The sequence below is a fragment of the Jaculus jaculus genome, chromosome 2 (assembly GCF_020740685.1).
Source record: "Jaculus jaculus isolate mJacJac1 chromosome 2, mJacJac1.mat.Y.cur, whole genome shotgun sequence".
NCBI classification, from domain to species: domain Eukaryota; kingdom Metazoa; phylum Chordata; class Mammalia; order Rodentia; family Dipodidae; genus Jaculus; species Jaculus jaculus.
Genome location: NC_059103.1, coordinates 101,832,569 through 102,409,284, shown reverse-complemented (window position 1 = coordinate 102,409,284; position 576,716 = coordinate 101,832,569). Strand labels below are relative to the sequence as shown.

The window sequence follows — 576,716 nt, the reverse complement described above, 5'->3', positions numbered from 1 at the left end:
TTTTCTCATTCCCCTTTAAAAGTCATAAGCTAAGCCTTCACCATCCACAATTCTCTCTCAGAATTTAGCATTTTTTTTTTCAAACTCTCCCCACCAGTCCATCAAGCTCTGCTTACAACACTGCAAGGCTTCTAGAGTCCAAAGTACCAAATCCTTTCACATTTTTTCTGCTCACAAGTTTCAAAAGACTAGCACCCACATGGTCAACTTCATTGCAGCAATGTCCCCACTTTTGGGTACCAATTTTACTGTTGCAGTTACTTTCATGTTGCTGTAGGAAACACTCAAACAGAAGCAGCTTATAGAAAGAGAGGGTTTATTTAGGCTTGCAGAATCCAGAAGAACCATCAACATGGTGGGAAAGCCTGGCTTACTTCCAAAGATACATAATAGAAAGATACCAGCAACAGCCAGTAAACACAAACAGGGAGGTCAAACTGGCTATGTACACACCTATTTAGGCTGGACTGAACATCCAGTGACATAACACCCCCCACCACCAGGAAGGAGCCTGCTAGAGACTGGAGTAGAAAACTTAACTCTTAATCAAAAACACCAGTCTGTGGGGCCATAAATTCAAATCATCACACTATCCTATCATTTTGTTGTTCTCTTGCCTAATTGCTCTATGGGCATCCAATACTATGTAGAACTCAACTAAAGTTATGAGAATGGAAACCCTTATTTGTCCAGACTTTAAAGAAAAAGGTTTCAGCTTTTTAGCAATGCGCAGGATCTTAGATATCGACTTTTTTTTTGGGGGGGGGGTTTCAAGGTAGGATTTCACTCTTGCTCAGGCTGATCTAGAATTCACTGTGTAGTCTCAGGATGGCCTCGAACTCATGGTGATGCTCCTACCTATGCCTCCCAAGTGCTGGTATTAAGAGCATGTACCACCATACTTGGCTTAGACTTCTCATATATGGACTTCCCTATATTGAAATATAATCCATCTATAAAAAGTGAAATGAGAAGTTTTTGTAATAGAAGTATGTTGAATTTTGTGAGACACTTTCCTGCATTTCCTGAGATGATTGTATGGCTTTTCTCTTTCATGTTGTTAATGTGCCATACCTCACTTACTAGTATATGTATGCAGTTCATGTTGATATTCTGGCAAGAAATATGGCCACATTCTGTATATGTCCTGCGAATTTGAGTGAAGTTGAATTTAAAAGTAATTGACTAATGAATTTGGTGGGGGAAATTTCAAGGCAGAAGGACATTGAGTATATAACATCATTTTTCTTTGCTGCCATGATTGAAATCTACAATGAAAAAAAAGCAAAATGCAGAGCAAAACATAGAGAAAGTATAAAATTTGACATGGAAACATCTATAAACAAATTTAAAATACCAGGACCAGAAACTTCAACCTCTTCGTCTGTAATTGTTGAAAAGATTTACCACTATTAAAGATAAGCCAAGTGATCTGCACTTGGACAATAGGAAGGATGCTTTGAGGGCAAGACTGAACCCACTGAAGGATCAAGATAGGAAGAACTAGAGTTCTCTTGAAAATAAAAGACTTTAAAAAAGAATGCTTAAGGAGGCTTCTGCTTCTGTGGGTCAGCATACAGAGGCTGCTACAGCTGTGTTCCAAGAGCAGGCTTTATCCTGATCTGACAGCAGAAGTTGGCAGCATTACACATGTGGTACTGGTTTTAGAAGAATGAAAAATACAAGATATCTGTGGTCATGGAATATTGCATCATGATTCTGGAGAATTACTGAAGCTAAGCAATGTGAGGAAGGGTGGAAGTCCCTGCATGGGAACCCATGTGGCTCTTGTGTGAATCTGTGAAGCTGAACCCTAAGTTGTAATGGAGACCTCAGGATATTAGAGATTCTAGGGCCATGGGACATCTGCCAAGAAAACCTATAAGTTTGGGGAAGATCCATCTCATGAAGTCCATGGGAAAGGCTACATGAAGCACAACTACTCTTTTTTTTCTTTTTTTTTTTTTAGATCCCAAAGAATGCCATCAAAGTCCGAGATACTGATCACAGAACTATAGGATTTGATGTTTGCCTACTGAATTTTGGCCTGGCTTTGGTCCATTCTTTCCTTACTATGACACATTAGTCCCTTCTGGAATGATAATTCTTATACTGTACCATCATATATTGGAAGTAGATGTATGTAACTTGAACTGGAATAGAATTTATTTCGGGCCTACAGATCAAGAGGGAATTCCATAATGGAAAAAAAAAAAAAAAAAAAAAAGCAAGAGCAAAATCCAGCAGCCAAGAAGCAAGGAAACCAGGCAGCACTCACATAGGTTTCTGTACATCTTAGGCTGAAATTTCAGATCTGCCCCTAGTAACACCTTAGGGCTAGACCCCAGGATCTTCCCATAGTAACATCTCCTCAGATAGTCAGCTGGAGATCAAAGTTACAAGGTTTGGAGCCTATTGGGGGACATCAATTAAAACTGTTTCATTTGCTTTCTACTCCTGGCCCCTAATAGACTAATAATCATTTCACATTGTAAATTGTAGTCAGTCGAACTTCAAAGTTCCCATAGGTTTTACCAACTTAAGATACTTCCAAAGTCCCAAGTCTCATTTGAGACTTAAGATTTTAAGACCAGGAAAATAAAAGCAAGCTATATACTTTAAATATATAGAGTAAACATTCCTAGCCTAACTGTTATAAGGCAAAACAAGGAGAGACTGGACCAGTGAAAACTCAACAAACATTAGGCAAACATGTATAGTTCACATCTGATATCCATAACCAGTGACCAATGACAAGTCTCTAGGTTTTTCAGTTCTGCCCCTCCAGCTGGGCTGAGTTACCAGGGAAAACTTCTATCCAGAGCCAATAGCAATCCGTTGTAACCCTTGCACAGTTCTTGTATATCTACATCTCCATGAAAAGCATGGTCTATCTTCCAATGGCTTTACCAGCCTCTTTGTCAGGGTCATCATACCTTGCTTCATGTCATGTTTCAGCAGTGGCTCTTGGAACCATGTGTACTTCATGAAATACCTCACATATTTTTCATGCTTCTGAAATTAATACCGGTTCTGCAGGACACAGCCATGTTGTTAATTCAGGAACAAAATAAATTGTAACCCTGAAGAACAGGTTCCTTCCTTTCTGTCATTGCCTTCCAAAATTGTTTGCCTTTCCTCCATTCAATCTTTACTCAGGCATTATTTGCTTTGCTTCAATGTAAAGTAATTGGGCCATCTTCCTTCCAAATCTAATGTATTTGACAATAGCAGCTTTAGTAACCCAAAATCACTTTGGAGGGCTTCTTCAGTTGCCAGTACCAATCCCAAGCCCATGCTTCCAAAGCAAAAGTTACTGAAGACCAAAATCCCCATGGTAAGTAAGGTTCATCTCATGGCAACAACCTACTCTCTGGTACCAATTTCTGTCATAGTTGACTTCATGTTGCCTGAATGAACCTCCAAACCAGACAGAATTTATTTCAGGTTTGTATATCCAGGGGAAGTTCCATAATGACAAAAAAATCCCCAAAACCCCACCAAAACCAAGAGCAAAAATTAGCAGCCAATCAGCAGGAAACACATGCAGCACTCATACTGGTCTCTGCATATCATAGGCTAGAATTTCATATCTGTCCCCAGTAGCACATTAGGTCTGGACTCCAAGATCTACCCACAGTGATACCTCCTCCAGCCAGTTGGCTGCAGATCAAAGTTACATGCTTTAATAAACTCCTGGCTCTATTGGGAAACTTTCATTCAAACTAATACTGATTGTTTTATAGATAACAACTGATTTAACTTGAAAAAATTTTCTCTTAATTTGAGCTTGTTAATTTTTTTCATATATGAAAAATAAATAATTTATAAGACAAACAGGTAAACTGAGAAATCCTTATAATAATAATCTGGGTTTTAAAAAATTTCCCTTTCAATCAATTCCTATGTACCTAATTGCTTCTTTTCTGCAGCACACACATAAACACAAAAAGGCATACTCTATTTTTGTTGTTGTTCTGAGTTGCAGTATTAACTCTTGCAATTCTAAATGCTTATTTTTGAATGGTGTGGTTATTGTACAGAAGTATGTTTTTACATTATAAAGTCAGATAATTATTGAATATTGTAATAAGTAATGGTAAAATATGTTTAATTGTTGAACAAAAATATTTGGTATGTCACACACACTAAAATCAATGGATTTGGAATACTTAGATGACTTCATCATTTAAATAAGCTAAATGGATACCTTAAAATACACAGGTGTGGAAGTTTGTTTGTCTGCTTTGGTCTTCATTAATTTGGTGGAATAATCCTGTGGGTTTTTGTCATAAAATCAATAGTAAAATATAACAACATTTAGGAGAAAAGGTGATTAGGTAATTTATAAGCAATCAATCCATTTTCATTAAATGGTAATTAGAAAAGAACAGAATTTATTATTTCCTTAAGATTTATTATGTACTTTCTAAAAAATGTGATAAAAATTATCAAAACTCTTTTAAGTAAACTGTTTTTGGAAGTTAGTTTCAATGCAGGCAAGTTTAATAATGCCCCTCAGAGATTTGGACTTTGTCCATTCTCCAGAAAGTTTCTGAGTGATTCTTCCATACTTGGTAGTATTGTACATACCTGCCCATGTCAATTCATCTTCTTTCTCATGTCTTGGGAAAACTTAACTTTCTATTACAGTGCTTAATTTTCATTGTTACCTTGATTTAATTGAGAAAAAATCTAGGGCTTTAACAAGGCACACTTTTGTGTGTGTCTGTGAGGATGTTTTCAGAAAGATTTTGCTCAGGAACGAAGGACCACCCTAAATGTGGGTAGCACCATCCTATGGACTGTGTTTCTGAATAAATAAAAATTTAACAAAAAAAGAAATCCTTTTTTTTTTTTTCTGCTTTCTGTTAGACACACAGAATGAGCTGCTCCTGCTATTATACCTTCCCTTCCATGACAGACTACATTCTTCGGAATTGTAAACCAAAATAAATCTTTCCTCCCTTGTGTTCATGTCAGGCATTTGGCTGCAGTAAAGAGAAAATTGGCCAATACACCTATTCTCTTAAACTTACATATGACAGTGTGATTTGGTATTGTCCAATGAGGTGGGAACAAGAGTAAAATGTGTGACTTCCTTTTAAAAGCCTTTCACTACCTGTGCTCTGGGTTCCTCCTCTCTCTCTCTGTCTTTCTCTCTCTCTCTCTCTCTCTATCTCTCCCTCTCTCTTGCTCGCGTGTGGTGCTGATAGGCATAGAGAATCTTCCTGGCAACTCATGCCCCCCAAAATTCTCAATCAACATAGCACATCCCTGGTAGGCACCTAGATCTACATATTTGCTTACAAAAAATTAGAATTTATAAATAATAGTACAAATAATTGAATACATTTGTAATTGTAATACAACCTAGATATGATGCTTATATTGATTGTCCACTTGACAGGACCTGGAATCACTTGTGACAGATTATTTTGATTAGGTAAATTCAGAGAGGAAGACCCATTTTAACTGTGGATAGCACCCTTTCATGTCCTGGGGTCCTGGAATGTATAAAATGCTGAGAATTTAATAAGCACCAGAATTCATTGCTCTGCTTCCTTACTATGGGCTGAACATGACCAGTGACCTGAAGCTTCTGCCAGGGTGCCTTCACCTTCACGATGGGCTGTAACTTGGAACTGTAAGCTGTAATAATCTCGTACTCCCTTAGAAGTAACTATGCAACTAGACTCCTCTGGCTAAAACCAGGTAGATAATATGAAGTGCTTGAAAAACTACAAAATGAAAAATTAACAAATGCAAATAAAAAATCCAAATGAAGTATTTTGAATTGAGGTACTGTCTACTTTTTAGAGTATATCAAGATTTCAGGTGAATAATAATTTATTCTTTTAGCATGCCTCAAGCATGTTTTCTCAACTTGATTAATTTAAATTTTTTATATTATATTATTTTGTTCCAAAATGAGGTCAATTGAGTATGTATAATCATTTCATATGTTAATTATTTTTACAGAGCATCATACTTATTTAATTATTTTGACCTACATTCTGTCCTTACCAGTCTAGAGTTATAGCATTGGAATCAACCTCAATTGAAACTTTTGAGAAGGTATGTTGGCCAGAGGAATTATACTTGTATTATAGAAGAACATTCACTAGATTGGCTTACACAATAGGGACTGTGCGGACTTAATTGTTGTCTGCATGCTGGGGAGACTGTCAATTGGATTGATGCATGATATTGGATTCTTCAGCAATCCCAGTCTGGTATAAAAGGCTGCAAGATTCTGAGAACCACTGCCTTCAGTGCCCATGGGAAGGATGACAAAGCTTAGGTCTGAATAGAAAGAAAGAAGAGTAGATATACTCACCATCAAGAAGCAAAGGGGTCTGGAGAGATTACCCAATGGTTAAGCCACTTGCCTGAAAACCTCATTACCTGGATTCAATTCCCCAGAACCGACATAAAGCCAAATGCATAAAAGGACACACTCATCAAGAGTTTCTTTACAGTTGCTGGAGGCTATTCTCTCTTTCTCTCCTTGCAAATAAATATATATTTTTTTAAATAAGAAACAAAGGAAGGTTTTCTCTGAGCCATTGGTTCAGAGTCATAGTTAAGAGAGGGCAGCCCACTCTGAAGGAGAGAATTCTCCCCTCAACTAATCTTTAATGGAAATACTGTCAAAGATCCACCCATAAACATGTCTCTTAGTTGATTTCAAATCTTTCCAAGTACACAATCAAGATGAACCCTCACAATAGGTACATGGAAACAACACTATTTTGAAATTACAAGTGGGCTTTTATTTTTCCTTTGTTTGTTTCACAGACAGGCATTTGACCACTCAGCATTTGAATTTCTTTTTATTTATTTATTTATTTTTTGTTTTTCTAGGTAGGGTCTCACTCTGGTTCAGGCTGACCTGGAATTAACTCTGTAGTCTCAGGGTGGCCTTGAACTCATGGCGATCCTCCTACCTCTGCCTCCCGAGTGCTGGGATTAAAGGCGTGCGCCACCACCCCCAGCTTGAATTTCTTACTCATGTTGTGAACTTCTCCAACCTCAGTGTCTTGCTGCAAACAGAATTACTTGCAGGTATAGTAAAGTGTTGGCAGGTTTTTTCAATGCTCAACAGTATCTCAAGGCAGGTCAGGAGGGTGTCTTTCCAGTCTGGTCCAGACAGGAGGATGACAATGACTATTCTTCTAATTTACTTTTTTTTTTTCTTTTGCGACATGTTCTATAAGCTTAGTTCTCCAGCTATGGACATGGTTTTAGAAATCCATCTTGTCAGTGAATTCTTCTAATCCCTAAATTTTTTAGTCAGTTTGTGTCTCTTTTAATTATGAACACTCACTGATACATGCTAGCATGCAGAAAAGCTGTCAGTTTCTGTACTGGCAGTCTATTGAGGATGTGTCTTGTTAGTGTAGAGGAAACAAAGCTCTGGCTTTTATTGTTTTGTATCTGATAGCACATATGCTTTGTTCCTATTATTTAAACATTAGTCACATGGATGAAATTTATACTATAATTATATGATAACACACATTGTATACTTATGAAAATATAATTAGTATAAAAGTATTAATATAAAATTAATTAATATAAAATTAATATAAAAATAATGTAATAATTCTAATGTTTGGTTGAATAAAAATTCTGTACTATGTATTCATATGTACAAGTTTGTTAAATATATCACCTTCAGTTAATATGATAAGAGGTCTCCATAAAATGAATCTGTGGATGAGCTGCAAATGGTTTGGTCAATAAAGGGCTTACCTTGCAAGCATGAAGACCTGAATTTGATCCCCAGAACACATGTACAAAAGGAAAGCATGGTGTTGTGCTCTTGTATCTTAATTCTGAAGAGGAAGAGACATAAGGATCCCTGAGGCTTACTGGCCAGCAAGTTTAAACTACTTGTAGGTCTCCAGAACAGCGAGTGACCCTGTCTCAAAACAACAACAAAAAAGTTATGGAGTCTGAAAGGAATGACATCTTGAGTTGTCCTCTGTCCTCCAAATGCATGCATACATGCATGACACATGTACATGTTACCCCCATCTGCACCACTACACAATAGACACACATACACACGCACAATGAATCTGTGTATAAAAATATCTAGGAGGACAGCTGACATCAGGAGAAACCTAAGAACTCATTAGGAACAGAAACTTTGGGTCAGTTGACGGTCCGTTCATTAAAGTTTATACAAACTGATAGCAAAAAAATGTTCCTTAAACAGGCAACATCGAGAAAGGAGAGCTATCAGAGCTTTATATTAATTTGAATTTTGATTCTGTTATGAAGGGAAAGGTATAGAAAAATTTCAATATGTAGTAAAATATGGTAATGTATTATATAACTCAACAAGTACTTATAGTTATCCATTAAATAGAAGACACTAATCTAAGAGCAATAATAATGATAATAACATATAATAAAAGGTGTGATTCTTGCTTTCAAGCAGTACCATGTTCCAGGTATGCCAGGTAATGTGTAGTGGCAGTTAAAACAAGAAAAAGTATCAGCTGTCAAAGAGCTTATAGCTCCAAAGATGGGACAAGTGGAACCGATACAGAAACAAAGACTTGTGAGGTGATGGTGCTATCACAGACATTTCACAGCTGGTGGAGTGGGGCATCTTTAGTGGCTGCATATCATTGCTCTGCAATAACAATAAGACCATTACATAATTTGCAGGCTCATTCAGCAAAGAAACCACTGCTATAAATGCTGAGTTTTCCCCTCAGGCAATTCTTTCTGTTATTCATTCTTGCACACATACAAGTGTTTATATATGAGATGCCAAACATCTTTGGAGTAAAATAATGAACAAGATAAATATGCTGGAACACATGGGTTTTCAGGGTCTTAAGCAGGCAATATTCTCTTCTATCTAAGTCTGTTCATATGAAGCTCCTCTTGCACACATTGTGCTGCTTGGTTTCATCCTGCACTGGCAACATACCCTCAGGGTTGCCTCTGTACTTCTCCCTTATAAGTTCCTTTTCATCTATCACATCTCAGCAGTCAATAATTCATTCTTCTTTATCTTTTTATTTAATTTAAAGCAGAGAAAGAAAGAGAACGAATGAATGAATGAATAAATGGGCATGCCAGGGCCGCCAGGCACTGCAAACAAACTCCAGATGCGTGTGCTATTTTGAACATCTAGCTTTACATGAGTACTGCAGAAATGAACTTGGGTCCTTAGACTTAGCAAGCAAGGGTATTATCCCCTGAGCAATCTCTCCAGCCTGAGCAAATCATTCTTAATGGTTTATTGTACCCTACACATTTTGTCTATACCACATCATACCTTGTACAATTTTTTTAAAAATTGAGGCAAGCCCAACAGACTGGCTTTTTTCTTTCATGTGATCATGAGAGAGAGAGAGAGAGAGACGGAGAGAGAATTGATATTCCATGCCTCCAGCCACTGTAATTGTAACCCGCATAAATCACCTTGTATGTCTGGCTTATGTGGGATATGGAGAGTCAAAAATAGATCATTAAGATTCTCAGGAAGGTGCCTTAACTGCTAAGTCATCTCTCCAGCACCATTCTACAATTTTGCACCTGTGGGTTATCTTACTTTTCTCTCCATAGTCCCCTTTTGTTTATAATTATATCCTCCCTATCTATTAAAAAATGTCATTCATGTCATTGGTGTTCACATAGTTATGTTTTTCAGAGAATGAATACAATATATGATCAAAGGAAAGTGTAATGTATGCTATATTTAGGGTAAATTCAGAGCACTATGGACTCACAAAGATGAGTCATAATGGTGAGTTAGCTAAGTGAAACCCCTAGAGATGAAAAAAGGGACAATAATGTTATAGTAAAGGAAACATTTAATAGGCCAAAAAATACAGACTCTTGGAAGTGTCCCAGAACTACCACATTCAGTCATTCTTAGGACAGATTTTGATCACAAGCCCATTGGGAGGGAAGGGATGGGAAAGAGCTCACATCCCAGCATAGAGCCCACATTCAGTCTTAGAATGATAAAAATGATGTCCCATGTTAGTTCCAGTAAAGTTGCTGTTTCTTTCCTGAAATGTTAGGTTCTCCTTTTCTCCTATCTCCACACTCTATCAAGGAGGAAGAGACAGATGGTGGCAGCTGTGAAATTTGAAAGGTGTGCCTTGACTGGCCCTGTGCCTACTGAGGCCACAAGGGAAGAAGTGCTGTGGAATGCTGTCTTCTGGACACAACATATCTTCTATACTTATGAACTCATAGCAGTTATAATTTGCTACACAAAATTGAGCCCATCAACATTCCATCAAGCATGGAGGGATTCATGGGGCCTGGCCTCTCTCAGAAGAGCTATTAATGGCTGCTGGAGAAGATGGGAAAAGTTTTCTCCAGTGTTGTAGTCACCTTCTCTTACATTAGTAAATAACCTACCTGCCATATTTCTGCAAACAACCCAAATTAAAATGATTGGACTTCTATGTGAGTTGGAATAAAACTCAGTAGCAGAGTTGAGTAAGCTAGAAAGAGGATATAAAGGGTATACAACAGGAGGGAGGGGGACTTAATAGGACAGTGTTGTATATATGTAAGTAGAAGAACAAATTAATGGAGGTGGAAAGGCCCAAGTAAGGTCAGGGGAAGAGACTGAATAAAGGAAAAGTTGGTGTGAGGGAGAGCTAATCAAAATCTAAGATGCTATGAATAAGTCACATGGAAACTTACTTTATTGGACAAAGGAACACGTAAGAAGATATAGATTGTTACTAGAAAATTTTTAGTGCCAGGGATGGGATACCTTCCAGGGAGCTGTTGGCCAGGAAGGTCCCTATGTCCCCCAAACATTACAGGCTATTGCCATGGTTGTTGGTTTCTCATCAGGAATAGATGGTAACACCCTATTGCTGAAGACTCCACATACTTGGGATCACTGAGAAATACTACTGGAGCTTAGCTGAAAACCTCCTCTGTGCAAATCAGCTGACAGAAAGCTGGAAAAAGCCATGATGCATGCAGTTCAATGGGAGAGAGAGAAATTATCAGTGAAGATACCCAAGAGTGGACATTGTAAGCCTTAAATTTGGCCAGCCAGGCCAAATGAGCCAAGGTACAATAGTGGCATGTCTGTTATGGGGGAATCCAACCACTCTCCAATTGGAATGGAAGCCCACTCCATGGGAGGGAATACATCTCTGATACTGAAAACCTACAACAGGGGTAGTCATGAGCCCTAGGGGTGTAACATATGTTGGTGTCTGGATAAATGTATAGACTATACTCACCAAACTGCCCAGTGAGCACTTCTCTTAATGTTCATTCCAATATACTAATTCCACTCTCACTTTTGGTTAGAGAAACTTCTCTTTTCAGATGGCAGTCACCTTGGGATGACTCAGAAATCACAATGGTGCTGAGAAGAAGTGACAGAGGAGTGCTCAGCTCTGAAGCATCTCTATAACACCTTCCAAGGCTCAGGGTTCACTGAGAAAGAGGTGGCAGAAATAATGTAAGAGCTAAGGGAAGGGTATAATCCCTTACAGTGCACTCCTCCAGACACAAACTGGCCTGGATATCCATGACCTCACAGTGCCTGACACTACCTACACAAGATCATCATAATAGGAGGAAAAGATGATGTCATCAAAATAAAAGAGAGACTGATTGAGAGGGGGATGGGGTATGATAGAAAGTGGGCTTTCAAAGGGGAAAGTGGGGAGAGGGAGGGAATTACCATGGGTTATTATCTATAATTATGGAAGTTGTCAATAAAAAGTTAAAAAAACAGTATATCACTGAAAAGTCAAAAACAAAACAAAAACATGTGAAAGTATGATGGGGATTTCTTTGGAAGAAGAAAGGGTTTAGTGGGAGTGAAAAAGGAAAACAAAGAATAGTATATATTTGACACTCATCCTACAGCCCACCTGTATGTGCAAGCATATAAAATAGAAAAGGTTCAACATATATGCATATTCATAGAGAGAGAGTGAAAAAATATGGACCAACTTCCAAGTACTGGGTAAAGTGTACCGATAGATAAAGCATTCTGCTGCCCACACTGAAAGCCCAACTTACTGTTTCTTTGGGGAAAATCCTGCCTGCACATATGGAGTCAATCACAGGCTTTGCAACTCGCAGCAGGGACATTTGAAATTGTCAATAATAAAATAGATATAAATTTTCTGAAAAGAAAAAATCAAAAGGGAAGCTTACTCATGTTGTAATCCTGACAAAAGCATAGCAGCTGGAAGCTTCACGTGCCTTTCATGAAGTTGGAAGTATCAATCCTTACCCATGGGTACTAATACATCGTGGTGTGTAAATGGATTCTTGCATTCTTTGTCTTACTTACTATTAATATATTTACTAATACGGGCATTCATTTTTGTCCAAGGTTTTAATAAATTCACCATAAAATACACTTCCAGAGTTTTACACTGTGATTGGAGAATTCCTTAGTAAAAAATTTATTGTTTGAAAATAGACATAGACTTAGTTGTAACTTCTCTAAAGTTCTGCTCTTTTGAATATTATATATATTTCCTCTTATGCAAGGAAGTTTTTTATTATGTATTTGCATATTGTTAAAGACCAAATATTCAAAGATAGAATCTTTATTTTTGCACTTCTTTTAATCTCAGTGTCTCTAATCCTGATTCTGGTTGTCAAATATATAGGACAGTAAAAGGGTACTTTCTCCCTCATGAAGGATACATCATTTTAATTAGTTTTTCCATGGCAATTAACAGCAAATGGAATATGTTTGTTTTCAACTCTCTTTATTGTCTCTAAAGCTATGGACACAGATGCCCTTTTTGCACATTTTGCATATTTAGACCTAATGAAATTGTCTTAAACATGATTAATTGTATCAGAACTTTAAAATTTGAAAATGACAAGATGATGTGTTCCAGGTTTGACTGTTTTTCTTCAGATTTCATTGTCTTGTTTTTCCTTACTGCTATGCAGAATTCCATGGTTTAGACATACCACATCTTAGTTATCCATTCATCTAATGATGGACATCTGGGTTGATTCCACAAGATGAATCTAAGTTTCTATCATGAACATAAGAATTGTCATTTGTTGCTAGTATAAAATGGAAGGTAGAAAAAATTGATTTTTAAAAATCATGATATGATTCCAAGCAGAACTGAGGAAAAAGCCTAATGAGAAATTTATGATCAATTTTGCAATTTTCTCTATTTATTTTTATTCATTTGAAGTAGAAACCAAATATTCTATTTCCTAAGAATAAGGTCAATCTCAAGAACTTATGACTGATCCTTGGCCTAAATGTCTAATGCTTTGTGGTTTATCTGCCCAGAAATACTTTTAAAGAAGTACTTTTGATCCTTGATGGTTTCCTTTTGTTATCTGACTGAAATAAAATCTCTTTCTCCTTCTGCATCCAAGAGCTGATAAATCCTCACTTTCTAGTGGCACATAAGAGCCTCAGCCTATACAGTTCAGGGTTCCATGCTAAACATGCGTGGGAAGACAATAATAAGGAGTGACACCTACTGCTCCTACCTACTAACTGTCATGCCTTAGTGCTGCCCAGCACAAGTAGTAAGGAACACAAATGCTGCCAAAGGCAGTCATCAAAGTGTTTCTCTTTGCTCACTCATAGCTTCTTCTGGGTAGAGCTAAAGGTCTCAACCAGCTGATACTGAATGAGCTTTGTGAAGGTACCATGACAAATTGACTTAGGGAAACTGAATAGCATTGTATATAAAGGGGTGAGTCCTATGAGGACCCAGATTGACTAATATTGATATCGGCTCATGGGGAATATGGAATTCTCAAGATAGAATTAGATTTGGAGATAGTTTAGTATTTTTGTACGTTAATATTTTTTAAAATTATTTTACTTATTTTAAAAAAATATTTTTATTTATTTATTTGAGAGCAACAGACAGAGAAAGAGGCAGATAGAGAGAAGGAGAGACAATGGGCATACCAGGGTCTCCAGCCACTGCAAACGAATTCCAGATGCATGCACCGCCTTGTGCATCTGGCTAACATGGGTCCTGGGGAGTTGAGCCTCGAACTGTGGTCGTTAGACTTCACAGGCAAGTGCTTAACCACTAAGCCATCTCTCCAGCCCTACTTATTTTTTTATGAAATAGAAACTTTGTATGGATATATCATATGGTGAAGACTTAATGTTAAACTTCAAAGTTGTAAAGGTGGAAAGAATGTTTTGTCCATAGAACTATTGTGAGGAGGGCTGGAGACATGGTTCATCAATTAAAGGCTCTTGCTTGCAAAGCGTGATGGCCTGGGTCCCATTCCCCAGTACTCATGTAAAGCCAGATGCACAGAATGGCACATGCCTCTCGAGATTTTTGCAAATGTAGAAATCCCTGAAACACCCATACTAACCCTTTGTTGTCTCTCTCAAATACATAAATGAAATATTCAAAACAAGAAACACTGAAAGGATATGGTTGATAGCATAATTAGATATTGAGATAAAACTTTGCTAAACACTTCTCAGAACAGGATTTTTGTTTTTCTGATTATTCAAAGTAGTGTCTTGCTCTAGCCCAGGCTGATCTGTATTTCACTGTGTAGTCTCAGGATGGCCCAGAACTATGGTGATCCTTCTACCTCTGCCTCCTGAATAGTGGGATTAAACGCATGAGCCTCTGCTCCCAGTTACCACAAGGATTTTAGTGTGGATTGAACTCTTACTTAAGCCGAGGTATTTGTCATACTCAAAGATATGAAGAAAAATAAGAATGAAATTAATGATATCATTAATGGGAAACTTCTACACGATACCCTTCTTCCTTCCATCATATTTTTAAATCCAGTTACTGAATTCACAAAATACTTGAAGACTTTGGAGGTGTGGTATGATGTAGAGTCTGTACTTAGTCTCATGTAGTTGATCTGAAGCATCTTACCCTAAGAACAAGTATGAAATAGAACCATAATACTACAGTCAACTCCTCACTGCTGGACAAACATCCTCTTCCCCACAAGGATCTGCATCCTGCAAATTCAAGTTAACAAACTCAATCTTTTTTTTTTTTTTTTTTTGGTCATTATTTATTTATTTATTTGAGAGTGACAGACACAGAGAGAAAGACAGATAGAGGGAAAGAGAGAGAATGGGCACACCAGGGCTTCCAGCCACTGCAAATGAACTCCAGATGTGTGCGCCCCCTTGTGCATCTGGCTAACGTGGGACCTGGGGAACCGAGCCTTGAACCAGGGTCCTTAGGCTTCACAGGCAAGCGCTTAACCACTAAGCCATCTCTCCAGCCCCAAACTCAATCTTAATATAAAATGCCTGAGTCTATGGGGCCATGCATTCCACCTACAACACATGAAGAAGAATTTTACAGATTGAAAACTTGCAGAAATTACAGTGCACACTTAAGGCTTTCCCATGGAAAGAATACCAACAAATACATGTTGCAGGACACTCTATATTTTCTCTTGAATATTGGAAACTAGAGACCAAATATCTATGTGAGGTGATTAAAATCTCAAGGTTTCACTCTTGATAATGTAATGAAATGGAAAAACCAGAATCCACCCATTCATGATCTTTCCTGGCAGGTGAAAGGAGTCCTGCAGAGACACTGAGATAATCTTGCTTCACCAGATCCAGAACGTTCCCAGGAAAACAACTAAACCGGTACAGTTCATAACCTTCCTTTGAGCTAAAACTAAAATTCCTGATGAACAAACACACGGTGACCTCAAAGTACCACATCTCTTACATGCTGATTTGATGTGTCATCTTTTGTCTCCCTCCCTCCATCTCCTTACCCACTATACTTCCTCCTTCTTGAGTGGTTCCTAACCTGTTTCCCTCTTCCCCATAAGCCTTTCACTATCTCTTCATGAGCTGTCTTTAAGTAAGCTAGTGTTCCCTTGCCTTAAAACTCTTCACTGAATAACTCTTCCACTTCTTTCCTTAATCAACTGCTCTCCTAACTTACACTCACTTTCAATTCACTCTAACCTCGAGTCTATGCTTAATTAGTCTCCTGGATATGGGAGTGTCACAATTTTCAACTAAAACACACAGTAATTCTAAGATTAAAGCACCAATATTCTCCTTCAGTGTATGATGAAGACAATAACAGAATTAAGTTTAGCATGAGCTTCAAATAACATATAGTTTTCAACTTATAATTAGTGTTTTGTTATTATCATATTCTTAATATTGATATTTTTTCTTTCTGGATATATTCTCTTTCCTGTTTCCTTAAACTTGTTCTTCATAGATTGTTCTTGTTTCTTCATAGATCATTCTTGTTTCTTCATAGATTTTCACTATTCTTCCCTGTGTACTTTCTTTGTGACCCTTGCAGCTGCTCATCTTCTTTACCAGACTATGAAAAGTGAGTGTTTTTTGAAGGTCTTCCAGTGCCCTAACAAAAGGCACTTTCTTCACATGCTATTTAAACTATCGTCTCTTGATAGTTGTTCTCAAATATTTATTTCCTGATGATAATTATATAGATATTCAGAATCACTTGTGCAATCATTGTCTATTTCCCAATCTCAATGAATCATAAAACCTGTCAGTTGACAAAGCCCAAAACCAAGTATCACAAGTGACTCCACTATATCCAGTCTATCTCTGTACTGAGTAATAATACCTCCTCAATAGTTCTAGACCTTGACTACTTTACTGGTGCCATTGACATATCAAATTGCAATGCTTTCTGGATTGGTACCTCTTTCTCTAATAAGGAAATACTCTCTGTAATGAAATAGATGGTAAGACCCTATTGCTGAAGATTCTACATACTTGGGCTGCAAGATCACTGAGAAATCCTATGAGAGCTGAGCTGGAAACCTCCTCCATGTAGACCAGTTGACAGAAATCTGGAAAAGCCATGCTGCATGCAGTTTCATGGGAGAGAGAGAAATCACCAGTGGAGATAAACAATAGTGGACACTTCAAGCCTTAAATTTGGCCAGCCAGGCCAAATAAGCCAACAGGTACAATAGTGGCATGTCAGTTATGGGTGAATCCAACAGTCTCTAATTGGACTTGAGGGAGCGAATACATGCCTGATATGATGGGGAAGTCACAAGCTCTAGGAGTGTAATGTCTGCTGGTGTCTGGCTCAAAGTATATACTCTGCTCACCAGACTGCCTGGTAAGCACTTTTCTTAATGTTAATACTCATATATTAATGCTATTCTCAATTTTGGTTAGAGAAGCTTCTCTTTACAGATGGCAGTGACCTCGGGATGACTCCAAAGGCACCATAGTGCTGAGAAGTGGCAGAGGAGTGCTCAGCACTGAAACACTTCTCTTAGAGTCCATTGCAGAAGAGGTGTCAGAAAGAATGTAAGAGCCCAAGAAAGGGTAGGGCTTCTTACAATGTACTCTTCCAGATACAAAATGGATGGATATTCATGAACTTGAAGTGACTGCCACTACCTACACAAGACCATTATAATATGAGGAAGAGATCATCACATCAGAATAAAAGAGAGACTGATTGAAAGGGGGAAGGGGTATGATGGGTAGTGGAGTTGCTAAGGGGAAAGTGAGGGAAGGGAGGGCATTACCATGATTTATTGTCTATAATTATGGAAGTTGTCAATAAAAAAAGGAAAAAAAAAACCTGACTGTATGACCCCTCTCATCCATTTTCTGCTTTAACACCATCCTTTAAATTACACTGTTTCTTCAGAATGTTGCATTCCCAACTTAGCTTAGGGCTTTGCATATTCTTTTCTCTCTGCCTAGAAAGGTGTTTGCTGTCTTTATATTGTTCACTTCATTTTATTGGCTCCTTCCCATCCTTCAGTATTTTGCCCCATTTTTTTTTTTTTCTGATCTGGAAAGTTTGTTTTTCTGATTCACTTATATGTTAAATGAAGCAGCCTTGTTCTATGCATGTAGTATGCCTAGTGGTATAGCATTCTCCACGCTGCACTGGGGTCATTAAAAAACTTCTGTCATTCCCACGAGCTGGTTAGCTGCTGTTGTTGTTGCTGTTTATCAAATCTCTGGAAGCTAGTGTGTCCTCTAGTATGCAGAAAACACTTACATAATATTTGCTAAAGCATAGGAATGGCAATAAGGATCTATTGGAAGTTCAAATGTGTTTTCTACTTGCACATTCCTGAGAAGGGAGCATAGTCCTAGCTCAAATTGCATCCCATTGTAAGTTACTCTGCTTCTTCTCCACTTCTAACCTGTGAACTCAGAAGTTTGCATGAAGAAAATATATCCATAGACTTTCAGCTTTAACATCATACTATTTTCTGAATATTCCCCAATAAGAAACTCTAAACACTGTCATAAAAGAAACCCATTAAATAAGGATACAATGGTATGGTTGCCTTTTGCTTGAGTCAACCAATGCAATTTCCCACATCTAATTGTAGGACAATGGCCCAATTCCAGATATTCTGGAGCAATTGAAATTTACAGACCTATAAGAACCATTATAGCCAAAATGTCTAGTAGATCATTCTAGAATAATTTGGAAAATCTGGTTATCTTGAATTCTTGCTTTATACCGTGGGTACTTTAGTGCTCAGATATTGCATGCTTTGCTTCTTCAGTTAGTAACTAGAGCAAAGCTAAAATCAGCAGAGTCTTCGGAGTCAGAATCACAGAGCAAGAAGTGCTGCTGTCCAAATTATGTACTGTTACTTCATCCAAATTTCAATTTTCACATCCCAGATTAGAATAATGATAGTAACTAACCTTCAGTGCTTTGTGAATATAAATGCATTTATAAATGTAAATTTATTAAAAATAGTATCAAGGGCTAGAGAGAAGTTTTTACAGTTAATGCACTTGCCTGCCAAGCCTAAGGACCCAGGTTCAACTCCTCAGTACCCACATATTCCATATATACAAGGTGGTGTATTAGTCTGGAGTTTGTTTGCAGTGGTTAGAGGAGCTGGCATACCTATGCGCCCTCTCTCTCTTTCTCTCTCTCTCTCTCTTTCTCTCTCTCTCTCTCTTTCTCTCTCCCCCTCTCTCTCTTCCTCTTTCTCTCTGCCTCTCTCAACTAAATAAATAAAATAGTTGAAAAACAGTGTCTAGTATTAAGTAAGGTCAAAAATTGTTAGCATTTCCTTATTCTTGTTTTAACTACTTTCTTCTTGGCTTAATTCTCAATTAAGGGTTTTACCAAAATAAGTCTTTTCTATCTCTGGTCTCTGGCCACCCACCTTCACAAAACAACCCTTTCAAAGACCACCAGATGTCACTGTTTCTGGCAGGTTTCAACTACTTGACTATTTTAAGTTTTGCTTCTTAAAGGGGAAAAAAATATTTGAACAGGAAAAGATTTTCAGCCATATTTACTCATCTACAAGTTATTTTTCTATAGTATCAATGAGTTTGTATTATGCATACCCTCTAAGCAACAATGCTGATGATAAAAGCAGACATTAAAACCATCTTTAAAATTGATTACTTTGGGGTGTAATGTTTAATTAAGCCACTTAACAGAAATGTTTACACCACTGGTGTCTGATGGAAAATAGTCTGAGTGAGTCAGACTTGGATACTGGCATTAATGGAGGCTAATCTTAGAGATAAAAGAGTTGCTAAGAATGGCAGGTATTATTTTAACATGAAATGTGCTGACAGAACAGCAAAAGAGAGAATGTGTCTTTATAGGGGAATTGGCACAACCATAGGGAAGTTTTATCTGTGGGGTATAGTTCTTTGGTTATCAGAAATTATATTTCAGTGTTTAACAAAATCTAAAAGGTAACCTAACTAAAGGTACATATTTTCTATGTCCCATGAGAGAATGTAGAAGAAACTTTCCTTTGAACCTCCTGTATCTGCTGTTTAACCAGGAATCTGGATAGACCCTGTCATTGAAGCAAGTGTTAGAGTGACTCCTGAAACTTTCTCTGAGGTGTGGAAGGAAGAATTTGTTGGCATATATAACCAGTTATTAACACAGTCCTGATTTATCCACTAAGTAGTATGCCGGTCACTACCACAAGTTTTGAAAGAGAGAGCATATTCAGTCAAGAGGTGGCCAAATGGGGATGAAAGCCAGTGTCAAGTTCATTTCCCCTGGCTAGGTTTCCGTTGTGCTTATGAGATAAGTCGGTCGTTTAATATGTGGTGAGATATGACTGTAGATGAGAAAAAGTGTACTTTAGTCAGTATGTGAATGGTGAAACTTTGTGACTCTTTTGCGCCTCTTGACATCCAAAGGACACTTTTGAAGGTCTAAGTGAAGGGTTTGTGGTTTCAACCTGGAGCTAGACAACAGCATCCTGCAAGTACCAAAAAACAATTTGGGCAACTGTTATCACCATAATCCTTACATCAGAGTGTTTCCTACAGCAAAGCTAATGTGAACTTTAATATACTGCCTAGCTATAAGACCTTTAGAGCCAATGAAAAGCATGTGCAGCAAGTTACAAATGGCTTGAAAGGCTTGCTGCCCCTCCACTTCAAGCCCGCAGTTGTCAACCATGAGCTACTTCTAGCTCACCGTGTTTCACATGAGCTGCTAAGACATGCTAGGCACTACAGGGAACCATCCTTTTCGAAGTTAGGTTTAGGAGTTTTCACAAGCCTGCTAATTTTGTTTCAAGAATGCAAACAGCTGGGAGTGGTGGACCATGCCTTTACTCCCAGCGCTTGGGAAGCAGAGGTAGGAGGATCACCATGGGTTTGGGGCCACCCTGAGACTACATAATGAATTCCAGGTCAGACTGGACTAGAGTAAAATCCTATCTCAAAACAAAAAAAAAAAAAAAAAAAAAAAGAAAAGAAAAGAAAAAGAAAAAGAAAGCATAGCTTTTTGTTATTTATATTCCCTTTAATGATATCTTGTGGATTAGGTTGCAATTGCATTATTTAATCTTTTCTGTAAAAAGTCATCACAGATTATGTCAGCCAAATAATCAATGTTTAGAGGTTGAAAACAAATAAGCCTTCAAATCCACTTTAGAATAGTATGGCTTGTCTAAAACTGCCTGAAATGGTGTCACTTTCTTATTGTCCTAGAGCATGGGGTTTGCCTGACTTCTTTCAAACACTGCCTTAGAATAGACCAACCCAACTACTAACTCATTTTTATCTCTTTTTATGTTTATTTATTTATTTGAAAGTGACAGACAGAGAAAGAGGCAGAGAGAGAGAGAATGAAGGAGCTCGCCAGGGCCTCCAGCCACTGCAAGTGAACTCCAGACGCGTGCGCCCCCTTGTGCATCCGGCTAACGTGGTTCCTGGGGAATCAAGCCTTGAACCAGGATCCTTAGGCTTCATAGGCAAGTGCTTAACCACTAAGTTATCTCTCCAGCCCTCATTTTTATCTCTTTAGGAAACTCTACCTGATCACCTAAAATCTTCTTTTCTGAAATTCTTATCTAGATGCAGTCCCTTGAAAAAAGTTAAATAATTCATTTCAGTAATTATAAATATATAAAGTATAACCTGTTCTTTTACTCTGAGTTTGATCTAACCAACAAACTGCACATGACGGTCTTGAATCTTTCCTTCATTCTCTTATCATTTTATTTTTGATTTTGTTATTGAACAGAATATTTACTACATAAAATGCACAGAACCATTTTCTAGATTGATAAAGACTTTTGTGGTGGCAATTGTTGCCAAGGAAACTACTTCACTATATCTCAGTTTTAATCAGTATATAGAGTCCACTATGAGATAGGTTTTTAAAGAATCACTATTTGTCTCTTCCATCCTTCCTTCCTCCCATTTCCTTATATCCTTCCCTTCTCTTCTTTACATCTTTCTGTTTTTTTTTTTAATTTTTTGGTTTACTTTCTCTCCTCTTTCCATGTTTCTCTTTCTTCCTTCCTTCCTTCCTTCCTTCCTTCCTTTCTTTCTTTCTTTCTTTCTTTCTTTCTTTCTTTCTTTCTTTCTTTCTTTCTTCCTTTCTTTCCTTCTTTCTCTTTATTCCTCCTGTCATTCAGAAAATGGCTCAGTTCCAGGAAGAGCTGAAGAAAGCAGTATCTCCAGCATTGAATCTTCATACTTCATGGAATACCAGTGGTGGGTAGGCACTTGAGAGGAAGTATTTAGAAGGGGCTCATTAACTCATATTTGTGTTTGAATTACTGAAGGAGCATGTTAAGTAAGTAACCACTGTAACATTATTGAAATTTTATTTTATGATACAGACTACCTCACCAAACTATGTCTTATAAGAGAAACCCATTCTTCACCATAATGGAAGAGTATTCCCCATATACTCATGCCTGTCATTATCATATTTTAGAAAACTTTATACAATTATGGAAATGTCATGCAATTACTCATTTATATAATTATATTTATATGCTATTTTTTAATTTAAACTTTATTGTGTCTGGCATTATATCAATTTAATGATTAAAATTAAAAAAAAAAAAAACTTTGAGCTGAGCATGGTGGTGCATGCCTTTAATCCCAGAATTTGGGAGGCAGAGGTAGGAGGATTACCATGAGTTTGAGGCCAGCCTGAGACTACATAGTGAATTCCAGGTTAGCCTGAGCTAGAGTGTACCCTACCTCGAAAAAGAAAAAAAAAAATTTCTGTCAAATCCTTAGAATTTTTGAGAAATAAAAGATATACCAGACATCTGAAATGGATAGATCATTATTGGCTACAATGTCTTCTTGGGAAACAAACTGCTATTTTCAGCCATTAACAGCCCAGCTCTTCAATAGATCTATCTCAAATTGCCAGACACAGATGGAATTAAAAGCAAATGAGATCAGCTTTCTTTAGTCATCACTAAGCAGGAATAGCTGTTCATCATGGGCTGGTCTGGCAGCTACTTGCAAGGGGAAGCCCAATTCCTGCGTTCTCATTGTACTTCCCACTTCTTTATTCCTGTTCATGGGCATGCATACACAGCCTGGGAAGATATATTTTTACTTACAGTGTCTATTTGTTTTGCATATATGAAGATTTAGATAAATAAGCAGGTCCTTGTTAACACTGATGGAGTTGATATTTGTGCATTTTGTTCCTGTTTTGACTCATTTTGACACATTCATCCACAAACTCAGAACTCTCACTGCTACCTTTCTCCACCCCAACAAACCAGGGCATTGACACGTTGAGTCTTATACATTCACACCATGCAACAGCACTGTCCCCAAGGGATTAGACTTCTTTGAAACTGTTTTTTGCAATTTCAGAAGAAAATTCCATCTTCTTCAACTGGTTTGTTACTAATTCTACAGTAGATCCTCTCACATCATTAACTTGTCAGTGAGATGATGAGAAAATGACTTTGCTCCATCTTTAAGAGATATTACCTCTGAAAATGCTTCCCAGAAGCTGAAAAACTTCAGGCTCTGAAACAAATAATTTCCCTCCTTCCCTCCATGAAGATCTAAATGTTTGGGTACACTGTGAGAAAAACAACATCTATTTGCTTTTACCTTCATTTCTTTTAAGGTACACAGAGAAGAACAACGTTCTCTAAGTCAATCCCTACCCTGATACAGAAACTACCTAAACCGTGGTGGTTTAGTGCCTCTGCTTGAAGGCTGAAGTTTATGGAAGAAGACATGCCAGCTTCAGGCCTTTACAGGCTATTTTGTTGCTTTACAAATAACATTTTAAATGTCTTCTTTATGTAATTATAAATCTATAAATGATGGTTCACGTATTGATTATAAAGTCATGAGTTTCATTAGGACACCTATAATGTACTTTGATCATATTCACCTGGCTCTGTAAATGTTTTAACTGTCCTTGGCCCTTGCCTTTCTGTTATCTCTTAATCTTCCTGATATATTCACAACTTTCCTGGTTTCTCATATTTCTCTACCAGAAGTGGAGCATCTTTTTCTCATTGAGCTCTTGCTTGAGGCACTGTGCTGAGCATCATCAGGTGTAAGGGCAAGAAGACAGCTGTGTCTGAGCCCTTGTGACATTGACATTATAATGTGAAGCAGACATGTGATAGGTACTTACAGTGTACAATGCAGTCACAGAGCACAGGGTAGAGCTTCCCAAACAAGGAGTCCAGGGGTGTGGTGAGAAGGACCCTTTGTGGAGTGGGAATTGAAAAGGGACATGTATGGCGTTGGTGAGAAAGATGGCAGGAGCCAGAGGGAGGTCCCTATGACCAGGTGTGGGACTGTCAGTCTAGCAACTGGGGCTTTTACATGTGTCTGTAGTGATTAAAGTTGGAGCCGTTTCCATAGGAGGTATGTCAATGCCAGGATGAGAATAATGCATAGTGAGGAGTGATGTGCATAGTAGTCTGACATGCTAAAGAAGCAAACAGTGAAAGGAAAATATTGAATCTAAGATAGTTACATAAAACTCATATGCCTTATAGCTGCTTAAAATAACTGCTTATACTTTGTATCTGGTTATAACAAAAAATATACATTGAGAATCACATACAGTTAAAAGAAACCTCATCTTTCTTATTTAAAAAATGAGGTTCAATGCTATTAAGTGACATTTTCCATGTTGGTCTTCAATGAAATGCAAATCCATGAAGTACCATGCCAGACCAGGCACATAACTGTTAAAAATCATCAATCAATCAATACTAGGCAAAGTATGGAAGAAAAATAACATTTTTACATAGTTGATGAAAATGTAAACTAGCACAGCTATTATGAAGAATACTATGTAGATTCCTCAAAAAAAAAAAAAAACATGAAACTTAAAAAGATCTACCATAAGACACAATTATATATTTTTGGACATATATCCAAAGGAAATGTAATTATTAGCTAACAAAGAGATATGTGTATGCCCATGTTGATTGTTGCAGTGTTCATGAAAGTTAAGTTTGAAATCAACAAGGTACTCATCAACTGATGATAAGAAAATATGAATATATATATTCATACTTAGATAAAAAATATATATGTAGAATGAGGTGCTACTAAACCATGAAGAAAATATCCTGTTATTTGCTATTGGCAGCAAAATCATTGGAATTGTAGGAAAATTCATTAAGTGAAATAAACCAGACACCCAAACATGAGGACTACATATTATCTCTCATATGTGGAAGCAAAAATAATAAAAACAATAAGGTGAGCTGAAAATAGCGATGTGAATATTAGAGATTAGAAAAAAAGTATACGGCTTAAAAGAAAGGCTTGGTTTAATCAGTGCATGGTATAAGCATGTATGGAAATGCCATACTTAACACTACTAATGTACAAGTAAGGTATGTGAATAAAAAGTAAATATAGAAAATAAGATAAAAATAAAACTATACTAACAACTTAATTGATTACTGCAACTAGAACCTTTAAGTTTATGCTATTTTTAACAAGTGATATTATTCACTGGCATATTTACTTGTTCACTGTCAATTATTCCTTTTCTTCAGTTGAAGCGTTCAGCATTTTTATGAAAAAATAATGGTTCAGCTATAGAAGCCATTTTATGTGGTAGAGTTTTTCCTGTTTTAGTTTTGTACATATGAATTTATGTAGCTGAAATAATTCTGCTAAGATGTAAGTGAAACTTTGGATCATGAGTTGTCAAAATGAATCCGTACATGTGTAGAATCGAGAAGAAACATATAATGTAATTCTGAAAGCCATCAGTCCATGAAGGGCTTTGGAATGATAAAATCCAGTGTGTGTATGAAGCGTTGCTGGCCGATGTACTGCAGTGTGCTCCAAACAGAGCGCACTCCAACAGAGAATAAGATTAACCATTTACTGAAATATTAAGGATAGCACTGTCGAGAGAACAAATGAAAATAAATAAAAATCTCAAGAGAAACCATCCATGGGTATTATGCTGGCTGACATCACAGCTTAATCCTCCTACTTTTCAGTCCCCAAATGCAAATGGCAAGTTTTTTTAAGGCCAGGTCTAATCTCTGCTGCATCTGTTCTGTCAAGCCTGTGTCAGTCACCTCGCTGGAGAGCCGCCGTCTGAATGGGTTCAGGAAGACCCACACCTAGCACTATCAACTAGCAAATTCTGAAATGTGATGCTCTTTACTTTCATTTTTTTAAATTTGTGATTCCAACTTCATAAATTGAGGAAACAAGACTGTACACTTCTCCAAAGAGCCACATGCTGTAGTTACTGGTCAATACTATGTACTCATACTCCAGGAAGTGCTGAATTTTTGAGAGATAAATATACACATATCCTGAGATACTACAGAACACCCAGAAATCGGAGCTCTATTGCACTCTATTCTAGATGAGCTACAGTCCATGATGTGTAGTCCCAAAGTTAAACCGTGTGCACACAAGACCAAAGAAGAAGAAAGAAAAAGACAAGGGCTAATGCATAATGTTTATCACTAGTTGGGAACTGACCCCAAATAAATTTATATTTCAAGAGGCTAGGCTGGGCAGATGAGACCTTTTTTGCTTTTAACTTTAAACCACTTTTAAAAAATATTTCTTTGTATATTTTTTTCCAATTACAATCTTTACATTCCAACTGTGAGGAAAAGATGACTTAGAAAGAAAAAATGAGTTGAAGATAAAACCCCAAATAAGGGCTGGAGAGATGGCTTAGTGGTTAAGCTCTTGCCTATGAAGCCTAAGGACCCCGGTTCGAGGCTTGGTTCCCCAGGTCCCAAGTTAGCCAGATGCACAAGGGGGTGCACACATCTGGAGTTCGTTTGCAGAGGCTGGAAGCCCTGGCGCGCCCATTCTCTCTCTCTCCCTCTATCTGTCTTTCTCTCTGTGTCTGTCGCTCTCAAATAAATAAATAAATAAAATTAAAAAAAAAAACCCAAATAACTAGGGCACAGATAGTAGGATTGTGTCAAATGAGATTGTTAAGGAGCTGGAACTTTCTTGAAGGGAGAATATTCAAACAGACAAAATGATGCCTAACCATGACTGCCAGATGCAGAAGCAGGAGAAAGGTTCATGGCTCTCCTTTCCACACCGTGAGAATTGGAGCTGGGGTTAGTAACCAAGGAATTTGTAGTTACCAAAATCCAACTTCAACTCTTATCAAGAGATAGGCTTGCATAAAATCTCTAGCACTGGCTAGCATCTGGTGTGGGGGCCCATGGACCAATCTTTCCCACCTACTTACTTCTAGAATTAGAATCATAGGTTCATAGTATGTTAAGAGTTTGAATGATCCTTATAAGGTAGTCTGACTTATTAAATTCCTAAAGCCATTTCTCTCCAGTCTTTCAAGTTGGGAATCATTCCCTTGGGTGTCTTTTGAATACACAATGATGGGAAAGATGGAAGGAAAAGATAATTTTTTGACTGTTACTTTGTAGGACACTCTGTTCTGAGTATTATACCATTTAAATGTATATGAGTTCTGTGAACTACAATAGAATTTACTAAGAATCAATAGATAAAAAAATGTTCAATTAACAAAGGTAGATACATATGTGTAGTATTGGATTTCCCATTCATTCTTTCTAGACCCCAAAATCTCTTTTTTAAACTTTTATTTTATTTTTGATATTTTCATGCATGTGTGTAACACATTTTATCATATTCATACTCTAATTCTGCTTCATATATATGTATATACATATATGTTTGTGTGTATGTGTGCTTGTGTGTGTGTGTGTGTGTGTGTGTGTGTGTGTGTGTGTGTGTGTGTTTGAAGTATGGTCCCACTCTAGCTTAGGCTAACCTGGAACTCACTATGTAGTCTCAGGGTGGCCTTGAACTCATGGCAATCCTCCTATCTCTGCATCCCAAGTGCTGAAGGGCCATGATTAAAGGCATGAGCCACCATACCTGACAGCTTCATATATTGTTCTGTGTGTATGGTCCCCTGAATTAAATTATGATTGTTGGCATGAGCATCGATGAGAGATAATTTACTGGTGTATGGACAACTTACTAATGGCTACAACCACTAAAGATCATGAGTCTCTCAACACAAAAGCCACTAACTGCCAATACCTCTTTTGTGAAGGGTGGGTCTTCATGAACACCTCCTCCACCCATGATGGAATGTTGATGGGCTTAATTTTGTTCATCTCTTGTGAGTTCATGAGTGCAAAAGCCATGTTCGGGTCCAGAAGACAGCATTCCACAACATTCCACCCCGTTTTCCAGCTCTTATATTTGTTTGTCTCTACTTCTGTGATATCCCTGAGCCTTTGAGTCAGTGATATATAGATGTTCAGTTTTCTGAGCACTTTAGCCAGATGTGAGGTTTTTACCTCTGCATACTGTAAAAGGAACTTCTCTAATTAAGGTTGGTTAATCTATGACTACAAAGTATAAATATTTAGAAGGCAGATTCACTACATACAAATTTTACAATTTAGTTCAAGAAACACCAATGACCTGGCATGTTTCAAAGTATTACTGAAAAAGGATAATTAAAAAATTTGTTCAGTTAAAATTATTAAATTAGAATATATATATTCTTTGGTTATAAACATGAATATGCATGTATATACACACAGAGAGACACCAAAAAATTGGCTTTTATTGCAGGAATTAGTCTCAACTATGTTAATGTCCTCTGTGTTTCCCAAGTGTTATAAAATATATCCTCAGTGAGCTGATTATTAAGTTCAAAGCCCTATTCTAAATATTTCAAGAGTTATTTCAGTTAATACCCACAGCAGCTTTGCTATTAGCTCTGGCAGGCATAGGGGTGGATTAACTTGCTTCTGTTTACCCACTGGGTAAGTGGTAAAACTGTGATTTGTAACCTAGAGAATATGACATGGGTCTGGGTCCTCAATCACTTTGGTCCTGCAGATAGTTCTTTTCATTTCTTTACTATAAGTATTACAGAAACTTCTCCTTTTATTTTTATTTATTTAATTGAAAGAGAAAGGGACAGATGAATAAATAATGAGCACTCCAGGGCCTCTAGCCACTGCAAAGGAATTCTAGATATATGTATCACCTTGTGCATCTGGCTTTGTCTGGGTACTAGGGAATCACACCTGGGTCCTTTGGCTTTGTAGGAAAGTGCCTTAACCACTTAGCCATTTCTCTGGCCCCAGACAGCTGTTTTTTTTTGTTGTTGTTGTTGTTTTTGTTATTATTTTGTTTTGTGTTTTGTTTATTTTATGAGTGTTTTATGGCAAGTGCAATTCTAGAGAACATTATGAAGGATAGGAAATAGCAGTGTACACAATCATTTCCTCAAAAGATAGTAGAACTTATATGATTCTCATGGATTCTGTCAAATAGCTAACCATTTTAGATACAACTTATGTTAATGCTTGTCATTCATCAAAAATTGCACTGAATTTAATGTATATATAATGTAGAATATATAATGTAGTGATTATTAAAAACATATTTTATTGGTTGGCTATGTTTTGACTTGTGATTAAGAACTTTTAATAAGAAGAGGCATATAGTGATTTAATTGGAATTTCTAGAAAATAAATTAGTAGCCGAAGGAAACAGGGCTAGGGCATCACTCAGTAGTAGAGATTTTGCCTAGTATGTGTGAATCCCTAGACTCAATTTCCAGGAGAGAGAAAGGGAGAGAAGCCAGCCGGTGTCCACTGGAAAACATGTCCTGAAACTGGAACCTTGGAATTCTATCCACTTAACACAAAACAGAGCCTCTGACTCCCCACACACCTCTGGACAGGGAGACCCTGAGTTCAGGGCCCTCCTTGTATTCCAGCACTTCACACAAGCCACCATTAATTCTCTATAGGTATTCACCCAGGGTCACAAGTATAATACAAAGGGATTTGCTACAGCTAGACGTAACCAGATATTTTACTAAATAAACAAGGAGCACCACTGAAACTCATTCTACCTAGGTGCAAGGAATACAACCCCATAGTAAAGTAGCCTATAAGAGGAACCTCAGAAAATGAAACATACTACCAGAGAAAAGGAGGATGTTAGACCTGGAACAGATGGGGAAAACACAACAAAGGAACCCAGAGACTGAGGAAACAGCCTACAAGAAGCATTCCTAGCCTCCCAACTCCCTATAATGGAAGTCAAAAGTACTGAGACTGGAGAAATGTCTGAGAAAGTATTCAGAGTCCTACTTATGGAATGGACCAATGACCATAAAAGTGATTCAAGCAAATGAATTAGATAAGGAAATGAATGCAACACCTTGATATGACAGTCTACAAAGTCAACAACATGGTAAGCAAATGGGAGAATAAAGTCCAAGGCATGAGGTATAAATTCATCAAGGAATACCAAACACTAAAAAAGAACCAACTGGGTGATCTGGATATCAGAAAAACAATCACTAAAATGAAAATCATGACAGAGAACATCACTAGATAGACAAGACCATGCAGAAGATCAAACTTCAGAGATGAAGGACAAAGTTGAGATGGCAATACACAGAAACACAGAGACAGAAAACAAAACCAAGGAACATGAGTGATATTTCCACCCAGTCTGGGACACATCAATGACACTGAGCCTTAGATTTCACGGGTGGGTTGGGCATGGTGGCTCACACCTTTAATCTCAGCAATTGGGAGGCTGAAGTAGGAGGATCACGATAAGTTCGAGGCCAGCCTGAAGCTACCGAGTGAGCCACAGGTTAGCCTAGGCTAGTATGTGTGTTCCTACTTCAAAAAGAAACAAGCAAACTAAAAGAAGGTGGCACTGAGATAACAGCTAAAGGAAATGAAGGATTGCTCAAAGAAATTTCAACAGAAAATTTCCACTATCTGATTTGCAAACAAAAAGATATTCACAGGCCTAGCACTCCTCTGTTGCATCATTTTGCGAGTTATAAGACACATTTAGAACTTCAAATGCATGATAAGAGAAGAAATTCTCCATGATATATAATAATCAAGATGTCATAAATGAAATGTAAAGAAACAGAACTAAAAACTGTAAGGGAAAAATACCAATTTGCATACAAAAACATAAACATCATAATAATTTCAAATGTCTCATCAGCAGCCCTAAATCCAGAAAAACAAGGGACAATATATTTCAAGCCTTGACAGTAAACAGTTTCTGAACAAGAGTTCCATATCCAGCAAAATTATTTTTCAAAATTGATGGAAAATAAGGATATTCCATGACAAACATAAATTAAGGCAGTTAATGCTGATTTGGGGGGATATTTCCTGTGCTATTGCATTCCTTTTCAGATAGTTTTTACTTACACCTACAACTTCCAGTATAACTTCCTCTAGGATTTTCAGCATTTCTGGTTTTATATTAAGTTCCTTAGTCCATTTTGAATTAGTCTTTGTGCATGTTAACAGACGTGAATGTAATTTCATTCTTCTGCAAGCGACCATTCAGTTTTGTCAGCCACAATCTATTGAATAGGCTAATTTTTAATTCCAATGTATGTTTTTAATGCATTTGTTGAACATTAAGTGACTATAGATGTGCATATGTGTCCCATATTATACTCTGCTGGTGTATTCATCTGTTTTGTGTCAGTGCCTTGCTATCTTGGTCACTGAGGCTCTATAGTAGAACTTTAGAACATAAAATTATTATGCCTCCAGCAGTGTTTTTTGTACTTAAGTTTGCTTTGGCTTTGTGCGGTCACTTGTGTTTCCATTTAAAACATTAAATTATTTTTGTCTACTTCTGAAAAGAATGTCACTGGAACTTTGTTGGAAATTGCATTGATTCTATAGATTACATTTGAAAATGTAATCATTTCTATGATGTTGATTTTGCCAATCCAGAAGCATGGAAGGTCTCTCCGAAGCTAGGTTTCTTCCATTTCTTTTTTCAATGTCTTAAAATTCTCCTTTTAGAGGTCTTTCACATCCCTGGTGAGGCTTGTTCCAAGGTACTTTATTTATTTATTTTTGAGTGATTGTGAATGGGATATGTTTTCCTAATTTCTTTCTTGGAAAGTTCATTGTTGCAATATATGAAAACTCCTCCTTATTGTTTGTTGATTTTGTATACTGCAACTTTTCTGTAGGTGATTATTAAAGCTAAGAGTTTTCTGGTACAGTCTGAAGGGTCACTTAAATATCGAACCATGTGACCTGTAAATAGGAATTGTTTCATTTTTTCTTTTCTATTTTTATCCCTCTTGTCTTAGTGTTCTAGAGAAGACTTTGAGAATGATATGAAATGAGAGTGGAAGCAGAGAACCCTTGTCATGATCTAGATTAAGAGGAAATGGTTTCAGATTTTCCCCATGCAGAATAATGTTGGCTATAGGTTTATCACATGTAGCCTTTAATACAATGAGGTATGTTTTGTTGAGTCTTAATTTCTCCAGAACTCTCATCATGAAAGCATGCTGAACCTTGACAAATGCCTTTTCTGTTTTTTATTTATTTATTTATTTATTTATTTATTTATTTATTTATTTTTTGTTGTTGCTGTTTTTTCGAGGTAGGGTCTCACTCTAGTTCAGGCTGACCTGGAATTCACTATGTAGTCTCAGGGTAGCCTTGAACTCACAGTGATCCTCCCACCTCTGCCTCCCAAGTGCTGGAATTAAAGGCGTGAACCACCATGCCCAGCTGTTTTCTGGGTTTTGAGCTGATCATATAGTCATTAGTCTTAATTACCTTTATATGATGAATTGTGTTTACTGACTTGTTGTCTTAAATCCTTGGGATGAATTCTACTAGGTCATGTTGCATAATCTTGTTACTGTGTTCTGGGATTTGGTTTGTAAGTATTTTGTTGACAAATTTGGTATCTGTGTACATTAAGAAAATTGGTCTGTAGTTTTTCTATTTATGTTGTGTGTATCTGATTTTGAAGTCAGGATTTTGTATAACAGCTTCATAGAATGAATTTTATAGTTTTCTTCACCATTTGGTTTTGTGAAACAATTTCAGAAATGTTATTTATTAAATAGTTTAATAGAATTTGGCAGTGAATTCATCTGGGTTGTAGGATTTCCTTTGTGGAGGGACTTAAAATTACTGCCTCAATTTCTTTGCTCATTTAGATCTTTCAAATATGTATATTGTCTTACTTTCTTTTTAGTAAGTCATAAGCATTTAGAAATTTATCCATTTCATGTAGGTTTTCCAACTCTTTGGAAATTCATAAGAAAATGGATGGAATTGGAAAACTTATACTGAGTTAACTGAGGCCCAAAGACAACAGTTTAGATATTATCTCTCATTTAGAGGAACCTAACTTTTTAGTATTTATATTTATGTAAATAAAAGATCCAAGTACAGATATAGTACATGTGATGAGATAAAAGACCTTGAGAGAGGAACAACATATGAAGAGAAAAGGGGATTTTGAAGAACAAAAGGCAATATATAGTAGGAAAGCAGACAGTAATCTATGGTAGGGAAAGGGAATGTGAAGAGAGGAAATGGAGGAAAAGAGAAGAGAGGGGAATCCAGACAAAAAGTGTTTGAAATAGAGCAGTAAAACTAAATTTATATATGATGATCATAAGAAAGCATCCCATAGCAGCAACCATATACTCAGCTAAACCTCACAAGATATGAATTACTCACTCCTTACTCACTCATTCACTCATTCAATAAGTATGCTTCCTCATGAGTAAAACTATAGTGAGCATACTGGTGAATGAAATATAACAGTTTTTCTCAGAACTGTATGGAGGAACATATTTATATTATATTTATTTATATTTCACATTTCAAAGAAATGAGAAAGCAAATAAAATAAAAGGAAAATAAAACTAATTTGGGGGCTAGAGAGACAGCTTAGCAGTTAAAGCCCTTACCTGTGAAGCATAAGGACCCAGGTTCAAGTCTTCACTACCCACATAAGCCCGATGCACTTGGTGGCACATGTGTCTGGAGTTGATCTGCAGTTTCAAGAGCTCCTAGCACACCTACACTTTCTCTCTCCTTCTCTGTTTCTCTTCCCCTGTACCTTTCTGCTTATAAACAAATAAAATACAAAGCAGTTTATTTTATAAAGTTAATAGATTAGTTACATTTATATAATTCAAAGCAACTACTTCAAATCCATTTATGATGTAGTTAAAAATAATCATTTTAGCAACTATTTGTTCAGATTTATTGATACAAAGCACAAAGAAAGTGCTTTAAGAAAATTTATATATCAGATGCACAAGGTGGCACATGTGTCTGGAGTTCATTTGCAGTGGCTAGAGGCCTTGGCACACCCATTCTCTCATTCTCTCCTTGTCTCTGTCCCTCTCTCTTTTTGTCTCTGATAAATAAATAGAAAATAAAACATTTTTAAAAACAAAATCCATAAAGTTGACACATCCCTTTGTTTAGCCAATGAATAGTAATTTAAAAAAAATACTTATTTATTTTTAAATATAATAAAAAGTGGAATAAAGTTCCAATCTCACTGAATGAACTTAAAATTGTCACTAGTAAAGGGAAGTTGATGACTTAAACTAATAATAGTGAGGTTGGAAAGAAATGACAGGCAGTCACTGCAAGGACCTATTGTGTGACTTAGTGAGTAGATATGATGGAAAGAGAGGAGGTTTAATCAATGAAGGGTTAACAGGAAGTATGTTTGGAGTTCAAGGGCCTGCTGGGCTTTAAATGCAGCACACTTGTGGTTTCTATGAAATTTAATGGTAGGTGTATTAGGAACAACTTGAAAAATGGGCCAGAGTTTAGAACATTGTACGGGGGAAACTCAGCACGTGAATGATGGTGAAAACCATGAATTCAATTTCAGCCATAATGACAGGTGTAGAAAGTAAAATGAAAATCAGGGTTTACCAAGAATGAGCTTCAGGATCTGTACTTTCATATAGAACAATTAATACTACACATAGAAGGTGTGTAACTGCAGAGAAGTGTGTTATTCTACAACTCATGTACCAAAAACAGATTCATACTTTTCTTTCCCAGTAGATGATACTAAGGAAAGAAAACATGGATTTTACACACCCATCTGACACATACATGATAAAAGCATACCAAAGTAAAATAACTTCAATGTCATTAGTTCCATTGCAATTAAGTTTCTGTAACTGCATATGTGTATCATATATCACATAGTCCTATTTTCATCAACCATGAACAGGAAACTAAGTTCTAAAAATTTTCCACCAACACCGGAATGAGATGAACCAAGAGAAAGAGGAACTCATATTACCATATTTTTAGTTTTCAATGCAAATCATAAAATAACAAAATAGCAGAACTTGTGCTTTACGCTAATCTAATCTCAGTCCATTAGCCAGAGTAACTGAAAAGCTAGGTCAGCTCCTATCCTCCTCTTCTCAAATCTTGTGTGGCTCTTGTGGCTTTATCTATCACCCTCTCAGATCCCACCTGACTGACTTCCCATTCTTCTCGGCCTTTCTCCCTCCTTTTCTTGGGCTGACACTCTCTTCCCTAGGAATCTGCCAGGCTATCTCTCTTTGCTCAAAAGTAACACTTTATTTTCAAAGAGAAAGTTCTAAGAAGATAACCAGTATTTCATATTATATTCCACTTTTCCTGTCTATTCCTATCCCAGATCCCCCTTAGTCTATTTAGTTTTGTTCTTATCATTTCTCTCTTCTAATATTTACATATAATTGTTCAGAAATTTTGAGTTAATTCTTCTCTGAGTATAGGCCTTTTGTAGTCACCTCCCATCATATGATTAAATACTATCCTTGATTCTCTATTCCCTAAAAGTTATTGTAGTTGGGGAGAACATTATTTATTATTGGCTGTTTCTACATTTTTATAGTGTACTTGTGCATCAAATAATGTTGTTTCTGTGGTTTGTATTCTAATCTCAGAGGAGTGCTGGGGATCATGTACAGTGCCCTGAGCATACGGGCTAAGGATTCAATTACCCCTTGTCCAGTGGAGAGAAGCTACAATTTAACTCAACCATGACATATGACCTCACTGGACAGTGCAAATACTTCAAATGAAAGGAAACAAGTGAAAACCCAACCAATGAGAGAGAGGTACAAGTCCTATATAAAACATGAAAGTTTAAGGTAACAGGTTCTTCCCAAAATACCAACTCCAAAGTAATAGATTTAAGTGACAGTGAAGTAAATAAAAATTCCAGAAAAAAATCCAAAATAATGATTATAAGAATGTTCAACAAAAGAAATAAAACATCAATACATTCAAAGAGAATACAAATAAACATATGAATTAAAGAAGATAGTACAAATTCTAAAACCTTAACTCAATAAAGAAATGAACTGAAATGCATAAAATTGAAATTGTGAAAATGCAAGGCTTAGTACATTAAGAAAATTCAGTGGGAAGTTTCACCATTAGAATGTACTATTGGAAAGCAGAATATCAGCACTAAAAATCAAGGTAGAAGCATTACAACATTCAAACAATAAAGATGAATAATAATAAAGCATAAACAAAAAAATGGACTTATGGGATGCCATTAAAAGACCAAACTTCCAAGCATCCAGAGTTCAATTGCAGTGGCTTGGGCCCTGGAGCACCTATTCTCTCTCTCTCTCCCTCCCTCTCTCTCTCTCTCTCTCTCTCTAAGAAAAAAAAAAAAGACAAAACTCAGAAATCATAGGCATAGAATGAAGAAAAGTATAACTAAAAGGAAGAGAGAGAGAGAGAAATTTCCAAATCTAGGGATCTGGATGACAATTAGAAGGCCAATCAGACAAGACCAGAAGAAACCTCCCTATGTAATATTATGGTTAAATTAGTAAGACTACAGAACAAAATAAAAATATTAAAACATGCAAGGGTGAAACACCAGGTTACATAAAAAGATAAACTAATGATATAACAACAGGTTTTTCAACAAAAACTTTAAAAGCCAGGAGGTTATGGAACAATAAATTTCAAGCCCCAAATGACAATACCTGCCAACTAAGATTGCTACATCCAGAGAGATATCCTTCATAATTGAAGGGCAAACACCATCTTGGGCATACAACGTCAGGTGGTGGCATACTTGGAACTGCATGTATAAGAAGCCAAATGTGCTCACTTATAGATCTAGGAAGATGTGTGAGTTGATGTGTTTGGGTTGAGTCTTTTCTCTCAAATAGTAGTAAGCTTTTGACTGTTATGTCTTCTTGAGTGAGGGTGAGATCAAATTTGCTCCAGTTTACAGTTAGGCCTGTTTTTGTTTCCCAGAGAGGCAGGCAAGACTTCTGGGAAAAACCAAGAACAAAGGACTATTAATCAACAGTGACCCTGACATGTGGCTGGGGAAGATAGCTACCCAGGGGCCTGAGTCAGTTCCTGCAATACCTCTGGACTATGACCAAAAAGGACTTGCCCGAGATAGTGATCTCCATGCTGAGTCCCTTCCTGCAAAGTTTCTAAAACATGTCTAAACATGTCCAAGGATGGTAAAATCTGGGCCACAGCCAATCAAAGGTATACAAATGTAACTGCTGCTGACTTAGCCAATCACATTAGAAGAGGACCTAACCCTCCTAAAAGTCCCCTAGCTGTGCTTAAAAGGGGCTCGCGTGCACCTCTCAGGGTCACCATTTTGTATGAATGGTTGACCTCTGCATGCTGGCTAATTCTGCAAAATAAATGCTCTTTGCTTTTACATACCATTTGAGTCTGGGGTCTTTCTTCAGGGATTCTCCAACCCTTACAAGTGTGAGTTAATTGTGTGCTGGGGATTAATGTCAGGGCATCAAGCATGGTCACATATGCTTTACCACTTAGCATAATTTTTAAATTTGTGGTAAAAAATTTGGATCATTGTGGCTCTGAAAGGCTCTCTAATCTGTGAACGTGGTCTTCATTCTCTTCTCTCACATGGAATGAGAAGAACCCACAAAAATCGCTGGAGGGAGAAGAACAAATATACTTACAGGAATCCAGAAAATGTGCAAAAAAATAGTAAAGCTGGGTTTTTTTCATTCACATTTTCCAGCCACTTCTGTAATAAGATTCCATGAGACTGCTTTATTTACAAATTCCCCATTGTTTTAACTAAAGCAAGCTCAGCATGGTTTTGTTTCTTTAACATAAAGTTCTTCCTCATTCTGTTACCTGTATAACTACGACCATGAATATGACCCCCTGTAATGACATTTCATCAAACACAGGGAAAATTTGACGAGAAGAGAAGAAGACCATGAGTATTCATTACAAATTATGGCACAATTTAAGTTCACAGTAAAGTAGTTATTTTTTCACTCCTCCAACTTTTATAACCTTTTGAGACAGAGCTTGTGTAGTAGGAACAGGCTTGAAAGCCCCCATGTGGAATCAAGGAAGCAGGAATCTGAATGGTGAAATTGGCTCAAGACACATCTGAGGCACACTGGCATAATGCACTTGGTCTAGTCAGAATTTATTCAAGCAATATACTTATTTATTCAAAAACTCTAAGCACATGAGAAATACCAAGCTAAAGCATAGGATTCTTAGACTTGCTGAAGCTAAGTAAATTATATTATGGTGGACTGAAAACTGTATTTTCAAACTTGATTTTGTAAAGCTGTTCAGATTTTATGAAATGCAGAAAAAATTGCAACATTCTAGGAATCTGGACGTATTTAGATTGAAAGCAAATGAGTGACAGATAAAGGGTCTGCATCCTTGTTTCCCTTCTGGATTGTTTAGTTCACCTCCAAGCTTCCTTCCAAACTGTTAAATACCAAGTCACCTCTCAAAGCCATACTAAGCCAAAGGATGGAGTTTGGAGCCATCAGGGAAGTGTCAGTTGTGACCTTGGCATGCACAGTTCATATTGTATGCCATTTCCTTAATGCTTAGTCTTATCTACCTCCTCACACAGCACCTTCCAAGTGACTAGTTAGCACTTTTTTTGTTTTGTTTTTTTCCAGGTAGGGTCTCACTCTGGTCCAGGCTGACCTGGAATTCACTATGTAGTCTCAGGGTGCCCTTGAGCTCTCGGTGATCCTCCTACCTCTGCCTCCCTAGTGCTGGGATTAAAGGTGTGCCCTACCAACACCCAGCAAGTCAGCGCTTCTTATAGAATGAGAGATCCACAGCGTTGGTTTGCTTTTATACCATTGGTTCAAAGGAGATCTCAAAGAGATAAAGTATGTGCCCGGATAAAGAGGAATAAAGGAAGACTGGAGCTGGAGAGAGGGTTTAGCCATTAAGGAGCTTGCCCGTGAAACCTAAGGACGCATGTGTCTGGAGTTCACTTGCAGTCGCTAGAGGCCTTGGTGGCCCGTTACCCACCCCTCTCCACCACCTCTTTCTCTCATAAGAAAAACAGGACTCTTGGAACTCAGACTTATGATAGAGAGCAGTTTCTCTTCCCATTTAGGTTAAAAGCCCGTTTCGTGAGAGGAGCTTTCTGAGCCAAGGGCACGAGTTATATTTAAAAAAACATGCACTTTGCCCCACATTCCCCAGCATGGAGGGTCCCTGCGTGGGGGGGTGGGGGGGCAGGGAGGAGGCTAACAATGGTACCAACATGACTGTATACACACTGTGTACCGAACAAATAGAAAGAATAAAAACAAAACAAACAAAAAAACAACTCATGCACTTAACTGTGCACAAGAAACAAGTCACTTCAGGACAAAGGTTTCATAATAAAAAGAACCCTGGGCTTAATTCATTGATGATTGACATAATCACTTTGTGGGGGAAATTGGCCATCTGTGAGCGTCACCCGCTGGGATATGGGGGTGTGAGTGGGTTGCCCATGAGCCTCCTGGGTGAGTTTCTGCAGATCTGTCCTTAACTCAGACACTAATTAAAATGAGAAACTGCTACGAGACATTGAAATACAGCCATTGCAAGATCACAAAACACCATTACCTTCATCATAAATCAGAATTGCTTTGGGATATGGCATAATTACAGAAATATCTTAAAGCATATGAGAAAATTCTGCAAAGTCATGATTTCCTCTCAGCCTCCAAAGCTACCTCCTTAGTTCAGTGCCTGATGTTTTCATATGTACGTCACTACAGATGTCCCAGTAGCTGGCCCAACTTTGTATTTCTAGTGTTTCTATCCCATTTTGCTAGGTTCCATCAAAGTGTTCTACATTTATGGGAGATTTTTCCAAATGGGTAGCAGTGGCTGGACACAGGAGTTTCCTTTTGTATTGTGTTTTCTTTCCCTTCTCCCATCTCCACTTTCTTTTTCTTCATTGTTGCTCCCTCCTCTTTCCTCCTCCCCTTTCTTTTCTTTCCCTCTCTTTCCTTCCTTCCTTCCTTCCTTCCTTCCTTCCTTCCTTCCTTCCTTCCTTCCTTCCTTCCTCCCTCCCTACCTCCCTCCCTCCCTTCCCTTCTTCCTTCCTTTTTTTCCCTGCCTGCCTTTGTCTTCCTTCCTTCCTTCCTTCCTTCCTTCCTTCCTTCCTTCCTTCCTTCCTTCCTTTCTTTCTTTCTTTCTTTCTTTCTTTCTTTCTTTCTTCTTTCTTTCTTTTATTTCTAGACAAAGTTCCATTTTATAATCTAGGTTGATCCCATACTGGCCTTGAATTTCCAGCAATCCTTTTGCCTCAGCCTCCCAAATCCTGAGATTACAAGTAGTAGCCACCATGCTTCACTTCCTTTCTTCTCCTCTTTTCATTTATTAACTGTATTTTTCCTTAAGCGATATTCCATGGCCTTTTATTTAGAAAATCTGCTCTATTTTTTAAAAAATTAATAATTTTGAAACTCTGAAAACCAAAATAATTTTCAAGCAAATGATTCTGAAAACAAATTAAATTAATGCGAGCCTGAGTTTTACCTATTTTTATCGTCATTTAAGTGTGAATACTCATCCTTTTGGTCTTCCTCTCCTTTTTTATGCATGTAAAGGAAATTTGAATATTACCTCCAAACTTGACATAAAGTCTGAGGTAAACATCCTATTACCTTTATAAAATAAAGAAAGACAATATGAGTTTTAAAGGCAACTGGTCTAGAAAACTTGGGTGATGTGTTTTTTTTAATCTGTACATCTTTTCTTATCACTTCTATGTGGAAAGTGTTTCTGCCTCTTCTGTTCCAACAGCACATTACATTCCTTTCTGAATATCCCTCTCCACCACTCTGTGTTTTTTAGATTTTTTTTTTTTTTACATTTTCAAGTGATTAACATCTTTCTACAAACATAAAGAGGAAACCACTGATAATCAAACATTTAAAAGAATCCAAACACTGGAAAATCAAGCTGGAGCTGAGGTGGAAGACTCCTCCCTGTTGACTAGCTGTCAGGATTCTAGAAATAGCTATGCAGCCTGTTGGAGGAGAAAAGTCATCAAGAGTCTTAACTAACAATAGATCCTGCAAGCTATTTGGCTGCCCAACCAGGCAATATATGCTATCTGGTACATTGGCGTCATGTCTGTTATGGGGGAAACCAAGTGCTCTCTGGACTTGAGGCCTGCTCCAATGGATAGAATTCCTGCTTGGTACTGGAAACCTAAACAAAAATTCTTGGCTTGGGAATTCAAAAGCCCCAGTAGGAAGCTACTATTGCTGTTTGGCTAAAATGATATATTATGCCAACCAAACTTATGTTTATGGCCATGTGTTAATGTATCTCATTTTTGGTTAGAGAAGTTTCCCTTTTCAGGTGCCAATTGTAAGGTTCAGGAGTGACCAAGACCATGGAGACTACTCTGAGGCAAAGATGGAAGCTTTTATTTGGAAGAAACATGAGCTGCCAGGACTGACTCTCAAGAGCAGAGCAGTCAACTTTGAGATTACAAATAGTGCTCTATATAGAGCTCTACAGCTGGGGGAAAGTGAGGAAAGGGAAGGATCTCCTTTGTTCTTTACATTAGCCATAGGGTGTGAGAACAGAACAGTGACCTGGTGTCCTGAGAGATGGGGGGGCAGGAAACCCAGACCTGGGACATTGTTAGGCAAGGAAGGGATGATGGCTAGGCAGTTCCTTGAGGAATGTGGATGACTTAACTTCCTTGTGTCTCTGTTGCCATCCTGCTGTCCTTGGTGACTCTATTTTGTCCTGACCTAACAACAGTGACCAGTGGTATTACTCAAAACTCAGGACAAAACTGCTGAAAAGTAGTGACAGTGGAGTGTTCAACACTACACGAGACATCTCTATCATACCCTTTAAGGCTCATGGACCATTGAGGAAGAGGTAGCAAAAGAATGTAAGACCCAAAGGAAGGGAAGGAGTGCTTTGCAATACTGTCTTCCAGACATCATGGGGCGATCGCATTCATGACCTCACAGTGGTTGAAACACTATCTAACAAGACCTGCATAATATGAGGGCAAAACAAAATGATATCAGAATGGAAGATGGAGTAGTGTAAAGAAGAAGGGTTCCATTGAGAAAAGATGAAGGAGGGTGGTGAAAGGAGATTATGATCAGGGTACATAGTGCATATGAATGGATGTTGTCAACATAAGTAAAACAAACTTGCAAGAGGAAAAAAAAAAAGATTCCAAATAATAATCTTAAAGAGGAAACCAACTAACTTTTGAAAGTGATACACAGATTTGTGGCATAGGATGTTGTGTTTCACAGTTTTGTATCTCTGCAGTGGTCATGATACATATAGTTCATGTGTGCAACCTTTCATATGTCAATGATAGTTCAATAAAATCATTAAAAAGTACATAATAAAAGGCCAAACCTTTTATTTCCCAATTATCCAGTTATGCAACCAAAATAATCACTACAGGGGTTTCCAGAGACTAGATATCTCGGTTCCCTACAGTTACACCTTGCTACTTAGTTTTATTTTTATTTTTTTAATTTTTTTTTTAAATTTATTTGAGAGTGACAGACACAAAGAGAAAGACAGAGAGAGGGGGATAGAGAGAATGGGCACGCCAGGGCTTCCAGCCTCTGCAAACGAACTCCAGACGCGTGCGCCCCATTGTGCATCTGGCTAACGTGGGACCTGGGGAACTGAGCCTTGAACCGGGGTCCTTAGGCTTCACAGGCGAGCGGTTAACCGCTAAGCCATCTCTCCAGCCCCACCTTGCTACTTATAATCTAATATATGTATATTATATATACATATATGCATTTTATGAAAATAAAAACAATGACAGTGTAATTTGCCTTTTGATTTGATTTTTAAATTATGATCATCTTTAGCATAAAAAGGCCTTCACAATATCTTTAGTAACTACAATATTCAATATTTTAGCTATGCCAAACCTTATTTTCTTCTCACATAGTTGAACCAAATATTCTTTTAGTAGCATTAAACATATTTCTCTCTCATGAGGATAGACTTAGAAGGAAAATATCTAAGTTAAAAGACATGTGAATTTAAAAATATATATTTGTGAGGACAGAAAGAGAGAGAGAATGAGAATGGACCTACCAGGGCCTCTTACTTCTTTTTGCAAATGAACTCCAGATGCATGTGTCACTTTGTGTATCTGGCTTTATGTGGGTACTGTACATCAAACCGGGGCTTGAAGGCTTTGTAGGCAAGCACCTTTACCCACTCAACCATATCCCCTTTAAAGGTTAATTTCAAAAGATCCTATCAGTTAGCCTTCTCACAGAGTTTACCCCCAGCCTGTCATGCTGCAGTACTGCACAGTTATAAAATTTCCTATCCCCTGCCAATCTGATAAGTGAGAAACAGTGACTCATGCTTACTTGGATTTGCATCTCCTGAGTCCTGCCCTAACAGATCCCATTTTCATTTTTTCTGCTCTTGTTCTTCCTCTTTGAATTTCTGGTTTGTTCTTTAAGAAGGTTTTCTTTCAACCTTGTCTAAATGAATTTGAAGAAAATTTCATTAAGTGCAAACATCAACTCTTTCCAATCTGTTGCAAAAATTCTTAGTCTCTATTGCCTCTTTACATTCTTTATGTTTTTTGTCATCTTTATACTTTTCTACATATACCTTTTTATGACAGACATGACCAAATCTTTGCTTTTCTTCTTGGATAGCATGTGGGTTTGTATATTTGGATATGTCACTTCTACTTAGACATTATATACTGATTTACTTATATTTCTTTTAATCATAGTTTTAAATTTCATGCATAGCTTTTAATTTTATTTTTAAAATTCAGAACTTTAGGGCTAGAGAGATAGCTTAGTGGTTAAGGCATTTGCCTGCAAAGCCAAAGGATCCCAGTTCAATTCTCCAGGACCATGTAAACCAGATGCACAAGGGGGCACATGCATCTGGAGTTTGTTTGCAGTGGCTGAAGGCCCTAGCATGTCCATTCTCTATCTCTCTTTCTTCCTCTCTCTCAAATAAATAAATACAATATATTTTTAAGTTTTAGAACTTTAATTTATCTGCAATTTATATTATTAAGTATAAGGATTTTATATTATATTATTAAGTATAAGGATTTCCTTTTTAAGCATCATAAAATGAAGGTTTAACTTCTTCCAATTACCTACCTGTCCCAGAAATGTATATGGAATGATCCAAATTTCTTCACTAGTTGGTCATGACACTTTTTAAAAAGATTTTATTTTTATTTATTTTTTAGAGGGAGAGAGAGAGAGACAGAGAGAATGGGCACACCAGGGCCTCTAGCTACTGCAAACAAACTCCAAATGCATTGCCACCATGTGCATCTGGCTTATGTGGGACCTGAAGAATTGAATCTGGGTCCTTAGGCTTTGCAGGTATGTGCCTTAACCTACTAAGCCATCTGCTCAGCCCAGTCATGGCACTTTTACAAAAGAATAACAATTCCATGATGGTACACTAGTGGACCTGACTGGTCTTATTCTAGTAACCTATTTACTAGGATAGTGTCCTAGGGTATTTTAAATATGATCAATAGTCCAACATAACTACATCACAATTATTTTCAATTTTTGATATTTATATACATTTATGAACTTATTTAATTTTGAATCATCAAAATGTAATATTTAAAACACTAATGTGTGTATATCTGTGCTTATATTACTTTTCTAAATTTAGACTCTTTACATTAATTTTTCTCTCCAGAAAGTGTACATTTTATCTAAAATGTACTTATGTTCTCAATACACTGTATATTCTTTCTTGGTAAACAAAGTCGATATGTTAATGTACTTACCATTATGTTAATACTGTGGAAATGATCTTTTCCCTTTTTTGTTGGGCTGGTTGTTGAAAGAGTAAGGGACAGCTATAGGTCTTTATAAGTGTATCTTACCTATGGCTATATCATCAAATTCTTTAAAGTTCCAGTTCTTATCATCTTGAGTCATTTAAATTTCTAGCTATATAGTGCAGTTGATGAGAATGAGAATGACTTTTCTTCATCCTTTGCAATTCATATATTTATTTCTTGCTATTAGTAGCATAGCATAGTTTATGATTAAGTAAAAGGCAAAACCAAAACTTTGTGGCTTGTGTAAACAGAAATATATTTCTTACTCAAAGTACAACTGAGTGCTGCACCCTACATTCTTTTCTCTGAGAATTAGGCTGTGTCTGCAACAGTGCTGTTCTCTGGGGCAGAGGGAGATAGATGGAAGCTTGGTGATGTGGGTACTGACTCCCAAAACACCCATTTGGAAATAACATACATGATATCTATGATTATTGGCTAAGGCAAGCCATATGTCCAAATCTAATTGCAAGGGTATAAAAAATATAATTCCATGTAATATGAAAGAATCACAAGAAATCATAGCCAGAACAGAAAATATTTCCAACCTAGCATGAGGAATCTGGTGATCATAACTAAAAAAGTATTTATAAGCCAACCTTGGTGCCTCATACCTGCAATAGCAGCATTTGATAGGAAGCTGAGGCAATAAGATCATGAATTCAACAATAATCTGGACAACATTTAAGACTTTGTCTCAAAAAAAAAAAAAGAAAAGAAAAGAAAACGCTCCCACATCAGCCTTTTTTTTTTTTCATTATTAGTTTTGTACTCAGTGAATACAGTCAAGTTGGTACCATCGTTAGCCTCCTCCCTGTGCTCCCCCTCAGCAGGGACCCTCCTCATTGGGGATTGTGGGTCATGCATTGTGGGGTTAGCCATCAGTTTTGGGTATGAGGCAATATTTCTGTGTATCATGACCCAATGTGTAGCTCTGGCATTCTTTCCACCTCCTCTTCCGCAAAGTTCCCTGTGCCATGCTGGGTTCATTTTAGGTCTGCTTTAGTGATGAGGCCTTGGGAGCCTCTGTGTCTCTGGATATCTGGTTTGGTAGGAGTTGATTGTTCTCTGTGTCCATCAGTCTTTAACAGAAGTATTACTTAAGCAACCAAAATGACTAAAATGCACTAATTAAGCACTCAGTTAAAAATCTCTGAACCCAAAGAAAATTAAAGTGTACTCCAATAAAAGCTTGTATATGAATGCTATGTGCAATATGATTCATAATTATAAAATAGAAATAATCCAAATATCCATTGTAGTAGATAGCTTCAGGTTCGCTGAGATGAACTTCCAAATGAGGCACAGTTATGAAGAAATATTTATTGAAGCTTACTGATCCAGGGGAAATTCCATAATTGCAGAAGAAGCCAGCCTGCTTTCACTGGTCCAGGCAAAGGGAGAGAAGGCCCATGCCAAAAGCCAAAAGCCGCACAGCACACTTAAGGAACTCCATGTGGATCCAAGCACTTTGCATATCTTTAGACTGGAATTTCAAACCCACCACCACACCTTAAGGCTAGACCCTAATATCCATCCATTGACACCTCCTCCAGCCAGGTGGCTGCAGATGCAAACTACAAACTAACAAACACTGAATATATTGGGGGCCATCTATTCATGCTACCACATCCATTAATGGTAAATGATCATTAAAATGTTACATGTCCATATTCTTCTGAATACATGCATGCTTAGACATGTTAAGAAAAAAGTTTTAAAGACACAAATGGAAAACACTCAAAAGTAAGACAATTATAACTATATGTATACTAAACATATAGAAGATATTGTTTTATTAGTTATTGAAGAATGCAATATGATACTAGTATGTGTCTGCAGATTTGGCTAAAATACAAACAGAGGATTGTAACTGTTACTGAGAATGAAGAACAAATAAACTTCTGTATGCTGGAAAGGGAAAGCAAAGCTGTCATAGCTTCATTAACACTGTTAGAGATAGATGCATGAACACTGATCAAGAAAAATCTAGTACAACTGTCCCTTTAGCTTTTGGTTCAAGTGGGTTTTTTCTTTGCTATTTGTATTTTTCTGAGTTTTTGGGTTTAATTACTTCTTTTATTCCAGCATCCATTGTTCTTTTCTGGTTTTTTTATTATTAAATAGCAACTTTGTATGGACCCGCCACATGTTGGTAACATCATTGCCCGCATCCTTGTCCCATTCCCCTCAGGGTGATCCTTAGTATGATTGCTGGTATTGACCATGGGGCTGTGGGTTATGAGTTGTGAGAGCAGCAGTCAGTCTTAGTGAGTGGGGATAATGTCTCTGGATATTCCCTCCATCCCTGTGGCTCTTACAATCATTCCTTACCCTCTTCTGCAAATTCCCTGAGCTGTACTGGGGGTGTTTTAAGTCTACTTTAGTGTTGAGCTCTCAGCAGCTTCTAAATTTCTGCTTTGGTGCATTTAGAGTGTCCTCAGAGTCTGTGTCCTTCATCTTGGCACAGATTGTCAGGCTTGCTATGGAAGAAGCACTCTTGCTCATCATGCTAATTGTTCTGTGGTTTCACCTGGGCCCTAGCTGCTGTGTGATGGGTGGTTCATCTGCCAGGGAAAATTCTTATGTATTTATGTGCTTGTGTGTGTGTATGTGTGTGTATGCATGGTTATGTACAAATGCATGCACATGGATGAGCTCCTGTGTACATGTATGGTGCACAAGTATGGTGCAGCTTGATGTGTGTGGTTCCATAGTACAGGTCAGCAATCTTTGCAACAAAGCACCTTTAACCTCTGAGACATCTGCCATTTGTATTTTAACACCTACTTATGAATGTTAAAATTAGGCTTTACTTTTTTTTATAGTATCAAGATTACAGAATACATTCTATATTCATTATGTGACTTCAGATAAGCATTTCTCTCCTCCATTGTTACTAATTCATTTTCCTCTCATTACAATGATTGATTTTAGAAACAAAGAGTTAGATTAGTATAGCATAATGGTAATTCTGCCTGGTCTGATCCAACATCCATAGGTAGAAAATATTTTTTTTAACAAATCACATCTACGCTAATCACATGTCAACTTCTTTCTTATTCTCTACACATTAGAGATGATTTAAAGTATATAGCCAGAAATATATAGATTATATCTAAAGTACTATAATTCTACATAAGGGACTTGAGCATTAATGGATTTTAGTATCTTCTGAGGATGCTGGAATCAATCTCCAATGTACTTTTCTTAAATAATAAAATACTTTTCCATTATGTTTTGAAGAGCTTAAACTTGAGCCATCACTATAGGGCTGTCTTTGCCTTAGTGTGCTATGCAACACTTCTTGAAATTTTTATTGAGTCTGCATTTGGTTCCTAATCTTCCTTTCCAAAATTTACTACCAGTTTCCTCATAGTCCTGCAAGGAACTGAATAGAAATCGTGGTGACTCAGAATATGCTCCAGGAGAAGGCAAAAGACAATATTCAGATTGTTTCCATCCTGAGCAGTTTTGCATGATATTTGTAAGGATTTGTACATATTTGGAGACTTGGGAATCTTTAGATGATGTAATTTACTACTTTTCAGTTTAATTTATCATAAACTCTACTTTTAGATTTTATTTTCATAGTGCATGAACCATAATCAGTAAAAGCTCAATTAAAAATATGTCCATATTTGGAAATGACTGCTTAGTGATTAATTTAAGTTTTACATTTAGTAATATTTAAATCACTAAATATGATGATTTGATTACAATAATAGCAGATGGTGACCACCTGCTGTTTGTATTGTATATGAAACATGCTCAGCACTACTGTCACATATGAAGCTAGACACAAACCCTATCTTTCACCTCCAACCTGCAGGTAGGCATGAATGAGTAAAGACATGCAGGCTTGCTAATGAAGAGAACAGCAGGTTCACCACATGAGCAGGTTCATTTGGAGTTGTTATTTTGCAGCCTGGCAATACAGGGGCAGTAGATAATAGATTAAGTTTCACATAGTTGCCATCCTTTTGACATGAGTTCTAACTGATTGCATAATAATTGTTTTGATTAATTCTAACAAATGTGAAGAAAATGTGGACAATTGGTATAAAAACAGATTGAAAAATAAAACAAACTAAAGATCATTTCAGTCAGCTTTCTTGGTCCTTGAAGAGGTATTATGCACCAGAGATTGTCTGTGAGTGGGTGCCATTACTCACTAAGATTTCTAGAAAAATATGTAAAACAGTGACATGACAAGTCTAAATTCATTGTACATTTGTAAAATAAAATTGGATTGATTCCAAAGGCAGTTGTGTATTTAATAAGAAAAGGACTAGACTTGGTGAATCTACTGACTGAGAATATATAGTTACCCTCCATGGGAAAGTTATTTAACATTGCAAACACTCCATTTCTTCACTGTAGAGCCACCTGATACATAAATTATGGCATTATTTTTCTTGGCAAAACAGGATAGCATATATCACACATCCTAGACAAAAAAAGCATCTAGCCATTACATATTTGCTTAAACAATAACCTGATTAAAATAAGAGATGTGGACTCTACCAACTTTCTTTACAACAAGATTGTACTTCACAGTAACACACAGAAAAGACACACATTGGAACTGCTTAGAGTATTAGCAAAGCAAACAGCAGGATGCAAGAAAAGAATATTGAAAACATTAAGGACTTACACACATCCTAAATTAGCCATAAAATTATACTGTAACACTCTGAAATGTAAACACAAAAAGAGACCTTTTTACCTATAGACAATAGTGTTTGCTCAAAGGCAGTATTGAGAATCCGGTTTTGTCAATTAAGGAACTGCTGTATTGTGAATGTTAAATGCACCCTCCTCCTCTCAGAGGATCATATGTTTGAACAGCTTTTCCCCAGCTGGTGGCACTGTTTGGGAATGCTGTGGAACCTTTGGGAGGTAGAGCCTGGCTTTAGTAAGTGGGCGGTTGGGAGCAGGCTTTCAGGATGGTTTCTTAGCCTAGCCCCATGTATCAGTTACTTTCTCATTGCTAGGACCAAATATCGGATCACAAACAAGTTCCAGAAATTAAGGAGTTTAATTCAACTTCCAGTTCCATAGAGTAGAATTCATCATGCAAGGAAAGGCATGGCAGGTGGGAATAGGACCCCGTGGTCGCCTGGAAGGTAGCAGGCAAAGGAAGAACAGCACGTGGACATGGGCTCATAATGAGAAAACAATGCATGTAGTCTAACTTTAAACGTCCAAGTGTGCTCAAATGTCTGAAGTCCAATTCTTATCTGAGACTCAAGACACTCTCCAATCTGTGATATATATGACCCACAGTGCTGGGTGTGGTGGTGCACTCCTTTAATCCCAGAATTTGGGAAGAAGTAGAAGGACCACTGTGAAATCAAGGCCAACTTTAAACTACATAGTGAATTCCAGGTCAGGCTGAGCTCGAGTCAGAACCTACCTCTAAAACACACACACACACACACACACACACACACACACACACACACACACACAGAAAATCCTGCAGTTATCTGGGATTCTAAAGTGATCATTGAAGTACCAAATGACTAGAGTAGCTCTGCCTCTACAGCTCTGCTGCATGGGCCAGTTTTCCTTATGGCCATCCTGGCATCTCTTACTTTTTAAGGTCTCCATTGCAAATTAGAGTTCACCTTCACAACTTTAAGTGGTGACCTCCTTGTAGGGACTCAGCCTGCTGTAGACTCTTGGCATCAGCAGCAGTGTGGAACCACAGTGAAATACTCCATGGCCCCTGTCACCTTCAGTTCTTCATGTCTTCAAAACCAATAGCACATATGTGGTGCTGCCAAGTTCTGCTACTAGATAAGGATGGTGTGATGCCTTTCTTCAGGTCTTCTCTTTAGCAAGAATTTTCTTCCTTCAATATCTTGGTTCTTGCTTGGTCTTGGGGTATTTTTCCTGGTGTTCCAGTGCAGAGCAGTAGATTTCCCTTGAATCGTGGCTCTGGCCCTACGATTTTAAACATGGTCACATTTCTTTTCTTCCTAGTCTTCACATTTTACATCACTTTCTGCTCACCATTTTGCTCTCTTTATCAAAAATATATTTTATTTTTATTTATTTATTAGAGAGAGAAAATAAGGCAGAGGAGGAGAGAGAGAGAAAGAAAGAATGGGCATGCCAGGGCCTCCAACCACTGCAAATGAACTCCAGATGCATGTGCCACCTTGCATCTAGCTTACATGGGTATTGGGGAACCAAACCAAGGTCCTTTGGCTTTGCAGGCAAGCGCCTCAACCACTCAGCAATCTCTTCAGCCTGATTTTGCTTTCTTTCATTGTACATCTGAATCAGAACAGCTAAGAGCAGCCACACCACAAACTCAGTGCTATTTTACCTTGAAATTTTCTCTGCCAAGCAAATCAGTCTTTTCATTTTAAATTTTGAGCACCAAGAGTATTTAGAACAAAAGATTGCTTAAATTATAATCCTTGCAAAGTACTAGGTGAAAAGCTTTTTTATGTTGTTCATTCTCACTTAATAAATGTTTGAGCACTGACTATGATCTAAGTTACTGCTGTAGCTTTATAATACATTATTGTTGCTTCAAGACTATTATGAGCATGTACAGATGCTCCTCAATTTCACATGTGGTTATGGCTCAGAAAGCTCACAGTCAGTTGAAAATAGCATAGGTCAAAAATATTAAGCTACTAATCATTATGTGTCAACATCATAGTAAATTATAGAATATCAGCAATTTATCCTGGTTGTTGTTTTGGGATTCATATTGTGCACACCAGTGATTTATTTATATTGGTAAATCAGGTTCTACAATAGGAATTATTGTATTGAAACAACTTAACCATTTTCATGTCAGACATTTATATTACATTAGGTTCTGGTTACTGTAGATAAGATTGCAATAAGCATTCTCATACAAATCTTTTTGTTTATTTTTTGAAACAGGGTCTGATATAGCCCAGACTAGAAAATTGGGAAAATGTGAGTCATTATTCCTTCAATACTTTTCAACTCCATTTTAAATCTCTTCTTAAATACTGAGCTTCAAATTAAACATCTATAAGAGCACTGAGAATATAGTAATTTAGGTTTTAACTTTTCTCTCTTGTTTGTTTAGATTGAATAATTTATATTGATCGTTCTTATAATAATTTATTATGTCATTTCCATTCTTCCAATGAATTATTATTGTATTTTTAGTACAATATTGAACATTTTAATTTTTAGATTTCCATTAAGTTCCTTTTCAAAGTTACTTTTATTCCATTGATTATAACTGTTCCTTTTATGAAGAAAATACTTTCCTCAATGTAAAATGTATGCTATTCAAAGGATTAAATTATCACTGAGTTCTTTTCTATTTGCTTATATTTGTTTTGTTTTGAGTCAAGGTCTAACTCTACCCTTGGCTGACGCTCCTACAAAACAATACAATAGGTCTGGGTTGATTTCTAATTACTGTTTCCTTTTTTAAAAATTTTTGTTTATTTTTATTTATTTGAGAGTTACAGAGAAAGAGGCAGATAGAGAGAGAGAGAGAGAGAGAATAGGCACACTGGGGCCTCCAGCCACTGCAAAGGAACTCCAGACGCATGAGCCCCCTTGTGCATCTGGCTAATGTGGGTCCTGGGGAATTGAGCCTTGAACCGGGGTCCTTAAGCTTCACAGGCAAGTGCTTAACTGCTAAGCCATTTCTCCAGCCCTCTAATTACTATTTCTACCTGTCTTAGTTTCCTATTATATTCACACTTCCCAAAGCCTTTAAACATATATTTTAGAAATTGGAGATATGCTATTGAGACAATTAATTATGTCTTCCTCTGCTGTTTATTTTGCACTAGTGGGTAGAATCTGAACTGGCCTCAAATTCCAAAGTGCATTTTCCATTTAGAGGGAATCAGAAAATATTTTACAGAGTGCTGTCTACTTGTGGCTGATGCTTCTCTCTTTTTTAAATTTTTTAGATGTTTATTATTATTATTAACAAAATGTTTCATATGGATACGTCATGTGTTGGTAGCCTCTTTTCCCTCATCTCTGTCCCCATTCCATTTGAGATGCTTCTCAGTAGGGTTGTAATTTATGAATTGTGGGACCAGTTATTTTGGGGGGTAGGAAATGCCCCTGGGCATGATGTCTCAACCTGTGGCTCTTTATATTTCCATTTCCTCTTCCCCCAAATTCCCTAAGCAGTGGTGGGTAAGTTTTAAGTCTATTTCATTGATGAGCTCTTAGGAGTCTCTGGATCTCTGCTTGGTAGGTGGTATCCTCAGGATCTGTCTCCTACACACTGGTGCTGATTATCAGGAACGAACACATGGAATCAGCACTCTTTCTAGTCTCCCGAATTCCTTTGTGGATTCAGCTGTGGCTTGGCTGAAGTGCAAGGGGTAGTTTACCTACTCCAGTCTCGCTAACTGAAAAAGAACAGATTTTTCAGTGGAGAGTGAAGTCAGCATAGTTTAAATGGGATAAATATTATTAATTTAGGGGATAATTTGATGTAAATAACCCTCTTTTAGCCAAAGACTAGTGAGATCATGACCCTGGAGAACATTATCTTTGTCTCCATAGGATTTTGATCTGGCTCCCAATTTCAGATATGGGTTCATTTATACCGAGTGGATCTCTTAGGCAATCAGAAAGCTATTGGTTACCCACTGAGGCTGTGTGTCACTATTGCACTGGTGTGTACATCATGTCAGTGTGTTTGCTTGTGAGTAGCTTAGACCTCTGGTTGCTCAGACCATTGTTGGCCATTTCCCCCAGGAGCTCATTTAGCCTTTTCCAGCACTACACAGGCTAAACTGTCTGGGGATTGGCTTTCTTTTGAATTCCAGCTAGGCCTCACAGAGCTATGTATCAGCAGCATATGGTGTCTTTAACAGTAGTATCTTAGCTTTTGCCTTAGGTAATCAAATGTTTTGGCAGAAAGCTGTCTTGATTTGGAGACCTCGTAGGTCTCTCTGATCAACAGCTCAATATTGGTTGATGCTTCTCTCTTAATTCCTGAACTTTCTTCATCTTCCTAAAGTATATTTCAGATGTTTTTCCACCAAGGTATTTAAAAAAATATACATTTGGGTCTTTCTAGACTGTCACAGATTTGAAACTTTATCTCTTACTTTCCTTTAACCTGTGCAACTTTGAAATCAGTATTTTGTCTCCTTGAAACAATATGGCTATGGGATCTTGCCCATCTGTTTTAGGTACTCTATGCCACATATACTTGTGTGCTCACATAGAAATATGAATATATTACATATTGTTTGCTGCACATTTACATGTATATGTATATACACATATATACATATATGTATATATATATACACACATATATACATATATGTATGTGTGTGTGTGTGTGTATATATATATATATATATATATATATATATATATATATACACATATACATACACACAGATACATGTAAGTTTAAAATTATTACCTGTGAGACTGTTACCTAAAAACAATACCTCTATTATTACTAGGAGCAGAAATTCTCACTTTGATATGATCTCAATAAATCAATTTATTTTTTGTGTATTCTGTAATATATTTTTAAATGTTTGGTTTTATATTGAAAACCCTTGTGAAATGTTCAGAACACTTTGAAACAGTATGTTCTAAAATAATTTTACCTTGATCATATAGTAAAGTATTTTGCAATACATTTATCATAGAAAAACATAACATTTCTATAAAGCGTTCCCATAACTAGATTTGAGCAATACTATATCCTGAATTGTGTACCAATAAAAGCTACTTATGAAACAGACATCAAGATAATTAAATGAAAAAAATGTGGTTATGTAATTTTCCTGGGTTGGTTGCTTACTAACATTTTGACCTTGGGCAATTTAATTACCCTCCATACCCCAGTTCTTATTTGAAAAACAGAATAACAATGCCAATCTGAGAAACTTTCTGTGAAAGTAACATGAGTAAACATATGTAAATAATGTGATGCATGCATAGCATGTGTGTAAGCATATATTTATTTCTCTACATATCTTTACAATAAACTCTTACTACTGAGAAAATATTTACTATTAAATTCTTCATGATAAAACACAGCTAAGGATTATTTGTAACCAAATATGCCTTTGATCTAATCAGGTCTCTGATTCCCTAGGTTACCATGCTTTAGAACTGAGCACAATATTTAAAATGATCCTAAATCATCTCTATGCTTGGGAAAATTCTTTTCTTTGAATTGTATCCAATTTTTTATTCACTTAACTATTACACAGTGTGAGAAATTCTTAATAGACAGCTATTAGGAATTCACAAAGCTCGAGCCTGTTTGTTGTGACTTACTTTTCTGGTCTTATCAAACATAGACATTATTAATGGCTCCATTGTACTCATTCAGCATGTGGGCATCATATGTGATGACCTCAAATCTATTCTTAAGGCTAATCACCTAGATCAATCCACTTCTCCATAGAAAAGAACTGGAGCTAGGGTTTTGCTTTTTCATTTTGATCAATAACAGCTATAATATATTAATGAAGTTTAAAGTGTAGCCACTGACTTTTGCTTCAAAATGAATCAAAGTGAAAGTTTGTTGTTGTTGTTGTTGTTTACATTTTAGTTTAAATGATTCAGTGACCTTTTCAAATTAACCAGGCCATGGGACAGTGGGACTGATTGCTTTCCAGTGACATTTGGAGCTCAAATCAATTGTGTCTGTATGTGTGTGTGTGAACTTCTTGACTTTTGGAGGAAAACAGAGTTTGAAACACAAATATTGTTTCAATGACTTTTTTTTAAGATGAAAATTTTATAGTTGCTATGAAAACTCTCAGTTTCTTTATGAGCATATAAATGAAATTTCTTCACAGTCCAAACTTGACCACTGTAACTCTGAGAATGACCATATTCAATAGCCCGAGTCATGATCATTCTTGAGTACACTCTATAGCAGTAACATGCACATGGTGATCTTGTCATTTTCCACGTCCTGCATCATATAGGCTATCACCCTTCATACATTTTGACTCATTTTCCTTTCACACATAACCCCAGTTTTGCTTGTGCATTAGAACTGGGTACATCAGGGGAATCTGGGATGTGGACTAAAAATACCAGCAATTCCACTGTAATTCTATTAACTTCACATGCTATTGCCTTTTTTTTTTAAACAAAAGTGTAAATAAAATTTGATTCTGTTCAAGTGAAATGTAAAGAAAAATCTGTTCTGAGAAATTGGGGAGGGGAGAATTTCTTTACTCTTAAAAGGGGACTAAGAATGCTATATTGTCTATACTTATGGAAGTTTTAAATAAAAAGTTAAAACAAAATAAAAATTAAAAAAAAATGAGACTAAGGAAATTTTCTTTTAGTTCCAAGAAATCATAATGCAATAGACTAATACCTCAAACTGCAACAGCTGTCTTGTGACCAGGAAAGAATTAACCATTCACATCAGACAGGTTAGGTGGGTAAATGATGGAGTGATTCACTAATGAATCCTGCAATTGCCTTATCCTTTGAAGTTCTGGTGGTGTTTGTGCTATAGTTGTGGTGGTTTGAATAGATGGCCCCCAATATATTCAGTTCTTTATTGTTTGTAGTTTGCATCTGCAGCCACCTAGCTGGAGGCAATCACTGGGTGGATCTTTAGGTGTGGTGGTGGGTTTCAGATTTCAATCTAAAGATATGCAAAGTGTGCCTAGCTGGAGTTCCTGAAGTGTGCTGTGCTGTGTGGCCTTTTGACTTTTGGCTTGTACTTCTCTCTCTCTGCTTGGTTCTGTGAAGGCAGGCCAGTTTCTTCTACCATTATGGAACTTCCTCTGGATCTGTAAGCTTCAATAAATATCTCTTTCTCCATAACTATGTCTGGTCTGAAAGTTCATCTCAGTGACCTAAAGCTGTCTGCTACAGAACTTGGTACTGAGGAGTGGACTGAGATGAACCTGACCATGTGGATGTTGATCTTTTGGAACCTTTATTTTGGAGGAGTAGATATGGACTTGGTGCTTGCAACTGAAGATGTCTTATGGAGTGGTAAGCCAAGTTTGATGGACTATTCTGATGAGAGTCTGAGAGTGCTAAGTGCAGACAACATTGAACTCCGAGGGTTGGTTTATGAGCTTTCTAAGGGGAATGAAAGACTGTAGAAGACTTTGTTGGAACTGGGCTACTGGCAAAAGGGCTGGCTGTGTCCTGCTGCCCAGGCCCAGAGAGTTTGATCAAGGTTAAATTTGTAATGGACCAATGTGCTTGGCTAGAAATATTGGACTGAGTGATTTAAGATTTTAAGCTGGAAAACCTCAAGCAAGTTAAAATTACAGGCACTGAGACTGGTTTTAGGTTACTCAAGCTGCTACATTAGCAATCTTAAGAAGATGGTCCAATTGCTTTACCATGGAAAGGATGCCTGAGGAAAGACTATCATAGAAATGCAAACACTTTTGGAAGGACTTGACTGGAGAAGGAACCTGCTTTTCAAGGTTTATTTTGTCTATGAATTAAGAATATGGCTGTGTTCTGCACACCTGGTATTGGTTTCAAAAGCATGAAAAATGCGAGCAGTGGTCGTGAATTGCACACGGTTCCAGGAGCTGCTGCTGAGATGCGGCATGAGGTAGGCCTGGTGCCCTGAAAGGCTGAAAGAGCCTTTGGAAGATGGACTGTGATTTGCATGAAGACCTCAAGATGTTTTGGATATATCAAGACTATGCAAGTACTACCATGCAACGCACTGTTGGCCTGAGATGGAAGTGTTCCCTGGCTACTCTGTCCAGCTGGAGAGGTGGAACTGGAAAATCTGGAGACTGTCAGTCTCTAGTTGTATTGAACTTGAACTGCAGAATTTTGATGTTTGTTTGGTGATGGTTGAGTTTGCCTTGTCTTGTCTCTCCTTTCTATGCCTTATAACAGTTGAAAATGTTTACTCTGTGCCTTTATATGTTAGAAATGTTTAACTTATTTGATTTTACAGGTCTTAATATCTTAAATTGATCAAGACTGTGGGGACCTTAGAAATTGAACTGAGTACAATTTACAATGTGTGATGGCTATAAATCTATTGAGGGCCAGGGGCAGAATGTGGTGGTTTGAATAGATGGCCCCCAATATATTCAGTTCTTTATTTGTTTGTAGTTTGCATTCTGCAGCCACCTGGCTGGAGGCAATCACTGGGTGGATCTTTAGGTGTGGTGGTGGGTTTCAGATTTCAATCTAAAGATATGCAAAGTGTACCTAGCTGGAGTTCCTGAAGTGTGCTGTGCTATATGGCTTTTGGCTTGTGCTTTTCTCTCTCTCTGCTTGGTCCTGTGAAGGCAGGCCAGTTTCTTCTGCCATTATGGAACTCCCCCTGGATCTGTAAGCTTCAATAAATATCCCTCCCTCCATAACTGTGTCTGGTCTGAAAGTTTATCTCAGTGAACCTGAAGCTGTCTGCTACAATGGTACATGGCTATATTTAAGTATTTCGTTTGGTTCTTGTTTTATGATGACAGCTTTATTCTAAATAATACAAAGTATCAAAAATTCCAGATATACTATCTGGATAGACTTACTAGAACCAGAATTGTGGTGGATTTTGAAAGTTAACAAAAAATATACTCAGGAATTTATAAAATCTGGCAAAATGATACATTAATGGGCCTTGAAAAATCAAGTTTAATAATTAATAAGAAAAACAATTTTGAACACAAAAGATGTTTGATCTTACTACTTATCACATTTTTTAAAAGATGCTATTCTTTAAGTCTTCATGAGAGCAAAATATTGGGGGCTATTTTTTTAAAGACAAGCATGCTGTAATTGGGTTCATCTAAGACCTATTTAATATAAAAAATTAGCTGGGTGCGGTGGCGCACGCCTTTAATCCCAGCACTCGGGAGGCAGAGGTACGGGAATTGCAGTGAGTTCGAGGCCACCCTGAGACTCCATAATGAATTCCAGGTCAGCCTTGACCAGAGTGAGACCCTACCTTGAAAAACCAAAAAAAAAAAAAAAAAAAAAAAAATTAGATGTTTCTCTCTTTCCCAAAACATTACCATATCTATGTTCTGTTGAGGTTTCAATCATGATCAGTTTTAGAGACTACTTTTAGTTTTACTTGATACAATATCAAGTAAAGGGTTGCATTAGATAAGTTATATATTGTATCAGGCAAAATCAAATACATTTCTCTGAAATGCTTTGTTTTATTTCAGTAAGCTATATCACATCATCATTGGAAGACTGACAATTATGTAGACTCTCCAGTAACGGTCGACATGTTCACAGAGAACACAGAGCTTTGCACATAACACTGTGCTCACACAGGACTAGCAAAACTTTGTTCAACACAAAATCATGTTCCTGCACTGCAGCTTGCCTCAGCTTGTAACTACAATTCACTTCCAGGCCAGCCCTTTTCCCAACTGTGTTCCCAGGAAAAACAGTTAGTAACAAGGTTTGAAGCATCAACACAGAGAAACAGTGTTAGCAAAGGAGACAACAATTCTTAAATTTATAAATTGTTGATTGATAATCACTCATTATTGTTCTTGTTTCTCACCCTTTTCTTTTGTAGCATCACTTTCTGAAGTTACCTATGAGAATGAGGTCATCATTTTCATCCTGCAGTAAAATGAAGACAGACAGATTCAATAAAGAAGAAACTCCAGATTGTTCAATCAATTGTTAATATTAAATTTTACAATTATATGAGCAAACCCCATGCATTTCACAGGTTTATAAAACATTTTATTTTCCTTTGAAAACATGTTGGACTTCTACCACAGTTATACATATTTAAATCTATGAATAAAAAAGGAATTGAAGCTGTTTACCAATGTCTTGCTGGCTTCTGCACACTGTAGTACCTTTTGGAAGGAGCTACTAGCCTTTTCAGAAAGAAGAGGAACAAAAGAAAGGCAAATCATCATGTGCAGACTCACAGTCACAGTTAATAACCATGCTATGCCTCCATGCAAGTTTAAAATTCCTATTCCATTCAGAAATAAGTGACAAGTACAATTTAATTATTCTGAACATATGACTTTAACATTAAATTTCAGAAATGGAAACATTTTATCTTAATGTTTCTTATAGGGACAAATTTATGACATATGTAGAGTGAACAATTGAAAAGGTCAAAATCCTTTGTGAGCCACCTTAATCCTAGATCAAATACGGCCTGCAAGTCTAAGAACTGAAATCAATTTCACTACAAGTATCAGTGTAGGCTCATGTTTCCTGTGATACTTCCCTATAAATCTGAACAGTATGTGTAGGAGATAAATACTTTCAAGCTAACTTTGGAATGCCTAGATAAGTAAATGCTTCCAACAATTATTATAACTGTTACCAACACTTAAAATATATTTCACTCTCTATTTTACTTTACTGTAGGAAAATATCCATAGTCTTATAGAAAACCATTTCTTTTCACAGCAGAAATATTTATTTATCCTTGCCATTGAATTTTTGGTGCAGCCTAGATTATTCAGGGTGGTTTGTAGTTGTACCAAAAGGGCCATGGAGCAGGTAATACCAGATGTAGACACTGAGAACAGTGGGGTGAGAGTGTTCTGAGTGAAGGCATATCTGACAGGTGATGAGATCATACATATAGAATCCTCTCCCTTGCTCTGAAATGATGCTCAGCTGTCAGAGGGACACAATGTTCACAAGGTGGAGGCAGGCGCACTGACAGAGCCTTGACAATTAAACCAAGCTGTCAGTCCTGGTGGCTCTATCACTATTGACTCAGGAAGAAAAAAGAAAGTGAAAACGTATCTCTCACCTATATTTCAGCAAAAGTGATTGCTTCAAATTCTAAATGTAGCTAAGCCATGATGCCAGTAAGGAAGGAGTGAATGAATATGTCATTGCTGTGAAGAAATGCTGGCAGACAGATGAAGCCTGGCACAAGCTTGTGAATGCTACCTCTGTTTTCAGTTCCCTTACATTCCTGGTGCTGTGTGTGTCAGTGCTCTCCCTTCAAAGCTCAGTAGGGGCTTATTTCACACTCAATCTAAATGGGCTTCACCACCTCTAGTTCCCAGGATCAACCTTTCTTTTTCACAGGCTAGTTAACCCGTGGCTAAAATATTAGTGAATGGTAATTTTCATGATTACATTGGTTCTCTGTGGGAGACCACACACTGTCATTTTACAGATGTGGGGAATCAGTCTGTATATGACCACATGGCTATGTGGGAAGAGAAGGTAATTGTTATTATAATAATAGAACTGTAACATATACAATTAAACAATAAGTTGTTAAAATTGAAAGAACATAAAGACAAAACAAATTGTCAACAAGAAAAGCGGAAAGAACAACTACCTAGAGACTTCTCCAATACATGATAAGTATTGAATTTTTATAACTAATGGATGTCTTCTCAGCTTTGCAGAATCTCAGTGCTGCAGGTGTTAGATAGCTGACTATACTCAAGGCTTCTGGCCAGATATACTCAAATCAAATAGGACTCCTCTAGAAAGCAATCAAAGTATTTATTAGTAAATAGGAGCATCTGTCAACTAAAATGAATCAGTAGAATTTCAGATAATATAAGTGTAATTAACAATTATTAATTTAATTAATTTGTTAAAATTAATTATAAACATTATGTTCCAAGCAATAACTGACTGATGCACATTTTAAAAGTTACTATTTATTCTATCATGTTTCTTAGGCAGAAATCATATTTTTGATTAGGATATAAGCAGAAACAAAGGACTGTATTAAGCATTTGAATCAATCATCCTTGCAGAGTCCATCATGGCAGGGAAGGCATGACAGCAGGGTCTGGTCACATGAGCCTCCACAGCCAGGACACAGAGCTGAGGGCCCAGGTAGCGTGATTTGTACACAGCCCTGGAACCCAGCCCTTGGAATGCTACTGCCCACAATTATGGTGGGTCAAACCACCTCCACTCATCTAATCTAGGAAAACTCTCACAGACATAACCTGAGATTTGTTTCCATGGCTATTCTAAATCCTGTCATGGTAACAACCAGAGATGAGCCATCACAGCTTTCAACTATGGTTATTTCATTCATACACTAGTGGTAATTTCTCCACCAGAGAATTCTCCTTTGCTCATGTTGTTGCCTGTCCAGCTATACCTCACTGCTGAGTGCATCACCACTTCAGTCTTGTGTTGCAACACTATAGTCAGTTGAGCATGTCTTGTTAAAGTATTGCTATTTTTATTTTTATTTTTTAAATTTAATTTATTAGTTTTCTTTTCAGCAAATACAGGCAGTTTGGTACCATTGTTTAGGCTCATCCATGATCTACCCCCTCCCATTGGACCCTCCTTGTTGATGTAAATGGTCGTGCATTGTGGAGTTAGCCCACAGTTATTGGTATGATAAATATCGCTACATATCATGACCCAACATGTGACTCTGACATTCTTTCCACCCCCTCTTCCGCAAAATTCCCCTGAGCCATGTTGGGTTCATTTTTGGTCTGCTTCAGTGCTGAGGTGTTGGGGGCCTCTGAGGCTCTGGCTCTCTGATTTGGTAGGAGTTGATTTTTCTCTGCCTTGGTCTCCTTCCCCTTTGTGCTGGTATCTGGTTCATCAGGAAAACATCACCCTTGCTTGTTTCACCAATTGTCCTTCGTTTCAGTTGGGCCCCTTTTGAGGTATGTTGGGGCAGCTCTCTTCTTAGGATCTGCATCTATCTGAAAAAGAGAAGCAGATTCTCCAACGGAGAGTAAGTTAGCACCCAGAAAATTGAGATAACAATTACTTTTTTGATAGAGAGTTTGATAGGTGTAGGCCCTCTTGTACCCCATGATTGATGGTAGCTTGATATTGGAGAGTGGGCTTAGGTTTGGGTATGGTTATGACTTGTTTCCCAGCTCCAGCTATGGGTCTCGTACCACTAAGGGGATCAGTTAGCCAAATCAAGAGCAATTGATTCCTCACCATGGCTGTGTGCCACTATTGCACTTGTGTGGGAATCACATCAGGTTATTTGTTGCTAATTAGGTTAGAAAATGAGTTGCTTGGACAGATATTGGTCATTTCCCCCAGTCACCCATGTAGCACCTTCTGGCACTAGACATGCTAAGTGTCTGGGGACTGTCTCTCTCCTGGCTTCCAGCCATGCCATTCCATTTTACGTGTCAGCTTATGGAGTCTTCAGCAGTAGGGTCTTACCACTGGCCTTTGGTGGGTCATCAAGTACTCTGACAGAAGTCTATCATTGTTTTGGGAAACCCTGTAGGTTTTTCTGATCAAAAGCTCATTGTGGATGATAGCCCCAAGCTGGAAGTGGTGGTTACAGGACAGTGTCCACTAAGAAATTGAGGAAAAAGATAACTAATATACAAGAGTTACAGAGGAGAAAGAGAGAGGGGAGAGGGGGAGAGGAAGGAGGGAAGATATAGAAGATTTAGGTTAGTCTTGATCCTACCCTCTCCAGTGTCTTGTGGTTCAGGTGTTTCCTGTAAGGGTCTAGTGAAGGTTCAGCCATTTGGTTTGTCTTTTAGGAAGTAGAATTTTATGGTACCATTGCCGTTTGGGTCCAGATTACTGTTTTCTACCCTTTGATGCCTTCCCCGCCCTCACCATCCATCCTATTGTCTAGTTGCTATTTTTAAACTAGGGGAAAAAAGTTCATGTGGCAATTTTTCACCAAAGGCAATAAAAACATTTTTCTTAGCAATAAATACATTATGCCAAATCTCAGAAATATTTCAAGTTTTATTTGCAGAGAATATAGAGGAATATATTGAGACTTTAGTCCACCAATGTACATTACCTCTGAAAAGCAGCCAGGGAAGAAATAGTAAATCAGATATATTTGCCCATAGAAACATTTTGCCACTGCTATTTTAAATCTTCAGTGGGACCTTATGGTATCTACAATACTGCTCAAAACCCAGGAAGTTTCAGTTGGTATTTTGGCACACTGTAGAAGCTGAGGCAGAAAGTTTACCATAAATATGAGGACAGCCTGGGCTACAGAGTGAGACCGTCTTAACCACTTACTCAAAAAATTTTGGGAGTAAGTGAAATAAAAACTGAAGCAGAGCCATGATTTCAGCACTGTGTCCAATGCTCTTAAGCTTGTATAGAATAAAAATAAAAAAGCAATGCATTTGATAACTCAAATATAAACTATATAACCTATAGTATATTTTCAAAACATTTTATATCATGTAATCAGAAACTTCTGAAAGGTTTTTCAGTGGTGGCTGATATAATCAGCATCTTGTAGGTCCTACTTTTCAAGTTGAAATTCACTGTATGAAATTCCTATAACAAGTTCCAAGTTTTACAAAGTATGCTTAAGAGACAAGCCATAATGTCTTTACTCATCTTTGAAAGTTGGCAATATGAGGACAATAACTTCTGGTTGTTTTTAAGAACATAATGAGGGAATAGGTCGAAAGAACATTTATATTCTCTAGCTTCACTTTCTGCAAATGATAAATTTCCCTCTTTTGAAAGGCTGCATAGTTGTCCATTATGTATGTCCACTTGTTTTCTTCACACATTCATCTACTGATGTCATTTAGGTTGATTCCCTATCTTCACATAATAAGGCAAGCAAAGCAAGACAAAAACTGCATAAGCATAGATATTTGCAGAGGCTATAAAACTAATTTTTGAAGCAGAGTTAAATCATGCTTATTACATGCTAGACTATGGAAGGATAGGAAGATATTGTTCCAAATACAACAACTTTCAGTAAGGTAGAAGATGAAGTTCAAGAGGTCTAATGTACAGTATAATGACTGTATTTAGAGATATCTGCATACTTTAAAATTATTGAGGTTATGTTGTAAGTATTCTCACCAGGAAACAAGTATATGAGTTAATATATATGTTAAATACCTTGACTTAGCCAGTCCTTAGTATTCCATGTATTAAAATATGGTGCTTTTGAATACAAAAAAAAAACAACAAAAACAGAATAAATACAGAGCTTTAATTAAAATTCCTCTTTGGAAGCTGTACTTTCAGCTCTCTGATGGGGTAGATTAATTCTAAATCCTTCCCATTCCAAAACCACTATATTATGAACAAAATAAAATTTTTGGTATACTCTTAAGATTACAAGAGGAATATAAAATCTTGAATCACATCTCTACTATTCCCATGACCAAATAGTAAGCTGTGGTACTGGACCAAGAAAGAGACAGGAAAGAGAGAAAGGTCTGCCCTGAGAAGCAGCAAGGTGAGGAGGTTGGCCTCACTCCCATCCAGCTTGGATTGTTCAGGACTAGAGAGTGGTCCCAAGACAGCAGTATCCCCAACCTACTCAGAAGAGGGAGCAAAACATAATTTATTTCTCTTTGAAATAAAAGTAGAAGCAATATAAACTTTAAGGTCTGGCCTATAAATTCCTTCCATAATCTCTTAGCCATATCCTTTCTTTTCTCTAGCAGACAGTGAAGTCAATAACCTGATGGCCCTACATGAACTAAGAGCCACCAAATGTAGATGTCAACTTTCTTGACCAGGGGCTATGTAGGGCAAAGCAGGGAGGCTTCACATCTCTACAAGAATCCTTCATCATCATGCGCATGCGATGAAGCTTTACTCCCCTTTATCCACCCACAAGTCAGTGTCTAGACCTGAAAGAGTAATGTTTATATAGTCGTCTGAACATTTGTCCTGTTGGGACGTGGTGTTGTCTTCCTTTTAGGACAGTGTGAATAGGTTTTCATTGAAGGAAAGCAGGCATAGATTCTGTCAGCAAAAACTCTGGCAAAGATTCCTACTTTTCCACTAACCCACCTTCTTGACTACATATCTAATTCTCTCTTTCCAACATTGCTGACCATGTAGCTATATGGTTAAATTCCCATTTATCTATATGACCATATGACCACAAGTCATTCATGCCAGCCTGCTGGTCTGGCCAATGATAATCTCACACATATGCTAGTTTGTTTTGATTAACATAGAGACACATTCTGCATATGGTGAACAGATTTGAATATTGTTGTTGAAAATAATGGTGCATCTATCACAAGTAAACTACCATGAACTGAGGATTTCTACAGGTGATCTGGAAACTGATGAAAAAGAAATAAGAAGTTCATATACCCATTCTCATTAGACAATAAAGGAGTTCTATTGTTTAAAGCTGTTTAGCATTTTTCCCCATCAAATACAAGCTGGTTATGTAAGCTTATTTTGCATTATGGTCACCAGGCTGGCCTCAAATTCATCGTGATCCTCCTATCTCAGTCTACACAACACTGAGCCCCACTCCACATGTATTATTGTTTAGTAGTTCTTAGACTTCAACAATGCTTGGCGGGTATGTGAGTTTACAATATTTTATGTTTTATGAATTTGTTGTTATCCTAGTGCTTACACATAGTAATGCAATTGAATCTGTATTTCAATATTTTTACCAAAATCAGATATAATAACATAATAATCAAATATTATGCAATATGTTGTACATTTTAAATTACCAATAAATCTAAATGTTTTTAATTAGTTATGACCGTACTCAACAACATATTCTGGTTTTTGTTTGTATGTTTTTTGAGGCAAGATCTTACTGTAGACCAAACTGACCTGGTACTCACTCTGTACCCAGGATGGCCTCAAACTTATGGCATTCCTGTGACCTCAGCTTCCCAAGTGCTGGGATTATAGGCATGAGCCACTTCAGTGAGCTGTGAGTTTCCCATATAAGTTGCTTTTACCCAACTTTCTGAATAAGTGTTTGTCTAATTTTCTTTTATAAAGATTTACTTAAATTTAATCAGATATTTTATATATTTATAACTTTTCTTTCATTTAGAGAAATTGATTTTTTAAATTTATTTGTTTATATTATGATTATTAACAACAACATATTTTGTATGGATACATCATGTGTTGGTACCAACTTTGCCCTTATCCCTGCCCCATTCCACTGGAGATGCTCCTGGGTGGGGTATTCCCTATGGGGTTGTGCTAAACCATTATGAAGTTGGCCATTATTTCTTCAGCTGCCACAAAACTGATGAATCAAATACTACCGCCCTATAAAAGTACTAATAAGTTCTAGCAATATTTGACACATGATTTTATTCCTTTCCTATCAGTAGATATCACTAATAATTTTAATATTCTGAAATAATAAAAATATTACTTGCATGTTTTTGGATTTTGATATTATACTGAGCATTGTTTTTATAGAAAATCAACATTTAAAAAAAATTAAATCAGTAAAAGTTCTCAAAGTTTCCTCTTTTTTATTTACTGCTTAGAAGGGTGTTTTAATTTGCATTTCCCTGATGATTAGGATGATGAACATTTTAAGTGTGTGTTTGCCATTTGTATTTCTTCCTCTGTGAACTGCCTATACAGCTCTTTGCCCCATTTTTGTGAGTGGGTGGTTGGACTTTTTATTGTTTAGGTTTTGGGGTTCTTTGTAGATTCTAGAGATTAGGCCTCTGTCAGTTGGATATTCAGCCAATATTTTCTCCCATTCTGTGGGAATCTATTGGCTTTGCTTATTGTATGCTTTTCTGTGAAGAAACTCTTCAGCTTCATGCGATCTCATTGGTTGAGTGACTGATTAAGATCCTGTGCTACTGGGGTTTTGTTCAGGAAGTCCTTTTCCATTCCTATATCATGGAAATTTCCTCAATATTTTCTTCCATTAGTAGCCAAATTTATGGTCTTACATTGGAGTCTTTGTTCCATTTGGACATGAGTGTTGTGCATGGTGAGATGTGTGGATCAAGTTTCAATTTCCTGCATATGGTTATCCAGTTTGTCCAGCACCATTTCTTGAAGATGCTGTCCTTTTTCCAGCCTCTATTGTTAGGGCCTTTGTCAAATATCAAGTAGCTGTAGTTGCTTGACCCAAAGTCTGGGTCTTCAATTCTATTACATTGGTCTATACTCCTGTTTTTATGTGAGTACCATGCTGTTTTTATTACTATGGCTTTGTATACTCTTATATCACCTCTTCCCTACTATCATTACATTGAAGATTTTTAAAATTTGTTTTTCTAATAGAATTATAGTACTTATTATATATTTTAGGTGGAGTAAATTTTTTTGTTTTCTATGTTGTTAATATTACTCACAGAAAGCAGGATAAGATTTGGAGATGTTAAAGATTCTAGAGCTGTCCCTGTTTGCCCATAAATTATCCTTATAGCTTCCTTATTAATTACAGCTATGACTTGGGAAAGACTAAACATCATGTGAAAGGATAAACAGTAATAGAGTATGAAACTTGCATGCAAAATACATCTTAAACATTTTATTTAATAAATTCACTCTTGGCATTAGTTTATCCTTAGATTGACAAAAGCAAAAGCAATACATAGAAGGAAAATATACATATGAGAAAATATTTGCATTGCTTTGTACAGTCTCTCTAGGGAACTATTTATTTATTTTTAGTCAAGTGGGAATGTAATACTTAAGAGTATCCTAGATGGTACTTGCTGAATAAGAGTACATAACAACTCATAAACGTTTGACCATTAGGTTTGAAGAGCAAGAGCATTTCAGTTATTCCAAAGTAAGATGAGGCTGGAGAGATGACTTAGTGGTTAAGGTACTTGTCTTCAAAGCTGAAGGACCCAGGTTTGATTCCCCAGGACCCACGTAAGCCAGATGTACAAGATGGTACATGTGTCTTGAGTTCGTTTGCAGCAGCTAGAGGCCCTGGTGCACTCATTCTCTCTCTCTCTTTCTCTCTCTGCCTATTTCAGTCTCCCTCTCTCTATAAAACAAATAAATAAAAATTAAAATTTTTAAAAGAGTAAAATGACTTCAAAATATTGATATACATATAGTACAAATTATCCTGTTAGTTACTTTTATCATTGCTGTAGCAAAATATCTGACAAGAGCAACTTAGGGAAGCATGGGCCTAGTGGAGCTCACAGTTTGAAGGTATAGTCCATTATGGTGGCAAGTCACAGTAACAAGAATATGAGGTCATATTGCATCTGCAGTCAGGAAGCAGACAGATAGATCCTGGTGCCAAGCTCACTTTCACTAGTCCAGGTGCCCAAACCATAGTTTGGTGTCCCCAATATTAAGAATGGGTCTTCTCTCTTCAATTAAATCTTTCTGGAAAGATACATCTAGAGGTGTCTTTCCATGGTGGTTCTAAATTCAGTCAAGTTGACAATGAAGATTAACTGTCACATCTATTAGCCTATCATCCTTTTGATTCAACTAAGCCCTGATTTCTCATAAATAATGATAGATAACATGGATAGAGTTACTTGATGTGGGTGCTATGCTAATTTATTTAATATATTTTGTCTCATCTTATTTTTTTCAGATTTATAATATACTATATCACAATACAAATTTTATTTGGGTTAATAAATAAAACTGTTATGGGTTTTATGTGTCTAAGGAATCTTATGTATAAAGTGGTAGAATTGTCATTCAATACTATGATGTTTGACCAAAAGTTACAGCTCCTAAAACGATGATTAGTTCTTCTTCACTGTAAGTGATCAGGCATATTTATTAGAGAGAGATGCCTGATGCTGGGGGAGCAACACTGTTAGCAGTTTTAAAATTCTTCTCTGTAGTGCTGAACAAAAAAGCAGGTTATATTAGATCCACAAAAAAAATTTTAGTTACTTCACTTAGATTTCCATAATGTTTAATCTGTAGAAAGTATTTCACTTGCCTCTTCCTCTCAAAATTAATAAATAAATTAAATATTTTTTAAAAGGAAAAAGTAATTTCAGGTACTATAGTAGTTTCATTAAAACAAAAAAGAAGTCTCAACAAACCTTTGCAGCTCAGATGAAGTAATTCATTAATACAAAAAACCCGTAATATACAAAGAGGTATATTTGGCCCCTAAAGCTATTCCTCCTTTAATATTCATTACTTTTAATCATATTTTAAATGAAATTTTGTATTGCTCATACCTTCAATACACCATCCTTTTTAGAGGTTCACAGGCATGCACCATTTTCATTTGGCCCAAATATTAAATAATATGTACAAATAATAGATAAACAAGGTGCCAGTAAAAGTAATCCAGTCATATCTAGTTAATTTTTTAACGTTTTTTGTTATTTTCTTTTTGGTTTTTTTTTTTAAGGCTTTTGGTTTATTTTTATTTATTTATTTCAGAGCGACAGAGTGAGAAAGAGGCAGAGAGAGAGAGAAAGAATGGGCCGCCAGGGCTTCTAGCCACTGCAAACGAACTCCAGTCGCCTGCGCCCCCTTGTGCATCCAGTTAACATGGGTCCTGGGGAATCGAGCCTCCAACGGGGGTCCTTAGGCTTCACAGGCAAGCGCTTAACCTCTAAGCCATATCTCCAGCCCATATCTAGTTAATTTTAATCATTTGAGTACTAATACAACGTCCTGTCTTTACTAACCTATGCCCGGAGGGCAGGGGGATACAGTTTAAGTACATGGGAGAAAGTCAGATCCAAGCACTTTCCCTCACCCCCATCAGTGTATTTCCTGTGCATGTCTAGCCACTTTCCTGTTTTTCCAAGTGAATGTTATCCAATCAGAAAAAGCACATCAGCCTGACCGGTCACATCACCGAGGCTCTTTGCTTATATCTGCCCAGACTGGGTGCCTCTATCCTGATCTCTGATGGGCCCTGCCTGTTTTAAGTATTCTTTTGGTATCTGTTTCCTAACTGTCTCTAGGTGGCTTGTCCTCTTTGTTTATCCTTGACTACTGGGTTCTTGTGGGTACAGAATACTTGGGTGCTCTAGACACCATGTTTTTCTTTGTACCATAGACTATGTTTACCCAGATGCAGGGGCTGGGTCACAGAACTTCTAGTTAAGGTCTGAATTCCATCTATTTTTTTAAAACAATGTTTTTATTTATTTGCAAGCAGAAAGAAATAGGAGACAGAGAGATAGAGAGAATGGGTATGCCAGGGCTCTAGTAGCTGCAAATGAACTCCAGATACATGCACCAGTGTGCATCTGGCATTATGTAATTATTGGGGAATCAAGCTCATGTTGTTAGGCTTTACAGGCAAGTGCTTTAACCACTGAGCAATCCCTCCAGCCCTGGATTCCTTCTTGCCAGCTTACTTTCTTAGTTTCCCTTGCCTTTACTCATAGATCTCATTTCCTGTCTAGTGTTTGGCTTTGTTCTAAACTGTTACATTTTTGGAGAAAATGCAGTGAAAAATCTAATCCTTAAATAAAGAATTCAATAGATGTCATAAATGTCTAACTTTGTCAAATGAAATGACTTGAGGCTTTCTGATGCTGGTTGAAGTGATTGTGTTACTTTCCTCGCTGGAATGGCCTGTTCTAACGGTATCTCATAGTAAGGAAGCAGATATTTGATAGACATTAGAATATAGGAAGGAAAAAGAACAAGGGATTAGGGATCATAAATGAAAGCTTTCAGTGAATCTAGGAACCATTATTAATATAATGTTAAGGGTATTCTATGTCATATGGCTACAAACAAGAACTGCCAAATTTGGCCTTTTTAGTTATCATTTTTGCTTTAGAGAATTTAGAAAGCATGTGATCTCTTAGAGTCTACATATGCTTTTCATTAACTTGTAGCATGATTTGGTTGTTTTGTACACACTGAGAGAATTCTATTACATTCATTTTCCTCATTCTTTTCTTCTGATCAGTCAGTTCCCTTTCCAGAGCTTGTCTTCATCCATGGGCATTGAAAGGGTCAACATCAAGAGTTCAGTGATTTCTCATTTGAGAAATTTTACTATTTCACTATGATTTTATTTGGGAAGATAGCTAATGTTACAGGAAACTGAGTCATACAGAGATGACACCGGAGATAGAGTGGGGAATCAGAAATTTTATTCATGTTATCATGGATTCAGAGGATTAACTTCCACAGCCTGAGCAGTGAGCTCTGATAGCTCAGAGTTTTGTAGACAGCATTGCAGGCAGTCGGACATCATCTTGAATTCTTTACACTATTGGTGAGTTACACATTTCTAAGGTTACATGATTTTGGGGCACAAACATAAAATTTCTTGGAAACAATCTGTAATTTGTTCAGGGGTATTTGTGCCTATGGCTCCACTAACCAGATAACACACAAGCAAGGTGAAGCTGTATTGATAGGGAGGAGGCTTGGGGTCATGCTGTCTCCTTGGTAAAGCTTGTACAGTAGAAACTTGTGTTTTAGAGTATCTTCTGGTTTCATTGTTAAATTTCTTCTACCACACTACGATCACCAGTAAAGTATCTGCCCCAATTATGTGATCATACATTCAATAACCCCCCAGCTCAGTGCATTGAGTTCCTACCTAATCCTCCAGGTGCATGATTCCAGACCTCAATAAACTGCTAGTTCCCAGTTATTTTTAAAACTGAGTGTTATCTTGCTTTCTTGAGACATTCTCTGATACTTAACTTCTGTTATCCTATGTCCTATACCTTAGTACCTTCATGGTTTCTTAGGGAGTCACACATCATTTCCACCAGGGCTCTATTAATGTCTTTTCTCATTGCTATGCTATCCCATTTCTTGTCATTCCTATTCCCAACATAGTGCCTTCCTTCAGATAATACTGGGTTTGGCCTACAGGTACCAGAGATTGCTAGACTTGACTCCACCCAAGCAGCAAATGGAATTCAAATTAATCACTGCTTCAGTTTCATGCTCAAAATTCTTAGGCATGTGCTCACTTAACATGCTTGGAATTCGTAGATGAAGCTATGTCTGGCTTTTCACTATATGTCAGTGAAGTAGTCATGGAAGCCAAAAGGAGAGGATGAATTAACCAATTTAGGAGGGTAAAGTGACCTGTGGATCGTCTCAGTTGGAGATACTAGGGTGTTGACGATGGCAGTTTCTGGTCTGGGTAGTAGACTGTGCACTATTCCTAGCCTCCCACCTGGTCTATTGCAATGGCATCCTATTTAGTCTTGGCTTGTGCCAGCTTTTCATGACCATTCTAAATCATGTATTCCTTGAACTATAATCTTTCATGGTAACCTCACAAGGTGCTCAACTTTTCACTTTCCACAGAGGATAATAGATAATATCTAAGTTCTCTATAGTAGCTGAATTTCTCACCATCAAGTTCTGTACAAAATGTGCTGCATGATTGCACCCAATCACTTGTTACACACCCACTTTCACATCTTTGTGCCTTGTGAACAAATGTGGTAGCATTGCTTGAGTTTTGTTTGCTCTTACCACCATCACTGCCAGGAAAATCTGAACTATCTTTCAAGGCATGGTTCAGATATCACCCAATTTTCTTTTCTTTTCTTTTCTTTTCTTTTCTTTTCTTTTCTTTTCTTTTCTTTTCTTTTCTTTTCTTTCTTTCTTTCTTTCTTCCTTTTTTTTTTTTTTTTCAGGTTAGGGTTTTGCTTTAGACCAGGTTGACCTGGAGTTCACCATGTAGTTTTAGGCTGACCTCAAACTCATGGCAATCCTCTTACTTCTTCTCCCAAATGCTGGGATTTAAGGCATGTACCACCACACCCAGCTATCCACCCATTGTTTGGAAGTGGTGCCTCTGCTATCTCTCTACATGTGAAATTACTGGTATAAAATTTTACCGCAATTATTTGCTTACATATCTCTGCCATTCAAATACAATGTGGTTTATGTAATTAATTTACAACTTTTTTTTGTTGTTGTTTTTCTCAGGGTAGGGTCTTGCTCTAGCCAAAGCTGACCTGGATCTATATAGTCTCAGGCTGTCCTCAAGCTCACAGCTATCCTACTTCTGCCTCCTGAGTGCTGGGACTAAAAGTGTCCACCACCATGCCCAGCCCAACTTTTTCTAAAGGAAATTTTAGTTCTAAGTTCCTAGTCTGGTATTGTATTTTGCTCACTATTAGATATACAGTTCAGGTCTTTCAAAAATTTAATATATATTTTAATAGATTTCATAAAACAAATTTACAGAATTATTGTGCTATTGGTCTTGGATGTTATTGTTGACTAAAGAACATAAGAGGAGGTGCACAATTTCAGGTGGATACTGAAGAGCAACCTCCAAGAAGAAGCAATACTAGAGTCTACAAAGTGGGCTTATCTGTGACACCATAAAGGCATATACCTAGAACAGTATTAATCTGCAGATGCTGCATGTGGATTAAAGGCATTCGAAGCACAAATTCATGTCATCCAAAAATAACAGACTCGAGATAATAAAGAGTGGCATTGGCTGCTGAGATGAGAGCATGTGAGCTAGTGATTTAAAAAGACAAGCTTGGGCTGGAGAGATGGCTTAGTGGTTAAGTGCTTGCCTGTGAAGCCTAAGGACCCCGGTTCGAGGCTCAGTTCCCCAGGTCCCACGTTAGCCCGATGCACAAGGGGGCGCACACGTCTGGAGCTCGTTTGCAGAGGCTGGAAGCCCTGGCGCACCCATTCTCTCTCTCTCCCTCTATCTGTCTTTCTCTCTGTGTCTGACGCTCTCAAATAAATAAATAAATAAATAAATAAAAATTAAAAAAAATAAAAAGACAAGCTTGAGTTTTTGCTACCACACATATCCTGAAACATTTGCTGAAGAAAATCCATACCAGACAGTGTTTCCATGCTAATGGATGGAGGACAGAGAAATAGCCAAGGGCTCAGGATGCCCCTTTATCCAGACATTGGGCTTCTTTCATGGCTTATGGTAAAACATACTCTGACAGCCAACTCTGATGTTCAGATGTGGCTTCATAAAGCATTCTCCCATTCCATGGGAAAATGTAGCACTCACTTTCCCTGGAAATGGATACACAGCCCTTGGATGCTGTTTATTATTGTCCTCAGTACCCTGTAATTTAATGCTGTCATTAAATTAGGGTGAGTTTTATTCTAGTGATATTACCAGAAGCAGTGATTTGAATGTTTTCAGAAAATGTGAGCTCCTTCTTTAAAAGGACAGGTGCATTACTGAAAAGGCAAGGAATAGTCAAAGGCCTGCGCTACCATAACTGTAATGAAGGACACTTCACTGCCCACAAGATTTAATTCTCACTGTTAACATACACTGGAGCCTAGATACCATGATGCATTTTTTAGTGTAGATCTGATGTGTATTTTTTAATTAATAATACATGGCAGCAATATCTGAGGAATGATCTATTATTTATGTCCCTTTCTCAAAAAGCCCCTCATGTATTATATATTCAGACAGAAAATTCATCTCGATTTATTTGAAGTTAGTTTTGAATAGAAAATACATTAAGATGTTGTCATGTAAAGGAAACAGGCATGCTTAAATTTACAATTCGCCTAGACACGTGTGTGCCTTACATATGGGTAGTTGACAGCAGTTAAATAGTCTAGACAGAATATTCATATATGCTTACTTGTACTATTAAGGATTTTTTAAAAATATAAGTGAACTTATGATGTAACAATGTTGAAGTTAAGAGAAAATGAAGATAAGTTTAAAAAATATTTTCCTATCTTGTTTGTGTCCTTTACCATTGAAGATTAATACAACCACTTGAGCATTTTATACTTGTAAATAATGCTTTAATAAGTGATTCTACGCAAATGCAACTCAAACTATTGTCACTAGCCCTTAAAATGTAAAATGCTTCACCCAGTTATATAACATATAAAGAAAGCATGTCAGACTCTTCAATAACAGGCAGCTTTCTTTTAAACAACAAACATGTAGCACTTATATTAATCTATTTTCTTAGAGAAACTTTGCATGAGAAATGTTTATTTGTATTTGGAACAAACATATAACTGAAAATGGGGCAAAGAGTGAGGAAAGAGTGTTGAGAGAAGGAAGAACAATGTAGCAGGTCTAATCGTTTTTATGGCTGTGGTGGCCTCACTTCACATTTATGTAAACCCTACTTTGGCAAGTTCCTCTTGGAGGCATTCAACATACATCTTTGTAGTTTTCATTTCAACGCTAAAGAACATAATTTGAAATGGATTATTCTGGAATATCTTATTAAGAAGACAGTGTGTGGGCTGGAAAGATGGCTTAGCAGTTAAGCATGTGAAGCCTAAGGACCCTGGTTCAAGGCTCGATTCTCCAGGACCCATGTTAGCCAGATGCACCAGGGGGTGCACTTATCTGGAGTGCAGTTGCAGTGGCTGGAGGCCCTGGTGCGCCCATTCTCTTTCTCTCTTTCTTTCTGTCACTCTCAAATAAATAAATAAAAATAAACAAAAAATTTAAAAAAAATTAAAAAGAAAACAATGTGTGAGCAATTATATATTATTCTTCGTAAAAGATGTATACATAAATTTGGGGAGGAAATTTTCAAAAAAAACAATTCTTTCATACTCATTAATTTAAAAACAAAGCAACAACAATGACAGAAGAAAAATCAAAACCAGACCAGGGAGATTGCTCAATGGGTAGCGTAAAAAAACCTGATGATGCAAGTTCAGATCTCCAGAACCCACTTAACGTCACTAACCCCATCATCCCTACAAAGAGAAGGGACGTGGAAATATGAGAATCTCAAAGTTCAGGAACAAGCTACCTTGAACAATCAAAGAAACTCTGCCACAAAATAGGTGGAAGGTGTGGACTGACACTAGAGCTTATCATCTGACATCTGCGTGTGTGCCCACTTTCACACACATGCAGACATATGCACATCATGCACACACCGCCTATCTCTCATCTTACTCTCTCTCTCTCTCTCTCTCTCTCTCTCTCTCTCTCTCTGTCTCTCTCTCTCTCACACACACACACACACACACAAATCACTGTTTGTTTCAGTGCTTTCTACCTCTGGTGTGGTTAGAAATTTTATAGTCAATAATAAAAACCCAAAGAAATTAAAGAAGTCGTTAGTTCTAAAGTAAGTAATGGGACAATGTTGAGTGTCCCTTGCAATTATCAGAGTATTTAAAGTTGCATGTGTGTGGGGGAGTGTGGTATGCATGCATTTGTGATGCATGCTTGAATGGGCAAATGCATGTGTATGCGGGTGCATGTGGGTGGGTGTGTATGTGTGGAAGCCAAAGGATGACATCATGTCTTCCTTGATTGCTCTGAATTTCATTTACTGAGGCAGGGTCTCTCATTTGCGCCCAGACCTGATCAATGCAGCTAGTCTCACAAGCCAGCTTGTTCCAGGATCCCCTGTGTCTGCCTGCCGGGCACTGGCCTTTACATGGGACCTGGGCATCCAAACTGAGGTCCTCCCACTGTGCAGCAAGTGCTCCATGAACTGAGCCACAGCCCCGGATGTCCTGTGCTATTTGCACAGGTTTTAGTGAACCATGTCTTCTCAGGAAGCACTTTAAACCTCACCTGTAAAATCAAGAGGGGTCATTGTTCATACTGAGACACTTTGTTGGGTCAGGTCTTCTTTAATGTTGACTGTAGAACAGCCAGCATGAATTTCAAAATGGGAGCAGGTACGTAGTGACTCAGATATTTCCGAGAGAATCAAATCAAATACAAGAATATTACAGTCACATACCACACAGCACATCATTCAGTGATGAACCACTTATGTGTGATGGTGGGCCCAGAAGATTGTAATGGAGTTGAAAAATTCCTATTCCCTACAGGTATTACAGGCATTCTAATGTCCCAAAATAACGTATTACTCAAATGTATGGGTGGAACTAGTGTAAACAAGCCCATGTGACTGACTGCCAGTCATATGGATAGAACACATCCAATATGAAAAGTGTAATACTAAAGAATAATAAATGGCTATGCTATTGGCTTATGCATGTTTCATTATATAACTATTTTAGCATGCACATCTGCTTATTAAAAATAAGTTCAGGGCTGGAGAGATGGCTTAGTGGTTAAGCGCTTGCCTGTGAAACCTAAGGACCCCAGTTCGAGGCTCGGTTCCCCAGGTACCACGTTAGCCAGATGCACAAGGGGGCGCACGCGTCTGGAGTTCGCTTGCAGAGGCTGGAAGCCCTGGCGCGCCCATTCTCTCTCTCTCCCTGTATCTGTCTTTCTCTCTGTGCCTGTCACTCTCAAATTAAAAAAAAAAATAAATAAATAAATAAATAAATAAAGTTCATTGTGAAACAGCCTCAGGCTGGTCCTTCAGAAATTATTCCAGAAGATGACAGTGGTGTGATAAGAGATGACAATTCCGTGTGAGTTACTGCTCTTCAAGAAATTCCAGGGGGAAAGATGCAGAAGTGGAAGACCCTGTGTAGGCCTAGGATAATATGTGTGCCTATGTGGTCATCTGTCACAAAATTTTTAAAATTTAAAAGAAAAATCAAAAGTAAAAAACTTTGATAAGTGGATATAAAGAAAAAATATATTTGTATACCAGTACCACATGTATGGGGGATTTTGCAGCATTGAATTTTTATTTATTATTAAAGAGTAAAAATTAAAACACTTAGACTCTTTTAAACAGCTACAATAAGATAAAGTTAAGTTTTATTAAAGAAATTTTTTTAAATTTTTATTAACATTTTCCATGATTATAAAATATATCCCATGGTAATTCCCTCCCTCCCCACCCCCACACTTTCCCATTTGAAATTCCATTCTCCATCATATTACCTCCCCATTACAATCATTGTAATTACATAAATACAATATCAACCTATTAAGTATCCTCCCCTCTTCCTTTCTCTACCCTTTATATCTTCTTTTTAACTTACTGGCCTCTGTTACTAAGTATTTTCATTCTCACGCAAAAGCCCAGTCATCTGTAGCTAGGATCCACATATGAGAGAGAACATGTGGCGCTTGGCTTTCTGGGTCTGGGTTACCTCACTTAGTATAATACTTTCCAGGTCCATCCATTTTTCTGCAAATTTCATAACTTCATTTTTCTTTACCGCTGAGTAGAACTCCATTGTATAAATGTGCCACATCTTCATTATCCACTCATGTGTTGAGGGACATCTAGGCTGGTTCCATTTCCCAGCTATTACAAATTGAGCAGCAATAAACATGGTTGAGCACGTAATTTTAAGGAAATGTGATGAGTCTTTTGGATATATGCCTAGGAGTGCTATAGCTGGGTCATATGATAGATCAATCTCTAGCTGATTTAGGAACCTCCACACTGTTTTCCACAATGGCTGGACCAGATTGCATTCCCACCAGCAGTGTAGAAGGGTTCCTTTTTTAACACATCCCGCCAACATTTATGATCATTTGTTTTCATGATGGTGGCCAATCTGACAGGAGTGAGATGGAATCTCAATGTAGTTTTAATCTGCATTTCCCTGATAACTAGTGACGTAGAACATTTTTTTAGATGCTTATATGCCATTCGTATTTCTTCCTTTGAGAACTCTCTATTTAGCTCCATAGCCTATTTTTTGATTGGCTTGTTTGATTCCTTATTATTTAACTTTTTGAGTTCTTTGTATATCCTAGATATTAATCCTTTATCGGATATATAGCTGGCAAAGATTTTTTCCCATTCTGTAGGTTGCCTCTTTGCTTTTTTCACTGTGTCCTTTGCAGTGCAAAATCTTTGTAATTTCATTAGGTCCCAGTGGTTAATCTGTGGTTTTATTGCCTGAGCAATTGGGGTTGTATTCAGAAAGTCTTTGCCAAGACCAATATGTTGAAGGGTTTCCCCGACTTTTTCCTCTAGCAGTTTCAGAGTTTCCGGCCTCATGTTAAGGTCTGTAATCCATTTGGACTTAATTCTTGTGCATGGTGAGAGAGAAGAATCTATTTTCATCCTTCTGCAGATATGTATCCAGTTTTCAAAACACCATTTGCTGAAGAGGCTGTCTCTTCTCCACTCAGTATTTTTGGCATTTTTATCGAATATCAGGTGGCTATAGCTACTTGGGCTTACATCTGGGTCCTCTATTCTGTTCCACTGATCTACATGTCTGTTTTTGTGCCAGTACCATGCTGTTTTTGTTACTATGGCTCTGTAGTGTAGGTTAAAATCAGGTATGGTGATACCACCAGCCTCTTTTTTGTTGCTCAGTATTATTTTAGATATTTGAGGTTTTTTGTGATTCCAAATGAATTTTTGGATTGTTTTTTCTATTTCCATGAAGAAAGCCTCTGGAATTTTGATAGGGATTGCATTAAATGTGTAGATTGCTTTAGGTAAGATTGCCATTTTCACAATATTGATTCTTCCAATCCATGAACAAGGGATGTTTCTCCACTTTCTAGTGTCTTCTGCAATTTCTCACTTGAGTGTTTTAAAGTTCTCATTGTATAGATTCTCTACTTCCTTGGTTAGGTTTATTCCAAGGTACTTTATTTTTTTTTATGCAATTGTGAATGGGAGTGATTTTCTGATTTCATCCTCTGTGTGTTTGTTGTTAGCATATATGAAGGCTACTGATTTCTGTGTATTTATTTTGTACCCTGCTATATTGCTGTAGGTTTTGATCAGCTCTAACAGCTTGTTAGTAGAGTCTTTAGGGTCCTTTATGTATAGAATCATGTCATCTGCAAATAATGATAACTTGATCTCTTCCTTTCCATTTGTATCCCTTTTATGTGTGTCTCTTGCCTTATTGCTATGGCTAAGACTTCCAAAACTATATTAAATAAAAGTGGGGACAGTGGACACCCTTGTCTTGTTCCTGATTTTAGTGGAAAAGCTGCCAGTTTTTCCCTATTTAGTAATATGTTGGCTGTAGGCTTGTCATAAATAGCCTTTATTATATTGAGATATGTTCCTTCTATTCCCAGTCTCTGTAGGACTTTTATCATGAAGGGATGTTGGATTTTGTCAAATGCTTTCTCTGCATCTAATGAGATGATCATGTGATTTTTGTCCTTCAACCCGTTTATGTAATATATTACATTTATAGATTTGCGTATGTTGAACCATCCCTGCATCTCTGGGATAAAGCCTACTTGGTCAGGGTGAATGATCTTTTTGAAATATTCTTGTATTCTATTTGCCAATATTTTGTTGCGAATTTTTGCATCTATGTTCATGAGGGAGATTGGTCTGTAATTTTCTTTTTTTGTTCTATCTTTGCCTGGTTTTGGTATCAGGGTGATACTGGCCGCATAGAAGGAGTTTGGTAGAATTCCTTCTTTTTCTATTTCCTGGAAAAGCTTAAGAAGCAATGGTGTTAGCTCTTCCTTAAAAGTCTGGTAAAATTCAGCAGTGAATCCGTCCGGGCCTGGGCTTTTTTTAGTTGGGAGATTATTGATAATTGTTCGGATCTCCATGTTTGTTATAGGTCTATTTAAGTAATTAATCTCATTTTGATTTAATTTAGGTAGGTCATATAGATCAAGGAAATCATCCATTTCTTTCAGATTTTCATACTTTGTGGAGTACATGCTTTTATAGTATGTCCCTATGATTTTTTGAATTTCTCTGGAATCTGTTGTGATGTTACCTTGTTCATCTCTGATTTTATTAATTTGTGTCTCTTCTCTCTTTCTTTTGGTCAGATTTGCTAAGGGTTTATCAATCTTATTTATCCTTTCAAAGAACCAACTCTTTGTTTCATTAATTCTTTGGATTGATCTTTTTGTTTCTATTTCATTAATTTCTGCCCTTATCTTTATTATTTCTTCCCGTCTACTGATTTTTGGTTTGCCTTGTTCTTCTTTTTCCAAGGCTTTAAGGCGAAGCATTAGGTCGTTTACTTAAGACCTTTCTAATTTCTTAATATAGGCACTCAAGGCTATAAATTTACCTCTTAGAACTGCCTTCATTGTGTCCCAGAGATTTTGGTATGTTGTGTTCTCATTATCATTTGACTCTATAAATTTTTTGATTTCCTTTTTGATTTCTTCATTGACCCACTCATCATTTAGTAGTGTATTGTTTAGTTTCCATGATTTTGTGTATGCTCTATAGCCTTTCTTGCTACTAATTTGTAGTTTAATTCCAGTGTGGTCAGATAGAATGCAAGGAATTATTTCAATTTTCCTGAATTTGTTAAGATTTGCTTTGTGTCCTAATATATGGTCTATTTTAGAGAATGTTCCATGTGCTGCTGAAAAGAATGTATATTCTGCAGACTTTGGATGAAATGTCCTGTATATATCTGTTAAGTCCATTCCTTCTATGACCTCATTTAGTCCAGATGCCTCTCTGTTTATTTTTTCCCAGGATGACCTGTCAATTGATGAGAGTGGGGTGTTAAATTCACCCACCACCACTGTGTTTGGTGTTATCTGTGACCTTAGTTCTAATAGTGTTTGTTTGACGAATTTGGGAGCCCCCATGTTAGGTGCATATATGTTTAGGATTGTAATGTCCTCCTGTTGGAGTGTGTCCTTAATCAATATAAAGTGACCTTCCTTATTTTTCTTGACTAACGTCGGACTAAATTCTACCCTGTCTGATATTAGGATAGCAACCCCTGCTTGTTTTCTTGGCCCATTTGCTTGAAACACCATATTCCAACCTTTCACCCTAAGATAATGTCTATCCTTTGTAGAAAGGTGAGTTTCTTGGAGACAACAAATTGTAGGATCCTGCTTTTTAACCCAGTCTGCAAATCTATGTCTTTTCGTTGGGGCATTGAGGCCGTTGATATTAAGAGATATTATTGAAAGGTGTGTATTTTTGTTTGCCTTTTGTGTGTGTGTGTGTGTGTTTCTGGTTCTACCTGTGCTCTCTTCTGTTAACTAGTATTTGAGTATTGCTTGTTTTTTCTAGGTTCCTTATATGTATACTTTTCCTTTTCTTCAGCATGGAGGATTCTATCAAGTATTTTCTGTAGAGCTGGTTTTGTCTTCAAATACTCCTTTAACCTGCTTTTATCATGGAATGTCTTTATTTCTCCATCTATTTGAATGGATAACTTTGCAGGATAAAGTAACCTTGGTTGACAGTTGTTATCTTTCAGAACATGGAATATATCACTCCAAGCCCTTCTGGCTTTAAAAGTTTGTGTTGAATAATCTGCTATAATCCTGATGGGCTTGCTTTTGTAGGTAATTTGATTTTTCTCTCTAACTGCTTTCAATATTTTTTCTTTGGTGTGTGTGTTTGGAAGTTTGATTATAATATGGTGAGGAGAGGTTCTTTCTGGGTTTTGTCTGGCTGGGGTTCTAAAGGCTTCCTGTATCTGCATTGGCACGTCTTTCCCAATTTGGGGGAAATTTTCTTCTATGATTTTGTTGAAGACGCCTACTATGCCTCTGGAGTGGAGTTCTTCTCCTTCTACTATGCCCTGAATTCTTATATTGGATCTTTTCATAGTGTCCCAAATATCTTGAAATTCCCACTCATACTTTTCTATAAGTTTGTCTTTCTCTTTGTTGTACTGCATTAGGTCTGCCACCTCGTCTTCTAGCTTAGATATTCTGTCCTCTCCCTCATCCATCCTACTGGTGAGATTTTCTACAGAGTTTTTTATTTCATTAACTGTGTTCTTCATTGCTAGTAATTCTGACTGGTTTTTCTTTATTATTTCTATTTCCTTATTTATGTCTTGTATTGCCTTCTTTATTTCATGAAATTGGTGTCCTGCATCTTCTTTGATTCCTTTGATTTCCTCTTTAAGTTCCTCTTTGACTCCTTTGATTTGTTCTCTGACTTCTTTGAACATATTTACATTCATTCTTTTGAACTCTTTCTCAGGCATTTCCTCTAACTCTTTCTCAGTGGAGGACGTTTCAGATGCATTAATACTTTTAGGTGGGTTTATATTGTCTTGCTTTTTAGTGTTTCTTGTGTTATAATGTATATATTTTTGCATCTTGGATTCAGTTAATGCTTGGATTTTCTAGCTAGCTGAGTATTCTTAGCTGTATCAATTGATTTGATGTAATATATTTTCAGGGTAGGACCTTAAGGTGTTAGGTGTGGCTCTTAAGACTCTCAGAGTATCTACAAAGATGTTCCTAGGGGTTGAGTTTCCCTGCTATAGGAGTATTCAAGCAGGCTGAGTGGAATAAAATACAGGTAGATTCTAAAATTTAACTAAATACTGTACACATTCAATCAAAAACAGCCCCAAGTATATATGCAAGAGTAGTTATTATAATGACCAGATCCTCTATCAATAAAGAGGTTAAGATTACTGGTCTGTTGAGGGATCCAAGTCAGCTGGCGACCAAGTGAGACCCTTCCCTGGTGCAATCCCCGTTACCTTGGATGATTTTGGTCTCAGTCAAGTTGCTGCTTGGGCTGTCGGGCTGCTGTTCTGATTTCTGGAGCTGGGCACTTGCTTTTCCTGCGGAGCAAACCGAGCCTGGCAAGTGTGGCCCTGCAGATCAGCACCCCTGCTGCTGGAACTGCTGCTGTTCAAGCTGCCCCTGCTGGGACTGTAGCCACTGCTACTGAAGGTGTTGCTGCTGGACACACCACTGCTGCTGCCTCTGCTGCTGCTGTAGCTGCCACTGCTGGAGCCACCACTGCTGCTGAAGCTGCTGCTGCCGAGTCTGCTGCTGCTGCCACTCCTGGGTCTGCTGCTGCTGGGGCCGCTGTTACCGGTGCTGGAGCCGCTGATGTTGCTGCCGAACACTGCTCCTGCTTGGGTCCTGCTGTTGGCGTGGCCGGGTCCCGGGCTGATGTTCTGTTCACCGGAGCTGGGCTCAGGCAGTGGGGGAGGGGAGGGAGCCGCAGCTGCTCTGGTTGTCTCGCTGTTCCAAGCGTTCTTCTACCTCACGGTCTGCTCCTCCGCTGCTCACTGCTGCTCTCCCTTCACGTTCCCCGAGTTGCGGAGAGCGCGGTGTGAGGGGAAGCGCCCGCACCTGGCTTTTCCTGCGGCTCGAGCCGAGCCTGGCAGCTTTCTGGTGTGCAGCGGCCGCAGCGGTTGGCTGAGCTGCCGGAGCCGCTTTTCCCGTCTGTGCAGGCTCTGGATGCTCTGGGACTCTTCTACTTCCCTGCTGCCACTTCAATTTCCTATACACCTCACTTTTTAGTAAAAGTGTGTATTTTGCTGAGTTTTTTTGGTCTTTTTTCCCCCCTAGACTGCTTTGGCGTGGTACCTACACTGCCATCTTAACCGGAAGTCCCCTATTAAAGAAATTTTTATACCTTTATTGTTGCCTCTGTGCACAGCATTTATAAAGTCTGAGGTTGTATACAGTGATGGCTTCAGACTTGAGACATTCTCACGACTTCCTTGCTGTCTTATGCAGAGCAGTTCCAGTTACTTCTGCAAGCTCTCCTCAGTATCTGTACTACTTTTCACTGTACTTCTGTGTGGATACAAAAATGCCATCTGTCACAGCTGCCTACATTTTTCACTAGAGGAACAGTGTAGGTTTGTCACATAGGAGTAATAGTCCACCCAACATGGCCCAGGAGTGTAAGGCTTGTGGAAATTTACTCCATAATGTTTTCATAACTAAATCTCTCCAAGACACATTTCTGACAATGTATCTGTGGCTTTAAGCAATATATAACTGTAGTTTCATTATTCTAAAAAAATGGACCAGTTGTTATTCTTTGAGGCATCCAAGAGGCCCCAATAATATTTAATAAAACTTGATTTTGCAGAATTGCACCTTAAATTTATTTATTTTTCAATATATATTAAAAAGTAAAGAACTTTGATACCTTCTATGAGGATTAAAACTGACAGTGACCAATTACATAATATCTAAAGGCTTAGTAGATTTCTCAACCATAAGACATATTTCATTAATGGCTTTTTATATTAAATTCTTTTAATTATTCACAAAATTAAAAATAACAGTAGTATAATTATAATTTGTGTCACTTTCTTTGAAATAACATAAACTGCACTTAATGTGCTCAACCAAAATATTCTGTATTACTAAAGTAATATGTGTTCAACTAAAAAATTGGAAAATATTCAGAAGCATTAAGATGAGCAAAATTCTCTATAGTGTCTTTAATAAGCACTGTCAGAGTTTTGGCATAAGTCTTTTTAAACTATCACACAAATATATTTAACAACTACATTATACAGATTGATTCAAGCTTTATTTCTGTTCCACTTCATCCTGACTTCCATCTCCAGAGGAAATAGAAGCCACTAGAAATCACCTCTCAGACCATGCTCTTATCTCCAAGTATTGCATATTCTTATTTTCACGTTTCCTCCCTTTTCACAAAGCTAGCTTTTTCTGTGAGTTAGTTTTTTTTTTTTTTTTTTTTTTTTTTTTTTAATCTCCTAAATCCCACGGCCTGGTTGCCAACATTCATCAAGAAATTTGAATGTTTATCAATGTGGCCATGTTCTCAGGAAAATATTTTATTTATATATGCCTATTGATTTTCAAAAATAGTTTATTTTTATTTATTATTTGAGAAAGAGAGAGAGAAAATAAGCACACCAAGGACTCCAGCCACTGTAAATAAACTCCAGACATCTGTGCAAACTTGTGCATCGGGCTTACATGGTTCCTGGGGAATTAAACCTGGGTCCTTTGGCTTTGAAGGCATTCTTTTTAAGCACTAAGCCATCTCTCCAGCCACCCTATTGTCTTTGGAATATTGGTTAATTCTACTTTTATATTCATGGATAATTTATGTTCTATATATTTCATCTCCTAGGTTAATAACCGATCAATTTTACTAGATTCTTTCTAAAACAATTTGCAGCTTAAAAATATTCTGGTCTGTAATTTTCTTTTTCCCCTTCACTGATTGCAGCTGTCATTAATACTTCCTTCCTTATATATTCCTTGGATTTAAGTTATCATGTTTGCTTCTTGAAGTGGAAGATTCTTTTCTAAGTCACTTTTTGTTTCATTTTTTTTCCATTGTAAGTCATTTTTAAAAATTTATGTCAGCTCTACACAGTTCATAGTTTTATCTTTTATTGGGTTTCAGTAATCAGTATTGGTTACTTATCTTGATATTTCAAAAGACTAACCTCAATTTTGTCATCTTATTTTATGCACATTCTTTATGTATATTTGTTTTAGTATGTATTAATTATATGCAATAATAGATTTCATTTACATACACACAAACACACACACACACACACACACACATACACACACACCATTTTGACCATATTCACCCATGTCACCCTCTCTTGTCTCTCTCCACTTTCCACCATTTCAAATCCTCTTTACATTACCAAATATCCCCCTTCTACATTCATGTTTTATGTGTTTGTTTTTTGGTGACCCAGTGAATTTAATTAAAGAGTTTTCCACAAGGACATGTTGATTCTTCAATCTACGCTCACTTTGTACTCAGATTCTTCTGAAAATTAGAAAATTTTACTATATCATACATTTACATAATACTTTTATATTCTATGTATGTAGATTATACAACCTTTGGATTATTAACAAGGTTAAGACTTTCATATTTCTTCTTTTATTCCTCTTTATTTTAAATCTATATACTGTGTTGATCATATTGTTTTTATTTTCAGTAATATTTGTATTAATGACTTCACTTTTAAGTGAATAATAAGTGATATTTTTGACTTCTAAGTACTATAAATCAAAAAATAATTATGAGTTCACACAGATATCCACATCCACACATTAGGCCAGATATTGACATTTTGTTACCCTGACTACATCTGCTTTATATGCTTTCTTTGTCTATATATCAAAATCTTTGATCTTATTCATTTGAAATTCCACTTTTCTACAGCATCCCCATCTTTTCATCTCATAATTTGGATGTTGTTATTATATATTTTTTCTTACTCCTACTCTCTATGGTCTGTATATATTTTAAGCAGCTGGCCTGGAATTCACTATGTAGTCTCAGGGTGGCCTCCCACTCATGGCGATCCTCCTACATTTGCCTCCTGAAGGCTAGGATTAAAGGTGTGTGCCACCACCATGCCTGGTTTTATTTTTATTTTTATTTCAAATGATTACCTTTTCTTAATACGACCTTCCATACCACAAATGACATATTTTATTTTTTTAAATTTTTATTTATTTATTTGAGAGCAACAGACAGAGAGAGAGAAAGAGGCAGAGAGAGAGAGAGAGAGAGAGAATGGGCACGCCAGGGCTTCCAGCCACTGCAAATGAATTCCAGACATGTGTGCCCCCTTGTCCATCTGGCTAACATGGGTCCTGGGGAATTGAGCCTCGAACCGGCGTCCTTAGGCTTCACAAACAAGTGCTTAACCACTAAACCATCTCTCCAGCCCATGACTTATGTTTTATATGTTCTTTATAACTTAATTTTTTCCTATGGTGTTTTATTCAATGTTTCTACTCTTAATATATAGTAGAAATTGCCTTATGTTTTTTAAACAACAATGGCAAGGTAAATGATTTAAATTTTAATTTTTTCAAACAAACAATTTATGATGAGTTTTTATCATTTATCTTGCTTTCTAACACTTTTTTTTTCTAAACCTTTTTTATATATGTATGTATACATTATATGAAGGGATTTTTCTTGTTACGATAGTTGAAGGATTTCTGATCCAGGGAAATAATAATTTCCAATTCACACAAAAGTAATCTTTGTTAACTACAGTCCGGTACACAACAGACAGGCAAGCAGCTCTTTTCCTCTTCTACATATTTTAGTTTTCTTTCATTAATTTACTATGGGGACAGACATTTTTTATGTAGCTTCTCTAATTTTTTTTAATCTGTGTCCTCTATTTTTCAAATAGATTCATGGTAGGGAACTTTATCACTCTAACCTGTATTCAGCCATCTTGAACTTTAAAATGTATGTTTATCCAATCTGCACTTTTACTTTAAATATGTCTTCTGGTTCTTTGATGACCAACTTCCACAAATATCTTCACTTTTCTTCCAAACAATTTCTAACAATATGTGTTGGGGTTTTGTTAATGCATTATGCATTTGAGTCTGTTCTTTGGCCAGTTTTGCTTTTCTTGATGCAATTTTTGGCTAATGGACTAGGATAGAAGAGGGGACTTTTCCTTCTCACCTTCAAAGAACATGTCTTATGTGCATCTTAAGTATGGAACTGGGAACATAAGTGAAGATAGGAAACTTCTGATCCAAATATTTTACACAAAGTGAAATTTTGGCTAAGATGAAATGGTCTTTTTAAAGCCAAGGCTAAACTCAGTAGAAGTAGTAAAATAGAAATCAATTCTAGATATCTCAATTCTAAATCTACACAGACAGCTCTACTTGTCAACTTCTAATGAAGCATGTCTCAGTGAAAAGGATTAGCAAGCATGTTGGGAAATATATGCAAATGTTAGAAATTTAAATTATTTTCTCAGTAAATCAATAATTGATCCTAGATATCTTGAATTCTAGAATGAACTTTTATTGTTATTATTATTATTCTCATTATTATTATTTGGTTCTTCAAGGTAGTCCAGGATGATTTGGAACTCACTATGTAGTCTCAGGGTGGCCTCAAACTCATGTAATCCATCTAACTCTTCCTTCCTGAGTGCTGGAATTAAAAGCATGTGTCACCAATCCTGGCTATTTATTTTTTATTTAAGTGTATGTGCAGCTTAATTTTAGGTAAGAGTTCAGCCTACATAAATGATGGTGGAATTAGGAATTAGGCCAGTAATACCTAATACTGTGCTACTGTGCTACTTGTTCCTCCTTTCTCAGGACTTGGCTGAGGTAAGCAAAAAAATAAAGGGGAACATTTAATTTTGGGAACTTTGATTAAGATATTCTAAAATTTACTCTGGGCATCTGGTACTATAGCATCTAGAAAAAAAAAAAACTTCATTTTATTCCTACACCCAAATTTCAGTTTATCCTACTCTCTATGAGTTATAGTTCTAAGACTTCTAAAAAAGGTGGAGTGGGAAGAATGATTAAAAATCCACTCGCCCCCTTTAATCCCAGCACTCGGGAGGCAGAGGTAGGAGGATCGCCAAGAGTTCGAGGCCACCCTGAGACTACATAGTGAATTCCAAGTCAGCCTGAGCCAGAGTGAAACCCTACCTCGAAAAACCAAAAAAAAAAAAAAAAAAAAAATCCACTCGCAATCTCTCCTTTCATAGAGCTGATATTATGGTACCAAAAACAGACAATAACTGGATTCCTAGGTAAATAAGTAGATAGATATTGATTTGTCCCCTAAAAATTAAAATTAAGAAGTGAGTGAATGCTGTTCCTCCCTGTTCTCCTGTCACATTTAAAGACAGCTCTCATCTAAGGAGCTTTGTAACCCACCAGGGAATTTTCTACCTGTAAGGTCACTGTTTTTGTGTAGCTGCAGGTTGGAGATACAGCCTAGTCCATTTTGTGCTGATACAACAGAAGGTCACACACAGACTAGGTAATCCAAAATAAATATCAACTTATTGGCTTCTAACTGGAGAGGCTGTGTTGCTGAGAATGGAGGCATCAGTATCAGGTGGGTGCCTGCCTGCAGTATCCCAGCCTGCCTGCAGGTATCGCTTGGAAAAGGGAAGAGACAGGCAGAGCTTATCCTTCTATAAGGAACCTCTGAGAGCGGCATTAATCAACTCACAGAGTTAAAGTCCTCCTGACCTAATTATATCTTCAAAGTCCCACCTCTCAGTACTGTTGCACTGGGAACCAGGTTTTCAACACATGAACTTTGAGAACACATTGAAACCACAGCAACATAAAGGCTGTTGCAATTGCCTTCTTGTTGCTGCGATGAAACACCCAACCAAAAGTCGCTGATGGGAGGGAGGTTGTTATTGGCTTTTAGTCTTGAGAGAGAGCTTTCTGATGGCAGGGAAAAGTATGGTATAAGCAGAGGCTGGACATCATCACTCTGTCACACTAGGTGAAGAATAGCAACAGGAGAGTGAGCCAAACTCTGACAAAAGGGATCCATCTGTAACACCCCTTAGGCCTCCCCAGTCACTTATCTTCTCCAGCAATACTCTACCTCTAAAATTGCCACAAGCTAGAGACCAGGCATTCAGAACACATGAGTTTATGGGAGATATCTGATTCAAACCACCACAGCAGCACATTACTTAAGGGGCTTAAAGGTTTGTCTTATTAGGATGATGTGAATTTCATGATTGTAGTATGATTTAAAGCTTCCATACACATTGGAATGTTCTGCCATTGAGCCCTTGGAATGCCAGAGTGATGGCTGTCATGAGTGATTGCAGAGAATGACCAAGGAAGGACAACAGTAGAGAGTATGGGAAAGGATTGTAAGCACCTTCTGCAGCAATGGCATTAAATTTGAAATGTAACTCATAGACAATGAATGCTTTAAAAGACCTTTGAGTCCAACATTGGAACCATAAGGGTAATGGTTCCACTCTGCAATAAGCTTGATATGCCCTAGTTGTAGCAAAGAGATGGGTGGTCAAGGTGTTAAGAAGTCAATAAGTGTGGGTATATCAATTTTTAAATATGGGTAGAAATCACACTATAGATATTATAGACCATAGAAAGACAATAGATTTTATTCCTACTAGGACAAGCAGCCATTAGAGGTGCTTTTAAATTTCTATTTTCATATTGATGCTTTCATACATGTATATAAGGTGTTTGATCAGATTCCCTCAAATTACTCTCTCTTATCCCCTCCCATCAACAAACTTCTTATCCTCATTAATCCTGTTCTTAGTTTCATGTTTTCTTTTGTTTTTCTTTGAACCCATTGAATAAGACCAGTCACTTTCATGATTATTGGTAGAAGACTATTGTAATGGTTTGATTCAGGTGTCCCCCATAAACTTAGGCACTCTGAATTCTAGGTCCTCAGCTGATGGCAATTTGGAAATTAAAGCCTCTTGGAGACAGTGTATTGTTGGGGGTGGGCTTATGGGTGCTATAATCAGTTTCCTCTTGCCAGCGTTGGCACAATCTCTTGCTGTTGTTTTCCGCCTGATGTTGGCCAGGAGGTGATGTTCACCCTCTGCTTGTGCCATTGTTTCCCCTGCCATCATAGAGTTTCTCCTCAAGGCTATAATGCAAAATAAACCCCACTTTTCCCCAAAAGCTGCTCTTGATTAGGTGATTTCTGCCAACAATGTGAAGCTAACTACAACAGTAAAATTGGTACTGAGAGTGGCATCACTCCTGCTTTAAAACTGACTGTATGGCTTCTACCCTTTGAAGCTTATTTTCAAGAAAAATGTGGATGAATTTGAAATCTTGGCTTCAGAGACAACTTCCAATGCTGTAAATACAGCTAGATGGGCTACTCTGGTCAGACTTGAAAGACCTGAATGTAGTAAGCACTATGGATTGTGAGGTCAGCTTATGAAGGTGAAAAAGATCTTTGGGTGGACTGGGCTAGAAGAAGTTTGTGTGAGAGGCTTGCTGTTATGCACACGTCCTGAGAATTGTGCAGGGTTGCATTGCATAGAAATGGACTGGTGTGGGCAGAGGAATATGGCACAGAAAAAAATGAAATATTTGGGCCAAAACTTCTGCCTGTTCAGCTGAAATTGTATGAAAGATTACAAACTTTGAGATTGAGACAGGTGACCTGCATTGGGAAAACAGAAAGAATGCAGTCTTTTGAAGGGCCTGAATGCTAAAGGAGTGTCCTGTTCTTCAAAGTTTGTTTTATTCCCCCATGGATGAACAAATTGACACTCCACATGGCATTATGGGGTATAAAAAAATGCAGGAAAGAGAGGGTCATTGAATTTGCAACATGGTCTTCTGTTTTGGAAATGGCCATGTGCAGTGTGTAGCAGGTTTGATGAACTGCCTGCATGGAGACCCAATGGAGCCATGAAGATGAACTGGGGTTGTAGTAGAGACCCAGGGGAGAGGCTGGGACCACAAGTTGGTTGCTAAGGTTGCTATTGGCCCCAGATAAAGTTGTCCAGGACTGTGAGTAGTGTAGCTGGAGGGGTGGAATTAGAACTCAAGAGAATTGTTGCTGGTTAGGATTATTGGACTTGAAGACTTGTTCCTGGCTAGAGTTGGACTTGTTGTTACAGAGTTTGATGTTTTCCCTGGTTGTTTTACATCTTTTATTGGTTGAATATTTCTTTGGTATACCCAATGCCATATTTTTCAGTGTGATTGTTTATTCTGTTCCACTATGGATTTTTTTGAATTGTTATTTTTTATTTGTATTTTTATTTTTTGGTATTATGACTCAGTTAAAAGATCTTGGACGACAGGAATGTTTGAATATCATTGGTATTTGTTAAAAACTATGGGAATTTTAAAAAAATTTTTAAATTTTTATTTATTTACTTAAGAGTAACAGATAGAGAGGCGGGGGGGGTGGAGAGAGAGAGAGAATGGGTGTGCTAGGGCCTCCAGCCACTGCAAACTCCAGACGCATGTGCCCCCTAGTGCATCTGGCTAACGTGGGTCCTGGGGAGTCAAGCCTTGAACTGGATCCTTAGGCTTCATAGAAAGCGTTTAACTGCTAAGCCATCTCTCCAGCCCAACGGGAATTTTTAAAGTCAGATGAATGCATTGCATTTTACATCATGTGTGGTTATCAGTTTATCAGTTTATGCAGGCCAGGGGCAGAATGTGGTGCTTTGATTATGGTTTCTGATGCTCCCCATAAACTTAGGCATTCTGAATGCTAGATTCCTAGCTGATGGAAATTTAGAAATTAAAGGCTCTTGGAGGCAGTGTATTGTTTGGGGCAGGCTTATGGGTGTTATAATCAGCTTCCTCTTGCCAGTGTTTGGCAAACTCTCCTGCTGTTGTTGTCTACCTGATGTTGGCCAAGAGTGATGTCCACCCTCTGCTTGTACTATCATTTCTCCCTGCCATCATGGAGCTTCCCCTCCAGGCTGTAAGCCAAAATAAACCCCTTCTTTTTTCCCACAAGCTGCTCTTGGTCAGGTAATTTTTGTCAGCAATACAAACCTGCCTGCAACAGCTATTTACCATGTAAAGGGCAAATGCCAGTGGCCATACCACTAATCAACCTGATTCTCTCTCCCAGGAGATTTTAGCTAACATTTGCTACTTTGGGAATGTGGGGTTTCATGTACCTTTCCTCTATCAACACTGAACTATTGGCATGTTCAATCTTGTGCTAGAAACCACAGCTGCTATGAGTTCATGAGTGCAATGGTCATGCTATATCCATAAGACAGCATTTCACAGTCCTCCCTTTTACAGTTTTTTCTTATGTTTTGTTTTGATTTAAACTAAAGAGCAGGATGTTTAGCTGCTATGTGGAAAATGGATTATGGTGATGTATTAGTCAGGTTAGCATTGTTGGCAGAAATCACCCAACTAAGACCATCTTGTGGGAAAAAGAGGTTTATTTTAGCTTATAGGCTCTAGGAGAAGCTCTACAATGGCAGGGAAGATGACTACATGAGCAGAGGGTGGACATCACCCCCTGGCCAACATAAGGTAGACAACAGGAACAGGAGAGTGTTCCAAATGCTGGCATAGGAAAACTGGCTATAACCATCCATAAGCCTGCCCCCATCGATACATTGCCTCCAGGAGGCTTTAATTTACAATTGCCATCAGCTAGGGAACCTAACATCCAAAACACCTAAGTTTATGGGGCACACCTGAATCAAACCAACACAGGTGGAAAGGCTATAAGCTCAAAGAACAGCTGCAAGGTTTCCATGGTATTCAATGGCTGTGTTCATGTGATATCAAAGGAAATTAGCAGTATGGATATATCCAAAAGACTCATACCTTTCAGAAATTCTGGGAACTTAGAAGAATTGTTACTTTTAGTATACATTTTTCAGATTAGTAGTTGTATTCATGACAAAGAAATTTTCATCACCTTCAGAATTCTCTAGATGTTGAAGGAAACATTACTTACTTAATATATTTTATATATAGTGGAAATCTAGCTGATGTATTTTAAAAATTAGTCATTCTGCATGTGTCCATTCTCTTCAGACTTGGTGAATTTTGTCAGAGGAATAAGAGTGCTTGCTGATGGGTCAGATGTGGAATGTATAGAAGTGAAATGACTTTAGGTTCCAGCTAAAGCAGTGACATGTGATAGTTCCGTTCTGAGAACTAGGAAAATCTGAATGAGAAACACAGTTTAATGGGAGAAGCTATGTGTTCTTTAATGCCACAGGATGACAGAAATATGACAGGCATCTTTAAGGGATTTTAAAATACTGTATACTTTGCCTGTGAATTTTAGTTTTCATTATTATATTTTACCTATGAACATAACACATACATTCATAAACATGGCCTTATTAAATCTAAACAATAATATAAAATGTGAAAAAATGTAGAAAGTTTGCCATATAGAAGTACATAAATGTTAAAGGTATAGTTGAAGCCATAAGAAAGTAGGAATGTGAAAGTGTTTTCTTGGCTGCATGAGAGGTAAACTTCACCACCAGTTGTGTTCTTTCCTGCCCACTGAGCCTGGTTGCTGACATGGCTACCATTCAAGCACTGACTTTCCATGGAGGCACTTTTGTCCTCCTTATATTATGCTTTTGCCAACTTTATTTCCCATTCAGTACTTTCTTGCTCAGAGAAGTGAACTGTTATGAACATAGTTATCTTAGCTACAAATTTAAATCACTAGAGGTAATGTTAAATTTACAAATGGACTGAACTCAGAACCTAAGTCCTCACCTTACTTTACATTAATGGCATTATTCTAGCTGGATTAGAAGAAAGCACAGGTTAATGGGTTCTGGAGAACATGACCTAGACAATGGCTTTGGCCAGCTGGGATATTTCAACCCATAAGACAGCCTAAAAAGTCACTTTTCTAGATGTGGCTTAGGAGAGGAGCCAAAAGGAACATTTTAACCAAGGATAAAAAAAGAATATATAATTGCAACACTTTATATTTCAAAAGAAGAAGAGGGGTTCTTAGTCAGTGGAGATATAACATTTCATACTTGGGAATTTTTTCATCCTTACTGGTAAAGGTCACTCACAAGAGCTCAACTTTGGGTGGGCTTGTCAAAAGAAATATGCTGTGGAATAGTGAAATGTACAACCCTAACTGTGATGCCCCAGGAGTCACTTAGAGCTGTACGTTTCAGTAAAATTCATCCACAATGATCAGAACCCATTAAAGAAAAGTGGGGTAATATTATATTGCCAAATTGTATTGGTTTCCAGAGAAATTCTCCATGTAGCATCTGGGGAATCTGACTTTGACAAACATAACCTAGCCTACTACTTGGTTCTAAAAGAGAGGGACTGTATCCCCAAACCCACTGCATTGCTGTATATTCACTTTCTGTTCTGAGTTGAGCTCGCACCAGAGAAACAAAAGCTAGCAAGCACAGCACAGCTGTGATATAAAAGGGAAATGGTGTTTTTGAGACAGTATGACTAGCTCCCCAGGGACTCTTCCAGTTATCCAGACTAGTTGATTGAACCCCAGAAAGTTCCCCACTGTATGCTACTGAGGTCCCAGTAGCTCCAACTGCTCATTGAGATCCCTTAGTAAATTGCCCTGAAAGGGGTGATCTAGCACATGGAGAAACTGATCAAATTGAAAAATTATGGGAATGGGAAAAACTGGCCAGTGGAGTCTGCACCCAACAGCCTTGTCCTCTGACCAGAGCAGTGGCAAAACTGATTAAGTAAACTTTATAGCAACCTTCTCAAAGATCTGTGTGGAAATTTAGCTCAGTGAGAAATTATAGTCTTCATCATTTATGTGGACAGACGTAACAAATGCCCTTACCAAAAGAATTGTTGGAAAGAGCAAGCAAACATAGTCTGTACCAGAGTATAGCCATAAAAACCTGCTGGGTTCATGGAACACGGTGTGTCAGCTCTGATGTCAGATTCAAGACGACGCATACTCACGGCCTTTTTCAAGACTAGGTAGAAGCTAAAGATGCTGCTGTCACATGACAAAGGAAGAATGCTAGATGACTGGGAAAAGGCAAACTAGATCATTTTCTTGAAGCAGCTAGGAGTTGATCACATAAGACTAATGCTATGTGTCAGGGCTTCAAATGGTGTCTCACAATTTCAGAAACTCATTCCAGCCTTTGATCTGCCATCTTCATACACTGGCTACTTGATCAACTTGGACTATGTCTTGGTCCACTCAGGAACCAATAACTTGGACATTGAAAAATGTTGTATGATGTACTAGACCAAGGAATGTCCTTGGTAGTAAAGACCACTCAATCATGGCAGCATTTCATAACACTGAGTACTGCATGCCGGCATTTCCCCCAAGCCTCTGTCCTGATAGAAGAGCATAATAGCAGACAAAGCATCACAGAACACTGTAGCCCTGAGCGTGCAGCAGCGCAAGGAATGAGGACAACAAGCACTTGCTCATGGGTCAGGCACTGAAATATCCTCCATATCCTTCATTTTACAAAAAAAAAAAACAAAAAAAAAAACTATGCAGTACTTTAATTCTGCCTTTATCCAAAATCAACCCATTTTAATTTGTGTGTACACATATGTATAGTAAATTGCTGGAGTATAAAATTATTTCTTTTTCTATTGTTTCTTTTTGTGTTATTCACTGATGATATATTTACATACTCATACCAGATTCACAGTGTCTGTTCTCTTCCATTATCTAGCTTCTTTGCCCTAGATAATTTTATCATCTTACTAATGGAGTTTTTTTCCTACAACTATCCTACATGAAGAACAGTTACAAAAATTGTTTTGGTTTCAGGACATAATAAATGATGTCTATGATCTTGTATGCAAGAACATCACCAATTTATATCCCTGGCTCCTGTGTTTTAAATAAGACTTATAAATTAAGTAGCAGCTTTACTGACTCCAGACTGTCAGTAACCAATTACTTTATTTTTTGGGCCTACATTCATTACCCATCATTATAAGAGTGATAAATCTCAGTGGATATAAATTAACTATTTTGCAATCTGAGCTAGATTAAGCTGGCTTTTTCTGAGCTGGGCTCAGATGGGGATACCCATTTGGGGGTACTTAACATGGGATCATCTGGGGGTTTCTAGACTGGGCTCAACTGGATGTCTCTTCTGTTCAGCATAGTGTTTGCCATAACTTGAAAATTTAAAATGCCTTCTTCCTGCACATGGCTGGCTCATTTCTCAGCTGTGATGGAAGTAATAAAAAGGGACTGGAAGAAGATCCTCTTAATTTTTATGATCTATTGAGATAGTTGTATCACTGTAATAGCAGTAGACATGCTAAGAAAAAGTCAAACCCTCAGTGTTGTATGGGAGCTTTAACTTTTTGAGAAACTTCCATACTAATTTACATAATGGATCTACTAGTTTGCACTCCCACCACCAGTGGAAGACAATTCCTCTTTCCTGACATCTTAAATGTCAAAAGGGCACATGTGGTATGTGAACAGGAGGGCAAATTCAAGGGGACTTGGAGGAAGGGTGAGGGGCATACAAGGGGGTAGGAACAAATAAAAAGAACAAATTGTTCTTGAAAATGCTAAAAATAAAAATAAATCCTCAGTGCCCAAGTATTTTTGTTTTGAGTTTCTGCTTTGTATATTTATGTTCTACTAGTTAAAACAAGTTGTAGATACATTTTCTTGGGTATAGAACACTACCTTCTAAATGTCAAATTATTTGTCTCATACTTTCCTCCCACTACAACAAATAATACCATAACAATAGCAGAGACATATAGTGTAACTGAATACTTTTACAATGGGCAGCATTACACATTCATATTATTCTGAAATCCAGCAGCACAAGTGCTCTGAGTTTTGCTTCTTCTAAGATTTTAAGGAAAGTCCACTCTCATATCCATGGACATTCCCTTTACCTTTGAATCAGCTCATCTAACAAGTAAAATTTGTAGAGTGTGCTAAATGGGAACTCAATAGAACACCCAAGAATTTATAACAGAGAAACCCCCATAAAAATAGCTAGAGAACAGTTTGGGCAAGGACTGGGGAATAACCACCTGATAATTGGGTGTGATGAAGCAGTGTTCTTTTTCCTAAGGACATTTTTTTTTTAGTTTGTTCTCTCCAAATCTTTAAAATGCTATGTTTAAAATGACTTTCATTTAAAATAGTGTGAGCACAGACATATTGTACAATCTCTCTGTTAGCCATCTAACTCTCTTGTACCAGTGACTGTGTGTTCCTTTCATGAGGTATCAGCAGGTTGTTTTCCAGGCTGTCATAACAACCTTGCTGCTAATTGCAACTACCATGCCCATTTTGCTTCTCTTGCATAAGTACATTGGATTGATTATTTGGTATTTTATTATTCCCTTTGATCTCTGAAATCCTTGCTATGAATAGTCTGTCCTATATGTGACAGCTGCTGATAAGCTTCTCAGTTCTCATTCTCTTCTCAGTTGTGCATTCTTTTTTTGTATATTATTTATTTATTTATTTATTAGAGACAAAGAGAAAGAGATAGAGAGGGAGAGACAGAATGGGCACGCCAGGGCCTCTAGCCACTGCAAATGAACTCCAGCTGCATGTGCCACCATTGTGCATATTGCGTAAGTGAGACCTGGAAAATGGGACCTGGGCCCTTGGGCTTCACAGGCAAGCACTTAACTGCTAAGCCATCTCTCCAGCCCTAGTTGTGCATTCTTACTACAGTGACAAGTGGAGAATTTTCTTGATCTCCCCATAAAATACAGTTATCTCATAAGCTTTCCATCTTCTATAATACATGTACCCTGGAAGGCTGTCTTAACATTTAACATCTGTATTCTACTAATTCACCATGACAGTTCATTCTACTTTGTGTAATAAGGATATCAATTTTGCTAAGCTCCACAAAGATGCCTGCTGTGCAGTGCTGTTGTACTGTCTTCATTTCCACACATATTTTCAAAATGAATCTGTGAAAGAAACCCTCTAACTTTGATGATTGGTATGATATTGGTGATTAACCACTGTTAACAATCTGTTTTCTTCCTCCAGTGAGCCTGTAGCCATCACCACAGGGATCCAGTTCTATAGACCTTATTACTGTTTTCCCTGCACTTCTCATGTGCCTGAGCAATTACACAAATCAGTTCATTCCTCCCTACTGGCATCCCATCCCACTTCATGACTTGGCAAATTGTGAGTTAGACCAAAACCACATGCCAGGATCTGTGATTGCGAGGGCTGATGTCCTGAGGGCCATTGGACTAGAATGGAATCCACTTAATATATTGTGGAACAGGATGTTTCTAGAATCCTGCTGGTACCAACCATTTTAAATTCTCTGGGAAACAAATATTTACATATAGGAAACTAGTTGAAAAATCATCACAGGTGGAATAGATGTGAGGGGCATGCAATATAGGACCAGGCAAAGAACAAAGAAGCATTTGCAACAGAGACCTCAGGTCTCAGTGCAGGGGAGGGAAGGTTCCTGAGCTAGAGTCTTCAGATTTGTCTCAGTTGGGTAAGGAGGAGCTAGTACTTACATTCCAGCCTTAAAAACTCCTTGGTAGTCATTGCCAATAAGAAAAATCTTTTCTGATCAAGTCCCACTCAAGAAAGAGAGCAAACTTCCACATTGGCAAGAGCAGGGTTGAAATGTAGTGGGCTTGTTGTTGAATGATGTTTCCATTTAGTAAACTCCCCCACCCCATCTTTTCTGGCATTGTTATCCATTTGCTTTGATCAGTCAATAAACTCTATACTCTGAAAAAAAAAAAAAACTCCTTGGTAATACACGTTGCCTTCTTGAGAAGGTGAGTGCGTAATAAGGAAGCTTCTTACTTTTTTATTATTAGTTTTGTACTCAGTGAATACAGTCAAGTTGGTACCATTGCTAGCCTCCTCCCTGTCCTCCCCTGTTCTGCAGGGACCCTCCTAGTTGGGGAATATGGGTTGTGCATTGTGGAGTTAGCCATCTGTTATGGTAGGAGGCAATGTCTCTTTGTATCATGACTCAATCAGTAGGTCTGACATTCTTTTTGCCCCATCTTCACAAATTTCCCTAGCCATGTTCTTCATCAAAGGCTTTTCTGGAGAAAGCACTGTTGCAGTGACTAGACTGCTACTCACTGAAGAGGTGTCTTGCAATAGGACAAAATGGTATGAGCCACCACTGGACCTACAGCCAGGCTTTTCTAATGGATATATTATAGTTGACCATGCCTCTTTTCTCTTTCTAAAGATAGCAACCACTTTTCTTCCCCTGAGGAATAGCTTTTTTTTCCCTAATCCATTTAGATGATTATATCTGAATTAAGAACCCTTTGATATCCAAGAAAGTAAACTGGTATGCAGCACTCTACTTTCCCACTGAAAATTCTTTATTTTGCATATGTGTGTGGTGTGTTTGTGTGTTTTTGTAGATGTGGATCTGCATGCTTTTGAGGCCAGAGATTGACATTGGTATTCCTCTACCATTCTCCACCTTATTTTTTGAAACAAAGTTTCTCATTGAGCCTAGAGCTCACCAATTTACATATCCTAGCTAGCTAGGGATTTCTAGGGATTCTCCATCTCTGCCTTCCCAGCATTGGAATTATAAGCATGTGCAACCAATGTCCAGCATTTCATACTGAGGCTGGGATCTAAACTCAGGTTGTCATTCATGTGCTACAAGCACTTTACCTACTGAACCATGTCCTTAGCCCCAAGATTGGACTTAAAAAAAAAATATTATCTGTATTCATTTGCAAGAGAGAGAGAAAATATGGGTGTACTCAGACCTCTTGTCACTGCAAATGAACTCCAGATGCATACACCACTTTTTACATATGGATTTATGTGGATACTACTGAGAAATTGAACCCAGGCTAGCAGGCTTTGCAAGCAAGTGACTTTAATCATAGAGCCATTTTCCTACTACAAGACTAAATTTTCTACTTTCACAAAGTTCACTCTAAAATGATCAGTTCACTTAACATTATTATACTTATAGGGTCCTACAAACATCTCTTTTGCTTAATACAATTTTCATTATTCTCAAAAGAAACTCTGTACTCAATAGCAGTCAATCTCTAGCTACTCTACTGCCCCAACCCTTAAAAATCACTTATCTACTTGTCACCAAAAGTTGGCACATTCTAGACAATGCATGGTTTCTCAATGAGTGCCTTCTTCAACTTGACATTATACTTTCATTTTGCAGAATGTCTCAGTTGCCCCACTTTTCAAAATGACTATCAGAGACTGGCCTCAAATTGATAATCCTCTTACCTTGACCTCTGGAGTTCTTGATAACAGGTATGCACCATAGTGCTCAGCAATTTCACTCTCTTTTATTATGGAATAATATTTCATTGAATATCATATATTACCTGATTGGCATTTAATTTGCTTCCACTTTTTGACCTTTATAACAATGTTACTATAAATATGTCTTCTTGTGATGATTTTCTACTTGATACTAGAGAGAAAAATCTTCAGCCCTTTTCAGTTTACCTCAGCTGAGCATATTTTCAATATTTTGATGGACTTCTTTTAGAAAAAAAAACATAGAAAATTAGATAATCTCCTGTTATTTTTTTTCCAATGGCCAGGTAGTATTTCTCTTCTAAAAGTTAAATGGTCCATTAAAATACTCTGCTTTTGGTCTGGATAGATGGCTTAGCAGTTAAGGTGGTTGTCTGCAAAGCCAAAGGACCCAAGTCTGATTCCCCAGGACCCACGTAAGCCAAATGTATAAATTGGTATATGCATCTGGGTTCATTTGCAGTGGCTGGAGGCCCTGTCATGCTCAGTCACTCTCTCTCTCTCTCTCTCTCTCTCTCTCTCTCTCTCTCTCCAAATAAATACATGAAAAACTGTTAACTGTTTTCCATAATGTGTATACAAAAGTTAAAATTAATATGTGACTTCAGATAAACCTTAAACATGCTTATCAGTGAAGCCATTTAAATAAATGTCACTCAAAGCTTAGAACTGCTTCCTAATTATACTGCCCCCCCTTCTTCATGGTCACTTAGTCAGTGAGCTTCCTAAGGATATTTAACTGCCTATTTCTTTTTTGAGCTGAAAAATTATCTTTCACCTTCACTTAGGATTGCTTTCATGTAAAGTAAATGGTCATTATGTTTCACATCTATCTTTTTCATTAGACTGAAAGCTTTACGACCTGAAATTATTCTTGTTCACTTTTGCTTCCAGTCATTATTACAGTCATTAATTCAGTGAGCAAATATTACTTTAACGTGTTTAGTTGCTTATACTAGAAATAATGATAGGTCTGTGGGTAGAAAAATAAATAAGGTCCCTTTTGGAGCTTATACTGTATTAAATAGCTAGGAATAAAATATATATAAGTGGTATTATGACATAATATAAAAAATAAGTGTGGCCAGCCATGGTGGTACATGCCTATAATCCCAGCATTGCGATGGTGGAGGTAAGAAGATCAGTGACTTCAAGGTCAACTTGAGACTGCATAGTGACTTCCAGTTCCAATTCAGCCTGGCCTAGAGCAATATCCTACAGAAAAAAAAAAAAAAAAAGAACAAGCATAAGCAAAAGAAAAAAATTGGTTAATAAGACTAAAATTAATTTACACTTAAAGTTATAGTCAGTTTGGACAGTTGTAAGACAAGACACTGGGATACTTTTTCTCCTTTGTGGTTGAATGGGAATTCAGTAGCTGGGCTTCTTTCAGGGAGGAGAAAACAATGGCAAGTCCTTTGTGCTGGCAGATTCCTAGTGGACCTTCCTCCCTGGATATGCTCTGGTGGGGGAGAACTATTAAGTACTAGGAGCTTGTGCAAAGTGTGGCGTAACTGCACCTCTCACATACAACTTCTTCCTTCTTTAAGGTACTCTTTATAATTTAAGAGGCAATGACTAGAAAAATTGCAATCTGTCAGTTATTAAGAGCAAATCTCTTTTTCCTGTGCATGAAAGGTAGAAAAAAGGGAATTTTCAACATAGTGGTCTCTGTCTACTCCATTTATATTTGAAAATCCCCAAACCAACCCAAAATTACCACAATAATAAAAATATTGATAGATACTGATAGGTATAATATAAATCTTCTATACTATTATATCTTTACACTTAACACACACACACACACACACACACACACACACACACACACAGTGTTGTTTAGAAAGCTCTACGCATAAGTACCTGTACATGTACATGTATTGATATATAACATGAATATATACATATATATTTTATCTATCAAGTATTTATCATCTATATGTTCATGTTATCTACCAGAATCTACAGAAAATTCTCATACAACCCAGTGCCTTTTGTAAAGTATTTTTCCTCTATAGTAATAATATGGAAATATCCTATAAAAATCACTTTACCATAATGAAAATTATTTGTAAAAGTAATAATTTTAAGACTAAGGAAAAAAAACATGCTACATAAGAGAAACTCACTGCAATTTTTAATGGCAACAAAATATGTCAATAAAATGGTTTTCAATACTTTATTTTAATCCTTTAGTGAAATATCATTGTTTCTATTACACAGTTTATTTCCACATTGAACGTTTTTAAATTAAAACTATCCATTATTATGTTGTCAGCATTTATTCATGACTTATGTTTTGGCACATAAATTGTCCATAGTTAGTATTAAAATAGTATACACATAGAAACAATAGAATAATTCTATGAAATCATTTCAATAGCATTCACAGAATTAAATACATCTCCCAGATCCTTCAGAAGCATTTTTAGAAGTTCTTTCCCCTTCATATTTCTTGACATTGGACAAATTCTCTGTATCCTTCATTTGCATAATAACGTGTACTTTCTCTATAGCCTAACTTCCATTATAATTTTACTGTTCTTTAATAGTTTCAATTTCATGTGTCTATTAAAGTTGCTACGGGGGTGGTGCCTATGCTCATGACTTAAATACTTATTTATTATTGCATGTAATTTTAATCTTTTCTATGTGTATTTGACTTAGATGTTCAAAAAAATCACCTTCAAGTTATGTATTCTCTTTTCTTCAAAAACATGCATATGTGATTATTATATTCTAGAAGAGAAGTTTTCACTGGTCCCAATAATAATGGCCTTTGATTTTTCAGTATTCCTCAAAGATTCATGACCCATGAATTCCACTTAAGGTCTTGCAACTAATGTAAGTCCTGGGAAGTTGAAAGCCTGATATGAGTTGAGTGTGAACCTTGGGGTTCATGTGTTAGAAGCTCAATCTTCAGTATGGGGTGTTAAAGGATGGTTTGGCCTTTTAAGAACCTAGTGCTAGGTCCTAAAACCATTGGAGACATAACAGAGATTAACATTTTTCCATCCTCTCTCTCTAGTCTTTTGTTCCAGCTTTCCATTTTGGCATGTAAACTTTCACACATGCTTCTAGTTGTGATGTGAACCCTCGTGATGTGAGACAGCAAGGTGAACTCTTGCCAGAACTAGTCCTATAGTATTGGAGTCTGGATTTCTAAACCTAAGTGCCAAAATTGTATGCCAAATAAACCTGTTTTCATTATTGAGTTTTCAGATGCAGGTGTTTCATTACAGCAATGGAAAACTGACAAATACACAGCCTTTATCTCGAAATCTCATGGGTGATTCACAATACAATGGGGATCTTTAATTATTGTCATCTTTACAAAAATGAACTGGGCTTGGAGAGATGGCTTAGAGGTTAAGGGACTTACCTGCAAAGCCTAACAACCAAGGTTCGATTTCCCATCACCCAGGTAACACCAGATGTACAAGGTGGATTATTGCATCTGGAGTTTTGTTTGCAGTGGTAGATGGCCCTGCCATGCCCATTGTCTCTCTTTCTATGTGCCTCTTTATCTCTCTCAAATAAATACATAAAGTGTTATACAAAAATGAATTGTAACCACACAGTCAGTCACTGTGCATGTGCTGACTATGCTCTAAGTAGCCATAAGAAGCAGCAAAAAGAACTTTTGAAGTCTACTGGGTTTTGGATTTCAAGCTTTTCTGTTACTTTCTTCTTGAACATAAAAATTCAAATTTGTTGTGAGAATTTTACAATACAAATGTCACTTTTCTTTCTTTACCTCACTCTCCTCTGTTTTGTTGTCATTGTTGTTTTGTTTTAGCTCTTTAGAAAAGAGTCCAATATGCTACGTGCAGTTTTTTCTCTGAATAGTTGATTCTGGTATGGACTACAAGGACTTTGAGTGTCCAGGTCATGGTTCAAAATGATCAGGACTTGAATTAGAAACTAGCTTCACTTACCTCAAAATAATGCCTGGATCTTCTTTTTGAAACTGGTAATAGGCTGCTCATTACCCTACCAAACTATTTCGTGGGTGGGAAGAATACCTCCTATCCTCTCATCTCACTCCTGGATCTTGCCAAGGGTTACAGTTCTGGGAAGTGCTTATTCACAGTAAGAGCAGGTTACACCACCAGCTGAAATACTTTATCGCTGCCTTCCTGTTGAAATTCTTCCCCAACCACTTCCTGTTATTGTCTGGGGTCCAAACCCTCTCCACTTAGTATTTACTATGAATTATTTGTAATGCGGCCTTCCTCAATAATCATGTTATTTATAAGAATAATCTTGATATCCTTCTAATGGTCCACAATTATTTTAATATGTTGTAAACATTAGATTTATATATTTCGGAGACTTTTCCACAAAACTGAAGCAGAATGCTTGGAAAGAAAATATTTTTAAATAAAAGTAATACCATCTCATCACTATGTGCCCAGTACTTAGTGTTATGCCTTGTATATAACAAGCACTTAGCAAGCTCTTTTGTTGTTGCTGTTGCTTTGAGGTAGAGTCCTCAGTCTATCCCAGGCTGACCTGAAACTCACTTTGTAGTTCCAAGTTGGCCTCAAATTCATATCAATCTTCTTACCTCTGCCTCTAAAGTGCTGGGATTAAATGTGTGTGCCACCATGCCTGGCTAAACTCTTTTTAAATTAATTGATGAATGCTGAAAATATGGAAAGCACTATTCTTCTCATTGTTAAGGGTTTTATCTCACAGGTCCTGATATTGAGAGACCTATAGCAAATTTCAACTTAAGACAGTATCCTCTTTTAAAGAGAGGAAGAGTGGGGGAGTCAACTTTGATTAAAGAAGTGATTGATACCAGGAAATATGTCAAGCAAGTAACAGTTTTCTAAACCATGCTTTTATAAATTCATGGCCACAGTAGAACACAGGTAAGACTTAAATTATGACATCAAGTGCATGCACATGTGTTTATGTGACATTTGTTTACATGTTCAAAAATTGGTGGCTAAATTAAAATTTACAAGCCTGGGGTGGGTGGGTGGGTGAGGCTGGTGGAGGTGTAGCTCAATGAAAGCAGACATTTGCCGACTCCATAAGTCATCTTCCATCTAAGTGAAAAGAGAGGATTGCACTCTATCACTGGAGAACGTCCACAAGGCCAGCAGTGCTGACTCACAGTGACTTGGCCAGTGATTCATAAGTGGAATTAAGTATTAGTAGATGCTTGCTTAAAAGGATGAAGGAAGATGTTTCTGCATTAATGCGTCTCCACAAACCCTCGATGAATCAGCATAAATGTGTTTCCTATGTCTGCTGTAACAAATTAATGAAATTAATGGCCTATAAGGACATAGATTTTTTTTTCATTTTATATCTGAAGATAAAAATGAAAACTCAGTGTCATGAAACAGGACTAGTTCTTGGTATGTGTTTTGAGGACAACTCATGCCCTTACTTTTTGCAGCTTGTATAGGCCACTTGCATTTCTTGGCTGATGTTCCTTTCTTCATGTTTAGAGAACTTACTCCAGTCTCTGCTTCCTTATCTCCTCTCCTATTCCCACCCCATCTTTTTACCTTTGTGATTAATGACATTCAGACTATCTGCTTAATCCAGGTTTGTCTTCTCATGTCAAGATGCTTATTTTAATTCCATTTTCTATGTCAGTTAATATGTGCACAAATTCAGGGATTAGGAGGTGGATTGGCATATTTGGAGGAACATTACATAGATTAATATTACAGAGCTCAGCTAAATATGAGGAAGGATAAGGAAGAAAGTCAATCAGTAATGACAAAAACTGTTATTATTGGAAAAAGTTCTTCATACTTTCATGACATTTGCTCTAGTTTTGTGCTAGCAAATAAGGATAATAACATCTAGGGAAATGATATTATTCAATATCTAAAAATTCTGCACATGTTCATCAAGAAGGAAGTTCAGCAAGTAATAAATGACCAGGGAGAGGCGAATGATTTCACATTTCCTTCAGGTTGCGGGTTTAAGGAGCCAGCTTTGTCTTAAATGTTTGCAGAATCTTAACAGCAGCAATAGCTTTCTAGCTGGAGGAAAGCAAGCAGTCTGCAAAGGGCACAACGAGTCAGCCATGGCAACTGCCACAGGGCAGAAGCAAGCAGCTCCAGCTGTCAGTGTGAGGCTCTTGGACTCTCCACAGAGTGGGGTAATAATACTGAGGCCATGGGCCTGCTGCCCTAGAAAAGAATGCCAGGACAAAGTCAATGGATGCAAGAGTGTGATATGTAGTCAGACAAGAAACCAACTGGTGCTAACACTTTTGGTCATTCTGGGACAGTGGTAAAGTAAGAAACTTGCCATTATACGCTGCTGGTGGCACTTTTCCTGTAAAGGCCTCTCACTGTTAGAATTGCTAAGTGACTCTTCACTGAGAAGAAATGGTAACCAAGTGATTATCCAGCCTTTCAGGCAGGACACTCTCCTTAAGAGATAAACCAGGAGGGGGCAAGGGCAACTCTGATTGCTGAGAAACAAAGCTATAAGTGGACAGGCAAGGTTAGAATCCTGGTAAGACTTAAGTTATTAGAGTATGTGTGCATGAGAGAAGGAGGTTCTACAATCTCAACCAAATAGTTCTCAAATTATGGTGAATTATGAGTGTACTTCATGCTTGTTTTTAATGACATTTATATTTTGTTCTATAGTATTGCAGCATTGTGAGAAAGTGGTAGGGAAAACTCAAGCAGTTTTCACAGTGGTCCTCTCTTAACCATGGATTCACTGTCCATGATTTTGGCAACACTTTATCAAGCATGATTTGGAAAATTTCAAAAGTAAGAGAAAGAGACTTCATTCATATTATTATGACAAATTACTAAAATTGTTTGTTTATTACTAATTAGTATGGTTACTGGCTTACCATGTTTGATTTATTAGTAAACTTTTATTGCAGATATGAATAGGGAAAATATAATGTTAATACCACCTGTGATTTTCAGTGGAAGTCTCAGAGTTTATCCTCATGGATAAAGATAAACACACATACACACACACAGACACCCCTTACTTATGATGTCCATGTGAACTTTAGCAATGATCTTACATGACCTTAAAGAAGTAGGGGATCGTAATTAAGAGAGCAGGCTTATGAGTCAGTTCTAGGATTGAATTCCAACTTTGTCACTTAAAACTTTTGAAAACCCAGATGCCTCATTTGTAAAAATATGGTTAAAGATGCATTGTTTTGAGAACCAAATGACATTAACATTGTGAAGCTTTCACATAGTGATTGGCAAGTAGAATAGTTTTCTTAACAACACTAAACACTGAAGCTGTTAACAACTATAAAAGAGAAAATGGTCCAGTGAGCTACACATTAAGCTGTAAATTCGAAACAGAATGGCTTTCATTTGAAACAAAAAGGAATAACCTTTAAACTTTTAGGGGAAGATTTTTAAGATTATTATATAAACTTGTCTTTTAAAAAAGTAGTCCCCAATTTTGAACACATATTTGCTCTTTTTTTCACTTGCCAAAATCTCAGCATGTACAAGTGTACTTTATTTTCTATGTCTTATAACTCTTATTTTCTATTTGTATTATAGGAGACAGGGTCATAAAATCTCATAGCTGTCATGGATGTGAATATAACTATTCCAATTTGCTCATTTAGACAATATAGGTAAGTCTTGAAAATGCTAAAAGTTTTTCTATTGGCCAAGATAATGAAGTGTAAGGTCAGTGCGAGGCCTGCCAGTCAGGGCTCTGCACACAGCAAGGCTGTTCCATACATGTGACAGACACAGTTTGCCATCTGAATACTTTCTTTAATAACAATTTTTTTTCTTTAAATAGATGAATGCCTCTGAAGACCTGTACACTCAGTTGGAGAAAAATAAATAATAATGAATTTTCATTGTATAGGAAAAGTTAATGGATTTTTGTAATATTTGATGTCAATAGTATTAACATAAAAACTATGAAGATAAATCATTTCTGAGCAGGCTATTTTGTTTCTTTTCTAGTAAGGAAAGAGGAATATTCAACAATCTATGACTACTGCATTTTCAAACTGATCATCCAATTATCTTCAATTTCACTACAAGTGCTTGTAGTTTAGTGACTTTTAAGAGAAAGAGTACTTACTTTCCTGGGGCAACTCTTTGGTATTTCTTTCTTTAAAACAAGCAGGTAAGCAAAGGAGCACAGGTCTGCATAAGGGTGGTGTTTAGATCCATGTGTCTTTTTTTTTTTTTTTAACTTGTCCCATTTCTGAATTAGAGCAGAAGTAAGGAAAACATTTTGCATGCAATTTAAAACCATGTCATAACATATAAACCTAGCCTAGAAAGTTTGGGTAAGATTAAATATTATTTAACACTATTAAATTTAATTTTATTCCTACTTTCGTATTATTCTTATATCCATGCCCACCTCCCTGTCAAACATTCTCACTCAAAATGTGTCATCTTGCAGCTACCTGTTTCTTTTATTCGAGGTAAGAGTAACATAGCATGGAAGACCAAGAATAGACCAGAAGAGCTACAAGTCACAGGAAAGTTCTAAAGATAGCCTGGGTGAGAAGGTCCCAGGACCAGAGTTCATGATGAGAAACCTGGTCAGGTCTTTGAAGCAGATGCAAGAGCCAGCCCCCGGAGTTTCACTTCCTCAGGATGCCCAGCAAAGCCTCGCGCTCGCTCGCCTGTGGTCTGAGGCTCAGGGCTGCTGGGCTGCATTTCCCGAGACGTGGGCCACAGCCGCACTGGAGAAGAGCTTGTGGTGACTCCCTCTGGACCGGAGGTGCGAGGTTCCCCCCTGACCTGACGGCAGCATCCCAGTCCTTGGCCGCAGCCCCTGGCAATGCTACCTGCAGCTCCTGCAAGGAGACTGGGCCCCTCCGGCCCTGCGCGCCTAGGTGGGTGGTCACATGTTCCCAGAGGACTGGGGTGGGAGCAGGGGGAGGCTTCTGGCTCTGAGGAAACAAAGGAACTGTCAGACAATAGCTACCTTGGAGTCACTGAGGCCAGGGGCCCCTGGGACCAAGCAGTCCGCATGGTTCCTCCTTCCTAAGGTTGCCCTGCTTGACAGGACTCTGTATGCCTGGGAGGGAGTATGCGTCCTGTCCGGGCAGACAGCAACACCTGCTTCTACAACTGCTGGGGAGCTAGGACTTTCCAGAGCTTCCTGCAAGAGTCATTTTCTTTTAAAAATAGGGTGAGCACGCCTTTAAACCCAGCACGTGGGAGGCAGAGGTAGGAGGATCACTGTTGAATCTGAGGCCTGCCTGAGACTACATAGTGAATTCCAGGTAGCCTGGGCTAGAGTGACTCTACCTTGAAAAAAAAATCATTTTTCAATGAAGTTTAAACTTATAACTCTTCTCAAAACGTCTGTAAGTGAAAGAAAATGACCAGTTTGTAACTGCACGACTACCTGGTGGGCCTTACAAGCCCCAGGTAAATGGCTAGGGTGGGCTAAGCAAGCCTCTCAGACAAGTGGTTGAGCTCAGAACTACCCTGTCATTCTTTGCCAATAACTATGAAATCCAAAAACGATTTCGTTGAATAGATAAATGGGTTTACATTGTCAAGTGGACATTGAGGCAATTGTATTGGTGTTATTTTCAAATGTGTGTGGGAATCTTATAATGATCATCAAAACATTCAACTTTAAAATAAAAAAAAAACTTCACTTTTCATCATACTGGATTTGTTCATGATGAACTGTGCAACCAAAAATACAGCCTGAAATTCTTGTCACTCGGTGAACAATGAAATTTCTCACTGCAATATTTAGATAATTTTGGCTTTAACTGCTTCTCTTAAATAGTATGTATTTTAATTTTTTTATTTTTGATGAGAGAGAATATGACAATAAGTGCACCGGGGCCTCTGGGGACTGCAAACAAATTCCAGATGAATGTGCCATGATGTGCATCTAGCTTATTTAGGTTTCTGGGAACCTAACCTTGGTCCTTAGGCTTCACAGGCAAATGTCTTAATTGCTAAGCCATCTCCCCAGCCCAATAGTCTGTTTTAAATAAAACAAAATGCCTTCTTTTCAGCCAAAGTAGGAATGTATTTGTAACAATGAAGAATGACATGAGATAGCAGACAGCAGTGATGCATGTCAAACACTCAGCCTGATGCTCTCCAGCAGTCCAACTCAGGTGTGCTGCAGCAGACCAGCCTTTACAAGCATCAAAAAGTAGACCAACCATTCTTATGAACCTTCAACAAGTGACTTTTTATGTCATCTTAGTTAAAAATAATGGGGTAGGACTGGAGAGATTATGCAGTGGTTAAGGTGTTTTGCCTGTAAAGTGTAATGACCTGGGTTTGATTCCTCAGTACCCATATAAAGCCAGATACACATTCTCCCTCCCTCTCTCTCTCTCTTTTTCTCTCTCTCTCTGTCTATTTCTTCTCTCTCTCTTTTCAAATAAACAAATAAAAATATGTTTTGAAGTAATGGGGTAAATTTGTTTTAAACTTTCAGAATGCACAGGTCAGCCAGAAAGTGGCTTTTAAATGCATATTTATTTATTTATTTATTTGAGACTGAAATAAAGGAGAGAGAGTATGAGAAAGAAAGTATATGAGCAGTCCAGGGCCTCTTGCTGCTACAAGCTCTAGACACATATGCCACTTTGTGCATTTGGCTATGCATGGGTAAACTGGGTAATTGAACCCAGGTCTGCAAGCTTTGCAAGCAAGTGTCTTTAACCACTAAGCCACTTCTCCAGCCTTAGAAAGTGGCTTTTGTAAATTAATTAATTTATTAATTTGAGTGAGTGAGAGAGAGAAAGAGGCAGAGAGAGAGAGAGAGAATCCAGGGACTCTAGCCAGTGCAAACAAACCCCAGATGCATGTGCCACCTTGTGCATCTGGCTTATGTGGGTCCTGGGGAGTCTAACTGAGGTCCTTTGACTTTGAAGGCAAACGCCTTAATTGCTAAGCCATCTCTCTAGCCCTACTAAGTAGCTTTAACTTCACCTGATACTCAAGTATCACCTGGAGGCTGTTGTTACTATGAATATCACAAGTTATTACTGTGAACATGTAAGCTATGTGAGCACACTTTCATGTCGTGGTGAGTGCTCTTGCTCCTCCGTGCATGTCCCACCTCCTTGGCTCCTTGTCAGTAAGAAGTTTATCCTTTGCTTCAGTTACTTCCCTATGGTAAAGAAACTTCTAGTATAATGAGCTATCACTAACCCAACCTCATCACATTGATGCAAGAAGACTTCTAAGAAAACTGACTTTAGGATTTGTTTTTTTAAAGTGGAGAGCTCTCTTAGCACAGAATAGATTTTAGCTTAACTTAATACATAGGAATCAGTCAGTCAGACTATGTCCTTTTAGAGCAAAGAAAATTGAGACTCAGAGATGGATTTTCCCATAGTTACACAAACAGTAACTTCTTGGAAGGCACTAAAGCTAACCACCATACCTCCATTGCTCTAGCAGTAGTAACTACGCCAAGGTCATCCACTCATCAGCCACCAGCAGCCTTGGGTCTCCTCGCCTGGGCTGTGGAGTAATAAGCATGCATCACTTGTAGTGATCATAGCTGTATATTCTGTCACCGGGAAGCTCTGTTAACTGCTAAGTATCCAATTAGTCCTTCAGTGGCCTCCAGAAATGTGTAATACCCAAGTGCTACAACAACAGTACACTAACCCACCTACAACAAAGTAAGGATGATGCCAGTACAATGAATTTAGAATGTGGATTTTGGAGATACTGTCCTAACAAGGTCACAAAATGAGACTCTGCATCTGTTTAATTCTAAAACTTACTTTCAATTTATTTTAATTACTACTTTCTTTAGAAGTTACTTATTAAAGTCCAAATTAATTTCAATTATTTTTCATGCTTTTAAAATCTTTAATGGCTATTTTTGATGCCTCTATTGGGAGTTCAGTAAATGATTAGTGTGAAGATAGAGTGAACAGTAGAACCAGTGTGCTCCATCCTACCATGTAAGTGTTGAATCTTATTCATAGCTTTTGAGGAACATGACTTGTCTGAATGTGTGTCTTGGAAGATGTAAGGGTTTTTTTTGTTTGTTTGTTTGTTTTTAAAAAAAAACTCTAACAACACAGCCAACAACAACTAGAATTATCTTACAAAGGAAATACCCTGGTTTGATTGTTACCTGGACTGGAGAGATGGCTTAGCAGTTAAGGTGCTTGCCTGTGAAGCCTAAGGCCCCCAGTTTGATTTTCCAGGTCCTGTGTAAGCCAGATGCACATGGTGGCATGTGCATCTGGAGCTCTTTTGCAGTGGCTAGAGGCCCTGTCATGCTCACTTGCGCTCGCTCTCTCTCTCTCTTTCTCTCTCTCTCTCTCAATCTCTCTTTTGCTTTTTCTGTCTCAAATAAATAAATAAGTCATTAAAAAAAAAAACTTGTTTTCCTAAAAGATCCTTAGAAAGATTCTTAGAAGAATCTGCTGAGATTTTAGAGAGGGCAGATCTTTTAGAGTATTTTCACTTTGATATGGATCAGTTCAGTAATACTTACTAAGATCTTAGGCCTAAACATCAGCACACTTGGGTTACACTTGAGGTAGCAGAGGGACATTTCTACTGCATCTACCTGAAGTGTACTTTCTGTAGTGAGATGCCCACCATGTTGCCTCCAAACAGCTTCAGACCCAGATCCAGCTTTATTCTTTTCTGCACTGTGATTGAGGATACATAAGTAAACCTGCTTAAATTGTTTATTAAAAAGAAAACTCTGGGGGAAGAGTAATGTTGATTTTAAAGCTGTTCTGAGTATTGAAAGAGAAAATGCAAGTGAATTTTTTAGGATATTATAGCAGTTATTGATTCATAGGTAAATTATTTTAATTCTTATGTCATTGTTTAATATTGCTGTATTTACTAATAAAAGATAAAATTCCAGCTGGATATCAAGGTGAATGTCTTTGATCCTAGCATTTGACAAACTGAGACAAGAGGTCTGGACTACACACCAAGTCCTAGTACATCCTGGTTCTCATAGTGAAACCCTTTCTTAAATAAACAAAGAAGCAGGAAAGATAAAGTTTTTATTTAGAAACTGATTTGTCTTAGCCTGAGAGACAACTTAATGAGTGTAACACTCACACTCCCACACCAAGAAAACTAGGGCCTAGTTCCCTGTCTAAGATGATGCCCCTGGAGAAATGCATTGTCAAAAGTTCTGAAACGAAAATAGGAGGGCAAGGGAGGGGAGATGGGGAGGAGGTCAAGGGGAGGGCCAGAAGAGAGGAGGAAAAGGAGAGGAAAAGAGAGACTCACAATGAGGAGAACGAAGGGTAGACTGATTATAGTAGTATTAAACCAGAACAGTTTGGTGAAAAAAAACTAAAGAAGGAAATTACTAGGACATGAGAGCAAGATCTATTTTCCCATGTTGCAGAATACTAGTTATAACTCAACTTAGCTAATATATAAATATATGTAAAAATGTAAGAGTCAACGAAAATTTGTAGAATATCTCAAATTGTTTTAACAGGAAGAATTTGTTTTGTTTTGTTCCCCCTCCCCCCCAGAAAATGTCTACTATTGGTTTAAAAACTTCCAGTCTATCTGTATGAACAGCCTTGCTGCCAAAGATGAATTGTACATGCTAAGAGTTTTGCATGGCTGTTGATCATCACATCGGTTGTCATTACTGTTTTATTGCATTCTTCGTGGACTGCAACATATCTTAGAGTAAGTTTGGAGACTGGTACAAAAAATGGGAAAGAAAAACATTTATATACATTATTTAAACATCAACTGCTATTTAACCTTATAAATCTTTTCCTTCTAAAATACAAAGTAAAGTATTGCAACAAGATTCACATTGCTGGCAGAAAATACCCAACAAAGAGCAGGTTGTGGGAAAAAGGGGATTTATTTTGGTTTACAGATTCAAGGGTGAGCTCCATATAGCAGGGGGAAATGATGGCATGAGTAGAGAGGGTGGACATCCCATTCCAAAATACAAAACCATGTTGCAAATCCAATGACCCTCTCTTGTTTGCATTTGTTATACTCAATAATACCAGGTGGGCTACCAATTTGCTAATCCACAGAGGAATAGAACAGACTTTGAAGAACAGGACCACTCCTTCAGTATTCAGGTCTCTTTCAAAGAGGCTGCATTCTTTTTGTTGTTCCAGTGCAGGTTACCTGTCCTGATCTCAAAGTCTGTAATCTCTCTTATAATTTCAGCTGGATAGGCAGATATGATTTTTTTTTTTTTGTGCCAATTCCCTCTACTTACAACAATCTGTTTCTATACAGTGCAACCCTCCCTGCACAAATTCACAGGACATGGGCTAGCAGAATGCAACAAGCCTCTCACACAGACTGCTTCAAGACCAGTACAGACATAGCTCTTTCTTCCCCTCACAAGCCAAAGGTCACAGTCCTTAGTTCTTACGATATCCAGGTCTTTCAACTCTAACCACAGTAGTTCATTGAACTGTACTTAGAGCACTACAGTGTGTCTCTTAGGCCAGAGTTTCAAATCCCTCCACATGCCTTCTAAAAATCAGCTCCAGAAGGTCCAAAGCCACACAGCCAGGTGTCTAGCATTAATAATTCCACTTCTTGGTACCAATTTTACTACTGTAGTCAGCTTCACATTGCTATACAAAGAACCGAAAGCAATTTGTGGAAGAAAGGGTTTATTTTGACTTATAGACTTGAAAGGGTGCTCAATGACAGCAGGGAAAACCAACGGCATGAGTAGAGGGTGCCCATCACCTCCTGGCCAACATAAGGTGAACAATAGCAACAGGCATGTGTGCCACACACTGGCCAGAGGAAGCTAGCTATCACACCCATAAGCCTGCCCCCAACAATACAATGTCTACAGGAGCCTTTAATTACAAATTGCTATCAGCTGGGGGACCTAACATTCAGAACACCTAAGTTTATGGGGACACCTAAATCAAACCACCACAAGTGGCATCTAAATTTTACTGCAGACATTGAGATATTCCAGGTGGTTTAAAAAAAAATCAGATATAGTTAGTTATGTCCCCTCCGCATTTACATTTTATTCTGAAAAAGAAACACATACATTTTAGACATTTATCACTGGATAGAAATTCCATTGTTGTTTCCAAGTGCTCTGTACTGAAATAATCCAGAAAAAAAAAGCTTTCCTATGTATCCACGACATGTAATTCCTTAATGCCTTATGACCTTTATAAGACATGCTTTGTATTTAGTTTATTAGAGCAAGTTGTGTTTTGTCATACTGTGTGCTATAGTGTCCTTGCTTCTAAGCTCCTCTACCAACGTTCCAAATGAGCAGTTCCCATTGCTTCATTTTTATCTATGCTGCACATGAAGCATAGGAGGATAATTTCTGACATGAATTACATCTGTCCTTCTCCTCCTCTTCCTTCTTTATGATTCAATACACTTTGACATCCTTTGTTTAAGATCCACATTCTCATTCACTTTGAGTTAGTTTAATAGGTTGGATCAAACTTTCAGAGGAATATAATATTATTACAGTACAATTATATATTACACAATCCAACTATTACAATAAATAGCACTTGTTATGCAAGCCTAAGTACCTTAGTTCAAGTTCAGAACCCCAGCACTCAAGTAAAAAGCACAATGCTATGGCAGACATTTGAAACCCCAGCCATGCCTATGGGAGAGAAAGGCAAACACAGGAGAACCTGCCAAAAGCTAGGGTACCCAAGTAGCTTCACCAAAGCAGTGATGAGCCACATGAAACTCTGCCTCAAAAGAGGTGGAAGATGGGGACTGACACCCAAAAGTTGTCATCTGGGCACTATATGTATGTCACTGGATGCATGTGCCAACACAACTCATACACATGGTAAAACACACACACACACATACACACATGCACGTGCACACATCATGCATACATACCCCTCAACATTTGAATGCTTGAAGTTTTGCCCTTCTTTCTATAGTTATGGCATTATTGTGCACCTATTTAAAATTCATATGAAATGAATGCCTTTCCTTGATAAGTGAGAGTGTCAGAGGAATAGCACCCTCTCTGATGAACTGATGACAGCTGGTAGACTGGGTGGAAGATGGGTAACTAGAGAGAAGCTGTGGGAGGACAACCTGAGGTGAGAGGAGGGAGTAGTCTCAATTTCTAATTTTCTAGTTCTAGTATATGGAAGATCCAGTTAATTTTTTCGTCTGTGAAACTGCCTGTGATATCATTTTATCCTTCCACTTAATCTCTCTTTGTAGGCTGGAAGTACAGGGTAACTGCTAGAGAGTGTTGTTTTTCTAAACTATCCACTGAAAACTAAACAGTATGAAAATTAAGTCTATCTTGGTAAGCATTAGGAATAGAGTGTGAATAGATCCCAAGGCACTTCAGAAAAGAATATTTTCAGTGTGCTGGCTCTATTAATGAAGTCTGAAGAAAATGCATGCTGTTATTTTTAAGCCTCCAAACTTAATATCCTAGAGTTGATAAAGACATAATTCACATAAAGGTTAATATTATAATGGTTAAGTTGTGATAAAGTTTAGATATTTTGACTATGAAATCACAAAATTAAAGCAACAGTCTTTTGCCCATATTTTCCTGACAGGATGTTTTTCATTCATTTGAAAAAAAAGTACTGCTTTGTGTATATTTTTTTTAATGGATTTAAATATCAGTGTACAGAGAGAAGGAATGATTGTGACATTTAACAAAATAAAAAGGAGGAATAAATATAACATAATTTACTAATTCTTATTTCAAACCCCTTGGAATGTTAAAAAAAAGGGCATCACTGGAGAGCCATTATTAATACTTTATGTACAACAATAGTGGATTAATATTAATCAATTAATATTATGTAATATTATAAATTAATAATAATTAATTAATATTAATTAATATCGGTCTGAAGTAATAGAAGTACTTTAGAGTTTAGTCTGTGACCAGTGTAATTCTTCTTCTTACACATGGTATATAAATAGTGGGACTTATGCATACCTTGGAAACTAATCTCTAAACACAGTTATATTGCTGAATTTTAGAGAGAGGAAGAAATAAATGAAGTTAAGGTATGACCAATGATGTGGGTGAAGAGTTGATACTCAAGATGACAAAGAATATCTATATTTGACAGAGTTATACCTTGCAGAATTTTAATGAGTTAGGAGCAGATTCATGAAAGAAGATGCTGGCAAAAGTAAATCTTTATTTTAAAAATATCCTCTAAATATAATTAGTACCTTTTAAAGAGTTCTCAGCAGAGATATGACATGATGAGATTTTTTTCTTAGAAGAACATAACAGCTGATCTTGTTACAGAAAATTGGAAGTTGGTGAACAACTATAAGTTTACTTACCAGCAAAGCATTCCAAGAAATAGACAGACATTAGGATTTATTACCTGCATGCCTTTTGTGGTACAGAGATGCAGCATCTATGGTAGGAGGAAGAGATGCAAGGAACAATCCAGGCTCAGGGGAGGGACAACTAGGATGATCTCAAATGTGTCACACATGCCACTGGAAAGGATTGCATAGTAGGCACAAGAGACTTCAAAATCTCATTTCTAGGCACCATCTCCTAACAGCAATGAACTCATCAGTAGACCACCCAAATGATCTACTCATCTCTCAACAGTACTATCAGCTGGGGTACCTCAAAGCATGGGTACTTAGGGGCATTGTGTATCTAAACGAGACAGTTCAAACCTGTGGCTTGCATCCCAGGATTCCTATGACAAAGTTATGTCACAATATCAAAAGTTTGTGTACCCCTGATCTAAACCATGACAGTACTTAAAATAGCAAAGGTTAATAGCCAAAAAGAGGAAAAAGCAAAAGGTAGCGCAGGATGGAGATTTCTATAAAGTCAAGATTTAAATGTTGGTACAGAAATAGAAGTTCCCAGTATGACTGAAGAGATACTAAAAGGAACCGAAGGCTGTAATGGAAAGATGTTTAAGAAAGTTCTAGAAAGGTAAGAATAGTGAAATGGCCAGGGCAGGTAAAATAGAGAACTGAAATTTAGACATTGGCTTTGCAGAAACAGAGGATTAGCAGAAGGGTTTTGAGTCACATTGGAAAGAACTGAAGGGGAATAATAGAAGAGGTTGTACAGGTTGTGTACACACTCTTGTAACAGCATGGCTGTCAGAGGTAGATTTCCAGAAGACATGTGGCATCAAGAAGAGGGTTTCATTTTATTTTAAGGACATTCTTACTGCAGTGCTCAATAGCTGATGGGATCCTACTTAGGGAGATTTTCTACCTTGAAAACTTTTAGATAATAGTTTCCTAAATTCTGCTTAGATTCTACTAATGTTCAGATTTCCTCCATGTGTTTACTTAGGTCTCATCTCATCCTTCCTTTTCCTCTTTATCTGTTTTTCTTCCTTGATTCAGGAATTCTTCCTCCCCACCTCACTTCATTTTCTTCCTTTAATATCCTGACATAAATCATAATGTAGTACATTGTGAAACTTATAATTAGCCTTATTTTCTATAAATAATAATTTTCTTTTTATCCAGATGGGAATCTATGCATCATCTTTAGAATTTTGCCTCTTCTTATCCTTCAACACCCTAATCTATTCTTAGTACAGTCTCCTCATCAGAAAGTCTATCTCATGACTTCTTCCTATCTGAATCAATGAGGCTGAGTATGATTAGATGAAATCACATTCAAGTCAGCTGATGATTATAAATTTAGACAACTCTTATTACACACTTAGTATAATATTTGATAATAAAAGTCAGTGAGCCTATAATTGTATTCCTTAGTAAAGTTACATAGTACAGATTTTCTGTGATGTTACAGTGACATGACATTACACATTTTCTGGTGATAGACAAAAACCTTTTGACTGTGCTGCTGAGCCTCACAGAAACTAGATATGTAGCTATTGAGAACACAAAACAAAGTTTGTTTAAATTGGGATGTGCTATAAATATAAAATACAAATTTTTAAGGCTAAGCACAAAAATAGGATTAAAGTTTTCCATTATATTTTATATTGAGTTCATATTGAATTCATATATTGGATCTATTTTATAAAGTAAAATGTATTATTATAATTTATTATACTCCACTTTTGCAATATGGGTGCTAATAATTAAATTACATATATCACTTATATTTATTATGTGTATTATATTTCTGCTAGATGACACTGTTAAAATTTCAGGAAAAATTCAATGAAATAAAGATTTTTCTCCAGTCTTATGTCATATTGATGAATACTAATTGTTGGATATTTTCACTAAAATGTTAGCAAAATTCCCAGTTCCTCAAGTAATTTAGAAATAAATTCTGTTTATTCAAGTTTACCAGAGTAGGTATTTTCATCCTGATATTTCACTATTATTTTACAATTTTCATTATTTCATTGCTATTTTATTTTATCATTTGCCCTGGAAGCTGAATTTTTTTTTTATGTATTTATTTGACTTTTGGACTTTCCCTTTTGCTTATAATGTGTTCAAGCCTTTGGACAGATGAACAGAATTGCCCTTGAAAAGAGACTAGTGAAATGTCTCAGTGGGCAAAGTGCATCCACACAAGCATAAGGATCTGAGTTCTGATTCCCAGCACCCATGTAAAAAGTGTGGAATGGTAATATGCATCTGTAATCCCAGTGCTGGGCACATTCTCAAGATAATCCAATGGCCTTATGGGTTAGCTGAGTCAGTGAGTTTCAGGCTCAGTATGAGTCTGTATCTCAAAAAAATAAGGTGGTTAGTAATTGAAAAAGACACCAACATTGATTTGTGGTTTCCAAATGCCCACACACATACAATGCTGCAGTCAGGTTTGCATTGCTGGCAGAAATCATTCGAGCAAGAGCAGTTTGTGGGAAGAAAGGTTTACTTTGGCTTACAGATTCAAGGGGAAGCTCCGTGATGACAGGGGAAAACTATGACATGAACAGAGGGTGGACATCACTTCCTGGCCAACTTCAAGTAAACAACAAGAACAGGAGAGTGGGCTAAACACTGGCAAGGGGGATCTGGCTATAATACCCATAAGCCCACCCCCAGTAATATACTGCTTCCAAGAGGCATAAATTCCCAAATCGCCATCAGCTGGGAACCTAGTATTCAGGACACTTAAGTTTATGGGGAGCACCTGAATCAAACCACCACATTCTGTCTCTGGCACCATAAACTGATAACCATAGTGATATAAAAGGCAATGCATTCATCCAACTTTAAAAGTCCCCATAGTTGTTTTTTTTTTTTTAATCAATTCTGCTGATGTTTGAACATCCCCATCGTCCAAGATCTTTTAACTGAGCCATAATACCCAAAAAAAAAAAAAAAAAAAACTCCCCAAACACATGATGGTACAGAATAACCATTCACAGTGCAGAAGAAGGCATTTGGCATAGCAAAGAAAAACTCAAGCAATGCATGATTTAAACAGGGCAAATACCAAACTCTGTAGCTCCAAGTCCAATAGATCTAGCCAGTGACAAATCTCCAAGTCTGATAATTATAACCAGCAACAAGTCTCTGGAGTTCCAATTTCATCTAACCAGCTAGGTTGCTCACAGTCCTAGAAAATTTCATCTGAGGGCAGCAATTTTCTTTAGCAGCCATCTTGTGGTACCGACATCTTCACTGGGACTCCACTGAAATCCACAGTTCATCCTCACAGCTCCATCGGGTCTCTATGCAGGCATCCAGCAAACCTGCTTCACATTGCCTATGGCTGTTTCCAAAACACAAGACCATGTTGCAAACTCAATGATCCTCTTTCCTGTATTTCTTATACTCCACAATACCAGGTAGGGTGCCAATTTGTTAATCTAGGGGAGAATAAAACAGACTTTGGAGAACAGGACATTCCTTGAGCACTCAAGCCCCTTCAAAAGAGCCTACATTTTTCCTGTTGTTTCAACGCAGTTCAGCTGACTAAATGTCAATGGTTGTAATTTCTCATACAATTGCTGCTGAATAGGCAACAGTTTGGGCCCAAAGATTTCATTTTTTCTGTGCCATATCCCTGTACAACTTTTCAGGATACAGGCATAATAGGAAGCCTCTCACACAAACTGCCTCTAGCCCAGTCAAGGCAAATTTTTTTCACCTCATAAGCCAAGCCTCACAGTTCTTAGTTCTTACTGCATTCAGGTCTTTCAACTCTGACCAGAATAGTCATTCAAGCTATACTTACAGCATTGTAAGGTGTCTTAGGCCAAGGTATTGAATCCTTCCATATTCCTATTGAAAATCAGCTCCAAAAGACCAAAGCCACACAGTCAGGTGTCTAGCAGCAACCCCACTCACAATATCATTTTAATGTTGCAGTCAGATTCATTTTGCTGGCAGAAATCACCCAACCAAGAGCAGATTTTAGAAAAAAAAAAAAAAGGTTTATTTTGGCTTACAGATTTGAGGTGAAGCTCCACAATGGCAGGGCAAATGATGGCATGAGCTGAGGGTGGCCAACACTTCCTGGCTTGCATCGGGTAGACAACAGGAGAGTGTGCCAAACACTGGCAAGGGGAAACTGGCTATAACACCCATAAGCCCACCCCCAACAATATACTGCCTCCAGGAGGCATTCCCAAATCTCTATCAGCTGGGAACCTAGCCTTCAGAACATTTAAGTTTATGGGGGACACCTGAATCAAACCACCATGTATGTTCACCCATATATGTGTGTGCATACCTACATAAATGCACAAACACTACATAAACACATGGAAAAAAATATTTTCAAAAGTAAAAATGATGCCAAGATTACTATTATAGACCAATGTAATTATTCTCAGTCTCACTCTGCATCGTTATATTTTTAAAAGAAAATTAAATTAATTTAAATGAATTACTTGATATTTATATTCATATTTTGTTGCTAATCATGCTGACATCTATATTGAACTACATAGATTTAAATATGGGATATGTGCTTATTTATATGGCTGAACAAATTACTTAGGTCTTAAAAATTTAATTCCACTTTATGAAGTAGCTATCTCAAGTTTTATAAGAATACTGTGATAATTAACTGTAATCCTCTATGTAAATTGTCTAGAACATGCATAGAAGTTGCTTAGCTAATGTCAAATACTATTGCTTTCAACATTAAAATAGTGCTCAGCTCTTACTTTTGTTAGAAGGAATGTGTTTATGTAGCTATTGTCTGCACTTAAGTGTTATGCATGCATGAGTCTTAGGACTGAGAACCGCATAGAAATGTCCTTCCATGCCCTCCTGATTAATTTTTCTCATTGCTACATTGACCATAGTATTTTCTGAGTTATGTATGTATGTATGTATGTGTATGTGTATATATATATATATATATATATATATATATATATATATATATATATATGTATATATCAGCTGCTTACTACCAATTGATGTTGATAAAACCAATGATCTGCTACCAAAAGAAACTATATGATATAATGTTAAATAGCTTTATTGTAGAATTTTGAATTACTCTCTGGAAAAGCATTTAGTAGCTAAAGTTTCTTGTTTTAATAATATAATTCTATTTAGACATATAATTGAATAGGAATATGGTTAATTTTCTTCATTTTTCATTCTTGAAAGAAACAAAAAACATGTAACTATGTTCCATTATCTCCCACACAAAATTATGAGATTGTACTAGTTGATTAATTGGAATGGAGGATTTCTAATATTATCATACTGTTGAAAGTAGGAGTTGATGAAGTTGTGCAGGAAAAGCTTTGGTGATACATTCAGAATTCTTTAGTTCATGTCTGAAACAATTTATTTCATATAGGTTATAAATCTACAGAGCATTAAATATCAAATTATATATCTTTGATGGCCAATAAAATAATAAAGGCCTCTCAAAGTAACTTTCCTATCTGAATTACTTTATGAATAATTATGAATGTAATTACAGGTACAAAAATAGGCTGACTTTTTGTTTCTTTTGCGAGAGTAAGTCTATTGAGAACTTATCAACTTAAAAAATGTGATGTTTCTGCTTTTTTTATTTATTTATTTGAGAGTGACAGAGAAAGAGGCAGGTAGAGAGAGAGAGAGAGAATGGGTGCGCCAGGGCCTCCAGCCACTGCAGACGAACTCCAGATGCGTGCGCCCCCTTATGCATCTGGCTAACGTGGGTCCTAGGGAGTTGAGCCTCGAACTGGGGTCCTTAGGCTTCACAGGCAAGTGCTTAACTGCTAAGCCATCTCTCCAGCCCTGTTTCTGCTTTTTATTAAAAAAAATATTTATTTATTTGAGAGAGAGAGAGAGAGAGAGAGAGAGCAATGGGTGCATCGGGGCCTCTATCATTGCAAAAAAATCCAGATACATGCATTCATTCTGTGCATCTGACTATATGTGGGTAGTGGGAACTTGCACTTCATTTGTTAGGCTTTGCTGGCAAGCACCTAAACTGCTGAGCCATCTCTCCAGTCCTTGTGTTGCAGTCAAATTCACATGGCTGGCAGAAATCACTCAACCAAGAGCAGGTTGTAGGAAGAAAGGTTTATTTTGGTTTAAAGACTCAAGGGGAAGCTCCATAATGACAGAGGAGAAAGATGGCATGAGCCGAGGGTGGACATCACCCCCTGGCCAGCATAAGGTGGACAATAGCAACAGGGCAACATGTGAGTGTGCCAAACACTAGTAAGGGGGCACTTGCTATAACACCCATAAGCCTGCCCCCAACAATACACTACCTCCAAGAAGCATTAATTCCCACATTTCCATCATCTGGGAACCTAGCATTCAGAACTCCTAAGTTTATGGGGGACACCTGAATCAAGACATCACACCCTGTTTCTGCTTTTTCTTGAGAAAGCATTTATCAAAATGTCTATTTTTATATGTAGCATTTGATTATTTCATGACAATTTATAGTCTTTCTCTGATCATGCAATAGATGCATTTCTAATAACTCCATTGCAAGACGTCACTCTACTTTGTGTTTTTTTCCCCCAGCAAAAGATGAAACAAAATATATTAATACTCAGAGTATAGTTGGTGTAGTGTTTTGAATTAGGTCCCCATAAACTCATGTGTTCTGAATCCTTGACCCCCAGCTGATGGCAATTTTGGAATTTGATCCTTACTAGAGAAGGTGTGTTGTCGTGGTCAGGCTTAGGGGTGTTATACCCCGTTGCCAGTGTTTTTCTCACACTCCTGCTGTTGTTTGTCACCTGCTGTGACAGAAATGATGTCCAGCCTCTGCTCATGTCATTGTTTTTCCTTCCATCTTTTTGTTTCTCCTTGAGCCTATAGCCTAAAATAAACTCTTTCCTCCTACAAGCTGCTTTAGGTTGATTGCTTTCGGCCAGCAACATGAAAGTAACTACAACAGCTGGTATTGCTTAACTGATAATGGTTTTGCTAGATTAGTAGCCTTGTTTCACATTATAAAGGATGACCAATACTCTTATCTGATGACCTTGGCATTACTTACTGGACCTTATATTGCCACGGCTTTATTCTGTCTCTGTTCTGTACCCTGTAGCAGATGTGCACCTTGACAATGTTTTCTGCGGAATAATAAGTTTGGAAGAGGCCTGCTAAGATATTCTATCTAGGAACATCTGCAACTAAAGCATTCTACAGCTCCATCAATAACTTGACTGCTTTTATCTGGAAACTCCGGACCTTAGGAGTCTGAGGATGTTTTATTGTTACTGATTTTCTGGCTCTGCTTAAGTTCTTTGTCTTACAATAGTGGAGAATATCAAACACATAAAAAAGGAATGCAAGCACAATTTTATTAAAGAAAGAAAAGTAGCAGCTTGCTAAAACAGAGAGAGGACGTGAAACAGGGTTGAACTGTGGAGGGCTTACGTGAGCTTGTTATACGTTAGAGAACAAATGACTGGTCCAACAGAGAGCCTACCAGTCTCCATAGGGCCCACAAATACATCTAGAGTCTTTTTCTTCCCCTTTCAGACTTCACAAGGGACAGGAGGAAGTGGGTCAGCTTTGTGGTCTGAAATATTCTGCATTCTCTAATTTTGGACTGGAAGTTGGTGCAAGATGTTACCAGAGTTTGCCAGAGTATGTAGTTATTTTTGTTTATTTGGGCCTATGACTCTGACTAACTTCACAGAAAATGGGAGCTACCTTGTTCCTAATGCCTATCATCATATCCAACTTCTATGACCATTGGTTTCTGTTACCCAAACCTGCTACGTATTTATAAGCCATACTGGCCAGTCTAACCCATCACTAGCCTATTTCTGAGGACCAGCATATGTAGTGTTTTCATTGTGCTTTCCCTAGTTTCTGGAGTTTTGCACTAATGAACTTCAATAAGGTAATTATCACTTTTTTCATGCAATATTGCTATAAATAACTACAAACACTTTTAAGAAGCTAAATCTTTTATTTACTTAATAAATTTATGTAAATACTCACAAGTACTAAAAATAAATCCTGAAGATAGCAGTGCCTTTACAGCATTTCACAAATGTACTTTAACATTCTAACATAAAGAGTGATTTGACCAGAGGCCACAGCAGATATTGTTTTCTTGATAGAAATGGCTGTCAGTAAGACATATGCTTAAAAATATATATATGGGCTATTGAGGGTCAGCCAAGAAAATTATTGTTAAAATCTTTTTCTATCTAAAACAATAGCTCCTGATGATTACAAAAAATTCTGCAGAGAATGAATTTTATATTTTGTAGGTTGAGTAACCTAACAGGTCATGGAGAATTGAAATTAATATAATAATGATTTTCATTACTCAAATAAGTAGATGGTAAATTCTAGCACCAATTTTATATAGTCACATTAATATATACTGGTTGGTTAGTTAGTAAAAGAGTGACATTAGAGTAGCTAATTAGTTTTATGAAAATGGATACAGGTGGAACCATTTCTGAATGTCCTACATTTGAATTATTCTGTATGATATAGTCCTGAAGTCCTGAGTTTTTATATCTACTTTTGTAACACCCTTCTTTGACCAATCTTTATCAAGTTGTTTCTTTTACAGAAACAACTTTGATTATGGAAAGACTTAAAATTTTATGGAGCCCTTTACATAAAGAAAATTTTAAATTATTTCTCAACTAAATAATATTTAATGCAAATTAACATTTAATATGATATAAAATTATAACATTTAAATTAACATTTAATATGCTGATAAATATTTTAGTTAGTTTATTATAATAAAATATTTAGCAATTTAGAATATCTTATAGAGTTAATAGAAGAAAAGTATAATTAGAGCCTAAAAGCAAATTAAATTTAATAACCTATATTTATATCTAGAATATTAACACATTTATTAGGCTAAAGTCAAATGTATAATGACAAAAGCAGTAGAAAAACACAGCTTATGAAGTTCAGATTTTAAATCCCTATATGCATTTTATTTTTAAATTAATTACTTAATTTTTTTGGTCAAAGAAAAAAAAATACTCTCCTGTGCATGACAGATATGTGCTTACTGGTGAACTGCATTCCTACCACCACTATGTTTGCTTTCTACATGTTTAGTTTTAACTTTATATATTTAATTATTATATATAATATAATATGTACATATAATTATTGCCTTATTATATTTAACGTTTGTTTACTTACTTTAATATTATATTAAAATGTAATATCAAAATGTCATTCAAAAGAGGAAAATTTACAATAATTTTGTTTTGTTTGTTTTTTGTTTTTCATGGTAAGGTTTCACTGTAGTCCAGGCTGACCTGGAATTCACTATGTAGTCTCAAGGTAGCCTTGAATTCACAGTGATCCTCCTACCTCTGCCTCCAGAGTGCTGGGATTAAGGAATGCTGGGATTAAAGGTGTGTGCCTCAACAATTTTTTTCTTTGTTTCTTAGTATTCATTTATTTGAGAGATGGAGTCAGACAGACAGACAGACACATAGAGACACACAGAGAGAGTTTATGGCCACTGCAAGTAAACACCAGATACATGCACCATTATGTACATCAGGCTTTACATGGGGCCTGTGGGATTGAAGCCTGCACTGTCAGACTTTGTAAGCAGGCATTTTTAAGCACTGAGAAATCTCAAGCCCACCAATTATTTTTTCAACAGGAGTGAGAATAGATCATGTTTTATATAAATCTAAATTAATTAATCTAAAGAAGACTTAATAGATTTTTCCATCTGGTTTAAGTTAGGCACTGCGGAACTGAACCCAGATAATTAGGTTTTTCAGGCAAGTGCATTAACTACTGAGCCATCCCTCTAGCCCAGACTGAATAGTTTTTTTAATTAAATTTATTTTTTTAATAAAAGGTTATATTGTTATATCCTTTCTCCCTTACTCCCATTCCACTGAGGACCTTCCTCCATGAGGTTACTGGTATTCACTGGGGGATTTTGAAGGCCTACGTCTCTGAGAGTGGGAATCATGCCTTTGGCTAATCCTACCCACCTTGTGGCTTTTATCTTTCTGCCCTTTCTTCCCCAATGTCCCCTGAGCCTTGATGGGTGTGTTAGAAATCTGATTCAGTGCTGAGTTCTCTGTAGCCTCTGTATTTCTGTTTTGATGAGATTTGTGTGACCACAGTATCTGTCACTATCACCCTGGAACTGGTTTTTAGGCTAGCCATGAGAGCAATGTTTCTGTTGCCACTTCTTCAGATATAGTTTTTAATGGGAAAGTTTAAAAATATATATTGTTAGAGCCTGGCGTAGTGGCACACACCTTTAATCCCAGAATTTGGGAGGCATAAGTAGGAGGATCCTTGTGAGATTGAGTCTACCCTAAGACTACATAGTGAATTCCAAGTCAGCCTGTGCTAGAGTAAAACCCTACCTCACAAAACATATACATACATATATATATATATATATATATATATATATATATATATATATATATATGTAATTTTATTTTCAAGGCAAGAGAGTATAGGTGTGTGAACTGAGGAATCAAACCTGGGTTATCATGCTTTGCAAGTAAGTGCCTTAAGCAGCTGAGTCATCTCCCCAGTAATGACAAAGTTTTTTTCTCTCTCTCTTTTCTTAAGATTTATTTTTATTTATTTATTAGAGACATAAAGAAAGGGGGAGAGAGAGAGAGCATGAGAATGGGCACACCTGGGTCTGTAGCCTCTGCAAAAAATGCCAGACTCATGTGCCTCCATGTGCATCTGGTTTATGTGGGACCTGGAAAATTGTATCTGGATCCTTAGGCTTCATAGGCATATGCTTTAACTGCTAAGCCATCTCTCTAGCCCACCAGCAATGACAATTTTTTAATGCAGAAAATTACTTTGGGGGCACTGTATTTAAAGCTACATATACATGGGATAAAGTCCTGACACTGTTACTACCTGACCTTTAACCTCCTGCAAGCCACAACCCCTCTGATGCTTATGAGGCCTTATATGACTGATGTTCCTGAGGTAGGAAGAAAGAGTCAGACATACATGAATTTGATCCATGAAAATGTGAACTCTTGGAACCACAACCCAAGAAGAGCCTTCACTTGAACCATCTTGACTATACCAAGGTTATAGAAGTCCTCTCTAGAAAACCAAACAATCAGTCATCTACAACTGCCACTATCCCAATTATGCGTTCTGACACTGGGAAAATAACCACAGAGTGAGTTCTGGGGCCCACTGGACCTCCTTTCAGTCTAAAATTTGCCAAAACTCATTGATCACCTGACCTCTATAAGCACCTACTTTAACTAAAGGGCCATGGTGCTGTTTGGGGGTCTCAATGTCAGTTCAGAACCAGTGTCCAGTAGGCCCCAGAAGGCCTGATTATTTCCTTTTCCACAGTGTACATTTACCTTAGCAAAATGCCACAGGTCCTCTGAGGAAGGATAGGACTAAGCTTAACATTGAAATTTTGGGGGATTGTGAGAGGGTCCTTCCTCAAGGGGACCTGGCCACCACTTCAATCAAGGGGCTCAGGATCTGTAAACTGGCTCAAGTCTGGAAACTGGTTAAGAGGCCTTAATTCTGTGTTGCTATAATTCAAAGTGGCCTTTTGTTCCTTTGCTCTATAGCTTTTCTGCTTATACAAATCAAGCAGGAACTCAGTAGGCTTTTTGTCTATTTCACTTCGGGGGACACCATGATTAATCAGCCAGTACCAAAGGTCTACAGGAGTCATACTTTTAGGAGCATTGTTTTGCCTTAACTGTCCATTGTGGGAAATATGCTCACCTTACCTTTAGCAATTCAGTGCTGCCACTTGGCTCTTGTTACTCTGAGATCTAGTTAGACCCATTGTATTTAAGTCACCTAAGGTGGCAACTGTGGCTCCCACTGTGATGTCTTGTTTACATAAAAGACCAATGTTGGGGGATTTTAAGTATGCTTGTGCTCCCCTCACAAATCTGTTTATTATAGTCTTAGTGAAGAGCACATCTTCTGGATGCTCCCATTGTGGGGGTAAACATGAGTTTACATGGCAAATCCATTCTAGCATTCCAAGTTCTCTGAGTCTTTTAATCCCCTCATCAACATTAAGCCAAGGGATATCAGGCAGCTTGAGCTCATTCACAGTAGGCCATCTTTGGATCCATATTTCAGCCAACCAGTCAAATAAACTCTTGGAACCTCTTCCAATTGCATAAACTGCAGGGTTAACTAACTGCTCAGGGGGCCCATTTCAACAAATTCAGCCTAATCTTATATTCCTTCCACCATCATCCCACACCCTTAAAATCCATTCCCACACATATTCCCCATGCTTCTGCCTGAAATTCTTTAGGGGTATACCTGATCTCCTCTATCTCACCTTTAGGGGCATGCCTAGCCTTCCACATTGTTATAGACCTAGAGGTGAAGATGGGTGGGCAATGAGAAGCATCAGCACTTCCTGCAGGGAGGGTCATTGCTGGTACCTCAGGCAAAGAAGGATTAATTCCCCCAGGTAAGGGTGGAGAGGGCAAGACCTAAGGGTGTGGGGGTGGGGAAGCAACTGCCCCTAAAGGAGGAGAGGCCACATTCTCACACAAAACAACTTCTTTAGAATCTGACAGTTCAGTGTCCCCAGATTCTTCAGTGTCTTCCCACACATCCCCATCTCAAGTCAGAGGGTCCCACTCTTTTCCAATCTGTGCCCCCACTTTAACTTCTGTGAGGCTGGGAATTGAGCTTACATTGCAAGTTAGCCAATCTTAAAATGAGAGCTTGGGTTTGGTTTGCTGCTATTTGAGCCCTGTTCTGGCTAGAGAGGAGACTCTCCTCCGGGCTCCCTTAGAAACCTTCAGATCATGTATGTGGGTCTTAAGCTTGGAAATTTCCTTTCTGAGCTTCTGTTTTTCTTTCAATATTTTATCCAGAGATGCTAGAAGGAACCATCCAGCATCATCATTCATCTTTATTTTTCACCAATATTCAAAAGTTCTAGATACAGAGTCACTAAATTCCTTGTTCTTCACAAGATATGACTCAGGATCACCAAATACATCTATTTCACAGAGTTCTTTAAATAGTTCACACCATGGATTATAAGTGGCCTCCTTATTACCAGTAAAAGCACTCTCCTTATTACCAGTAGTACCTTTAGTGGCACCAAAGTTGGAGAACCAATTCCAAAGAGCACGAAGCCCACTAGGGAAATCCATCCTTACAATTCTGTTTCTCTAGAACCACTTCTGGTACCACAATTTGTATTACTTAGAGTTCTCTAGAGGAGCAGAACCAATAGAATGAATTGTATTAAAAGGGAATTTGTTGGATTAGTTTACGACAGCAACAGCAGATTACAGGACTGAGAGTCAAGGAACCTGGTAGTTGCTCAGTCCACAAGGCTAGATGCCTTAGCAGTCCCAATCTGGCACTGAAGGCCTGGAGGTGTCCTGGAGAGATGCTGCTCTTCAGTTCCCATGGCTCTTCAGTCCACACGGGTCTTCCGCCCACACTGTAAAGCAGCAAACAACAAACAACAAGCAGCATGAGCAGCCAAGTGGGAGGGGAGGTGAATACTTTTCTTCCCAGAGCTTCTTTTGATAAAGCCTCCCCTCCCAGAGGGGCCTCCTACTCTGGGGGAAGGGCTCACTCTGGGGGAAGAATTCCTCCTTTAGTTAATCCATCCTGGAAGAAACCTCAGAGACCTACTTATGAGGAATGTCTGTGGATTCCTAAGCAGATCAAGTTAACACAAACTTAACCATCACAATAGGTCTATCTCTTCAGAGAACTCTTCCCTTCCCATTTATAATAAAACACATCCACACCTCAGAAATGGGTCTCATGAGTGGCATGCCTTCTTAACCCGCTTCCCTCCTGCTCTGCAGAGTGTGTCCCTGGCTTTTACTCTCACTTTTATTTAATCTATACTTTTACTTCTACTACTTTGTTTCTTGCTCAGCTCTTTATTTGAGACACCAAATACCTGAACATCCTGTCATGAGTGAGTACCCTGGAGACCTCTCTACTAGCAATCTTATTATTTGTTCATAATAGTGTTTGATTTATATTAGAAATGTCATATATTTTGCTTTAAAAAGAAAACATTGTGGCTCTTACATTCTTAGCCCCACCCCCGCCCCCACGCACACACCCACCAGAGTCACAGAGTGGAATGGAATATCCAGATGGATTTTCCCAGCAACAATGACTGATTGCTGCTCTAACTCATAACCTACTACTCCATGGTAAATGCCTGAAATTCTACTAATGTAGGTCCTCAGCGGAGTGGAGGCAGGAAGGAGGGGAAGAATGGTACAAACACTTGATATATCCATACAAAGTTTCAACTTAATTAAAAAAAAAAAAGCTACAGAAGTGAAAATAGCTTTCAGTAGACATTGGAAATGGATATTTATAAGAAAGAGTCAACCCAACCCTACAACTTTATGCAGGGGTAATTATGGTCATTCATTTATTCTTCAAGTATTTTTTTTAATTCTGTGCTTAATTCAGGTGATATACAAAAAGATGGCTATAGTCATCACATGCCCTATTTAATTGAAATTGGGACAATTTGAACAGCTCTGTTTTATTTCATCTTCACTTAACTCAATCTCAGATGTCTTAAACTATGAGATCTGAGTATTTCAGTTGTGAGGACTCCTCAGGGGCAAGCAACAGCTGAGACTTTTCACAGTGGGGGTGTCTCCCAGTGCATAACTGTTCTTGCAGAAAGCCACCCCTCATTTCAGAAGGCAGTCATGAGTGTGGTCCCCTGAGGACAGTGCTCTGCAAATTTGAGTCATTTTCATAAGTCCTTCCCCAAATTTGGTCATACTGCTTGCTCACTGTTTTTTCTTAGGTTTCTTGTTTTAGAAGAAGGCTTATGAGATTCATGTTTTAATTCATGGGTCTTCTGTCTTTTCACAACTATTAGATTTCATAGGTGGTGCTATTAATCTGTTACTCCTGGGGAGTCTAGGCACAAAGACGTAGGGTAGATTATTTGCTTAAGGCCATATGATTAGGCAATGAGCAAGATTTTGAATTAGGACAACCTGAATCTGTAACCTACACCTGTGTCAGGAACTGGCAGGGTGTACTTCTCAGGGTTCCTAATCTGTGGTGGTGGTTGTTTTAGAAAACTATGCACTATAAAAGATGACTTTGGGGCTGGAGAAATGGCTTAGTGGTTAAGCACTTGCCTGTGAAGCCTAAGGACCCTGGTTTGAGGCTCATTTCCCCAGAACCCACGTTAGCCAGATGCACAAGAGGGCGCTCGCGTCTGGAGTTCGTTTGCAGTGGCTGGAAGCCCTGGTGCGCCCATTCTCTCTCTCCCTCTATCTGTCTTTCTCTCCCTCTCTCTCTCTCTCTGTCACTTTCAAATAAATAAATAAAAATAAACAAAAAAATATTAAAAACAAAAAGATAACTTTGCTACCCAGTAGTATATTATCCTAGGAATATTCTTCACAAGATCTAATAAGCCATTTGCAAATACTTATTTTAGAAAATGCAAAAAATATTGATATTTCAAGATCCTTGGAGGTGAGAGAGCTCGAAGTAAAAGATCTACTTTGTAGAGATAGGAAACAATGTCGTTAGTGATGGACATTAAAGTATTTAAAAATCATCAATGCCTCAATACATATATGATTAAAATTATTGTAAAATCTTAGTAATAAAGAGTACTTTAAGAATGCAGTAGTGGGCTGGAGAGAAGATTTAGTGGCTAAGGTACTTGGCTGTGAAGCCAAAGAATGCAGGTTTGATTCCCCAGGACCCATATAATCCAGATGCACAAGGGGATACATGAGTTAGTAGTTCTTTTATAGTCTCTCTACCTGACTATTTCTCCTTCTATCTCAAATAAATTAAAAATAATATATTTAAAAAATAAAAAAAAGAAATTTTAAAAAAGAATGTAGTAGTGTTAATTTTGCACCCTCAGAGGAATTTTTAAACCACTACTAATTGACTTAGAAAATTCTTGTCATGTATTGTTTGCTTTGATTCTATGGTAAATCTAAACAATGCTCATTTAAGCTATTTAATCAGGGCTGTCTTAGAAATACTGTGTGAGAAAAAAAATAAAGTATACCATGCATGTTAGTTTTATTTCAGAAGGCTTTAGGAAAGGGTAGAAGTAACTAGAACTGAAAGAAGTGCTGAGACAGTACGGAAAACAGAATCCCCTCCAAATATGTGTCCCAATCTCCAGGTCTGTATTTCAGGTTAAATGGCAAAGGGGAATTAAAGCTGCAAATGAAGATTGCTAATCAGTTGACTTTGAGATAAAGAGATTGTCATGAATTTGGAGGATGGGTTCAGTATAATCAGTGTCTGATAAGAGAGGGAGAAGAGGCAGGACCAGAGAAATATCTGTGTGAGGACTTGGGCCGGTGGCCATGACATAGAATGTGGAAATGAAATTAGGTGCACTATTTCTTAAAGCTGCCATAATAAACCACCTTTAAAATAGCATAATTTTTACCCAGTAAGACCCTTTTCACTGTATTTAGGAGTTAAGTAAAATGCATTTGTGTTGCTTTTAAACCACTGCATTTTTGGTAAGTTTATTGCCATAGAAATAGTCAACTGATACATAATTCTAAACACACATGAACTTGGCAAAAGGGAATAGTTGTGCAAATACCATCGATGGGACCCTCACATATGTTTATACATCATCAGGCTGGTTAAAAACCTGGAAACAACTATGAGGATATACAGTTTGATAAGATAAAAAGAATGTATCTGTGTGGCTCTTATCTTTCTAGAATGTATGCTGTTTTAATGGTCAAAAGAAAAGTTCTTAGGATTTAGTCACAATAGTGGCACTGTTAATTTAATAATTCTTATCAATAATGCTATTGTTGCTATGACAACTCTTACTAATATAAACATGATCTTTGGGAAGGTACCTACTTCTTCAGCATCTTTTACTATTAGTGCAAAATGTGGTGAGAAGAGCACTGGCTGGAACAAGGCTCAAACATGAATATGCCTGATAACTTAAATAATTTGTAAATCTACTAGGAAATTACTTTGACCTAATTATTTCTCCCAGTGACAAACATTAGCTTGTCATGTATGCATCCATAGTGCATAATTTGGAAGCAGGTTATAGTTGGCTAATGGATAATTACAGTTAATTATCCTGCTGTATTTCAAAATACTTGCACAAAAACTCCCAATGGTGAGGACAATCAAGTATTAGAGTATTAAGGGTTAGGAAAGGGAAGAAGGATTGGCCCATTACATATAAGTAACTGAAAGTACTCAGGATTTCATAGTTTAGCCATTTTATTTCATTATTTCATTCCTATGCCTCTAGATATTTATACTTGACTTAGAATAGATGTGTGTGTGTGTGTGTGTGTGTGTGTGTGTGTGTGTGTGTGTGTGTTTGTGTATTGCTGTTTTTTGTTTCTGCTTTTTGTTTTTCTCTTTAAAACAGAGTCTGATTCTGCAACCCAGGCTGGCCTGAAAGGCAATATGCACCCCAGAATGACCTCACACTCATGGCAGCTGTCCTGTCTCAACCTTCCTAATACTGGAATTATATACACTAGCTACCTTTCCAAGCTTGTTGCTGATTTTTAGCATTGATTGCAATTTTAAATGATATTAATATAAGTTCATATTGTAAATTTTTAAATGCTAATTCTATAAACTCATAATAATTTACATCTAGAAAAATTTTCAATGCTGTAGTTGGATAGCAATTCAAGCTATACTGAAATATAATCAATCAGATTTAACAAGTAAATTATTAAAAATATCTAAAATTATGTGTAGCCTGTAAGAAGTGTTGGCATATCCCTGTAATCCCAGCACCTGTGGCATGAGACAGGAGTATTGCTAGCTGCTGACCAGCCTGGGCTACATAACACAAGCTTGTTTCAAGAAACAAAACAAAATAAATAAACAAAAAATAAGCTTAAGACATTTATTTTTATATGTTCTTGACACAGCTTTGTCTCTTAAGCTTTTATATGGTGGAAAATATCACTTTTTTCATGCAAAGTACCCAGTACATTTTAATGGAAAAGAACACAATTATGAACAATTGTACTATTTGTCTGGAATCTTACATTTTTTGGAAAATATTATAGATATATTTTAGTATGTTATGCACTTCTAAATGCCAAATATTAATGAAAACATCCATCAGGAATTTACAATACTTCATTATTTTGCTTTAGGACAGTTTAGAATTCAATAGTCTGAACAAAATATCCACTTAGGGCACAACAATGAAACTAATTTTTTTGTTAACTAGAGTTTTTGTGACCAGTCTAATAACCAATTTCCAAAGTACTGTACTTTTATTGTAGGAGTAGAGGAATTTGTAATAGTAAAACCAAATCTTTATAAAAGTTAGTATGAAATAGACTAACTCAATCACATACTGATTATACTTAACATCTTTACTGAAATTCAGTATATATGGTTCCTTCTACAGATTTGGTTACAATATCATAAAAAGAATATCTGTTTGCAACTTAAACTCTATAGTTTAGATAGCTTAAACTAGTGTGTCTTTTGTAAGTAGGTGATTTGACACTCATTTGAAAAAGAAAGTCAGTGAATTGAAGCAGATTTTGAGTAAATGCATTATTTTGGTGAACTGAATAGACTACATTCAAATTCATTAATAAATAATATTACCAGCTATTTGGACTTCCTTCACATATGAAATAAATACTATCAGTCTATAGGACCTTAACCATATGGTTAGAAGAAAATGGAGTTAAACTAGGAACAATGCAGTTGTTATCAACTGCTGTCATAAACTTACAGATTATTTCTGTAGCTACCTAAATTAGAATCACTTGCAATCTTTTTCTTTTGATCTGTCAAGAAGTCTTTACTCTGAACCTAGTTCCCAGAAGGCCTTGGTAAGTTCTGTGGGTAGAAGGAGACACACTTTACTGGTTTGCTTCTCCTTTCTATTAAAAAATGGCTACAGAAGGGCTGAAGAGATTGCTTAGTGGTTAAAACGCTTATCTGCAAAGCCAAAGGATCCAAGTTCAATTCCCCAGTACCCATGTGAGCCAGATGCACAAGATGGCACATGTGTCTGGAGTTAGTGTGCAGTGCCTAGAGGCCCTGGAGTGTCCATTCTCTCTATCTGCCTCTTTCTTCCTTTCTTTCTCTCTTTCTCTTTCTTTCATTCTCTATCTCTCTCTTAGATAAGAAAATAAATAAAATATTATAAAAATGTTTACAGAAGATGTGGCTTTGAGATGATCTCACTGGCTGGTTTTGCTTGTATTAAATGAATACATATTCATCCATTTTTGGTTTCAGTATGTACATACTTTCTAACAGGTAGCTGTTTCCAAGGCATTTCAGAATCCTGATAACTATATAAATTTAAGTTGAAACTTAGAGGTTTCTATAAGTATATCCCCAATTAGCTATGTATACATAATACCACACATCAAATTTTGCAATCTTGCACCTTTAACCACTAAACAATATCCCTAGCCCAATATGTGTAATTTTTTTTATATAGAAAAATCTCCTGAAACACATAATTGACAAAACAATAAGCAAATTTGTCTATTTAAATTTCAAGTTCTTATTGGAATTAGAGCATGTGTAGTGGATTAGTCATGCATTTGATTTATATTCTTTGGTAATGGAAGGTAAACAGCATTCATTGAACACAGCTAGATCTGTGTTCATGAAAGGATTTTAGGTAGGAAGAGGATGTTTATTTTGATCATTATTCTGAAGTCATGATTAACCATCTTCTTTCTCTTATTTTCTACTAGTCTTCTTCCAGAAAGAATGGGTTGAATTTGAAAATGATGAAAAATAAAGCAAGAAAGATTGCCAATAGTATTCTCTTGCTTAGAGAAGATAGCAACATTGTATTTGCATTGTAACTGAAGGTATTCTTTTTAAATCTGATCAGCTGTCCCTATGCTGTTATCTGTTGCAAACCTCAGGGAGGAGACTGCAGTTTATTTCATGTTGTCAATACTGTTGCTTGCCACATAGTTTGATATCCAAAACATCCTTGTACAGTAGATGATGAACTTAGCAAATTTAAGCTTAGCCTTATCATTTGTTCTTACTATGACTTGGGTATGTTTCTAGAATTAGTCTTCTCTAGTTTAAAATTTTATGTTTGATATAAGTTGAGTTAAAATACTTTACTTAAAACTATAGTACTATGAGTGGTATAAAAGCACATTATAATGTAGTTTATATATTATTACTATGGAGTAGAATTTCATTGTATTTTACTTTGAAATGTGGCTTTTTTATAATCATTTGCTACACCTCTTTTCAATAAAGGAGCTCAGGTGATTGTGTTAGGGTTAAGCATGAGAGGTGTAGCAATAAATTTGTGGAGTCCATAAGCAATATTAACAAAGAAGACAAAAGAATAAGGTAGTTATTATTTCCAATGAGTTTACATTGGTTAATATCTTCATATCTATGTTGGTTTATATCTTTAAGAAAGTGGCATTTGTAGCATGAAATTTCATAATTAGACAAATATATATCCAGCATAGGAGTCTTTGGTCCATAGGCCAATGCCAATTGAGAACATATGCACTTAGATGTTACAGAAATGTAATGAGATAATTTAAGGTAAGAATTGAGGTACTTGTTAGCAGCTTAATTTTTTCAAATATATATTCTTATTGTCTATATTTTAACTGATATATTAAGCCAAGAAATAAAATATTTTGGAGAGCAAGTTGAATCTACTGCAAAATAAAATCTTAAGTATACTCAGGATCTTTAAACATACCTCAGATTGGAGTCAAGATGTTTGATCCTATATTTATCACTGATAAAATATGTCACTTTTAATTTAATCAAAATACAATTTAAATATTTTAATTATAGCAATACATACTAAGTTTTTAATGAACACATAATTTTCAGGTCATAAAGATACTAAAATTTGCACTGAATTATATGATATATTTGCATTAAACTCTAACTATAAATTTGTAAGGTTGTGTAATATGGTTATTTAAAATAAATATACATTAAATATATTTTATTCTTTAGTTATTCTGTTAAGAAATTGGCACTGGAGCTCTGAAAATGACTTTATTTTCAAATTTTATAGTTTTGCTATTTTTTATCAGACTGATTTTTATAGTAAAAAAAATTGAGGTATACATAAATACAATTCACTTTATTAGTATTCTTTTAAAAGAGTTAGAAATCTATACATTTTACAAATCAATGTAGTTATGTAATTTTAGTCTTGTGGCCTAATTTTTGGTGAAAGTATACTTTTTATATTAAATGTCTTCATAATTCAATTTACATTTTGTGTAATTATATGTTTTTCCTTGAAATGGACTTTGCTTATAGACTGTATTTTGCCACAGGGTAGGGATTTTGTACAATGATTTTTTCTATAGCTATATAAAATCATAAAGCTTTGATCCCATTGCAAGTTCTCAGTGAGCAGGTCCAATTACTCACAGAGGAAAACTAGGAAACACAATTTGAAATCTAATTTGCCCTAAAGCCACAAAGAGTATAAGAACATCATTATATAGAAGAATGTAACTTAAAGCTCATGTTTCTCCACATGTTTCTTATTTAGTAATTTAGCTTGGATATTTAATTCTGAAATGAATAGGGATATTCCTTTCTACTCTTTTTTTCAATGTAGATCCATAGCTCAAGTCAGAGCAGATTTTTTTTCAAACCAAAGTAAACTACCAAGTCCAAGCCCACAAGTTTCTGTTAACGAGAACACTTTGCTTTCACCATTGTCCTTCAGGAACATATAGAGAGTATATATAATGCTAGGATCATTCATTTTGGGTTATTGTGAACAGATTATTGTGAACAGATTCCTTAGAAACCTGGTATTATGCACCCTCTCTTTTGCTCCATAGCAGATTGGAAAATCCCTCCATGAGGCTACAGAGGGTGATGAGGCAGTGCAATAAGATTTGTGTCACAGGAGGATGAGCCTCATGCTCACGGAACTAATTTGTCTCATCAAGGCTGACTCGGTTTTGTATATACTGCACCAATTTTTCTAATGAAATGTTATTACTTAAAACTAAGTTAATAATTTGGTGTCATTACACTGATTTCACTGGTGGCCAATATATAAACACCATACTATAAGAAGACCTTAATCTCTATCAGGAGCCAAAAGTAATTCTCAAGTTAATTATCAAAAAGAAAGAAATCATTGGACAAATAAGGAATGGTTTGCTTCCAGAGTTTTAGAGATAACCTTTGTAGAACTCCTAATGAGAGTTGCCATCAACATGGTGAAGCATTATTATTAAACTGCAATGACAGTAGCTTAGCTTGCATAATGGTCTGACAGTATAGGTGAGCCCTTGCTACACTGGGTCATAGTCGTCAAAGCTGATATTCTTCCTGTAGTTATCAGCCAAATGGATCAGAAAACCCTAATATGTATATTTCCTTCAGAATGAAGAGGACCATTAAATAAGATACAACTTGTCTTTCAGTATACAAGGATATTCTAACCTGCCACAAACCACTGTATTCTAAAAAGCTTGCCAGCATTTAAGACCTAAACTTTATGCATAGATTCCTTTTCACACAGGGACACAAATGGATCACACTGTGCTGTCTAAGGAGATTTTTTTTCTTTCTTATCATCAAACATAATTCTGTCAATTACATGTTTTGTGTACTATAAAAATGACATACCATTATGATATATCAATGTGGTCAATATTTCTACAGATTTTACTATGACAAGGAGAATAACATTGGGGTAATCAATGATAGATTATTAGTACTCCTGCCAAACGGCCGCCAACTTCTTATTATCTTGTTTTATTTCACTAACTCAATAGTAACTACTTGATTATTATCTGTTGTCTACCATGAATGAGACCTAAATTCATCCCTAGTTGTAGGTGTAGTTAGCTTTGCACTGCTGTAATAAAGCCCCTGACCAAAAGCAGCTGATGGAAGAAAAATATTTACTTTGGCTTACAGTCTCAAGGGGAAGCTTCCTGATGGCAGAGGAAATATGGTAGCACAGAGACTGGACACTACCTCTTTGTCCACACCAGGTTGCTAACAGCAGCAGGAGACTGAACCAAACTCTACAAAGGGGTGCCGGTTATAGCATCTCTAAGCTTGCCCCAAACAACAACATACCTCATACCTCCTCCAGCACAGATCCACTTCTCAAAATTAACATCAGCTATGAATATATATATATATATTACAAACTTTATAAGTTATGTACATTTTTATTCCCTCAGATCAGTCACCACCATAATTCCTGGAGTGAAAAACTCTATTTATAATCCAAAGATGAAATGCTGCCATTTTTTTCTGGCCTGAGCCCTATCCATGAACAAAGAATGTTTTTCACATTCTTAAAATATTATAAGAGAAGGAACAGGAAAATAAAGGAAGGGGGAAGAAGGAGAGGAAAAGGGTCCATGTGGTCCTACAAAGCTCAAATGTTTACCATCTAGCCCTTCACAGAAACTTCGCCTGCGGCCTGTGTCTGTCATAGCAGGGCCATGGCATTGCAACTTCACCAGCTCTAACAAACTGAATACCGCTCCGTGTACTCCACATAACATTATTTCCTGACTCTGGTGTGAATACAACCATAGTGATAATTTTAGACAGCCTTAATGTTTTACTTTGCCTTTTTTTAGTCTAATAACTCTTAAAAGTCATTCTAGTTATGGTTTCCTGGCTTGTGCTGATCCATGTTGGCATGATACAGGAAAAATTTCTGAGTATCAATCATTTCTACAGAATATCCTTTTATCCCATCTGCATTTAAACACTAGCTAATCACACACAGGAGATATTTATTGGCAAAGTTACTAAGAAAGGTTGACTTTACTTGAAATTATCTCAAGAGAAGTTCTTAAAACTGATCTTTTATTTTCTTTGCTTGTTTGTTTGTTTTACAAGGAAATTCCAGTTCTCTCCCTTGGGAAAAGTCTAGGAACATTCGAAATTTCTAATTTCAGTCTCAAATCTTCCCTTCTTTTTTTATTTTTTTTTTTCTAATCTTAGTCCTTAGAATTCCACTTCTTCCTAAACAATGCTTTTGCGTTAGTTTAAGAAGCCTAGGTTCTTGCTTCCAGAGTTGTAACTGCTTTGTGCTTTCTAGGATAGTTGGAGCCACTGTTACGCCCCCACACTGCATCATCTCACTGTGATCTCCACTGCCACACATCTACAGAATTCTATAGGTCTTTGATCTCTTAAGACTTCTTCTTCCAAATATTCTACAATAAATAATAACTGGTGAAATTTTGGATCTTATTGTGCCATGATGTGCCACATATTCCTCTCATACAATTTCCTCCTGCACGGAAATTGATGCGCATTCTGAAATCATGACAGAGACCCAGAAGGAAACCCCATCCTAGAGTCCAGGTCCTATAGACACTCCTATGCTTATGTTTAATCAGGTCCTGCCAAGACACAAATGACACCTGTTTTAACTGAATATATGTATATGTGTATATGTGTGTGTGTGTGTGTGTATACATGCACACATATATATACATACATATATATATATATATTATATGTATGTATGTATATTCAGTATATATAATGTGTATAATAAATAACATTCATATAAACTTACCAAAGTAGATTGGTACCATACAAGTGAATGGTCATTTTGAAATCATATCAGAAAAAGCATGCTTGGTAATGTATTGAATATGCCAGACCTACAGTTGGCAAAATCCCCTTACCTAGACCTTATAAAGAAGAGGGCACCTAACAGTGAGATAAACATACCCCGCACTGACCTGTCACCTGACTACCCAGTATGTGCATCTAAGGACCAATAAGCATAGACCTTCTGAGCCTTCAGCAGCTCAAGCCTCACTGATTGACAGGGCTACTTGAATTACAGAGTGACCACCTGCCCATTCATCTGGACTTGGTCCTGCTTTGTGCCTCAATGGTACTGACACCCTACAACTAGACTCAACCAGGTGCTTCTAGCAGTTTTCAGATTTTACTATCTAACCACCTTCAATGACTCTCTGAATCTTTATAGTTCTCTGCCTTTAACAAAGACAATTTGATAAATATATTTCATGAAATAAAAAATGTTTATAGATATCCAAGAGCCTGTGTGGACCATATATTGGAAACCAAACATAATAATACTTGTAGTTAAGTTTTATAGTTTCTTACTGGGTATCAGGGATTGGTTTGTGAAATTTGTTTAACCTTCAGAAATCTCATAATTTTGTAGATATTTTAAATATGAGAAAACATAAAATGTTTATACCAATTAACTCAATAAATCAATATTGGGCTGGAGAGATTGCTGAGTACTTAAAGGCACTTCCTTACAAAACCTTGTGGCCTGGGTTCCATTTCCTAGTACCCATGCAAATGCAGATGTACAAAGTGGTAAATGTGTCTGGAATTTATCTGCAGCAGAAGGAGGAAATGAAGCACCCATATTCACTCACTTTTGCTCTCTCTCCACCCCTCTATTTCTCTCTTTATCTCAAATAAGTGAAACATTTTTTAAAAACTAAAAAATAAATGAAGATTAACACAGATAGTAATTTGCTCAGTTGATACTGAAGCCCAGCATATCAAGTACAAAACAGCAATTATACTACCCTGGAGAGAATTTAATAATAATTGTATTCACTTATATTAGTCCACTTCCTAGTAAACTCACTTAGCACAAACCATTCAAAGTGTTTATTATGATAAAGTCATTTGAAGTGAACTATGATGGGACCAAGAACAAATTGTTCAGAATATAGATCTGCAAAATCTTTTTTTTCTTTCATCATTTCTACAGTTCTTTACATATTGTTACACAAAACCAAAGTTTAATATTGTGGTTGCAACTGATATAGATTGTTAATAATTCAGTATAAAAAATTATAAATATAAAAGACTACATCAGAGTAGAGGTTTAAAAATGCTTTATACTTAGTGTAATTTTGAGGAATTCTGTTTACTTTACAGTAGGTACAATTGACTGTAAGGTTACCTAATTTCAACGACATCCTAGTATATTAAGCTCTTTTAGTAACACACCATCATCATATAAACTGTAATATACTACAAATCTTAAGATAAATCATAAATTCAGAGAATTTGAACAGCAAAAAAGAATGTCTGATCCATATCTCCAGCCCCATAGGAATATTTGCATTTTATTTTATTTATTTTTTGAGGTAGAGTGTCACTGTAGCCCAGGCTGACATTGAATTTACTAGATAGTCTCAGTGTGGCCTAGAACTCGTGGAGAACCTCCTACCTCTGCCCTCTGAGTGCTGGGATTAAAGGTGCACCACTATGCGCAGGGAGCAGTTTTGTTTTTTAATATGAATATGACATTAGTTAACTTAAAGAACACTTTATAATAAATTAAAAAAAATAATCTGGCTCATTTTTGTTCTTGTAAAACCATTTGTTGGGATGAAGAGATTTTTTTTTTCAGTCATAAGTATGACATAACCAGTGTCCATCACGGGACAGAGGTTATTATAATGACCTACAGAATACTTTGGCCAAGTAGTAATGCACAAAAATAAACAAAACAATCAGTGATAACTAGGCCAACAATGATTTTAATAAGCCTACTAACAACCCATGTGATGGTCAATGTCACTTATTGAGATGTAGATTGACCATGGAAAAATATTTATTAGCAAGTCTCTGAGGTATTTTCTAGATTAGGTTATTTGAATATTTTACATTTATTTATTTATCTATTTATTTATTTAACAGAGAAAGAGGGAGGGGAAGAGAGAGAACACTAGGTACACTAGGGCCTCCAGCCACTGCAAATGAACTCCTGACTAGTGTTCCCCTTGTGCATCTGGCAAACATGGGTCCTGGGGAATCGAACCTGGGTCCTTTGGCTTTGCAGGCAAATGCCTTAACTGCTAAATTATCCCTCCAGCTCTGGATTAGGTTACTTGAAGTGGGAAGATTCACCATGGTTGACTGTACTCTGAAGCTGTAAGCCAAAAATCCCTTCCTTCCCTATGTTGTTTTTGTCTTGTACTATGTCACTACAATAATAAAGTAACTCATACATAAGACAGAAACAAGAAGTAGGAATGTTGGTGTGATAAACCTTACAGTGTGGTTCATAAGTCTTGGAACTCATTTTCAGGAACAGTGTGAGAGTTTTGAACTTAGGGCTAGAAAAATCCTTCAGTATGGTAAGAGCCACTCTGGTGGGAATTTGAAAGATGCACATGCTTAGAGAAGCACAGACAGTAGAAGCTCAGCTCATAAGGTTTCAGAGGAGAACAAGCTCCTGTAAGTCATCCTAATAAACTCGTTAGACTTGTGTGGTATATTAAGTTGGTCTGTAATCAGTGCCCTATATTCAGACATACAGACATTTGTTCACATCTAGTAAAATCACACAGTGTTGAATAGTGCTTTCATTTATATTATGTTCTTAGATGAAAGATTTACATTTTAAATGATATGTTTGTAGACTTTAAATACAGCTCCAATAGTAATGTTCCTTTATTATGGCAAAACTTCCCAGGAATGCAATTTTGTATTTCTGTTTCAGATTCATAATATATGGTTTCAATTCATGAACTTTACTATTTCAATGATAATCATTTTTTTTGGTGGGGGGGTGGTTGGAGGTAGGGTCTCACTCTAGCTCAAGCTGACCTGGAATTCACTATGAAGTCTCAGGATGGCCTCAAACTCAGGCGATCCTCCTCTTCCTCCCGAGTGCTAGGATCAAAGGCATGCACCACCATGACAGGTCAAAGCTAATCTTAATGATGGTAAATTTCCTTAAATGGAAAGGATCGTGATTTAGGCTTCTTTTTGTTCCAAGTGTCTAAAATGATGTACATTGCCTACAGGCTACTCTTGAGAATTCAAAGCTAATTCTTGTTGTGTTAGAGGCTAAATATTACTCAATTACAACTCCTCTAGAACAAGCAAGAGGAATGCCATGGTTGCCTTTGGAGTTATTTTTTTTTTTTTTCCTCAACTAAGTTTCATACAAAAAGAACAGAAGGCAGCACAAAGATTAGTGCTTGTCTTTGTGGCTGTGGTAAGCTCCCCTGTCTGAATGATCATCAATAAAAGAACACAAGACCAGCTCTGTACAGTTAGTGAGAAATACATGAGGTCATGTAGATAGCTAGCAGACTTGGAGGACACTTGGGCCTCTCTCTTATAATCAACCAGCCTGTAAAGCCAATGACCAGAACTGATGGACTCTAGTTACATGTCAGAAGAATGGGACCTGGTCCTGTCTCTGGTCCTAGGAGAACAGAGGACATCCTGAACTATCTAGTGGTCATTGATGGTTAACTCATGTGAACTGGGAAGTTTGAAAATGTGTTATTATTGTCTAGAGGTGATTTTGTATGTTTATCAGCCTATGGTGATACCAAATTTTACACCAAGGAAGGATTCTTTCTATACTTCAGTATATCCTTATATATTTTTCTATAATTATGCTGATATAAATTATAGATAAGAAGTGCAGTCTGTAAGTTATTCTTAAATAACTGTACTCTTGAATTAAATTATATGTTGTTTCCTTCATTTTCCCTGTCAGGAAACCAGATTTCCAATGAAACTTTGCAAAGCTAACATACTTAAGATTACTATAGACTGCTTAATACTAACTAACCTAACCCAAAGCACTACAAGAATCTATTTTTAGTCTTGTAAAAATCTGTTATCATGTCCTTTGCTGTTAGAGGACAAAAGTATAGGCCATAGAGCAGACTGCCTGGAGTCTTGAGTTCAATACTGCTTCAATTGCTCCATCTGGAGAATGGAGCCAATATTAGAACCCATGTAATAGGCAGTCTTGAGAATTAGTGAAATAACACACATAATACACATAGATATTGAGTTAATGTGCTTTATGTTTTTCATTATTTGTCAATTTAATAATAATAATTTATGAATTATGAGACTTATTTTATGGAGCATTAAAATCCAGGAATATGGCTAGCTGGAAGACTCAAGTCAGAATGGAATTCCCCTTCTTGCTTGACTGGAAAGTTGGAAATGGAGATGGAGAAAATCTTCACAGAGAAATTTCCAAGGAAAAAGCCTCTGGCACATACACGTACACATGCACATACACAAAAAGCAAAACATGAGAACCCAGGCCAAAAGATTTAGAAGAAGCACACATAGTTTTAATAATAATTTAATAAGCAGAGATCACTCTGCTTCAGAAACACATAAGAAAACTTTTACCTTACTGTTTCTCCAGTGTGGAAATGCTTACTTATGGTATCATCATTGTGCTTTTACATAGCATCTTTCTCCTGTCAGCATGTGACACTGTGTCCAGTATAATGGAGCCAACCAAAGTTTCACATCCAACTTGTGTGAGACCCCCATATTGCATTGTGCCAGGTTTTTTCACATTTCATATATATAAATATATTTTAAAATATGTTGGATATGTGTTCACAGAACTTTGGTGTGCATTAAGTAGGAATTTATTAATTAAAAGATAAGGAACTTCTCCTTAGAAATCATACTCATATGAGAAAAGACAAAAATATAAAATAAATAACTCAATAAAATTAAAAGTCTCTCAGCATCATTCTAGTATGCATTATAACATCATTACTGTATAAAATATATCCACGTATCTAGAGGGGGAAATGATCTGTCTGGTTTACTAATGATACTATATAATCTCTTCCTGTATGCAGGAAGCAAAGCAAGTAACCCACAAGGGGAAACTTGAGAATGGTCTTGACTTCTTCAGAGTAATTTAGCAGATTACCATGTATATTAACAAAGTTCTCCTCCTCCTCCTCCTCCTCCTCTTTCTTCTTCTTCTTCTTCTTCTTTTTTGGAGTAGGGAGGATCTCACTTTTGCCCAGGCTGACCTGGAACTCTGTAGCTCTAGGTGGGCCTTGAAATCATAACTAACTTCCTACCTATCACTTCCAAGAGCTGGGAATAAAGGCATGCACTGCCATGCTTAGCTAGTTCGTATACTGTATTTAAATTATGCATACTGTATGATGGCACAGCAATGGAAAAACAATGAAAAAGTGCTACGTGCAACATGCATGAATCATTTTTTAAAATTTATGCCATGTGGTTACCTTTGATTTAGTTTGTTTTATTGAATTTCTTTGCTTAAATATATGTGGTTTTTGTTATTTGAGGGTGAAAATTCTAAAACCTATCCTTTTATATCTATCTTTACCTGTAAGAAAGATTTTAAAAATTTTTGTATGAATTCCTTTATCTATTCTCAGAGCGATTATATTTATAATGAAAGATTCATTTTGTTAAACCTTTACCTCAAAGGAATGAAAACCATGAAAGAGGTAAAAATTGTAGTTTCTGGTAAAGCTGTGTTTGGAGCCAGTATGATAGTCTCACAGAGCATTGGCCATATTACCATGAGACCTCTCACTTATTTCTATTGAGCATACTCTCACCTCTGAATGGTGAATACACAATTGATTCATACAGAGCATGAACTGTTTCATATCTTGTTATTTAATCTATATGATATTTGCTTTGGCAGCACATGTACTAAAATTGGAATGATGATCTATATGGTTATGATAAGGGTAATAAAGTTTTATACCACTGGTATCTATTATAAACTAATTAGCATTATATCCCTAAACAGTTATTAAAATTTTGAGAAATAATTATAAAATTTGTTATTATCTCAAATGTAAGGAAAACGACACATTATTTCCCCTTTTCTAGGAAATTCAAAAGACAATAATGATATATGAAGAAGATGCAAAGGAATGGGCTCTGTACTTGAGGGAAATATTTTGACATGTTATGAAAAGAGAAGCAATCCTATTATATTGCTTGGAAAGTTTCACTATTCAACATTTGGAATTGCTGAGCTTGAATTCTTACAAATGTAAATTTTTGAAATTATCAAATAGCCTGCTTAAAGACCTAACTCCAAAGAAATGTCAGTTTCTGGGAAAGGTATTACACTCATCAGAAAGTGTTGTGACTCTGCTTTGTGGAATGCAGAGTTCAGATCTACTCTATAAGTCATTAAACATCTCTGAGGGCAGATGGGAGATCTCTACTGAGCAGGAGCCAGAGGACTCCATCTCAGTCATCAAGTAAATCTTATTCAGAGGTAGTGTTGCCAATTATTTTCTATGTTGGTTTTTATTATTCTTTAATCATTTAAACTTATCATTTTAAAGTTTTTGTAAAAACCAATAAACATCTGATAGAAACATAAACTTAAGAGCAGGGAAGCCAATTTTATTTAATAGTGTTTTGAATGGCTCACAACATGTAGTAAAGGCATTAATTTTTAGCTTTACTCCAGTCAAGGATGATGATTTATTCAAAATAGTTTATACATATATTCCTTTGGGCATCTTGCATGAGACGACAGAACAAGTATGGTATGCTATGTCAATGCCAGCAATGCTCTGCCAAATGCCAGTCTGGTTCTGAAAGATGATTTCTTATGTAACTCATGAAGCTGAAGCTAATGTAATCCACCCTTGTTTGGTTACCAGTCAGTAGCAATTCAAAGCTTAAAGGCCTAGATTAGGATTGTAGAGCTACTGTTGTGTGACAATTATGTGATGCTAATTATTAAAAAATAGAATGCTGTTATTTTTTCATTATTTTTTTATTTTGAGCACACAGCCATTATGCAAAAGAGCAGAATAAAAGGTCTCATTCATCAGTTAATTACAGTTCCCTGGAGTAGGTAAAATTCTGGTGCTAACAATGTCAAAATATCTCCCTTCTGCAGTTCACTTCTGCTGGTGCAGAGAATGTTGTTGTCTGTTGCTTTTTGCCCTGCACATTGCCTTCAACACATAGTCTTCTACCTGTGGTTTCATCTCATACAGGGGAAGGGCAGAGTCATCATTGTATTCTGGCCTTATCTGATATTAAAGTTGGCTCTTCTTTTGCTTGTAGCATGTTTCTCAGTTCTTTGGGATTCCCTCATTAACTGAGAATAATTTCCCCTTTAGTTTCTTATTGGGATAAATATTGCCTCTCCAGCTTGGGGAATTTCTAAGTCATCATAATAGATAACTTCAGGTAGCTGAGATGAACCTCCAGACTAGGCACAGTTATGAAGGAAATAAATCTATTTGAAGCTTACAGATCAAGAGGAAGCTCCATAATGGCAGAAGAAGGAGAGAGAGAGAGAGAGAGAGAGAGAGAGAGAGAGAGAGAAGCCACAAGCCACCACCAGCAAGCAAGCACACTTCAGGAACCCCAGCCAAAGCTCAGACACTTTGCATATCTTTAGACTGGAATTCCAAATCCATACCCACACCTTAGGGCTGAACCCTAGCCACCCAGTGACACCTCCTCCAGCCAGGTGGCTGCAGATATAAGTTAAAATCTTTAATAACATCATGAATATATTGGGGGTTATCTATTCAAGTTTCCACATTCTGCCCTTACCCTTTATCCTGATCCTTGCCAATAAACTCATGATCATCTCACATTTTGTATTCTCAAATTCAAAGGTCCCCACAGTCTTTACCAAGTTAAGATAGTTCTAAAGTCTCAAGTCTCATCTGAGATTTAAGATGGTCTCTTAACTGTGAGTCCTGCTAAATCAAAATAAGCCATACATTTTCAACATGTAAAGGCACAGTGTAGGCATGTCCAGCTGCTATAATGAATAGCAAGGAGAGACTGGAACAGGGCAAACTCAATAGCTATCAGGTGATCATCAAACTTTTGCAGTTCAAGTACAATATCATAACTAATAACTGACATCTCTGGATTTTTCAATTCTGCCCCTAAAACTGAGCTAAGTAGCCAGGGAAAACTTCTATTCCAACCAATAACCCTCCTGGAGGCCCTTGCACAGTCCTGGTATATTGAAGACATTTTCAGATCATGATGCAAACCACTGTTCATCTTCCAGCGGCTTTGCCAGCCTCAGAGTCATAAGCCATGTCTCAGTGGCAGCTTCTGGGAATGTGTGCACTTCATGACCACTCCATGCATTTCTCATGCTTCCAAAATCAATATTAGGTATGTAGCAATATTCTTAACACAGGGATGAAATAAATCATAACCTAGAAAAGCAGATTCCTTCTCCAGTCAACTCTTTTCCAAAAGAATTTGTATTTCTATCACAGTCTTTCTTTAGGCATTCTTTGAATTATTTTAATGTTAAGTAGTTGGGCCATTTTCCTTAGTATCATTAGTGGGTTTGACAATAGCAGCTTCAGTAACCTCAAACCAGTCACTGTGATAGTAAATTTTAAACTTGCTTGAATTTTTCAAACTTAAAATCTTAAATCTCTCAGACCTATATCTTTAGCCAAGCCCCTCAGTCCATTACAGATATAACCCTTGATCAAATCCTCTGGTCCCGGACAGCAGAACAAAGCAGCCCTTATGCTAATAGTCCAATTCCAACAAAGTCCTCTGCAGTCTTTCCTTCCCCTTAGAAAATTCATAAGCCAAGCTTCCAAAGACAATTCTCTTTGTACTTAACATTCTCAAACTCTCATCAGAATAATACATAAATCTTGGCTTACTGCTCTAGAAGGCATCTTCAGTTGCATGTACCAAATCCATGCCCATGCTTCTAAAACAAAAGTTCTAAAAGACCAAAATCCACATGGTCAGATTCATCTCAGCCACACCCCACATTTTGGTATGAATTCCATAGCAGATGGCCTCAGATCATTGGGATGAAATTCCAAATCAGGCACAGTTATGGAGGAAGAGATATTTATTGACACTTACAGATGAAGGAGAAATTCCATAATTGCAGAAGAAATTGGCCCTCTTTCATAGGACCAGAGAGCAGAGAGAAAAAAAGTCACAAGCCACCACCATCAAATAAACACACTTCTCATGCTCTACAAAAACCTAAAGCACTTTGCATATCTTTAGACTGAAATTCCAAATCTATCCCCACACCTCAGGGCTGGACCCCAGGATCCATCCACAGTGGTACCTTCTCTAGCCAGGTGGCTACAGGTTGAAATTAAAACTTTATTAAAATCCTAAATATATAGGGTGTCTTCCATCCAAACTACCACAGTTATCCACGTTTCCTTGGTTTGCAATTATGATTCCCTCTCATTTTCCTTAGGGTCAGATCTCTATGAGATTGTCTTGGCTTGCTGTGTCTCTCAATTGGCACACATCTTTCTATAAAACTGTCATTTATCTTTGTCCATAATATTCTAAGAATTCTGCCATTTAGGCCATCCGCGTTGTGATGAACAACATCCTGCCATCAGGACTGCAGCACAACTACCGCCTGTGCCTTTAAGTCATTTCAAAACATTGCCCAGGATACACTGTAGCTTTCTATTTACAAGGAGCACACACTAATCCCCAGTGGTTTGAAGAAGTGCTTCTCACTAGCCTTGATGAGGTCATATCCATCATTCGTACCCTGTGTGAAACAAGTCCCATTAAAAGCAAAGCAAAGCAAAACAAACAAACAAACAAACAACAACAACAACAACAAAAAACAGAGGGACAGAGAGGTGTTTGGGGCAAAAGTGTTTCCCACACAAACATGAGACCTGATTCCCCAGGAAGCATGCAAACAGCTGGGCATGGTCATTCATGTCTGTTTTAGGAGAAGCCATATAATCACTGAATGCTCATAAAAACACCAAGCTCATGTATCAGTGAGATTTAAGTTTAATTAATTAATTTATTTATTTGAGAGCGACAGAGAGAAAGACAGATAGAGGGAGAGAGAGAGAATGGGCGTGCCAGGGCTTCCAGCCTCTGCAAAGGAACTCCAGACACGTGCGCCCCCTTGTGCATCTGGCTAACGTGGGACCTAGGGAACCGAGCCTCAAACCAGGGTCCTGAGGCTTCACAGGCAAGCGCTTAACCGCTAAGCCATCTCTCCAGCCCAGTGAGATTTTATTGTGTGTGTGCACATGGACACATTGAGAAGTGGTCAAGCTGGGAGGTTCTGGATCAGAGTATATGATAAATGAGGATGAACCTGGTGTGTGTGTGTGTGTGTGTGTGTGTGTGTGTGTGTGTGTGTGGTGTGTCTACAGATTGCAGCTCCTTTGTTACTGTATTACCTTTTGGTTGGCTGATGTGAACCTCACATATATTCCTGAGAAGGGTACCTTGGAAGCAGTTTCTGGATTCTTCCATGTGTGTCTGTCTCTTGCCTTACACTTGAGGTGCAGTTTCACTGAGGACAGATTTGCTCTTGCAATCCTGTCTTCTAGCTTTGTAGAATAAAGAGTTTTTATTTGCCTGCTGACGAAAGCATTCTTTATCAATGAAGTCACCAGGATGTCATATTAGCTTGCTAAGCTATGGATCATTTTGCTTCTGCTTTTATCCTTGCCTCAAATGTTAATTCAAGTCTTTTCCTTGACTTCCATATAAATATTTTCTCTGGTTATTATGGTTTATTTTTGAGAATTCTTTTTATAAATTCTTGGGATTTCTTTTTGCCAATATGCATTTTGAAATATCTCTAATGCAACCCAACTCTTCATTATTATCTATTCATTTTATTTATATCTTCCTTTTAACAATTATAGCCTTTTGTTTTCACTAGTGTCACTTTCTTTTTGTAATTCTCTTTCATTTTTGCTCTTCTTTCTTTTTTGATGACACCTTTTGGATAAGTGGTTTCATTTTTTAATGTTGGTCTCTCCTTGATAAGTTATATTTCTGTATTATGTAAATGATTCTAAAAGATTATTGTTATTCATTACATTTTAAAAATACTTGGCTAGGGCTGGAAAGATGGTTTAGCAATTAAGGTGCTTGCCTGCAAAGCCAAAGGACCCAATTCAACTCCCCACCACCCATGTTAGCCAGATGCACAAGGGGGCACACACATCTGGAGTTCATTTGCAGTGGCTGGAAGTCCTGGTGTGCCCATTTTTTTTCTCTCTCTCTACCTGCCTATTTCTATATCTCTCTGTCTCAAATAAATAAATTGAAAATAAAATATTTAAAAAATGTTTAAAAAATACATGGTTAAAGGTATGGCAACAATTTTCAACCTGACATATTTGAAAGCCAGGCATGGTGGTGCATGCCTTTAACCCCAGCACTCAGGAGCCAGAGGTATGAGGATCACCATGAGTTGGAGGCCAGCCTGAGACTACATCATGAATTCCAGGTCAGCCTGGGCTAGAGTGATACCCTACCTCAAAAAGCAAAACAAAACAAAAAAGAAAAACCATAATTGAAAGTTATGAAATAAATAAAAATAAAGTGAATATAACTTACAAATAACTATTTTTTCCTGTGAGGCAGGACACTGTAGATTGATGGAACAATTTTAGGTGATTTCTCACATTCATAATTTCTATTTCTTTAACTTTCATTGGGCTATTTATATCATGACATCTTATTATGTAAAAGTATTTAATAATTACATTTTAGTTTGTTTTAAGCACATTTCTGTAGCTATGAAAGTGGCCTCAATTATAACTTCAAGTTAAATTTATTTTTATATTTTTATAGTGAAAGATTTATACCTTATAGACAACACAGTGCTAACCTGCAGATATCATTAGGACCCATTTTCCCACATTCCTGATTTGGGCTCTGACTTTTTGGCAGCCTAGATATACAAAATGGAAATGTAGAAAGTATTGCATAGGAAACAGCTTTCAAATATGATATATTTATCTGAGGCAAAAGACTACAATCAGAAGGTAGGTCTATAAGTAATTTCCAAATATACATAATATTTATGTATGTTTTAGACATAGGTTGTTATTCTTCATCAAAAAGTTTCCTATTTTCTATCATCTATAACCAAATAAATTCATTTTAATAAACATCTTAGGTGGTCAGCTATATTTTTATGTTCCATATTTCTATTCATATTGAATACACACATTATGATTTTCTAAACCGAAAATAATTTACATTAAATGAAACAGGGCAAAAGATGTGGACTGGTCTATCTCTTTTCTACTTCCCTCTACCCAGTAGAGAAATTACATATAGAATAGGAAAGAAACATTTTATTCAGAAACATGCTGTGATAAAGAGAATAATAAAAATGCCAGAAAAGTCATGAAAGTAATTAAATGTTTAATATATTCAAAGTCACAAAGAAAAATCAGAGGGAATTTTATAAAACTTAATGAAAGGGGAAGATATTTAATAACTGTAATAAAGACTCTTAAGCAAAGTTTATAATATTAAAAAGTTAAATAGTAATTTATGTTACATCTGAGTATTTTATTTCCTTCATAGAAATTAAGAAACCTAAATTTCCTGTCTCTTTAATCCTCAGATTGGGACAAATGCAAGTCCATATGTGTTTCCCCCTCTGTTTTATAACCACTCTGACATTTGGTTCCTTTCTTTCTATCTTCTATGTCTTTATTTATTTTGGTCTCTGTACTTACTCTTCTAGTCTTCCCATTATTGTAAGTTTCACACTGCATTCTTTATGTCACATAAGTATTCTGACCTTAAAGTTATATCCAATCAATCAACATTCTTGGCATCACCTTTCCCTTCAGAGCAGATGGTTCACCTGTTCTCAAGAAGGTAGCACATTCCTTCCTGCCTCTCTCTTCCCTTGCCCTACTTCTTCCAGGCCACCATTGGCTCCTGCACGGTCTGCTCTTCATATTGCCAGCTCTCTCCATGGTTAATTTTCTCATACTTTCTTCTTCTTCTTCTTCTTTTTTTTTTTTTTTTTTTTGGTTATTGTTATTTTCAAGTCATAGGAAAAGTTTATTTTGTGAAGATACCTAACACTTCAATTGTGCTTTCTTTTTACCAAACCAAGGGTTTCAGTTTATAAACCTCACTTAATCTAAAAGAAGATGCTTAAATGCAAAGTAGCAATGTATCAGTAAGGTATTGGAAAGACAAAACAAAAGTCTGTAATGACATGTGCAACACACCAGAGGCAAGCCAAGCCAGCAACTTTCCTTTCCTCCCCTTTGCTGAGCAAGGCGGTTGAGTCTCTGGTTGTGTGCCCCTGTGGGAAAGTGGCTGCAAGGCCTAACAGATGGCATCCTTATGGAATTTATTACATGTGCAATGCTTTACAATTATTTTTCAATTGTGAATAACCTGTTGACTGCTTTTTAAAAGTTTTGGATAGGGCTGGAGAGATGGCTTAGCTGTTAAGCGCTTGCCTGTGAAGCCTAAGGACACCGGTTCGAGGCTCAATTCCCTAGGACTCATGTTAGCCAGATGCACAAGGGGGCACAAGTGTCTGGAGTTAGTTTGCAGCGGTTGGAAGCCCTGGCGCACCCATCTTCTCTCCCTCCCTCCCTCCCTCCCTCCCTCCCTCCCTCCCTCCCCCCCCTCCCTCTTTCTCTGTCTGTCACTCTCAAATAATAAACAAAAAAAAAAATTTTAAAGTTTTGGATATACTGAGTTCTTCATTTGAGTCACTTTTTGTTTTAATTTTCTAGGAGTTTGCCAATTTTGTTTGTTTTTCAAACTATCGACAAAAAATTGTTGTAGCAATCCTTATTAAAGTTTTTGCTATATTTAAATTTGTGACCTTTTCAAAATATATTTATTTGTTTCAGGAGAGAGAGAGAGAGATTGAGAGTTAAGAGTTTGTCCATTTTATTTGCATGGGTACTTTGAAATCAAACCTGGGCCAGAAGGTTGTATAAGCAAGTGTCCTTTAGCCACTGAGCCATCCCCTAAGTCCAGACCTTTTTTTAAAAAAAGTTATGTACACAATGTATAGAGTCATGTTGGTACTATTGTTAGCCTCCTCCCTGTCCTCCCCTTTGGCAGGGATCCTCCTCATTGGGGATTGTGGGTCATGCATTGTGGGGTTAGCCACCAGCTATGGGTAAGAGGCAATGTCTCTGTGCATAATGACCCGACGTGTGGCTCTAACATTCTTTCTGCCCCCTCTTCTGCAAATTTCCCTGAGCCGTGATGGGTTCATTTTAGGTCTGCTTCAGTGGTAAGGTCTTGGAAGCCTCTGTGTCTCTGGATATCTGGTTTGGTAGGAGTTGAATATTGTCTATGTCTGTCTCCTTCACCCTTGTGCTGGTACCAGGTTCGCCAAGGAAGCAGCACTCAACTTGTAAGATAATTTCCTTTGTTACCTTTCAAAATATCTGATTAATTTTTTAAAAAGATTATCAGTTTCATTTATGTTCTCAAAGGACAATCTCTTCAATTTTTGAAAAATATTATCTTTCAAATATTTCCCAATTTCATTTTTGATATCACATCTAATGTATTTACTTCGATAGTTTTTTACATGATTAACTCCTAGACATGCAGCCTTATTACTTTTCATTTTCATAGTATTAAAGACAAGTTTCTATATAACTTCTTCATGCATATTCAGAAAGTTCTGAAAATACTCTATTATTCAGGTGTCCATATTTTGTTCTCAAATTCTTCTTTATAAATAAAGGGATGCATGGGACTGAATTTATCTTTTTATCATTGACATTTTGTTGTATGTTCAGAAAATGTGTTCTATGTCATTGGATAGTTTGATAATTTGGAGTATTTTGTTTTCTGATATTTGATCATTTTTAAATGTTCCATTCAGTGTTGGTGGGTTTTTAGAGCCAGCACATCAAGCTGCATTAAATTGAGCTGAATTTTTTAAATTCTTTCATTTTGAACCACCTTTACATATTTGCTGTATCATTAAATATTAAGTATATCTCATAAGTGACATATACACTGATTTAAAAATTCAGTCTGAAAATGTTAATCTTTTTACTATGTGATGTATTCAAGTTATACTGATTGTGATACCTGTCACACATGTCTTCCACTACACTATGTTACTTATTGCCTGCCATATGTTTCACATTTTTAATATTTCTTTTTCCTTTACATTCTATCATCTTTTGGACTGAGAATCTCATTATCACATTTCTATTCTACATTATTATTAACAATATATTTTGTATGGATACATCATGAGTCGGTACCCTCTTTTCTCTCATCCCTGCTCCCATTCCACTGGCGACACTCCTCAGTGGGGTTGTAGGCATTCCCTATGGGGTTGTGGTTTATGTGTTGTGGAAGCAGCACTCAGTAATTTTTAGCAGGAGGGAATGCCTCTACCTGTGGCTCTTACAATCTTTTCCAACTTGTTCCTCAAAATTCCCTGAGCTATGGTGGGGGAGTTTTAAGTCTACTTCAGTGATGAGCTCTAAGGAGTCTTTGGATCTCTGCTTTGGTAAATACTGAGTATCCTCGGGGTCTGTCTCCTTCACCCTGACACTGATTATCAGGTTCAGCACAGAAGAAGCATTCTTGCTCGTCTCCCCAATTCTTCTGTGGATTTAGCTGTGGCTTGGCTGAAGTGCAAGGCGTAGTTTATCTCCTCCAATTTCACTACCTTCTGAAAAAGAAGAACAGATTTTCCAATGGAGAGTGAAGTTAGCATAGTTTAAATGGGATAAGCACTACTAATTTAGGGAGAACTTGATGTATGTAATCCCTCTTTTAGCCAATACTAGTGCGAGCTTGACACTGGAAAGCACAATATTTGTCTCCATAGGATCCTGATCTGGTTCCCATTTCTAAATATGGGTTCCTTTACACTGAGAAAATCTCTTAGCCAATCATAAAGCTATTGGTTACCCACCAAGGCTGTGTGCCACTATTGCACTGGCATGTACACTGTGTCAGGGTGCTTGCTTCTGAGTAGCTTAGACCTCTGCTTGCTAGTCTATGTTGGCAGCATATTGTGTCTTCAGCAATACAGTCTTACTTTTTTGCTTCAGGCAGATAATCAAGTTCTTTGACAGAATGCTGTCTTGATTTGGGGACCTCATAGATCTCTCCAATCAATAGCTCAATGGGGATAGCAACCAATATCTGGTACTGGGAGTTACAGGTCATAGACAGAAATATTTTCCTTTGAAGCTTAGGCTTCATCTCACCCTCCCCAGGGCCTTACTTTTCAGGTGCTCCCCCCTTACTCTTTTTGAGGGTTATAAACTTTAGGCTATCTCCAAAAGATTTCTATCCATTCTACTTTTATTCTTTGTTACATTCTAGAAATTTTAAGATGCATATTTAATTTAGCAGTTAAATTTTTATTTTTTAAATACTTTTTAAAATTTATTTGAGGGTATGGGTAGAGGGAGGAAGGGAGAATGGGTATACCAGGACCTCTAACCACTGCAAATGCACTCCAGATGCATGTGCTCCCTTGTGCATCTGGCTTTCATGGGTCCTGAAGAATCAAGTCTGGGTCCTTTGGCTTTGCAGAAAAATAGCTTGACTACTAATCCATCTCTCTAGCCCTAAATTATAACAATAGCAGCTATTATATTATTATTACTATTATTATTCTTTTGTTTGCATTTTTTGAAAAATATAAAGGTCCAATAATGTTTTAACTAACCATCTTCTTTTACAGCTTTACAACCCAATTATTCCATTTCACTTTTTTCTTGCCTTTGATACTTGTAAAATCAATACTTGTTTATCCTAAACAATATTATTTACAATTTGATACCTGCTTTCCATGCCCCTCTTACTGCATTGCATTTGATTTCTTCAATATCTTTTTAGGATAGAAGATTTGGTTATGTCTCATCTGCCATGGAAAAATAGGGTTTCTGATTCTGGTATTACAGCTACTATATTTTTCATCACTGATAGATCAATTTGGGTCTTTTAGCAAAACCTGACCTATTTGAATAGTCTTATTTCTTCATAGCATGGATTTCCTATTAAATTTCTTCATTCTCTTAACATTTATGTATAACCCTTGTCTGAAAGTAGTAATATGTGTTTTACTGTCCTGATTCTCTGAGGGTTGTTTTTGTATATTTTAATATTTTTTAATTTTAACCATTGTAACAAGGAATTTTATCTGTGCAAATACTCTAAGAATGGATTTTAATATATTTGCTAAAGAAAAGATTTAGTTCTTAGAAGGGGCAAGGAGTTGAATTGCAACCTCAGATTACTTGAAAATAACTTTCCGGTTTTCACTTCTGGGCAGTGTCTTAGGCAGAATCTATTCAGATATGAAGGTCTCATTAAGGCTCAACTGGCAAATCTCAAGAGACAATGGCTAAGAAAAAGAATATCTTCTTGCAGGTCTCAGTGTACAGTATTTTAGGAACAGTTCTTTGCTCATGATTCAACTCTTTCTGTGCAGTGGGGTCAGCAGCTCCTTGCCACCCAGCTCTGCTAGGTTGGTGGATGAAACAGAACAAATTTGGGTTCCAGTGTGTGCCCTGTGTAACTGGAACCAGTGCTTACTTCTTGTTGAGTCATGCAGGCACTTACTTTACTTTTAATTCACTTATGTGTGAATGCTTATTGTTACTGCTATCTATAATTATTTGTAGTATTTTAGATTTGATAGAAAAGAACTGGCAGTCCTAAATTTTTATTGTTTTGTCTGTAGAAACTCATTACTTGAAACTCTTTGTAGAACATAGAAACACAAAATTTTCAGTTAAGAATAAAACATGAATTTTAAACAATTAAACATTTGAACTAATCAAAATCCCCAACACACCTTGTGAAACAGGGCTTCTGTGAGCCTTGGAGCTATATAAAAAGAAAACTGCCTCCATTGTTTTATATTCACATGCTTCTTTTTTTCTTTTGAGACAATTAACTATTGAAATAAATCATCTAAAGAGTAGTGGATTGGCAATGTGAATTTTATAGACATTTCAATTTAAAATGAATAATCTTTTTAAATCATTCAAAATTGCTGCAAAAGGGCTGAAGAGATGGCTTAGTGGTTAAGGTACATGCCTGCAAACCCTAGGGACCCCAGTTTGATTCTCCAGGTCCCACATAAGCCAGATGCACATGGTGGTGCATAGGAGTTTGTTTGCAGGGGCTAGAGGCCCTGGTGTGCCCACTCTCACCTTGTCTCTCTCTCTCCCTCTCTCTGTCATAATTAATTAATTAATTAAAATTTTTAAATGCTGCAAAAATCTTTTTTAAAAATATCAATGAAATAAGAAGTTATATACTTAAATTTATGAGAGACAAGGATTCCTTAAAAACAGTGAGATTTATTCACTTTTTCAAAATAAGCTATCCATGGTTTATAAAGATCTTGTCAAATATTAATGACCATATTTTACTTTCCCATCTTCAGTGAGTGATCAAATATATTAAGTAGCTTCATTTCATTTGGGGAGATGTGATTTAATTTGGTTTCATATTTTGTTGACATTGCCTTAAGTAGTTGAGTTCAGAAACAGGGTAAAAAAGACAAGTTTTTCAATATTGAAATGTAAAGTATAAAACAATTTATTGATTTTTGTGTATAATAAGAACAGATTAAGTGGATGTAGTTAGGTACATTAATAAATTGCAATGGTAGTAATATGGTTCTACTTCAAATTATCATTTCACAGGTACCTTTGGGGAAGCTTATTAATGTGAAATGATAGCAATCTATAGTCCCAGTAATAAACTATCTTGGGTAAGATGTCCTGTAATTGTCTGTAATCTGTGCCCTTGCTGTTGGTCAGATACATTTGTGGGAAAAATTTATCATAAAATCTTTTAAAAATTCCTTTTACTTTTGATTTTTCACCATGTCCTTTTATCCTTAATGCCATAATCTCCTCCAATTTAGTGATATTGAAAGGGTTAGGACAAAAGAGAATATATTATGAAATGAAGTGTTACAAAGGAATTTATAAGCTTCTAAATTTTTAATATTTTAAATTGCATCAATGAAGTTCATTACCACAACCCAGTAAATTTTGTTAAGTCCCAGTCGTTGAAATGAGCATAAAGTTTCAACCTTAAAGATGTCACATCAGAAGGGAAATATTTTCAGGCACTTTAAGACATACTTCTTAGATTCTGTTTGCCAATTCTATTGCAGCAAAATTGTGACAATTATGTGGAAACTTTATTTTATTTTTTTTTGTTCGTTTTTTATTTATTTATTTGAGAGCGACAGACATAGAGAGAAAGACAGATGGAGGGAGAGAGAGAGAATGGGCGTGCCAGGGCATCCAGCCACTGCAAATGAACTCCAGACGCGTGCGCCCCCTTGTGCATCTGGCTAATGTGGGACCTGGGGAACGGAGCCTCGAACTGGGGTCCTTAGGCTTCACAGGCAAGTGCTTAACCGCTAAGCCATCTCTCCAGCCCTTAAGTGGAAACTTTTAAGTGTTGTCTAGCTATATCATTTTTCTTACAGTCTGCTTTTCAATTACATTGAGTGACTAAAAATATTCTAGAAAGGCTGAATTATTTGATCGTATATATTTAAATAATTTGTTTTAGAATATGTGACATCATGAACAAATACTCTCAGGTGTATAGTTTTGACCAACCAGAATGAAAGGCTCACATTAAGCTGTTTTTGCATAAAAGATTATGGAGAGTGACCCTGATCAAGGTGGAATTGGAAGCTTTTCTTGCTCCTGTGTAGTTTGCATTTTACCCATGAGGCATTGGTTTCAATGCTCTTTCAAATATGAATAAAATATAACCAGACAAAAACTTTAGGCAATTAATATGACACTACATCATACAGGTAATAAATACAATACCTAGGCAAGAATTAGATGTTGTAATGGCACAGGAAAGATAAACTGAGGGACTGAATTAAGGAATTAACAATGAGATTATGAGAGGCATATTAGAAAAAAATTATTGGAGGATAAAATAAATAGTATCTCTTTCTCGGATTGAAAGTATTCACCCTAAATATAACTGAAGATACTATTTCTATGTTGAAGACTTCCAAATTTATAATTCTAGGTTAGGCACTATAAGATATTTTTCTCTAAATAGTCCCTTAAAAAATGCTGAGAATGTTCAAAAACTCTTTGATATGTCATATAAATATACTGGTTTTTATATGTCATAAAATGAAATATGTAAGTTAGTATGTTACTTCATGGAATTTTCATACCTATGTGTCATTATACTTTGGTCTTATTTCTCCTTGCCTACCACTGACTTGTCCAACTCAACTAAATTAAAATGCTCTGTCATTGATTATCAGAAGAGAATGAAAGAAAAATGTGGAACTAAACAATATTTATAATTTACTTCAAAATAAAAACCTGTTATAATTAAAATAAGTAACATATTTTCAAAAACAATACTCAATGATGAAATGGTATTTTATTACATTTTTTTGCAAAGCTCTTTACTATATAGTCTAATGGAAGTCAGTTAGCATCTTATACTGGCCTCTAGGACATGTTGCAAATGAACAAAAGCCTTTCTTACCCCAAAGTACAATTAATAAGAAAGGGGTACTATGTATTCACCTCACCTAGTCAAGTAGTAGCTTACTGAAGCTTATTGAATTATAGAATCTGACAATAATATCATCTTTTATTCTTGGCCTATTATATGCCTTTACCACCCATGGGCCCCTATGTAAAAGCATGCATTAGTCATTTACCCATGTTCCACTATGTAGTAGCATATGCTGGTCATTTACTCATGTTCCACTATGTCACAGCATGCATTGGTCATTTGTCAATGTTCCACTATGTAACTGCATGCATTGGTCATTTTCCCATGCTCTACTATGTAACACCATGTAGTAGTTATTTGTCCATTGTTATACTATGTATAACTGCATGTATTTGTCATTTAGAAAATATTGGTTAACTGAATTGCACAAATCTTCTGAATATTGACATTTTGTTATACAGAATCTTCAAATCATTTTACTTAATTCTTTTGTTGCACTAGTGAGAAAAGTATTTAAGTACTGTGAAGCTCTCATCTCATTGGTAGATAAGTCTTCCTTCCAGTGTTCTATTTTTTAGGTTAAAAATGTAGAAGTTCTCACTATTAACATATACTTTTAGATTTCCTTAAACTGAAAGATTCACCTCATTCTTTCTGAGGAAAATATCTGTCTGTGCCCAAGTCTGAATGGCCATAGTCTTCTCTGTTCTTTGTGCTCTTGAGCCTCAGAACCACATGCACAGCATCCTTAGATAAGCACTGAAGGTCAAAGTGCAGTGGAGGTGCAGTGTGTACACTGCCACACAGAACATTGGAATGGCCTGTGCTAGCCTCCCTTTATAGTCTAATGCAGCACAGACTAACAAAATGGACTGTGGATGTGAAACAATCATGCTGAATGTCCGTTAGGTAAGAAGTATCATTCTTGGAAGACAAAAAATGACCAGGTGAATAGATAATTCCCCCAATTACTACCTGCAAGCTCAGACTCCGAAGGCCACTCATGGGAAAGGACAGTGCAGGTGGATTAGTGGCATATCTTCAGGAGTGGAAGAGAGCACACTGATTAGAATTTTGCAGCAGATACTGGAGAAGAAAGCTGACTACAGAGAGGGGCTGTGGGTGGAGCCCCTTTGATTAGGATTCAGATCATACATGTGTGTGAGGAAACTACTCAAAACCAATGAAATAAGTATCCTGAAGGAGCAGAGCAACAATCTCAAGTCTATCCAGGGCTTTGAATGGTTTCTCCTGCACAGAAAGAGTGGTAAAACACTGTTATCCAAAAATCACAGTTTAAGGTACTCACAGAGATATTGTCTGAGCAATGATGGAAATATTACCCCTTAATTAAAGCCTACTCTGGCTCTAGCTAACAAATTTAAAAGTAATTCTTAAAAGGACCAAATAACACACACACACACACACATATATATAAATATATATATATATATATATTTTTTTTTAATGAGAGAGAGAAAGAATTGGTGTACCAGGGCCTCTAGCCACTGCAATCAAACTCCAGATGTGTTTGCCACCTTTTGCATATGTGTGACTTTGTGTGGCTGGCTTACATGGATTCTGGGGAGTAGAACCTTGGCCCTTAGGCTTTGCAGGCAAGCTCCTTAACTGCTAAGCCATCTCTCCAGCCCCCATTTTTAGTGAGGGGGCAACAAGTTATTTTTCAAGCAATGTAAAACTGCATCCAAGAGCAAAACTATAGAATAAATACAGGCATGAAACACTTCAGCTAAAGTTCATGTCTGGCTACAAATTAAAATTTTCCCTGCATGCAAAAACAGTAAGAACATTTTGCTCATAAAGAGTAGAAACAATCTAAAGGACTTGTATCCAGTATATGTTTTTTAAAAAAAAATACAGTAAAAATACCATAATAGGACATCAAGTAATCCAATTAAAATATTGAGCCAAAGAATTCACTAACTATACTAAACAAAATATACAAGTGGGCACAGGTCAGGAGTATCAATGCTATGAATAAGCAAGGAAATAAAAATTAAAATCCTTGGCTGGGGAAATGGCTTGGTGTTTAAGATGTTTGCCTGTGCAACCTAAGGACTCCAGTTAGATTCCCCAGGACCCATGCAAGCCAAATGCACAAGGGGGCACATGTGTCTAGATTTTGTTTGCATTGGCTGCAGGCCCTGGCATGCCCATTCTCTTTCTATCTGCCTCTCTCTCAAATAAATAAATTTTACAATATTAAAATTCTTATAAGGAACATAACCACTGGGATGGCTGGAATTAAAATACCTGACCATATCAAGGCCTGGGGAGGTTGTTCAACAACTGAAACTCCCAACACACCTGATGGTCAAATGGTATAAATACTTTGGAAAAAGCTTTATAGTTTCTTAAATTGTCAGACATATTCTAGACATATGAACAAGCTATCTCACTACTGTTTATTAGAGAGAAATGAACATTTCTCTCAAATATTAATTTACTTTTAATGGGCAAAACCAGAATGGTGAACAAATAAAACACATAGGGAGGGCTGAGCAGTTAAGGCATTTGCTTGCAAAGCCAAAAGACCCAGGATCAAGTCCCCAGCACACACCTTAACCAGATGCACATGGGGGCACACGTGTCCTGAGTTCATTTGCAGTGGCTAGAAGCCCTGTTGTGCCCATTCTCTCACTCTCTCTCCCTCTTTCTCTGTCAAATAAATAAATAAATATAAATAAAATATTGAAAAACCACAAGGAAACTGTAGTGTGTCTATACAATTAAATACTACTCAACCCTAACGAGGAATAAACAGTGAACACAGTAACATGGATCAGCCTCAAAATGGTCAAGCTCAGTAAAAGAGTGCACAACAAAGAGCACGCTACATGGGGCTAGGAAAGGCAAAGAAATAATCAATGACAGAAAACATATCAAAGTTTGTCTGCTTGCTCAGGATATGGTGCAAAAAGGAAGGAAAGAGCAATTACAAATATACTTAAGAACACTAAGGGTGACGAATATTTATTATTACTTATATTTATTATTTATTTTTATTTATGTATTTATTATTTATTTATTATTGATATTTATTATCTTGATTATGGAAATGGGTGGAGATATATATATCAAAACTCATTATACATGTAAATATGTACAATTTAAATAAATAAATATATGTATATATGTATGTATATATCAATTAAACATGAACAAACTTTAAAACATTTAAGGGGAAAATTTAATAACATGATACTGCTTCATGAGGAAAAATCTAATAATGAAATTCACTAGCATTTTAACAGCAGTGGCACTGTGGTAAATAGCACAGTTGGTACCTTTGCTTTGATCATGATAAGGTGACAGCTGCTTTACACTCCATTACTTTTTGCACTCTTGATGTCTTGTAAAAATTGTTTCAACATGGCAAACCTCCTGGTTACTGTTCTAGCCTGTGCTTTTTCCACCATACTGCACAGTATTTATTGCCTACCTCCACATTGGCAAAATAGAATTTTTTTTCCTGTATGGTTCATATAGAGAAATTTAGTCCATATATTTTAAAGATCACAGAGTCCTTCCCCTCTCCCATGTCAGCTCATTTCTTAACCTTGGAAATGTCTCTGTTTTCTCATTACTTGGCCTAGATCTTCATCTGTCCTTTCTGTTGGAATTTCCAAGCCAGTATCCTGTGTGCTTCCTCTCCAATCTTATCACTCACAAGAGCAGCAGATTCTGCACTGCCTACATAAAGTAATCCAAATACCTTAGAGAAGCAGACAGAGCCTCTCAATACCTAAGATTATCTGAAATAGTTTCATTAGGAACAAGAGTTAAAGCCTCATCATTGATTACTTTACTAATTGAGACAATAATGAATCAATTTCAGCAGGTAAGGTGTAAATAATAGCTTAGGAAAAAGTCCAGTACAAAATGTTTTTGTACATTTAGAATTTATTGTAGCTTGAAAAATTATCACCTGTCAATTTTACCATTTAGAGATTGAGGATATGCCTTCTCTTTCTCTGAAAACGAATAGCTCATTATAACTTCAGAATTCAAATTAAAATGATGGATTGTTTCAAAGTGTATATTACTCAAAACACTTGAATTATGAATGTGAGTTCAGGTATCTGACACTTTAGACCAAGGTTCTATTTTGTCCCAAAGAGCCTTTCTGGCTTACATCATTTAATAACATTGTTCAAATTATTTTGAGGCTACAAATGCTCAGGTTTCAAAGTCATATCCTCAGTCTATGATGCACATTTACATTCCTTTGAAGAGATTATTTTTCTTAATTTCAATCAATTTATCATTCCAAATTCTATGTTCCCTTTATTTTATTCTATTTCCTTATGTATATGTGTTTTTTTCTTTTTGGATATATATATATATGGAATGAAACTGATGCCAAAATTGCTAGTAGACATATATTAATCCTTGATATTACAATATAATCATTAAAATATATTATTTATTATAATTATATTTTGTTTATTGATGATAATATAAGGGCATTTGTTCAAGGTCCTCTTGGTTGTGTTGGCTGTGGCCTTCTATATGCTGCTCTGGGGAGCTTTAACCCTATTCAGGTTACAGATACAATGCAAAAGCCTTGTTCAGATATCCACTTCCCTTTTCAAGTCTTCTAGGATCATTGGTACTGACTTCTTAGCAGCAAGCTGAGCTTATTCTTTACTATTCTAGAAATCCCTCAGGTGATTTCGCTTACATCTTTACCCAAAGCTGGTCTTCTCCTTCATAATTCAGTTCCACATGGGAATGGTCATATGCAACATTAGCAGCATCATCTCAAGGCTTTTATGAAAGTTATTTCTAGTATCAATGGGAGGAAACTTTGATATGTGCAGTGACTCCAGGGGATGTCAAAATTTAAAGATGTTCAAGTCCCTTATGTAAAATGATCTAGCATTTGCATATGACCTAAATACATCGTTTCATGTGCTTAAATCATGTGTAGGTTACTTATCAAATGTCATTCAATGTAATTGCTATGTAAATAGTCATCATACTCTATTTAGGAGATAATAAAGACAAAAAATATCTGCATATGCTCAGTATATACAATGGTTAAAAATGTTTTCAATCTGTGATTATTTTGATTTGTGGATGCAATCACTGTAGATACAGGGTCCAACTCTATAAAGCTCAACAAGAAGAAATTTTTTAGCTCTAAAATCTATGCCAATTCATTTGTTATTCAATAGTTTACAGAACTGTAAGCCAAGAACTAAAAAATTCTACTCTTAATAATAATTGAGCCATTAGGATGAAATTTTGCCAATAACATGTGCTAAACATACCAAACTCTTGCTAGCAATTTACCACTTGGTAGGACTAGTAACTATTTTCCTAGACACTTTAACATTTATTTTCCTAATATTAGTAATATTTTCTCTACTACATTTATCTTTCTAGACACTAAGCAAAAAGGGGCAGCTCTGTTTGACACAAAAGTATGTGCTGACACTGCTTTACTGTGTCTTAAAATTCACATATGGAATACAGTAAGAGCCATGGGTAGTGAAACTTCGTTCTTCACTGAGAAACACAATAGGCCCTTTAAATTAAGAAACACAAAGTTTTAAGTCAAAATACCATTAGCTGGAATTTCGTCTACATTCCCATATTGAAGATAAATATTTTTAACCTTAAGTTCTCACGAGCCTTCTCAACTTGTTTTTACTGGCATCTTAATAGGGAAAACTACATCTATTTTAGCTTCTCATTTGTAAATTGCATAATAGCAGAGTTGGAATGACATATTTTCCTAGGAACTGTATTTATCCCTTACATTCTCATGTTGTGTTTTTTATAGTAGGCAATTATAGTTCTTCTGGATTATAATAGGAATGCTGAGGTAGGTGAAGTCCAACATAAGCCCATCTTATAATCTCATTCCATGTTTGTATTTTTTAACTATTAATAGTATCATAATGCTATAAAATGTGTTTTCAGGGATGTAAGTGCATTCATCAATCTTTTTAATAGCTTCCCATGTGAGGCAGATTAACTCAACATTACTTTCTATTCAAGAACCCCAACAGAAATTCAATTTGACTAACATTATGGAAATTAGGGAAATATATTTTCAGCTCTATTTGAAAGCCACCTGATTCCCTAGCAGATGCTGTGTCATTTACTTCACTAGTCTGGAAGTTTTCTCAGCCAGAGAGATTTGCCTCCATTATTCATAGCGACTATAACTATATGAAATAATTTTCATTAAACTTCCCAATATCTTTACTCTTGGTGAAATTCTTCTAGAATATGAGAAAGTTTAAATTTGGATAATGTGTTTGGGTTTCTTAGGCTTTCAAAGCTTTTTAAAAGTTGTGGAAAACTACCTATACAATTGTACATTGTTTACATTCCTTTTAAAAGATATAATTTATAATTAACTATATAATATATTTGATCTCAAGAAGTGTATGCCATCAACTTTAAATAATGAATAACTTTATAGTCCAGAAGAATATTTAAAGCCTTATCTTTGTATAATTATACAATAATATGTGTTTTTACAAACTCTGACTAGTATATGAAAGATAAAGAAGCCATAACAAAACTCACTCAAGATGAAAACAGAGGCAAGCACTCTTGACATTTTGGCCTTTTTTATTTCACAGTCAAATCCACCCAATGTCAAATGCAAGTTATTCAAAGTTGAAACACTACTTGCTAAGTGGAAACATAAAGTCAGTTAAACACAAAATCATAATTTACATTAAAGAGAAAATTAAATCAGGTATGACATGGAGGAAATGATCTTTCAATAAATGATGGAACAATTTTTCTAGTTTTAAAAAATCTGAAATGATAGGTCATTACAAAGGATATTAAAATTTTTTAACATTCATTAATAGGTTTCCATCAATCAGAAGGCTAGGGAGATAGCTCCGTGGATAAAGCCTTTGCCATGCAGCTTGAGTACATGAATTCAAATACTCATAATCTACATAAAGCCAGACACTGTAGTGCTAGTGTCTATAGTCCCAGTGTCCCTAGGGCAAGAAGGGGGGAGGGTGGAAGACACAGAAGAATCTCCCAGAAACCCATGGGCTCACTAGCCTGAGGAATGCAGTCATGAGCAATGAGAGACTAGCTCTCAGACAAAGGGTACAGTGAGAGCTGTGAGTGGACACACCTGTACTCACACACATGAACATGCACGTATATTTACAAAAATTGAAAGTAACTTTCCATTAAACCTAATATTTTAGTAAGAAATTGAAGATTATCATTATTTGTTGTTTAGGATCCTACATGTGTTAATATAAGCAGTCGTTTTCTCTAGCAGCCACTTGGACAACATGAAAATCAGTCATTTTGTAATTCTTTGTAAAAGTAGATACCCTTGGTAGATAACTCACTGAGCAACAAGAACTGATGAACACACTCACATATAAACTACAGTTTCAATATAAATTATCAATCCTAAATAGGAAATTAACTTAAGGTCATATGCTATAATATTATTGAATGTCTGAGATGTTTTCACTGGAGGTTGAGACCATGTGTTTTTTTATTATTTTTATTTATTTAGGAGAGAGAGTGAGGGGAGGAGAGAGAGAAAGGGACAGAATAGGCACACCTGGACTTCCAGCCACTCCAGATACATATGGTACCATGTGCATCTGGCTTACATTGGTTCTAGGGAATCAAACCTGGGTCCTTAGGCTTCACAGGCAAGCACCATAACTACTAAGCCATCCCTCCAGCCCCCATGTGTTGTTTTTAATAGCTCTAAAAAGTTTGTGTCCTTGATTCTATCATATCATTCCTGTGATAAATCTACTATAATATGTATGGGTATAATTGTGTCTCTGGAAACAGCATAGTATAAAAACCCAAATTGTCTGAAGTCAGACTTGCTGGGTTTCTGATGCCAGCAATAGCCAGCTCTGTGAATTTGGAGGAGTTAATTTACTAGTCAGACCTTACTTTCCTCTTTAAAACTGCAACCTGTCCTTTTTCATTGTTCTTTCTATCAGCCTTCCTAGCTTTAATGTTCTTCCAGCACTTATTAGCATCAGCTACCCTCCACACTTCATTCACATACTTACTCCACCCTTCATTTAATTGGAAGTTCTGTGAAGGAACCCTTATTGCAATATTCCCAGCATCTTAAAAATCTCCTGATGCATCATAGATGGTTGATAGATGATTGATAAAAATAAATGAATTAATTTGTGTAAGGGCATTATTACCTAACTTCTGGTGTTGGTAGACTAACAAGTGGGTTAAATCAATAACAATAGTATTTGGTATATAATAAAATTGCTATAGTTGTTATTAATATTCCTAAGAAGTTTGTTTATAAAATCATGATTATTCATTTTAATTCAAATCCATACCTCATTTTTTTGCTTTAGATAACAAAAAGCTTCACTTTCACTTGCTCATCTAACTTGTTGGTATATTCTAAGGCTGACATTATTACACTAAGAGCAAAATCAGGTCACTTGGGAAAATACCAGTCACTCATTTGAGTAAGGACAAACTCTAGTCTAATGCAAGGGCATGGAATTTAAGGTAAATGACAATATTATTAACTTATTTCATGCTTTTGTTATTTATTTTATTTGTACTAAAAACAGCACAACTAATAGCATTGATACTTACCTTAGAAAATGTCAATGTGCTGTCTCATTTTCTTACTCCGCCCAAGTGTCATAGTCTGTAACTATGGGGAATGACAGAGAGACGCTTTCTATTCTCTTTCTAGTCTGTCTTCTTTGATATTGGTCATATGCTTATAATATAGTGACACCTTTTCCTGTTAGCATTTAGTCACTCCCTTCTCTGATAACCCACTGAGTCACACTGGCATACATTCTCTGCTCTTCTTTCTCTGCACAAACTCCTTTGTGCTTTCTTGATAGCTGTTAGCCTAGTTAGGGAAAAAGACCTACAGTGTACTAAAGGCAATACCAGAAGTGGAAATATTAGCTCATCCTAAACTCCATAACAGTAATAGAAAGGCCCTTCCTCAAAAGTAGTTTGGCATCTTACCATTCTTAGGCCTTTCCTTCCAGCTTCATCTCCTTGATTCATGGGTAGCCTGTTCACTTTACAAATAACAGTTGAGTGCCTATCAGCTTCAGTGAGGAACAAGACAATTAATTCTTCAATCTTTCAGAGATTGGAGAAAGGATTAATGAGAGGATGGTTCCAACCTCTATAAAGTTTTCTTTCTCATAGGCATCATTCAATTTAAGTCCCATTCTGAGAAAGCTATCCAGATTGCTTAATTCTCAGATGTGCTTTACTTAATGGATAATATATGGTCATGATGAAGTTAGCTGGCACATGGTTATATATGTATATGTGTGTGTGTGTATATATATATATATATATATATATATATATATATATATATATATATGATCATATGATATACAACTTATTTAAATTGTGTATACATGAATGTTATAAGTAATATATTATAAAATATATTTATATATCATAAGCATGTGTCTACATTTGTATTAGTATTCATAACACTTAAAGATACAATATAATTTGTATAAATAAATATATAATACATATTATCTACTGTTTATAATATGCATAGTATTTAGATATGCATATAAGTACATGTTTAAGTGAATTAATATACAAACAAAATTATATTCTATTTATATATACACAAAAGAAATGAATGTTTTCTTAAGTACGTTATAAACTGCATAAAGTTTACTATGAAGAAAATAAAATTTAGTTTTTAATGTTTTTGTTAAGTTTATTTATTTAGTTGAGAGTGACAGAAAGAGAGAGGCAGATAGAAAGAGAGAGAATGGGCACACCAGGGCTTCCAGTCACTGCAAACAAACTCCAGATGCATGTGCCCCCTTGTGCATCTGGCTAATGGTGGTCCTGGGGAATCAAGCCTTGAACCAGGGTCCTTAGGCTTCACAGGCAAGTGTTTAAATACTAAGCCATCTCTCTAGCCCAAGAAAATAAAACATTTTATAAGTAATATTTAACTTTTATTCTCTACCTAAAGAAAAAAATTGATCTTCATCTTTTATTAACTTTGGAAAATTTGAGGTTTTCTTGTTAAACATGGTTTATGATTCTTTTGGCCCTGTTCTAAGTTAATTATATCAGCTATTTTTCTATTCTAATCATTAAGGCTTCAAAGTTCTGTATTCTCTTTAGATGTTTTTGAAAAGTCTTAGAATAGGAAGAGAACATTTTATGTGCTTCTGCTGTTTATAGGAGAGTAATAGATTCTTACTTATAGAACTGTAAAAAAATCTATAGTTTTAAGTAGTTGACAGAAGGTCAATAATCTAACATTAAATAGGGATTAGTTTGGTATGTTCAAAATAAAACACAATGTGTGTGGAAATCTAGAAAGCTGAAATTACAGCTAGAATGTCAAGTATAATGGTTATGTTAGTAGCATAAATACACATTAGGTTATCCCAATTTATTTCCCAAAAATGTGCATTTGAGTGCTTCAAGCAAAGAAAAGGCTCATATGAAAAAGGTAGCTATGGGGCTGGAGAGATGGCTTAGCGGTTAAGCGCTTGCCTGTGAAGCCTAAGGACCCCGGTTCAAGGCTCAGTTCCCCAGGTCCCACGTTAGACAGATGCACAAGGGGGCGCACGCGTCTGGAGTTCGTTTGCAGAGGCTGGAAGCCCTGGCGCGCCCATTCTCTCTCTCTCCCTCTATCTGTCTTTCTCTCTGTGTCTGTCGCTCTCAAATAAATAAATAAAAATTTTTAAAAAATATTTTTTTAAAAAAATAAATAAATAAATAAAAGAAAAAGGTAGCTATGACGTTAGGAGATTGATTTACAGTTGATTTTCTTTTTATTTGTATGTTTTAAAATATAATTAGTATTTACTATTTATATAAAGATAAATGAAAACAGAATTACTTCTGTAATTCTTTTTATCTAATAACTTATCTAATAATTTTTTATCTAGTAATTTATGAACATTTTTATCTCACTGAGAAGGTAATATTTACAGATTACTGGAAGCTTAATATGCATTGAAAAAGAGGAAGAAAGAATTTCAATTACTTTTCCCATGTCTCAGAAATAATTACTGATAATACTGAGCTTTTCCTGTAACATTATATAAAATATACATAATATATATGGATATATACATATATGCATGAATATGAGTATATTTGGGCATATGTCTACATGTATATGTTAATATCTATTTTATTCACCTAACATTATAAAAATTCTCATGCTTGTAATCATATGTTCCAAAGCACAAATTATCATATACGCCTAACTTAGACTCACCTCATATATCATATCATATATATCATCATATATCTGATGTTTTGTTTCATATCTATGAACAGAAGAAACATAAAGCTTCAGAATGTGAATGGCTAGATGTTCACAAGTTATATCTCTTTGAACAGTCCATGTGCTACTTTACTTTCTGGAGGCACAGTTCCTGCTCACCTGAGTGGTGGGGAATACTAAAGTCTTTGATATGACATAACACACCAGAAAAGCATGCTGTAATTTATTTAGTAGGCCTACTTTTCCTTTAGAACTGTGAATATAAAATCATTTTCCAAGATAATAATTTGAGAGAAGCAATAATATTCAATGTTGGAATTCCATGAAAATGTTGCAGGGTATTTTTAGATCAGAGTTGGGCATACAAGCTTGAAGATTGTTTCTGTTCATTTTGATTTTGGAAATCAAGAAAAAAGAGAGAAGAAAAGTAATTTTGAGTGGCTACTCTTGAGTCAGCTCGTTAGACTTAATTTAGATGATAGTTCTTTGTCTTATAATGGCTTAACATCCTGACAAGTGCATAAGTTGAAATATTATATAAGTTGAAACTACATTTAATACATCAACCCTAACAAAGATCATATTTAACCTACCTTGCCTTAAACATGTTCAAAACACATCAGCCTCATTTGAGCTTAACACAAATCCTATGTTACAACAGTGAGGTAAATACACTTGTAATAAGCAATATCATTGGGAGTGATCCTGTGGCTGTCTTACAGCTGCAAATTGTGTCCCTACCCATCATCTTGACAGAGTACCACACACTATATTTCTAGCAAACAAAATCTGTAAAATTCATTTTCTGTGGTATGTGTATTGCTTTCCTATCATAAATGAGAACAGTTCTAAGTTGAAGACAATTTGTGATCAAACCAATCCTATAAGGAAGTTTAATTACTGCACAAACAGGAAACTGAAGATTGTAACACTTACGACTTAATACTTTCCTCAGTCACAAAATGACAAGTGATCCTTTTCAGCATCATATGCTATACATTTCTTCAAGATGAAGTATTTCCTATCTACATCATACCATTGTGAAGAAAAGTGATCCTGTTCATTTTCTGTTACTGTTAGATTTTGCCATTGTACACAAAGGAATCACTCTGCTCATATCAAATCAGTATAAGGAAATCAGTTCAAATAGGATAAAAAAATAAATTTTTCTCAATATTCACCTACTTTTGTCAATTATCAGAAACTTGCTCTCATTTTCAATGTAAATTAAATAAATGGTAAAACAATTAAGCTCAAAATGTGAAAAACTACACTAAAAATTAAGCTTCGAAAAAATATTTTTAAAATGCTATTCTGAAAAGCAAAGGAAAACTTTAAAAATTAAATGTGAGACAACTTCTTTAATTCATAAAGGAAATTTAATTTTCTAGTGCCTTGCTATTTCACAACTGTTTTACAATTTTGTTAAGTTTATAATGTAATATCATTGGTTAGAAAAATGAAAAAAAGAATTGCCTTCTTTTATGGTCCCTATTTCAAAATTTCTCGTCTTATGTTCAGTTTAAAAGAGAGTCATATTTGAGATTCTATTCTTTAGAACTTTAATATCTAGATGGTATTTACTTCATTACTGCACACAAAGTTTGATAGCAATCCTTGGGTTCTGGCACACAAAGAAACGAACAGTACTTGTACTGCAGACTGGTAGAGGGTGGCCCCAGAGGAAGGAGACCATGGTCACCCACATCTTGACTGGCTCAGCGTGCACAGAGGAGAGTGTGAGTCACGCAGAAAAACTGTTTCCAGTCTCTGGTGCTGTTAAAAGATGGTGGAAACTTTAGAAGGCAGGGCCCAGTGGCAAACCATGGAGGATGTGCCCTGAGGGGGATATTAGACTCTCCCCTTCTCTCCTCTTGCCACCTGGCCACCGTGGATGGCCTCCTCTGCCTGGCACTTGCCACTATGCCATATGGTCTCAACCCAAGCTCAAAGGAATATTGCCAAGTGATCATGGATGAAGCCTCTTAAATCATGAGCTGAAAACAGCCTTTCCTCTTTTTTTCTCCTTTTTAATGTTTATTAACAACATTTCTTATATACACCATGTGTTGGTACCCTCTTTTCCCTTGTCCCTGCCCCTATTTGACTGGGGATGCTCCTCAGTGGAGTTGTAGGCATTCCCTGAGGAGTTGTGGTTTATGCCTTGTGTGAGCAGCAGTCAATCATTTGAGAGGGGGAAGGGAATGCCTTTTGGCATGATATCTCAACCTGTGGCTCTTATGAACTTTCTGCTCCCTCTTCTGCAAAATTCCCTGAGCCCTAGTTGCCATTATCTCAAGTATTTTGTCACTGTGATGGGAAGGTGACTAACAGAATAGTCAACAAAGTGTCCTGACATGTTTGATTACAACTAAGCTTTGCAATATTAAGTTGTTCTTCTTATTGATTTTGGTGACTTTCCTATTCAAGAGAATGATTGTCTTTAATCAGAGATAATGTTTTTAATTGAGAATGAGTATCAATTAATTCTGACAGCACTTAATATTCTTGCTAAGAGCATCCTGGTTTAAACCTGCACTTGTCACAGAGTCAGCTTATCTGTTTAACCCACAGAAAATACTGTCGGCTCTTATTATTTTTCTTTCTCCACTTCATTGTCTTATCCAGGCCCAGTAATACTTTGTTTTACTCAGAATAAATTTAGAGTTGTATTTTTCAGGTTCTCAGGAGCAGGTACATGTAGGAGTCTCAGTTGTTACAAATTAGACTTTAACTTATTACTATGAACTTTGTCTGTACAGAATATTCTACTACTTTATTTGTCCCAGGAACTCCTCTTGTCTTTGAATTGTGAGGGTGAGGTTTCCTTATTTTTAGAAATTGATTAGTTTTGGAAAACTAATCTCACATCTGGATTTATGTTTTCCAAATATGTTTGGGCCTCTGTTTTCTCCACTTGGGCATTTCTATTCATCTAGATTCAGATTAACATAAATCTTTAATTAGCTTCTCAAAATCCATTCTTATTTAGAACTAGCATATATGAATTTATTGTTCTAATAAATTATTATTATCTTTGAACAATTTTTTTTGTTATTTCATGTACATGTTGTGAAGGGAAATAGAACTGTGCATTGTCTGCCATCCTCATCCAGTGTTTTTTCCATTTGAAATATATAGGCATTGTCTATAAAAGAAATGCACTTTCATTGTAAAACATATACTATATTATTAGGTATTAATGATATTTTATATACATATATTTAATATAACCTATAAGCTAGAAGCAACCACTCTTTTATCTGGTTAGCTATTCTTTATTCAAGAATGAGTCTATTCAAGAATGAATCCTGAATTTCTGTCAGATTTTGCATATGTAATTTTAATACATAGTTATTAAATCATAAACCAATTAAGTTGGTAACTATGTGCTTAAATTTTTGGTATAAACTCTTTTCTTTTTTTTTTTTTTTAACTGATAGAGGCCTAATCTCTAGAATCTACCAAGAACTCAAAAATCTAAACAGTAAGAAGTCAAACACTCCACTCACAAAATGGGACAAAGAGCTGAACAGGCAGTTCACAGAGGAAGAAACACAAATGGCAAACACACACTTAAGAAAATGTTCATCATCCGTAATCATCAGAGAAATGCAAATTAAAACTATGAGATTCCACCTTACCCCAATATGGATAGCAAACATCAAAAATCAAATGAAAATAAATGCTGGTGTGGATGTGGAGAAGTAGGAACACTCATTCACTGTCGGTGGGAATGCAGGATGGTACAACCACTTTGGAAAGCAATATGGAGACTCCTGAAAAATAGACTATTGAGTTACCAACAGACCCAGTTATTCCCTTACTGGGCATCTACCCTAAAACCTTCAAACCACAGGCCAGATAGATTTGCTCAACCATGTTTGTAGAGGCTCAATTCATAATAGCTAAGAGCTGGAATCAACCCAGATGACCATCATTAGAAGAATGGATAACTAGGATGTGGTATATCTACACAATGGAATTCTATATAGCAGTAAGAAAAAAAATGACACAATGAAATTTGATGAAAAATGGTTGAATCTGGTACAGATCATCCTCAGTTAACTTACCCAATCATAGAAAAAAAAATCGCCACATAGTCTCACTCATCTACAGCACCTAACCTGAATCTACCCAAGATACCTTACATACCCAGCAAGCATCTCATGGACTAGACACTAGGATGGAGGGGGAGGGGTGGGAAACACTAAGTTAGACCCAAATGGCAATGGTACCATAAAATTCTACTTCCTAAAAGGCAGACCAAATGGTTGAACCCTCACAAGGGCCTTATAGGAAACACCTGAACCACAAGACACTGGAGAGGGCAGGATCAATCTAAGCTAAACCTTCTACATCTTCCCTCCCTCCTTCTCCCTCTCCCTCTCTCTCTTTCTCTCCTCCCTAACTCTTGTATATTAGTTATATTTTTCCTTACTTTCTTAGTGGGCACTGACATGTGACTCCCAGTACCAGCATGGGGCTATCATCCACAATAAACTCTTTTCTTATTGTTAAATATTATCTGATGAAATTTTATTAGTGGAATCTTTTATCATAAAGCATATTTTATCACCTAATCACATATATTGCTTTCAATTTTCTGCATTATAAACAGCATTTCTGCTAACAGTCATGAAGATATATCTTCTTGTATCTCCATGAGTGTGTCCCCAGGGTAAATAAAATAGCTCCTTATAACTTAATATTATAGTGAAATTATAAAAAACAAATCTTTGATACTGTTATGGTAGAATGACTTATCCTCTCTGTATTAATTTAAGGCTCATTAAGTTAAAGCAGTTTCTAGTCCTTTCATTACTTCACAAAATGAGTAAGATAGTTTTATGCATCATTGTACTATTGTGATTTATTTTTGTATATGTCTGAGAGAGGAGATAAACAGAGGCATAACCAAGAAACAGAATCAGACTGCATACTTTTTTGGAGAAATAAAGGCTCATTTTCATACAAGACAACAACTTGTGTAAATATGGAAGTTTCAGGTACTTTTGTGACTTAATAATTTTACATTGTTCATTAGATAGCAACAAAACCATGTAAAACAAAATAATACAAGATGTATTATTTTAGATTATTAGATGTGTCTTAAAAGGCAGCACAATCAATCTTCTTTTTTTCTGTTTTGTTTTTTTTTTTTTTCTGATATTCACCTTATGGATAAGGAACTTCTTTGCCTGGATGTAATTGATATGAGGGCCTAGAGAGCACCTCCAAAGGGGTTTTCCCGAACAAAAACTTGAGCAGAAGTATACTTGCAGCATAATTAGGAGCAATTTATTATGAAAATGTGCTTCCAAGGGAGGAAGCCAGGGAGAAAGCTTCGCAGTGCAAGTGACAACAGTGCACAAATGATAAGGTTTTTGTTCATATTGCAAGGGCTTTCTGGCTAATTTTCATAGTACAAGCTTTCCCATTCATGATCTATCTGTTATATGTAGTTCTCCATATAACTTCATAGATGGTATGTCTGATTAGATTAACTCTTCACCCACCAGTGTGTGTCTTAGTATTACAAAGAGCCATACGTTACCTCAGACACTCTGGAGTGCCCCTGGGCTATGCCAGTGAGTGGGTATGTGAGAGGTTCCAGCTTTCCTCAGTGCCTACTTGCTTTATATGCCAGTTTTGTAAGGTTCCCTTTCTGCCCTCTTTTCCTGCCTCACAGTTAGACTAGCATTCTTGCTCTGTGTGACTGTTAGGGTCCTCATGCTCATTTTGTCAATACCTGTTAAAGACCATCAGAAACATACCTACGCTTGAACTATTTGGGTTTGATGTTTTTTTGCAATAAAGAAGAGGCACATTTTGGAGAACCATGAGGTGTTTCAGTAAGCTGTATTAGAAAAGATTATACGATTAGTGTAATGTCATATGGTTTGAAGAAGGCCTCAAGGAAACAGGACTTCATTCTAACTGGCTTTCTAGGAAGTGTCACAAATGCCTGGATAGTGTTCATTTCACTCTTGAAGACAGGAAAGGAGCAACATTGTTAGTGCTGATGGCCCTGAGTTACAAAGCCTCACGGCTGGGATCAAAACTCGCAGGTTTATGACTCTAAGCCTTGAGATCTAGAGGCTTACCATTTTAAGCTTTCAAAATCAGAGGCTTATTGTTTTAGATGCACAACCCACAGGCTTATTGTGCTAGACTTAGAATGCCAACATTCAGCAGCTAGAGGTAGAAATCCTGGACCTCATGTGTTGGGATTCTTGGCTCCTTAATCTATGACAGCCCCAATTCTTCCACCTATGAGGGTTTGAAGTCACCATAAACCCAGTTAGAAGAAGCCTTTATAGGAGCCAATTCTGTCTGTGGGGAATCAGTGTATAGGAGAGAAGACTCAAGACTAACTCCAAAAGAGTATCACACAGCCTGCTTACATGTCTAGGAAAGGGGCAAGGCATGCCTGGGCTCAGTTTATAATTTCCACAATCACAGTAAAGCTTCCAGGCTGTTGCAGTCCGGTTCGCATTGCTGGTAGAAATCACCTAACCAAGAGCAGCTTCTGGGAAAAAGAGTTTTATTTTGGCTTACAGGCTCGAGGGGAAGCTTCACGATGGCAGGGAAAACGATGGCATGAGCAGAGGTGGACATCACCCCCTGGCCAACAGAAGATGGACCACAGCAACAGGAGGGTGTGCCAAACACTGGCGTGGGGAAACTGGCTATAAAGCCCATAAGCCTGCCCCCAACAATACACTTCCTCCAGGAGGCATTAATTCCCAAATATCCATCAGCTGGGAACCTAGCATTCAGAACACCTAAGTTTATGGGGGACCCCTGACTCAAACCACCACACAGGCCCAGCAATCACTGACCTCCCACAGGAAAAAAAAATCACAGGCTTTACATGAGCATAGCCTCTTTTCTGTCCATCACAAACTTTGTGTTGAGTCACTGGAGCTGATACTCTTTGTCCTTCTCACCTAAGTGAGGACTGGTATTACAAAGTCCAGAGTAGCCAAAACCAGAGCCTTGTTGTAGTTAGCTTCTCAATACTGGGACAGAACCCCAGACCAAACACAGCTGATGGGAGGAAAAGGTTTATTTTATCTTACAGCCTCAAGGGGAAGCTTCATCATTGAGGAAGTGAGAAGCTGGCTCTCATATTGGGTAGAAGTATTCTCAGTAATGGACTAGAATTTGGACCTGAAAACCTCAAAATCCACCCCAGTGACACACTGCCTCCAGCAAGCCTTCTTCTCCCAATTTGCCAACATCTGAGGACCAAGTATTCAAAACATATGAGGCTGTGGAGGACATCTCATTCAAACCTCCACAAGACCACTAGAGCAGCTGTTGGTGAGGTCATCCATAGTTATTCAGGGCTTTTCAGGCTGACAGAGAAGTTTTCAAGTTGGTTGAAGTTTAGGACATTTGTGATTAGAACAATTTCTCCTGCTGAAATGGCTCCAATTTTGGAGGTGGGAATGTTCATTTAAGCTGGGCTATAGTTTACTCAAGTTACCTGTGACATGTTCAAATAAGCCATAAGGACAGGCCAATAGGTGGCCAAGAGAGGGGCTCCCAAGTTGACAACTCCCTGCTCAAGTCAGTTGGCATAAAAGAAGGTTCTGTCACTGTGTTCAAGGGAAAAATACTTTCTGGAGACTGGCAGTGATAGGAAAAGTAAACACTAAAGACCTATTTTCAGCATGGACCTTGCCAACAGTATTTAACAATGCAAAACTCTTGAGCAAACATGTAAAAAAACACATTTAATCTGTCTCAGGATAATTTTATGATCTTATATGTTAGTAGAATGTTAGCAACTCTACTTAGAGGAAAGATAACCATTCCAGTGTTCTTAGGGATAAAAGAGTCACAGCATATGGTATTTTTCAGCACCTAAAAAGGGAAATCCCAGGCAAACTGAGAAAAGTGACTTGTCTCATCATGAAGCAGGAAGTAGAACGGCTAATGATGGAGTGGGTAAAGAAGTAGCCATCATTCATACTTGCTACAGGGAGATATGTGGTCATTTTGTATTATGATTTCTGTTCTTGTTCTGGGAAAGTTGTCTTTATGGATGCAGAGTGGCCATGTCTGATGATGCTCTGTGAAGGTGTTAATCATCAGGAGAACAGTGGGGTTGAGGACAAGGCCACCTCCTAGGAAACCAACATCTCCTTCTTTGCTCCCTGGACCAGCTTTTGTCTGTCAGGGACTGCTTTTCCTTTAGAATTTCCTTCTATGGGGACATTTTTGAGCACAGGTCTAAAAGTTAACAGATGTGACCTCATTCTAAGAACCTAAATTTCTTCCATGCTGATTCCATGACCAATAAACACTAGGTTTTGAGACAGTGGGAAATAAAGCAAAGAATATATATTAGGATTGTTCCAAAATGACTCTGTGCCAAGTTTTTCCCAGAATAGTATAGCCCAGGCTGGCCTTGAGCTAACAACACTACTTCTGTTTCAGCCTCCCAAGTGCTGATTTTACAGATATAAGTCACCGAACTCAGCTCATTATTATGGTCTTAAAAATTAGAAACATATATAAAAGTTACTAATCTGATTTAAATTGTTCTAAATTAAAATAAAATTTTCCTTACAACTGCCATGGGAAATAAATTTTCTAATGTCCTGCAGATTTAGTTTAATATTAAGAGAAAAAGTATGAGCCACAGTTGGAACCTTTTTAAATCATTTAACTAGTAGGTGAACATATTATGATGTAACTAATGTAGTTTAGTCATGAATGTTATAATATGTAATGAAATTAAGAAGCATTATTTTAATTATTAATATATGCTAAGTTATTAAAATTCTCCAAAATTTAGTTTCAATATATGATTGAAATCTACTGATAATCCCTTAATCTTTTAAGAGTGGATAAAAGAATATATTACATCCTATGTTCACTAAATTTTCTCTAGGTTCTGAAGAATACCTTGAGGTCAGCATTCCAATGGACCAAAGAGTAAAGCATTCTGGGAAAGGAACAGTGAGAAAGGAAATTGGCAATCTAGAAGCCTCAAGTCCAGCCAGGCCTCTGGTAGTGGTCTTTCCAGCTGAAGTCTCGTGTCAGGTCAGCAGTCATGTTTTGCTATTAAGTAACCCTGTAAAATGTGTAATGGATATTACATTCCACTGTAATGTAGCTGAAATCTAACCATCACTTTGTTCTGCATTTAATGGGTGATGACTCCAGTACCTAGAATAATACCTGGTAAGCATTTGATAAATCACGGTTGACTCAGTAGGTATTGGAGAATATCCACATGCTAAATTTTATCAAACAAAAATTCTTCTAGATACTTTAGAAAAACACACAAATGCTACATATATATTAAGCTACCTAAAAGAGAGCTGAATTGACACTAAGCAGAATATAAAGATTTTATTATCCTAAAGGGAAATCCACCCTTAAATAGAACTTAAAATCATTTATATTATGAATACATTTTTGAAATTGTAAACATACATTAAAGGGCAAGCCTGATTAAATGGAAACATTATAAAAGCAAAAAGAACTAATTCTTCAGAGACTAAGATTACAAGGCGGGGAAGGGTTTTATTGGAAAGGTGGCTGTATAAAAGAATATCCCAACATTTCTTGCTTCTAAATGTTCCTTGGACTGAACTGCTAAAATAAACCACTGGTAGAGCTTGACCTGAGACTCTGGTGATGCAATTTTCTTAGAAACAACAGATTCTGGGCTTCAATATCTGCTGAAAATGCCAACATGAGAAAGCCTTATGAGAGACCCGAGGAAGGGGCTTTCTGGCCTAGGGATAAACAGTTGGTGATGGCTTTGGGTGGGCCCCTTCATACTGTGGTGAGAGAAACTATATTCTGTGGAGTTGGGTGTAACATTAAACTCCTCTACTCCACTCAGCATGCAAGTTTGAATACAAGAACTACTGCTTTAAGCCAATTTACTATTAGCTTTGGAAGAACAAAAACTTCTCCAAAACTACCTCAGAGAACTCCACCATTACCAACAGAAGATGAACTGTATGGATTTGAAGAACCTAACACAGATGTTTGGGCAAAGGAAAGTCATTACACATGCATAAAACTCAGGAGCTTAGGGGAGGGAGACTAAAGTTGACAAAAACAGCTCCTATAAAATGAGAAATAATGGAAGAGGCAGAAAAGTATTATAATAAAATAAATGTGATCTACTCTCATAGATGGAATCAGAGCAGTAAAAAAACAAAGTTCTGGCCAAAAGTATTTCCCCAGGTGTTATACAATGAGTAAAAAAATAGATGCTTTTTAAAAAGTATCTGAGCACTATGAAACCCTCTGTTATTAAAGTCACAGAGAAATCGAAGTTGCAATATCATGCTCCATTGCCCATAGGCAATATTCCTTATGGATCTGTCTACTTAGAATAGCGTTCTTTCAGTAGCTGGATCATGGGCATTTTCATTTTTACTGATGCATATATAATTCTTTCAGGTCCTATAAAGGTAAATTACTTCAGTATCAAATCTGTCTTGGGTGACTCACTTAAAAAAAAAATTATAAAAGTTTGGTCACACAAGCTGTTTTTAAGCACAGCCCCATTCTTTAAAATTCCAAAATGAGCTCATCCAACAATAATTATCCATGGCAAAACTTTGGGCTCCCAAACAATAGATTGTCATACAATCTAAACCCATGTGACTGTGGCCAAGCACTGCAGAAAAAAAAAACATTTGCATCTAATTGAGTGAGACTTGTGCTTGCCTGGGCACTCAGGCTGTGCCAGTTGTCCAAAAACATGGTCTTAGAGCTTCAGTTAATTTCTGAGAGATCTTCCAGCTAATGCCTAGATCAAGACTGAAGATTGCTGCCTCTTCTTTTAAAGAAGGACATTTGAGGTTATCAAGGTATTCTTTTTTTTTTTTTTTTTTTTTTTTGAGGTAGGGTCTCACTCTAGCCCAGGCTGACCTGGAATTCACTATGGAGTCTCAGGGTGGCCTTGAACTCATGGCAATCCTCCTACCTCTGCCTCCTGAGTGCTGGGATTAAAGGCATATGCCACCACGCCCGGCTTATCAAGGTATTCTTAAAATCTTACTGGACAACACTATCTCTATCAGTTCTCCAGAGTTTATTACAGATTTGCATCAGTCACACCCAACAGTGCAGCATCCATTTTGAATTCGGTGTTTCCATCATACTGACTCAATCATGAGGTCAACGGGGGCACAACCTTCATTTCTTTGTGTAAGTGGAGAGTTAATGTAATGCTCTCTGCCTGCTGACCATTGCAAGACAACTGCTGAGTCTATGTACCTGCCTCCCGAAGTAGTTCTCCCTGTCCCCTCATGTTCTATAGAAGCATGATTTGTAAATTGCTAATGGAGACAGTTCCTGAAGCTGCTTGCTGCTGTGACCCTAGGAGCTGGGAATATTGATCTTTTTTTGCCTTGTAATCTTGCCTAACACCATTCCTTTCCAGAGGTACTCAGTTTGCTAGGCCTTGACAATTGTGGGTCATTTAAAAAAAGCAAGAAAACACATTCTGCTTTTCTCTTCAACTTTTTTTCCATGTACTAACACAGTTATGCATCCAGTGTTCTGTTTATATGGGTTATTTCCTGTCTCTGTGAGAAAAAAAAAAAGTACCTAGATGAATCGTAACCTTAAAATCTGCTTTTTTTAAAAAAAATTAATTATTTATTTATTTGAGAGCAACAGACACAGGGAGAAAGACAGACAGAGGGAGAGAGAGAGAATGGGCCTAGGGCTTCCAGCCTCTGCAGATGAACTCCAGACGCGTGCGCCCCCTTGTGCATCTGGCTAACGTGGGACCTGGGGAACCGAGCCTCGAACCGGGGTCCTTAGGCTTCACAGGCAAGCGCTAAACCACTAAGCCATCTCTCCAGCCCAAAATCTGCTTTTCCCTATACCCTTTTCTTTAACAGTCTGTAGAATTTGCACACTTGGTTCTATTTTAGTATTTACATATTTATTAGACAAGACACGTGTCTTACTAACATAATCTTGATTTAGTGTTGTAAGAAAACAAATCATGAGGTAGATTTGCCCCCCTCCCCCATTGTTTAGGTAACTCCCTGACAAAAATTGCAAAGGAGAGGCATTTGCCCACTGGAAAACCACCTAAACCAGAACTGCCCTGCACTGTTATTGGGTAGCTTCTCTTCTCTTTGTTGTCATGACTTCAAAGTCGTGATTCCATAAATGTCTCGGGAAAATTTGATCAGTTCAGTGGCTTCCCACTGGGAACAATTGTGGCTCAGTCTGCAAGATATTTGTGATTTTGACAGTTTGGGGATTGTTACAGACGTCTAGCTGGCAGAAAGCCCTGAAGCTGGTAAACCTCACCTAATGCACAAGGATACCCTACAGTCCATAGTGTCTCTCATCCACACATAGCAATCCCACATGGCCACAGGGAAACCCTGTCTCAGAGTGTGAGAAGCTTCACCCGCTGATGGATACCTAACAAGTGAATGACCTTGAAACCCACCTAACAGTGGTATCAAGAATTAAGGCTTCAGGGCTGGAGAGATGGCTTAGCGGTTAAGCACTTGCCTGTGAAGCCTAAGAACCCTGGTTTCAGGCTCAATTTCCCAGGACCCACATTAGCCAGATGCACAAGGGGGTGCACACGTCTGTAGTTCGTCTGCAGTGGCTGGAAGCCCTGGCGTGCCCATTCTCTCTCTATCTGTCTCTCTCTCCCTCTCTCTCTGTCACTCTCAAAGAAATAAATAAAAATGAACAAAAAAATTTAAAAAAAAAGAATTAAGGCCTCCCTGCAGAGGCTTCTCTGTAGTGTCCGCAGTCCTGTGCTCGCTTTGCAAGAACTGCCTGATAGTTCAGCGTCAATTTCAGCCCATTCCTATTGCCAATTCTACATGAAGCTGGAAAAGCATGGGAGTCTTTCTCAGAAGTACCATAGTTTATTCTGTGAACCTTCACTTCTGTTTTTTTGTTTTGTTTTGTTTTTTTAACAAGTCCCTATCACAGATTTGGTGACAATTTCTCTTTTTCTTCGACAGTAGCTCCATCCACATGAACAAATGAACATGAGTTTCTTTTCTTTATCTTGTTTCATCTCTATGGCAGACTTTGGAATGGCATTGTCCCCCTTCGTTTTGCAAAGTCTTGCTCTGTTATAATGGTCCAGAAACTACAGAACTACAACTATATAGGAACCTGTACAGTCCTGGTCTACCAAGTCTCATGCTAGTGCCCATTATAGTCATTAATAGTCAGGATATACAAAACAGGCAATAGATCACTGCACCAAAGCCTTAGTAAACGAAAATGCTTCATCGGGATCAGAATATTCTATCTGTGCCTGCATTTAAGTTTAATGGCAACTATTTTTCCAGAAGCAGAAACATCACTACCCTCATGTTAGAGACCTAATTTCAATCCTTTAGATACCAAAGTTTGGAACCCTTAGAGTTTAGAAGAGGTACCTGTCATAACTCATTTTTCTCTGAATTTTCAGACTTAAATAAGAGACACATCAAACACACCAAAAAGTTGGAGACTGAGAGGACAGCTTTGTAATGGATAAAATAAACTTGTGACCATTTGAATATCCTAAAACTTTCTCCTTCATTCACTTTACACATATAATTAAGGGCAGATTTTCCTTCATGAAATAGACTTACTGAAGGGATGAAATGAAGCTGAGGGCTATGGACACTGATCATGTTCAACATAAGACTGGCATATCCCACCTTAATTTTTTAAAAATACATAAGGATAACTGTGATGTCCACAATTTTCAGGAGACTCTACAATAATATATGAAAACACAACTGCCATTAGGATTTGTAAAATCTGGCTGGGAAGCAAGACAGACAAAAATCACTAACAAAGAATAGGAAGCTTAATTTACCTATGGTCAAAAGAGGTTATGGATAGGAAATGTGTTCGTGTTCCATTGAAAAGTCCAAACTTACTGCAGGTTGAAGTTATTGGAAGGATTCTGTGGAAACCTGAGTTGGCTGTTGATGGAAAGCATAACACTGAAGAAGTAGAAGAAGGAAGGAAAAAAGGCAAGGCACACGATGTAAAAACAGGATCAACTACATAATTAGCAATGAAAAGGAGCATGCAAGGCTTTTTGTTCAAGCATTTGAACAATTGCTTAGCACTTCAAAGCAGAGACAACAGAACTTTAATCTCAAGTCAGGGCCTTCAGGGTTTGGGGACCAGAATTATTGCCCACACAATAGACCCTTGAAACCATCCCTGGGTATTAATGAATATTTAAGTGCCTCACTTGGGGTGGTCAGTATGCTTGTCTTCTGTTAGGAACTTTTCTGTGGAAATGGTTGAAAGGCGGAGTCTTGCCCTCTGATATGGAGGAACTAAGGCATAAGGAGGAGTTTGTGTGGTTGCTCATGAATGAGGTTGAGGTGGCCTGCTAAATAACGATTTGGAGAGTACATCTGTGCTTACAAACTATAGAAAGTCCTAAATCCAACTTGAACAAGGACTGACTTAAGCACACAAAAGAACCCTGAAGAATTTTAAGTAGAAATTATTAAAGAATAGGGCCAAAGTGAAGGAAAGAGTCATAGTTTTGTCTTGAAGGGACTGGTAAGAGGGAAAAGGAACAAAATGACTCCTCTGGATGTGAACCCTTTATCAAGAGGAGAGTGAGGACATGAGGAAGAGAGGGACTGTGCTCCTTATGTGCCAACATATTGCATGGATGTGGTAACAGCAATAGAAGCAATATTGGCAGTTCCTTTGAGAGAGGATCTTTTGTTCATTTGAAATAAATTTAATTTGAGCATCCATGGTCAAATATTTTGGAGTATAACTGATGAAAAATCTCCTGAGTTGTACCTGATGTCAGCTGAAATGATTTGGTATTATCATCATGGCAGTCCTAAAAACACTTTGGTGCAACAAATTAAGATATAAGCTTTATTGGTACTGATGAAAAATAATTTTTAATTAGTGACTTTTTGGTAAATTGATTTCCTGTTTATTTAGTGTGAGAGTGAAATTTAGTATGACAAAATCCTTTGTGAGGTGGTATCTGGGATAGTCATACAAAGAATATTTACTCATTTCAAAGGTTGGATATCATAATGGAATTAATTACACAGATTGCAAAATTAGATATTTTTGAACAACCTTATATTGTAATACTAAATATTAGTTGCCCTGAAATAAAAGATAACCTCAGAAGGCATCTCCATTTCAGTTTTAGGGCAATGGTTGATTTCAGTTAGGACTCAATGAAAACAAATCTTTATATAAAAAAGTGCTTACCATTATTATAATAAAGTATTCCCTCAATGTTTATTATTTCTTTTTCTCTGTATTAGTTCCAGTATTCTCATCTCTAGGTGTTTTTCTTTTTGATTGATCTTTCAATGCCTATTCTTTAGTAATACTTTTATGCACAAAAAATTAGCTTTTCTAATATAATTAAATATTCTAACATTTTGATGTATAAACTTTAGTCAACTAAAAACACTTAGACACTTAAAGTGAAGACTAACCCAAGAACATCTAGCAAATATAAAGCTAAATAACAGTACACATGTTTAAATAATATTTAAATTGTAAGAAGTCTTAAGATTAAAGTCATTAGGTCTTCTCACATATATAAACGAATGAAGTTCTTGAAAGGGTAAGGAAAAGAGCTTGGGAAAAGGCATTGCCAACAGTTTAATGACAATCAGGGATGTGAAATGATTCTTGGGCCTTGGGATGGCAAGAGGCAAGAGGGAATGAAAACAGCCATAGTCTAATAATTTTTAAGCTGTAAAACATGACTTTGAGGAAGAAAGAAAATTGGATAGCAAATTAATGAACTTCAAACATAGTGAGACACACATTTATATACTTCTTTTCTGAATATGCTTTCAATGTAAGCAGGACAGACTTATATACTATTGATTCATTTATTATTTATTATTCACATATTATTTTTGTTATTAAACATATTTGATTAATAATATATGTAATGGGTTCTCAAATGTTTGACAGAATTGTATTCTTACCCTATAGAATCCTGGTGAGATATTCATTCTTTTGAAAGATGAAGTAAGTGGTGAGACTCTGGAGGTTGAATTTATATCAGATAATAGCCACATTAGAACACAGCCAGCCTATTGGAGTAAGAACGTCTGGAGTATGAAAGCATTAGGTAAGAATTCTTATGCTCTAATAACTATGACACATCATCCTGATTTCCTCTCTTTAGATTTATGATAAACAGTTTTGCTTCCCCACAGAAACTGATTTGTTCTGCAGATGTTTCCTGTGTTAATTTTCACACATCCAGCATTGTTATTATTACTCTGGATTTGCAAAAGTAAAAATGTAAATTATCAGAATTTAGTTTGTATACCATCTAGGGAAATAGCCTGTAACATCTCCATCTTTTACTGCCAGCAGAGAGATGTTTAATATATGACTGCTATTAAGTATGAACCTAAAGTTATTTCCTTTATTGTAACACTTGGATTAGCAAATATTTGGAGTTTTATTAAGGAGCTTTCTGTTTTCCTCGCCTTTTCTTCCCCCATCCTTGAATATGTCTTTAGTTGTTCTGAAAAGTATAATTTTTTTCAGTATCATAGTACCCTTTCCGCATATAATCTCTCCTCATCTTTTTACCACATTTGTGAAACTGATCATTTGATTATCCAGCTTTTTTGGCATCAGGGTACATTTTTTTTAGTTTTTTATTTTATTTTTTTTAAATTTTTTATTTATTTATTTGAGAGCGAGAGACACAGAGAGAAAGACAGATAGAGGGGGAGAGAGAGAATGGGCGTGCCAGGGCTTCCAGCCTCTGCAAACAAACTCCAGATGCGTGCGCCCCCTTGTGCATCTGGCTAACATGGGACCTGCGGAACCGAGCCCCGAACCGGGGTCCTTAGGCTTCACAGGCAAGCGCTTAACCGCTAAGCCATCTCTCCAGCCCATCAGGGTACATTTTATTTGATGCTATGTTTCAAATGAACTAAACAGAACTGCTTGTAATGATTATACCAAAATTAAAATTCTGTGCATCAATTTTGAAATATAAATCTATCAATATTTGTCACATTTTAAGAGAGATTTTTATAATTATAAAATAAAGGCTACTTGGTTTTATATTATGATATTATAGTTAGAAAATAAAATTACCATGTAAAACTTTATAAAACTAAATTTCATAAACATTATGATATAAAAAAACTCTAATAAATTTTGAATCAAAAGTGTTTAAAACTGAAACAAGAATCATAAGCATATCCTGAGCTCCTTCACTTCCTTTAGAATGTAGCCATTGTTTAATTGATCTGTCGGAAGAAAGAAGTCTGCTCTAAAACCTTACAGGTAGTCAGGCATTGCTTCTAGTCAAGGACAAGCATATGCAGGTATGAGACAACCAGGAACTCTATATTCTTCTTTTTCACTTTCTTCAGAGCCTATTACCTAAGGGCATATCCATAAGTAATTATTAGTTCCACAGTTTAAACTAAATCTAGTTAAAGTACTAATTAAATATCAATATTGTAAATCAAGAGTTAAATAATAATTCCCAATTAGTGATTATAATGCCAAATAAAATCATTCCTATTATTTAAGATTTATTTTAGCATACTAATATCTAGGAGAAGTACAGAGAATTAAAGTTCTGAAGGTATTGGAATGAAATATATGGTGAATGCTTCAAGTCATTGAAGTGGGCTGTTTTTGATAAGAAAACCAAAAGGAAAGAAAAGGACAAAAAATGGACAAATATGATATCAAATTTAAAACTTCTATTTGATCTTTTCATAGTGTCACAAATATCTTGAAATTCCCATTCATACTTTCCTATTAGTTTGTCTTTCCCTTTGTTGGACTGTATTAGATCTGCCACCTGGTCTTCTAGCTTAGATACTCTGTCCTCTCCTTCATCCATTCTACTGGTGAGATTTTCTACAGAGTTTTTTTTTTATTTCATTAAGTATGTTCTTCATTGCTAGTAATTCTTACTGTTTTTTCTTTTCTCTTTCTGTATTTATGTCTTGTATTGACCTCTTTATTTCATTAAATTAGTGTCCCATGTCTTCTTTGATTCTTTTGATTTCCTCTTTCATTCCTTTGATTGTGTCTTTGACTTGTTTGAACATATTTATAATCATTCTTTTGAAATCTTTCTCTGGCATTTCCTCTAACTTGTTCTCACTGGAGGTCATTTCTGATGTATTAATACTTTTTGGTGGATTTATATTGTCTTGATTTTTGGTGTTTCTTGTGTTATAATGTATATATTTTTGCATCTTGGATTACTTTAATGCTTGGGTTTTCTAGTTAGCTGCAGTATTATTAGATGCATCAATCAAACTGATGTTATATAACTTCAGGGTAGGGGTTTAAGGCGCTAGGTGTGGCTCTCAAGACTCTCAGAGTATCTACAAAACTGACCCTAGGTGTTGGATTTGCCTGCTATGAGAGTATTCAAGTAGGCTGAGTGGAACAAAATACAGGTAGATTCTAAAATTTAACTAAACAATGTACATTTTCAATGAAAAACAGCACAGAGTATTTATGCAAGAGTAGGTATTATGACAACCAGATCTTGTAACAAAGTCACTATCTCTTATGGTGTGTGGTGCCCCACACACTTAATGCCAATTAGGAGGTTAAGATATCTGGTCTGTAGAGGGTTCCAAGTCAGCTTGTGACCAAGTGAGAGCCTTCCCTAATGTACAACAGAAGAGGAAACAAAGCCACTGTAAATCAAGAAGCAACAAATAACAAGTCCAAAATATATCTTATTTAAGAATGGCAAATCTGACCATCCATCAGATTTAACATATAATTTATACTGATATAGAAGGTGCAATTAGCACTTCTGGTTCAGGCCTATATACCTGGCTTATTTGGTGGGTACTGACCTGGTGTAATCCCAGTTACCTTTTGGGATGATTTTGGTTTCAGTTATGCTGAGATCCTGCTTGGGTCCATATTTGGTTCACTGTGGGTTCAAGTAGGCTGACTAGGTCATTGGATCGCTGCTCTGGTCACCCGTGCTGGGTGCTGTGATCTTCTGTTGGTCTCTGGTGCTTACTGGCACTTGCACTGGTGGTTGGGGAGGCTGTCAATGGTGGCTCTAGCTCTCTCACTGGTCTATGTGATCCTCTACCTTGTGATCTACTCCTTCATTGTCCACTGCCGTTCTCCCTTCAAATTCTTGAGTTTGCAAAGAGTTCCAGCGTAAGTGGCAAATCCCCTCAACTGGCTTTTCCTGTGGCTCAAGCCAAGCCTGGAAGCTGTGGTCCCATGGAGCTGCTTCTGCCTGCCTATGTGGGCTCCGGATGCTCTGGATCTCTCCTACTTCTCTGCTGCTATTGGTAATTTCTTATACACCTCACTTTTTAGTAGAAGAGCATATTTTGCTGGGGTGTTTTTTGTTGTTGTTGTTTCTTTTTTTGGCTTTTTCTCCCCTAGGCTGCTTTGGCGTGGTTCCTACGCCACCATCTCAATCAGAAGTTGCCTCAAACTAAAAACTTCTGAACAGCAAAAGTAAGAATGAACAGCATGGACTGATATCCCATAGAAGTGGAGAAAATACTTGAAAACTATTTGATAAGAAATTTTATTCTTGTAAAATGAATAAGGAACTAAAGCAGCATAAGAAAACAATTGAAATGTTCCTGTGAAGATTAACAACGTCTGGGCTGGAGAGATGGCTTAGTGGTTAAGCACTTGCCTGTGAAGCCTAAGGACCCCAGTTCAAGGCTCGATTCTCCAGGACCCACATTAGCCAGCTGCACAAGAGGGCACACACATCTGGAGTTCATTTGCAGTGGCCTGAAGCCCTGGTGCGCCCATTGTCTCTCTATCTATCTGCCTCTTTCTGTCTCTGTCACTCTCAAATAAATAAAAATGAACAAATATTTTTTCAGTAGAGTAACAACAACATCATGAATAGACATGATGTTGTCCATATACTAAGAAAACACACTTGTAAATAAGTTAACTACTTTTTATGTCTGAATAATAGTCAGAGAGATACATGTATGAATACCACACTTTCTCTATGCATTTGTGTATTCATAGACACCTAGGCTGATGCCTAATCTTGTCTATTGGGAATGGTATTGCATTAACACGAGTGTGCAGGTACCTCTTAGTAGAATTGTTTTCCTTCTGTTGAAATGTGCCCCAGACTGAAATTGCTGGATTGCAAGGTAACCAAACATTGTTACAAGAAAAAGCATACCAAAGTATTTAATGAAAGTATTAAATGACAGGAACTTTCAGAAAGAAGATGCAAATGTCTAGAGAAAATTGATGTCTATCTTCAAGCTTAGTTCAATGAAGAATGAAAAGAATATGAAGTTGTAATTGCAGCAAAGCCTGTGTAATTGGATTCTTCTCACCCTGTCTGTGTAGCATGCCTCCAACATAGGTACAGATTAAGACTGCATACATTGAGATCTTAAAAGGAAAAGTGACCTTTCACTTAGAAAAAAAATGGGTTCTAGTTGCTTGTCCCACCTTGGGGAAGAGGAATTCTGATTGCTGTGACTCAATTTCAGAGAAGAAATCTTCAGTGAGAGGATGGGAAATGTTTGGAAAGCCTTTATTCTGAAGCCTTTCCAATCTTCTTTATCTCAAGGTGCATACTGAGGTATTATATCTTGGCAAACTGTGTTATGAACCTCACATAGGCAAAGTGCAATGCAAAAAATCTGTAACTAATGGTGAATCAGGGGTGGGAAATCTGAGATTTGTTTAGCTGGAGTAGAAATCACTATAGCATGGGAGCAAGAGAAATGGCTTATTGAGTAAAGAGCTCACTATGCAAGAGTGATGACCTAACACTCACATTAAAAAACTGGGCATGGAGATGGAGACCAGTAATTTCAATTATGGCAGCAGAACCAAGAAATCTCAGGGGCTCATTGGCTAACTAGTCTAGTGAAATTCATGAAGTCTAGGTTCAGTGAGAGACCCTGTTTCAAAGAGTCAGGAGCATTCTGATAGAAGAAGATAAAGCCCACACACATATGAACACACACACATACACACTCAGCACTAGAACATAAGCTGGTATGTCCCTAAATGTGAATTTTGAGAACTGATGGAAGCTCTATGCAGATTACTTGCAGATTTTTAGTTTCCATTCATGATTTCCAAGGAACATGGACAGTGGAGGAATTTGAAACCTCTGATACCTGTAGTTATAGCACATATTAAACACAGGCCAGTTCCAGGTCACTATGAATTTATTCACTATAACTCTATTTATTTCATTGGATTTAGCTCAGTGGTAGAGCACTTGCCTAGCAAGTGCAGGGCCCTAGGTACAGTCCTCACCTTAAAAAAAAAGCTAATGTGGGCTGGAGAGATGGCTTAGCGGTTAAGCGCTCGCCTATGAAGCCTAAGGATCCCAGTTCGAGGCTCGGTTCCCCAGGTCCCACGTTAGCCAGATGCACAAGGGGGCGCACTCGTCTGGAGTTTGTTTGCAGTGGCTGGAAGCCCTGGTGTGCCCATTCTCTTTCTCTTTCCCTCTATCTGTCTTTCTCTCTGTGTCTGTTGCTCTCAAATAAATAAAAAATAAAAAAAATGAACAAAAAAAAAAAAGCTAATGTCTGACCCTCATATTCCTCAACATATGCTTGATTTTTAATGGAACCTTATTAGGCAAATTAAAAAAAAAAACACAAGATAAATCACGACTTAAAGAGAAAACACAGGCATCAGTCCAGGCAGATGTGACACAGATGTTCAAATTATCAGGAAGTGAATTTTGAATAACTCTAATTAAGATGTTAAGGGCTCTAATGAAAAGGGCTGATAACAATAAAGGAACATATGGATAACATAAGCTCAATAAACTGATATACCTACGATCACTTCATTTGCATAAACCATACTTTCCTTAGGTACCCATTACTTTGTCTCTGATGAGAACTTTGGACTAAATCCACAAGAAGTTACAGTAGTTACAACTTATAACTAAACTTAAAAAAAAAAATGTTCAGACTTTCAACTAGTAATATTCACTAATTTCCCTGCAGAACAAAGAGTGTATCATCTGGCACTTGCAGTACCATCAGAAACCAAACCCAAAACAGCTGGGTATAACTAATCAAAACTTGAAAGGAATGCATGATACATGCCTAAAAACATAGAATCCCCGTTAACTATGAAACTGTGTTGTAACTAATATAAATTATAACTTCTTATTTCTTTAAAATACATTAAAAAACACATTAGGGTATGACAATAATATGTTGAATTTTCTTTGGAAAGAAACAACAAACAAATTTCTATTATCAATTTAAGGTTCATTGATATTGCAATTCAGGAAAACAATTTTAACATATGTTAAGCTGAGATTAATTTATAGGCATAAGCAATACTTTGAAACCGCCTATTCTTTTTTTTTTTTTTTTGGTTTTTTTTTTTTGTTTGTTTTTTCAAGGTAGGGTTTCACTCTAGCCCAGGCTGACCTGGAATTCACTATGGAGTCTCAGGGTGGCCTCGAACTCACAGCGATCCTCCTACCTCTGCCTCCCAAGTGCTGGGATTAAAGGCGTGCGCCACCACACCCGGCGAAACCGCCTATTCTTAATAGCAATACTGTTATCAAAACAACACATATTGAGTTGTGTTACTGTTGCTACATTAGGAGGGCTCAGTCAACATCTACCATGTAGAAACAAACTGAACTTGGCTCATAAATGAACACTGTCTCACACGATAACAGATATGGCAAAAGAACTCTTCAATAGACTTATACAATATCTACTTTTACTTTTCTGGAATTAGTGAAAAGATTTTACTATTCAAAAATGTGTTTAGATCATATTTGCTACAAAGTCCTTCATTTTGTGCCTCATCTAGAAGGACATACAGATAAATCATGGACAATTGACACACTAACATGTCATAATTTACTATGCAAATAGTTGTAGTTAGAAACAAAGCACACAGATTTCATAATGGTCTTTAGCCTGCATGTAAATATCTTACAGCCATAATTCTTAAAAATACAAAGACTCTTGAGTTGTCTGGAATTTGAGGATTAAAATATAAATGAGAGTCCTTTATTACGTTTGCTCAGGGAGTGTGTAGTTATGGCCAATGGAGGCAGACTGCCATATTTTTCTCCATATAGGTGATTCCCATATTCTGGCTTGTTACCTTGTATCTGTTGTACTTAGTGTTTAAATTAATTGGTTTCTACTTTTATTAAAAAGTTGTAAAATGCAGTCATCATAGTGAGCACATGTCAGAGTGCAACTACACTCAAGCAGTGGGGAGTACTATGAAAAGGCCAATTCATATGTTCATGAAAAAGCCAATTCAGTGATACTCTTTTAAGAAGGACCTCCCAAATAAATGATCCCATAAGGGAAAGTCTCTAGTATATAGACATAAGCACTCAAGTCTTGATGAAATAACTTCCATTCAACAGATCTGAAAATATATGTAGTGTACATTACACTCTTCATAGGGCATCTCTTTGGGGGAATTACTCATTAGTAGATGCACTGGTAAAGTTTTGTGTTAGCTCTGATTCAATATATTAGAAATAAATCATTCCATTTTCATGTTGGATTTTAAGTAATTGTAACAAGTATCTTATATACTTCTTACAACACACACTTTGGCATTCTTTCAGAAAGTTAATTTCCAACAAGCAAAATAATAAATTCTTTCAAAATAATTTACATGACACCACAAAGAAAACAAAAAATTATACTAAATCATGTATATAAAATCTACTGAAATCAATTTATTGGCTCCAGTGCCACCTGTCTCCTCTCTATAATATGAATACTGTGATAGCTCCTGTAATGTGCTTTACAACTTGGAGTTTTTCTTGGAATTTCTCTAAGATTGTCTATTTGATGAATGCTTATTTGGGATAAAGATGCTTTTACTTTTCTAGATACATCCTCTTTATAATAAAAGTTAGATAAGGAGATTATTTTAGCCACTTGGCCTTGTTAAGCTTAAGATTCCTTTTGCTGGCTTTAAATTTCCCTGAACAAAATTCTAAGAGGTGTATTAACTTTTTCATGAAATAAGTAAAATTAAGGTTTGAACTTTAAGAAAACTTTAAGGTTCAAGGCTATCGGTCTTCTGATTAGGACTTATTCTAAACCCTAAGTGATTGAGTGGCAGTATTTTTTAGGATAATTTGGAAAATGCCTCAGTAACAGAATGAAAAGTCTTAATATTTGTCTTTGAAATAAATTTAAAGACATAGTTTGCCCTTTATTCCACTACAACAAATATTTAATTAATTTTTTTTTATTTTGTTCTTTCATGGAAAGCCTTGGATTTTTTAAAAATTAGTTATGTACATACACAATGTATAGTCATGTTGGTACCAATGTTAGCTTTCTCTCTGCCATCCCCCTTTCACAGGGACCATCCTCGTTGGGGAATATGGATTATGCATTATGGGGTTATCCATCAGTTATGGGTAAGAGGCAATGTCTCTGTGTATCATGACCCACTGTGTGATTCTGACATTCTTTCCACCCCCTCTTCCATAAATTTCCCTGAGCTATGATGGGTTCATTTTAGGTCTGCTTCAGGGATGAAGTCCTGAGAGCCTTCATGTCTCTGGATATCTGATTTTGCAGGAGTTGAGTGTTCTCTGTGCCTATCTCCTTCACCCTTGTCCTGGTACCAGGTTTACCAAGGAAGCAGCACTCTTGCTCATTTCCCTAAAACTCTTAGTTTCTGCTGGGGCCTTTTTGAGGTATGATGGGCTGGTTCTTTCCTTAGAATTTGCATCTATCTGAAAAAGAAAAGCAAATTCTCCAGCAAAGAGTGAAGTTAGCACCAGATAAATGGTATAACTTTTTTTAAAATTTTTATTTATTTATTTATTTTTTTACAGAGAATTTAATAGATGTAGGCACTCTTGTAGCCCATGATTGGTGGGAGCTTGATAATGGAAAATGTGCTTGTTTTTGGATATGGTTCTGATTTGATTTCCAGGCCCAGCTACGGGTTCCATTCCACTGAGCAGATCAGTTAGCCAAATCAAGAGCAGTTAGTTTCCCACCATGGCTGTGTGTCACTATTGCACTTGTGTGAGCATTACCTCAGGTTGTTGCTACTGATTAGCTTGGAGCACAAGTTGCTTGGACAGATGTTGGTCATTTTTCCTCAGTCACTCATGTAGCACCTTCTGGCACTAGATGAGCTTACTGTCTGGGGACTGACTGTCTTCCAGATTCAAGCCAGGTTCCATACCAACAGCACATAGTGTCTTCAGCAGTAGAGTCTTACCACTAACTTTTAGTGGGTCATCAAGCACTCTGATAGAAATCTCTGTCTTCTTTTGGGAAACCTTGTAGGTTTCTCTGATCAAGAGCTCATTGTGGATGATAGCCACATGCTGGTAGTGGGAGTTACAGGTCACTGCCCAAGAAGAGAAGGAAGAAAAAGACAAGTAATATAAAAGAGATAGGGAGAAGAGAAGAGGGAGAGAGAAAAACAGGGGAAGAATAAGGTCAGTCTTCATCATACTCTATCCAGGCCCTTGTGATTCAGGTGTTCCCTCTAAGGGCCTGATGAAGGTTCAACCACTTAGTCTGTCTTTTAAGATGTAGAATTTTATGGTACCATTGCCATTTGGGTCCAGTTTGGTGTCTGCACTCCCATTCTTACCCTCTGTAACAGACAGCTTCAGGTTCACTGAGATGAACTTCCAGACCAGGCACAGTTATGGAGGAAGGGATATTTATTGAAGCTTACAGATCCAGGGGAAGTTCCTTAATGGCAGAAGAAGTTGGTCTGCCTTCACAGGCCCAAGCACAGAGAGAGAAGTACAAGCCTAAAGGTCAAAAGCCACACAGCACACTTAAGGAACTCCAGCTAGGTACACTTTGCATATCTTTAGATTGAAATCAGAAACCAATCACCACAACTTAAGATCTACCCAGTGACATTGCCTCCAGCCAGGTAGCTAGCAGATGCAAACTACAAACAACTGAATATATTGGGGGCCATCTATTCTATTCAAACCACCACATTTCACCCCTGGACCTCAATACATTTATAATCATCATACATTGTAAATTGTACACAGTTCAATTTTAAAGGACCCCACAGTCTGACCAATTTAAGATATTAAGACCTGTAAAATCAAACAAGTTAAACATTTCTAACATATAAAGGCACAGAGTAAAGATTTTCAACTGGTATAAGGCATAGCAAGGAGAGACTAAAACAATGCAAATTCAACCACCATAAAACAAACATCAAACTTCTGCAGTTCAAGTTCAACATAATCAGAGGCTGACAGTCTCCAGATTTTTCAATTCCACCCCTCCAGCTGGGCAGAGTAGCAGGGGAACACTTCCATCCCAGGCCAACAGTGCACTCCATGGTAGCCCTTGCACAGTCCTGGTATATACAAAACATCTTGAGGTCTTCATGCCAACCATGGTCCATCTTCCAAAGGCTCTTTCAGCTTATCAGGGCATCATGCCCTGCCTCATGCTGCATCTCAGCAGCAGCTCCTGGAAGCATGTGCAATTCACGACCACTCCACACATTTTTCATGCTTCTGAAGCCAATACCATGAGTGTAGGACACAGCCATATTCTTAATTCAGGGACAAAACAAATCATAGCCTTGAAAAGCAGGTTCCTTCTTCAATCAACTCTTTCTAAAAGTGTTTGCATTTCTGACAGTCTTTCCTCAGGCATCCTTTCCATGGTCCTTTAAGATTGCTAATGTGTTTGACAATAGCAGCTTTAGTAATCTAAAGCCAGTCTCTGTGCCAGTAAATTTGACTTTCTTTAAGTTTGGCCCAGTTCCAACAAAGTTCTCTGCAGTCTTTCATTCCCCTTAGAAAGCTCATAAGCCAAGCCTTGAAGTTCAATGCTGTCTGCACTTAGCATTCTCAGACTCTCATCAGAATAGTCCATAAAATTTGGCTTACCACTCCAAAAGACATCTTCAGCTGCAAGCACCAAGTCCATGCCTATCACTATTCCTCCAAAACAAAGGTTCCAAAAAATCAACATCCACATGGCCAGGTACATCTCAGCCCACTCCTCGGTACCAAGTTCTGTAACAGACAGCTTCAGGTTCACTGAGGTAAACATTCAGACCAGGCACAGTTATGGAGGAAGGGATATTTATAGAAGCTTACAGATCCAGGGAAAGTTCCATAATGGCAGAAGAAGCTGGCCTGCCTTCACAGGCCCAAGCACAGAGAGAGAAGTCCAAGCCTAAAGGTCAAAAGCCACACAGCACACTTCAGGAACTCCAGCTAGGCACACTTTGCATATCTTTATATTGAAATCAGAAACCCATCACCACAACTTAAGATCCATCCAGTGACATTGCCTCCAGCCAGGTAGCCAGCAGATGCAAACTACTAACAACTGAATATATTGGGGGCCACCTATTCTATTCAAACCACCACACCCTCCTTTCCTGCCCCACGCACAGTATTGTGGCTTTTTTATCTAACCACAGTTTTGGTGGTTTGTTACAATAAAATTCATGGTGCTGCTTATCAGGAACTTTGAACAATGTCTACAGAAAGACTTTGGATAGATAGATGGAATACATGTTGATGTTTTATATCCTAGGTATTCTTATCTTCCTTTCTTGCAGGGATTTTCTTTCTAACAGTTGCAACATATCTTAATATTTCAGCCGGCTCTAATCTTTCCAAACTCAATTTCAAGAAACTTGCATATAATTAATTTTTAATAAGATTTAAGCAAACATCTATTTTTCTTCTCTCATTTCTTTCTTTTGTCCCCACTCCTTCCAATGAGCTTTTTTTCCTTTCTTACTAGTCTGTCTTCTATTTTTGTGTCTTTTTCTTTTTTTTTCTCTCCTTCATCATTCATGACAAATGCTCATGGGACCAGGTCTTGTGCAGATAATGGGATAATGGCAGCAAGGGTGAAGTAATGAATGGCCATATCATTTTCTGGAAAACAGTGTTGCAAACATTCTTTCCCATCTTCTTGCACATTCTCTCTGCTCCCTCTTCTGCAATGTTCCCTGAGACTTGGAGGGTGAAAGCATCTAACTTTTAAAAATTGGTTTCACTTCTGTAAATGCTATAGAAGTATATGAAGATGGTTGTAGAAGACTACCCCCATAAATATATTGGAAGGAAGAAATAATTTAGTACGTTTTGCTTTTTAACATAGTTTTAAAATGTGTTCTTTTAAGATGTTTTTATGTAAAACTATATATTCAATTTTGTGGTTTCTAACACTAAGGATAAGGAAAGAAGTTAAAATGCTACAAATTTATAAGGTTTCCTTCATATACTCTAAAAGACATAATGATATCCTATGTGCATTTAAGCTTAGTCTCTAACTCTTTTTTATGCTTTACAAGATTTTCCTGCTGGATCAATCATTGTTAATGTCTACTGTGATGGAGTTATGAAGGCCACAACAGAAATTAAATATTGCACAAAAGCTACTGGGTGCCCAGTTAGAGTACCAGATCCAAGAGATGTTTCGTCCCAAGTAAGTTGATCTGTCCAGCATGCTAATCAAAATTTAAGCTAAAGAACTAATACAAAAATAGAAGATACCTAGCGTGGTCTAAAGTTTGAATACTGATGTAAAAACAATAGGTTACTGGTCCAGAGGAGGGGAAGAAGCCAGCCTGTGTAGTGCAGAGATACAGAAAAATTACTTTTGTTAAGACATTCCAGATAACGCCAGCAGGGGATAGTTTATTCATCACTTCTTGGTTGTCATTTTAATGCTACTACAGAGCAGATAATGGAAACCAGAAAGAGATTTTGAGGAGCAAATTCCCCTTTATTTATCTAGCCAGCACAAAACAAAAGAAAATTAAACTATCTGATATTTTGTGGTTAGAGAACAGACAAATCAGGGAGCATGCAATGTTACTCTAGCAGCTGTTTTCACATGGTCATTGCTACCCTTTGTGTACGGTTTTCTTTGTTTCATTTATTGTCATTAGCTCACAGTGAGAATCACTGGGGTTTACTATTAATGTTTATTAAGAAGCTTAGATAAACCAAAACTTCCTGGTTCAAATGATGGTCCTCAAGCCTCAGGTTCCTTCTGCCTTCCAGCAAAGGCTCATTCAGCAATGCTGAATTATGAAGCCTTTGTGGCCTCCTTGGAAAGTGCATATTTGGTAACTTTCTTATCAATGCTGGGTCACTATAGACTCGATAATATTAAGAAACCTTGAGGAATCTTAAGCTGCAAGGTTAACTTCTGCTTTTTTTGTAACTCGACCCACTTTCAACAGAATTAAGTCTTGTTTATTATGGAAACTTGTCATTAATGAGGTTAGTGCACTAAGTTTTCAAAGTGTGAATAAAAATTTTAAGTTAAACTGTATCTTAATAGGATCTGATGTTACATGAAACAGTAAAAAATATCATTTTTGGCTACTCAGTGATTACAACTATAACTTTTCTTAACTGCCTTGTTGAAGGGAGAAAGGTAATCAGAAATAGAACTGAAGAAAGTGGTAGATCAGCTTAACAATGTGACCTGTGACCTTGTAACATGAAATACCTCATAAGTTTATAACAAAACCATCACTGATAATGACATTGGTGGGCTATCAGGGCCTTATGTGTTTGAAATTGGAGGCTTTGTTATTTGTTGGATGTGACACTTTCTTCCTTACAGTTTGTCTTTATGAATGATGTTTCTTAGAACACTGGGGAAAATAAAAAAAATTTTTAGAAAAGAATAGGAACTAAAATACCATTTGTCAAACTGGACAGTCTGAGGATATTTGACAAAAATGTCTATATTGAAGCTGTAAAACAAGTAACAAATAAGAGTTTGAAATACAGGCTGTTTAATTTTATTTTGACAAGTCTACCCTGTTTTCTGCTCTAAAATCCTATTTGTAACAGAAAGATTAATAAAGGAGATTAAAGTAGACAGCCTAAATTCACTGAGATAAACTTCCAAACCAGGCACAGTTACAGAGGAAAGGATATTTATTGAAGCTTACAGATCCAAGGGAACTTCTGTCATGGTAGAAGAAGCTGGCCTGCTTTCATAGGCCCAAGCAGAGAGAAAAACCAACAACAGCACCAACACAAGCAAGCACCCTTCAGGAACTCCAGACAGAACTCAGGCACTTTGCATATCTTTAGATTGAATTTAAAATCCACTATCACACCTTAGGGCTAGATGATAAGATTTGCCCAGTGACACCTCTTCCAGCCAGGTGGCTGAAGATCTCAATTACACCTAACAAAACCCTGAATATATTGGGGGCATTCATTTAAACTACCACTTTTTCCCCTTGGCCTCCAGTAGATTTGTAATTGTAAATTGTATTTAGTCCATTTTTAAAGGTCTCCATGGTCTTTATCAATTTAAGAGAGTTCCAAACTCCTAACTCTCATCTGAAATTTAAGATTATCTCTTGGCTGTGAGTCCTGTAAAATCAAAACAAGTTATATATTTTTAACATATAAAGACACAGAGTAAACATTTTCAACTGTTATAAGGCATAACAAGGAGAGATTAGAACAAGTAAAGTTATCAACCATTAAGCAAACATTAAACTTAAATAGTTTAAGTCCAATATAACGAGTGACTGACAGTCTCTGGATATTTTCAATTTAACCACTCCAGTTGGGCTGAATAGCCAGGGCTCTTAAATTTCAGATGAGACCCTAAGATCTTCCCAATGACACCTCTTCCAGCCAGGTGGCTGCAATCTGAAATGAGAAGTAAATAAAAGTACTATATGTGATTTTTAGGATTTCTCCCTACCAAAAAGGTAAGGGGACTTGTGAAGGGAAGACAGTCATACTACGTTCAAGTTTTGCTATCAGGCTTGAGGTCTGAGTCTTAGAGGGGTTCAGTGATACAATTTTTGGTGTTAGTATCCTAACAAAGACATATTAACTAGATTTCATGTCCATAACTAAAGGTAAGTCTAGGAGTTTTGTTGTGTCATCAGAGCCTGGTACTTTGGGGAATTAAAAGTAAACACACTGGGGTCTTGGGCCAGCTGAAGCCATTCCATGGGAGATTAGGAAAAAGAACCTGGGGACACATCAGTTCCTTTCTCTAGAGTCTTAGTCAGCATATGACTGGCGACTTCTAAATATTATATATATATATACACACACATACCCCCTGAGATGATAGCATAGCACACGGCAGACTCCACCACATTTGCTGGAGAGGCATTTCCGTGGTTTGGGGATCTATTGGGTTAAAAACCAGGATTTTACATTTCAGTATAGAGCATTGCATTAACTGTTGCTATCATATTCCTGCCACTAAATTGGGACATTTGGATATTTTGCAAATTGTCCACCAAACTCCTCTTTTCAAAACCCAGCATGCATTATAATTTTATTCTCAATAGTTAATGTGAATTTGTAAGTGTGTGCAATAACAAATGGGAATTTTTCAATAGCCAACCTACTTGCTGAAATGGCATACTAAAAACTGCCATGAGATTTCCAGGAAATTTTAATGGCAGATGTGATTTTAGTAATCTTAAAATTACTAAAAAGGTTTGTTTTTTGGCATTTAAAAGTTATTGGATATGTAATAATGTGGATCTCATGAGAATTTGAGGAAAAAATTAATAATGATAAATCTGTGAGCCTTATTTTGTAATATTCCAGAATTTTTAATAAGGGACATTATATTATCATTTAAAAGCTATTGAGTATATATTAAGCTGGCCATTCTGTGAATTTTAGGAAACTCATGTGATTTTATTTTAAAGTGTGTCTGCTAGGTTTCAAAACACTTTACCTAACCAAATAGTTTTTTATTCAGCAAATACAGGCAGTTTGGTACCATTATTAGTCTCATCCATGACCTAGCCCCTCCCCATTGGCCCGTCCTTGTTGAGGTATATGGATCAGGCATTGTGAAGTTAGCCCACAGTTATGGGTAGGATAAATGTCTCTGTATATGATGACCCAACATGTGGCTCTGACATTCTTTCCACCCCCTCTTCCACAAAATTTCCCTGAGCCATGTTGGGTCCACTTTTGGTCTGCTTCAGTGATGAGATGTTGGGGGCCTCTGAGGCTCTCTAATTGCTTCTTAAATCATTTCATTTTTTAAAAAAATTTCAGATAAATACTGCATTGCAATAAATAGCCTTATAAAGTTTAAATTTCCAGAGCATCACTTAAAATATGAAATATAAGATATATCAATAAAAAACAGAAGCTAATTTTGGGATGAAAATTAAGATTCCAGTTTGGCTATTAGAAATACTAGCAACTCCTGTTTAACTGAGATCATTAAAACCTTTGAGACCTGCATTGTAGTTGCACAAGTATCATGGGGCAACAATACAGTTAACTGAGTAAAGAAATCACTAGATACAATATGAAAGCAAAGTTAGGCCAAAATGTTAGAAGAATGTTGCAATTATTATCAAAATACTAGCAGCTATTTATTAAAAGAATTTTTGAAACTACCAAATGACTCTTCTTAACCTTATTTATGAATAAAAAGATATATTTATGTTACATAGCTTTATCCCACTGTATATTTTATTTCATATGTATTGAAATATTATTTTTCATGTTATTTCAATATTATTTTCTTTATGTTAGACATATTTCATATTTTTATTAAATAATACAGTTATTTGCATCACCTGCAATCTACTGACTGAAAATATTTAATCCAGTGGAAATTATTATAATTTTGATCTAAAGCATCCCCCAGAGACTTTGTGGTCTAAGCTCAACTACCAGCAGATGGCAAGTCTGGAAGCTGGTGAGTGACTCAGGAGGTGAGGCCAATGGAAGAAGTAGACCATTGGCACATAGCCTGTGAGGATTGCTCTTCTCCTCAGCTGGTGTGGCCTACACAGCGGTAGGCAAACAAACACAAGAGAGACCATGTCATGTCTCAGAATAAGGTGGAAGGAGTGGACTGACACCCTGAATTTTTCCTCTGACCTCTACACATGGACCATGGCATGTACACACACACACCCACACACAATAATAAAATAAATGCCTGCGATCTTACCTCTCTTTTAAAGGTCACATCTTACCTTTTTCTTTACTCTTTTGAGGAATAGGAGTTAGATTCTCTAATTGAAATGGTAATCACTTCATTCATGGAAGCTCAGTTTTTTGGTGGCAAAGGAAATTTTTAAGGTTTACAATGAATAATCTAACTCACTTGTTATATGTTCCTTTATAACTCAAATATCTCCTAAAATTTATGTTAAGAAACAAAAACAGGGGCTGGAGAGATGGCTTAGAGGTTAAGCACTTGCCTGTGAAGCCTAAGGACCCCAGTTTGAGGCTCTGTTCCCCAGGTCCCAGGTTAGCCAGATGCACAAGGGGGCGCACGCATCTGGAGTTCGTTTGCAGAGGCTGGAAGCCCTGGCGTGCCCATTCTCTCTCTCTCCCTCTATCTGTCTTTCTCTCTGTGTCTGTCACTCTCAAATAAATAAATAAATAATTTAAAAAGAAAAAAGAAAAAAAAACATTTAAATTGGGAATAATAGCCATGCTTCTCTCAGGAGGACTAACTTGTAAATATGCTTTCTGCATGTCATTTTTAAAATTAAAGTTCAATAACTTTATGTATTTATTGACTATAATATAATATTCTAATATTAGGTATAAAGAGTATGCTGATAAAATCAGGGTAATTAGCATTTCTATCTAATTATCATTTCTTTATGTATATAGACTTCAATACCCTCCCTTCAAGTCTCTCACAAAGTATGTGAGATTATTTTGGTTATGGTGGAACACTAGACCTTTTTTCTTTGATCTGTGCTTTGGTGCCCATTAAATAACCTGTTTCTATCCCATCTACTCTTCATACTTTCCAGCCCCTAATACTCACTATTGTAATCCAGATTGACTTTTTTCTAGCTTCTATGAAAGAAAAACAACGTGGTATTTGTCTTTCTGAGCCCAGTTTATTTCAATTAGCACAATATCCTCTAGTTTAATCCATGTTGCTGCAAATAAGAGAATTATATAGTTCTGATCCCCATTCACCATATTTTCCTTATCCACTCATCTTTAAATAGGCAACTGGTTTGATGATTTTGACCACTATGAGTACTCTACAGTAAACAGGGGACTGTAGTGATCTATTCGATGTAATGACTCTGCTTCCTTTGGACATGGACCCACTAGTGGAGTTGATGGATCACATATGGTGCCTCTACATTCTGTGTCTTGAGCAATCTTCATATGTTTTGCCAAAATATGTTTTTCCTAAATATGTTTTTCCTAAAATGCCTCTACTAAGCTTCATTCCCATCCATAATGAGTACAAGGTCAACTTTCTCCATATCCTCAGTAGTACGTGTAACATTTTTCACTTTAAAATAACTATTCTAGATATAGTGAGATATTTCATTGCGGTATATTTGTTGACTATTGAATATCTTATTTTAAGAAATATCTAATCAGACATGGTTCAGTGTTTAAGGCACTTACCCATAAAGCCTAAGGACCCAGGCTCGATTCCCCAGTACCCACATAAGCCAGATGCACAAAGCGGCACATGCATCTGGAGGTCCTTTGCAGTAGCTAGGTGCCCTTGTACACCCATTCACTTTCTGTCTCTCCCCCACCCCCACAAATTAATAAATAAAATTTGGAAAACTGAAAAATCAAAAGAAATATCCACCAAATCCTTTACCCAGTTTTAGTTGGATTATTTCTGTTACTGGATTCTTTTTAATTTGTTATATAGTATGAGTATTAGTCCTTAGATAAATAGTTTGCAATTACTGTCTCCTACCTGGATGTTCTCATTGCTCTGTTGATTGTCTTTTCTGCTATGGAGAAGCTTCCAAGCTTGATGAAATACCACTTGTCTTCTTTTGCTTTTGGTATCTTGTCCAAAAACAATAAAAATAAAAACATTTCACTGCCTACAAAAATGTCTTAAAGCATTTATCCAAGTTTCATCTTAATAATTTAATATATTTTATACTATTTGAATGATTTTTTTTCGTGTGTGTGTTTTTTGGCTTGGTACATGTGTGTGGTGTGGTACATGTACCACATATTTTTGCCTGCAGGTAGGGGTAGGCTGGTTAAAATCACTAAGGAGGCCAGAGCAGAACTTCAGGTGTCCTGCTGCATTGCTTTTCCATCTAGTCTTGTTTTGAGCAGGAGACTCTTTAATGAATCGAGCTTGAGAAGTTCTGACAACTTTGGAGTCGCTGCTCCCCTGTGGGATTATGGATGCAGGCACATGTGGCTATACCCAGCTATTTACATGAGATGCGGAGATTTGAACTGTGGTGGTATCAGGTCCCTCAGGCCTTCAGGCTTACTCCGTAAGAGCACTTAACTGTTAAGTCATCTCTCCAGCATAAGTTGATTTTACATATGGTAAAGACAAGGAGTTTCACGTCAATTTTCTATGTCTTTATATCCAACATCACTTATTGAAGAGGCTATCCTCCAGTGGATGCTCTGGGTACCTTTATCTACATGAAGTTGCCTGTGTGTATGTGTTTATTTCTGTGATTTCACTTCTGCCCTAATGGATATGTGTCTGTTTTTATGCAAACATCATACTGTTTTGGTGGCAACACCTCTGCTATTTTATTTTCCACTTTTATTTTCACTTCTTTCCTACTTTTCCTCTACAGAAGACAGAAGTAATGAGTTTCATGTGCATTCCACCAATTTAATACGTGATTCATGTTTCTGAGAAAGAAATAGAAAGCAGAATCAGAAGAAATGCAATTTGAATTTCTGGATTCACCTTTTTGTTTTGTTTTCATTTGTCGGGTTATTTTTAATTTTTTTTTTTAAATTTATTTGAGAGAGAGAGAGAGATTCACAGAGGGGGGAAGGAAGAGAACAGGCACATCAAGGCCTTCAGCTGCTGAAAACGAACTCTAGAAACATGTGTCACCTTGTGTGTCTGGCTTACCTTGCATCCTAGGGAATTGAACCTGGGTCCTTTGGCTATGCAGGTTAGTGCCTTAACTAGTAAGCCATCCCTACAGCCCCAATATGTCAGGTTTTCTGATATTTTTATCTATTTGAGACAGAGAAAAAGACACACCCAGAGAGTAAGTATCAGTGTGCTGGCTTCTTGCCACTATAAATGAACTCCAGATGCACACCAATTTATGCAATGTGGTTACTAAGAATCAAGCTGTTAGGCTATGCAAGCAAGCATTTTTAACCACTGACCCCTCTCTCCAGTCCCTGTTTTGTTTTGTTTTCCAAACAGAGTCTCACTCTTTCTGAGCCCAGGCTGATCTTAAAATTACTCTGTAACCCCAGACTGGCCTCAGTCTCGCAGTGATCATCCTACCTCAATCTCCCAAGTGCTGTGTACCAAATTATACCCCACCATACCTGGATTAAGATTCACTATTTTTTATGTGTCGCTCCTCACAAGGATAGATCAGTAGACTGAGACATATTTGTTGAAGCTTGTATTTCACTAATAAAATGAGTGGCATTTATGTTGTTATATGTATGCATCTGTAATAACAGATAAGGGTTGGTCAATGATGGAATATTTATACCCACCTAAGTTACAAATCATGAACCAAACAGGAGATTACTTCTTAGCCTTTTGTTAAAAAGCCTATGACGAGGCAGTATGGGAGAAAACAAATAATCTGAGCAGTTATTTAGCCATTAACACAACCATACTACCAGTTCTCCATAGGTTTTATCTCATGAGCCAACTCAGTCCATGTTGTTGCTAGCACAAAGCACCCAACCAAAGCAGCTGATGGGAGGAAAGTTGTATATGTTGGCTTATAGTCTCCAGGAGAAGCTCTGTGATGGCAGGGGAAAGGTGGTTTGGGCAGAGACTGGATATCGTCTCCTGAACAACTTCAGGTAAACAACAGCAGCAGGACAATATACCAAATCCTGGCAAGCAGAAGCTGGCTATAACACCATGAGCCTGCCCCCCACACAACACAAGTCGTCCAACAAAGCTCCAATTCCCAAATTGTCATCAGCTGAGGATCAAACATTCAGAACACATAAGTTTATGGAGGACACCTGAATCAATGTACCACAGTCCACTTGCAGTTATTTGCACCATAGCTTTTATCTGTTTAGAATATCTTATTAAAGACTTCTTAATTCATAGCTGCTGCTTACTCATTGGAAAGATATGCTCCCTCCATTCCTGTGTGCCATTTTCTTATTTCTTACATAGCTTCTTCTCCCATTTCCTGAGGTGGGCTTTCACTGGTCTTGCCAAGGTATAACATGTACCAATATGAATGTCACCTGTAGCCATTCCTATTCAAGAGAAGACTGGGTTTATTTCTGAAGCAGTTCTCCACATGGATTAGATTTTTAATCATAAGAAACATTTAGAAGCAACCTACAAAAATAAAATGCATGCCAAATACAGTTAAAATGTATTGTCAAAACCATGAATCATAAGATAATTGAAGAAAGTAATTCTGTTTCTCACAAAATGAAATCTCATATCATCAATAGTTCATTATGAATGGTAAGATTATAAATTCCTTAGGGGCAAAAATACATCTTTTCGAATTTTCTAGAATCGCCATGCAATCCTAAAGGCCTCTGAAAAATAGTAGTTACAGAGCCAATTATAAAAAAGAAATAAAGTTGATATGTAATTGAACACCCTAATTTTATAATTAATGACATGTCTTCATATAGTAACACAAATTACTTAGGAAATGTGTAAAAGAAATCTTTGAAAAGGAAAATTTAACTTCTAAGAAATTTCCTTTCAGAAGTCAGCCATCATCTTTCATGGGGGATGGATAGACCCATTGGAAGAATAGTAGTTTGGGTGTTTTCTGTTCTGATTGAAAGGATTTGATTCATCACAGAAACCTTTTTTCCAGGGGTCATATAAGCACATTTGGTGCACCAGTGCATTTAATGGTTTACTTACAGAGCAGACTGAGGGGTTTCTTAGAGGAGCAAGAAAGACACCAAAGTAGCTGCACTCCCAAGAAGTTTTCTCACATCCTGGACAATGGCCTCCCCATGGCTGTTTAGGTAGAGCTCCATATTTTAGGATGACCCTGGCAGATGCTCTTCCCTCAGCCTGGGGATAGGGGCTTATTTCCCTTCATGAAAACACCAATGCAGCCACACCAGGAAGAAGTCTCATCCCATCCTGGACAACAACCTCCCCATAGCTACTTCAAATCAAAGGCAGATGCATTACCAAAAAGCCTTTCCCAGTATAGGTGATGACACACTGCAGCTGCCTGGAGCACTACATAAACTGTAGGCAGCTCAGTCAGAGCGTCACATCCCCAAGCAGTTGTTTTTCCTTTATATAGCCTTAGGAAGGGGTCTTGTAACCTTTTGTTCATATTATTAGTTATGTACACAGTGTATACAGTCATATTGGTACCATCATTAGTCTCTTCCCTATTCTCCCCCCTCCACAGGAAACCTCCTCCTTGGGGAATATGGGTTGTTCATTGTGGTGGTAGCCATCAATGGGTAGGAGGCAATGTCTCTGTGTATAATGGCCCAACGTGTGGCTCTAATGTTCTTTCTGCCCCTCTTTCACAAATTTCCCTGAGCCATATTGGGTTCATTTTAGGTCTGCTTCAGTGATGAGGTCTTGGGAGCCTCTGTGTCTCTGGATATCTGGTTTGGTAAGAGTTGAGTATTCTCTGTATTGAGAATTCTCTGTGTTGAGTATTCCTTCACCCTTGTGCTGGTACCTAGTTCACCTTTGTCCCAGACTTTTTGACTTCCTAAGTATTCTGACCTTCCTTCTTCATCCCCAAGGAAGGATTGTTTCAATAACTAATTAACATCCATCAAAGTCTGCCCTTAATTATTCATATAACCTTGAGGAGTGGTCCTGTGACCCTTTTACATTTCATGTCTCCCAATCTTGACTTTTGAATCCCTAGAGCCTCCTTTCTTTTTTGGAGGAAATATTTCAATTTGGAAGAATCTACTGTACAAAAAGATTATATAATGTTTCCTCTACTGGCCATATTTCTTCCTGTGATGCACTTGTTATATATGGGCAAAAGGTGATAAGTAGGAGTTTCTCCCTAAACCCTAAGAGTTTCACTTACAAGACTCTTACTTCACACACACACGCACACACACATGTCTGGGCTGGATCCTCCTGCTGTTTTGATCTATGATCAGTCTGAGAACGTATTAGAATAGACCGACTGTTAAGGAATAATGGTCACTAATGGAAGGAGAAAACGAGATCATTGTTTCAAACCAGCTCAGTGACACAGAGTACAAATTCACTTCAGTACAATTTGTGAGGTCTCAGATTCCCAACATGATGCTAGATGTATTGGGTGGAACAAGGATGTGTTTATTGTTCAAACCAAGTATTGTCCCAAGTTGCGGAACTATTCCCTATGCTTGTCTGCCTATGATTAACCTCACCCTCCGAATTCACCCCCCCACAATCTATATTGATTTAAATGGCTAAGTATTGCATAAATCTCTTCATGTCTCAGTCCATCTAACACTTAAGCTTGCAGCTTCCATCTAGTGCCTAAGCACTATAATAGCCTAGTTTTCTACCACCTTTAGTTATTGCATACTTCCTACTAAATCAAATCCATAGTCTAAGAGATTTTGTTATAAAGAAAAATCTCAGAGTATAATTCTCATGCTCCAACACCTCAAGTGAATTCAAATATTGAACAGATATATTTTTTCCTTTAAGACTCTTTGACCTGAACCTACAGCCTTGCAGAGACTGACTCTCGGGAGTTGAACCCCACTCCTCTCCTTCCTCCTCTGTATATGAAGTATAATGGGTTTTTATTTCTTACACTATGCCTTGTAGTATGCCACCAGGCATTTGTATATGTCTTTTAACTGAAGCACTTTTGTAGTCTTCCTTTCCCCCTCATTCATTCTTATTCACCCTCTAGTTTATCCAATTTATCTTTCAATCTAGTGTCTCTTTTTCAGTCAAGTAATCCTTGATCTTCCTAGGTATGTCTTCATAACACTAATTACATTATAATTTGACATTTATATATGTATATTATATTTCTCAAATTAATATCTATCATTAGATTCAAGGCCAGAAATAGCAGAATTATCTACTTGGTTTTATATCTCCACAACCAAAGAAACTGTTATGTGCATGGCTGCTTAAGAAATATTTTTTGGTGAATGGATGACAGTCTGGAAAATTTTTCTACATTAAGTTTCTCTTCAAGTCTCAAACAACCCACAGTGCAGTGCCCTTTGTTTCAGCAGCTCCCAACACACAAACATTTTTGGAGGAAGTTTAGCTGACCCTGGAGGAACCACTACTGCCAGTGACTGAAGCAGAAATTAACCACAAAGGGAACAACCCCAGGAAAGAATTTATTGAACTGAAATGATAAGACTAATTCTGTTACACATTTGGGAAACTAGCTCTCAAAACAGATAAAAAGAATAATTCCAAAATTATTTAGGAGATTATGACATCTTTTACTCAAACACTTCTGAAAGACATTTCTTTGAGTATGTTAGTGCTATATTTGTTTAAAATCTTGTCTTGTTTCCTATATACTTAGCAATAAATTGTCATAAGTTATTGCTATAGGAGGTAAAGGTGAAAAAAGTCAAAGCCTATGTGCTTTAGTTAATGCTTATTAGTAAATACCTTAATTAATGAATTTGTTCAATTTTAATCAATTCTAAGCTTTCAGTTATTAATGTTATGACTTAACAATGTAATAAGGAGGGATTTATGTGGAAATACCAGCACAATCATGCTTCCATCAATATTCCATGACAGCATTATATTTAAAGTTATCATATTGCATTTCTTTTGCATAAGTCATGATGTTTATATGTCTCCCATGATTGGTAAGAAGGCAAAACCGCCCATTGGCCCCCTGTTTTACATTTCCTTACCTTACAAGATAACACAGCTTCATCTAGGAATATAGCCAACCAGGTAAATGTGGCATTTCCTCCTTTGCAACTGGTTGTAACAATTCATCTAAGCAAGACCCAGTGACATGCATGGTGCATGCAGACAATATGCAAATATAGAACCATGTCCACCAATAGCAGGCAGAGTCATGCTGTACCACACACTGATCTTTTCTCTGACTGGAATGCCAATATGAGAGGGATAGAGGCACCATCTTTTACTCTAAAAATGACATAGAACAGTTAAATCAGCTGGAAACAGCCTGAATCTCCAAGCCCAATGAGCCACCATCTCAGCCTTGGAATAGCTGACTGATGGTTTCTGGATTAAAGAGAAACAGACTTCGCTCTTGTTTAAGCCACTGCTGCTTTGGATCTCCATATTGCCAAAGCTCAACTTAAACTCTAAATAGATTAAAAGCCATGTGTTACATAGTTTAAAAATTTAGAAGTAAGTAAAAGACTAACTTATTTGTTCAGTCAGTACAACCTACTGTGAGAAGCCAAGTTTCCTCATTGATCAATATGTGTACTTCCTACTGAGAAAGTTGATCCCTTTTCATAAGTTGTTATAGTTGAAAGTTTAAAACCCACAATATAAGGCTGGAAAGCCAAAAATCTCTGATTCAATTCTCCAGGACCCATGTAAGCCAGATGCACAAGGTGGCACATGCATCTGGAGTTCATTTGCAAAGTCTGGAGGCCCTGGCACATCCATTCTCTGTCTCTCTCTCCCTGCCTGACTCTCTTAAATAAATAAAATTTTAAAATAAAATTAAAATTAATAAAAAACCCATAATGTAGAAATAAGTGAATTCCTACTTACTAAATACTTCATTTCTACTCTTAAATAACTCTGTCTGATAATATTACTGAAGTCCATAGTGAATGAGCCCTGAGGTAAGAATTTAAACACAGCCTTTATGAATATCAAAACATTTTCTTCATGTTATATTATTTTGAAGTCATTAATGAAACTATAACTGCATAAATCTCAAATCAACAACACATGTAAAATAATTTGAAATAAATCTTGAATTGTTTTGAATTTTATATTATGTTTATTTCTGCAATTCTGGTCACAATTCTAAAAATGATTCATTCAATACTTAGAAAAAATAAATTGACAAAAGAAAATATATGACGTTGATCCTATATGCATTCACTTAAATAGTTATTTTAAATTAACTTGTTAGCTTGGTGAAGGACAGAGAGGAGACTTTGCCTAATCTAGAAAATGTATGATATGTTCACTTACCTGCCCTTTTCTCTATAAGCTGCTGTAAGAAATGTTAAGATATATTATATAAACTATCATCAGATTCCACTTTAAATGATTATCTTGGCTCACTTTCCTGGCATACTTTATTAACAGTGGAACATAGTAGTAGGTGACTTTATTTTACTCAAGGAATATGAACAAGCACAAAAATTGTTAAAAGAGAACCCAAACTGAAGGTGAAAACTAAAATGCTCACATATAAAATGGTTTTGCCTGCCTTTATGAACATTGTACCATCCTCTTCTGGCCATTCAACAGAGATTATTTTCCATGGATAACCAAGGGTTTTATTGTAACTCTTTATTTTATTATTTATTTGTAATTATCACACTCTGTGATAATATTTTATGACTTGTCTTATAGGTTTCTTTTAGATCATGCTTAAAACCCATTTTGTTTTCCTACCTCTACTATTGAAGCTGAAAACAATGTATTCCAACACTTAATCATGCATGCAGCTAGATTTGGCCATATGTGAGTTGTAGATAAGAGATGAAAGGAGACCTCTTTGGAGCTTTTGCTTTTCCATGATCTCTCTCCATCAGCCCAATTTCCTCTAACTTTTTGGTTACCATGAGTATGTTGTTTGTATCTGTAGCGTTCATTGTGAAATTACAGGACAGAGATTTATGTTTTTCCTTACTAAAATACCATTTCATATTTTACTCTTGTCCCCAGATCAGAGTGTAGCATTAAATGTAGAGTGTCTAGAGGAGGGAAACAAAAGTCAAAGTCATCTTTCTATAAATTTTTAACTCTCCAATATTGGCTGGGTATACATGAAGTTTTTCTATACTGATTGTCATATCTATAAAAGTGGACATTAAGATGAAATCTAGAAATTGGAGATAAATTGCTTAAAGTTTAGCAAAAGATAAGCAATGTTGAAAATTCTAGCAAGAAAGAAAAACAAAGAATAGAAAATTCTCAACATATGGTAGGTATTACACTACTCAAACATTTTGGAGTTTATTCATTACATTTGCTTATCATATACCTGCAACATGTACCCTTTCATGCCATTCCCATGATCAGATTTCCAAAGTTATTTACCCTATATGATAGTGTCCTAATTTTAGATACAGTCTCTAAGCCAAATGTAATGGCTTACAACTATACCCCCAGCACTCAGAGGCTCAGGCAAGCAAATTATTATGAATACAAGGCAGCCTGATTTACATAGCAAGTTTAGTACAGCCTGGGCTATAGATGAATAATCTGTCTCAATAAATAAATAAATAAAATCTCTATGCCCAAACCATTCTTATTGCTCATGTAAAAGAATAGCAACTTCACCTTGAAAGATGGCTACTATGCAAATATCTAGATATCTCAAAGATTTCAGCATTATTCGATATATGTATTCAAGAGGTGTTTGTACTTATTTAAGTTTTTATTTTTAGAGTTTAGATTCACTTGTATTTATAAGACATTAAGGAGAACTGTGTATTAACTTGATTTTTTTCAAAAACTGAGTCCAAAACTAATAAATTAAATTAAAAAAATAACTTCTTGTAAAATTCTTGAATTAGAATACTGTAAACTAATTATGGAAATCTAGTCAAATGCAAACCTTCAATGTGGCATTTTAAATATAAATGCAAAATTTCTGAGTCCACTTCATGTGAGTTGTTTAAAATTATGAACATAGACTTGTCTGTAGTCCTTCCTTGCTGTACTGTGATATCTCTGTGATATTATCCTTTAATTTATGCTAGTTGCAATGTGTATTTTCTTTTTTTTTTTGTTGGTCTTTAAAGAAGCTTGTCAGTTTTGAAAATTTTTCAAAAAACTTCTTTTTTGAACTGATTTTCCACAATTTTCATACCTGTATATCATGTGTTTTGATCACAGTCCTGTTACCTTCTCGTGTCTTCACTCCCTCAGCCCCTCCACTAAAACCCTTCTTCTTTTCCTCTAGTCCCTCTCCTACTTTGATGTCATTTTTTAAAATTTCAATTCCAATATATGTAAGTAGAAGAACAGATTAATGGGGAAGAAAAGGCCTAAGTGAGGTCAGGGGAAGATACTGAGTAAAGGAAAGGTGGAGGGAGGGCTAATCAAAATCAAAGAAGATATAAATAAGTCATATGGAAACCTACTTTTTTGGACAGTGGAAAACTCAGGAGCCATAGATTGTTACTACAAAATTTTCAGTGCCATGGATGGGACACCTTCTAGTGAGTTGTTGATCCGGATGGTCCCTGATGCCCTCAAATCATTACAGACCATTGCCAAGGCCCTTAGTTTCCCACCAGAAATAGATAGTAAAACTGTATTGTGAAGACCACATATATGTGGGCTGCAAGGTCACAAGAAATCCTGTTGGAGCTGAGCTTAAAACTTCACCTATGTAGACAAGCTACCAAAAAAGCTGGAAAAAGCCACACTGCATGCAGTTCAATGGGAGAGAGACAAATCACCAGTAAAGATACCCAGCAGTAGACACTGCAAGCCTTATATTTGGCCAGAGCCAATGGGTGCAATAGTGGCACATCTGTTATGGGGGAGACCAACACCCTCTAATTTGACTGGAGGCCCACTCCATGGGAGGGAATACATCCCTGATACTGAAAACCTACAACAGGGGTAGTCATTAGCCCTAGGGGTGTAACGTCTGCTGCTGTCTGGCTAAATGTATATACTATGCTCACCAATCTTCCTGGTAAGCACTTCTCTTAATGTTCATACCCATATATTAATGCTACTCTCACTTTTGGCTAGAGAATCTTCTCTATGCAGATGGCAGTGACCTTGGGATGACTCAGAAAGCACCATGGTGCTGAGAAGAAGTCACAGATGAGTGCTCAGCACTGAAATATCTCTATCACACCTTCCATGGCTCAAGGTCCATTGTGGAAGAGGTGGCAGACAGAGTATACGAGTCAAAAGAAGGGTAGAACTCCTTACAGTGTGCTCCTCCAGACACAAAATGGCCTGGATATCCATGACCTCACAGTGTCTGACACTACCTATATAAGACCATCATAACAGGAAGAAAATATCAAAAATAAAAGAGAGACTGATTGAGAGGGGGAGGGGATATGATGGAGAGTGGAGTTTCAAAGGGGAAAGTGGGGGAATGGAGGAAATTACCATGGGATATTGTTTATAATTATGGAAGTTGTCAATAAAAATAAATAAATGAATTTTAATTCTTTCCTTCATGATGTGTGATAGAGTGTTGATGGACCAGATTTCATTCACTTCTGTACAGGAAATAATAGTTGCTATGAGGACATGAATGCAATGGCTACTTCATGTATGGAAGGCACTGTTACGAAACACTTCTCACCATATTCTGGCTCACATTCTTTTTCTTTTGCATTAAAATATTTTCTTCAATTTATTTATTAATTAGTTTTGTATTCAACAAATACAGTCAGTTTGGTACCATTATTAGGCTCATCTGTGACCTAACTCCTCCCCATTAGCCCCTCCCTGTTGAGATATATGGATCATGCATTGTGGAGTAAGCCCACATTTATGGGTAAGATAAATGTCTCTGAATATCATGACCCAACATGTGACTCTGACATTCTTTCCTCCCCCTCTTCCACATAATTTCCCCGAGCCATGTTCATTCATTTTTGGACTGCTTCAGTGATGAGATGTTGGGGGCCTCTGGGTCTCTGGATCTCTGATTTTGTAGGAGTTGATTTTTCTCTGCGTTGGTCTCCTTCCCACTTGTGGTGGTATCTGGTTCATCAGGAAAACAGCACCCATGTTTGTTTTGCCAAATTTTCTTAGTTTCAGCAGGGGCCCTTTTGAAGTATGATGGGGTGGCTCTCTCCTTAGGATCTACATCTGATGAGAAGCAGCTTAAATTCAGGTTTATTTCCATTTACAGTTTGAGACGGTCCAGTCCATCATGGAGAAAAGGTATAGTCGCAGGAGCATCCTCAGTGGAGCGGGACGGTAAAACCTCCAGGCATGTTCCCAGTGACCCTTTCCTTCCATTGAAGTTCCACTTCCTGAATGCTCAACAAATTTCCCAAAAAGTGTGCAGTCCTGGAAAACTTCATCAGGGAGGCAGCTCCTTGGCAGCCATCTCATGGTCCCGGCATCTCCACTGGGTCTCCACTGCAATCCAGGGTTCATTCTCATGGCCCCATGGGGTCTCTATACAGGCAACCAGCAAACTTGCTTCACACTGCCCATGGCCATTTCCAAAACACAAGACCGTGTTGCAAACTCAATGACACTCTTTCCAGCATTTCTTTTACTCCACGATACCAGGTAGGGTATCTTGTCTTGTCCTTGAGATTCCTATTACGTATGTTAGCATCTCAGGGAGATTCAGATTGGGGCCACAGATGAGTGAGAACATGTGACAATTGTCTTTCTATGAACTAGGTGAGTTCACTGAGAAAGATCTGTTCCAAGGCCGACCATTTTTCTTTAAATTTCATAGTGCCATTTTTCCTTATTACTGTGTAGAATTCCATTGTGTGGATATACCACATCTTGGTTATCCACTCATCTAATAATGGACATCTGGGTTGATTCCAGTTCTTAGCTATTATGAATTAAGCAGCTATAAAAATGGTTGATCAAATCTCTCTGAACTGAGGCATGGATCTTTTTGGGTAAATACCCAGTAAGGGAATAACTGGGTCTGTTGGTAACTCTATAGTCAAATTTTTTAGGAGTCTCCATATTGCTTTCCATAGTTGTTGTATCATCTTATATTGAATGCAGCTTCCTGTTTCTCTGCTTCCTCACCAGCATTTGTTTTCATTTGCTTTTTAATGTTGTATAGCTGGCAAAATTTTTCTCCCATTCTGTGTGAAATCTATTGGCTCTGCTTATTGTGTGTTCTATGAAGAAACTTTTCAGCTTCATGAGATCCCAGTGGTTGAGTGGTTGTTTAATTTCCTGAGCTACTGGGGTTTTGGTGAGGAAGTCTTTTCCCACTACTCTATCATGAAAAGTTCCTCCTATTTTTTTCTTTCAGTAGTGTCAGTTTCCAGTCTTATATTGAGCTATTTGATCCATTTGGACTTGATTTTTGTGCATGGTGAGATGCATAGATCCAGTTTCATTTTCTTGCACATGGTTATCCAATTGTCCAGCACCATTTTTTGAAAATGTTGTCTTTTTTTCCAGCCTACAATGTTAGGGCCTTTGTCAAATATCAAGTAGCTGTAGTTACTTGACCCAAAGTCCAGGACCCTATTCTATTCCTATGATCTTTCAAGTCATAAGCTTCCAAGTAGGTTTTCAGGACTGTGAATGAATTTCCTCCCATTGATTGGGCCAATCAGAGAGCAGTTCATTTCGCCTATCACAGTTAGGCCCCTGTTGTATATATGGGCACATCTTTCCTGGCTGGTCAGTTGTGTCCAATGCTGGGTAAGGCCTTGATGACATTTGTCCCTCAGAAACCTGCATAGCTCTTTCCAAATCGGAGAATTACTATAAAGAAGGAGGCTTCCAGCTCATTTCCAGCTTGACTTCTTGGTGTTCTGCAGCTGATGCTCACAGTGTCCTCAGCAATAGGATCTTCCTATCTAGTTCTGGAGGGAAACCAGTGGCATTGACAGCACTAATATTATTTTCAGAGACTCAGGGGACACCCTGGCCAACAACTCACTAGGTGGTATTCTACTTTGTACTAGGGTTTTCCTACAAAAACCCACTGGCTTCTGGGGGCACTATTATCCACCCATGCAGAGTACTTAAACTCATTTTCCATAATTATATTTTAAGGTAGCTATGTAGGAAGTAGGTTACCATATGACTTTTCACACATCTTTTGTTTTGGTTTATCTTCCTTCCTTAGATCCCCCACCCTTGCACCACTTAAATCTTTCTTACCCAGTCTACTTCTACCTCTACTTAAGCCTTCCTCCCTCTCTCTCCTCTAGTTATCCCTTTCTAACTTCCCTGGACTCTTCTGACTCTTACTCCAACTTACATATATTTGAAGCTAGATTCCACATATGAGAGGTAACATTTGTCATGTTTGTTTTTGAGTCTGGGTTACCTCACATAGTATATATTTCATATCCAGCCATTTTCCTCTCTAATGTTTTTATACTTTTAATTTTCTTGATTTTGATATGTTGTTGTTGAATAGATTTTTATTTCCCTTCAAGTTTCTTCATTTTTGGTATATTTTAAATTTTTTTTTAATTAAAAACCCCTATGATTTTAAATTCCTTGGTGATTCCTTCCCTCCCTCCACTTTCCCCTTTGATACTCCACTCTCCATCATATCCCCTCACCATCACAATCAGTCTCTTTTTTATTTTGATGTCATGATCTTCTCCTTCTATTATTATGATCTTGTGTAGGTAGTGTCAGACACTGTGAGGTCATGGATATCCAGGCCATTTTGTCTGGAGGAGCATGATATAAGGAGTCCTACCCTTCTTTTGGCTTTTACATTCTTTCAACCACCTTTGCTGCAATGGACCCTGAACCTTGGAAGGTGTGATAAAGATATTTCAGTGCTGAGCACTCCTCTGCATCATAGTGCCTTCTGAGTCATTCCAAGGTCACTGCCATCATAAAAGAGAAGGTTCTCTAGCCAAAAGTGAGAATAGCATTAATATGTGGGTATGAACATTAATAGAAGTGCTTACTGGGTAGTTTGGTGAGTATAGTATATACATTTAGCCAGGCATCAGAAGACATTACACTGCTAGGGCTGATGACTAACTACCTTTGTTGTAGGTTTTCTGTATCAGAGATTTATTCCCTCCCATTGGGTGGTCCTCCAGTAAAATTAGAAGGTGGTTGGTTTCCCCCATAACAGATGTGTCACTATTGCACCTGTTGGCTCATTTGGCCTGGCTGGCCAAATGTAAGGCTTGCAGTGTCCACTGTTGGGTATCTTCACTGGTGATTTCTCTCTCTCCCATTGAACTGCATGCAGCGTGGCTTTTCCAGCTTTCTGTCAGCTGGTCTACATGGAGGAGGTTTTCATCTCAGCTCCAGCAGAATTTCTCAGTGACTTTGTAGCCCAAGTATGTGGAGTCTTCAGCAATATGGACTTATCATCTACTCCTGTTGAGAAACCAAGGGCCTTGGCAATGGTCTGTAATGTTTAAGGGGCATCAGGGACCTCCCTGGGAAACAACTCCCTGGAAGATATCCCATGCCTGGCACTGAAAATTTTCTAGTAATAATCTATGGCTCCTGTAGGTTCCATTGTCCAAAAATAGGTTTCCATATGACTTATTTATATCCTCTAAGATTTTGATTAGCCTTCCCTCCACCTTTCCTTTACTCAGTCTCTTTCCCTGACCTCAGTTAGGCCTTTTTACCCCCACTGTTATGAAATCTCTAGTATAGTACATGAGCTGATGGAGTGCATTGTGTATAATTTTATCATTTGAAATCATTTGGCACTAGTTTTATATCACACAATACAGTCTGACTTGCTGTAAGTATGATATAAGTCCCATGGTCCTTTGAAAAAGGTGTTTATTTTTCTGTTGTAGGATGGGTGGTCTGTGCATGCTCATTATTCTATCGAGTGATAAATGATAAGTATTAAGGTCTCTAGATAGCACAGTGGATTTGACAGTTTTTCTTTCAGTTTTATCAGCTTTGATTTTATTTTTTTGGTGCATTCATGCAATTTTGGTTTATTATGTCTTCTTTATGGGTTGATATTTTCATCATTATCTTCCTTTCAGTATCCTATAATTTCAGTATCCTATAGTTTTCTCTGAAGCCTACACATATCATATTAATATAGATACTCAATTCTTTTTGAATATTAGAAATATATATGTATATACATATGTCTCTCTCCTTTAACCTTTCTACCTTTCTATTTGAAATGACTTACTTAAAGTAAGCATGTATTTTAATATCTTTTAATCTACAATATCAGTCTCTAGATTTTTCCTTGTGTATTCAGACCATTTATATCTAATTTAATCAATGATATGCTAGAGTTATAGCTACTGTTTTATTTGTTTCTTCTGTATTAATTTCTCTGTTTTTCTCTTGCCATGTGGTGTATTTCTGAAACACCTTGAGGAGCTCCATTTTCCTTCCTCCCTCCCCAGTGTTCCCCTATCCATTTTAGTGAGGGTTCTAGGTATGGTATTATATGTATAAAACTAGAGCCTATCTGTTCTTCATTTTACCCATTTTAGTGAAGTAGAGAAACACATGTTTTAACTTTCCTTCATCCACTCCCCAAATTATAATATAAATCTATTAGATACTTCACATGTCCTTGTAACAAAAATTTTTCAAAATTAAAGTGTTCTGGCCTTGGCAACAGTAATGTCATTGGGTACTGTGAGGTTCCTCCCAAGGGGCACAGAGAGGGCAACAGAGAAGCTACATCATCACCCTGTGTCTGAAGGGGATAAAATGGCCAAGATGAATGTCCTCCTTCACTAATCCAATAAGATGGAAATGGGCCTTCCCACTTATGCATCTTAAGTTAAAGAAGCAAATTTATCACTTTATTATCTCATTTATCAGAATTTATTTTTGAAAAAGAAGTCAGTGCAGTAGTTGTAATGTTGCAGGAAAGATAATGCAAAATACCAGGAATGTTCAGGGAAGCAGGTTTTATTCAGGCTGCAGCCTGATTCAGAGGACTCAAGTCCAAATTATATACATCAAATTGAGGAACTTCTTACAATTTTATACTTTGTGTTGAGTTTCAGCAACAAAAGCAAGCTCATTGGCTCAGAAAACAGGCAGTTTTCAAAGAATGGGTTTCATTTGGAAGAGGAGAAAGACATGTAAAAAGTACCTATTTGAGACAGACGAACAGAAGCTCCTGCTAAAGTGGAATGAGGAGACCATGAGACTGGTGTTTGTAGCTAATCATAAGCCTATTGGCAGACTTGTACTTGCAGAAGTAGAGAGAAGGAATACAAACTCCTTATTTAAAAATCCTATTTTTCTTCATTTTTTTCCTATTCACTATGTTTTATATCAGTAATGGTCTTTCAAAATTTGTAATTATATAATTAAGTTTATGGGTACATATCCAAAAGTAGTGGCTTTATTTCTTATAGCAATACTTGCCTTATTGTAATACTTTGTATTTAGGTAAAATTTTAATTTTTCAATTAGTTTTTGAAAAATTATAATATTCCTAAAGATATTTACTCTAGACAGTAACTTCTTACTGTATTAATAATATCTATGTAGCTAATGAGTTAACTAAAATTTTCCTTTTCATTTGAAAACAGAATAACCTTGAAGAACTTGATGGTGTTCTTGCATCCATGTTCAAACTTGAGCTACCATATTGTGGATTCAGATCTCCCCAAACTGAAGTTTACTGTCAAAACCAAGGTATTTTCCCATAGCATTAATTCTTCACTATATTATATTCCATATCACACTCTTCTCTAACTGTTCTTGGTAAAAGTAAAAACATTTCAAGGTCCATTTGGTAACTCAGAATCATGGGCTTTAACAACTAGAGTAACTTGAAATTTGCAATCATTCCTCCTTAATTTTATTCTAAGGAAGTGTTTGGATAAGTTCATTTTTGATGAACATTAGTACTCATATCAATGTCCATAATCACACAAAATTCATCTAACTTCACCTTCCAAAGATCAGTGCTTAAGTAAATTTTGATACATCCATTAATGCAAACATCAGAAAGTAATTTATTATGGATTTAGTTGCTATCTTAAGTGATGCTTTATTATATACTTAGCTGAACAGTTGGCTATGTAGCAGTGGTGATACTCTATTTAAAAAGAATGTGCATAATATGCATGTTTCTATGTATAAGTTGACCGTCTCATTTGATATACACCTGGACTTAGCATTTTCTATGATTATATTTTCTTGATTTTACTGAATGAGAATTGTCTATACAGACTACATACTATTTTTAGGGCATAAAATATTCAAGTTTCAAGAAAAGTATGTATAGAAACTAATGAAAAATTGTATACCTAGTGTATTCATAGGCTTAGTATATTTTAGAAATAGTTTTATTTCTCCATAATTTGTTGAAATTATGTTTATAACTCATTTTTATGCCCAGCATGTATGAAACACTAAGACATAATGGTGTGAATAAGACAGGCAATGAGCTGAAGAATATGAAAAGTCGAGTTATTAAGGCAGGAGAATATCTGCGCTATTCAAAGCAGTTTTATCAGGAGCTTTTCAGGATTCAAAACAGTGTTAAGAAAATAGTCCTAGGGCTAGAGAGATGGCTTAGTGGTTAAGGCATTTGCCTGTAAAGCTAAAGATACCCAGTTAAATTCTCCAGGACCCATGTAAGACAGATGCAAAAGGAGGCACATGCATCTGGAGTTCATTTGCAGTGGTTGGAAGCCCTGGTGTGCCCATTCTCTTTCTCTCTCTTTTTCTCTTTCTGCCTCTTTCTCACCCTCTCAAATAAATAAATTAATTAAATATATTTTTAAAAAAGAAAGAAAAGAATCCTAAAGCTGAATTTATCATGATACATCTAAATATGTGAGAAGCAGGCTAACGATAAGGGCCTGTTAGTAGGAAGAACAAATGCTAGTTGTGAATAAAGTTTAACTATATATGTGGCTATTTTGTAAGATATATATATATATATATATATATATATACATATTCTGTTTACAAAATTAGGCATGATAAGGAATCAAAAGAAATATGACATGTTTCTTCAGTTAAAACATAATTGAGGAAACAAGATAATGCATGCAATAATGGAAGCTCATAATGTGATAGGTACTTTGGACAATAACATGTATTATTTTTCTGGACATGGTTTAGAAAGGAGGTTGGGTTTAGCTCTTCAGGTTCCAGTGAGGAAAAAGAAGGCAAAGGGATTATGGGCAGTGAGAGTGCATGCACAGGTGTGAAGATAAATATATGACACAGATTTACTAAAATCCCTTAGCATTATAGGTGTTTAGGTGTATGAAATTAGGAGTTTAGAGCAAGAGAATATGGGATGATTTAGGTCTCTAATTATTTTAAATGTTTTTTTTTTAATTTTTTTTTATTAATTAGTTTTCTATTCAGGAAATACAGTCAGTTTGGTACCATTATTAGGCTCATCCGTGACCTACCCCTGACCATTGGCCCCTCCTTGTTGAGATATATGGGTCGTGAACTGTGGAATTAGCCCAAAGTTATGGGTAATATAAATGTATGTGCATATCCTGACCCAACATGTGGCTCTGACATTCTTTCTGCCCCCTCTTCCGCAAAATTTCCCTGAGACATGTTGGGTTCATTTTGGCCTGCTTCAGTGAGGTGTTGGGGGCCTCTGAGGCTCTGGCTCTCTGATTTGGTAGGGGTAGATTTTTCTCTGTGTTGTTCTCCTTCCCCCTTATGCTAGTATCTGGTTCATCAGGAAAACAGCACCCTTGCTTGTTTCGCCAATTTTTCTTAGTTTCAGCTGGGGCACTTTTGAGGTATGATGGAGTGGCTATCTCCTTAGGATCTACATCTATCTGAAAAAGAGAAGCAGATTCTCCAACGGAGAGTAAGTTAGCACCAGGACAAATCCCTTACTTTTTATATCGAGAATTTAATAGGTGTAGGCCCTCTTGTAGCACATGATTGATGGTAGCTTGATATTGGAGAGTGGCCTTATGTTTGAATATGATTCTGACCTGTTTCTCAGCTCCAGCTATGGGCCCCATACCACTGAGGGGATCAGTTAGCCAAATCAAGAGCAGTTGGTTCCCCACCATGGCCTTGTGCCACTATTGCACTTGTGTGGGCATCACAACAGCTTATTTGCTGCTAAGAAGGTTAGACCATGAGTTGCTTGGACAGATATTGGTCATTGTCCACCAGTCACCCATGTAGCACCTTCTGGCACTAGATGTGCTGACTGTCTGCAGACTGACTCTCTTCTAGCTTCCAGCCATGCCATTCCATTTTACATGTCAACTGCATATGGTGTCTTCAGCATTAGGGTCTTACCACTAACCTTTGGTGGGTCATCAAGTACTCTGACAGAAATCTGTCTGTCTTTTAAGAACCTTGTAGGTCGCTCTGATCAAAAGCTCATTGTGGGGCTATAGAGATGGCTTAGTGGTTAAGCGCTTGCCTGTGAAGCCTAAGGACCCCAGTTCAAGGCTCGATTCCCCAGGACCCACATTAGCTGGATGCAAAAGGGGGTGCATGCATCTGGAGTTCATTTGCAGTGGATGAAGGCCCTGGCATGCCCATTCTCTCTCTCTCTCTTTCTCTCTATCTGCCTCTTTCTCTCTTTCTGTCACTCTTAAAGAAATAAAAATGACCAAAAAAAAAATTAAAAATAAAAAGCTCATTGTGAATAATAGCCCCATGCTGGTACTGGGAGTTACAGGTCAGTGCCTACTAAGAAAATGAGGAAAAATATAACTATAATACAAGAGTTAGAGAGAAGAGAGAGAGAGGGAGGGAGAAGGAGGAAGGGAAGATGTAGAAGATTAAGGGTAGCCTTGATCCTACCCTCTCCAGTGTCTTGTGGTTCAGGTGTTCCCTTTAAGGGCCTGGTGAAGGTTCAGCCATTTGGTCTGCCTTTTAGGAAGTAGAATTTTATGGTACCATTGCTGTTTGGGTCTAGATTTGTGTTTCCCACCCCTTCCATGCTCTCCCCTCCCTCCCCATCCATCCTAGTATCTAGTCCACGAGATGCTTGCTGGATATGTAAGGTATCTTGGGTAGATTCAGGTTAGGTGCTGTAGATGAGTGAAACTATGTGGCGATTTTTTTTTCTGTGATTGGGTAAGTTCACTGAGAATGATCTGTTCCAGGTTCGACCATTTTTCATCAAATTTCATTGTATCATTTTTTTCTCACTGCTGTATAGAATTCCATTGTGTAGATATACCACATCTTAGTTATCCATTCTTCTAGTGATGGACATCTGGGTTGATTTCAGCTCTTAGCTATTACAAACTGAGCCACTACAAGCATAGTTGAGCAAGTCTCTCTGGCCTGTGGTTTGAAGATTTTAGGGTAGATGCCCAGTAAGGGAATAACTGGGTCTGTTGGTAACTCTATAGTCAGCTTTTTCAGGAGTCTCCATATTGCTTTCCAAAGTGGTTGTACCATCCAACATTCCCACCAACAGTGGAAGAGTGTTCCTACTTCTCCACATTCATGCCAGAATTTATTTTCATTTGATATTTTGATGTTTGCTATCCTTATTGGGGTAAGGTGGAATCTCATAGTTGTTTTAATTTGCATTTCTCTGATGATTAGGGATGATGAACATTTTCTTAAGTGTGTGTTTGCCATTTGTGTTTCTTCCTCTGTGAACTGCCTGTTCAGCTCTTTGCCCCATTCTGTGATTGGGTTTTTTGGCTTCTCACTGTTTAGATTTTTAAGTTCTTTGTAGATTCTAGAGATTTGGCCTCTGTCAGTTGGATAACCTGCAAATATTTTCTCCCATTCTGTGAGTACTCTATTGGCTTTGCTTATTGTATGCTTGTCTGTATAGAAACTCTTCAGCTTCATGTGATCCCATTGGTTGAGTGACTGTTTAAGATTGTGAGCTACTGGGGTTTTGTTCAGGAAGTCTTTTTCCATTCCTATATCATGGAAAGTACTTCCTAAATTTTCTTTCAGTAGCAGTAGAGTTTCTGGTCTTATGTTGAGGTCTTTGAGCCATTTGGATTTGAGTGCAGTGCATGGTGAAATTTGTGGATCAAGTTTCATTTTCCTGCATGTGGTTATCCAGTTTGTCCATCACCATTTATTGAAGATGCTGTCTTTTTTCCTGCCTATATTGTTTGGGCCTTTGTCGAATATCAAGTAGCTGTAGTTGCTTGACCCAAAGCCTTTGTCCTCAAGTCTATTCCATTGGCATATACTCCTGTTTTTATGCCAGTACCATGCTGGTTTTTTTTTTTTTTAATTTAATTTATTAGTTTTCTTTTCAGTAAATACAGGCAGTTTGGTACCATTATTTAGGCTCATCTGTGATCTACCCCCTTCCATTAGACCTTCCTTGTTAATGAAAATGGGTCGTGCATTGTGGAGTTAGCCCCCAGTTATTGGTATGATAAATGTCTCTGCAAATCATGACCCAACATGTGACTCTGACATTCTTTCTGCCCCCTCTTGCGCAAAATTTCCTTGAGCCATGTTGGGTTCATTTTTGGTTTGCTTCAGTGCTGAGGTGTTGGGGGCCTCTGAGGCTCTGGCTCTCTGATTTGGTAGGAGTTGATTTTTCTCTGTGTTCATCTCCTTCCCCTTTGTGCTGGTATTCGGTTCACAGGAAAACATCACCCTTGCTTATTTCGCCAGTTGTCCTTAGTTTCAGTTGGGCCCCTTTTGAGGTATGTTGGGGCAGCTCTTTTCTTAGGATCTGCATCTATCTGGAAAAGAGAAGCAGATTCTCCACGGAGAGTAAGTTAGCACCCGGAAAATTGAGATAACACTTACTTTTTTGATAGACAGTATGGTAGGTTTAGGCCCTTTTATACCCCATGATTGATGGTAGCTTGATATTGTAGAGTGGGTTTGTGTTTGGGTATGGTTCTGACTTGTTTCCCAGCTCCAGCTATGGGTCTAGTACCACTGAGTGGATCAGTTAGCCAAATCAAGAGCAATTGATTCCTCACCATGGCTGTGTACCACTATTGCACTTGTGTGGGCATCACATCCGGTTATTTGTTGCTAATTAGGTTAAACAATGTGTTTCTTGGACAGATCTTGGTCATTTCCCCCAGTCGCCTATGTAGCGCCTTCTGGCACTAGACACGCTGACTGTCTGGGGACTGACGCTCTCCTGGCTTTCAGCCATGTCATTCCATTTTACGCGTCAGCTGCCTATGGACTCTTCAGCAATAGGGTCTTACCACTGGCCTTTGGTGGGTCATCAAGTACTCTGACAGAAGTCTGTCATTGTTTTGGGAAACCTTGTAGGTTTCTCTGATCAAAAGCTCATTGTGGATGGTAGGCCCAAGCTGGAAGTGGGGGTTACAGGTCCACTAAGAAATTGAGGAAAAAGATAATTAATATACAAGAGTTAGAGAGGGGAGAGGAGGAGAGGGAGGGAGGGAAGATGTAGGAGATTTAGTTCAGTCTTGATCCTACCCTCTCCAGTGTCTTGTGGTTCAGGTGTTTCCTGTAAGGGTCTAGTGGAGGTTCAGCCATTTGGTCTGTCTTTTAGGAAGTAGAATTTTATGGTACCATTGCTGTTTGGGTCCGGATTACTGTTTTCTACCCTTTGATTCCCTCCCCGCCCTCCCATCCATCTTATTGTCTAGTCCATGAGGTGCTTGCTGGATATGTAAGCATCTTGGGCAGATTCAGGTTAGATGTTGCAGATGAGTGAGACTATGTGTCGATTTTTTTTCTGTGATTGGGTAAGTTCGCTGAGAATGATCTGTTCCAGGTTCAACCATTTTTCCTCAAATTTCTTTATGTCGTTTTTTCTTACTGCTGTATAGAATTCTATTTTTTTTTTTTTTTTTGTAATATAGCTTTAGGTGGTTTAGATCAGGTATGGTGATGCCTCCAGTGGTATTTCTTTTGCTGAGGATATGTTTGGATACGTGAGGCCTTCTGGCTTTCCATATGAAATTTGAGATCATTTTTTCTATCTGTTGAAAAACACTGTAGGGATTTTAATTGTAATTGCATTAAATCTGTATATTGCCTTTGGTAGGATTGTCATCTTCACAATTTTAATTCTGCCTATCCAGGAGCATGGAAGGTCTTTCCATTTTCTCAAGTCCTCCTCAATTTCTTTTTTGAGTGTTTATATGTTTTTGTTATCTAGATCTTTCACTTCCTTGGCTAACGTTATTCCAAGGTATTTTTTGTTGTTGTTGTTGCTATTGAAAATGAGACTATGTCCCTTATTTTTTTTCTCTTTATCTTTTTCATTTGCATATAGAAAGGCTACTGATTTTTCGTATCCTGTTTGTTTGCTATAGGAGTTAATCACCTTTAGTAGTTTTGGGATGGAGTCTTGGGTCTCTTACATATACAATCATGTCATCAGTGAATAGAGCTGACTTAAGTTCTTCCTTTCCAAATTGTATCCCTTTTATTTCCTTTTCCTGTCTTATTGGTTGAGCTAGGACTTCTAGTACTATATTGAAAAGCAGAGGTTAGAGTGCACAACCCTGTCTTGTTCTTGATCTTAATGGAATTCCTCCAGTCTCTCTCCATTAAGAAAAAATTGGGCCTTCAAAGCTTTGTATATTGTGCCTTTATTATGCTAAGATATGCACCAACTATGCCAATTCTCTCCAATGTTTTGATCATGAAGTGATGTTGTATCTTGTCAAAGGCCTTCTCTGCATCTATCAAAATGATCATGTGGTTTTTATGTTTAACCTTGTTTATGTGGTGTATTACATTGACAGATTTCTGTGTGTTGAACCACCCCTGTGTTCCTGGGATGAATTCCACTTGGTGAAGGTGGATAATGCTTTTGATGTGTTGTTGGATTCAGTTTGCAAGTATTTTGTTCAGAATCTTTGCATTGAAGTTCATTAGGGAAATTGGCTGGTAGTTTTCTTTACTTGTGGCATCTCTGCCTGGTTTTGGAATTAGGTTGACATTAGCTTCATAAAAGGAGTTGGGTAACTTTCCCTATTCTCCAATTGTGTGGCACAGTTTGAGAAAGATTGGTTTGAGTTCTTCCATGAAGGTTTGATAGAATTCAGCTGAGAAGCCATCTGGTCCTGGACTCTTCTTTTGGGGGTGGTTTTTTTATTATTATTTTTTCAATCTCCATGAGTGTGATGGGTTCATTGAGGTGATTAATGTGCTCTGAGTTTAGCTTTGGTAGATGGTATGCATCCAGGAATTTATTCATCTCCTCCACATCCAGTTTTGTGCAGTAGAGGTTTTTGAAAAAGTCCTGATGATTCTCACAATTTCACTTATGTCTTTTGTGATCTCTCCTTTTTCATTTTGAATTTTGTTAATTTGAAGCTTCCCCTTTTTTTTTGCTTGATCAAATTGGCCAGAGGTTTGTCAATTTTTTTTATTTTTTCAAAGTATTAGCTCTTTGTTTTGTCTAATGTCTTAATTGTTTCCTTGGTTTCTGATTCATTAATTTCTGCTCTGATTTTAATTATTTCTTTCCTTCTAGAGCTCTTTGGGTTGGATTTTTCTTGTTTTTCCAGTGCCTTTAGGTGGGTGGTTAGGTTATTGATTTGGGATCTTTCTATCTTTTTTATGAAGGCATTGAGTGCTATGAATTTTCCCCTGAGAACCGCCTTCATTGTGTCCCATACATTTTGTCATGATTTTTTTCTCATTGTTATTCAATTCCAGAAATTTTGCAATTTCATTTTTTATTTCATCCACTATCCATTTGTTGTTTAAAAGAGTGCTGTTCAGTTTCCAGGTGGCATTGGGATTCTTGGCAGGTCTTTTGTTGTTGATTTCTAGCAATATAACATTGTGATCTGATATCATGCAGGGAATTATGTCAATCTTCCTAAATATGTGGAGGCAGTCTCTGTGACCCAGTATATGGTCTGTTTTAGAGAATGTTCCATGGGCTTCTGAGAAGAATGTGTAATCTGTGGATTTGGGTGGAAAGTTCTGTAGATGTCCATTAGGTCTAAGTGATCTATGGTTTTGTTGAGCTCTCTTACTTCCCTGTTGAGTTTCCGTTAGGATGATCTGTCTATTACTGATAATGGTGTATTGAAGTCCCCAGCTATGATGGTGTTGGTGGTTATTTCTGTTTTATTGTCAAGTAAGTTTTGTTTTATGATCTTTGGTGCCCCTGTGTTTGGTGCATACAGATTTATGATTGTAATATCCTCTTGATGGATCGTTCCCTTGATAAGTAGGAAGTGGCCTTCTTTGTCTTTTTTGATTATTTTTGGTTTGAAGTGCATTTTATCCAATATTAATATAGTTATACCTGCTTTTTTCTTATTCCTGTTTGCTTGGGATATTGTTTTCCACCCTTTCAGTCTGAGGAGGTGTCTATCTTTAGTGGTGAGGTGGGTTTCTTGAAGGCAACAGATTGAGGGGTCTAATTTTTTGACCCATCCTGTTAGCTTGTGTCTCTTGATTGGTGAATTAAGGCCATTAATGTTTAGGGTAATGACTGTGAGATTTGATTTGATCCCTGCCATATTGTGATGGTAGATGTGTGTTGGTGGTTTTTTTTTTTTTTTTGGACTTTGAAGTTTTTTGTGCATACCCTGAGTTTGGTTATTGTGATCTGCTTCTTGTAGGCATTTGAGTTTGATTATTTGTTTCTTCTCTGTGGAGAATTTCCTGAAATATTCTCTGTAGTTTTTGTTTTGTGTTCATATAGTTGTAAACCTGAGTTTTGTCATGGAAAGTTTTTCTTTCACCATCTGTTATGAGGGATATTTTTGCTGGGTAGAGTATTTTGGGTTGGAAGCCATAGGTTCTTAGACTTTACAATGTTTCTTTTCAGGCCCTTCTAGCTTTCAGGGTTTCCATTGAGAGGTCTGAAGTAATTTTGATGGGGTTACCTTTGAAAGCATTGTGCTGTTTTTCCCTAGCTGATTTTAGGATTTTCTCTTTGGTGTCAATGTTTAGAGTCTCAATGACAATATGTCTTGGAGAGTTTCTCCTTTGGTCCAGTCTGTTTGGAGTTCTGTTGCCTTCTTATATCTTGATGGGCCCTTCTTTTAAGAGACTGGGGAAGTTTTCTTCAATTAGTTTATTAAATAAGTTCTCCATGTCTTTGGTCTGAAATTCTTCTCGTTCTGGTATTTCAATGATCCTGATATTAGGATGTTTAAGTGTATCCCACAATTCCCTCATGTTCTGTTCACAGGAACTTTTGAACTTACTGAAATTTTTGAACTCTTGATCTGTTTCTTCCATCTTGTCTTCCAGATCAGAGTTTCTATCCTCCACGTGGTTGACTCTATTCTTGAGGGCTTCTAGAAAGTTTTGGACTTGTTCAATTAAGTTTGCATTTTCTACTACTTTTCTATGTATAATTTCCATCCCTTTGTCAAGCCCCCATTTCACATCATTTTCTGATTTTGTTGATGCTTTTTGGAATTCATCTTTGCATTTCTTTATGTCTTCATTTAGCATGGCCAGCTGATTTTTAAGGTCTTTTTTTTCACTCTTCCTCAAAACTCTTGACTCTCTTTGAATTCCTACCAAATTCTTATCTATTAATTGTGGTTAATGTTGGCAGCATCCACACAATTATCGGTCCTTTGTTGCTTTCCTGTAAGTTCTACCAGTAGGTTGGTCAGGGTTACATTGCTCATAGCTTCAATTTGATGTTCTGATCCTAATGATGCTTCTATGTTTTGGTTTGATGTATTCATTGTAGGACTGGGTGATCTAACTGGATTTTCTCCCATTTGATTTTTCAGGTTATTTCTTTTGCACTGTGGTCTGCCCATGACAGTGTATGGGCATATAGGTGGGTGGATCAGCCTTGGCTCAAGTGCAATGGGAATCTGTGGCAGCCCTGGGGCAGTTGCCATGTAGCCTGGGCTTTGGCTCTCACTTGCCAAAGCCGCCTATCTACTGCCTGGCGGGAGCACCAAATTTGCCTGAATTATCAAGTGGTAATGCACCAAAGTTGCCTGTGTTCAAGCTAGGAGAGACACTGAAATACCAAGCACTGAAGCAACCTAAACTCTGGCTGGGCCCTAAACTCTGGAACACTGGGACCTGGAAGCAGTCTGCGCTCCCCTGCCACAGGACAATGGCAGATGGATGGCATGGCAGACTTGTAGGGGATGGCACCTGAACTGGCGCAAGCAAGAGACACAGTCTGAGCTTGTGTGGCAGTTGCTGTGTGACTGGGCTCACTGAAAGTGCAGTGGCAGGAGCATTATGTGAGTGAGTGGGCAGAGCAGTGTAAACTTCCATATGCAGGGATCGATCTGCACGCAGCTGTGCTGTGGATACAGGGAGGGGTGGGCTACCGGCTCCTGAGGGAATCAGGGGTTCCTGTTATTGCTAGGATTTTCTGAAAGTGCAGTGGCTGAAGCAGTAAATGGGCAAGTGTGCGGAGCCATCTAAGCTCTGCATGCAGGGATCGATGGGCGCACAGCACCAGTGGACATGGCGGCTATTTAGGGGGAGAGGTGGCCTACCCACCCACAAGGGGATCCTCGATTCCCTGTCCCCCCACCACTGTGCCCTCTCACTGACAATCTGTTGTAGATTGCTCTCCCCTAAAAGCCCCAGTGTAGCTTTATTGTCTTGCCTTTCTTTCCCTGGGATTTGCAGTATAGCTACACGGTCGCCATCTTGGCCAGAAGTCTAGATCTCTTATTTTTTACAAGAATTCCAGGTAACTTTAAAAGAATGAGCTCTTGGGAAACTAATATGTGGGACTGATGAGGCATGTTTGACTTCTTCATTCATTTGAAAATTTTTATATACACATATAATGTATTTTTATCTTAATTTCCTTCCATTGCCTTATCTTTATCCATCTTCCCATTTCCCTGAATTCTTTTGCCTTTCCAACTAGTCCCTCTTTTTCTTTGACATCTTTTTCTTCATGCTTATGTGACCCATTGGGTTTAATTACTGTTGTGTACTTGAGCATGGGTGGAGGGTTATTTACAAACACACATGCAATCTCCCAGTGGTTATACTACTGTAGAAAATATCGCCTACTCCACAAGCAACCTTCATCTGCCCGTAACTCCACAGGGTCACTAATGGCCTTGGACCCATCTCCATTATCCATAATAGAATGTTGATGAACCCAATATTATGCAGACAATAATAGTCATTGTGGGGTTTAGAATGCAATGGCCATGTCATGTCTGGAATATAATGCTCCACAGAACCCCTCCCTACCCTCTGGCTCTTAAATTATTTCTACCCCTTCCTTCTACAGTGTTCCCTGAGCCTTTCAGTGAGTCACAGAGATTCTCATTTAGTGATGAGCACTCCACAGTCATTTACTCTCAGCCATTAGCCCAGGTGAAGTTGATACTATTAATCCTCAGTCTTCTGAGTGTCATGGGCTGAGAGCAATAGTTCTTAAACTTAGCTTGTATTGTAATTGCCAGGAGAGCTTTTGAAACAGAAAGTGGCAAGCTCAACACATAGTAATGAAGAATCTGGAGGTGTGAAATAGCTGTCATCAGTTGTTAAAATTTTCCAGATAATTTCCATGGTCAGATATGTTTACCATATCCTAATTATTAAAAAATACTAGAGATCCACAAAATAATTCATTCTAATTTTGACACATAGAAATATTATTCCATCTTAACAGTGGTTAAAAAGCTTGTCACCAGTGTAAATTTTAAACCATTGCTAGAATCTGATGGAAATTACATGATATTCTTTATGTAAGAAGATAGAAATGGAAGGCAATGTGATGAGATAATTTATCTAGAAACCTTATTTCTGAACATTATTTGATAGTAAATGCTACTAAACTTATGACATGATAAAGGAAATCTGAGTACCAATTCCTATATAAAATACAAAATATGGCTGGAGAGATGACATATTGGCTAAGGCACTTGTCAAAGCCAAAGGACCCAGGTTCAATTCCCCAGGACCCACATAAACCAGGTACACAAGGTGGCACATGCATCTTGGCATTTATTTGCAGGGATTGAAGGCCCTGGTATGCTCAGTCTTTCTCTCTTTCTCTCTCAAATAAATGTATAAAAATTTAAAAAGTGAAAAATAACACAAAATACATATTAAAATATACAATAAAGATGTAAACCTGACTCAGTTCATATGCAGCTTCCCTCCTTGACCCTATGATTTTTTTTTGACGCCAGATTGAGAATACCTGATCTTATAAAGCTGTACCCATGTCTCATAATGCTCATGTTGTATTCCTGATAACACTTGAAATGTTTTGATTGGTACATAAATTGATCAAGAATTTGAAGGAAAAATGCTATATTCTTGAATCTTCTAATACACAGTTTTAGGAGTTCAGCAAACAATGAATCAGGTCTAACTTCAAGTGTATAACCCTGGAGCAGGTCTCTAATTAGATGGTAAAATATTTAATTGTTAAACATAGATTATTTCTTCACCTTTATATTGAAATAGGTTGGATGCTAGGACATAGTGAGTGGACTGCAACCAGAGGGAGATGACAATGTGCTGAGCACTGACCAGCACTGTTGTATGAGCTATGGAGTGACCCACAGACACCTGTGCTTATTTAGAAGTATGTCATTAACAGCTGTATTAGCCAAGACTATACCTCATTATTTCTACATCCACTCTTTTTGAAAAAGAGAAAGTTGGGGTTTAGATCCCTGTAACCCAATTTATAATAGGTAATATACTCTTCCATAAATATTTAATTATTTTTCAACAAACTTCTTCATTGGACATATATTTGCATGGTTTTCTCTCAGCAGGCAAAGTTAAGGATAGGTAGACAAAGATAGAAAGTACACATAAAAACAAAAATCTATTCTAATGTTCACCTTTTTTTTTGCAATGCTTTGCTACTGACTTAAAATGACATTTCACATGGACAAGAATTCTCCATGGGTGGGGGTCGCTGGAGCAATTTCTCTATGGGTAGGGCACTTACCTGAATAGCCTAATGACCTTGGTTTGATTCCCCAGTACACACATAAAGCCAGATGCACAAGGTGGCACATGTATCTTGAGTTTATTTGCACTGGCTAGAGGCCTTGGCATGCTGTTTCTGTCTGTCTCCCTCTATTTAAAAATAAATAAGTAAAATATAAAGGATGATTTTTTAAAAGAATTATTATCCATTGGAAGAAAAGGTCTCCCTTGGTGTAAAGTAATAAAAGGTTTCTAAATGAAATTGAGAAAATCACATAACATAGGACTGTTGAACATAAGAATCCTATAAATAGTTTAGAGATAACTTGCTAGTGGGGAATCATTAGAGACAGGGAATTTAATGCAACAGGCAATCTTTCACTAATACATAAAATGTTAAAATAGAGAATATTAACATGTAAAGTAGGAATAAGTATCAGTTTAGGCAACACCTGCTTTAGTTCTGAACTTATAGATGAACTTCACTGGTTCTTGTACCAAGGACACTTCTGAATGCTGCTGACATTATGCTAGTGAGTCAGAGAAGCACATTCAGCTCTGAAATATCACAATTGCTCGAGCCTTCTGCACCCCCAGCCTGTTTTGAGCTTTAAACCTTCTGTACTGTCACCAATATCATTGCAATAAGTCCCTAAACTACCTAACTTCTCTTCAGAGCCCTTCAAAGACCTGGGTAATACAGAGAAACTCCTATCATAGACAAGAAAAATATATAGTTTGGTTAATTTTCAGATAGAGAAGCTATTACTTTGCCCATATTATCTTAACCCACAAAGGAGAGCTGGCTCAATGACATACACACCGATATCCAGGGCTGTATGTCCCTTCACAGTGAGAAGCAATATTTTAATTTGAAAAAGGATAGCATATGACACCAGTGCCATGTGAAAGTTTTACTCTGATAGTATTTTATTTTCTTCTTTTTTCTTTTTTCAAGGTAGGGTCTCACTCTAGCCCAGACTGACCTGGAATTCACTATGTAGTCTCAGGATGGCCTTGAACTCACAGCATTCCTCCTACGTCTGTCTCCTGAGTGCTGGGATTAATGGTGTGCACCACCACACCCTGGCTAAAATACTGTTTTCTCACTCATAATAAATGTGGATCATGTTACTGCATATTTGATTCAGATAGCTGTCATTTCAGTTCTAATGATTGACTTGAATTTGTAATATCTTAGAGTTCACAGAAAATACATCATTTTTCAAGCTGATTGAAGGGAACTAGGCTGCCCATTAAGTTGCCTTTTTATACCATCAAATAATTTAAACATGCACAAGATTAAAAACAATAGTTTTTAATAATCTTGTACTCATTCATCACTTAGTTTTGTTAAATTTTAACATTTTGCCACATTTGCTTGAGACCTTTTTTTTATCCAGAAGAATGATATTTTTGTACCAGTAAATCACAGATATAATTGAATTTCTTTGTTAAAATTCCACACACTTGAAAATAAAAGTAACAGAAATTTTTGGCAAGAATTTTTATACATTCATCCTTTTGTAACATGTTTGTTTCCATAATTACTATATACTATTTTATAACTTGTAAATTATATATGAATGGAATCATACAACATTCTTCCATTTATTATTTTTGCCCAACATTTCATGTATATATATGTGTGTGTGTGTAGATATATATCTACATATATATGATCTATTTGTACATACAATTGTTTGTCCTTTAAATATATAAGCATACACATTTACATGAAGTATATATCCTTTAAATATTTTACATCATTTTATTATTTGATGATACCACAAGATGTTTCTGTTTACTACTACATATTAATGTTGTTTCTGAATTTTTATCAAAAATCTTATTTAAAAACCATACTTTAAAATAATCCCTTGACACCTACTAGAAGGAACCCAGTATATTATATTTTAGTTCTACTCCCAGCGAGTAACTTTGATAAATTACTAATCTAGCTCTTTGAAGATTAAAAGCCAGGCATGGTGGCACACACCTTTAATCCCAACACTCAGAAGGCAGAGATAGAGGATGACCATGAGTTCAAGGCTACCCTGAGACTCATAATAAATTCCAGATCAGTCTGAACAAGAGCAAAACCCTACCTCTAAAAAATGTTAGAATCAACATTGAGGAAATTCTGTTTAAATATCTTTCTTAAAACATCTTAGTTAACATGTGGGCTAGGGAGATGTTTTAGGAGTTCAAGGTACTTGTTTGAAAATCCTGTTGGTCCCTGTTTATTTCCCCGGTACCCATGTAAAACTATTTGCAAAAATATGTTGTGTGTCCTTGTAGTTGATTAACAGTGGCAAGAGATCCTGGTATATGTGCACATACACACACACACACACACACACACACAAAGACACATTAAAAATAGATACAAAACAGAAACAAAAATGTATCTTTGCAAAGCATGACATTGTATGGAAGTACTCTGTCTTCATTTTAAACCAGTACAGGAAAAAAGTCAAGAGGCATGAACATAAAGTACAAAAGGGAAACAGAGGCAAGATTATTTCTTTCTTGGATAAGAAGTAACTGTAGGAGAAAGTAAGTAGAGAAACTCGCCTCCTATTGGTAACAAGCATATTACCGTTAAATATATTTATTTAAGGACACATTTACTTATAACACTATCAAAACCTATAGTGATTGAATAAATTGGAGATTTTACCTTTAAATTGACTGTAAAATCATAGATTTTTTTCTACTTCTCTTTGTTTATTTGTTAACATAACCCACAAGAAATAATTTTCACATTAAGAGAGTTTGCTTGAATGATATTTTTAGCATTTCTCAACCTAATTTCATGAACTGTTGGTTAAGTTCAGAACACATAATGACAGCCATTTTGAATCTTTTGTACTGGTTTTCAAGTCAGTAATGAGAGAGTTATTTTCAGAATTATACTACTGTTATTTCATTTTACAGAGTTTCTTTGAAGATTCTACTACTAAGGTATAAAGTTGAAAAATAATCTTAAGAGTTAGAAGATGAAACCATAAAATAGGGGGGAAGGAAGTGAAACAGGGCTAACATTAGGGGGTTCAAACACAAACCCCAAACATGAGCTTATGTCTGCTTTACTTAAAGAATTGAAATAAAATAAGACTATGCAGGATTATTTTTGAGAATTATTCAGAAGTCAGGAGGGGGACCAAAAAATGGGGAATGACAGGGGAGGTTAGTCTGAGGAGTGGATACATGAGGGCCCATGTATATCCTTTGCCACCCTAACTTCTTAGCAGCTTAGTTGCTGCCAGGGTGGGAAGGCCAAAACCTTACCAGTGGTGGAAACCTCAGTTACAGAGAGTTGAACAGCCTAGGAACTGGAAGAGAGGAAAATGACAACCAAAAGCCTTGCAAGCAGCCAGGCTTTTTATTTTGGGTCCAGGGCTGAATCTGGAAGAAGTCAGCACACTTAGGTGCAGTGTCATGAAGGGGCTGGGGTTGTGTGGGGTAATTTCCCTGCCATTTTCCCACTCTCATAAGATACTCTAAGTGCTGCCAAAGGAAAGAGGACAGTGACTTGTCAGTCTTTGAATACTTCCTGCTAAGCATAATAATACAATAATTCCTTTTAGAGTGTCTCTGAGAGGGGCCCAAGAGAGAAATCTGTTAGTCAAATGTCCTGTTCTGTCTCCATGTTAGCATTGTGAGGTAGTGATGATTTGCAATGTAGTTAGAAGTGGTGAGTGGTCAGCTGATCAAGAGGGCCCATATAGATGGAGTTGGATTGATCTGGCCACAGAATTCTGCAGAGAGCAGACACATGAGGAAAGTCAAGGCTCTTTGCTCTATGCCCTGTGATGTCTGGAAGAGAGTGATAGACCAAGAAGGAGGAGCCACTGAAAGATAGGGATGTCCTGATGCCAAGAGGAGAAAATCTTTCTGAGAAAGGAAGCTGATCAGCCATATCTTACCCTATTCTGAATTGTAAAAGAGATAATAGGCCACAGAATAATTTGTGATTTAAGTGCCAAGAATATCTTGTAAGGTTTTTTATTTTTCTTGAAAGATAATATTGATACCTAGTGTCTACTGAGTGAACCTTGGGAAGATGTATTATATTCTGATTAGCTAAACCCTCTACCCTATAAAAGGCCATAAAACATGTAAAAGTAGATGGGCAGATTGGTTGACTCAAACAATGTACTATGTTAGTGACTGGGAATAAAATCATTACTCAAAGGAAACAGAAAAATATTATACCACATTTCAATCAACTGCCATTTGGGTCTGTTTTCTAATGAAGTGAATCTGTTCATTTAGCATGTACTCTTTCATAGCTTTAAACATCCTTGAAGTTTACATTTGTTAATAAGACTCATGCATATACATTGATAAATATGCAAATAGAAGCAGAAAGGACAAATTGTGAACATGTTCATGTCAAATGCACGGGGCAGGAGAGTGGATGAGTCAAACCATTGTTAGCGATGAGGCTGAGCATGCAAAGTGCATGGGAACAGGCGCACAGCATGCAGCACAGAGGCTGAAAGCTGAAGCAGTTGGAGGCACTGGCCCCGCTGCTTCGCACCAGCCCCATCAGGGAGGGTCAGAGTCTGCCTTCAGTTGTTCCAGAAGCTGAAGCCAGGCTTTGAAACGCGCACACTAGGTTCTTACAGAACAGATATTTCACAGTATTGGAAATCTGAGGAATAAATACTCCTTTCATGATAGCAGACATACTTTTAAAAAAAACCTATTATCTGTGTTCATTTTCTATAAAATCTAAGAAGAAATTAAGTGAGAAAAATGTGTGATATGTTCTTGACATGTTCTTGATGAGATTGTTTATCAAAGTTACCCTGAGGTTGTATATGTCTCTATTAAATTCATTAATACAAATATGTCATCCAATTTTCATTATTATAATCATTTCCATTGACTCTATTAACAAAGAATTCTAATTGGGTAAATTATCTTAAAAGTTAAATTTGTTGGAAAACAAACCAAAAATGATAAATTTGAAATTAATTGGATCCCTAGTCCCATAGAAGAATACAAATAAATAAATAGGTAGGACATAACCAAAAAAGGAAATTCTTACAGAAGTTGTTAATAGAATGGAAGGGTTTCCCTAGTCATCCCTTGTTTACTTTGCAGTTTTATTTAGCTATGATACTAATCTAAATGTTCTTGGTTATTCACTCTTGTCTATTATTTTATTTTTTGTATCAAATGCTGTGATCGATCTCTTAAGGCATATATCACAGCCACTTGGAGGGTTTGTTGAAACTCAGGTTTCTGAATTCACTGAAAGGCTGTTGGTAGGTGGGAACTGGAATGTATATGTTATATGCTTCTCACAAACCCTTAGGTGATGGTAATGCTGTGGGCTTGTGAATTACCCATGGATGTACCAAACTGCCACACTAGAAATGAGAGGCACATATTTACACACATAAATTAAATTAACATATATTAAAGTCAGTTATATATATGTATGTATATGTATATATGTGTGTGTATGTGTATATGTGTATGTATGTGTATATATATATATATATATATATATACATACACACATATAGAACACATATGAATCTGTGTTCTAGGATTAAAATCACAGGTGCTATATGACTGAAATGTATTGTCTGTGTCCCAATAATTTTTTAAAGCAAACTGCTGAATTCTTCCAAAAAGTTTCATATGTTCTGCTTTGTAGCAGGTACTCAGTTAGATGCTGACGGAAGTTGGAAGAATGTGAGGCCAGTGAGTGATCGCCCTTACTTTCAGAGGTACACAATCAGGAATGAGAAAGCAGAATAACAAACATAAGTGGCATTCCTATAGCAACGTGCCCTCCAACTAGTGGCTAACACTTGTGTTTTGTTTACTCCATGTCTAACACAAGCGGAAGTATATTTCAATTCTCAGGCAGATACTATTTCAGACTCAACATCACAGAAGACACATGGGAAGTTACACACCTTGGCCATATGGCAAGGGAACGCTAGTAAGCTTAGCTCCAGTGACCATCCTATTCACTATGTATGCCCCCTGGGTATCATGGAGCACAAGGGAAAGAGGCTTAGCCACATGGAAACAATGGGGAGAATAACCCCAAAATTTGAGAAAAAAAAGTTATAAGAAGTTTCTGTGTTAAATTATATAAAATATTATTTCACGTGCAATTTGTAAGGTTAAGTTTGAAATAACTTCAGATATTTTTGCTATCTCTTGAAATCCTACAAAAAGACTGACCATCAAGCCCCAGAAATCCTTTTGTCTCTACCTCTCCTAGTTCTAGGGTTACAAGCTTGTGTGGCCATACTGGCCTTTTTATATGGGTCCTGGGAATAGAAATCACACCGCTGTCATGTTTGTGCAGCAAGTGCTGTTACCCATTCACCAATGCTTGCCAGTTTTCCTCATGTGTAGAAATAGGAAGATAATTATTTTTTAATATTTATTATTATATTATATTATATTTATTATATTGACTTGAGGAATGTACTAACAACAATGTCAATGAGATTAAAGCATATGTACATTCCTATAAGGATTACACATTTCTTACTATGTAATTATCCAAAATAGATGGCTGGGTACTTAAAAGCTCACCAGAGCAATTGCCTGCAAGAAGAATGTATAAGGCAGTAAGTTGTATGTGTTTCATTTTATTTTATTTATTTTTATTTTTTTCTCAAATTTTATTAACATTTTCCATGATTATAAAAAATATCCCATGGTAATACCCTTCCTCCCCCCCAACTTTCCCCTTTGAAATGCCATTCTCCATCATATCCCCTCCACATCTCTATCAGTCTCTTTTATTTTGATGTCATGATCTTTTCCTCTTCTTATGATGGTCTTGTGTAGGTAGTGTCAGGCACTGTGAGGACATGGATATCCAGGACATTTTATGTCTGGAGGAGCATGTTGTAAGGAGTCCTACCCTTCCTTTGGCTCTTACATTCTTTCTGCCACCTCTTCCACATTAGACCCTGAGCCTTGGAAGGTGTGATCAAGAGGTTACTCAGTACTCCAGTCACTTCTTTCCAGCACCATGATATCTTCTGAGTCATCCCAAGGTCACTGCCATCTGAAAAGAGAAGATTCTCTACCCAAAGTGAGAGTAGCATTAATATAAGGGTATAAATATTAAGAGAAGTGCTTACTGGACAGTTTGATAAGCATAGTATTTACACTTATCCAGACATCAGCAGATGTTACACCCCTAGGGCTCATGACAACTCCTGTTTTAAGTTTTTAGTATCAGGGATGTATTCCCCCTCATGGAGTGGGCCTCCAGGCCAATTTACTTAAAAGCTCACCAGAGCAATTGCCTGCAAGAAGAATGTATAAGGCAGTAAGTTCTATGTGTTTCTTGAAGGGTGTTTGTTAAAACATAAAAGCCAACAAACTAAGTTAATTCACCTCTGTAACAACCAAATATGTAAAAAAATCAAGGTGAAATATCCTCTTTCCTCTTTTTCCTTCCTTCCTCCCTCTCTCCTTCCTTTCCTCTGTTCCTTTCTGTCTACAAAGCAATGTTATAATGGGCTACAGCAATGACTCAGGCACTAAGGTGCTTCCCACACAAGAATGAGGATCTGAGTGTGAATCTTCTGCACCAACTTAATGAAGCACAGCACAGATGCCTGTAATACCAGCGCTGGGGAGAGAGTGACAGGTAGACCCCTGGGACATGCTGGATAGACAAATAGATGAATTCCTGGTTCAGTGGTAGACCCTGACTCAAAAATTAAGTTGAAGAAGGATTGAGGAAGATGCCTTATGTTGATCACTGGCCTCCATGTACATGTGCACATATGTGTATTCATCAGCATTCACACGTGAGCACATATACACACATGCACACACACAAATAAAAAGGGCAACGTGGTAAATGAGGCTATAAAGGTTCACTGTTCTCAAAAATGTTCCAAGGTGGCTTCTTCCCATTGCTTCGCACAGAATGTAGTTGGAAGAGAACTGACTTCTGCTCTGACATCTTTGTTTCTGTTGCTGCAAGTCCTCACACTCTTTCTTCTGATGCCACAGCTGCTAAGCTGGTATGGAAATTTTTTTTCCCAGCAAGCTGTGAAAGTGTATAATAAACTATCACTCATCGGTTACTTTGTTTTGCCACTGAAATAGCAGTTTGCATTCTTCATTTTGTAGTTACATGCAATTAACAAGTGTTGTCATTGAGTATTTTAAAGAATGATGGAATTCAATATCCAAAACATTGACAGGAAAGATATAAAATAGTGGTGGACATGTCCATACTTAAGTTTTTGTTGCCAAAGTATTGATCTATATTTTATTTTTCAGTTAGCTTTTGTAAGAAAAGATTCATATAAAAGTTTTATGACCCCTACAAGGAATTCCAGGTTGGTTTCCAATTCAGAAGGAAGCAAATGAGACATTGTAATAGAAAACACAAACTACCTTCATAGATGAAATTATAGAATGTCATTATTTTCTCCTGATGCTATAGTACATTCAATGGGAATTACTATATTCCAAAATAAGGGTTTGTTTTACATTAAAAAGAGTTAGATGTGGCTTGTGGCTTTCCAAATTAAGCCTGCCCCCCAGTAAGATTGGGGAATAAATGCTAAGAGTAGTTATTTGTACTTATTTTAAGAAAAAATTAGAGAGAGTCTACATTGTTACAAATACTGAAGACTTCATACCTATAAATAGATACCAGAGATCTACACTGTTTGGGGGCACTGCTTTTAGGATTAGATTACGTTTCACTTTGTTATAGGATTGAGGACATAATAAAAAAAAGCATCTTAAATCCTAATGTTTTCTATGCACCCAGATACTCATGTTAAGGAACTGCCAACACTTCTCCACTGTACAGCAAAACTTGGCTTAAGGAGGCTAGCAGCTCATCTGCTTCAATGCTCAGGAGCTGCTTGGGCAGCTAAGGTGAAAAGTATTGATGGGTTAGACCTGGCACATGTTGCTGAAAGACATGGACACAGAGAGCTCAAGAAAATCTTTGAAGACTTCACAGTAAGTTTTCTCTCATTATAACTTTATGACTTTCCTATAAAGTAAGTGTGCATGTGTGTATGTGCATAAGCACATACATTGCTATTTTTGGAAATGATGCTATTTTGTAGCTATTAACATAGTATCTAATAATAGTAATCTGCTGGTTCTTATTTGTCCATTGTCTTAGAAAGCCCTTCACATGATCACAGTTTATATTAGTATTGCCATAAACCAACTCTGACTCCACCACTGAAACATGCTTTTGAAACCTATCTGGTTCTTCTGATTTCTATGTAGGCTACTACTAAATCTTGGAGAAGAGAGCAAAGGCAATCAACCTATTACTTTTACACTTTTGTTTAAGAATCCAGTCATTATTATGGACATTATACACATGCAAACAGATCAGTAAGTGTTAAGTTAAAGGGAAAAATGCTACTCATTCAAAAAAATCTACCAATAAGCAAATTTACATTGCTTAATTTGATTCCTTATCTTTCCCTGTTAAATTTCAGTTCTTATAATTTCTGTTGAAGCCCCAAATTTCAAAACACTATTTTATGGATGATAGGTTTGTAAAATTCAACAAAGGGAAACAATACTATCTTAGAACATAAAACACAAATGTGTGACCTCATCCAACTCCATCAGCTTAAATCATTTAACAAAGTAGTAATATATAAGTAGATAAAAAAAATATCCTCTGTTGTTTGCTGGTTATGAAACTAGAGAATATACAGACATTTATTTATTTTAGGAATGGCAATCATAAAATACCTTTGTTCTTAAATCACAGTGTTCATACATGTTTGGCATAAATAGTAATATGATTTTAATTGTAAATAAAGAAAATTTATGAAAGGGAAAAAGTAGCTTATCTGTATTGTCACAGTAACTTTTGAGTGTGAACCTGTAGCTTAGTTATAATGAAGTTCCTCTAATATCCTGTCCTCTTTAGCCTACCCTATATTCTACTATACTTCTGTGGATAATGAGCCCAATTGTAAATGCAGGGTATAGGGAGTAAAAGGCAGTGTAGGAGGAAGGAAGAAAGGTAGAGAAGTACAGAAAGATGCTGTTGCCTCCCTCCAGTATCCATTTGATATAAGGGAATTGCAGAAACATTTTATAGTATTCCTAATGCAAAGTGCAGTTTGCTAACTAATGTAGAGAATTAATCACTCCAAAGTTAGACTTTTTGTCTAGGCTACTGAACATTCACTTTTATTGGTCTTTTATTCCTCTCATTCTCAACATTGCTCATTAGTGCTTTATATATACTATGTTATTATCAACTGGATTATTCCATTTAATTTAGGGTTCCTTAGTATTATACAATTGAGTTTCATAAAAAGACACATAGATATCCTGCTTTGTCTATGTACATTTTTCTTTCTTATGTGTCTTGATGTTAGCAGGGGAAATGGGCTTCCCATCTCCTTCACTGCAAGGTGCTCAGCCTGTATTCATGTTGTGATAGCTTCAAATTAGGAATTTATCTGATGTCACCTAATGGTCAGTATATTTAGTTATATTTTTTATTTCAAATGAATTAATTGATATTATCTATACTTCTTTAAAATGCTTATTCATTTCTCAACTGTTGTCCATACTATTATGAAAGATATTTCTCATGATCATTAACTCAGGTTGTGAGATAGTTTAGGAAAATCTCTGAAATAGTATTAATTTGGCTTAATAGGTTCAATAAAAAAATCTATTTTTAATCCATAAAAACCATATACACATGCCACAGTTGTTGTTTTCTCAGTGTGTAGATATATGTAATATAATGTAATGTATGTATGTATGTGTGTGTTTCATTGTGTCATAAAGTTTCTAGAATAGTTAGCAGCATCTGTATATTCTCCCTGTACCTACAACAAGGCAGCTTCTTTAAAAAAACAAATGTTTCCTTGCTTAGGTATCCATCACTCAGCCTTCATAAGAGAAAATAAAAGCATAGGATCAGGATAATGTACAGCTCATCTCTACAGTAGGGCAGGTCTTTAACGGAAAAGAACCAACCATGATTAGGAAAAAGTAAGATGGGAAAAACATCTGAATAGACCTCAGGTGTGTTTCCAAATCAAACAAATAAAAGAAGTTTGTGTATTATCAGTTTACCTCATATGTGAAACTAGCTTTCAATCCAAACAACCCAAAAGTTCTATAATATAAGCACAGTAGATGTTTGATGTTTCCAGTTTCTTCAATAGACACAATGTATTATCTGCATGCTCAAGATTTTTTTTAACATATCAAAGTGCTATCATGCATGAATGTGGTAGGAATATATGTATAGTACTTATAATATAGCTATTTATTATCTTTCTTATTCCACAGTCCATGCACTCCTTTACTAAATATTCCCCTAAGTCCATGAGCAACATTTTAAGGTTAACTTATTGTTAAAAATTGTTTTAAGAATAATGGCTTTGCTGGTAGAGTGGACAATTTTGTCCTAGCAACAGCTGGATGCTGAGATAACACTTATTATCCCAAGTAAAGGAGAATTTTACCTCTTCAGAAGATGTCAGAATTTTATTTCAAAATGAGACTTATCTCACAATATGTATTTGAATGTCTGCTGGGTCTTCACTTTTTAGAAAATGAAGGTTAGCTGTTCACTGTGCAGTTTAAGCTGATTTCCACTTTTCTCACAGCAGAAGAGGCAGAGAACACCTGGGATGACACATTTAGCCATAGCAAATGTAGATTGCAGAAGTTGTACCAGCTCAGCTTTGATTCTCATTGTGTCAAGTGCCATAGCTGCTGGGAATGCAGCCATGGTGTATGAGGACAAGCGACAATATGATTTTGATTACCTACTAGCTCAGTAGGTAGTAATTTCAGTGCTCACTACATTAAAATTAATTGAATGCTCACAGGTAACAAGGCAATTCATGAAAGTAATAGTGGAAAATAATATACTTGTTTTTTCCATTATTTTACAATACAGATCATTAAGTAATTTTTCAAGGTTGAAACAGTATGTCATTTGAACAGGTGATTCATTCTCTCTGACGTATTTTGCTTCAGATGCCAGCAGTATCCAGAATACAATTGAGAATGACATCCATGCATGTAGTAGCTTAATAGTCTTTAAAGCCCCTTTAAAGTTCTTGGCTTTTATAACTTTTGGATTTCTAATTTTCATAAACTTTCTAATTTGCAGGGTTTCTGCTTTTTCTGGTTTCTTTCTAACCAATTAGCTGTTGTAGAACTGAGTGGTCTGGAGCTGTCATTTACACGCCTGCTGGCTCAAAGGAAATGCAATTTCTAAGTGTGAAAGAAATCACAAATGGCAATTAAAGCAATCAGTATTGATACCAGAGCTTTGGAGAATGAAGCTCATGAGACAAACACAAAGATATCAGCCTCTCAGAAGGAAATGGGCAGAGGCACATGATTCAGGTTCCATTGAAAAAGAATATGGTTCATAGAAATTTTTCTCTATTAATTTGTTTTAACTTCAGTTATTCTTGATGTATGAATATAGAAAAGGATATTTGATATGAGCCTATGACACTTGGTATGTTTCTTTCTGCCAACATTGTGGTATGGCTCCTAATTAAATTTATATAAAGTTTTCCCCAAAGTCTGATTGCATATGAGAAATATAAACCAGCCTAATAAAAACAAGGGACTATTAATCACATATCATAGCTCAAAACCTGTATATTATTCTTCATCTTTTCTTATACAGAAGCACTTTCCTTGTAATTCATACAGATGTGATAGAGAAAATATTACAACTGACTTATTTTACCCTTTAAATATTGCATGAAAGGAAAAATAGATGGTGCCAAATGAAAGCTAACAGTGTGGTTGTATTTCAGACACACATTTCCTGAAATGATGTTCAGACTTCTTCAGAAGAATTTAGGGTAGGAGGTAACATCTATCCACTGGATGTCATGATTTCAGAGAGAGAGAAGAAGAAAAAGAGAGAGAGAGAGAGAAATTTTCATCTGTTAGACATTAATGTCCATTCACACTGACAAATAATAAACTGAGATTCTTGACTTGTGCCTGTGGCTGAGATTTCGGCCTAAAAAAGCACATTTCTCCCTTTATTAGTGTTTAATTCTCTTTTCTCAGGATTGCCAGATCCACTTACTCAAATCTGGCTCTCAGTGAAACATCAGTAAGCCAATTAATCCATTTCCTTAATGAGCACCCTCTATTACAAGAATAGATAACTGCATAGACTTATATTGAGCCTATCAATCTTTCATTTGGAGTGCAGAATGCCAATTATCCAAGCAATCTGGTCCATTACTACTATATTGGCCACATTGCTAAACAAGCCTGTAGCACAGTTCAATTGCACTAGGAGAGTAAAAGACTTGAACTGAGATCTGTTGAGAATCTATTATATGCTAGGTTAGATTAGAAGCTTTATGTACACCACACATCCCATTTCTCTACTAGCCTCTGAGGAATTTACACAATTTATGTAAAAAACTGAACTTTGTATATCGAAGAAATAAGAAATATAGATCTATCCAATGTCCTTCTTCAGATCAATAGCTATCCCAAAATAATAACCTACTAGTTTATAATATTATATCATTAGCTATTTAGTAATTGAAAGGAATATTTCCAATGTCAGGATAGTCTGTAAGTATGAACGAAAAGGATGAATTTTGTGTGAGAATAAAAGAAAGTTGTGGGCTGGAAGGATTGCTTAGTGGTTAAGGCATTTGCCTGCAAGGCCAAAGGACCCAGATTTGATTCCCCAGAATACACATTAGGTAGATGTACAAGGTGGTTCATGCATCTGGAGCTCATTTGTAGTAGCTGGAGGCCCTGGCATACCCATTCTTTCTCTCTCTCTCTCTCTCTCTCTCTCTCTCTCCCCTCCATCAAATAAATTTAAATTTTTTTTTAAAAAAGAAAGTTGTATGATCTAAATGCAATACAGAATACGCATGGAATGAGCCAGTTCCTCTCCTCTAATCTTCTCATGTGTTCTTTCCTTGAAATGCATATGTCAGCCTCATCATTATAAGTCATTCCTAAATATTTGTCAAGTGTTCACACTGCATCCAGTATGAAAGAAACAGTAAAAAGGGATGAATCAAAGAAAAAAGTCTGTGTTTTTATTCCCTCCCCTGAAATCTGTTTGTTGTCAGGCTCAAACTGGACACATAAAATATCTTCAGAATTAAATATATATATATTTCTTAATGTAAAAGAGAGAGTGTGAGTTGGGGGTTACCTGGTCTCTTGCCACTGAAAACGAACTCCATATGCATGTACCACTTTTTGTATCTGGCTTTACATGGGTACTAGGGAATCAAACCCAGCCCAGTAGGATTTATAAGGAAGCACTTTTAACCACTGAACCATCTTCCAAGCCCTTTAGTAGAGCTTTTATACTTCCTTACAAACATATTTTAATATTTAATCATCGTGCCGGTGAATTATGTTATCATTTAATCTTTTCTAGCTTAAAAGCCACCTATATAACATAAAACTAATGCTTGCTGAATTTTTTTTCATTCATTTTGAGGATGTCTCCTAAAATGAAGATAAAAAGAGAATATTTACCAGTTATCTTCTGAAATATATTAAGGTGTGACATCCCTTAAGACAGGAAATGAATTTTTGCTATATCTTATTTTAGCAAGTCATTGGAGTCTTTAATTCCAAACAGAACCTAAGTTCCCATCATCAAAACCCCCTAAAATTGCATACAGTAGCATTTAGCCAATGATGACCCTTTTATGGTGCTTATAGTCTACTTGGTTATGGAGAAATAATAAATGCAAGCAGTTGTGTGAGAAGGTAATAAATGCTGTACTTTTTAAAAAAGGTATTTATTTATTTGATAGGGAGAAATAGGTGTGTGTATGAGAGAGAAAGAGAGAGATTGAGAATACGGGTGCTCCAGGGCTTCTAGCCACTGCACACAAACTCCAGATGCATGTGCCATCTTGTGCAAGTGGATTATATGGGTACTGGAAAATTGAACTTGGGTCCTTAGGCTTCATAGGCAAGCATCTTAGCCCCTAAGGTATCTCTCCAGTCCCCAAATGCTATGCTTTCTAATTAAAAATAAATTTTAATTGAATCCTATTATTTATGTGAAATAATGATACATTTATCATAACATGTTAATATCACATGTTGATAAAAACAAAACTATTAAATATTAGCTTTCCCTTCTTCTCTGGCAACATCATGACACGTGTGAACATAAATAATACAATACAAAGTTCCCATCTAGAATTGACTTCCTTTATCAGACAGTAAATTGGATGAGAATATGTCATTTTGTAGATATATATCTAAATATATGTGGATATTGGTTTAATAGATTTCACACAGAATTGTAAATCATACAACATTACAATCATATCTGGCATGCTCTGTAGTGACTTTTTCAGAGTAGTTTCTCAGTCTGTGAATCTGTGTCTACACACACACATGCACTCACATACACACACGACATAGAAGAATTACTTCTTTCTACCAATAATGTACTGTAAGATATATGCTGTTATAGGCTTCAGTAATGAACAACTAATTCATTAAATGGTCTCACATTCTTTTTCTTAAAAAATTATTTATTTATTAGAGAGAGAGAGAGAGAATGTGAATGCCAAGTCCTCCAGCCATAAAAAATGAAGAACTCCAGATGCATGTGCCACTTTGTGCATCTGGCTTGACGGAATAGTGAGGAATCAAGCCTGAGTCATTAAGCTTTGCATACAAGCACTTCAACCACTTAGCAATCTCTCCAGCCTGGACTCACATTCTTTAAGCCACATTTGGGCAGGGTCAAATAGTTTTTACAGATTAAATTAAATCATGCAAAAATGTTCATATGCTTGAATTTCCACTGCTGTCTTTTGTTCTGCATTTGAAGTATTTCACTGCTACAGTTTTATTGACTCTTAAGAGTTTTGTGGGGGTTAATCTTAAGTGCCTATCTCACTGGAATGGAGGATACCCAGATATTATACAGGCATTAGATATGGACATATTTACATATAAACATGACATGTTGGTATGATGCTTTCCCTCCTCCCTGCCCCTTTTCTGAAGAGGCCTATCCTTAATTGAGTAAGGTAGAACCTCACAGTTGTTTTAATTTGCATTTCCCTAATGGTTAGGGATGTCAAAGATTTTCTTAAGTGTGCATTAGCCATTTGTAATTCTTACACTGAGAATTCCCTATTTAGTTATATGCTCCACTTTTGGAGTGGATAGTTTGATTTTTCACTGTTTAGTTTTTGAGTTCTTTGTAGACTGTAGATATTAGGTTTCTGTCAGTGGTATAGATAGCAAAGATTTTCTTCCATTCAGTGGGTAATCTACTGTCTCTGCTTATGGTATGTTTGTCTGTATAAAAGCATATTAGCTTCCTGAAATCTCACTGGTTGAGTGCTTGTTTAATTTCCTTGGCTACTGGGGATTTGTTCAGGAAGTCTTTCCCAAGTTCTATATCATGAAGAGTGCCTCCTATTTTTTCTTTTAGTAGTTGAAGATTTTCAGGTCTTATATTGAGGTATTTAATCCATTTGGACTTGATGTTCGTATATGGTGACATGAGTGGGTCTAATTTCATATTGCTACCTATGGTCATCCAATTTGTTCAACACCATTTGTTGAATATGCTGTCTTTTCTCCAGTCTACATTATCGTCACCTTTGTCAAAGATCAAGCAGCTATAGTTGCTCACTCTAATAAGGCCTAGGTCTTCATTTATGTTCCAATGATCTATGTTTCTGCTTTTATACCAGTACCATGCTATTTTTGTTGCTGGATTTGTAATAAAAATTTAGATCAGGTATGGTGATACCACCAGAGGTGTTTCTTTTGCTGGGGATATGTTTGGATATCTGAGGCCTTCTGCCATTCCATATGAATTTTGAGATCATGTTTTTCAATGTCTATGAACAATAATGATGGTATTTTCATTGGTATTGTATTGAATCTGCATAATATTTTAGGTAGAATTGTCATTTTCACAATATTAATTCTACCTAGCCAGGAGCATGGAAGGTCTTGCCATATTTGCAAGTCCTCCTCTATTTCTTTCTTGAGTGTTTCCATGTCTTCATTATACAGTTCTTTCACATCCTTTGTTAGTGTTATTGTAAGGCATTTAATTTTTTGTTGCTATTGAAAATAGGACAGCCTCATTGATTTCTTTATATGTGTATTTGTCCTTTGCATATAGAAAAGCTGCTGGTTTGGGGCATTGATTTTTCACACTGCTTCTTTGCTGAAGGAATTTATCACCTTTAGAAGTTTAAAGAGGGAGACTTTTAGATCACCTATATATAGGATCAGGTCGTCTGCAAATAGGGTTAACTTGACTTCCCCTTGCCAATTTGAATCCCTTTTATTTCTTTCTCCTGTCTTATTGTTTGGGCTAGAACTTCTATTGCCATGTTGAAGAGCAGTTGTGAGAGTGGACCTTAGGAGCTTTATATAGCCTTTATTGTGTTGATATATAAACCCTCCATGCCTATTCTTTCCAGTGCTTTCATCATGAAATGGTGTTGTATTTTCTCAAAAGCCTTCTGTGCATCAATTGAGATGAAAATGTAGTTCCTTTGGTCCAGTTTATTTATGTGGTGTATTACATTGACTGATTTCTGTATGTTAAAACATCCCTTCATCCCTGGGATGAGGCTTACTGGATCAAGGTGGATATTGCTTTTGATGTGTTGTTGAATTCACTTTGCATGGATTTTGTTCAGAATCTTTACATGTAAGTTCATTAGGAATATATACCTATAATTTTCTTTCCTTGTTGCATCTCTATCTGCTTTTGATATTAGGATGATGCTGGCTTCATAAAAGGAGTCAGGAAGGATTCCCTAGTCTCCTATTATGAAGAATAGTTTGAGAAAAATTGGTTTCAGTTATTCTATGAAGGTTTGATACAATTCAGCTGAGAAGCTATTTGGTCCTAGACTCTTCTTTTTGGGGAGGTTTTTGATTAACTTTTCAATTTCCATAGGTGTGATAGGTTTGTTTTGGAGATTAATCTGTTCTGAGTTTAGTTTTGGTAGGTGGTATGTGTCTAGAAATTCATCTATTTCTTCCAGTTTATTTAATTTTGTGGAATAGAGTTTTTTTGGAAGTCTGCCCAAATGATTCTTCCAATTTCATTTATGTCTGTAGTGATCTCTCCTTTTTAATTTCTGATTTTGTTAATTTGAGACTTCTATTTTTTGTGCTTGATATTTTTGGCCAGGGGTATGTTAATCTTGTTTATTTTTTAATCAGGGTCTCATTGGTTGTTGTTTTTTCATTTTGGGAATGAATTACTATTGATTTCTCTATGATTTCTTTGGAGTGTTCCATAGTTGGACTAGGTATTCTTGGTGTAGATCTCTCCATTTTCTGAATTTGGTTGGCTTTTTTTGCATTGTTTTATACCCATTTTAAGAAGACTCTACTTTATTGAGGAGAAAGAAAGTTCTTGTCCTCTGGCCCACTTACCCTCTGACTCAGGTGAGCAGAGATGTTGGCACCTAGTGGCCAGTCAGGATACCATAGCAAAAGGCCTAATTCCACAGCTCACACAGGGCCCAGGCCTCTCTACACATGGCACAATGGGACCTACCAAGACCAGGGAGCTGGGAGAAGCAAGGGAACTAGAATCTGGCCTATTTCAAGCCATGCCCTCCAGGATACAGACCAGCCCAGGCAACCCAGACTGGGGAGGTAGGAGGAGCCCTGATACAGGGTCTGGCCTACTCACTCCAGACTGCTATGCCCTCCCACACACTATCCATGCAAGGAACTCATACCCAGGAGGCGGCAGGAGCCTGGAAATGGGTCTAGAATGCTGTGCCCACCCACACACTATCAACACAAGGAGTTCAAGCACACACACATGTATACCACATACCATCCATACTGCATTCACACATACACAAAAAGTAAAATAGACTCGTCAAATATCTCAGGGTAAATGACAATTTGTTGCTATTTTTATAGTTGCTCCTGAAATTTTGGACTTCTTTTGAACAAAAGAAAAATTAAAACCACTCTAATCTAGAGCCCTGAGCAAGGAAAGACTTAGGTAGCACTTATTCTGCCATGTTGTGTGGTTTTGGTGGGGTTACTTTTTCAGTGTTCTATGAGGCTCCATGTGTGTTGGAGATGAGGGGTGTTGCAGTCCGGTTCTCATTGCTGTTAGAAATCACCCGACCAAGAGCAGCTTCTGGGAAAAGAGATTTATTTTGGCTTACAGGCTTGAGGGGAAGCTCCACGATGGCAGGGGAAAATGATGGCATGAGCAGAGGGTGAACATCACCCCCTGGCCAATAGAAGGTGGATCACAGCAACAGGAGGGTGTGCCAAACACTGGCATGGTGAAACTGGCTAGAAAGCCCATAAGCCTGCCCCCAACAATACACTCCCTCTAGGAGGCATTAATTCCCAAATATCCATCATCTGGGGAGCTAGCATTCAGAACACCTAAGTTTATGGGGGACACCTGAATCAAACCACCACAAGGGGAATCCATGGTTTTCTGTTACAATTAGAGAATGCTGGAGATTGAATACAAAGAGGCACAAGGTGAAAGTGGGTTGAATTGGCTTGGATAAGAAAGGACATAGAAGAAGTCAACATTATGCAGGTGGATGATCTTATATATCTTATGTTCATATTTGCACTTTCACTAATATTCTGATAGTGAAAAGTAAAAGCATAAACTGTCAATCAAGTTCTTGAGAACACTTCTTGCTTCCAAGGCAAAACATACTCAACAGGCAGTCAGCAATTAGTAAGGAATTAAGAGGCTCTCTATTTTATTTCTATGAACAGATGTGTGACTTTTCTGGCTGATTTCAATTTCATCATATTTAATTTGTAAACAGGAATGCTCATTTGAGGATTATGCAGATATAAAGGAAAGTTTATACCTTAGCATTTGATATTAGCTTCTCTGTGAGTATAAACTATTATTAAAGTACAGGTGAAGGAGTTTGTTAACCTTCCTCATGTAATTTTTCAGTTGCAGAGTGGTCCTATGTAAAATGATGAGGGTCAAGAAAACAATTTGGCTTTTGGTTGCTCATATTGAAATGCTGGCAATTGAACCTAACAAATGTAAAGCAAGGCAGTCTACTACTTACACCTTAGAAAGAAGTGCTATAGTAGGAGATTAACTCAGGCAGAATGATTACTCTGGCTAAGCTGTAGTTCAGGCTTTCTTTGGGATAGCATGATCAGAGTGGTGAGAGATAACTCAGTGTCAATTAGTAAATAGCTAGACATTCTAAATCTACATACCACTGGTATATTCATTGTTAATAGAAAATAACCCCATCTCCTGGCATACATAGGGAGGTTAGCTAAAGATCCAAGCTGTCTATGGGAGACTTTAAGTGGCTAAAATGTGGAATAGGCAAGTGGGAGGAGTAAAGAGAAAATGAAACAGTACAACCTCCTAATCCCTTTGATGGAAATGAAAAAAATTAAAAGAGCTGCCATCACATGTAATCCAAGTGATCTTTAGAAGCCAAAGGTAACCAATGCTCTAAGTTTTGGAAGAGATATATTTTAGTGTTGCATCTGTTAGAACAATTTAATCAGGGCTGGAGAACTTGGCTTAGTGGTAAACAAGTACCTACCGTTTGCAAACTACTAGGTCAATATCCAAAACTAGGGGGGAAAAAAATCAAAGATTAATAAGTCTTCATGAGTGATGTGGCAAATGCCCTTATTGCCACACTCTCAGGCAGCCCACTAGAGCCCAGACCCCTCAAACACTTGTCCCAACTACTACACCCCAGACTGGGTTCTCTCAGGAGCTCCCTGTGAGCTCCACAGACCAGGGCCAGTCACTTCTTACTTTACCCCTGGTAACTGACTGGATCTTCTCCATCCCTCCCATGCCTTTCCTCCCTTCTTCCTCCCCCCACAGGATTGCACCATCTCCTGACTCCTCACTGCCCCCTGACATTGGAACTGCATAATCTGCAGACTACCCCCACTCCCCACCATCGCCTCCAATACCACACTATCTCCCCTCCCTACCACCAGGATTATGCTGTTTTCTAATCTACCCTGACAACTCCCAATTCATTCTGGCTCCTCTCCCCACTAAGGGGAGCACACTGATTCCTCTCACCTGAGCAGACAGGTCCTCATGCCTTCAATCCCACTACTGGTAGTAAGCACCAAACTAGGCTAGCTGGTTCACTTGGCTGTTCACAATTTGCAAATTCCAGAATAACAAAGCCATCAATAGCCTGTTCCAGTTAAACATAAAAGGGAACAATCACTGAAGACACTACACAGGTAAATTACAGGTTCCTCCTGAATTAAATAAGATTCCCATACAGTAATGGGCAGACCACAGTGCAAAGGAAATAACAGGAAACATCAAATGGAAGGACCCCAACAAGATTGCCTAGTCCCACAATGGAAATCTCTAATCAAAATGTAGAAGAGACAACAGGATCAGAAACCCCAGATAAAGACAGAAGATATGTGGTCCTGACGAAGCAAATAGCAGAACTTACAGAAAACCAACAAAAGACCAACAACTGTGTGAATGTTATCCTCACTAAGTTGGATCTAATAGAAAACAACAAGAGAGACATCAAAAGACAGTTAAGTGATCTGAAGGTGAGCCAAAATACACAGGACCTCAACAACAAGCTGGCTAAGCTCGATGAAGACATAAATAAGTGCAAGGATTAATTCTAAGAAACATTAAATAATATTAAAAAACCTGAAAAGGGAACTCAACAAAGGTACGGATGCTATAAAGAAAAAAGCCATAGAAAATACAAACCAAATTGAAAAAGTCCAAACCTTGCTAGAAGCCCTCAAGAACAGTCAGTCATGGTCAAGACAGAACCTCAGAACTGGAAGACATGACAGAAAAAACAAATTGTGAGTCCAAAAACTTGAGTAAGTTCATATAATTTTGTGAACAGAACATGAGGGAATTGTGGGATACTCTTAAACATCCCAACATTCAGATCATGGGTATACCAGAAGGGGAAGAAACTCAGACCAAAATCATGGAGAACTTATTCAGCAAAATCATTGAAGAAAGCTTTCTTATCTTCTCAAAAGAGATCCCCATCAAAAAAAAGGTGCTAACAGAACTCCAAACAGACAGGACCAAAGGAGAAACTCTCCAAGACATATTATCATTAAGTCTCTAAACAATGAAAACAAAGAGAGAGTCCTAAAAGCAGAAAGAGAGAAATAACACATTACATATAAAGGTAACCCCACAAGGAGGGGCCAATGGGGAAGGGGTAGGTCATGGATGAGCCTAATAATGATACCAAACTGCCTGTATTTGCTGAATAGAAAACTAATATAAATAAATAAATTAATTAAATTAAATTTTTAAAAAAGAATTACCTCAGACTTCTCAATGGAAACCCTGAAAGCCAGAAGGGCCTGGAAATGAGCACTGCAAAGAAACCTATGGTTTCCAACCCAAACTATTGTACCCAGTGATATTATCCCTCATAATAGAAGGTGGAAGAAAAATTTTCCACAACAAAAGTCAACTCTACAACTATATGAACATAAAGCCAAACCCATAGAGAATAGTTCAAGGAATTCTACACACAGAAGAATCAAATAACCAATCTCTAGAGCCTACAAGAAGCAGACCACAATAAACAAACCTAAAAAAGGCTCAAAAAACTACAAAGTCCAAGAAAATACCAAACCCAATAAAGCACCACAATATGATAGGAATTAAATCAAACCTCATAGATATGACCCTAAGCATTAATGGCCTTAATTCACCCATCAAGAGACACAAATTAATAGGGAGGATCAGAAAAATGGCCTACTCAATATGCTGTCTTCAAGAAACCCACCTCACCACTAAAGACAGACACCTCCTCAGGGTGGAAAATGATATTCCAAGCTAATGAAAATAAGAGAAAATCAGGCATTGCTATAATAATATCAGATAAAATAGACTTCAAACCAAAAGCAATCAAAAAGATAAAGAATGCTATTTCTTACTCATTAAGAGAATGATCCACAAAGAGGACAAAACAATCATCAATCTATATGCACCAAATACAGGGGCACCACAATTCTAAAAAAAAAAAAAAAAAACATACTTCACAACAAAATAGAAATAAACATCAACACCATCATAGTTGGGGGCTTCAATACTCCACTATAATCAATAGATAGATCATCAAACAAAAAATTAACAGGTAAGTAAGAGAGCTCCTCAACACCATAGTTCAATTAGACCTAATGGACATCTACAGAACATTCTACCCCAAATCTACAGAATGTTCATTCTTCTCAGTAGGCCATGTAACTTTCTCCAAAATAGATGGTATATTAAGCCATAAAGCCTGCCTCAACATATTAAGGAAAATCAACATAATTTCCAGCATGATATTAAATCACAATGCTGTAAAGCTAGAAATTAACAAGAGATACTCCAGGAACTCCATTAGCTTCTGGAGACTGAGCAACACACTTTTATTTATTTTTTTTAAATTTTTTATTAATTAGCTTGTAGTCAACAAATACAGTCAGTTCGGTACCATTATTAGGCTCATCCGTGACCTACCCCTCCCCTTGGCCCCTCCTTTTTGAGATATATGGGTCATGTGTTGTGGAGTTAGCCCTCAGTTATGGGTAGGATAAATGTCTTTGCATATCATGACCCAACATGTGTTTGTGACATTCTTTCTGCTCCCTCTTCTGCAAAATTTCCCTGAGCCATGTTGGGTTCATTTTTGGTCTGCTTCAGTGATGGTGTTGGGGGCCTCTGGGTCTCTGGCTCCCTGATTTGGTAGTAGTTGATTTTTCTCTGTGTTTATCTCCTTCCCTCATGTGCTGGTACCCAGTTCACCAGGAAAACATCACCCTTGTTGTTTCACCAATTTTTCTTAGTTTCAGCTGGGGCCCTTTTGAGGTATGATGGGGTGGCTCTCTCCTTAGGATCTACATCTATCTGAAAAAGAGAAGCAGATTCTCCAACAGAGAGTAAACAAATGAGATAACCCTTACGTTTTTTATATACACCTATTAGATGTAGGCCCTCTTGTAGCCCATGATTGATGGTAGCTTGATAATGGAGAGTGGACGTATGTTTGGATATGGTTCTGACTTGTTTCCCAGCTCCAGCTATGGGTTCCATACCACTGAGGGTATCAGTTAGCCAAACCAAGAGCAGTTGGTTCCCCACCATGGCTGTGTGCCACTATTGCACTTGTGTGGGCATCACAACAGGTTATTTGCTGCTAAGTAGGTTAGACCATGAGTTGCTTGGACAGATATTGGTCATTTTCCCCCAGTCACCCATGTAGCACCTTCTGGCACTAGACACACTGACTGTCTGGGGACTGACTCTCTTCCAGCTTTCAGACGTGCCATTCCATTTTATGTGTTGACCACATAAGGTGTCTACAGCAGTAGGGTCTTACAACTAACCTTTGGTGTGTCATCAAGTACTTAGACAGAAATCTGTCTTTCTTTTAGGAAACCTTGTAGGTCTCTTTGATCAAAAGCTCATTGTGGATGATAGCCACAGGCTGGTACTGTGAGTTACAGGTCAGTGCCCACTAAGAAAAGGAAGAAAAGGATAACTAATATACAAGAGTTAGAGAAGAGAGAGACAGAGAGAGAGAGAGGGAGGGAATCTGTAGAAGATTAAAGTTGGTCTTCATCATACTCTCTCCAGTGTCTTGTGGTTCAGGTGTTCCCTGTAAGGGCCTGGTGAAGGTTAAGCCATTTGGTCTGCCTATTAGGAAGTATAATTTTATGGTACCATTGCCATTTGGGTCCTGATTTGTGTTTCCCACCCCTCTGTTGCCCTCCCTTCCATCCCCACCCCTCATATTGTCTAGTCCATGAGATGTTTGCTGGGTATGTAAGGTAGGTATCTTGGGTAGATTCAGATTGGGTGCTATAGATGAGTGAGACTATTTTCTGTGATTGTGTAAGTTCACAGAGAATGATCTGTTCCAGGTTCACCCATTGTTCCTCAAATTTCATTGTGTCATTTTTCCTTACTGCTGTATAGAATTCCATTGTGTAGATATATCACATCTTAGTTATCCATTCTTCTAGTGATGGACATCTGGGTTGATTCCAACTCTTAGCTATTATGCATTGAGCTACTACAAACATGGTTGAACAAATCTCTCTTGCCTATGGTTTGAAGGTTTTAGGGTAGATGCCCAGTAAGGGAATAACTGGGTCTGTTGGTATTTCTATAGTCAGCTTTTTCAGGAGTCTCCATATTGATTTCCAAAGTAGTTGTATACGTTCCCACCAACAGTGGATGAGTGTTCCTGTTTCTCCACATCCTCGCCAGCATTTAGTTTCATTTGATATTTTGATGTTTGCTATCCTTATTGGGGTAAGGTGGAATCTCATAGTTGTTTTAATTTGCATATCTCCAATGATTAGGGATGATGAACATTTTCTTAAGTGTGTGTTTGCCATTTGTATTTCTTCCTCTGTGAACTGCCTGTTCAGCTCTTTGCCCCATTTTGTGAGTGGAGTGTTTGACTTTTTACTGTTTAGATTTTTAAGTTTTTTGTATATTCTAGAGATTAGGCCTTATTCAGTTGGATAACCTGCAAATATTTTCTCCCATTCTGTGGCTATTGGCTTTGCTTATTGTATGCTTGTCTGTAAAGAAACACTTCAGCTTCATGTGATCCCATTGGTTGAGTGACTGTTGAAGATCGTGAGCTACTGGGGTTTTGTTCAGGAAGTCTTTTTCCATTCCTAAATCATGGAAAGTACTTCCTAAATTTTCTTTCAGTAGCAGTAGAGTTTCTGGTCTTATATTGAGGTCTTTGATCCATTTGGACTTGAGTCTAGTACAAGGCAAAATGTGTGGATCAAGTTTCAGTTTCCTGCATATGGTTATTCAGTTTGTCCAGCACCATTTGTTGAAGATGCTGTCTTTTTTCCAGCCTATGTTTTTAGGGCCTTTGTCCAATATCAAGTTGCTTGACCCAAAGTCTGTGTCTTCAAGTTTATTCCGTTGGTCTATACTCCTGTTTTTAAACAGTACCATGCTGGTTTTATTACTATGGGTTTGTAATATAGCTGAATGTCTTCTCCTTCAGGTATTCCAATGACCCTGGTATTTGGACATTTAAGTGTATCCCACAATTCCCTCATGTTCTGTTCACAGGAACTTTTGAACTTAGTGAAAATTTTGAACTCTCAAACTGTTTCTTCCATCTTGTCTTCCAGATCAGAGTTTCTATCCTCCGCATGGCTGACTCTATTCTTGAGAGCTTGTAGAGAGTTTTGGACTTGTTCAATTAGGTTAGCATTTTCTACTACTTTTCTATGAATAATTTCCTTCCCTCTGTCAAACTCCTTTTTCACATCATTTTTTTCTGATTTTCTTGATGATACTTGGAATTCATTCTTGCATTTCTTTATGTCTTCTTTTAGCATGGCCAGCTGATTTTTGAGGTCTTTTTTTTTTCAGTCTCCCTCAAATCTATTAACTGTCTTTGAACTCCTTCCATTTTCTTATCTATTATGTCTAGTTTAGTGATGGTAGCATCCATATGATTATCGGTCCTTTGTTGCTTCTCTGCAAGTTCTACCAGTAGCTTGGTCAGAGTTTCATGGCTTGTAGCTTCATTTTGGTGTTCTGATCCTAATGACTCTTCTATGTTTTGATTAGATATGTTCATTGTAGGACTGACTAACTGTGATCTACCTGGATTTTCTTGCATTTGATTTTTCATGTTATTTCTTTGGCTCTGTGGTCTGCCCATGACAGTATATGGCATATAGGTTTGTTTATCAGCCTTGGCTCAAGCACAGTTGGAATCTGAGACAGCCTGGGGCAGTTGCCAAGCAGCCTGGGCTTTGGCTGTCACTTGCCAAAGCTGCCTGATCTACTGCCTGGCCAGAGTGCCATCTGATCTCTCAAGCAGTAATGCTCCAAAGCTCCCTGCATTCAAGCTAGGAGGGACACTGAGGCACCAAGCACTGAAGCAGCCCAAACTCTGGCGTGGGAACACTGGGACCCGGAAGCAGTCTGCACTCCCCTGCTACAGGACAATGGTGGATTGCCGAGCAACAGACAAGTAGGGGATGGCACCTGAGCTGGCGCAAGCAACAGACAGGCTGAGCATGCGTGGCAGTTGCTGTGGGCCTGGACTTGCTGAAAGTGTGGTGGCAGGAGCTGTAAGTGGGTGAGTGGGTGTAGAAATAAAGCTTCCACATGCAGGAATACATCGCATTTGGCAGTGCTGTGGATATGGAGGCTACTTTGGGGGAGAGCTGGGCTACACGCCCTGGAGAGGATCAGCGATTCCCTGTTTTTCCCCCCTCTGTGCCCTCCCATGGCATTCTATTGGATATTGCTCTCCCCCTAAAAGACCCAGAGAACCCTTAATGTCTTGCCTTTCTTTCCCTGGGATATGCAGCACAGCTAGGTGGTCACCATCTTGGCCAGAAGTCTGAACAACACACTTTTAAACAACAAATGTGTAGTGGATGAAATTTAAAAAAAAAAAAAAAAGAAGTTGTACAATTTCTAGAAATGAATGACAATGAGAAAACAACCTACCAAAACTTATGGAACACAATGAAGGCAGTCCTTTGGGGAAAATTCATAGCACTAAATGCCTTCATAAAAACGACAGAGAGATTCCCAAATTAATAACCTAACCATCCACCTAAACACATTGGAAAAACAAGGAGAATCCAACCCAAGAAGCTCCAAATGGAAAGAATAAATAAGATCAGAGTAGAAGTTAACGAATTGGAAACTAAGAAAACAATTAAGAAAATTGATGAAACAGAGAGCTGGTTCTTTGAAAAAACTAAACAAGATTGATTAACCCTTGGCCAATTTGATCAAGTGAACAAAAAGACTTCTCAAATTAATAAAATTTGAAATGAAAAAGCAGAGGTCACAGCAGATATAAGTGAAATTTGAAGAATCATTAGGACTTATTTCCAAAACCTCTACTACACAAAACTGAAATAGATAAATTCGTGGACATATACCACCTACCAAAAGAAAACTCAGAGAAAATTAATCTCCTAAACAAACCTATCACACCTATGGACATTGAAAAGTTAATCAAAAACCTCCCCAAAAAGAAGAGTCCAAGACCTTTATCAGCCAAAATCTATCAAACCTTCATGAAAGAACTGAAACCAGTTTTTCTCAAGCTGTTCCACATAATTGGACAACAGGAAAGCTCCCCAACTCCTTTTATGATGCTAGCATCACTCTAATACCAAAACCAGGCAGAAATACAAGAAAAGAAAACTATAACCGTATATCCCTGATGAACTTTTTTTTAATTTTTTTTTACTTTTTATTAACATTTTCCATGATTATAAAATATATCCCATGGTAATTCCCTCCCTCCCCACCCCCACACTTTCCCATTTGAAATTCCATTCTCCACCTGATGAACTTTGATGCAAAGATCCTGGCCTTAAGGTAATCAACTACAGCTGCTGGATCTTTGACAAAGGTGTCAATAATGTAGACTGGAGATAATATAGCATCTTCAACAAATGGTGTTGGACAAATTGGATGACCATATGTAGGAAAATGAAATTAGACCAACTCATTTATCCATACACAAAAGTCAAATCCAAATGGATTAACACCCTTAATATAAGACCTGAAACTCTTCAACTACTTGAAGAAAAATTAGGAGGCACTCTCTATGATGTAGGAGTGGGAAATGACTTTCTGAACAAAACCCCAGTAGAAATTGAACAAGCACTCAACCAATGGGATCTCATTAAGCTAAAATTATTTTGCACAGACAAAAATACCATAAGTAGAGCCAATAGATTCCACACTGAATGGGAGAAAATTTTATTTTGATGGATATACATCTGACAGAGGCCTAATATTTAGAATCTACAAAGAACCCCAAAACCTAAACAATAAAAAAATCAAACAGTCTACTCCAAAGTGGGGTAGAGAACTGAATAGGGAGTTCTCCGAGGAAGAAATACAAATGGCAAACACACACTTAAGAAAATTTTTAATATCCCTAACCATCAGAGAAATGCAAATTAAAACAATTATAAGATTCCACATTACCCTAGTAAGGATAGCAAACATTAAAAAAAAAAAAAAATTCAAATGAAAGCAAATGTTGGCAAGGATATGGAGAAACAGAAACCCTCATTCACTGTTGGTGAAAGCTGGTACAGTACAACCATTATGGAAACTAATATGGAGACTTCTGAACAGGAAAAATATAGAGTTACCAACAGATCCAGTTATTCCCTTCCTGGAAATTTACCCTAAAAGCCCCAAACCTCAATTCAGAGATATTTTCTCAACCATGTTTATAGCTGCTCAATTCATAATGGCTAAGAACTGGAATAAACTCAGGTGCCCATAATTGGATGAATGGATAACCAAGATGTGCTATATCTTCATGGTGGAATTCTACTCAGCTGTAAGGAAAAACTGACACAATGAAATTTGTAGAAAAATGTTTGAACTTGGCACAGACCATAGTCAATGAACACACACAATCACAGAAAGACAAGTACTTCATGTTCTTACTCATTTGCAGCTCCTAACCTGAATCAGCCAGAGTTGCTGACATGCCTGGTAGGCATCTCAAGGCCTGGACAATAGGGAGGGTAGGGCTTGAGGGGAGGGGAAACACAAATCTGAACCAAAATGGAATTGATACCATAGAATCCTATATCCTAGAAAATAGACTAAGTGGTTGAACCCTCAAGATGATGTTAGGGGGGAGTACCTTAATCAAAGGGCCCTGCAGAGCATGAGATGAAGTCTAACATTAAATTTCCTGTTTCTTTCCCCTCCCCCCTTTTTTCTTTTTACTTTTCCCATGGTGCTGGCCTATAACTCCCAATTTCAGGATGTAGTTAAAACTCACAATAAGCTATTGATCAGAGAGACCTGCAAGCTCTCCAAAAACAAGACAGACCTCGGTCAGAGCAGCTAATTATTCACCAGAGGTTAATAGTAAGACCCTACTGCTGAAGACACCATATGCTGTTTGCAAAGAACATGGAGAGACCTGGATGGAATCTGTAAGAGAGTCAGTCCCCAGACAGTTAGCCCATCTAGTCCTGGAAGGCACTACCTGAGCTACTAGGAGAAAATGGCCAACATCTGTCTAAGCAACTCAAAGTCTATATAACTCAGAAGTAAACAACCTGATGTGATGCTCACCCATGTGCAGTAGTGGCACATAACCATGGTGGGTAACCAACTGCTCTTGGGTTGGCTAACAGATCTGCTCAGTGGAAAGGAACCCATATCTGGAACTGGGAAACAAGTAAGAATCACATGATTTTGATTTCTAATATCAAGATTCCACTATTATTGGGCAATAAGAGGGTCTATACCTATTAAATTCTCTCTAAATTAATAATAGTTATCCCATTTAACCTGTGCTGACTTCCCTCTCCATTGGAGAATATACTTCTCTTTTCCAAATGGGAGCGGGACCTGAGGAGATAAACATCCCATCACACTTCACCCCGGCCCCAACTGAAATCACAGAGGAACTCGGGAAATGAGCAAGAGTGCTGCTTCCTCAGTGAACTTGATATCAGCACAAGGGTGAAGAAGACAGCCACTGAGGACACTCAACACCGTCTAAAGCAGAGATTCATAGGCCCCTAATCACCTCACCACTGAAGTAGACTTAAAACACACCCAATATGGCTCAGGGATTTTTGTGAAGGAGGGGACAGAAAGTTTGTTAGAGCCACAAGTTGGGCCATTATGCACAGAGACATTGCCTCTCCCCCCATAACTTACTGGTGCCCCAAGAATGCATGACCCACAAGTCCCATGGGATGACCTGCATCCCCAATGAGCAACACCCCTTCAGAAAAGGGGCAGGGACAAGAGAGAGGATGGTACCAACATGTGCTGTTTACATTCTGGATATGTCCATAACTAATAAAAATAAATTTTAAAAAAGAACTATTGCAATTGAAAAAAAGAAAAAAAAAACTAGTCAAAGCCCACTAGCTTACCTGTACATCATGAGAGTAACCCATAAATAAATTATGAATTATCTGTGTAGCTACATAATATGTGCTATTATGATTAAACTAACATTATAATGTAATTTTTAAATAGCATTGCTAGAGAAAACATTTTTGGATTTCATGCATTTGAACCAAAACTACAGTTTTTTTAAATTGTACACTTACTTTGGGGGGCAGTGTTCACCTACCCCTTTGATCTCAAGACAATGCTAACTCTCTTGCTGAAAGATCATCTTCTCTACATACTCTATTTGTAGCACTATTCAAATTGCTAGCCCTACCCTTCTTCCCCTGGACTGCAGTCTCCCTTTATTTTACTCAGCTTTTTCTTTGTGTCACTGCATTTACCACTTTCTGGAACATACATAATAGCATTGATTATCTGCCCCGCCCCACCATAGCTCAAAACTTTGAGCATTATGAGGAAAAATATGTTTGTTTTGCTTTTAGTGTGTTATAATATTTAACATGAAAGAAAGAAAATAACCTGCATTAACAGTAAAATTGCACACACACACTATAGTTCTGAACAAAGCATTAAAAAGTTGTAATGGAACTTTTATGGAGTCAACCAGGGAAACAGCTGTGTCAGAAAATTGCTTTGTCAATGTAAATTGAAATGTACATCTATCTGTGAGCTGTTAATTTTCTGAAAAATAACTTGGTTCATTAGGGGGCCACTGGGATTACTCATTAGTTGAGTGGACAGAAATATACCATTAACATTAACCCAAGGCCTGTAATCTACCATGGAGAAGGTATTTATCTTGATTTTTGAAAATGCTTATGAAATTTACAAATGAGGGGAGGGAAAAGAAATATTCCTTAAATTTGCTACAGTTATTATCCAATTTATCATCAAGTGTTATTGGACACCTTATTTATATGTAACATTGTAATTGATAGAACCTATCATTGTGTCCCCAAGTAATTAGTTTTGGGAGATCCCTAGAGAATGTATGAATTATGGAACAAACTTTCTCACTACATTCATATTAAGTTTAATTAACCAGGAATTTTAAAGTCCTGACATCACATTTATCAACCATGATTACATGAATGGCAGATAGCTCTTGGGGAATCTCAGTCCCATTAATTGTAATGATAATGAGTAATGATACTGCATTCTAAAGCTGGTCTACAAGACCTTTGTATGCAGACTGTGAGTGTATCTTTTGTTCATCACTCATATTTTATTTTATCTTTATTTTTATTATTTTAGAGAGAGAGAGAGATTAGGTGCACCAGGGCCTCAGCCACTACAATTGAACCCCAAACACATGAGTTAACTATTAGGCATATGTGACCTTGCACTTGCCTCATTTTTATGCATCTGGCTTACATGGCATCTGAAGAGTCAAACATGGGTCCTTAGCCTTTGCAGGCAAACACCTTAACCACTAAGCCATCTCTCCAGCCTTTCACTCATATTTTAGAAACATTATGCTATGCACAGCCCATATAATCAGTCCCAAAAGTACCCTAAGCCACCTTTAATCAGCACTCATCTCTCCTTATGTCCAGTAGCAATAATATAGCTGGAATTTTGCAAGATGTGGTTTCCTTATCTTTTATTCCTGAAAGTCATATGAAAATTGCCATCTGATACTTACTACCCTCTCTACCCTAAATTCATTATTTCCTGAAGTACTAGTCAATAAAACTTTGATATACTGCTAATATCACATTGCTTCAATATTTTGAATTTACTTCAATTTTCCTGGCTTGATAAGAAACAATTTGATTCCCAAACTGGTCCTCCAAGGGACTGTGTCCTTATCCCAATTTAGGTACCTGCTCATTTTTAAATTAAAAGTTTCTTTAATTATTTGTAGATTAAAATAATTTTATTGAGGATCTATGACAAGCAAATTTTTATTAATCTCAAAACCTACTTATAAGTACGTTTAACAACAAAGCCTAAATTATTATTTTCCACAATACTTTTTGAAGATAATTATCACTAAGTATTGCTACAAAATACAATAATAACAGAGCTAGATTAGGTGGATCCACCCTAAACAGCAGCTCAGAAACAGGACTGGTACATCTCATCCTGCTGGAGCATCACCTGCACACATGACTTTTGCTGTTGCAAAGGCAGGACAATAGAAGAAGGAGGTGTGGTATTAATCGTTATCTTCAACTTAAGTGGATTTGGAATCATCTAAGAGGCACAATTTTGGGTGTGTTTTTGAAATTTAACTAAGGAGGCAAAGCCTACCATTAAATGGGTGGCACCATCCTATGAACTGGGGTCCAGTTCTAAACAAAAGAGGAAGGAAATAAGTAAACTGAGCACCAGCACTCACCTCTTTTCCCATCTTTTCTTCCTGACTGTGAACACAATGTGACCAGCTGCCTCTTGTTTCTGCCATGATGCCTTCCCCACCATGCTGAATTACACCTTCAAACTCCAAACCAAGATAAACTCTTCCTTCCTCAGGTGTCTATTGTCAGGTATTTTGTCACAACAATGAGAATAGTAACTAATAAAGGAGATTTGGAAATCTGATCCTTCAACTAACTCTGCCCAGAGGCTAAAAGTAACAATATCTTCGGTAACAATTCATTGCCCTAAACTAGTTACAACCATGATCTAACTGTAGAGAACTCTGGGAACTTTACTGGAACTCAAGGAGTATTTAATGAGAATCATCTCTAACACACTTGACACATGACTTGTCCATCAGCTATAGTCACTGGATGAAAAATTAAACTTCAAATTTGACATAGTTTTAACAAAACTCCATTTAAATGTATTTCCATATCTGAAGGCATAAGCAAAAATAAAATTCAACAATAGTAATTAACTTTAAAATATAATACTAAAATCACTGAAACAGGACTCTTCTAATAAGATAGATTCTACAGCTACTCAAATATCCTCTACATAACATTAACTTGAGAAAAAGAAAACTCATTTCCCAGATCCTTGGTTGAATGCATGCATAAGTTAAAGTATGCAAAGTTCATTCAACTGCGGTCAATTAATTTCTTTAATTTACTCCCAAGAAATGAAGTATTTTAGGTTTCCCTCTCTGTACACAAACTATATATATTAAATATGTCAATTGCAGTGACTATACAATTAGCCTTTTCCACCTGGGAAAAACCATTTTGAAAATAATTTTATTAAGTTTTTTATTTAGTATTTTAAAATAATTTTTATTTAAAGAAAAGCTGTGAAGGTAGTATGTAGTTGTCATATAATTTGCACCTATGTTTTCCCATTACTAGCAACTTACATTATTATAGTATTTTACTGCAATTAATGAGCTAATGTAGATTCATTGCCACAGTTTTTAGCTAATATCTTTTCTCCATTAGCTAAGTCCCATCCAGGTTACTGTTGCAGTCAGGTTCGCATTGCTGGTAGAAATCACCCAACCAAGAGAAGCTTGTGGGAAAAAGAGTTTATTTTGGCTTACAGGCTCGAGGGGAAGCTCCATGATGGCAGAGGGAAATGATGGCATGGGCAGAGACTGGACATAACCTCTTAGCCAACATAAGGTGGACCATAGCAACAGGAGAGGGTGCCAAACACTGGCAAGGGGAAGCTGGCTGTAACACCCATAAGCCAACCCCCAACAATACATTGCCTCCTGGAGGTGTTAAATCCAAATTCTCCATCATCTGAGAACCTAGCATTCAGAACACCTAAGTTTATGGGAGACACCCGAATCAAACCACCAGTTACCAAGTTGTTTTTAGTTGTCATGTTCCTTCAGCTCCTCTTGTCTGTGACAGGATCTGTGACCTTTCCTGTATTTGATGACCTAAACAGAATTAAGTAGCAGAGCTCAGACGATTTCTAGAATGTTCCTCAAGAAGTTGTCCATTTTCCTCATGTTTAGGCAGGGGCTTAGGTTTTAAGAGTGGAAGAGCAGTATGTGCAGCACTGTTTCTATGACATCATATTACTATTGCCCTATCACATCTCATCAATACTGTATCCAAATGTCATAAGTCATTACTGCTGAAGTCATCCTTGGCCAGCAGGCTGAGGTGGTATCAGATGTCTGCACTATAAAGATATCCCCCCTTGCCCAACTTTGCCATACTTCATACTGACTTCTTTGGACAGAAGCCAGTGTGTACAATCTGAGACTTCAGGAATGTGGATTTACGTTTAACTTCTTTGAGGACAAAGGGTAAAGCATATGGAGTCTGCCTATATGAGATGTTTATCTCATTTCCCCCACTCATTCATGTTATGTAATGATTTATGCTTTGTGAGTTCATGGATTCTTATTTTATAAGCTGATTTATAACACCAAATGACTTCATTTTATTGCTCAAGCTGTTCTGTCTTCAGCCACTGTTAGTTTTTACATTGGTTTCTATTTTCCTTTTGCTGTTCTTCATTATTGTGGCTTATTTTGAATATTTATTTATGTTTTGGTAATGTATCTTGTATACTAACTAACCTTATATATTTCATATCCTTGTCTTTACACCAAAACTTCTTAAGGATATCCCTTTATTGGAAAATGGAGTTAAAATTCAAGATTGGAGTGCCAAGGGTAACCACTGTGTCCAGGTCCTTTTCACTGACAAAACACAGAGACATATGTCCTCTTCCTCCAGTTTTGGCTGACAACACTGTCAGGTTTATTGGGAACCCCATCTGCAATCTTGAATAAAAAGCAGTTCCTACATAGCTCAGTCACTTTGGTAGTTGTAGAAATCTGCAAGTAGATGAAGACCACAAGTTTGGAAGAGTGAATATGTGGTCTTGTCCCATGTTTTTCACTCATCAGATTGAAGTGGTAGTATATGTAGCAAGGTCAGTTTCCAAAGTGTGCAAAGTTACAATAACCTAATGTGATCCCATCATCATGCAAACATCCCCAGGCATACTGGCTACATCATCACTAGGTGTTTGGAATCTTATAAAAAACTCTACCACATGCCGGGCATGGTGGCACACGCCTTTAATCCCAGCACTCTGGAGACACAGGTAGGAGGATCGCCGTGAGCTCGAGGCCACCCTGAGACTACAGAGTGAATTCCAGGTCAGCCTGGGCTAGAGTGAGACCCTACCTTGAAAAACAAAAAAACTATCACAATATAGGCATGCAGTTCATTACTGACCAAAATGTCATTGTCAACATACTTGGTAAATAACTGTGTGTATATATATATATGTAACTTACAAGCATATAAACTTACATATGCATGTACATGTGTTATTTTTGCTTGCTTGAGATAGAGTCTTACTATATAGTCCAGACTAGGCTCAAAATCAAAATCCTGCCTTAGCCACCTGATTACTAACATTGCAGGCACTCTACCACCCCAAGTGTGTGTGTGTGTGTGTGTGTGTGTGTGTGTGTGTGTGTGTATATATATATATATATATATATATATATATATATATATATGTATTCTAGTAGAAAATGAGAGGATTGGATTTTATTCAACAGCATTTTTCATTTTGACAATTGAATTAGTATAGCTATTATTTCTTTGGTGCTTCTTAGGAGTTGCTTTTCCTCCTTACCATTTTTCATCTCTGCAACTGGCCTTCATAGTGATTCACCTGTCTGTGAGGATGTAGACTTCTCTTCCATTACAATTGAACAGTACCATACATGATCACTGCACTATTTTGAGCTCCTTCAGCAATTGGACTTTGTGGAAGAGAATAACAATAGCTATTTATATCAGGAGGTAAGCCCAAGAACCAAGAATGATAAAGAATGAACACCAATGTGCCAGTCAGCAAGGGTACAACATCTGGGTGACTACAAGACTCAGCATTTTCATTTTTCTGCTGCTACTAAACTTGGCAACTGGGGACTCTATTCAATCCTAATGGATTCTGCAGCTGCATCATCCAAAGTCATTTCATAAAAATATTCTCACTCTACAGACTTGGAGCCCATTTTTTAAATTTTTTTGTTCATTTTTATTTACTTATTTGAGAGCAACAGACAGACGGAGAAAGAGAGAAAGAGAGAGAGGGAGAGAACGGGCGTGCCAGGGCCTCCAGCCACTGCAAACATACTCCAGATGCATGAGACCCCTTGTGCATCTGGCTAACCTGGAGCTACAAACCAGGGTTCTTAGGCTTCACAGGCAAGCACTTAACCACTAAGCCATCTCTCCAGCCCCTTAGAGCTCTTTTTTTATGCACATTGAAAGTTCTATGCCACCAGGCAGACTTTTTCATTACCAAAGTGGAAAACACCTCTCATAATAGCTCAGAGCCTGTGGCAGGTATCTTGAATCTTCTCTTTCTCAGAGAAATCTCAAGAGTTTTAAATTTCTCTGTAGACTATTACATGCTAAGAAGTGGACTAGAAAGCTGGAACTGAGAAAACAACATAAACCAGTTACATAACTTTGCATACAGCTTAACATTGATCCCATGGAAAATAAATAAATGTAAAAACTAAAAGGAATTCTGGAATTGTGATGTATCTTAAAGTTTAGTCACTGGATAAAGAAAAACAAATGAGCCCTTTGTTTTGCAAAGAAGTCTTAAATAATGTATACGTCCCACCATTACAATATACTTGAGCTGTGTGTGGTGGTACATGCCTTCAGTCCCAGCACTTGGGAGGCAGAAGTAGGAGAATTGCTGTGAGTTCAAGGCCAGTCTGAGACTATATCATGAATTCCAGGCCATCCTGGGTCAGAGCAATATCCTACCTCAAAAAACTCATGTATATAAAAAATATGTAAATATATATGTATATATTTGACAATTAATGTTCCTCTAAAATCAAATATGGGAGATAAAATGCTGAGAGTCAAAGGAGGGTAAATTTAGAAAAATAGACAAGTCCACTATTTAAGCATGCAAGATGTACCCATAATAAATAAACTCTTTTGCTAGGAAATATTGTATATCTTAATCATACAAATGTTAATGAGATAGACTCTGCCATGGATAAGAAGACACTCCAGTGTGACTATAAAACTGTGATAATTATTGCTACTATGGCTGTCACCAGACACTTCTACCTGTAAACTGAGTTCCAGTGATCCAGAGAGAGCTACTGAAAAGAAGTTAAAAAATAGATCTTCTAGGCTTAAGGAGTCAACACAGAGGCCAACATGATAACCTCAAGTAATATTAATAGCATTAAAATAAATATGTGATATATAAAAGGAGAATGTGCAGGGATAAGGCCTGAAGTTACATTTCCAAATTGACACTTCATCCTTACAGTGATGGAGAAGATTAATAGAGTTTGTACTAGAGTGAGGCTGTAATCATCAAAGATTGCCTTCAAAAAAGGAAAATGGCTTAGTATACCACTTACAGTACAAGCCAGAGGTCTTAATTTCAACACTGTAGGATCCATGTAAAATCTTTAACATGGCTAAATAAATTTAAGTTAGCCCAACACTAGAGCATCTGTCACTGATGATCACCTGTACTTTTATGTTCATTCAAATTGTTCATTACAAATTCTCAGTTGTTATGGGGACGGGAGAGGCTGATAGTACTGGCAGCCCTGCTACATCCAGGTGCCACATGCTAGTATTTACTGCACACAACAACCTGCTGGGGTAACTGGATCTCAACAACACAAAAACACAAATAACACTCATCTTTACTTAAATGGTGTAGCACTTACACTACAGAGATTAATTCTTTCAAGTAAAATAATGGTTTGGTAAACCATGAATCCTCAAAATCTATAAATCAACAGAAGAAAGCAAGAAAGACAGCAGCAGAGTGTGTTGTGTGTGCTGCATATTCATACTCCACTCAAGACTTTGCATCAATATTATTTAGTGCCTTCTGTACCCCTGTGTTATTTTTATCTGCTCCTCTGGTTGAAGTTTGTGACTTTGGAAAACAAACAAGGCGTACATTGGAACTGAACGGCCCTGTGCTCACTATCCTTCAAAGAGCCGACTAGTTTTCTTGGCTTGCTGCCAAGAAACAACAACATACCGCTTGGCTGCTGGGGAGAGATGAAGCCCCTGGGGAACACTACAGGAAGCATTCTTAAAGTAGACACTCCAGTATCAACTCAGAACTGCTATAATCTGCCATTTGTGGGGAAGGCAAAAATAAGACAATCAATAGAAAATGATCAGATGGTGAGAGGAGAGCAAAGTCTGAATATTTCTGGCTAAGAATCTAGCAATCAAATGAAATCAGAGTGTTTTGTTGTTGTTGTTGTTTAATTTGTCTCTTACTTTTCTTCTTCTCACAGCTTCCTATCTTCAACTGATTTCCTGATATTTGACTCCCCCCATGCCCTGACAACCCACTGCCCAAGTGTGACAGTGTGAACATGAGGCATGGTGTTGACATCACCTAATAAGTACCAGCACTATGACAGGTCCCCATTAATTTTGAGAAGAGCAAAAGAAAACATCTAATGGCCACATTAATAGGATGTACAGAGCATGGGTTTCAGAACTTATAACAGGATAAAATCAAACATTTTCTTACAATTCTACAATAAGACAGAAATAAACAGAAAGATCTTATAGGATATGAGACATGAATGGAATATGGCAATGGAAGAAAAACAGGAAAGATATCAAACACTGAGTAGGTAAAACACTTAAATGGTCTTAACCACTTTATTGCACTTATCCTTGAGTTATTTATATGATGAAGATGCTAAGTGTAGAATCCTATTAGAAGATGACAGAGTCTGCCTCTGTCTAATAAGAAGGAGATGCAATGTGCTCTTCTAGTGGAGAAAAGAAAGATGACAAAAATATAAGTTACAGAAGTGAGGGATCTTCCTCTTCATTCATCCAGATGTCACTGGGAACTCATCCTTATAACAGTAAATAATGTAGGCTATATTTTTACCTAGTGAAACAGTCACCTCTCAGAAGGTTGAAACTAACAAACTAGAATATGCACTTAAACTTAATTTTTGATTACTGAATAATAATGCTCAAATAAATAATGAGTATAACCCAATAACAAATATAAACCAATGAAATCTGACTTGTAAGCAATTTTTGACAGGAAATGGATCAGCAATAACAATTAAGTTTATAAGTTCTCTGATGTCCTTTGTATTAGTTACCTACTCATTTATGTGAGTAAATACTTAAGGAACTTAAGTTCTTAAAACTTAAGGAAGGCAGCTTTTATTATGACTCATAGATTGAGGTAACAGAACATCATGGCAGAGAAGGCATAGCAGCAGGAGCCTGAAACAGCTTCTCAGAGAGAGAGGAATGCTGCTGCTCAGCCAGCTCTTCTCTTTTTATACAGTCCAGGACTCAAGCTTGTGAAAACCCACAGTTAAAACAAGTCTCCACACTCAACCTAATCAAGATATTCCTTCACAGGCTTGCCCATAAATCCATTTCCCAGGTGATTCTTGGTCCTGAGAAGTTGGCAATCAATATCAATAATCATAGGTTTGTATGTAAGACATGGTAAGAAGATCAAAGGAAAAGTAACCAAACCATTATGTCAAAAAATAGCTACTCTATTAGCAGATGGCATACACAGAGACAATTATTTCCATCCCTTCTTGATGTGAAGTATTCAAACTTGAAAACTCAAGGTGACATGAAATATTTTCAAACCTACATGAACTGAAGACTGTTCCATTCTTCTAATTTAGTCCATGTTCACAAGCTCACATTACACATCATGTCATTAAAGCAAAGGAATTGCTCCTGGTCATCTTTGAGGATCATGGAAACCTTTCAAATATCAAGTTAAAGTACTATCTTGATATTCACAAAGTGGAGTGAAATACAGGATAACAAGTTAACAAATGTAATATAATCACCTCTGGAATTCTAGAGTGCTGTGTTCTTTAAGAACATTCAGAAGAGAAAAGCTGACTGGGGAGATGCCATAGCTGGTAAGAGTGCTTGCTATATAAGTATGAGGGCCTGAGAGGGCAGATTTACCTAAGTTCAATTCCCCAAAACCCACATAAAAATCTAGGTGTGGCCATATATACCTGTAACCTGGTGCTATGGTTACCAGAGACCAGAAATTTTTTGAGATCCATTGGTCAGCCATTCTGACCAAAAATGGCAGCTCTAGGTTCAGAGAGAGACTCTGTCTCAAAGACACAGGCAGGTGATTGATAGAAGATGATCAATGTCCTCCTGGTCTCTGCATGTGCTTACATGGGTGTGTGCATATTCCATGTGCACACACACACACACACACCTCACACACACCACACACAGAACATGCAAACACACACACAGTACATCACCCACCACAACACACACACACACACACAGTACATCACACACCACAGCACACACACACCACAGCACACACACACACATACACAATATATCACACACCACAACACACACACACAGATAGGTGCACAAATGAAAATTAGCAGTTCCTGCAAAAATTTAGCTTCAGCTATAACTTCTCTGTATTGGGATGGAAATTTCCTAACTTCTTTTATGAATGCATTTTCATGGAAATGAAGGGAAAACTGGCTACACCCTCCACAGGACAGATTTGTGATACCATCTCCCAATTGCGGACTAAGCTACCCACAAATATGCTCTCAACTTGGTGAATATTTGCTGTCAGTTAAATCTGTTCCACATTCACTAATTCAAAACTGTCTGAATATTCATTAGAGTTAGATCATTCTCTTAAATGTAGATTTATTCTAATGTGAAACCTACAGAAAGTAAGATCTGATTTCAGAAGCAATGGGAAGAATTTCAAGTTAAAGAAACTGTAAATATGTATGTGTACACATATATCTGTATTCCTCCTCAGGTCTAGAAATCACAGTCACACTTTCCATCTTACAAAAACCATATGTCACATATATGATATGTAAATTAATCCTTGGCACACCAGAAAACAGAATTGAAAGATATATCATTGAATTGCATTTATTAGAGGTATCTGATAGCACAGGGAGAAGCATAATACCTGAAGTCTGGTTTATTAACGCTCCAGGTGGCATGATTTCACATCTCCTTTCTATGTATATTTTCAATTTGTTCCTAAGGATTCATTAACTGAACTCATGAACCAGGAAAATGTAAATTATAGAATTAAATTCATGAATACCCAAAGACATACATATAATCATGCTTAATATTTACTTTTCTGAATAATTCCAATAAAGTTTTTGCTCTAAATTATTTTTATCTTTTTTATCAACTAACAAGTTAGTGCTGCAACAATTCCAATTTTATTACATTTCCTTATTACTGTCATCTATTACATCAAGATTCAGTGGTATACAATATTTTAAAGAATTTATTTCTGCTTTTCTACGTGTTTGGAAATTGTCTGTGATGTTTGTAAATTCATAGCCAGTAGTTTTCCAAGCAGTCATTCTTTCTTTTGCAGGATTTCATTCATTTTTAAGTTGTAATCTATGCTTAACATATAGATAATCATGATTGCATCTCCACTGTTAGTTTTAACACTGCAATTTTGCACATAAAATGGAACAATCAGTGCATATTGTTTATTACTTTAATAAGTATATTTGATTTTTAAGCATTCCTGTTACCAATACTTTGCAAAGAAACAGCTAAAGAGGAGGATAACAAAGACTTTAAAATTATAGTAATTATATGGATATCCAAGCCTTCCAGAATCCATATGATACACATTCCTTGTACCCTTCCAGGCACTGGTTTTCCTGGCCTATGCATCTTCTCTGTAGAGTTACCCAGAGAATATAAATTTCCTTTCTCAGGAGATTACATAATCATTTGACATGTTCTAAGATGACATATTTGATACAAGATGTACAAATAAAATACTGAATTTAGATATTTTTGAAATTTTTAATTTACATTTTGATCTTTGATTTAATGCCACAGTAAGTCAAGTACTGGTTTATCATAATCTAGTAAACTCATTATGATCCACATTTCAAAGCAATCTCATTGGGAAGTGATCTATGCTGCACGACTTTGTTTTTCACATTTTTACCCATTTCTTTGTTTCTGTATAAACTGCCATTCCAGTATTGTAGAAGTACAGTGGATGTTGTCTTATGTCAGGAGAAGTAGAGTATAGGCTTAGAATAATTTCCCCCCAAAGATTATCTGTGAATCCTCAAAAATGATCCCTCTGTATCAATGTGTTGCTGATGTACATGAAATATTCCCCAGGTGGAGGGGCTGAAAGCAAAACTCTCTTTGTATTTGTCACAAGTCCTTTGTTTAGCTGAGTGATTCTGTAGAATAGGACTGTGCTATGGCTATACTGCATTAAAAGGGAAGACCAGTAATATTCACTCTGTTACTCATTTTTATTATTTACCATGGATATTTTGCATCAATTTTTACTGTTTATTTCAGTAAAATACTATTTTTATTATTAATTGTGCATTTTCGTGTCTCCTCAAACTTCATGCCAGCACGAACACCTGTCTTTTCTTACTCACTTCTTGTCCTACAGCTGGGGCCTCAGTTTGGTTTATGTCTATGGTCAGCTGGCAGACCAACTGGGAGTTGGCTTTTTAGGATGCCCTAATCTGGGCATTTTCTCTTGATGACCATAGAGAAGCGAGCATGACAGAAGAGACTTAAGCTCTTGTCAAGCTGTACTTGTATCAAGTTTGGCCCTGATGTAAGGCCAGCATACCATGTGAAAAGTACAGTTTCTGTGGAGGGGAACACAGAGTTACAAGTCATAGAGTCAAAGCTATAGTTGCAAGATGGACATTAGTTAGAACTTATGTGTAATCAGCCTGATATATTCTATTAGTTACTTTTCTCACTATGACCAAATACTTGACAAGAAACTGCTTAAGGTAGGTTTATTTTGATTTACAGTTCCGGGAATATAATCTACTGTGGCAGTTAAGACTTAGCAACAGGAAAGATCACATTACATTCATAGTCATGAAACAGAGAGTAAACAGAAAGTGAGACCAGACCTCAAGACCCACCCCAGTGATTCAGTTCCTCCAGTAAGGCTTCATCTTATAAAGATTCTACAGCTCCCCCAAAGAAGCACCATGAGCTGGGTACCAAATGTTCAAAGCAATAAGTCTATGAGAGACATTTCACATTCAAACCCCAATACTCTAGGCTTTGATTTCCTCAAATATAGAATAAGATTACTAGTAGTACCTGCTACATGGCATTGTTGAGAGAATGAATAAGGCAGTCATATAAAGCTTGTGGTGTATTCCTCACATATGGAATGCTTTTAACAATGTTGTTATTATATTATGAGTTTGAATATATACTAGACTGAATCAACATTTTGAACAATAGAGAGCTACATTGTTCCTTGGTATGTGTAGTGGTTTGATTTAGGTGTCCCCCATAAAACTTAGGTGTTCTGAATGCCAGATTCCCAGCTGATGGAGATTTGGAAGTTAACACCTCTTGGAGGGAGTGTATTGTTAGGGGCCGGCTTATGGATATTATAGTCAGCTTCCCTTTGCCAGTGTTTGGCACACTCTACTGTTGCTATTGTCCACCTTATCTTAGTCAGGGTGTTATGTCCACCCTCTTCTCATGCCATCATTTTCCCCTGCCATCATGGAGCTTCCCCTTGAGCCTGTAAACCAGAATAAACCTCTTGTTTCCCAGAAGCTGCTCTTGGTTGGGTGATTTCTACCAGCACTGCGAACCTGACTGCAGCAGTGTGGGATACAGAGCACACTATGTCGCCATATTGTCATCTAGATAATAGATGCGATGCGTGTACATCATCAGCATATTAGTTTGAAAGTACAGGATGCAGGTAAATGTTCATCATAATGTCTCTCTTTCTCTCATCTAGTACTCAGTGTTCTCTGATCTTGAACCTGGACTTCTTTTTAATACAAGTACATGCGTCCAGATTGGGGACACGTGCTTTTATTTCACATTCTCAGGTCCTAAGGCAAGAGAATTGCAAATTTGAGGCCACCCTATGCTACATAGTAAGTTTGGAACCAATCTCAATTACATACTGACACCTTGACTCAAAAAAAAAAAGAAATAAAAATACATAATCAAAGTATATGTGACTTAGCAAAGTCCTGAGAAAGAGAAAAATCCAAAAGAAGTCTTGACTTATACAAGAATATGTAATCTTGAGAATATGTTACAAATTTAAAATACATGTAATAACACCTGTAAGTAAATTTATTTTATTAAATTAAGGTGTGTGTGTGTGTATGTTTGTATCAGAAGCAAATATTTCTGGAATTTCTCAGATGCATGAATTGGATTCTAGGGAGGGGTTAGATGTCCATAAAAATGTGGAGATAACAGGCCTGTGAATCCCAACTTCAGGTCTTTATCCAAGTCTATCCAAGTTATCAAAGAATTGAAAAATTAGACTCAGAAGAGGGTTAATTATGAATAATGACATTTATTCTGGGGAGAGTTAGAAGCAAAAGCAGTCCAGAAATTCCCAGCCAAAAGATCTCCCTTTCCCAGCTTGGAATGAGGAGTACAGATAAAGGAAATCTCCCTCACACAGAGCAAGGTCTCACACACATGGAAAGCTAAACAAGAGAGTGCAAGCCAAAAGATCCCCCCTTGCATATGGGGTCAGGGAGCACCATAAAAGAGTAAGGGGCTTAGAGCATAGAGAGAGAGGAAAGCATCCAAAACAAAGAAGGAAAGTGTCTTAACTTAAAGAAACCCCTCTACTTCCCAGCCTACAAAGGTGGAGAGGAAATCAAGAAGAGCTTCCCTCATATAATAGGGAATCAAGCCAGGGGATCAGTGAAGCCAAGAGATTACAAAAGGGGCCAAGAGCCAAAAGAGCCAAAGGCCAAGATACCAAAAGACTTACACACATAGGTCCATTTTATATATATCAGGCTCCAATTATAATGAGCCTCATCATCAAACCCAGGTGTGTAAGGGAGGGACCTGATTGGATGGTGAGCTCAAGAGGCTGTCTTAGGAAGAACCATTTCACAAGTGTGCTAAGTCTGTGAAAAGTTGAGAAAGAAGCAAGAAGCTGTTGCTGAGGAGTTAAAGCTTGAAGCCATCTTGGATGAGAGTGAATCAGATAAGGGTTCTAGTCCTATCAGGGTAGACAAAGTGATATCCATGTTTCTATGGGCTGTGCTCTGCATCAAATCTGGCAAATGCTTTTGAGGATAGAAATGGTCTAATGAGCCCTCTCACCATTTGAGCCATTTCTCCCAGCTTGATGATTTGGTGATGAAAGAGATCATTTTTCTCAGCTGAACTCTGTAATGCTTTCTTTGAAAATCAAATGTTGGTTTGTTTTTTTTTTTTAATTTATCTAATGAAAGACTCACTCAAAAAGTTTCATGTTACATCTAAATATTTTAAACAACAATCTCTTCCCCTTAAGGGTGAGCTGTAAAAACTGACTTCTTAACAAAGAATACAGAAAAGGGAGATGGTAGGGAATGCCTTGACTGTGGAAAACCCTGGTGGATCTCCCTCTCAGCCTGGAAACAAAGATAGCCTCAGTGAGATGAGTCATGTTGATTGAATGTAGTAGGTGTGAGAGGAGATGGGATGGGATGGGATGGAATAGGATGGGCAGGAAGGGAGGGGACAGGAGAGGATGGGATTGGTGCTCTACTTCTGTGTTCTTTCACTTGGTAGCTAGCCTGTAACACCAGTCTAATAACAAGGAAAACAAATCAGACAACTCCATTTTGAGGAACATTTTACAAAACACTATACTAGTACTCTTTAATAGTGTTAGAACTGTTGAAGTCTAGAAAAGTTTGGGAAACTCAGACCAGAGGTGGTGAAAGACAACTACATGTAATATAGCACTGTGGAACTTTGAAACAGAAATGAAACATGAGATACAAACAAAGGAAACATAATAAAGTATAGACACTAGATAATAGTATCAGTTCATTCATTATCACAATATACTCTTTTTTAAAAAGTTATTTATCTGTATGTGGGTGTGTGTGTGGGGGGGTGTATGCACATGCTCTCACCAGTATCTTTTGGTACTGCAAACAAATGCCAAGTGATTATGCCACTGTTTTTGCATCTGGCTTTATGTAGATGCTGGGGAACGGAACTGGGCAGGTAGGCTTTGCACTAAGCACCTTCAGCCACTGAACCACCTCTCCAACCCAGAAAATGTTATTTTTCTCAGAAAAATAATTCTTTTATTTATTTGCAAGGAGACGGAAAATGTGCACGACAGGGCCTGTTGCCACTGCAAACGAACTCCATGCATTTGCCAATTTGTGTACCTCGCTTTATGTAGCTAATAGGTAACCAAACCAAACCCAGACTTTCAGGCTTTGCAAGCAAGTGCCTTTAACCACTGAGCATCCCTCCAGCCCACAATATACTCTTACAATAAGTTTGATATAACAGAACAATTTGTAAAATCTTTATAATTTTGTACAACCCAAACTATTCAAAATTTAAAACATTATATTCAATAACCAATTTTAACTTATAATTTTCTTAAGATCATATAATTTTTAAGAAACAAAACAGAAAAATAATATTTTTATAAAATTGTGAGCTTTATATTCAATAATCATGTTATCTTTCTTTTCATCAAGGCTTGTTTTCATAAAGTTTAGCCTAAACACAAGTTCACAGGGAAAAGTTAAAAACAACAAAAGATATTTGCTTTGCCAATTAAAATCTTCTACAGATCCTCGCATAAAACCAAAAATATTTTTATTATTTGTCATTTGCAATTCAAATTGCATTATCTTAGACTGTCATTTTGTAATAAAAACAGATCCTTATATTTACTCTCATAATGCAAGCATTTATGAGCTACAGGAAAATTTTTAAACAAATAAAAATGATGGCCTTGAATTTTTGTTGTTTTTCTTGTTGCTCTTAAATTTTAGATATTAGAAGATACCTAAAACCAGATACTCCACTTTCAGGATAATCATTAAATTGAATATGAAGTAACAGAAATGGTCTATCACCAGCTGAGGATATTTTCCTCCAGCAACTTAGCCAAAAATGTAAATAATTGTCAATACAAATGGTTTGCCTTTTAGTTTTTACTTTTTGTACAGAGAGCTCATTCACATTTATAAAAACCAAAAAATTGTGAGTAAATGCTCATTAATATTCATAAATAGGAGAGCGTGAAACGTCTAAAATCATTCCAGAGCTTAGCTATAACTAGTAAATGACAACTTGTTGTTTTGCCATGTTTCTAGGTAGAGCTAAGTGGGAACCTGATGAGTACTTTTAAATAACTGTCATATGGTTAGCCCATAAGAGTCAGGTTGTTTTTTTTAAAAAAATTTTATTTATTTATTTGAGAGTCACAGACAGAGAGAGAGGCAGAGAGAGAGAGAGAGAGAATGGGCGTGCCAGGGCCTCCAGCCACTGCAAACGAACTCCAGACGAATGCGCCGCCTTGTGCATCTGGCTAACGTGGGACCTGGGGAATCAAGCTTCGAACCGTGGTCCTTAGGCTTCACAGGCAAGCGCTTAACCACTAAGCCATCTCTCCAGCCCAAGAGTCAGGTTTTTGCATATTACATGAATAAGTAAATTATCTCATGGTCTTGGAATACATTATATACATTATAAATTATAGCTACGTCTCTCTGCTTTTGTATGTACACCAACAATCTTCCAAAAACCATCCTAAATATGCAATTAATTCTGTGTTCTAATAGGAATTAAACCTTAATGCAAAGGATATTTGTGTTCAGTAGTTCTATGCTGTACTTCTAATGAAAATAGTAAAAGTATAAAAATGCCTTCAAGTGCAAAGTATACAATTAGAATTTGGTAAAACATCCTTTATTTTATAGGCTTTATGAAGAAAGAAATCTGACATTAAACCTTGGCACATGACAGGTACTCAGTAAAATGAATCTTAAATGAGTGCCAACCATTTGTTGCAGGAAATCTATGAAGCAAGAATTCTATGTTGGACATGCTAAAGTAGAATCAAAGTTGCCTATAAACCTTCTCATAAATCAGATCTCACAAGTCAGATATGGCAAAAGAGGTTTTTCAGTCCTAGACTTGATGACTCCTAAGTCTGTGTCCTTTGCATTCATGCTGGGGTATTTGTTTATAAAATCAAACCAAAAATTTTGATATTGTCTCTTTTTTGAAAAATGAAATAAACAAACGAAAGCAGCAGACATTCTTACACTAATGTTGAGTGAGACAAGGTGTTATTTTGACCACATCTACACCAATAGAGGGCACTCTACATCTAGTTAAACAGATGGAAATGAGAGGTTAGAAGTGAGTCAAGGTTAATTCCTTACACTAAGGCTCAATGATAGGAATGAAATGAAACAAGAAGTTGAATTACTTGAGCTTTGCTATGTGCAAGAACCCTGGAGGCAAGATAACAGATCTGTCATCTATAAAGTTGTGTTCTTTAGCTGAGAACAAAGGTAGCATAAATAATAAGTAAGTAGAGATTGAAATGTTCCCATCTGTCTTTTCCCATCTATTGTCATATTTATAGGTAATGCCTTCTACAGAACACTTAATCTTGTAACAGTAAACAATGAGCAAACTTCCCACAACTGAAGCATGTCTGCTCTTGCTCAGTAAATAACAAGATCACAATATGGCAACATTTTATGGAGATAATATGATAAATTAGTAGAATTTGTAAAACAAATGACTGTAGTACTTTGAAATTTTGTGATAAATTTCATATTGTGCATGATTTCTTGTTTTCCAGATGCATTTTGTAAAAGTAATCAAATATGCTGAAGCAGAGCATCCAAAGTGTGCCATCAATGTCCTATTTCTTAGAGTATTTTAATCCCTTCCTGTGGATGGTCATTGCCATTGGAGTTCAAGTTTCATATTTCATTGTGACTTTCAAAAATATGTAAGGATTGCATTCTGGAAATAAGATTGTATCAGTTATCTCTTAAAATCCCACTAAGGGGCTGGAGAGATGGCTTAGCAGTTAAGCGCTTGCTTGTGAAGCCTAAGGACCCCAGTTTGAGGGTCAATTCCCCAGGACCCATGTTAGCCAGATGCACAAGGGGGCACATGTGTCTGGAGTTCCTTTGCAGGGGCTGGAGGCCCTGGCACGCCCATTCTCTCTCTCTCTCTCTCTCTCTCTCTCTCTCTCTCTCTCTCTCCATATATATATATATATATATATATATATATATATATATATATATATATATATATATATATATCTGTCTGCCACTCTCAAATAAATAAAAATAAAAAATTTAAAAATTCCACTGAGTCATGGAATTATATTTTATTGTCTTATGATATATTTTATGGATGATGTGATATCATATACATGCCAGTCTAATATTTCTTTTACATCTTGTTATCTGGAACATTTTTTTGTTTGTTTGTGTTTGCTTACTGTGTATTCTGAGACAAATTCCAACAAACAAGGTAGCAATAGAAATTTACCTCTCAAGGTCTGTACATCAAAGTCCATGTGTCCCCAGGGTTCACCCCTTCTGAGGCTCTGCTGAAAGACTTGGTCCTGACCTCTCTCCCCTTCTCCCTGTCTCACAGCTTCTAGAGGTGGGCAGTCATTCTTGGTATTCCTTGGGTTCCAGCTTCCTTCCCTCTGTCACAATGGTGCTGTTCCCTGTGTGCACCTCTGTGTCTGTTTTCACAAAGCCTTCTTTTTAATTTTTTTAACCTTAATTTTTTTAATAGAGAGAGAGAGGTAGTAAGAGAGACAGTGAGGATGCACTAGGACCTCCAGCCCCTGCAAATGAACTCCAGATGCATGCACCATCTTGTGCATCTGCCTTACATGGGTACTGACGAATTAAACCTGGGTCCTTAGGCTTTACAGGGAAGCACCTTAACTGGTAAGCAACTTCTATAGCCCTCGTGAGGCCTTCTTGAAAGGACATCCGTCATTAAAATTAGAGCACGCTGTCATCCAGCATAACTTCTTCTCTACTCAATGACATCAGAGACCCTACATTCACAGAAAATTGTATTCAAAGATACTATCTTGTGAGAAATAATTCACCTCACAATTTTCTCATGAAATTTCACCTTAGGAGAAACAATCAAGATGTTTTTTATGTGGTGAAACTTAATGTTTACTTCCAGGGTCTTGTTTTCCTGACTTCTACCAAGTCAAAGCCTGGTCATCTTTTTTTTTTTTTTTTTTTCTGGTTTTTCAAGCTAGGGTCTCACTCCAGTCCAGGCTGACCTGGATCTTACTATGTAGTCTCAGCGTGGCCTCAAACTCACAGCAAACCTCCTACCTCCGCCTCCCAAGTGCTGGGATTAAAGGCGTGCGCCACCATGCCCTGCTCCTGGCCATCATCATCATGCCTGAAACAAGGAGTGACAAGTCCTGTGGTATGGGAACTCTTTGGTTAAATAGCCAATCAGTGGGGTGTCTGAATTGAGGGTGACAAGAGGTGACCAGTGCTTGGAGAATGGGCATGATGGCAGAGAAAATACCAAGACAGGAGTAGAAAATATGGACCCAGGATCTTATACCCATGAAATTTTGTGGATGTTTTCCAAACCAATTGACATTATAGCTTTCCATTATAGAATCAGCTTTTCACATTATTAAAAATACATATGAGATTATTTGAAATGTATTATGATCTTTTTTTTTTTTTTTTTTTGCAATGCTACCACGTTGAAATCACAGGGGCAGAGGGACTCTTATGCTTCAAGAAAAAAATTCCTATTGCTGGAGGAAGAGGCAGTTTGGGGGGCACCAGAGGGACAATTTCTAAATTTTCATTTGTTTTTCACAAATACCAATATACACTTTGTAGATCCAAGCATTAGGGATATAAAGGTCAGTGCTAGTAGGTTGAACTAATCAATAAAAAACAAGAAGACCTTTGTCTTAGAGAAATATTGTGTTAATATTTCAGCTGTGAGGGGATAAGCTGTGTAATGCTCGTTTATAGCTCTTGGGAGCTACAGTGGCAGGTGCTACAGAGAGGAGGCTGACAGATGAGGTGTTCTGTATGCAGGCAATGATGCAGCAAGGGAGAGCACATTAGAGTGAACAAGCAGCCAGAAACAGCAATAAAATCATTACTGAGAAGCAATATAGTTAGCACGGGAATTACAACTTTCCGGTAGGACCATTGTATTTACTGATGTATCACACATTCAGGTAGGCCGCTCCAAAGAGTTTTACTGGATTTAGATAAGGAAAATATCACAATATTATGTCCAGAACTTGCTCTTTTCCAGCTTCTCAGTGTTGCTGATACAAGCTTGATTTTCTTAATGGAGATGCTCTTCTTTGCATATATATTTTTTTTCATACCACAAGAGCCACGGACTAGTCTTTCCCTTCACACCATATATTTTATCACTGAAGATTTTATTTCATCACGTAAACTACGACAAATGCCACTTGCTCTCTATATTATTCCAGCAAGGGCTTCTAGAGAGATAATGCAGCATGATTATGTAACAGGAACTTGAAACTCAGCTTCTTGTACTGGAGAAAACTGTTTCTGTACCATCTATCTCTTCTTCCTGTTTGTACGGGACCCTTGACATGGTTTGGAGTAAGAAAACTGTCCCTTTGAAAATGACAGTGGAAGAATCTGTAATTAAAGAGAAAACAAGACAACTATTTCCTCAAGGCTTTATGAGGAATTATGAGAGGCAAAGCCCTCTCCTATCAAATGAACATAAGTGACCATTCCATACTTTCATGTGAGGGTTAAGTGAAATGATGTAAAATGTTTAGCACAGTGTCTGTGTACAGTGCACCTAATAATGGCCAAACCAAGGAGAAAAAATAGCATATTTCCAACATAAGCACCTTTGAAAATTTTCCTGTGAAATTTTAAAAAGTATCATTATTTATTTAATTTAAAGTAAGATTAAATATTTTAAAATATAAACTTCCTTATAATGTTTTTGGGATAAAAATGAATATGATGGAATACTCAAAACAAGAATGACAATTTCCTTGAAAACATTCCTTGTCACTGAGATATTTACAAGCAAAGGAAGTGTGGGATCTTCCTTATAAAGAGACCCCAATGTAGATGGAAGACGGGACTAAATGACCTCCGTTTGACCGTGGGGGAGATCTTACATTTTCAGGCTTTCCAAGTTTTCTGAGTGTTATCATCTTGGCCCTCAGAATAGCCTAGCAGCTCAGTCAAGTATAAAACTACCTCAGTTTCTGGTTTGCTTAATTTCTTTTAATGACAGTTTGAAAGATCACTGGGATGAAATAACTCATCCTCACTCACCTGAAAGTCCTAGACATCTATTACTTGAGGCAGTTTGGTTGATCCCATTAGTAACACACCATGCACTAAAAGCCCATCAAGTTGGTAGCATACCTGGAATGCAGAACTTGAAAATGCCATGCAGACCAAGAGAAGTGCCCAGCTAACTCAGAAGCTTTCCTTAACTGTGCTTCTCAGAAGGTACCCAAAACCTATTCATCACTCATTCTCTAGCCCTGCCTTGCTGGGCTTATGGTCAATGTAGAACAAATACAATTAAAACAAATACCAACTTGGTTTCCAGGGAAACTAATTGATTGTGTTTGTGTGTTTCTTTGCTTTATTCATATTTTTGCCTTCTCTCCTCTTGGAGAGACCTCAGAATGGTCTGTGCCAAGGTATTTTGTTGTGGATTCCTTGCTCCCATCAGTGTGCTCTTTTCCTGCATTAAGCCCCATAAACACTCTTTTCAAAATCCACTAACGACAGGATAACTTCCTTGAAATTAGCTGTCTTCCTGTAACCTGTTACTTACCTTGACACAATTTGTCTAAGTAAATCATGCTTCTGTTATTCAGGGCCTACCAGCCTGTCCTTAGAGGAAGCATTGCTGCAACATGTAGCCTTTTAACTGAGTTCCAGCCCACACGTCCAACATGCCTCACTACCTCGGGAGCAATTTACCCACCATCAAGCAAAGACAGGCTAAGCTCCATCTGGAAACTGAGAAAGAAAAACTATTGGGACTTTCTGAGTATTTCAAGATTATGGGGAAACTGAAAATTTTCATGTTGTGCTTAAAGTGAGAATAACATTTTGCATTTGATTTAACTTCATTGTCTTGTATTTCGAGATCATGACTCTATAAGCCTAACAGGATATAAAAACTCTAAAGCCAACACCCTTTTCTTCACTGTGTGTACATGATCACTATCTTTAGATGTGTTGTATGGGCATGAGTATTTATTGATTATCTGGGATGTGCTGGACACTAAGTAGTTATTTGACTTAATGAATCCAAATAATTCTGTAAGTACAACCCATCTTATAGATTTTTCTTTAAAACTGAAACACAAAGTTGCTAAGTAGTTTCCCAAATTAAGCTAGTAAATTTAATTGCTTGGATTTTAAAACAAAACTGACATTAAAATCCATATCCATTTTGCCAAGTGCCAAGGTTTGAATGTCCCCCACAAAACTGGTGTTGAAATTTCATTGTCATAGTTACAGAAGTAACTGGTGGGACCTGTCTAATGGGTCATTGGACTCATGAGGACTTCTTATGCTCAGATTAGTATCATTACTTTGAGATCAGATTTCTGATGAAAAGCTCAATTTTCTCTTTCTGTCTAGTGCATGCTTGCTTCTTCCCTCTTGCTATGAAGCAGCATAAAGTCTGGGTGTTGGTACATTGTTCTTGGATGTGTCAGGGTCCAGATCTGTGAGACAAACAAGCTTCTCTTGTTTACAAATGACCTAGTCTGTGGCATTCATTAGAGCAGCAGGAATGGACTAGACCCAAAGTCATGTTCAGGCAAACAATAATGTCTTTTCCCTTTGCTGTTCAAATGCTTTGTTTTTGCTTAAAATATTTCCTGCTGTTTCTGATAGCAGTAAGTCAGCTTGGCCCATCTGGTGCTATTTTTCTAAAATTTCAGGACTGCTTTTCTATTCAAGGATATACTTTCACGTGTCTTCAAGGCATTTCTTGTCCATCCTCACAATGGTCACTCTGCTGTAACCAGCTTGCTGTAAACTAGATTCTGATGAGCTGAGCATGTGGCATGAGGATGTCAGCAGGAGCCCGCACAAGTCATGAGGATAATGGATCCTGACATCCATACTCATTTCAGCAGCTTCCTTGATGCAGCAAGCGCTGTTCTGCTGCCAGCACAGTGGCTGCTCTCCAGTATGCTGCTAGTGGACTGAACGGCAGCTCAGGCATTCTGGGAAACTTTAACAACTGAAATAGCTGAGAATATATATAATCAAGAGCTCTTGAGAAACTTTGTGATAGCTTTTGGTACACTGATAGTTTCCCTTTCATGTATAAAACTCACCACTTTCTATTATTATTTCATAATTTTCAAAAAAAATGATGGTACTGAAAGCCAAAAGCAGTCACAATACAGAAAGGAAACCTTATGTCCAGCTGAAGATGTTTTCTACCAATACTAAATCCTATTATTCTGCTTCCTGGAAAGTAGATTTCTAATGTTCTTATTTATATAGAGAAGAATTCTAGCCCCAAAAAGATGGTGTGGGACATTGCACAGGTGGTCATCCAGTGGGCTGTGAACTGTCAAGGTCCTAGGAAGCTACCAACTGAGATAGGATGCAATGGGGAAACAGAATCAAATAGAAGAAAATGAAATTCATTTCTACAAGTTGTGAAAGAAAATGGAGAGTAGAGTCTGTCTTCCTTGTTTATTTTGCCTAGCTTTGCTCAAGCACCCCAAGCTTCATCAGTCAATAGTAATTTAATAAAGGTATCTATGCATCATTAATCCATCAAGAGTCTAAATAACTCTTCAATTGATCATACATTCAAGGAGCAAGGACTGAGTCAAAGGAAGGGTTCTTAGTTGTGCTTCCCAGACAAGCTATTTGGCTACAGAAAAGACACCTCTATGAGATTTAAATTCTGTATCTACTAGATAAAAAGAATTAACTAGATGATTACTAAAGCCATATATATTTTTTAAGAGATTGCTCAGTGGCTAAAGATGCTTGCTTGCAAAGATCCCCAGTGCCCATGTAAAGCCAATTGCACATGGTGGTGTGTGCATCTGGCCTTTGTTTCCAATGGTAGGAGGCATTGGCATGCCTATTCATATTCTCTCTCTCTCTCTCCTTGGAAATAAAAAATTAAACATAAGTAAATAGTGTATATATATATATATATATATATATATATATATATATATATATACACATATATATATACATATACATATACATATACATATACATATACATATACATATACATATACATATACATATATATAAGCACACAGAGACTTAGGTATCATTCAATTTGGCATTTTAAAGCATAACTTTTATACTTTCACGTGACCTCCTGCCTCCCTCTTTTGCCTTTGATCCCTTTCTCTCCTGTATCATATGTATTCTATTACCCTGCCCTCCTCCCTCATCCAGCTCATCTCTTTATATTCACTTTTGCTTTTGTTTCTATTTTTGTAGGTTTACTTCCCATTTGTCCCCCCTTTATACATACTTATAGATATTATACCCTAAGACTCATATATCAGAGAGAACATGGATTTTGGTTCTTTATGAGTTTGAGTCACTCACTTAGTATAATTGTTTCCAAAGCCATCCATTTTCCTGCAAATTTCAGAATTTCACTCTTTCCATACTGGTACATAGAATTGCATTGTGTATACAATATTTTCATTATTCACTCATCAGTTGCTGGATATATTGGCTGATTGTAATTCTTAGCTACGGCAAATAGAGCTGCAATAAACATGGATGTAAATATAACTCTCTACTAGAGTGTGGAGTCCTTAAGGTATATATCCAGGAGTAGTATGGCTAGGTCATACTGGAGGTCTATTGCTAATTTTTGAGGTGTCTCTTGTGGTGGTTTGATTCAGATATCTACCATAAACTTAGATGTTTTGAATGCTATGTACCTAGCTGATGGCAATTTGGAAATTGAAGCCTCCTGGAGGCAGTGTATTTTAAGGGACAGGATTGTGGGTATTATGGCCAGATTCCCCTTACCAGTGTTTGATACACCCTTCTTTTGCTGTTTTCCATCTGATGTTGGCCAGCAGGTGATGTCCACCTTCTGTTCATGCCATCATTTTCCCTGTCTTCAAGGAGCTTTCCCTCAATTTTATAAGCCAAAATAAGCCTTTTTTTCCCCACAAGCTGCTCTTGGTCATATGTTTTAAGCCATCAATACTTGACTGCAACAGTAATATTGTTACTAAGAAGTGGGGTCATTGCTGCTAGAAACCTGACTCTATGGATTTGGGCCTTTTAGAGCTGATTTTCAAGAGGAATGTGGAAGGATTTGAAACCTTGGCCTAGGAAATGCCTTGCAGTGTTGTAAGTACAGTTTGATGGACCATTCTGGTCAGAGTTGAAAGACCTGAAAGCAGTAAGAACTATGGTCTGTGAGGATTGAGTTATAAGGGTGAGAAAGAGCTTTGCCTGAATTGGGTTAGAAGCAGTTTGTGTGAGAGGCTTCCTGTTATGCCCATGCCCTGAGAACATGTGCAGGGTTGCACTGTATAGAAATGGATTGGAATAACAGGAAGAATAGAGACTCTTTTGATAGTGTCTAAATGCTAAAGGATTGTCCTGTTCTTCAGAGTCTGCTTTATTCTCCAGGATTAACAATTTGGCAGTCTACCTAGTGTTATGGAGTATAACAAATTCAGGAAAGAGCGGGTCATTGGATTTGCAATATGGTTTGTATTTTATAAATGGCCATGGGCAGTGTAAAGCAGGCTTGTTGGATGATCTGCATGGAGACCCTTTGAAGCCATTAGTATGAATCATGGGTTGCAGTAGAGACCCAGGGGAGATGCCAGCACTATGAGATGACTGCCAAGGAGAGTTGCTACCACTGGATGAAGTTTTCTGACACTATGAGTAGCCTAGCTGGAGGGATAACATTGGAACTACAGAGACTTGTCACTGGTTAGAAATATTGGACTTGGAAACTTGTCACCGACTACAGTTATTGTGGAGCTACAGAGTTTGATGTGTGCCCTGTTTAAATTTTATATTGGTTAAATATTTCTTTGCTATGCCCAATGCCTTCTTTTGCAGTATGAATGTTTATTTTGTGCTATTTTGGTTTTCTAGGTGTTTTTTTGTTTATTATTATTATTAGTAGTAGTAGTATTAAAGCTGTTAAAAGACCTTGGACTATGGGGATGTTTGAGTATCATTGGATTGATAAAATCTATGGGGACTTTTATAGTTGGATGAATGCATTGCAATTTTACATTGTGCATGGTTATCAGTTTATGGGGGTCAAGGGAGGAAAGTGGTAGTTTGATTCAGGTGTCCCCCATAAACTTAGGTGTTTTGAATGCTAGGTCATCAGGTGATAGCAATTTGGGAATTAAAGCCTCCTGGAAGCAGTGTATTTTGGGAGGCCAGCTTATGGGCATTATAACTAGCTTCCCTTTGCCAGTGTGGCACACTCTCCTGTTGCTGTTGTCCATATGATGTTGGCCAGGAGGTGATGTTCATCCTCTGCTCATGCCATAGTTTTCCCTGCCATCATGGTGCTTCCCCTCAAGTCTGTAAGCCAAAATATACCCTTTTATTTTCACAAGCTACTTTTGGTAAAATGTTTTCTTCCAGTAATGCAAGCCTGACGGCAACACCTCCATACTTATTTCCACCATGACTATACTACTCTACAATCCCACCAATACTGATGAGGGACTCCTTCCCCATATTCTCACCAACATTTGTTGTCTGTTTCTTTGCTGATAGAAATTCAAACTAGGGTAGAATGTTGTATTTTTTTAATATGTATATATTTTTTATTGACAACTTCTATACTTACAGACAACAAACTATGGTATTTTCCTCCCCTCCTCCACTTACATTTTTGAAATAAGATCCATTTTATTTTTGTAATAAATTACATGCATATAATTATAGTTATAATATACATATTCAATATACATAATATATATTAATTGTGTACGATTAATTAATTATATGTAATTATATCTTATGATTATATGCTATATATAATTATATATACATATATAATGATATTTTGCATTGAAATTTTAGCTAGTATTTATGCTTTGGACTCCTGATATAGTCCTTGCTCGCAAAATTGTTAACACATGAGTGGCTTTACTTTATTTCCCAGCTGGGTATTGTTAGCCTTTATAGTAGCTTTCAATGCAGCTAGATAAACAACTTGGATCTTTAACAGTTCGGACTATTCATTCTAACACTCTCATTTATTCATTAATTCTCTTTGGTCTTCCATGTTTTTAATTACAAGATGGCTATATTATTTTAATTTGGGTTACAACTTTTTAAAACCATCAACATAACAACAAGACTTCTTATTTGGAAAAAAGCTTCCAAACTTATTCATCTTCAGTCAACTCCTTCATCTCAGGCCTGTCTCCTTGCTTCACACTAGCTTGATCCTTTCATGTCCATTTTTCCCTCCAACTATAGTACACTGCCTCACTTCCCATTTCCAGCCTATAGAAAACAGCTCAGCCTTCAGGTTTATCTCCTCAAACTCTTTTTCCTGGTACTCAGAATTGTTTCTGTGTGCCCTTCTCAGAGTTCTCCTCACACACTGAGGGTTATAATAGCAATCCTTTGACATCAGGATGAGACTACAAATAAGTTGGCATCAAGAACTGTAATATCATCTCTATATCTTCTGAGGTATCAGATGTTGCTTCCTCATATGTTATTTGAGAATTCAATGTGTGTTTTTATTCAGTCAAATTCATCAACTGTATGGAGCCTAGAATCTTAACCAGGGCATTATCTTTGCTGCTTACCCCATTTCTTCATCTCTAATTACAGATAACTAAATTGTGGTTTGCCTTCTATCACTGAGAGACTACTGGCATGATGAGGCCAACTTAGCATGGGCATGTGGTTTCCTATATGCTTACAAAAATGCTAGTTATTTTTTCCTTATGAATTTAACTTCTACTTTACTTTAAAATGTACCAAGACAAAGCCCGAAAGAAACAATAAAAATCTGAAAGATCTTAATTACTTTCTCCTCTAGCTGGTAGAACATTCTACTTTAGAAAAAAAATGTCCACTTTATTTTTATAATTTAATTTTCTATTTTATAGGTACATAATGTGATTTTATATTGCAATTTTAACTAGTATGTACCTTGGAGTTCAATTATGCAACTTACAAAATCCACTTATATTAAAAACTATAACAAGGTATCATTTTTCACAAAGGCTCAGAATTAAATTACTTCACTGAAACAATGTTTTCATCTTCTTTAGGGATGGAGAAGTATTTTTTTCATTAGAGATGGTATTAAGTTAAAGTAAGTTAAAGAGAAATATTCTAATGAAGGAATTGATGCACAAAGTTCTAACCTACATATATATATATATATATATATATATATAGATATAGATATAGATATAGATATAGATATAGATATAGATATAGATATAATTTTAATCTGTACTTTAAAACAGAAAGAAAGCCTTTTTGTTTGAAATGGCAAACTCTTCAAAATCCATAAGGAACCAACCTTTGTCTCTCCATCGCAGGGTGCTCAAATTCTTTACCATCAAGCTAAACAAAATGGAGAGATATGAAGTTTACAGAGTATAGGTCTGATTCAAGCAAAAGTAATCAAAGCCATGTTATAAGCCCTGGATGTATGGTAGTGAGTTCTAGGTCTTCTTAAAGGACAAATTCTACATTATAAAGCTCTTTTTACAGTTCTCTGAACAGATTTTATATTGGTTTTATTTGTGCCATTTCGTCATTCATTTAAAATGTCCTCCTGCTAACAATTGAAATGTTAGTCAGCCTGGTATGGTGGTGCATGCCTTTAATCCCAGCACTTGGGAAGCAGAGGTAGGATTGCTGTAAATTCAAGGCCACCCTGATACTACATAGTGAAATCCAGGTCATCCTGGGCCAGAGAAAGACCCTACCTCAAAAAAAAAAAAAAAAGAAACAAACAAAGAAAAGAAAGCATTAATCATATTTTTCTGTGAAGACACATCCAGAACTTACAAGGTTATGAGATCATAGTATATGACCCCCTCCCTCCCAAGTCAGCAGGTGATTCTGTGAATCATAGTTCCTCTGATTGTCTAGAATCCCTGGGATAGGCCTTGATTGTTGGACAAGTACTATATGTCCCAATTATTTGACAGTGTTAAATATAAGTTCCAATAAAATCCAGTTGCTGTTAACTGATATGAACTTTCTTAATTTTTTTTTTAACAGTTTGAGACATGCTAGGTAATTCCTTTTGAATTAGCCCACAGCTTTTAGTATTTAGGAGCACTTAGTAACTCTGTCATCTCAAAAGTAAACGTCCACTTACTTATTGGATTGCTGCTTAAACAAAGCCACATAAAGTTATCAACCCAAACTATAAGATTTACTTTAATAAAAGGATTTTCCCTAAGTTTATTTATACAATCTTTGTATTTATATAAATCTTACAAATTTATAAACTTATAAGCTTAATATAACCTTGTTTTCCTCATCCATTTGTTCGTTGGTTTGAACATAAGAATGGCACTGATTAAACTTTGTGCGCCTTAAAATTTAAGGCAGCATTCATAAAACAAAATTATTTTTACTCAACCCCTGTAGGAAGTTGTTTAAATATAGACCTGTAACCAGTTCCTGCCTAGTTTATTAACCCTGTTCTAAGAATCTTTTTACTCTTCTTCCCCACATCTTCCTTCTATTTTGTTTTTATAATCAGGTATCATGGTTTCAAAACTTTTTAAAGTAAATGCTTGATTTTTTTTTAGTTATTCAATAGCTTTTATTTATTTGCAAGCAGAGAGAGAGAGAGCGAGAGAGAGAAAGGAGACAGACAAAATGGGCACACCAGGGCTTCCAGCCATTGCAAACAAACTCCAGACACATGAGCCACTTTGTGCATCTGGCTGTACATTGGTACTGGGGAATCAAACCCAGGTCCTTTGACTTTGTTGGCAGGCACCTTAACCGCTGAACCATGCCTCCATCCCAGTACAGGATTTTTGTTTTGAGATCTTTATAGGTTTCTTATCAATGGCAGGAAACAAGGCTGGAGTATGCTACTAGGAAAGTCAGGTCACAGTGTGTAATTTAATGATTATCAGTAATTATAATAAATCATGGATACTTGCTCAGACTTCATGAAGAGTAGTTAATATGAAAGATAGTTAAGGCAGTCCTTTGAGTTTTTCCAAGGTTCCCAAGTGATGAGAAAGAAAATCTCATAGTATGTGCATTATACCATGAGTTTATTTCCTTCCACTGAGAATACTTGATTCGTCTTAGATTTACAAATAGATTAAGAATCTCATATACCTCCCAGACTTTAAACTACCAGCCACAGCCTACCTCCTTACCACCTTATTTTGGTTCATAAACCAGAACAAATCATAGTCAAATTTAATTCAAGGATAAGAAATGCTAACCATTGGCCAGAATCAGAGCTTTGGAAATTGTGGATTTAAGATGCATTACTATATACTTTATGAGCATTATATATTAACCAAATCTTAAGAAAACCTAGTGTTTCAGTACAGCTGAATTTCAATCCATGGGGTCCCTGAATACAGACATACAGGGGTCCTATGAAAAGCTTTCTCCAAATCAAAATATCAGTACTCATTCATCCTATGGGGACATTATTAAAACTTGTCACAAGGAAAGCAAACATTTGCCAAATATAAAGCAGAAAACATTTTTGGTGCTTTTACTTGGTTTATTCCAAGTCACCAAGCATTAATTGAGCATTTGAGGTGAAAGAATCACTGCTAAGGAGAATTGAGTGGCTGGATCTGAAATGCTGCCATCAAAGGGGATCACAGTTAAAGAGGAGTCATAGATTTAAGTAAATAGTTTCTATGTGCCTCACTGTTTACTCCTTTGCAAGCATTAAGTTATTTCTCCTCATAGCAGTCATGTGGTGTTAATCCATTATGTGTTCATTGTAGAGGTGGGGAAACTGAGATGCAGGAATTTACAAAAACTATTTAACAGTTCAGAGCCAGGAGTCTCATAACCTTTGGGCTCCATAAATCATATCATATACTGGTCTCTCTCTCTAGAGAATAAGCTGATGGTGATGTGATGCTGGAAAGCTTGAGAGACACAGAGCAGTATAGAGCAGGGTGTGATAGATTTAATAACAATGGAGGAGGGTTGTAGAATAGATATTCAGAGAAAATAAATGTGTGGAAATTCAGTGACAAATACATAAATTTCAATAAAGAAGATCTCCATAATTCTTTAAATTTTGTATAATGCTATTGTATTAGCACAGATGTAGCAGCCCAAGGTTTCACATCCCACACTGAGTTCCATTCCCATGTACTGGATCTTCTGGATTACACCTTAATTCTTACTCCCAAGAAAAGACCAAGTGGAGACAATTAGTAAGAAAACTAACTTGAGAAATAAGAGTATTGGGTGAGGAAAAGTTAAAATTAAACAGGTATGTAAAAATAGGAACTTATAGAAAAACTCAAAATAAGATTATAAAGCATGAAACTTAACTGTTTTTAAGAAGTACACTGGTAAGGCAGAGTAATGAGAAAATAAGAAATCCAGCCATAAGGCTAACCATGCCCTTGCAAGGAAGAACAGGGATTCTGTAGAAACAAGAGAAAATATGAGCCTCTGAAAGAAGAAAAGAAAAAAAAAAAAAACACAAAAGTGCAACAGTGATTTCTCATCAAAGAGATAAAGAGGTGATAAGAAATGCCTGCACACAGGGCTTTGTGAGGAAGGGAAGGGACATAAATAATTCATTGTCTAGTATGTCAAACATGTATTTGCTGCAAGTCATATTACTGGCAAGAAATAATTTGATTTTAACCTTCTGAGACAGAATGATACGTTACAAATGTTAAAATGAGTGTATGGGGAAGCCACAAAATTGCTGGGAGGCATTTGCAGAGAAACTGCTAAACAGCCACAGGATGAAAATGATGTATTCCATTCAGCCACAAAATGCAAAGAACATTGCATGGTGCCTGCTGAAATAGCATTCTAACGTTACAACTTTCCAAACAAGGTTTGCATAGATTCAGAAATATGTAGAAAAATTCTGGTGTGAGTACAATTCTGCAAATGATTTGCTTTTTTGTGCATTCATTTATTCTTTTGATAGTCAAAAGTATGGTCTCAGATATAGATTTCAGAGTTTTGCAACAGATGTAATTGAGCTCTGAGACTCACTGGAGCCAAATCTGTAGCAGGTCAGAGTGAACCCTATAGGATGTGAGCTGAACCTATAGGGTACGGGCTGACCCTATAGGATGCGTGCTGTCTGAAGCCAAAAGAACTGAGAAGTAAGAGGGGATGAGAGGTAGTTCAACCCCAGAGTGGCTGAGAAAGAAAGTAGGGCCAATTCAAATGTGAAATGAAAATTTTCAGAAAATAACAATGAGAATAAATAAGAATTTTTCCATTGCATCATCATATGAAATGTTAGACAATATCTTTTGTAAAAGGCAGAAAGGGAAATTCAAATATCTATCTCTTTCACGAGGAGGTAAGAGAGCAGTGGACTGCAAAAATAATGAAAGCAGAGTTTGAAAATTCTATGTTGCTAGAATTTTATTGATGGGAAACACCCAAAGGTGTAGGTGATAATTCTGCCTAGATGAGAACCAGCTTCTTGCCCCAGACTTTTGGGAATGTTGAAGGGTTTTGAAAACAGACAGAGAAAGCTTATATGAAATAATACCTGAGATCTGATGATTTCATACAGACAGTCTTCAGTATACTTAGGTATGACTTTGGGCTTCTCATATTTAATAAAGACTGGATATTCTGGCTCTTTGGGGAATCATGTCAAATATAATGAACAGGCTCAAATCAGAGTTCTAAACTATGTCCTTCTCAGTATGACCTTCGAGAAATGTACATGCAGTTACATTTTTAAAATCCCATTCCAGTAAGTTTGTATTGATGAAGATGAAATTTAAAGGAAAATCTATCTATGGCCAATAATAATTTCTAGGCAAGAATTAATTTAAGTTTATTATAATGAGAAACATTGATGAAAGTGAAGTTTCAAATTGTATTTAAATAGTGTAGGTATGGGATAGAGAGATGGCTTAGCAGTTAAAGCACTTGCCTGTGAAGCCTAAGGACCCAGCTTCTATTCCCCAGTACCCAGGTAAGACAGATGCACAAAGTGGTGCATATGTCTGGAGTTCATTTGCAGTGCCTAGAGGCCATAGCACACCTGTTCTCTGTCAGTCTTTCTACCTGCTCTTCTCTCCTTCTTTTTTAAATAAAATAGTGTAGATAGCTAAAGGTATTTTGATAAATGTCACATGAAATGAGAGAATTCTAGTAAATTAAAAATTAGCAATTTTTATAACAACATATTGTATTCCAATCCAGATCTTATAAAATATTTCCAAATCCTTATGAATTTCCCTCTTAAGGAAAAAATATATGCATTTAAATAAAAAAGGCTCTTCTCATTAAATTGGAATCCAAGCATATTTGAGCTGAGCATATAAATGTAAATGAAGTACACAGAGTTATATTAGATAATGAAGTTGGTTTGCCAATTTGTTTTGACAAATTCAGTACAGAGTCCTAGTCTATGACCTGTGGAATAAGGAGGAAGAATTTAGTGGTTCCCTCCCCCAGCCACCCATACACACCAGCAAAATTGTAAGAGACCATTTCAGAATTTCTCTTACACTAACTTTCCAACAAAATTATCTCAGTTATGAAGACTCTTCATTTGTCCAACGAAGCCTTTCTGTGGGGTGTGTGCAGAGCTGGTGCTTTGACACTGAATTGGCTCCAGTGGGGTGATTTCTTTGCCCTGTCATTACTCCAGATGTGCTACAGGAACAGACAAAGTTGATTTTGAATCAAACTGCTTGGGAGCATATATCATGTTAGTAGGGAAGAATGGTGAGCCTATACTTTTAGGTCATGTAGTCTTGAGTTGTGAAGATTCTTTTTAGCTCTGAGACCTGGGGCAAGTTATTTTATCTTTAAATCTCCATTTGTATCCTCAAAATTCCAGTTCTGGACTGAGTTTATTATGGAATTCCTGTTGCATGTCTTGCAGTCCTATTACAGAGTCCTGTTTGGATTAGAGATGCTAAAACACATTAGGACTTTGGTAAATGGTTACTGTTACCCTGGCATTATACTGTGGAAGCAATTGAAACTGGTGTTCAAGTGTATGTGGTTTAAGAGTAATGGAGGCAGTGTTAGAAGAATTGACAAAGAAAGTTGGGCTATTTCATAAAAGAATGTTTCAGATATTTAAGAATGACCTTTAATACCTGAAGAAAGAAAGATGAAACAAATGAACTGTGGAAAAGTTTCCTAAATGATCAATCTCCAGTCTGAATGATTTTATATCTCTGTCCTATTTCCACCATTATCCTTGAGGCAGCAGAAGCAGCAATATAAACAGCAACCTGGTCATTTAATTTAATTTTATTTTTTTCTCAATTTTTATTAACATTTTCCATGATTATAAAATATATCCCATGGTAATAACCTCTCCCCCACTTTCCCCTTTGAAACCATTCTCCATCATATCCCCTCCCCATCTCAATCAGTCTCTCTTTTATTTTGATGTCATCATCTTTCCCTCCTCTTATGATGGTCTTGTGCAAGTAATGTTAGACACTATGAGGTCATGTATATCCAAGCCATTTTATGTCTGGAGGGAGCACGTTGTAAGGAGTCCTACCCTTCCTTTGGCTCTTACATTCTTTCTGGCACCTCTTCCGCATTAGACCCTTTGCATTGTGCACTGAGAAAACTGGAAAGACCAGGTGGGTGCAAGCTTGCCCTTAGCCTTCTAGCAGAGCTCTGCAATCTCACTTAAGAAATCTCTCATCCTCTCACCACATTCCCCAGGTAAATAATGTTTGCTCAGATAAAAACAACAAACAGCTGGTAAGGGAATATTGGTAGAATTCAGTTTTCTTTCCTCAGACTCAATCCAAAATGAGACTGGAGGACACATATTGTTTCCATTTAGTTGGGTAGCCACAGTTTATCATGTGTGTCTCAGAATGTAGGTGTCAAGTGAGACTTTATAGACGAGCTGCCAGACCATAAATGTCTAGTGAGAAGTTCAAATAATGTAACTGTAAATAGTGCTATGGACAGAAAGAAACGTGGCCAGAGATGCAGTACAATGTAAATTCATCACTCAAGAACTCTCCAGCTTTCTCAGTATGCAGATAACCACGGGCATTAAATTCTGCAGAAGGGCAATTAAATAAATTAGGGTGAAAACCCAATGCCTTCATAGACTCAGTGGGACAAAGAGATATTTTTTTTTCAATTATATACATCTAACTTTTGGATGAATGAAACATGAAAAAGAAGAAGAAGAAAGAAAAAGGAAGGAAGGAAGGAAGGAAGGAAGGAAGGAAGGAAGGAAGGAAGGAAGGAAGGAAGGAAGGAAGGAAGGAAGGAAGAAAGGAAGGAAGGAAGGAAAGACAAGCAAGAGCGACAAGAATGACTGAAAAGTGCAATCTAAACTCTGACAGCAATATAGTCCACATGATAAGACATAAGGATCAGGCAGGCTTGGTGGTGCACACCTTTAATCCCAGCACTCAGGAGGCAGAGGTAAGAGGATCACTATGAGTTTGAGGCCAGCCTGAGACTACATAGTAAATTCCAGGTCAGCCTGGGCTAGAGAGAGAACGTACCTTAACCCACCCCCACAAAAGCAAGCAAACAAACAAACAAAAAACTGGGATCAGCCAGAAATCATTGTTTGTTTAAAACAAGCTGATCAACTTACTTAGTTATCTTCTCCACCAAAACTATCTTATTTGTAATTTCTTCATAGAAATGTTAAATCTTCAAATAATTTACAGAATAGGATTCATTATGGTCTCCATTTTACAAAATGGAAAACTGTCATGAATATAGGTAACCTGCTCAAAGCAATACTGACACCTTCTGAAGGGTTTGTTTTTAGAACCAAGTAAAGCATTACAAGGCAAGAACATACATGAAAGAATAGTTTATTTCACAATATTTTAGAATAAGAGGGAAAGAAAGCATAAAGATCAATCTCCTCCAGGTAGAGAGGGTTTCCAGCAGATGGAAGATTCACAGTCCCAAAGAAAACTGAACCTTTATTGACTGGGGGGAGCCCAGCCATCCAGAGTCCACGATTGGTTAGCTTAAATGGAGGTGAAGATGCTTGTTGGTTCATGTTGTATTGTGCAGGTCTGAAAAACCTTGGGTTAAAATATAATTAGAATATAGCTGCCTACCAAAGGCCCTTTCTCCTTGTCTGTCTGCCTAGCCAAGGAAGCAGTTTAGCTCTTGCAGTGTTTCAATACTGTCAACAAGTAGTCAGAACTTAGTCATGACTTGAGTCCAGAACTTGCTCCTTTGGACACTACATTCTACTGCATTAATTACTAAACTCTCCTGCCAGAGACATTTTTTTCATAGGAATAAATGACAGGAAATGAACATTTATGATTGAGGAAATGCTAAGTTCTCTAGCAGTAGAAAATAATCATTATTTCTAACTTGGTTGGTACATTTTTTTTTTCTTCCTGCTCCTCTTTTTTTTTTTTGCTATTGTTTTCAGTTATAGCTCAGACTAGCAAGGTAGTTAATTCACTCGGCACTTTTTATATTATGTGAAAATTCTATAGTAGCATAAAATCTAGTCTATTTTATGTGATTAATGTAAAATATTGATTTTTACAAGTAGAAATTACCTTAGTGTTAATTTTTGCATATAGAATATTTTTTAAGTCCATAAAATAAAAGGATAATATTGCCATTATGAGATCTAGGCTAAAGATGGCAAAATTGAGTCATACAAAAGGAAGTTGATGTCTAGAATTCTAATTTCCTATTAACTTAAAGCTTAATGTTCTGCTAAAGTGAGATAGTTCCAACATTAGGAATTATTTTACACTGAAGGGCTTAAACAATATAGTTCTTTTCTTTTCTTGTTTGAGTAGCAAACATTACTCCAATAATTAAACCAGGTGCCTAGTATAGAGAAGGCACCTCATAAATGTTTATTGTCTCAATGAGGGAAAGAACATATGTGGTAAGTGACCTTAAAATATGACTATTCCTGTTTATGTTTAAGTCATTCCTTACTTTCTCACTGTGTAATAATCCTGGTTTATGTAAAAAGTCCATGTATACAGTGAGAATTTAATTTAAATAAACTATTGACTCATTTTCTGCCATGAAGGCAAATTGCTGTAGCTCCTTTAATTTCACTTTTCTTTAACTATACCATCTCTTAAGTATAAATATATAGTAAATAGCCTATTTAGTACCCCAGAATGTCTACTGTCTCAGAGAAGGAGCAAGAGGATGAGTTGAGCTGCTTTCACAGACTAAGCTTATTCATCTCATTGCATTGCAGGTGTTTGAGCAGGGTCGTGAGGGTGCCAGCAATAGACTGGTAGTGGCACACTCCCACTATTACCAATAATTCTGTGGTATCTCCTATTATGCTGTACAGTTCAGATCACGTCAATAATGTTGTGTGACCTTAGATCTAACAAGCTTTCAACAGTTGCTCTTGTCCTATGCCATGTGGAAATTCTGCTCTATGTTGACTTTTTCTATGCTAAAAACTTTGTCTTAAGGGTAGATCCTTCTGAAAATGGTCATGTTCAGGTGCCATGTGATTGCTATTAACATGTGGGCCTTAAAGTATAATCTTGCCTCATTACCTGTGGTATGTTACTTTCTCATTGCTGTGAACCTGGCCAGAAGCAATTCAAGGAAAGGGGTTTATTTGGGCTTATAGTTTTGAGGAGTAAGTTTCACCAAGCCAAGAAATATAAAATAGATAGGAAGAGGAAGCTTGGGTCACATTACAGCACAGTCAATGAGAAAGCGAGCAAAAGAGAGAACAAGTGGGCTAGGATAAAGATCCCCCAGACCCACTCCCAGTGATACAGCTCACCCAGGAAAGTTCCACCTCTTAAAGGTTCCACAACGTACTCAAACACCATTAGCAAGGTACCAAATTTCCAAATATATTTTACATTCAAACCACAACATGTATCTAAGAAAACAAAGACTAGACATGAATGGGGAGACCTGTTACTTTCTAATCCCACTCCGTGTTATCAATGTAAAATTTCCCCAAAATACTTGAAAAGAAGTGTCATTCTTATGAGTGTGCCCAAACATTGACTTCTGCAATGATAGAAATGCCCACCTAATACCGTTATATAGGTAGTCTGAGGAATGGCATTTAGATGGTGATTAAATGTGTTTAGCTGCATTACTTTTCTTTTCTTCAGATTGAGAGCAAGAGATAAAAAACATTGAACTACACCAGAATCCAGACTAAGGATGAGTTCCCCATGAAATTCTAGATGATCTAAGCCACTCATGTCATAAAATCTTACTCCTTTCTGCATTTTCTCTGTTCCCAGCTACTAGGATTTATTGGAAAGACAGCAGAGAGCAGCAACTAGAGCATGAAAAAAGCAGGCAAACTTCTTGGTTCATATATGGCCCTGCTTCTTGCTACTTCCCAGAAATAGTTCGCTATGTCTGTTTCCTTACCTGCAAACTGGCAGTGCTAACCAGCCTCCTTCAGTAGATTTTGTAAGGACAACATGGGTTAAGGCTCTAGAGGGGCTTTCAGTAGTGGCTGGAAACACTTGGTAGTAAACTATTACCACTTGTCTTACTTGCTGGCTTTTCTGGTGGGCTGTAAGCTCCATGGATGTCACTTCTATTTTTTTCTCCTTAATCCTTAGTAATGAGCACCCACCTTGGACATAGTAAAATGATCAATCACTATCTGTGAAATGAACACATGAATCATCCATCTTTGTTCTCAGAAGTATGGTGCCAGCAACAGATTTGCACCACCAGTGGCATTTGATTACGTCTATAATCCCACCACTAATTTCCTTATTCACATGTGATATTTTTTCTCTTGGGCCTTTTTTCTTGAAGAGACCTTTTTGTACAACATATCCTTCCCAAGCAAGGGCCAGAATCTGCTTAGGCAGTAACTCGTTCAGTAAATAGTTTTCAGCCACTAGTATTTGTCTAAACTAGCATGGAGAGTGTTCAGAGAAACATTTCCAATATTCTGTTTGTCCAGATGTCTACTGCATCTATGGCCATAAACAACAAGTTAGAGATGCCGCCTCTTTTCAGGATTCTGAATCCAGCTTGGCTGTCTCTGGAACTATGCTTCAATGCTTCTGGGTAAATCAATAATAATAATTGCACAAGATGCTGAGAGTCAGGGCTAGATTTCTCCATTTTCTGATCTAATCTTCCAAGTCTGAGACATTCCTGTGAACTGCAAAACTACTGAACTGTCCAGGACTTGGGATCATGCTTGCAAAGAATATAGAAAGCCAATGTATAGAAACTGGCTGAAATCTTTTAGTCATTTTAATAAAGTATTTAATGAAATATTCATTTTGGTAAGTACATGTAAACTTGGCAACATAAGAGTGTCTTAAGATGTTTAGCCAGTGCATAAGTATTAATTGGATGATTTTTGTTTTAATATTAATCTTTCCAAAATGGAAAAATTAAGATATGAAGAGTCCAAGTTTGCTCCCATCACATGCCAAATAAACATCATATTTTAATTTTAAATTATAAAGTTAATTTCATTCTTACTGTATTCCCATATGCTTTGTAAGACTATCTCAACATTTTGCTCTGACTTTATTCAGTTTTATAACTAAAGATTCTTCAAGCTTAATCAAAATATGCATTTTTATGGGTACAACTTATAAAAGTTTTAGTAGCATCAGATTTATATGCAACTTGAACATTGGAATATTCAGAGCATGTTTTATAGGGCAATTTATTCAATTTATTTCTATTATAACAAAATCATATTATGACTTAGAAAGTAAAATCCCTAAGTATTCTGAAAATCATCAACATTTTGTGCATCTAGTCAAAAGTAGATGTAGAGGCAGAGAGAGAAAGACCCTGGATTCCAAGTAAAATGATTTGAGTCAGGATTGGCTATCTGAAACCAGTAATAATACCACCAATAACACTGGCATAAAAAATTCATTTAGCAACATCCAAAATGCAGTTCAGCCTGGGCCTCTGCTCACTATAGTGAATAAGAGACACAAGTAAGGAAATTCCAACTCAACTCATATTTCAACACTTTTTAAAAAAATTTTTGTTCACTTTTATTTATTTATTTGAGAGTGGTGGAGAGAGAAAGAGGCAAAGAGAGAGAGAGAGAGAGAGAGAGAGAGAGAAAATGGGCACATTAGGGCTTCCAGCCACTGCAAACAAACTCCAGATGCATGTGCCCCCTTGTGCATCTGGCTATCGTGGGTTCTGGAGAATCAAGCCTTGAACCAGGGTCCTTAGGCTTCACAAGCAAGCACTTAACCACTAAGCCATCTCTCCAGCCCCTCCAACACTTTTTTGAGGCAGAAAGAAGATAATTTGGTGAATGAATAGCACAGTGGTGCTGAATGATTCCTGACAAATCAAGCACATAACCAAGCCAATTTCAATGACACAGAAGTGTATTCATTCCTCAATATAAATCCAAAGGAACCATTAAAGTATACAACGCAACCCTCCTGACATAACACAGCTCCTAAATGATGTTTGTTTGCATTCCTTTGGTCAGAATTTCTATTATTATTACAAAACTGTTATTAGAAAAGCAAGACATCCATAATATGGTCAAATCTCCTACCTTAGTGGTTATGAAATTAATTTCATAAATGATATATTAATTCCTCAGAATTCAATTATTTTCAGTCACTCAGAAAAACTAAGATCCTCCAAGTTTTTTTCTTCCTCATATTTTTCTGACCATAAGGTCATAAGTGGAAATCACATGAAATACCATACTGAGTCAGACCCATGGTCATTCCAGCCAAAAATCTTATCCTTCACAAAAAAATGAGTCACCTCTATTATCTCTACATTGTTCTTAGAGGAAAATGATAGAACTATTATAAGAATTGCTATTTTAAAATAGATTCTACTATTTAACAAGCATAAAGGTGAATATGCACTTTCTCAAAATCAAACAATTCATTCTTGAATTTCAACAAATCCCAATACAAATATGATGCGTTGAAAATTGGGTCTAAAGATTTCCAAAATGGTTTTGAAAATTTTAATAAAAATGAGCATTTTCAACAAAAGGATGACAAATTCTAGTGGCTCCATTTACTTGATTTTGTAATTCAGGATTAGAAAATAATTGACATTTTTTACAATGGCTGCATAAAGCAAAACTTTAAAAACCAAAAGACTCAACCTAATCCTTTTACAAAGGAAGATACTAAGCCCTGAGAAATATATGGAGAAAGAAAATCCCTCCCTTCATAATATTAAATATTGTGGGATAAGATATCAATTTATAAATTTGGTAAATGATTATTTTCAAATATTTTTCAAATATTTTATGTATTTATTTACTTATTTATTTGAGAGAGAGAGAGAGATGCAGATAGAGAGAATAGGTGCACCAAGGCCTCCAGACACTGCATATGAACTCCAGATTCATGCTCTACCTTGTGCATCTGGCTTACATGGGCACTGGGTTCTTATGCTTAGCAGGCAAGTGCCTTAGCCACTAAGCGATCTCTCCAGCCCTGATTAATCACAACATAAATGTCTACAATATAGTCCTCAATAAACTACAGATGTTATTTTGTTGCTCTTTTCTAGAGGTAGTCTCCTGTTCCACCTTCTCTCCCAACCCTTTATTAGCAAGTGTTCTTGATGTAGGCATTTAGTTTCAGATAAAACACTTCCAGTTCTACAGAACTTTTGTTCCTCAATTTTCATTAACATCTTCCATTATTATAAAAAAAAATCCCATGGTAATACCCTCCCTCCCCCCATGTTCCCCTTTGAAATTCCATTCTCCATCATATCCCCTCCCCATCTCAATCAGTCTCTCTTTTATTTTGATGTCATGATCTTTTCCTCTTATTATGATGGTCTTGTGTAGGTAGTGTCAGGCACTATGATATCATGGATATCCAGGCCATTTTATGTCTAGAGGAGCACATTGTAAGGACTCATACATTCCTTTGGCTCTTATATTCTTTCCACCACCTCTTCATTAGACCCTGAGCCTTGGAAGGTGTGATCAAGATGTTACTCAGTACTCCAGTCACTTCTTTCTAGCACTATGATACCTCCTGAGTTGTCCCAAGGTCACTGCCATCTGAAAAGAGAAGGTTCTCTACCCAAGGTGAGAGTAGCATTAATATAAGGGCATGAATATTAATAGAAGTGCTTACTGGGCAATTTGATAAGCTAATTATCCAGACAGCAGAAGATGTTACATACATCCCTAGGACTCATGACAACTCCTGTTTTAAGTTTTCAGTATCAGGGATATTCCCTCCCATGGAGTGGGACTCCAGTCCAATTAGAGGGCAGTTGGTTTCTGTCATGATAGACGTGCCACTATGGCACCCACTGGCTAATTTGGCCTGGCTGGCCAATTAGAAGGTTTGAAGTGTCCGTTGTTGAGTATCTTCATTGGTGGTATCTCTTTCTCCCATTAAACTGCATGCAGAATGGCTTCTTCTGGATTTCTGTCAGCTGGTCTACATGGAGAAGGTTATCAGCTCAGTTCCAGCAGGATTTCTCAGTGGACTTGTAGCCCAAGTATGTGGAGTCTTCAGCAATAGGGTCTTACCATCTATTCCTGGAGAGAAACCAAGGGCCTCAGCAATGACCTATAATGTTTTGGGGGCATCAGCTACCTCCCTGGCCAACAACTCACTGGAAGGTATCCCATCCCTGGCACTGAAAATTTTCTAGCAATGATCTATGGCTCCTGAATGTTCCATTGTCCAAAACCAGAGGATTCCATATGATTTATTTATATCTTCTTAGATTTTGATTAACCTTCCCTCCAACTTTCCTTTACTCAATCTCTTCCCCTGACCTCACTTTGCAGTTCTACAGAACCTTTTACAGCAGTTGCAAGGCTTTTTTGGCTATATATTTTAAATTCAATAGGACAACAAGATAGTATACATGCTTGATGACAATAAATATCATTTTTTCTCAATCTTAGTTAATTATATAATTTTCTTAAAACATCTTTTCTATTGACTTCTATCCACTAGAATCTTCAAAAGTATAGGATTTGTCACACTTAACTGATAGCAGATTTTTAAATTGAAGATAAGGTAACATGTTTGTATGAATATTATATCAGTTATGTTTTAGTTTTCCTACTTGAGCAATGAGATAGTAGACTACATTTGGCAAAGAGCCTTACTGATAATTAACTCTAAAATAATACCTACTTTTGTGTCATGATCTTTCTTATGCATTCTATTAGAATATAGGATATAGAAAAGAAGTAGTAATACAAGTGTTAGGCACCATCAGTTTTATAAAAGAGAAATCCAGTAAATCTATGGCATACAAATAAGACAAGAAGGAATTAATTTAAGTTAAGGCAAGGTAAGACCCAATGTAATACCCTATTTTCTGAAAAGATTGATAACTTTGTTGTATCAGACTGCAGCAAATGCTTTTGTGACAACAAAAGACTGCCTCTAGTAACATTTAAAATTGCAGAGCATTATTTTTTTTAACTGTACAAAATTAATTTGTATAAATGATTTTAAAGCAAACCAATACATCTATGGATATAATCCAGAAAGAGAAAGGCTGGTAAGCAGCCCATTGTTCTGCATAGGAAAATACCTGGCTTGTATTAAATGTCTCAAATGACTCATACTGCTATTAAAAGCTTCCTTTCTTCAGGCAGCTTCATCCTTTTAATCATGTGTGTGAGTGTGTATATGACGTTAATGTCTGTGTTTATGGATGCACACATGCTATATGCAAGTGTGGAGGTTTGAGGGCAACCTTGGGGTGGTTTGCAGTTCCTGGCCCTTTGCTTGAGATAGGGGCTTTTCCTGTTTCTTTAGTTGCTGTTTTTGTTTCTTTTCGAGGTAGGATCTTGCTGTCACCCAGGCTGACCTGGAATTCACTTTATAGTGTCAGGTTAGCTTCAAACACAACAGTGCTCCTACCTCTGCTTTCCAAGTGCTAGGATTAAAGGCATGTGCCACCACGCTTAGTATTTTCTTATTTTTATTGTTTTTCTCTGTTTGTGTCTCGCCAATTTGTCTGTGCCAGTCTAGCTGGTCTCTCAAGCTTCTTGGAATCTCCTAGATCTACGTCCTATTGCCTTAGATATGTATGCTAATTAATAAAGTTAATAAACATATATATTAAAATGTGCTCATATAAATATATTATTCAACATATACATTTATATATTTTGGTAGAGACTGAGAAATTGCTCTCCATATGTGGCAAACCAATTTAGACCTTCATAAACCAATAGAAGAGATGGCCTGATTTCTTCATTATAGATTATCAAACTTTTAGTATGGTCATTTTTATAAAGGGCAAAGTGTTGTCTGTATTATTTTATTATGAAATTAAACATTTTTTATGTTTTCAAACTGTTTGGTGTTTTCTTTAAACACAGTTCTTTTTTTGTTGTTGTATTATTAGTGCTTTCCCTTTCCACTTCAATAAATCCTCTATAATCTTAAGAGATTAACACTTTGTCTATAATACTGCATAAATTTACAAAAGTTTTCCCAATTTTTCATTTGCCTTTTGACAAATGAATACATTAGTCTTCATCCTATGAAGAAATTTATTTATTTATCTTAATTTTATTTATTTGTTTATTTGATAGAGAGAGAGAGAGAAAGAGAGAGAGAGAGAATGAGCCTGCCATGGCCTCCAGCCACTTCAGATGAAGTCCAGATGCATGCGCCCCCTATGCATCTGGCTAACATGGGTCCTGGGGAATCAAACCTGGGTCCTTTGACTTTGCAGGCAAATGCAACCTTTTTTTTTTTTTTTTTTTTGAGGTAGGGTCTCACTTTAGCCCAGGCTGACGTGGAATTCACTATGTAGTCTCAGGGTGGCCTCAAACTCAAGGTGATCCTCCCACCTCTGCCTTCCAAGTGCTGTTGTTAATCATTTCTTACTCTAGCTTATATACTTTTTCTGTCATTGGAAGATTCTTGCAAATATTATAAAAAAAAATCTGACTTAAGTTTTCATAACTTTTGCTTCCATTTTTAACATTTAAATCATTTATTAATTTAGACTTTTTCTTGTTTAGTGAATGAGAATTGGGTCTTTTGTTCCCCAAATAGATTTCTAAATATTTCAAAAAATGCACTTTCATCTTTCTGTACTGATTTGCTATACCATTATTGAAACAACAAACTCCTGCTATATATTTGTTTGTTACTATTATAAATGTTTCTCCAGTATCTTGTAACATATTTTTTGTAAGTAATAGAGAGTATTGACTTATGTACATTGATTTTAGCACTTTATTCAGTTATATTGAGGTTTGTAATCACTTACTATTGATTCTCATGAGTTTTCCAACCACACAATGTATCGTTTCTAAATTGTGATAGTTTTTCTTATTTCTAAATTTATTTTATCTAATTTCTTTCTTTTGTTAATTCTAACTATTGCCCCAATGAAGTTCTATATAATTGTTTTAGTATTCATCTTGTCTTCAGTGAAAATGCCTTTATTATTTTTTCATTGAGCCTTATCATGTCACTATGTTCTTGACAAAGTATCAGCTAATAAAAATTTTCAGTGACTCCTTATGGGAATACTTTGTCAAGAACACATGCTAAATATTGTCAAATGCCTTTTATATCAAATGAGGGATGCCATTTTTTAGACTACTTAATACAATAAAATAACAGAATAACTACTTTGGTTTTACTGTAGTAAATTCTCCTTGATTATCATATACTTTTCATATAATTTGTGATTAATTCTGATTTAGCTGGGCATGGTGGCACATGCCTATAATCTCGGTACTCAGGAGGCAGAAGTAGGAGTATTGCCATGAGTTCAAGGCCACCCTGAGACTACATAGTGAATTCCTGGTCAGTCTGGGCTGGAGTAAGACCCTACCTCAAAAAGCCACACACACACACACACACACACACACACACACACACACACATACACACAAAGAGAAATGGACTATCTTAACATTAGTAAACACAAGTAAAAATGTTCTGTGCATTTCTTTTCTGAAATCATTATTAGTTTTTGTTAGCCATGATATGAATAGAGTTTGGAAATACATTATTTTGCATACACTCTGGCACATTTTAGTCATACTGGAATTTTGATTTTGAACACCTATTCTAAATCTATGGCAGGTATATCCTGGGAATTCCTCTATCTATTATGATGTTTTCTTTCTTGTCTTTTTTTCTTCCACTACCTTTTCTAGGCTAGTATACTAGTTCTTAGTTTGTATTTCACATTCAATGAGCTAAGTTTTTCTCTGAAGCATGAACCTTGTTGCTAAGTGGTTGGGATGTCTTAGAGACTATTCAGATTTCAGCTGCCATAAAACAAGATGGCTTCTTAAAATCCCACCTGTTCATTTCTTGCATTTTTTGGTATAACGCTGATACTGTAAGCTTTTGAGCTAAATTGCACAGCAGGGTGAAAAAAAGAATTATGATTCTGCTAGCACTTAGTTCATGTTCCAGGCAAGGTCTATGGCCCTCAGCATGAGCCCCTCACCGCAGGCAAGTGTCCCTTTGCTGCTCCCCAAGGGAAACTGCTGTGGTGAACTCCCGCAGGCTCTTTCAGGATCTCCTCTCCTTTGTTCTGATGGCTATAACAGTAATTGAATACTTTTTGGCAACCTTTCATAGTCTTGGATGTCTTTTTGCTGATTTCATTAATGGAAGATTTACTACTTGTTTTCTTATTTGTGAAGATGATTTTTGAACAGAGACATGATGAATGATGAGTCATATCACCATGAAACACAGAACTTCAGGTATTTTTAAGGGCAGCACACTGACAGGCTAGGTGAATTGCTACCAAGTTTGTGGCCCTAACAATGATCAATCTTCTTGTATTTGTAAAAGGTTGTTTTTTAAAATATATTTTATTTATTTATTTGAGAGGGAGAAACAGAGCGAATGGGCATGCCAGAGCCTCCAGCCACTGAAAATGAATTCCACATCCATGTGACCCCTTGTGCATCTGGCTTACATGGGTCCTGGAGAATCAAACTGGGATCCTTTGGCTTTGCAGGCAAACACCTTAACTGCTCAGCCATCCAGCCATCATAAAAGGTTTTAGTCCTAGTCATTCTCAGAATTCTAGTAGGGAATTACCTTTTTATTTACTGTGCTATTTTAACACCTAAGAAATACCTTAGTAAGTTGGTACATATTTACTTTGCAATAAGCTTTCAAATACTGGATTCTCATTAATTAGTTTTGTACTCAGTGAATACAGTCAGAATGATAACATTTTAACTAAATTACAGACAGAATTTCAATTGGATCTAAGAACAAATTCATTGACTATCACTGTGGGAAGTCATAAAAATCAATCATGGACAGAGAAACAAATGCCATCAGAAGGAAAATTTACAATCAAAAGGAAAATTACCTTTACAAATATGAAATATCTCTTCATTAGAAAAGAGAAGGATGAAAAGATCCTTTGAACGTCTTATCAGTTGTGAGATCATGTGGTCATGAACATGACATGAAGTGGCAACCATCAGGAAAACATGAAAACCTGGAGCAGTCACTGATTCCATGAAGAATGCAGCTGCATATTTAACCATGTATACAAAAGATAAACTTTGTTCTACAAAAAGCAGTGCCATATATATATGTGTGTGTATGTATGTATGTATGTATATATATATATGTTATATTGGCAAGTTAAATATTTCTATTAATACCCACTATTGATGCAAACTATCTTACAATATGAAAATAAAACACAATAATTTATATAGTAATAACATATTCAAATGTAATAGGAAATTTGACTATCCTGATATTTCTTATAACATCTACATTTATCTACTTGAGTCTGTTTATTTCATATACTTATTGAAGATTTATATCTTATAATATTTCAAAAACTTGAGAGAGACTACTGTCAACAACATTTAATCATAAAACAGTATATACCTAGGGCTGGAGAGATGGCTTAACAGTTAAAGGCACTTGCCTGCAAAGTCAAAGGACCCAGATTTGGTTTTCCAGGATCCATGTGAAGCCAGATGCACAAGGTGGTGCATGTGTCTGGAGTTTGTTTGCAGTGATTAGAGGCCCTGTCATGCCCCATTCTCTATCTATCTGCCTGTTTCTCTTTCTCTCTCTCTCTCTCTCTCTCTCTCTCTCTCTCCCTTAAATAAATAAATAAAATAATTTTTAAAATAATATATCTAAATGCATTAATTCACTTCTATAGTCACTCACCTGTTTCATTTTGTAATTATATGTTCAATGTCTACCAGTCACTGTGATGGGAGCTTTTGGATATGAAAGTGATTAAGGCATGGTTCTTCTCTCAGGAAATCTGAAAAATCTCTCTCTTCCCCCCTCTCTTAGAGATATTATATACTCATGACATGAATACTCAAGTCATTATAATAGAGCTTGAGTTTAGACAACAGAAATGTATGGTTTTAATACAACACAGAATACAGCTTTGTAATTACATTCTCACTAACTCTCGAAGCATACCAAATGATGGAGGCAAACCAAATTGTTCATTCTTCCCAGATCTTACCACTTACTTTCCTGGAGCTTAATAAAATAAGTGGAAACAAAAAATGTAGACTGCTGAAGTTAGACAAAACAGAATTCAAATTAGATGAATCACAATATCAGTTTCTAAATTTTTAAGGGCAGATGGTAAATCTGCCTCTCTGATTTTTGGAGGGGATTATAAGAAATACTAAGGTAAATGCATTTGGCATTTTAAGCATCCAATAATTACTAGTTCCTATTATTTTCAAGATGTTGTCATTTTATCTGTCTTAATTAGGATACTTCATCAACACCACCTGATAAATTCCCTCTAACTTTAAAACTGCATTTCATGTCAAACGTGCTTCTCATTTACTAATTCTTCTAGTATAATTACCCATCTGCTCCTCAGAAAGGTATTTGATCATATATATATTGCAGTCTCATAGGTAAATATATTTAAAATTGAACTTAGCTTATGTACCCTAGAAAGAGTGAAAGAAAACCAAAAAGAAGTAAGAATGGTAAAAAAAAAAAAAAAAAAAAAAAAGTGAGACAAACTACTGAAGGTTTCACAATCGATTAAAACTGGAAATGGAGCTGAAGCCAACTTCCTGGTTTTCATTCTCAAAAACATTGTCTCTTCCAAAATATAGTTTTTTATTTTTATTTTTTTTTTGAAAATTTTATATATTTATTTATTTATTTATTTGAGAGCAACAGACACAGAGAGAAAGACAGATAGAGGGAGAGAGAGAGAATGGGCATGCCAGGGCTTCCAGCCTCTGCAAACAAACTCCAGACGCGTGCGCCCCCTTGTGCATCTGGCTAACGTGGTACCTGGGGAACCGAGCCTCGAACCGGGGTCCTTAGGCTTCACAGGCAAGCGCTTAACCGCTAAGCCATCTCTCCAGCCCCAAAATATAGTTTTTTAACTGCACAGGCCACAATCTATTCTCAGTCTTTTACTTAGCTATCCTCTTTACAGAATCAGTCAAATGAATTATTAATCTAATTAATTGAAGCCTTTAATAATATTTTCTAAATAACATATGTATACTCATTTAATCATCCTAATAATTCATAAGTGAGGTGAGTACTATTATTTTATTTTCAATAATAAAAGAAGAAACTGAGTCACAAGGAGGTTAGGTCATTTCCAATGGTCATACAACTGAGTAGCAATCTCAAGATTACAACTAACCTGCAAGGTTTTAACTGTGTCGTGTATTCCTCTCATTTTTCATATTATCTTAACATATTCATTCAAAACATACAAGCACTAACAATACCTAATACCAGTAAAGTTTATCTCACTGAGGACTAATCTTCCTTATGGCCTTGTGGGGGCTGCTTATAAAATATTAGTCCATGCCACTTTTCTAAGTAGTTTAGAACTTAATAGATACAAAGAAGCCCTTCTTCCAGACATGTCATCATATGGAACTACCTGATTCCTGAAGCCCGGCACTGGTGGTTGACCTGCATTGCCTGATGCAATGTGAGCACCAACTATGTCCCTTTCTATGGAAAAGAAGGCAGGAAGATCCATTTGAGTCTTCCACTGTAAAGACTGGTACAGACGGAGAGGAAACCAGAGTCCTAGGATAACCACATAGAATAAGGAACCTGACAGTGCACAATGAGGATTTGCAAAGTTAAGTTTATAAATTTGCTTTCTACCAAAACACAGCTTACTGACCCTGACTCTTACTGTTTAATTATTTTTATGGATATTGTCTAGACTATCAAACTAGAGCTATTGTCTAGTTCAAATAATTCCGTTTTGTAGCATTCAGCAAGTTACATAACATGATTTGACTCCTATTCGGTGCTTTCAAGTTTTTCAACATATATTTTCCATATCTATAAGGCATTACAATATTTCCTAGGTGTTAAAATCACTTTTTTGTGTTTAATTATCACAAAACAGTGCAATACTTTTATTTTAGGGATGTTTCCTGAGAAATTAAGTTATTCACAGTTATACATGTGACAGTACCATTACTGTTCTATCTTTGTTAAAGCTTTGAGCTGCCATCCATGTTTTATTTATTCTTTATTTTTATACTGCTGGTCAAAGGGGCACCAAAAAAAAAAAAAACAAAAAGAATTCTTCAAAATGTTTAACATGGGCTTGGAGATGGCTCAGTGATTGAAATGCTTGCCCTGCAAGTATGAATGCCCAAGTTCAAATCTGTAGAACCCACATAAAAGTGAGAAGGGAGGCAGAAGCAGGAGCTAGTGGGAGAGCTAACATAGTAGACATAGTGAATAATGAGAAACCCTGCTTAAACAAGGCAGAAGTTAAGGGTGGACACCCAAGGTTGTCCTCTGACCCACTACACATGGGCCATGGCACATGCACACCTGCATTCACATACAAACATGCACTCATACATGCACACACATCACACACAAAACAAAGATAGTACAACTTGATGCTTGATTATGTTTCCAGTTACATTTTTTTCCCATTGTAATATCTCTAAGCATAGTTGTCACAGCCTCCAAAAAATATATTTTGAAAAATCTTCCGGAAACTTCTAAAGAGTATAACACATCCATCTTTGAGTCATTCTAGCTTGGGTCATTCTTACATTTTGTTTTTATAATTGTCAGGCCCTCAATTACTCAAACTCGTATGAAGAAGCATCACTAAGCATAAATTCAAAACCAGAACTTATTCAAAAGTTCCGACTCTGGAGACTACATTGTAAACATATAATGACATAATGATTACTAACGTGTATCTTTATGTCCCTGGTTTGGTTAGCTCTTGACTTCCCCTGGTGATGGGTAACCACAGAGGGAAAAATCACCACACTCACATTCATCCCTTGCGGTTCTCTCCATGGCTGTCATACCTGCTATGTGTGCATCTAACTCCTCTGTTCAGTGCATGTGTGTCCAGAAGCTATACCTTCTGGAAATACTGAGCCTTCCAGTTCTCAGAAATGTCTTGTTTGCCAAGAAGGAGTCATTTTAAGTTCAGATTTTGATGTTCTAAGTTCAGAAATTTATTATGGTTCTGTCAAGTTGATCCTGATTCAGACACTATATTAAAAGTTTAATTATTTCTCTTTTTAAACCATGATTTATATACTATGTGGTTAGATTGGTGCTTATAAACAGATGAGCATTTGGATGAATTAGAATTAAATAAACATCATAAATATTATAGTAGAATGTTATGTGGCAATCCTAATGCCTAATGCAGTGATGTTAAACTCTGGCTGAATATTTGAGTCATATAGACAACATTAAAAATATAAATTCCTGGGTCTTACTTCCATAACTTTAATTAAACTGATCTAAGGTGCTCTCAGGGAAAACTGTACTTTTGAAAGCTCTTTAAATAATTCTCATATGTAGCCAAGGTTGAGAGTCTTGGCTGAAAGTCATGTTGTGGACAGAACTGTACTTTATCTCTCATCTCTCTAGAGTGTTTTGGATCTTTACACCTTCCAACACTGGGGGTTCTTATTTGATTCCTTGTATAATACAGGCTTCATTTTCCTTTTGCCTTTCTATTTGACTCTTTTCCAAAAGCATGAAGTACTTCTGCCTCAATTCCTAAAATTACAAAATAAAAGCTCTACTGCTTAAGGTTGCTCTCTAAAATAACTATTGTCAAAGTCCACCAGCCAAAAACCACTGGAACCCATCTTCATTTAATAGTTATGTTTATCACATGGAAGAGACCGTGCCTCATGAGTAACAGAGACAGGCATCACAAAAGGACACCAGGGGTAGGACATAGTGAAGGCTTGAGAACTATCATGGAAGGTCAGAAGTCTTCATTTTAGAACAGGGGAGCATATTTGCAAGGTTACTGTTTATAGATTATCTTAAGGCATGAGTATCAGGATGAACTAATGCTTTAAAAGGAACAAAAACAATTCAGCTTCAACAGTTGGTGATTGCCGTAGTTTTAATTTTGTTCCATTTGTCCTTTTGAATAATTGTGAGATTTTAGGCACAGTTCCTCCCTCATGCTATGCCTAGCCTTCCACACGCCTGTTGTTTGCATAAGTTTCATGAGGAAAAAGTGCCTTTCTTTCCTCAATAGAGTAATGTGTATTTATCTGTAGCAATAAACATCATACACACTAGGTAAAAATAAAAGTATGAATCATACAAAATCTGCTTAGTAGAGCTTTCTATTTACTCTTTTATATTAAGACACAAATCTTTATTATTTTCTCAAGAACACAAAACTCAGCAAGGAAAGTTACCTTATCTTATTATTTTTAACTCCCAAGTATTGATACAATCATTTCTGGGGAATCATCAAAACTGACATTTGCATCCTCCAGAGGCGTCAAAAAATGTTATGGATTTGTGTCTCCTTGGGATTGGTTTTCCTCATAATTTACTTTACAGCACAGAGGAATGAATTGGGTTCAGCAAAATGCTACATTAAGTAATCACTTTTAAGTTTCTTTTTTTTAATTTGAGAAATTCATCTCAGGCTACATCTTCACAACAAAAGTGATGGACCTGACTTGAGAAGTCAGTTCAAATGAAGATTCTCCTCAGCTTATGGTGGGGTATACCCCCAAAATTCCATTGTAATTGAAAAATATAACAAGTCAAACTGCATTTAATAGATGTAACCAACCAAACACCCTATCTTAGCAGCATGCTACCCTGAAGAGGAGCAGGGCTGAAGGCCTGTTCTTGCACATCTGCCCAGAAGTTACTGCACATACCACAGCTCAACATCACCAAGGTATTGGACAGCATGTTATGAGCCTAGGAAGAGAACAAAATTCAAGCTTTAAAGTGAAAATTCTGCTAAATGTGGTCATTCCGCAACCTCATTATAAAGTCAAAATCATAAGTAAAACCAGATACTGTGTAAAATGGATTCATCATTACCATATCTTACTGACCAATGTCTTCTCTATAAACTGATAAACCATACATTTAAGAGTACTAGTAAAGTATCTAAAGTTTTAAATACATAGCAATAACTTTCTTTTCTGTGTTCTTAGTCATAAGTCTTCAAAATGAAAAGTCCCTGAGTTGGATCTCACTTCTCAATGTCCTATTTAGGACAAGCCAAATTCCCTATGAACTTAAGTTTAAATTTTTTAATGCTAAAAAATTCAGTTTGAAATTATTTCAGACCTATACAAAGCTATAAGAATAATTTTTAAAGCCCCAGTATTTTGTAATTCTCCAAAGGATTTATATTTTAAAGACACCTTAATATCTTGCCATTATATCTTATAGCATTATTATAACTTTCATACTCACGAAAGTATTATTGATACAATCATAATTAATCTAAATAATATGATCCAATTTTGTTAATTCCAATGAAAGTGCTTTTTTCTAGACCAAGGTCTAATCTTTGTCATAGTTGTAATGTTTTTCTTCTTTTGTCTGGGACAGTTTTGCAAATACAGACATCATATGGAAAGTTTCTCCACCTGGGTTTACCTTGATTTTCTCCTCATGATTAAATTTAAATTATCTATTTCTGGTATTACTGCCAGGGAAATAATGAACTTTCCTCCATCATCATAATAGTAGACATTTTGATGTTAACCTGGTCACTTGAGCAATGAGGCATTTTCACAATTCTCTAAATAATTCCAACCCTAAAGGTTTCTTTCTAAGAAGTAGTTTTAAATGATTATACATGAATTCTCTCACTCCTTTTTCTATTTTCCTCTTTGCAAATATACTGCTGTGAATTAGTGACAGTGGCAAATTTGAGAACTAGTAAGATAGTAGAGTACAGTATCAATTTGTCTAATTTTTCTATATTTTGAAGAATAGTGATTTACACTAAATAAAAGATTAATTTATGAGAAAATTCTATATGAATATGGTCTAATGTTGTCCAAGGTAGTTTGGCCTATGGACATATTTAGTATGTCCTTAAAATTTTGGTCCTAAATATACCCTTGTTCCAAGAGCAACCATATGGTAGTGTAAGAGGAGAAATAATTCTGCTATATTCTGGAATGTAAAGCTTTTGAAATTAAACTAGAAGTATATCCTTTTCTACCTACTTTGTTATCCAAATAAAATTAAATGAAGAAAATTATACAGTTGTAAACACAGAAATTGACAATAAAATTCCTCCTATTTTCTAAGTCTTTGTTATGCTTTTCTTTTTCTACTAAAGCAGCCCATTCTTTTTCTCAACCAAGTCTTCAATTCTTGAATAATTAAAAGAAAGTGCCTTGAAAGCAGAACCACTTAGAGTCTAATAGATATTTGGCAATGCAAGATGAAGAAGTCAGAACTGATGCTTGGATATGTTGAGCACGATGGGATGGGCTGGAGCCAAGGTTCACAGAGACCAGAGCAGTGATCTCACATCTCTCAGCAAATGGGCAATTAATGACTCTTAGGCTGATTTCAACCAGCAGACAGCCTGACAAGAGAGATACTGCATGCTTTGCAAGCATGAAGCATGTTGACAAAAAATGCCTGCAGGGACCACAGTGGACCTGAATCTGAAGCAAAAAATAGATAGCAGACTCACACACAGCTTCAGATAGAGATGCTGAAGTTTGGGCTCCTTCTATTTGGCAAACAAATGGGAGATCAATCAGGTTCGAAACACAAATCTTGCTTATCTCCTTCCTATAGATGATTTCACTTATATTTTAACATAATTTAGGCTACAAAAGTATCAAAACAAGAATCTTTACTTAGTTTTGAAAATAATACCCTATTGTTACCCCCTTCTTAAGGTTTTACATATTATCTGCATGTACAGTAGTCTGCTTAACCCTCACAAGTCCATGACTATTAAAACCCGCCCCTATTTTAAAGTTAAATGTAGCTGAGACTCAGAATATGAATGGATTGGTTCAGATTACATAACCAAAACCATTAAAGTTAGTTTGGTTTTCAGTTATCTAGACTTTCAAAGTACAAGAACGACCAGAGTACTGACAATAGTGAAAAAGGAAGGGAAATCCAGAAATTGGTATAAAAACTAGTATATTGAAGTTCTGAGGTTCTGAAAACTGGATTCAATACCTGCCATAAAACACAACAGTGATTGATAGATGAATAGACATCTGAAGAAATAATTAGAAGCTATATCCTTTTAGTTAAAGAAAATATTGAAACAAACCACTATGAAATGTTACCCAAATCCCCACACTTACCTAAGGACCAAAAGATAATAACAGTTCACCAACACAGATTAAGTCTCTACCAGTCAAGGAAGTACATTTTTTCCACATTTACCATGGAACTGAAATGACCCCTTGTGTAATCTTCCATCTCTTTGCCATTGATCACAGGGAAGTCTGGCTATCCACTCTTCTATGGCAATCACTACATGCAGTACACAATACTGCACATTTTAGATGTTTTAATCTTGAGGTTGGATAAATCACAGGTCAGTTTCCTAGACACAACGTTCCTTGGTAAAGTAAAGCTTCAGACCCATCCTTATTCAGTCTTACCAGTACTCATGGTTGTGTAGTTTTCTCTAGGGTGCCAGTCAATATGTTAAGGACCTTTTAATGGAGTGGATGCTAGATGGTTCTAAGCTATGAATCATAATGCTTGGAATAAGTTTTGCTTCTGGGTTCACGTCTGCACGTCCACCTCCAACTGTACTAAAAGCATATCCCTCCAGAGCTGAAAAGCTACAATGATCAGACTGGCAGGAAGTTACCGAATGGTTGGAAAGTCATAAGGAAGACAAGGAGGTCTGCTTTGAAGGTGTTTTGAAAAATACACCAAAGTTATTGACTGTGTGTTCTGGATTGTTTGATGGTTACAAATTAAGCCATCCAAGATGGGAGATGCAAATGATACACAGAGTTCTAATCAGGATTTTAGTATGTCATCATTGATTGATTTCCTCCTCCTATCATATGCAATATGAACTCCATCCACAGAATGACTTCTCTAAATACAAAGACAGCAGAGTGTCTAAAATCATGGTGCCATGATTTATCACTTTACTCGAGTTCTACCCACATGTTCCAACTGTAGATTGTAGGGAGAGCTTCCAGAGCATATCCATGCACTCTTAAGCTGAAGACTGTAGTAATTAATGACTGCATTAAAGAAAAAGCATAATGCCTGACTGTACTTTTAGAAAACATAAGATGCAGTCAGAGAGTGTCCTAGGTGTGGCTTGAGTTAACAAATCTTTTAACTTTTTCTTAGTTGGCTCACAGAAAAATACAAGACAAAAGAAACCAGAAAATTAAAGCCACATTCAGATTTGAATGCAAACCAATATGAATAACCATAATTTTTCTCACATAAATAATTTCTATTATCATACACTAAAATGTTTTAAAGTACACTGCATTTGTAAGCATTCTGAAAATGTGGCTGCTTCCCTCTAAACTATGAGATATATCTCTTAATTTTCATTATGCTTATGTTATAGCTTATTGTTATTACATGCCTGCATTGACATCTGCCAATATTCCAGAAAAAGATTGGTATTTCCAAACTGTTTTGAATCTGAAAGATGGAATGTAGTCTTCTGTACAACTCTTGTCAATCTCTGGAGAATCATATGAACTCCAGAACGGTGAACCTGCAGAAAGGAGAGTATCCAGAGGCAGTTTTGAAAACTGGCTACACCACTTATATACTGACTGTACAGCTCCATTAGCTTTCACAGAACCACATATTACAGAATGAAATATACATTTGAAACATTTAAGATTGTCAAAATAATCCTTTCTACAAAAAAATTAGGCACATTATTTAATGTGTTTTGCCTCCATTTTATCCCCATGAAATTGAAATGATAATGGCATTTAACTCAAACTGTTGTGATGGTATAGAATATAATCAGGTAAAGTGCTATGAATAGTGCTTGGCATGTAGAAAGTATTCAATAAAATTAACTGAAAAATGCTGTCTCTAATAATAATTCCCATATATTGAATACTTACTACAAGATACCATGACATTTGCATTATTGATCATCATTAAAAAATAATAATAACAATAATTCCTATATATTGAATACTTACTAAAGAAGTTTGAATTATTGATCATCATTAAAAATATAAAGAAACCTTATCCTCACTTTGGTTATGAACCTGCAGAACTGGTGAGAGTGCGAGATGAGATTTGAACACTGTCAGGCAAGACTCCAAAGCCCATCGTGTCTCTTAATTCCCATGTTGTACTGCCTTCTTTAATCACTGGTCTCATGAAGGAAAGCGAATCTAGAGCTGGTTGATGGCAGTAGTCGACTTATCACTTAAAGGCGAGGGATTTTCATGAAGGGTAATGCAAGTAGGCATACCTGTGATGCGCACTGTGTCAGAGGAACTCTGTTTTCCTGAGTGGCCAAATGTTTTTTGTTGTGTTTGTTTTTCATATTTTGTATCAGTGGATCTAATTATCAAAGAGAGATGACTAAAAGCTGAAAGGATCTTTTGATGTGATCTATGGCTATATTCTATTTTTTTTTTTTTTAAATATTTTTTGTTCATTATTTATTTATTTATTTGAGAGCGACAGACACAGAGAGAAAGACAGATAGAGGGAGAGAGAGAGAATGGGCGCGCCAAGGCTTCCAGCCTCTGCAAACGAACTCCAGATGCGTGCGCCCCCTTGTGCATCTGGCTAATGTGGGACCTGGGGAACCGAGCCTTGAACCGGGGTCCTTAGGCTTCACAGGCAAGCGCTTAACCGCTAAGCCATCTCTCCAGCCCTATATTCTATTTTTGATACTCATACTTGAAAAGTGATTTCTGTAAATGGCTTTAAAAGTGACCATGTGGAACATTAATGCAAGTTTTAGCTAAACTCCTCATGAAAGACCTATGAGCCTTTTCAAGCATCTTACAGGAATTTACATAAACAAGTTCCATGTATACCTGCAAGAGGAACCATCACTTATGCTTTTCCAGAATGAAATACAAGGCATCTTTGTGTGTGTGTATAAATATGCATGCATGGAAGAAAGTTTAAGCTAGTTCTTTTCTTTATTTTGCCTAGATTTTGTTTAGTTTTTTAAAAATTTATCTTTTTTATCAACAACTTCCATTACTCTAAACAATATCCCATGGTAATACCCTCCCTTCCCCACTTTCCCCTTTGAAACTCCATTCTCCATCATATCCCTTCCCCATCTCAATCACTCTCTTTTATTTTTATGTCATGATCTTTTCCTCCTACTATGATGGTCTTGTGTAAATAGTGTCAGGCACTATGAGGTCATGGATATCCAGGCCATGTTGTATCTGGGGGGAGCACATTGTAAGGAGTCCTACCCTTCCTTTGGCTTTTACATTCTTTCTGCCACCTCTTCCACAATAGACCCTGAGCCTTGGAAGGTGTGATAGAGATATTGCAATGTTAAGCATGCCTGTCACTTCTTTCCAGCACCGTGATGCCTTCTGAGTCATCCTAAGGCCACTGTCATCTGAAAAGAGAAGGTTCTCTACCAAAAGTGGAATAGCATTAATATGTGGGTATGAACATTAATAGAAGTGCTTACTGGGAAGTTTGATAAGCATAGTATATACATTTAGCTAGGCAGCAGCAGATGTTATACTCCTAGGGCTCATGACAACCTCTGTTGTACGTTTTCAGTATCAGGGATGTATTCCCTCCCATGGAGCTGACCTCCAGTCCAAAAAGAGGGCAGTTGGTTTCCACCATGACAGACATGTCACTTTTGCACCCCTTGGCTCATTTGGCCTGGCTGGAAAAATTTAAGACTTGCAATGTCCACTGTTGAGTATCTTCACTGGTGGTATCTCTCTCTCCCATTGAACTGCATGCAGAATAGCTTCTTCCAGCTTTGTTAGCTGGTTTACACGGAGGAGCTTATCAGCTCAGTTATATCAGGATTTCTCAGTGGCCTTGCAGCCCAAGTATGTGGAGTCTTCAGCAGTAGGGTCTTACCATTTATTCCTGTTGGGAAATCAAGGGTCTTGGCAATGGCCTGTAATGTTTTGGGGCATCAGGGACCTCCCTGGCCAACAACTCACTGGAAGGTATCCCAGCCCTGGCACTGAAAATTTTCTAGCAACAATCTATGGCTCCTGAGTGTTCCATTGTTCAAAAAGGTGGGTTTCCATATGATTTATTTATATCCTCTTATGTTTTGATTAGCACTCCCTCCATTTGCCTAGCTTTTAAATGATGCAGAAAGAACAGATTCATAATGTACATACCACCACCACATATGAATCTGCAAAGTTCTTTCTGAAGTCTGGCAGCACATGAACAGGGGCTCTCTTCATTGCTTCTTCCCTCACATGCTTGCATTGGATATGAGCAGTTTACAACCCATGTTAGTGAAATCCTTAAATTTCTAGTTGAAAATTTGAAGATCAGTGATTAATAAGGGCTATTTAAAATTAAGGCATGGTAGCACACGCCTTTAATCCCAGTACTCAGGAGGAAGAGGTAAGGGATTGCCATGAGTTTGAGGCCAGCCTGAGACTACATAGTGAATTCCATGTCAGCCTGGACTAGAGTGAGACCTTACCTAGAAAAACCAAGAAAAAAAATTATATGGCCAGCAGAGGACCAGCCTGGCTTGAACTCAAATTTTTATCATTTCTTACTGAACCATATCACTCTTCTGATTCAATGGGGGAAATGATTTTATAAAACACCAAGGCAAGAGGAAAAATTTTGGACTCATGAAACGATGACCGTGTCCAAAGGTCTCTCTGTAAGCAAAACCACAAGGAAGGAAAAGCATCAAAATAATATAGATATTGTTATTAAATCTTCTCTACCAAAATATGAACAAAGCATTTATTTTCATTCAGCCAGGAATATCTTAAGTTTCATGATTTTAATTCTGATGTTTTTATCTGATCAGTCTTTCTATAGTGCTTGCATGTAAACAGGTCCCAATGATTCTTAGGCTCCATGTTAGAACAGACCATAGCAGCATTGTTCAGGACTTCTTTTTCTTTTGACATGTCTCTTCAGATGATGACTCATTCTACACCAAGCTTTTACTGAAATGTTTACATTTCTAATAAATTAAAAGATGTCATGTTTTCCAAAGTCCAAAATATATGAAAGATGACCTGCAAAACATCAGATTATGAAAGCAGATTCCTATTTTCTAAGATTTAAGCATGAGTTGTCATTTTATGTCAACATTGGATCTTACAATTTTCCCTCAATACATACATTTCTAAAAAAATAATTTAGGAAACAACTCCACAACAACAGAGAAAACTGACAATTCATGTTTACAGGAAAAACTAGGAACTCTACTCCAATGGTAAAATGTCAACCCAGGTCTGTATGAATATACATGCATTTTATAACCTCTGAAGAACTGTTTGTACCATAAACAGTCATGTGGACCAATGTTAAAGGACAATCAATTCTCATAGAGTTTATAGAATATGCCCTATCTTTCCAGACCACAGTTTTAACTTGACTCTAACCACTGATTTCTATAAAAGACCTGCCAAGTTAAACAGCTGTCAGTGTACATGCCTGCAGTGCTCTTCTGCTTCTGAATAAAAAGAAGCAGAAGAGCCTGAAATGATACAGATAGGAGCCCTAAGTGTATATACTTTTTGGTAGGGTTTTCATGAGCAATAGCAATTACAGTTTCTTTTAGGCAATTTACTCTATTATCTCTATAGCCACTAGCCTGCAAATTTCCATAAACCCTTTCAGCTTTCCCATTCAAGAATCCACTCAGTACAGAAAGCAGTAATAGGAAGAGGAAACTTAGCTGAGGGAGAGAGTGTGGTCAATTGGGGCACGGGTTTAGACTTCCAGAGCCTGAAGTTTTTAAATGTAGTGCCAAGACTGACCAAGCGTATTTCCTTTCCAGCATTAATAATTACTTGGTAGTAAAGAAGCACTTGCTGATGGAGCATTTTATAGTGTGATATTTTATTATCTCTGTCTTAGAAAATGGTGGCCACAGATAATCTAATAGAGAGAAGAAATTCACTTCATTAATTTATTATAGCCCAGAATCCTAGGCAGGATGTCTTATTACAGGGATTATTCTCACATTTCTGCCAAATTACAAAGCTGGCACAGTATAGCAAATGACGTAAAGCTTTTGGTAAATGCCTTCTAGAAGATTCACCAAGAAATTGGAGTTCAAACTTTTCATATAATTTATATTTACTTGGTTTCTCCTGATTTATGCTTACATTAGCTTTAGTAATGAGTGCTTCCTGGCTATATCCGATAGCTTCACCTTTACCAACATGGTGCCATAGAGTCAGAGGACCAGATGCTGACCCAGGCTGTGCTGACAAATGTGAACCTTGCACACAGCACTGTATCACCTTAGGGCCCTTCTGTGAAATGTGAAGAGGAGACTACAATCTCCCCCAACCCTAATTCTTTACAGTTTATAGTTAGGTTAAAAGTTGAGTGTAAGTAGAAAAGAAAATTTTCATTTGATGAATGGACCTGGAAAGGATTATACTAAGTGAAGTAACCCAGGCCCAGAAAGCCAAACGCCACATGTTCTCTCTCATATGTGGATCCTAGCTACAGATGATTGGGCTTCTGTTTGAGAAGGAAAAAACTCAGTAGCAGAGGCCAGTAAGTTAAAAAGGAGACATAAAGGGAAGAGAAAGGAAGGGAGGAGGGTACTTAATAGGTTGATATTGTATATATGTAAGTACAATGATTGAGATGGGGAGGTATTATGATGGAAAATGGAATTTCAAAGGGGAAAATGTCGGGGGGGAGGGAGGGAATTACCATGGGATATTTTTTTATAATCATGGAAAATGTTAATAAAAATTTAAAAATAAAAAAAAGAAAATTTCCATTTCATATTTCAAAATGGGAATATACTTATTTTTTGTTAAATGCCAGTGAAAAAACAAGTTCTTTGATTTAGCATTTAATTTGCCACATAGAGCAGGTAGTGCCCAGAGGCCATGAGATATATAGTGCAGGAGTGTCCACTGCAGTTCATTGACTATTACTGATAAAAAAGAAACATCTGGAGAATTTCATCAACTGCTGTGATTAATGTAAGAAGAAAGCTTTTGTTTGTGTACATGTTTATATATTATTGTGCTGCCTGACTTTGTAAGAGCCTTACCATCTGTCTAATGTTAGCAATATTTGTTTTCCAAGTTAATTGATGGAATCTATGATTTTAAATAGTTTATGTCAGTTAAGATTTTCAAAAGAATTGAACCTGTATACTGTTGGACATGGTACATGACAGTGGAATCAATAAAGAAATACAGAGTAAGCAGGTACCTTAGAGGTTCATTATTCCAACTCCTTCACTTGCAGATCAGGAAAAACAAGTCTCTGCAAAACAGCCTGTATTTCCTGGCTTTGCATTATTATGTCATCAGCAAACTCTATTTTTCTCACTCACGTACATTTCTTCTGAGATTTTTAAGTTTCTGTGCTTTTCAAATGGGATTGAAGCTAAAACAAACATAGCTTTTAATTTTTTTTTATTTATGTTCTCAGTGAATACAGTCAAGTTGGTACCATTGTTAGCCTCTGCCCTGTCCTCCAAGGGACCCTCCTTGTTGGGGTATATGGGTCATGCATTGTGGGGTTAGCCTTCAGTTTGGGTAGGAGGAAATGCCTCTGCATATAATGACCCGATATGTGGCTCTGACATGCTTTTTACCCCGTCTTCCGCAAATTTCCCTGAGCCATGTTGGGTTCATTTTAGGTCTACTTCCATATTGAAATCTTGGGTGCCTCTGTGTCTCTGGATATCTGGTTTGATAGGGGTTGATTGTTCTCTGTGTCTATCTCCTTCACCATTGTGCTGGTTCCCAGTTCACCAAGCAAACAGCACTCTTGCTTGTTTCCCCAATTATTCTTAGTTTCAGCTGGGGCCCTTTTGAGGTACGATGGGTTGTTCTCTCCTTAGGATCTATGTCTATCTGAAAAAGAGAAGCAGATTCTCCTCCAATGGAGAGGAAAGTTAGCATGAAATAAATGTGAAAACCAGTATATTTTAGAGAGAGTTTAATAGGTATAGGCCCACTTGTAGCCCACAATTGGTGGGAGCTTGATAATGGAGAGGAGGCTCATTTTTGGATATGGTTCTGACTTGTTTCTCAGCTCTAGCTATGGGTTTCATTCCACTGAGCAGATCAGTTAGCCAAACAGAGAGCAGCTAGTTTCCCATCATGGCTATGCACCACTATTGCATTTGTGTGAGCATCATGTCAGGTTGTTTGCTGCTAAGTAGGTTAGACCATGTGTTGGTTGGACAGATATTGGTCATTTTCCCCAATCGCTGAAGTAGCACTTTCTGGCACTAGATGCACTATCTGTCTGGAAACTGACTCTCTTCCAGCTTCCAGCCATGTCACTCCATATTACCTGCCAACAGCATATGGTGTCTTCAGCAGTAAAGTCTTACCACTATCCTATGGTGGGTCATCAAGTGCTCTAACAGAAATCTGTCTTTTTCTTGGAAACCTTGTAGGTCTCTCTGATCAAAAGCTCATTGTGTATGATATCCACCTACTGGTACTGGGAGTTACAGGTCAGTGCCCAAGAAGAGAAGGAAGAAAAAGATAAGTAATATAAAAGAGATAGAGAGATGAGAAAGAAGAGGGAGAGAGAGAGGGAAAGAAACAGAAACAGGAAGAGATAAAGGTCAGTTTTCGTTGTACCCTTTCCAGGGCCTTGTGAATCAAGTGTTCCCTCTAAGGGCCCGGTGAAGGTTCAACCATTTGGTCAGTCTTTTAGGATTTAGAGCTTTAAGGTACCATTGCTGTTTGGGTACTGTTTTGTATCCCCACCCCCTCCGTTACCCTTCCCACCCTCCCTATTGTCCAGTCCTCAAGATGCTTGCCAGGTATGTCTGCAACTTGAGCAGATTCAGGTTAGGAGCTATAAGTTTATTTTATGTTGCAGTATGTTTCTTTTGAATATAGTAGAAAAGCCAAGTACTCTACAAGGTTTATAATCATGTCAACAACAACAACAACAAAAAGAAACATGTAGTCTATTCTCCTGTTTGCAGCTGTGATGCCTCAGAAGGGCTCACATTCATTTATTTAGGTGCTTTTGATATTTGTTTGCACATTTCTGAAGCAGTGCTTTATTCTATTAGTTCTTATTCATTACTTGCAGACATCATTTTAGATATCCTCATTATTGTCACAATTAAATGTCATCATGGACTTGTTGCTCTACAGCATAAAACTTTATCTTCTCATTTATATCTTCATCTAGTCTCCATCTTCCCAAAAGTATTAGCATTCATTTTAGTTCAATTAATATATAATTATTATAATGATATCACAACTGTGCCATTTCAAGAACAATTATGATACTCCCCATGATACAATCTTCCCCAAATTACTGTGACTTAGTTATTATTGTCGTCTCATATCAGTGGAACGATGTGCTGTTTGTCTTCTGGTTTAGTTCATTTAATACAAGGTCCTCTAGACTCATCTATGTTGTCACAAATAGGAGTATATTTTTATAGTTTCTTAAGGCTAATCTCATGTTCTTTATCCATTCATCTGTGGATGCATGTTCAGATTATTTCCAAATCTTGACTACTGTAATCAATACTATAATGAGTTTGAGCATACAAACATCTCCTTAAGAGAGCTTCTGTAGTTCTTTCGAATATATGCCTAGTAGTATGAATCATGTAGTAGTTTTATTTTTTTAAATTTTTATTTATTTATTTATTTTATTTGAGAGTGAGAGACACAGAGAGAAAGACAGATAGAGGAAGAGAGAGAGAATGGGCGCGCCAGGGCTTCCAGCCTCTGCAAACGAACTCCAGACGCGTGCGCCCCCTGGTGCATCTGGCTAACATGGGACCTGGGGAACCGAGCCTCAAACCGGGCTCCTTAGGCTTCACAGGCAAGCGCTTAACCGCTAAGCCATCTCTCCAGCCCAGTAGTTTTATTTTTAATTTTTTGATAAATTTTCATTTCCATGTACCCCAAACTAAAGTTCTGAATTGTTTGCATCTTAGCTAGCATTTATCTTTAAAAAACAAATAGAAGCCATCAACTGGCATGCAATGGTATCTATTGTGGTTTTGATCTACATTTCCCTTATCAATAGTGATGCTGAGCCTTTATTCATATACATTTTGGTCATTTACATGTTTCTTGTAAAGAAATGTACATAAAGACCTGTTTTGTAACATGAGACCCATAATTAACAATACAATAGTGTGTGCTCCATTGGATGCCAACCGCAGAGATCTCATGTTATGTGTTCTTTCACAACATAAATAGTATATGCTCTGCTGGATATTAACAGTAAAGAGCTCAGGTTACTTGTTCTTTCACAATACAAAAGAAATTCTCTGTTAAGTATATTTTTTAAACAAAACACACACAAAGACCACAAGAAAAATTCTGAATGTGACATGTGATTGCTAAGTCTGTTGTCACACCTAAAGGATCACTAGGAGTCAGCTTGACAAAGAGCAGGGAAGGCCATCCATATAAAAAGACCCAGAAATGAAGGAAGAATATTTTCAGGGAAATTATTCATATAATTTGAAGGCTAGAAAAATAGGAATAAATATGAGAATTAAGGAGCAAAATAACAAAAGCTTTTGTTAATTGGGTGACACTGGAGAGCACAATCCAAACCTGTAAATTATTAAAAGTGAAAGAGATGAAATAAATAAATTTGAAATTAAAACATTGTGGGGCCTTCCTCGGCAAGACATAGACTGTGCAGGGGCACTGTAGGGCTGTAGCAAATGAAAGGTGGGGGCATAGCTATTCATTTTACAATACACAACAAATATTGCTCTTGCCTTGGTATTGTGGAATTAACGGTGGAATTTAGGAAAGCAAGGATGTACTCAAGGAAGAGAAAAGGAAAAGAAATAAACAGTGTGTGTTCCTATAATCCAGGTAAGCAATGATTTCACTTGTAGACTAGAAATATAGTGATTGAAGTGACAGAAAAATAAAGTCTAAATTATTTAGGATGAAAAAATTAACAGAATTTGCTGTGTGTTTGAAGAACTTCATGATAAAAATGAAAGTTGCAATCAGGAAACATCTTGTTCAAGTTATGCAAACTATAGGGTTCCACACACAATGAAAGAGCCACTGAAGATATTGCTGACCAGGCATGTTCACTGGTTTGGTATAGTTTATTGAGGAGATGAGGGTAATATGTTAAGTATTCTTATTAGTGTGACCAAATGCCTAACAAGAACTTAGGAGAAGGGTGTGTTTTTGCTCAGGCTTTGAGGGTATAGTCCACCATGGAAAGGAAGGTATGGTTACAGGAACAACCCTTGGCTATAGCAGCAGAGTATTAACCTGCCACCAACATTCAGAGTAGGCCTCCCATCCTCAGCTAAACCTCTACAAACACTCACAAAGGCACACCCAAAGGAATGCCCTATGTGTTTCTTAATACATTCAAACAGATTATTAAAAACTAACTGTAAGAGCTCCTGAGGTTGACTTCTTCTTCTCTTCCTTCTCCTTCTCCTCCTCCTCCTCCTTCTTCTTCTTCTTTGAGTGCCAGACCCCAAATGATCCAAGCAACCATAATGAGTGGCTATGAAACAGAAAAGACATACCAAAGACAATGGATAGACTGATAGGCAACAATACCCATAAACAGCTTAGAAATTAAGGCGTGCAACCAGAGCAAAGGAGTCTGTGGGCATGGGCTAATACCTAGACTCTCAAAGGAGCAATGCTAAAATCTCTGTGAAGAAGAGTATCATGTCTGTTTCCAGGGCATAAGCAAAGGAAAGTTCAGTATTTACTGACTTAATGCAGTCCCATAGGAAAGTGCAAGGCTTTCTGTTTTGTGTTTGTTTGTTTTTTTTTAATCATTTCTTCTAAAAGCATTTGGCAACACAGAGGTGCAAAATGAGAGAACAGGCTTCATGAAACAATGAAAACAAGAAAGAATTAAAGACCAGAGTGAGGATCACAACCAATTAGGAAATCACTGTGATAATCTAATCGGTCTGGGGCAGACTCTAAAGAATTAAGCATCATACACAGAATAATCATGTTAAGAGTGTCCAAAAGTTAGGTGAAAGAGAGGGTAAAAGAGGATTGAGTAGCAATGAAAGCTTGCATGCAGCATTTCATCATGAACTCTGCATAGATGATGACATCATAGGCTGAGTCCAGCCCAAAGCACTGGAAAAGAACTGAAACAGCATTATTCGAGTAATCTGCAAAAGTAAAATCTACAAAAGCAAGATAGATTCTGTCTGTTTTATACTTTCTCCCTGGAGCCCTACCCTGCAGAGCAGGAAGTCTGCAACTAGGCTCTCTCCCATTTTTCCCACTGGGTCTGTATCTCACTGTGTTGAAGGTAGGAAGGGCAATGCCAGTAGCAAACAAGCTTTCCAGAATTCTCTCTTATTCCAAGTCCTGAAGCATTACTGATCCTTTCATGTGTATAATACTGGCCTGCTATTTTGCTCATGTGCATGTTTTCTGTACTTTGTGTCTTTCCCATATAGAATATGGACCTGACTCAGCTGTCAGAAGAATACAGTCTTTAAATTTTACTTTAATACTTAGTGTTTGCTCTGAAGCAAGCTCCTTAATCTTTTTGTAATTTTGTTATTTTCTACAGGAAAAGAAAGATTTCAATAGTACAATAGCACAAATGAAATAGTAGTTTTGAACACAAAATAATGTATGAAAAGTACATAACTTATTATATAGTGCACACTCAAAAATATTAGTAATCATCACCATTGTCATTACTGTTGCTGAGCCTTGGTATTGTTACCATAAATTTATGATAGACAACACAAGAACACCCACAAACACAGATATACACACATGAACACACGTATGTATGCCCCATGTCTACAAAAAGGCTTTTAGTTAAATGACCTGGTCAAGGTTAAACATCACTAACTTAGACTTGCAAAGTTTGAATCCACACTTGGCTTGGCATGAGGTGCCTCACTAAAAAAAACATAGAAGTCAACTTCAAAAAAAAATCCAGAAAAATATATACAGACCTTCTCAGAATTTAGTCTGACAGGACCTCTCAATTGTAGGCTCTACTTAGGCTACAGTTCTTACTAGCTGCAACTCTGTGATTCTGTTCACAAGACACCAAATCTGGCATAAAGATGTTTTTAACTTTTGCAAGGGAATGGAAAGGAGAACACTCAATAGAAATTTAGCCAAATGAAATGTATAGGTATATGTGGATCTAATGTATATGTATGTGTGTATATATGTATGATCCTATCTCTGTATTGCTGTATAAGCCAGCATAAAATCACAATAGTGACTGGTTTTGGTCATAAATTTTCAGTTTTTAAGAGAAGGTTTGGGGGCTGGTGAGATGACTTGGTTTCAAAGCCTAAGGACCCAGGTTTGATTCCCCAGTACCCATGTAAAGCCAGATGCACAAGGTAGTGCATGTGTCTGGAGTTTGTTTCCAGTGGCTAAAAGCCCTGGCACACCCATTCTCTCTCCCTCTCCCTCCCTCTCTCTCTCTCTCTCTCTCTCTCTCTCTCTTGTTCCCAATGACTTCAGATGGGGAAGATCAAATGGTACTTGGAGGACACACTTTCAAAACTAGATTACTTACATATTGGAAGCCTGAAATGAACTCAATGATGGTGATGGGAGTGATGGGTCTCTGCTCCTCTCCACGTAAATAAGGCCCTTCTAGACTATGTTATAGCATAGAAGACAGGTTTAAGGGTGAACAGGCTGTAAGAAAGAGGTAAACAACTATATAGCTTCCATGGCATTATTGTACAAATCACACTTATAGCAGTTCTGCTTACTTTTGTGTTGAAACAATTAAGTCAAGATCTATCCTGTTCAGGGAGAGATTCAGGTAATGAGGAGTGGAAAGGCTCTGGAAGAGCATGTGGAATGATAACTGTAGATAATATATATGTATAAATATAAAAACATTTATACAATTTTCATAAATTTTACTTTTATATGGTCACACTATATATTTATATGCATGTACATGTACACACACATATTTATTACTTAAGCTATGCAAAATGACACCCTACTTTGGCAGTGTACCGCTTATGTCTTAGCAAGTATAATCACATTATATACTTGTTTGTATATTGTTGTCTGCCTTCCACTACAACAAAGCTCCATAGAGTCACATTTTCCTTTTACTGCTGTATACTTGTTATCTGGACTGCTGCCTGACACACAGTATATGTTCAATTTATTTGTTGAATGAATACCCAAGTGTATGAATGAAGGCAATCATCAATGTGCAGAACCATAAATTCACCAGCACAAACATAGCATCTCAGTTAAATGGTTCAGGGTACTGTCTTCCATGCCTAACATTTTGATGCATGATAAAGAATGTTACTGGAGCTCCTTACACTTACTTTACCAATCTTATAGAAAATGTGACTCCTACAACCACTTTCCCTCTGCATTTTATTTCTTTCATCAGCCAGCCATTGCTAGAAGCATCGGGAAAGGTAATCTTTGGATGGCAGCTGTGAAGTATTAAGAAGAACGCAGTGCCAGATGTAAGGATTTGATTTGCCTTCCACAAAATGGAATTCGTGAAGCCTCATAAAAGCATAGTTAATAAGTTTCCTGCTTTTCCTTGAGGTGTTTTTAGTAGCTCATAATAGCATTTATTTCAGAAGTATGAGATTTGTTACTCACAACTATCTTTTGGCACATTAAGGGTCAAGTAAAAATGATGAGAAAGGACCTTGTTTGTCTTTAGAAAAATTAAAACCCTCAAAGCATACAAAGCAATAAAAGGTTATTGTGTGCCTTCTGTCAGATACTATATCTATTATAATGAATCCTTCATGACAGGTTCCTCCACAGCTTTAGTTGTAAACATCTGATATTGAATGCTAAGTGTAACATCCAATCCCATCCTTTATACTATGATGTGATCTCAAGCATAGACATTTTGGTTCTGTTTAAATACTATCTAATTCCTAATGGTAAGAAATTTCTAAATTATAGTTTCTATAATGCATCACTTTTACACTCTTAATTTTGATTACAGATGCAAAATATTATTACATTCTGCAGCATTATATTCAATACTACATTGGAGAAATAAAACATGGCTATATGCAAGCTTCTATCAAAATAATTTTGTTAAAGCCTAAAAATGAGGCTGTCATTGAGACCTGCAAGATAGCAATAATGTACAAATATTCCTAATTGCTCTGCTAATATGACCATTGATCAATGGTCATATTAGAAGAGCAAGTAGGAAGTTGATCACATGTGGGCTGAAGAGAGGCTTAGTGATTAAGGTGCTTGCCTGTGAAACCTAAGGATCCATGTTCTACTCTCCAGATCCCGCGATAGCCATACACACAAAGTAAGGCAAATGTAAGGTCACACAGGCCTACTAGGTGGCACAAGCATCTGGAGTTCAATTGTAGTGGCTAAGGCCCTGGCATACCAGTTCTCTATCTCTTCTCTCTTCCTCTCTCTCTCTCTTTCACTCTCTAAAATAAAAATAAATTACACATGACCTTATTATGTGTGTATTATACATGATTAAAGCATGTTTACAAAAGTACATGGACATAGTGCTACTTACCACCAGTGAAAGATATGACCATTTTAAATAAGTGACAATGAATCCAAACTATTACTTCCAAAAATACTGTAAATAGATACCTTGCCTTTGAAATAACTATTCCTTACTCTGGGTTGTGGTAGACATGATGTGGAGACATAGCTAACAATAGTGGAAAGGACTGAGGAGTCTAGTGTTGGGTTTTCTACTTAAATAAATTAGACATCCTTAGCTTACTTTTCAATACCATCATTATTATTGGTATCATCACTATAGATGTGCCTTATTAATAATGTGCAAGGATGACCTTCAATTCTTGTACCTAATGCACATTGACATAGTTCCTCATCATACATTCTTTGAGGCAGGTATTGTTGAAGAAACTGAAGAACAGAAAAGTTCAATATTTGGCATTCAGCAGAGGTCTAGTGAAGTCAGGACTGGAACTCAGCATTTGGCAGAGTGTATGCTCTTAACAAAAACACTGCCCTATTCATTCAAGAAAGTACAGTACTGCTTGTACAAAAAAATTCAGCATTCAATTCAGGAGCGATTCAGTGATGAATAATAAGACAACAAGGTACAAGAACTGCCATGCACTTCTGAGAGCAGCACATATCGACATATATCGACTGCAGATGAAGTGTCTTTCATCCCAGTGCATGATGGTAGCAATTCTTGCTACATGCTTATCCTATCCATGAAATGAACCTAAAACATAGGCACTTGATTTACCAATGAAAATTATTTCTCAGAAAAATTAAATGGCTTGTTCATGTCAACCTCCAGTAGTCACTTTGAAGTCATTGCCCCAAATCACTACTCTTGTGGTTCTTCCTCGTGAATGCATGCAATCATCCACTGGGCACCATCTAAACAATGTACTATAATAGTCTTGGATGGGGCCTGGGAGTAGGTGGAAGACACAAGCTCTGCACTGTCAGGACCAAGAAAGTGTTGTACTTCTGACACTGACTCTCATATAGTTATATAAGTGTCCATCTTTTCATGGCTTCATTTCAAAAGTGAAAGAAAAAGAAAAACACATACTTAGGCTGGAAAGCTAGCTCAGTCATTAAAGTGCTTGCCTAAAAAGCAAGAGAACCTCAGTTTGATCCCCATAACTCATGTGAACATGGAGAGTGGAAGGGTCACACCTGTAATCACAATACTGAGGAGGTGGACACAAGCAGTACCCTGGGGCTCACTGCCAGATAGTCTAGCCTAATCAGTGAGTTCCAGGCCATTTAGAGACTATGCCATGAAAAGGAACAACACTCAAGGTTGTCCTCTGACCTTCACATGCATGTACAGACATATGCACATGAACACACATGTGTGCGCACACACACACACACACACACACACACACACACACACACACACACTACATTCAGATACAATGCCTACAGTCAGATCACAATGTGTAAGGGAGCTGATAATGTGGAAATGGACACCTAAACAACTGCTGTTGTACCAGATAAAAGGAATTAGAAGAAACAAGAGTTTCAACAAGTCACCCAACAAAAGGCTTCTGCTAGGGAAGTGAGCATCATTACAGAGCTGTCTAATAGCAACGGATGCTGTGGTCCAGAGATACATCACTCTGAATAGCTCAAGTTCTTTGCCTATCTTTGAAATGTTAGCTAAAGACTTAAAAAATAATTAAGAACATATTAATATAAAATTTTTTGTGGTGATGAGAGAAGAAAACTGAAATAATCTGGAACAACAATTTAAACTTAATTTTAATGCTTTTGTTAAACAAATGCACCTGTGAATGTGGTGACTTTTACTTTCCCTTTTTCTTTTATGAAAAGTTAGGTAAAACCTAACTAATAAAAATGGTTCATCTGGAGTGCTTAGTACTGAAACATCTCTATCACACCTTCCAAGGCTCAGGGTCTATTGTGGAAGAGGTGGCGGAAAGAATGTAAGAGCCAAAGGAAGGGTAGGACTCTTTATATCATGCTCCCCAAGACCCAAAAGGGCCTGGATGAATATCCATGACCTCACAGTGCCTGACACTACCTACACAAGACCATCATAATAGGAGGAAAAGATAAAAGATGAAATAGAGATTGATTGAGAAGGGGAGGGGATATGATAGAGAGTAGAGTTTCAAAAGGGAAAGTGAGGGTATGGAGGGAATTACCATGGAATATTGTTTACAATTATGGAAGTTGTCAATAAAAAAATTAATTTAATTTAAAAAATAAACAAATGGTTCCTCTTAATAGAGGTACACTGTTTATAAAACTGAATTATTGGTAAGCAAACAAGAAGATATAGATTTTTCAAGTTATTGGGAGTATTGATATTATTGGGATCATTTAGATACTACTTTTAATGTCTTTAATTCCATAGTCACCATTTCTTCATTATAAATGTGTTACATGATTCCCAATTTTATTGAGTAATTCTCTGTTTTTCTCACTTGCTATCATTCTTTTCTTTTTTTTTTTTTTTTTTTTTTTTTTTTTGGTTTTTTGAGGTAGGATCTTACACTAGTCCAGGCTGACCTGAGATTCACTATGTGGTCTCAGGGTGGCCTCAAACTCAGAATGATCCTCCAACCTCTGCCTCCTGAGTGCTGGGATTAAAGGCATGCGCCACCACACCCAGCTAGCATTCTTTAAAATAGCATATAGATAATCAAGTATGAATTTCAAATTCATTTTCCCAGCAACATGATTTTTTTTTAATTTTTTATTTATTTATTTATTTGAGAGCGACAGACACAGAGAGAAAGACAGATAGAGGAAGAGAGAGAGAATGGGCGTGCCAGGGCTTCCAGCCTCTGCAAACGAACTCCAGACACGTGCGCCCCCTTGTGCGTCTGGCTAACGTGGGACCTGGGGAACCGAGCCTCGAACCGGGGTCCTTAGGCTTCACAGGCAAGCGCTTAACCGCTAAGCCATCTCTCCAGCCCGATTTTTTTAAGTTTTCATGCAGATTTACAGAGTAAAAGAACTGAGCTCTAACTACATATGATTTCTTCACTAACTAGTGTTTCATTTTCCAATGTCTATTATCCTTTCCTACATCATTCTGGAGTCATCTGTCTACACTACAAATGGTTTTAATGGGGGAAGAAGGAGCAGTAGACTTGGCTCCACAAAATATGAGCTTCAAAACCCTAGCTTTCTCTTGATTTGCTTTTGTTATTCTGAACTTTTTTTTAAAAAAATTACATTTATGTATTTGAGAAAGAGAAGAGAGAGAAGTAGATAAGAGAGAGAGAGAGAAAGGGCAAGCCAGAGCGTCTAGCCACTGCAAACAAACCGTTATGTACCACCTTGTGCATCTGGCTTACATGAGTACTGGGGAATTGAACCTGAATCCTTAGGCTTCACAGGCAAGTACCTTAACTTCTAAGCCATCTCTCCAGCTCTGACTGTGAAGTTTGATGACCCAAGATCTTCTCCTCTTACTTTTTTTTTTCATCTATTGGACTCCCCTACCTATCTTGTGGAACTGATATATGAAAGTCATAATACATAGCAAATAACCTTGAAGAGCAGAGTTATTTTATACATATCAAGTATGAAACCAAGATTTTTTTTGCTTTTTGAGACAGTGTAGTGCCTTACTTTGGAGCCCATGATGGTCTTGAAATAAGTGTGCATCCTAGGCTGGCCTCAAACTCATAATCCTCCTGCCTCAGACTCTCTAGTACTGGGATGACAGACATGCGGGCAAGCTCTGCCAAATACATTTATACCACATATCTCTACAAAAGGAGCTGTGGATAAAACTGATTACAGGAAACTCACTTCATCCAGTGACAATGAACAGATCATTAAAAAAAGAGAAAGAAAAAGAAAAACCTACTCTCCCTGCTTTTCCATTTCTCATGAGTGGAGTAATAGGTAATGGTTATATTGCTCAAGATAGATTTAGAAGCAAGAGCCAGGCATCCTTTCATTCTGTGCTACCAAGGCTACATAGTCCATTAAGTTATCAAACTACCGTAGTGTGGTCCCCATATGTCCATACTTATAACATTTTCACATTTTCATCTCACCATCTTTTGAAAGCTAAGCTTAAAGCACCATTCTCTGGTGGTAACATATCTTCACCCCATTTTTATTTCACAGAACACAAGAAACGAAAGATACTTTCACTTCATTTGTATCCAAGCCAAATGGAAAAAAAAAAAAAAAAAACATAGCAGCCTTTGCTTCTCAAAACATGTCTAGCTGATTTTTTGATGTTTTCTATCCTTATTGGGGTAAGGTGGAATCTCATAGTTGTTTTAATTTGCATTTCTCTGATGATTAGGGATGATGAACATTTTCCTATGTGTGTGTTTTCCATTTGTATTTCTTCCTCTGTGAACAGCCTGTCCGCTCTTTGCCCCATTTTGTGAGTGGGGTGTTTGACTTTTTACTGTTTAGATTTTTGAGTTCTTTGTAGATTCTAGAGATTAGGCCTCTGTCAGTTGGATAACACGAAAATATTTTTTCCCATTCTGTGGGTAACCTATTGGCTTTGCTTATTGTATGCTTGTCTGTAAAGAAACTCTTCAGCTTCATGTGATCCCATTGGTTGAGTGACTGTTGAAGATCGTGAGCTACTGGGGTTTTGTTCAGGAAATATTTTTCCGTTCCTAAATCATGGAAAGTACTTCCTATATTTTCTTCCAGTAGTAGCCAAGCTTCTTGTCTTATATTGAGGTCTTTGATCCATTTGGACTTGAGTGTAGTACCAAACTGACTGTATATGCTGAATACAAAACTAATTAATAAAAATTTTTTAAAAATACAGATTATTTTACAAAAAAAAGTCTAGCTGTTTAGCAAGCAGGGAAAAGAGAGGAAAATGAGTAGAGAAATGTGAAATCATTTTCACCTATCTGGCCCAGCCCTGGTACTACCAGTAGCACTCTACTGGCCTCATAGCATGTGATGTTGTGCTCCCATCCTCAAATGCCGTTATTACTACTTTGCCCATCTCTTCTTGCCAATAGGGAATGGGCCCCATCTCTGCATCACTCAGCTGGTAGGCCAGAAGGATTTACTCTGTGCTCTTTCTAGGTGGCATTATCAGGTAGCTTGAGTGTCAGCCATCTGACCTGAACACTTGAGTATGATGAGAAGATAGGAGGAACTGAGCAACTGTGGTTTCCCTGTATCACATATACAGACACTCACTGCCCCACCCTCTAGCCAAATTAGACGACTCATTGTTTCTCATGCTGATTATTTTATGTTATGCACTGCTCATAATGTCCTGCCCCTACCTCTATCCCTGCTTTTACATTGGACAATTTTATTATCTTAATCAGATGTCCCAATTGCCCACCACCCTGAGTTTTGTATTATTTGCAAAATTCTGGACTGTCTCTCCTACACATATTTATGACTCAGTTTATAAAATTCTTAGTAAGTTGACACATTTTTGCTTTATATGCTTACTAACTTATTTTTCTATTGTTTGGGTCCTGCACATTAGCTATGTAACCTTGGGCATATTCTCCTAACTTTGCCAATTTTTTCATACATTTAATGAGCATCACAATAGACCCTAACTCATAAAATTGCCTTGAAAATTAAATAAGCTGATTGAAGTATAGATATTGTGATAGTCAATCTTACCAACTGGGTGGGATTTGAATCACAGTGGAAACAAATCTTTGAGCTTATTTTTGAGGGAGTTTCTATTGAGAAGGAAAGACCAATCCTAACTGTAAGCAACACCATTTAATGGACTGAAGATCTTGAGCTGTATGAAAAGCAGGCAGTGAGCTGAGCACCAGCGTTCACCTCTCTCTGTGTCCTGACTGAGAAACTGTATGACTTGTTGACTTGTTGCTTCAAGCTCCTGCCACTATGCCTTCCCTGCCATGATGGATTATGTGCTCTAGGGCTGAAAGCTAACATAAAATCCTCATTGCGTAGTTACTTTCACCAGTTATTTCCATCAGTTTTTTGCAATAAAACCTAACTAATACAGGAACATAGTAAATATTATATAAGCCCCCCTTAAAAATACGATTGCTAAAGTTATCATATAAGTATGTATGCTGGTTATATAAAGAAATGTGTGTGTCTATGCATGCATGTGCATATACACCAGGCAGCAGGCTCAGGCATTATTCTTCATGCACTGTGTATTTTTTTTTTTAGATGGGTCTCTCATTGGCCTAGAACATCCCAAGTAAACTATAATGACTGGTCAGCAAACTCAAGAAATCTGCCTTTCTCTATCTCTCTAGCATTGAAATTACAGGTTAGGGGTGTGTGTGTGTGTGTGTGTGTGTGTGTGTGTGTGTGTGTGTGTGTGTATACGTAGAGTGAATGTATCGTGTGGTGTGTGATGTGACGTGTGTGTACCAAATGTGTGCGCGAAGATGTGCATGCCCTGTATGTACACGCACAGAAGCCACAAGACACCACTGGATGTCTTCCATTTGCTCATCCACCTATTTCCTGAGCTACTGTTTTTGCAGGCTTTTTGGTTAGCAAGCCCTAGTGTTTCTTGACTCTGATCTCTGCTAGGACTAGGGATATAGATATTCATGGTCACACCCAACAGTTTACATGGGTACTGGGGACTCAAACTCAGATGACTTCAGGTCCTCTCAGGTTTTTGTAGGCTGACATGCTTGCACAGTGAGTGCTTATAACTGCTGAACCATCCTCCTAAACACAAAAGTGGAAATATTTTTTAATCATCCTAAGTGGACTGGGGAGATTGCTTAGTGGTTAAGGTACTTGCCTGTGAAGCATAAGGACCCAGGTTCAATTCTCCAGATCCCATATAAGCCAGATGTGCATAATGGCACATGTGTCTGGAGTTCATTTGCAGTGGCTAGAGGCCCTGGTACACCACCCATTATCTCCCCTCCTCTGTCATTCTCTAATAAATAAATTAAAATAAAATAAAGTAAAAATAAATATTGTTTTTAAAAATCATACTGAGCTACAAAAAGGAGGAAGTCTTTTTTCTTTAATTTAATTTTATTTATTTATTTGAGAGTGACAGACACAGAGAGAAAGACAGATAGAGGGAGAGAGAGAGAATGGGCGCGCCAGGGCTTCCAGCCACTGCAAATGAACTCCAGATGCGTGCGCCCCCTTGTGCATCTGGCTAACGTGGGACCTGGAGAACCGGGCCTCGAACCGGGGTCCTTAGGCTTCACAGGCAAGCGCTTAACCGCTAAGCCATCTCTCCAGCCCGAAGTCTTCATTTTTAATCCTTTACAAGTCTGAAAGTCTTTCTTTTCCTTTTTATTCCAATTAAAACCAAAACTGATTGTGGGCTGGAGAGATTGCTCAGTGGTTAAGGTGCTTGCTTGTGAAGCCTAAGAACCAGAGTTCCATTCCCCAGTACCCACACAAAGCCAGATGCACAAAGTGGTACATGCATCTGAAGTTCATTTGCAGTGAGCAGAAGACCTGGAATACCCATTCTCTTTCTTCCTCTCTCTTTCCCTCTCTCTATCTCTCTGTCTGTTTCTCTCTGTGTGTCAATTAAATGAATTAACTGATGCTTACCCACACTTATAATTGAATACAAATTTTTATTCAGTCAGTTATTTGACAAATGTCTCAACATACAAATTAATTATATAATAAAATAATGATCCTAAAATAATAGAAATCAGTTACAAGTGTTTTCTATGTGCAACTTTATGCTATTTATATATTGCCTTAATCTTCACAGTATTGTGAGATATGGTACATGAAGCTCATTTTGACACATATAGAGGAAATAAAGAGAAATTTGCTGAGCTAGAAAACATAATGGAAGAGTAATGGAAGAGAGAGGTTTGAATCCAAATCTGAGGGCCTCCCTCATCTCAAAACTCTTACCCTATATAATCTACATATGTCTATAGGGGATGATTATCAGCAAAGTCAATCCATAGATCAATTCGTCATCACCAAGAGAAATCTCCAGCACACTACAAATAATATGTAGAAAGCAAATGTTGCCATTACTCTTACTATCTAAATATACATTTTTGTGGGCAAGAAAAAAAAATGTCTTATGTTTCTTGGATTGGATAGCTTTTCTCTTTGCCCTATACCTATGGCCTATCCAACATTATTTTTGCTCATAGCATTTTCTAAAGAACACCTGTATTCTTCCCTCTTTCACCCACTAAATCAGTGTCTCTTCAACTATTAGGAAGATAAAAATATAGTGACTGCTAGAACTGCATTCACCATGTATCTCACAAATACTTTCATCCTTCAAACACAGTCCTAGTTATTCCACATGAAAAATTATTTCACTATTATCCTCTATTACAACTTGTAGTTAAACAAAATGCTTTGAACTTCAATTGTATGGTAATATATGGCATTAATTTTTCCAGTTCAATGTTCAGTATGTTTGAGGCATATTATATGTTGCATTTTCTATCTTTGTAGGTATTTCCTTGGTATTATGATATTATACAGCGAGAAAACCTTAACAAATATTTTAACAAACATTCATTGACTGATTAATTAACATTGGTGGTAATGATCATGTTAAAAATATTAAGCTAAGAATTTTCCAGCATACAGTTGTTGAGTGTTTTGGTAAAACTGTCAATGTTAGAACCTGTACACAATTATGAGACCAGGAAGTTTTATTAAGAATTAGTCACTTGGGTGGCTGGAGAGATGGCTTAGTGGTTAAGGCACTTGCCTGCAAAGGCTAAGGACCTATGTTCAACTCTCCAGATCCCACATAAGCCAGACAAATAATGGTGAGGCAAGCATACGATCTCAAATACCCACTAAGTGGTACAAGTGTCTGGAGTTTTATTGCAATGGCTGAGGCCCTGGAGTGCCAATATTCTCTCTTTGTCTCACTATCTCTCTCTCAGTCTCTCTAAAATAAGAATGAGTCACTTGGGCTGGAGAGATTGCTTAATGGATAAGATACATACATGTGAAACCTAAGGACTCAGTTTAAATTTCCCAGTATCCACCTGAGCCAGATGCACAAGGAGGTGCATGTGTCTGGAGTTCATTTGCACTGGCTGGAGGCCCTGGTGTGCCCATTCTCTCCCATATTCTCTCCTTCTCTATCTCTCCCTCTCTCTCTGCCTCTTTCTATCTCTCATAAATAAATGAATGAATGAATAAGTAAATAAATAAATAAATCTCTTCTACTTGGTCTTGATCTTTGGCTTATGTGATTATATTTTTGTTCTGACTACCTCTGACATTTTTCTCTCTTTTCTCCTCATTTCACTAAAGCCATCCTCTCCTCTATTTCTTCCACATCCAGCTTCATTTATTAATTGTGGAAGCTTCTATGTATTGTTGACTTTGTACTTAATTATCCTTCAATTCAAATAAAGGTTTTATTCATCAAATTAATATTTTATCTGTCCACTTGTGATTATTAATCTCTGACTGTCAACAGTATTTAGAATCACCATAGAAACAAGACTCTGGTCATGTCTATGAGGGATTTTAAATATTAGGTTGGGGCTGGAGAAATTGCCTAATGGTTAATGCACTGTGAAGCCTAAGGATTCATATTCTACCCTCCAGGTCCTGCATAAGCCACATGCACAGGGACTCAAGTGTGTAAGGTCTCATGTGTGCACAAGGGGGTGCCTGTGATGGGAGTTTGATTGCAGTAGCTAGAACCCCTAGTATGCTAATTCTCTCTCTCTCTCCTTTTCTCTTTCTCTCATTTTTGGTGTCTCACATAAAAAAAGATGGGTTGCTCAGATGAGAGGACCCACTCTAACTATGGGTGTCACCATTCCATGGGCTGGGATACTGAACTGTATGTAAAAAGGAGAAAGCTAGCTGCGCATTCAGCATTCATCCATGCTCACTGTGCTTCCTGATTGAACGTGACAGGCTCCTAAGGCCATGCCACCTCCAACATTTCCTATCTGGAGTTTAAACTCTGCTCTTAGAGCACATTGAAAATGTGTTCTTCCTCAATGTCTTCATCTGACCATGTTTGGTGGAATGATCTTAGAAATTTGGCTATAGGTCCTGGGGAGAGAGCTCAATCTATAATGTACTTTCCATGTAAACATGAAGACCTGAATTTGATCCCTAGTTCCATGAGCTATATAAGCCAACTCTCCATAAGCTTTCTGAATCTAAGTCTGAGGGACCAGTTCTCAACATACCTGCCATCTTCTTATCTCTGAACCAAGGAGTGGAACCACATGTTTCCCCTTGTCGCCCCTTCCTTCCACTCCACCTTGCTGACCATCATTTAATAACTGAATAATGCAAAGTAATTACAAAAGTATTTATATCAGTCAAATAAATTTAGAAGGGGCCTTTAAGGAATTGTAGGGGTTTCGTATTTACTGTTTGTACAATATCATCCGGCTTGATTTTGACAGAAAAAGTATTCCACCAGATATCACTTTCAGCACACACATGCATACAAATCTAGATAATTACCTGACATCTCCTTCCTAATTAGCAGTGCTTTTAAAGTTCATAATGCTTAATCTTTTTTATTATAATAATATAAGATACATTTTTATTTTTTTACATTTATTTGAGAGAGAGAAATAAGCAGGTAGAGAGAGAAAGAATGGGCATTCCAGGGCCTCCAGCCACTACAACAAACTCCAGAGTCATGTTCTACCTTGTGCATCTGGCTTACGTGGGTCCTGGGGAATCGAACCTGGGTTCTTTGACTTTGAAGGCAAGTACCTTGACCACTAGGCAATACCACCAGCCCCTTAATGATTTTATGTCACTGAATCACTGGCACCTAAGATCAGGAACAAGACCAGGATGCCCACTCGCCCTGTTGCTTTTCTGGCAAGTCAATAGTTTGTTCAAGTATACTCTGTTTTTCATTTCCTTTCTGCTCCAGGGCCTCACTCAAAGTCCTGCACCTCATTTAATTATCATGCTACCTTATTCCTCTTGGCATTTTTTTGGTGGGGGGGGGGGAAGTGGGATAAGCATGGATTGAGACAGGGTCTCATGGAGCCTGGGCTGCCTTGGAACTCTATGTAGCCAAGGGTAGACTTGAACTCCCGACCCTCCTATCTTGCCCTCTGGAGTGATGAGGTTATAGGTGTGCAGCACATACCTGGCTCTCCTTACTTTTATTGATTTCCTTGTTTTCAGTGCTCTCAGCCATGTGAAGGAAGACTGTTTCAGCATACTGGCAGAGCAATGGGTTGAACGTTTTCCTTGCAACTAGTCTGGTGCCAGGGTTTGGGGGAAGCACAGCACAGAGGCAGAGGAGATGGACCATGGCCAGCCCAGGATATAAAGGCCAAGAGCTGTCCACATGATTTATCGCTGATGAATGTGACTTTTTTCACCTGGTTGAGGTAGTGCTTGGTAAGTTTCTTCATCATGAGACTTTTTTTATTTTTACTTTTTTAGTTTTTTGAGGTAGGGTCTTGCTCTGATCCAGGCTGACCTGGAATTCACTCTGTAGTCTCAGAGTGGCCTTGAACTCATGGCAATCCTCCTACCTCTGCCTCCCAAGTGCTGGGATTAAAGACGTGCACCACCATGCCTGGCTACCAAACATTTTTCTCTCATTCCCTTTTGTACAGTGCTCTGTGGAAGGACGTTCCATTTACATAGCCCTCGAGAGTGGGGTGTTATGGTCCTCTTCCTTTTAGGTGGAATATCTACATAATTTATTTGAAATTTATTTGGGATTGGATACTTGGGGTTTTTTTTTATTAGTTTTCTATTCAGCAAATACAGGCAGTTTGGTACCATTATTAGGCTCATCCATGACCTACCCCTTCCCCATTGGCCCCTCCTTGTTGAGGTATATGGGTCATGCCTTCTGGAGTTAGCCCACAGTTATTAGTACAATAGATGTCTCTGCATATCCTGACCCAACACGTGGCTCTGACATTCTTTCCACCCACTCTTCTGCAAAATTTCCCTGAGCCATGTTGGGGTCATTTCTGCTTCATTGATGAGGTGTTGGGGGCCTCTGAGGCTCTGGCTCTCTGATTTGGTAGGAGTTGATTATTCTCTGTGTTGGTCTCCTTCCCCCTTGTGCTTGTATCTGGTTAAATCAGAAAAACAGCACCCTTGCTTGCTTCACCAATTTTCCTTAGTTTCAGCCAGGGCCCTTTTGAGATATGATGGGGTGGCTCTCTCCTTAGGATCTGCATCTATCTGAAAAAGAGAAGCAGATTCTTCAATGGAGATTAAGTCAGCTCCAGGACAAATGAAATAACCCTTACTTTTTTTTTTTATAGATAGTTTAATAGGTGTAGGCCCTCTTGTAGCCCATGATTAATGGTAGCTTGATATTGGAGAGAGAGTTTATGTTTGTATATGGTTCTGACTTGTTTCCCAGCTCCAGCTATGGGTCCTGTACCACTGAGGGTATCAGTTAGCCAAATCAGGACCAGTTGGTTCCCCATCATGGCTGTGTGCCACTATTGCACTTGAATGGGCATCACAACTGGTTATTTGTTGCTAAGTAGGTTGGACCATGAGTTGCTTGGACAGATATTGGTTATATTCCCCAGTCACCCATGTAGCACCTTCTGGCACTAGATACACTGACTGTCTGGGGACTGACTCTCTCCTGGCTTCCAGTCATGCTGTTCCATTTTACGTGTCAGCTCCATATGGTATCTTCAGAAATAGGGTCTTACTACTAACCTTTGGTGGGTCATCAAGTACTCTGACAGAAATCTGTCATTCTTTTAGGAAACCTTGTAGGTTTCTCTGATCAAAAGCTCATTGTGGATGTGCATGCTGGTACTGGGAGTTACAGGTCAGTGCCCACTAAGAAAATGCAGAAAAATATAACTAATATACAAGAGTTAGAGAGGAGAGGGGGAGAAGGAGAGGGGGAGAGGGAAGATGTAGAAGGTTTAGGTTAGACTTGATTGTACCCTCTCCAGTGTCTTGTGGTTCAGGTGTTTCCTGTAAGGGCCTGGTGAAAGTTCAACCATTTGGTCTGCCTTTTAGGAAGTAGATTTTTATGGTACCATTATCATTTGGGTCTAGATTAATGTTTCCCACCCCTTCGATGCCCTTCCCTCCCTCCCAGTCCATCCTAGTGTCTAACCCATGAGATGCTTGCTGGGTATGTAAGGCATATTGGGTAGATTCAGGTTAGGTGTTGTAGATGAGTGAGACTATGTGGCGATTTTTTTTCTGTGATTGGGTAAGTTCACTGAGAATAATCTGTTCCAGGTTCACCCATTTTTCCTCAAATTTCTTTTTGTCATTTTTTCTTACTGCTGTGTAGAATTCCATTGTTTATATATACCACATCTTAGTTATCCATCCTTCTAGTGATGGACATCTGGATTGATTCCAGCTCTTAGCTCTTATGAATTGAGCTGCTACAAGCATGGTGGAGCAAATCTCTCTGGCCTGTGGTTTGAAGGTTTTAGGGTAGATGCCCAGTAAGGGAATAACTGGGTCTGTTGGTATCTCTATAGTCAGCTTTTACAGGAGTCTCTATATTGCTTTCCAAACTGATTGTACCATCCTACATTCCCACCAACAGTGGATGAGTGTTCTACTTCTCCACATCCTCTTCAGCATTTATTTTCACTTGATTTTTTGATGTTTGCTATCCTTATTGGGGTAAGGTGGAATCTCATAGTTGTTTTAATTTGCATTTCTCTGATGATTAGGGATGATGAACATTTTCTTAAATGTGTGTTTGCCATTTGTGTTTCTTCCTCTGTGAACTGCCTGTTCAGCTCTTTGCCTCATTTTGTGAGTGGGGTGTTTGACTTTGTACTGTTTAGATTTTTGAGTTCTTTGTAGATTCTAGAGATTAGGCCTCTGTTAGTTGGATAACACGAAAATATTTTCTCCCATTCTGTGGGTAACCTATTGGCTTTGCTTATTGTATGCTTGCTATAAAGAAACTCTTCAGCTTCATGTGATCCCATTGGTTGACTGACTGTTTAAGGTCTTGAGCTACTTCCAGATCAGAGTTTCTATCCTCCACCTTGCTGACTCTATTCTTGAGAGCCTCTAGAGAGTTTTGGACTTGTTCAATTATGTTTGCATTTTCTACTTTTCTATGTATCATTTCCATTGCTCTGTCAAGCTCCCTTTTCACATCATTTTTTGATTTTCTTGATGATTCTTGGAATTCATCCTTGCATTTCTTTATGTCTTCATTTAGTATGGCCAGCTTATTTTTCAGGTCCTCTTTTTTTTCAGTCTCCCTCAGACTCTTAACTCTCTTTGAACTCATTCCAACCTCTTATCAAATTACTCTAGCTTAGTGGTGGTAGCATCCACACGATTATCGGTCCTTTGTTGCTTTCCTGCAAGTTCTACCAGTAGGTTGGTCAGGGTTGCATTGCTCATAGCTTCAATTTGATGTTCTGATCCTAATAACTCCTTTATGTTTTGGTTCGATGCATTCCTTGTAGGACTGGGTGTTCTAACTGGGCTTTCTTGCATTTGATTTTTCATGTTATTTCTTTTGCGCTGTGGTCTGCCCATGACAGTGTATGGGCAGGTAGGTGGGTGGATCAGCCTGGGCTCTAGCGCACTGGGAATCTGAGGCAGCCTGGGACAGTTGTCAGGCAGCCTGTGCTTTGGGTCCCACTTGCCAAAGCCCCCTATCTACTGCCTGACAGGGAGCCAAAGTTTCCTGAATTCTCAAGTGGTAATGTACCAAAGCTGCCTGCCTTTGAGCTTGGAGGGGGACTGAGTTGCAAAGCCCTGAAGCAACCCAAACTCTGGCTGGGAGCCCTGGGTCCCAGAATCAGTCTGCTCTCCCCCGCCACAGGAGAATGTAGGATGGCAGGCATGGCAGACAGGTAGGATAGGGCACCTGAGCTGGCACAAGCCAGAGACACTCTGGGCTTGTGTGGCAATTGCTGTGGGACTGGGCTCGCTGAACAGTAGTGTGGGCAAGTGTGCAGAGCGGTTTAAGCTTCAGCACGCCGGATCGATCCGTGCCCACGATCTGGTCATGGAAGCAGGTGCTGCGGAGGAGTCGGGGTGCCGGACGCATCAGCAGGTCATGGGTCTGTGGAGGTGACCGTGTGTCCCTGGCAGCAGGCGCAGAGCCACAGTAATGCTTAATCTTGTAGATAATATATTAGAAGTTGTTCAAATTCCCAAGATATACTCAACTGTTAAACATTCCTTCATGTAACTTTGAGGGTACTGTGGATTTTTACAATATTTTCTTGACCTAAATTTTGAAATACATAAGATTGATAATTGTAAACAAAATGTAGCTATAGTTAACAATGATTTAAGTACCAAAGTATACCGATGTCAGTCAATGTGTCAATTTCTCTATTAAACTGTGATTTTTTTTTGTTAGTATTTGGTAGACTCTACCAAGAAGAAAAGATTGCAGTATAAAATAAGTTATTGCATCAAAGTCATTTTTAAACTTCAGCTTTAAACTAGAGGCTCTCTCTGTTGCTTCTCTAAATAGCACTAGTGGGTATTTTGTTTGTTTGCTTGTTTGTTTCTTTTTAAGAAAATGAATGAAAGCCACAGGCCTGCCATTGGCTATTGTGGATGAAAAAAAATGTTGATAAAGTCAATGTACAGGTCAAGAACCAAGGCATAGCAAGGCTACAGTAAAGTAATTAATCTGGCTGCTTCTAGTGCAGAGCAAATGCCTTAAATTATTTTCTTCCATTTTAGTAAGAACCAAAGCATGAAGCCATTGAATAATCTAAAACTTGGAGTTCAAAGTAAGAAAATATGGCCCATGTCAAATGCAGCTAAGCCCCTCCCTTCCCTTATTGCCCTGCACAATAGAGTTGCTGTGGCATTTCTAGGTTTTCCATGTGAGGATCTATATGTTCCATGATTGAAGAATCTTTCTCTCCTTCAGACACAACCACTTTCTGTCCTCTCAGCAACCATACCTTCTTAAAATAGTAGCAACATACAGGAATGTGAGTCAGGGGTGGAATGCATGCCCTGCATGTGGGAGGCCTTGGGTTCATCCCTGCACTGCTAAACAAAAAATAAATTCTAGCATTGGTTTCAAAATGACAAGTAAGCAGAGGTAAGTTTGTGTTCGTCCTTATAAAAATAAGTAACTTTATAACTTAATCAACTGTCTCTGTATAATAACTGATATAATTGCAAATATCTTTTGAGTTAGTAAAAGAAACAGAAATGTTAAAGGGAAGTAATGTGGTTTTAAGAAAAGTCAAATTCTATTTTACACAAAATTTTACACAAAGTTTTTAATTGTACCTAATTTTCATGATTATTTTAATATTCAAAACTTCAAAGTTATTTTGTAGTCAACTTTTTATTAGAAATGGTCTATTTTCACACTTGTATTTTTAATAACTGTTGTATTGGCTATTTGTAGATGGCATATGCACAATCAACAAAATATGTGCAATAGAATTAATGCATTTAATAAAAAATTTAAAAGTATTTTTATTTCTATAGTTGTGGAATGTATAGTAAGAATGACACATATTATTAAAAATTACATTGTTTTATTCAGAGCCAAGAAATTGGCAGAAATAATGAGCAAGAAAATGACTCTGAAGAGGATATTGACACATTTTACACATTTTCTCCCTGTAAGTTTCCTGTATGCTATGCATATGTAACTTTTTAAATATGGTATACATAACTATATGACTGTAGAGAATATGAAAATATATTTAATTAACTGAATTAAATTATAATGCAGTAGAGATATTTCTATCTTTCTTGCTTATAACACTTTTAATAAGATCAAGTTTATATAATAAAATTATAGTTTCTTATCCTGAAAACTACATGTGTATCACTTTGATATTCTACTCTATGTGACAAGTATGTGTTTTCAAGTTTGTGTTTCAAACCATGATTACATTCCTTGCAGATAATAGTCTTCTCAGTTCTCAATTGAGAAATCAGAAGGATACTTTCTTAGGTCCTCCCTGTTGTAATGCATGTCACTCTATTTTTCAGTGGCTGAAGATAAATGAAGGCTGAAGATTAATGCTATTACACCTTCAGGCCAGCTTTCATTAGCACACAATGGCTTGCTCAACATCTTCCCTAGCATTTCTGATGGCATCTCACCCAACCTTTCTGAAAACCTTCATTCTTCCCACTCTCAAATATCTCAACATGCTGTTTTCCCAACTCTGCAAGTGAAGCTACTTCTTCCTTTATTCAATGCAGCTCAAAATTCTTGAAACCACCCTTGGCTTTTTTACTTTCTCTCCCCCTCTGCATGTAACCTGTCACATCATACTGTTGACTGTGCCTTTAAAATACTCTCAGCCTTTATCATTGAGAAATGTTGCTATTCATCCTATATCACACACTCTGAGTTATTCCAACAGTACGGTAATACTCAATAGAGGGTTACACACATCCCTCACTTGCTTTTTTGACAATAAAGCAGGATGTTTTTGTTATTGTCATAATTTAGGGAAGGAGGTTTGCTTCTGGTATTTTGTAGGTATAAATACAGGCATGCTACTTAATATGCCAAAATGTCAGTAGCACATCGCTGTTAAGAAACCCTTTAGGGCTGGAAAGATGGCTTAGCGGTTAAGCGCTTGCCTGTGAAGCCTAAGGACCCCGGTTCGAGGCTCGGTTCCCCAGGTCCCATGTTAGCCAGATGCACAAGGGGGCGCACACGTCTGGAGTTCGTTTGCAGAGGCTGGAAGCCCTGGCGCGCCCATTCTCTCTCTCTCCCTCTATCTGTCTTTCTCTCTGTGTCTGTCGCTCTCAAATAAATAAAAATTTTAAAAAAAAGAAACCCTTTAAATTGCCTACCTTCATAATCTCTATTCATGGAGGACCAATCCATATCTCTCCAGTCCTCCAGTACTTTCCCATTTTACTAATAATCCTACTAATAGTCTAACACACACACACACACACACACACACACACACACACACACACACATACACACACATGACTTCTGCCTCAGGGCATTAAGTTTCTTCTCCCATTGTATACTCGTTCTCTCTATGTCCTGATAAATAATTTCTTTGCTCTTCTTTCATATCATTAACACTGTCCTAACTTTCCCTTTAATTCCCTTTTCTTCATTGTGTCACACATGATACTTTATTGATCTGGTTATTGGTTAGGCCTTCACTCTTCATCTAAAACACGTGTACTAAGGAATTAGGATTTGTTTTATTCACTGGTTTGATCACATCCATAGGGCCTATAGCAGCACATGATCAGTGTTAGATTGTGTACTATTGACCATAAGTTTTCTTCATGACAGGCTGATGTGAAAACCAAATAAAATTCATGCTTAACCAGTGTGCTTTGACATCAGTAAAACCTTTCAAATATGATCACAACATACACACACACACACACACACACACACACACACACACACACACACACCCCAAACATTAAATTAGTGAATTAATATGCCAAACTTTAGGCTATATATTTTTAATAATGAATGTGATATAAAAGCCATCACTGGGGCTGGAGAGATGGCATAACAGTTAAGGTGCTTGCTTGTGAAGCCTAGGGATCCAGGCTCAATTTTTCAGGTCCCATGTAAGCCAAATGCACAAAGTAGAGCATGTGTCTGGAGTTCATTTGGAGTGGCTAGAGGCCCTAGTGCACCAATCCTCTCTCTTTCTCTGTCTCTTCCTCTCTCCCTTTCTCTCTGTCTCAAATAAAAATAAATAAATAAAAATTTTAAAAATCTATCATTGATATTTACCATATATTTATCATAATACTTAATAACACAAAAGAGATGACTATAACAAGGGACCATTTTATTGCAGTTCTTTGAGCTAAGAGCTCCCTCATGTATAGAATTGTGTATTTGGTTCAGCCTTCAGCTTTGCATGGGTCAAGGGATAAAGGGAAGAGTAGCCTACATCAATAATTTTTCTCTGGTGTCACAGTGGCTACGAGGCATGTTTAAACCCATTGGCCCTCTAAATCCAACTTGCTATGGCTGGACTCCAGGTTTGGACAAATTTGACAAGCACATGAAGACTACTACATGTCAAGTATTCATGTAATGAAACACTGATTACATAAACAAAAGTGTGGGTATCAGTAATTTCCTGCAGTTTGACTGTAATTTTAAGTTGATGACTGGTTTTACCAGACAAAAATAATGAAGTTCCTTTACTAGGCTGAGTAATAACTTCTATCCAGTCATTTTATAGTCTATACCACCATCACTTCTAAAGATTACCTACCTCAGGATGTGTTTTGGTATTGGGAGTAACAATGTGATCCATGCAGGAGGATTTCATAAAAAAAGAATCTGCCTGTGTTGCCCTGCTGATACTTTAAAAAGACTCTCCATTAAGCTCTACTAGTGGAAGCTGGATCTTCATTGTCACATTAAAAATACAAAATTCCATGTAATTATATGGGATACTATCACAGACATGTTTTTGTCACATGACTAATTGTTGATCTACTACTTTAAAAATTTCTACAGTGTAGCTCTTCATCTTTTAAACAAAGTCCTTTTTCTTATACTCTGCTGTTCAATATTTAAAGCAATATTTAATTCAACCACATTTTAAACAATTATTTGCACTGAAAATGCCAATAATTCACATATTCCAAAATTCATTTGGAAATTCAACAAGTACATCATTTTTAATACTTTAAAGATTTTTTCAAATAAGATTTAGTAAAAGTTAATTTAAAGATGTAAAGGTATTTTATTTTGTGTATTCTCCCTGAGTGATTAAAGAGGACTCATCATATAACATGAAGGCAATACAGCATGCTTCTTAGAATGTGGAGAATTTGACTTGCTCATCAGGAAGATGTACCAACTATTGATAATTTGCATGCTATCTCAATGAAAACATATTAAAATTTTACAAGTAATATTTTTAAAAGTTAATTAAGTATCCATAATTTTATAGTATACTATAAAATTATTATGCTATCACAATAAAGCAGTATATGTAATAACTATACTAAGATCACTGAGTTACAGATTAATTGTATTCACCATCTGCAAGCAAGTTAAGACTTCTTTCTTTATCTTTCTTGCATATTGTTACATATAATCACTTTTATGTTGTTTCTAATTTTAAAATAATTTTAATGCTTTAAGAAATTGATCAGCATGTGTTAATCATACATAAATCATTATGGCATTTCATACATCTGTATACTGTATTTTTTATCATATCCACTCTCTGGCGCGCTCTCTTGTATTTATTATGCTAGTTATATTTTCGGATAAACAAGCATAATGTTATCAAATACAGGAATGCACTCAATAAAATCAAAATAACACTATGTACATGAGTGTGTCATTTGCAGATGTAATGGTATGGGACTTTCATTGTTTTTTCATTGACTAAATATTTTAAAATTTAGAAATGATCATACAGTAATTTATGTAGCTTTACTCTGCATATCAATCAAGTCATAAAGGTTTCATTAGCTATACTACTTACTTCTGTGTAAAATTTCAAAATAAGAAATGCTTGATAATTGTATGTTAAAAGTAAATTATACAATCTTCAATCATAAACAGCTACACAGTTTCCAACATTTCATCATGAAAAGAGCAAGACTCACAGGCTGAGTACAGATGGAGCTGAGCAATCTGAAAGGGCCAGGGAAACAAAGCAGAATGAATCCAGTGCAAAGGCAACGCTTAGCCCTCCAGAGATTGACAGCAGATGTCCTGAGGACCAGTATGATGACTTGTATGTGTTCCTTCCTGGAACTGATTCAAAAAACAATCCACAAGGATCACTTGTGTGCTGCAGACCACCACTGCCCGCCCCACGATCTGTGTCTGGTGCCTTCCAACTAGAGAGACCTCGCTTCTCATTGCAAGGTAAGTTTACAAAAACAAAACCTTTTCACAGCTTATGTACTATATTAGGAAACAAAACAGTTTATGGGATACCCAAAACCTAGTGGACATGCCTCTGATTCCTTCACTCATTCAGCATGTGCTCATTGTTTACTTACCATGTGCCAAGTTCTTGTAGAGATATCAATGAATAGGCCCATGACAATTTGTGGTGGAAGGAAACATAAATCAGCATTTTTAAGTAATATTTGAATAATTTTAAATAATCAAATTTTAAAGAAGGTAATATGCTATGTCAGGCTAAATATCTTACAAGAGCTAATATTAAATCATATTTTATCTAATATAAAATTTCACATATTGGACTGGAGAAATAGCCCTGTGGTTAAACATACTTGGTTGCAAAGCCTGATGGACCTGTTTCAGTTCCCCAGTACTGACATAATTCTAGTTGTACAAAGTACTGCATGCACCTGAAGTGTTTTTTCAATGACAAGAGGTGCTGGTACACCCATTCTCCCTCCCTCTCTCTCTCTCTCTCTCTCTCTCTTTCTCTCTCTCTTTTAAATTAAAAAAAAAAATGAAGTTCACACATGATATATTGTTAAGAGAGCTAGAACTACCTCAAGGGTTCACCCAAAACCTATGACCAACAATGTAATATTAGCCAATGTATCTCCTGAAAACTTCCAAATATAAGAGAAAAACACACCACAAAAATATTACTTTTATGTTAAAACTCCATTTTACTTTTTGTATGTGTCATTGCTTTTCAACTTCATAGTGCTGTGATGTGAGTGGAAAACAAAATGTCAATGTTTGTCAAAATCCTTTTAAACTAAGACTTTAAGTTACCACATATTTTATATGTTTTACTTCAGCTATATCTATAACTTGCTGAAGAGTCAGTTCTAATTGGAGCCTTGAGCCTCAAATTCCTCAAGGCAGACTTATAGACATATTAGAGGTCCAGATATATAAACATTGTGGGCACTCATCATGTTACAGACAACACAGGGCATCTTCTTATCTCCACACCACTCAGGAAACCTAATTGTCACCATGATCCACATAGACTCAGACCCAAGACCCAGGAGCCTGAATTAATATGTAACAGGTACTTCTTAGACTTTTAAGGTTCTCTTGACTACTCATTCTTATCCCATTATTTTGACAGTTGAACTATAGCTGTGATTTGTTTAATAATTATTTATTAGTATACAATTTGAAGTGAGAAAATCCAGATCCAGTTCCTTAATGAAAAGTATAATCTGACATTTTGGTAGATAAAAAGTAAAATGTCTGATTTCTAGCCCAATGCCAACTTTAGAAAGAGTCGGGAAGTGGTGGGTGGGTATCAGAGAGTTAACAGCTCAGGAATGGGTTCATGAAAATGAGACCGTTGACATATGTTGCTAAAAATGAAGTTCAGTGAAAGTGTTTCCCACACAGTTCATCAGGCTTCACCTGGAGGCTGTCAGGGAAATAGAAGTTATGAAGTTGAGTTCTCAAAGCCATTTCAGTCATGGGAAAGAGGAAAGTCATGGTGGTTTTAAAGTTTATGCCAAACACATAGGTTATTTAAAGTAGCCAAAAGAAGAAATTTGAGATTCTGTAGGGGAATTATCTTGTTCTCTGCTCCTAGGTTGACCAAAACCAAATTCTGAATCTTCATATAAAAATATTCCTTCATTTTTCTGTATTACTCATATTTCCACTTAGCTTTAAGGTTTTTTATGCTAAAATCCCTATTATAAACTAAATAATTATTTTGGCTTGATTCTTAATGCCCAAACAAAGGCAACTTGGAAAAAAAAAAAACAATCACAACAAATTTTTTAAAAAGAAAATAATAGGAACAAGTAAAAAGCCCTCTGACTGAGGGTCACAGTTTATTTTTAATTTATTATTTAATCAAAATATTAATGTCAGTGTATATTTTCTGTTTGGAACCTAGCTTTGATGTCTTTTATTTATGAATGAGCTCACATTGGTTTGTAAAACTCTATAGATGCATTTTTGAAAGATAGTTTTTTCATAGCCAGAAACCAGCTTCTAGAAGAGAAAGCAATGGTACCTTTGGTCTCAGTTCTCTCTTGCCATTGTCAAAGGAATTAAACTTAAGGTGAAATATTCAGTGCCAACAACAGGAAAGCTAGGATGACTGAGTGAAAGCAATGTCTGTGAGTACTGAGCCTGAGAAATACCCATTTTCGTAGCATTTGGACTTAGATTTATAACCCAATTTCCTGATATTAAATATGCACCTAAAATAATGTGTATTTCACATCTGTTTTTAAAGAAACCTATGTCTGAAAATGTCATTTTAGCAAAATTATCCATTAATAAACTACAAGAAATTGTGCTAGTGAAATACACAGCTGAATTTTCTTTTGAAATCTTGGGGCTAACACTTTTTTGGTGTTGAGACAGGATTTCTCTTATATTGTTTCCTTTGGCATTTGAGTAAGCTACTTAGGGAAACTCAAGTAAACAACAGATAGAAAATATCATTGCATAGGACACTAATGCAATGCAAATATTTCCTAAGCAGGAAAAATTGTGAAGGATCAAATGGAAAGAAGTCAAAAGTGGATTGATTCTCATATAAGACACGAACCAAGAGATGAGTCCAGTGACATTGAGAGTAAAGATGAAAAGGACCCGGAGGAGGAGGACCCATACACGTGTGCTGAGGCTGATGACCACGAGTATGACCTGATCCTGACCAGCATGAGTGTAAGGAAGAACACTGGAGGCCGGTCTTTCATCCTCAACAGACCTCCTGCCCCCACACCCAGACCTGCCAGTGTCCTTCCCAAAGAGCAAGCAATGCCTTACATAGCACAAGGTAATATTTTGTGTTTATTTGTGGATTTGCTTTGTGTCCCTTTGTTCACAGTAGGGAGGGTTTCCTTTCTTTTTCTTCTTTTTTTTTTCTTTTTGTTTTGTCCTGTTGTGTGTGGGAGAAGATAGAATATTATGAAATAAGTGCTCTCAAACTCCAAAGACTGAGCATATTTTTGCAAGTCACAAGTAAGTTACATTGGCCCATTTTTAACTTTTTATTGACAACCTCCATCCATCCATACATACGTACATATACACACAGAGACATACACGGAATATATCATTATCACAATCCCTTCCCACCACTGTACTTGTTCTATTTTGATGTCACTCTTCACCCCTCTTATTTTGAGTCTTGTGTAGGTAATATCGGCCATTGTGAAGTCATGAATGCCATGGCCACTTTGTGCCGGGTAAGCAGTATTGAAAAGCACCCCTCCTCTTTCTTTGGCTCATACTTTTTTTTCACTCCCTCTTCTGCAATGGGATGTGAGCATTCGAATATGTGATAGAGATGTTTCACTTAGTACATGGGGTGGGTTAAATGGAAATGTATGCTCCCCAAAAGTTGACGGGGTTTTTTTTTTGGGGGGGGGTTGTGTTTTTGGTTTTTCAAGGTAGAATCACACTCTAGCTCAGGCTGACCTGCAATTCACTAAGTAGTCTCAGGGTGGCCTCAGACTCACAACAATCCTCCTACCTCTTCCTCCTGAGTGCTGGCATTAAAGGCGTGTGCCACCACACATGGCTGGTTGAGAGATTTTTAATTAAGCTTCCTGCTTAAGTCTCCAGAAGGCTGCTGGAGGAGGTGACACTGGGAGTGGATCTTGTAATCCAGTCCTAAGGTTTGTTCAGAGTAGGTTGAGCTCTGGCTATTTGTGTATTCTGGCTGTTTGGTGTTGTCTGTCTCTGCTATATATTTATGGAAGTGAATCAACTTCTTCTGCCATGATAGAACTTCCTCTGGATTCTGTCAGCCCTAAAATAAACCCTTTCCTCCTATAAGTTTCTTATGGTTGATCATTTGTCCCAGCAATAAAAAGTAACTGCAACAGTGCTGAGCACTCCACTGTTACTTCTCAACACTTGGGTGAGTTTGAGTGAACCCAGTGGTTACCACCATCAGAAAAAGAGAAGCTTCTCTAAAAAAAAAGAGTGTACGCAGTATGAATATATGGGCATAAAATAATGAATAAAGAAATTAAAACTAGAGATTACATATAACTTTGAATTCTTCATTAGTAATATGTTTGCATGCATGTGTGGGGGGTAGTGTGTGTGGTATGCATGTATGTGTATGTAGGTGTGCACACCCCATTCACATGCATGCACAGGCCAAGAGAATGTCGGGTGTCTTCTTCCTTTCCTTCATCCATGTGTTGTCTTGAGATAGAGTCTCTCACTGAACCTGCAGCACTCTTTTCAGACAGACTGGCTGAAGCAACTCTTCAGTCTCTGCTCCCCACTGGCCTAGGGATACAGAAGAGCATGGTCACACCCAGCTGTTTATGTGGATGCTAGAGGAATGAACTCAGGGAGAAGCAGGACCTCTCACTTCTGCATGGCAAGTGCTCTTACCCACTGAGCAATCTCCCAAATCTTTCAAAGCTGTATGAGGAACACAAAACCATAGCATATGTAGCTAAATTTAACATAATCATTTTACCATGATTCTACAAAAGTGAAACTGAACTCCTACAAAAGTATAATGTAATGCAGTAACATTTCAATACATTTTACAATCCATCTGAGAGAAGCATAATTACTCATTAATACTGAATACTCTCCCAAAAAACCATTCTATCCCTTAAGCCAAATATATTGAGAGATTTCTGTAAGAAAAATTTTGTGGATATATATGTTTATTTTCAATGGTGCATTACTGGTAATAAAACTTATATTTATTTATTTATTTATTTTTATTTGAGAGCAACAGACACAGAGAGAAAGACAGATAGAGGGAGAGAGAGAGAATGGGCGCGCCAGGGCTTCCAGCCACTGCAAACGAACTCCAGACGCGTGCGCCCCCTTGTGCATCTGGCTAACGTGGGACCTGGGGAACCGAGCCTCGAACCGGGGTTCTTAGGCTTCACAGGCAAGCGCTTAACCGCTAAGCCATCTCTCCAGCCCAATAAAACTTATAGTAACTATTTAATATAACAACAAATCACAGTGAAGTTACAATATGAATTAGAAAATTTATTTTTATTATGAAGTTAAGGAGTAAGCTTTAATTAGAAATTTTCAGTTTAACTATCATAGTGATGTCTAGGGTATTTTTCTTCAATTATCATATTGTCTCCATTGTCTTGTTTGTTTTTGTTTGGCCTACATGAAAGGATTAACATGCCCATCAAATGTGGCTGTTGTTGGCCATGCTTCTGTGTTTAAAAATGGTGCTCCAGAACTATGAATGCATCCCCTTGTTATGTGGACTGGTTGCAGTGTAATAGGGAGGTGCTCATCCTCTTCACCAAGTCACCCCAAATCTCTTTACTTTTATGCTTTCCAACTTTATAAAATATGATCTAATTCCAGTCTCCACTTATATATCTAATTTCCAGTACACTAAGATTAGAGAGTAGGGAGATTAATGGGAAATTTGACTGGTCAGAGTGTACTATTTAGCTAGTTTTCCCTATTTTAATCTAGTGTATATCTCCTGCTACCCATGGTGCTTTATACTCTAGGTATACCACTTCTGTCCCATCTCCCGGTGACTAATTCCTGCTGTTGCTGACTATCTCATTTCATAGCATTGGCTAGAGGATGTGTAGCCTTAACTACTTTTAATAAACCGATGTTAAACATGTACACTGACAAAGTATTCCTCCATGCTCATTTACTTACTAGTGACATAAAGATGAATTGATTTAGTGATATAATCTTTCTTTTATTAATTATGTAAAATCTCTGAATGGCAGTGGTTCAGTATTCCCTGGAAACTCATGCATAGGAACTTTAGCTATAAAATCTTGGGTTTCAATTACAATTGCTAAATACTGCTTTCCTCGCCTAACCTTCCTAAACCTAATAGCCTTCAGTATTTAAAGGACATCTCTATCATTCAATTAGATAATCTAATGTGTTACCTAATGGTTGTTTGATGTAGAAATGAGAACCAAGGCTGTTTTGCTTATTGGTAATTCAGTCCCAAACCCTCTTCCCTGTTTTCTTCCCTTCCTCCTTCAGTAGGATGTGCTAGCTTGCCTTTGACTTTAGGCCATTGATTGCTGCTCCTGCATTGGAAAGAGCATGCCTCATCAGCTAATTTTCTTGATGTTGTTTGCATTTCACAGGATAAGAGTCTTTTGGCAAATCTTTGCTGTTGCTCCTCTCTTCTCATCTTACTCAGATCTATCAAATTGAATTTCCATCATTTCCCAGAAAGACATCCATTCAGCCATTCCTTCAATTAGGAGAACATTAATTTGCCCAGTTCTTGCCAGGACACAGAGTGGTTGCAGAATGTTGGCACAGCCATGGTATAACATAGCCAAGAGAAGGATGTGGCCTAGGTGTGGAAGAAGAATACAGAATGGTGAGTCCCAGCTTACCATTTCAGAGACCTGAGGAAGCAATGGCAAGGGGACTAGGCAGGTGAAAGCAGAGAAATAAAGAAAAATCATGCTGGCATCATGGGTATCCTGTTTTCAGGATCAGCTCGTGTTACCAAAGCAAATAACTTCATGCAACTGAGATTTGATTTTCACAGAATAAACTGGGGATAAAAATCATTATATCTAATTCATATATTTATAATCTTAAATGAGATAAAAATAGACAATACCCTCACAGAATGCTTTGTAGACTGTACGTTCTCAGTACATTATAATTTGCAGCAATTCTTCTTGTTCCTTTCTGTGCCTAAGCAAAGGATGACTTTGATACACTAACTTCATTATGTGTGTTTCTTGGATTCTTGTCAAGTCAGAAGTTAAAGAGCACATGTAAGAGTTAGAGCGGATGATGGAAAGAAAACACTGCTCTCTAATGAGACAAAACTGGCTCAGTCTACTGCTTTCAACAATCACCATGAGATAAATTTCCTGACCATGTCTAGTTCATGCAACATCCCTGCATAGCTTACATTTCTAGCCTCATTTTGGAGATAAAGAACCTGATGTCCCATTAGTTTCAGTGTATTGCTCAAGTGACAAAACTATGAAGAAGAATTTGGACACAGATAATTCTGCTTCCCATGCTTTTGCACATGACCTCAAACTTTCTTTACTCATAGGTTCACATCAGTGTCATGCACTCATACTGATTTCCTACTTCTAACACATAAGACCAATAAAAGAAGGAACCAATCTCACCTGATATTTTCCTATCATAAAATAATTCTCCCAAGCTCCATGTTGAATTCATAGCAGAAACTATGGCTGAATGAGCAAATGATAGACGTGCCAAAACCAACATCAATACAGCTTCAATAGATGTCACTAACACTCTGGACAATGATCCAAACAAATATAAATCTGCTGATATCTAAAATTTTTCTCTTTTAGCATATCTAGTGTCAGAAGAATAACTAATTTGAAGGCAGAATGCACACATAATGGCAAAAACACATGGGGATATTCACACAGAGATCAGGTTTCTGTGTGCTGTCACAAAATGTAATAATGGGAGAGAAGCTCTGTTTGACCATTCTACCATCCTCTGTGCTGATAAATATCTTATTAATTCAAAATTCAACATGTTTGTTCATTTTATCAAGCTATGTTTTAAACACCACTCTTACTATATTCAAGCTAGACTAACATTAGCAATCACAAGTACTCATCTTTCTTAAAAAGATATTTTCTTTATAAAAACTCTTCTTGTTTTGAGATATAATGTCCTTACCGTGTCATATTAAATCAATTTTTCCCTTTTATAGGTTAATCATTAAAAAATAATGGAATTACATGGATCTGTGGACTCTTCTCTAGTGACAGAATTCTTGATTTAAGACAAATCAAGGAAAGAAAATGGGTTGTCAGAATGATGTGGACAAATTGGTAGTAAAACTCTTTATGAATCATGCCAAGCAATTAATGCCTACTGAAGAATATTTTCAGTATCAATAAACAATTTTCCATTTCTCTCTCATAAAATTAATGGAACAAAGACAGTTCATAGTCCATGTTGCTGATTTGGGGTGGAATGGAATTCCCCTTTTGATTTCCAATTGCTACTGAGTTGCCCTTGGCATTTTGCAGTGCAACAAAGCTGTATATGACCTTTTTGAGAGATACTTAGCTACTGGGACCCCAAAATGTCAAGTGTAACTCAGTTCCTCTCAGAAAATTTCCACTTACAATTCACTTGTACTTGAAATTGAACACATACAAGGCAATTGTAATGTAAGAAAGGAATGGGGGAAAGACCTTGTAGAAACTCTTGGCAAAATTAATGCATGCCTTTGCAAATGTGACAAAGTAGAAAGGTTTCTGTCCTCATTAGTGGAGAAATATAGTTATAATAGGTCTTTAGATCAAGTGCCTTGGGTCCTACTCTGTGTCTAGGTGTCCTTGTCTAAACTGTGTAGCTTCAAGGTATGTATGTATATCACAGCTGTTCTTAGAACAGAGTGACAGATTTATCCTTTTGCTTGTCAGGTTAATGTTCTTCCCTTTCCGTTGACTATCTCTCTTTATCCACTCTCACCTTGATGGTAAGATACCACTTTGCAAAGGAGCAGTCATTCTGACCTCAGCTTGTACTGTTCACAGAAGGAAAGCTCAGTGCTATGTAACTCAATTGCGTCGTCCTTCTCATAGCAGAACATCAGGGTCCTCTGGCTATTAACAGTCACTGAATGAGACCAAGAGGGACTTTCCAGGCCATCTGCTAAAATGTTGACATCATAAAAATAAATTTGATTGGCCTCATTTTATAATGATTCACTTCCTTAATACAGTGGGAAGGAGGCAGTAATCTAACCATGGTGTGAATTTTTATTAAAGATTTTTATTATGTAAACAAATATTGCACACACAGATTTTCATTCAATAGCACTGTGAATTTAGGTCTTTTGATCCTTAGTGCATTATATTTATATTCTTTGCAAAATGCATCTTTAGTAATAAGTTTAATTGACCTATGACAGTAGTTCTGAACTGGCTGCAAGAAGACACTTTTAGAGGTATTTTAATTGTCACAAATAGAACAATACTAGTGGATTCTAGGAGGTAAAGATCAGTAGTACCAATAAACATCCTAAAATTTGCAGGTCAGCATCCTAAAATTATAGTCTAAAAATTATCTGATCTAATCTGTCTGTCATATCAATGTTGATAAACTCTGATACAGGTTATTCCTGTTATTAAGGCAATGTAAGCATTTGAACACTTTCAAGAATGGTCAAAAAAAATAAAATAAATTCACAGATGTAATAAGCAGCTGTCTACTCATATAGTCTTCATGCACATTTTTTGCTTTGGTTGAATTCATAGTATTTTCTTTGGAGAGTTTTATTATTTGTATCTTTGTAACTCCTAAGTCAGTGATTAGAGAAAAAGCAAGATGTTCTGTGAAGTCAGCACATTGAAAGACAACGCCCTAAGGGAATAGAATGATGTGAAATTCATGACGATTGTGACGACATGTGGAACTTAGTTTGGCTATTACTGTCCACTTAATGTTGTATAACTTTGTAAACGTGATACAATCTTACTTTATTTTTCTTTATTTTTGTAAACAATTGATGCTTTGCAGGAGTTTCATGAAAACAAAATCCACATTGGTTTAGTGACTGGTACAGAGGATATGAAGGAGTTGGTAGACACTATGAAGAAAGGTGTTCTGAGACACAGAGATGGAGAAGACTGTCTTTCACATCTTGCCTTTTACATGGGTTCTATGCTGATATATCAACTTGTTTAACTTTCTAAAAGTATTTATTGTTAAACACCAATGTTGAAAACTATCTGGAACAAATCAACACAACCTGTCCTTTTGGCATTTTTCACTTTTAGTTCTCTAGGGTTAGTCCTGTTAGTAGAACTAGTATTTGATTGTTGTTCACAGTCAGAATAACCAAATGGCTTTACTTAGGCTTTATAGGACTAACTTTTTTAATGAATATATATGAGATGTGTATATGAGGATATGTACTTGCATATTTGTATGTGGGCAGGGGGACATGCATGTTGAAAGGAGGACAACCTCAAATGTCATCCTCAAGAATGCTGTCCACAACTTTTTTTTTTTAATTTTTTTTTTTTTTTTTATTTGAGAGCGACAGACACAGAGAGAAAACAGATAGAGGGAGAGAGAGAGAATGGGTGCTCCAGGGCTTCCAGCCTCTGCAAACGAACTCCAGACGCGTGTGCCCCCTTGTGCATCTGGCTAACATGGGACCTGGGGAACCAAGCCTCGAACCGGGGTCCTTAGGCTTCACAGGCAAGCGCTTAACCACTAAGCCATCTCTCCAGCCCTGTCCACAACTTTTGAGACAGACACCCTAATAGGAATGGAGCTTACCAATAAGGTTAAATTAGCTGATCAGAAAGCTCTAGAAATCCTTGTCTCTGCTTTCTCAGTGCTGGGTTACAGATATGTGTTACCATGCCTAGCATTGTACCTGGGTTATAGGGATCACCTCAGACCCTCATGCATGTGAGTGCTTCCTTTACTGACTATGCTATTGGCCCAGTGCCCAGAGGGCCAAGTCTTACTATCCCGGAAAATACAACAAAGAAAATCATGATCTCATTGGTGCTACTTTGTAGATAATTTTCTGATACATAAGGGGAAAGACAGAGAATTCAGTTTTGATAATTACTATGCATGACTAAAAGGGAGAGTTCATCATAATTTCTTAAAATATTTTATATATTTGTAAGCAGTGATTTAGAGATAGAGAGAGAGAAGGAGAGAGTATAGGTGCTGTAGAGTCTCTAGCCATTGCAAGAGAACTCGACATTATGCCTCTGGTTTATGTGGGTACTGGGGAATTGAACTGGTTGTAAGGCTTTGCAGACAAGCACCTTAGCAACTGAGCAATTTCTCGAGCCTAAATTCATCATAATTTTGTGTCTTCCATTGAATTCCTTATCACCCAAACCATTTATCTTTGAAACAAAAGGAAAATTACTTGAGCTGTTATTAAAGTAATATTTGCACTCATACCATTTTCTTAATTAAATAAGACCAAAACAGAAGTCAGAATGCCACTGGGCAAGCAGCAGTTATTCAATATATGCTTCTTGCCTTAATGCCCCGAGGAAAAAAAAGACCTGCCTGTCTGGGAAGGAATGAAGCTTTGACTAATAAAGTCATTGCAATAGCCTCATGCTATCAATTTCACAAAGCAACAACCTTCTTCCACAATGTACCAGATTCTGATATAAAGATTTCTAGAATAAAAACCTTCTTATTGTATGAATAAGAATAAATGTGACAGCAAAGCATTTTTTATCAAAAATATATTTTGTATGGATACATCATATGTTGGTACCATCTCCCCATCCCTCCCTGCTTGCAGTCTATAGAGGGCCTTCCTCAGTGGAGTTTCTGGTATTTCCCATGGGATTGTAGATTATGCACTGTGGGAACATTAGTCAGTTTCTGGGGGGAGGCAGTGCCTCTGGGTATGACATCCCAACCTGTGGCTCTTCCTATCTTTCTGCCCCCTTTTCCCCAAAATTACCTGAGCCTTGATGGCTGTGTTTCTAGTCTACTCCAGTGATAAGCTCTTACAAGCGTCTAGATTTTTGCTTTGGTATGTGGCGAGTGTCCTCGGGGTCTGTCTCCTTCACCCTGGCACTGCTTATCAGGCTCACCATGGAAGTAGCACTCTTGCTCATCTCCCCACTCCCTGTGGTTTGGCCTGGGCCTTGACTGATATGAGAGGTGGTTTTTCGCCTCCAGTCTTACTACCTTCTGAAAAAGAAAATCAGATTCTCCAGTGGAGAGTAAAGTCAGGGTGAAACTGGATAAGTGTTTTTAATTTGGGGAAAGTTGGATGGATGTAGCCCCTCTTTTATCTAAAGACTACTGGGAATATGACATTGGAGAGAGCATAATTTTTGTTGTCATAGGATTTAGACCTGGTTCCCAGTTCCAGATATGGGTTCCTTCCCACTGAGAAGATCATTAGCCAATCAGAGACACATTGTTGACCCACCAAGGTTGTGTGCCACCAATTGCACTGATGTGTAATTCTTGTCAGGGTGGTTGTTTCTGAGTAACTTAAAGCCCTGCTTGCTAACACCGTTGTTGGCCACTTTTCCCTGGTAGCTCATGTAGCACTTTACAGCACTAGAAAGCAGTCTTAGTACTCTTGAAAAAAAAAAGTCAGTTGATTAATAGTAGATAAAATAATGGATAGTAATGTTTTCTATGTGGGGAGAGGATTTTCATAGAACCCTATCAAACTTAAACATTCTATTACAAATTGGAAAGAAAGTGAATGTTCTCTATTTAGAAAAACAAAAGCATTTGTCAATATCACCATTACCTTACAGTTTCCATGTGATTTCCTTCAGGCATATAAGTGTCCAATATATGTGTAAATGTGTGTGTATCAGTGGCCAATATATGTGTAAATGTGTATGCATCAGTGACCAATATATGTGTAAATGAGTAAACCATGTAGATTCTCCATAAAGCAAAATGTTGTCATCCTCACTGGCCTATATCTGCCAACCAATAAGCAATTTTCAGCTGAAAGACCTACGGGTTGTGTCTCCAATACCTTGGACATTCCTCTGAAAATACAGTGGCCTACATTTGATAAATTTGTTCAAGTTAATGACCTGGAAATAATGCTGGCACAATTGTGTTCACTTTCTCATCACTTGGACAAAACACCCGACCATAAGAAGCTGATGTGAAGAAAGGGTTCATTTCAGCTTCCATCTTAAAAGGAAGTTTCATCAGAGCAGAGGTAGCATGGCAGAAACTAGGCTAGGTCTCACATCTCTAGGAGAAGTAGTCTAGTCTGCCAGGCGAGGAGCTCGGCTACATTACCTCAGAGCCAGCAAAAGCCTCCTCTAGCAAGGCTCCACTTACCAAAAGCCACCAACTAGAGACAAAGTAATTAAAATTCATTAAGCTATGGGGCACATCTCATTCAGACTGCCACAAGGAAGAAATGGTGTGTTAAAGCTAACTGGAGAATTTATTCTCTCTTGGATTACCTAGAGAGGCTACATTTCTACTTTGAGCTTCAGGATAGTCAATGGGGGGCTGGAGAGATGGATTAGCAGTTAAGCGCTTGCCTTTGAAGCCTAAGGACCCCGGTTCGAGGCTCGGTTCCCCAGGTCCCACGTTAGCCAGATGCATAAGGGGGTGCACACGTCTGGAGTTCGTTTGCAGAGGCTGGAGGCCCTGGTGCGCCCATTCTCTCTCTCTCCCTCTATCTGTCTTTCTCTCTGTGTCTGTCGTTCTCAAATAAATAAAAAATTTTTAAAAAAAAGAATAGTCAGTGGGACTGCTTTTGGGTTAGAACATTTTCTCCTATGTGCCTGCCTGCTGGATACATAAAAGGATTGTTTTTCCTGTTTCTTCTCTTGCTTCTTCTCCTTTCTCCTCTTTCTCTTCTTCTCCTCTTCTTTCTTCTCCTTCTCCTTCTCCTTCTACTTCTCCTTCTCCTTCTTCTTCTTCTTCTTCCGTCTCCATCTAACTATTACTCCTTCCCTCTCTGTGATTGGCTTTTGCACAGTGCACACTGGCGGAACAGCATGGGGAGAATAGGGCTTATGAATCACGTGTTGATCCTTCCTCTTTATGAGTGTCTTCATCTCTATCCTCTCTCATCAGCAGACAGTATTAGAACATTTAGCCTTAGCCTCAATGAACACAGGGAAATAGAGAATGTAATAAACACCCTCGTTGATATGCCTTTGCACACTCAGGACCTAGTATAGCAGGTGCAGGCTCTGTATTTGGCAACGTAATAAAAATGCTCCCAGCATGACTCTGGGAATTTTGCAGAAGAGGGAGCAGAAAGATTGTTAGAGCCACAAGTTGCACAGAGACATTGCCTCTCCCCCATAACTAACTGACTACTGCCCCATAATGCATAACCCTCAATTGCCATAGGGTTGCCCTGCATCCCCAATGAGGAAGGCCTCTTCAGGCAGGGAGGAGGGAAAGGATGATACCAACATGTGATGTTTATATACAAAATATGGTCATATCTAATAATAAACAATTTTTTTTAAAAGATTGTCAAGTGAACAATAAAGCCCACAGCTGCTACCGCCTAGCTGTCATCCCAAGGAAACTCAAAACACAATACAGATATGTACATTGTTATTTTTTACCTCTTATGGGCATGGAACATTGTGGGGTTTATGGATTGTAATTCATATATTCAGGAAGGCTGCTGGCTATCTCATAGATTTGTAATGTGCTTACCACTTATAAAACAGTGAAAAGTAAGTTTGTTCCATTTCTTTTAGAAAGGGTATCTCTGGAAGAGGCCTTTGGTTTGCAATAGACCACAAGTGACATAAGTGCCAGGAAGAAGAGTATTCTCACAAACAGCATCCTAGAAGGACAAATGTGAAAATGAATTTCCTTCTCCTCCTCTTCTTTTCTACTAGATCTTTTTTGATAAACATTTTCAACAATAAATATTATACTTACTTTTTATTCAATGTTATTTCTATTTTGAAGAAATTTTGACAGAAATCATTCTACTATTTATTTTAAATCAACTAGGATGTTATTTGGAACATTTGTATTGTATAGGATTCTTGCAAACTTCAGAATTGTTCTTTCTTTCTCTGTGGAGGTTTTTATGTTTAAAGGTAATGACAAGAACAAACCACCTATTCATATTTCTGACTTTTCAAGTTCTAACTTCTGAAAATTGAGATTTCACAAGGCAAAGGGTTATCAAAGTTAACATACATCATAATTTTCTCAATAGCATTCTCTGAACACTGGTGGGATATAATGTGGTTGAAATAATATCCCTCAATAATTCAAACACACAGGGCAGACCTCTTTCAGTATATTATAAGAAAGTGTCAGGCTGTAGAGATTACTCAGCTCTTGCTACACAAGCATCAGGATGTGAGTTCATATCCCCCGCATCCACATAAATGCCAAGTGGGAGGCAGAGACACTGGATCCCCAAGGTAAGCTGGCTTGATATACTAGTCAAATCAGAAAGCTCTGGGTTCAAATATGAAGCCCTGCCTCTAGTAAATAAGTTGTAGAATCATTAAGGAAAGCTCCAAATGCCAACCTCTGCTCACCACAATGCAGACACAAGTGCATGTAGGAATACCAATGCACACACACAGACACCACACAGGTACACTTGCCAAAGGAAGCCATTGGTTTATGATTTAGTTTTTCTATCAGTCTAATTCCTCAGATTATAAATCTTGTCTCCCACAAAACCCAGCTTCCATCTTAAATCCATGGTCACTTAGGAATTTATCCCAGCACCCTCACATATGAAATGACTAAGAAACGGAAATCAGTAGCATCCTTAAATGTAAATAAATGAGATGTTCTAGATCAGCTTATCTAAATCTAATTGCATTGGCAAGAAAATAAGGATATGAATACACATTGTTAATGTAATGACAAAACCACTATCTTCCACTGTGCCAAGTTGCTCAGCATCCTGGGTGCAGTGTGTTTTCACTTGTGAAATAACAATAATACATAAATATAACATTTTAACTTTGTAATCTCATAACTGAAAGATAGCATTTATTTGCTTAGCATTTACTGTATGTCAAACAAGCCAAGTGTTTGGTATCAGCAGAAAGTAGCACAATAAAATATAGCATTACATTTATATATGGATTTATAGCAAATTAACATACTTAATTAGCAAGAAAAAATAATTTTATTTTCAAATGCTCCATAGTTTCAAACCTCAGCAGATTTTATAAAAAAATCATTAATATATTATTTAGGTAGGGAATTTGTTTGAATTTGTCTTTGGATTCAAGTCATTTCCTAAGTTAATGATGCAAAATTATAGGCTTTTAATTTTAGACATTCTCAGTCATGTCTTAACAATATTGGCAAAAGCACAGAGGATTAAAATTTCAAAAAGTGTTGTGTGTTTTTTGTCAAGATGTTTAGAACCAGCCAATGGGGGAAAAAAAAACATACCTTGAAAAGAGTTTTCTAATGCTCTAAAATAAGTGCATACATCACTTAATCCTCAATGTATTTTATGTTAGGGAAAAAATACAAGCTCAATAACCAGAAATTGAAGGAGAAAACTTATTTTCAACCAGAAAATGTTACTTACATGCATACTTTTTCAAAGTAATTCTATTTGTAAATACATTTTCCTACCCTAAGCACACAGATACATCATCTGGAAATTTATATGTTTAAGAATTAATTGTCCCTTTGATATAGAGCATTTGTTAAAATTCATGATATGTATTCTGGATTAATTCCAAATGTGACGTGGATATTAGGTTGGTTTAAAAAAAATTATGAAAGCCAAGGCAGAACTCCATAATTGTTGGGCTGTTTTTCCAGGTCACAGTGGTCAAGTCCTATGCGCTTGTTCCCCTCCCTTCACATGCCAAAGTTCCATTTTGCTAGGAAACCTTGTTGAACTGGTAAGAAGCAGCATAGCCATGTTCCTTCCAATGGTCTTGCTCAGTGTCCTTCCTTATCTTTAAAAAGAAATGCCTGGGCTGGAGAGATGGCTTAGTGGTTAAGCGCTTGCCTGTGAAGCCTAAGGACCCCGGTTCGAGGCTCGGTTCCCCAGGTCCCACGTTAGCCAGATGCACAAGGGGGCACATGCGTCTGGAGTTCGTTTGCAGAGGGTGGAAGCCCTGGCGCGCCCATTCTCTCTCTCTCCCTCTATCTGTCTTTCTCTCTGTGTCTGTCGCTCTCAAATAAATAAATAAATAAATAGACAAAAAAAAATTTAAAAGGAAATGCCTGCAGACTAGAAGAGACAGCCACAAGGCAAGGAAAACAGCAGCAGAGGGAAGTTCAAGGCTTAAGGGTCTGAATCACTTCTCCACTAACAACAACTCTGGGACCATTGCAAAATTACATTGCCTTTTTACAAGCTAGTTACTTCCTCATCTATAAACATATGAGGTTGGGCTAAATCTCTCAGGCCTCTTCTGCTTCCCAAAACCCATAATTCAGACTGCCCATAAAAAATGAATGTATCTCTGGGATGCTCATTTTCCAAAGTAAATAGTAAAGAGACTGGACTGTTTCATTAACAAATGCCAGAAAGTAGACAGAACATTGTGGGTGCTTAATAAATATTAAATAATCAATTTTACCTTTCATCTGCAAAATGGAGTGAGTAATGCTGACTTAACTCCCAGAATTTCATGTGAGAAATAATAAATGAGAACAAAGCACTTTTCAGATAATGAAGTAATTCAGATAAGCTGCTTTAATAGGCCTGAGGTCTGGATAGATGATGCAAGAATAAAGTGCTGTTTTATTATTACATCTGTGAAATGCAACAGACTCTTGTTCTGATTAAGAAGAAACATCTATTAGCCTTGGTGATCATCAGAAAGTTAGATTGAATCATTTCTGTGAAAATAGAGTTTTTCATGTGATTTTAACATTTATTACTTTTAACAAAGTGTAGCATTTATCTTTACCTGACATCAACGTGGAATCATATCTCGATTTCACTGGTTTAATGAGGCATTCCATCAGCATTTTACTGCTCTGCCCAAAGAAAATGCTTTGTGAAGTGGTTGGTAAACTGCACAAGTAAGAAAATTACAAATTTAATAATCCTGCTACTCAAAAATAATAAAAATCTGAGGTTGTTGCCATGGGAAATAATATATTGCATTCTAGCTTCTTGGAGACTTTCACACTTTGTTTAATTTTTAAAACTATGTTTATGTTCAAAAATTAATGTATACTATGATTTTTTACAGTGTTCCAGCAAAAGGCAGCCAGAAGACAATCGGACAGTGATACATCCTATGGGGTTCCTAAGAAACCAGGTAATAATGCCAGCTAGCCTCTCAGCAACCTCTTAGTAAGAGCTGAAGAAATCTTATGGATAGTGAATAAAGCTTCCAAAAGTCATGGGGCTTGCTTAACTTTACTCTGAAGTTTGTATCTCACTTAAATATAATTATGCCATAAAAATCAATGCAAAATAATTATTTATAATTAACATAGTAGAAAATGGCCTTATTATATTGCTTGTGGTGATGCAGTGATATCATCAGGGCTGCAGGGATGTCAAGTAAGACACATTCTGTGCCTTGTATGCATCAGAGACAACATTTTCATGGACCTGTGCAAGAAGCAGGCTTCAGTCATCAGGAGGAACAGAGTTGAGGCTTCAGTCAGTAGGAGGGACAGAGTTGATTGCCCTATCAAAAGTACTAGCTTGGGTATTTTCTACCCTCTCCTCTGAATGCCAATCAGAGATTCTACTACTTTTGACTCAATATATTTTGAATAATCATTTGTCATGCAGTGACAAGAAAAAAACTTTGGTCACACAAATATCTCATACAGGTGGGAATTTTTTGCCTCCAGTAATCACTAGACCACCTATCTTCTTTTGAAAAGATTGATGCTAGAAAGCTATTTATTGCAATAAGGAATGATGTAATGTTCAAATATGAAAAGGATGTTTGTTGACTGAGCAATATAAATACACACACCTATGGCACTTCTGTCCCAAATCATATCACCTTAAACTTGGTAGTAAAATACTGTGAGCAAAATATTGAAACAAAAGCCAGAAATTATTCTGCAGCAGCCACTAAATCCTCACCTGTTCCTTTTGTACTGTTACAGAGATGGCGAGGTACAGGTCGCACCAACTTGTACTAGCCACTGAACAGTGTTATGAAATACAGAAACTCAGTGAGCCTACTCTGAGGATGCTATGAATTGTCTTCCAAACAAAGGGGTATCTTTACATTAGGGATAATTACCTCTGACCTCCAGGAGCATTTCTCATAACATCCCAGTTTTACCTAAAAACAGGGCTCCAGAGATGCCAAGTAAGACACATTCTGTGTCATGTGTGATCAGAGGCCATATTTTCATTGATCTTTGCAAGAAGCAGTCTTCAGTAGGTGGGAGGGAAAGAGGTGAGGCTTCAATCAGTGGAAGAGAGAGCTGTCCTTGCATAGAAGCACAGGCTGCTTGAATACAATACATATGGAAGCCAAATTTCTACTCTCTAATGAATCATTTTGCTTGTTAATTTACATGGAAAATCCATTTTTAAATGGCAATTTTCTATTTTTTTTGCTCAATTCTATAATTTAGTGTTGTCATAGTTTATATGTAAAATGTTCCTGGGCTGGGGAAATGGCTTAGTAATGAAGGCATTTGCCTGTGAAGCCCAAGGACCCGGTTCAATTACCCAGGACCCACATAAGCCAGATGCACAGGGGCTGCATGTGTCTGGAGTTCATTTGTACTGGCTGGAGGCCCTGGAGTGCCCACTCTGTCTTTCTTTCTGCCTCTTCCTCTTCCTTTTCCTCTTCCTCTTCCTCTTTCTCTTCCCCTATCTCTGTCTCTCTCTCTCTCTCTCTCCCTCCCTCCCTCCCCCTCTCTCTCTCTCTCTCTCTCTCTCTCTCTCTCTCTCTCTCTCTGTCTCTGTCTCTTTCTCTCTTAAATAAAGAAAGAAAGAAAATATTTAAAATGTCCCTGCTGGCTCATGTGTTTGAACACTTGGCCACTGGCTAATGATGCTACATGGGATGCTGTGGAACCATTAAGAGTGAGGCCTGCTGCTGAGAACAAGACAATGAGGCAGGCCTTGAGTGTTATAGGTAGCCCCATAGCTTGTCCAAGATCTGTGCTTCCTTGTTTGCTCAGATGTAACAAGTCATGCTTCAACAGCCAGGAAGAATTGGACCTTCCCAAACAATGAATCAAAATGAATCCTTTCTTCATTAAGTTGTTTCTATCAGGTATTTTGTTATAGTACTAATAAAAGTCACAAGTACAGAAATTGATACTGGGAGCACAGTGAAAGCTGATACTGAGAGTGTAGTGAGGAAGTGGCTCTTACAAACCTGACCATGTGTTCACAGGACTTGGGAACTAAGAAGAAGGTGAGAGTTGGGAGCTATAGACCAGAGAAGCTCTAGAATCCTATAAACAGAGTTTAATGAGCCATTCTTGTTGGAATGCAAAAGACCACAACACTAATAGAAATTCAGACATTACAAGTCAGGCTCATAAGTTTTCAGAGAGGAGTAAAGATTTGAACCAGAGGCTATTCATATGACATTCTAGACATATGGTTAAATTTGGCTAAATTCAAAAGTAATTTGGTAGAAAAATTTCAAGATAGCACAGTATGCAGATTATGGCATTGTTATTGCTCATGGTCTTTAGCTAGGTTTACAGTAAGAGAGGAGAAAGTAGAGTAAAAATAAGTGAAAAATGTGCAGTTTGCTAAGGAAAGGAGTACACACGTCATAAGGCTGCTGACACAGCAGACAATGTAGATGCACAAAAATGGCTGTGATGTGGCAAAGATTTACACAATTAATAAGAAGCTGTGAACTTTGCACTGTGGCAATACAAATGGTGCCTTAATGACAGGATGCCAACTCATGAAAAGCCCCAGGATATAAAACTGAAACTTGATTTGAAAACATTCATTTGAAGGAGAGGGCATGAACAGCTACTTCCTAATCAGACATTGTCTCTGTAGGAGTTCCCTGCTTGGGAACTGCAGTCTAGAGAAATGCTTTCCCTGGTCACCCAGTCACTTGGCCACTGCAGCCATGATCCAAGAGTGTCAGGCTGCATCTCAAGCTAGAAGAAAACTTAGCATTGTCATCTATAGGGTGCTAGCTTAAAAAGTGCAAGGAATGCAAGAGATACAAGATCATAGAGGTTTGTTACAAGGTTCTAGGGAAGCCACTAAAGCCAGACAGTGTAGAACAGGCTCAGATTCCTGGCAGGGGACTGAGTCAGACATTGTGAAGGTAAAAATTAAGTTGCAATGGAGACCTCAATATGGAATAAATGCCAGGGACATGGGATGTCTGCCAAGAAAAGCTGCAGCTACCCACAGAAGTCAGCTCAAGAGGGAGGGAGGCAATGTATGCTTCAGGCAGCCAAGCAGTAGGGACTTTACAAACCTGTTGGATCCGAGATGTTGCTACTAGAAGCCCCAGATACTAGACATGGGAGCTGTGGGATTTGCTGTGCACCACACTGCCTTTCATTAATTAAATTTTAAATTAAATTTTAGTCATTTGTTTATTTTCAAGAAGAGAGAGAGAGAGAATGAATGAGAATACCAGGTCCTCTGGCCACTGCAAATGAACTCCAGATACATGGGCTATTGTGCATCTAGTTGTACACAAGCACTGGGGAATCGAACCCCGGTAGTTAGTCTTTACAGTTAAGCTCCTTAACTGCTATGCCATCTCTCCAGCCACCTCGGTTTTTATTTGATCCAAACATTGTTTTCTTCCATCCTTTCCATCCCTTTTGGACTGGACCATTCACTCTGTGTCATTGTGCATTAGAATCAATGTAACTTGATTTTGGATTTTTACAAGGACTCATCAGAAAAGTCTGCTGTGAGTGTCAGAAGAGATTTTGGACTTTGGAACAGTACTGAAACTTTTACAAAAATGGGTAATTTTGAAGTTGGATTAAATGCAGTTTGCCATGAGTCTATAGGGGCCTGGGGCATAATGTCATGATTTATATATAAAATGTTCTGCACAGGTTTATGTGTTTGAACACTTAGTCTCTAAAAGATTGCAAGCTGGGCGTGGTGGCACATGCCTTAATCCCAGCACTTGGGAGGCAGAGATAGGAAGATCACCATGAGTTCAAGGCCACCCTGAGACTACATAGTGAATTCCAGGTCAGCATGGGCCAGAGTGAGACCCTACCTTGAAAAAACAAAACAAACAAACAAAAAAAAAAAAAAAAAAGATTGCACTGTAGAACTTTTAAAAGGTGAAGGCTGGCTGATGGAAAATAGTCACTGAGGACCGGCTTTGTTATAGCTAGTCCCACTTCCAGCCCAAGGTCTCTCTGCTTCTTCGTCCTTTGAGATGCAATAAGTCATACTGTAAGACCTCATGGCCACAAACCCAGCTGCTTTGAGCCACCATGCCTTCTTCATCCTGATAGACTATACATTCTCAAACCATGACCCAAAATAAATCTTTCCTCTCTTAAGTTTTTTTTTTTTCTCAAGTAAGACAAAACATAGCTAATACAAGGGAGGAAAATAAATGTTTTTAAACTCTACTGTCATCTTCCTGATGGATCTTTATCTATTTCAAGAAATAAAAGCAGAACTCCAAGTACAAATTTCATATAATTAAGATTGTAATTGTTCCTAAAGAATTAAAGTTGATAAATTACTGCTATCTAGACTCCCTCTCATACCTTACAGTTATTGTGAAGAATTACTTACTGTAAACTATAAAGAGAGAAGGTGAATGTGTTCAGCTGTTTGGGAGAAAATATCCCTGAAGAAGTGCTTTTTATTTTGTTTTGTTTTGTTTTGTTTTTAATGTTTTATAATTATTATTATCATCATCAAGATGTTTTGTATTGATACATCATTTGTTGGTACTCTCTTTTTTACTCGTCCCTAGCGTTCCTGGTATTCTCCATGGGGTTGTAATTTATGCATTGTGGGAGCAGTAGTAAGTTATTTTTTTGTTTGCTTCTGAGTAGCTTAGACCTCTGGTTGCTCAGACTGTTGTTGGCCATTTTCCCCATTAGCTCATGTGGACTTTCCAGCTAATTGTCTGAGGACTGGCTTTCTTCTGAATTCCAGCCAGGTCTCTCCATGCTCTGTGTCAGCAGCGTATGGTGTTTTAAGCAACAGGATCTTAGCTTTTGCCTGAGACATGAAATCAAGTGCTTTGACAGATAGCTGTCTTGATTTGGGGACCTCATATGTTTCTCTGATCAATAGCTCGGTGGGTTTAGCAACCAGTCTCCAGTACTTGGAGTTACAGGTCAAAGACCAAAAAAAAAAAAAAAAATTCTTTTAAACTTAGACTCCATACCACCCTCACCAGAGCCTCTTCTCAGCCTAGAAGATCTGATTAGTATTCTACAATGTGTGTGGAAAGATAGTTGCCCTCTGAACTTGGAAAAAAAGGGTAGGAAAGAATGGTGAGTCAGTAAGCTTCATTGATTGCACAATTTTTACTGGTTTGATACCTGTACATATCTTCTTCTCTGACTTGATTCACTCAAGTCATTTATTGCTAAATAATTTACAACTCTGTAAGGACAAGTTTCCTGAGATTTTATCATGTGTTTGCTGAAATAGTTTTCTCTATATTCATATATATATGTTTATGTATATATAGTTAATTTCTATACTTACAGACAAAAAACCATGGTATTTCCCTCCCTTTCCCCACTTCACCCTTCATAACTCTGCACTCTCATATCCTCTCCCTCTCCCCATTAGTCTCTCTTTTAATCTGATGTCATCATCTTTTCTCTATAGTCTTAATCAAATTTATTAAAAACATTTTTAAGTAGTTCTAACAGTATATCCTTTTTTTTTTAATTTTTTGTTTATTTATTTGAGAGCGACAGACACAGAGAGAAAGACAGATAGAGGGAGAGAGAGAGAATGGGCGCGCCAGGGCTTCTAGCCTCTGCAAACGAACTCCAGACGCGTGCGCCCCCTTGTGCATCTGGCTAACGTGGGACCTGGGGAACCAAGCCTCGAACCGGGGTCCTTAGGCTTCACAGGCAAGCGCTTAACCGCTAAGCCATCTCTCCAGCCCAAGTATATCCTTTTAATCTTACACATCAGGAATTTTCCAGGATAAAAGAATGCTGTTTCATTTCCAGCAATTTAGATAATATCAGCCTTTGGAAAACAATTTTATTAATAAAAAAACCTTTCTAGTGACTATAGTCTTCAAGAAAATCACCTTTTAGTATGAGAACCAAGATAATTATAAATAAGTGTGAATATTATGAAATAATCAAGAACCTAGGTACCTGAAGCACCTTTGTGTTAGATCTTCTCTGTGAAGAAAGAAACCTGAATACACAAACTAAGAGAAGGATGTCGTTGGGCTCGCATTCTCTGAGGATTCAGCCCATCATGCCGGGAGGCAGTGCAGGGAGAGCAGTTTGCATCATGGCTGCCGGGGTCCAGTGTGAGAGAAAGGAACTAGGAACCAGGTATACTCATCAAAAGCTCACTTTTAGCAAGGTCTACTTCCTCCAGATAGCCTACCACCTAAATATTCCATCACCTCCCAACATCGCTGCACCACCTGGGAGCAAGCATTCAGCACAGGCCTATGAGAGGCAAACCATGATGGTCTGTCTCTACCCAGCCTTAGTTCTCAAACTTTCAGATATATGCACCAGTCCATGGATATACCTAGCAATCAAAACAGCTCATTCCTAGTGCCATGGCTGTTTTTCAGATATACTGAGATTTCATAATCTAACAGCAGAAAATTGTAAGTACTTCACCAGTGATACTCTCTTTATTTTGTAGGGAAAAAATAAAGGGCTTATGAAATGTATGTAAGAATACAGATTTCCTAAAGAAAGTAGGTACATCCTCAGAAAGGGTTAAGTAAATTATTTAGTTCTACTGTATGACGGAAGGCAGAGGGATTATGAGACCCAATTATTTTCCCAATGAACCTATAAGCATTGCAGGTTTCCTAAGTTCAACATTGCCAAAAGGTTGCCAGGAAGTTACATTATTGCTGAACCAAAGAATTTTCCTGAGGAGTAGAAAAAAATTAATTGGCACCATTTTTGTTGCAATTCAATAGAATTCTTTGACTCAAGTTTTATGTCTTGAAAAATAGAAAGAAAATTGCTGAGAACTAAGGATCGCAGTTAAAATTTTTCATCAAGATACAGTTTATAAATCAGTTTTTCCCATGTTGGTTTTGAAATCAGAGCTGCCAAACAGAACTGTCACAGTGCAGTATTCTTCCTCTGAACCCTTGTGCCACCTGCAGAGCAGCCAGGGGTGTATTTTTCAATATTACAAGCCAGAAAAGTAGATTTTGTGTGTGATCTTGGAGGTGAGCAGGATTGTGAAGTCTGCGTCAAGATAGCCAACTTCACAAGGGACTGATTTATAACAGAGCTCACGAAGCTTATACTTAGGAAGACTCCTTGTCACTGGTAGAACATTTGCAGTAATTTTAATTTTGATAATGAGGGTTCTATAATATACAATTAGCAATTAACAAGTTACTATGTGAAAGTGATAGATGATCAAGTTGAAGGTGGGCAGAGGGAAGCAAAGCTCTTTCTTCAAGGACATGAAAGTATCTAGTTAATGTCCCTTGTCTTACAAAGTATGTGATTGTCTATGGTCCAGATTGCGCATGTTTCACAGACTGGTTATGCGTCTGTTGGACTTTTATCCATACAAAAACTAACCCCATCTTTCTGATACTGCCTTACAGAAAAAAGGACTGATGAGCTTCAGGCATTTCCAAACACATTCCCTCTGATCTTGGATCACATTCACACCTCTCACTATGACGTTAAATAAGTGACCTCATCCAGGTTGTACTATTGCTATTGCTCTGGGTAAATACTCATGAGGGGTGGCTGGGTAACACCACATCTATCCGCATCTACTGTCTATGCCAGATGCCCAAACTCAAGACGAGCATAAGAATTCGGTTGTCTGAATTCTCCTTGACATGAAATAAAAGTAGTCTATATGAAAATATTCATTAACAATCAGCTCATAACCTATATACCCTACATAAAAAATCAAAATCCCACTAAAAGAAACTATGCATTATAGAAGCAACATTATAGTCAAATTTAAACTCTAATTATGTTGCATTTCAAAAACAACTGTATAATATATAGCATATATATATATATATATATATATATATATATATATATATATATATATATATATCTTGCACTTAGGACCATTACGGTGGTTTGATTCAGGTGTCACCCATAAACTTAGCTGTTCTGAATGCTAGGTTCCCAGCTGATGGAGATTTGGGAATTAACGCCTTCTGGAGGCAGTGTGTTGTTGGAGGCGGACTTATAAGTATTATAACCAGTTTCCCCTTGCCAGTGTTTGGCACACTCTCCTGTTACTATTGTTCACTTTATGTAGGCCAGGTGGTGATGTCCACCCTCTGCCCATGTCATTGTTTCCCCTGCCATCACGGAGCTTCCCCCTTGAGCCTGTAAACCAAAATAAACCTCTTTTTCTCACAAGCGGCTCTTGGTTGGGTAATTTCTACCAGCAATGCAAACCTGACTGCAACAACCATGAGCCATATAAATGTCAAATTCCCAATCATACCCTACATATTAATGTTTCATTTACCATGTATCACTTTTGCTGTTATCACACTTTCCATGAAGTTGTCTTATATTTGAGATTTATATATGATTATATGATATATATATATATATATATATATATATATATATATATATGGTGATTAGCACTTCTGAAGTATGAAATAAAATTTATAAAAAGGAAGTTATCAAGACAAAAAAGTGAAAGAATATATTTATTTGTGACAAGAACTATCTTAAGGTATTTAATGAGCAGTCTCTAAAACTTCTTGGTAACTTTATCAACTTAGCTCTTGGAGGCTTATGAGTTTGTAACCCCAGGTATGGTCCCTGCCCACCAATTCTTTACTCTAGACTAAAAATCATTATTTGCCTGTCTTTCTTCTGGGGGAAGTATGCATGCCCATGAGAAAGATTTAGTCTAGGAACATTTTTTTTTTTTGTGCTTTCTCAAACTGTGCTGTGCTGGGTAGTTTGATAAATGTTAAATAATAAAATTGTCTATAAGTAGGAGACTTGGGGAAGCATGGAAGGTATTACTCTTATGTGGAGAAAAGAGAATACTGATCTCTGAGGTATTTTGTTCAGCCTATTTTTGCCAGTACTAGCTATATTAAATAGAAAAGAGGGAAAATTGTCAAAATGTGGTCATTTGGACTCCATAAAAGAATAATGGCTTCAGCTGCATTTTCCAGTACAACTTACATTTTCATTTGTCATATTGCTCACAAAAGTGTGGTGGTTTTTTTTTTTCTAAAGTCATACCTGGAAAAATTTGTATTATGAGCTCTTGCCACAACTGGTAATGTATAAAAGCACACAGTGTGGCCTACCTCAGAGATGAAGGCTAAGCATGAGAAACATGAAATTCCTGATAGCATAGGGCAAACAGAAACTAGAAAATAGTCTTATAGAAATCCAGGCCCAACTCCAACTAATTCTAAGTTTAAATAAAAAAATTATTGGGACAAAAAATTAGTAGTTATACCTCAGTGACCTAGAAACAAGTCAGCTCTTTGCCCATAAAAGCAGGTTAGAAGAAAAAATTCAGTCCCTCCTTAGCACTGGAACCCTCTAGTTATGTTTCTACCACTGGGACTAATTTCAAAAATGATCTCCCAAGCTTTAAGAGATATATGTCTCTTAAAGCTTGGGAGATATGTATATCTTAAAGCTTGGGAGAGACGATATATATATATATATATATATATATATATATATATATATATATATATATATATATATATGCTGGTCTTTAGGACTCTCAAGTCAACTTCTATGGTGGAGCAATGAAATAGTCAAGAACCCAAGAACCCTGTTGGTGACTCCTTAATGGGCTTAGGATCAGCTAGGAAACCATGTCCCACATTTCTAGGTGGAAGGAAAGCACCTGATATTGAGTTATTCACTGATCCATCAAAGTCATCTGTAGTCCTAGGACTGAAAATAAAATGTGTCCTGAACCTGAGAAATGGAACCAAAGAAATGGAACAAATAAATAGCATGATTCCTGAACATGATTCTACACATGGTTTCTCTTTCAAAAAGGAGTGAAGAAGAGAACAAACACGTAATGGAAAATCTATAAAAGTACTCCAGAATAAAGAATGGAAATGTCAGTAGGAAAATTCAAAGATCATAATAATTTTGCAAATTATCCATTGGTGTAATGTTTAAGGCTTCCAGATATTCTTCCTGAAAGTTCTAAGAAAACACCATAGAGAGAATGGGAAACATATACACAACAATAGCTTTTCAATGAATAATTTGTAACTATTTAAGACTGACGATTTTACAAATAAATTACTATTTTAGGAAATATTCTAAGGTGATATGTAAAAAGAAATATACTATTGAAGTCACCTTCACATTGCTAAGACAAAGCACCTGACCAAAAGCAGCTCCTCGTGGGGTCTTTATTTTGCTTTACAGTCTTAAGGAGAAACTCCATGATGACAAGAGCAAATGGCATGAGCAGAGGCTGGACATCAAATTGGCTCTAGCAGGTGGAAAACAGCAGCAGGAGAGTGAGCCCAACTCTAGCAAGGGGGCACAGATTCTAATACACCTCCTCCATCAAGGCTTCACCTTACAAATGTCATCTGGGGAGCAAGCATTCAAAACACATAAGCTTGTTGGGACCATGCGACTGAAACACCACGTACACGTTTGTTGATGGACACCTGTAATCCCAGCAATTGGAAGGATGAGGAAGAAAAATTATGAGTTCAAAATCAACCTGGATAACATAGTGAGTTCCAGACCAACATGGGCTCTATACAGACAATCTGCCTCAAAAGAAAAAGAAAGAAAGAAATATGCCAAAATTTTAAGTCAGGATTCAAATGAATTTTTGTTTATTCAAATTAAAATAAAGTGTCCAACTTATATGAAGTATTAGACACATAATAAATTTTAGAAGACTGTAAACTCTTAGATGAAGTAAAAATATAGTTTAAGAAACAGCAGCAGAGGCTGAGGGGAGATGGTTCATCAGATAATAATGCTTCCCTCCCAAGCATGAGGTCCCGAGACTGTCTGAGTTTGAGCTCTAGCACCCACATGAATGCTCAACGTGCTCACACATGCCTATAACTCCCTAGTCCTATGAGAAGCACAAACACGGAATCCTTGAAGCTCATTGGTCAGCCAATCTGACTGAAAATGGCAGCTCAGTGAGAGAAGTCATCACAGGAAACAAGTGGTAGAGCAACCAAGGAGCCCCAACTTCCTCCCCTGGCATCGTGAGTGCATCTGCACACTCATGGACACACCACACACTATGCACGCACTTGCAGGAAACCAACAAAGGACTGATAATTGTGTGGATGCTGCCACCATTAACTAGAACTAATGGATAAGAAATTGGAAGGACTTCAAAGAGAGTTAAGAGTTTGATGGAGAGTGAAAAAAAAAAGACCTTAAAAATCAGCTGGCCATACTCAATGAAGACATAAAGAAATGCAAGGATGATTTCCAAAAATCATCAAGAAAATCAGAAAATGATGTGAATAGGGAGCTTGACAGAGCAATGGAAATGATACATAGAAAAGTAGTAGAAAATGCAAACTTAATCGAACAAGTCCAAAACTCTCTAGAGGCTCTCAAGAATAGAGTCAGCAAAGTGGAGGATAGAAACTCTGATCTGGAAGTTAAGATGGAAGAAAAAGTTAGAGAGTTCAAAAACTTCAGTAAGTTCAAAAGTTCCTGCAAACAGAACATGAGGGAATTGTGGGATACACTTAAATGTCCTAATATCAGAATCATTGGAATACCAGAAGGAGAAGAATTTCAGACCAAAGGCACGGAGAACTTATTTAACAAAATAATTGAAGAAAATTTCCCTAGGCTCTTAAAAGAAATGCCCGTCACAGTACAAGAGGCCAACAGAACTCCAAACAGACTAGACCAAAGGAGAAACTCTGCAAGATATATTATCATTAAGACTCCAAACATTGACACCAAAGAGAAAATCCTAAAAGCTGCTAGGGAAAAACAGTGCACCACTTTCAAAAGTAACCCCATCAGAACTACTTCAGACTGCTCAATGTAAACCCTGAAAGCTAGAAGGGCCTGGAGTGAAACTCTACAAAGTCTAAGAACCTATGGATTCCAACCCAAACTACTCTACCTGGCAAAAGTATCCATCATAATAGATGGTGAAAGAAAAAGTTTCCATGTCAAAACTCAGCTTTACAGTTATATGAACACAAAACCAAACATACAGAGAGTATTTAAGGAAATTCTCCACAAAGAAGAAACAAATAACCAAATTCAAATGCCTACAAGAAGCAGATCACAACAACCAAACCCAGAGTAGGCACAAAAAAACTTCAAAGCCTATGAAAACACCAACACACATCTACCACCACAATATAGCAGGGATCAAATCAAATCTCACAGTAATTATCCTAAATATTCATGGCCTTAATTCACACATCAAGAGACACAAGCTAATAGGAAGGATCAAAAAATTAGACCCCTCAATCTGTTGCCTTCAAGAAGCCCACCTCACCATTAAAGACAGACACCTCCTCAGGGTAAGGGGTGGAAGACAGGAGAGAGTCAGTCCCCAGACAGTCAGCATGTCTAGTGCCAGAAGGTGCTACATGGGTGACTGTTGGAAATGACCAATATCTGTCCAAGCAACTCATGGTCTAACCTACTTAGCAACAAATAACCAGTTGTGATGCCCATTCAAGTGCAATAGTGGCACACAGCCATGATGGGGAACCAACTGGTCCTGATTTGATTAACTGATACCCTCAGTGGTACAAGACCCATAGCTGGAGCTGGGAAACAAGTCAGAATCATATCCAAACATAAGCCCTCTCTCCAATATCAAGCTACTATCAATCATGGGCTACAAGAGGGCCTACACCTATTAAACTCTCTATAAAAAAAAGTAAGGGCTATCTCATATGTCCTGGTGCTAACTTACTCTCCATTGGAGAATCTGCTTCTCTTTTTCAGATAGATGCAGATCCTAAGGAGAGAGCCACTCCATCATATCTCAAAAGGGCCCCGGCTGAAACTAAGGAAAATTGGTGAAACAAGCAAGGGTGCTGTTTTCCTGATTTAACCAGATACAAGCACAAGGGGGAAGGAGACTAACACAGAGAAAAATCAACTCTTACCAAATCAGAGAGCCAGAGCCTCAGAGGCCCCCAACACCTCATCACTGAAGCAGACCAAAAGTGAACCCAACATGGCTCAGGGAAATTTTGCAGAAGAGGGGGCAGAAAGAATGTCAGAGCCACATGTTAGTTTAAGATATGCAGAGACATTTATTGTACCAAGATCTGTGGGCTAACTCCACAATGCTTGACCCATATACCTCAACAAGGAGGGGCCAATGGGGAGGGGGTAGGTCACGGATGAGCCTAATAATGGTACCAAACTGCCTGTATTTGCTGAATAAAAAGCTAATTAAAAAAGACTAAAAATAAATAAATAAATAAAAATAAAGTGTGTGCCATCCAAATCCACACACACAAACATAGATAGATAGATGATTGATAGATAGATAGATAGATAGATAGATAGATAGATAGATAGATAGAGACATGTATATATTGTATATATAAATATATAATTTAGTATTTATTTATTTGATAAAGAGACACATAGATGATAGATAGATATAGATATGTATATATATATATATATACATATATATACATATAATTTAGTATTTATTTATTTGAGAAAGAGCAGATGATAGATAGATAGATAGATAGATAGATAGATAGATAGATAGATAGATGATACATACAGAATGGGCATGCTAAGGCCTCTAGCCATTACAAATGAACTCCAGATACATGCACCACCTAGTAATCTGACTTTATGTTGGTACTTGGGAATTAAACATGGGTCCTCAGGCTTTATGGCAAGTTCCTTAACTGCTGAGCCATTTCTCCAGACCTGGTACTAATTTTCTGTTTTCTTGATTTCTTTATTGATCTATCCAAGTATGTGATAAGAAGCAACATAATGAAGGAAGGATTTGTTTCAGCTTATAGTTTGAGGAGATACTTTTTTTACATTTTTTAATAAAATGTCTTCATATAGCTACTCACTCAGTTTTGTGATTTTAGTATAAAACTTTCTTGCCTATCCTACATATTCAGATTTTCAACATGTTATGTTACTTATTTTCAGTATTTGACACAGTATAAATATTATAACAAGGAGAAATTAATCCAAAAGCAGCTAAACCTTTAATCTGTAAGTGAAGTGACCAAGCATCTTCAAATATTCATGAATTCTGTTTGGTGAAAGTTATGTTAAGATCATTCTAACTCAAAAAATAAACTAAAAAATATATAAAGTTAGGCAGGAGGAAAACCAATCACTCCCACCTCCACCAAATTGCAACCTAAATATAAATAAAATAAAAGCAGTCTTGCAAACCTTGCCAAAAGTTACAGATCCCACATTTTAGTTTAACAAATCTGCCTTGAGAGGAAATGTGATAAAATGGCTGAATCATTTTTCTTTATAATTTTTCAAGCCTAATATCAATTTTTGAAGACAAATATTTTATTATTTTTCATGTGAATAAAGTAAAAGCAGATGTAAAGAAGTTTGTCTATACACAGCTCACATTTAAGACTTGATACCTAGTGATGCTCCTTATGAGAAAAAAAAAAAAAACACCTTGCTCTCCCCAATTGCCATACTATTTTTTTTCACTGAGAAATTGAAATTAAGTAGGTTAATTGAAATAAATATTATATTAGAAGTATTCATGTACTTTTAATTCAGTGAAGCCTGTACAGGAAGAAAAATTGCAATTGGTAGTTTACTGAGAATGCTTTATTTGAGATAACTTCTGCAAGAGCCCAAATGTTGCTGAGTTACCTGAGATAAAAATGGATTCACACTTATTCAAAGGGGTGATGGAAGTGAGGTGATAGTTAAATAGCACAACTGGTATATGATGATGGCATATCGCCACACTCTGGCCATGACGTCACTGAGAACATACTGCCAACTCCAAAATTCATAAATTGAATTTGAGTGTGGACACCTATGAACAGCATACGTGTGAAAAGCAAGATCTCATTCCTCTTCTGTGTTCCATGCTATGGATCAAGCTAGCCCTGGGGCTGACTAGAACGCCCTAGTCCCCCTTTGAGTCCTCACTCTAATAGCCCTAAAGGAAGATTTAGACTCTGTTGACATCTTGTTCCTTCTGGGAAAACATACTTCTGAAGAGAAAAGACAAGAAAGTCTCTGTGGGAGTCAAAATGATTGACCATACAGGAATTTTATGCACAATTTCTTTCATAAAGAAACCCTATCCATGTTCCTGTTCCAAGACTCATTGAAATGGACTTCAGAGGTCAGTCTAGGGCATTCATTAGTCACAAGGGCCCTTTGAACAATGAAAACCTATTGCCCAATTCTCAAAATGTCTTTCTTCCTGAAGAACCATTTCTAGCTCTATTAGTGAATCCATATTGCTTGAGGATGCAATACACTTCCAATTTCCCAAACCCTCATTTCTATGATTGAGGTGCAGTCCAGTTTCTTTCTTTCATGAAGAAAGCATCCTAGGAATGAGTTCATTTTCTGGGGCCAAGTCACTGAACTATAGTTGGGCAGTTCTGTACCTCTCCTAGACACTGGGCATGTTCAGAGTTGACAGCACATGAAGATGTGTGCCACTGCTCCATTACTCTGCCTCTCCTGAGACAGTACAGTAAGCGTGCTGGACTTGACGGACATCACAAAGGAGAAGGGGCAAACGCAGATGAGTTCAGCAGCCTGGCAGGTGGCACAGGCATCTTGTCACCTGGTATTAGGTGTGGCAGGGATGGGGGTAACTTAGAAATCAAATAGTATCCTCCAAAGCATATGGGACCACGTATGCCTTTGAATACCACAGTGACACAAACACTGAATCTGCCTGTGGTTTGCCTGTCCACTTCCACCATGCCTCTTGACATTTTCTAATGCACTATAGTGTTCCACAAAAGAACCAGGCTCTAATCTTACTGTGCCAGGTACAGAATACTGGTAAGCTCTTTCATAAATGAAGCACTTTACTCCAGATTAAGTTACTTAATTTCTGTCTCTCAAGGATAAAGTTTCAAATGATCCTAAACTTCTTAATATAGTTAGATTTTAGTTGAGATCTCTTTTCTCAAAGTTAGAGGTACTGCTTACTTGAAAAATAGTTACTATAAATAGCATGGGCACATATTTATCTTACCATGTGGCATTAAGTAACCTGTACACATAAGCTATGATTGCCATTATAATTTATTCTTTTTGTTTTCGAGGTAGGGTCTCAATCTAGCTCAGGCTGACCTGGAATTTACTATGTAGCCTCAGGGTGGCCTTGAACTCACAGTGATCCTCCTACCTCTGCCTCCCCAGTGCTGGAATTGAAGGCGTGCACTGCCATGCTCACCCCATATTCCTAGTTGTATATATTTATGGGAAACAGTGTAGTAATGCAATACATATGCATGTTATGCTCAAATCAGGGTAAATAAGTTCCCTCTCATTAAGTACTTGTAGTTATGCATGGAACTAGTGTAATATTTCATTTTGTATACACAATATCTACTGATCAAACCAGGCTAATTAATGTTTATGTCATTATTATTTTGAGTTTGTTTACTAACAGCTCCTCTGTGGGTCATTCACAAGTTATAATAGATTATTTTGAGGTATATTCACCCCCTCATTGATCTGCAGAATGCTAGAAATTATTATCTCTATCCAAATGTGTTCCAGCACCCATTTGTCCAGGCTTCCTATATCTCTCTTCCATGCCACTTCTCAGCATGTATTCATATGTATTAAATATAAGAAATAACATGTTGAATTTATCATTCTGTGTCTAATTTATTGCTTAACATTGTGACTTCCAGATCCAATCATTTCTCTGCAAATGATGTGATACCATTCTTTATGGCTAAAGTATAGATATATTTTTCTTAAGTTGTCTGTCGGTGGGAATCTACTTGGAGTCCTTTATTAGCTAATGTGAATTATGCAGCAATAGATATGGTGGTGTAGTTTTGTGTTTTTTTTTTCATTTTTCAAGGTAAGATCTTACTTGAGCCCAGTCTGACCAGAAATTCATTATGTACTCTCAGGGTGGCATCATACTCATGGAAATCCTTCTACCACTGCCTCCTGAGTGCTGGGATTAAAGGTGTGTGCCACCATATCTGGCATGTGCTTGTCTTTTTATGTACAAGTAACATTTCCTTTGAATATGTACCCAGACTGACAACTGAATCATATGGCAGATTGTTTTCTAATTCTTTGAGGAAGCCCTTTACTGCTCTCCATAATATCTGTACTGATACATCCCATTGACAGTACATATGACTTTTCTTTGCTTCTTACACTGCCAACACCTCCCTTTGACTTCTAGTAATGCCCATTCTAAACTGGTGAGCTGGTATCTTATGGTGGTTTTTATTGCCATTTTCCTGAAAGCTCCAAGAAGCAGAGAATTTTTTTCATACACTTCTTGGATATTTGTATTTCTTCCTGTGAGAAGTATCTACTCATATATGTTACCAATATTTATTTGGATTCCTTGTTTTTATTTTTTAATATATTCTAAATGCTTTACTTTCTTATTTAATGTGTGTGTGTGTGTGTGTGTGTGTGTGTGTGTTTGGCACACATGCACTCTGGTCTTATCTTCAAGAACAGCATCCTCAGCTGCCATGTCTGGCATTTCTTTCTGTGGGTACTGGGAGTTGAACTTAGGTCTTCAGGTTTGTGAGACACTGAACTGTCTATCACCCCCACCCTCCTTGTTTTTAAGTGAGTTTAAAAGTTCCTTATATATTGTTGTTATTAATCCCTTGAATGATATATAGTTTGAAAAATTCCAATCTACACATTGTCTCTGTATTCTGTTCATTGTTTCCTTTGTTGTGCAAAAGTTTCTTAGTTTTACATCCCATCTGTGTAGTGGTGTGTGTGTGTGTGTGTGTGTGTGTGTGTGTGTGTGTCTATGGTGAGTGATATGCTATGTAGGCATTTGTGCAGACATGCACAGAAGCCCACTTTTAGCTCACCTGTTTCCTTGAGATGAAGTCTTTCACTCAACCCACCTTTTAGCCATATTTTTAGGTCAGAAAGCCCCAGTGATTTTCTGGTGCCTGCCTCCAGCAGGACTGGGATTCCAGACTGTGTTTTTACACCCAGCTATTCAAATGGAATTGGGAAGATCACTCATGCGCAGTCTAAGGCCCCCATTATTGCATCACCAACACTCTTAACCACTGAGCCATCTCCCTAGCCTCATGTGCCTAGTATTGCTTTTGTTTCCCATGCTTTGTAGGGTCTTATAAAAAAATCTGATGGGTGAGGGGAGGGAAATACAATGGTTTGTGTGTGTGTGTGTGTGTGTGTGTTTGTGTGTGTGTGTGTGTGTGTGTGTGTGTGTGTGTGTGTGTGAATACATATACATAAAATTTGGGGCAAAAGAGATGGCTTAGTGGATAAAGCACATTCTGCACAAGCCCAAGTACTGAGTTTGGATCTCCAGAAGCCACATAAAGCTGTATCTGTAACTCCAGTGGCATGCTGTCACCCATACTCAGAAACATGAATATGCACGCGTGAGCGCGCACACACACACACCACACAAAAAAGACCTCTGTTTATATGTTTTCTTCTAGTATTTCATTTCAGGTCTTATAATCTTACATTTAGGTCATTTTTTTCAGAGGGAGAAACTGAGTTCAAGTTAATTCGTGTATCTGGAAATCCAATTTTCCTACCACTATTTACTGAAGAGACAGTCTTTTCTTTAAGGTATTTTTGGTTCCCTTGTCAAAATCATGGCAATAGATGGATGAATTTATTTCTGGGATCTGTTCTGTTTCACTGATCTGCCTCTATCTTTTTATGCCTTGTTATAGCCAGCTTCCCCTTACCAGTGTTTGGCACATTTTCCTACTGCTTTTGTCCACCCTCTGCTCATCAATAGTCTTCTCATGCCATCATGGAGCTTCTCCTTGAGTCTGTAAACTGAAATAGAGCCAAAATAAACTCTTTACTCCCTGATCTTGGTTGGGTGTTTTCTGCCAGTAATGTGAAGCTGACTGCAACAGTAAAATTCATACCAAGAAGTGGGATCATTGCTACAAAGCTGATTCTGTGACTTTGGCCTTTTGGAACTGAATTGCAGGAGAAATGTGGATGGATTTGAAATCTTGATCTAAGAGACACTTTGCAATATGATAAGTATAGCTTGATGAACTATTTTGGTCACAGTGGAGATCCAATAGCCTAATGCCACATGGGGTTGAAACCCCACTCACAGTACCAATTTTACAATTGCAGTCAGCTTTTCATCGCTGGCAGAAAACACCCAGCCAAGAACAGCTTGTGGGAGGAAAGGATGTATTTTTGGTTTAGAGACTTGAGGGGAAGCTCCATAATAGCAAGGAAATATTATGGCATGAACAGAAGGTGGATATCACCTCCTGGACAACATGAGGTTGACAAGAGCAGCAGGCTAGTGTGCTAACCACTGGCAAGGGGAAGCTGGCCATAACATCCATAAGACTACCCACAATAATTCACTGCCTCTAGGAGGATCTAATTTCCAAATTGCCACCAGCTGGGATCCTAGCATTCAAAACACATTAATTTATGGAGGACACCTGAATCAAACCACCACATGCCTGTACCATGCCATTTTGGTTATTACAGTTTTGTAGTATATTTTTAAGTCTGTTAGTATAATTTGTTATGCTTAGTATTTTTTCCCTTCAAAACTGATTTGGTTATTTGGAGTCTTATGTGTGTCCATATGAATTTTTAGTGTTTTTTTATAGCTTTCTAAATATCATTTGTATCTTGATAGGGACTTTATTGAATCTGTAGATTGTTCTGTCATATAAAAATAATCCAGAATTGTATTTGTCCTCCTAATTCATGAGAACCTTTCACTTTTTGGTGGGTTATCTTTAAGTTTTTGCCCCAGCCAGCGAGGAGTTGAACAAAGACTCAAGGAGAAGCTAACCTGAGTGGGAAAAGGCAAACAGACACAAGAAAGAGACCATGCTAGGTGCTTGTCAAGGCCTCTAGATTTTATTTTTACATGTAGGTTTATATAGGGTTGTAGGGGGAAGGGGACATGGTCAGGGCAAGGAGTTGTAGGGGGAAGGGGACGTGGTTAGGGCAAAGATCACAGAGTTATTGACCACAATGCCTTTGTTTCTTCATCAACTACTGGCAGGATGGGGGAGTGTTCAGCCAGGCGTACGATCCCATTGTTTCTGATAGTTGAATATTAGGTGAGGAAGTAGAAACTTAACTTGCTATATGGCAGTCTTTGTTTCTGGTAGTTGAATAATAGGTGAGGAAGTAGAAACTTAACTTGCTATATGGCAGTTTCTGTTAACATGGCCAAGGTTTGGTTCATGTAGCTTCCAACAAGTTTTTGTTAGAATGTTTTGGTGTTTGTTGCACTGGTTCATTTTCTTAGTGAAATTCGTTCATCAGTATATTTCCTTTTCATAATTACTATGAAAATTTTCTTTTTCATAATGTCTTTCTCACCAATTTCATTATTTATGTATAAGAATACTATTGAGCTGCATATGCTATTTTTGTATCCTGCTACATTATTGGATTCATATCCTAGTTCCATTATCCTTTCAGTGGAGTCCCTAGAGTTTTCCACATACAAAATTATGTCACCTGCAAACAGGGACAATTTGACTTTCTGCCATCCAAGTTCTATCACTTTTATCTTTTTTGCAATCCTAATTTCTTTGGGTAAGACTTCTACTACTGAGACAAACCAGTGGAGTGGCAATGGGTAACTTTGGCAGAGAAAGGCATCTGGCTTTTACTTATTCATGGTGCTATTGGCTGGAACATTTTATATAACCTTTACTGTTCAATGTATAATCTTCCCATGCCTACTTTGTTCAGTGTTTCATCTTGAAGGTCTGTAAAATCTTATCAAATGCTTTTTCCACATCAGTTAAGATATGCATATGATATCCTCCATTTGTTGATGTGATATATCAAATTTTTGTGTGTGTGTTGAACCAATTTTATATTTCTGGGATAGTCTCCCTTGGTCATGATGAGTAATCTGTTTTGATATACTAATAGATATGAAATAGTAAAAATTTGTTGAGAAGATTTGCATCTATGCTAATTGCATATTTTAGTTTAATTCTATCTCTCCTAATCTGATCCACTATCATGGTGATGCTGTCTTCTAAAACGAGTCCAGAAAAAAAAAAATCATTTGCCTTTCAATTTTTTGTAATAGCTTGAAAATAATTACTATTATTCTTAAAATTTTGGTCAAATTCTGCAGAAAGCCACTAAGACCTGGATTGTTCTTTGTTGAGAGACACGTTATTACTGATTTGAGCTCATTACCCATTTTTATCTGTTTAGATTTCTTTCTTTTTTTTTTTCAGTCAACCATTGTTTACTGTGCTCATTGCTGGGTACGGTTCTTTTTTTAAATTTTTTTAAATTTAATTTATTAGTTTTCTTTTCAGCAAATACAGGCAGTTTAGTACCATTGTTTAGGCTCATCCATGATCTACCCCCTCCCATTGGACCCTCCTTGTTGATGTAAATGGGTTGTGCATTGTGGAGTTAGCCCACAGTTATTGGTACAATAAATGTCTCTGCATATCATGACCCAACATGTGACTCTGACATTCTTTCCACCCCCTCTTCTGCAAAATTCCCCTGAGCCATGTTGGGTTCATTTTTGGTCTGCTTCAGTGCTGAGGTGTTGGGGGCCTCTGAGGCTCTGGCTCTCTGATTTGGTAGGAGTTGATTTTTCTCTGTGTTGGTCTCCTTTCCCTTTGTGCTAGTATCCGGTTCATCAGGAAAACATCATCCTTGCTTGTTTCAACAATTGTCCTTAGTTTCAGCCGGGCCCCTTTTGAGGTATGTTGAGGCAGCTCTCTCCTTAGGATCTGCATCTATCTGAAAAAGAGAAGCAGATTCTCCAACAGAGAGTAAGTTAGCACCCGGAAAATTGAAATAACAATTACTTTTTTGATAGAGAGTTTGATAGGTGTAGGCTCTCTTGTACCCCACGATTGATGGTAGCCTGATATTGGAGAGTGGGCTTATGTTTGGGTATGGTTCTGACTTGTTTCCCAGCTCCAGCTATGGGTCTTGTACCACTGAGGGGATCAGTTAGCCAAATCAAGAGCAGTTGGCTCCCCACCATGGCTGTGTGCCACTATTGCACTTGTGTGGGCATCACATCAGGTTGTTTGTTGCTAATTAGGTTAGACAATGAGTTGCTTGGACAGATATTGGTCATTTCCCCCAGTCACCCATGTAGGACCTTCTGGCACTAGACACGCTGACTGTCTGGAGACTGACTTTCTCCTGGCTTCCAGCCATGCCATTCCATCTTACATGTCAGCTGCATATGGAGTCTTCAGCAATAGGGTCTTACCACTGGCCTTTGGTGGGTCATCAAGTACTCTGACAGAAGTCTGTCATTGTTTTGGGAAACCTTGTAGGTTTCTCTGATCAAAAGCTCATTGTGGATGTTTAGGCCCAAGCTGGAAGTGGGGATTACAGGTCAGTGCCCACTAATAAGTTGAGGAAAAAGATAACTAATATACAAGAGTTAGAGAGGAGAGAGATAGAGGGGAGAGGGGGAGAGGGAGGGAGGGAAGATGTAGAAGATTTAGGTTAGTCTTGATCCTACCCTCTCCAGTGTCTTGTGGTTCAGGTGTTTCCTGTAAGGGTCTAGTGAAAGTTCAGCCATTTGGTCTGTCTTTTAGGAAGTAGAATTTTATGGTACCATTGCCATTCGGGTCCAGGTTACTGTCTTCCACCCTTCGATGACCTCCCCGCCCTCCCCATCCATCCTATTGTCTAGTCCATGAGGTGATTGATGGGTATGTAAGGTATGTTGGGTAGATTCAGGTTAGGTGTTGTAGATGAGTGAGACTATGTGGCGATTTTTTTTCTGTAATTGGGTAAGTTCACTGAGAATGATCTGTTCCAGGTTCAACCATTTTCCTCAAATTTCTTTGCATTGTTTTTTCTTACTGCTGTATAGAATTCCATTGTGTAGATATACCACATCTTAGTTATCCATTCTTCTAATGATGGGCATCTGGGTTGATTCCAGCTCTTAGCTATTACGAATTGAGCCGCTACAAACATGGTTGAGCAAATCTCTCTGGCCTGTGGTTTGAAGGTTTTAGGGTAGATGCCCAGTAAGGGTATAACTGGGTCTGTTGGTATCTCTATAGTCAGCTTTTTCAGGAGTCTCCATATTGCTTTCCAAAGTGGTTGTACCATCCTACATTCCCACCAACAGTGAATGAGTGTCCCTGCTTCTCCACATCCTCTTCAGCATTTATTTTCACTTGATTTTTTGATGTTTGCTATCCTTATTGGGGTAAGGTGGAATCTCATAGTTGTTTTAATTTGCATTTCTCTGATGATGAGGGATGATGAACATTTTCTTAGGTGTGTGTTTGCCATTTGTATATCTTCCTCTGTGAATTACCTGTTCAACTTTGCACCCCATTTTGTGAGTGGGGTGTTTGTCTTCTTATTGTTTAGACTTTTGTGTTCTTTGTAGATTCTAGAGATTAGGCCTCTATCAGATGGATAACCTGCAAATATTTTCTCCCATTCTATGGGTATTATATTGGCTTTGCTTATTATATGCTTGTTTTTAAAGAAAGTCTTCAGCTTCATATGATCCAATTGGTTGAATACCTTTGTAGTTCACTGTTAGTGGTAGGTTTGTATATTTACAAAATTTTATACATTACTTTTGATTTCTCAATTTATTGACATAGTTATTTGCAGTAGGCTCTAATGATCTTTTACATTGGTATATTAATTGAAATTTCTTCTTTTCATCAGTAATTTTGTTTATTGTTGTCCCTCTCTTTTTCAAAGCCTGTGTTTCCAAGGTTTCTCAACTTTAGTTTTTTAAGTCCCTCAAATGTCATTGATCTTTCATGGTGTGTTTTATTTGCTATTTTATTTTATTTCATCTCTGATAATTGTTGTTTTACGCTATTGCTAATTATAGATTTTTTTCACCTAGATTTCTAAATCCTTGACATGTGTTTTAAGTTGTTTATTTGGAATCTTCTTTTTATGTACACACTACTGCTACAAACTTTTTTTAAGTATCATACTAGCTGAATCACATTAATTTCTGTATGCTCTGTTTCAGCTTGTTGTCAAGAAAATTATAACTTCTCTTTTGATTCTACTAACAACACATTTTATACAGTAGCATACTAAATTCTGCATGAATTTATAAATTTTTGAAATTACTTCCATTGTGTATTTTTAGTTTTATTCTGTTGAAATCCAAAAAGATACGTGATCTGCTTTATTTTTATTTTGTGACTAATAAGTACTATGTTCTACAGAATGATCCATGTACACAAAAAGAAAGAATTTTGTCTTTTTGTCTGACATAAAATTAGCCACTGCTACTTGTTAGTGGTCTACATTGAGTGGAAATCCTTTATCTAGCCTACATTCTCAGTAGTGAGCTTCTTGGAGGCAGCATAATATCAGGTTCTATTTTGTATCCATTCAGACAAACTTTATCTTTTCATTAAGAAATTTAGTCCCCTTAGAATAAAGGGTTAATTTTGTCACTTTGTAAAATTCTTCTGCTTTGAAAATCATTGGCTTTACATTTTCATCCCATATCCGTCACCCTTATGATTTTGTATTTGCCTGATCTTTGTAATTTGGTGGTTTATTGTGTTTTTGGTAAAGAAGTTCTCATAGTAATGAATTCTTTTAATTTTTGCTTTATGTTGAAAAAGTTGTGAATTTTTTTCATTTATGAAGAATAATTTTACTGAGTATAAGATTGAGTGAGAATTTTTTCAGAAATTGTATATGCCATTCCATTTCCTCATAAGAAATACAGTTTCTGCTTTAAAAATTAGCTATTTTTCTAATGGAGATTCCATTAAATATTACTGGGCACTTTTCTCTGGAAAATTTCAAAAGACATGTTAATCTTCAGGTTCAGATGCCCTTTATTCCTCCTGCTTTAATCTGCTGTTTTCTTTACTTTGGGTTATTGAGTTATTCCTGTCTATGATTTCTATTTGATTCTTTTTCAAGAATCTTTATTTCTTTGATGAATTTATTCATCATATCATTCTCCCACTTTTTAAAAACTGTAATGCATAGCAATAGCTAAGGTTGCTGGTCTTTGCACCAATGATGTTTGCTAAAACTCTCCCATTCAGTCTTTCTCCTGCACCTTGAATCTCCACTTCCCTGCCAAGAAGCCAGTGTCATATTCCCTGATATTGGCTGCTCTTTTCTTTTGTTCCTGTGCTGAAATCTCAGGATGCTGAAGTATATAAGCTTCTAGTTTTTTCTGGCCAGATTCCAGAATTTTCTGAGTCACTCACCCTCAGCAAAATCTTTAGGAGGAGCAAGTATTATGCACATTTATCTTGGCCTTCTTAGAACCCTATGTGATCTTTTAATTCTCACAAGAAGAAAAAAAAATGGCATTTTCTACAAGTAGCATATGCAGAACTTTTGCTATTGATTTCTTTTCTTGAGTTTTATGTTTTACAGTGATCAAATATATTCTCTTTACCCATAACACTAGATGTTGGGCTCCACCATTTTTAAGAGGTAGTGCATGAAAACATTTTACTGGCTATGCATTATGGCACAGACTTGAGAGGCCAAAGCAGGATCATCAAATATATAAAGGCCTACTCCGTTTTCAAAATAGTAAAGCAAACAAGGTTTTCTCACTGGTTTATTCTGTAACTGTCCATACATAGCACAGAATAAGAAACTCCATGTCACCAACTCCAAGGCCCAGATTACAAGGCAAAAGAGGGGACAGAAAAATGTAAGACCAGAGGATGAGGAAGAGTGATTTGGAGCAGTCTCCCACACCTGGTGTAGATGTTGCAGCTATGATCTCACAGCAACACTCATTACTTGAACAATATTGGGCCCATCAACATTGCATCATTGAGGGTGGAGGAGAGCATGATGCCCCAATCCCTCCCTGAGGATTTATTTACAGCTAATGATTACTGGGAGTATAGAGGACATTTTCTTCAGTGAGATAGCTCCTGGGAAGTTGCATGTGCCTTGGTAGAATAATCCCCCACCCATGCAGTCAACCTAATTAAACTCAGTGGGACACACACACACACATATACACATCAAGAAACAAAAGAAAGAAATACATAAAAGTAAAGAGAGATATGTTGGGAAGAAGAAAGGGTTCAGTGGACTGGAAGAAAAAACAAAGCACAGGAATGTGAGGGTATTATGTTCAAAATATATGCATGTAGAAAAATTGTCAAAAATAAAATTTTAAAGTAAATAAATAAGCAAGTTACATAGTTAAGAAAAAGAAAGAAGCTCCAATGGCATATTGTGTAGAGTGATTTGTGTCCTAGTTGATCATATATTAACTTCCTGTTAAATATTTACCCTTTGTGTGATAGACAAAGCTCAGACAGAGAGTCTAGTCTTCTCGATTCCAAGAGACTGTCTGACCTCTGGGCAGGAAGAACTCATCCTTCTGCAAGAGAAAGTCAAGAATGGAAAAATGTCTGTGGATGAAGCCCTGGAAAAGTTTAAACACTGGCAGATGGGAAAGAATGGCTTGGAGGTGATCCAGCAGGTAATAATGATCCAAACCTTGTCTGGAACATTACTTCACTTGTGAACCTCCTAAATTCTAAAATGTTTAATCTTCATAAGAAATATAGTTAACTGTTCTTTTGTTTTTAAATAGTCACTAGAAAAAAGTTGGAAATAATTGATTAAAACCTTGAAAATAATATCCATATTTCACATCAATGAGTTGATTTAAGTGAACTTAATCTTCGAACTCAATATACATAAGCTATTACCCAATCATCTTAACAGTGTGCTTAGTACTGTGAACATTTGTTTAATTTGATTGCTGAAATTAAGGCAAAGCACCTTTACATTAGCATTCTCTCAGCAGTTTAATAATTGTAATATAGACAAGTGTTAAAGGAACTATAAAGAATAATTGAAATAGCATCAAGCAATAGTCCTGAATGTGAACAATTGTTTTCTTTTTTCTTACAAAATTTACCCTATATACCCTTCTAGAGAAGTGTCAGATCCATATTCTATTTATCTCACACGACTTTTTTTTAATTTTATTTATTTATTTATTTGAGAGCGACAGACACAGAGAGAAAGACAGATAGAGGGAGAGAGAGAGAATGGGTGCGCCAGGGCTTCCAGCCTCTGCAAACAAACTCCAGATGCGTGCGCCCCCTTGTGCATCTGGCTAATGTGGGACCTGGGGAACCGAGCCTCAAACCAGGGGCCTTAGGCTTCACAGGCAAGCGCTTAACCACTAAGCCATCTCTCCATCCCTCACACGACTTTTAACCTCTAAAATATTCTAACATTATTTTCTCCCCAGTGGAGATAGTTACTTGCCTCAGAGTTAAGTTCTCATGTAGTTGCTTGACTAAACATTTGATTAGCCAAATTTAGCCCTAAATATAAGTAGATGATATTAGCTTAATATGCTACCTTTACCAAGAGATCATTTCTATTTAAAAGACAATGCACTTTTTAACAATAGAAAAATGAGTCACTATGATGAAATTTCAAACAATATGGTGTATAGGCCAGAAACAGTGTGGGCAAGGGGGCTTTCTGCCTCTGAGATCATCCTTGTCAAAAGCCACCTGTCTCCAAGGGCAGTTCTGGCTGTGTGTTGGTGTCTGGATCAGGTCCAGGTTTTGCAATGCTAAGCAAAGGCGGTTATTTTTCCAACCAAGTGCTAAAGTGAGCCAGTTGCCAATTTCTGCTCATGATCAGAATGGCAATAGTTTCTCAGCCCTTGCCAGTGAATAAACTGAAGCTCACACATCCTCTAATCTTGAAAAAGGACAAAATATTGGAAGTGTGAACCTTCAAGCCATGTTTCTAGAAGTGATATGACTAGTCTTTCCTCATCAAATCTTTAAATAATAAAGATTTTGACTTTATTTAGCTTAGTTCAGCTTCCTGGTAAATATGCCATTAGTCATTTCATTAAATTTTCCATTGTTTCTATTTAATTTGCATATTTACATCCAATCTTATTTGTGGAAGGATTTAAGATGATGCATACTCACTACTTAGAGACTGATATGGTTCAATTAATATATACTTCTAATGAATACAGTGAGTGGCTGTGAAAATGATAGACCAACGAACACTAGGACTACATTCCATAAGGACTGCACCCACACATACATGCACACTCCCATATAATGTATACGCTTTTTGATATTACTCTTATACCTTCATTTTTATTCCAGAAATAAGTTTATGAGAGGTAAGTATGAGCCTGCATTTCTCTTGGAGGAAGTATCACAGGGAAAATATCAAGCATGTACATAGCAAAAGAAAAGACCCATATAGAATCCCTGGCTCTGAAGGTGTTGTGGTGCAGGAGCTGAAAGCCTCGGCCTTCACCCCCCCATGCTTGCTCATGCTATGCTATGCTTGAGGAATGTATTTCTACACAGAGAGGGTCATCTCAAAGCAAGGGAAACAACTCTATGGGAAAGGCAATCTAAGAAGACAAGTCATCACTCTTAAGTTTTCCCTCAAAAAAATTTACAGAGTGATAATAAATGTCAAAGAGAGAAAATTTGGAAAACAAAGATCTCAAATATGCTGAGGAGGGGAATCTAGTTTTATAACATTTACTCTGAGTCCTTAGTCTTGGAGTGCCAGGACAGAGTGTACCTTCCAGAGGCTGGAGATGGACTCAGGAAGCCAGGATCCTTCCCAGTGCAGCTCTTTAGCCAATGTAAACCCCATAGACATCAGGCCAGGAGAATAGCTCCCAAGAAAATTGGGCTCTTCCTCCAAAACTTTTAAAATTATTTTTATTTATTTATTTTCAAGTAGAGAAAGATAGAGAGAAGAAAGAGAGACAGAATAGTTGTGCCAGGGCCTCCATCCACTGCAAACGAACTCCAGACACATGTGCCACTTTGGCTATACGTGGGTACTGGGGAATTGAATCCCAGGATGTTTGATTTTGCAGACAGGCACGTTAACTGCTGAGCCATTCCTCTGGCCCACCCTTCCAATCTTAACTCTATCACTTATAACTGTGTGTCTTGAGAAACTTGCCTAGCCTCAATACACTTCAGTTTCCTTCTCTGTAAAATAGCTTAGAGCATTTTGCATCCATTTCCCAAAGTTGTGAGAATAAACTAAGATTATATGTATAAAGTACCAAAGAGGTTTGGTACATCATAAGTAGCCAATTTTACTTAGTAGTGGTATTGACACTGATAACATTAGTCATCATTTTGATCTATGAAAAACAACCTTGATTTCTGTGTCCTTCTTTGCTTTCTTTAAGGAAAAACTACGCCAATTACGGGATAGCATAATTGGGAAAAGATCAGAAGAAGAAAATGCCTATGGTAAGTAATATTTGCCTGCTACTCAAAATCAACAATGAGATAAAGTAGAAAGGGCCAGAACAGTAGATTCAAAAGATCTAAGTTCAGGGCTAGAGAGATGGCATAGAAGGTAAGGCATTTGCCTGCAAAGCCAAAAGCACTCAGGTTCGATTCCCAAGGACCCATGTAAACCAGATGCACAAGGTGGCACATGCATCTGGAGTTTGTTTGCAGTGTCTGGAGGCCCTGGTGTGTCCATTCTCTATTTCTCCCTTCTGCTTCTCTCTCTCTCTCTCTCTCTCTCTCTCTCTCTCTCTCTCTCTCTCTCTCTCTCTCTTAATGTCTCTCTCTCAAATAAATAAATAGAAATAAAGTATTTTTTAAAAAGATCTACATTAAAATCTACATATCTCACTTTCATACTGTCTAACCTAAAGATAGTCCCAATCTCTGGTTCTTAGGTTCCATCTCTGCAAAATGTAACAAATTGCATATACCTCTGGGAGTGCTTTTTTTAATTGTAAAATACTTCTCATCTATGACACATAATGGTTTCTCAATCCTACTTCTTTTTCATGTCCATGTAAGCCACAAATAAGATAATTCTTTCCCAGTTTTTTTAATGATCCATTATATCGATAATCAAATACATAGAGTATTCCTAGCATTGACAGTTCACACAAATGTCCATATGGGTATCATTTTGAATTATGCATCTCAGGATGCCATTTCCAAGAGTCCACATTCACCTTAGCAGCAATGCAGGTTCCCCATGCTAATATTTAAAACATTCTGTTGGAAGGTGGGGGACACTCATTGTTGACACAACAAACATTACTAACATGGCAAATATTCAACGATGAACAATACACTAAATAATTGAATATAAATTATGTTGTCACTATCTGACCACTCTTCTCCCAAGTCTCTTCTCCTGCAAGGCAATTAAAATCTAACAACCACTGAAAACAACCACATGAAAGCTTCAATCACTCACATTTTCAACAAGACCCTATAGCTTTTGGGCTCTGCACCATGTTGAGAGACACCATATGGAATTCATTTTTCTCCATGTTATTGAGCTGATATCTACTTTGCATAAGGCAATCTTTAAGCTTATATAAATGTGTTTTAAATAGAAATATACTTTGCAAAACAAATAAGCTCATAAGTAAGAAGACTTTTTTATCAATAATTTAACTCTACAGATTTTCACTGTTGTATGGAATAAGATTATAATTTTAATAATTTATAGAATGATACTAAGGAACATTCTATAGTTGTAGTTATTAATTGTTATTAATATATTAATATATAAAGGCATATGTTATATAGCATTCTTTTTTATTATAGCCACATTAGGTGTGTTTTATTTCTAATTAAAAAATAAAGGAGGCACTGAGAAAACAGAGTGATGAAGAGGGAGAAAGAGAGGAATCCACCAGTCATTACTGTTTTGATGCAATGGGTACAGATGCTTTAACTATGAATCAGTTAGTTCTTCATTCATCCACAACAGAACAAATAGTTCCAGGTATGTAGGAACATGCCTCCATTTTAGACATTGCCAAAACTGACCAAAATAAGCAAGCATTTTGGGATAGTAGGCAAAAAGCAAATGAATATTATGGTATCAGGGACAAGTAAGACTTGTGAGGCAGCTCTCATAAACACTCTCACAATCAATTGTGTCTCTACCAGAGTAATGTTCCTGATTTGGTCATGGTCTAAGGGCATTCTATGGCTCTGAGGAGGCAGAGACCCTAGATGAAGCTGGGGCTGCTGGTCTGTATGTGCTGTGTCACGAAGAGCAGTGGCCTCATAGGCACATGTGATCAATTAACTGAGTACTGTTATAAATAAGCAATACATATATACTAAATGGGGCCCAGAACAAAAAAATACATAAATAAATTCAGAAAAATATGTGCTCTCAGGTTAGTAGTTAAAACAAAAGTATATAAGTATGCACTTTCTCTAGTTTGTAGGCTTTTTTCTTCACAAGGATATGTTTTAACAATATTATATCTACTTTATGGATATTTTAGGACTGGTCTAGGAGACAATTGTGCTATAGATAATGACAGCTGGATTCCTATTGGCAGAAAAGAACTAAGCTGAGACAAGAAGAAGGCTAGAATGAGTCTTGTTACATCTCATTGGATTGAGAATTAAAGTATAATAAATCATGGCTGCTAATGCAAATGCTTCAAATAGATAAGTACAGAAATTCATATACCTGCACATATGCATTGTATACAATTCAGTGTGCTCATTAGACCTAAAACAGTGAAAGTCTAGATCCTATAAGTATAGTTAGTACCCAGACCTTAAGTTACAAAAACAAATGTCCAACAATCCTGTGAAAAACTGCTTGACAGGAGAAGTCAAATGGCAATTTAACTTATTCATTAATTAAATTTATAAAATTAATTAAATTTATAAATTAAATTAATTAAAATGACTATTAAACTAAAAAACATGTATACTATAAGGCACACAATGTCAAAAATTTGTCAGATCAACCCAAGTATGAATAACTGGTATATAGAACTAGATGTGTGCAATTGCTGATGAAAGTATATAGTAATGTGATGACTTCGAAACCCTCAAATATGGGCTTAAAATGTGGTCTTGTAACCTATCCTGTCCTACTTGTCTTTCCAGTACAGGTGTATATCCACCTACAGACTTACTCATAAAAGTTTAGAGTGGTTTTGTTCATAAGTCAAAACAGAAACCATCTAAACATCCAAGAGGAAAACACATAATTACATTGCTGCAAACTTTTGCTATAGGATAGTCCCTAACCAATGCAAACAGATGTTTCTATTATGGACAATATAAGTGAACCCCATACAGTGTGCTGAGTGAATGATACCAGACACAAAGAAGCACATGCTGTAAGATGGCGTTCTAGACAAAAGTAATGCATAGAGTACTAGTCTGTAGAGTGAAAAGGCAGATCAGGGCCTGATACGAGTAATGTCCTAATGAAGACTAATAGGGGCTTTGGGTAAATATGCTGTGGAGAGGAAATGGGTATGTGGCTATATAAATTTGTCAAAAATCCAAACTTGCACTGTTAGAAATGCTTAAATCGTCTGATGTGTAATTATATCTTAAAACTGTTGATTTCAAATATGAATAGGGTATTTCAGACTAAGAGGTTGTCAATGCATAGTAGCAAGCTTTCATTAACTACAAAACATACCTCAAATCATATCTTGGGACAAGTATTGGAAAAGCCACATGCAATGAATGGCTTCACACTTAGTGCCCAAAGGTAGAGTTAGTATTTAATTTAGACTGGGGAATCTCATGGTTACCTGAAAAACAAAGTCATCAAACAGTGAAGAGGAGCTACCCTAGGATAATTTTTTTTAATTAGTTAGTTTTGTACTCAATGAATACAGTCAAGTTGGTACCATTGTTAGCCTCCTCCATGTCCAACCACCTCCCCCTAGCCCCTCCTTGTTGAGGTATATAAGTCATGCATTGTGCATTGTGGCATTAGCCCTCACTTATTAGTAGGAGGAAATGTCTCTGTGTATCATGACCCAAGGTGTGGCTCTGACATTCTGCTCCTCTTCCACAAAATTTCCCTGAGCCATGTTGGGTTCATTTTGGGTCTGCTTCAGTGATGAGGTGTTGGGAGCCTCTTTGTCTGCATATCTGATTTGGTGGGAGTTGATTGTTCTCTGTGTTGATCTCCTTCACCCTTGTGCTGGTACCAGTTTCACCAAGAAAACAGCACCCTTGCTTGCTTTGCCAATTATTCTTAGTTTCAGCTGGGGCCCTTTTGAGGTATGATGGGGTGGTTCTCTCCTTGGGATCTGTGTGTATCTGAAAAAGAGAAGCAGATTCTCCAACAGAGAGTAAAGTTAGCACCAGATAAATGGGATAACCCTTATTTTTTTATAGAGAATTTAATAGGTGTAGGCCCTCTTGTAGCCCACGGTTGGTAGTAACTTGATAATGGAGAGCAGGCTCATGTTTGATTTGATCCATACATCTTGCCATGCACAACACTCAAGTTCAAATGGATCAAAGACCTAAATATAAGACCATAAACTCAGCTACTACTAGAAGAAAATATAGGAGGAACTTTCCATGATATAGGAATGGAAAAGGACTTCCTGAACAAAACCCTAGTACAGATATCCATAGATGGATCTTAAACAGTCACTCAACCAATGGGATCAGATGAAGCTGAAGAGTTTTTTCACAGACAAGCATACAATAAGCAAAGCCAATAGATTACCCACAGAATGGGAGAAAATATTTGTTGAATACCCTAGGAAAAATTTTACACAAACCCTCAGTAAAATATGCTTTTGTGTCTTGTAGATAAACTCACCATTGTGCACCATCCGAGTGGTAAGTGGACTGAATACTATCAAAATACATATCAAACTTTTAAAATGTAAATACAAATTTAACAGTACTATGTGAGTATACAACTTCATGTAGATGTCATATTTGTGTGCAAAATCACTTGGCATACAAAATTTTTCAAAACGCAGTCTAAGCCAGGTGTGGTGGCACATGCCTTTAATCCCAGCTCTTGGGAGGCAGAGGTAGGAGGATCACTACGAGTTCAAGACCACACTGAGACTACAGAGTGAATTCCAGGTCAGCCTGGGCTAGAGCGAGGCCCTACCTTGGAAAAAAAAAAATGTAGAGTAGCAATTTCCTCTGTTTTCCCATGTGTAAAATGTAAGTCTAGAGATGTGCTGAAAAGTCTGATCATGACTCATGAACCTGGAAGCTGATGGCTGATGGTGGAAGTCAGTGATAGAGCAAAAAGCATTTTAGCAACACTTCTTGGGGTGAGTCATTTGAATGTTATAGACAAGGAATGCATGATAATATGGGGAGGAAAACAAGGAACTAGAAACCAGAGGACAAATGAACAGTCCAGAAGTAACTGTAGATGGGTCAAATCACTGAAAATGGGCTGGAGAAGTCAAAGAGCTACACCACGTGGCTGGACTGAAATGTAGAACTCCGTCAAAAAGGCAGGAGGTGCATGAGAGCCCAACAGTGGGTAGGAGAGTGGACTTGCACTTGGCCAGTCTGGTGAAGGCAAAAATGAAGGGTGTTTAGTCAAAGTGCTGTCATTACTCCAAGAGTTGAAAAGACTGTTTCTAAACTAAACTGACTCCACGGGGTCTCCTCAAGTCAGTCTATACAAGAAAGAGACATGACTATCCAACTCACCAGGGTGCTTTGTCAATATGCTTTTGTTATGGATTCAGCAATTTTTCTCCTTGCCCATGCCTGGTTCCTTGTCCACATCATGTTAAAATGCTGAATGAATTACTCTACATGTGAATGACTGAAATAAAAGTTTGTATTTTTAGGTAATACTACCCACAGTGAAAATATGCTATATACTATTCCCTGTAGCAACAAGGTAGGCTGTGTTTATTTTAATTTTGTATTAAATTTATTTATTTTTTGACATTTTGATACATGTATACAATACATTTGATTCCATTTTCCCAAATTACTCTTTGTTGCCTCCCTAACCCCTCTCTAAAACCCTTCTTATTCTTCCCATTAGATCTCCATCATACTTCTATCCCTTGGTTGGTTGGTTTGGTTTTGACCCACCAAGTTAAATTAGGACCACCTGCATGATCATGGGCAGGATCTTATTTACTGTCGAAAGGTTTCACCACTAAAGAACATGACTATCCCTCCCCCAGAAATCATTAGTTACCACTACTTACTCTGTGAGGTGTGGGGTCCCATGGACCCCTTCCTCATCTGTGATGAAATATTGACAGGCTCAATCTTGTGCAGGAAATCACATCTGCTGTGAGCAGCTCATTAGTGTAGTAGACTTGTCAAATCCAGAAGACAGCATTCCACAACCCCACTTGCTATCTTCTTGATCTTATATTCTTTCAGCCCCCTTTTCTATCAGATTCCCTGAGAAGTTGGGTGTGGCTGAGCTGTATTGTTTAAGAGAAGCACACAGTAGTTGTTTATTCTTGCTAACTGCCATCTATGGATATCTGTATCTATCTCTGCCCTTCATACATAAAAAGCTTCTGTGCTTGAGGCTTCTTGCAGTCAAGTTCTCATTGCTGGTAGAAATCCCCCAACCAAGAGCAGCTCATGGGAAAAAGAGGATCTATTTTGGCTTACAGTTTCGAGGGGAAACTCCATGATGGGAGGGAAAATAATGGCATGAGCAGAGGGTGGACATCACCCCCTGGCCCATATAAGGTGGACAACAGGAACAGGAGAGTGTGCCAAACACTGGCAAGGTGACACTGGCTATAACACCCATAAGCCTGCCCCCAACAATAACTCTCCAGGAGGTGTTAATTCCCAAATCTCCATCAACTGGGAACATAGCATTCAGAACACCTAAGTTTATGGGGACACCTTAATCAAAATACCACATTCCACCCCTGGCCCCCACATCTCCATAATCCAAGGTCATTTAACTGAGCCATAATACCAAAAAAAGAAAAAAAAAAAACAACATAATGGCACAGAATAAACATTCACACTGCAAAATCTGGCATTGGGCATAGCAAATAAACATTCAGCCAATACAAGATTTAAAACAAGCAAGGACAAACATCAAACTCTGTAGCTTCAAGTCCAACAACTCTAGTGAGTGACAAATCTCCAAGTCCACTAATTCTAACCAGCAACAAGTCCCTGGCATTCCAATTCTGCCCCTCCAGGTAGGCTAGTCACAGTCCTGGGAAACTTCATTTGGGGCTGGCAGCTTTCCTTAGCAGCCATCTCATTGTCCCTGCAGCTCAACTGGGTCCCCACTGCAATCCATGGTTCATCCTGATGGCCTCATGGGGTCTCCATGCAAGCAACCAGCAAACCTGCTTTACAATTCCTATAGCCATTTCTAAAACACAACACCATGTTGCAAGCTGAATGACCCTCTCTTTCCTGCATTTCTTATACTCCACAATACCAGGTAGGGTGCCAATTTGTTAATCCATGGGGGAATAAAGCAGACTTTGAAGAACAGGACACTCTTTGAGCACTTAGGCCCCTTCAAAAGAGTCTATATTCTTCTTGTTTCCCCAATGCAAGTCAGCTTTCCTAATCTCAAAGGTTGTAATCTCTCAATTGCAGCAGTTCACCCAATGATTTTTCCTTCTGTGCCATATCCCTCTGCTCATACCAGTTCATTTCTATGCAAAGCAGCCCTGCACAAATTCTCAGGACACAGGCATAACAGCAAGCTTCCCACACAAACTTCTAGCCAAGTACAGGCAAAGCTCTTTCTCACCTTCCTAAGCCAAACCTCATAGTCCGTAGTTCTTACTGCATTCAGACCTTTCAACTCTGACCAGAAAAGTCCATCCAGCTGCATTTATAGCACTGCAAAGCATCTCTTAGGCCAAGGTTTCAAGTTCTTCCACATTCCTCTTGAAAATCAGCTCTAAAAGGCCAAAGCCACATAGTCAGGTTATCTATCAGCAATCCCACTCCTCAGCACCACTTTACTGTTGCAGTCAAGTTCACATTGCTGGTAGAAATTACCCAAGCAAGTGCAGCTTGTGGGGAAAAGAGAATTATTTTGGCTTACAGGTTCAAGGGAAAAACCCACAATGGCAGGGAAAAGGATGGCATGAGCACAGGATGGACATCACCCCCTGGCCAACATAAGGTGAACAATAGCAACAGGAGAGTGTGCCAAACACTGGCAAGGGGACACTAGCTATAACACCCATAAGCCTGCCCCCAACAATATACTCCCTCCAGGAGGTGTTAATTCCCAAATATCCATCAACTGGGAACATAGCATTCATAACACCTAAGTTTATGGGGGACACCTGAATCAAACTACCACAAGGCTGTAAGAAGTTCCAATCTATGGGAACAAAATGTACTTAGAAGGCAGTGTGTCATGCTGCCCGATGAGTACAACCACAGTATCAGGCTTCCCTGACAGGTCCAACCGAGCCATAGACCTGTGGCCAGATTTACAGTATGATACATACTTTCCCTTCTCTGGTGTGGGTCTTAGATTCAATTGGAGAGCAAGTTACTACTCCCAGAGCTCTCCTGCCGCTATTGCACCCATAAACATATCTTATCTTGCAGGTAGGTTGTGAAGTGCAAAGGATTGCTAAAGACTCCCCACCCTTTAGCTTGCATAGAACCTTCTGGCAAGAAGAAAGCTAGTGCCGGGCATGGTGGTGCACGCCTTTAATCCCAGCACTCAAGAGGCAGAGGTAGGAGGATTGCCATGAGTTCAAGGCCACCCTGAGACTATATAGTGAGTTCCAGGTCAGCCAGGACTAGTGTGAGACCCTACCTTGAAAAACCAAAATAAAAAAAAGAAGAAAGCTAGCTAGTATGGAACATGCTCCCAGCTTAAGTTATTTACATCCTGAAACAAAGTATATGGTGTCCTCAGCAAGAAGGACCTACCAACTAAAGGACCTACCAACTAGTTTTGGTGGATGACCAAGAGAAATAGAAACCACCAATATTGTTTAAGGGGTTTCTGTTGAACCCCTGACCAGGGATGAGATACCTCCCAAGGAGTCATCTTCCCTACTGGATAGCTTTCTTCTTGCCAGAATTATGAGTATATCTAACTTTACAATAAAAAATAACGAGTCATTTGATTCAGGAAATATAGTTCTAAACCCTCCTTAGAGGTCATATAAAGCCCCAAAATACTATTGATGAAAATATGTATCACTTCACAACATAGAATTACCTGAAAAGAAATTATAACAAGAGGATAAAAGAGCATTAAGTGAGGACTTCAACAATTGAAAACAAATATTCTTCAAGATGATGCCAATAAAGTCCTGTTACAAATATTTCTTCATGAAAATAAAGTTACTTCATCTCTCTGCATATATTATATAGGAAATGTTCACAATTACTAAAAGTCATGGGTTCTTGGATTTCTTGTAAAATCCAGATTGAGACCTTGGTAAGTGTCATAATAAAACAATTTTCGTTCCCAAATCTTTACAGCTTTCATATTTCAGATAAATAATAATCCATCACAAATTCATTTGCCCTTAAGAGGTGATTGAAGTATTTTGGTTTCTGTATAATTTTATTGCCTACCATGAGCTATAGAATTCATGCCATAGGCTCTTTAAACTCCTTGAAATGTAAAATTACACTGAAGCATAGGAATTTATGAAATCACTTTGTCAAAGAGTCTTCCACAAAATTCAAAGTACAATACACACACACACAAACACACACACACACACACACACACACACACACACACACAAGTAAATATAGCATATAAGAATATGGGCTGGATAAATGGCTGAGCATTAAAGCACTTGCCTGCAAAGCCTAAGGACCCAGGTTCTATTTCCCAGGACCCACATACGCCAGATGCACAAAGTGGTATGTGTGTCTACAGTTCATTTGCAGAGGCTAGAGGCCCTGGAAAGCTCATTCTCTCTCACACCCATCTCCTTTTCTCTCTTCCTCTCTCTCAAACAAATAATTAAATTATGTTTTTTAAGAAGAAAATAAGCACACACAGGTACACACACACACACACAAGATTTTCGGTCAGAAGAAAAAGATGCAAATACTCAATGTGAAGGCTTTTTCCTTCCAAATCAAAACAAAATTTGGGCAGATATAGTGACAGATCCTGTAGTCCCAGAACTTGAAGAGCTGAAGCAGAATAACAGGTTTGGTGCCAGCCTGGGCTACATACTGAAACCTTGTCTCAGAGACAAAACAGTAAATTAATTTAAATTATTAGTAAACTTTGAACTCAGGATTTCAATGTAGTTGTATTTTGCAATTATTCTGTTTCCTTTTAAGACAGAGATTTGCCTTACAAAGCTGCTTTCTCCCTCACCTGGGAAAGGCAACTATAACTTGTAATGGTTTTTTGTTCAGCCTTAAAGTGGAATAGTCCTAGCTCTCTATCTTTTTCTTTACATATTTCTTAGCTTCCTGCTCGACTCCAAGTTGAAAAGGAATTGGGTTTCTGCTACAAGAAAGATCATTAAAAGAGGTAAAATATTAGCTATTTTTCTTGGAAAACCTAAAGCAGACTTTTTACAGACTCAAATCATTTGAGGAAACTGATGTCTTTAAATGTTTCACTGTCTTCTCTTGAAAGAATAAACTTTATGTATAGAAGTAGTTTCATGCTTGCTAATAAATTTTAATTGAGGAGCCACTATTCACTACTACATTTCCTATGATCTCATTTTCAGATTATTGTAACAGAGCTTGATGCCCAGCAGATATGTTGTTTCTCCGTAAAGCAAGACTGCATTTGGATCATGTGTTTCTTCTCTCCACGGAAAATCCACACTCTGAGAGAAAGCAGATGCAAGTCTTGGATTTCAGAATTCATTATTAGCACAATTTATTATTATTAGACCTGCTGAAAGTAGGTATACCTATGTGAAAATAGAATAACATAGACCATAGCATTCTCTGGAAAATCTTGCATTTTTTACAATACCTTTGCCACTGAAGCAGCTAAGTGATGGGGCCTGTTAAAGTTACTGATAGATTATTATTCTTCTCCTTAGAATAACCATTACTATTCAAACTTACTACAAATTTGCCTTCTAAGTGATAGGTCCACTGTTTACCTTTCTCATGTTGAAAGCCATAAATAGTATTATTATAAAATGTCTTCAGAAAGTTTTCTTTATTTAGTGCTTGTTTTGGAAAATAAAAACTTTTTAACTCAGTTTGTAGTGGTGATTTTATTTTCTTTTTCAGTGCTGAGATTGAACACTGCCTCAGGCATGCAAGTCAAGCATTCCCACTAGCTCCATCTCCAGCCCTCTACATTTTTCCTTACCTCATATAAATTGTACAAACTCTTGGGTTTCACAGTGATATTTCAATATATGCATATGTCCTATGTTCATCATATCCATCCCACCTTCTTTGCCCTCTCCCCAGCACCATCCCCCATCCCTAAAACTCCCTCTTACTTTTTTTTAAAGTTAATGTAGACATCCTAAAGGCATAGTGGGTTCATCGGCCTGTCTCTTAGAAACATCTCAGCTTGGACTAGAATGCAGTTTATCATGCTATGTTTCTAAGTAAAAAGGCTAAATGTATATTGAATCAAACAAATACACAGGGGAAAAATGGCAGAAAAGTAGTAGAGAACTAGTTGGTAAGAAAAGGGGACTCAGTGGAATAAGGAAGGGAGGAGGAACAAGAGAAGGTAATGAGAGGGTATTAGAATCAAAGGATATACATGTATAAAATTGCCAATAAAATATTTTAAGACATATGTCTGACTCTTCAAAATAAGTTAATGAGAATAAACAATATTTTTTCTGCTCATTATCCTGAAAATTGAGATCTACTAAACTTAGGAAATGCCACTAATTACTTGGGTAGTATGCATATCAAAGAATAAATACAAATGGTGGTTTTCCTATTTCTAAATAGAAACAGTCATATATAATTAAAGTCATTTATATGTTTTTCATGCCCATCAACATTTCAGGTAGTTTTGGTTATAGTGATTTAATCAACCCCTAGGAGAAAGGGGTTTTTGATGATGACATTTGAAACTTTGATTCAGTATCACATCCATGAGCCCATGAAGTGGTATACCCTCCCATACACTGAGCCTCCATTTCTGATGGTTCTGCTCACCAAAAGTTGGGAAAAACAATACAAAACTTATACTTTTCCCATAATTCCAAGACCTATAAGATTCAAATAAAATTATGATCTCTAAAGTAAGACCTCCCATATTGACGTGTCATCAATGCCCATGGTCAAACCATTGGCATTATTTTTTATAAAAGGATAAATCCAGTGAAGCCTAAAAGGGGCAATATATTAGTTACTTTTCTTGTAGCTGTGACATCATACCTGGATAAATCAACTTAAAGGGAGAAAAGTTTATTTTGGCTTACAGTTTCAAAAGGATATACTGCATCATGACAAGTAAGTCATGGTAAGAGAAAAAAACAGTGGGTCAGGATGCAGAAGTTGACTAATGCTGGTGTTTAGCTCACTCTCCTTTTACTCAGTCCAGGAACCCAGCCCGTGGAATAGCATCATGCATACTTAGGGTGAGACTTCCCAACCCAAGTGTTCCCAATATAAGAACACCCTCACAGTAATTTTCTCTCCTAGGTGATTCTGGTTCCCATCAAGCTGACCATCAAAAGCCCACCCCTTTACATGCAAACACATCATTTTTAAGTCATTACCTACCCCTTTCCATTTCACAATGCAAAATGATTTTGGTCCAACTATATGGTCCTTACAGCCTTCACCAGCTTTTCAACTGTTCACAAATATAAGTGTATATAATCTCTTCTGAGACTCAGCAATCTCTTAACTATGAACCCTCATTATATAATATACATATATTTATTAATATTAAATATATATATTTCCAACATGTAATTACATAACAAGGAAAGACTGAACTAAAGCAAAACTAAAACGAAGCAAAACAAACAGTAAACCCTGCAGGCCTGTATCAGCCCTGCTGGGTCTCATAATAGAATCACATGCATTCCACAGGGCTCGTGTAGTCCTCCCTCTCCAGCTCTACTGCCTGCAGCATACATAGACTCTCTCTAGGGCTGGATCCACCTTCTTTTTTTCTCTTTTTTAAAAAATGTTTCATTTATTTATTTATTTGACAGAGAAAGAGGGAAATAAAGAGAGAGAGAGAGAATGGGTGTGCCAGGGCCTCTAGCCATTGCAAACAAACTCCAGACACGTGAGCCCCCTTGTGCATCTGGCTAACGTGGGTCCTTGAAAGGTGGCTTGGTAGTTAAAGGTGCTTATTTGCAAAGCCTGACAGCCTGAGTTCGAGGCCGCAGTGCCCATGTTAAGCCAGATGTACAAAGTGGCATATGCATCTGGAGTGCACTTGCAGTTACAGGAGAGCCTGGTATACCCATTCTCTCCTCTCTCTCTCTCTCTCTCTCTTTCTCTTTCTCTCAGAAATAAATAAATAAAAATATGTTTTTAAGAGAGAAGACTATAAACTAAATGCAACAAATTCAATTACATACTGCATTTATCTCCTTAGTAATGGAAGGCATCAGAAAATGGGAGCAAAAGGAGGGAGGGTCGAAAGCTTGACTGTTTTGTGGACAAGTGGAGTATTTCTAAGAAGTGCGTAACCACTAAAAGAGAATGAGGGACTCTACAGGAAATCTTCTGAAGACTCAGTAGAAAACCTGCACACCTGCACAGTCAGGTGCCACTGAACTTCAGCTTTCCTGAAACCCTGTCTTCATGTCAGCTCTGCTCTCAGGCCATCATTCCAAAGCTACTCCCAACCTTAGAATCTTCAATTTGTCAACATCTGACTTCTAGAGAAATTTGAACTGGTCCTAAATGCCATTAAAAGTCTTAGTTTTAATGTGATCCCATTGGTTGAGTGACTGTTTAAAATTGTGAGCTACTGGGGTTTTGTTCAGGAAGTCTTTTTCCATTCCTACAGCCTTATTTTCACCTAGTTTCAGTTACAAGAAAGTATGTAGGCCAATGGGTTCTTAAGTGGAGCAGATACTTTTCCTTATGCCCCAGATATTTTACAATATCTGGAGACATTCTTGGTTAGCATAACAGGGGAGGAAATGCTCCTGGCATCCAGTGTGTGAAGATAGACAATGCTGGGATGCTGGCAAACATCATGCAATACATAAGACAAAGAAATATCTGCTACACAATGCTAATATTGCTGAAGCTGAAAAACACTGATCTAGGCTAAGAAATAAAACAGAGTTTTATTTAATACAGTAGTGTAGGGCTGGAGAGATGGTTTAGCAGTTAAGGTGCTTGCCTGTGAAGCCTAAGGACCTAGGTTCAATTCCCCATGACCCATGTAAGCTAGATGGATATGGTGGCACATTTGTCTGGAGTTCATTTGCAATGGCTAAGTACCCTGGAACCCTGTTCTCCCTCTCTCTCTCTCTCTCTCTCTCTCTCTCTCTCTCTCTCTCTCTCTTCCTTTTTTAAAAAAAATTATTTATTTATTTGAGAGTGACAGAGAGAGAGAATGGGCATTCAGCCACTGCAAACAAAGTCCAGATGCATGCGCCCCTTGTGCATCTGGCTAACGGGGGTCCTGGGGAATCAAGCCTTGAACCGGGGTCCTTAGGCTTCACAGGCAAGTGCTTAACCACTAAGCCATCTCTCCAGCCCTCTCTCTCTCTTTCTCTCTCTCAGTCTCTCTCATTAAATAAATTTTTAAAAATATTTTAAAAAACAGTATTGTAAATGAAAGCAGTCAGTTTATATGCTGTTTTTGGAGGCAGAAACCCTGTCATATGACTATATCCTAAGTGGATCATCAGCTACTCAGATGAATGGATGTACCTCATATATTTTCAAATAGCAATGTTGTGCTATCAATGGCAATCCTAATTTTTAGAAATGAGAATACTATTATTTATTAATTAAAATGACCTTGTAACTTGAGTTATTAGTTATTCCTTGTGCACTGTTCTTGTTTATCCTATAAAGCTCAGGAGGTTATGATTGTAGTAACAGACTTATGTGAATATTTGTTTTGTGTTTCTTTCCTAAATAGGTTAAAATATAAGAGAAGCTCTGTAGAGTTGCCCTGAGGCAGAGGTCCCCAGCTGATTATGACAGAGATGACACCAAGTCCCACTTGCATCCCTTTTTGTAGTCATACCTGCCAGACACATTTGACCTTATTTTGTGGGAACTATTGAGATAAGCTACTATTTAACAAATACTAGTAAGAATTAAGACTCTGAACACATGGAGTTCAACTTTGTAAATGATGGCATATCATATACTCAATAACCTTATCTCCCAACTACTAAAGGTAATGAGTCTTACATAATTTTAGCAGTGGTAAGTGACATCAAGCATTTAAATGCCAGTGTAAAACCACATTCCAGAGTATCAACTTCAATTGAAGAACAACCTAGTGTAAGCTGTGGCTCAGCTGGGTCCTAAGTGCACAAACAAAGCAACTTTGATTTCCCCATGAGACTGACTTCAGCAACAATAAAATAGGGATATTATTACCATTGTTATCATAAGTAGTTTGAAGATTACCTGTTGAGAGATGATTGATTAATTTATTTTATGGAAAGAAGACAGAAATTAGTAAAAGAGTATTGTTAATGATTAACATGGAAAATTAGGCATAAAATGGGACTGTACAAGGCATACTAGGATGCATAGTTTATTTAACAAAAATGAAAAGATAATAATTTCTCAGAATACTTTAGCTGAGACAAATGGTTAACAATGATAGTGTGTTAAAATTACTCTTACTGAAATATGAAGAGTGTATGGACCTTCTGACTTGCATTTATGCATAGCCATATAGCATGTGATACAAATATGCACCATTAAAAAATAAAAACAAATATTAATAACTGTTGAATAACCACCTGGATTATCTATAAATATCCAGTACCTCCAAAAAATCCAAGAGGGGGTCAATATTATGGCAATGTTCCCTGAGTTATGTTCCAAGGAACTTAGTGAGACAGTTTGGAGATGGTATTGGCCTTAAAGTGGATTTCATTGTCAAGTGGGTTTGGAAAGTGCTCTATGCTTGTATTAATCACATTATCATTGTTCTAACAAAACACATGACAAGAATCAGGTTATGAAAGGGAAAAAAGGTTTATTCTGGCTTACAGTGAGTCCTGAGGGCATATGTCCTATCATGGCAGAAAAGGTAACCATTAATAGGAGAAACATCATGTAGTCACACTGAACCCATAGCCAGGAAGCAGAGAACATGAATAGGAAGTGTGACTGAACTTAAGAACCTTCCCCACTGACCCAGTTCCTCCAGCAGGCTCCACCTCCCAAAGGTTCCACAACCTTGCCAAGCAGCCCCATCAGTTGCAGACCAAGTGTTCAAACACATAAGCATGTAAAGGAAATTTTAAAATCAAACCATAGTAGTGATTTTTTTTCAATTTTAGATAACCATACTATACACCAATGTATTGAAAATAATCTTGCAATAAAACTTAACATTGTTTGAAAAAAAATTGACTTACATTTTATCTAAGCATACTTTGGTATCATTTTTTGTAGACCAAAAAAATTAAGAATGCTTGCAATGGTGTTAAGGGGTAGTTTGGAACCTGGTTCAGTGGGAAATGGTCTTTATCAAGTGGTGATGTCTGCTGTTACCCAGTGGCAGTGTGGAGGTGAGAGTAGTGGATGCATGTTTACATCCTGGCATTCAAGTTCTCATAAGACAAAAGATTAAGTTTTTGGTTTTGAAGGAGAAGAATTTCACTCCAAAGACATAGTAGGCATTTTCAACAAAATCATAGAAGAAAACTTCCCCCAAATTGGGAAAGAGATGCCAATGCAGATACAGGAAGCCTTTAGAAGACCAAACAGACAAAACCTGGGAATAACCTCTCCTTGTCATATTATAATTAAACTACCAAACATACAAACCAAAGAAAATATGTTGAAAGCAGTTAAAGAGAAAAATCAAGTCACATACAAAGGCAAGACCATCAGGATCACAGCAGATCACTCAACACAAACTTTAAAAGCCAGAAGGGCTTAGAATAATGAATTCCATGTTCTGAAAGATATCAACTGTCAACCAATGTTACTTTATTCCTGCAAAGCTATCCATTCAAATAGACAGAGAAATAAGGATATTTCACAACAAAAGCAGGCTAAAGGAATATTTGAAGACAAACCAGCTCTACAGAAAATACTTGACAGAATCCTCCATGTTGAAGAGAAAGAAAAGCACACATATAAGGAACCTGCAAAAAACAAACCATACTCAAATACTAGTTAATACAAAAGAGCAAAGGTAAAACCAGAAGAACTACAAAACAAGAAAAATGGTTTGGAAAATGATAAACATTAGTTTAATTCAGAATAAAGTTGACAGTTTAGCATGTCTTTGCACTACTAAGAAAAATAGATGTGCTTCTCAATTAACACTGAGATTTCTGCTATATGATTATGTTTATTGTGTCCTCAAATCAACATCAAGGCTGGCTCTCCTCAGAATAGGTAGAATATTGGTCAAAGGTGTTATGCAAGAAACACTGGCACAATTTCTAATTCTGAAGTTCTGTTCAGCAGCTTAGTTCTGGAACCTTTGTGCCCCATATAGTGACCATATATTGACCCACAAAGTGAAAAATTGTCCCTCAGCAAACTAATCAAATATTTCTCATGGACTGCCTCATTTCTCCAGGTACAATGGACATGTTCCAGCACCTATAAGAAAGGGTCTACAATTTTGCCCCTAGAATTTCTTATTTCTTTATTCAAACAGAGAGGATTCTGGGAAGGATGGAATTGTGTTTTGGCAGTCTGGCCTGACACTCAAGTAAAGGTCCCCGCAGGCAGGTAAGGAGACCAGAGTATGGGTTATAACCTAAAGTGGTGTGTTCTGTAACATCAGTGTGGCAAGTCCTGCCTGGCACGTCTGGATATTCAGTATCAACTGACTTGGGGAAATCCAGCAGGTGGCCTTCCACTGGCAGTGATGTTGAAGGACACAAGACCCTCACCAGTGGTTCTTATCTGTCCTCCCACTGGTTTCCATAAGTTGTGCCTCCTTGGCTGACATATTTACAGTCCTATTTGGATTTTGGCCACAAATAATGTTTCCTACATTAAAATAAGGAATAAGGCTAAAAGATGGCCAAAAAATCCATATATGACTACAAAACTGTGTCTACTTACCTTTTTCAACTGTTAGGAGATAAGAAAGTATTATCATGCTGAGGTGGAAATCATTTCTGTAGCCAAAAATAAACAGTATTCATAAAAATATTTCTCTTATTTCAGTCTCAGAAATGGGAATGAAAAACAGCAATGGTCTCTGGAAGATAGAAGAAATTTTATTTAAAAAATAAATTTTGTAAGTCTATAAAATGTAGCACCATTGGTCCTAGAAAAAATTATATATATATATATATATATATATATATATATATATATATGTATATGTATATATATATATATGTATATATATATATACATACATATATATATAAAATGTTATATAGAATGAAGAGAATGGATTTTTTCTTGGATTACTATGTGTATATATTGAATAAATTTTCATATTTAAAGGGAATATGGAGAGCAAATAGAATATCCACATAAATGAAAGAAAAATTTTGACAGCTATGCCACTGACAGAGACCTAATATCTAGAATCTACAAAGAACTCAAAGCCTAAACAAAAATAAATAAATAAATAAATAAGCAACATACTCAACTGGGGAAGAGAAGTGAATAGGAAGTTCTCAGAGGAAAGAATAGAAACAGCTAACACACACTTAAATTGTTCGGGCTGGAGAGATGGCTCGGCAGTAAAGGCCTGCGAAGCCTAAGGACCATGTAAGACATACACACAAGATGATGCAAGATTGCACATGCACACTAAGTGGTGCATGCATCTGGAGTTCAATTACAGTGGCTGAGGGCCCTGACATTCCAGTTCTCATTCTCTCTCTTTTTCTCTTGCAATAAAAAGGCCATTCTGTTGAGCTTGCCTCAAAAAAAAAAAGAAAAGAAAAGAAAAGAAAAGAAATTGTTCAACATTTCTAATAATCAGAAAAATGCAAATTAAAACAACTATGAGATTTCACCTTGCTCTAGTAAGTATGGTAATCATTATGAAAACAATTGTTCACAAGAATGTAAGCAAAAAGGAATCCTCATTCACTGTTGGTAGGAATGCAAAATTGTACAACCACTATGGCAATCAATATGGAGATTCCTGAAAAAAAGATAAATATAGAACTACAAACAGACCCAGTTATTCCTTCACTGGACATTTACTCTAAATGCTCCATGATTCACTACAGAAATATCTGCTCAACCATGTTTATAGTAGCTCAATTCATGGTAGCTAAGAACTGGGATCAACCCAGGTGCCCATCATTGGATGAATGGATAGTCAAGCTGTGGTGCATTTACACAAGGGAATTCTACTCAGCAACAACAACAAAAAAAAATGATACAATGAAATTTGTAGGAAAACCGATGGGCTTGGAACAGATCATACTCAGTGAACTCACACAATCACAGAAAGACAAATGCTGCATGTTCTCACTCATCTGCAGTTCTTAACCTGCATCTGCTTGAGTTGCTGGCATTCTGGATAGGCAAGTCAAGGCCCATAGTTGTGAAGATGAAATATGTGAAGCTTAAGAAATACTGAAGACTCAGTTAATGCCCACTGAATTATCGAGATCATCATTAGCATCAGTCAGTTCTCAACTTGAAATACAATAGCCAATTACTGTAGTCATTGTCATCAGAAACTTTATAATTGTGTTGTAAACTGTTCTTCTTTGAATTACATACAGAAGTGAAAGTTGCATTTCAAAAATAATTTTAGATATGTGTCCCAAATTCATTAATCCCTGACAATCTGTTTTGGATTCTTACAAAGTTAAGGTTTGGCCATTTATGGAGTAGTCTTAGAACAGAGATTACTTTGAGGAATATTTCTTGATATTTTTGTTTATAGCCCCCAAAATAGGCAAACCTGCCTAGGTGTTCATAGTAAGCTAACTTCTACTTGCTTCTGACCCAAGATCTCTTTGAAATAGAGGGACTGTCATAGAAGCAGCCTTTTCTCAGACTTCCCATCAGAGGAGGACTGTCTGTGAGACACATTCCACCAGGGACACAGTCTCAAGGCAGGCATGAGGATCTGAGGTGAGCAGAGGGCATAGCCCTGCTCATAAAGCCACAGACTATATGGGACCCTTTCTGGTGACTGTGGTGGTCACAGTCACACTCAGTTGTCTAGACATCAGGTTCAGTGGTTTCTGAGAGTTTTTGTGTTATCAGCGGTGGCATTAGGCACAGTTGCTTCCTAATCTATATTTTAGCCACAGTAGTATTAACTTAAATAAACATCTTGAATCTAAAGAAACATTAATTAATTAATGTACTTTAATTCTTGGTATTAAATCTAATTTATAGCAAAATATCTAAGAGAGTTTCTGTTTCCTAAATGCAACTATGACTAAATCACATTAACAGTCTGAATTTAACTCCAATTTTAATTAGTTGGGATTTTTATCTGATAACATAGTCTCTAGTTTTCACTTCCAAACCATTTACCTTGCTACTCAGTTCTCATTTCAGGCACAGTCACCCAAATTGGTAATTCCTTGATGTTAAGTGAATAACCATCATCAGATATCTTCTGGAATACCTGATGTATAAAATAACTTATTCCTCCTGACATGACTCCAACTTTCAAAACTATCTAATACCATATACATCAAGTTACTCAGATGTGTATAATCAATTTGATATCCTTTCATACTTTATATAATAGCTTACAGAACTTTAAATTTAAATTCCAGTGAAATGAACCTCTAAAAGTAACAGAGCCTAGGGTGCTGAACTCACAATGGTCACCATATTTCTACTAAGCAAGTAGTTCTGGGCTCTGTTTCTCATAAAACTCAAAGAATGGACCTCACAGACAATGAAGGATGGGTTGTAAAGAAAAACTTTATTACAGAAAGAAAGCACGTTTGGAGGGGAAAAAAAAAACTTATTGCAGAAAGGAAGAAAAATTTGTTTACAGAAAAGTAAAAGTAAACCACGAAAGCACAGAGCTCCCTGCAAACAGGAGGGGACTTGGACAGGTTGCCTTTGATGGCTAGTATTCAAGGGTTTATAAGGCACTCTGATTGCAGAAATAAATTGATCTTTAAAATAATTGGACTAAGATTTGGAGACATGCCGTTCTGGTCTAATTATCAATTCCCACAAGATGTCAGAGTATATCCTTTCCAATCAGGGCATTGATTACATTCCTCTCCATCTCAGTGACTGGGCCAGCGGGAGTGGGTTTTCAAGTGTAGGCTTGTAAAGTTTGAAAAATAGATAGAACAAAGAGAGGATTTAATAGGGGCCAGCCCAAGCCTGCTGAGACCAACCTGTATTTTTCCTGCCCTTCCTATTTTCTAACTCATACCAAGCTGCAAGCCCTCTTGTTTTCATTTCCCAGTGTTTTTAAGTTTACTAGCACTGTCTTTAACCAGGCATTCCCAAGGAAAGGACAAAAGGAAAAACTGCAGCCAAGATCCGGCAGCTTAATAGCCAAAGACACAGAAGAAGATTGTGGATTTTCAAAGGTCCTTTCGAACTACCTATCCACTTTCTTACTCCTATTCTTCCACCACTATTACCACAGTTGTATTAAAATCTTTGTTCATTGGCTACTTTGTAGGATCTAGATCTGTGTAAGATGTCGCTCAAAAATGTTCAATTAAATCAACTACCTTTATTAAAACTCATTTTTCATTATTAGCTAAAAGTAGCAAGTTATAAATTCGGGAAGAAAGTCTTTTATATGTATAATCAAGGCATCAGAAGTAAATTACACATTGAATAATTCTTCTATTATTAGTCTATGCCATTATTAGTAACCTCACAATCCAACATAAAGGATACCATAGAAGTCCAGATTGTGTTAAAGAGAGAGAGAGAGACAGAGAAAGAGAGAGAGAAAGAAAGAAAGAAAGAAAGAAAGAAAGAAAGAAAGAAAGAAAGAAAGAAAGGGAGACAGAGAGGGTGCTTCAGTAAACCAGATGCCAAATGAAATACCCTCTGAGATTTGAAGTGTAGAGAGTGCAAAAAGGGGAAAAGTTGATGGACCAAATATTAATGGGTGACCAGAGATAGTGTGAGGCACAGTAGCAATATCATTTTCCCAGAATGATTTTCTCTCCTAGACTGTGAGGCTTGGCATCAAAGCTAGTACCTCAAGTGGAATTTCATCTATTGGAATGTAGTGGTCCAGGCAAGAAACTCAGTATAGCTTTCTAATCTATTTCATTCACTCCGTACTATATACCTTGGTTTTCTTTTATTTTATTTATTTATTTATTTATTTATTTATTTATTTATTTATTTATTTATTTATTTGAGAGTGACAGACACAGAGAGAAAGACAGATAGAAGGAGAGAGAGAGAATGGGCGCACAAGGGCTTCCAGCCTCTGCGAACGAACTCCAGACATGTGTGCCCCCTTGTGCATCTGGCTAACGTGGGACCTGGGGAACTGAGCCTCAAACCGGGGTCCAAAGGCTTCACAGGCAAGTGCTTAACTGCTAAGCCATCTCTCTATCCTTACTTTTTCTTTTTTTATTGACAACTTCCATGATTATAAACAATATCCCATCGTAATTCCCTTCCTCCCCCCACTTTCCCTTTGAAACTCCACTCTCTATCATATCCCCTCCCCCTCTCAATCAGTCTCTTTTACTTTGATGTCATCATATTTTCCTCCTATTATGATGGTCTTGTGTGGGTAGTGTTGGGCACTGGGAGGTCATGATATCCAATCCATTTTGTGTCTGGAGGCGCACACAGTAAGTAGTCCTACCCTAAATTTGGCTCGTACATTCCCCCACCTCTTTTGCAATGGTCCCTGAGCCTTGGAAGGTGTCATAGAGATATTGCAGTGCTGATCACTCCTCTGTCATTTCTTCTCAGCACCACAGTACCTTCTGAGTCATCCCAAAGTCACTGCCATCTGAAAAGAGAAGGTTCTCTAACCAAAAGTGAGAGTAGCATTAATATATATGTATAAACACTAAGAGAAGTGCTTACTGGGAAGTTTGGTGAGCATAGTATATACATTTAGCCAGATACCAGGAGATGTTAAACCCCTAAAGCCCATGACTACCTCTGTTGTAAGTTTCAGTATCAGGGATGTATTCCTTCCCATGGAGTGGGCCTCCAGTCAAATCAGAGGGCGGTTGGTTTCCTCCATAATAGACATGGCACTATTGCACCCATTGACTCATTTGGCCTGGCTGGACAAATATAAGGTTTGCAATGTCCACTGTTGAGTATCTTTACTGGTGATTTCTCTCTCTCCCATTGAACTGCATGCAGAATGGCTTTTTCCAGCTTTCTGTCAGCTGGTTCACATGGAAGAGGTTATCAGCTCAGTTCCAGCAGGAACTCACTGACAAAATGCTGCTGATCTGTAGTAAAGAAAAGATTCATCCTGGCACAGAACAGAATGTTGGGCAGATGACAGTTTCTTTGGAAGGTCTTGGATACAGTTTTGTCTGGTCACTTCTTCCCCTCACCATCCACACAACCCCTGTTTCCTATCGGTTTTCCTAGCACAGTCTTCCAGCATCATATCTTTTAGATCATTCCAGATGTTCCCACAACACATTTAAGTTTGTTATGAAAACCAGGGTCATTCCATTAATTGCAACCAACACCTAAGCTGGAGAAATCAAACTGTGTATGTTCTGGATTAAACTGTGTGAATCGTAACCCTTGGAGCCTGTAAATGTGTTGATTCTGTAAATGAGTTGTTTTATAGATGTGGTCAGATAAAATGAGGTCATGCTAGAGTCAGCTAGTCCCATATCCAATCTGTTGCTCATCCTTATGGGAAGATGAGAAGGACGTAGAAAACACCATGCCAATATAAGCACAAGATGTGCAAAGAATGGCAGTGAAGTGGTATAGCTGCCAGCCAAGATTTCCACAAGCCACTAGAAGGTAGGATGTTAAAATACAGTGACATGGTTTTGAACAAGGGGCCCCTAATATCATTGGCCATGGCATTTGCTGAATGTTTTATAAGTACTTACTAAAATACTTACAAAATAAGCATTAGATAAAATATAATAACACAAAATTTTCAAGGATATAGATTTTCACCATAATAATATTCCAACCATGAAATGTTAGTAAACAAGAAATGGCACACAGTTACCTTTTTGGGACAAAACACCCAACCAGATGCAACTTATAGGAGGAAAAGTCTTATTTCAGCATCCGGTATTGAAGGGAAACCTCATGTTGTCAGAGAGAGGCATGGCCGATGAGGCAGCAGCTGTACTACATCTTTTCTCAGCAGCAGGATCGAAATAGTGTGAGTGTGCCAATTCTTCACACCCAGTGGACTGGACTATAAAGTTGTACGGCCCATCCCCAGTGACACACCACACCAGCAAGACTGCACCTCCCCAAAACCCCACCATCCAGGGTCTACAGAGATGGCTTAATCATAAACACTTAAGGGGGCTGGAGAAATTGTTTAGTGTTTAAGGCGCTTGCCTGTAAAGCTTAAGAACCCAGGCGTGATTCCTCAAGACTTATGTAACCCAGATGCACCAGGTGATGCATGCATCTGAAGATTGTTTGCAGTGGCTAGAAGTCCTGGTGCAACCATTCTCTCCCTCTCCTAAATAAGTAAATAAATAAATAAGCACTTGAGGCTATGGGTGACATTTTTCATTCAAACCATCACATCAGGCTGTGACATATATTCAAAATGCTATTCAGATTCAAGATACTATTATAATATATATAATTAGCAGAGATAAAGCAGAAAGCAAATAAAGATACTCAGAAAGAGGAATTTCCAGAAAATTGTTAAATACTGTATCTGTTATTATTTGTATATACGTATATAATGTCTACCACAGGCTTATATGTTAAAATTTGGTAGTGTTATCTTGGGGTTTCTGGAAACTTTGGGAGTTCTGGACCTTGCTGGAGGAAGCAAGTCTTCAATGAGCCACATGGTCCTTTTCTTTGCTTCCTTTCAGTCATGAGGTGAAGAACTTAGTCTGCCATACTCTCTGGTCACCATGACATTCTGTCAGTACAGAAATGTTTGTGAGCAAAATAAATCTTCCCCCACTAAGTTTTCTCTCAGTTACTCTTTGCCTCTATAATAAAAATAACACAATATGCAACTAGATTATTAGTTGACCAGACATTGATCAGTGCAGTTAAAATGAACAATGATTTGATTTTTAGGTTGTCTTCAGGCTTTGTTATATTTTATTCAACAAAGCCAAATTAGACTGCAGAATGCTGAGCAAAAAATAAATGTGTTTTACAGGTATTATGTTGGCATTTTAATCTTCTGGGACTTTCATTATGCATTAGCTCTGCAGTTATTGCAAAATTCTTCACATTTATTTCTGGGACTGCCATTTGATTTAGCAACTGATAGAAACAGCTAAAAGAATTTCTTGGTCTTAATTTAGAGTTGCCCATGACAAATGTTTCTGAAAGAATATATGGAGGATCCCACACATTTATCAGAGCATCTGGGCCATGTTTGTTTCTGTGGGATAGAGAAGAGGAAAGGAAGGGTTCTTGTGTTGGTAAACTGGAAGTCTAAGAATTATACTTCCCATCTGGGGTTTCCTTGACAAGAGCACTGGTTTATCCTTTTCAATTAATTACCAAAATAAACTGTTACCTTGCAATGTCAATTATCTCAGTGATCTAAACAAATAAAACTAGTAAGAATAAGCACTTTCATTTAAAGACAGTTGTATCTACTTACTATGACAGACATTCAACTAGTTTCTAGAGTGTTTAGAAAACAATGCACACATACATTTAGCACATATAAGCACAAAAAGTTACATAAACTCAACATAATTAAAGCAATTTATATAGGACATAAACTTTATGACATTTATAGTCAACTTGCAAGTAGAGACGGCAACTAACAGAAATAACTTCTCCTAGAAAAAAACACTCATGTGGTTTGAACAGCTCCAAAATTCCAGTCTTTAAATATGCACTATTCCACCAAAGTACCAAAAGGAGACCAACAGACTGAACAAAAAATATGTCTCGATTTAGAGATTTGGTGAGAAGATGCATAAAGACCTACTTTTATAGTTGTTTTTGTAAAGAATAAGCCCAATGTTTCCAGCATTCTAATTTCATTAACTCCATTAGGGAATACCATTGCAAACAAACAGCAGGCTTACCTAGATCTACTTACTGAATAATTAGCGTAAAAGTGGTATTAGTGGTGTTTAAGCTACTGAGTTATAGAGATATTTAAACCTGTCTAGTGTATAATCTCACATGTTAAATAATGAAAATAGTGCACTGTGTGTGTGTTGATGTGTTTGGGGGGGTGTGGGTACATGTGTTTGTATATGCATGGGTATAGTCCAAAGGTGTATGTTGGGTGTCTTCTTCAAACACTCCATCTTATTTTATGAGACAAGGTCTCTCACTGAACCAGGGGCTTATTAATTCTACTGGACTAGCTAGACAATAAGCCCCAGGGATCCTCCTATCTCTGCCTTCCTAGACTGTGATAACAGATTTACATTGTCATTAACAGCTTTTGCATGAGTGATGTTGTTATGAATTTGAGAACTTATTTTGGTACAGTGGGCACTTCACTACTTGAGCTATCTCCCCAACTCTAGAAGATATTACATTTACTATCAAGTGGGTGATGAGGTAACAAGTTAAGTGACTGCCTGAGGGCACAATATGAATAGAGACCATCAAGGGCTGTCCCTCATGGAAGTAACGCAAAATCATTTCTTCCTAAGAACTTAGTGTCTCAGTAAACCTTAACACATTAATCCTACCTCTCAGCCCACTACTGAGCAGATGTCCACCAGCAACTTTCCAATGAACTTGCTCTTGACAGAATTATAATGGTAAACACTGCCCCTCAGCAGCAAGCTAACACAATTTTTCAGTGAGCAATTTTTCCTCATGAAGTAGAGAAAACAAGTATGACTCTTGCCTAATAAACTTAGTTGTATACTAATGTAGAAGTATGTGGATGAAAACTCATAGTAATAACAACAAAATATAAGAGGTCCTATTCTCAGAGTCCTTATCTGTCCTTTGAAATTGAGTCTCAAGGTAGGTAGGATGTGTGTGTGTGTGTGTGTGTGTATGTGTGTGTGTGTGTGTGTGTGTGTGTGTGGTCATGAACAGGACTCTTTCCATAGCCATGTGTAACAACAGTGATGTCCCTGAAGTTAACAGTCACTGATTTTAACAGTTGCATTTTCATCTTTTGGAAGCATCTTTACATCTGCAGAAGGGAGTTGCCAATTTATCTGAAGAAAACCCTTAACAAAGTGTCCACACAAATAAATATATCCAGAATGGATTCTGAGATAAAGCATGGTAGTCTAGCTTATGTGAACAAGAGACTAAATTCTAATCATTGGATTGGAGCTTGTTCAAACCGTCATCTCAAAGCAACTTTCTGTAATTCCTTTTCTTCAAACTACCCATTATATGTATTTTTTTATTCTTTAGAAAGGTGTGACACTGATATAAAAAGCTATTGTCCAAATGTCTCATCATAGTTCTTCCCTCTGAGAGTGAAAATATTCTATCCTGAGGAGCCCTAAGTGGAGAAGTAAGCACAGACCAGTACTTACTTCCGAGCAACTTATTTCTGCCCACTGTTCATGTTCATGTTCATGAGCTACTAATTTTTAGCAGCAGATGAAACCCTGTGGGTGTCTGCAGGCTGAGCAGCCCCTCGGGCATGTGGCCCAGGGTGAGCTCAGATGTAGAGCTGAGTCTGTGTGGCCTCAGATGCTTCCTCCAGATGGGATATTAGAATTAAAGCCTTCTGTCATCAACATGAGGAGAACTGGGCTTGTGGGAAGCAAACCCACCCACCAAGCTTCATACCACTTGGAACCAATAGTCCTTCTCTTGTGCCATTGTCCTTCTATATAGGCTGTGGTGCATTTTCTAACAACTGTCCTTTATTGTAGAGATGTAGGATGACGTACTCAGTAATAACAATGTATGTATGACACACTTTGAGGAAAAGTTTTAAGAAATACATTGGGGAAAATATACCATAAGTAGCATGTATTTTGTATAGTCTCAGCTGAGGAACATCACTATGTTACAATTCTCAGAGAGATTTCTTAAGCCACACATCTCACAGAAAGAGACAGTCAGTCTAAATGAGTAGCATGATTTAGGTATATGTGCCAGTCACAGTGTAGTAAGTGGATGAGTTTTAATGATATATTTACTAAAACTCTCGGACTTCAGAGCATAAAAGCTAACACCTGAAGAAAATGCAAGAGATGGGACAAAGTTGCTCAAATTCAAACAGTAGTTCCAGTGGTCAGATGTGCCCCATCGCCAGACTTCATGTGCTGAAATCCTAACCCCAAGGGTGATAGCATTAAGACATGGGGGTCTTGAAATTGTTGTTCAGTCAGGAAATTGCAGCTATCAAGAATGAGACTAGTGTCCTTAAGAAGCTCAAGGGAGAGCCCTTGCTTTTCCATCACATGTGTGACACAAAAAAAGTGGCCCAGCAAGAAACCCGGACCTCACTAGATTCACCGTTGTCTTTGGATGCCTCAGTCTCCAAAACTAGGAAAAACAAATATATACTGCTTATAAACTACTGAGATTATGGAATGTTGTTCTAGTGGCTTGACTTGCACAATAATGACATGTAATTTATGGGAACTATAGTGGCATACTGTTCAGAATGGCCTTCAAAGAGGACGCATGGGCTAGCAGCAGAACCCACTCAGCACTTACACTGAGTCTGCTCCCACCAGTACCTGAGCATAGTAGAGGACTGTAATGGGCCTATTTCTGATCAATGTGGGACTGCACAGATTGGATACAGAATGAGCTCCAGAGAAACCAAAATATGAAGCTCATTTTAAGTTTTAAAATCAGCTTTTATCTCCTTTAGTTAAAATGAGAGATTTTCTTTTCGAAAGCCTGCAGAACCTCTAATTCCCAATATGCTCAGAGACTCCTCTCCTCTTATAGACCAACAAAAACAGATGTAAGATCAACCTATGTTATATGGTGGAAAAAATACACGTTGCTTTCTTGGAGTTTCTTTGCAAATTCACACCTCAGATTATATACGAAAGAGTAGGTTAATCTATATTTTTAAAAAGGAGAATAGGTTCTATCTGCAGCTGATATGAGAAACCCTGTTCTTCTGGATTCTAACACTGTAATAGTGTCACTGGTTAGAAAAAATGAGGAGCCTAAATGAAACTTGTATGAGAAAGAATGTAAGAATGGATAGGGGAAGGAAGGAAGGAAGGAAGGAAGGAAGGAAGGAAGGAAGGAAGGAAGGAAGGAAGGAAGGGAGGAAGGAAGGGGAAAGGAAAGAAGAGAAGAGAAGGACAGGCAAAGAGAACAAAGGATAAGAATGAGAAATAAAACTTTTAGCAGGTTACTTGCATAACAATCCAGTCCTTACAATGGAACTATGAAACAAACAATACTGTTTCTATGGGGATAAAAAGAAAAACACAAGACAAAAATGTGTCAAATAACATTTTCAAAATAAATACATTAATAATGGTAGGTCCAAATGAATTCAAATAGGAGAAAAGTACCAATTGTTCAATTGCAAAACAATAATTTTGAAAAGTAAGCATAGCTGGAATTTCTTAGAGATTTAGTAATAAATAAAAAAATCAAGTACGTTCTAATAGTAATCTCTACATCCCACTATGCTAGTGGGTTTGGATTAATAAGAAGTTCATACTGAAAAAAGAACGTTCCTATACACACAATGAACAGGTTCTCAGAGGTAGTCCCAGGTTTTGTGACAGACTCCATCTCAAGGAAACAACACGAAACAATGACAGAGGAGGGACCCCAGTATTCTCCTCTGGCCTCCAGTCTCACATGCACCAGGTACTTGAAACTGCGCACATGTGCATGAAGGCATCCAGAGGATTTGTAAATGGCAATGGTCCTCAGCTAGGTGAAGGAAACACCACTAACTGGGACTTTAACCTCTTTTTTTTTTTTTTTTTTTTTTTTTTTGGTTTTTCGATGTAGGGTCTCACTCTGGTACAGGCTGACCTGGAATTAACTCTGTCATCTCGAGGTGGCCTTGAACTCATGGCAATCCTCCTACCTCTGCCTCCCGAGTGCTGGGATTAAAGACATGCGCCACCACTCCCGGCTTAACCTCATTTTTATGACCCAATAAAGGGCTTTACAAAGAATAGGTAGTTGTATTGAACTATTATTTTTTCTTTCTCTTTTTTTTTTAGAGAGAGAAAAAAAATATGGGTGAATGTCAGGGCCTGCAGCCACTGCAAATGAACTCAAGGTGCATGCATCACCTTGCACATCCAGCCCCATGTGGACACTGGGGAACCAAACCTGAGTCCCCAACCTTTGCAGGCAATTGCCTTAAACTTCTGAGACATCTCTCCAGCCTGAATTATCTTTCTTTTTTCTTTTTTCTTTTTTTTTTTTTTTTTTTTTTTTCTGAGGTAGGGGCGCCCTCTAGCTCAGGCTGACCTGGATTCACTATGTAGTCTCAGGGTGGCCTCGAACTATTGGCAATCCTCCTACCTGTAGCTCTCAAGTGCTGGGATTAAAGGCATGCGCTACCATGCCGGGCTTGAATTATCATTTTTCAAGTGAACATTTTTTTTTAAATTTTCAGAAACTGTTATTAGATAATCTCAATAGTCTTTTCTCATCTTCCAACACCATTGAGGAAATCTACTGCTCTGCACACTGTTTCAAACTGGATGCCAGCTAAGTCTCTTTGTGAAGATGGTGCAATGTCAAGTTAGTACTGCAAAGGTTGCACATTTGAAGCTGCCTTTTCAGAATGTCTTCAGATGGAATTCTCCATGTGATGTAGACTTTGGGGCTCTGATATCCTCCTATGAATCTTCAATAGGACCTAAGATAAACAAAGAAAGAAGAGGTGGCAGAGGTCACACATTTTGCTGATACAAATTCAGGAAGTTCACTATAGGAGTTCACTGTCATAGTACAAATTTCATGTCTTTCAGATCAAGCTAAAGTGGGCTAATCCTGAAGCTTCAATCAGAAGTGAGGACCATAGATTCCCTAGTCCCTGCTGTGGAAGAAGAAAGGTCTGAAAAGGGAATCCTCAAATTTGGTCCAGAACCCACAACACCCACTGCTCTGTTTCACATATATGGGGCAAATTTGTATTTGACAATGATAGTAACCATTTAGGTTTCTGTTTTAAAATACCTAGAAAGGCTATTATCCATAACTGAAGCCTGACTGAAAGGTATCTAAAAGGCACACATTTCAATAGGTAGTATCATTGACATCAATCCTTAGGATACAACTTTATTCTTTGCTTACTTATAGATACTGGTGATCTACACACCACATCTTATCAGAATTATTTTTCAGATATGTTTTAAGAAGCCATGCTTTTCATCTGAACCATCTATTCTAGACTTTGGTCCCATTCACTCACAGATAAATAAAATAAAAGAATATTCAGAAGAATCAAAAAGAATTTTTCAATTGAAAAATATTGACAGTAATTGAGGAGTCCTCATAAATGTCTTCTAAAGTCGATAGAATAATATGGTCTATAAGAAAATTGTATAGAATTCTTAAGATTTGTAGGAGGTTGGTAAGCAAAATTCAGGATGACCTAGATTAGAGATCATACATAACACACTCATGGTTAAGAAGGTAAATATTGTTTATATTCCAATTTATCAAAAGATTCAAATATCCCCATCAAGCAGGTAGCAGAGTTTTTAAAAACAGGACTTGCAAAAAATCACTTGAGGGCTGGAGACATGCTTTAGCAGTTAAGCACTTTCCTGTGAAGCCTAAGGACCCTAGTTTGTGGCTCGAATCCCTCAGGACCCTATTTATCCAGATGTAGAAGGGGACGCATGCATCTGGAGTTCGTCTGGAGTGGCTGGAGGCCCTGGTGCAACCATTCAATCTCTCTCTCTCTCTTTCTCTCTCTCCCTCTTTTTCTCTCTGTCTGTCACTCTCAAATATAGTTAGATAGATAGATACATACATAGATACATAGATACATAGATACATAGATACACAGATGATATATGTCAATTGAATGACAGAAAAGCAATGCAAAAAAGTACAAATAATGCTTATAAAGTAAAAAAAAATAGGCCTATACTAATTTAAAATTTTACTATAAAATTAAAATGTCAAAGCAGTAAGGTATTGACTTAAGGACAGTTATACATATCAACAGAAAAAAATAAATATTCCAAAATACACTCACATATATGAGGTTAGTTGATATTTTCAACAATGAAGACAAATATTTACTAGAAAATGGGCATCTCTCATTATCAATGATTCAGGACAAATGAATATCCAGTTGAAAACATGCAGTTTGATTTTTACCTCAATTTACACACAAATACAAAAATTAAATATACACAATTTCTAGAAAACAAAATCTTTATGGTTAACTATATAAACTAATTAGGACAAAATTTTAAAAACAGAAAAATTGATTGAATTGTATCAAAATCCATAACTTCTTAAAGGACATTCTCAAGGGCTAGGGAGCTAAGCTAGCTCACTGGATAAAGTACTTGCCCTGAAAGCATCAGGATCCTTGGACCACATATATAAAAGTTGGCATGGTGGTAAATGCTTGTGATGCCTCTGATGCCAGTACTGGGGAGACGGCCACAGGAAGATCCCTGGGCCACACTGGCCAGCCAGACTCAGCTACATAGTCAATTCCAGGCCCATAAAATTTCCTGTCTCAAGAAAAGGTGGAGAGCACCTGAAAAGCACAACACCAAATGTGTCCTCTGGCCTCCACAAACATGTGCCTACACACACACACACACACACACACACACACACACACACACACACACCACACAATGAAATAACAGTGAGACTCTGTCACTGCCCAGAGCAACTACAAGTTTCATACATGCTACTACATATGCAAAATAATATGTGACTTTAAAAAAACAACTTGGCAGTTCCTTATGAAGAAAAATAGATAATTTTTAAAATGACCTAGCAATTTTAATCCTAAATATCTCACCAATGAAGATTTTTTTAAAATGCATGCCTAAGGGCAGACTAGCACATGGAAATATATAACCACTTAGTTGATACTATTCAAATATTCAAAACCAGGGCTGGAAGTTTAGCTCAATGATAGAGTACAGCACGTGCATAATATGCACTATCCCTCTGTTTGATATGTGTTTATTCACCATCACAGGTGAACAGAGACATCGAGAAAGATATCCTATGCAATAGATAGTCCTACTCAGCAGTAAAAAGAAACAAATTGTCCGTATTTGTTACAGTGAACATGATTCTACACTGTACTAGTTTGAGTGTAAAGTGTCCCCATAGCCTCTTGTATGAATGATTAAGCCTAATACTTGATCCTCAGCTGGTGGAGTCTTTGGAGGTAAGCCTTGCTAGAGGAAGTGTGTCCCTGGGAGCAGGACTTTGGATTTTATAGTCCAGCTTTGTTTGCCAATGCTAGCTAATGAACTCACTCTACTTCCTCCCTGCTACTGTGTAAAGATGTGATGTTCAGCTGTCTGTTCTTTCTATGTTTTCCCTGCATGAACATATAATTGATAATCCAAATGAAATATACATAACTCAATGCTTAAAAAAAGATTATGGAGAAAAACATAAACTTTCTTTTTCATAGTGAGATAGAGAAAAACATTTCAATCACACTGACAAACCTTAAATATATAAAGTGGAAATTTAATGCAAGATGATTACATAAAATTTAAAAGTAAAATTTGTTGTAAAGAAAAGTACATACAACAAAACTGAAAAAAATCTATCTGCAAATTGATACTCATTAACATCTTTAAAATATAAATACCTGGTCTTAAATTTAATAGGAAATGGGAAATTTTTCAATACAGCATAGTAAAATATTAAAAGGAATTTGATACCAAATGAAATTACATGGGTGACATATTAATGAGAAGGTTAAAACAAAGAAAGATAGCCAAGTAGGGGGCCTAATATAATCTTGTTATAAAAATAATCATTGAAATGTATATTATAAAAGATATATAAGAATATTTTTAATTAATTTATTCATTTTTATTATCAGATATGGACATATTTTATATGTAAACATCACATGTTGGTACCATCCTTTCCCTCCTCCCTGCACCTTTTCTGAAGAGGCCTTGCTCATTGGGGATGCAGGTCAACCCCATGGGGAATGTGGGTCACATGATTTTTGTGCATGGTGAAATGAGTGGGTCTAATTTCATTTTTCTTCGTATGGTCATCCAATTTGTCCAACACCATTTGTTGAAGATGCTGTCTTATCTCCAGCCTACATTATTGGCACCTTTGCCAAATATCAAGCAGCTGTAGTTTCTTGCCCTAAAATCTGGGTCTTCAATTCTATTCCATTGGTCTATTTTTCTGCTTTTGTTCCAGTACCATACAGTTTTTATCACTATGGCTTTGTAATATAGCCTTAAATAGGGTATGGTAATATTACCAGAGGTTGTTCTTTTGCTGAGGATATATTTGGATAGCCTAGGCCTTCTGCCATTCCATATGAAATTTAAGATCATTTTTTCCGTGTCAGTGAAGAATGATGATGGGATTTTTATTGATATTGCATTAAATCTGGATATTGCTTTTGGTAGAATTGCCATTTTCACAGTATTAGCTCTACCTATCCAGGAACATGGTACATCTTTCTATCTTCTTCAGTTCTCCTCTCTTTCTTTCTTGAGTGTTGTTATGTTTTAATTATTTAGTTACTTCACATCCTTTGTTAGTGTTATTCCAAGGTATTTATTTTGTTGTTGTTGCTATTCAAAATGGGACAATCTCCCTGATGTCTTTCTCTGTATATTTGTTCTTTGCATATATAAAAGCTACTGATTTTTGTCACTTGATTTTGTATCCTGCCACTTTGCTAAAGGTATTTATCACCTTCAGAAGTTTTGCAATGGAGACTTTTGGGTCACTTATATATAGGATCCTGTCATCTCTAAATAGGGCTAACATAACTTCTCTGTTTTCAATTTGAATCCCTTTTAGGTCTTTCTCCTGTCTTATTTGTTTGGCTAGTAACTTCTAGTACTATGTGGAAGACCATTAGTGAGAGTGGGTACCCCTGTCTTGTTCCTGATCTCAGTGGTAACTCCTTGAGTTTTTCCCCATTAAAAATTATTTGAGCTTTAGGAGCTTTATATATTGGCCTTATAGTATTGAGATATAAACCTTCCATGCTTATTCATTCCAGTGTTTTGATTATGAAGGGATGTTGGTTTTTGTCAAAGCCCTTCTCTGCACCAATTGAGATAATCATGTGGTTCCTATGGTTGTTTATTCATGGAGTATATTACATGGACCTATTTCATATGTTAAACCATCCCTGTATCCCTGGGATGAAGCCAACTTGATCAAGGTGGATAGTGCTTTTGATGTGTTGTTGAATTCGGTTAGCAAGGATTTTGTTCAGGATATTTGCATCTAAGTTCATTAAGGATATAGGCCTATAATTTTCTTTCCTTGCTGCATCTCTGTCTGGTTTTGATATTAAGGTCATAAAAGGTGTCATGGAGAATTCTCTGGACTCTGATTATGTGGAATACTTTGAGAATAGTTGGTTGCAGTTCTTCTATGATGGTTTGATATAATTCAGCTGAGAAGTCATCTGGTCCTTTTCTTTTTGGGGAGGCTTTTGATTACCTTTCAATCTCTATGGATGTGGTAGGTTTGTTTAAGAGATTAATCTGCTCTGAGTTTACTTTTTGTAAGTGGTATGTATCTAGGAATTCATATATTTCTTCCAGATTATTTAATTTTGTGGAGTAGAGATATTAGAATTATGCCCTGATGATTCTTCCAATTTCATTGATGTCTGTAGTGATCTCTCTTTTTCATTTCTGATTTTGTTAATTTGAGACTTCTCTTTTTTGTGCTTGATCACTTTGGCCAAGGGTTTGTTAAGCTTGTTTATTGTTTCAAAGAACCAGCTCTTTGTTTTCCTAGTTTCCAATTATTTATTTCTGATCTAATCTTGATTATTTCTTTCTGTCTGGAGTTCTTTGGGTTGGATTCTTCCTGTTTTTCCAACACCTTTAGGTGGACAGTCAGGTTACTGATTTCTGATCTCTCTGTCTTTGCAATGAAGGCATTTAGAAGTGTGCATTTTCCATTTATGACTGCCTTCATTGAGGGCCAGAAGTTTTGTAGGTTGTGTTTTCATTATCATTCAAATCTAGGAATTTTAAAATTTCTCTTTTGATTTCTTCCATGATACATTCATTGTATAAGAGTGTGTTGTTTAGTTTCCAGGAGTTGGTGGTGTTCCTGATCTCTCTCTTGTTGTTCATTTCTAGCTTTAAAGCATTGTGATCTGACATGATGCAGGAAGTAACTTCAATTTTCCTAACTTTATGAAGCCATGATTTATGGCCTAAAATATGGTCAGTTTTGGAGATGGTTCCATGGGCTGCTGAGAAGAATGTGTATTCTGGAGAGTTATGGTGGAAAGTTTAATTGATATCTGTTAGGTATAGTTGATCTATGATGGTGTTGTGCTCTGTTATTTCCCTGTTGATTTTCTGCTTGGAGGATCTGTCTACTGATGATAGTGGAGAATTGAAGTCTACAACTATGATGGTGTTGGTATTTATTTCCATTTTATTGTCAAGTATATTTTGTTTTACAAACTGTGGTGCCCCTGTGATTGGGGCATATATTTATGATTGTGATGTGCTCATGTTGGATCATTCTCTTGATGAGTAAGAAGTGGCCTCCTTTGTCCTCTTTTATTGCATTTGGTACAAAGTCTATTTTATCTGTGTTTTTCTGGGTACAGTAGTTTGGTGTGGAAGCCAAAGTTTCTTAGACTATGAAGTGTACCATTCCAGACCCTTCTTACTTTCAGTGTTTCCATTGAGAAATCTGATGTAATTTTGATGCAGTTGCTTTTGTGTGTTGTGAATTTCTTCTTTTGCTGCCTTTAACATTCTTTGTTTTCATTGTATAGTTTTAACTATGATGTGTCTTGGACAGTTTCTTCGTTGGTCCTGTTTGGTGATCTGTGGGCTTCTTGTATCTGGATGGGCCTCTCTTTTGCAAGATTCAGAAATTTTTCTTCAATAATTTTGTTGAGTATGTTTTCTATGCCTCTGGTCTGGATTTCCTCTCCTTCTGGTATAACCATTATCCAGGTGTCCCCCAGTTCCCTTGTATTCTGTTCTCTTGATTTTTTGAACTTAGCAAAGCTTTTGGCCTCCTAATCAATTTCTTCTGTCTTATTTTCCAGGTCAGTGGTTCTGTCTTCCACATGAATAACTCTGCTGGTGAGTTGTTCTAGAGAGGTTTGCATCAATTCTATTTGATTTTTGTTTTCTGTTGTGTTGTTTTATATAATGCCCATCTTTTTTTAGAGGCATGATTTCTATTTGAATTCTGATTTTCATGTTGCTTCCTGTAGTTCATTCTTGCATTTAATCAAGTCTTCATTAAGCTTAATCAACCGGTTGTTGGGTCTTCCATTTCTTAACTTACCTTCAAGTTATTCATATCTCTTTGGAGGGCTCTAATGTTTTCTAAGCCTATTGTCAAAAGCTGAATACTCTAAGAGAAGATTCTGTTTAATTTCATTGATACGATTATTGGTTCTTTGAGAGTTTTCTTCAAGTTCAGCAATTTCTTCATTTATTTATTATTTGAGAGTGACAGAGAGAGAAAGGGGCAGATAGACAGAGAAATAATGGGCGTGCCAGGGCTTCCAGCCACTGCAAACTAACTCCAGACGCGTGCGCCCCCTTGTACATCTGGCTAATGTGGGTCCTGGAGAATCGAGCCTTGAACCGGGGTCCTTAGGCTTCACAAGCAAGCACTTTACCGCTAAGCCATCTCTCTAGCCCAAGTTCAGCAATTTCTTTATGAGGGAATCACTGGTTGTTGTGTTTTCATTTTGGGAATGAATTTCTGTCAATTTCTCTATGACTTTATTGGAGGCTTCCATAGTAGAACTAGGCACCCTTGGTGGGGAGCTCTCTCAGTTTTCTGACTTTCTTTGGCTTTTTTGCATTGTTGTCTACCCATTTTAGGAAGATTCTTTATTTTATTGAGTAGGAAGTAAGTTTGTGTCCTTTGGCCCATTCACCCTCTGACTCAGATGAATAGGGATGTTGGTACTTAGTGGCTAGTCAAGATATCAGAGAAAAGGCCTGAGTCCACAGCTCACACAGGGGCCAGGCCTCCCCCAGCAAGGCACAATGGGACCTACCAGGACCAGTAGACCTGGAGGAGCAAGGGAACAGGGATCTGGCCCACTTTGTGTCCAGCCCTCCAGGACATAGACCAGTGCAGGCAATCTAGACTAGGGAGGTGGGAGGAGCCCGGATACAGAGTTCTAGTCTACTCACTCCAGAGGGCAGTGGCCACCCACCCACACACTGATGTGAAAGGAACTCAGACCTGGGTGGTAGAAGGGGACCAGAAATGGGTCTGGCCTACTCAATCCAGATCTCTGTGCCTGCCCACACACTGACCAAGCAAGCGCAAGGAACTCAGACCCAGGTTGTGGGAGAGGACCAGAAAATTCAATATGTGAAAATATTAACCACAGTTCTATGTTAGTATAGATTTATGAGCATGTTAATATTGTGCATTTTGTATGTATGCATTTCTGGGCCTAGATCCCCTAATCATCCCTCAGAGACAATCTGCCCATTTAAGAACAAGAACTGTTGGGAGCTCAACACTAAAGGAGACTTAAAGCACACCCACCAAGTCTCAGGGAATTTTGTAGAAAAGGGGGCAGAAAGAATGTGAGAGCCACAGGGTAGAGGGAATATCCAGAGGCATTGACCGTCCCTAGCCCACAATGACTGACTGATGCTCTCAACTCAGAACTTACCATTCTCTCTCTTTCTCCCTCTCTCTCTCTCTCTCTCTCTCTCTCTGTAAAATAAGTAAATAATATTTTTTTAAAAGGAGAGGGGTACTGGAGAGATGGCTTAGCAGGTAAAGCACTTGCATGTGAAGCCTAAAGACCCAGGTTCAGTAGCCCAGTACCCACATAAGCCAGATGTACAAGGTGACGTATGTGTCTGGAGTTCACTTACAGTGTCTGCAGGCCCTGGTGTGTCCATTCTTTCTCTCTTCTCTTCTCTCTCTCTCTCCCTCTCTCTCAAAAATAAATAAATAAAATATTAAAAATAGTTACTATGACCAATTAAACTTTTTGAAAAGCTGTCCTAGTTTAATGCCTTCTGATCATCTAAATCATTACATTCCACTGATTCAAATTCTGTGTAAACCATGGACTACTAATAGAGTTGAGCAATGATTTCTAAATATAGAACTATCATTATATCAATTTCTCCCACCCCCATTTTTCTGTTGTGGAGAGCTTCAGTAATAACATTAAATGCATATGAACTGTAATAACACATTTCAGCAGTGACTGAGGAACCTCATTTGGAAATTACTTAAATATAGACTTTAGATATGTAAAGTAAGAATTTGTTCCATATATCATACTCTACTTATATAGAAAGAGAAGCCTAAGGCCACTAATTTGCCCATCTGATTCAGAAAGCAAACACATCACTTAAAAAAAAAAACTTTATCTGCCAACAGTAGTGTTTGCCAATAATCCCAGCATGAAAATCTAGCCACTTTAACCATATGCTTTTTCTTAGATAATGATATCCCTAAATTATATTCCTAGGGAAGAAGTGAGAGCAAGAATAATTAAAACAACTAAATCAAGTAGTATTGCTGTCAGGCTGACTGAGCCCTAGTCAAAAGGTTGCAAATGTCATCATCCTATACAATTCATAATGTGTTCATTCTGCGCCATATCTCTTTCCCCTGCATGTAATTCTCACAGATAGTGGAGGCTTAAGTGACCCACATGTACACTGCCTGATCCTGTCTCACCCTCAGTTACAACTTATTGGACAAAGTTATTACCTGACTCAAAATAGTAAATTATGGGCTTGTCAGAAGTCAACTGGAATTTGTCTAGACTTTTGAACTGAGAAAATTTGGAGGCATGCCTAGCACTAGATGAAAGTCTATAAGCTCCCTTGAACTACCTTGAACTTTTATGTTCTCATAATTCAAATTTTTCTTACAACCAGAAATTAATGAATCTAATTTTAATCTAATTTGTGTTTGAGTTATCTTATGGTTCAAGACAATAAACATTTTGATAAATAGTGTTAACCAGAAAAAAAAATCTACAGAAATCTTTGACTAACAATATCTCTACCTAATTTAACCATGTAAATCAAATAGTCTTCCCTGTATTAAGGATGAAAAAAAAAAAAAAAAAACAGACAAGCAGACTTCCAGTTTCCTTTGCTGTATAATGAGGAGCTTGGAACTAACTTGCCACTTTGTCCTAACAACAACCACAGACTGAACACTCGGTAACTATTACTGGATGTGTAAGGCAGCAAAGTGCACAGGGCAAGCTGTTGCCAAGAGGATGGAAAAGACGGATAAGCAAACACAGGCAGTCACTGCTTACCAGAATGGAGTCTCAAGGGCAAAAACTGCTATGGAATTAAAGCAACAGTAGGTACACCTGAACTGTAATAAGCACATTGCTGGATATTCAGTATAGACAGCTAAAAGTAACCTTCTCCTTTGTGAGCTTTATCACCAGAGGTCCTTGATATTACCATAGTTGAGCATCAGGGAACCCCCTTTCCAGATATTTCTGCAAAGGGAAGGGGAAAGAACCTATGTGAAATGTACAGAGCACTCTCCTTTCCTGAATAAGATCCACTCTCAGAAGAAAGCAGATAACAAATGCCTGGCCTAAATAAGGGAAATAGCCAACTCCAATCAGTGTCAGCCAGCCTTTTACAAGGGCAAAGGGAAGTACTCAACTCTAGTCACCCGGTTCTACCTAAGGGGTGAATGGCAGCTAAACAACACTTGTGATTTTTCTCTGCACAGTCTGAGCCCTAATCGTAGGACCACAGAATGCCTGCCCTTCTCCACCATCCTACTATCATTACTCAACCCTCTTTGGAGCATGACTTTCACCTACTTCTCATGTCCAGCTATTAGGCAAAAAGGAACAAGCCTCAGAATCAAATGGAGCAGGGATGCTGGTATTATCAGACAAGGATTTTCAACAACTATGATTAATAATTGGGAAGCTATAAATGTGGAGGGACAAATGCAAAATTGCAAAATGCTTGTACAGTCCTTTTAATGTTTTTGTGATCCTAAGACTGTTCAAAAACTAAAGTCTTACAAAAAATAGAACAATTACTAATGAAAGTTTTGTTCTCATAATTCTTTCATAGACTCAACCTCACATTTGTTCCACATGAACATATAAATTCCTATATTTTTTTCCATGTTTATGACTAAATATCAGGTATTCAAACATGATAAAAATGTCATGAAGTAAATGTGATTGTCTTACTGTTCATTATTCCTAGTCACGGACACACTAATTTCACAGTCTCATAGTAGTATACATTTTTATGTCAAACTAGACCCAACTTCCAGTCTTAGCTCAATATTTAGTAACATTATTATCTGTTTCTACTTTTCAATTTTCTCAGATAAACTGTGGAGCTTATAACGGCATCAACGCATTCTGTAAGTGTGAAATAAATTAACCTCAAAAAATACTTAGTGCATCCTTGACTCAGAGTCAGCAACTTCTAGCCAATATAAAATTATAAAAGTGCATAGTTAATGATTTTTTAAAGTAAACCAAGTGCAAATAAGGGATACAACTCATATATTATCCTTCAAGGAGACAAGAATATAGCTTTCTTAGAGCATTTTCCAAGCCGTAGTATTCCAGACCTGAGTCCTGACTCCTAGACAGTCTTCAGAAATACCTGATTTTTCAAATGTCTGCCCCTCTGCCAAGACAACTTTCTGCAACTGCATCTTCACTTTTTGCTGTGGGTTACTGTGAACTGGCTGACCCATGAGCTGCCATCATTACAGAGTAAAATATAAAGTTTTTCCACCTCCCACTATCGACATTTTCAGGCAGAAAATTCTTTGTAAGTCCCTGCCCTGTGCATCTCAGAATGTTTGACAGCATTCCCAAACCTCCAGTTTAGGATCTCCATGATCATCTAGTTATGATGGCCCAAAGTGTCCTGGGACCTTGTAAAGTGTTCCTCCACTGCCACACAGATAAGAGTACTGAACAACAGGATCACTAGAGCAAAGGACAATTTTTGCAAATGGTCCAGCTGGAATCTAAACATTATTTGGAAGATCCAACTTCAGAGTCAAAAACTCCCTCTTATGTTCATTACTTGGCTTGTTCTTAAGGCAGTAGAAAATTAAATCCTAAGCTATCACAATTTTAAATATACATGTGTAGACAGACAGCTCTCAAGCCTGAAGAGGGACTCAAAGTGAATGGACACCCAAACATACCTACTGGAAAGTGCTCAGTGCTGAATGAAGCTTCTCAGTTATTAATATAGTTCTAAAGGGACAAATATTTTGGGCTTTATCTTTAAAACATGTTTTTGATCTGGAGAGATGGCTTAGCATTTAAGGTTCTTGCATGGGAAAGCTAAGGACCCAGATTCAATTCCTCAGTATCCACTTAAGCCAGATGCACAAGGTGGTGTCTTGTATCCAAAGTTCATTAGCAGAGGCTAGAGATCCTAGTGTGTCCATTCTCTCTCTCTCTCTCCCTTCCTCTTTGTCCTGCCCCTTCCCTCCTCTCCCTTCCTCTTTCTCTTGCTTTCTCCCAATAAAGACAATTTTTTATAATTTTTTGTTTATTTTATTTATTTATTTAAGAGCTACAGACAGAGAGAGAAAGAGGGAGAGAGAGAGAGAAGGGGCGTGCCAGGGCCTCCAGCCACTACAAATGAACTCCAGACGCCTGCACCGACTTGTGCATCTGGCTAATGTGGGTCCTGGGGAATCCAGCCTCAAACCGGAGTTCTTAGCCTTCACAGGCAAGCGCTTAACCACTAAGCCATCTCTCCAGCCCAATAAATACAATGTTAAATACTTTAATATGTTTATTTAGCTCTGTATATGTACATTAGTGTGCCAGGCTCTCTTGATTCTGCAAATGAGTACCACAAGCTTGTGCCTCTTCTTGCATTTGGCTTTGTGTAGGTTCTGGGGACTCTGAACTGGACAGATAGACTTGGACAGCAAATGTCATTAACTACTGAACCATCTCCAAGCCCCGGGAATGTTTTTTTTTTTCTATTTACATTATTTTTAAATTAGTTTTACCACTCTACAAAGAACACTGAGCTTATCAAGGTAACTTAAAAATCATCTTACTGACTGAACAAGTCAGTCAACATATAGCTTCCCTTACTGACTGAAGTTTAATTGTATTAGACCTGCATCCTCACAGCAGATGATTTTCTACCTCAGAGTTAGATCATAAGCCTGTTACATTCATATGATTCTGGACATTTTGGTTAACAATAGATGGACGTATGTTAGAGGAAACAAAACTGAATTTAAAAGTTCATAAGGACCCTGGACATAAAATAAGACTTTAGAGTCATTTGGAGAGTGGCCAGTGTCCCTTACCTCAGGAGAACTAAAAGAAAGTCATCACCTGTGTTTCCAGTTGCTACCCAGACCTCCATGCCTGTGAAGGGGATTAATATACTTCATTTATGTCATAATCGCTTTTAGGTCCCTTCTGAGTGAAAGCTTTCCAGCTCAGCTTTCTAGATCCTCCTGCCGGAGTCAATACCAGCAAGCACTCTCAGGATGTCAGGGGATCTCTTAGTAATGTGGCTTCCATAGGAAAAGAAGGTACTGTGGGCTGCCAGAAAGTTCACGGGAAAAATGCTCTCCTTTCCATCTTTGTCATACCTTGTCAGGCAAGCAGCCAAAACTTTCTTAAATTGGATTCAGAAATATAGAGTTACTCTATTTTTTTCTGTAGCTTGATATATTCATTCCAAGCCACAGATCACTACTGTTTCCTATTAAAACAAAGGGAAACATATCTTTTAGTTTTGTCTGAATTCCCACCAATGTTAACTCAGAATATGTCCTGCTATGGATAGTAAGACAGTACCCTTCATGGTCTAGTTCTTTAGTACTCCTCACTACTACTGACCTGAATTTGGTTTGGAGGGGACTTCATTTTTTTGCTTTGTTTTGTTTTATCTTGTTTTGTTTTGTTTTGTTTTGTTTGTTTGTTGCATATGACTGTCAGGTGGGACAAAATTACAAGTAAAATTTTTATTTTAGTAATGGAAGAGAAAACATTATATGAAGGAATAAGGAAGGAAAAAAAGTTGCAACAGACACTGTTATTCTACTTCTGTAATCATGAGCATCCAAGTACTTCTTCCCAATAAAGTTTCCATGAAGACATGCTGTTAGGCTCTAAAATGATTCATTTCCCCAAAATCTATAGATTAGTGAAAAAGTAAAACAAGTTACTTACTTAGATTACTTTTGTTTTTCGTTTTCTCACTCCAACTCAGACTGACTTGAAATTGACTCTATAGACCAGACTAGCCTCAAACTCATGGAAATTCTCCTACTCAGCTGCTCAACTATACATTACAAAAGTATAAACAACTGTATAAATGTAATCATAAATTATTTTAAGATTAATTATTCTGGACTTTTTCTTTTCTTCTGTTGTGACACTTGTGGAAGATGCCTATAATTTAAGTGTGTCAATCATCACTTTTATTTTGCTGTGACAAAGTATTTAAGATTACCCACTTGAAAGGAGTAAACATTGATTTTTGGTTCATAATTTTACAGGATTTAGTCCATGATTGCTGGGCCCAATCACTCTGGGCCTACATCTGAAAGTATGTGGCAGAACAGAGATGCTCAGCTCATGGTTGCCAGGAAGCCAAAAGTGAGCTCACTTTTATGATGAAGCAGTTCCTCTGAGACACTTTCAAGTATGTGTCTATAAGTGAAATGATTTATTCAGGGACCTTGGGTTCAATCTCCCATTTCTTCACACTGCTGTTTCAGGTACCAAGCCTTCAACAAGTAATCTTTGGGAAACATTTAAGATGAAAATCATAAAATTAATAGGATCATGTTAGCAAATTTAGGATTACTAGAGACCACTCCAGTATAATACTGTTTATCTTCTCATCTTAACTATCATCCTAGGGCACACTTGCATGCAAATGATACACCATTAAAACCTAAGGACATTATTTTAACAACCTATTCCTCTACAGATCAGATATTGAGCTAGTGAAAGTTGGTTCTAACATTTGATGATCAGAGATTCTTGTTCTGTTGTATAGTTACATTTGGCTAAATCAAAAATTCTTATCCAGGTCAAATTAGTTCCGAGTCTTCAAACTAGAGGCAATGAATAAATCTCACTTCATCAAATCTGGGCAGGGTGGGGAGACATGAAAAAGGAGCTAAAGTTGAAATTAAATGTCAGGACACATACACAAGGAATATAGTGGGATTTTTATCCTTTTATCAATCTTGTGACAGATATGTGGTGATGACAACAGTGGGAGAAAACAATATTGGAATAATTGCAATCAAAAGGATTAGCATTGTCACCTTAGAAGCCTATGAACAAGAATCAACAATGGCTGTTCAGCAGAGGAATGCATGCTCCTTCTGGAAAAGGCCTTGTTATTATGACATAAAAGCTGGTCAGGGGCTAGAGGAACCACTGTGTGGCAGAGTGTTAGCCAGCATGGAAGAGATGCTGGATCCCATCCATGGCTCCACAGAAGACACCATTCATGTACCTTTACTTACATATTCAACGTTGTTAAGTAAGCTTCTGTAAGAGTCAATGTGTGTCCGGGGCAAATAAGGGCCTAATGAGAGAGAATGATTAAATGCAAAGGAACCCTCTGCTAACTATGGGAAATCAGCTTCAGGCCATACACTCAGACACAGGTCAGCATGTAGTCCTGAACACAGGGGAATTGGCTGTGTAGGACTTGTAGTGGCTTAGCTACAGAGAAGATTATTGACAGAACAACAACAAATCACTGACACTGAGAGGATAATTACATGAGTTTTTATCATTTTTTTTCTAACTGACCATATGAAATGTTGCCTGCCATAAAATATATGGTAAAAGATAGTAAAAATAAAGTTCTATCAAGCCCTAAGTTAATTTTTATCAGATCTACAAGAAATGCCAGTATTCCACGGCCCAAAACTCAGTAGCTTTGTCCACCACAAAAAAAGTCAGTTGCCTTGCTTTTGTCACCATTGCATTAATTCTCTACTCATATGCAATCCATGCATCTATGAGATGAGGACGTGTGGCAGCACCAGCTTCTGCATGACCTGAAACACCATGTGTGTGAATGAGTGCCTTCTAATGTCTCTCTCATAATCCTAAACGTGAAAGCTTATTTTAAATGATGCTCCACTTACACTTGGATTACAGACATTTTCTAGAAGAGAAAGTAAATTTAAATGTTAAAAAATTACAATTTTTCTTATCAAATCCTCATTTCACCAGAATAAACCTGTCATTCTACCATGACTTGAAAATCACTCATTCCAATTCAGATGCAATGGGACTTAACAATGCTATTATGCTCTTGTTTTATCCTGGTCATAGGTAGCTTCCAGGCTTAGGGACAACTCTCACCTCTTCTACATTGAAACAGTGTTTGACCAACTGATACTAAGAAAAAGAATGTAATGGGGAAGGACTATAGCCAAATTATAGTATGTTCATATATGAAAATTCTCAAAAACAAAAAAGAAAGGGAAATTTTACATGTACTTCTCAGATACTATATTCTGTCACCAAGTTGCCTTACTTTCTTGATTCTTCTTCATGATGCATTGAAGAATTATTTATTGAGCTTCTAAGAGTTTATCATTGTTCTATGTAACACCATAATAAACAAGACAAAAATCTAAGAAAACAGGTAAATAGAAAGGGAATTGAACTATAATAGGGACCATCATTCTGCAAGCTGGGTGATATGACCAGTATAGTCTGCACGGTAATCATTCTTAAAAATACTATAATTTGGGGATTGGAAAGGTAGTGCAGCACTTAAAGGTGCTTGCTTGCAAAGGCTGATGGCCTCGGTTTGGTCCTCTAGTACCCCATAAATTCAGATGTACAAAGGGGAAAATGGGAAAATGCATCTGGAGTTCATTTCCAAGGGTAGGAAGCCCTGTCTCACTAGTATTTATTCTCTCGCTCTCTCTCTCTCTCTCTCTCTCTCTCTCTCTCTCTCTCTTTCTCTTTCTTTATTTGCCTCTCTTTCCCACACACACATAAATAAATTTTTTTAACAGGATGATTTGTTTCTCTTTGTGTCCAATAGGAGTTCGATAATGATGAAAATGAGCCCTGCTTTTACTTTCCAGTATGGTAGCCACTCGCCATGTGTGGCCATTAAACAGTTAGAATGAAGTTAGTGTGACAGAAAAATTAAGTTTCAATGTTATTTATAATTAATTGAAATGTTAATGTAAGTAACTTCATGTGGCAAGTAACTGTGTGTTTGATAGAGCAAAAATCGCCAGACAATACTATACTTTAAATATCACTGTTTGGATAATCAATAAATTAGTCTTTGAAGCATAGCAATCCCAACAGACTAATTAGGATATCCATGGTGCAATGCCAAAGTAGAAGATGAGTTACAGGCTCTTCTGGTTCAAAGGTAGCCTCTTACCTGAGTTGAATCTGTACATGTTTTCTGGTAGCAATCCATCAGTGGTCCAAACACCGTCAAAGACATAATTCTCCTTGCTAAATTCAGCAATGTCTAAGAAAAAGACCATAAAGCATTCAGAAGTAAACAACTGATCATTATGTTTATAGATAATTCCTGACAATTTACCCCCAGTCCAATAATAAATTGATACTAGTCTGAATTAATTCAAAGTTATGTAGTAGAGAACTGTTGGATGTTAAATATGATCTGAATATAGAAGAAAGTTTTGGGCTCAGAATTTTAACACTGAAATTACTCAAAATCAAAGCATTTATAATGTGATACTAAACAGGACAGTCCCAAGGGACTTTAATCAAGACAATGAATAAGCACAGGAAAGTTAAAACACTGATCCTGAGTATGCACCCACACACTCAGTGTGATGAAGCAGTGATGAGGAGAGAGCTGTGTGCATAGCAGACAGGGCTTCTTGACTCCCAGCTTTGTCTTAGATAGCTCAGCGGATTTGGAAATCATGTTTATCTTTCTCATTGTCAAAGTGATAATATTATTTACCATGCAGGTATTGAAAGAACCATAAATAATGTGTTCCAAATTCCTGATGCCTCTCAGAAATCAATATTAGTATTATGACAAATCACTTTAAGAGTTATACTGACAACAGCTAGCCTTATTTGAGCACATAAAATCAATTTTTTTCACATTTAGGTTTTTTTTCTTTTTACATATAGGAGAAAATAATATCCTTTTGTAAATGAAAACCTACTACTAAATTAAAATTTTGTCCCAGGTCTTTAGTTCATTTACAAATAAAAGAATTAAGTTGAGTATAAAAGACACAGCTCCCTTTTCCCTTGATCACAATTTTATATGTTTTAGCCTTGAATCCTTTTGCTTGCATCAGCGCTCTTCCAAATCACTACAAAGGTCTCAATGCATAAAGAGGGAGGGGAATAAACCTATAAATTATTCAAAACAATGATACAACACTTATTATTTATGTTGGAAACCCAAAGCACACATATCTATGGAGAGTGGATTTTGAAATAAGGCAAAGGATCCAGGAAAAAAAAAAAAAAAAAAGATTCTAAAGTCAAGATTTAAACTCTTCCCTGTCCTGACATTATTATTCTTTTTTATCCTTTTGATGCTAATATTACAGCTGGCCTTTCTAGCATGTTCCAGAAACAGACATTGTACAGCAACATTGGAAAATAATTAACAGGACATATGGGTGACAAGTACATAGTTGTTGACAAAGACAGACAGTCTTATAGCCGGCCCACAGCTCTTAGCAATATTTCTATTTCCAAACATATTGGTGTATTTGTTTCACTAGTAATTTGATCATTTCAGCAGTAACTATAGGATGACAGCTTGCAAGGGACAATATTAATAATAATAATAATAAAATACCATCTCTTATGTACTTCATTTTTCAGATAATCTCCTCTCTTGTACACATTGTGGCTATCACTATATTGAAACAAATTATTAAAATATCCTCAAAGTAATTTATATGAAAATGCTCTATTCCACACATGTAACATAATTGTATAATATTTTTGTTGAAATGAAATTCCTGGAGCTAGAAATACAATACAGTTGGTAAGGTACTAGCCACTCATGCATTAGAACCTAAGTTCAAAACTCCAGAACTCACATAAAAACTGGGAACAGTAGCACATGTTTATAACCCAAAACTCAAGAAGTAGAGACAGGAGGATCCCCAGGGTTTGCTGGTTATCTAATCTAGCAAAATTCATGATTTACAATTTCAATTAGAGACCCTATCTTATTAAAAAGAATAAAATGGAGGGTAGTTGAGGAAGTTATGCAACTCCAACCCCTGATCTTAACATACATGCATGTGCATGTGCATATATACACAAACATACATGAACACATATTCTATGAACACAAAAATATAATAAAAGTCCTTTTGATCAGTAAATTATTAAACTAAGTCAAATACACTAGCAGTATTTATTAGTTAAGTAGAACAAATTTGTCATAGTGCATACATAATAATATTTACACTATTAAGCTGCAGTGTTCCACCTGCTGTGACAGAGGTGAAGTCCAGCAACTTCACATGTCATCCTTTTCCCTGCCATCATGGAGTTTCTCCTTGATTCTGTAAGCCAAAATAAACCCTTTCCTCCACTGAGCTACTTTTGTTCAGGTGCATTGTGTAAGCAATGAGAAGGTAACTGTAACAGAAAAACTGGTACCAGTGGAGTGGGTCTGTTACTATTAGAAACCTGACTCTGGATTTTGGCTTTAGGAAACCAATATGCAGGATGAATGTGGATGTATTTGAAGCTTTAATCTAAGAGATGTCTTATAGTACTGAAGGCAGAGTTTGATGGACCATTGTTGTCAGAATTTGATAGCCCTAAATGCAGTAAGAACTGTGGACTATAAGGTTTGGCTTATAATGGAAAGAAGGAAATTTGGACTGGCCTAGAATCAGTTTTTATGAGAGGCTTATGGCATTCCTCATGTGTTATATGCACTTGTGCAAGGTTGTACTGCATAGAAATGGACTTGTGTGAGCAGAATTATATGTCATAAAAAAGCTTCAGGCTAAAACAACAGTTCAGTTCACTTGCAATTGTTTGAGAGATTACCACAATTGAGATTGGACCAGCTGTTTTGCATTGGGACAGCAGGAAGAATGTGTACTCTTTTAAAATTAGGGGTCTGACCCATAGCTGGAGCTGGGAAACAAGTCAGAACCATATCCAAACAAAAGCCCACTCTCCATTATCAAGCTACCATCAATTGTGGGCTATAAGAGGGCCTACACCTATTAAATTCTCTATAAAAAAAGTAAAGGTTTGAGGACCATACTCCTCAGAGCCTGGCCAGCCACAGCATCAGGCCATTGGTGTGTGAGCAAAGTGCACAAGCCAAAATACATGCATTAATCTTAGTATCTTGTTTTCATATGCAGGTTATGTATACTAGTAAAACAGAACACTAATTTCTGCTTTAGCAATTTTTTGCTTCTTGTCTATGAGATTCTTCATATCCTGTACCCATGTGCTTCTTTTCAACCTGTAGCTCTTTCCTTATGTTGAGTCCTAAACTTCTGATACTAGTTAAAGCTAACATTTTATAGCTTCAATGGTTGATAAGAGGCTGGGTTTAGCTGTGACCTTGGCAGTGTTGGGAAACACCTTCCATGTTTGACTCCTCTCTCCAATAGGGTCTTCTGTAGGGACTTCTGTGGAGATTTTAGTCCCATGAATCTTTGTGATGTCACTTGGCTGTTGTCTTGGTTCACCTGCATTACTCGTGTGTCACATGTCCCTGTCTTCTAATTATCCACTGACAATGAACACAGAGCTGTGTGAACTCAGCACTGTGGACATGTTGAGATAGATGCAGAGTGGCAAGATTAACTAGGTGATCAGAACACACATGGAATGGGGTTTCCTTAAAAAAAAATAATAAAGGTTATCTCATTTGTCCTGGTGCTAACTTACTCTCCATTGGAGAACCTGCTTCTCTTTTTCAGATAGATGTAGATCCTAAGGAGAGAGCCACCCCATCATACCTTAAAAGGACCCCAGATGAAACTAAGAAAAATTGGAGAAACAAGCAAGGGTGCTGTTTTCCTGGTGAACTGGATACCAACACAAGGGTGAAGGAGATCAACACAGAGAAAAATCAACTCCTACCAAATCAGAGAGCCAGAGACCAAGAGTCCCCCAACACCTCATCACTGAAGCCGACCAAAAATGAATCCAACATGGCTCAGGGAAATTTTGTGGAAGAGGGTGTGGAAAGAATGTTAGCACCATATGCTGGGTCATGATATGCAGACATTTATCCTACCATAACAGTGGGCTAACCCCACAATGCACGACCCAAATACCTCAACAAGGAGGGGCCAAAGGGAGGGAGTAAGTCACAGATGAGCCTAATAATGGTACCCAACTGACTGTATTTGCTGAATACAAAACTAATTAATAAAAAAGTAAAATTAGGGGTCTGAATGCTGAAGGCTAAAGACAGTTTTATTCTCCCTTGAATTAGCGAATGTTGTAGCTCTCATGGTACTATGGGTACTATAATAAATGCAGGAGAAATACATTGGATTTGCAACATGGTTTGTGTTTTGGGAACCTCCCCTGGGTATGAGATGGAGGATTGCTGTCCCTGCATGAAGGACTGATGGAGCCATGGCAGGGGTGATCCATAGGTTGAAGTACAGATCCTAGGATTTGCTGAACTGCCAGGACTGTGATATGGCCACCAAGGAGAGCTTCCAGCTTGAGATAGATGTGCCCCAGGATGTTAGCAGCACAGGTGGAGACAGAAATTGAACTCCAGAGCCTTCAACACTGGTTAGAGATATCAGATTTGGAGCTATAGGATTTGATGTTTTTCCCATTTGTTTTAGGTCTTGTATTGGTTCAATCTTTTTTGTTATGCCCAATGCCATCTTTTACAATGTGAATTTTAACTCTGTATCATTATGTTACTTTGGCTTTACAGGCTAATTGCTTTAAAAAGAAAACCCACCTTGGACAAAAGGAATGTTTGAACAGTGTTAGAATCAATAAAAACCTATGGGACTTTTAAAGTTGGACTGGATACATTTCATTTTATGTCATGTATGGTCATCAGTTTATGAGGACCAGGGGTACAATGTGGTGGTTTGAATTAGGTGTCTTCCATAAATTTATGTGTTTTGAATGCTTGGTTACCCAGCTACTGGCAACTTGGGAATTGGAGCCTTGTTGAAAGAAGTATGTAGCTAGAGGAAGGCTTTTGAGGGTCATAGTCAGCCTCTCCTTACCATTTGTATTTCGCTGACTCTCATGCTGCAGTGTTCCACTTGCATGGCAGAGGTGATGTCTGCCCTCTACTCATGCCTCTTTTCCCCTATCATCATGGAGCTTCCCATCAAGTCTGTAAGCCTTTTAAAACAAACAAAATGAATAGATGCAAGACTGGACTGCAGTTAAGCAACCTTGGTTCAGGTAGCATCTCTCCTCCACTAAATCTTAGCTGAGTGATCTTGGGAAAGTTAGAAACTTCAAGCTGAATTATTTATCTCCTAAAATGGGAAAACATAGATATCTATTTCATAAAGTTGTTCAAATGGTTACAGAAACAATATACATGAGACTGCACAGAGAATGCAGAGAATCAACAAATGAGAGATACAAACGTTAAAAATAAGTATAGCCATTGCTCTCTGCACAGTAAATAGAAAAAAAAATGATGTTGAAAAATCATTCAAGCTAATTAACATGTTTGTCAGTTCATGCATACAGCCAACCTTCATCTTGTATTTTTCCACTATTTAAAACAGAGTGGCAAACAGAATCACTATTAAAAGAATCCACATCTAAACACACTATCATAAATGATAAGAACATCAAAGACAAAAAAATTCCACAAACTATCAACTCAGGAGAAAGAACAAACAAACTATAAAAGAATAATAATTAAATTGACATCACATAATTCAATAGGGATTTTGGAAGCAAGAATACAATGAAATAATATTTCTCACAGCATAAATGGATATTTGAATATAGAACTTATCTTGCAAAAGTTTTACTCTTAAATGAAATTGAAGTAAGTTATGCTCAGATATTGGGAATCTCAGAATTTTTATATAAGAATTTACTTTTAAAATATCCTTAAAGAAGCATTTTTGGAGAGAGTTAAAAATAAAACACAAAGATTAAATCTGTGAGAAGCGTAAGAAATCAAATGAAAAATTTTGTGGAGTATGCTATAATAAGCAATTACCCAACATGTAGCAGAAAACCAAACAAACAAAATAAAGAACATGCATATAAAAACCTCCCAAAAATCAAAATAAAAATATCAAAATGTGGATTTGAGGATAAAAACAAACAAAGGTTAAATAAAACATGCTGGGAACATTTTTTAAAGAAAAAAATAAGAATTCATATTGCTGTTACTACTTTTGAGACCAATGTTAACTAAGTAAGTATAAAATATACAACTCTCAACTGATATAACAAGAATCTACCTATTGAAAAAAAAAAGAATCTACCTATTGAAATGTAGGAAAACAAAAACTTAAAACATCACATGGTCACATAAGGTATCAAAAATAATTAATATGAAGTAAGCTCACAAATTAAATAATTAAATAAAATTAAATAAATTAAATAAATATCCTTGGAGGCACACTCCAAGGATAGGAAGTCCATGACTCACTCTGTAAACCTGGTCAAAAACACTGGACTGGGAAGAATCATAATAATACCAAGAGGGAAACCTCCTACTATTGTTTTACTAAGTAAGTATCCTTCCAGCTACCTACATTTAGATCCAAAGGTGAACACTGCTCTCAGTGTTTGTCAGAGAAACTTTTTTGTCAACAGCTGTCAAATAATGCAGACACTAATAACCAGTCAAAGTTTAGAGAATAAGTGACTTTTGTGTGCTCAGCCCTAAAGGAGATATTTATATTACCTCCTTCAAGAGCCCAGGGTATCACAGAAGAGGGGATAGGAGGAATATAAGAGTCAGAGGATCAGAAGTGATGTCGTGAGATGCTGTATTCCAGGTATGACATGGCTGTCAGGCTCATGAAATCATGACAGAAATGGTTAACTGCATAAGACCTGCACCAGAGTAGGCCAGTCACATCCTATCACAGGCGGGAGATGGGATTCATTAAGCTTTATCTCTCTATGATGAACTATAGACTGTCAATCACTGATCAGAGAGGAAAAGTCATTTGTTTCAGTGGTGTAACCACTGGTATGTTACCCATACTCCAGTAAATAACTGCCCCCCAACACATTCTCATGCAAACAAGCCTAACTAAATTCAATGGGTTACAAAAAGAAAGCAGTCTCCAGACAAAGAACAAAGAAAACAAGGCATTTAAGTAAACAGGATTTTACTGAGATTTGGTAATACATGGCAGAAACATTGTAACCAACACTCTAAACTGCTCCTCCAATTCAGGGTGACTACTTAGATAGAGGCATCCTAACTTAGACAACAGGGAAACTCAATAAGCTTTGTAACACACCTTGGAAGCCTTAAGGTCTAATAATTTGCTAGCATATTTACAAGCAGTCATTTCTCTGCTTTCTTTTCAACTCTTGAAGAGATTTATGAAGGAAGCAGTGCACAAATGCTTATTTTGAAAGAGTCAAGGTAGAACAAAAATCTGGCAGAATTCCTGGGGATCTCCAAGGAGAAATGCACTGTATATAAAAAAAACGTTATCACCATCACTTGCAATCAACATAGAGAAAGTGTGATATTTTTCTCCTATCATTGGTACATGTCAGCATTTCTACCTGTAGTCATATGATGCTAATGCTTCCAAAAGGAGTTTTTCCTTTCTGGTAGATTTTCCCAGAAGAAAATCAAATAGACCCTTAAAAATAGAAATTATGGAAACAAGTGAAACCCATCTGCTGAAAAGTAAACATTGTGCAAGAGAAATTGTGCTCATTTGAATAACCACCAGGCATGATGGAAATTAAACAATATAATTCAACTTGATCTTGTTTAGCAATTTCCTTCACAGACTGGATTTCATGTTTCCCAAGTTTTTATAGAACGTGTGAATAGAAAGTTGTAGCAAAGAATGGAAAGTGGGACCTGAAAGGCATGCATGAAAGCATTGCCAAGATACTACTTCACTTACTCATACTGATGTTTGCATTCAAAAAATGCTAATTATTAGACATTCAGGCTTCTTGAAGCCAATTGTTCCGTTTTTCATGACTAAGGTGATAACCAAGGACAGTAAATGGCATTTAACGAGATGAAGCAGCAACAGAGAGCGACAACATAAAGTAAATGCTTTCACTGCTGATGGAACTTCAGCTTTGGCTTGGCTAATTCTAGTTGTTGGCCGGCTGGCAACTCAAACACTCCCACAGATCACCTGACACAAAGACTGGCCTAGAGCCAGAGAAAAATCCCAGGAAGTCAAGGTGTTCTAAGGCCACCTGGACAGAGCTGGTAAAGAAAGGCCTCCCAATGGAGAGATGGATTAGCAGTTAAAGCACCTGACTGGGAAGCCTAAGGACCCAGGTTCAACCCTCCAGGTCTCACATAAACCAGATGCACATGGTGGCGCATGTGTCTAGAGTTCATTTGCAATGGCTAGAGGCCCTGGCATATCCATCCTCTCTCTCTCTCTCTCTCTCTCTCTCTCTCTCTCTCTCTCGCTCTCTCTCATAAATAAATAAAAACATAAATCAATATTAACTTAAATCCTAATTGCAGAAGTAACCATGAATCTGCTCAAATTTACCCTTAAATAAAGTTCATTCATTAGGCTTGTGCTGGTTTCAACCACAACAACAAACTAAGAGGGATCCTGGTTAAGTAAAAATGTATATGACATGTAAAATTAAGGGAAAATTAACAGAAAAAATTAGAATCATCCATAGGGAGAAAGATAAATTCAAACAAAACTTCCAGGATTTTGAAATGGTATACCTATGTTCATGATACCAGAAAACTTCAAATTCCTTTTTCAAGTTTAAAAAGACCATTTTTTATCATGTGATAAAAGTAGCAGCTTCATGGACTAAAGTTTAAATTTAAATGTTAAAATGACATAAATGTATAGCAAAGACAGCAACTTTAAAGGACAGCCCCAAGCAAGGTCAATGTGGAGTTCTCATATTTTCTGCCCCAGTTATAGCAATTATCATCTGACTTTGAATCTTTTTCTTCATCCATTTAAGAGAAATATATTTCCCAAGGATAAGTTTACTTATTAATTGTTTAAAATATATGATTGGAATTGCAGTTTGAGAGCACTGTCAAGGAGTTGATTTAAATATCCACTTTTGGGCTGGAGAGATGACTTAGCAGTTAAGGCACTTGTCAGCAAAGCAAAAGAACTCAGGTTTAATTCTCCAGTAAAATAAAGCCAGATGTACAAAGTGACACACACATCTGGAGTTCATTCACAATGGCTAGAGGCCCTGGTGTGCCCATCCTTTCTTTTGCACTTTCTCTTTCTCTCTACTCTCTCTCTATTTCTAGTGAATAAATAAAATATTTTAAATATCCCCTTTTGTTTGTTATATTCTTATGTATTTGTTAAGGAAAAATATGTACCCATTTTGTCTCTCCATAGTGAGCTGCACCTCACCAGAAGACTTGAAAGCACATCACATCTATAAATACGTCAGCTGTAATTGCATCAACACTGAGCTGGGTTGAATGAGATTTTCTCTGTAGTGTCATGGGTTTTGAAAACTTGGTTGCCAGCTGGTGGCCCCAGGAGGTGAAGCCTTGTTGGAGGAGGTATATTGCTAGCGGGCAGGGTAAAGGATGTTATATTCTAGTTCCTCTTGTCAGTAGGAGCTCAGCTTACTCTGGTTGCTTCCTGACAGCTACTGTGGCGACGTGTGATTTTAAATCCCTCCTCTACCATCCCTTCCCCACCATGAAGCTTCCCTTCAATCTTGTAAGCCCCAAACACCTTCACCCCCCCCCCATAAGCTGCTTTTGATTAAGTGTTTTGTCCCAGCAATATGAAGGTAACAAATGCCCTGCACAGCTTATTGGAGGTAGCTTGAACACAACTCCTTCTAACAGCTGTCAAGGAGGAAATCTGTGTTCATTTTCAGGGGTTTCAGTTCACCTTTCCTTGCTGCCTTGGTTCTGGGTGATAATAAAGCAGAACAAAATGACAGAGAGTACACATTACAGAAAAGCAGCTCAAGTCATGGATGTCAGGAAGACCATAGAGAGTGAAAAGTGGAGGCTAGGGACAAGATATATTCTTCAAAGGCACAGCTCCTAGCAACCTACTTCCTCTTTCTGGGCCACATCACCCATTCATACATGAACCCAAAATCAATGGATGATGAGGTTAGCATCTTCATGAGCCAATCTTTCATGACCATACCAGCAGCTAGGGATCAACCTTGAGCATATGAACTGTTTCAGGGAACACTTCATATCAAACCCTATATTTGTCTCGGTCCCAGATGAATCCCCCTTTCCTTGTGCAGGGGTGAACCTTGCATGGAATTTACCTGAGATGGGATGGATTCATCTAGGTCGCAATATGACTACTCAGCTTGTTAAAACACTACCCTAAGTTCTCTGAGCCTCCTGTCTTCTTGGGTAAAACTTAAACAACAGCATTTATTCTACTACCTCTCATTAAACATTAAGATGAGATGACATGTGGAGCAATGAAATGCAGTGTTAGAGCAGCTGTTCTGTGTATATCAAGAACTGATCATGCAATGCAACCCAGGTACTTTTTCTCCAAATGATCAGAATAAGCCAATGAAATACATCAATAATTGTGTAATTAACCATGACTACTGAATTAGCTGAAATGAATAATACTGGAATAGAGTTAAAATTTCAAAAGCCATTGTACATTATATCTAGCAGTAGAATAACTTAGCTAAATATTATACAAAAATTAAACCATAACTCCACTATTAACAATCTCAGTCCCCACATTTGGAGGTTGTATCAAATTATACTATGCATTTATAATTTTCCTTTTTATGGAATACTATTCTACTGCTAACACCCTTAAAGAAAAAGGAGAACAAAACAAAACATCTCATTCATGAAACTGAGCTTTGAAATAACAGGTTCAAATTCCAGCTCTACTGATAAATTGCTGGGTATCATTGGGAAGGCTAATCTTTCTAAACCTCTAGTTTTACCTTGAAATTCATATTAGTCATAATGTCACAGATGGTTCAAAGCAGTAAATGGAAAAAATTGTGTATAATACACATGTGCCATAGACTAATCTTTGTACCTGCTCAATAATGGGGGTGCAATAAATTTTCTCCACCAACATCATCAATACTAAGAAGATATGAGTACATCTCACTTGGTAAAAAGCTCTGATGCTATTCATAATTACTTTACAAGAGGCCAAATTTAAAATACCTATATTCACTCAGCTAGTGAAAATAGAAGCAAAGATAAAGAAAATGTGAACATTTTCAAATTGGTTTATTCTATTTCATTTGCCCACTGATATAATCTTCATAATCCAAAATTAGAACAAAGCTCATCAGAAGTTTACCTGTGTCTTACAAGTCTTCTCCATAATTGTCCAGAAGTATACAAATAATGATTAGCAAAACAAGTTTGCCTTTAAATATATCAACATAAGAGCCAATACTACAATATTACAATATTAAGAATTGTGTAATTTTTCAAAGTCAATGAGACATCAAATCAAGCCACTACCATATAAAACTAAAATGGTGGGCTGGAGAGATTGCTTAGTGGTTAAGTGCTTGCCTATGAAGCTTAAGGACCCTCGTTCAAGGCTCAATTCCCCAGGACCCACGTTAGCCAGATGCACAAGGGGGCGCATGCATCTGGAGTTCGTTTGCAGTGGCTGGAAGCCCTGGCACGCCCATTCTCTCTCTGTCTCTCTATCTGCCATTCTCTCTCTCTCTCTCTCTCTCTCTCTCTCTCTCTCTCTCTCTCTCTGTCACTCTCAAATAAATAAAAATGAACCAAAAAACATTAAAAAAAACTAAAATGGTAAAACAAATGGAAAAGGAAATCAATAATAAAGATAACTGACCTAAGCCTTTCCTCTCTTACCACCAATTTTTCACAGAATTCTGTTGGAGGGCTCATAGCTCCTCCTCAGCTTCTCACTCTCTACTCCATAGCCTTCTAAATTCTATTGTAGTGGCATCTAGTCAGTCATTCACCTTCTCACCACCTTTTCCCACTCTTCCTTGTCTGGCTGCCCATAGGAGTGATGATTGATACTGTAACTAATTTGTGAGTTTTATCTTCATACTCAAGTCATAAAGGGTAGTAAAGGAAACTGGCTTGAGGAATAATGATGGAGACAGAAAGCTAAAAGAGAAACTTTTAGCTCAAGAAAGAATTTTGGCTTAGTCAAGACTGAATGTTGGCCAGGGAGGGCCCTGATGCCCACAAAACATTATAGGCCATTGCCGAGGCCCTTGGTTTCCTACCAGAAATATATGGTAAGACCCTATTGCTGAAGACTCCACATAGTTGGGCTGCAAGGCCACTGAGAAATCCTGCTGGAACAGAGCTGATAAATTCCTCCATATAGACCAGCTGACATAAAGCTGGAAGAATCAATTCTGCATGTAGTTCAGTGGGAGAAAGAGAAATCCCCAGTGAAGACACTCAACAGTGGACACTGCAAGCCTTATATTTGGCCACCCAGGTCAAATGAACTAATGGATGCAATAGTGGCAAGTCTATCATGGTGGAAACCAACTGCCCTCTAATTGGACTGGAGGCCCATTCCATAGGAGGGAATACATCCTGATACTGAAAACTTGAAACGGGTAGTCATGAGCCCTAGGGCTGCAATGTCTGCTGCTGTGTGGCTAAATGCATATACTATGCTTATCATACTGCCCAGTAATCACTTCTCTTAATGTTCATACCCATATATTAATGCTACTCTCACTTTTGGTAGAGATTCTTCTCTTTTCAGATGTCAATGGCCTTGGGATGACTCAGAAGGCATCATGGTGCTGGAAAGAAGTGACAGGACTGCTCAGTACTGCAATATCTCTATCACAGCTTCCAAGGCTCAGGGTCCATTGCTGAAGAGGTGGTGGAAAGAATATAAGAGCCAAAGAAAGGGTAGGACTCCTTATAATGTGCTCCCCCCAGACACAAAATAGCCTGGATATCCTCACAATGCCAGACACTACCTACAGAAGACCATCATAATAGGAGGAAAAGATCATAACATCAAAATAAAAGAGAGACTGATCCAGAAGGGGAGGAGATATGATGGAGAATGTAGTTTCAAAGTGGAAAGTGGGGAGAGGGAGCATATTACCATGGATACTTTTTATAATCATGGGAGTTATTAATAAAAAAAATGAAAAGAAAAAAGAAACTGGTCAGAAATGGCCACTTCTAGAAAAAAAAAAAAAGACTGAAGAATGAAGGTCATATAGGAGGGTATATAAGGGACAAAAGTTCAAGGTTGCATGTTATCATTTCATTTGAAAAGAGCTATCATTTGGTTAATTCTTGGCAGTTCACTTTCTATAATATTTGGCTGGAAAATTTCAAAGCTGTTTATTTTTGTTGTCACTATGTTTTCCAAAGTCATTTCCTATTGATTCAGCACATCAGGAATACATGGCTGGTTTACCTTGCCAAATATGAGTTTCCATTCTGCTGATGGGATAGCATCCAACAGCCACATTATACTGGAGACTTTAAGCATTTCGCCTTTGAAAGGTGTAAGCAAGTGGAAAACATCTTTCTCACAGGTTTCTCCTTAGTTCTGAGATTGAGCCATCACTTTACAGTCAACCCTGATTAGAATATTGCTGGTTACACCATCATGGAAGGTAAACTTTCTATTCTGAGATAGGATAACCCAGATTTATCTACTTTCCTTCCCTGCAGGCTCATCTTAGAATGCTTTGTATCTTGACAAAGCCATTGTGAAAAACACACAAATTTCATAATTAGATGTTGTATGGGAGTCACAGAGGTACATGCAACATTTAAGTATTATTTTTGTACAGTAGGGCATGTGATACCTAAACATGATCAATGTAAGTCAGAAGAACTAAATATGACTTGAAACTAATTTCTGAGTTTCAGGACATTTATCTTTAAATCTTTGTCTTTTCAATTTCATGGTATTGCTATGAAAATAAAAATAAAAAATGTATATAAAATGACTATGCAAGGTAGACAAATGGGTGTGATTTTGTTAGCCCAATTAGACTTCAAAGATTTGAATATACCATGAAGAAAATTTTACTGAATATTAGAGAAGAAACAGCTTGTTCAAGTACTTTTCCAAGTTTTCTTCTTTTACTAGTAGGAGCAGGCGTGGCACAAGTGCTTCATTTTATTTTACTTTTTACAAAAACAAGTAATAGAGCTGAGTGGACATGTAATCATCCCATCGGGAAGTGCAGCAGGGCCATATCAATCATTCACAGGCTCCCAGATGACAAGGCCAGACTAATGACTCACCCCATTTGACAATTGGCAAATGGCAGGCTTGCCAAAATCAAGAACTTGAAACATGAGAGAGTCCAAAGTAAATCTCTGAGATGGCTCCAAATCCAATTCCATCCATTATCAGCCACACCTGCCTACAGTACTATGCCACTACCACTGCCAAGAACACTGTGTGAGGAGATGAAGGAAAAATCACAAATAAAAAATATTCTTTGAATGAATCAGACTGGTTGTTTTCAGAGGCAAGTTCATCGGTGATTTCAGTACACCAATTCTGCCTCATGCATGTCTATAGAAAAATATTCACAGTTAAGTAATCTTCATGCTACAAACTTTAATTTAAAAAAAAAGTTGTGAGTGAAACAGCACATAGGCTTGGATAACAAATGCCTCTTAGAATTCAGCAATGATCATAAACTTTTGTCATTCAAAATATGGCAATGTGTACAAAATACTAAGATTTAGAAGCTAAAACTGTGGAGATTATTTCTCCCAAAGTATGAAGAAAATTCCAGGAGGTGTTTATTAAAAGGACTGTCGTGGGCTGAAGAGATGGCTTAGCAGTTAAGGGGCTTGCCTTCAAAGCCAAAGGACCCAGGTTCAATTCTCCAGGACCCACATAAGCCAGATGCACAAGGGGCTGCACATGTCTGGAGTTCATTTGTAGTGGCTGGAAGCTCTGGCACATCCATTCTCACTCTCTGCCTGTTTCCCTCTCTCAAATAAATAAATAAAAATAAAAATAAGTTTAAAGGACTGTCATGATCTTATTCTTGAGAAATGATCAAGATGTTTTCCAGGCAAGCAAACAAACAAACAAAAAATGAACAAATTGCCAATAGGGGACATGGGCTGCGGAACAGGAGTGAGCAGGTCATGGGGAGGGAGCTAAAGGAGGCACACCATGTGAAGTCTGGATTAACGTTAAATTTTGGACATGCCTTTCAATATTTCTCATAAGAAAAGTTTTCTATAAAAACAATGAGTGGCTCTGGCAGAAGTAAATGGGGAGCACATGAAGGTACATGATAAAACTGCCACACCCACAAATAAAATTATCAACAAAGAAATATCAAAATTAAACTAAATCACATCATTTGGTTAGAGGACATACAACACAAAGTTCAACACAGAAATTATGACCCCTTAAAGGTTTTGCTGTCTTTAAAAGCCACCAAACCAGGGATGTAGAGAGAGCTTAGAAGTTAAAGCAATTGCCTTCAAAGCCTAAGGACCCATATTCAACACCCCAGATCACACACCAGACACACAAGGTGACACATGCGCAAAGTTGCACATGCGCCCAAGGTGCAACAACATGCCTGGAGGTCAATTACAGTGGCTGGAGACCTTGGCATGCCAATTCTCACACATATACTCTCCCTCTGTCTTGCACATGTGCCTTTTCAAATTTTTTTAAATAATTTTTTTAAATTATTGGGCTTGCCTCTAAAAAAATTTTTCAAGTCACCACACCAAATACTAAGACAAAGAAAAGCAATATGGCATAGAAACAGGATTCACATTTGCATTCACACAAGTGAAGACACAGAGATAGTACCCACCTGCATGGTTGGGAGACTGACTACATACCTACTTTGTACCTATACTCAGACAAGTGACTGTACCAAGATTTGATACTTTGTAGACCATGTTGTGATAACCTCTTAGGTGAACAAATTCAACCAATGGTCTAATCCCAGATATGCATGTCCTATAGCATAAACACAAGAAATATGAAGAATCAGGGCAATAGAACTACCTCAGAAAATACCAATTCCACAGCAAGCATCCAATGAGACTGATTTAAATGAAGTCCCAAATACTTGAAAAAAAAAATGTTTATAAGAAACACCAGTGAATCTCTTGAACACAAATAAACTTAACAATGAATTCAAAGAGAATATAAACAAACACCTGGAAAAAGAAGGAAGTCAACTCAGAATATGAAAAGAATTCACTAAGAAATGAAAAAAATAAAATCATAGAAATGAAAAGCTCAATAAGTAAAATAACAAACTTAGTGGAAAATCTCACCAATAGAATGAATCAAATAGACTATTAGGGATTAAAGATAAAGTAGACTAACTGGAACATTAAGATATAATAAAGATGAAATAATGAGAAAGTATGAACAGAACATGTGAGATATATTAAATCCCAAAGTTGTAAAACATGGATGTAGATAATGAGAATACAACCTAATGACATAGAAAATATATTCAATAAAATTATAGACAAATTCCAAAATCTAGAGACAGTAATAGCCATCTAAACACAGGAGGCATTTAGGCAAGAAAGACCAAAATGTAAACTTCCAACATTCAGCAAATATACCCTCCATAAATAAGGAGAAAGAAAAAATTCCCATAATGAACAAAACCAAAAAGAATTCTTAACCACTAAACCAGCATGACAGAAGATATTTAGAGGAATTCCACACTCTGAAGAGAAAGATAACCATACCCATGAGACTATAGGAAAGAATTATCTATACTAGATTAGTAAATAAACAAATGAGAAATAGGAAAGTGTTAAACATTACAAAATAAAATGATGGGAATTAATACACACTTTTTAATAATAGTTCTGAAAATTAAGGTCTTAATTCTCCAATTAAAAGAAACAGACTAGCAAGTTGGATTCAAAAATAGAACCCATATATTTATTGTTGTCAATAAACAAATCTAACTGGCATAGATAAACATCACCTTAAGATAAAAAGGATTAGAAGGCATTCTAAGAAAGTGGAATGTTCTAGAAAATAAGCAAGTACTCTACAACTATCAGGCAAAATAAATTTCAAACCAAAATTAGTTATAAGAGATTAGGGGGCTGGAGAGATGGCTTAGCAGTTAAGCGCTTGCCTGTGAAGCCTTAGGACCCCGGTTCGAGGCTCAGTTCCCCAAGTCCCACGTTAGCCAGATGCACAAGGGGGCACACGCATCTGGAGTTTGTTTGCAGAGGCTGGAAGCCCTGGCGTGCCCATTCTCTCTCTCTCCCTCTATCTGTCTTTCTCTCTGTGTCTGTCGCTCTCAAATAAATAAATAAATAATTTTTTTTAAAAAGAGAGATTAGGAAGTTCATTTCATACCCAGTAAGGGAATTCATCAAGACAATATTATAATTCTAAACATATATGCACCAAATATCAGCATACCTAATTTCATAAAATAAGCACAATTTAAAATAAATGCACAGGTACATCATCACACCAATAGACAGATCATGCAAATAAAATTATCAACAAAGAAATATAAAAATTAAACTAAATTATAGACCAAATGGCCTTAACAGATAATTACAGAATGTTTCAACTTAACACTGGAGAATCTACATTTCTCTCAGCATCTCAGAGATATTTCCCTAAAATAGACAATATTGTAAAACAAAAATTAAATATTAAAAAATAAAAGAAAATTTAAGGGATTTCTTTTATTATATCTAACCACAGGAGAATAAAACTAGAAGTTATCAGCAAGAAAGAGAATTAACAGAAAATGCACATGTCCATGGAGATCAAACATCACACTGCTGAATGATGAATAGGTCATCAAAAACCTCAGAAGGAAGCCAGACATGGTGGCATATGCCTTTAATCCCAGCACTTGGGAGGCAAAAGTAGGAGGATCATCATGAGTTCGAGGCCACCCTGAGACTACGTAGTTAATTCCAGATCAGCCTGATCCAGAGAACAAAAAACAACAAAAACAAAAAATCCTCAGAAGGAAAATTTAAATATTCCCTAAAGCATAAAAAAACTAAAATATAATATAGCAAAAAATTATAGAAAATAAAAATAGTAGCCATAAGAAGGAAGTTTATAACTATAAATATCTACACTGAAGAATGAGCAAAATATCAAATGAAAGAATTATGCATCAAGGTCTTAGAAAAATAAGAGCAATCCAAATCCAAAATCCATAGACAGAAAGAAATAATGAAGATCAGTGGAAAATTAATGAAATGGAAATACAAATAACATAACAAATGATCAAAAAGTTGTTTCTTTGAAAAGATAGACAAGATTAAGAAACCCTAAGCCAAACTAACTGAAAAGAGTGAAACCTCAAATTAATAAAATTAGAAATCAAAAGAAACATCACAACAAATTCCAGTGTTATTCAGGGGATCACCAAGGTATACCTGAAAACCTTCATTCCAATAAACCCAAAAATCTAGAAGAATTGGATGAATTTCTAGACATATATGACCTATAAAAGTAAAACAAAAAATATAAATAACTTACATAGAATTAAAACAAATAACAGTGCTGAAATAGTATCCCAACTAAAAAATCATAAACTTCCCTGGAAAGGAAGAAGACAAATTATCCCTAATTGCTGGTCAATTTCACCAGACCTCTAAAAAAGAACCAATACCAATGTTCCTCAAACTGTTCGATAAGATAGAAAGGGAAAGAATGCTAGCAAACTCATTTTACAAAGTATCACCCTGATACGAAAACCGGATTAGGGGACACACACACACACACACACACACACACACAAGAAAAAAGTTCTTACAGCAGTTAAGTGTCTAAGCTACACAGAAGTAACCACCTAACAAGAAGTACACAGCAGTGCACCCAGCCTTGGTGGTTAACCAATGACTTTCTGATTGGCTAAGAGATCCACTCAGTGAAAAGGAACCCATGTCTGGAACTGGGAACAGGATCAGAATCCTATGGAGACAAATATTATGTTCTCCAATGTCAAGCTCCCACTAGCCTTTAGCTAAAAGAGGGGCTACATACATCAAACTCCCCTAAATTAATAACACATCCAATTTAACCTATGCTAACTTCACTCCCCATTGGAAAATCTGTTTTTCTTTTTCAGATTCTCAGAATGTACCACTCACATTTCAGCCAAGAGGAAGTGGGGAGATGAGCAAGAGTGCTGCCTCCATGGTGAGCCTGACAATTAGTGCCAGGGTAGAGACAGACACTGAGGATACACAACATACACCCAAGCAGAAATCCCAATGATGAGCCTAAGAGCTCATCACTAAAGTAGACTTAAAACACACCCACCAAGGCTCAGGGAATTTTGTGGAATAGGGGGCAGAAAAATTGTAAGAGCCACAGGTTGGGACATCATGCCTAGAGGCATTGCCTCTTCCCAATAACTGACTGCAGCTCCCACAATGCATAACCTCAACCCTACAGGGAATACCAGCAATACCACTGAGGAGGGCCCACAGCAGAATGGGGCCAGGGAGGAGGGAAAAGACGGTATTAATACATGATGTATACAATGTATGTTCTTCATAACAAGAAAAAGTCCAATTAAAAATGAGCATAGTATATGTAAAAAAAATTCTTGGAAACTGAATTCAACTTAACATTAAAGAGGTCATTCAACATGACCAAGTATGCTTCATTTAAGGAGGGTAGTATGACTCAAAATATTCCAATCAATAAATGCAATATATTATCTTAAAAAACGTCATGACAAAAATCAAGTAATTATATCAACAGATACAAATTGAAATGTATTTGACAAAATTCAACATCCTTTAATGATAATAGCCCTGAAAAAGTAGGAATGGAAGGAACATACAATAGCATAATAAAGTCTGTGTATTACAAATATACCCAACATTATATTAAATAGAAAACAACTGAAAGCATCCACAATAAAATCAGGAAGGGGACAAGGATGTGTACTTTCTCTACTCCTACTAAATATAGTTTAAGTCATAGCAATAGGAAAAGAGAAATAAAAAGGATGCAGATAAGAAAAAAAAGGGTCAAATGACCCCTACTTTCAGATGATTTGATCCTGAGTATGAGTGCCTCTGAGAAAATATTTTCAGCAAAGTAGAAAGACTGTCATACAAAAAAAAAAAAAAAAAGAGAGAGAGAGAGAGCTGGATAAATGGCTTACAAGTTAAGGTATTTTCCTGTGAAGTCAAAGGACCCAGGTTTGATTCTCCAGGCCTCATGTAAGCCAGATGCACAAAGTAGTGCATGTGTCTGGAGTTCATTTACAGTAGATGAAGGCCCTGGTACTTCCATTCTCATTCTCATTCTCGTTCTCATGCTCATTCTCATTCTCACTCCCCCACTTCTCTCTCTCTCCCTCTCCCTCTCTCTCCCTCCCTCTCTCTTCTCTTCTCTCTTCTCTTCTCTTCTCTTCTCTTCTCTTCTCTTCTCTTCTCTTCTCTTCTCTTCTCTCTCTCTCTCTCTCTCTCTCTCTCTCTCTCATACATAAAATAATTTGAAAAGTATATTTTTTAAATCTACCAATAATGAACATGCTGAGGAAGAAAGCAGGAAAACAACCCCATTGATAGCTTCAAAAATACCTAGAAATGAACCTAACAAAGGAGATAAAATGTCTATACAATGCAGGATGGGAGCATAGACACAGAAGACAGGTTTCATGGCAGTACCATTGCACACCCACACTACCTATACTCAGGTAACAGAGAATTGCCTTCACAAACATTCCTCACAACCAATGTGGTATCCTGTCCCAAGAATAGGGGGTATGGGGAGGGCAGCCTGGCAGACTTCCTGTGGGTACAGGACAAGGACACTCAACATAACAATCCTGGGCAATTCCTTATGCCCTACATCCCACTTGTTCTGGGAACAGACAGACCATGATGACTTTATCTTCAGCATCATCTGACAAGGAAGAAAGTTCTAGCAGCAACATCAGTTTCCCTCTAATAGTGGATAGTGAACTCCCAAGTGTGTAGAGGAGCCACAGAAGAGCAGGATCAAGGCATTCAGAAGATCAGCCACAAAGGCTTTGACAAGGACAGAGTTCAGTGACCTTCCAGATAAGCCTCAGGCTCACCTCAGAGTCTACACAGCAGTCGCCATGGGTGAACTTCATGAGGAAGCAGCTCAGGGGATCTGGAGAAGAAGACAGTGATGAAAGCCAGGTGCAGGGTAAAAACACAGGGCCTGAGTGGACCTGGGACTAGAAACCCTTAGCTGGTGTCTGCCAGCCAAAAAATGAAGTCATCCTTACTAGCCATTGCATGTGTGCCTACCACCTCCAACAAGCACACTAAGATACACACACATGGGCAGGATTTCCAAATTCCAACAGACCACAAAATGCCCTTCCAAGGGGAGTTCTAAACCCATATACATAGGGACATAGACAAATTGCATATGACCTAGGGGACAGACAAGCTCAGGCTAGGAACACTTCCTGGAAGTTCACTTTTGTAGTACCCTTCTAGCCTGAATAGTCCTTAGGGACTGGGGGCAGTGCAAACACACCCACTCTGTAACCATTGCAAACTGCAATCATAGGGGAAGAAGTAAGGACATTTCCCCAGTGAGGATAATATTTATGACCAGTACCTGTTTCAAGTTAACACCCATTTCCTTTGTGTTTTGCTGTTTTTTTCATTTTGGCTTGTTCATAGTCTTTTTTTATTTTCACACTTCTCTTTCTTATTTTCTATTTTCACTTCTTTTCTCTTTACAGTTTCTTTGTTCTTTGACATTACTGATGTTATTTTGTCTTTCATTTCATGTTTGTCAGTGTCAATATTTTAGAATTTCACCCTCCCTAATTACATATTTGTATTCAAATTATTAAAATTTGAAATATTATATATTAACTTTATTCTACTCTATCTAAGACCTGTATACCACCAGAATAGACTGTCATGTCTATCCTTACTTTGGTACCCTCACAAAAAATCTATTCCTATACATTTTTTTATTTTGACATGTTCATATATGTATAGTGAATTTTAATCTTTCCAATTGCCATTTCTTTTCTCCTCTGCCTCCCAACCTTCTCATTAAGGCTATTTTTCTTCCTATTAGATCACATCATATTTTCATACATTATTTTTGTCTGCTTATTTGCTTTTGATCTACTGAGTTAAATTAGGACACTTACATAATCATAGGTAGGAAGTTATTTATTGGACAATGAGCAAGCCATCAGTGGCTACAATACTGAAGAACACGACGCCTGCTCACTCAGTATTATTGCTGATAAAACAAAATGCAGATAATGAGAACAAAGTCTTCATTTTGGTTTATAGCCTCAAGGAAAAGTCAGGACAGCACAGAAAGCATGTCATGAGCAGAGGTTACACATAACTTCTGCCACAGCAGGTGAAAACAGCAGCTGGAGAGTTAGCTGTGCTCTAGTAAGGGGGAGCTAGTTATATCATCACAAAGCCCACCCCCAGGAACACACCTGCTCCAGCAAGGCTCCACCTCCAAAATTGCCGCCAGCTGGGGACCACACGTCCAGAACAAATGAGTTTGGGGGGGAGGCAGGACATATGATTCAAACTGCCACACACAACAATCATCAGTTGGCAATTTATTCTAGTACTGTGGGGTCCCCTTAATCCAGAAAGTGTATAGGTTTTTATCAGCCACAGTGGAGAAGCAGGAGAGACTAAGATCTACCAGAAAGGAGGAAATCATCCAGAATCACACCAAGGAGCTTGCAGACCTGGACCTGATCAGAGTGACCACCCAGTGCCCAGCTACAGGACCAGAGACCAAACAAGGGTATTTTCCAACATCAATAACCTTACAAAGTCAATAAACCTGAAGGTGAGAAAGCAGAGGAGCTGCTGAATGGTACACGAGCAGGACCAGCTGAGCAGTTCCAGTAAAACTCCAGGCTTCCTGCACTCTTGTATCCCCCAACCAACAGTACTGCAACCCTCCAAAGAACACATTCTGCTCCCAGAGGCAGGGCATCCAGGACAGCTGATCAGACTCCAGATTCACAGTACAATAGTGAGAGATCAAGGTGGGCACTCAGCATTGGTGAGATTTGAAGCCACCCAAAACTTATCGAGGCTGACTGACAAAAAGGCAGGTACATAGGCCTTCACGGAAGTGCTAATCACTCTTTCCATGTCAGGGCAGGTTATGGGTTACATATTCTTGGTAGGCTTTACCATTCTCAATTAAGCTGTATTTGAGGGTTGACTATTGGGGCCTTTGATGCTCTCAAATTCATAAGGCCTTTGTCTTTTGCTGCTCTCATTACTGGGGGCAGGGTCTGATTCAGACCCAGGCTGAACTGGAACCCATTTCAAAACAGAAATCTCAACCTTCCAGCTATGAGGATTAAGGGTGTAGAGAAACACACACCCTTAGGGCTTTTGGCTTTATAAGGTTATCTATTTGTTTTAATCCCCACAATTGCATACTCTGTGCTGGTTTTTATTGAATGTGTATATTGCTCAGTTGAATTTTAGGATTTGCCAGTAATTGCTCTACCCAGCCCACTAGAAAACTTGAGTAGCAGACAAACTCAACACCTAGGATTACTTCTGTGGTTGTAGTGGAGTAAAAGAGCTACACTTGGCCCCTTAAACTCCTACTCTGAAGGTACATAAAGTTGGATTAAAATCTAACAGCACCACATATTGTTACAAAGCCCAGGCAGCAAATCAACTCAAATTGTAAAAAATACAACATTATGATACAAGAAACAAAAAAATCAAGACAATACAATCCCACCAAAAATTAAAAATCCATCAGAAATGGCCTCCAATAAGATGGTTTTAGAAAAAATTCCTGGCAAAGATTTCAAAAAAAAATAATTTTATCTATACTCAAAGAAATTGAAGAAGAAATCAAGGAATCAAAGAAGAAAACAAAGGAATTAAGGAAGAAAACAAACTCCTGAAGAAATTCCAAGAGAACACAGGAAACCAGTTTAATGAAATAGATCACTATAAGACATGACTCAGGAAATTGAAATACAGAAGAAAAACCAGGCAGAAATTCCAGCACTGAAAAATACAGTCAGTCAAATGAAAAAAACTTTGTGGAAAGTCTCACCAACAGAATGAATAAAGGAGAGATAAGAATATCTAAACTAGAAGACCAGGTGGCAGATCTAATACAGTCCAACAAAGAGAAAGACAAGCTAATAGGAATGTATAAGTGAGAATTTCAAGATAGCTGGGACACTATGAAAGGATCAAACATAAGAAGTCTGGGCATAGTAGAAGAGAAGAATTTCAATCCAGAGGCTTAGTAGGTGTTTTCAACAAAATTCTAGAAGAAAACTTTCCCAAAATTGGGAAAGAAATTCCAATGCAGATACAAGAAGCTTTTAGAACACCAAACAGACAAAACCTGGAAAGAACCTCTTTGGTGCAACTCTCTCTCACACTCTTTCCCTCTCTCTCCTTCTTCTTCTCCCTCAAATAAGTACAATAAAATTTAAAAATTAAATAAAAAGAAATTAGAGAGATCACAAATAATCAGGCAGAGGTAGGTGGGTTGCCATGAGTTCAAGGCCACCCTGAGACTACATAGTGAATTCCAGGTCAACCTGAGCTAGTGAGGCCCTACCTTGAAAAAAAAAGATAAGACAAATACAGCATTGTCTTCTCATATGTAGCTTTACAAAGTCAGTCCAAATGTAAATTATGACAATGAAAGGAAAGAAACAGAGAAGTTAGAAGTAATGAATTCTAGTAGGAGCATGCAACAGTTCACAGTAACCTACTAGGACTTTGCAAATAATTAGAAGAAAGAAGCTCTGGGACTCCAAACACACAAGAATGACAATGTCAGTCACTGATTTTGTCAGAATACATGTATCAAAAGAATATACTATTCTTTATAGATGAACACAAGTATTACATGTTAGTCAGAAGCGTGTTTAAAAAACAGTTATGCAGATGTAAATGTTACTTAGCCTGATTTGATTGTCACATCTTGTGCCCATCTAATGATCACAGCATATTTCATAAATATTCAGAAAAAAAAATAAATGCACGTACTCAGCACACCCTAAATCCAACATCTATAGCCAATGAACTGTTTCAGTTACATAAATAATGATTTAAAGTATCCCAATCAAATTGTTATATTGTCTATAAAAATGATGAAAATATTGGTTCTTTCTATTTTTCTTGTTAAGCTTAATCCTATCAATAATCAAATATCAGACAAGTAGAGGAAATTTTCTTCTACTCCAGTAAACAAGAAGGTGTTGTCAGCTGTAGCCGGACTTTAGATGACTTTTCTCAGCACTAAAGCCAGAGGTGAAGCTGAGCGGAAGACAGGGTGGGTCAGGCAGCACAGGGTGACCTTCCGTCTTCCTACTAGGGAATGACTGCTTCACCACCCCCCTCAGCATGAGGAAGCCTTAGACAACATGAGTATGAAAGTAATAAAAGTGATAAACAGACCAAATTAGAAAGAGAAAAGCAAGGTAAGGGCATTGGAATTTGAAAAAGCTTCTTTAGATAAAATAGGTATACTCCCACACACATAATAGTATTCTGATGTGTAATTTTAAGAAATGTTCTCATATTTGCTATGCTGCAAAGTAAACTACATTATTCTATTAGCAACACACCGGCCCAAGTGTCTACCAAGCTAAATGTCTTCATTGTATCTGGGTCATAAGAAATAGAAAAGCAAGAGTATTTTAATATCCACACACTATAATTTCTTCCCTGTGTAATCTGCAGCTTTTCTGAAGTTTCTGTGGTAGGATTGGTCAAGAAACAGACAACTTCATAACCTTAGAAATTGATTTTGAATTGCTGGTATTAACAAGTCAAGATTTCGTTAATTACATGTATTGAACACAGAAACTAAGCATTTCAGTGCTTAGCTATTATTCAGCAGCATGGAATGATAATACTGTCCAGTAAGGAAATGTTTAGAGTAAATGTTATCATTTAGAAAGGACTATGATCAAACTGTTTCTAAAAACTAAGAATCCTCCCCAGTTATATTCACTGAGCATGACTAGTAAGTCTTAATCCACTTTAAAAGGAAGATATTACCAATGCATTGGCTAGCATCCAAATACAGTAGACTGGTCCTCCTCACATTTTCTTTGGGCTTCTCAAGGGGTCTGTACCTAGCTGCTAGTCTCATGTTTCACTCAATGGAAGGTAGCTTTTGTTTCTTTTCACCCCACCTATCAGTTAAAGCCCATAACAAGGCATTAGCAATCTGGGAGAAAGGCAGTCATAACAGTAATGCTTCAGTAGTGTTTCCTGTGAGGTGAAAGCAAGTTCAAGTTCCTTCTATGCATTATCTCATTGAATCTTCTCAATCCCATGTGAAGTTGGTTAATATGACATCCCCATTTTATCAAGAAATACAGATCAATAAGAGAGCCATGAAGGAAAACTCCTAAATGACCTGACCTAAATTCAAGCAATTATTTTAATCCAAAATTACTCTCCTAACCATGATGGTATGGTGGTATCCCAAAGATGCTCCTGTGAGGAAATATAAACAAGACTTGTGTGTAACTTAATATCATCCAGTAACATGGAACAGGAAAACAATAATCTGAATAGTTTATGAATAAGGGGATTAGTGTAAGGATCATATGTATCATAATCCTACAAGAAACAAGGTGTCTTCCATGTGTGTCCAAGCCACAGCCCAGGGACTGGGTCAGCCCCAGGATACCTATGAATGAGGCCCAACACAGAAGTTAAAGTTAATAAAAAATTGTAAGAGTTTATACAATGATTTTCTTGCAAATTGATCATGTAATTGAGTATAAACTTTGTAGGTGGCTTCAAGTGACAATGTCAAAAGTTGAACATGCCTACAGTTGAGACTGAGTAGCCACTTATATATATATATATATATATTTTTTTTTAATTTATTTGAGAGAGACAGACACAGAGAGAAAGACAGGTAGAGGGAGAGAGAGAAAATGGACGCGCCAGGGCTTCCAGCCTCTGCAAACGAACTCCAGACGCGTGCGCCCCCTTGTGCATCTGGCTAACGTGGGACCTGGGGAACCGAGCCTCGAACCGGGGTCCTTAGGCTTCACAGGCAAGCGCTTAACCGCTAAGCCATCTCTCCAGCCCGCCACTTATATTTTTACATTTTCTGTTTCTCGTTCTCTTTCTCTCCCCATCATCTACTCACTGTCCCCACCACCACTGCCACCACCAGTTGTTGACCCACCAAATACCAAAGTTGGTCTCTTTAAAGTTAGGGACATATAAGCTAGAGGCTTTAAAAAGGGCATTTTTATATTCTTTTTTTTTTTTTTTTTTTTTTTTTTTTGGTGTGTGTGTCCCCCCGCACAAGAGTGACAGTGAGAGGACAACCTCCCAGGGTCAGTTCTTCTATCTGCCTTGTTTGGGGTAATTGCTCTCACTTGTAATCCACTGGTTCATTCTACAGGGTAGCTGACCCAGAAGCTCCCAAGGAATTCTTCTGTCTCCACCTCCCATCTCATTGTTAGCAGGCTGAGATGACAGAGCCCACAAGATCTTCCAGCTTTTACATTGGGTCTGGAGTCCTGAACTCAGGTTCTCACATTTCTGTGACAAGTGTGTCTTCACTAAGCCATCTCCCAGGCTCATATTTTTATAATCATAAAGAGGGCTCAAATGTTATTAGCTTCAGGCATCACAAGTTTATCCTATTCCTGGCCAGTGGTCCCTTTACAGGACACTGCTTTGGGCCACACCTCTGACCACTGACAATTTGTTAAAGTGTCATGAATTGCCAGTGAGCAGAGGAAGAACCAACTGGGTCTCACCTTTTGAAGAATGTTCAGACCTCTGGTTAATTTTATCAGCTCAAGGAGTTCCACTGATAAGTACTAAATTGCTTATCTCTTTCATAGCTAAAACTACCTGAATTGCACTCTGATACACACATTTTTTTTCTTTATTTTTTGGTAGGATACAGATTCTGAAATGGCCCAGAATCCAACCAAATGGCAAAAGAAGATAAGCACCAGTGATCAGAGAAAGGCAAGTGCTATATCTCTGAAGTTCATTCCCCACCAAAAGTACTGCAAAAATCTGAATAAATCCAACCCCTCAAAATGTGGCCAGATTGTTTTAATACAAGTATCAGGATCTCAAGTAGAATATCTTTTTTTTGTTCATTTTTTATGTATTTATTTATCTGGCTAACGTGGGACCTGGGGAACCGAGCCTTGAACCGGGGTCCTTAGGCTTCACAGGCAAGTGCTTAACCGCTAAGCCATCTCTCCAGCCCAGAATATCTTTTTATTTTTTTGAGAAATGATCTCATGTAGCCCACACTGGCCTTGGACTCCCTATGCAGCTAAAGATGACCTTAACTTTAGTCCTCCTGCCTCTACCCACCAAGTGCTAATATTATAGGTATGTACCACCATGGCCGGTTTATGTAATGCTAAGGATCAAACCTAGGACTTAATGCATGATAGGCAAGCACATTACCAAACAAGCTGCATCCCCAACCCTTGACTAGAGCTTTTTATTTTGTCCCTCTACTGTGGCCAAGTATTCGAATTGGAAACATGAAGCTGTACATGTTCTAAAGAGAACTCCCCTAGGGACTTTCTAAAGGTAGAAATCTGCTGAGTACAGTCACCCAACACCTGAGTACTCCGTGATCAAGCTTACAAAGCCAGAATACTGGGGACAAAGAAGACAGCACCATAGATCCTGAGAGGTTCTATTGCCTAGCAAGTTACAGTTCTATGTTTTTCTCTAAAGTGGCAAAGACAACTGGGGAGGCACTGGATTGAAACCATCATTGCATTGCGCTGCCAGTTACTGCAACGGCAGCAGGACTCTGATCTGCCCCCAAGCTAAGCTAATCAAAGGAAGAGTTGCACTGAGACAGCCAAGAGCAGTCAGTACGTCTACCTCACTTCTGTTAGAGGTCTGGACGTTACCTGAAGCTACAGTTAAAAGTCTTTAGCAGAAAAAGGTTGTAGGATGGTGTGGGAGTTTGAATGTTTGATCCCATAGATTCAGGCATTTTTTCACACACACACACACACACATATGTATTTGTAGCAGACAGATTCAGGTTCACTGAGATGAACTTCCAGACCAGGCACAGTTATGGAGAAAGGGATATTTATTGAAGCTTACATATCTAGGGTAAGTTCCATAATGGCAGAAGAAGCTGGACTGCCTTCACAGGCCCAAGAAGACAGAGACAAGCACATGCCCAAAAAGCCAAAAGCCACAGCAAACTTCAGGAACTCCAGCTAGGCACACTTTGCATTTCTTTGGAATGAAATCTGAAACCCACCACTACACCTTAAGATCCACCCAGTGACACTGCCTCCAGCCAGGTGGCTACAGATGCAAACTACAAACAATAAAGAACTGAATATATTGGGGGGGCCATCTATTCAAACCACCACAGTATTACTGACAACTTCTACACTTACAGACAACAAACCATATTTCCCTCCCTACTTCCCCTTCACAATTCTGATCTCCATCACATCCCTTCCCTCTCTACATTAGTCTCTCTTTTAATTTGATGTCATCATCTTTTTCTCCTATTATGAGGGTCTTGTGTGCATTTTGCTAAGCACTGCAAGGTCATGGATATTAAGGCCAATTTCTGTCTGGACAATTGCATTGTAAGGAGTGTTACCCTTCCTTCCTTTGGCTCTTACATTCTTTCTGCCACCTCTTCTGCAGTGGTCCCTGAGCTTTGGAGGGTGTGATAGAGCTATTTCAGTGCTGGACACTCCTCTGTCACTTCTCAGCACTACATAGCCTTTTAGGTCAGCCCAGTGGTCACTGCCATCTGAAAAGAGAAGCTTCTCTAACCAGAAGCATTAATATATGAGTATGAACATTAACTGTAGTGCTTTCAGGGCAATTTGATGAGAATAATAGATGCATTTATCCAGACAAGAGCAGGCTTTATGTCCCTAACACTCATGACCTCCCCTGCATTAGGTTGTTGATTAGATTTTCAGTACCAGGCACTGGCATGTATTCCTTCCCATAGAGTATGCCTTCAGTCCAGTTAGAGAGCAGTTTGTTTCCCCCAGTGAAGCCATGCCACTATTGCACTTGTTCAGTCATTTGGCTTGCTTGGCCAAACTTGAGGCTTCCAGTGTCCACTGTTTTCACCACTGATGACTTCTGTCTCCCATAGGGGCTACATGTAGTGCAGCTTTTCCACCTTTCAATTGGCTGGTCTACAAGAAGAATGTTTTCTGCGCAGCACCAGCTTGATTTCTCAGTGACTTTGCCACTCAGGCATGTGAAGTCTTCATCAATAGGGTCTTACCATTTGTTTCTCAAGGGAAATTGAGGGCCTTGGGAATAGCCTGTAATGTTTTGGAGGCAACAGGGACCTCCCTGGCCAACACTCACTGGACAGTATCCCTTCCTTGTCTTCCTTGGCACTGAAAATTTGCTAGTAACAATCTATGGCTTCTGGATATGCTATGATACAAAAAGTAGGTTTTTATATGTCTTATTTGGAATATCTTGAATTTTTATTGACCCTATCCCCACTCTTCTTTTACTCAATCTCTTCCCCTGGCATTACTTAGGCCTTTCCCCTCCCTGTAATCTGTTCTTCTATATATATTATTTATATATATATATAATACCAACCCCTTAAGTCCTTCGCCCTCCTCCTTCCCTTATAACCATTTTCTAGCTTACTGGCCTCTGCTACTGATTTCTGGTTCCAGCTCACACACAAGTCCATACATTTGTATTTAGGATATACAAATGAGGGAGAAAATTCAACTTTTGTTTTCTAGGCCTGGTTACTTCATTTAGTATAATCCTTTCCAGATCCATCCATTCCCTGAAATTTTCATAATTTCATTTTTCTTTACCACTAAATAGAACTCCATTGTGTAAAAGTACCATATCTTTATTATCCATTCATCTGTGGAGGGACATCTAGGCTGGTTCCATTCCCTAGCTATTGTGAATAGAGTAACAATAAACATGGTTGTGCAAGTATCTCTAAGGAAGTGAGAGGAGTGATTAGGATATATGCCTAGGAATACTATAGCTGGATCATATGGCAAATCTATTTTTAGCTGTCTCAGGAACCTCCACACTGATTTCCACAATGGCTGTACCAGATTACATTCCCACCAACAGTGCAGAAGGGTTCCCATTTTATCACATACTCACCAACATTTATTGTCATTTGTTTTCTTGATGGTGGCCCTTCTGATGGGAGAGAGATGGAAATTCAAGGTAGTTTTAATTTGTATTTCCCTTATGGCTAAGGATGTAGAACACCTTTTTAGGTGTTTATATGCCATCTGTATTGATTCTGGTCAGAACTCTTAGTTCCATAGGCCATTTTTTAATTGGGTTGTTTGACTTCTTATTGTTTTGTTTTTTGAGTTCTTTGTATATTCTGGATATTAATCCTCTGTCAGATGTGTAGCTGGCAAAGATTTTCTCCCATTCTGTAGGTTGTCTCTTTGCTCTGTTCACAGTGTCCTTTGCTGTACAAAAGCTTTGTAATTTCATGAGATCCCAGTAGTTGACTAGTAGTTTTATTTTCTGAGCAACTGGAGTATATTCAGAAAACCACTGCCTATGCCAATATGTTGAAGAGGTTTTTGAGGCAACTGCGAATGTTAGAGATTCCCTGACTTCATCCTCCGCATGTTTGTTGTTAGTATATAGGAAAGCTACTGATTTCTGTGTGTTTATTTTGTATCTTGCTACATTGCTAAAAGTGTTTATCAGTGCTAGCAGTTTGCCAGTAGAGTCTTTAGGGTCCTTTAAGTATAGAATCATATCATCTGCAAATAATTTAATATCTTCCATTCCAATTTGTGTCCCTTTTATGAGTGTCTCTTGTCTTCTTGATATAGCTAAACTTCCAGTACTATATTAAATAAAAGTGGAGACAGTGGACACCCTTGTTTTGTTTATTATTTTAGTGAAAAGCTTCAGGTTTTCCCCCATTTAGTATTATATTGGCTGTAGGTTTGTCAGAAATACCATTTATTATGTTGAGATATGCTAATTTTAGTTCCAATTTCTGTAATACTTTTACCATGAAGGTATGTAGGTTTTGTTGAATTCCTTTTCTACATTTATTGAGATGATCATGTGATTTTTTTTTGTCCTTCAGACCATTTATATGATGTATCACATTTATTGATTTGTGTATGTTGAACCATCCCTGGGAGAAAGCCTACTTGGTTGGGGTGAATAATCTTTCTGATATATTCTTGTATTCTGTTTGCCAATATTTTGTTCAGAATTTTTACATCTATGTTCATGATGGAGATTGGTCTGTAATTTACTTTTTTGATCTGTCTTTGTCTGGTTTTGGTATGAGGGTGATGTTTGCTTCATAGGAGTTTGGTAGAATTCCTTCCTTTTATATTTTATGGAAAAGGTTGAGAAGCAGTGGTGTTAGTTCTTCCATGAAGGTCTGGTAAAATTCACCAGTGAATCCATCTGGGCCTGGAGTTTTTTAGTTGGGAGACTTTTTGTAACTGCTCGGATCTCTGTACTTGTTATAGGTCTATTTAAATGGTTTGTTTCATCTTGATTTCATTTTTGTAGGTTATATGAACCAAGGAAATCATCCATTTCTCTCAGATTTTCAAACTTAGAGGCCTATATGTTCTCAAGGTCCTTATGATTTTCTGAATTTCTTTGGTATCTGATGTAATAGTGCCTTTTTCATCTCTAATTTTATTAAATTTTATCTCTTCTCTCTTTCTTCTGGTCAGATGTGTCAGGGGTTTGTCAATCTTGTTTATCCTTTCAAAGAACCAACTCTTTGTTTCATTGATTCTTTGGAATTTTTTTTTTGTTTCTATTTCCTTAATTTCTGTCCTAATCTTTATTACTTCTTCCTGTCTACTGATTTTTGGTTTCCCTGTTCTTCTTTCTCCAAGGACTTAAGGTGATGCATTAAATTGTTTACTTGTGATCTCTCTAATTTTTTATTTAATTTTTTATTTTATTGTACTTATTTGAGGGAGAGGAAGAAGGGATGAGAGGGAAAGAGTGAGAGAGTTGCGCCAGAGAGGTTCTTTTCAGGTTTTGTCTGTTTGGTGTTCTAAAAGCTTCTTGTATCTGCAATAGCATTTCTTTCCCAATTTTGGGAAAGTTTTCTTCTATCTAATTTTCTTGTTTATCCTTTCAAAGAACCAACTCTTTGTTTCACTGATTCTTTGGATTGTTTCTATGGTACCACTTTCATTAATTTCTGCCCTAATCTCTAGTATTTCTTCAATCTACTAATTTTTGGTTTGCCTTGTTCTTCTTTTTCCAAGGCCTAAAGTGAAGTATTAAATTTTTTACTTGTGAACTCTCTAATTTCTTAAAATAGCAGTTAGAGCTATAAATTTCCCTCTTAGTACTGCCTTCATTGTGTCCCACAGATTTTGGTATGTTGTATTCTCTTTATCATTTGATTCTATAAATTTATTAATTTCCTTATTCATTTTTTTCAATGACTCATTCATCATTCAATATTGTACTGTTTATTTTCCATGAATTTTGGTATACTCTGTAGTTGTCCTTGTTGCTGATTTGCAGTTCAATCCCACTGTGGTCAGATAGAGTACAATGGATTATTTCAATTTTCCTGTTTTTGCTTTGTGCTCTAATATATAGTCTATTTTACAGAATGTTCCATGTGTTGCTGAGAATAATGTATATTATGCAGCATTTGAGTGGAATATTCTGGATATATCTGTTAGGTCCATTTGTTCCATGACATCATTTAATCTAGATGTCTGTCTGTTTATTTTTTGCCAGGATGACCTGTCAGTTGATGACCATGGGGTATGGATGTCACCAACTACAATTGGGTTTGGTGTTATCTGTGACCTTAAGTCTAACAGTGTTTGTTTGATGAAATTGGGAGCTCCAATATTAAGTGCATATATGCTTAGTATTATAATGTCCTCCTGTTGGAGTATTCCTTTAATCGGTATAAAATGACTTTCCTTATCTTTCCTCGCTAATGTTACTTTGAAGTCTATCCTGTCAGATAATAGAATACCAATCCATGCTTGTTTCCTAGGCCCATTTTCTTGAAGTACCATTTCCCATCTTTTCACCCTAAGACATTGTATATCTTTTATTGAGAGATGAGCTTCTTAGAGGCAAGCCTGTGTCTTTTGACTGGGGCATTGAGGCTATTGATATTAAGAGTTATTATTGAAAGACATGTGTTTATTCTTGCCATTCTTCTTATTTTTTAGTGCTTCCTATTTCCCCATTACTTGCTTGTTTTAACTGTTATTTGAGTAGAGTTTATTTTTTTCCTATTTCATCCTATGTGTGTTTTGCTTTATCTTTAGCATGATGAATTCCTTCAAGTATTTTCTATAGAGCTTGTTTAGTTGTCATAAAGTCATTTAGCCTGTTTTTGTTGTGGAACATCCTTATTTCTCCATCAATTTGGATAGATAGTTTGCATGATAAAGTAATCCTGGTTGAAAGTTGTTACCTTTCAGAACTTGGAATACATCATTCCAAGCCCTCTGGTTTTTAAAGTTTGTATTGCATAATCTGCTGTTATTCTGAAGGGCTTGCCTTTGTAAGTAACTTGCTTTTTCTCTCTTACTGCTTTCAATATATTTTCTTTTGTTTGCATGTTTAGTAATTTATTTATAACACGGCAAGGAGAGGTTCTTTCCAGGTTTGTCTGTTTGGTGTTCTAAAAGCTTCTTGTCTCTACATTGGCATTTCTTTCCCAAATTGGGGAAATTTTTCTTCTATGATTTTGCTGAAACCACCAACTAAGCCTCTGGATTGAAATTCTTCTCCTTATACTATACCCTGAATTCTTTTGTTTGATCTTGTCTAAGTGTCCCAGATATCTTGAAATTCCCACTCATACCTTCCTATTAGCTTGTCTGTCTCTTTGTTGGACTGTATTAGGTCTGCTACCTGGTCTTTTAGTTTAGATATTCTGTTCTCTCCTTCATCCATTCTACTGGTGAGACTTTACACAGAGTTTTTTATTTGACTGTGTTCTTCAGAGCTAGAATTTCAGCCTGGTTTTTTGTAAGTATTTCTATTTCCTAACTCATGTCTTGAGATACCCTCATTATATCATAAAGCTGATTTCCTGTGTTCTCTTTTAGGAATTTGTTTTCTTCTTTAATTTCTTTGTTTTCTTCTTTGATTTCTTTGAGTATAGAAAAAAATTGAATTTTTGTCAGGAATTTCATATAAAACAGTATCATTGGAGGCCATTTCTGATGGATTTTCAATTTTTATTTGGATTGTATTGTCTTGATTCTTTGTGTTTCTTGTCTTATAATATAGTGACATTTGCATCCTGAATTGATTTGATGCTTGGGTTTTCTACTTATCTGCAGTATTCTTAGATGTGACAAGCAATCTTTATATACTTTCAGGATATGAGTTTAAGTGTCAGGTGTAGCTTTTGTACCCCAATCCAACCAGAGAAGTAATTCTAGCAAGTTTAACAAGTGGACCAATTTATTGGAAAATTCTAAATTTCAGCTGAGCAATATACACATTCATTAAAAGTTATTTCTCCACTGTGTCTAAGAATAACCTAGGTTGTGTAAAGATGGCTTATCAGTTAAGGCACTTGCCTGCAAAGCCAAATGACCCAGGTTCAACTCCCCAGAGCACATGCAAGCCAGATGCACAACAGGGCACACAAATCTGGAATTCCTTTGCAGTGGCTGGAGGCCATGTTCTCTTTCTCCCTACCTGCATATTTCTGTTTCTCTCTCTCTTACCTAAATAAAAAAAAATAAAAAAATATTTTTTAAAAAAGAATAACCTATACTCCTTTCTTTTTTACAAGAAGTGCGCATTTTGCTGTGGTTTTGCTTACATCCCTCCCTACGCTGGTTTGGCATGGCTCCTGTGCTGCCATCTTACCCAGAAGTTGACTCAGGCATTTTTTATTCAACTTTCTACTTAAGATCCAAGCAGGCAGACCCTTGCTACTAGGGAACAGGTATGTCACTGGGGGTGGATCTTAGATTCCAGTTCTAAGATATGTTTTCTGTGGGGAGATCATATTTCCAGCCCAAAGGTGTAGAAGTAGCCATTGAGCTCTGGCAGTGGTGCTTAATGGTAGTGCTGACTGTTGGGGGAGGGGTCTTTCTTTTTATATCTATACAAAGGGAGACAGCTTCTTCCACCATTGATGGAAACTCCCCTGGACCTATAACCTTGAAATTAATTCCTTCTTCCTATAGAATGTGCCTGGCTGAATGTTCATCCCAGGACACAGTGCTGACTGCCACATAAATTGTCATCAGTAGTGGGGTTTTGATGTGATGAATCTAACCATGTGTATTTTGGTCTTTGGAACTTATATGGTAAAACAATGTGCATGGACTTGGTACTTGGTACTGTAGAAGTCAAGTATAATCGGTTGTTCTGTGAGAGTGTGAAAATGCTAAATGCAGAGAGAATTGTTGGTCCATGAACTTTCAAAGGAGAAGGAAAGACAACAGAGAACATTTTTGTAACTGGAATACTGGAATAAAGGCTGGCTGCATTCTGCTGCCAATGCCTAGAGAGTTTGACCAGGGTTGAATTTAAAAGTAATTGACTGGTGTATTTTGTGGAAGGTACAGAACTGTAATATGTACAATTATAAGTTGGAAAAATTCAAACAAGTTTAAAGTTGCTGGCACAGGGCTAGAAGGATTGCTTAGTGGTTAAGGTGTTTGCCTACAAAGCAGAAGGACCCTGGTTCAAGTCCCCAGGCCCCATGTTAGCCAGATGCACAAGGAGGCACATGTGTCTGGAGTTCATTTTCAGTGGCTGGAGGCCTTAGCCCACCCATTCTCCCTCTGTCTCTCTCTCCCTCTCCCTCTTTCTATGTTGAATAAATAGATACAGTTACTGGCACAGAGACTTGTTTTAGGTTCTAAAGCCATGATTGTTAAATAGATTACAACCATTAAGGATGGGCCAACTGCTCTACAATGAATGGAAAACACTGGAAAAGATGTCTGAGGGTGAAGTCCACCCAGGAAAGGTTGGATTATAGAAATGCAAACTCTTTAAAGAGGACGACTGAAAGGAAGAATTTTGAAAGCTAAAGGTCAGGATTTATTTCCTCCTTAGATTAACAAATTGGATGTGCTTCTGCACACCTGGTATTGATTTTGGAAGAATGAAAAATGCACAAAAGTTGGTCATGAAGGCACATGGTTGCAAAAGCTGTTGCTGAGATGTAGCCTGAGAAGCAAGGCTGAAATAAACATAATACTGGAGGCCAAAATGGCCACTGTATGAGGATGGATTATTGTTTACTATAGAGACCCAACAATATATTGGATGTAACAGGATTGTTCAAGTGCTACTATGGGGCACTTTTTGTTCAAATTGAAACTTTGTGTCAGGCTACTCAGCTAGCTGGAAGGATGGAATTAGAAATCCAGAGACTGTCATTACTGGTTACAGATGTCAGAGTTGAAGAATTATTTGATGTTTACTTGATGGTTATTGATTTTGTATTGCTCCATTCTCTCCATGTTATGCCTTTGTGCAATGTAAATGTTTACTTTTGCAATGGAAATGTGCCACTGTGTGTCAGAAATGTGTAACTTGTTTTGATTTTACAGGACTCACAATTAAGAGATAGTCTTAAATCTCAGAGGAGACTTGGGACTTTGGAACAGTGTTAAAGTTAGTAAAGCTTATGAGACCTTTGCATTTTGACTGAATACAAGTTTCAGTGTGAGATGGTCATGAGTCACATGGAGACTAGGAGTGTAATGTGGTAGTCTGAAAGTTTGGCCCCACAGACTCAGGCACTTTTGACAAAGCATCCCACTATGTCCCCAGTAGGCAATCCCTGCTGTTGGAGAAAAGGTATATCACTGGGGGTAGATCTTAGAGTCCAGCCTTAAGGTGTGTTTGTAGGAGGTAGCAGATATGATTTACAGCCCAAAGATGTGAAGAGAGCACTTGTGTTCTGGCTGTTGGTTCTTGATGGTGGTGCTGGCTGTTGGTGGTATTTCTGGGCTTATATCTGTGGAAATGAGACAGCTTCTTTCATCACTGATGGAACCTTCCCTGGATATATAATCTCAAAATAAATTACTCTTTCCCATAAACTTTGTGTGGTTGAATGTTCATCCCAGGAAAATGGAGCTGACTACAACAGGCAAGTTGCTAATGAGCAAAATTGGTTTCTCCATGCCATACACACCAAGTGGATCACCTGAAAGTCCACATATGTCCCCATGATTAAATGAATATGATTCTTTGCTCCACTAAAGGCACAAAATCTCAGACAATGCTCATAATAAGATAGCTGTGCATCAACAAATAAAGTTCTACACACTTCTGAGAATTAGACTCGATACTTGTCCTGCTGCCTTTCCCTTCTTAGAAGGATCCAACCACTTAGAAGACATGTATACATCTAAATCAAGATGTGTTAGGGGACTGGACTAAGTCACAAGAGCTAAAAATACTCAAAGACTTAGAAAATGTGCCAAATAACAAACTTTACTGTGAGAAACAGTGGATTAACATTTTACAATTGAAGTCAAGGCAGTCGGATAGAAAAAATATGCATTTCACAAGTGATAATATGTTATATACAGCTAGTTGTGAGAAGATATGACTTAGATACCTTACTTTTCCCAACTTAAAACAATGAAGTATCTAATTCATAAGAGATGCTCAGAAGCATGTAGACTTGAATGAATCCATGGATAGCTCAATTTAGACTCAACAAGAAGTCAGGTCATTTAGTAACCATAGTTGAATTCATTAATGAATGCTCTTCAGTATCTCCAGTGTCTTTAGGGTCTGATCATCTTTCCAAAATTCCAACAAATTGTAAATGCAACCTGATAAGACAGCTTGCTTTAAAATTATGAGACTAGTTTTTAAGCATTCTTCTCTGTCTGCCTGTTAGTGACTAGAAGAAAGTTATCCTTTCTAATGAACCTTCACTGAACCAGTCAAGTATAGTGCATCTTTTTATTAGCATGAGTCTATACGATCCTTATGAATTATCTGAAAATACTGTCTTTAATCCTTCTTTGTTGTAGTAGGCATGCACACTTAATAACTTCTTCATGCAACACTGTCTTTATGAGAGCCCTTATTCAGTAGAACTTAACCCTATTTGATAATGGCCAAGATCACACATCGGGACATTATGTCACATAAATTCCCAAACTTTTGTGTCTCTTTAAACTCACTCATGTTAATGATTATTGTAGCTAAGATAAAATAGTCTTCTACTTTAAAATGTGGTATGAAAAAAGATGAATTTTCTAAGTATCCCTTTTCCAGTTTTAATTGAAACAAATTATAGGTATGTTGTAGAACAGCTACCACACACACACACCTCCCTCTTCAGTTTTCACTCAACAATCTAATATTCTAAGACAAAACATTCAAATTATTACATTTTTTCTTGACTGCAGCAAAAACAAATAGTTGAGATAACTGTATTTTTTTTTAATTTTTTATTTATTTATTTGAGAGCGACAGGCACAGAGAGAAAGACAGAGGGAGAGAGAGAGAATGGGCGCGCCAGGGCCTCCAGCCTCTGCAAACGAACTCCAGACGCGTGCGCCCCCTTGTGCATCTGGCTAACGTGGGACCTGGGGAACCGAGCCTCGAACCGGGGTCCTTAGGCTTCACAGGCAAGTGCTTAACCACTAAGCCATCTTTCTAGCCCAAGATAACTGTATTTTTAAGAGTACAAAGAAGGTTTAGGAAGTGGGGAGTTTTGAAAGCTACTTATCATGCTCCTATTACTATACAATTAGTGTAATAACAAAAAATCAGCATGGTGCTGTTCTTCTGGATTCTCACACACAAAACCATCAACTGATTTTGCCCTGGTTTTATAAGGCTTTCAAATCACATTTTATAAACTCTATACAGTCCCAAATCCTGGGCAGCAGGTAGCAACACAAATGAATAAACTCATGTAGATATAGCTGAAGTTAAAAAAAAAAAAAAAACAGAAAGTTCCATTAGGACTTTGCCTTAAACCAAAGGCTGCATTGCTGTAATTATTGCTACAACTGATAACATGTCAGAACCAACCTGGACATTTCTGCTCCTGTAAGCTCCTCCTTGCTTCCTGGTTGGCAATACATCTAGTTTGTTTTCTCCTCAATTAAAATTATTCCATATTTCCCTGCATAGAAAGTTCTGTGGTCATCACACATGCAGTAATGTAGACCTCTTCTACAGTAAGATCCTACCCAAATAAGAGTAGCTGAGGGCATTTTAAGTGGGAATATGAAATTGTAATTGATAAATCATAGGCATAGATAAGAATTTTTCAGTGGGAACTTTAGCCAAGACCATGGGTTTATAGAAGAAAAGACATGCTATAAAGCTACAAGGAGCCCATCAAGGTTTGCTTTCTAGGAAAGGATTTAATAATTTTATAATCTTGAATATTACCATTAGGTCTTAAAGTTAAAGTTTAAAGTTAAAACAAATTAAAAGTTAATGATACTGAGGGCATCAATAACACTTCACTCTAAAATCTTTTGAAGACTAATTTAGCACTACAAATGCCAGTCATTAAAAGGAGACACAAAGGTATGATGCAAGGTAATGGGCCCAACATCTTTCAGTGCCCTGTGATCTATCCCAATAATGACCTGCACAATGGGACAGAACAGTGCAAATTGATATACATGACATAGTCCACAGAGTTGAATACCCTTTACTCTAACATTAAGTTAAAGCTATTAGGACTCACCACTGTCATAAGCTTTACAAATATTTTCAGAATCCAATAGGCAGAAAATAGTGCCACTATGATATAACACTGTGTTATATTAGTGGAAAATTAATTTTAAAAACATTTTCCTAAAAAAAATTTCAAGTTATAAATTGAGAAGTAAGAAACAATGAGCACATGCATAAAAATACAAACCAAGAACAAGAATAAATGATGCATACCTTTCTTGTTTGTTTTGCTGCCTTACTTTTATGTACTATTTCTATACAATTTGGAATACCCTACTTTAGGCCCCCAAAAGGTTAAAGTAGGTGACTCATGTATAAAAGGAAAAATGTGTCCTCATTTACTGAAGAGGCCACATGGATATTACTCATTGAAAAGCTATGCAAAAAGGAAGGAAACACTTATGAAATACAGTGGTTCATGGAATGAATATAGGAAATGAGCATAAGGGGTGTGCTGAAGTAATGACTGAGAACTGACCCTTAAGAAAGTGGGGGGAAAGAATGCTAAGAATTCAACTTCCTGTTAGACTCAAGTCACATAGCAGAAGGAATCAGCAGGACTCAGTCCAGGGCCACTGGCTAACAGGAGGTATGAAAATGCTTGCTGACTGTGCAATGTTTACATTTCACCATAATATACCCTAATTTCATAAGGTAGGGCATTAATAGCATTTCTGCTTTGTGTAAAATCCACAGTACTTTTTTAAAAAAAAAAATGATTCTCAATAAACTTTATTAGTCATAGAACTCTAAAAAATTTGACTGTGCATTCAGCCTCAGCTAAGACCCTAGATGCCCTACCTACACTGGAGCTGGGAAAGGTAGCTATTCACAAGTTCTAGAAGGGACGCTTATTATGCCTTTTTCCATTGTATGTTTCTATTTGTAAAAGATTTGCCTTTAGGAATAAAATACCACAAATTTACATGGACAAGTGGAAACCTCATATTTTTTCATTATGTCCATTTAGTAAAGACATACATACATATTCATAAGCTCCCTTGCCTTGTCATGTGATAGCCTGTAGTGCTACAAGTCTCTGCCAACAAGAACATTATCACCAGAGGCAGGCCCTCGACCTTGGGCTACCAGAATAAATCTCTTTTCTGTATAGAGTATCCTAGCTTAAGTATTTCATTCATTATAACAACACAGAATGGAATAAAGTTGTGTGTATATATGTATCAAAACATCACTCTTTCTCTATAACTATATACAACTATTACATGCCAATTAAAATTACAATTACATATTGTTATATCATAAAATCTCACTAGCAAATATCTGATGTTGCTAGGCAAATCCTTCCTTGTGCTTCTATTTAATCAGAAATGTATGGGTTTAGAAAAAATAGTAACATGGAAGTTTTGCGTAGCTAAACAGTATATATTTAGCAATACAAGTCAACACAATCTCAAATACCCTGAAGAACAGAGCAACATCTCTGTACTGCATGACCTCTGGCATTACACTGAAGCACAAAAGTCTTCCACTGTACAATAGAATCTACCATCAGGAAAAACAGCTTCTTCTGTATGTTTAATCAGAATGACCTGAGTAGTAACTCCATCCCTTTGAACTCTCAATAGTGGAGCTAAACTGTTGTTTAAATGACATAACATTTATAATACACCCAGCTATCATTCAGAAGCTCTTTCTTCCCCACCAAGAGGTGATCTTTATTTTTCCAAGAATGCAACTGTCTCTAGAATTGAATAGATTTGAATTGTCTGAACTGTAGAGTCTCAAAGTGTGACACCAAGACAAGCAGTGCCAGTATCACCCAGCTGTCTTCTAAGTAGTTTTCATCCATTTCATCCCACAGCATGAATTATAGGGACTTCTTATTCTGTTGATTTTTAAATAAAGAAACTTTAAAGTATGAATAATGTGATGGTTTACACTGATTGTCAACTTGACAGGCGTTGCAGTCAGCTCCTTGTTACTGGGACGAACATCCAACCAGACACAGTTCATGAGAAGAAGGGATTTATTTCAGGCTTACCAAGTCCAGGGGAACTTTATACCATAAATGGTGAAAGAAGCCGGCTCCCTTTCATACATTCAAGCAGAGAGACACCACCAACAGCCAGCACCACCGGTAAGCTTGAACCATCACACTGCTCTCTCCACAGTTTTAGACTGCAATTGAGACCCACCCCCAAAAGCACCTTAGAGCTGGACTGCAGGATCAACTCCCAGTGAAACCTCCTTCAGCCAGATGGCTGTAGAACCAAGTTGCAAGTTTAATTTTAATAAAACACTTGAGTCTATGAGTCCCTACATTTACACTTTCACATTCAAATTACCATAACAGGACCTATAATCACCTGTGAGAAATTATGTAGAGTTAAGTTAGCCTCTGCACACATTTACAAATGATTATCTTGAATAGGTTAATTAAAGTGAGAAGACTGTAGGGGATATACTTCTAATTAGCTTGACTTCTGGCCAAGCATACAAAATGGCTGACACTTATATAATCATGATTCATCATCCCTTATGATGATGAGATCATTGTATGGAATGGGCCTGCATACACATGTGCTAATGAGATCACTGTATGTAGTGTTCCTGCATGCATCTATCCTAAAGAGATCATTATATGGAGTGTATTTGTACACAGCCTATATTAGCACCCTGTCACAGGAATAAAGAACTTAGCTCTGCTCGGCTGGTGTCTGAGTGTCTACTCCATATGCCTTCTTCTAGCTGGTCTCACCTGTTCCACAAATTCCCCTGGAGCTACAAACTCCTGAGAAAGATGCACCTAACTGTGGGTAAAACCATTCCATGAACTGATGTCCTGGACTATATAAAAGGACAGAGCTAGCTAAGAGCAGCATTTATCATTCTCTCTACTTCTTCTGTGCTCATGTGACAATGGGATACCAGCTTCCTGCTCATCCCATGCTTCTTCTGTTGATGGATGTCCCCATGAAATTTTAAGCCAAAGATAAGCTCTATTTCCTTGAAATGCTTGAATTGACCAGGTATTTTTTCCCAGCAATAAGAAAGTAACTGAGTACAAGCAAGTACATGCATACCTGCATATACATACATTTTAAAAACAAACAGAGCTAGAAAGATGTTTCAGTGGTTAATGCACTTGCCTGAAAAGCCTAATGACCCAAGATTGATTCCTCAGTAACCATATAAAGCCAGATGCACAGAATGGAGTTCATTTGCCCACTGCCAGAGGCCCTCCCTCTCCTTCCTCCCTCATATCTCTGCCTGCAAATAAATAATTTTTGTTTTGTTTTGTTTTTTGAGGTAGGGTCTCACCCTAGCCCAGGCTGACCTGGAATTCACTATGGAGTCTCAGGATGGCCTTGAACTTATGGCAATCCTCCTACCTCTGCCTCCCGAGTGCTGGGATTAAAGGCATGCACCACCATGCCCAACATAAATAAACATTTTTAAAAAGCAATTTTTATTTCTGAGAGACAGAACAAGTATAACACAAAGATGCTAGAAATGTATTTTAAAAGGGCCTTATAATTTGAAAACCACAATTTCTCAAAGTCACTGTAGAATCAGTACATTATGTTAACATTCAGAATAGTGTTTGTCCTTTTCTTCAGCCTATCCACTAATTTACCAACTCCTCTGTAGAGCTCGAGCTAATAAAGAAGCTCATTATTTAATAATATACTCAAATTTCTACAAAAACATTTTCACTGACCATGAAATTCTAGCAGGCTTGAAATTTTAATTATGATTCATTCACAACTTCAGTCCCTGTCATCTTTGAAGTTAGGTATCATTAGTTAGTCAGAGAAATGATAGTAAATGACAGTAAATTCAATCTCCCTATGAACATCATTTGAATGAAAGAAAAATTAATTAATTAATTAGTACTATATAAGTAATAGTCATGGGCCATCAGGAACCTCTTTCTCTGAATTTTTATGAAGCTTAAGTACTTTTTTGATGGAGATTAATGTTCCTCTATAATTAAGTACAAACGAAATAATCAATCACTGTTCCTTCCTAATTATCAAACCATACTTGACTTATCACCACCTTTAGATGAGAACAATGATAAACTGTCTTCAGAATTAAAATTCCATTTCCAGACCCATCTTGATATTTTTATACTTACCACTTATCTCTTGAAAATTATACTTTCATACTTTTTTAAAAAATTATATTTGCTATAGTAACATTGTCATAAGTACCAAACTGACTATTCCCAAAATGAAGAATCTTTCATTGAAACAAGTAGTAAGAGAAGGATAAACATGATATTCAGTTTGTTTTGTGGTTTTGCTTTCATTTTTATAGCAATAGGAATGGCACCTGCATCCTCACATATGCTAAGTGACTGAGCTATATTCCCAGTCCTGTAACACATCTTTAAACAGATAATTGTCAACACAGCCTCCAGCTCTGAAAGCCTAAGGCCTAATAGTTGCTAAATAAATACACTGATCCTTAAAATATAGCCATTGATGACTGGCATAAATTTTAAGCAAAGAAGGAAAATAGACTTATGTTTGAGAGACAATAACTTAGCCTTCAAAATAAGTACATTATCTAACTAAAGATAAAGGAGAGAAACTACACAAATAAAAGACAAGAGCTCTGGGTTTTCTTTGATTCCAATCTTCAATACGAAATCCTAATCTCTTCCTTAAATGAATTCTCTGAGGATAGCTCTAATTCATAGTAAGGAAGATATCTGTGAGTTTGACACCTATGTATTAGCAATTCAATCAGGTGGGTACCACATACATAAAAAGAATTGCCCAAACCTGGCAATAAAAGGATAGAAGACAAAAAAAAGTCATAAAATTAATCCAAATTCTATTGAGATAAGAAGGCCAAAATCCTCTTAAATTACTAAAAATCATATGGGATCAAAATTGACAGAATAAAACTTAAGACATTTTAAAATAGCAAGGGATTATAGAGAAAAGTAGGAAATCTGATGTAAAAAAATACTAAGTGACAGGAGTTCCTCAAGGAAGAAAGTCGGATTCTAAAAAAAAAGGAAGAGGGCTAGAGAGATGCTTTAGCAGTTAAGGCATTTGGACCCATGTTCAATTCCCCAGGACCCACATTAGCCAGATACAAAGGGGCACATGCATCTGGAGTTTGTTTGCAATGGCTGGAGGCCCTGGCACACGCATTCTCTCTCTCTCTCTCTCTCTCTCTCTCTCTCTCTCTCTCTCTCTCTCTCTCTCCCTCCCTCTGTCAAATAAATAAATTAATTAAAATAAAATATTTAAAGAAAAAGAAAAGGAAGAAAAAATACTACACAAACTACAGGATAAAAATTCAGAAAATTAACACTGAAATATTAATTTTAAAGCTGCTAGGGGCTGAAGAAATGACTTAGTTGTTCAAGTGCTTTCCTGCAAAGCCTAAGGACTCAGATTTGATTCCCCAGTGCCATCTTCAAGGTGGCAAATGCATCTGGAGTTTGTTTGCAATGTCTAGAGGCCCTGAAATGCCCATTCCCTACATAGTGAGTTCCAGGCCAGCTTGAACTATTTAGTGAAATCCTGTCTTGGACAAAGAAATAAACAGACAAAAGTATAGAGTCAAGATGTACCTGAGGCAGGGATTAAGGGGCAATCACATAGTTAAAAAAACACTCAAAGCCACAAGGAGACTTATGGGATTCCTAAGTGATTTTTTTGTGGTATGTGTATATAAGTGTTGTGCACATGTGCGCATTTGTATATGTGTATGAAGGTACTTATGCACATGTGTGAATATGGAGACAAAAAGTTGATTCTGGTGTCCTCCTCAGACATACTCTGCTCTTATTTTTTTTTGTGACAAGACCTGTTACTAAGCCAAGTGTGGAGATGCATACATTTATTCCCAGCACTTGAGGGGCAGAGATAAGAAAGATTGCTGGGAGTTTGAGGCCAGCCGGGAACTACAGAGTGAGTTCCAGGTCAGTTGTACTAGAGTGAGACCCTACCTCCTAAACTCACTGATCTGGTGAATCTAACTGTCCAGTGAGCCCCAGCACTCTCCCTGCCTCTCCCTCCCCAGCACTAGGATGACAGGTGTACACAGCACACTCCACACCAGTATTTCATGTGGGTGTGGAGATCCAAACTCAACCCTCATGCTTGTGTGGTAAGCACTGAACCATCTTCCTAGCTTCTCTAATCTTTTTTTTGTAATTTAAATTTTATTTTGCTATGAGAGATAACCAGAGATTTCAGCTAACACTTCAGATCCGAATTATACAAAAGACATCAATCTTAAGTAATAGCAATTTTAATGATGTTTGATAACTTGATCTGATGTTTCTTTTTTTTTCAGAAAGATTTTTTTAAATTAGTTTTCTATTCTGCAAGTACAGGCAGTTTGGTACCATTGTTAGGCTCATCTGTGACCTACCCCCTTCCTGTTGGCCCCTCCTTGCTGAGGTATATGGATCGTGCATTCTGGGGTTAGCCCACAGTTATTGGTACAATAAATGTCTCTGTATATCATGAACCAACATGTGGCTCTGACATTCTTTCTGCCCCCTCTTCCACAAAATTTCCCTGAGCCATGTTGGGGTCATTTTTGGTCTGCCTCAGTGATGAGGTGTTGGGGGCCTCTGGGGCTCTGGCTCTCTGATTTGGTAGGCATTGATTTTTCTCTGTGTTGGTCTCCTTCATCCTTGTGCTGGTATCCGGTTCATCAGAAAAACAGCACCCATGCTTGTTTCACCAATTTTCCTTAGTTTCAGCTGGAGCCTTTTGGAGGTATGATGGGGTGGCTCTCTCCTTAGGATCTGCATCTATCTGAAAAAGAGAAGCAGATTCTCCAACGGAGAGTAAGTTAGCACCAGGACAAATGAGATAGCCCTTACTTTTTTTTATAGAGAGTTTAATAGATGTCAGCTGCATATGGTGTCATCATCAATAAGGTCTTACCACTAACCTTTGGTGGGTCTTCAAGTACTCTGACAGAAATCTGTCATTCTTTTAGAAAACCTTGTAGGTTTCTCTGATCAAAAGCTCATTGTGGGTGATAGCCCCATGCTGGTACTGGGAGTTACAGGTCAGTGTCCCCTAAGAAAATGAGGAAAAAAATTAACTAATATATAGGAGTTATAGACGAGAGAGAGAAAGAGGGAGAGGGAGGGAAGAAAGATATAGAGGATTTAGGTTAGACTTGATCCTACCCTCTCCAGTGTCTTGGGGTTCAGGTGTTTCCTTTAAGGGCCTGGTGAAGGTTCAGCCATTTGCTCTGCCTTTTAGGAAGTAGAATTTTATGGTACCATTGCTGTTTGGGTCTAGATTTGTGTTTCCCACCCCTTTGATGCTCTCCCCTCCCTCCTTGTCCCTCCTAGTGTCTAGCCCATGAGATGCTTGCTGGGTGTGTAAGGTATCTTGGGTAGATTCAGGTTAGGTGTTATAGATGAGTGAGACTATGTGGCGATTTTTTTTCTTTGACTGGGTTAGTTCACTGAGAATGATCTGTTCCAGGTTCACCCATTTTTCCTCAAATTTCTTTGTGTCATTTTTTTCTTACTGCTCTATAGAATTCCACTGTGTAGATATACCACATATTAGTTATCCATTCTTCTAGTGATAGACATCTGGGTTGATTCCAGCTCTTAGCTATTACGAATTGAGCCACTACACACATGGTTGAGCAAATCTCTCTGGCCTGTGGTTTGAAGGTTTTAGGGTAGATGCCCAGTAAGGGAATAACTGGGTCTGTTGGTATCTCTATAGTCAGCTTTTTCAGGAGTCTCCATATTGCTTTCCAAAGTGGTTGTACAATCCTACATTCCTACCAACAGTGGATGAGTGTTCCTGCTTCTCCACATCCTCTCCAGCATTTATTTTCATTTGGTTTTTTGATGTTTTCTATCCTTATTGGAGTAAGGTGGAATCTCATAGTTGTTTTAATTTGCATTTCTCTGATGATTAGGGATGATGAACATTTTCTTAAGTGTGTATTTGCTCTTTGTATTTCTTCCTCTGTGAACTGCCTGTTCATCTCTTTGCCCCATTTTGTGAGTGGGGTGTTTGACTTCTTACTGTTTAGATTTTTGGGTTCTTTGTAGATTCTAGAGGTTAGGCCTCTATCAATTGGATAACCCGCAAATGTTTTCTCCCATTCTGTGGGTAATCTATTGGCTTTGCTTATTGTATGCTTGTCTGTAAAGAAACTCTTCAGCTTCATATAAAATCCTAAAAGCAGTTAGGGAAAAACAGCGCACCACTTTCAAAGGTAACCCCATCAGAATTACTTCAGACTTCTCGATGGAAACCCTGAAAGCTAGAAGATCCTGGAGTGAAACTCTGCAAAGTCTAAGAACCTATGGATTCCAACCCAAACTGCTCTACCCAGCAAAAGTATCCCTCATAATAGATGGTAAAAGAAAAACTTTCCATGACAAAACTCAGCTTTACAATTATATGAACACAAAACCAAACCCACAGAGAGTATTTCAGGAAATCCTCCACAAAGAAAAAAATAAACAAACTCAAATGCCTACAAGAAGCAGATCACAATAACCAAACCCAGAGTAGGCACAAAAAACGTCAAAGCCCATGAAAATACCAACACACATCTACCACCACAATATGCCTTCTCTAATCTTATGTGCACAGTGATCCTTTATAAATGAAATAATGTTCATGGAGTGGTCATAAGGGTATTCAGAAAGATGACCTGGTATCACATCCCTTGCTAAAGTACACAATCAAGTACCAATGTAGAAACACTGCACAATCAACCCTGGAATAGTCAAATGAGCAAGTGTAAAGTTCACCTAAGTTAAACTAATACACATTTCTTTTTTTTCTTTTATTTTTTTTGTCTTTTTACTTTTTCTCTTTTGGAATTTTCAAGGCAAGATCTCACACTATCATGCCAGGCTGACCTGGAACTCACACTGGAGCCCATGGCTGGCCTTAAATTCACAGAAATTCTTCTACCTCAGCCTCCTAAATGCTATAACTAAAGGCTGGCACCATTACACTTGGCGTTAACACACCTTTCTTACCAGTCTTCATCCCTAAGTAAATCTTGGGAAATGTCAAATAAAAAACTTAACAATATTCCTTTTAAAGGTCAAGACATTTGGTGTCCTTTCCTCCATCTTTGAGAATGCCTGAAGAATGTTCAATCAACAGATCTAACTGGACAGAAAGATGAATAGACAACAGTTATATAGAAAGAATAACTTGTTTCACTTGATTGATGACCGTGTTTCCCAAGTCTTTGAGTTACAAATTTATTAGACTAAAGACATTATTAGCTTATGAAACCCAATCTTCTAACTTGAAGTCAGAACAGAAACATGCCCTATATTTGAAAAACAGAAACATGATAAGGAACATTTACCTCTTGTATATTTCATGAACAACAGAAGAGGAAATCAACTTCAGGTGGCACTTAGCTTTTGGGCACTTTGCCCAGAACATGTTAGGAGTTTAGAGGTTGAGAATTGTGTGTGAGAAAAGATTAATGTGTTAATTAAATATGTTTGATAAAATGCAAACAATACTATTTTAAAAACTTAAAAAACATCTTTCTCAATTAAAATTGAGTAGAATTTTTCTGTCTATGGAGCACTTGGCATGGATTCCTAAGGCAAATTCACCTTGGAGTCCAAGATGGCTACTAGAATCTAACTACTATGTCCCCACTACAGGTAGCAAAAGTAAGGAAACAAGGAAAAAGGCATAACAGACCCATCAGGACATTTCCCCAAAACTGCTAGTTAATACTTCTTTCATCTCATTGGCCAAAATTTACTCAAATGGCTGCCTGCTACATGGAAGCTATAAAATAGTGTTTATTCTATATAATCAAAATTTGGGACCTGGAGAGATGGCTTAGAGGTTAAGGCATTTGCCTGTGAAGCCTAAGAACCCAGGTTTTGGGATTCCTCAGTACATACATAAGCCAGATGCACAAGGTAGTACATATGTCTGGAGTTTGTTTACAGTGGCTAGAGGCCCTGGCATGCCCATATTCTCTTTCTTTCTTTCTTTCTCTTTCTGTCTCTCTCATACTCTGTATCTCCCTCCCTCTCTGTCTCTGTCTCTCTCTCTCTCTCTCTCTCAAATAAATAAATAAATAAATAAATAAATAAATAAAATGTGGCTATTCCATTGCTGAAATAGATAATTAGGGTGACAGTGTAATTTATCTTCCAATTGAGAAACTACTGAGTTACAAGAGGGCATAGTTAATAATTAGACTAGGTTGACACATCTGAGTATAAGAATATCCTGGGGATATCAGATACTGGGTTGCAACAAGCCACTGCCACTGCTCAGACTTACTGCCACTTATCAAGGCCAAAAAAAATGTAGCAGTATTTATTTGGCTTTCTACTTATTTATTTAGTAAAATATTTATAACTTACTAATCCTCACAGCAAGCTTTTCAAGTCAATATTTTTGCTTCTATTTTAGTGGTCAAGTGGGAAATATTCAATAAAATAAATGTGTTCTCACCCTCGCAGATAGTGCTATATTTATAAAAGAAGTTCATTGCTTCCTGAGTCCAGTGGAAACCACTATATTTTTGTAGCCCTTGTCCCTGCTGCTATCAATTGTCAAGTACATCACACGAAATAAAGAAGGCCAAAACATAAGCATGTAAAGTATGAATCTGGTTATACAAATAGAGAGCACAAAACAAGAGGTAGAGAAGCAGCCCAGTACAAGGATGGGAGGAATCAGATGTTCACTGCAGAAAGGCATGAGGGAAGTTCAGGGTGACAGACGTATTCCCTCAGCTTGTACTGGTGGCTTTGTGTGTGACCTCATTTGTTAAACTTATTGACCTATAAACCTGAAAATAACAAACTTTGTTACAGATAAATCATATTTCAAGAACACTAACAAGAAAAGAAAGGCAGGGATAAAGTGCTAGGAGGAAGAAAGGGTGAAGAAGAGAGGTCTATTAAAAGGTATCAGAGGTGTGAGAGATAAAAGTTTTTATCTGTCTATTCACACCCCAACATTCCATTTTGTTCTAGCAGATGTGAAGGTTAAACAAGATATCCTCCCCACTGGCAAGGACATAGAAGATGAATCAGAGGAGGGAGCGACTGCAGGTCCAACCAAGAGCAAACTGCCCAAAGTGGGGTCGTGGGTGCAGTCAGTCAAGGATGAAAAGGAAATGGGTAGTTTGAGAGCTGCGGAGGAAAATGAAGCCATAGGCTGCTCTCCCTCCCTCCACCCACCAACTGCTGGCCCAGACCCAGAAGTGCAATGAGGAGGAAGAAAAGTACAATCTGACAAGTAAAGGTGTGTGTGGGCCCTGGAACATCCTAGTGAGACACGGAAATTATAACTCTTCAGCAGGAAATTACCATTTTTCCCCATCCTACTCATGGTATTCAGGGGTTTTGTTTGTTTGTTTGTTTTTGTTTTTCCTTTTTACAACCACATATGTTTCTGTAGCTGGGGAGCACTGATATGGGAGCCTGGCAAACACTTCTTTGTTAAATGAAGTTCTAATGTAACTGAATCCTATCTATCAGTAAGACGATTGTTATCCTCAGCTCCTCTTTCAGGAATTCCATCTCTTTCTCCACTCTTTCATTTCCCTGGATAGTTCACATGTATCTTTTTCATTGTCTATACAGTTGCCAATTGTAGTTTCCCCTTCACTATTTTTTTTCTTCTGCTTAGCCATGCTGTGTAAATTTAACTCCCACTCTAACTCAGATGGAAGAGAAGATGGGTGTTCTCTGCAGCCCTGTGCTTCGCCGGTCCCTCGGTGCTAGTCTCATCTACACGCGTTAACGGAAAAACAAAGCAGCTGAAGTAAGTGAAAACCTAATTTCACCCAATAGTGCTGATTTCATCTGAGGAAATAATCTCTCCAAAGAGTTCCTGAGTTCCTGAGCCACTCCTGCTCCCCTGCATGTCTCTCTGTACTGGCACCTGGTGCATGTGGTGGGATGGTGCATAAGGCTTGGGATGCTGCTGAAAAGGACAATATATTCTACGTCCCCAGGTCTCCATGGCAACCCCAAGCTCCTGGGTGCTGTTGGCCCTGCTGTGAAATTACACAGCTCCACTCTGTGTCCTTGGGACTCCAGTTTTGGTCTCTCTCAGCAGTCTCTCTTAGCTAAGTCTTACCATGTCCTCATTCATAAGAGCTTGTCTCATCTCTACTCCCATTGAACAGGATCTCTGTGTAACCAACTTCCTTTCAGGCATGCAGCTCTCATCTGGTAGGCCTACTCTTCAAAATTTAACTTCTTACCGTTGGCCTTGAAGGTAGCTTGGGGCTTGCAGGCTGCTTTGTGAGATCTTCCTTTTCTTAAGGCAGGATAGAAAGACAAGGAAAATTAAGATAACATGGAGAAACAAAGGACAAAGGTATTTTCAAATAAGAATGTTAAAATATCAATCAGCCATGCTTAAGGCATGAGTGTATGTGACCTGGAGCATATCCTGACTCCTTTCCCAGATATTCTCTGAGAATTTCGCAAATGAGACCATTAACTTTTGTTTGCAGTGAAGACATCTTAACTTCCCTTGCAACTCTTATGCTTTCACCTATCAGCTACCCTTCAGGAATCACCCTGTGGTCTCATTTCAGTTCCTTAGCAACACTTTGACAACATAACTCAGAACCCACCCACACCAGGCCTATGGCTATTGCAAGGACAATTTAGCATTAGCCTCTCTTAAGAAATCCACACCATGTTTGCCTGTGCTTGTCTTGCTCCTGAACACCTCTCTTTCTACTAACCCCATGTGTAAATCTATGGTGTGATCTCTTCTTAATAAACATCAGCTCTGCTTCATGCAGGCTCATCCTGCAATGATTTCTGTGGTAAAGTCAAGAATCCTGGCTTCACCTGAGAGGGGGTCTCTGTGAAAAACTGTTAGGCTATTTCAGATGACAGCATAGAGCTGTCTCCAGAGTGCACCCAATGCCACCAACATTCTGTCCCCACTAGGCAGCTGCACTGCTGTGGCCAAGCTGGAGGGTACTAGAAGGTGCTTGCATCATCCTGAGCAGGCCTCAGGGAGAACAGCTCCCAGCCTTCACTTTTCCACATAATCTTCACCAAATCATCTCTTTTGGAGCGACTGGAGCCAAGCAGTCAGTTCAGCTCTGCCAGTAGATGTGTGCTCCTAGATGGGTGACTTACTATCTCTGTGAGTCAGTTTCCCCAAATGCAAAAAGGGAAATAAAATATGAATTTGCTCCAAAATACTTGGAGGATGGAAAGATCTTATATGTAAAAGTTCTTGTGTGCACTTGTATACATATATATTCTTGTGTGTGCTTGTAGATGTGCATGTTTTGTGTGTATTTGTATACATGTAAGCCCTTTTCTGTGTGCTTGTATACATGTATGTTCTTATATGTACTTGTATGCATGACCATTCTTATGTATGCTTATTGACATGTAAATTCTTGTGTGTGAACTTGTATATATGAATGTGCTTGTGTGTACCTATGTATATTTAAGCATAATGCAAAAAAGTTATTTGATAAATTAGTTCTTAACTCTTTTTCCTTTCCTTCTCACACATCTCTTGGGAGAAAAAGTGGGGAGGTTTTCATTTTCTCCTCTGTCAACACCCTTACTGGCCTCCAGCCAATCCTTCCAGGCAGGCAGGCTCATCTTGTCTGCACTGAAACATGTTCACCAACCTGAATCCTCCACACTTGGCTATGGGTATACAGAGGATGATAGAAAGGAAATCACAAAAGACTCTCTCAATGCAGAATCCTGCCACTGTAATCCTGCTCTGGGAATGTATGATGATTTAATGGAAGCTGAAAGTCTTCATGGTCTCTTCTAGGTATTTCCTCCCCTATGACATTACAATCTCTAACCCTCAGCCACCCACCTCTAGGAAAAATAGGTCAGAAGTCTTGGGAAAATAAGGTTTAAAAATTAGAAAGCTGACTGTTAATTTTTATCTTATTTACTATTTATTTGTGTTGGGAATTGAATGTAGGGCCTGCACATACCAAGTAGACTACCACTGAGCAATTCTGCCAGGCCCAGAAACTTTAACTGTTACTCTTTTTCATTTATATTCTGCTTGGCTCTCTATACTTGATGAGCTTTCCAAATAATCAAAAATTATGTTCAAATTTCTCTGTTCTACCCAGATTAACATTTTCATAGCATGTCCTCTGGTTTTAAATTTAATAAACTGCAACTTCTTCTGTTGCCAATAAACTATGCCAAAATATACATATATTATAAACTGACTCTTGCCTTTGGCCACACAAACTTGTCTGTATGATTAAAAAGTTTCTTAGACATTCCCTATTCTGGACAAACTACCAAGGAATAAATACCAAAAGATCTCAACAGATACTACATAAGGTTGACTATCTAACTTTTGCTAATAGCAGTAAAATTAACTACTTATGAGACTAAACTGAAGAGTAACAGTACAAAATCCCCCAAATCATTAATGTAACTCAAAACTCAAGATCAAATCCTAAAGGACAGAGAGCATCACTACATATTGTCCACTGCCACTACTTTGTAGTCATATGCATTGACCATATGTAACAAAGACCATCTAAACTGAGCCATGTCGGTTAGAGACCTGAAGGCTGAAAACAATGAGTAAGTATAAATGTAAAATCACCATGGTATGTGCATTATTAAAGCATCTCTTTGGAAGGAAACTGCCAAAGTGTAGTTGGCCTACTTAGGTACAGTGCATCCATCCATGAACTGTCAGGGTGCATTAAGCTACATCATAACAGCCTGCCTCATCCCTAGCCAACAACCATTTACTTAGTCCATCGGCCAGTCAGAGTTGCTTGACATAATGGTGACAATAATTATCAGTATGGATAGAATATTCATTTAATTATTAAAATTTAGCTAGAGAAATAAGAAATGACATGGGAGGGGGTAAAATCAGAAGACACATTATTTGGTCAAGGGCTTGTAAAATAAAGTATTATGTTTGGGGGTTTTTCTAACAAGGTCTCACTCTGTAGCCCAAACTGGTCTGGAACTCACTGTGAAGGCCAGGCAGGCTGGGCTCACACTCAAAGCAAGTCTTTTGTCTCAGCCTCCCAAATTCTGGGATTGCAGGCATGTGCCACCACAGTAGGCATGAAAAATAAGGACTTAAAAGAGATGTCACTCAGTTTGAAAAATAGAACGAATTTTTATCAGACATGAATTTCAGAATAAGCTTGAACACATGCTATACAGCCTGGAAAACAGAACTCAAATTCTAGAACCTCTGCTAATTCAAACTCTTAATGTTTGAGCAAATTATACAGATTTACCCAGCCTCATCTGTCTTGTAGGTCAAGTAGATATACTAACTCATTGGAGAATTAAATGCTGTAGGTATAGCAGTATTGTTTTGGGTCTCCTTTAGCCCAAGATGGCACATTACCACCCTAGGGTTGCATGGTGAATAGTCTCATAGCACAGGTGGCTGGTGGACACGAAGGCTAGTCATGCTGGCCATACCCGTGCCAGAGTGAACTGTGAAGGGGCCTTACTTTATTTAAACTAGAATGAACATCTACTATATACCTACTGACTGGTAAAAAAATTACTATTCATTAATAAGGATAAATAAATAACCATTAGAGTACCAAATGATGCCAAAAATGCAAAGCAACTGTGATTTTGCTATATTATTAGAGGAGTGCAGGTGATATTGTCCTCAGAAAGCAGCTTATATATGATACAGAATTAATCTTTTCCTTACTATATGATGCCAAATTCTGCTTGTTGGTGTTACATAAGTTAATTAAAGTATATGCCAGTAAGGGAGGTGAATACCAATGTTATTGCAACTTTATTCATGGAAGCTCAAAACTGAGATGTGCCCAAGTGTTCATCAATTGGAAAAGCAATAAAAACATAGTGGTGGGTTCATACAACCTAATGTTTCTCAGGAATAACAAACCAGCTCTACACATGCATACACATGAACACTGAAAGCAATAAATCAAGCAAAGGAATCTGGCATACACTATCTAATTCCATTAACATCACATTCAAAAAAAAAAAAAGATAGGTGAGTAATTGCCACTTCTTGGGAAACTAGAGAAAGTTTTAGCTACAATGAAACACAAGTATCTTTTAGAGGTGATGGAAATGCTTTATGGCTTGATTGTGGTGGTTTTATGTATGTGTTTATTCCTCTAAATGTTACAACCTATACTGTTACTACAGTATATTATTCCATATCTAGATTACTAGATATAGAAACCCAAATTTAAAAACATAAATGTCTCTAAGTGCAGTGGTGTACACATCATCTCAGCACTCAAAAGGTGGAGGCAGGATGATGATTTTAAGCCAGACTGAGCTACATAGAGAGTATTAGACCATGGGCTACACAGAACTGTCCTAAATCAAACAATAAATAAATAAATAAATCTCATATCAAAATGCAAGTGAATGGAACATGAGAGATTTCAACAAATAAATTGTAAGATTAAATTTTTCTGAAATCAGTTATATGTTATTTATAAAAGACATATATACAACATACATAGGATTTTGGAAAGTGAAAAGATGCAGCAATGTACATATCATGTTGACACTAAGAACGGCATACATTTAAAATAAAACTTTGTAAAAGAAAATAACACAAATCATTGTAGTCAACAATGGATTCCAGGAGAAAAAGGATACAACTTACAAAGGCTTTTAACAAGGAAAAAATAGTGAATGTTCAAATATCCAATATCAGAAATGAAGAAGTTTGTATCACTACACATTCTGCAATCAATATCAAAAAGCGATATCATATGCAAATATGCAAGGTCACATGTGTGCACTAGAGTTCAATTACAGTGGCTAGAGGCCCTGGTGTGCCAATTCTCTATCCCACTCTCACATTTAAAAAGGCCAGTCTGTTGGGCTTTCCTCAAAGAAAAAAAAACTGATATCATAAACTTTGGTTAATAAATTCAAATATGAAAATGGAAGGTCAGTGCAGCCACAGGACATCAAGTAACCATGCTGTTACTGAGAGGGACTCCAGTTCCTCCACATACACTGGCCTCATGGAGCTGTAAAGTGCTATGAGAGCTGCTGGAGAATAACAGTTGCCAATAGATTGATGAAGCAGGAGATCCTGCCACTTAAAAAATCAACCAGATGAGCAAGAAGTATACACTTGTACAATAGTGGCACACAGGCAATGCAGGTAACCAACTGCTTTTGTATTGGAGATGAGAACCCCTCTCAGTGGGGTAAACCCCTATGTGGCCCTGGGACCCAAGCCAGATTCCATAGAACAGGAAACCAGTAGGCTCCAGAGAGAAACTTCACTGCTCTCTAACTAGGAAAAATGAATGTATACATCAATATATGTTTCTAATGACTAGGCTTATTTTATTCAAACTGTTCTTTCTTTTGGTTGGAGAATCTGTTCTATTTTACAGATGTAGGAGAATGCAGATGAGAATAAGGATACATCAATACATCAAGAGGAGAGCACTGACTGTCTACCAAGATATGGGTCACCTCCACTTCATCTGCCCGGGCCCAGAGTCATTACAGGGGAAGTGGTTACATGAACACTGCTCTCATTGCTAGCCTGAGAACCAGTTCCAGGGAAATGGCAACTGACACTGTGGTCACTCAAGCCTCATAAAAACAGAGATCCAGAGTCCACAGAGAAAGCAACACGAAATCAGATATCTATCTTGCCCACCAAGGCTCAGGTTGTAGGAAGAGGGTGGCAAAAAGATTGTAAGAGCCCCAGGGTGAGATACCATGTTTCCCCCATCCTTTCAGAGACTGACTGAGGCCTCTTGACCTCCACAGTGAATACCAATAACCCCACTGAAGACCTTTAGCAGGATTGGGGTGGGGGAAAGGGGGCCAATGTGTGCAACCTTTTTGTTTTAAAAACATCAATAAATTGAGGTAATTAATTAATTTAAAGAATGGAAGGTCGAGATCTTTTAAAAGTAGCATTTACCAACAGTAAAAATATATTATTTAACTATTAAGGAAATGGAATCCAAAAAAAAGTCACCATAGTTTTAAAAACATGAAAAATGAAATTTTCTTATACCAGACAATTTGAAATACATGTTGTCACAAAATAACAAAAAATATATGTAGCACAATTCTTGCATAAAATTTTTAGTGAGCCCTGTTCTGGCTGTTCATGCTGAGTGTGAAGTATACTAAGTGACTTGCCTCTAATGAACAAAACATCACAAAATGATTAGCTTCCTAGGTAAGTTCACATAAGACCATGGCTCTGTCTTGCTAGCAGCTTTCTCCGCTAGCAAACTTGTCTCCTCTACTTACTCAGTCCTAGCAGCAAGCTGATTTGTAGTAGGCCCTATGAAAAACTTCACATGGCAAGGGTCTCTCCTCTTCTCTTCTGTTCCCTTCCCTAAACCTTCCCATCCTTTCCCATCTCTTCCCCTCCCTTCCCTCTCTTCCAACAACTCATGAGAAACTTGAACCTTAATCCAGCAACCAGCCAGGGACTATCTTGCCAACAACCTTAAAGCTCGAAGATCATTCCCAGGTCTGGGGAGAGTGGCTAGGCAGTTAAACATGCTTCCTTATAAAACCAGACAGCACAGTTTCAATTCCATAGTTGACACATAAAACATGATGTCACTAAGTGAGACATGCATTGGAGTTTGTTTGCAGTGGCAAGAGACCTTGTCACACTCATTCTTATTATGTTTTTTTTTTCATTATATAAAATATGTGAGGCTTATTCTCAGTCAAGGCTTGAGGTAACTATAGCCTGGAAGGCAGAGGACCCAGTTTAGCCTTTCTTGGTTCATAGAAACTGTGAACTGAAAAATCTTGCTGTTTTCACTGGGTGTGATTTGTTACACAGTAGTAGATGACTAAAGCAGGGAGTAAAATCTGGAATTTTATTTGGGAGCAAACACATACTAAAGTACTAAAGTAAAGTAACATGATGAGAAGGGAAATTATGTGCCAGCCTTATTCATGGACATAAATGGATTTCTTTAAATGTTTGACAACATTTGACAATCAGGTACTTCAATGCATTAAAAAAATAAATAGGGGGGCTGGAGAGATTGCTTAGTGGTTAAGTGCTTGCTTCTGAAGCCTAAGGACCCCGGTTCGAGGCTTGATTCCCCAGGACCCACATTAGCCAGATGCACAAGGAGGCGCATGCATCTGGAGTTTGTTTGCAGTGGCTGGAAGCCCTGGCACACCCATTCTCTCTCTCTCTCTCTATCTCTCTCTCTGTGTCTGTTGCTCTCAAATAAATAAATAAAAATAAAAAATTAATTAAAAAAAATAAAAATAAAGAGGGCTGGAGTGAGAAGGCTTAGCAGTTCAGGCATTTGCCTATGAAGCCAAAGGACTTAGGTTTAGTTTTTCAGTACCCATGTAAGACAGATGCACAAGGTAACACATACATCTGGAATTCACTTGCAATGGCTAGAGGCACTGAAGCACCCATTTTCTCTATCTGCCTTTCTGTCTATAAATAAATAAATAAGATATGTTAAAAATAAAAAAGAATAAAGAGATTGTGATCATTTCAATAAATGTGGGAAACTATATTTAACATCATTCACTTAAAAACGCATGAATTGGGGACAAAGGAAATATTTTCTTAAAGGTTATTAAATTATTAAAAATAACTCTCCATCAAACTTTACTTAATGGTGACATGAAAAACTTTCCCTCACGTTCAAGTTAGACAAAGAATCTCAGTATTCCTAGGTTTTACAAATTACACTACAGGCATTAAACTTTCCAATAAGAACATAAATCACTAACAGATACAATGACTATGAGGGAATATAAAAATTGTTGTGACTCACCCAGATGTTTGCATATGTAGACAATCAAAATTATACAAAGACAAAACAAAGGTGTATTAAGTTAGCAAGACTGATTAAAAACAGGTGCATTGTCTGAAATCTAACTAAATTTCCTAAATCATGAAAACAAAAAATAATTTTTATTGAAATACTATAACTATTTAGTTTCTTTAGAAAACAGATTCTGAAATAGCTATTATTACAAACTTTTGGAAAGTTTTCTAAAAATCTACAACTATGGAAAATGAAGAAAATAAAATCATCTAAAGGAAAGCCAGAATTGAAATTCAATGACAAGAGGATCCATGTCAACCAACAGGGGGCTCTGAAGACAGAATGGCCTTGCAAAGTCATTGCAACAGAATGAAGGCACTTTATAAGTCAATTTTGTGTTTGTATAAGGAAATGTCTGAAGCTACATGACTTAGAATAAAAAGAGGGTTTGGACTTCTATGTGAGTTGGAATAAAACTCATAGCAGAGGCCAGTAAGCTAGAAAAGGAATAGAAAGGGAAGGAGGAGGGACTTAACAAGATGGGGCGGGGGGCTAATCAAAATCCAAAAGGATATAAATAAGTCATATAGAAACTTACGTTTCTGGACAATGGAACACCCAGAAGCCATAGATTGTTAATAGAAAATTTTTAATGTCCTGGATGGGTTACCGTCCAGTGATTTGTTAGCCAGGGAGGTCCCTGATACCCCCAAACATTACAGGCCATTGCTGAGGCTCTTGGTTTCCCACCAGGAATAAATGGTAAGGCCATACCGCTGAAGAGTCCACATACTTGGGCTGCAAGGTCACTGAGAAATCCTGCGGGAGCTGAGCTGAAAAGCTCCTTTGTGCATATCAGCTGGCAGAAAGCTGGAAAAAGCTACACTGCATTGCAGTTTAAGGGGAGGGAGAGAAATCACCAGTAGAGATACTCAACAGTGGACACTACAAGCATAAAACTTGGCCAGCCAGGCCAAATGAGCCAATGGGTGCAATAGTGGCATGTCTGTTGTGGGAGGGAATACATGCCTGATACTGAAAACCTATGACAGGGATAGTCATGAGCCCTAGGGATGTAAGGGCTGCTGGTGTCTGGATAAATGTGTATGCTATGCTCACCAAACCACCTGGTAAGCACTTCTTTAATGTTCATACCCATATATTAATGCTACTCTCACTTTTGGTCCGAGAAACTTCTCTTTTCAGATGACAGTGACCTGGAAATGACTCAGAAGGCACCATGGCGCTGAGAAGTGACAGAGGAGTGCTCAGCACTGAAACAACTCTATCACACCTCCCAAGGTTCAGTATCCATTGCATAAGAGAGAGACAGGCTCAGCGGAGGGCAATCACACTCCTCAAATTCCTTGAGGAAGTGAGTGTTCCAATTCCAAGGTTAGATTTCATGCTTGTACCATGGTTTATCCACTACAGATGGCATTTGCATTAACATTGTAATTCTAACCAAATCAGTGGATATCCTCAGTTCAGAAAACTAGAAATGTTATTAGAAGAAAAGAAACCAATGACATCAATAATGAGAAACTGTACTATGAACATGAACTAAAGGTAATATCAAAAACAAGTAAAACCTCACAAATTCTATATATAGATTTAATACCATACTAACAATTTATCAGTGTTGTATTTGTGTATGTGGCATTTGATTAATAACCTAGTACTAAAATATATATTGAAATATAGAAGTATAGAGGGCTTTAAGACAGTCTTGAAAGAAATGAGAGTGGAAACTTGCTCCACTGAATGTTATATTTTATTATAAAATATAGTCTGTACAATCATAAAGAATAAAATAAATAGCTAAAAGACTATAATAGAAATAATAAGGGGCTGGGAGAGATAGCTTAATGTTTAAGGTGCTCTCTTGCAAAGCCTAAGGACTCAGATTTGCTTCCCTAATACCCACATGATCCAGATGCACAAGGTGGTGCATGCATCTGGAGTTTGGTTGCAGTGTATGGAGGCCCAGGAATGCCCATTCTCTCTCTATCTGCCTTTTCCTCCCTCTGTCTTTCTCTCTCTCTCTCTCTCTTTCTCAAATAAATAAAAATAAATATTTTTAAAAAGAAATCCTGGAAACAAACTTAGGTAATCATGTATGTGGGATTTACTGAAAATGTGACACTACAGAAGAGAAAGGAAATATGTATAACCAAGAAGGTGCCTGGAACAATTTGATGTTTTGATGGGTATCTGCATGATAAAATTAAACTCATGTTAAACACAAAAATCTACTTTAAGTAGATTGTATTAACATGAAAGACTAAACAATAAAACATCTAAAAGCTGATAAGGGACAACATATTCATAAGATTAATGTACAGACAGATTTCCCAAATAGGATACATAAAGGACATAAAACCACAAAGAAAATATCAATAAATACAACAATGTGAGAATTCTTTGTTAAAAGTCACCAAGAATGAAAGTAAACCAGTGTGAAGTATCTGTAACACAGTTGAAAGGGGCTCATGAATTTTCAAAAATTAAATTTCATTTTTTTAAAAAGTGCCTTAAACAATATAATAGAACAAATATTTCTTGATTTGAGGAAAGACAATTTATAAGTGGCTATCCTAATTGTCAGTGAACAATTTTACTAATAATGCTGGAAACGTAACTTGAAACCACAAGCAACAACTCATATAACCTTTAAAGTACCTTTAAAATTTCTTAATGAGGACTGAAGAGAGGGCTTAGTGGTTAAGCACTTGCCTGTGAAGCCTAAGGACCCTGGTTCAAGGCTCGATTCTCCAGGACCCACATTAGCCAGATGCATAAAGGGGTGCATGCATCTGGAGTTCATCTGCTGTGGCTGGAAGCCCTGGCACGCCCATTCTCTCTCTCTCTCTCTCTCTCTCTCTCTCTCTCTCTCTCTCTCTCTCTCTCTCTCAAAAAAAAAAAAACATCTTGATGACAATGACAAGTATTAGGAAAGCTATATAACAAAAGAAATTCCTTTGCTGATGAGAATAAAAAGTCTGTTGCCAAGTGCTTAACATGAAGTAGCACTATGGTAGTTGGAGTGTCAAATGCTGTGCAGACTCCTGGGTTTGAATACTTAATCTCCTGCTGATAGAGCTATTCTGGAAGGTTGTGGTGCCTTTAGAAGGTGGAGCCTTGCTCCAGAAAATACATCACTGAAGGTGGTCCTTAAGCCCAGCCCACTGTCTGTACTTTTTCTCTGCTGCTGTGAAGTTGTGGCATAGCTTCCTGCTCAAGTATGTCATGCCTTCCCTGCCATAGTGGACACTTGCCCTCAAAGGACATGCTGAAACATCCCTTTCCTTCTTTAAACTGCTTCTAGCCAGCTATCTTACCCCACCAAGGAGAAAATAACTGATGTAAACATGCATCATATTACTCAGCAGTCCCAACGCTGGGATGATACTCACCAGAAGTACATACACAGACATCCCAATGCCTATGCATGGGTCTCCAAAGCTGTATCTTCTATGACTGTGACAAATTGGACATAATTCAACTGTCCTTCAGTAGCAGGATGGACAAGTGAATTGTTATACATTTGTTAATAGAATATTGTATAAAATGAAAATAAACTATGCCCTGAAATGCAGATGGATTTATATGCATAATGTTAAATAAAAGAAGTCCCCACAGTGGAATGCATACCGGTTTCTTCCATTCATTTGAACACAGAGACAGGCAAGACCATTGTACAGTATGTTCAAATACATGCATGGGATTACCTGGAAAGAACAGCAAGGCTTTGGTGACTGGAAAAGGCAGCATGATTTTTCACTTTGGACAAGTGGAAGGAGCCAGAATTGGGAGGAAGGGAGTACAACAGGGGATTAAGAAAGAAGGGTAATTTTTTATTTGTTCATTTAGAGAGTCATCTCACAAATATGGGTTTAGAAGTTGATATATCTCTACTTCAATATTTGTACATAATCTTTATTTGTTTGTTGCATCTCATAAGAAAAAAAAGTCAAAAAAATAAAAACTCACATGACTGTGAAAAGAAGTAAAATGTTACTCTACCCAACAGTTTTGACAACTCCAACCATTAGAGCTACTGATGGAAACATATTCTTCCATTCAGATATATGTATGGATCTTTTTAAAAAATTTTTAAATAAATTATACCATTTACATTAATACATAATTTACCTTCATCACTTAGAATTTATCTCAATGGGATAGAGAGATTGCTTAGTGGTTAAGGTGCTTTCCTGCAAAGCCTAAGGATCCAAATTCAATTCTCCAAGTCCCACATAAGTCAGATGCACAAGGTGGCGCATGCTCCTGGAGTTTCCTGTGGTGGCAAGAGGTCCCAGAGCACCCACTCCCTCCCTATCTGTCTCTCTTCTCTCTCTCTCTTTTCCCTCTACTTGCAAATAATTTTTTTTAATTTTTTGTTTATTTTTATATATTTGAAAGCGACAGGCAGAGAGAGAGAGAGAAAGGCAGATAGAGAGAGAGAATGGGTGCGCCAGGGCCTCCGGCCACTGCAAATGAACTCCAGACACGTGCGCCCCCTTGTGCATCTGGCTAACGTGGGTCCTGGAGAATTGAGCCTTGAACCGGGGTCCTTAGGCTTCACAGGCAAGCGCTTAACCGCTAAGCCATCTCTCCAGCCCTTTTTTTTCTTTTGCAAATAAACTTTTTTAAAAATGTAAATAAATAATATTTTAAAAAATTTATCTCATTTTTCCTAGAATGCATGAATTACCTTTATTTTTAAAGCATTTCATTAAGTGAATATGTTATAATTTATTTAATCTTTTACTTATTAAAGGTGATTTACATTGTTTAATATGTTTTTCTCCTCTAGACAAGATTCCATTGAATATTCTTAGATATATATATGTATATCAGATTATTTTAATGAATCATTTTATTCTCAAAGACTTCTTGAAGCAATTTTTATTATCTAAAAAAATGAGTAAAACTGGGCTGAATAAATGGTTTAGCAATTAAGATGCTTTCCTGTGAAACCTAAGGACTTATGTTCAACTCTCCAGGTCCCACATAAGTCAGACACACAAAGTGGCACAAGCAGGCAAGGTTACACATGTGCACAAAGGGTGCATGCATCTTAAGTTTGGTTGCAGTGATTGGAGGCCCTGGAGTGCCAATTCTCTCTCTCTCTGATTAAAAAGGCAGCCTGGCAGAAATTCAAACCTGAAGGCAGCCATACCTCTCCCTGATTACGCCCCTCCTGTACTTAATATAAGCAGAGGCAACACAAAATAATACTGACTTCTTTCCCTTGGTCTCAAAGAAATGATACAAAAAGATCTTCCATGTGACTGGGAGGGAAAGTTAGAAAGTAGTTAGTCCTTGGGCCATACCTATTATTCTCCTGTATTTCTTCGCTTCACTTATTCCTAAAGATTCCTAAAAATTTATATGCCACCTTCTGACTCCTCAGACCTCTATTAATCCAGTATCTTCCAATATCTTTTCCCCAATCTTCACTCTCAGCTGAAGAATGTTTCCTATTTTACTGAGAAAACATCAGAAGAGAATTGGCAGAGGTGTCTGTGTCATATTTGCTCTTATCAGCATGCACACCCACATCGTCTGGCTCCCACCCATTGCTCCAGATGGATGATCCTTACTCCTACAATGATTCCTGTGCGTAGATGTCATTGCGCCTCCCCAACACAAACACATCAATAAAACGAGTCTCCTGTCTTTCCCATCATCAGTTTTCTACTTTACACTGATATTTCCACCCGTGTACAAATAAAAGTTGTTACACTTTCTACCATCTCAAAATATCCAGTTATCCTCTCGAGTATCTACTTTTCTAGCCTACAAATTCCTTTAAACTTTTTCCAACACTTGCTATCTCCACCATATTTTCATTACTTTACTGAAACCTTTTTTAATATAATGTGAGTTGCATACTGCCGTACTGAAAGCTCAAGAGCACCAATGAGCCAGTGATTGGCTCAGTTTCAGGGGATTTGAGTCTATCATGACAAGGAAGGTGCAGTGGCAGGAAACGGTCAGTAAATATTTATAGGAACATGAGACAGGAAGCAGAGACAGTGACAGGAAGGAGCCAGACCCTACCTCTTACCTACACAGTACTTCCTAAAGGCTCTGTAGTCTCCCAAACAGCAGCACTGTCTGGGGATCAAGTGGTCAAACACATGAACCCATGGGAAATAATTCACATTCAAACATAACATTCTTCCCCACAATGAAAGGCTATATCACTATGCAAAATGACTTCTGTCCCACTTCAAGAATCCCCATAATCTTAGTATTCCTGATGTTTTTCAAAAAATTAACATCTGAAATCCCTTTTGAGATCCCAAGCAAATTCTTAACTGTGAGCTCCTATGTGATCATAAAACAAGTTGCATACTTCCAATATCAATGGCAGACAATTAGCACTACTATTTCAAAGAAGAACGTGAGGATAATAACGGAAGATTGGAGTAACGCAAGACTTAAACCTAGCAGGGAAAATATCAAATCGTGCAGCTCTGTATCTGGCACCTGGAACATGCGGTGGTTTGCTATAGGCTCCAATAGACATAGGTAGCCCTGCCTTTATGGCCCTGCCAGTTTTAGCACACATGGCTTCTCTCTTGAACCAGCTTCACTGGTGCCTAAAGCTGTTTTCAGCAGGTTCTCCACATTTCTAGCATCTCCAACATCCTGAGGTTTCCATGACAACTTAGCCTTCACCTACTCAGCTATCTCAGAAGCTCCATGCAGGTATCTGATCCTGCTACAAGTGGTCTTTCCTCACAGCAGGACTTTTATTTTTTTTCCAGAACCATGGCTATAGAGACATCTGAGTACCTGCCCATTATTTCTCTGGGCAGTTCTATTTGAGCAGAGCACTTAGTATCTCTTTCGGTCTCTCTCTTTCAGTCTCTCTCTCTCTCTCTCTCTCTCTCTCTCTCTCTCTCTCACACACACATACTTTTTGTTGAGAATTTTCACACATGAACACATATGCAAACACATGGGTTCAGCAAAATATTTAGGTTCATTTTAGGGATAAGTAGTATCCTGGGGAAGGCTAGAAAAACTCAGGCCAGAAGTTAATTCCCCTCCTTGCCCTGCTGGAAAGTAGAAGAGAAGGTGGAGATCACCTTCTCACAGAAATCTCCCCGGAAAAGCCTCTGGCAGACACACACACACACACACACACACACACCACACAGAGCAAGACATAAGAGCACAGGACAAAAGATTAAGCAGAAAGACACACACACACATACACACAGATGTGGGAAGCAGAGCATAGGAGCTCAAGCCCTTCACCCTTCCATTTACATAGGGGTCGGGAAAGACTAAGAAATATGAGAGTAGAGCATTTAGAAATGAAAGACAGTTAACACATGCAATAGAGCAAGAAATCTCCCAAAACTAGGGCAGGAAAGTATCCAAAAGAAAAGAATTCCAAAGCAAGAATCAGAAGAGTCTGGTACCAAGAGAAGATAGCAAAGACCCCAGAGGGGGATTACGTGCATGGCAGGCCTTTTCATGGTTCAGATGTCCAATTAGGATGAGCCTTGCCATCAGCCTCCAGTGTGTAAGGGAGAGACAGTCAAGGGGCTCACTTAAGAAAGGCCAGCACACCCAGGTGTGCTGAGCTGAGGAAGAAGGAAGAAGCTGCTTCTTAGGAGTGTTTCTTGCAGCCATCTTAGACAGGATCAGATACAGGTTCTAGTCCCATCATGGCATCTTTGTTTTCCTTGGGCCTTGTGTCTGGCTGACTGCCAACCAAAAACAAAAAACAACAAAAAAAAAAAACCTATATCCTATTTCTCCTTCATTGCCGCCATGAATTCTGAAAATAAACCCTGTCTCCTTTAAGTTGTTTCTCTTGATCTTTTGTTTACATAAATGCAAAAGGAATAAGAAAGACCCTCCTGATTTTCACTTAGCTTCATGTCCTACAGTGTGTGTACATATACATGTGCATGCTTCTGGTTCTCAGATTTAGAGCCAAAATCTCTCCTCAGAGCACCAAATTCACATGGCAATAGCCTAATAGAAAAGTCCGATGGATTTCTTAAATTTAATAGATATTACACAGTGTTTCCTTTTAACCTGCCCTACCATAGCCTACAATTCTTCCAGTCTTCCAGGTATTAGAAGGCTGAGGCAAAAAAAAAAAAACAAAAGTAACCTTTGATCATCTTTTCTTTGTGTTTTTATGCCATGCTTTATTCTTATGGAATCCATCTTAAAAACTGACCCGTTCTTTGCTACATCAACCACTACAATCATGCAGAACCATCATTATCTTTTTTTTGGGGGGGGGGGTCAAAGTAGGGTCTCACTCTAGCCCAGGCTGACCTCACACTCACAGTGACCCTCCTACCTCTGCTTCCCAAGTGCTGGGATTAAGATGTGCACCACCACTTTTGGCCCATCATTATCTTTAACCTGCACTAGAACCAGTCTTACAACTGACCTTTCTCCACCTCCAGAAGTCTATGCTCAACCCATAAGCCAGAGAAATTCTTTCCAAAGCAGAATCAAGTCAATTTCATGAACTTTCTCAAAACCGTGTAATGACTTTCCTGTACTCAAACATAAAAACCTTATTCCCCACATTAGTCTATGAGGTCCTGTGTAATCTGTATTCCTGCGACCTCCCTATCCTTGCCTACCACTCTTTCCTCCAGGCATGCTAGCCTCTTCTCTAACTACCAAGCATAAAATGCACTTCATTGTCATGAACCTCAAAACTTCTTCCACTGGAAATTTTTGTGTCTATGTCTATGCCACCTCTAACTTCACTATTTCAGACATTTATTCAGTTCCAAGATGATGCCACACAAGGATGATGACCTGTATTCAAATTCCCACACCTATATTAAAACCCAGCATGGTGGCATGCAACTAGATTTTCTTACGTTTCTTTCACTTTTAAATTCCCCAAATCTATAAAAGTTACAGATGTGTTACAGTTTATGTTTTTTAATTAAGGCATGCATTCATATCTTTTCACAGATTTAAATTTTTCCCTATTTTAAAGCCTAACTCTACCTGGGAATTTCTACAAGACCTCCTCCTGCACTTTGATTCTTTACACTGATGTAACAGGTTTATGGAAGTTCAGGAAAAGTCCTTGAACCCAAAACCCCAAGTTCATTTCTATTTTTAACCAAAGAATTGAAAAAGAACAGACTGAGAAATATGATTTATAAGCCATTTCATTTTATTTGAAAATATCAGAAATATGAGAGGGTAGGAGGAGTCGAGAACCCGGGAAGGCAAAGTGGATATACCCATGTGGGGTGAGAGCCCAAGTGGGAGAACAAACATGAGCCCTGCACACAAAAATGTGGAAAGGTTGTTTTGTTTTTCCCCTAAAAAGGTGTGTGCTTTCAGGCTGGAGAGATGGCTTAGCCATTAAGGTGCTTGCCTTCAAAGCAGAAGGACCCAGATTCAACTCTCCAGATCCCGCATTAGCCAGCTCCCCAAGGTGAAGCAGGCGCAAGGTTGTGTACGCCCACTAGGTGGCACAAGCGTCTGGAGTTCTATTGTAGTGGCTGAGGCCCTGGAGTGCTAATTCTCTTTCTCTGTCTCTATCTCTTTTCTGTATCTCTAAAAATAAATAAGTAAATTAATTAATTAAATATTTTTAAAAGGTGTTATTCTGTCTCTCTAAAAATAAACAAGTAGATCAATTAGTTAAGTAAATATTTTTAAAAGGTGTGTGCTTTCAAAGAAATCAAAGCGACATAAGGGTAGAGATGTGTACAGCTGAAGAGCCCAGGTAAGATATTTGGAGTTAAGGCTCTAGGATAGGTTGACACATCGGTGTCTTATGTGAAAGCCAATTGGCCTGAGCTTATAGAAAGGGTCCATCCACCCCTGAGTGGGTTACATACTCAGAGAGATATCTGATTAGATGAGACAGGCAGATGGTGAATTCAGAAAGTTTTTCTTCTTGTGAACTTATCTGACTAATTGCCTATCAGCCAAGCTACCTGACTAGTCCCTCTCACTGAGACTTAACAAGAAAACATCTTCAAATTATTTCCTTGATTTTCCAGCATAATGAAAGCCCTCTGTGAAGTTAGTTCACTTTAAAGTCCTGTTATTCCTATGTCTACTCACTGGTGGGAGGAAGGAAGTGGCTAATATTTTAGAAAGATTCCTCTGAAGTACCATTGCATGGAACAAATAATCTTCCTTCCTGGTATATATTTTATGTCCCAGCATATATTTAGACACTGAAACTTCACCTTTGGAATTAATGGGAGGTCTCTGAACCAAACACATTTATAGGAAATGAAGGAAATGGCAAAGTAAAAGCAAGCTGTGAAGAAAAAAAAAAAAAAACCTTCTAGCTTGTTGTTACCTAATGTCACATATAGACTAACTTTAACACATCTATTAGATGAAATGAACAGGAAAAAAAGGCTAGGTGTATAGTAAACTTTCCATTTCCTTGTTCCTGCGCCCATGAACGCCCTCTACTTGAGTCATATACTGAGGTAGGAAAAAATGTGAAATATTATTTTTTACTTGCATCAAATCAAAAATGTGATACTACACTTGAAAAATAATTGTAAAAACATTAACATTTTTAAAAATCCAACGACAATTTTGGAAAGACTTGAAGCTATAAATGGGAACTAAGTACTAATCAAGTCACTGCCACCACACCTGCCCTGTACTCCTCTTCCAGTCACTCTCTTAGCATCTCACTTCTTGTATAAAATAGAAAATGGTTGGGCTTATAGTCCCTACAGATCTTCTGTTTTCAGTAACAGTGGCACTTATAGATGTTTAGCATCTCTATTTAAAATAGAGTTGGACCTTTATTTGCTATTCCCCAAGTTTATGATCTCAGTTGAAATTCTGTTACCAAAAGGAATCACAGTCTACCTCCCATGTCTCACCACTACAGAAACTCTGCTCATGTCTGAAGAATTATATTTTGAAACTGCTACTAATGGATAATTAAGGCACTAAACTCTTCACAGGTAAATATGATTGCTATACAAGATTCTCAAATAATAGCAAAGGGTCAATTTAAATGTCAAGAGGACTGGTAAGAAAGTAGAGAAGAAGTATCATCAAGCTCTAAAGACCCCATGATCAGTTAGTAAAAGCAAAACTATCTTCAAATTAAATGATCCTAATAACTGTTTTGACTCCTTTGTTCTTTGTTATGAATAGGCCTACACCACCTCTGCCAATGCCATCTTGTTCCTGCTCTCAAAAGAGTATTCATTTCTTTGGTTTTGTTTTTTTCTTTTATAAATATGGATTTATTTATTAACAATTTAATGCATTTTATAAGGCACTTTTGCCATGGTCAAGTCCCATTGCACTCTTTTATCTCCCTCCCACTTACACTGAACCCCTTCTTCTTCACTACAAGTCTCCCCTCCTACTTTTATGTCTTTTGTTACACATTTAATTTAACTAGGGTTGTTGCATGAGCATGGTTGGGGTGTGTATGGGCAACTTAGCAGTGGCTATGCCACTGAAGAGAATGACTTCTTCTTCCTCAGCAGCCATGAATACCCAATACCTTATCAGGGACGGATGAAGTCTCATGAGTCTCCCCCACATCCATGATTGGTTGCTGCCCATACCAACCTTGTGTGGGTAACCACAGCTGCTCTGAGCCTATGAGTTCATGAGTGCAAGGGCCACATTATATCTAGAAGACAGTATATCACAGCACTCCTTCCCATCCTCTGGCTCTTACCTTCTTTAGGCCCTCTTTCATGATATTAAAAGAATTCATTTGGGTAGCATCCGTTAGCACTGACATTATTTGCCTACAAAGTAGACACCACAGGGTGCTTTTGTGATGATGCCAAAGTGTCCAAATTAATTCACTTCTCACACTGTGGTAAAGTCAGTGTTCTCAGAACTGTCTGGACATACCAAGGAGCTGGGAAAGCAGTTCTCACAGGATAAATCTGTTCTAGCATTCCATTTTTGCTAAAACTTTGGATACACCTCTCTTCAGTATCTTATTGTAAATTCTAATATTATAATTTTATTTAATAAGACACATCTTGTGTTCAGGTTTTAGAAGGAACTGGTTAAAATTTTCACAAAGATATTTGAGCCACTCTTCAGTTGTGCAAGTTAACACACTGAGTTGAGAATGTCTGCTCAGTGCATCAATATCAGTGAAATTATTCTGACCTAATCCCTGAAGGCTATTCTGATAAGAATTCTCGAGATTTTTATAAGTATAAATAAGCAAAATTTTGCATTTACCTCACTGTGTATTTGATTGTTCATGGCTCACATACTGTACCTCACTCTCTGAAGACTTCTGGATTCAAGTCTGGTTTTAGTTCTAGAAGTAAAAACAGTTGTTAACTGTGGGTCCAGAAGATTATCAATCTCCCATAAGGCAACTACCTCAAGAGAGGTTCTTACAAATCCTTGGGGAAAAAAAAAAAGGAGACTAACTCCAGTATGGGATAAGAGATGCTTCTACAGGCAGAGAACGAGATGGAACACAAATTCTGCAACGTCAACAGTGTGCCCCCCCAGATCTCTATCCAAACCTTTAGAATCCTACTCTTTCTCCAACAATGCACTAACATTTTCATGAAAGAGTCTTCTTCAATATAAGGACTTTGGGCTGATTTATGATACAACCACTCCTATAATTAAGTATTTGGCTTTAGTTTCAGAAGATCCAGCAGTGAAGTTAGAAGTTAGGCCCTCATTCCATATTCAGAACAAACCTACAAACTGTATATACACATACCACTTCACCATGTTTCAGTGTATCTAGACATGATATATATCTGTACATATATGATAGATATACAGATACATATATATGTATAAAATCAAGTCATTAGTGTTTACTTTAAAATAACAAGTTCAATTTTCATAATTGTAATTTTCCTTTGAATAAAAAACCATGACCAAAATCTCAAGTATATATAAAAATAATAAGCAGTGGTTCCATTATGGTAATGTAAAAAAAAAAGATGAAATCCTGCCAGTAGAAATCAAGTTGCAACTGGGGTCAAAAGATCCCATATTACCATAGAGTTTGTTCAACTGATAGAATGCTTGTCAAGCATGCATAAAGCCCTTGACTCAATCTTTAGGACCACGCATCTTGGTTTTAGTGGCACACACCTATAATTTTATCACTTGGGTTGTAGAGGCAGAAGGATCAAAAGTTTAAGGTCATCTGTGGTGCTTCATAGAAGCTCCAATCCAGACTGGGTTATTTGAGCCCTGGCTCAAAAAAAGAAATAGTACATATTATATTTATTTTCTTTTTCCTTACTTGAATATAATTACATGAAGTAGAATTCTACTAATATGACTATCAGAAAAGGTTTATTATCAGCCCTTCATGATGTCTCTTTGTTCAAAAACACTTCTAATATTATTATTCATTATCTAGATTCTATTCATTATCTAGATTTTATTGAAGTCTGGTTTTGAAAAAGGTTTTAGGTTCTTAAAATACTACATCTTTGAGAATTTTACCTATATTTGACATGTCTTAAAAGAAGCCAATTTTACTGTTTGATGATTCACTGAGTTCTTCATATTGAATATTCCTTTGTAGAAATGTGTTTATTATGTGAGCACATGCCCCATGCAACCACCCACACATGAACAACATAGAAAATTCACAAATAAATTATAGCCTCCTGTGTCTTCCTCTTTCCCATTCTACCACTGGGCCTGAGCAATAGGCAAAAAGAAAACCTAAAGCAGTCCCACAGCTCACCCTGCTCCTTTCTCATGCTTCTATTTGAATTTCTTCTTTGTCCCCTCCAGCTCTCACCCTTTCTGACCTCCTACGAAAAAAAAGGATACTGTGTCTTCTTTCTGTGTATCTCTGTGCTCAGCTAAATGAAGTCCTCTGCATCTGAAACTACATGACATGAGTTCTTGGTGTTGCTAGATATCAAGTGATAACAAAACTGTAAAGACCAAATTAACTAGAATCTTCAATGCAATTATTAAATAATATGAAGCAGAAACTTCACTTCAAGTAAAATTACTTAAGTTGCAGGTGCAAAGCTCTGACCTCTGATCTACTCATAGATACGACTCTTCTTGTATCGTACTCAGTAGGAAGAGTGGAGCAGGAGTACATGAGCAGTACCCAGTTAATCCTGGCTGAGAGGGTATAAGAGAAACATTATCTTCTCTCCCTCTCTTTCTCTCTCTTTCTCTCTCTCTCTCTCTCTCTGTGTGTGTGTGTGTGTGTGTGTGTGTGTGTTTTCTTTCAAACAACTAAAATATATTTTAAAAAATAAATACATACTTAATTTGATTTTCATGGTAATTTCATTCAATATTTTTAAAGATTTATTTTATCTATTTATTAGACAGAGATAAAGAGAAAATAGGCATACCAGGGCTTCTAGCCACTGCATACAAACTCCAGATACATGCATCACCATGTGCATCTGGTTTACGTGGGACCTGGAGAATCAAACCTGGGTCTTCAGACTTCACAAGCATGTGCCTTAACTATTAAGCCATCTCTCTATTTCTCATTTAATATTTTATGAAAATTTTTGTATTGACAGTCCATTTAATTGTTTACCAGCATGTAGCATTTAACACAATTCAAGATTATTATATGTAATTGTTGTAATTGTGTCCTTCCTATGCCAGCATAAAGGCCTAAAGGGCCTGAAACCACCGGAGTTCTAATCGTCAGATCCTCTGTAATCAGCTGGATGTGTCCACATGCATCTGTGACCCAGTTGTGCAGGGAGCAGAGATCCAGGAATTGTCAGAGTGCTGAAGGCTCTGAAATCAGTAAAGAGAATCTAACTCAAAACAAAAACAAGGCAGAAGAGCAATGGTGAAGTTCTGTTCTGGCTCTGGCCTCTACCACAGACACCACACTACACCACAGACACACAAGCACAAAAAAATAAAAGATTAAAAAGTTCGTAGGCCATTGCTAAACCACTGATTACCTGAGAGAGCTAAAAGGCAAGACCTTATTTTTGAAGATACCACAGGCTGCCATCACAGTACATCAGAATACCATGCTGGTTACAAAAGGGAAACAAGCTCCCTCCTGGCTGGTCTTCATAGTGCTGGAAAGTCCTGCTGAAGCTGCTGGAGAACAATAGTCACCAAGAGCATGGATGAGCAGGGGACCCTGCAGACTATGAAATCAACCAGCTGAAAGATGTACACACTTGAGCAAATGTGACATGTAGCCTCTGCAGGTCACCACCTGTTTTCTGATTGCACACGAGACCCACTCAGTAGGGGGGATCTCATGTCTTACTGAAAAACAAGTTAAAATCCCACAGTCAAGAAATAATGAGCTAACACACCAAAAATATCCTAAATAACTTTGCATACCTCCTTTAACCCAAAGTGCTCTAACACTTAGTTGGGGAATCTGTTTTCTTTTACAGATAGCAGAGAAAATGGAGGACAACCTACATCCATCAATGAGACAAGCATATAGTCAACTGTCTACCATGGAACTTTCCACCTCTATCACTTCTGCCAGGACCCAGAAGGAGTGGCAGAGGAAGCAATGTCACGAATGCTGCTCTTACTCCCAGTCTGACAACCAGCCCCAGGATGATGGTGACAAACACCTAGAACAATCAAAACTTAGGCAAGCAGAAATCTAGAGGCTAAAAATAACTCAACACTAAAACATACTGCCATCAGGCCTGCATGGCTCAGAGAACATTGTAGAAGAGGGGCCAGAAAGATCTTAAGAGCCGCAAACTTGGTAGGAATACCCTGAGACACAGACCACACTACCCCATAATGACTGACAGAGACATTCATGACCCCACAAAGACTACCATAACCCCTCTGAGGTGAGCCCTTAGGGTAATGGGAATTGGTGTGATGGAACAATAGTGTGTAATATGTTATGTATATTTAAATTTTTGTCAGACAGAAATAGAGAAATGGGCTCTTTCTTCCCTTCAAAAACTTTATTTCCAGGCGACTTTCTTGATAATACCCCTCCCAGCCAAGGTAAGCACTTCTGCCCTTCTCTTAGGTTCCTCTCCTTTATTCTTTCTTCATGTCTGTGCTGAAATCCATAGTAAAACATAGTTTTTAAAAATGTTTTATTTATTTATTTATTTAAGAGAGAGACAGGAAGAGGCAGAGAGAAAGAGAATGGGCGTGCCATGGCCTCCAGCCCCTGCAAACAAACTCCAGACACATGTGCCCCCTTGTGTATCTGATTTACATGGGTCCTGGGGAATAGAACTGGGGTCCTTAGGCTTCACAGGTAAACACCTTAACTGCTAAGCCATTTTGCCATCCCTAAAACATTATTTTTAATAAACATCAACTTTGATTTTTAAAAAATTGGGTATATTGGAGGCCTACAAGTCTAAACACTCAGTCCTCAAGCATTCTTGAAAACTAAATTAACATATAGACATTCTAGTACCACCTCTGTTACCTAATTCTTTAAAGCTTTCACTCCTGTAGATTTCAACTTTGGCTGGAAAATAAATCTCAAAAAGAATTTTCTCCTTTTTTTTTTTTTTTTTGGTTTTTCGAGGCAGGATTTCACTTTAGCTCAGGCTGACCTGGAATTAACTATGCAGTGTTAGGCCAACCTCGAACTCATGGTGATCCTCCTACTTCTGCCTCCCGAGTGCCACCATGTCCAGCCTGTTTTTTGTTTTTCAAGGTAGGGTCTTGCTGTCGCTCAGGCTGACCTAGAGTTCACTATGTAGTCTCAGGGTGACCTCAAACTCACAGCGATCCTCCTACCTCAGCCTCTGAGCTCTGGGATTAAAGGCATGTGACACCACACCAGGCATTCTTTATTTTTTATTTAAAGTGAGAGTGCAAAGGTTCCACTCTTAGACATTTTTATTTGATTTACCTGACACAAAGCATAACCTTTGGCATTTTTTTAAAATTCACCAGGAAATTTTAATGCATATCCAGAATTTCTAGAACATGGTACAGAATCCTCTCTAAATATATTTGAGAGAGAGAGAAAGAATCAAAGAGAGAGAGAGCGGCATACCATTACCTCTAGCCATTTGGCTTTCTGTGGAGACTGTGGAATCAAGCCTGGGTCCTTTGGTTTTGCTGCCAAGCACCTTAACTGCTAAGCCATCTCCCCAGCCCCTCATTATACTTTTAAAACTAGCTTACAAAGTAGCAGGTTTCCATATGGCTATTTTGTTTTAGCATCCTTAGTTTTGGTTCCTCCACCTCCTCCTCTCCCACAATATCCCCATCCCTGAGTAACCCTTTCCATCTCCAGTATTCCCTCCCCTCTACTTCTATATCACATGTGTTATATCTTGTTCCCTCACCACTCCTCATAGCCCCTCCATAGCTTCTTCACTTCTACAGAAATTCACTCCAACTTAAATACACATATCTGACAACTTGACGACAGGATCCACATAGGTGAGAGAATGTGCGGCATTTATCTTTCTAAGAATGAGTTGCTTGAGCATAATATTTTCTAGTTTTGTCTTTTTTCTAAAAATTGCATAATATTCATTTTTCTTTACAACTGAATGAAATTCCATTATGTATATATAGGAGGGACAACTTGGGAAAAGGGGTTCAATAGTAGCAGGAAGAATATAAGAGAGTAATGAGGGTGAATATGGTGAGAATATATTACTCAAATGAATGAATTGTAAGTAAACAGATAATAAACTTACCTATTAAAACAAAAAAACCTCCATACACTGGGCTCCCTGTCTCTAGATGCCTCTTCCCTTGTCTATCTTCAGTCAACTCCCCGTCATAGTTATGAGGCACTACCAGGATCATGGTGCTCATTTCAAGCACAGCACTCACTCTACTACTACTTCAGAAATTCCCATGACTCACTGTAACTAGAAATCCATTGGACACAAGCAAACGCAAACTTGGTGCCCATCTCTATGTCCCCCTAGAATCTATGATCATGATCTTCTGCAAAAGCCATGTAACATACCTGTGTCCTCACCTTGTCTATCCCTGGTAATACCACAACACTGCATGACCCAAGCTCCCCACATGCTATATGTCCTGCTATAGCTGGACAGAAACACAAGCACAATGACTGACTTCACTTTAGATTCTTAACTGTTGACAACAAGTAAGTTCTTAGATGTTTCTAATGACCCAATCATATTTCCTTCCTAATGCACTCATCTGTACCCAAAAATGGTTATTTTATACTTTATATTGCATTCAAATCTCTAATTTCACTTCCATTTTTTTCTTCCTCAGATTAAAATCTTTCTGCTTCCTCTTCAGCAAAATTCCCTGAGTCATGCAGGGAGCATTTTATGGGCTTGGAATTTTTAATAGCCATGTAACGATAAACTGAAGCCTCTATTTATTAGTACATTTTATGTATGTTGACATCATCTGTCAATAATTTTCTATTCTGTAACAAATACCCCGTCAGATATATATTATTATTGTGCAAAGATTAAATATACTACCTTCTACTTTTAGAACCTTTGTGGCAGTTTAAAACCCCAAACCCTGGTTATGTCTTTTACCTAATTGTGAATTTCAGTGGAATTAGCCCTTAAAAGCTAAAGCAGAAACAAGTGGAAAACTTCCTGCTTCTGTTCCTAGAGGATTTCATCCTGAGTCTCAGAAACAGATAAAGTGGGACATCAAGAAGCACCAGCACTGAATAAGTTTACACAAAGTTAACTCTGCCATCTGTATTGTGATTTGAAATCTCCCTTTCAAGTGTGAAAAACTCCACTAAACCCTTGAGCATTTATTCATTTTAAGGGTCTATGCTGCTTGATTCAGAGTATCTTTTTTTTTCTTCAACTTTGCCAGTGGTCAATGTTTATTAACTGACTAGATTACAAAAATACCATGATAGATACCTTAGTTCATCCTTCTAATAAGACTATTGATCTGGTCTGCCCAGTTGCCAGCGTCTTCGCCGTCCACAAAGTGGGCTGTCTTTTTGTTCATTACAACTCGTGGCAAGGACAGCTTGAAGGACCATAGGAAGTTATTTGCTTCCATGCAGATGATGCCAGGTGTGCCAACATATTGAGCAAACAGAGCTTTATCTGTCAAGGCAATTTACTTTTTACGAATTTTGCCATTGCCACGCTTGTAGTTTAGCTCATTTACTGACCACGTTTGGGGGCCCCAATGCAACATAAGGCTCCACAATCCTCAGCATGTTAATGGAAGCCTTGTTGAGCTTAGCAAAGGCGCTGTTGAAGACCTGGCGAAGGCGAGGAAGCTGCAACACCTTGGTGCCTTTGGCCTCACGCCATCGATACCTCTGATTGTGAGGACACAGTCTAGTTTGCGTTCTGTGGGTACACAGACCTCGCCAACTTTCCTGGCCCTCCTAGCCATCCGGACCTCAGTTCTGTACATCTGCCTGCCTGTGTTCCTTGAGTAGTGCTTGGCCTTTCCATAGATAAGCTTCCTCCTTGCCTTTCCAAGCGTCTTTTGGTCAAACGTCTCCTCAGGGCTTTGCCTTCAAGTCTGCAAAATTCTTTCTCTTTCTTGTGGCACAGCAGGAACCTTCTTTCTCTTTTCTGGGCACCCTCCATAGTTCCAACGGGAAAAGAGGAGTTCATGGAGTCTCTAAAAGTAAGAAACATAGGTGTGTTTCTAAGAAGTCCTTTTCCTCTCCCTTTATTAGATTTCAATGTATCCCCCTCAATGTGGCCTTTCCTACTTTACTTTTATGAATTTATTGTTTTAGCATTCCTAAAGGTTGTCTAAGTGGTGTTTTATTTCAGAAGACTCAAAGTATCTTCTTCCTCTCTTTAATGGATCTCTTTGGAGAGAAGACAAAAAGAAATGCTTATTATCATCACTGGGGACAAACTGTATCTCATCAATATTCTAAGAGACAATGAGGGTTAGTATGAGAAGTTCCAATGTGCAAGCTGCTCTAGCAATTAATTTTAAATATGTCTACTAAAAAATATCATGGGAAAATTGTGAAAGCTACTTGAAGAATAGCAAAAAAAAAGTATTTTTTACAGTATTTATTTTAAACAAACATCCTAGGAGGATAGATAGAAAACAAAAGTTTAATAAGAACCACTAACTAAAAACATATTTTTGTTTATTTTTACTTATTTATTTGAATGGGATAGACAGAGAGAGAAAGAGGCAGAGAGAATGGGCACACCAGAGCCTCCAGCCACTGCAAATGAATTCCAGACACTTGCGCCCCCTTGTGCATCTGGCTAACTTGGGTCCTGGGGAATCAAGCCTCCAACCAGGGTCCTTAGGCTTCACAGGCAAGTGCTTAACCGTTAAGCCATCCCTCCAGCCTAGAAACATATTTTTAGCAGCAAAAAAATAAAAGAAAGAAAGACATGCCAAGAGACAGTTAATGTAAAGTTATTTTTTCAATTGAAGATGTAAGTGATCAGAAATAATCACTTCTTAGACTGCAAATTTCACTTCTTCACTTCTCATTCATAGGAGAGCACTTTGATAGTGAAATCAAAGGGACTCTTACCTGTAGCTAAAATTCATTTTGATGTTTCATATTTAACCTAATAATACTTCTGACCAGAAATAATCCAGTTATCTGGAAGTTATATTCAGGAGTATATGCACATATTGTTGCTAGATGTCCACCTGCCTAAATAGTCAGAATTTATTATTAAAATTTTCTTATGTCAGCCAGTAAAGATTGGGTGGTAAAGGAAGAAGAAAGGACAGTTGAAATATACTGGCATCAGCATTTATTTTGTCCAATGAATATTCCAGACATTTCTGGTTTTAACCATCTATATAAAGAAATTAGAGATTACTATTATTTCAAAGTCAGATGATTTTTCTTTCTTCTTAATGAGCAATATCAGAAATGGGAATCAAAGAAATTTTGTACTTTATAGCATGTATGTCCAGTATTAGGGGCCTCCAATACCCCACTATCATCAATAGATGGATTATCCAAGCAGAAAATCAACAGAGAAATAATGGATCTTAAGAACACCATAGATCAATTAGGTATACAGAACATTCCACCCCAATTCTACAGAATACACATTCTTCTCAGCAGCTCATGGAATCTTCTCCAAAATAGACCATACATTAGTACATAAAGCATGCCTCCATAACTTCAGGAAAAATAACATAGTTTCCTGTATCATATCAGACCACAATGCATTAGACCTGGAAATTAGTACCAAAAGAATCAACAGAAAATATTCCAACTCCATGAGACTGAACAACACACTATTAAACAATGAATCCCAGGTCAGCCTGGGCTAGAGTGAGACCTTACCTCAAAAAAAAGAAAAAAAAAAGTGGAACATAAGGATCAATACTTAGGATTGTCTTCTGGCCTTCACACATGTACCATGGCATGTGCATACCTTCACTCACACCTACACACACACACACACACACACACACACACACACACACACTCACACACACCAAAAAAATAGAAAACATTCTTAAAATGAAAACCAAATTTTTTGAAAGTTGGAGAAAGACATTTAAGAAATCAATGAAGCACAGAGGCAAGCAGACAATTCTACTTTTAAAGTGGTGGAAAGTGTAATCTCCCTTTCATTCTCATCTCTGAAAATTGCTTAGTCATCCACCATTGGTCTCAGTCATAAGCTGTGGCATCAGCTATATCTACATCTTATGTCTGTCCATCACTAATTCCTGCCCCCGAAGCATCCTGATGTTTCACCACCCTGTCAGCTGTTTATGTACTTGGAGCCCACTCTCTTACTTAGTTTATTCCAGAGCTTCTTGAATTATCTTTTCTGGCCCTAATTTTCTCCGTTCCAGTTTTATTTCTGCAAACATCTTCCATGGAGGCCTGAGAGCACCAGTCAGATCATGCCTGGTTAGTTAACCCCTTTACTGTCTTCCAAAGCTTTATCATGAAGTTCAAACTCCCCAGATGGATTATAAATCAGTTCTTATTAATAATCTAATCATATCGCTTTCACTTCCTTCCCTAGCCCAACATTCTCTTCTTAAACTAAATTGAGTTTCTTAAAAGTCATTGCGTGTGCCACAGCTGTTATAACCACAGAGATTTGCACATGCATGCTCCATGGCTGGGGAACCTTCCACAGCCTCTACCCTTCCCCACTGCACCCCCCCCCCACCTCACTGTTCTTACACACACTTCAGCTATAGCACTTTTTCTGGGTGCATGTCCCTGATCTCCAGAGTCATATCAAACAGTATTCCTTGGGTTTCCATAACATCAGTAGTTATAATGCCATATTGCATTACCCATTTGTGTTTTGCAATCTCCACATAATCTGGAATAGTAAGTTAACTACCAAGCAAAGGCCTGATGCAATAGTGAGCTCTCAGTAAATGTTGTTCAAATGAGAGATAAGTAACATGCATATTTGTAAAATCCAAAGGGGCGGGTGAAGTACAGAACTCAGGATAATTGCTTTCAACTCAGACTAAGTGCCGGTATTGTTTACCAGAATGAGCTTCCATAGCAAAATGGCACAAAATGGGTATCCCATAAACCTCATAACTGAGTTGTCACAATTCTACAAGATGAAAGGCACCAAATGAAGATCATGGTAGATTTAGTGTCTGCTGACAAGACACTTTCTGCTTTGTAGACAATTGTCCTTCCACTGTGTCCTCACGTGGCGGAAGGCATTAAGATAGTTTCCTGAAGTAACTTTTGATAAGAGCACTAATTGCCATTCCTGAAGGTTCTGCCTTCATGAGCTAACCACCCCCAAAACATACCCCCTACTAATACCATCACATAGTAATTTCAGTTTCAGTGTGTGAATATGAACACAGATCTAAACTACCAGTCTATAGCATGGGTTAAGAAATTAGAACATTAACGCCAAGTTGAAAATTTTCCAGCTATGTATCCTCAGTTGAATGCCAAGGAAATGTGCAGCCTTTAAGCTACCCTTACTCAAATGAGCCTTAGCAATTCAAACCACTATTCACATATGCCCTGCTGTTCCCTCAGTGAGAAGTGCTGAAATGCTACCCACAATGAAGACGGCCTTAGTGCTCCTTCTCTCTTCATTCTTCCATCCAGGCATGAAACAATGACATGTTTCACACCAGTCACATTTTCTACTCCCTGTCCTCTATCCTACCATCTCCCTAGGCTTCATCTCAACCACTGTTGGAAACAAAATATTGACTACATAGCTGAATCTAAGATAGATTTGCCTTACCAATTTTTCTAAGTTTACAGATAACGTCGTTTGCTATTTCTATTATGCAAAACAGTGACTAAAGAAAATAGTTTAGCCTGGTTTCTAGTTAAAAATTCTTTGCAGAGGATGGAGATATGGCTGAGTAGTTAAGGAATTTGCCTGCAAAGCCAAAAGACAAAGGTTTGAATCACCAGGACCCACATAAGCCAGATACACAAGGTGACGCATGTATCTGGAATTCATTTGCAGTAGCTGGATGCCCTGATGTGCCAATTCTCTCCCTCTGTCTCTCTCTTTCTCCCTCTATCTCCCCTCCCCCTTCTCTCTCTCCCCCCTCTCTCTCTGACACTCTCTCAAACAAATAAATTTCTAAAAATAAATATATTTCTAAAAATCATTTGCAAACAAACAAAATCAGTTTCCCACCATTTTCCTGGCTATACATGCTTAGAACATTAGAGTGTTTTTTTTAATTTATTGTTTATTGACAACTTCCATAACTGTAGACAATAACCCATGGTAATTTCCTCCCTCCCCAAATTTCCCCTTTGAAACTCCACTCTTCATCATATCCCCTCCCCCTCTCAGTCAGTCTCTCTTTTGCTTTGATGTCATCATCTTTTCATCCTATTATGATGGTCTTGTGTAGATAGTGTCAGGCACTGTGAGGTCATAGATATCCAGGCCATTTTGTATCTGGATAGGCACATTGTAAGGAGTCCTACCCTTCCTTTCATTCTTAGATTCTTTCCACCACCTCTTCTGCAATGGACTCTGAGCCTTGGAAGATGTGATAGAAATAACTCAGTGCTGAGCATTACTCCTGTGTCACCTCTTCTCAGCACCATGGTGCCTTCTGAATCACCCCAAGGTCACTGCCATCTGAAAAGAGCGTTTCTAACCAAAAGTGAGAGTAGCATTAGTACGGGTATGAAAATCAAAAGAAGTGCTTACTGGTCAGGTTGGTGAGTATAATACATACATTTAGCCAGACACCAGCAGATGTTACAGCCTTACAGCACATGACTACTCCTGTGGTAGGTTTTCAGTGTCAGGCATGTATTCCCTCCCATAGAGTGGGCCTTCAGGCCAATTAGAGAGCAGTTGGTTTCCCCCATAACAGACATGCCACTGTTGCAACCATTGGCTCACTCAGCCTGGCCCATTTTAAGGCTTGCAGTGTCCACTGTTGAGTATCTCCACTGGTGATTTCTTCCCCACCCCACCTTGAACTGCATGCAGTGTAGCTTTTTCCAGCTTTCTGTCAGCTGGTACTCATGATGGAGGTTTTCAGGTCAGCTCCAGCAGGACTTCTCAGTGGCCTTGCAGCCCAAGTATGTGGAGTCTTATTTTAGTGGAAAAGCTTTATGTTTTTCTACTCTTACTATTATGTTGACTGTAGGTTTGTCATAAATAGCCTTTATTATGTTAAGATATGTTCCTTCTATTCCAAGTCTCTGTAGGACTTTAATCATGAAGAGTTGTTGGATTTTGCCAAATGCTTTTTCTGTATCTACTGAGATGATCATATGATTTTTGTCCTTCCGAACATTTATATATATAATGTATTAAATTTATTGATTTGGGTATGTTTAACCATCCCTGCATCTCTGGGGTAAAGCCTACTTGGTTGGGGTGAATGATATTTCTGCTGTATTCTTGTATTCTATTTGCCATTATTTTTATTTTTTTATTTTATTTATTTTTGTTTGTTTGTTTTGTTTTTCGAGGTAGGGGCTCACTCTGGTCCAGGCTGACCTGGAATTAACTATGTAGTCTTAGGGTACCCTTGAACTCATGGCGATCCTCCTACCTGTGCCTCCTGAGTGGTAGGGTTAAAGGCATGCACCACCATGCTCAGACTGTTTGCCAAGATTTTGTTGAGAATTTTTTTTTTGTTGTTCATTTATTTATTTATTTATTTGAGAGTACAGACACAGAGAGAAAGACAGATAGAGGGAGAGAGAGAGAATGGGCACGCCAGGGCTTCCAGCCACTGTAAACGAACTCCAGACGCATGCGCCCCCTTGTGTATCTGGCTAACGTGGGACCTGGGGAACCGAGCCTTGAACCGGGGTCCTTAGGCTTCACAGGCAAGCACTTAACCGCTAAGCCATCTTTCCAGCCCTTGTTAAGAATTTTTGGATATATGCTCATGAGGGAGATTAGTCTGTAATTTTCTTTTTTGTTCTATCTTTGTCTGGTTTTGATATCAGGGTGATGCTACCTTCATAGAAGGAATTTGGTAGGATTCCTTCCTTTTCTATTTTATGCAAGTTTCAGAAGCACTGGTATTAGTTCTTCCATGAATGTCTGGTAAAATTCACCAATGAATCCATCTGGGCCTGGAATTTTTTTTAGTTGGGGGATTTTTTAAAAACTACTTGGATCTCCATGCTTGTTGAAAATCATCCATTCTTTCAGATTTCCAAATTTAGTGGATTATATGATCTTATAATATATCCTTATGATTTTTTTAATTTCTCTGCTATCTGTTGTGATGGGTCCCTTTTCATCTCTAATTGTGTCTCTTTACTCTTTTGGTCAGATTTGCTAAGGGTTTATCAATCTTTTTATCCTATCAAAGAAACAACTGTTGGTTTCCTTGATTCTTTGGATTGTTTTTTGTTGTTGTTGTTGCTTGTTTGTTGGGGGGAAGGGTTGGGGGGGTTCTATTTCATTAATTTCTTCCCTAATCTTTGTTATTTCTTCCTGTGTACTGATTTTCAGTTTGCCTTGTTCTTCTTTTCCCAAGGCTTTAAGGTGAAGCATTAAGTTGTCTACTTGTGACTTTTTTAATTTCTTCTTTTTTAATTTTTTATTTTTTTATTTATTCAAAAGGGTCATAAAGAGAGAGAGAATGGGCACACCAGGGCCTCCAGACACTGCAAATAAATTCCAGACACATGTGCCACCTTGTGCATCTGGCTTATGTGGGTGCTGGGAAATAAAACCAGGGTTTTTAGGCTTTGTAGGCAAATGAATTAACTGCTAAGCCATCCCTCCAGCCCTCTAATTTCTTAATATGGGCACTTAAAGCTATAAATTTTTCCTTCTAGAACTGCCTTCATTGTGTCCCAAAGGTTTTGGTATGTTGTATTATCATTTGACTCTATGAATTTTTTTTATTTCCTTCTTGATTTCTTCATTGACCCATTCAACATTTAGTTGTGTTTTGTTTAGTTTTCATGATTTGTGTATGCTCATAGTTTTTCTTGCTATTGATTTGTACTTTGATCCCATTGTGATCATATAGAATGCAAGGAATTATTTCAATTTTCCTATATTTATTAAGATTTTATTTGCGTCCTAATATGTGGTCTATTTTAGAGAATTTTCCATGTGCTGTTGAAAAGAATGTTTATTCTGAAGCATTTGGATAAAATGTCCTGCATATAACTGTTAGATCCACTGATTCTATGACCTCATTTAATCCAGATGCATCTCTGTTTATTTTTTGCCAGGATGACCTGTCAATTGATGAGTGTGGTATGTTGAAGTCACCCACTACAACTGTGTTTGGTGTTATCTGTGACATTAGTTCTAATAGCATTTGTTTGATGAAATTGGGAGACCCCATGATAGGTACATATATGCTTATGATTGTAATGTCCTGCTGTTGGAGTTTTCCTTTAATCAATATAAAGTGACCTTCCTTACCTTTCCTTACTAATGTTGGTCTGAGTCTACCTGTCAGATATTAGAATAGTGGCTCCTGCTTGTGTTCTAGGCCCATTTGTTGAAACACTGTTTTCCAATCTTTCCCCTTAAGATAGTATCTATCCTTTGTAGAAAGGTGAGTTTCTTGGAGGCAACAAATTGAAAGATCCTGCTTTTTAACCCAGTCTGCAAACCTATGTCTTTTGGTTGGGGCACTGAGGTCATTGATTTTAAGAGTTATTATTGAAAGGTGTGTGCCACGGACTGACTCCCGGGGAGATCAGGACCGAGGGAGAACAAGGGCGAAGGCTCAAGGAGAACTCGGGATTCGGCGAGGAAATGACAGACAGACACACTCAAGTTGAATATGCTGCTGCAATTTACTGAAGGTTTCATGAAGATTTTATACAGATTACACAGGGAAACTTAGCAAGCCAACAAGTGATCTCAGAAATCATTAATCTAAACAGTCTTAAGTATTGTTCTATTGTAAGCATACATGTAATATTTATCAGGCAGGAATGTACCCATTTTTTAAGAAGGACGCCTTGCATCATTGACCATAGCTTTACATGAATAGAAGCTTGGGGTAAGGGGTGTAAGATGAACAATAGGTTATTTATTTTTTATAAACCGAGCAGAGAGCCATCTCTTTCCACTTATAAGATTATTTATATAATCCTCATATTTATTATAAAAGTGTTTCTATCCAAAAGACCACCAATATTTTAAGGCTGGTTTAATGTTTTCCAGGAATTCTTTTCTTTCTTGTCTAGAGTATAAGTACCAAGGCTTACGTGTCCTTGCTAAGCATTTCATAAATGGAAGAGAATGCCATAGCCTCCTTATTCCTTTATAATTCATTCATCTATTACCGAATTCATCATATCCTCCCTCATAGGGGAGTGGGTCTAGGTAGTTCCCAGCTCTGGGAGTCTACTAACAGCCCTTGATCAAGTACTGAACATACCCCCCAGGAAGTTTCCTGGTGAGAATGCCTAAGTTTTACAACTCCTTATCTGTAGAACTGTCATACTTCTAATGAACATTACCGATTAACATTTTTACTTTTACTTTCTCAGGATCAGTATTGTTCTAAAACATCATAAGCTGTTTCTACTCTACACCATCTAAAACTGTTTTAGAGTTAATTTTTTATTCCTAGTAGAGTTATACATTTCCTCCATTGCCCTAATCATAGGAGGGGCACATTCAATACTCAAATTGCTACTTTGATTGTGTGCATGATTACTAATAAGTGTTGAATTAGCTGTTCTTAGACAAACAGCTAGAAGAAAGCAGGAAAGAAACAGCATTGGCGCCAGCAATTAGGTCGTCGTGACTTCATGGGCAGCAGGAACCTTTACAGTAACTGACTGCCAAGGGGTCACCGGGGGCATCCCTCCGAAGAGTGCTGGCCCTCTGTCCTCAGCTCTCATCCAGTATAGAAGCATCTCTGCTTGCTACGCAGGCGAGGTCGCCGTGGACGTACCAGGTGTGTATTTATTTTTGCCATTTTTCTTGTTTTGTAGTTCTTCTGGTTTTACCTTTGCTCTCTTATATTAACTAGTATTTGAGCATGGTTTGTTTTTTTCCAGGTTCCTTATATGTGTGCTTTTCTTTCTCTTCTGCATAGAAGATTCTTTCAAATATTTTCTGTAGCGCTGATTTTGTCTTCAAATATTCATTTAGCCAGCTTTTGTTGTGGAATGTCCTTATTTCTCCTTCTATTTGAAGGAGCTTTGCAGGATAAAATAACCTTGTTTGACAGTTGTTATCTTTCAGAACTTGGAATACATCACTCCAAGCCCTTCTGGCTTTTGAAGTCTGTGTTGAGTAAGCTGCTGTTAGCCTGATGGGCTTGCTGTTGTATGTGACTTGATTTTTTTCTCTAACTGCCTTCAATACATTTTCCTTGCTTTGTATATTTGGTAGTTCAATTATAATATGTCGAGGAGAGGTTCTTTCCAGATTTTGTTTGTTTGGTGTTCTAAATGCTTCTTGTATCTGCATTGGTATCTCTTTCCCAATTTGGAGGAATTTTTCTTCTATTATTTTCCTGAAAATGCCTACTATGCCTTTGGAGTGAAATTCTTCTCCTTCTACCATACCCTGAATTCTTATATTTGATCTCTTCATAGTGTCCAAAATATCTTGAAATTCCCATTCATATCTCCCTATTAGTTTTTCTTTCTCTCTTTGTTGGACATATTACATCTGCCACCTGGTCCTCTAGTTTAGATATTCTTCTCTCTCCTTCATCCATTCTACTGGTGAGATTTTTCTACAGAGTTTTTATTTGACTGTGTTTTTCATTGCTTGAATTTCTGACTAGTTTTTCTTTAGTATTTCTATTTCCTTATTCATATCTTGTATTGACCTTCTTATTTTATTAAATTGGTTTCCTGTGTCTCCTTTGATTCTTTTGATTTCCTCTTTCATTTCTTTGAGCTATTTATAATCATTCTTTTGAAATCTTTTTCAGGCACTTCCTCTAAGGCAGTCTCACTGGAGGACATTTTTGATAGGTTTATACTTTTGGTAGATTTATATTGTCTTGGATTTTTGTGTTTCTTATATTATAATGTAGAGACTTACATCATGGGTTAATTTAATGCTTGGTTTTTCTAATTGTCTGTACTATCAATCAATCTGATGTTATACATTTTCAGGGTAGGAGCTTAAGGTGTAAGTGTGGCTCTTAAGACTTTCATAGTAATCACAAAAGTGACCCTAGAGGTTGAGTTTTCCTGCTATGAGTGTTCTGGTAGGCTGGGTGGAACAAGATACAGGAAAATACTAAACTTTAACTAAACAATATGCATATCCAATAAAAAACAGCACAGAATATTTATTCAAGAGTAGGTATTATGACAAACAGATTCTCTAACAAAGTCACAGTCCCTAAGAATGTGTGTTGCCCCACATCCTTAATCTGTCAATTGGGAGGCTGAGATTTCTGTTCTATCGAGGGTTCCAAGGTCAGTTTGTGATGGAGTGAAACCCTGCCCCAACAAATGACAGAAGAGTAGGCAAAGGCACTATAAACCAAGAAGCAACAAATGACAAGCCCAAAGTACAGCTTATTTAAGAATGGCAAATCTGACCAGCCATCAGATTTAACATACAATTTACCCTGGCAGGGAAGGTGCAATTAGCACTTCTGATTCAAGCCTATATACCAGGCTTATTTGGTGGGTAATGACCTGGTGTAGTCCCAGTCACCTTTTGGGATGCCTTTGGTCTCAGCTGTGCTGCGCACCCACTTGGGTCCCTATTTGCTTTGCTGTGGGCTCAGGTAGGCTGGCTGGGTTGGTGGGTCACTGCTCCAATTGCCTGTGCCAGATGCTGTATAGGTGAGTTCCCTTCCCCAGGTCTCTGTTGCTTGCTGGGGCTTGCACTGGTGGTGGGGGTGGGGAAGGCTGTGGAAGGTGGCTGAAGTTCTCCTGCTGGTCCTTTCAATGTTTAACAGTTTAAATATTTAATTTTGGAAACCATTTACAGATGAGCAGTAAACTGAAATCATTATACTATCATGTGATAATTATGTAAATGTTATTAGCAGTACAGGTATAGCCAAGTGATAGAAACTGAAATTCTGCAGTAAAATCATTCTCAGACATAAGCAACACTGCAAGGGCACAAAGTGAAGCTCAATCTCAGAAAACATTGTTTAGGATGGCTTTCATTATCCAAGACATAAAACAGAATATGCCCTGTATCTGATGTTACATTTCAACACTAAGATGCATTATGGAAGTATGTGCTCACTGTTGCTACAAATTAGTAATTACTCTGCATGACACTGCCTATTGTGCATTCTCACCTATTTTTAAAAATATATTTTTTAATAAACAAGAGAAAAGTGCTTAATTTTTGTTGATTGGTTCAAAACTAGATGATATCCAGTAGATTGTAACCCAGTGACAAAAATGTTAGGCAGAATAGAGTATAGCTTGTGGAAAAACTCATCAGCATTGTATATAAGCAGTTATATACTGAAGGACCCATTGGAATAAAATTTGTCTTTGTTGTCATAATTGACGAGTCAACTCATATACAAAATATGTGAGACTGAATTTCTCTGTAGCTCTGTCCACATTTTTATTATCTCTATATCATCTCAAATAGCACTATTATGATAAAACTGGTTCTGAACAAGTTCATCAAATTTCCACTTCAAAACAATTGATATTTACTATTGTTACATTGAGTATCAGTTTTAATGAGACAGATACTTTTCACATAAAATAATGTATATAAGACTCTGCCTCATGGATATTATACCAAAAGCATTCTAACATTTGTTATGTCATATTAAGACATTGTTAAGCAAAGCCAATGACAGAATAAATCATATTAAATGTAAGGTAAAGCTTTAAATGAATGGACACCTATCATTCCAGTGTATTGGGCAATACTTTGATTCGGATAATTAACACAGAAAAGGCTTGGTAATAACTCTACTTGACAACTGCCATGCCTTTTCTGTTTCCATGGAGATACAGTCATATGAATCTCTTGAATAACAATCATCACTTTTAAAATCTAAACTGAGCATCTATCTTTGAGTAATTTGCTGTACGCATTTTGCTTATCATAATATTATCACATGTAAATTTATTTCTGATAGACTTTTTCATATTTCTACATTGATATTTGCTGTTCTACTTATTTTTCCTGCTCTCCTTTCCTGTCTTGCCTTTGTGAGATAGACTATTCTACTGTTCTTTCTTTTATTCCCAGTAGATAGCACTCATTTACTAACCACATATCTGAATACTTTACTCTGTCATTTCTAAACCTATCTCTAGGAAAAGGATCCTTAGAAATGGTAACTGCTATATCTCAGAAAGAACACTTCTATGAATTAGAAAAGAACAAACCTGCCTCAAGAAAAATTTATGCACATGCACACACAAAGATAAGCACAAGCACATACACCCTTATGCACATGTACACACACATGGGCACCCCACACACAGAGACATACACATACTCAAGCACACATACATGCTCATGGACCTGCACATGCACACACACGCTCATGCATACTCACACACAAAGCGGACTGGGCAGATAGCTCAATCTGTAAAGTGTTGAAGGTGGAGACAGGCAGATGCCTGGGCCTTGCTGGTCAGGCAATCTACCTACTTGGCAAGTTCCAGGCCAGGCCTGTCTCAGTAAAGGTGGATAGTACTTAAAGAATGACATCTTAGGCTGTTCTTTGGCCTCTGCATGCATGTGCACATACATGCCCACAATCATGCAACTAAGCATATGTACATGTGTGTGCATAAGAAAAGAAAAATCCCTTTTAGAGATAGTTACATATTGATGCTATGCTTTTGTTTTTCATAGCTCTTAATTTTGTGATATGTCCATATTTTACCCTTTTTTGATACTTCTGGGAAAAGTACTGGACTCATGATCCAGTTCGGTAATATATCCTCCATCATGCTTTTCATACTAAATCTTTCCAGTTGAATTATATAATGACTTTTTATGTTTCATATGCCCAATTTCCTATCTTCATCAGCAACAAATTACTTGTCCTGTAGCATAAAATCTGATTAAACCGTGACTTCCACAAATTAGCCTGTTTTATTCTCACTAATAGAAAGAGGTTTGGAGGCAGTCACTGGCTCAGGGTTCAAGGTGGTGGAGCCAACACCTCCTAATTCTACTTTCCCTCATGGTAGCCACATGACAATGATTCTCCACCATCCTGCAGTAGGTACTAGAGAAAGGCAAGCAGAGGGCAGAAAGCAGCCAAAAGTGATATCCCCCTTGCGCAAGTAGTCTTTCCGGATGTCCTCAGCAGACTTATTTTTATCTAAAATATTCAACATATTCACATGTCCAGCTGAAGCTGCATGACTACCTTGATAGCTAACTTTTGTTCTCTCAATTCTATCTATGGCAGATAAATGCAAGGCATACGCACATTGGACACAACACTGAGTGAGCCAGCTGATAGTATTGGCCAGCCTCTGCTGTCTCAGGTTTAGTTTATGTTAACTCCTCTCTTTAGCTCATGTATTTGTTCATCTGGTTTACCATATTTTAATATCTTGCTGCATCAATGTTTCAAATGGTGTTTGCAAATTAAAATGTGTTTTTTCCCTCTATAAGGAAGGGATGGAAGAGAGCTTATGGAGTGATGGATTCCTGTCGGGAAGGGAGGAAGCCCAGGGCCTTACTTTATTTGTAGAGAAGAAAAGCATTCCTAAAGGTGGCCAACCTAGGTGTTAAGTATGTCTGCCTTGGAACTGTTCACCCACAAAAAGAGCTACCCACAGGGAAGATCAGGTAACCTGATGGAAAAAGTTGAGAAGGAAGCTCAGAGGAGGCCTGTTTGCACCAGTCTTTGATCCTCACTACCTCTGCCGGGCTTAGATTTACCCAACCACAAATGTCCAATGCACAAACCAAAGCTGGCCAGCAAGCCAAAACACAGGCCAAACAGTGACAATACTCTAGGATTGCTGAAATCAACAATGTCACAGTGAGATACTAGAGAAATCAAGAATGCACCAAGCCCTGTATTCTTAGCAAGTGTTGTAGTCAGGTTCACATTGCTGGCAGAAATCACCAAACCACGAGCAGCTTTGGGGAAAAGGGAGGCTTATTTTGGCTTATAGACTAGAGGGGAAGCTTCATTGTGGCAGGGGAAAGCATTGGCATGAGCAGAGGGTGGACATCACCCCCTGTCCAACATAAAGTGGACAATAGCAACAGGAGAATGTGCCAAACACTGACAAGGGGAAACTGGCTATAATACCCATAAGCCCACCTCCAACAATACACTGCCTCAAGTAGGTGTTAATTCCCAAATCTCCATCAGCTAGGATCCTAGTCTTCAGAATATCTAAGTTTGTGGGGGACACCTGAATCAAACCACCACACCAAGTATCTATTAATGAATGTTTAATTTTTATGCTTGTCCTTATATTCTCAGTGCTCTTATGGAGGAAGAATGTTTTGTATGTTCTTGCTCCATCTTCTTTCCCATTCCATCAGTTTCTGAATTTCTTTATATAAAAAGAAAGGTATGTATTGTAGATAATCTACTTCATGTCAGAAAATATTAGCTTCATGTTTGGATACTAGGATAAAATAATTTAAAAATATTCAAAAAGACATAAAAGTAAAACAAAGAAGAAAACCTATATGAATGAATGAATACATTGACTGGAGTTTAATAGCAGGCTAGCACTGTAGCTCAGTGGCCGAGCTAGCCAGCTCTCCCTTAGTGGAAAGTATGGGAAGTGAAAAGATTTATGCCCAAGCTCAGAGTGATAGGACAATGAGGAAGGTGATTTATGTGCAAAGTGATCGCCTGCCCTGCACAGTCCTGTCTGAAGACTTTGGGTTTAATCAATAGTATTTAGTCCTTCTTTTCTATTTTTATTTAGACAATAGATAATGTTGAGAAAATATACAATCATTTTATTTAATATGTGACAATTTAGCTGATTATCATAGCTTAAGAGAGAACTTCCTGGCCCTGTTTCTGGATATGGCAGAAAACTATTTATTTAATCAAACCCAGATTGCTTATAAGCAATTCTCAGATGCTCACCAAACCCACTGAGGGTAGCTCACTCCTTGCTTGGAGCAGCAATTCCAAACCCTCAGAAAGCTCATTGCTACACTTGCATTCTTTGTACAGCCTCCCCATCATCAGGAAGAAGAGGTACCTGAGGGTTAGAGAGTTTGGGCAGGGAAGAGGAAGGAGGGTAATCTACCAGCAAGTGAATAAATACATTCTCCAAAAATGGATCCCAGCTTCCTGGGAGATAAACAAGGCATATGTACACTTGTTTCAGTATAAATGTGGACTAAATGCTAATTAAGTAACTTCATATTCCTTCCCCTTAACATGGAACCCATAAATACTTTCATTTTCCTTAAAATATTTTTAAAAACTGTTTTACATTTAGATACAAGGTATGTGATTTTTCAGTAAATCACTGGAAAGTAGTACATTCTTACACAGAAAATGGATACACTGTGTCATCCTCTTTTGCTCTGCTGGAGGCTTCTGTCAAAGTTATTTTGATCTCCTTTTATCCTTTCTTCTTCCTGTGGCATTTCTCAGAGTATAGTACACAACGCTGGGCTATCATAGCTCATATCTGTGATATTATGTCAGCATACCAGGTAATGAGAATACTCAAGTGGTAGGTCAGCAATGTGAGGTCTTGCGTTTGAAATGTATGAGACCTCTTAGTTAGAAGACAGTAGAAGATAGAAATATGGAGGTTGTGGTGGTTTGATTTAGGTGTCCACCATAAACTTAGGTGTTCTGAATGCTAGATCCCCAGCTGATAGCAATTTGGGTATTAAAGCCTCCTGGAGGCAGTGTATTGTTGGGGTGGGTTTACTGGTGCTATAACCAGCTTCCCCTTGCCAATGCTTGGCACACTCTCCTGTTGTTGTTGTCCACCTTATGTTGGCTAGGGGGTGATGTCCACCCTCTGCTCGTGTCATCATTTTCCCCTGCCACCATGGAACTTCTTCTTGAGTCCATAAGCCAAAATAATCTTTTTTTTTCCCCACAAGCTGCTCTTGGTCAGGTGTTTTCTGCCAGCAATGTGAGCCAGACTGCAACAGAGGGTATACCAGTCCAATAAGGTAAATACAAGCACTTTGTCTCAGAAAACATTACCACTTTGTCATAAATTTTTTAATATACATATTTTTATTGACAACTTCTATACTTACAGACAACCAGCCACGATATTTTCCTCCCCTCCCCCACTTTCCCCTTCATAACTGCTCTCCATCATATCCTCTCCCTCTCTCCATTAGTCTCTCTTTTAATTTGATGTCATCACCTTTTTCTCCTATTATAAGGGTATTGTGTAGGTATTGCTAGGCACTGAGAAGTCTTGGATATCGAGGCCAAATTCTGTCCAGACAGTTGTATGTAAGGAGTGGCATCCTTCCTTTGGTTCTTACATTGTTATAAATTTTAATCATAGAATAGTCCATGTTAACAGTAGTTTATATGGTCCAGATTTATAGACAATCTACTTAACTTAAGATAACTTGAGGTGGTAACACAATTTAAGTTTTAAAAACAGCATAAGTCTTTGTAATGACTTACAGCCATAAGTACATTTTTGTTTGTACAGACAGAATGTCCAGTTTTGCCTGCAATAAAAAAAATTCTGGGACATGATGAATTGATCTGGATAATACAAATCAACTGATAGTTGGTGCATTACACTGAATCTGGCCAATTCTGAAGAACAGCTACATAGGAAGCCAAGTGGCCTCAGGAAGAAAATGCAGATAATACATGAAAAAACAATCATAATGAACAAATGTAAACATTCATCCCAACTCTAATGTAAGTGGAAAACATGTTGATTGTATCAAAGGTGTAATGAAGACCAATATTCTCATGATTTTTTTTGGAGTTTGTAAAGTCTTCCTTTCTCAGGGGCTGGAAAATGGAGTGGGAAGCTCTTTGTTTTCTAGAATGATTTCAAAGGAACAAATAAATAAAACCCCATGAATTATCCCAATTTCTTCTGATTTGTGAGTTTTTCAGAGACAACTCGATTCTTCATTCACATTTTAATTAAATATTCTACTAGTTTACAAAGAATTAGGTTTAATTATGGTTTTCAAATACCATTATTTGTTTCCTTTCTGTCTTTTTCCCCCTTCTGCCTTCCTCCCAACTTAGCCTCTGTTCTGATTTCATATGACATGTTTTCTTTCATCCTCCGCACCTCCTTACCTCTTGTTTCCCTCTCATGGCCTCACATCTAGAATCATACCTCACACCCAGTCTCTCATCCTCTGTTCACATACATGCAAATATAAAAGATAGAACCCATGTGCGAAACAGAATTCATAAGTTTTGTCTTTATAGTTTTTGGTTACTTCTATTAGTATATTTTTCCCAATTCTGTTTGTATTCCTGCAAATTTCATTGCTCATTTTTCTCAATAGTTCAGTGAAACACCAAGGTATATGTGTATCATATTTTCCTTATCCAGTCATCAGTTGATGGACATCTAGGTTGATTCCATTTCCTTGCAATCGTAAATACAGCAGCAATGAACATGGATGTGCAAATATCTCTGTGGTAGGATATAGAGTCCTTTGGGCATATGCTCAATGGCCATAGGGTATATACTGGTACAGCTGTATGTTTGTGTCCCAGTTTTGTATCCTAAATTTGCTGAAAATGCTTATTGAATTTAAGAGTTTTCATATAAAGAGGGTAACTTAGAGAATCATATCATCTATAAACAGAATTGCATTTCTTCCTTTTTAATTTTTATCAATTTTATGTCCTTTGCTTATCCTTTTGCTCTAAGACTTCAAGAATCCTTATCTTATCTTGTTCCAGATCTTGAAGTAAATGCTTTCAAGTTTCCACACTCAGAAGAATGTTGGCTACAGTTTTGTCATAAACAGTCTTTAGTATTTTGAGGTGCATTCCAACTATTCCTATTTTTTCCATAACTTTAATAATGAGGCCATGTTAAGCTGTGTCAAATGCCTTCTCTGCATCTATCATTTTCATTTTATGTATATGGTAAACTAAATTTATTGATTTGCATATGTTGAACCAACCTTGCATCTCTGGGATGAAACCTACTTAGTCATGATTAATGACCATCTCTATGTGTTCTTGAAGTCTGTTTGCAAGTATCTCATTGAGAATTTTTATATCTCTGTTCATCATGGAAATGTTAGTTTTCCTTTTTGTGTGTCATTATATGGTTTGGCATCAGGATAATACTGGCTTCTTAGGATGCTTGGTAGAACTACTTCCATTTCTACTTCTACTAGGAAGTGATAGTATTAGGTGAATGTTTGATAAAACTCAGCAGTGTTTCCCTCTGCTCCTGGGCTTTGCTTTGTAAGAGACTTTTAATTACTGTTTCTAACTCATTGTTCATTATGGGTCTGTTGGAATCTTTTGTATCTTCTAGCTTTGATTTTGGTAGGTCATAAGCAGTTGTAAATTTATCCATTTTATGTTGGTTGTTAAACTTTTTGAAGTATAAGCTTTCATAATATTCCCTAATAATCTTCTGGATTTAGGAGTCTTTTGTAATAATAACTCTTTATTCATCTCTAATTTTGTTTTTTGGATATTTTTCTTTCTTTTCATTAGTTTGGCTATCAATGTTTATCAATCTTGTGAACTTTTTCGAAGAATGAACTCTTTGGTTAATTTCATTTATTGTTCCTGTAGTCTCTACTTCATTAATATCTGATGTAATATTAATTATTTCTTGATATCTACTGGGCTTAGAACCAGCTTCTTACGGTTTTCCTGGTACTTTAATTTTCTCAAGTTGAGAATGGATGGAGGGAAGCTTTTCTGATTTGTTGACCCTATAAGAGCTGTCAAATGTGTCAAAAATCTTTCACTGTGCATAAGCATATATTTGTTATAGCAGTGAGCTTACACAAAGCATAAAGAAGAACTAAACTAGGAAAATGAGAAGTAAACTGCAATGTGAACAGGAGCTTCCTCTATATCAATTTTTACTGGCTTTCCTTTCTTGAACCACATTGAGTAACTTTCAGAAGAGCACATAGCTTATGCTCATAAGGTAGGAAAATTTGCTAAAGACAGCAAGATGTATTTATTCTAGAAATCATACTTGTTTCTGATTTTACTACATTAGCATGGGAAATCAATGAGCTTTTAGCAATTAATAGGAGGTTTTAATGCTTTTAGCAATGTGTTTACTTGCTTCTAAGGCAAGTTAGGTCAGGCTGGTCATAAGAGGGATGAGATATCATAAAATTTAATGTTATATTTATACACAAATAAAGACAACAAAAGAACAATAACAACCTAAAACTATAGCTCTGGCAGAGAAGATGCTACAAATCATCATTATACAATAGATACATTAAACACTTAATTTGAGTCCAACAATGCTGGAACTTGGGGCATGAACAGTCCTCACTCACATCATCAGTTTATAACTCTTGCCTGCAGAGAATTCATAACCTAATGAAGATCCTCTTACATAGAAGAACACAAGAGTGGTTCATATTCTGTGCATTTCCCTGAGAACTAAAGGCTGTAGTCACTTGGAATAGATGATACATAGATAGATAGATAGATAGATAGATAGATAGATAGATAAACAGACAGACAGATAAAGTATGCTCTTAATACTATATAAACATACCAATCTTTGAATTTTTATAAAGTACAGTATTTCTGTCTTTGAACATTCTAGATGCTAAAAAGCACCAACAGGTAAGTATAGAGGGTAATACCTGGGAAATAAAAACCACTACAGTATGTTATTAAGGATCTCAGGAGATTCATCTAGGATGGATGTATATTCTAATGAGGCCACTGAACAGTAGATAGAATGCCTTCTAGAAATATCCATTTGACAGAGGAAAACTACAGCATTCATCCACTATGTTGACCCCCTCCACTACCACCAGGAATTAAGCAACATTTCTAGGCATTAATTGTGAATAGCATAAGGATTTCCTAATGTTACCAAGTCAGGGTCTTTTTACCACACACAATGTACCAATCACTTAAATGGTGAGTTCTTTCAAGAAAATAAAAGTTATTTATGAATCTGCCAAATGTGTACAGACAGAAGGACAAGTCTCAGATCATCCTCTTCTCTACCAATTTTAGACGTGTTTATGGCACAAAGTAGAAGTGAAGCCAGAGAACAGGTAAAGAAGGAGTGAAGTCATCAGTGGTCTGCACATGGATAATCAAACTCCATGGCTCTTCATATGACACATGTTCAGAAAATGGTAGTGCGGACATGATCCATGAGTATTTTGACACTCTAACATCCCAAAGTCATTGATCAGACACTTGCACAGGTGCAAGGAAAGCTGTCAGTGGCCTCAGCAACTTGTGCTTGACAAGACTACTTCCAGATTCCAGACAAACAACTTACATGGTCATTACCACAGCTTAGAGTTAATGAATTAGAGGGGGTGTCCATGGCAAAACTATGGCAGACCAATACTTCATTGTTCAAGTAAGCTACTCTTAAAATAAATGATGAAAGCAAGTAACTAGAAGCCACTGGAGTTTCTCCTGGGCTCACCAGACCAATGTAGGAAAGCCTTAGTTACAGCACAGACATGCTTCTCTGTTAAGACTGACCCACCTGAAAACTACCCACCACAGCTTCTGCTGAAATTGGATGTGAAATGTGTGGCTGTGATGCAGACATTAGAGTTGAGGTGGTACCCTAGCTCCAAATTATTTCACAGCTCACTAAAATAACTATAGGTTGAGCTTTAGGACTTACATACATCTGATGTGACTCTGACCTTATTTGCCTTTATAGAGAAACACTTTCATGAGGCACACCATTGATGTAGCACTAGCTTCCACAGAGCAGTGATCACAGCTCAAATATGGGTGTTGGCAAGACAGTACCCAGCTCTACTCTTACTTCCATCATTGGACTTAAATGTAAAGACATTTTGTTTCCTCAACTATAAAATGGATATATTATAATACTCCTCATAATATGATATACAGGTAAATGATATTCTGTGTATAAAACACAAAAATCCTGGACATAGTTATGTATTCAAAAGAATCAGCACAATTTTAACAAATATATTGCAATTGCCAACATATTTCCTTCTCTTATAGCAGGATGCATCCGCCCTTAAAATACTTCATATCCTCTTTCTCAAGATGCTAAAAAAAAAAAAAAAGGTTAAAAGAAAATAACCACAGGTCCAGAAACCAATGACAGAAATTTTAAGCATGGAAATCTCAGCACTCTCTTGGCACTGTGTCTCCAAATAATGAAAATGGCTTAGTGACTATCCTCTCTCACACACTGGTACTAAAGGAGAAGATTTGTAAAGATTTCCACTTAGTAAAAATCCTTTACTCTGCTAGAATAACAGCTGGTTAGAAAGGAGAAAAGCAACCAGCATAGGAACTAACTTCCAGTCTCCATGGCAACATAGTGCCTTATTCCAACCCTTTGAATGGCCTGATTCTCTTAGGATAAAGAGAGGAACAAAAAGACAAAAACCTTAAGAAGAAGGAAAAAAATGGTAGTCATTTGTGAAGTGGATGATGGCAAGTCAGCAAATGCAGCACAGAGGTAATTCTCAGCACCTACACTGACATAGCATTTCCTTAGAAATGCTTTTTCTTTTTTTTTCCAGAAAAAGTGATAGGTTAATATTGACCAAGCAGAGCTTGGTTGAAATTAGTCATTCCACCATAACCACACCACATAGGCAAAATGGAACCCTAGAGATGGCAGACAGATTTCAGCCATGCCACAATTGGGAACAGGATAATTGGCCTCCACAGGAATGAAATGTAGGATATTTTTCTCCTTACTATAAGCCTTTGCTTGATTTCTAGGCAAAATACTGAATGTCTTCTAAAAGATCAGAGCAGCACATATCAAAACGAAGGCCTCGAGCCCCGGCAGCAGAATCCCTGGGGACATTGTTAGAGCACATGGCTGAGAGTGGATCTGCCCCGCTCCAGCAGAGCAAGCCTGGACTGGAGCCAAGGAAGCTGTATTTACCTAGCAGCTCCTGGGATTCTAAGGCACCCTGCGGTTGGAAACCACTCATTTAAAGCCTGAGAGTTACTCACAATTCTAACTTTAGCTAACTTGTCTCCACTCTATTTCTATTGGCCTTCAAAAGAACATTTTTAAATGTTCCACATTCGACCTTTGTACAGACGACATACAGAGATAATCCATTCTGAGACAAAAAGAAAAATATGGGGAAAGTGTAAGAACCACTAAAATGAAGGAAAGCACAAAAAAAATCTATTTTTTGAAAAATAATCCTAATGTAATAATGAACAATGTAACCTTTGGCTTGACTGATTTTATTTAATTTCCTGTATCACCTCACCAGTTATCATAGCCATCTAGTTATTGTAAAAAATAGTTTACTTTTTATATGTTTATCTATTAAAAGTGGAATCTAATGCTATTAATCAACAATTTGTCTCATCCTCCTGAAAACTTATACAAGTTGCCAGCCAATTTTTACACATTCATGTACTAAGATGCTTTCTAAGTATTTACTATTCTCTTAGTAAAGACATAAACAGTGTGTTAAATTATATAGGTAAACACTTCAACCTCAGAGAAAAGGGAAGACTAGTAAACAACTAAATAAAATAGCTGCCATGTCAGATGATAGAAGGGGCAATAGAAAAATGCAAGGCAAGAAATATTCTCTACTGAAGTTGGCACACCAAGTAAGATGTTACCTACACCCTCTGGATGTTTCCAGGTTCTTGGCATCTTACTCGAAGACCAAAAGAAGTACACACAAGTAGTTATGCAAAAGGATAACTTGATTAAACCCAAAATAACTTGAATAGAGAGTAGTCAAGGGCACCAAGAAGCAGTCTGGGCTTCTCTTTATAAGATTTTTAGGGGAGGATAGATTAGTTGATAGGGGCATAGTTTGGGAGGTGTTCTGGTTGATTGACAGCTTTAGTTGTATAACATTTTCTCTTTAGTGCATGTTTCATCCCATGATGCATTTAATTTTAATCATAAACTCATCCAGTTGTACACATGCAATCATAAATAGGAGCTTCTCCCTAAAACTTTGCTAAGAGGATACAGTTTGCCTTAGTGCACATGGACCCAAAACCAGTCCAGGATGGCTGTCCTGCTCTTCGGACTCTGGATGTATTGAAGAAAGTATTTGAATAGGTGCCAACCAGGAATTATTATTTCTAAGGATAAGACACAACTAGTTCACTATATGGAGCAGGGTGGGTATATGTATAGCTCTATACAAACAGGAACCTCAGGTTCCCAACAGATAATATTAGGTGCATTGTAGAAGATAGGTGTGTGTTTACTGCTAATGCCAAGTAGGTCCCTTGTGGCTAAACTATTCCCTATGCCCGTCTGCCTCAAAACTGGTTGTCATACTTGATTCAGAAGGACTTCAAAAAGAAGGTGACATCTGATGAAAATCCTAACATGAAGAGAGAACACATCTTACTAATACCTGCTGAAAGAGTATTCAAGACAAGAATTTTCCTTTCAAGGAGACTAGAAGAAACCAAGGGAAGGGTGGGAACAGTGAAAGTGCATGATCTTGCATGCATACAACGTTCACTCTGACATCTGAACTGAGAAGAGACAAGGACAGAAAAGGGAGAGCCAGATTGAAGGCATTCTATTACTTGGGGTATGTGGTGGTTTGAATATGAATGTATATCACTGAGGTATTTTGATTAGTACTGAGCTTGCAACTTAAACCTCCAATGGGAGGAACCCTGCTGGGGAAGACATGTGTCACTGTGAGGAGATCTTTAGTATGGTCCTATGGCATGTTCAACGGAGACAGCTTTTGACTGTTTGTGCATGCTGGCTGTTGGTGGTGTCTCTCTACTATGGGTATATGGAAGTGAGCCAGCTTCTTCCTCCATGATGGAACTTCTCCTAGGTTCTATAAGCCTGAAATAAACCCTTTCCTCCCATAAGGTAGTTGAGTGTTTGTCCAGCAGTGAGGAGGTAACTTCAACAAGTTGTGAAACCACAGTAGACAAGGCTAGATTGTATTGGGAATGATAGTAGCAGTGAGAAACTCTAAGCTTAAAGAATCACTTTGACCTATGTCATGAGGAAGGAACCCAGGCAGTGAATGGCTATGAGAATGTGGTATAGCTGCCATCCATGTGAGGGTCATGCAAGGGCCTTGGTTCAATCCTTAGGATACAATTAATCAATAAATAAATTTTTAAACTATGGTAAAATAGTAATTATCAGAATAATAATTCCCTTTGTTCTCAATCAGTGACATTAGAATATTTTCAAAATATGAATCAACCTGAAACTATGTATTGCCAAGAAAATCAGCTTTTTATGCTTCATGACCCTTTCATTCTCAAAGTCACCACAACCAGTTTTCTTGGTAGAGATGTGTAGAACAGCTACATATCTCTGTGATGTATGACACATGACATTGTTCACACTACACAACAGTAAACTTTCCATTGTAGAAACTCTATGCTCTATGAGAAAGAGCAGCAGCTCTCTCTCCTTTACCCAAGAAACTCAGTGAAGATTTGTTAAGTGCATAGGTTAATGGATGACAACTAAAAAAAGAAATAAGAGAACCATTCCTGCTTCCCACCACCATTTACTGTATTTATAACTTTCACTGTACAATATAATGTTTTTACCTACTCCAAGATTATTAAGAATATATAATAATCCTTAAATTCACAATTCATATCTCAGATTCATCTTTGTAACTGTTATTTAAATTTTCTTTCATTTTGTAGTACTTAGGATTGGACCTATTATCTTTCATATACTAGGTAAGCATTCAACCACTGAGCTACATTTATAGCCTCTTTTTTTTTTTTTACTTAATTTTAATTTCAGTCAGGATCTCACTACTTGATATGTGGCCCAATCAGACCTCCAACTTGTGATCTTCATGCCCTAACCTGTGGGATGACTGGGATTATGAAAGTGTGCCACCATATCCAGTTTATAACCACTTTAATGTGGTATTTTTCAAGATATTTCATCTGTTTCTTATGATAGTTCTATGTGTCCTGAGCTATCTATGTGTGGCCTGGCATCATTCCACAATACACCATTCTAACTAAGTTTAACGAACAGTGAGCATGTTGGCATATGCCTGTAATTCCAACACTCAGAGGCTAAGGTGAAAGGATTGCCATAAATGTAAGGCCAGCCTGGGCTACATAACAAATTCCAGGCCAGCTTGGAATCTATCTCAAAATAAATAAGAAAGATTCTTCACAACTCTCAAAGAAGATGAATTTACCTACATTTTATTTTCAAGGATCTAGGAACAGAAAATGAGAAAAAAAAACAGGTCAGAAAAAAATTGATCATGTTGGCTATGCGCTGCAACCCAGTAATCACATAAACCAAAGCAGCAAGCGGATGGCAGACCTTTGCTGACAGGCCTCATTATCTTAAAGACCAATTTAGTAGCAGAGAACAATTCATCTTGTTTAGTGAATGGAAAATGTCGCAATTTAATAGCCATCATTTTTACAGCATCTGTAGCCCAGCAGCACTCAAGGAAAAAAAAAAAAAAAATGTATCATGAGGTTGAAATCCAGGTGATTATTTGTAGTAGAAGCCTTATTATATAAGCAAGCACTTAAGATTTTAATTTGAATAAGCTCCTCCAAAACTAATTCCATCCCTTCTGGCTTTTGAAGGAAAGTGATAAGGAGCAGGAAACCAGTGGGGAAGGGAGAGGAAGCTCCTTAGTAACTAATCCACCACACCCACTTCCTGCAAAGGGTTCTGAGACGCTCTTAGAGTCAGGGTGTCTTTCAAAGCCAAAGAATTTACCTCAGAAATATACATGAATATTCATTTAAGAGAAAACAATTTTCGGGAAGGTCTAGGTCATAGGTTGTAAGGCAAATGAATAGCCCTGCTTAGTTGCAGCCAGAATAATGATTTCTGCCCTTCCAAGTATTCATGAAGACACCCCTGGGTCCACAGAAGACATCTGCGGGTGAGAGCCCCAACAGCAACAGCAGAAATGAGGAAGTCTTCTGCATTGAATCAGTGTTTATGTGCTTATACTCAATGTTTTCATTTTCAACTTAAAAGAAAACACTAATAATTATGGGGAAGAACAACAGTAAATTGGTAAGAAAAAAGTAAGAGCATTTGTAAGGCAAATAAGATCTGAATCCAAAATCTAAACCTTCATTTTAATTGTGCCCATTAGAGAAGCTGCTTAATTTCTTCAAGCCTCAAAGTCCCCTTCATCAGAAGGGATAAAGATATATTAGTTTAAAGATTATCTCAGCTTATTTATGTAGTGATTTCCCAAGGTGCACTCAAGAAATAGTATATTATTATGGGACTAAAAATAATGCTCTATATTATCCCATCTCACAAATAAGCCCTATTAGTGTTTTAAGATGTAGTCTTTCACTGTTTCAAATATGCTTGCATGTATACTTATTCAAAATTGGGATCATACTATGCATAATATCTCTATAGCTTGCTTTTTTAAAAATTATAATTGTATATTGTGGCTATCTTTACATACCCACAAACAAAACCCTATGATGGTGCTGGGGGAGTGGCTTAGTGGTTAAGGCATTTACCTGCAAAGCCTAAGGACCGTGGTTTGATACCCCAGGACAAAGGGTCGCATGCATCTGGAGTTCGTTTACATTGGCTAGAGGCCCTGGTGCACCCCTTCTCTCCTTCTTTCTATCTTCCTCTCCCTCTCTCTCTCTCTCTCTCTCTCTCTCTCTCTCTCTCTCTCTCTCTCTCTGTGTGTGTGTGTGTGTGTGTGTGTGTGTGTGTGTGTGTGTGTGTCTGTCTCTCTCTCTAATAAATAATAAAACTTTGGGAAAGAAAACTCTATGATGTAATTCACAATGGGTGCATATCCATCTCTTATATGTCTATGATAATATGTTTTATTGGTGCCCCTGTTACTGAGAATTTGGGATGTATGCACATTTTCACTATGAGAAACAATAAACAGATGCTAGGGAGATGGCTCAGGGGATAACAGTGCTTGTTCCACAAGCATGAGGGCCTGACAGAACCTGATTTGTCCTGAGTTTGATTCCCTAGCACCGATGTGATCAGCTGGGTGTGGTCACATATGCCTGTAAGCCCAGTCCTTTGGAGAGTAGAGACCAAAGAATTGCTGCGGCATGCTGGTCAGCCAGTCTGACCAAAGGAACAGCAACTCCATATTCAATAAGAAGCTGTCTCAAGCAAACACACAGAGAACAATAGAGGACTCCACATTCTTCTCTGGCCACTACAAGTGTTAATACCACACACAGATAAACACACATAGACATACACACATACACAAAGAAAAAATTATAAGCAACATTGCTTATAAATAGTCTGACAAAATTCTAATTAAGATAAATATCTAAAAGTAAAATCAGTAAGTCAAACAAAATGTATGTTACTTTTCTTGAGTTTCTTAATACATCTTGACAAGTTTTCTTCCAGAAAATTCTCCTATGGTGGATTTTTTTAATTACTTTTTTGGGTAAAACTTTGATCACATTGGAAATAACTCCACCTTCAAGGAGAAAGTTATTGCCAGAGGAAAAACAGTGAGATGTTTTATTGCTGTCACTGTAAGATAAAAGCACTTTTAAACAAATAAAAGTCTCCTAATTGCTGCTTTCCAACTAAGGTTTACTCCAGATTAGGGATATGCAAGCTATGACCTGGTAAATAAAATCCATAGATGGCCACTGATTTGGACCAAGCTCCTCTGTTGGGCCCAACATAACAATCCAATACTGAGTAATTCATGAGAAATGAAGCTAATTAATTTAGAAGTGCATTCATGCAACAAATGGACAAGTTTCAACTAGCTACCATTGCTGAACTTTAGTCTCTTATAAGTGACCAACAGATTCAAATAAGGCAAACCAATCAAGTTCTGTATTTCCTTTCTTTCTCTACCTTACTTCCGTTGTTTTTTGTTGTTGTTGTTGTTGTTTTCTGTTGATGAATATTGCCTGGCCAGTTCTTTGAACTGGTTCCAATTCTGAGGGCTGCCTGATTATGAAATTCTAAAAGCCAATTAAGAGCTTTCAACTGTTTGCTGAATTAAAAATTAAATTTTGAATCAAGTTAAATCCAACAAGGTTTGCTTGGGGAAGAATAAAAGATTATAGGCTGACATGGTGGTTCAGAGCTGCGGTCAACAGTGTGGAGTCTGCAAAATGGTATGTGTGAGTTGAAGGCCAATCTGGGCTGCAATGTGAGACTCTGTCACACACAGAGAGAGAGGGAGGGAGAGTTTTTAAAAGAATAAAAGGTTCTAAATCAGGCAACACTCCAGATCAAAGACAATTCAAATGTTTCTTCCTCCACATTCTCATGTGATATTTCTAGCAGGTGACATGAAGAAACAATCTAATTTGATAGCATTTGCCTATTATAAGCATAGTGTGATAGTATGTGGGATGGCCAATTGGCAGCCTGTGATTGGCTGAAGTTGACTGTTGTAATTGGCTGAGACTCAGTTGCTTGGTTACAAGAGTGTACTTTTTAGTTAAAATGATTTCTACATCAACCTAGGGTACAGTTCACTGTGTTTGGAAGCTGCTTTGGGCCAACCTTTATCACTGAATCCCAGAGACAGCTGCAGGCTAAATGTATTCCCATCTAGTAGTAGCTGTCTTTAGACAGGCCCATGAACCAAATGCTACCTACTGTGCAATTCTGTGTATCTCATAAGTTAAGAATTTTAGACGTTAACAATTGCAATCAGTCTGCTGATGAGAAACATAAATATGAACCCCAATTAAGAAAATGATACTCTTCAAACACAGAACCCAATTCTGGTTTAGCCAACGTTTGCTATAAAAGCAGGTGTTCAAACATTATCATTGTTGCCAAAAAAAAAAAAAAAAAAAACCTTTCTGAGGCTTTATTTGCTCTGTCTCAGGGTACTTATGAGCAAGGTCATTATTTTTCTCCCATCTCATCCTGTGGTCTCACAGTAGGGGCACTGGGATTACAAAAACTGCATAGTGGGCTCTGAGGGCTTTAACTCAGGTACTCAAACTTGCACAGCACGTGCTTGTTCACAGAGCCATCTCCCCAGCCCTTCAAATCTAAAGTTTTGGGATTTTTCAGAGATAATCTTTGGAGACAAAATAAAGGCAAGAACAAGATATCACATCCTCACAGGTCAATCTTTTATTTGTCTGTTTGTTTATTTATTTATTTATTTATTTATTTATTTATTTGCCTCTCCTTTCAAGTTTATGTTCCAAATAAGCTTTCATGTAGAAAATGAGTCCTACTGTAGGAAAAAAAAAAAAAAAACTGTAAAATCTCCTTCTTAGCAAACACCAGGGCATCCTTTCAGCCAGGGTTCTCTCATATGTATTCACTAGAGGCTGCTGACAGGAGAGTTCACCACGGGTATCCTGCCTGCCTGCCTGCCTGCCTGCCTGCCTGCCTGCCTGCCTGCCTTCAAAAAATTGGTCCATTTGTTTTTAAAGGTCATAGACCTAATCAATGAAACATGGCTACTAACCAATCCAAATAAATCTAAGCTGGTGCTGGTAATTTTTTCCTCTTTTAATAGGAAAGTAACCTTGACTCATACAAACTATTTCACACTTGAAACTGTTGGTCATATATTCCCACAGTAAGAGAAGAAGGAAGGCCCTAATAAAAAGAAGCAAAGAACAGAAAATGTCCTAACTTTTCTTGATATTTTTACCTATTTGGGGGGAATTGTGAAAGCTATCCCTCACTTCATTGCAAAATGTAATGAAATGGTTCATAATACAAAAATAAACACAGGAACAAGCACTGCGTCAGTTTGCCATTAATTGGTTTCCTTCATGTGTGCACATTTCTAGAAGGTTTAACATAATTATCTCTTCGCCCTTCCTGAGGCTCATTGAGAAACATCCTGACACATTCCCACATGCTCTTGTATCCTCAGGTATAGTTTGACAGGAAAACTCAAATAAGCAAAAGAGAAAATAGTCTTCTCTTTATTGAGCATGTGCTAGCGATAATCAACAAAATAGTATACCAATTTCATAGCAGATCTGACTGCTAGAATCTTTTTTTTTTTTTTTTTTTTTGGTTTTTCGAGATAGGGTCTCACTCTAGCCCAGGCTGACCTGGAATTCACTATGGAGTCTCAGGGTGGCCTCGAACTCACAGCAATCCTCCTACCTCTGCCTCCCAAGTGTTGGGATTAAAGACGTGCACCACCATGCCCGGCAAAATTTCCATAAATGGCTTACATAAAAGTTTTTCTCTGAAATGAAATATGTTATGATGATAATATAATCAATATTATTAAAGGATGACTCAGGTGTAACTGAAAGGTAAAGTGTTTGTCTAGTATATATGAGGCCCTTGATCCCTTGTACTGCAAATATATACAAGTAGATATAGACATAGATATAGACTATAGTGATATGCAAATAATACAGATATGCAGGGATACCTACAAGCATAAGTATAAGTTAGTAATTATGAGGATAACAATAGCTAATGCTTCAGTGCTTAATGACGATAGCAGGGCCAGAAAGTTCAACCAACTTTCATTAGTAATAACAAATATTTATTACAAACCCAGCCCTGTCCTAATTTCTGGGTACCTATTAACTTCTGCAGGTCAGTGGTCACTGTGGGTTTTGCAGCCTCTTCTTGACATTTTGCAGGTGCAGATTTCAGATTGCTTTCATGCAGAGTTGCTACAAAGTGGATGGATGATTTAACTTAAGTCTTCTGGTCCCAGACCTACATGCTTACTCATGAAATTTTTCTGCCTCTCAAACCTGGCTGATGATGGAAGATAGGAGGATTCAAGCAGGAAAACATCATTCAACCAGCATGAAAATACTGAATGAAACCATTTTAACAAATAAAGTAGAAAATAGAAACCACCCCAAACTATTGAGCATTATTGTGGGTGCATTTGATCCCTATTATCTTCAAAACCTATATGAATACAAAGTAGACAATAAGCTCCATAGTGATGGGCCCTGGACAACGAGGAAATAGTGCTCAAATTTGGCTTAAGTGGAACTGATAACTATAAAAAGAAGAAAGAAATTAAGACTTACTTGTTCCAGACTTTCCAAGTGGGGACACAACCATATCATCAGTGAGTACTGGGATAAATAGTGGACATGATGAGAACCAGCACACTTGAGTAGAAGTGGTCGCCATCATTCTAAGTGATCCTAACGAGAAATTTTCATATGAACAAAGGAAAGCTGACTCCATGGCCTGAAGCTTGGTCAAAAAGAATTATACATGGGCTGAGAGATGACTTAGCTATTAACACACTTTCATGAGAAGCCTAAGCTAAGGATCCAGGTTCAATTCCCCAGACCCCACTTAAGCCAAATGCACATGGTGGCACATGCATCTGGAGTTTTGTTTTTTTTGTTTTTTTTTTTTTTTTTGCAGTATCTAGAGGCCCTGAGGTATCCATTTTCATCCTCTCTCTCTCTCTCATAAATAAATAAAAATAAAATAAATGTTTTTTTATAAAGACTTATACGGGTTACTTATACAGGAGAGCTGCAGTCTGACATGCTGTAATGAACCTTTATGAGGAGACTGTGGTGGTTTGATTCAGGTGCTCCCCATAAACTTAGGTGTTCTGAATGCTAGGTTCCCAGCTGATGGAGATTTGGGAATTAATGCCTCCTGGAGGCAGTGTATTATTGGGGCAGACTTATGGGTGTTATAGCCAGTTTCCCCTTGCCAGTGTTTAGAACACTCCCCTGTTGCTGTTGTCCATTTGATATTGGCCAGGAGGTGATGTCCACTCTCTACTCATGCCATTGTTTTCCCTGTCATCGTGGAGCTTCCCCTCAAGCTTGTAAGCCAAGATAAACCTCTTTTTCCCCCAAAGCTACTTTTGGTTGGGTGATTGCTGCCATCAAGGTGAACCTGACTGCAACAAGACTGTAAAATGAACATTTGAACACAAACAACATTCTTAGTTGGTGATATTAACATTTTGTAGATTACCCATTTTCTGTGAAACCCTGCTTAAATGAATGAATGATTGAAAGTTTTGCATGTGTGTGCACCCATGTGCCAGGGCCACATGCTGCCATAAACAGCAGGTACCTGTGTCACTTTTTGCATCAGGCTTGGAAATTGAACCTGGGCCTACAGGCTTTGCAAGCAAGTACCTTTAACTGCTGAGCCATCTTCCCAACCTCATAAATTCATCTTTATTCTTCCTCTGTGGTGAAAATAATCAAAATGCACTACTTGGAAAAGAAGCTTGTATTATATGCCTTGAGTGTTCACATATATATGGGCTTATATGTAAAATAATATCATAAATCAGGAAAATAAAGCTGTCTAATTAGGTTGATGGCAAGACCATTATACTGAAGTTCATGTGAGTCATTGCACTGGAGGAGGGGAAATGCTGACAGATGTTCGTACATATTTTCTATGATATGGAGAAGGATGCAAAGGACTCCAGAGTCCAAAACAGTTTAGGAACTAACTGTACCTTGCACAGTAAAAATAATCTTACAAATGTGATTTTTGCCAATCAACTCTAACCAATCATGACCTACCCAAAGGATGTAGGGATTTCTAAACTGATATGAGACAAGTACCTTCTACTTACCAGGTATGTGCCATGTATGGTCACATTTAATTCTGTGAAATAGAATTTATCCTTGTTTTTTTTTTTTTAATTTTTATTTATTTATTTATTTGAGAGTGACAGACACAGAGAGAAGGACAGATAGAGGGAGAGAGAGAGAATGGGCGCGCCAGGGCTTCCAGCCTCTGCAAACGAACTCCAGACGCGTGCGCCCGCTTGTGCATCTGGCTAACGTGGGACCTGGGGAACCGAGCCTCGAACCGGGTCCTTAGGCTTCACAGGCAAGCGTTTAACCACTAAGCCATCTCTCCAGCCCTAGAATTTATCCTTGTTTTACATATAAGGCAAGTGAGATATAGAAATGTGACCTGGTTCACACACAAGTAGTCATCAGAGGTATGATTAAAAGTATCATCTCTGATTCCAAAGCACTTTACCCAAAATACATTGCTGCCTTTCTAAATATATAAATAGTTCTCAATAAGTAAGTAATTCAAATATTAATTTAAAAAAAAACAAGTGTTGGAGAGATGGCTTAGTGGCTAAGGTGCTTGCTTGCAAGGCCAAAGGACTGAGGTTCAATTCCCTAGTACCCACATAAAGCCAGATGCACAGGGTGGCCCATGCATCTGTAGTTCATTTGCAGTGGTTAGAGGCCTGGTGCATCTATTCTCTCCCTCTCTCTTTCTTGCTCTTTCTCAAACAAGTAAATAAAATGTATATTAAAATTTTTAAAATATAAAATAAAATGTGAATATTGAAGATTAAACCTAAAAGTTTATGTAACTGAAGGCTGGGGAAATGATTCAGTGGATAAAGTGCTTGCTGCTAAAGCTAGAATACTTAAATTCAATCCCTAGACTTCACATAAAAAATTATAATCTCAGAATGTTGAGTGAAGTTAGAGGAGAATACAGAAGTATTTCCAGAAACTCATGCTGAGCATATCAAAAAATAACAGACAGAAAGCCAGGCAGGGTGGCCCATGCCTTTAATCACAGCACTCTGGAGGCAGAGGTAGAAGGATCACCATGAGTTCGAGGCCACCCTGAAACTCCACAGTGAATTCCAGATCAGCCTGAGCTAGAGGGAGACCCTCGAAAAGTCAAATAATAATAATAATAATAATAATAATTACAACAGCATAGAGAAAAACCCTGCCTCAAATGAAGTAGACAGGGAGAAATGGCCCAAAACTTGTCCTCTGAGCTCTGCAAACACACTGTGGCGTGCAAGCACCCATACTCACAGATGAACACAGTGAACACAAGCACACAAACATGTAAATTTTAAAGGTTTAGTTGATATAAGCATACAGAAAATTGTAATAAAAATATTTCTATAGTTCTCACAAATACATGTTATAACTATGTATGTAAATATTTCAAAAATAAAATTATTTTTAACAGAAGTAACCCTTAGTAGTCATAAGTGGCAAGTAAACAGGACAATATAGCATATAAAAAGAACAGAAGCATTTCATGGTTAATCTGCGTTGACTGACTACAGGTTTTCTACCTAATAAAATGTCCTCGGCTCAAAACTACCTATTTTTATGTTGTCCTTGAAATAGAAATAACAAGTTCTATATTTTAAAGGATGGTCTGGTTTCTTTGTGCTCTTGAAATCCTTTTGAGAACACCTTCTTTTTAACCTCCACAAGTTCTGTAAAAATATGTCACAAGTTATTAATTTCAGCTTTTAATGAAGCACTGAGAGATTCATCAGTACACAGTGCCACCCTCAAAACTGCCTTTCCCTGGGTCGTAAGCCACCACGGTTTCTTCAACCCACGGAGAAAATTGGAATAACCCAGTCCAGCATCCCTGGGTAAACTCTCTAAGCACTTTTCAGGAGAACCTTGAAATGTGTGGCCCACAAAGAGAAGCAGAATAGCCAGCTAGGAATTCTGTCTAGAAATCAGACCTACACAGTTTATATGAGGATAAAGAACTAATCTCATGCTCAAACTCCACACCCAATTCCTTTCAGGAAGTATGAGTTAGCTTAACAGCTTCTGCATCACAAGGAGGCCACATGAAGATGAGAAAAAAAGAACCATGGGAGTTGTAATTGTTTAGTCAGCAAGAAAATGAAAGGCTCTCCAATGTTCCCGGCATGTGACTGTTCAAAGGCAACCAGTCTCAGCAGCAGGCTATAGCTACAGGGAGCACCAGAAGGTTGAGTGCAGACAGAGGCAGGGTTCACTTCAAAGCCTACGACCTCTCCTTTGACTTGCTGGGCCTGATAACGAACTACCACTCCTATTATTTCCTGTAGGAGAGGCAAACTCCACCTCCGTCTTCCAAGGCCCTGGCTAAATCCAAGACATTGAGGAAGAGGGGTGGGGAGAGGCCTCAGTGGTCAAGTGCACTCCCCGAGCTAGTATGAGGACCTGAGGGGGCATGAGACCCCTGAGTTATGAAACAGCTGGTTGTGGCCATGCAGTCTGTAACCCCAAGTCCTGTAGGGTGTGTAGGGACCAGAGAATTGGTACTCACAAACAGCAAACCCCAGAATAAGTAAAAGACTCCATCAAAAGTAAAAGTAAGTAGATGAGTAATGGAAGGAGACATACAACATTCTCTTCTGGCCAAGGGGTGACGCAAGAAGCACATATGTTTGGACATACCATGCATGGCACCACACTTGCTATACACATACAACAACAACAACAAAAAGAAAGTAGATTATGGGAGAAACAAATGCTTATCTATCTAGTACAAGTTTTATGACACAAAAGCCCTTATAACAAAAAGAAGTCCCAAAGAAGCAAAGTTCGTCACTCATCTACAGAACTGGATAGAATAGAACTTTGAAAAAATGAAGTTAAACTACCTGGAAAAACTTAAATGACCAGAACTACTTAAACAAGGTCTGTACAAAAGGCATTCAATTTTAATGTCCCATCCTTGACAAGAATGTCATTCCTTCTGTTATAAGAAGGATATCTATCATATGGGAATTTTTCTCCTGCTTTCAGGAAAATGAAGGAAAGTCAGATTTTATTTCCTTGCATCTACTCCTGTGTTAGGTTCCTTTAATTAAAAATAATCGTGGAAAGCCAGGTGTGGTGGCACACGCCTTTAATCTCAGCTCTGCCTTTAATCCCAGCTCTCGGGAGGCAGAGGTAGGAGGATCATGAGTTCAAGACCACCCTGAGACTACAAAGTGAATTCCAGGTCAGCCTGAGCTAGGGTGAAACACTACCTCAAAACAAAAAACAAATAACAATAATAATAATGCAGACAATAGTGATGGAAGAGTTTGGGGGAGGAGAAAGGGAGGATGGGAGAAATACCCACAAAAATAAACCCAAAATGAACTGGCACCATAGAAACCTTTCCCCGTGAAGGTAGACTAGAAGATATAACCCTAAACCGGAGTACAGGGGTGCACCCACAAAGAAGGGCCCTGGAGAGCCTAACCTTAAAAAATTTGGCTCTAACCTTGTAACTCACGGGGCCAGAAATAGTTGCTACCCAAATTAAGCTGTTGATTAGAGGCACCTATGAGGTCTCCAAAACATGACAGGCTTCTGTCAAAGCACTTGATTACCCACCTGAGGCAAAAGGTAAGAAAGACTCTATTACTGAAGACACCATATGCTGCCAACACAGAACATGGAGAGACCATGCTGGAATCCAGAGGAGAACCATTCCCCAGACAGTTAGCCCATCTACTACTGGAAAGTACATGAGCTACTGGAGGAAAGTGGCCAACAATGGTGTGAGCAACCAGGGGTCTAAGCTACTCAGAAGCAACCAGCCTGATAAGATGTACATACCAGTGCAAGAGTGGCACACAGCCTTGGTGGGTAACCAATGGCTTTCTGATTGGCTAAGAGATAGCTCAATGGAAAAAAAAAAAAAACATATCTGGAACTGGGAACCAGGTCTGAATCCTATGGAGACAAAGATTATGTGCTCCAATGTCAAGTTCCCACTAGGCTTTGGCTTAAAGAGGGACTCCATCCATCAAATCTCCCTAAATTGATAATGCTTATCCCATTTAACCCATGCTGACTCAGTCTCCATTGGAGAAGCTGTTCTTTTTCAGAAGGTAGTGAGACCCAAAGAGGTAAACCACCCTTTGAATCTCAGCCAAGACCCAGATGAAGCCACAGAGGAAGTGGGGAGCAAGCAAGAGTGCTACTTCCATGGTGAACCTGACATTCAGAACCAAGGTGAAGGACATAGGCACTAAGGATGCTCAACACATACCAAAGCAGAGATCCAGAGGTTCCTAAGAGTTCATCACTGAAGTAAACTTAAAACACAGCCACCAAGGTTCACGTAATTTTGTGGAAGAGGGGGCAGAAAAATTGTAAGAGCCACAGGCTGGGACATCATGCCCAGAGACATTGCCTCCCTCAATAACTGACTGCTGCTCCACAGAGCATAACCCATAACCCCATGGGGAATACCAGAAACCCCACTGAGGATGGCCCCCTGCAGAATGGGGGCAAGGAAAAGATGGTAACAACACATCATGTATCCAAACAAAGTGTGTTCTTAATTAAAAAAAAAAGAGAGAGAAGAACAAAATAGCAGACATGTCAAAGTGCATATTTGTGGGTAGCATAGTCTTTACTTTCAACCTCTTCCCCTGGAGACCATGCCCAGCCAGAGTGTGAAAATGGAGCTCTCTCCTCTTTCCAAACCAAAAGTAAACTCCAACATGTGAGAGGACAGACCAAAGGAGGCAAGAAATCACTTCTTTTCCATCTACCTAGCAATATTCGAGTACTCCACAAAGATGCTGGTAAAAACAGAATACCTGTGGGTGAAAAAGCCATTGGGAAGGTCATCTGAATCATACCTGGTGTGATTCCTGATTTATTCCTTCTCATTTTCACAGAATTCAGGGTATCTCTTAGGAGAGTGAGGATTTATTCTCTCTTCCTCTTGGGTTCAGACATAATAGACTTCTTGAACCAATGGGAAGAAGGTGACCAGAGGAGAGTTGGGCATCAGAATTCAATGGTTAACACTAGGGGTAGCTCTTTGACTGCTTTGTGTTCTCTAGGTCTGGCCTCAACAGATACTGTTGAACACCTGAATTCTTCATTCATTCATTCATTCATTCATTCATTCATTCATTCACAGAACAAACCCTGAATCCTTTTCTTACTCTGTCCTGCAGAGTGGCTTATCTTATTTTTAAAACAAAGTTTTTGGATCTGGAGAGATGGCTTAGTGGTTAAGGCGTTTGCCTGCAAAGCCAAAGGATCCCCAATCGAATTTCCAGGACCTAGGTTAGCCAGATGCACAGGGGACACATGCATCTGGAGTTCGTCTGCAGTGGCTGGAGGCCCTGGCATGCCCATTCTCACTCGCTCACTCCTTCTGTCTCTCTCCCCTTTTTCTCTCTCTCAAATAAATATTTTTAAAAAAAAAGGAACGAAGTTTGAACAATTAACTTTAAAGTCTACTTGGAAAAAAGTATAATGTAATTATTCCAACATTAACGTAGATATTATGCTTAAGTATTAGTGAGGCAGGGGTTAAAAAAGCCAGGAGTCTATAAAAATCAAGTAGCAACTTGACAGCCAGGTGATGGTTGCTAAGAAACTGCAATTTTCTATGAGCACATCGAGTATGAAATGTGGCCTAAGTTCATATCCTACATTAAGCATATTCCTGGGAGTTGTCTGAGAAGTCTGATTTTGCCTGGCTTATCAGGATATATAAGTTACTCCCTAAGTTATACTGCCCTTGGTCTTAAAACTCAAGTGGTTCTATACATAGAATATTATTTCAACATCATTGTCTGTTCTGAATCCCAGTTTATATGACAGAGGTTCTCTGTACCTCCAAAGCATTCCAGGGACATCAAATGTTACCTCCTCCTGCAGACCTTCACTTCCAACATGCTGTGCTAAGTGCAAAAACTAAAGCATCCTCAGTGTTTCCATGAATTGGAAATTAAACAAAAATTGGAGATTGTCTGAGAACTTTGAAAGACTAGCTGACCACTTACATAACATAATAAAAACTTACTTTCTTTCTTTCTTTCTTTTTTTTTTGGTTTGGTTTTCTGAGGTAGGTTTCACTCTAGTCTAGGCTGACCTGAAATTCACTCCATATTCTCCGGGTAGGCTCGAACTCACAGCGATCCTCCTACCTCTGCCTCCCAAGTGCTGGGATTAAAGGCATGTGCCACCGTGCCTAGCAAATCTTTTCTCATATTTGATCTGAAATAGGAAGCCAACAACAAACCTTGACAGTGAGGACCAAAAGGCACTGAGATTAGTAAATTCAAAAGCAAAAAATTGTGTTTGAAATAAATATTAAAATTTTACCTATTGTTTTAGGAAAAAAACTGAAAGTAAGAGAAACCCAAATTAAATTAACTAAAACCAAAAAAAGGTGTGGGGGGGATTTATTAAAGTAACTTGGGTAACTCACAAAATTGAAGGAACTGCTGAAAAAAGAAACAAAGAATGAAGTAGTCAAGCATAAAGCTAGACCAATACAGTGACTCTCTTCATACAAGTCCCACTCATTGCTTCTGGTTTCTCTGAGCATCAGTCTTACTTACTCCTTTGTCCTTGTGCCAGGGGTGTGACCATTAGCAACTTTGTAGTTAGGCTCAAGAACCTTGGCTATGTTTCTCTTTGTAAAGTTCCAGGGACAGACTGATCAGCCTAGGCCTAGCCTGAGAGACTAGCCTGGATTGTTACGGAGAAGGGGGGGAGACGCTGAGGACAACGGGCCCTCCTGCAGCACTGGATTGGGAGGAAGTAGGGAGCAGTTCCAAGAGGGGCGAGAAGTCAAGAGGATCAGGAAAAAGCAACAGAAGCCCATGACTCCAGTGATGTTGAAAATGATTTTAATGCCATGCCCACCACTGTTCTCAGCACCCTTACAGAACTATTCTGAAATGCCTTGAGCCCCTTTTCACCTTACAAAGAGCTCACTAGTACTATGCCTCTGATTGTTTCCATGCCCATCGTTCTGTAAAATGCACACACAACGAAATTAAGACACGGTTAAATTCAGCATGCTGGACGAAGGGAAAGGATGCCTATCAAGTACTTTCCCTCGTGTTTTCCAGGACTCCTAAAATCAACATTTCCCAATTCATTAACAAGTTCTTACCTAATTATAAGAGCAATAACAAATATAATGGTTCTCAAAGGAAAAATATCAAGTGTCAGCCATGAACAATGGGGAGCTAGCCGTCAGCCATGCGGAAGCTTCTTCCCCTAGTTTTGTCACTGAGATACCTCATGGTGTGCAATGCATAGGGCATTTCAAGTAACCACCTACATGGGGAAACTTCTCATAAGACAAGAGCTATTTTTACCCAGGAAACATGTATTAAAGAAATGCATTCCATCGGGCTGGAGGGCTTAGCAGTTAAAGTGCTTGCCTGTGAAGCCTAAGGATGCAAACCTGTCAGCTGAGAGGTCGCCAGGTTTCTCCCAGACTCCTATGTCAGAATAATTCTACTCAATAACCACTCTTCCTCCTCCTCTTCCCCTTCCTCCTCGTCCTTCCTCTTAGCAACAAGATCCTGCTTTCATTAATAGTGGTGCACCCAGATAACATCTCCTAGTTTCTCTTGCAGGTTGGTCCATCTTGATTC

The 576,716-nt window shown here is 37.5% G+C and overlaps 1 protein-coding gene and 1 pseudogene across 1 annotated transcript; one reads left to right on the top strand and one right to left on the bottom strand.

The window, feature by feature from the left end:
- Positions 1–149,306: 149,306 nt before the first annotated feature.
- Positions 149,307–508,704, top strand: Bank1 (B cell scaffold protein with ankyrin repeats 1). The gene is given in 17 exon segments (XM_045143530.1): positions 149,307–149,685; positions 183,872–184,023; positions 190,945–191,083; positions 203,272–203,405; positions 226,226–226,331; positions 248,245–248,441; positions 358,623–358,701; positions 362,625–362,933; positions 365,467–365,763; positions 380,615–380,683; positions 406,973–407,151; positions 409,885–409,948; positions 414,278–414,307; positions 415,294–415,346; positions 484,738–484,847; positions 485,545–485,687; positions 508,466–508,704. Coding segments are annotated over 17 exon segments (2,679 nt in total).
- A 27,351-nt stretch (positions 508,705–536,055) lies between these two features.
- LOC101595559 lies at positions 536,056–536,744 on the bottom strand (annotated as a pseudogene).
- Positions 536,745–576,716: the final 39,972 nt, after the last annotated feature.